General features: G+C 36.8%; 12 protein-coding genes and 1 long non-coding RNA gene across 28 annotated transcripts; 8 read left to right on the top strand and 5 right to left on the bottom strand.

Annotated features, from left to right (window-relative positions):
- The first annotated feature begins 3,763 nt into the window (after window positions 1-3,763).
- Window positions 3,764-10,654, top strand: LOC125225223. Its single transcript, XM_048128829.1, has 4 exons — window positions 3,764-5,900; window positions 8,124-8,321; window positions 8,890-9,058; window positions 10,465-10,654. Exons 1-4 carry the CDS (start codon window positions 3,764-3,766, stop codon window positions 10,652-10,654), a joined length of 2,694 nt encoding a protein of 897 aa, XP_047984786.1.
- Window positions 10,655-43,078: 32,424 nt separating this feature from the next.
- LOC125225106 lies at window positions 43,079-393,753 on the top strand. Of its 3 annotated transcripts, none has more exons than XR_007176956.1 (6): window positions 43,079-43,140; window positions 43,439-43,541; window positions 43,883-44,003; window positions 44,250-44,319; window positions 44,784-44,866; window positions 393,617-393,753. It is a non-coding gene; the product is annotated as an uncharacterized LOC125225106 (long non-coding RNA). The 3 variants fall into 3 exon arrangements; XR_007176955.1 differs by lacking the exon at window positions 393,617-393,753 and adding an exon at window positions 46,528-46,716; XR_007176957.1 differs by lacking the exons at window positions 44,250-44,319; window positions 393,617-393,753 and adding an exon at window positions 46,528-46,716.
- Window positions 55,524-226,861, bottom strand: LOC125225102 (lachesin-like). The gene is made up of 9 exons (XM_048128657.1): window positions 226,455-226,861; window positions 79,732-79,835; window positions 63,498-63,705; window positions 63,014-63,172; window positions 62,559-62,687; window positions 61,965-62,258; window positions 61,548-61,643; window positions 58,736-58,846; window positions 55,524-57,691 (listed from the first exon to the last, which is right to left on the bottom strand). The coding sequence occupies exons 1-9, from the start codon at window positions 226,603-226,605 to the stop codon at window positions 57,621-57,623; spliced, it is 1,323 nt and encodes a 440-aa protein (XP_047984614.1). The 5' UTR covers window positions 226,606-226,861; the 3' UTR covers window positions 55,524-57,620.
- Window positions 234,587-248,567, top strand: LOC125225101 (solute carrier family 12 member 8). Its single transcript, XM_048128656.1, has 12 exons — window positions 234,587-234,892; window positions 235,616-235,796; window positions 235,982-236,127; window positions 236,655-236,883; window positions 238,690-238,891; window positions 239,270-239,504; window positions 240,065-240,258; window positions 240,793-240,892; window positions 241,538-241,705; window positions 242,326-242,504; window positions 243,221-243,421; window positions 246,676-248,567. Exons 1-11 carry the CDS (start codon window positions 234,704-234,706, stop codon window positions 243,378-243,380), a joined length of 1,983 nt encoding a protein of 660 aa, XP_047984613.1. The 5' UTR covers window positions 234,587-234,703; the 3' UTR covers window positions 243,381-243,421; window positions 246,676-248,567.
- Window positions 251,150-253,203, bottom strand: LOC125225103. Of its 2 annotated transcripts, none has more exons than XM_048128659.1 (2): window positions 253,159-253,203; window positions 251,150-252,906 (listed from the first exon to the last, which is right to left on the bottom strand). In XM_048128659.1, the coding sequence occupies exon 2, from the start codon at window positions 252,433-252,435 to the stop codon at window positions 251,155-251,157; it is 1,281 nt and encodes a 426-aa protein (XP_047984616.1). In that variant the 5' UTR covers window positions 252,436-252,906; window positions 253,159-253,203; the 3' UTR covers window positions 251,150-251,154. The 2 variants fall into 2 exon arrangements, with proteins under 2 accessions (XP_047984616.1, XP_047984615.1); XM_048128658.1 differs by having other exon boundaries at window positions 253,043-253,197.
- Window positions 255,213-257,359, top strand: LOC125225104 (survival of motor neuron-related-splicing factor 30). The gene is made up of 4 exons (XM_048128660.1): window positions 255,213-255,448; window positions 255,542-255,798; window positions 256,676-256,822; window positions 256,990-257,359. The coding sequence occupies exons 1-4, from the start codon at window positions 255,407-255,409 to the stop codon at window positions 257,258-257,260; spliced, it is 717 nt and encodes a 238-aa protein (XP_047984617.1). The 5' UTR covers window positions 255,213-255,406; the 3' UTR covers window positions 257,261-257,359.
- On the top strand, window positions 276,952-379,265 carry LOC125225099 (potassium voltage-gated channel subfamily KQT member 4). 9 transcript variants are annotated; one of them, XM_048128649.1, is made up of 16 exons: window positions 276,952-277,172; window positions 284,109-284,285; window positions 286,155-286,289; window positions 289,689-289,771; window positions 305,748-305,923; window positions 333,129-333,257; window positions 333,586-333,696; window positions 333,781-333,968; window positions 334,041-334,192; window positions 347,707-347,805; window positions 357,751-357,821; window positions 360,343-360,470; window positions 363,494-363,590; window positions 363,669-363,970; window positions 368,861-368,967; window positions 378,462-379,265. In XM_048128649.1, exons 2-16 carry the CDS (start codon window positions 284,152-284,154, stop codon window positions 378,725-378,727), a joined length of 2,178 nt encoding a protein of 725 aa, XP_047984606.1. In that variant the 5' UTR covers window positions 276,952-277,172; window positions 284,109-284,151; the 3' UTR covers window positions 378,728-379,265. The 9 variants fall into 9 exon arrangements, with proteins under 9 accessions (XP_047984606.1, XP_047984610.1, XP_047984611.1 ...); XM_048128654.1 differs by lacking the exon at window positions 276,952-277,172 and adding an exon at window positions 369,554-369,637 and having other exon boundaries at window positions 283,837-284,285; window positions 378,462-378,592; XM_048128655.1 differs by lacking the exon at window positions 276,952-277,172 and adding an exon at window positions 283,852-283,970.
- A 28,733-nt stretch (window positions 393,754-422,486) lies between the features above and the next one.
- LOC125225491 (negative elongation factor D) lies at window positions 422,487-431,375 on the top strand. The gene is made up of 12 exons (XM_048129233.1): window positions 422,487-422,655; window positions 422,750-422,975; window positions 423,097-423,206; window positions 423,774-423,881; window positions 424,294-424,443; window positions 424,844-424,974; window positions 425,394-425,581; window positions 425,782-426,019; window positions 429,375-429,585; window positions 430,218-430,358; window positions 430,682-430,811; window positions 431,241-431,375. The coding sequence occupies exons 1-12, from the start codon at window positions 422,596-422,598 to the stop codon at window positions 431,270-431,272; spliced, it is 1,725 nt and encodes a 574-aa protein (XP_047985190.1). The 5' UTR covers window positions 422,487-422,595; the 3' UTR covers window positions 431,273-431,375.
- LOC125225492 (nuclear speckle splicing regulatory protein 1) lies at window positions 431,206-436,962 on the bottom strand. Its single transcript, XM_048129234.1, has 5 exons — window positions 436,551-436,962; window positions 436,194-436,341; window positions 435,674-435,871; window positions 433,400-433,565; window positions 431,206-431,973 (listed from the first exon to the last, which is right to left on the bottom strand). The coding sequence occupies exons 1-5, from the start codon at window positions 436,562-436,564 to the stop codon at window positions 431,366-431,368; spliced, it is 1,134 nt and encodes a 377-aa protein (XP_047985191.1). The 5' UTR covers window positions 436,565-436,962; the 3' UTR covers window positions 431,206-431,365.
- Window positions 436,963-442,100: 5,138 nt separating this feature from the next.
- On the top strand, window positions 442,101-446,704 carry LOC125225420. 4 transcript variants are annotated; one of them, XM_048129134.1, is made up of 7 exons: window positions 442,101-442,197; window positions 442,605-442,719; window positions 443,699-443,853; window positions 444,047-444,181; window positions 444,920-445,036; window positions 445,346-445,459; window positions 446,479-446,704. In XM_048129134.1, the coding sequence occupies exons 2-7, from the start codon at window positions 442,618-442,620 to the stop codon at window positions 446,699-446,701; spliced, it is 846 nt and encodes a 281-aa protein (XP_047985091.1). In that variant the 5' UTR covers window positions 442,101-442,197; window positions 442,605-442,617; the 3' UTR covers window positions 446,702-446,704. The 4 variants fall into 4 exon arrangements, with proteins under 4 accessions (XP_047985091.1, XP_047985094.1, XP_047985093.1 ...); XM_048129137.1 differs by having other exon boundaries at window positions 442,104-442,146; XM_048129136.1 differs by having other exon boundaries at window positions 442,120-442,149.
- Window positions 446,705-451,355: 4,651 nt separating this feature from the next.
- LOC125225809 (FUN14 domain-containing protein 1) lies at window positions 451,356-456,754 on the bottom strand. 2 transcript variants are annotated; one of them, XM_048129664.1, is made up of 4 exons: window positions 456,520-456,754; window positions 456,197-456,392; window positions 455,142-455,238; window positions 451,737-451,946 (listed from the first exon to the last, which is right to left on the bottom strand). In XM_048129664.1, the coding sequence occupies exons 1-3, from the start codon at window positions 456,660-456,662 to the stop codon at window positions 455,158-455,160; spliced, it is 420 nt and encodes a 139-aa protein (XP_047985621.1). In that variant the 5' UTR covers window positions 456,663-456,754; the 3' UTR covers window positions 451,737-451,946; window positions 455,142-455,157. The 2 variants fall into 2 exon arrangements, with proteins under 2 accessions (XP_047985620.1, XP_047985621.1); XM_048129663.1 differs by lacking the exon at window positions 455,142-455,238 and having other exon boundaries at window positions 451,356-451,946; window positions 456,520-456,752.
- Window positions 456,755-460,565: 3,811 nt separating this feature from the next.
- Window positions 460,566-465,424, top strand: LOC125225400 (leucine--tRNA ligase, mitochondrial). The gene is made up of 6 exons (XM_048129103.1): window positions 460,566-461,042; window positions 461,125-461,574; window positions 461,665-463,015; window positions 463,318-463,562; window positions 464,183-464,419; window positions 465,075-465,424. The coding sequence occupies exons 1-6, from the start codon at window positions 460,944-460,946 to the stop codon at window positions 465,315-465,317; spliced, it is 2,625 nt and encodes an 874-aa protein (XP_047985060.1). The 5' UTR covers window positions 460,566-460,943; the 3' UTR covers window positions 465,318-465,424.
- Window positions 465,425-465,921: 497 nt separating this feature from the next.
- On the bottom strand, window positions 465,922-480,071 carry LOC125225402. The gene is made up of 6 exons (XM_048129104.1): window positions 479,932-480,071; window positions 468,720-468,834; window positions 467,525-467,647; window positions 466,995-467,066; window positions 466,641-466,787; window positions 465,922-466,296 (listed from the first exon to the last, which is right to left on the bottom strand). The coding sequence occupies exons 2-6, from the start codon at window positions 468,801-468,803 to the stop codon at window positions 466,228-466,230; spliced, it is 495 nt and encodes a 164-aa protein (XP_047985061.1). The 5' UTR covers window positions 468,804-468,834; window positions 479,932-480,071; the 3' UTR covers window positions 465,922-466,227.
- Window positions 480,072-480,415: the final 344 nt, after the last annotated feature.

Raw genomic sequence — 480,415 nt, 5'->3', positions numbered from 1 at the left:
CGTCAGCGGAGCGACACGCCGGCGTGACGCCCGCAGGCGGCCGGCGTGACGCCGGCAGGCGGCCGGCGTGTCGCCCGCCGGACGCTGGCGGGAAGCGCGCGTTGCGCGCGCAATCCGCTCAAGATCTGAGCGATAGGGATAGCGATAGGGATAGCGATAGCGATAGCGATTGCGATTGCGATTGCTATCGCTATCGCTATCGCAATCGCAGTCGAATTATATGTAGAGTCGAATTATATGTAGAGTCGAATTATATGTAGAGTCGAATTATATGTAGAGTCGAATTATATGTAGAGTCGAATTATATGTAGAGCCGAATTATATGTAGAGCCGTGTTCGGTGCAATGCACCTTCAACACGTTCCGGGCCTCGTGCGGCACGTGTGCCCAGTCAGCAATTTACTCTATGTTAGCCAATTTTCATTTACCTAAAATTAGTGCACTTTTGAGAACCGTCGTGGCCGGGTGCATTCGATAACATAACATAACATTCATATAACATTTTAATATTTTAAATAAACAGAATAATCTCTACTCTTCTCCGGACTTTTCATCAACCAACGCGAAACCCGCTCTTCTACATGGTCCTTCGAACCGGATCTCGCGCGTTTAATACTTTGGTTGATAATCGTGTGAGGTGAACGAACTTAAAATCAACGAGTGAGGGTTGCAGCGTTTGAAGGAGTGGAGTAGCAGAGTTTTAACAGCAACAGTAGTGGTATTGGCAGTAACAGAGCAGCGCTAGGAGATATTCAAGTAAGATCTTTCCTTATTTTACTTATATTCATCAATCAACATGGCCTACGTTCAGCGTCAAGCGGAGATTCAACGTCTAATTGAGGCATCTTACGCTAACTTTAGGAAAGACAGTTCGGACAGGAAAACGAAGCTTGAATATTTTAAAACACGTTTAGACACATTAAACTTATTATGGAGTGAGTTCCAGTTTAACCATGAACAGTTGGGTATGGTGGAGAGTCAATCTAGTTCGTATTTTACTAACAGGATTTATGAGAGTACTAAGGAATCATATACCACTTTCCACGCCAAGCTAACAGCAGGGTATCAAGAATTATCCGAGAAAAACATTGAATCTAAGACCGACCTGAACGCTTCAAGTACAAGCACATTAACAACCGTTAACAGAGAACAAGCAGAGACGGCTGCTAAAGGCGATGCGCCAGGATCCGTCGCCGAGGTAGGAGGAAACATATTTGGGAAACAGCAGAGGGGAACCGAAAGTAAGATGGACGAGATGATGCGCAAACAACAGGCTAACATAAAAGCCTTCGCGCGGACCGTGAATAACATTCAGATTGACCTATTAACAGAGAAATGGGAGCTAGAGGATACTCTCAAAACATTGGAGGCTCGTTGGTCGGCTATCGATAATTTACACTGGGAAATGGAAAGCGAGGGTTCCCTAGGTGATTCGGCGTATGAAAGTGTGTTTAACATGCATGAAAATACTTATAACATGATGAAGAAAAATATTAACAAAAAGGTGTGGTCTGTAAAACATAAGGTAAAATCAACACCAGTTTTGGACATCCCTACCTTCTACGGAAATTACAATTCTTGGGTCTCTTTCAAAGATTTATTCAGTGAAGCAATTCATAACAATTCGGCCTTATCAAACGCTCAAAAAATGCAATTTTTGAAATCAAAAGTTAAGGGAGAAGCAGAGCGTCTAATTCAACATCTTCAGATAAGTTCGGAAAATTACGTAGTTTGTTGGGAGATTCTCAATAATCGATACAATAATACTAAATTGATATTCAATTCCCACATGAACATATTATTTGGGCTACCCAACATGCAACAACCGTCTTTAGCCCAAATAAAGAAACTGCATGACACAGCAATGGAATGCTTGCATGCCGTTAAAAATCTAGGAGTAGATATTGCTACGTGGGACCCATTAGTAGTTTACATTTTAACTCAAAAGCTAGACGCTGAGACACACAAAGACTACATAGAATCATTAAAAAACTCGAGGGAGTTACCAGTACTACAGGAGTTCTTTAATTTCTTAGAAGGAAGATTCACGAGTCTAGAAGCATCTCGCCGAAAACAGGAGTCTCTAAACAACAAAGGAAACACTCAACAGTCGACATTTAACAACATTAAGAAACCTATTCAATCATATAATAATCGACCTTATTACAACAGTAACAGTGGAGTTAACAAAAATAACAGTGGAAATGTAACTATTGCGAAAGCTATGCACGTTTCAGGTATCAAATGTCCATTATGCAAACTACAACATGGAATCTACAGCTGTCGACATTTTTTGCAGATGCCAATGGAAAAAAGATTCCAAACGGTCAATAAACTGGCATTATGCATAAATTGCTTATTTAGTCATAATGGAAATGCTTGCAACTCAAATAAAACATGTCAGAAATGTTCAGGTCAACATAACACATTATTGCACGAGGCATGTGCTAGAAATACAACATCAGCAGTTCAGCCATCGACCTCAACTTATGCAACAAATGCAATTACTTCGAATAAGCAGATGGGTTATTCAACAAACATTTCACAGACTACATTCTGTGAAACTTTATTAGCTACCGCCATATTGAAAGTGCAAGCGGCAGATGGCACCTATCACACATTTCGGGCCCTGGTAGACCCCGGAAGCCAAATTTCACTTATAACAGAACGGGCCGCTCAGATACTTAATTTAAAACGAGATAAGTGTTCTGGAGTTATATATGGATTGGGAGAGAAAGAGAACGACTGTAAGGGCAAACTTAAAATACAATGTATGTCGATTTACAATGACTTTACATTTAACGCAAAAGTTTTTATCATGAACAAAGTTGTGAAATGTCTGCCAAGCGAAACATTTTCGAGACCTTCATGGTCCATGATACAGAATCTTAACTTGGCCGATCCAGACTTCAACGTTAGTCGCCCAGTAGATCTGCTTCTAGGATCAGTGATTAATGCGCAGATTATTCTAGATGGTAAAATAAAGGGTGAGGATGAGTACCAACCTCTGGCGCAGGAGAGTCAACTTGGGTGGCTTTTAAGCGGAAATGACGAAGAAGAACTGGAAACCTACCGTTGTAATATAATTATTAACAACTTAGAAGAGATACAACAGTTTTGGGAAGTGGAAGACATAACAGAAGAGGGAAACTTATCACAGGAAGACTTGGAATGCGTAAAGCACTTTGAAGAACACACGAAGAGAACAGTAGACGGAAGATACGAAGTACGCATTCCTATGAAACCTAACTTTCAAGAAAAATTAGGAGAGTCCAAGGCAAAAGCAATAAGTAGCCCAATTTAAACACATGGAAAACAAGCTCCAAAAACAGAACAAATTAGCTGAAGCATACAAAGCTTTCATGAAAGAGTATAGTGACTTAGGACATATGAAACCTTCCTTAAACAACAACAAAGTGGAATGCTATTTGCCTCATCACATTGTAGAACGCGCAGAATCCTTAACTTCAAAGTATAGAGTGGTGTACAATGGGTCTAGCAAAACATCAACAGGATACTCATTGAACGAATTAATGTACAGGGGCCCAAATTTACAAAAAGACATACAAACATTGCTATTAAAATGGAGACAGTACGAGTTTGTGTTCTGCGCTGACCTAGAAAAAATGTTCCGTCAAATCTTAGTGCATGAAGAGGACCAACACCTTCAGAAAATCATCTGGAGAGACGAGCACGGGATACTACAATCATTTCAGCTTACAACAGTTACATACGGAACAAAAAGTGCAAGCTTTTTAGCCATGATGACACTAAAAAGGCTAGCACGTGACGAACAGGAAAACTACCCAGAAGCGTCCAAAGTTTTAGAAGAATCGTTCTACATGGATGATCTTATACACGGTTCACATTCCATAGAGCAAGCAATAAAACTGATAAACGACATTATCGACTTGTTAAGAACAGCGGGATTTAACTTACGAAAATGGTCCTCAAACAGAGAAGAAGTGTTAGAACATATACAGAACAAGCAAGACAATCAAAACCTAACAATTAACTGTAAACAAGATGACATATCTAAAACACTAGGTTTAAGTTGGAATCCAACTGAAGACGTATTTACTTTTCAATGTAAAATTGAAAAGCAGAAAAACAAACCAACAAAAAGAACCCTTCTATCGGACATCTCCAAACTCTTTGACCCACTTGGCTGGCTTGCCCCGCTCAGCATAAAACTCAAAATTTTATTCCAAAAAGTATGGAAACAAACAGTTCAATGGGATCAGCCCATCCCAGATGACATACACTTAGAATGGTCCAAAATACAGGAAGAAATTCACTTAATTAACGATTGCAAAATACCCAGATGGTTGCTATGTAAACAGAATGACGTAATCCAACTACATGGGTACTGTGACGCATCGCTAGAAGCATATGGGTGTGTAGTATATGCACGAACTGAACATCAAACAAAACCAATTCTGGTCGCAGCAAAAACAAAGGTCGTCCCACAGAAGAAACAATTAACACTGCCGAAACTTGAATTATGTGGAGCGCATCTTCTATCAAAACTAATGGCAAAAATAAAAATATCTCTACAACAGCATACTGTGGAAACGTTTGGTTGGTGCGATTCAAAGATCGTCCTCGGATGGTTACAAGGACAGCCAAGCCGCTGGAAACCATTCGTCGCCAATCGAGTAGAACAAATAAAACAGGTGATGACAGAAGAACAATGGCGTTATGTGAAATCGTCAGAAAACCCCGCGGATGCTGCCAGCAGAGGACAAACAGCATCTCAGTTAAAAGACAACTCTTTATGGTGGTCAGGACCAACATGGTTAGCTGATTTCCAGCCAGAACACGAAAGTTATCAAAAACCAACATATCATACAACAGAAGAGGAGAAAAAATCCTACGTATCAAATGTGGGCCAAAACAATAACAAGCAAGATATTATTCATGATTTATTAAACAAATATAGTTCAATTACAAAAGTAACAAGAATCGTAGCCTACATATTGAGAGCATTCACTTTGAAGCGAAAACGCTTACCCAGCTATCTAACATTACAGGAGTTGCGAAAAGCTAAACGAGCTATAATTAAAAGCGTGCAAAACAAAGAATTAGAAGAAGATATTGAACATTTACGCAGGAATAACAAAGTAGAAACAAGGAGTAAACTTTTCTCATTATATCCATTCCTGGACAACGAACATATACTTAGAGTAGGAGGACGTCTCGAAGAAGCGCATTTACCTTACGAAATGAGACACCCAAAAATCATTCCAAAGGAATCACGTCTTGCTACATTACTAATAGAACATGCCCATATCATAACACTTCACGGAGGCGCCAAGATTACATCAAGCAAGTTGAGAGAAGAGTACTGGGTGATGGGCGGAAACAATAGAGTAAAACAACAAGTTAGAAAATGCGTCAAATGCCAAAAGATCGATGGGCAAAAACAGTATCAACTCATGGGTGATCTACCCGCCGCCCGTGTCAACGAAGCAAAACCATTTTTTCACACTGGAGTGGATTACACAGGGTTTGTTGACATAAAAGCTAGTAACACGCGAGGAAGTCGAACACTGAAAGGTTACATTGCAGTTTTTATCTGCATGGTCACAAAAGCAGTACATTTAGAGCTCGTAACAGAACTAACAAGCTCAGCATTCCTGGCAGCTCTAAGAAGGATGGCCGCCAGGAAAGGAGCCCCAAAGCACCTATACTCAGACCAAGGAACCAATTTTATAGGCGCGAATAACATATTAAAGCAACAGTGGAAGGAAATACAAAACACGTTCGACGATAACTTCTTAGCAGACATTGCCGAGATGGAAATTGAGTGGCATTTCAATGCCCCATCCTGGCCAAGTGCTGGTGGCCTCTGGGAACGAGCAGTGAGGAGTTTGAAACACCATTTAAAACGTGTAGTGGGTGAGCAAAAGCTTACCTTCGAACAGTACTCAACAGTTTTAGCCCAATTAGAAGCTTGCCTGAATTCCCGCCCACTGTGTCCCCTCACCGAAAACATTGATGATTTAAACACACTAACCCCAGCCCACTTCTTACAAGGAAGAGCAGGTGTAACAATAATGGAAACATATGAGGACGCACGCACAAAATGGAGTTTGACACAAAAAATATTCAATGACATTTGGAAAAGGTGGAAATCTGAGTACTTAAGCCTACTTACAGCAAGACAGAAATGGTGCAATCCTCAGAAAAACATAGAAATAGGAGACATAGTGGTCATACACGAAGATAATTTACCAGCAGGAAAATGGGCGCTCGGAAGGGTAATAGACGTACACGCAGGTCAAGATGGTTATGTACGAGTAGTAACACTTAAGACAGAAAAAGGAATACTGAAAAGACCCGTAGTTAAACTTTCTCTCTTGCCTTTGGAAAAGACAAAATCAGAAAATGAACCCTCCAAACAACTGACACAAAACAAAACTAAAAAACCAGCTAAACGGGGATGCATGACAACAATATTGATGATGCTATTTTATTTCATAACATTTTTGACAACTGGAAATTGCGTCAAAATGACACCTGTCAACGAAGGGCAAGGCCTATACTTCGATAGGCTAGGAACAATACAGCTAGTTAGGGACGAATGGAAATTAGTCGCGTACTACGACATGAGCCCTTTCTGGGAAGGAGTATCAGCATACAGAAAATACAACGAGCAATTAGAAACTATTTGTAAACAAGTAAAAAGCCTTTCACACTGTGACGTCATCCTTCTACAATTACGTCATTCACACGACGAACTGCAACATTACAATAAAGTATTATCAAGACATCAACTAAAACAGCAAACAAGAAAGAAACGCGGATTTTTCAACGGTGTCGGAAATCTAGCAAATACTTTATTTGGAGTCTTAGATGATAAATTTGCTCAACAATATCAAAATGACATAAGTAGTATTAAAGCGAACGAAAAACACATCGTCACAATGTGGAAAAATCAAACATCAATCATTGAAGCCGAATATAACATGCTCCAGAGGACAAGAGATACCATACAAAAGCAACACAAATTAATACACCAGCATCTAGTCTCTTTAGAAAAGAGCAACACTGCAATGGAGAAAGAAATTACAGATGCAGAAAGCATATCTCAATTTACATTGATCGCCATGGCAGCAAATAACTTGTTAAACCACCTTAGGACAATCCAAGATATGTTATTAGACACGTTAACTAACATTTATAGCGATAAAATGGATATACATATTATCAGCCCCGAACAACTACAAAAAGAATTAAACATTATATCTGGTCAACTTACGAGCGACCTTACCCTACCAACTGACAACACACAAACAAACCTCCAAAACATTTACAAAGTATTAAAAGTGAAAGCAAGAATGACTGACCAATACATGATATTTGAGATTCGCATCCCATTAACATCACGTGACCGTTATGATATTTACAACATTATTCCGGTCCCGCATAGTTCAGACGGAAATATGATATCTGTTATCCCCATAGAAAAATACGTAGCGATGAACCTTCAGAAAGATGCATACATTCCACTACAAGAAAAAGATCTCGAACTTTGTATCATACGAGACCAGTTTGCGTACATGTGCCCCCTTAAGGTACCTATATATAAAATGAACATGGATCAAGATTTATGCATAAAGGACGAAAATAAGAATTTACAATGTAAAACAAGCATAGCCGCGTGCCAGAACAAGTGGACTAGTCTATCAAAAGCAAATCATTATTTATATTTTTGTTGCGACCGGTGTCAGTTTCGAACAATATGTACGGATCGAGTTACAGCACAAACATTGACACACTCTAACATTATTTACATCGAGGAGAATTGCATTGTAAAAACAGATAACTTTGCAATTCATACGCACATGAACATGCAAAGCAACGCAAATTTAAAGTATAGTATACCTACACCAGAAATCGACCCAATAAACCATATAATAAACATCACTATCGAAAAATTCGAAAACAGCAGCTTAAACTTCAAGGAAAGAAAAGAAGATAAAAATATAGAAGAAAAAATAAAAGCGCTAAAGGAAAGTAAACTCCCAGACGAGAACGACTATTCCATGCATAATATACACCACTACACTGCCATTTATTGCCTTTGGATCATAATAACAATTATGGCAATTGCGTTAGTTTGCCGGAAAAAACGTTGCCAATGGAAACCTCAAAGAACTCCAGAATTCACAACCGACTCAGAGGAACCAACAGCAGCTAGCAACATCTCCGTGAGACGCCAGGTGAACCTGCCGCCGCCGCCGCCGCCGCCCCGAGCGAGCGCGAGCGCAGCCTCCACGCCGTACAACACACGTCACACCAGCACCGGTGACATCCGTAACGATAACAAGTGTAGTGTTAGTGCGCAATATCGAGCAAAAAGTGTGAGTGAAGGAGAAATAAACAGTGCGCAAGTGAAAGTGATTACAAGTCCTAAACACGAGATGAGTGAATCAACACACATAGACCGGGGAAGCTCCCCAATTTTAAGAAAAACATCGTTTAGTGAATAGTATTAAGCTGATTGTTTAATCACCTTGTATCATTCTCTTACTCATCTCATCTCATCGTTTGCCCCCCGCAAGATGTTCGGTGCAATGCACCTTCAACACGTTCCGGGCCTCGTGCGGCACGTGTGCCCAGTCAGCAATTTACTCTATGTTAGCCAATTTTCATTTACCTAAAATTAGTGCACTTTTGAGAACCGTCGTGGCCGGGTGCATTCGATAACATAACATAACATTCATATAACATTTTAATGTTATGTTTACGTCAACGTCATTTTCGATACGAGGACGTCAACCTGGATTTTACAATATGTTAAGATTTGGATCGTGTTATAATAACAAGATTAAAACTTCAACAAAATGAAAAATCATAATACGGACACAAAACCCGTTATTAGGTCCAGTCCAGAACCTATCATATTGTATAGAAATCGAGAAGTTTAAGCTCTGTGAGCCTTACATGCTTCAATACTACGGCGTAGGCGTAGCTGGACGAGCGTTGCTTTTCACAGATAAGCTCTACGCGTTCAGTGCTACATCGACGGGTAGAGGACCATTACCCGATTTGTAACCAAAGTGCTTCTAAAATTTTACGTATTTAGCACTTGTGGGCTCAGGCCTATCAGCAATACATGTCACTAATGCTCAATAAAAATGCTTCATAAAGTAAATCTCATCACATGGTTATTTTATTGTTACCACATTATTATGTGTTTCTTTATTGTCGTTTTATAAACAAATGACGGCGATTAGTCTTAAACATTATATTTATGGGTTGGAAGTCTATAAACAGTAAATGCTTGAATTTAAATATTTATATTTCCCATCAACGATGATTGGCTTCAAGCTTCAAGCGTCAACTCGTTAAACTATTTGTATTCCAAATCTTGTTTGACGTTTCTGTGAACAGAACATTCGGAGGCATGTAAATAAGCGAATCGTGTATTTTTGTTGGGCGCACCGCAAAGGTTCTGGGCTAACATTTACATTCGGCGTCTTTGCCTTGCCGTCGGCGGCTTTAATCACTGAGAACAGGTGTGGGGCGCCGCACCAATCTTTTTAATGGAATTTCTTATCAAATAACTTTTTTTCATCTATTACCACGACAGTTTGTCGGCTGAAAAGCTGGTCCTAGATAATAGTTTTCAAATGAATGGAACCTGCTGAATACAGAGAGGAACAGTTATAAAGGCTCGCTCGTTCGGAGAAAATAAAAAGAGGACCACGGGTATTCTAGGTATATTATATTTTCTTGTATTAATACTCATTAATGGGTATATGGCTATAAAGCTTTCAGAGCGCACCGCCAACAAACTGTTATAGAGTTTGGCGATAATATGTATTTTTTTTTATTTTTAAGGTTTTTTTTTCCAATAAATTAAAAAAAATGTGGGTTGTGTTCATACTACTATTAAGTAGGTTGTAAATTACGGAAAATAGTCAGAATCACAAAACGCGCAATTTTCCTGTAGCTTAGAGGACACTATAATATTCGTTCGTTTCGTAAATTCCCATTTATTTGTTAAAAAAACCTTAATTAACAACGTAATCAGTACGCGTTATTTGCTCCTATTAAAAGTCCAACGTAAAATATACTAGTATAAGTATGTTAGTGTGTTACGTATACAACTGAACGTGTTAGACGTCGCCGAAGACGTTAATATTCAGTTTGTAGTGCCAACTAAAGTATTGACACGGAACTTCGGCCGACTTCCCACGGATAGTGACACGAAGATCCATGTAAATACCTACACGTATTCAATTTTGTCGACAATATTTCATCGCGTCGGTGTTCTAACTCTACGTTTCCTCATACGACTTAAGAACATATTGGTCCAAACAAATTGATTTACCAGAGCTTTTATGTACGTAAAACGGAGCACGGGATCTTGGAGGAATCATTTAAATTTTCCGTGGTTGGCGTTTGTTTCGTATCAATATCCGGATTAGGTCGAATCAAATTTGGTTTGTAGGATCAGGATTTATGCAGCGGTCTCAATTTCCTGCGACGACAGCGGAACATCCGCCATGTGCAGCCCCTCGCCGCGCCCCGCGCCGCCCCGTCGGAGGCCCTACGCTTGGCCCAAGCGGAAAATGGAGCGTGGGCATTTGCATAGCAACACTCGAGGCGAGCGGACCGGCAAATTGTTGTCGCATCGATGACTCGATCAATACGTCATAATATCACGTTTGTACTGGCCTCTGCGTTCGATCTGTACCTGTCTGCTTCCGGTTGGCTAAAGGTCTTAATAGCTCTCTTCGTTATCTACTTATGCTAAACACCTGTTAGATAAAATCATAAGACAACATCTTTATAAAAATACTTCTTACTGGTTATAATTAAGTACCTACATGTATTGTAAACTATACGTCACAAAAATTTAAATCCGATTTTTTTAATACCTTAAGACACATAATAACTACGCTTTTACAATTTTGGTGTTCTAGAGCGTTGATAAAAGGTAAATAAATCATCCGTCTAAATCTGCCGAAGATATGAAATGAAGTGTAAATTTATCTATTTTTTAGAGAAAATTCAGCTTTATTGATTTATTGCAAGTAACACGATATTAATGTTTAATTCTTACTTGTAATATTTCATGATATCGTATCACCTAAGCGAACAAGACAACTACTTAATGGAATATATTGTGGTTGAATAATATTACGAGGCATTTTCTTCAAGTGTGTAGATTTCTAAGATATTTTTTGTTTTACCTATAGTTGCATCCCTTATGCCTTTTGAATAAGAATGAAAATTTGTTAAAAAACCTCATAATTATTATTATAATCTACAACAATAAAAAAAAAAACACTAAATATGGAATGATTACTAATTTAACGGTGATAAATATATTACAATGCATTATATTCAGCGTCACACTCTCATGACACAGTTCACAGAACACTTACTTAATTTAAACTTTCTAACCCGAAATTGAATTCATTCGTTTAATTTGTTATGAGTATGACCGGTGAACCGATATATCGTACCAGTGAACACTTTAATTGTCTGGCTACGAATGCTACGGGAGGCGTATCGGGGAGAGTTCGTAGCGTTTGCTACGAACTAACGTAATGCTATTCATTACTGTTTTTTATTAAGCAGTTTCGATTTTTTTTAATGAAATATTATTTTTAATTAAAATTTTAAAACACTGAAAAGGGATACACGAAAATTTTACTTCCGATGGTTTGTGTAGTTCAAGAATGGTATGTAAAGTATCACGTATCATGCCTAGTTCGTTACGGCGCACGGGAACAAATATTCGTTGAGTGCGTCGAGCGGGCCGGGGTCGATTTCGGTTCGTTTAAGTTCGACATCCATAACACTTCTGTTTGTGGAGCCAGCCCCTCGTACTGTTTACGTAGCACGATGACAGAATTTGCAATGAAAATTTACTGTGTCAACGTGCGTTGCAATCGTGACATAGAAAACAGCCGATACTCCCCAATACAACAATGTTCGCGTGTAATCAAATAACGCGAGAATAACCGAAATTTTGTATTTTTTCCTAAACCGTAAAAAAATGTATCAGTTTGTTTGTCGTCATAAACGTGGCATGGTAAAGTTGGTCCATAAATATTTTAAATCGTAAAATCCGTTATGCTGGCGGAGTGACGCTGGCGCGGTGTTTGAGCTGCGGTCCTAAGTAAATAGCAAGATTTAATGAGGCCAGAGAACGCTATCGAGTCGAGCCGTGGGCGGCGCGGGCGCGGCCGCTGTTGACTCGTCCGGTTCCCAACAATACCGCAAATCCCGAAGGTTTTTATTCCCATTAAATACAACAAACAGTCCTTACGCAAATTGCACAAGCTGGTAACCAAAAGAAAAATCTTAAATGTACTGATTAGGAAATTAAAAGAAATGCAAAAATGTTGGTATTGTAAGTATTTTCAATCGAATTTTGCACGATTGCTATTTACAAATGAAATAAGACTACACAAATAATTAAGCATCGAAGTGGCCTCGGCGAGTATTCAGATTGCGGCAGCGGCTGCTGCTTTCGTATTTACCTCTATACAGATAACTTAGGTAACCTCTGTACATTTCAATACTGCAGGTTTTTTTTAATGATACCTTTGTAGGTATATACTACCTAGCAGTAAGTATCAGTAATTTCGCAATTGCCTATAAAACCCACTGAACGTTTTCATAGCTCACCTCAAAATTTAAAATCCCAGAGGTATTAACAGCTTCGCAAAGTTCTCGCAGCATCCCGCTTTCATTAAAATCTTTCGTTTCCGTATTATATGAAAGTGGACTGGAATACTAATGCATGTCGGATTGCACAAGTTTATATTAATTTACTTGAGGAGTTCGCGATCGCACCCAGATTTATTAGTATTCATTATGGCAATACTCGTTATTGCGTAGCTGGATGATTGTGTTTCGACAACTTTATATTATTTATACTTAATTGTTAAATTATTATATATATGCTGATCAGTACAAGCTATAATAATGGAATTCTATGTAATAAAAAAAAGTTTAACAGCTTTATTATAAACTAAACGCAATAGCACACTATTCAAACTTGCCTCGAGGACAGTACCGCTTGAGAACTGTCTGTCCCACCACAAGTCCAGAACGCAGAAGCAAATACGAATAATTAGAGGGAAATGCACATGGGGTGCTGTTTGAATTTTTAATTAATGGAAAGCATTGAAAAGTTGTTCATTTTAAGGAGGATTCGCAGGAGTAAGCCGCGATGAGAGCTAGGCGGCTTCCAATTAAAGGCTCAGTGCAGTCTGCCGGCGTTATACAGGATTATATAATTAGCTGTATCTGTTTTAAACGCTTTTTTTACAGTATGCCTTGGAATGATTAATATTTAAGTTGTACCTATCTATTATTAGGATTATGTTTTCAATCATATCCAAATAAACCCACATTAAAAATTTAAAAACGTTAAAGGCGAACGAAACGTTTCATAATGTAATTAGTCAGACTAAGAATGTATAACTTAGGAATTCAGTACTAAAACATCGAGAGCGTGATGAGCGGGACGCAATTTAAATTAGATACTGTGAAAGTTGGCGGACGCAGCGCGAAATACGCGAGAGGCCTAGCGCCCGTTTATAATTTCACTCCGACTCACTGACTAATAGTTTTCGGGCCATTTGGGCCTCTGTTTATTTTGTTAGCATATGCCTGCATCTGCTTTTGCAATTGATACAGCTGTCCTGTATTAAGATAATATGTATGTTTGCCTAATAAAAGCATGCAGTAGGTATACTTCATATTATGTTTGTATTATGTAGGTAAATATCTATAAATATTTATAAACACCACTTTAAGATTAAATGCGATTTAAAAGGATATCTTTGAATATTCGTAAATTGATAGTACCTATTACAAAATGTAAAGGTTTGCTTAAAACACTCAAACATAAGTCCGCTTTTATGTATTTTACTTTAAGTAAATGCTTTATCAATTATCACTTATTGTAGCTAGACCCAAAATTTGACTTTTATAAATAACGTAAACATTTTTATATTAAAGGAAAAAATGGAAAAATTTATGCTTCCGGCGGGACTTGAACCCGCATCATTTGCAATCCGTGCAAGGCTCTTAACCAATTGAGCTACGGAAGCCACGCCGGACATCGCAAATCTTTCCATGCCTTTCCTTATGTACACACGTCTTGGGGTGACGTCTAGCGCCATCTACCGACAGACTATTACATCTTGTAACGGCACTGGAGTCTCAAGTTATATTGAGAATTCACCAGTAAAACGTAAACATTGTAATTATCAAGGGATTAATGAACGGCACTGGCAATAGAAAATCGCAAAAATCGGAAGTGCGCGTAAATTTTCTTTTGGCAGTATTTCCCGAGAGTGTAGGTTTCCAATCGGCGGCGCGGGTCAGCCGAGAGTCAATGAAAAGCGGTAAAGTGGTGCCGCGGTGCTGATTAAAGCCTCGAGCAATCGCCCCGGAAAGTATTTATAGGTACACCTGTTCGTTAGCGGCAAGCGCGACTCTAGCCAACTCCTTGATTAGGCGCCGACGGGCGTTGCTTCGTTTCTACTACAAATAAAAGAATTCTCCCCTTTACTAGCAACTAAAGAATTCATTTTCAACTGAGAGCATACAGGCCACAGGCAATTCTGCAGGAACCATCGGATACCTAGGTATAATAGTAACTGATTCCATATACATATTTGTGTGAATTATGTGAAACATTTATTGTAGGTTACGTATGAACAATCTCTGGTATGCGTCACGTAACTCCAAAAGAACGTCTTTCACGAAAAATGAACGGTAATTTGAATCGATCGCAAAGTTCATTATTCAAGTTCCCGAGCAAGAGATGGAGTTGACAACCATCGCCCGGGCCGCTATCAGCGGATTTATGCCGTACTTTACTTTGAAATGTCGCCCAGAATTTGATAAGCAGTTGATTTTGCATGTGAATGGGCCGGGTATTCGGTGCACGCATGTTGCGTTCGCGCCGCCGCATTGCGACGCCGGTCACGGAAACCCTTAATAACATCACGTTTGATGCGCCTCTATTATTATATTTCATCTTCAGTCGGTCCCATGACGGGGACGGGGACTCGGTTGAGCATAGTGTGTTTGAATTTTTCTTAGGTTAATTTTTTACTCGACGACGCGGTCAACAATTGATCGCTACTTATTAATAAATACCTTCTCGAAGTAAGAGCGAGTATTGTTTGACTAATTCAGCGCACTTAAAAAGTATTATTATATTGCAGTGCACAGTACCTATTTAATTAGGTTTAAAGTGGTTTTATGTAATTCAACGGAATAAAAGTCGATTTTCCATCCAAAGTTGACTAGGTTCCCAGTAGGTACGAGCCGCGAGAGTCGTATATCGTACGGTAGGCCGCTCACGTCCGTGGAATGAAGACGCTTACCTGAAACTTTTCTTACCCTTTAGCACATTAACTGCGCGCTGCCCGAGGCTAATATTTTGCACTCGTTAGTTTCAGCATACGTAACAAGCTAAGTTCTTGTTTTGAGCTTAATGATGGTAATGCGGTCTGACTTCGGAGCGCTGTTGTTGGAGAAGTCTTGGGAAAGCAAATAACTTGAAGTCTTCATGTTGTTAGAGTTCCTAATTATGCTATCTGATTAAAATTATGAACGAGAATTTATCTGCTGGTTTAGATACTTTTCTGTGCGCGCTCTTCCATATCAATTCATTATTTCATTTACCATGCAGAGACGCCAAACACCAAATATGTTTTAGTACTTTGAGCCTTGCATATGTCAGCCGACGCGACGTCTCTGGTGTCGAATTTTTGTGAAGGCTATGTGAGGTTATTAGGTGATTTCTATTTATTTAAGTATTTAAAAAGCTATACCTCGATGTCAAGGTATAAGTAGATTTGATTTGTAAGTATAAACCTAAAGAACTATGTAAACATAACTTATTTGGCTAATATTTGTGTTATAAATTTTCAACATATTTCAGCATCTTTGTGGATCGTTGCCGCTCGCCTTATCATGCAAAATTTTTCAAACAATTCCGCTTGAATTAAAAGCACAATAAAAGAATTTCGAATATAATATTTACGTTTACATTGGCGAAATAAAAACAGACAAATAACTTAGCTCAACATTTTCCAGTGGCGGAGCTCAACATTACGTCTATTGTACTCGAGTAAAGGAATCTCGTATTTGCATCCGAGCGTAGACAGAAGCGAAGGGGAAGGAACGCACGGTGAGACGAAAAAGTAATTTTTCATAAGCATCGAGGCTGGTTTTCAATAACACGCCAACTGAGTGCCAGTGCAGGTAAGGATTCTGTAGGCAGACAGAATATTAATGACATAGTGGGATGTATTACGTTAGCTTTATGATACTTTATTTGTCGCAGGTTCACAATGACCTATTTATATAATTTTAGTCTACTAAAGTGAGTAAAATTCACGTGGCCAAGATGCAGAGGCACTTGTAATATAAGTTGGTGCAATGAAGGAAAAGTTCCGAGTGCGGCCCTTGCGGGCCGGCGCGGCTTGCGAGCGCTCGTCTCGGGTTCGTTACGTGCGCTCCGCTGGAGCCGCGAGTGACACCGGCGACTTCCCAAGATCAAACCTCACCTCGCTACACTCCATGTTCTAAATCAAAACACCTTTTTCAACTTTCTCAACGAGCTCAAGTGGACAAAAGTCAAGATTTTTCGTATTCACGTTCACTTCACGAGTATAAATAACTCCTGTATCAGTATTGTGAAAGGTCTGTACTTAATACATTTCGCCTCAATTGAATTAAAGTAATTGTGTATCTCGCTATCCTTGTTTAGATATTGTGCAAAAAAGCCTGTGTGTAATTTTATTTCTTACAGGTATGTAGACATGTATGTATGTGGTTTAAAGTCCACTTTGAAACTAAAGCTTCGCCAATTACAGTAAAAGCTTCGCCTTATCGTTAAATGACCTGTCCGTCGTATCATCAATGTGGCGGAGGGCAGACTACACGATACGATCAACATTGATATTTAGCCTTCCGTCACGTCACGGCAGCTAATTCTCATTTCCAACAAAAACGGCTCAGGAAATTGGATATAAGGATCTGGCGCTCGGATCCGGCTACGTGACGTTTGTCGAACACGTCACTACACTATGTGGTAATTTCCGCCCCGCGCTCGCGGAAAATTACTTTAGCCGCATGAAATTTCCGATGGTATAGAAATAAAGCCGATGAAACAGACATATACTTTTTGCTGAAGATTGAGGTTGAAATTGGTTTCAGATTTTTATTTTATATTTCGCTTAAGCCACATCAGCGTGTGCATGTACTTCAAATGTTTAAAATGAATTTCCTCGTAAACAATCATTTCTTAAGTAGGTATATTACGAGTACCTTCTGGTCCAAGAGCTGGCAGGATTTTGGAGTAGGTCCTTGAGGCAACTTGGAAAGGTGCTCAGATGCTTCTCTGATCATAGCCAACATCAGGTCTGCAAGTCTGGCAGCTGGGGAGCGGGGCTTTATCGAGCTATGAATTTTTAAAGATTTAATTTTTTGAGGCCCAAAAAAGGTGTTTGAGGCAACCTGGAATTATTAAAAAGTGAAAATAGAGTTCCTCAGAAGTCGCATAGTATTTATGCCAGATCATTTGGCCGGGTCCTTCACCGTGCCAGAACGGTACAAAGTGGTAAAAAAATTCCAAAAAGGTTCTTGAGGCAGTCTGTCATTTTTACCAGTGAAAGATGAGGGTCTAAATAGCAATGGAAAAATAATGCCATGACATGAGGTGGGGTCCGTACCCTGCCATTCGATCTTGAAAGTCAATTTTTTAGTTTTTCGTAAATAACTCGTAAACGGTGGCCCACAGCAAAAAAATATGTTAAACAGAAAATATCTATATAAAATTTCCTACAAGAAAGGTTATGTATGTTTTTTCGATAGGATCAATATATAAATGGATAATTTAGTAAGAAAGTTTTTTTTAATCGATTACAAAGACTGCTTACTTCAATTTTTACTTCAATAAAAACCAATCACGTCCAAAACAGATGTGGCAGCACTTAAAAAACTCATCGAGTATAGGAGATACGGATAGACACACTATACCTGAACATCTATGTAAACCAGATGAAATAAACAACTTTTTTTTGACGCTGCCAGGGAGCTCTAGTACAGATAAAGAAATGCAAAAAATATTTGAAGGTCAGAAGCCGACTAATAATGTCTTCGACATTAAGTGCTGTTCAGATAGCGACGTCCGTAAAATAATTGACTCAATAAAAACAAGTGCAAGTGGTTACGATAATATCAACATTGATATGATTCGACTTACGCTGGATGTGACACTGCCGATAATAACCCACTTAATTAATACCTCAATTTCTTCTAAAATTTTTCCCGAGGCTTGGAAATTGGCGAAGGTGAAGCCAATACCTAAGTCCAGCACATCGAGGACATACCCAATAGAGTGGTAATATGGGGCTGTCCGTCTGCGCAACGGATATGTGATTTGTCACTTATAAATGTTAGCGCACGCTCTCACTAAAACAGTACAAAACCAGTATTGGATCCGTGCGTACGTCTCTGCGAATTACGAAATAAATTATAATTTGTTTTACTATTATTATAATGGCGTGCTGTTCTATTCAGTTTCGTAGAAAAAACAGCAAAACATCTGACTTTAAAACATAAGGAATAACTTTTCATCGGTAAGTTACGATTTTAAATTATAAACTACTTTATATTAAATTTTGTCCGGAGGCCAAGTCAAACTGGACAACAAAAGTGAAAGGTGATGACGCAGGCTAGACGTATGTCGTTATCTCTTGCTTCCACGTAACTCAATTCACATCACACCATCTCTTTCCAGTCTGCACTAGTGTTGTACATGCTTAATTTATAGCATCAAGTGGTGTATCGATATTTAAGTAATGAGTAAGGAATATTATTTTGTGTACCTACTATATAATGATCACACTCTATTTAAATAAAGAAACGAGAAAGTTATCTTGCACTAATGTTTGCATTAATGGTTTATGTCGAATATTTGTATATTATCTATTATGTTATGCTTGATTGATTATATTAATGTATTAGGTACCTAATTATTAGGTGTAATTAGATATGTTTTGGGTATATTTAGGTGACACGATTTCGTAAAATCTATATCTGATATATGTATTAGTTTAAATATTACGTTCAAGTAATTTGTAAAATAATAAATTGCTATTTAAATCGAAATAAAAAACACAATTTGAGAAACTTGAAGATACATAATTAGGGATTGGAAAATTTCATAACTTTTACTTAAAATAATTATAATCTGATTTTTACTTCCAAGAAAATATAGTTTTCCCTTTTTGTATACCGTGTTTTATACTAATAATAATATATAGTAGTATGTAATAGATTTCTGCTCCACCGTGTGTGCATGCAATGTTACGGACTTTTGGGGCTTGCACATACAGTGGTGCATAAAGCGCGTAAGGGTTTAAAATATCCTTATCGATAAACCTTACTTACGCACTACCTCATCCCTAGCACCTATTACTTGACCTTGTATCAGCCAATGGGAGCGCAGTGAGAGGGGATATGAGTAGCCGCGAGTTGGCGGAATCGTTCTCGAACAAATTAAATAACATTTCTGCTCTATTAGGGTATGTACTCGATGGTCCAGCAAAACTGAGCAGTACAAAGATCTGCGTGCGATTAGCATTCTCCCGGTACTGTCTAAAATAATTGAAAAAATTGTCAGTCAGCAACTGTCTATGTACTTAGAAAATAATAATGTACTACCTAGCATACAGTCCGGTTTTCGTAGTAAGCACGGAACGGCGACTGCCTTGGCTAACGTGACAGATGACATTATCGCGGCATCAGACAGAGGAAAAGGAACTATCCTCGTTTTGCTGGACTTCTCACGTGCTTTTGATTGCCTTAACCCAATACTGCTGCTATCAAAAATGGCATACTACGGTGTTTCCGCACAGACGTGTCAGTGGTTTGAGTCATTTCTGACAAATCGCAAGCAGTACGTGGAAATACCGAATAATAAGGGTGAGTTGTCGCACTCATCTACACAAGTGATCAGTCGTGGCACTCCTCAGGGGTCTATTTTAAGTCCTCTGCTGTTTATTCTGTACACCTCAGACCTTGTAAAAAATTTAAAGGACTGTGAAGCACATTTATATGCAGATGACACCCAAATATATTATTCATTTGCACCAGGTGAACTTAGTTCAGCAGTGAGTAAAATTAACGAAGACCTAAATATAGTGGCGGATTGGGCAATCAAGAATAACCTGGTTTTAAACCCGTCTAAATCCCAGTTCGTAGTAATGGGCACTAAATATCAGCGCTTAAAAATCAAAACACAAAAACCAAGAGTCTGCATTAATAAGGAGATAGTCACTGAAGCAGAACACGCGAAAAATCTAGGATTAATCATTGATGGAGAATTGCGTTATATAGAACATGTAAATATAAATATTCGGAATGCATTCTACAGACTTAAGGTGCTATACAATATCCGCAAATATCTATCGGTTAAAGCCAGGGAAATTCTAGTAGAGTCACTAGTTCTCTCACTGTTCAACTATGCCGACATTGTTTATGGACCGAGACTACTAGCTATAACAAAGAAGGCCATACAGCGGGTGCAGAACGCATGTGCTCGATTCTGCTATACAGTTCCATGCAGATCACACATCACTCCATTTCTTAACAAATACAATGTTCTGAACATGGAAAATCGAAGACGACTGCATTTGGCTTGCGCCGTTCGGAAAGTGTTAGACCTTGAAAAACCTCGTTATCTGTTTGATAAACTGAAATGGGTAAACGATACGCGCTTAAGGTCGCTCAGAAAATGCACGAAACTATTAACCCCACTTCACAAAACTGCAGCTTTCAGAGGGAGTTTTAAATTTGCCGCCAGTAAGGTCTGGAATGACCTTCCACCCCCATTGCGAGAACCGTCAGCATTTTTAAAATACAAACAATTAGTTCGAACACATTTCTTAAATATCCAAAGTAAATTGTAAACTCCAATTATTATTTAATTATTTATTTATCTATTAATTTACTCATTGGTACCTTTTTCCGTCTTATTTATCTATTTATATATTTATCTTCTCTATGTAATGTCAAGACACAATTAAGTACGCTATTACACACACATTACACCACATACACTACACATACAAACACCACGTACCCCAAAAAGCACAGAAAACCCTACTTTACACATGTTAGCAACGACCGTCCCCACCCCGTCCGGGACCAGTCTGAAAACCAGCGCAGAGCCATTGGCGCTGCACACGCTGAGACTGGGACCCTTTGCCTCATCAAATATACTTGTATAGGTTAACAATAGTTCTTACGTTAAGTTAATAAGTTTAAGTTTGTTTTGTTTGTTATCTTACTTTGTTTGTTATTCTTTCCTTTAAACTGTATAATGTAATGTTTTGTATACTTAGTATTAAGATGTGGCAATAAAGATTATTTTATTTTTTTTATTTATTTACATGCTCCGTTTTTCGTCAATACCTCGTAAACGGTGGCCCACAGCAAAAAATTATGTTAAACAGAAAATATCTACATAAAATTTCCTATAAGAAAGGTTATATAAGTTTTTTCGCTAGGATCAATTTTTTAGTTGGAAAGTATTTTTAAATAGATATTTGGGCCGTTTTTTGTTGATAACTCAAAAACGGTGGCTCACAGCCAAAAATAATGTTAGACAGAATTAATCTACATAATATTTCCTACAAGAAAGGTTCTATAAGATTTTTCGCTAGGATCAATATTTTAGTTGGAAAGTATTTTTAAATAGATTTCATGGGCAGTTTTTTGTTAATAACTTGAAATCGGTGGCTCACAGCCAAAAATAATGTTATACAGAATTAATCTACATAATATTTCCTACAAAAAAGGTTCTATAATATTTTTCGCTAGAATCAATATTTTAGTTGGAAAGTATTTTTGAATAGATTTCATGGGCCGTTTTTTGTTTATAACTCGAAATCGGTGGCTCACAGCCAAAACTAATGTTTCACAGAATTAATCTTCTTAATATTTCCTACAAGAAAGGTTCTATAATATTTTTCGCTAGGATCAATATTTTAGTTGGAAAGTATTTTTAAATAGATTTCATGGGCCGTTTTTTGTAAATACCTCGTAAACGGTGGCCCACAGCTAAATAAAATGTTCACGAGAATAAAATCTACATAAAATTTCCTGTAAGCAAGGTTCTATACGTTTTTTCGCTAGGATCAATATTTTTGTTGGAAAAATTTTTGAAATAGATTACATGGACCGCTTTTTGTTAATAACATCAAAAACGGTGCCCCATTACCGGAAATAATATTAAACAGAAATAATCTATGTAATATTTGCTACAAGAAACGTTATGTAAGATTTTTCGTTAGGATCAATATTTTAGTAGGACAGTATTTTAAATAGATTACACGAGCCGTTTTTTGCAAATAACTCGAAAACGGTGGTCCACAGCTAAATCAATCTTCAAACATAAAATTTGCTACAGTAAAAGTTTTGTACGTTTTTTCGCTAGGATCAATAATATTTAAATAGATTTATTTATTTATTTACACAAAGAAAATTACACAGTATGACAGTGTACAAAACTAAAGCACCGTGAATTTTAAATAAACATTACAACAAGTAACACAAAATTAAATATTAAATAAACAGCAAAATCAAAACATTACATACCATAACATAACTAATAAATAACAGATGAAGGCCTAGCATCCAATCACACACAAAACCTCATGCATTCGTCACGTATAAACGTCCATCTGCTTGCAAGAATATCAACATTAGGTGCCACGTCTAAAAACTCATTCACTATTTGCAGTGCACAAACTAGCGGTGACTTGCGGCAAAACACGGTTCGAGCGGCCGGCACCGCCAGGGGGTGCCTACATTCACGAAAAGCATATTTCGTCACAGGGGGAACAAATAGACGTACCAGCTGGGATACTAAAACCGGGCAATCTGACTCCCCCTTCAAAATACCACATGCAACAGACATCAGCACGACATTACGCCTAACTTCTAACGAGAAGAAACCCAACGTCCCCAAAAGGAATTTTGTTAGGTACAAGAATCGGTAATACCCGTACATTTTTTTATAAAAGAAACGCAAAAATGTTTTTGGACCTTTTCGAGCAGCAGGATGTAGGGCGCTTCATGGGGATTCCAAACGGCTGAGGCTGTCTCAAGCTTACTTCTCACGAGGGCAGTATAAAGAAGCTTTATGTCAACAAACCCAAGCCTGCGGTAACAGTCTGCAGCAAGCATTGTCATGTGCTCATGAAAGTTAAGGTGGGAATCTAAAACAACCCCCAAGTCCTGTATCGATGTGATACGGGCGATGGGTTTCCACCCCAGGAGATACTGCCTACACAGGGGACTACGCGCTTTACAAAAAGTAATAACCGCACAGTTGTCAACATTGAACTGAAGTTTCAGAAGTTTGTTTACAAGACTCAATTCATAAACCCGATCAATATCACTTTGTAAAGATTGTAAGTCAGAATATTCCTGGACCCTGTAAATTAGTTTCAGGTCGTCAGCATAGAGTAGGCATTGCGCATGCTTAGGCACCAAGGCCAGATCATTGACCATAACACCAAAGCATACGTGCTGCACATATTGCCGTCTATCACGTAGATAACTAGCAAAAAGGCAAAGCAGTTCAGGCGAGAAACCAATGCTGCATAATTTGCTTAAGAGTACGTCGTTATCTACGCGATCAAAGGCTTTTTTGAAATCAAAGTACAGCACGTCCACCTGCATCCCTCTATCTAAGTAGCGCGAAACGGAATCAACCAAGGTTAAGAGGCCTTATTCCTAAAGAAGAGCGTTTTTTGCAAAATGTAACATTTTTCATTCAAAACTATAAAGATACTTAAGTGATTATTAAAAAACTGATAATGTTCCTAAAAGAACATATCTTAAGCTAGTTAATCATAAGATAATATTTTAAAATATGTCTTTTTATACTTAAAACAAATCAGTTTCTTCGGAAGACGTTTTTAAATTTCGTAGTGGGATAACTCGTTTAGAATCGTGATTGTGCTGTTAAATATGTTATTTGGGGTAATAAATGATCACAATCCTATTTGTTACATCCAGCACGGGAAGCATAAAAAAAATTCAGATTTTCAAATTTCGTTCCGATTGATTAAGTTTTAGAGGACGAAATAGTCGAGAGTGGCACCTCGATAGTTTTCTATAAACCTAGTTAATAAATAACAAGAGTATATTTAACAAATATTCCCTATTTGAAAGGGGGACATTTCCATTTTAGCATTTTTTCGAGTCGATGATAATGTAAGGTTTGATGGCTACTAGAAATGTCACGAACCAAGGGTAATTCATTAATGCAAATGAAAATTTGCTTCATTTTGTAAGACTAACATGGACACATCTCTTTGTAGTTGACTGTACTTTGCAGACCTTACGCGAGCATTTCTTTTTTTATTGACAACAAAAAAAATTTGATTGTTTTAGGAAATTTTAGGTCAATTGTACTCAGAAACACGAGTACTTTCAATCTCACTGGGAGACAAAAAGTGTCCCAGAATTTCCATACATTTTTGTTACTTTCTTTTGTTACCCCATACAACATGTACGGAAAATGGTAACAAAATAAGAAAAAATTGTATGGGACAATTTTTTTAACTACTAGGATTGAAAACTACTAATATACAATAAATGTTATTAATTAAATGTGTTAACACTAGTAAAATCGAAAATTCGTTACTGAACTATACTGTGATTAACCGTGTTACCCTTGTTAAGTCTGGTTAGCTTTAGTCTTAAATATTTTTTAGTCATTAGAATTGTTTCTTCTGCGTAGGAAAAGTAAATGTAATATGTAAATGGTAATGTTTGGACTGACTCCACGAGACAGGCCTAGCCTAGTGTGGTGGTCAAAGGTAAAATCTTTTGTAACACTTTTTGGCAAATAAACTATTTTTATTTTATTTTTATTTTATTTATTTTAAAAAGCTAGTAATTCTGAGTAGATATAGCATTTTTTTTTCAAAAATATCACACTTCATAAAAGTGGCAAAAAAAAGAAATGCTCACGCTATGGCTTGCGGGGGCGACGGTCGCGCGATGGTCGCGCGACGGAGATGCGACGCATACGAAATCAAACCTTATCGATATGGAAGTAGACGATGCGATGAGACGCGACGATGACGGCCGCGCGACGGTCGCCCCTCGCAAAACGGTTTACATAGACTGTGGCGCCCCTATTAATTTCTACTCTTTTTTGCCAGACTATTAATGCGGTAAATGTCACCGGTTAAAACTTTGCCTCAAAAAGATTTCAAAAAAAGTTTAAGCGCGGAAATTTAAAAAAATATACCTATGTTTGCTCGGATTTATCAAATACCTATACTTTTCAAATTTCAAAATGAGTTCAGACAAAAGTGATGTGGATGTGGATTTAAACTGTAGTAACCTATAACTGCAGTAACCTTTCTTATAGGAAATTTTGTGTAAATTTTTCCTCGTGGACATTTTATTTAGCTGTGGTCCACCGTTTACGAGGTATTTACAAAAACGGCCCATGAAATCTATTTAAAAATACTTTCTAACTAAAATATTGCTCCTAGCGAAAAATCTTATAGAACCATTCTTGTAGGAAATATTATGTAGATTACTTCTGTATCACATTACTTTTGGCTGTGAGCCACCGTTTTTGAGTTATCAACAAAAAGCGGCCCATGTAATCTATTTAAAAATACTTTCCAACTAAAATATTGATTCTAGCGAAAAAACATATAGAACCTTTCTTGTAGGAAATTTTATGTAGATTTTTTCTCCTGAACATTTTATTTAGCTGTGGGCCACCGTTTACGAGGTATTTACAAAAAACGGCCCATGAAATCTATTTAAAAATACTTTCCAACTAAAATATTGATCCTAGCGAAAAATATTATAGAACCTTTCTTGTAGGAAATATTAAGAAGATTAATTCTGTGAAACATTAGTTTTGGCTGTGAGCCACCGATTTCGAGTTATAAACAAAAAACGGCCCATGAAATCTATTCAAAAATACTTTCCAACTAAAATATTGATTCTAGCGAAAAATATTATAGAATCTTTTTTGTAGGAAATATTATGTAGATTAATTCTGTATAACATTATTTTTGGCTGTGAGCCACCGATTTCGAGTTATTAACAAAAACTGCCCATGAAATCTATTTAAAAATACTTTCCAACTAAAATATTGATCCTAGCGAAAAATCTTATAGAACCTTTCTTGTAGGAAATATTATGTAGATTAATTCTGTCTAACATTATTTTTGGCTGTGAGCCACCGTTTTTGAGTTATCAACAAAAAACGGCCCAAATATCTATTTAAAAATACTTTCCAACTAAAAAACTGATCCTAGCGAAAAAACTTATATAACCTTTCTTATAGGAAATTTTATGAAGATATTTTCTGTTTAACATAATTTTTTGCTGTGGGCCACCGTTTACGAGGTATTGACGAAAAACGGAGCATGTAATCGATTAAAAAAAACTTTCTTACTAAATTATCCATTTATATATTGATCCTATCGAAAAGACATACATAACCTTTCTTGTAGGAAATTTTATGTAGATATTTTCTGTTTGACATATTTTTTTGCTGTGGGCCACCGTTTACGAGTTATTTACGAAAAACTAAAAAATTGACTTTCAAGATCGAATGGCAGGGTACGGACCCCACCTCATGTCATGGCATTATTTTTCCATGGCTATTTAGACCCTCATCTTTCACTGGTAAAAATGACAGACTGCCTCAAGAACCTTTTTTGGAATTTTTTTTTTTACCACTTTGTACCGTTCTGGCACGGTGAAGGACCCGGCCAAATGATCTGGCATAAATACTATGCGACTTCTGAGGAACTCTATTTTCACTTTTTAATAATTCCAGGTTGCCTCAAACACCTTTTTTGGGCCTCAAAAAATTAAATCTTTAAAAATTCATAGCTCGATAAAGCCCCGCTCCCCAGCTGCCAGACTTGCAGACCTGATGTTGGCTATGATCAGAGAAGCATCTGAGCACCTTTCCAGGTTGCCTCAAGGACCTACTCCAAAATCCTGCCAGCTCTCCGTCTATTCAGTCAACCTGGCAGTATAATATAATTCTAACGCGTAATTTAAATTCGTTATAGGTATTTAATTTTTGTGTTTTGGCGAATTATAAAATAAATAAATAATTTAATTAAAATAAAGGTTCTTAAACTATTCAGCGTACAGCGTATTGATGAACAATTTTACGGATTTTTCTTATAGTATGCCAGTATGCCTTATACTAAAAAGGATTTTAACTAGTAGAACTCTTGAAGTCTTCAACTACCTAAAGTCTGACCAGAAATATATGACTACCATGTTGCGGAATTTCAATAGAACTGTTTTTTCATACAATAATTACTGATCAATACAGAACAACAGCGCCTTTTTGACAATAGCACACCTCGGACACTGGCGATCAAATATATTGAAAGAGGCGCATTCCTAGCACAGTCAGCTCGTGTAGGTGAACGCGTACTATGCTTGTATGAGTGAAATATGACAGGTCGACTGTTCGTGTTATTGACAGGCGGTAACTGTGAGGTAACCGAGAGGGGGTTGGCGGCACTTCCAGCGGGGAGCGGGAGTGGCCATACTGTACGATAGTACTCTTTATTATACTGTGACAACAGTCACACATTTCTGGTCAGGCTTTAGTAGTGTTGTGTTATTACTATTACTTATTAGAACAATTACGGTCTCTCGGTAAACCCTACTAAATCCCAGGTAATAGTCATAGGTAGCTCAAAGCTTACTTCCAGGATTGACTTTAATTCTTTACCTGCCATTGTGTTTGATGGCGTACGGATTCCATTCTCTCCAAAGGTTAAAAATCTGGGTATCTTGATGGATCAGAGTCTTTCTTGGACAGCTCAGGTGAGTGAGGTTAGCAGGAAAATGTTCGCTGCGGCCGCATCTCTCCGTAGGCTTCGTAATCTCTTGCCTTACGCAACTAGGATTGCGCTTGCTGAATCTCTCTTATTGCCCATATTAATTATGCCGACATTTGCTATATTGACCTTACGGAGGATCAACTCAATAAACTTGAGCGTCTGCAGAATCTTTGTATAAAATTTATTTTCGGCTTGCGCAAATATGACCACGTGTCTCACTTCCGTTCTCAGCTCAAATGGCTCCCTATTTGTCGCCGCCGGGACTCTCATATACTCGCCCTTCTTTTTGGCATTCTCTTTAACCCTGCTACTCCGCCTTATCTCAAAGAGCGTTTCAAGTTTCTCTCTTCTATCAGATGTTCTCAAACTCATATTCTTGCTCCCCCACCATCTACTTCTAAATTCTATAGCAACTCTTTTACCTTCCGGGCTGTACGGTTGTGGAATTCCTTACCAGTAGAATTAAGACTAGCAAAATCTCTTCCAATTTTCAAAAATCAGCTTAAATTATACTATCTATCTCTATCTTAAGTTGCCATTTTTATTTATTGTATTTATGTATGTATGTATGTATGTATGTATGTATGTGTATGTAAGGTATATTTATTTATGTATTCGGTATATATGTATGTGTGTTTGTGTTGATTCTCTCTATATTTTTTGTTCTTGCACTGCCTGTTAACTTTTGTTTCTGTTCTGTTTTTCCAGCTACCCTAAGGTTGTCTGGAAGAGATCGCTTTTTAGTGATAAGACCGCCTGTTGTTACCTAGTTATACTCTCACTAAACATTCTGTATACATATAACATGTAAAATGGTGCAATAAAGAATATTTACTTACTTACTTACTTACTTAGAACCACTATAACAGTCCGTGAAAAGTATGTAACTTACACTACACCGTGTTTTTATTGAATTCCGTTAACTTTAAGGGAAGATTATTTAGTTCAAATACCTACAATCAACTTCTCTAAGAAACTAGGGTCTTAACTCTTACGGTTATCGAATTATTAAAAAAGTAAATTTAATTACCTAACACGTGTGTGGCATCCCTTACCACTTCGGAATGTGATTTGTTTTGACATGTGCCGTCAAACACTTGACAATGATTTTAATGTTATGATTCTGTTATGGTTATGAAGGTCCTCTTATTATACATGTATGGAAACGAAACAAATATTTTCATCCATTTATTATACATGTATGGAAATGAAACAAATATTTTTTCGAATTTAACAAAAAGCAAACTGCGTGTCGAATTTAACGGAAAACACGGTGTATAAGGTGTCTAATAATTGTACCTCCCCGAGAAGTGTCTCACCTCTTTGTCCATGGCACGTCACGGCACGTCACGCGTGCCGCTACGTGTGTTCTGCCGCACGTCGATGTTCATGTCACATCTGTAACGTGACATGAGGCAATAGTATTGCTTTATTTAATTCCCTGCCATTCGATTTTCGTCCCGTACTTATAATATTCTGCCGCAACGGAATTACAACTTATAATATAACCTAACCTAACCACAAAATTAAAAATTTTGAAAAAACCCCCGACCGCGACATAGTGGACCGATTTTCATGAAACATGGCTAAGAACACTCCCGACTAACTCAGCTTTCAGACAAAAAAAACTAAATCAAAATCGGTTCATCCGTTCGGGAGTTACGATGCCACAGACAGACACACACACACAGACAAACAGACAGACAGACGGACAGACAGACAGACAGACAGACAGACACGTCAAACTTATAACACCCCTTCGTTTTTGCGTCGGGGGTTAAAAAATAGCTATTGAAAATACTGTCTGCCAGATTGTCGTGCCAAACAAACCACAGTGCTTTCAAACAGTGTTTAGAAAAATAACAGGCTGCCTAGTCAAGCTGTTAATCATTTCACCTATGTAGCGAAAGAGACAATTCCTCTATCGTACTTACTCGTATATGAAAGAGAGAGACTGATATAGGTAATATCAATGTGTATTCCCAACTAGAAACTGGGTTGGGTCCGGCGACGCAAATTCGTACACGAATAACATTATATGTTTATAATGTTTTTCTACAATTAGCAATCACAACTGCAAACAAATTTAGGGAGTTTCTATTGTTGTATCGATACAGTCATTGTGAAATCGGTTCGCATGTAGCGCCACGAAGCGAATCGTACCGGAATCCTGAATGAGCAAAGCAATACCGCAGGCATTGACTTATATCTTACTTCATAAGGACGTGGCATACGGACATCAAAAAGTGTGAGCCAAGCATGTAGTCTAGGGGAACAGTCGCGCGCGTGATGTGAGCTAATCAACCGAGCCAGCTGTAACGTTCCACTTCCACCAAGGCGCATCAAACGGGAATGTTCAGTCCAAAGCCTTATCCTTACTTTTAAAATCTTTGTTTGCAGGACGAACAGACGCCCCGATGTTTGTGTATTAATATTACTGAAACAGAGCAGGTTTCCCAGATTACCATAATTTGCTTCGATGCATTTGAATAATGAGAACGTGTTCCTCTATTCTATAGCTTTATGAAAGTTACTGAATTGAGAAATGTATTATCGCTACCGGAACCTCGTGACTATCAAACCCGGCTATTATATAAATCGGGAACTATCTCGGACGCCAGTCATTATCGAATAAAGCCGGTGCATTTGTGGGGCAGCACAAGAGTATTTTTAACGAACTATTCAAATGTTTTAATTATGCACGTAGATATCATCCACAACGATTTTGTTTGTTTCATAATAAATGTAATTCATTTACAGCAAACAGTATCTAGATACGTAACTATATTCCATAAAAGTGCTGTAGTAAAACTTACTTCCTTAATATTTAAATTTGTATTAGTCTCTTTTACCTATTTTTAACCACACGATTAAATTTATATTAACTATATTTAGATTTGTGGAACAATTCTTACTTCTCTCATGGTTTCTAAAGTCACAATTAGGTAATTAGCGTGTCATGTATGTACTTATTAATATATGAAGTGTATCAAATTCTAAATCTAATTTAACTATAAGGTTCTATATTACTGTGATTATAATCGCGCAGTTTGTAATTTCAATCTCGTGGTCGAAATTGGCTGTCGCCGTTGTGACATTGTCTCATATTGCGGCAGATTTATATGCGGCCTGAGCTGCGGACGTCGATCTATAGGTATCTAGACTATCTAGTACCGATGCCGCAAAACCAGCTTGTTTATGAACACCTTGGCCAGGCAGAGTATTGGAAGGTTTACTTTGTATAAATATATAAAACCGCGATATGGAGCGATCAGATTTTTAAGATACCTACGTTAAGTATTAGTTAAAGATAGGATATGGACTGGATTTGTCAGTGTCAGAAGTGACTTAATTATTAACATCGAAATCCGATATCAATATAGGTATTATACAATCAACATAATATGACATCTAGAATCTTGAATTATTATCTGATGTAGGTATCTTAAAGGTAGAATCCCGCTCCGAATGCTATTCATGAGTATTCAATTTATACAAATTAACTAACCGGTTATCAAATTCGGTAACTACTGAAATAAGTAACTTTTAAAGATAAACGTAATAATTATAATTTCAATGACAAATACAAGGTGCGTTTTAATACTTGCAATTGAATTATGGTCATTGTTAAATATAAAATTTATTTAAATTTAGTTTTGGGCAGTTTAATTCAAATAGTAAATTAAATTATGTATGTATGTATATGTCGCAGTAAGATAGATAAAACCGTTACATAGTTATAACCCTAGGAATATAATTATACGTCGTAACATAGCTAAACGAAAGCGATTAATTGCTATCTTACTAGGTATATAACTATAATACGTTACTAGTTTAGTCAAATAGTTATATGACTGGATTCAGTCTAGTGAAATGATTGTAGGCAGGAGTGCGGCGGTGCGGCAGAGGTATATGCCGTAACATAGCTAAACAAAAGCGATTCATAACCATCTTACTAGGAATATAATTAAAATACGGTACTAGTTTAGTTATATAATTATATCACTGGATTAAACTTAGTCTAGGGATATAATTATAATACGTCTCTAAGTGGGACTGGAACCGTGAGTCCCGGTTCTTTATAAGTAGTTCTATACCAAAAAAAAAATCAAAAGGAACCCTTATGTCGCGACTCTGTCCATCCGTCTGTGTATTTAGAGAGAATAAGCACATTTAATTGGAAATAATTAACAAATTCTTACCCTAAACAATTCTTCACTGTGGTTTGTTTGTTTAACGCATATAATTATATCCCTAGGGTTATAACTATACCTCCGCCGCACCGCCGCACTCCTGTCTACAATCATTTCACTAAACCGAATCCAGTCATATAACTATTTGACTAAACTAGTAACGTATTATAGTTATATTCCTAGTAAGATAGCAATAAATTGCTTTCGTTTAACTATGTTACGACATATAATTATATCCCTAGGGTTATAACTATATAACGGCTTTATCTATCTTACTGCGACATATACATTATCTGAGAACGAGCAATTAAAAGTAACTTTTTGCCATAAAAGTAATGTATAATAGTAGAAATGATGTTGTACTTAGGTATTTTGTTACCCTTCTTCCCTGCGTGCGTGTTCTTAATGAATGTAGAACACTTAAGTATAAGGTTCTGTATAATTAAATGTTTGTATTTTTAATACCTATTGTAATTTACCACGAATAAACGATTTCTATTCTATTCTATTCTACTTAAAAAATTGTTCGGGAGAAATATACGCACGAAGATAAAAACATGTCGTTATTAGTTCTTATACCATTTTGGAGGTAAAGGTCTGTTCAAGAGCTTACTGATGATAAAACGGCAGGCCGTCCCTATCCAACTTACAAATAATGCGATAGGAGGGACGGCCTGATATTTTATCATTTATCGCGCGACTATGCTTGCCTGCCTGTGTGCGTAGCCAGAAAGGCCAAAAGGGTCTGGCCCCGTAGCCAAATGGCATTTCTACGACGCGAAACGCCACCGAAACGCCGCAGAAATGTAGTCTGGGTCTGTCGCGCCTATACGCAAGAGCGGTAGAGATAGATAATAGCTACGAAAGAGATATTATCGTGAGCGTTTCGTGAGCGTTTTTGCATTCGGCTACGGGGCCTGGTCTCCATGCACTAGGTATTTTAAACTTGAACATTACTTACTTGTATTATTATTACAGAAGTCCGAGGCTACAACTGGGCGAACTTCTAATAAAACGATTTCATAAGCGACAACCGTAAAATGCTTCCTTAACTTCCGAATTTATTCAGCATACAAGTTTCGTGGCGACTTGGTGACAGCGCAGTCCATTTTGTTTATTCCTATTTGTCCGTCCAACAAACAAAGTTGGCCGTAGAAAACAAAAACTAGTCGACTCCTAAAGCACTGTGTTACCGGTTCCCAGCTCCCTGCGTTCAGTTGGCAGCCACCGCGACTTTATAATTCAAACTAAAAACCCGATTTGAATTCCATGTAAACAAGTTTGTGGCTTTCCAAAACATATTCTCATAAAATCGTAACGAGCTAACTTTACCGATAACATAGAAACTACCCTCTGAAAATTATCCGGATTTCGTAAAAAGCTGCCTAATTTAAAACTTGTACACAAATAACGATACTTAGGAGTCGCTTTTATACATAACTATAATAAAACATTCTTCGCCACGCTCGCAGTACATACGACTACCTCCTCGTCGTACACGAATTTCAGATTTAACTTGATGAGTCTACTTAAAGCCTACTAGATGAATTTGTGGGAATCCCTTCTCATAAATGTCAACAAAACAACTCTTCAATGTAACAGCTATAAAACTCTAAGTGGATTAAAACTTAATCCGTTGTGAAAGTTTAATTGTTCCACAAACGAATTGAATTAGTAGATACGATACTTCCCGTCTAGTTTCCAAGAGTATTGGGCGACCAATAATATTGCTATAAGTTACGCAATTCAGATTGGAAATGTTATTGATCAGAAATAAAAGTTTAATTGCAAAAGTTGTTTATAGTGCGCAGACGACGAATCCGCGTGTCTGCGGTACTTTAAGACAGGATTTCTTTGGTATTTCCATAAATTTGCTGCATCTTGTCTGTATTAAATGTAATGCTGATTACCAATTGTATCTTTTAGCTTTGGTGGTTTATCTATTTAAGAAAAGTTTTGATAATATTTGTGCCATTACCGTTTTCATCAAAATTACGATTTGGAATTCCTGAAATTTCATCGTGTTTTTCCGACACTAAGGGCGTTGAAAAGAAAATTTACACGCGTAGTAGCGTTAGCGTGGCGTAGATTACCTGAGATCATTGCGAGGAGGTGGACAATGAAATCTGTGGAGATTTATTGTGTGTCGTACGTTACTGGGGGTTTATCTTGTTTACGGGCCGGCGTCGCCGCGTCTGGGCGCTGCAATAAGGCCCGCCTGACCCATTTAGAATGCACGTCTGGGACGCTCGCCTGCAACCGGACACTTGTGATTGCTACTTTTCTTTATTATGCTAATAAGGATAAGTGAACTGCATTTTTCGTGCTTTTCAAGTTTTAATAAACAAGTAGGTTTATGTAATATTAGATTTCGTAAAATGCTGTAGGTTAATACAAGATAAAGTGGTCTTTGTAGGCAGCGTCCTTTCTTGTCAACTGGTGTAACCGTAGTTTAATGTACCTAAGCATTTAGTTGAATAGGTAGGTACCTAATAGGTACTCGTACTTACGTTTGTACAGTAAATAATTATGTTTTAAATATATACTTATATGGTAAAATATCTATATCTTTTAAAAAGTTAAAAAAAATAGCGGCACTTTCCTCAACTTGATATAAAGCTAGATTGGAAATCATTTTATACTGCTAACGTTTGTAACTAAACCTCCGCTCACCTTACTTATTTACTTACTTACTCGACTAATCATCAGTATAGCTAACCCCCCTTTAAATACACCCCGTAAACTTGGCCTTGTGATCGTCTAGCGTGAATAAGTAGAACCCTTCGATGTGAACCGCGATAACCTAGATCCTTTAATGAGTATCAGCTGTATTTTTGACTAATATTTAAATTTTTATTTATTTATATTTTAAAGAAGAATAAAGGTTATTGTAGCATAATAACATAGTGTTATAGAAGAGTATTTTATCAGATTTAGGCCTAGAAAGTTATATGTGAGAAAATTAATGACGTAATGAAGAAATTTTTAGAATAAAAGTTAGTGAGTGAAACATACATGAAATAAATATTAAAAAATATTTTGTTAATCATCCACTACGCCTTATTAGTGGTCCTGATTTGGGTACGAACTTGCGATGTGGAATAGGACCCCTGACCTGATCAAACCACTTTATCAGGATCCTAAGCAAGTAAGCCTGAAGGGCTATCTATCTACAAACTAACCCCCTTTTTGTTTTGTTTCTTGTCCCTAGCTAAACCCCCGTTCCCCAATACTGCTAATAGACCATAACTTCTCGATCTTTCTAATGTTTTATCGAAACACCGAGCAGTTGCTAACTTTTATAAGAACTAAGTCTACTAACTTTTCTAAGCTTTTGACTTTCCATCAGTGGACGGCGCTCGCATGCCACTGGGCCCTATAACAAACCTATGCTTTTTATTCCAAAGAATAGTTTGTTTCCCTAACCATCTTGATAGAATTTACCTTTAAAACCAGTTAGCAACACTAAGTGTCCCGCAGCCACACCGAAAGATCAGAAATTGCTACCACAATTATTAATTTCACTCAGATAAATTAAGTAATAAGAGATTTTATAAATTACCAGTTCTACCACTTATTTTAAGATAGTAAACACCACATTTAAAGTCCATTTAAACCATATAAATAGTAGTAGTTAAATTATTTCTCCACAATACACGTTGACCAATTATATTCCAAGACCAATCATAAAAGAACTCTACTTTTATAGAAATAGTGTGTGACTCTACCCTATTCCTATCGTTTTCCCTATTCTAGCATATCTGAAACACAGACCGTCACTTACCATAGATCTAATGTTCAGAATATGCACAAGTGTATCCCTACCATAAGCTGTACAGTTCAGCCAGCGAAGCTGAGATAGGCAACCTATAGGCTTGAGTTATGATCCCCCCCTCTGCTTTTGCCCGCGGGCTAGGGTAGCAGAGAGTAGATCGCCCTATCCGTGTATATATCCAGTATTCTAGGACACACCAGTACCAGCCACATGAGAGACCCAGCTGCGATCAACTTTACTTAGATGTGGATCGATCACAACCGAAATCCCCAGCGACCAACGCCAGCATGGACTAGAGCACCGAGTAAATAAATATAAATATATATAGGACCCCAGCCTCAAATACTGCCGACTTCAGTGAGCAAGGATTACTCCTAATGCCTTTCGTCAATCGTGAAAGTCCTCACTTCCATCTAACAGTTGGACTCTTTGAGACCGGTGAGAAAATACGCCTTTTGTAAGTAAATAAAGACGCCCAAGCCTCCACTTGGAACAAAAAGACTCCTAAACGCCTTATGTTTAACAGCCGCAAGGTATAAAGCGCTTAGCCGGACAACAGTCTGTCACAAACAAGGATCTGGCTTATAACTTTCATAAAATAACCCCATAGAAAATTACTAAATTCAATTTTACTGACCAACTAAACAAACGAGTGAAGTTTCCTTTACGTGCTATAATCTAAGCTTAGTTTTGCAAGAATTACTCCCTACAAAACCAAACACAGACTTATCTCCAAGCACCAGCCATACATCGACCCATTCTTTGTATTGCTTGACGGCACTCATGAAACAAAGCACAGAAAACTTCACTACACTTTAATTAAAACGTAAAACTACACTATAAATAGAACACTAAAATAACCTCACAACTGACGGTAAAGCAATTCCACCACAGGTCTAAGTTCAAATGTACGACGATATTGTCCCCGCACAATCAAACAGAGACACAATTTCAAAGTTTACAATCACTTAGAATAATTTCCAAGTAAAAACAAACAGAGAAATAATAGCAGAACAACTTCACTCACCAGTATAACACACGAAAGCCAGAGACACTGTTAGTCTTGTGGATATTGTAAGAATGACGCGCGTCGGCTCGCTCCGACCCTTTTATAGATAAAAATGAGCGACAAAAGAGCTACAAAAGAGCGACAAAAGGGCTACAAAAGGGCTACAAAAGAGCGACAAAAAGGCTACAAAAGAGCGACTGGCTACAAAAGAGCGACAAAAGAGCTACAAAAGAGCGACAAAAGGGCTACAAAAGGGCTACAAAAGAGCGACAAAAGAGCGACAAAAGGGCTACAAAAGAGCGACAAAAGAGCTACAAAAGGGCTACAAAAGGGCTACAAAAGAGCGACAAAAGGGCTACTGGCGACAAATAACAATGGATAGCCGCTAAATTACACTTATAAGAAAAAAGGTCATAACTGTTTTGTTTACTAAGTCGTACGCCTTAGGCATTAATGTCCAAGACAGCTCAGCACGTACGTTTTTGCTTCTCAATAGTAACATCTGCATGACTGCACGTGTTCCAAAGTGATATAGGAATAATTTTATTGATACCTAGTTAGCGACGAAGAGTTATGTATTGCGGTTAGTATAGGTATGCAGATATTTTTTTGTTAAAGGGTTTTAATTAGATTTGTAGATCAAATACGCAGTAAAATATCATTTTTGTTTCTAAATGCTACATTAAACACATCCAGAAAGTATACTACTAATCATTATGAACTTTTATGACCTGTGATTGAAATCAAGACATAATATCGGAACGCTACACAGCTGACAACTGTCAGTGTCAGTATTCCGTCCATGTGAACGTAGTTTGTTGATAAATATGTTATTCCAACCTGTTTTGCATCAAATAACAGTGAATTTTATGAGTGAAGACGTGACTAAACATGTGATAAAGCTTCAAAGATATTATTTGTCAAAATATCCAATGAAATCCCAAAGGAAATATGCACCAAAAAGTTGGTCAAGGATAAGTTGATTCACCGTAAGTTTTATATGTAATAACGAGTCATTTTCCTCGTCTTAGACGCTTGTTCTGTTACAACTCGCCCCCGATTGGATTTCTTTTATAAAATACAAAGTGGTTTGTAAAAAAATCCAATCTCACTTAGCAAAAGAAGCAATAAAATTGAATAAAAGAATAAAAGAAAAATATCTCTAGATCAGTCGGAAATATCCCCCCATTTCTAATCGTGTAGTGTGTATTCCAATACTATGCAACTGCTAGCAACTCAGTTTTGAAATTAGCTCATCAGAATTTCGACAATGAACCATGATAACTCCTTTCTCAGAGTCCACGCATCGCCAGGGATACCAGGTTGTGAATCTGATAGGTCCTATTAACCCGTTCTTGCTAGCTCGTTCCCCGGTCGCGGCGAATATTCATTCCATCCACACTGTTGGACCGGAATAATTATCGTAATAATTTCAACGAGTTCACAATAACTTCCCACGCAATTACGAAGAAACCTTTAGAGCTCTCATTATAAGTCCAGAGCCTTCAATCTCCATTGTCGGAACTCAAACCAATTTCTCTACCTATTCACTCCAGCCACATGTTTTGGCGCATGTCTCATACTTGAATAAAATATACTGACTTAAGATCTGTTTGGATGTGTTTTTTTTTTTATAAAACAAACCTTAAATGACATAAGCATGTACCTCAACTCGGTACCATATCATGATCAAATGAAGAAATGATTTGATGATACTAAACTTCACATATTTGAACACATAACAAGGAAACAAATATTGAAAAGAGGCTCGTTCTCACTAGACGATTTTGGCCCTTTTATTTATGTCGATTGTCAAATACATCCCATTCAAGATGAGGTGTGTGGATTCAGTGTGGGTCTTATTACCTTGTGTAGTTAGTAGTCACAAAAAACTACCCTTGAAATGGGTCGAATCCATTGGATTTTAACCTAACCAATAAGAATTTTATGACTAATGTGTTCCCAAAATTCCCCCCTTGTTTGTTCCCGCAAATTCCGACCAAACTAGTTTTGACCACTTTCCAGCGCTGTCTGTCTATATCAATCCAATCATTCCATAAAAGAATACATTCAAGACAAACTTCGTCCATCCATTCATCCTATCAAACATTCATACATCTATAAGCATTCATCACCTCTAATCTATACACACACATAATGTAACCATTCTTACTTCCTCATTCGCTCTTTCACTCGATCTCAACAGAAAGCCAACGCTTTTAAAAGTAATCAAAATAACGAATAAAAATGGAAATAAAATTACACAATAACTTCAAAAGTTTACGTATCCCATTTTACTCCACTCTACCCTGACTCGAAGGCAAAGAAAATTTCAATTTATTTATGATAGGTTTCATTTTGTTGTTGTTGTTGTTGTTGTAGTCCTAAGGCACCCCAGAGGTGCAAAGGGCCTTCACAAGCTCGCGCCACGCCTTTCTATCTTCAGCGACCCTCGTGGCCTCGCTCCAGCTCAGACCAGCCATACAATGAATGTTCAATACATTCTCTATACAAAAAAAAGATAAAAAAAAAAAAAATTGTTGTCTACATAATAAACCGACTTCTTTATCTAGATAATAAAAAAAATCCGTATTATAGATTTACATCCACCATACACCACTTTATAATCCTAGGAATGAAACTACTAAATGACAGTGAAACTTTACGATGGGCTAGCCAATAAGGCCCTTTATCACACAGATCACTATAGAAATAAAATTAATTTTAGTCAAAATTTTGACTTCTACCACCCCTATAATAATAACACTGCATCTCAATAAAATTTTGAAGAACTCATGACACGTTTAAAATAATGATAATAATGAAGATGATAAGAAAGAAAAATAATAATGTTCCACATAAGTATGTCGCAATAAATAAACATTCTTTACTAAGAAGTCATTGACTTGTAGCCAATGTACTCATAGAATTTACATTACACATTTTAGTAATGTTCATAATAAACGCATAATACAATTTTGCAAAAAAAAGTAATTGCAGTTTTGAAGTGGTTTTGATATTTTCAATTTTTTCTCACAAAATATGATGTATCCTTAATTTTGATTTGGTTTTGATATTTTTTGTAAAATATAATGTAACATCAAATTTGATGTGGTTTTGATAATTTTGATATTTTTATTTTTTACAAACTATCTGCAAAATTTTATTTTGGTTTTAACTACCTTATGATAAAATACAAAATAATTCCATAAGTAGGTTCAAAATACTTTTATTAGATTGAATAATAATATAACAAAATAATGTTTTTTTTTTTTTTTTTGTGGCGAGCTCAAACTTGCATTGTCCTTTTCTATGTCCGAGTCTTCAATATCATAAAACATGCCCCGACAGTCTTTTGTAACCTCAGACAATTTATTCCTTCTTCATGGCATTCGCAGCTGCAGCAAACTTAGCAAATTGTTAACAAACACGACAATGGGTTGAGGAACTTGGTCAAAGGTGTCTCTCTTCCTTTTTTTTCTCCTTCATACTTGGCTAGTTCTATGATGGGTTCTTGAGTAGCTAATGATGATGGTTAAATCCTGCTGGCCTCCTGGTAATATTTCAAAATTTTCCAAACTATTCTCTTCTCAGTCGGTGTCATAACCCAGGACACCATGAAATCTCTTCCGAAGACACGCTGCAGACTTGATCACAATCAGCATAATCACAGAAGATCCAGTCATTTGAACACAGCAAAACTAATCAATATTTTCTTCATCTCCAAAGTCGACTCCTTATTTGTACAATAAATGGCAAGTTTTTGAGGAATACAACCTGCTTCCAGTTTTCCAAAAATATCTCTCACTTGAATTGTAAATAATGAAATACCACATTAGTAACATTAACTACTCCCTAAAACTTGTTGTAAAAACCACCTTCATTCAATTTTAAAATAATTTCCAAAAAAAAAGTAATTTTTATTTTTATTTTTGAAAATAATAAACAAAACAAAGTCGTAAATATAAAACAAAATAAAATGGTATTTCAAAATAAAATTACAAAAAGTAAAGCAAAAGTAAGATTCGAACCCACCATCGCATGAACCTTCCCATACATTAATCCACCCCTAAACTACCTGAGCCACGAATGAGTTAAGGAACCGGTCGAATTTAGCCATCAAATAACTAACGGACGAAGGTATTTTATAAATTCCCAATTATTTTATGTAAAGTTTAAGTTTACTTGAAACATTTTGTTTTACTTAATTCACGAACATGAAATTATATGTAATGAATACTCTTATCACAAATTAAAACTTTTCTAAGATACAAAACACATTTGAAATCTAAAATAATCAATATTGTTGAAATTTGAGGTGTTTTCAGCGCACTATTTCCGTAAAATTGTTTTCAGTACTGATGGTGTTTTTTTTACGCACTAGTGCGAGAAGTGGTTCATTATATGTCAGGTCGAAACTTCGGAGGTCCATCTGTACTGAAAAACGTCGTTCAATACACGTGCGAAAAAGAGGAAGCTCGCAACTCGTGTCGATTCAAAACACTCCCTTCGGTCGTGTTTTAATTTATCGCCACTCGTCCCGAACCTCCTCTTCCTCGCACTTGTATCGAAATGTACTAATGTAATAAGAAGGAATAATATGTAATAAAATGTCATATGCAATCAGATTCTAAAAATCATACACAATCAATCACCGGTTCGACTAAATACTAGGTAATATTTGTTTGTATTTGTACTCACTTGCTTTGCGCATTTTTCTTGCAGAATTTTAAACACTGATCACCACTATTCACCATTGCACTTCACTGATGCTATATAATAACTATTTTAAACACTTCCTTTTGACACACAATCTGCATTTTTCTTTAGAACAATCGTCAAACACAATTTTCGATCGTAACCAATATGTTACGGCGACACTCACTTTTGTCCCTTGCGACGGCGAGATAATGCTACTAACCACTTGTACGGATAAAACAAATGCATATTCACTGAATTTGAACTAACTTACATTATTTTTTTTTTTCACAAATCCGTAATGTATCCAACCTAACCTCAAATTAGCCGGCTTTTGTTTCGCACCGTAATTAACCCTTGTAACGCGAACATTTACCAAAATGTATAAACTCAGTGCAAACAAGCTTAGTTTAACCGGCCGCTACTAGATGGCGCCACCGGTACTGGTTTTCCGAGTGAACTTAGCAAATATTTAAGTGTTCCCGTAGTCTTAAAATTCTAAAACCTAGTGCAACATATGTTAACGGGTGCCTAGAATTTTACAGATGGCGCCACGGGTATCAATATTGTGATATTGAACTTCGGTGTTTAAATATTTAAATCATGGGACAGGTTCCCGTAACTTGTATATTTTACTGAAGTAACTAATAAATGTAAAGATTGTAAATAAGTAGACAAACATGTAAAAAACAAACAACAATGTTAGTACTAAGATCAACTTGTCTGTTACACACAAAGCTCAATAGATGTCGCTGTGCTGTGGCGCATTTCAAAGTTAGTTGTCGCTATTAAGATTTTTCCTGGGATAACGACCTCATGTACTGATCAATGTTTTATTTGAGAAATAGTTAGGAGTCAATTCGTGCACACCTCATGTACCGTATCGGGACTTTGGTGGACCATTTGACTGAATCTATCATCGCTCCCTTAGCGCTCGACTGCTGTCCGCAAGGACGCTGTACGGCCTTTGATACCTAGTTTAAGTACTTAGCATAGTGCTGACTGGAAATAAACGCCTAAGTCTGCTACACGCCGCCTTTCACTACGCTCTCGCGCACGCCCCACCCCTCTACGGATTTTCATCCCTTACACTTTATTTTAATCTGCTTAAACAATACGACAGGCAATTCTGCGCCGACGCCGGTCATGAACCGTCCATATTCGCCATTTTGTCATTTAGCAAACTAAGAAAATGCAAACAAAACATTATTTGCCCTAAACACGCGTTACTTCTAAATAATTTTGTCGACAAAGTGAGCCTGTTTTATCAAATTGAACTCTGAACTGCAATTGCAATGTAATTTTCCGTTAGCGAAAGTGAGGTTACGAAATTGACATGACATTATTGTTGGAAAAAAAAACGTGAATGCAATGGACATGTGTTTTGTTGTGTTTCTCATCAAGATAATAGAAGAATTTAGTGCTCATACTCATGATCTAATGAGCAAACAGCCCATGCAAAGGATGTCTTATCGGGCTATGCCTCAATTGATAAAGTGAACTAATTGCCTACTTCAAAAGCAGTTTTGCATGAAAGGTAAGCTTTTGTTTTATTATTTGATGTGTTTTCAAACTAGTCGTCGTTTTCGAAACCCAGCAGAACATACTTGCGAACTACAACGACTAGACCGAATATATTGGTGAAATGTTGCTTATTTCATTGTTCTGTCGTCAGATAAGTTAATGATAATAAATTTCCCCACGTTACTCGTACTTTCTGACTTTCACATTGCCTAAGAGGATCTTAAATATTCTAAATGTACGTGAAATAGTCCTAACTGTCAAAATATATTTGCTACTTTCAAAGAGGTTTATATGGTTGTTTGATTTTTCAGTCAACATCTAATTGGAATTTACAATGCCCGATATTTCTACACATCTGCCACAAATTTTATGGAAAACAATATTTATAGAAACTGAACATACCTTGGTTAAACGGTAAGCATTAAAAATATGTTCGACTAATTTATTTGATCTAGGCTACCTAACTGTTCTTGGAAATTGTAACGTTGTTTCCGTACCAACATATAAACTTCTCAATAATTTTTCTGAAGCGCTGGCTTATGGGCTATGGAAAATAATATTTGTAGGACCTCAAACGAATGTCATGGCATTTAAAAATAGGCATTGAATCTTGTCCAAACTTTAATTTTGTATTTTTCAAAGATAAAACTTGACGTCTGATACTTAAATAAAATTATGTAGACTAAAAATCCAGACTTAGCATAGATTTTATTTCTGCTACATTGAGTTTAAACAATGTATGTATTAATTTTCAGTATATGAAATGGGTAACCATCCTCGAAGAACATCAACCAGCTGTCGGCAATGTGCAGGTGGACTGAGGAATTTTCCGGTGTGTCCTTTATGGACTGTACTCCGTCTTAGCACTATCCTCAAGTAAGTACAAAAAATCATAGCCACTAAACAGCTACTTTTTAAACTTAATTAACTCTACTTAGTGAGTAAAACGACTCGGCAGGAAATTTTATATAGAAACATGGATATGGTTGTTCTTTTTTTTTTTCTTAACCATGAATGACCTAGATAAATATAAACAATCTTAATGATACATATTTATAAATAAGATTCCTTAAACATACATACACCCTTTTTTAACTAATCTTTCAATATGTACAATTTCAGGTTTTACCCGAGAGGCCACACTTCAGTTGGACCGTCTTCCATATATCTACTGACTTCATATAAACGAAAGGTACTTTTATTTTTTTATAATAGCTCATACTAATTATTAAATTTAAAGGAGAACAGCTCATGGCATTAATATTATATTTAGATAATTTAGGCGAAGTATAGCGATGGCAATAAGCGATGAAGTGAAAATTGAACTTAAATGAACTTATCCTAATTCTATTGGCTAAGCAAACTTATTACTAACTCATTTATGTCCTAGCTCATGTAGATATGAACTGCTAGGCAGGGGTTCTCAAACTTTTTAATATTTTTTTTTTCTTTTGTACATTTTGCTGTATGCATTGTTTTTTCTGACACAATATTTCTCATGGGCGTGTCTTAGTTCCAAAAATTAAGCGACGCGCCCCCGTGAATAGATAAATGAAATAATATTGAACCCAATTTGGCAGAACCTAACTCTAAAACTAAACCCTTTTCTTACACTATCTATATGAATATTTCTAATGTCTGACTATTTCCTTTCAGTGTCGCTGATCTGCACTACCAGCTCGTTCAACGTTACTGACCACAAAGTAATCCGACAATCAGATCGGACCTGGTCATGTTAGGTAAGTTTACATTCCTACTGCGTACCACATACTACATACGATTTCTGAACCTCAGTAAAATATGGTTTTATAGTAGTAATGGTGCTTATTATCTATGCCTACTTAACAGGAATATTACAAGTTTCAATCAATTTTCATAAAATTATTTGAGCAATTGTGACAATGAGCAAGCAGTGATGGAGTTAAGGTATGGCGAGGTACGACCTCCCAGATGCTGGTAATGCTAATATTTCGTAGGATATGTTTGACATGGTTGTAATGAAGTACAGTATGTTGGCATACTCCTGACTTGTGTAATATTGTATAAAAGCTGTGTACACAATCTACCGAACATAATGATTGTATGGTTTTACACTTACTATTTTAGACTAGCCTACAGCTTATCATGTGAGATAACGAACTCATATCATATGAAGCTATTGAAAATCTTGTTTATACATACATACTTATTTGTATTACTACAGTAAAAATATATACGTATAGAAAGTTGAAATTCGTACAGTGGATTTAATTTATTGAAATAATTGGCAGATATAGGCTACGGTGACCTCTCGCCATCAAGAGGGACATATGCTTGTTTACCACGGATGTAATATGAAAATATATGATGACTTATAAGCTAATGAACTAAAATTAGTCCTAATATGATTTATACCTATATCTTAACAGACAGAAACCTGTTCTTCTCACGGCTGCACTACAGTGACAATATTTGGTACAAACCGTACAAACAATATGCCAAATTATTGTATGATGTATGAAATCCTGTGAGCCAATTTGTAGATTATAGAGTTACAACTGAAATGCAAATAAACCATCCATCGAAGGATGTACTTGTCATAGTACCACATGCGTGTAGCTATTCAGCATTCATAGAAAAATGGCGGGACGCCCCATATAATATTGTATTTCAGCGCGACAATAAATAATCGCGCCCCCATAACCATTAGACTAAAGCCTATGTATCCTAGGTTATTTTAGGAAAATCATCTTACATCTAGACTATGATAGCGACCTACTTAATGTTCTAACTAGTAGTTACACTGCCTATGGATGAAGTACTGTATAACAGGCGCCTACTAAGAATATACATATTAGTGTTCATGGACTATATAAGACAGCATCGAAGCTCTCAGATCTCCGGTGTGAAGTGCAAACGTGATGTTAGCTTTCAAAATAACCCTGAAGATGGCAGAACCTGCTAAGAAAATGTACTGGGCATATAGAGAACTATTTGTTTTAACATGAAATTCTATTACTATTGTACATTGTGTACACACTTATGTTTCCAATTCCGGTCACGAGGTGGCAAACTTTTCTAAAGTGCTACAGCTCCGCGCCTCCGGCCTTTTATTTTAGGTACATGGGTATTTTTCTATAAGTACCTAGTATTTTACGTACTAGCCCCGCCTATCCCACAGCTAGAAAAACATACATTAAGGCACAGAATAAATAATAGTACTTCGCATAGGCGCAAAGGAACGTCAAGATGTGCCAATGCCACCAATTGCTACGTAGCAACGCAACCCGAATGGTGCTGAAATCACCGTAAAATCGGGACGATGTTTAGTTCAACCACTACGATTATGAGCTAACTTCCTAGAAATCGATTTTGTCTTAGTTTACTACGCTGCTTTAATTTTATTATTTTATTTTTTCAGAATCCAGAGGTAGGAAATGAACATACAATCGACTCCGCATCGATGCATGACCTCGCCCGGAACGCGTCAAGAATTAACAATGGAAGAAAATACTACAGACGTGTTTATTAACAATAAAGTTATTTTTGTTTTTATGAAATAGCGATTGAATAAAAATATTAGGTATATGAGTTTTATTTAGAGATGAAATAAGTCAGAAATACAGCACACCCACTCGTATTCACAGCAACAAATGTAGCCTGGTAAGGCTAATTCCTATTATTTATTTATAAACCTTGGTATCCAAGATGTGTTCTACAGAGCACATCTTAGATCCCTTGGTCACGGAACCAAATGTAACTAAACCTCCGCTCACCTTACTTATTTACTTACTTACTCGACTAATCATCAGTATAGCTAACCCCCCTTTAAATACACCCCGTAAACTTGGCCTTGTGATCGTCTAGCGTGAATAAGTAGAACCCTTCGATGTGAACCGCGATAACCTAGATCCTTTAATGAGTATCAGCTGTATTTTTGACTAATATTTAAATTTTTATTTATTTATATTTTAAAGAAGAATAAAGGTTATTGTAGCATAATAACATAGTGTTATAGAAGAGTATTTTATCAGATTTAGGCCTAGAAAGTTATATGTGAGAAAATTAATGACGTAATGAAGAAATTTTTAGAATAAAAGTTAGTGAGTGAAACATACATGAAATAAATATTAAAAAATATTTTGTTAATCATCCACTACGCCTTATTAGTGGTCCTGATTTGGGTACGAACTTGCGATGTGGAATAGGACCCCTGACCTGATCAAACCACTTTATCAGGATCCTAAGCAAGTAAGCCTGAAGGGCTATCTATCTACAAACTAACCCCCTTTTTGTTTTGTTTCTTGTCCCTAGCTAAACCCCCCGTTCCCCAATACTGCTAATAGACCATAACTTCTCGATCTTTCTAATGTTTTATCGAAACACCGAGCAGTTGCTAACTTTTATAAGAACTAAGTCTACTAACTTTTCTAAGCTTTTGACTTTCCATCAGTGGACGGCGCTCGCATGCCACTGGGCCCTATAACAAACCTATGCTTTTTATTCCAAAGAATAGTTTGTTTCCCTAACCATCTTGATAGAATTTACCTTTAAAACCAGTTAGCAACACTAAGTGTCCCGCAGCCACACCGAAAGATCAGAAATTGCTACCACAATTATTAATTTCACTCAGATAAATTAAGTAATAAGAGATTTTATAAATTACCAGTTCTACCACTTATTTTAAGATAGTAAACACCACATTTAAAGTCCATTTAAACCATATAAATAGTAGTAGTTAAATTATTTCTCCACAATACACGTTGACCAATTATATTCCAAGACCAATCATAAAAGAACTCTACTTTTATAGAAATAGTGTGTGACTCTACCCTATTCCTATCGTTTTCCCTATTCTAGCATATCTGAAACACAGACCGTCACTTACCATAGATCTAATGTTCAGAATATGCACAAGTGTATCCCTACCATAAGCTGTACAGTTCAGCCAGCGAAGCTGAGATAGGCAACCTATAGGCTTGAGTTATGATCCCCCCCTCTGCTTTTGCCCGCGGGCTAGGGTAGCAGAGAGTAGATCGCCCTATCCGTGTATATATCCAGTATTCTAGGACACACCAGTACCAGCCACATGAGAGACCCAGCTGCGATCAACTTTACTTAGATGTGGATCGATCACAACCGAAATCCCCAGCGACCAACGCCAGCATGGACTAGAGCACCGAGTAAATAAATATAAATATATATAGGACCCCAGCCTCAAATACTGCCGACTTCAGTGAGCAAGGATTACTCCTAATGCCTTTCGTCAATCGTGAAAGTCCTCACTTCCATCTAACAGTTGGACTCTTTGAGACCGGTGAGAAAATACGCCTTTTGTAAGTAAATAAAGACGCCCAAGCCTCCACTTGGAACAAAAAGACTCCTAAACGCCTTATGTTTAACAGCCGCAAGGTATAAAGCGCTTAGCCGGACAACAGTCTGTCACAAACAAGGATCTGGCTTATAACTTTCATAAAATAACCCCATAGAAAATTACTAAATTCAATTTTACTGACCAACTAAACAAACGAGTGAAGTTTCCTTTACGTGCTATAATCTAAGCTTAGTTTTGCAAGAATTACTCCCTACAAAACCAAACACAGACTTATCTCCAAGCACCAGCCATACATCGACCCATTCTTTGTATTGCTTGACGGCACTCATGAAACAAAGCACAGAAAACTTCACTACACTTTAATTAAAACGTAAAACTACACTATAAATAGAACACTAAAATAACCTCACAACTGACGGTAAAGCAATTCCACCACAGGTCTAAGTTCAAATGTACGACGATATTGTCCCCGCACAATCAAACAGAGACACAATTTCAAAGTTTACAATCACTTAGAATAATTTCCAAGTAAAGACAAACAGAGAAATAATAGCAGAACAACTTCACTCACCAGTATAACACACGAAAGCCAGAGACACTGTTAGTCTTGTGGATATTGTAAGAATGACGCGCGTCGGCTCGCTCCGACCCTTTTATAGATAAAAATGAGCGACAAAAGAGCTACAAAAGAGCGACAAAAGGGCTACAAAAGGGCTACAAAAGAGCGACAAAAAGGCTACAAAAGAGCGACTGGCTACAAAAGAGCGACAAAAGAGCTACAAAAGAGCGACAAAAGGGCTACAAAAGGGCTACAAAAGAGCGACAAAAGAGCGACAAAAGGGCTACAAAAGAGCGACAAAAGAGCTACAAAAGGGCTACAAAAGGGCTACAAAAGAGCGACAAAAGGGCTACTGGCGACAAATAACAATGGATAGCCGCTAAATTACACTTATAAGAAAAAAGGTCATAACTGTTTTGTTTACTAAGTCGTACGCCTTAGGCATTAATGTCCAAGACAGCTCAGCACGTACGTTTTTGCTTCTCAATAGTAACATCTGCATGACTGCACGTGTTCCAAAGTGATATAGGAATAATTTTATTGATACCTAGTTAGCGACGAAGAGTTATGTATTGCGGTTAGTATAGGTATGCAGATATTTTTTTGTTAAAGGGTTTTAATTAGATTTGTAGATCAAATACGCAGTAAAATATCATTTTTGTTTCTAAATGCTACATTAAACACATCCAGAAAGTATACTGTAGTTATTTCGTTAACGCCCATTACGGTGATGTTTATTTTGAACGTGAAGCTTATCAGGGCTCCTCAAACGGCACTTAAATTGTTGGTTGCAAGGTAGTTAACCCTTGCGGTGAGGGGCGCAGGTCCCGCCGCCGCAAACACGCCGCAACGTATGCCGCAGTAGGTCGGGTCAGCGGGTTGGTTTGCTTGGGTTTGTAATGCTAATTAAATATTATTTACTGTAGAATTGCAGATTTATGGAAATTTGAATGAAAGTATGATTTAAAAATGGTTATAATAAACATCAGTTTCCTTCGTGCCTACCCGAAGTGACAATCGTTCACGCTCCGTAATCATCGTTGCCGGTAATGCCACATGCCAATCCTTCACGCTGCTTATTCACAATGTCCTTTTAACATAACTTTCACCATCTCATTACAGTTTACTAAAATAAAATAAATAAAATTAAAAAAATAGTTACAGGTACAGATTAAAATGAAAATCTAAACTACTTTTGTGTAATTTTCACTTTTAATAGGTACATTGGTGTCATGATAAGCAAAATTATGCTGAAAGGGTGAAGTTGGACTTGGTTTTAGTCACTTCAACTCCATGAACCCCGTGAGCTTTGACTATCTTTTGCGGGTAAGTTGAAGCGATGGTATCCTACTGTAGGTCTGTGTATCACTGCGCCCGCAATAGATAAAACAGTGATAGAACATGCACCGCACCGCCGGCATGAATAATTCATTAGTTTCACTTGCCACTTTTGTTGATATCGGGATTTTCAGCTTCGCAGCGACAAAAATTTGCGTTCAGGAAATGGTTATTGTTAGACTTTGCTTAACATCTTGTTCATTTTAAATGAGCGACATTCAATTGCTTGCCGGGATAACGCAAGGAGGATGATGTAGCAGAAAATTTGGTACCAATGTAAGGACTTTATGAGAGAGCGATATCTTTCTTAGAGTAAAGGCCGATTAAGTCTGATTTCTAACAAGTACGCACATATAACCTACATCTCCAAAGGTACCTATTTAGATGTCTGAAGATTTTTGTTGAATGTTTTTATTTTGTCTGGCCATTGACTAGGTACATTGACGACTATGTTTTATACTGTACTCTCCTTGCGATTATTTGCTTTATCATAAAAAAATATTACTTAATAAATTAACAAAACCTCTCGTTATCAATGAAATATCCGTCATGCGCCGGAGGCCAATTTGAATATTTTTTAAGTTGCTTACAAAATGGTAAGCAAGGTATTTTTTTGTCTCTGCAATTTTTAATAATTTATACTGTTATTTTTCCAAGACTTCTGTTGTTGGTAAGATTAGAGCGCAGATTTAAGTGGAAGCTGAAATATTTTTCGTTCGTTTGTTAAGTCACAGTGTAAATGTTTGTAGATAACCGGTGTGGGCTGAAAGCCGTTAAACCAAGGCGCGAACGTCTCGGCGCCCCACGAAGCCTGTTATAATTTACGATCATCCGAAAAATCCCTGGATTATTTTTATTCGATAACGATAAAGGTAGGAGGGTTCTTCTTTTATTATCACTCAGAGCGAGATGACTCTTTTGCAGTTTTACACATGAGGGACAGTGGAGCAATTAAAATGTGTGTTTTTATGATTCAAAATAAAAACAGCAATTTCCCTTTATTTAATGTTTCTAGCTTACACATATCACAAATCTATAGGTATACTAGTTTCATACTGTTCATGAGAATTGAGTGCCTTTGATTTTTCGATCATTGATCTGCTATTTGTCTAAGGCCCAGTTGCATCAACCACTTTTGACAAACACATCATCGTCAGACAGCAGACGTCTATGGAACTTCCCATACAATAAAATTTAACGAACGCTTTGACAGACGGTTTGATACAACCGGCTCTAAATATATATTTTTTTCGGATTACAATACAATACAATACAAATCCACTTTATTGCACAACCTCAGAAATGTACATAGGAACACACACATTACAATCAATTTTATTACAGAGGTAAACAACAGGCGGCGGATTGTGAGTCTTTCTTGTCAAAAATCTGAAAAATGTGTTGGCATATCCTGTTAAATTACTATCTATTCAGTACTCAAGTCCTTATATTAGTTTTTTCTTGCGACATAAGAATATTTTTCGAATAAATACAAGACAAAATGAATGTCAGGTGAAAGTCTTCATATATGGATTTACAAATACTCGACGTGTCAGAAAGGTAAGTTCTCACCCGAAACTGACGCTACAACATGCGACGTGTGGTGAATGCAATAAAATAATTCCTACCTACTTTATATAGCTGTAGAATCTACACAACGTATTCGTGCGACTACCTAGAGTATAGTCTGCCGCATCTAACGCGCTAACAAAAGGTGTAGGTATTAATTATATCAATATTAGTTTAGCAAGAACCCCGTTTTTCTCAACTTAATAAACGCAATGATTGTACCTATTTTCTGGTAATGAACAGAAACAGCGCGTTGTACTCCGGGCACGTTCGGTTGATCGAGGCGGCGCGGATTAGACGAGCCCGAAAGTGATCCGTTATAATTTCAAGGGTGGACAGTGACGGCTGGCGCGCACAGATTAGCTCCCTTCGATAAACAATAGCATTAGTATGCGAGGACGCGCTGACCGCCGATCAGCCCAGCCGTGCTTGGATTAATTTGCCTTCTGGAAATTATGGCGTCCTATATGAGCCCGACGGCGCGGCGGCCAAATTACATACTGGACGGTGCTTTGTTTTCGTTTGGAGACAGTTTACTTTGCCTTATGTTGCTGCCACGAAAGTCATGTAGGTACTTACCTAATAGAATTTCAAGAACCGTAACGAACTCAATGTATATGTACATACATATTATAATAAAAAAACCCACTCAAAACACACCCATCTCAAAATTCTTTCAATTCATCTACTTAAGCTAGAATCTTATCCAGCATATTCGATAGCAATTTTAATAGGTAATATTGGTTGTTCACTACTAAGCTGCGCATAGGTACAGTTTTTGTCTTATTTTTAGTCACTCGCACAATATGTTTTGGCAAGTCTACATAATAGAACTAGAAGTGCTCGATGACCAGTTACGATACCTGTGCGTATAATTATCTCAATGTTATGAACGACGTAGCGTAGGTTTCAATTCAGCCCTAGATTTTTCACTTTACTTCACGAACAGGTAAAGCGCAGATACTTATTTGTGCACAGTGATAAATTGCGGTTTTACTTGAATTCTTGTTTACTCGCCATATTTTCCCTGTATCCGAGACGTTATTCTTCCACCATTGATTATATTATAACGGTTTGATAGATGACCAGAAAGCCTTTCGAAAATGATGCATCTCTCTAACGATATCAATATAATACCTATGTATGTGTTTATTATAAATCGTATAATACTTATATATTGTATTATTGTCACCGCATATTAAAACTATTAATATTGGGAATATATAAACGATCATAAATTAATATACACCGTGTTTCACTTAACACTAAAAACCTGAAAACCGTTTGTTCAGAATCGAGAGTAGAATCGATTGAGCTATATCTTAATGGGGGTAATATTTTTGTTTAAATTAGTATTATTAGGTATTTTTTATGTGCCTATTCTATTGTATTCGTAATACAACATTGTGTATATCGCATTGATAGAGGTTGTTTACCTTTTTCAGTATTTGGGGGTATTAATACTGGCTGGTTACTTGGACGATTATTTTTTCCGCTACGAGTTTGACGTTGTTTGTCAGTTTAATCTTAATGTTTATCATAAGTCATAACAAATTGAACTCGTACCTAATTACAACCTTGTCATTTTGAATATTGGGTTTAAATTTGCTTACTGCGATTACCTGTCCAATTTGAAGTTTTCTTAGGTGTCTATTGGTAAACCTTATGTCGTTGCAGTAACTTACACAAATAATTAGTTTTATGGTTTATGATGGTAGCAATTATTTTATTGAGTGTAGAGCTAAAAGTCAAGTAGAGCTGTACAGAAAATTAAAAATTCAATTAAAAAAAAAGTAACCATCAGATTAAAAGATGAATACTCTAGATGAGTTTAAAAAAATAAAAATCAGTTGGGGTGTCTGAGGTTTTGAGTGATACCGGAAACACGGTGTATTTTGTTAGTCTAGGTTCAATATTTGTCATGTGCCTAATGTTATAGTTAAATACATTATGTTACATGTCGTTTTCAACACTGTATACGTAAAAGTCAGTCTAAACTTTTCTAAAACCCTAGCTAACTTTGATCAGCCTATAAAGTAGCTGCGACAATTTATTTATTTATTTAAAATGTAAATGTGTTTTTTTTTAATGTGATTACATCGCTTTAAAGTATGTCTGACTTTCGTAGACTTCGAATAGTTACAACATGAGATAACTAGAGTCAGAATAAGTGCCTAAGTAATACCTTCCTAAAAATTGAGGATTTGATATTTAATTGTTATTAATTTTAACTTGATAACAGATCAAACGTAAAAAAGTTACTTAACTTTTGTGTTTGTCAACTGTGAACATCAAAAACTTCGTACTATAGGGATAGTAACAGTCGGATATTGGAATTTAACTAGCAGTTTGATAAGGGTAACCGCTACAACCAATTACTTGCCCTCTTTAATCAGGTTACCCACCTGTTTATCCAAGCTTTTCAATTTGTTAACTAATTGTTTGATCCTCGAGTATTAAGTTAAGGACTGTCTACGTGCACAGCTCATTGAGTTAATTTTGTTTGTCCTCCGATATCCGGTTCCGGAAGCACGCACCTGCCGCCGTGCGGCTAAGTAATGAAGCTACGCTTACAACACTGCACTCCTCTATAATTTTAAACTTTATATTATATTCTGTACAGTGCAAAGTTCACTGATATCAGCTGATCACGTAATCATGATCGATTATTGAACGGATTTGCCATAGGCCAATTAGGTTACGGTGGCTAATTTATAAACGGAATAATGAGGCTTGGTCTGGTGAGACTGGATTAACTAGATGAAGGTCATCGTTGTATCTTTCGATAGTTTCGATAAATTACTAGGTAGTCTCTTTCTTATGTTAATAAGGATATTTCTGAAGTGTGAGTATTTTATAGCCGCATAAGTATGTTGCCTTAGTAGTTAGTACCCGTACTAAAAGCTTTGCTTGATTTAGAGCTAAGTCGACATCGAAGTAGGTATAATAATATCCCCAAAATATTACTTTAATTGGCCTCGTATTAACACTTATGTTTAAATTTAGGAGTGATGTTTAAAAATTTCAAAATTGACTTTGTGGATAGAGGTACCTTCGTGTATTTATTACGTAGTTAATTATAATATTTTTGAACACGAAAACGTGCATTTCAATTACTTTAGCTTTTAATAAATTTTACTGTCAAAACATTTCTTAAAGTCCATAAGACTTTAATCAATGTCATTTCACCGCTGTCTAAATTGTGTATTCCTATTTTGCTAAAGCTTAAACTTCCCAAAGTTCCCACGTCAAATGATAGGGAAGAAACTTAAAGCTCTAAATCAAAAGCTAATTTGCTCCAAAATTGTTGAGTCTGCGGGCGATGTATTGCGTAATGTGTTCTTTACATCAAAAACACATTTAAAAGAAGTTAGATTGGCTTACAGGAGTTGGCGTGCCGCCATACATAGTTGGAGCCTTTTCGGCGCCCCAAAGCCAGACCTAATCTTCAAAGATTCGCCGCAGATTGTTTGCTAACATTTCGCCCCGTCAAATTATGACGGAAGGAGATTTTTTTACATAAATTACTTTGCTGGTCTGTCCAAAGAAACTTCAATAAAAACAGTTATTTAAATTCACGCGGGCCTCGGAAGGGAAGGTTAAATTAAGCAATACATTTTTAAAACAAGCTTTATTTAATTTATATAACCTACACCTCTGGTACCGTGACATGTAGTACATATTACAATTGTGTCGCTTAACTTCAAAACTGGGTAAATCCATTCTCCTGTAAGGTTGATTATCTTTCAGATCATATAATAGTTTTTTATATATTCAACCTTAAAGCAGATTGGATTTACCCAGGTTTGAAGTTAAGCGACACATTGCTTGCGCTTCTTATAATAAACTCATAGTTACACTATCAATAGATATACTCTCAGATACTAGTCACTTCATTGCTTTGGCTTAGGGGTATATTTACAACAACCTATCTAAGTAGCATTACAGTTTCTTAAATTTAGTTAGCAATTTGGCAACATGTTAACGATAACTTTTACATGCTTTTACGTACAATGCATTACATACAAATTTTAATTGACCGAAGAAACCTGTTCAGTTGTCAAAAAATTATATTTGGGTTAAATTTTGCCTAAAATAATGTCATTTCAGGTAGCATGAACATCAGTTTTCTGTCTCATAAAGTAAATTAACCAGGTTAAGGTTATGCCTCCTACACAGTGATCAATACGGGGAAATATAAATGTGGACGCGAATCGCCTGAATTAAATAAGAAATTATGTATGTACACAAACTTGCAAATCCCGTCAATTTATTATTGTATCACAGCAAACATGAGGTGTATAAATAAGCACAAATAAAATTATGGACAACGTTTTTCTAAAGATAATATTATTTTCAGTCTTAGTCTATGTTATCAAAATAACAATTAAGATTATAGTTTAGTGCACTTTATATTTATTTAATTCGTGTGCAGTGTTTTACTAGAATAAAATTTACTATTCACGGCCCAGCAGATTTATTGCAACGTTTAACACCTATTGGGATACATTTGCTACTGTGCAGGTTCACTGATTACAAACAAACATTGATATCGCCGACCATAGCATGGTCACAAAATCTGCTACACCGAGAAGGAATTTAAAAGGTACGTATTTGTCTCAAATACTACATTCAGTTCACATCTAGTTTATGTAAATTGTATCGAATTAGATATACCAGAATGCATGTTATAAGTCAGAATGAATTCAGTGTCTGAGACATCCACATATAGTTCAAGGAACTGTTTGTCCACTATAGTTTAAACATTTATAATTAACAACAACGGTTTTTACACTATGTAAAACAAATTTGTTTAAATTAAGCACACCATTGTATAGATAATGTATATAATATGATGACCATCTAGAAGTCACGATTCTAAGTAGATACCTGTTTTTAAGACATTAAGTGATATTTGACAATCCATAAGCTCTAGCACAACATGGAGTAATCCATAGTTCCCGATGTTATCATTTGCAAATTGAAAAGAGGTCGTAGTATTGGTACTTTTCTCATAAAATACCGCTCGATTAGTTCTGCCTATTGTATTATTTGTTGCTTCAGTTTCCTGGCAATATTCCCACAGCTATCGTATTACATTTGTGTATGAATTCCATTTGAGGATTACTATTTCGTAACATTTTTACTAGTTTTATTGGGTAATAGAGTCAGACCGAGTTAACTCTACAGAGATTTTGCAATAACAAAGTGTTGAAAATGGCATCATAAACGTCTAATCTCTGTAAAAATATGACGTTTATCTCGGCAATTCCATACTTTGTTTTGAATATTTGTCATATAGGGTTTAAACAGTCTTTTATTAATTTCTGGGCAGAATTATGATGATTTGACGATAATTTATTAGTTGTTTTTAAATTATCTGGAATTTTTATGACATTCGTAAATACAAAAAAAATGTCTTTTATTATAGGTATATTTGGTTTGTGTTCGTTGAATTAAAAAAAACCAAGCAGTCATAATGCATACGGTAAACATATGGAAGTAGTAAAACTGAAATATGAACAACAAAGTCGCACCTTTGAGATACGTAAGGTTTTTCATAGTGTAACTAATAAAATAATCTTGTTTGATAGAAATTAAAGGTGGTATATGTTTCTGTTAAGTCTAAGTAAATGACTAAAATAATCTATATACTCGACTAAAATACGGGAATGTCAGCAAAAAACTGCATTATTTAATGGTGACTAACCAATTAGAAATAAGATACTAGTACTACTAACAAAATGAGAATCCATGCTTGACTCCTCCTCCAATCAGCATAACCTGCGAAACAGACAATAGGCGGTGAAAAATTGTTCTGTGATTGCCAAATTTTATTACCTGTGGATATAGAGGAATATTTATTAATTATTGTTTATTACCTACTGAAAAGGTATCGGTCAAAACTTCATGAATGACTAAGATGTCAACCATTAATTACGCCGCAAAAAAATTCGAGGTTTAAGTAAGACATCCCATTATTTTTTCTATCTCGCCAACATGAATGAACCCCTTAACCTGTTTCTCTGACGTAATATATAGATGACCCCTCTGAGTTCATCAAAATAAATGACTATTTGTATAAAAATAAAGTATGCTTTATTGTTGTACAAATGGTGGATTAAAAAATCATTTTCCAAAATGACTTAAGTTCCTACTAAAAAGGGGGCGCTTAAGACCGTTTACAAACTGACTGTTCAAAAATTTTGTTCAAACCGGTCCAAAAAAGGTCTATATTTACGAAAACATAGAATTTGTGACACCGAAAGCCCAAATCTGAAGTCCATTTTGTTCTATCTCTTATCGTTTCCGAGATATACGTATAGTATTGAAAGTGCGAAATTTAGTCAACTTTGCCATCACAGTCGTTCAGGCGCTCATGAGTTCTTTGTATGGAAATGTCGAAATCCGACTCGCACTTGACCAATGTTCATAGAACGTTGTGGTTTTTTTTATTAGCAAAAATGACTTAAACGCCTTCAGAAGTGCAGGTGCTTAAGACCGTTTGTAAGTTAGCTGTTATGGCTGTCGCCATCCGTTTTATCACAGAATATATAATGTTTTATCATAAATAGTACTTACATCGAGCGAAAGAATTCTGTCTTAACAACACAGCTATTCCACACGAGATGGCGCGCGTTTTGCCACAAAAGCTCAAATAGAGATGGCGGTATGTGCCTATTATTTCCGGATAATTCTAGAATGTAATAGCACTTCTGTTTGAAGTATTGAGTTTTAAAATAGTACTGAGATAACGGCAACATAGTTTTTCGAGGAAAACACGAAACTATATTCTTCGGAAATTAGCGGCTGTTTCAGAAACAGTACCTGTGACTTGCGATGCGCCCCCGACCCAGTTGAGGTGAGACTTCCCACCGCCCTCATCTGGTTTCTGCTTGCCCTTGTCGATCTCGTTCAGGTTGGATTGATACTTTGTACCTATGAATAATATAGATTAAATATAAATAATGGTGGGTATGTCAATGAGAAATTGCAGGGTAAATGCAAGATGATGGTCCTCTTTGCATCTCTCGAAATTAAGTACATAATTAGTACGCTACAGCTTCGAAATGCAACTTTCTGAAAACGATTACCTCCTTTCTCAGCAATTTACAGTAAAATACTGTAGGTATCGTAAAATCGAACCTTAAATCCATAGGAGATCGCGTGGTACCACAAAGATCTATCCTGTATAGGCATGTTACATAAGTGGACCCAAATGATATAAAGATTACAGGCGGACATGATGCTCATTGAGTAAAGGATTCAATATGGCAGGGAGCGGCGGGCGGCCGGCCGGCAGTTATTGAAAAGTTGCGCAATATTGTCGAGTGGTCGGGCCGTAAATTCGTAATGGTTGCAAAAAAGAAAACAGAGGGTGGTGTCGACGCGCCGGCGGTGCCGCGGCCGCAAAAACAACCCGCAAACTTGCGCCGAGACGCCGCATCGGTTAAATGGATTTTTCAAGTTCATGAGTGCAAGGAAAAATAAAATTGGTGTGGTGATTTTAATGCATGCTCCGTCGGTATTTTCACGGATGTTTGGTTTTCAATATGCGGCGATATATGAGTGCAGAAAAATGCACGCATAGCTTTTTTGGTGTCTGTTATAAATTCTGGAAATGAATACCCCCTGTTTAAAATTATTGTGTTATGATGAGCGGCAGTTTACACGAAACTGTTAAAACTTTCAAGTACAGCTATGTTCAACAACGTGCGGTTTATTATCTTAATTTCTTGCTTAGGTAAGCCACTTCCAGCTCGAAAGTACACACTCAAAACTTATGATAAAAGTATCGTGAGGCTTAACGAGACCGGAAGTGAACACTTGCTCGTAATAGGTTGTCGTGCAAGATGTTGCCATAGTCCGGCCGCTCGCCGGGAAATGCCCAAGTTCCCAATAACGGGCGAGTAATAACGCGGACTTATGAATCCGCCCCACAACATACAACGTGCTCTTTTAATCATACTATTACGATACTGAGTTTTGGATATTGTTTTACTAATATTGAGATGCGGCTCACTTCGGGTAATTGGATCGTGATATTCGTGGTAAAATGTATAATGCTTATTAATATTATCGTATATATGTTGGATCAGTATAATATGGTCGTCAAATATTCCAACGAGATATTATATTGATATTAGTGATATTCACTGAATATAGTGGTCTGACGTTCGTGAGCGTGAAATAACTGGATACTATAAGGTACTAGGTACTTAAGTTAACATCGAAATGAAGCATTAAACTAAGTTAACAGTAGTTACCAACTTCTACTGTTCGTTTACATAAACCAACATAGAAAATACGATATACTAACACATAATATAAGAAGTCTTATCGATCATTTTATAAAACTGATTGAATTAAAAAAAAATGCTCACTTCAAAGTGATGTCAGTTTATCTTGGGATAAATATCACATTAAATACTTAGGGAATGGTGGTAATAAAATGAGAAGATATTTATAGTCTATGCCATTGGTTGTTAATTTACAACACTTTATAATTTAACCGCCCATACAAAGTAATATAATATTTCAGGTCACTTCATAAAACGTTTGTTTATAAGCGATTTGTTTATATTTTACGAGAGTCGTAACTCTGAGCCTGTTAACAAACTACCAGTGGCGACAAGCAGATTGCCGTAACGGTTTACGATCTATAAACAATATAACGACCACTAATAATAACAGAAACAGCAGCAAACAACAAATATAGCTGAACGGTCCCGCGAGCATAACTCATAAAGGTACCATTATCTCTTAATAAACGAAACCGACGTAATAAAAATGTTGACTCAATGCATTTACCGTTTTCGGCAACGATATCGGGAATTAAGTTGTTTGACCAAGATATAACTTTTATTTTAACTATTGAGTACAAACTAAGTAATTACGGATTGCTTATGTTTGTCTATCGCTCTTTTGTATTAGTGTGACAGTAGCAGTCTTGAGTCAAGACGGAAAAGCGACAGTCAAGACTCTTGACTGTCGCTTTTCGCACGCTACCTACTAGAGTTGTGCCTGCTTGTTCACTGAAAAGATCGCTCCCAACTAGTACGATCTCCGAAGTGTACTAGTTCGTTCTTTTAGGACATTTAGGACAGTAGTACACCGAGAGAGCGAGAGACAAATTGTGCATATGGCGTACAGTAACGCTCGCTCGTACTAGCCGAGAGCTGATCGGCCGTTTTCGCCCGCTCTCGGTCCGAGTCAGTCGGTTTTAGTTCAGTTGCGGTCGAATCACACGGATCGCTTTGCTGTCATTGTCACTCCTCTGCTCTTCGCTCCTTTCGCTCCCATTCTATTGCGCGTGTGTGAGTGTACTAAATGTACTAGAGAGCAGAATCATTTGGGAGTAGTTCAGTCTAGTACAGTGCAGGGAATCGTGTCTTTTGTACTATTAGTACATGTACTACATAAGCCTACTACCTACGGAGGCCGGAGCGTAGACGACTAGCAACTGTCACGTTGGCTACGCTGTCATGACCGGCATCAATCGTCATAATATTATAGGTTATTTGTATTTTCAGCAAATCGCGTAAAATAGGAACTGACTGACAACATATTCAGTTACGTTTGTAACCATATATTCTATGTTTGTAAACGAAATAAACCAAAAAGTAATCAGTAAAATTACCTTTGTCCAGAACTGGCGTGTCTTTGCGTGGTGGCTTGGACGGCGGCGGAACGGTTGCGGCCCGCGGGTCAGGCGTCGTGGTTGGCGGAGAAGAAGCTGGACAAACATTACAACTTGATCACATCCATTATACGAATAAAATCTCACAAAATTATATCCATCCTGATACCCCTTTGCCTATTCATCGCTCGAATTTGAAAAACACTATGTTCGTAAAAGCATCTGTCTTGTTTGAAATAAATCACTAATCAATATTGCTGTGTCATAGAAAACATCGTCAGCAATCAAAATATCTAGTAACAGCTTATCTTATCTCATAGAAAAGTTTTCATAGTCGATACTTAATCAAACTTTTTCAATATTTAGCTAGTTTATAAGAAAAGTAGGTTACTGACCTACATTGCTAAATTAACTTACTATATAGCCTTATCGTTCCATCCGACTCTCCCCGCGGATTCTTGGCCACGCATTTATACGTCCCATAGTCTTCAGTAGTAATATGCCTGATCAGCAGCCTCATATGTGTTTTATACGCCGGGACGCCGAGGGTATTCTCCATGTGATACTTGGCGCTCTCGTGAATCATGTGGCCGTCGTCGCGAGTCCAGTAGTTCAGGGATGTGGGGTGGGCCTCGGTGAAGCATTCCAGGGTCACGTTGTAGTAGAGGGGCGCTCCGACCAGTTGGTGAGGAATCCATAGCATTGGAGGGACTGGAAGAAACGTTAAAAAAGTGTAATACACGTATACCTGCGTAGTTTAATATATGTATTATTCATATTCTTCTCAACTTTACCTCAGATATACGTCAGCATTAAGTAATATACATTATGTAAGATCATCAGCCAGGGTGATCTATTGATGATGAAAATATTATCTAAATGCAACATAATATCATAGCTGTTATCATATCGTAACTACGACTACATGAATTGTGACGGTTCGCAGAAGTTATATTTAAATATTATGTTTTATAATAAAAGTAACTATAATTAAAGAATTAAGGTACTCACAATCAACGCTGACTTTAACCCTCTTGGACACGGTGGGTGGCACGCCATTACTGGCGATGCACAAGTAGGCGCCCATATCCAACCGAGAGATGCGCGCCATCTCCAGTACTTCGCCTTCCCAGTCGGAGACTGAAAAACAAAATCGGTTAAGAGGAACTTTACAACTAAATGTAATATTTGTTCATTTCCAAATTTATAAATGAAAATGGATTTCCTAAATAACTCATATTTGCATGTTTAAGATGCCCATATGTGCATGTTTGTGTAAGACATTATTTGTTTGTAGTAGCCATCAGTTATCAGTAGGCGTGTTCTATAGGTAAGTTCACGTTAATAGTGGAGTAAGGAAAATTGGTCATATAAAAATAGAGGCTTACCTACCACTAAATGCAAATTGCATTGCAACTAGCAGTTACTGGTACCTATCCTACTCATCACATCAATTAAAATCTAACCTGAATGTCCTTTAGTGATGGAGATTTTCGAGTTGTCGTCCCGCTTCCACTTGATGGTGGGCTTAGGGGAGCCATTAGCACGGCACGTCAGCGTGACGTTCGCGCCCTCGCGGACGATCACGTCGCTTGAACTTAGCGAGTCGTCTATTGTCGGTGGTACTGTAAACAAAGAGGAAAAATAAAGTTTTTCACACAACCGTCCATTGGTTTGATACTTATTTTACTAGAATTAGATTATCATGCTCCACGAAGCACCTTTCAACATCAACTCAAAGGTTGTGGTATGGCTAAATTACATCAAAATTACATTACTTCCTTGACGTGCAAGTATCCGAACTGCGTCTTCGCCGTGATAGTGTTGATTTGGTACATGTAGCGGCTGCGGTCCTCCTCGCGCACGTCAAAAATGTGCAGGAACCACGTGCCATGCTTGTCGTGCGTGACGCTGACGCGCGGGTTGAATAGTGAGCTATGAATTCCTTACCTACGACGTGCAAGTATCCGAACTGCGTCTTCGCCGTGACAGTGTTGATCTGGCACATGTAGCGGCCGCGGTCCTCCTCGCGCACGTCGGAGATGTGCAGGAACCACGTGCGATGCTTGTCGTGCGTGACGCTGACGCGCGGGTTACGCGTGATCACGTGGTTGTGCACGGTCAATATGGCGCTTTGCTCGAAGTGCATCCATGCTACCTGTTCAGAATATTTTTGTATTAATGCATAGGCGTTGAAAAGTATTCGTACATACGGGGATGTTGAATTTAAATCAGGTCCGTGAGAATTGATAACACAAGCTAGGGGTTTATTACAGTGGTAATTTGTAGTGGCCTTCAGTATAGGAGCTATTACGTCAACGAGCTAACCAATACCTATGTTTGTTTGGTTTTTTACAACTATCACTACATAATATTTAATATAAAAGTTTTCTAATAAGGTTTGGAATTGGTACAAAATGTTTGGTTATGGAATCTGAAATATACGCTTGTTATTACAACGAATTCATTCAATTTTCACTTCTTTATCGCAAACATCACACGTCACGTGATATTAAAAATGTGGACATGCCTTCCACGAGTACGCAGGGTGACGGCGGGGGAGATGCGGTGCCTCAATAATTTCCAATCGTTCTTCCAATTTGACGAGTGACACAACGGAAATTAAAGAAAACGTCTCCCATTCAAGGATACTAGTCTTAATAAAAAAAATAAAAGTCAACGTTCAAATAATGAAAGGTAAAAAATACCTACTTATATGCAGTATTTACCTACTTCACGATAACCTTGCCATATACATTCGAATTTTATTTGAATACAACAAGTGTTTGGGCTTCAGTAGCGCGTAAATTATACGGACACCCAAGACAAAATATTAGCAGTGATGGTTAAATGAAACAATAAAGGAAACATCTGAACTTGAACATTTACGAGTGGCGGGCGGCGCGGGCGCGACATCTGTGTAATTGCACGGAGCTGCCATCGCGTCCCCGCTTCACACCAATTTCCGCAGCATTAAGCGCTTAAAATGCATTTTACAGAGATTGTTATGCTTCCAACAACCCTGCTACTTTTAATCTACGCCCCGGAATGATTCAAACTTAATTATTCAGGTGAAATAGATCCCAAAGTACCCATACTCCCAAGTTGCCGCGCTCTGTGATCAAGTTTTGCTATTGGTTATTAAGAAAAGTTTGCGTATCTTGAAGTACAAAGTCCATCTTAATAAGCTATTAAAGTAAAAATTAAGCTGGTTTCAGAAGAAAATGCCTCAAGTTTCAGAAGTTCGACGCGCATCTTTTATCTCTTAATCCAGCTCTAAGTTTGATTCATGGGTAGGTTAGTTCTTTTTATCAAGATTGCGGAGGCAATATAGGGGAAGTTTGGGCGCTGAGACTCGTGCCGGGTCACATCTTACCTATCTTAAGTGATGCGGCTCTCAGCCGCTGTCTAATTTATAATGGACTTGAGGAAACTTTGCCCATTTTATTATGCAATGGGACGGTAACCCCTCTAATGACGACGACCTGACTTGCGGCGGAACCTGAGCCTCCCAAGATATTAAACTGTACTTAAATTATAAAATAAGAATATCTTCGTTATTTTACTCTACATACTGATATTGACATAGGTAAGTTACTAACATTATTTGACGATGACACTTTAGTAACTACACACTACTACGTTGACAACGTGTTGAAAGCTGTAATGAAAAGTTAATTCTTGTTAAAAAATATTGTTTCCTTACCTCAAGTCAATCAATAGAGAAAATGCAACATGTAATGTAAGATGTCGGAGCATATATATCGCGTCGTGGCTACGCTGATGCTTGCATTTCCGAAGCGGACGCGGAGTAGGAGTTTGTAAACATATATTTTTTACTTTCTCAGCATCATATCTACATCTAAAGTTCAAAGAAATGTAAACGTTACTTGGCTCGGTATAGGGTTTCTTTTTTAAGTAGCTACTGATGCTGATACGAGGTTCGCAAGACAAGCTATGGAAATTTGATCTGCTTAATTGTGGCTGGCGTCTAATCTAATCGTCGGTGTGTCCGTCTGAGGAGAGCTGATTCAATTACTTCCCCCTCTTGTCGCCACCTGGATCGACAACTTTCCTGATATCCCTATAATAATATTGACAATTTATAATTAATACCGCACGCAATGGAGAGATTATACACTAATACGGTTACAGAGAATAGTGTATAATCAAGCTTTGACAAACAAATAAATAATATACGGTTAACATATTTTATAATGGTAATACCCTATACCATTATTACAACATATCTCCATTATTTACAATATTTAACATGCACCACTGTTTAAAATGTTTGAACTTATGAAGTTAAACTAGGTATACATCAGGCTGGGTATAACTATAGGTATTCCAGCGCAAAGGAATATTTCACAAAGTTACCGGGATTGTTTCAACAATTAAGATAATATTAAAGAGAAATCAAAATTTTATAAGCGGTTGAGAGATAAGCGTTGAGTGTTGAACTTTACAAGCGGGGCGCGTGGCGGGTCGGCGCGAAATGTTTTGTAATAACCCAACTTCCGAGGAATTTGGATTATAACATTACTTGGTTACGGAAAGTGTAAAATTAAACGTTACTGGTTTTATGTGCAAAACATTTTTATTAATTCATCTCAAGTTACTAAGTTATAATGCATTAAACAACTAATTAATGAAAATATTTTTTTAATAATGCGTGAAAGTCTGCGAGCAGACTTTTTTTTCAGGAAAAATTTAATGATTTACACTTCTGTCAGGACTTGACCCTGCGCCATTTTTAGAAATTTTGGCGTGTTCTAAAAAGATCGGTGCCGGTGGTTCGAGCCTTGCTGTACAGGTATGAATAAATATTTCCATTTATATTTAATGTATTAAATTTGTAATAAGATAGTTAAGTAAAGTACAAATTGGCCAGCATCTCAAATCAAGCCTACTTCAAGATGTTATTAATAAAACCGATTTCAAAACGGCCCCGGCACATAATCCCATGAAAAATGTAAATCTCAAAAGCGAAGTAGATAACGAGGCAGGCCGAGGTAAATCTGATATTAACTGGCCGCAGCAGCGACTAATCTCGTTCGTCTGAGACCCTAAGCGAGTTAATCTCAACGTCACCTCGCAAGGAACTCCGGACGGACGTCTCGAGTGCAACTCCGCGCATGCACTTAATGAGGCCTGCAATTTTCGAATCATTTTAAAATTGCTTGCCCATTAGCGTAGTTGATAGAGAGTTAGTAAGGACTCTACACCATATTCATTACCGTGGGCGAATATTGATTAGCTGTATAGCTATATAGAGATTTGCTTGTTTAAATGTAGAATAAATTTCGTAATATGCCGAAGGTCCTATACACCGTGTTTTTTGTTTTCCGTTCAATTCGACACGTAGCTAGGTGCATTATCAGGAACCGTCCTGTATATCACTTTCAGTTAAATTCGCAAAAAAAAAATTTCATCATTCATACATAATAAATGAATTTATGAGTGTAAGAGACCCTTAAGAATAACATAAACAAAGTACACAACTAGTGTACTTTGTTTATTCGGTAAATATTCGGCAATGCAACCGACTTTAGAACGCATACAAAAAAAATTCATTCGTTATCTTAATTACAAATTTAAAGACTATAGTTGCGATCACTTTGAAAGTCTTATGACACGAAGAGAAAAAAAGAGATGTGACATTCTTGTATAAATTGTTAAATAATATAATAGATTCTCAGCAACTTGTAGGAAAAATATCATTTCGTTGTCCTAGCTCTCGAACTAGATCTACTAAGCTGTTTTGTATTCCTTTTAGTCGTAAAAGATATGTTCAAAATAAATTCCTAATAAGAGCGTGCAATATTTATAACAATAAATATTCATCTCTGGATATCTTTCATTTAAAGTTCCGGCAATTTGTTACTGCAATGAAAGCATCAGCTAAATGATTACATTACATCTCCTTTAAATGTATACAATAAATAGATAGGATCCTTCATTTGGTTAATGTCAAACTAGTGTACCTAAGTTATTCTAGAATTAGCAGTTATAGCGCACAAACTACTTATACTGGTTTGTAATTCATTGTTTAATTTCATTGTTTAGTACTATTTCTTTTCTACTTTTTTTTTTACATCCTTATGTTACATTTATGTAATGTAAACTTAAAGATACCTAATCGCATGTTTGTCTCTCAGAGCAAAATTGTATGTACTAACTTTCAGTGGAAACTGTTTTGGCTAATGTGTTAACATATCGTTGTAAACTATAAGAAATTATGTATGCTGTTTGTTTCCCTAATCAATAAAAAAAAAAAAATTATTCGGCCGAATACGAACATTGAAAAACTTGCCGAATATGCCGAATACCGAATATTTACCGAATATTCGGCCCATCTCTACTATAAAATAAAGATGTGATGCGATAAGTTTACCTATATTTCGCCAGTTTGACCTGAGTACCTACAGGTATTTTTAGAAATGCCTCCGCTGTAGCCGACTTTAGTATTTACCTGGTCAAGTCTGAACCACAAAATTGACTGAGCTTCAAAACTTTTAGTCGAACAAGTACGTCGTCCGGGTTTTCGACGGCGAAGGTAAAATTGATGCACACCGACGTTTCTGTCCTAAACTTTTGACGAGGGCGGCTATTAACTCGTTATCTTCTAACCACCTTTAATTTAGGCCGTTCTTTCTTTTTATCTTAATTGTTGAGGCATTTAGACGGTGAAGTTGAAGTTTGGTGGCGCCCGGGCGGCCGGGTCCCTCAGGATATGCCTGGAAGGCGTCGTTTGATTTATAATGGACTCGCTGCGAACTTTGCCCATTCTCCGCGCACCGCACCGAACCTCTTTAACGACGGACTCATCGCCGCAGGAGATGATTCGTGGACGTGTTACGACAGATTTAATTATGGAACGTTTAACAGCGCCTCGTCTTATTATATTCATACTTTATAGCTACTGCGAGTGGGGTCTTTATCTTGGTATTAATAAAATGAGGCCCGAAAGTTGTGCTTGACAATTCATGAAAAATAACAATTATGAACAAATATGATGGAAGTGATGGTGATGATGATGAAGGATAGGCTTATGCTATAACACTAAGCTTCATAAGTTATAATTTTTATATAGCCCTTGGGGCAACAGGAATATTGTCATGTCTTAATATTATGTTTTTGCATGCTGTGATTACCTATAAATGGGGGATCAATTATGAATGGGCTTTTATTGTCTGTAATTAATAGTATGTATATTGTATCTTCTGTTGGTGATCCTAATAAACAAATAAACAAATAAGAGGAAGATACATGGCCTATCTTTTTGAATGAAATAAAATAGTATGGCTAATTATTATTTGAATTGTTAAAACAATTCAGGATTTTCTACATTAACTACATAGTTTTGGTATTTTTTTTTATATATTGCAATATGAATGGCAGGCTTTGATAATAGTTGTCTTTTAGATACCTATGGTAAAAACTAGAACTATTTATTTAATGAAGGTGCGTATTGTAAATCTGTTTTGAATAAAATAGTACATTTCGTTATAAGTGCGAGAAGTATGTCATTACTTCACGAGTCCCGAGACATTTCTCGGGACGAGTAAAGAATGACATTCTCGCACGTGTGACGAACGACGATTTTTAATACAGTTGCGAAAAAACACTACTACTTACAACGAAATAAAACAATCCGAACTATCAATTTTCCCATGGACATTGACGGATTATTTGACAATTCAAAAGGCGTATTTTTGAAGCTTTTAAACTTGCGTGCATATTTTCGAGTTTGCTATTCATCTAACATAATTTATTTCATTGAGTGCCATAAAAACATAAACATTTAAGATTTGGGACGATTGTTTAATGTACAACTACATTTTAATTTAATCGATCCATTTATGCCCCGACGTATTGCAAATAACGTAAAATAATTATGACAAATCGCGTAACATATTGAGATTTTTTGAACGTGCATTAAGTTAAAACATGGTAGACGCCTCTACTTTGACAGTAAAAGACGCGTTTCGTTCCAATCATGTTCTGTTTACACGACTCATTATGACCGATTTTTCAAAGTATAAACCATTTTATAAATTATGTTTAGTATGACTAAAAGTAAACAATTACATATGAAATATTAACGTTTTAAATATTAATCACTTAATAGTATGTTTATAGTTTTATTCTGTCTTAGTAAACTAGACTAATATGAAAACAGCTCGGTAAGTAGTCGTAAAATGGAACGTATATACTTTTTCCCCTCACTAGCTCGGAAACACGTGTTTTGTCCTTTAATACCAGGGGGTAAAAACGCATTTTATCCACTAGTGGGTAAAGTAATTTGACCTTGAATAAAGTCAAATTAACTGCTTTAAAATTGATAAAAGTAGGTGAATCTAGTAATAAAGATGATTTACCACCTGTGGAACTACTGGAAGCAGTGATAAACGCATTTTTTGCGTTGTAGTTTCCTCGCTATAGTGAGGGGAAAAGTTTTGTGTTACACTCGGGTGCAAATGTATTTTACTTCTCGTGTGTTAAAAAACTCGCAAGTTCAGGATTCTATTCTCGAACCACTCGCTTCGCTCGTGGTTCAACTATAGAATCCTTTCACTTGCTCGTTTTTCAATTCCACACTCGGCGTTAAAATACAACTTTGCCCCCTTGTATAACAAATAACTATTTACGCACTAGTTCGTAAAATACAACTTCTCGCACGCTAAACAGCCAAAAAACGGGCACTTTTTGAGCAACTGTATTAAAATAGTACATTACAATACAAGTGCGTAAAAAAGGAAGTTCGAAACGAGTGGCGATAAATTAAAACACGACCGAAGGGAGTGTTTTAAATCTACACGAGTTACGAATTTCCTTTTCGCACGTGTATCGTACGACGTTTTTCAGTACAGATGAGCCTCCGAAGTTTCGACCTGACATATAATGAACCACTTCTCGCACTAGTGCGTAAAAAAAACACCATCTGTACTGAAAAATATATTATATTACATTTCTCAAATTGGTTACCTAACATTCTAATGAATTTAATTGGGGTAAAGTAAGGATTCCAATGATACATCACTTATTTAAATCGGTTAAGGCATTCAGAAGTTATGATGGAACAAAGAATCTCACATACCTACATACATACAAACATAAACGTTGAAAACAATACACTCCTTTTTTGGGGCAGTCGTGTAAAAATATGGTCAGATAAAGGCAGAGTTAATAGGTAAGTACCTAACTATTTAATGAGTCGTACGGTCAGCCAAGAAAGTGGTTTACCACATTTCGAATCTATTTATAAACTCATAAGGTCGAAAAGTGGTAAACCACTTTTTTGGCTGACTGTACATATCAAAATTATTCAATAATTATAAAATGATAAGTGTAAACAAATAAACTATTTCATACACATTAAACGGACTGCAAATAAATTCATCCTCAAATGTTTTATTCATCCTGATGTCGTAATAAAATAATCTGATTTAGAAAAATACATCAAAGCTACGAGATATAAAAGGTCGCAAAACTACTTAAGAGATTTCGCAGGCTTTCAAGTCCTCAGAGATAGCAGATCCGCAGCATTGAGTTCAACTTGAGGACGTTTATTTGATAAATAATATTTGTATTAGCCAATGTCACTATTTATAGGATTCCGTGAGCAATGTGACAGAACTGAACTTATATTAGTTCGGTATTTTCGTAACTACTTGGCGTTATTTTTTCGTGAAATCATACTGATTTTGAAATTCAAATTACAAACAAACGATAAATAGTTAATGCGTGTGACAAAACGACACAGAACTGTTGTTGGACAGTACGATTCGTTTCTATTGTTGCACATATGTATGTCGTAGTTATATACTATATACCGGTCATTCAATATGCAACTCATGCATTAATTATACATAGGTAGATATTGATTGATACCTATCTTTGATCAAGCGTGTCAACACATGTATACAAACTAGTAAAATGAATTGCATGATAATTATGACATCATTCATATATAATTTTATTTTTAGTATAAGCTCGAATTGACCTGGTGCCGTAGCCGAATGGCATTTCTGCGACGCGAAACGAAAACGAAACGCCGCGAAAGGTAGTCTGGCTCTGTCGCGCCAATATGCTAGATCAATAGAGATAGATATCTACGAGCGTTTCGTTTCGTGAGCATTTCGTGAGCGTTTGTGCCATTAGCGATAAGTAATAGACCCCTACTTATAGGTATATGTGCGTAATTTCACATTTAGTCAAAGCGTTTACATACAAGACAGTCCTTTGATCAGCAGACATACGAGCACTAAAATGTTCCTCCTACACGTTTTAGAAACCCTAAGAAAAAATCTTGTTTAGTGTTAAACGCAGTGCCAATAGGACGCCGAACGACTAATAGCAACAACAACGTCTACCTCGAGCTAATGCAATAGCGCAGATAGAAATGAGCGAACATCTTGCAGGAGACGGCTTAGCTTACTTCCACTAAAAGCCCACTTAGAGATCTCTTCGGGAACGGATTCGAGCCGAGGGCTCTCCAACTTTTCGCGGAATCTTCGGCCAATAAGTTATTTCGGGGTCGACGTGAGTAGTGTCGCTCGGAAATGCTTTGGCAACTTCAACAAGTATTAATGCAGGTAACTGGCACCGATCGTAGTGAATATGTTTTTAATTTGTTTTCAGTTGTTATCATAACTTAGTTCACACGTATAGTATAAGATTTTGCAAAAATTACATTTTTGGCACAAGCTTTTATCGCCGACTGTAAATTTCTTACAACAGTCATCTACTGCTCTCCGAGATGTTTCTGAAAACCCCTTACTCGATGCGGATACGTTTCATAACAGGGTTCCTATAACCACCTTTCTGCTCCATCTTCAGATCAGCTCCGTGATACCATAACATTGCATTGTCACGTGATTTACATATGTGTGCAAAATTTCAGCTCAATCGGAAACCGGGAAGTGGGTCAAATTTAGCTTCTACGTTTTGACGCACACTAACATACTAACAAGGCAAGTTGAATAAAAGCTTAGTAATTAATACGTAACTAGGAATACATATGTTGTAGGTAATATAAAGAACCTAATCCCATTCCCTAAGTAATATTAAGTTAGGTACTTTCATATTACTGTAGTATGTAGTATGGCGCTGAACAGCGCCAGCTTACTTCTAAACTTCAGAGCTTTGTATTTTAAATTTTGATATGACGTGTCCGTAATACTAATGAATAACTAATTGTACTCGTCAAATCATAACTGTAGCCAATTAAGTCTGACTAGTTTTTGCGCATATTGCAAATTTTTCGACACAAACAAAGCTAACAAAAGTGGAGTGCAATTTGGAAAAACACGGCTGGAAACCATTATCCAATTTCGCATTTTCAAAATTCCTAATTAAGTACTGTCTGTATTCCATATGTAATTGTGATCATTCCATTCCGAGCGGGCATTGCAACGAGCGCTCTAGTCTCGGGGCGTTTGGGTCCAGGCAGGCAGGAGGGAAATACGCCCGTGCTCCGCCAGGGCTGCCGGCGTAGCCGAAGTGACAATCGTTGATGCTATGTGGTAATCGAAACGCAGTCTGACCCTGTCGCGCTACTACAGAAGCGCGATAGGGAAAGCTAGCCAAGAAGCGTAAACGATTGTGATGTTGGCTAGGTACCCTGCTCGTGCGGCATGCGGCGCGAGTATAACATTGTTGCGACTCGTTGTGGCATGTTATTGCAAACCCACATACGTGATACTGCCGACTATCTGACATTTCATGCCGATGAACCGACTACGTGTGCATACTTCCCCGGCATACGTATAAAATACCAAATGGATTGTGAATTTATAGAGCAATAATGCGGAATAGCAACAATGATTAACGAGTTTCTAGGATTACTGTCTTCTCAATAGTTATTAGGTAGTAAGTACACACTTTAAAATCAAAATTAAAAACATTATTACCTATTTTATATCATGATCAAAGTGTGTAGGTACGTACGAAGTAAATATAGATGCGATGTTGGCACTTCAAGTATAGGCATAAAGCCAAGCTTTAGCCCATGAAAGTTTACTGAGCAGAAGTCAGAATATTCCCCATAAAATACACTCGAAATACACATTCGATAAAAATATTTCTTTAAATTCTCCGGTGCTCGATATTTTGTTTTTCACCGCAATATTTTCACAAGTCAATAATTCTATATAAAGACGGTCGAAGAGGCAAATCTTTTTAACCGATGCGGGAAACTAATGGCACAGGCGAGGCTTTCGGGGAAATCCGCTTCTTGTTGTCAATACGGGGCAACGGTGATGGCTCCCTCGCTAAGCCTTTATTTCACAAGTAAGAGCACACTATCTTCGCTTTTATTGCGGCCGTGCCGAGCTACAGGCGTAAGTAAATGCAGTATAACCTAACCACAAAATTAAAATTTTGAAAAAACCCCCGACGGCGACATAGTGGACCGATTTTCAAATGGCAAGAACACTCCCGAAACTCAGCTTTCAAACAAAAAAAACTAAATCGAAATCGGTTCACCGGTTTAAATAGGAAATCGATAGAATTCTTACGGATGTTTTTGGTGCTTTTTTTAAACGGGGACTTTTAAGTCTTTGGCAGGAGTTTCCTTGTTTTTAGGGTTCCGTAGTCAACTAGGCACCCTTATAGTTTCGCCTTGTCTGTCCCGTCCGTCCGTCCGCGGATAATCTCAGAGACCGTTAGCACTAGAAAGCTGAAATTTGGTAGCAATATGTATGTCAATCACGCCGACAAAGTGGTAAAATATTAGAAAGTCGAATAAAATGTTTTATTATGGTACCCCCCTACACATGAAGAGGGGAGTTTTATTTTATTTCAACAAGTGAGATATATATTGTTGGATAGGTATTTAAAAATTAATAGGGGTTTTTGAAAATGACTTTTTGATATTGTTAATATTTTTGGACATAATCGCTCCAAAAGTAAAAAAAATGTGCCTCTCTAACTTTTAAACCATAATAAGTTTATGTTTATATGAAGAAATAATCAAAAATGTAGAACTTTTTAGACTTTCTGGGAAAATTATTTTGAACTTGATAGGTTGAACAGTTATTTGAAAAAAATACGTGAAACGACGGAACCCTGCACTGAGCGTGGCCCGACACGCTTTTGGCCGGTTTTTTTCTATGGTGCTGTATCTGAGCTCTGCCTATAAGTCTTTGTTTTACTCTTAGCTCAATGTTGAATACTACTTGTGTTTACAGCACAACTGCAACACTACAATGACGTGTTAGCTTTCCAGGACGTTCCGTAAAATAATAACAAAGACAAAATATGTAAAGTGCCAAAGCTGACATTGATCAACGATACTTTCCAGTTTAGCAACGCTTGGCGTCTGAGCACATCATGTTTTAGCAGTAAAATAGTTTCAAGTTAACTAATGACTTTCTCAATCATAGTTGATGACGGCGAATATACGTGTTTCACGATAAGCTAATACTAATCTGTGTCTCGAGTGGGGTGCAGGGAGCACTGCGGCTCAAATGGACCGGGTCCCCCCTCCGAGGTCTGTGGGAGCACGCGGTCCATGCAGGAGAGGTTGCTACATACACACACTATGAATGTACAATTTATATAGGTCATGAAATGGCAAAACAATAAAAAAATTATACAAGCTCGATATACACATCTAGAAATACGTGTTATCTTTGCTCAGAGGCAGATTGCATTAATGAAATTATGCCTATTTGTTTTAAGTTAAAATGTAGAACTAAAAAAGTAACCAAAATTAATCTTTAAATATACGATGCGGTTTCTATATTGTCGACCTTTTATGTACATTAAGAGGATACGGTAGTGAAAATGCTAAAATGGAAAGGTGCCCCCCTTTCAACTTGGGAATTTTAGTTAAATATACAAGTGTTATTAACTAGATTTATCGAAAAAAAATTGTCCATTAAGAACAACTCAGTCAAAAAATATTTCAAAAAAATCTTTAAAATCGAGGTTCTGCTCTCGACTCTTTCCTCCTTCAAAACTTAGTCAATCGGAACGAAATTTGAGAATCTGAATAAAAATGAAATAATCTATGTCGAACCGTTTAGCTTTTTTGGTTAATTGTTACCAATCTTGAGTATCACACCTTTTTTGCGCCACAATGAAAAAGGCCGTTTTGGAAATTTTTGATTGGCTCTAGAGTCTTTAAAAAGCAGAATATCAAAAAAATCAAAACGGTCCGACACAGATAAAAATAATAACAATTGTGTTGAAAAAATCATTGCTCTATCTTCAAAAACCAGGGAGGAAATAGTCGAGAGCGTTTGTATGGAGAATTGACCCCTACCGTATCGTCTTAAAGTACGACTTGAGCCGATAGTGTATCAATTAGCCGTCATCAGTATGGCCGACAACGTGACCACCGGCGCCGGAGCTATGGGAGCACTCGCGGCTTATCGGCGTCCGGTCGCGACCACTAGCGGACACACGGCCCGTCCGCTTTACCAACATTATCGTTTACAATAATCAAAGACCTATACACCGTGTTTCACTTAACACTAAAAACCTGAAAACAGTTTGTTCAGAATCGAGAGTAGAATCGATTGAGCTATATCTTGATGGGGGTAATATTTTTTGTTTAATTTGTATTATTAGCTATTTTTTACGTGCCCATTCTATTGTATTCGTAATGCGGCATTGTGTATATCGCATTGCTAGAGGTTGCTTACCTTTTTCAGTATTTAGGGGTATTAATACTGGCTGGTTACTTGGACGATACTTTTTCCGCTACGAGTTTGTTGTTTGTCAGTTTAATCTTAATGTTTATCATAAGTCATAACAAATTGAACTCGTACCTAATTACAACCTTGTCATTTTGAATGTTGGGTTGAAATTTGCTTACCGCGATTACCTGTCCAATTTGAAGTTTACTGTGACAAAGCTTTAAAGTGTTTTAGAGTGACATCTTAGCTGTCTATTGGTCAACCTTATGTCGTTGCAGTAACGTACACAAATAAATAGTTTTAAGGTTTATGATAGTAGTTAGCAATTATTTTATTGAGCGTAGAGTTAAAAGTCGAGTAGAGCTGTACAGAAAATTAAAAATTCAATTTAAAAAAAAGTAAACATCAGATTTAAATACGAATACTCTAGATGAGTTTAAAAAAATAAAAATCAGTTGGGGTGTCTGAGGTTTTGAGTGATACCGGAAACACGTTGTATAACTTCGTAAAGACCGATAAAGTCTAAGAAAAAAACGTACCTCAAAACCATACAGAAAAAGGTACGGTGAGCTAGATGGCGATACACCTTTGGGGTACGCTCGGCTAGATGGCGCTAATTTGCAATAATATAATATTCAAATTGAGAAGTTATAACATTGAAGATCTAGCAACGGTAAACTGACAAATCTTCTCGCTATGCGGAATGATACTATGTACCAAGTACTATATGACTAGTAGCAGTCATGTCATAAATATGGCCGCCAACGTATGGCGTGGTATTAATGAAACAGCGACAGTTTGCACACGTTGTGTTGTTATATCTCAAACGGCAACGTTTACAACTTGAAATACTCAATTTATACAAAACCACATCAAACCACACGCAATCCGTTCAGTACTTTTGAGTTTATAGCGAAAACGTATACGTAGGTTACGGTGACCGCTTTCCATCAGGCGGACCATATACCTGTTTGCTACCGACGTGGTGTAAAAAAAAAAACGTATACACAGACAGACGCGCTGTGGGACTTTGTTTTCTTTGGTGGCGGAGCATTGCAGCAGCGGCCAACGGGCACTCTAAAGCTTTTAGATAACCGGAGGTATAAAATCTTTTAGGTTAGAGCTGAACGTTCTAATTGCAAATTACCATGCAAGCTCTTTATCGCCAACTTTATTCAAGGAAAATAACAGGTATTTAGATTGCCAATTTCTCGCCGCTGCAGTCGTATTTCATTTAGCGTTTAAATTAAGCCAACGACGACACTTTATGAACAATAGTTAGGTAATATAGGTACCTACTTATACATTAACTTATCGCATAAGATGATAGTCTAGCTTTATTAATCTGTTTGAGATCTTTGTACATTGCCGCCATTATTTACTTACGTTACAACATGCAAAAGGTACTACCGATACCGGATTAATTACGCTGGTCTATAGACAGCTTGAATAATACACGAGAGCAACGAGTAGGGTCTACGAGTAAATAACCAAACAAGCTAAAGAAATAGTTACGTAAAGGAGAAAAAGAACTACGGCCGTATTTGAACCATGCATATAAAATAAACTCATGGATTCTATACTAATCTGTCGGTGTCAAAATTGACTTTTTGGTTGAAAAAAATCACTATACACATAGACGGATCTTATAATTATGATTTCTTCGAATACGAACGAACTCTACTCTATATATCTATTTATCCAAATATATGGGATGTGTTCACACTGTACAAAGTGTACAATGGGTGTCCCTTTACTGAAAGAAAAAACTAGATTTCATGTTCGTTCAGCAATTTTTTTGGTTAAAATAGCGCCTACGTGCTCTTTGGTTCAAACTACAAGCTTGATTTTGTTAAGTGCAACTAGTACATTCTACAAGTTTTATTTTATTTGAATCAATGTTTTATTTGAATCAACAAGTCGATTTTATAAAAGCAACATGTCACATATTGTTTTAAACATATGTTTGGCTGATTCAATCAAATATCTTTTAACAAGTTTGACCTTGTTGTTCGTACAAATTCGACTTGTATCATCAATATTCTTAATTATTTATTCCGCTTACTAAAATACTTTTGTTTCAAACAGATAAACCCGCAACAAGTACAACTTGTTAAATTCACAAATCAAATTTCTCTCAGTGTTGTGCTAACTAAAATGTGTGACGCAATTATCTGCCAGGTCTAGAAATACAACATGCTTACCTAAAGGATGTGTACACAACGCACTGGACTGTGCTCACAGGTTTAGGAGAGACAACTGAAGCAAGCCGTAGGCGAATCACTACCTATGAATATATTAATTTAATAGGTACTAGTAGTACTATACTTCCTATCTACTGAGCAATGAGCATTGAGCTTACCAGAAGTTGAACTTAAAGTCATTAATTTATTATACCTTGGGCATGTTTAGGTATTTTATTCATGTTGACCACGACTAGGAAGGTAACTAGGTACGCATCTTATTTTTATCGTAAATTAAAGCTTATGAGTGTTATCATCAACACGCTCCACAAGTTATCGCGTATTATTTGGGTAGTAAGTGCTGATGTGATGATGTCTTTCGAATTTTCGAACTTAAATTAAAAATAAAACTGCCGTTTCCGATTTCTACTTATAGAACGAAGCAATAAAAATCTTCCACTTAAAAGAAAATATTTATTTGAAGATTTCGAACAGCATCACTATCTACTATGCGGCTATTGCCATTTTAAAAATAGCAATAATTTTAAAGTTTGTAACAAACGCATCAATGTATGAAATTTGGTTTTAATTGGAAAAGGAAACTGTATTCTGTATAGTCGAGTTACGGTCGAGTTTGCGGTGAGTAAATCTTGTTTTTAAATCATGTTGGTAACGAAAGCGAGGTGCAAACTCCGCGTTAGGGTTGTAAATCATATCTTCCTCCATTTATATGGACACTTTATTACGACGGCGCGTTCTAAATCAAATGATAAAATGCTTCTTATTTTATGTTTCCTACTTTCCTTTCGGTGCTCTACGCATATTGTCGTCTCGCGAGTAGGTGTCGGCCGTTAAGTGATGTGTCCTTAGAGTCGGCATGTCGAGCATTTGTCTTATAGATTAAAATCTCTGTACCCTCGGCGTTAGTATACGTTTGTAAATCTTAATAGTAATCTTATTTATTTTTAGATAGGTAGGTAGAACTATGCTTGCTTGTTTGCTTGTGTGAATACATTTTATTTGAAAATAGAGTAGTTTGGCAAACGTGATACAAGAAAGTAGTTAGCGATATACCAAAAAAATCATTTAATATTGACCTTACGGTTTATTTTATTTTACTTCATTGGAAAGACATTAAGTACAATATTGCAGATTCTAACCTAATAGGCTAATAGCATGTGTATTCTAAGAACTATGTAAGTGATAAAAAATCGACAAGTCCACTGCTGTTAGTCGAAGAAAACCTTTGCTCGGTCGTATGGTATTCCGCCTTTCGTAACTATCGAATGAGGCACAGTGAGGTTAAATACGTAAGAAACTAATAGTAATATGATAACAGGCTGTAGGTACCTTGTAAGATCCGAGATTTTTGACGGAGCACGCCAGCCGCACGCTCCGGCCGGCCGGCACCGTCATGTTCTGGATCACGTCCGTGAACTCGGGCTCCTCCACCACTGCAACAACAAACAATACAGTTACGACTACCCTCCGGCTACCACCCCGACACACTTCACTACGGTGAATTGCCTGAACAGAGTTACGAACGCGGGGTAATAGGCGATTGGCGTGATAGGAAGGCTAGTAAAACAACGCGAGTCGAACTCTACGATACGAGGTTTAGATAATAATATTGATCAGATATGTCAAATAAGGGACGTTTTTGTTTGAAGAAATGTCATTTTTGGCAAAAATGTTTGACCCGGCCATATCGTATATTGGACGAACACTCTAGAGACGATAATATGTCTGTCATGTAGTGTTAGACGATTTAGTTAAACAATATGAAATATGTAATTGTTTTATGTACATTGATGTGTTATATAATAACTAAAACCACAGTTGCCTAATGAAGAAGGATTACGCAGTTATTAATCACCCGATACCTCACGTTAAATTACTAATTACAATTCTGACTATTGATGTAGTCTTACAATAAGCCTGTATTAGACTTGTGTTGTGGGAATTGTGGGTAAACGCTTTAACTAATTCAAAATACTCTGTCTATTTGTGATCTCTGAGGTTTTCAGTACTTGCTTAATATTAGGCACATCCCACACACATCCTATCATCTGGGAAAATAGTTTTAATTTTGAATTTATTGCTCGAGGGCACAGTACATAATGAGATTTGGAATAGGTAGGCAACACTTACGATCGGCACACAACTAAAAGGGATAAAAATTTGGTAGTAAAATGATAAATGGTTTCTATTTTCGCCGTCTATAAAAAGTTGACAGCGTGATGTCCGTAGTTATGAGGACATTTTTGTGTCAAAGGATACGATTTGTAATTCGCAAATTATCAAAGCAGAACGCTTTTAAACAAATTGAGTGGGCGATAAGGAATAATGTCGTCGTTTATCAAGCTCCAAGATAGATGGTTGCTGCTCTGCTCTGCCCATTTTAAATGCGTTTGTCTTTTGCTTGCCAAATTGGCGCTCTTTGTTTCTTTCGCACTTTTAGGAACCAGCCGAACGAGGCAATAAAGGTTCAATAAGAGGGCTTTACGGTGGTTCTTGTCTCGGTTAAAGCCGCTAAAAATTTGGAAACCTAACTGGGGCGTTTATGGCCGTTTTATTGACACAAAAGGGTGTCAAATCCAACAAAAAAGATAAAAGAGGTGGCGCGATAAGGCAAACGGTTTAGAGTGTCGTAAAGGAAGAGTTGTCCAGGGGTTGAATGTAAACATTTGTCATTCAGTGAGTCGAGTCGGGCAGGGCGGGAGCTGCGCCGGCTGCGAGCTCCGCCGGTGCGGTGACAACGCGCCGACCGTCTTGTTTGGAGAATAAACTTACTCAGGCTCTTCCCGCTTGTTTACATATCACCGTCTGCCTCAAACAGACTACAATAAATTTATCGAAGGAAGTGATTTGTTGAATCTATTTGTTTTCGCCTCTTCGTAAAATTCCTACATGTTTAAATTCGATCATTAAGTATTAGTGATTTTATCCGACGTGGCGCATTTCAGTGTTTGCGTAGTGTCTACATTAAGCATACAGTGTGGGGGGCGCGCGGTGAGCGAGAGATACCTGACTGAAGATGAAAGCTGCGTTTTGTGTTTGCTCACCTGATCGTATTAGCTCTAAGCACGACGCTCCATTTTCTACTCCGCTGCTCCTGACTCAACCGATGTAGATCGCGCATTACCATCCCCTACGCACCCTATTCGCAGCGTATGCGTTTTCTCAACTGATATCTGTGTTCATTTAAATTACGAATGTAATTTACTAATTTGTTTGATGAAATTATTCCGGTGTATTTCAAAAAGTAATGCACACGTATTGTACAAAACCTAATGCACAAAATCTGTTTATTCTACACCTCAACGAAACTTATTTTCCGAAAACCTATTCATAATGAATGAGTTTAAACTAGGTGACATAAAAGTAAAAATAAATAATCGCTAACCCCAATACAATAATTGTACTTGATTGGTATTGTTTTGTTTTTCAATATGAAAATGTGGTTAAACATTCTGCCTACATTTTTTTGCATAACAAAAGTTGTGACTCGAGAAATGTCAAAACTAAATAGTTTTTGTTTAGAACCACAGTAGTAGGTAGTTGGTAAAATGTATACCTGTAATATAGGTACAATTTCTCATAACGCGCATTGTTATTTTAACACATTATTACGACACCAATGTATAGGTAGAGGAAAGCAAAAACCGTAGGTAATGTTTACCAATTCCCGCCACGAAAAACATCGCCTTACCGACTATGACAAAGGGATTAACCGTTTCGCCGCTACCGCCGTCTGCGGCTTCTTAATTAACCCCAAAGTACCCGCGCGCCGCACGCTCACCGCATGCTTGCTTGCGAGATTATTGCCAAGACTACCGGCCATATTCGAACAATGCTTGACGTTTATTGTAGAAGAACTAACATTTGTAATCGACAGATTGGTATCATACCGTTGTGAAATCTTATACGCTTTGTTTGAATACGCTGTTCTTATTAACAATCCTCGTTCATTTATGTACCGATATTTGATGTTATTGGAAGATGTTTGTGATGTAGATTCAAAGTTTTTTTTTTATGGGATAGGAGGCAAACGAGCAGACAGGTCGCCTGATGGTAAGCGATCACCGCCACCCATGGACACCCGAAACACCAGAGGTGTTGGAGGTGCGTTGCCGGCCTTTAAGATGGGTGTACGCTCTTTTCTTGAAGATTTGAAGGTCGTATCGGTCCGGAAATACCGCAGGCGACAATTCATTCCACAGTTTAGCTGTGCGGGGCAGGAAGTTTCTGGAGAAACGCACAGTTGAGGACTGCCAGCCATCTAGATGATGACGATGGAAATGTTGTCGCGTAGGGCGATGGCGGAAAGAAGAAGGCGGAAGTTAAATTATTTATACACTAAACATCTTCTCGTACATCTAATCCTCACTAGAAACATAATTATTAAGTTTCTAATGACGATTAGACGTTCGATTCGACGTTAACGTTACTAAGTGGCATGGTTATTGACTTAAATTATTTTTATATTGTTTTTATTATCTTCCGACTTCCTTTGTCATATACATATTTTAATATAAACATTGTGTTGTTATCAGTGTAAAAACGATGAAGTCTACCTGTATTTTCCTATTACGAAAATCTATGCGTCCTAAGTATCCGTACTCTATAAACTTGAAGTCTTATCGGAATTTGTCAGGGTGTCGATTACGTCCAGCAATTCTATTAATTACTGGAATTGGGTCGACTAAATATTCCAAAACTAATAATGAATGGGACCGCGTCCGATGTTCCTAACTCGAGAATAATCTTATATTAAAGCTGGCCCTTATGCAAATCAAAGGCGGTCATTCGGAAGTAATCAGGCGCGGATGGGACCGCAGCGCGGCGCGCGGGCACGCTCGGCCCCGGTCCCGACCGCCGCAAATTGACAGCCGACGCATGCCACCAAATTGATTGTGGCTACACAGACACCTCGTTATAATGCCAATGATGCAGCGTAGACAAATAACGCGCCGTCCCAGGAGACTGGACTTCCATTCTTCCAAAACTCGCCGCAATAAATCATTTTAATTTGGTTTTTGCCCTGGAGATCGTATTATGTCCGCCATGCTTGTCGATTTTATTATTTTTGGATCAATATCTGGGCAACCGAGCTTCGCTTCGTATCCTTGACATGTGTCGCCATCTAGTTCAAAAATGAATAGTACCTACATCGAGCGAAAGAATTCTCAGCCTTAACAACACAACTACTCCACACGAGATGGCGCGCATTTCGCCACAAAAACTAAAATAGTGTATTTTTCTATTCGTTTTAGCCTTGACCTGTGTCGCCATCTAGTGTTTGCAATAAATAGTACTTACATCGACCGAAAGAATTCTGTCTTAACAGTACAACTACTGCACACGAGATGGCGCGCGAAGAAAAACGCATGAAAACTCGAAAATTCGCGTTTTCCGGGACCTAAGGATAAGTTAGACCGATTTTTCACCCCCAAAAACCCCCACATAACAAATTTCTGCGAAATCGTTAGAGCGGTTTCCGAGATCGTCAGTGTAAATAAATATATATATATATATATATATATATAAATAAATAAATAAATAAATATACAAGAATCTTATACTTTTAAACGAGCATTAAAAGTATAAGATATTGTTAAAAATAATGGATGATTTATGTACATTTTAATTAATAATAGAAAAATTACATTAGTTACTATCACAATGATGGAACAGATGAGAAGAACTTGGAATGTTTATTGAGTCTCATCCCATTATAGTGATGTAATCTCACACTCTTTTTTAGCAAAAAAAAACATTTAAATATTCCAACTGTTAATATAAATAAATGAGTACATTGACCTGTGTAATTTGAAATTTTCTCAAGATTATTCTTTGATAATAAGTATTAAAGGAATTCATAGTTATTTCATAGTGCCGTAATCACTCATGTGAACACCTCATATTGCCTACGCCAGTTGTATTGATTCCACGTAAGTGCTAGAAAGTTTTGTATTCGAGCTTTCACGAATGTTTGCTTTATCCTAGCCGGCGGCGCGGCTATTGGAAACTAATCAATTAGTATCACAGTAAGAGGTTTTTCCCAGTGCTCACTGCCGCGGGCCATGCTCTCTTGGTAATCTATGTGTTTTTCAACTGAAATAAAAAAGCCACTGGAAAAATTCCAAACGTTACTGATTTAATATGCACTCTGACATTTTTAACAAATGTAGCAATTTTGTAAATCAATGTTTTTATCAATTTATTTTGTTTACTATCTATGATTATTTTAAGACTGCGTCGTCATTCCACTGGTCATTACATTATTAGTTTCTCTATAGTTGTGTTAAAAAACCCTAAAACGCATCAACCACATCAAACAGAGATTTCAAGAAATATTGTACCTTTCAAATGTTGGTCCTAATTAAATACGTATATTAAGACAACGGATCATTAATTTACCGTGTACACTACCGCTGCGAAATTGACAAAGTGGTTTGTACTAAACATTTAAGTTTATACGACGTCCCTCGCCACAGCTGTTGCTCGTAATATTCCCATATACGATCAAATTCTTTTAAGAGATCCGTAGATAAAGAACATGGCGTCGGGTGTTTGGGCGGTTTCGGACTTTCACTTATTTGTATGCTTCACCCTTCGCTGGGACGGGGACGTGACTATTCGAGATACATAAACCCTGAGTGAATACGGAAAATAGAAATAAAGTAACATATTCCTTTAGTGGACGGATTGTGGGAAAAAATATTTACGAGTAGGTAGGTTATGTTGGTTATCTATAAAATATTGTAAAGAATTTAACGTATTTGATAACATCAAAAAAAACTTTTTTAGTGTTAAATTTTTACGACGTAGAGTTAATTACGACACGCCTCATGTACTGCTGCAAAGGCCTTACCCATGGATCTCCATCCGACGTATTAGCAATCTCCGCTCACTAAGACCGTCATCCCGCTCTCCGCCTAGGTCGAGCCTCGCCCGCGGAAATAGACCGTGGCAATTTTTGCCCACCTCTGTGGGTGCATGCGACAGACATGGCCGGCCCAGTCCCATTTCAACTTGGCAGTCTTAACTCCAACATCAGTAATGCCTGTTTTGGAGCGCAGCGTAGAGTTACGGATTCTGTCAATCCGTTTTACTCCTAGCATACGTACAGATACTCGTCGACATATTTTATTGCCTGCCCATCTACCTCGACCCTATGTTTTGTGCGGAAATAATCAAGGTAAAATGTAGTTTTCAGTACAGATGGTGTATTTTTTACGCACTAGTGCGAGAAGTGGTTCATTATATGACAGGTCAAAACTTCGGAGTGCCATCTGTACTGAAAAACGTCGTACGATACACGTGCGAAAAGGAAATTCGTAACTCGTGTCGATTTAAAACATTCCCTTCGGTCGTGTTTTAATTTATCGCCACTCGTTTCGAACTTCCTTTTTTTTGCACTTGTATCGTAATGTACTATTGTAGACGTACCCTAAATGATACAACATTTATAACATGACAAGACACTTATATACATATCGCTATGAAACTTGCCACATACATATGTATATACAACTATTTCATGTAATACGCAAATAAACAAGTTTAAAGGCATCTAAAATGTACGATAACATAAAGTTATTTAAAACTTATAGTAGGTACGTAATTTATATAAAAATCAAAATCAAAATAAAAATAATTTATTCAACAAATAGGCCACAGGGGCACTTTTACACGTCACATGTACATATTTAGAAAATATTTAAAATTGAATTGAAATTACACTTGATACTATACTAATTCTAAGTTCTAACTAAAGTAGGTATAACTCTACTACAATAAAATTAATTAGAGATGTAGAAGGTCTCTAAATGTCGAATTACCAAGAACTACGCTAAATATAAAAGTACAAATACAAAAAAAACGTCTAAAATTACTTTAGAGGTGCAAATGACTCTAAATATCACAACTAAAGATAAAATGTATACTTAATATAATTCTCCTTAGAGATGTATATGGTCTCCAAGAGTCAAAATCATATATTTAAAATATTCACTAAAAGAAAGGAAACAAACGAGAACCGAACAAAGTGTCCTAATTTAATATAAATCAGAATTAAAGTTACTTAGTTATAATAGCCCCAGTAAGCTTAAACAGACCGGTCTTCATATAAAAGATCATAGTAGTACACTTAAACAAGTTTCAAACATCCGAAACCATATAAAAATGTAATATAAAATTGGGCGGTGATTCCGGTCAGCTCGGAATCGGAAGCGTCGACAGCCCTCTTATCGCTTGTCACCGATGGTTACGAGCGACGCCGGAACACCCCTTCAATCTCCTCGCGGCTCGATAGAAACGCTACTGCCCACTAACGATTCTTTTTGTGGATGTTACGTATTCTTTACGTGATATGTGATTGGAAGGCGTGATATTTAATTTAGAGTGTTTATTGTGGAAAACATGTCATTTTAGATTTATTTGCAAACAATTAGCAATATTTATATAACATATTATGTCTCTGTTTAACCCAATGGTTCACTGGTAGAGAATGCCTTTTGGCATTAAGTCCGTCATTTGTACATGTTTCTTTGTGCAATAAAGTTTAAATAAATAAATATTTAAAAGTAACAGGTACACTTTGACCGAGCTAAAGTGAAAAACGAGTTCGATTTCATTTAAATAAACTAATATCGGGTAGTTTTGTATTGTTTACATCTGCGGTGACATTTTGCTGGGACGTAAGTCTTCCGCGACTACGGCCAGTGCAACCTGGCCGAAACGTTGGAAAAAACCGGCCAAGAGCGTGTCGGGCCACGCTCAGTGTAGGGTTCCGTAGTTTTCCGTGTTTTTCTCAAAAACTACTGAACCTATCGAGTTCAAACAATTTTCCTAGAAAGTATTTGTAAAGTTCTACTTTTGTGATTTTTTTCATATTTTTTAAACCTATGGTTCAAAAGTTAGAGGGAGGGGGGGACGCACTTTTTTTTCCTTTAGGAGCGATTATTTCCGAAAATATAAATATTATCAAAAAACGATCTTAGTAAACCCTTATTCATTTTTAAATACCTATCCAACAATATATCACACGTTGGGGTTGGAATGAAAAAAAAAATATCAGCCCCCACTTTACATGTAGGGGGGGGGGGGGGGGTAGCCTAATAACACATTTTTTTCCACTTTTTATTTTTGCACTTTGTTGGCGTGATTGATATACATATTGGTACCAAATTTCAGCTTTCTAGTGCAAACGGTTACTGAGATTATCCGCGGACGGACGGACGGACGGACGGACGGACGGACGGACGGACGGACGGACGGACGGACGGACGGACGGACGGACAGACGGACAGACAGACATGGCGAAACTATAAGGGTTCCTAGTTGACTACGGAACCCTAAAAAGGTAAAATAATGTTAATTAATCGCGTTCGACTTGTGTGTGACTTTAAATATTTGTACAAAGCGTGAGAACTTAAAGTGTTACAGATTTCGATAAACTTCAATTACCTAAGTAACCATCACGTTCCATAGTTTAAGGCTTAAAGTAAGGGCCCATTTAGACGGTACGAGAACTCGCATACGAGTTTTATTACATTGCGGTATTTGATGGCTGTGCAAAATTGTATGTAACCTCAACAGCCCGCAATGTAACTAAAATCACATGCGAGCTCGCAAGCCGTCTAAATCAGGCCTAACCCTTGCATAGTCAGTCGTATCAAAATTGTTATCAACTTAGCTTGGCCCGATTTTATCTATCCATCGTGATAAAAGTCGTAACAGCTTTTCAACCACAGAAAAGATGATTTAGTTTGTTAATAAGACTGAAAACATTGTAGAACACGTTTATTACTGTATTTAAGCGGGTGAACGTTTACATAATAGAGTATCTTAAGTCTGATCACTAATTGAACAAGTGTTTCGAGGCTCACGGGCGCGTAAGTCGAGAGATCTAATTAAAGCACCTGCCGCGGTGCGCCGCTCGAGCCCCGCTCCGGCCCATTATCACGCCCCCACTTCCTATTAGCATTGTCTCCTTGAGGGCGATACTTATCTTTATTTAAATTCACTTCTTGGTAATTGGGTTGACGAGTCGACAACGTGATTTGCATTGATGAAAATTGGCCAGTGTACCCGGTTTCAGTAGCTAATAACTCGTCGGTTAATTTGTTTTTATTACATTTGTGCGATGGAAACGATTTAATCAGCGATATGGTTTCGCGGAAAGCCTCGTAGTTTGTTAATTAACTACGACATTTTATTCAACATGATATTTCATCTATTTTACAAAGTAAATTAAAAGAAGCCTAAACGAAGCTCGACCTCGTTAAGTAGTTTCAATTCGCGGCGACGTCATGTTAGCACTTGTATCATTTTTTGATAGCTCTGTGGTGGTTCAGTCAAAGAGGACGCGCTTGGTTATTTCTCATTACGGAACACGCGATAAAATCACACAGAGTCGTTGCCTCATTAAAATCTTCTGGTACGCGCATCTGCGAGCCTTTTGTAAAGGCGGCAGCGCGGCGCTCTCGACGCCTTCACGTGTCATTTGGGGCACAATGCCGCGCGGCGGCGGCGGCGGCGGCGGGCTTCCCTCACACGGCGCGCCGCTACGACAACGCTGCGATACTTCTAAAGTCGCCATCAGTGTGCGTAGCCGAATGCACAAACGCTCACGATAATATCTCTTTCATAGCTATCTATCCCTATCGCTTTTGCTTATTGGCGTGACAGAGCCAGACTACATTTCTGTGGCGTTTCGGTAGCGTTTTGCGTCACAAAAATGCCATTCGGCTACAGGGCCAGATAACGGAGCTGTCAAGCTGCTAAAAATATCCGAATACGCACTCTAACACCTTGACAATAGAGGCGTGTTCAGATGTTTGTGAGAGTCTTGATCGTTCCGATATTATACATGGCGCCTTACCTTACCAACGGCGCGACATGACTCGTGCATCGTGGCCTGACAACTCGTGCAACGATATGATATGCAATTTTGAGAAAAGCTGCTTTCATGTCAGTATGCTCTTTTACAAGATCATACATCATACGAAAGATAATTTAATAATGACTAACCCATATTTTAAGTATCCGACGTTGAGATAACAAATGAAAATGTATGTAATAGATAAAGATTTTATTACTCAGGAAACACTTTGAGCAAACCATAATTAACAGGATAGTTTCTTCCAACATTGAGGCCAAGTTCCAGTTTGTCGCAAACTCTTAACTAAGGGAGCAACTGAAAAGTTTTAGGTAGCTACTAATTTAATTGAAAGAACATTTCAGGAAGTACAAGTTGCAGGAAATATTTCTGAAGGATTTGTACGAAATTTATTGTTTTATACCTACGTTCTTCTAATATTTAATTAAGAAACATAATAATGACTTAGTAAGTAAATTATAAAATATAAAAGAATAAAAATACTAATAGACTACCTATATTGCGCCATAGTTAGGTACTTACCTACTCATGAAATAAAACTAAGAAATCGGATTATATCGCGCACAATGAATATAAATTCATACATCCCGAAATTTTGAAGTCTACATACAACGCAACGTTCGTGGTCAACGGGTGACGACGTAGAGTTCGAAACGTCGGGATGTACTATAAATTCATTATACGCAATATCATCCGTTTTCATAGTTTTATTTTAGTGATACACAGTAAAACTAAAACGAAATTAAACCTAACTTAACCTAGGGGAGTCCCTGTATTTAGAGATATCTCCCAAATCGCTGCGGTTGCTAATGTGCCCATAAGACTGGCGGCGTTTCCTCGCTGCATTACCAATGCCTTGAGCAAGAAACGAGCCAGCCTTACGATTTTATTAAGATATATTTAAGTTTTTGAAATAGTTTTAAACATCCGGCCCCCACGGACCCGGAGTTTCCATAGCAAAATGACATGAAAAAGTCAAAGTAAAAAAAGTATTCTCTTGTCAAGTAATAGTAACAACCAACAATGTCTTGATAATAAATGCCTTCTCAAAAACAGGGTTATAAATTTAAAATCTATGTACCTACATTAAAGAGTAGGTAATGCTAATGAAATTATGTTTGATAAAACATGTTTCGTGTTTCTACTTACGGTTACATTTTATGTATATTTGATCGGACTGGTAACAATAAAATACCCAGACAAGTGGTGGTAATGAGCATTCCTTAGGGCTTTAAAGCTTAAAGTGTACATCTTCAGAATTAAATGAACATTTGGGTACAATACGGCGGTTCAATATTTAGCGGTGGGTTCACTTTGCATATTCACAAGGCGGTCGGCGGGTTGCCGCTCACCGTTCACCTACCGACTTGGAATGGAAATGCGGACCATTAGCCGCACTGGCCGTAACCTACCATCGCACACCGAGTCGATGTTACTGTGGACCAGTGGAAATGTGCCTTAGATATCTGTACCTAAGGGACTCTAATACTTAGCCAGTAATCTTCTACGATGGAAGCATATTTTTTGTTGTGATCAGTTTGAATCTATAGACGGCACACAGAACTCCACGTTAAGAGCGACGAGCTGTGACCATACTTTATATTGCGAGTGTGGTGACTAGGGCTTCCAATACCGGGATCCCGGGATCCCGCCTTTTTTTGGGCACTTTTCAATACCGGTATTTAATTTAGTAATACTGGGATCCCGGTATTCTTAGAAACTAACAAATTTTGCCAAATGAACGTAAATTACTCATCAAAAACGTTAAATTTCTGCATCATGATGGTCGCTACACGCGTAAATCTTAGTTCTTGCTCTCGTTTCTCGATTTGACACATTCTCTGTTTGGTGTTTTTACAATATTTGTATGAAAATGATAGTTTAGTAGATAAAGTTACGTGTCAAAAGCATTGATTGAGGAACCTTTGAACCTGTCGCGAACCTTTGTTTGACACATTTGTCGCACTTGTGAATTCGCACGTAAGTGTGATAGAGAAGCAATACGTCAAACGTAGTTGCAACAGGCCACAGACTCTTTGTAAACAAATCGCCCTGATGCTAATTGGCTAATTGTTCAATGATTTGACGGATTTATTTTATTAGTGCTTTAGCGCCTCTAGCGCCACGAAAAACAAAAATATTAGTAAATTGTACCACAGATATTGATTAAAAATATTACAATGTGTTTCCAAAAAAAAACATCTCATATTCTAGTTTCAAAAGTCAATGATGTGTCTTGTTATTTAATAAAGTGATATTATAATCAAATTTACAGTACAATTACACCATTAACACTGACGATAAAATGTAAAAGATTACCTACTGAACAAGGTTCTATTTCGCACTAGCCTAAAGATATCGATTTGGCAGAAAACATGGTTTGCTATGGATGGCCGCGTCTTCTTTCGAAATGTCCGACCTGGCGGTGATATGTAACTTACAGAATCGGTTCACTATTGTCTTGAAGAAACTTTTTTCGCATATATTTACATACATAAATACAATCACGCCTGTATCCCATACAGGGGTAGGCAGAGCACATGAAACTACTAAAGCTTCAGGGCCACTCTTGGCAAATAATGGGTTAAAAGAAAACGAAACTGTGGCACATATATTTGATTTGTCGCATATATTTGATTCGTATAAAAGTTCTTGGCAGAAGTCACGATCGGCAGAAACATCTTAAGCAGAATATGCTTTGGCATAAATAATTTCGCAGATGTTTGTAATACCGAAATGTCTGTTGTCATAATGTTGATGGGCATAATAGTATTCTAGTCGAACAATACTTTCGCAGATAATATTTATGCAAAATATTTAGGCTGCATAATGTTGCAGTTTGCTTTTTGATAGCGAGTTGGATGTGTTGAGGATGCAAGATACCTAACACTTCTCCTCATTTCGCTCGTCGTCGCACCTAACAGTCACCGTTACTGGGGCAGCATTTCCTTTTTGATAGCGTGTAATTATTCTGCTCATGTCATAGTAGGTATGCTATACGATTATTATAGTATAAAACTTTGCTAAATCAAAGTCGTGTAATGTTCTGTAAGACAATATTCTGCCAAATGTGTCTTATGCGTGGGTGGTAGTAATAATGTCAACCAAGTTTTCTGCAAAATGACCATTCGACCGATAGTGCTTCTAAGTCCCACTCATAACAAATATAAAGAGCACGGGGCGTAGCCCTTTGAATTATGTATACTTATAATCAATAGAAGTTGAACCGACTTGGCTACATAAGTTTGCGAACCGTTTTGGGTTGAAATCGAAACATACAAAGTTCGTAATGTATTCGATTTGACCCATCACTAGGTCGGATTGGCAAGATTTAGCTGTAGTATAACGCTCATTAAAAGTAACAAGATTTTGAATAAAATATGTTATTTTAAGCAAATTGCTTGGTTTTTACATTTTCGCGATTTCAATACCGGGATCCCAGGATCCCGGTATTGAAATCGCCAATACCGGAATGAATACCGGTATTGGATAAGGTCCGGTATTTGGAAGCCCTAGTGTGGTAGCACATTTGCTGCAAAAATTGGCTATGTCAGTCACTTGAGAGCGCACGCACACTGTGGCCGAAAACAGTTAGGAGATGATAATATAAGTATTTGGGAAAATCCATACTAATATTATAAATGGGAAAGTGTGTATGTCTGTTTGTTTGTCCGTCTTTCACGGCAAACGGAGCGACGAATTGACATGATTTTTTAAGTCGAGATAGTTGAAAGGATGGATAGTGACATAGGCTACTTTTTGTCTCTTTCTAACGCGAGCAAAGCCGTGGGCAAAAGCTAGTAAATTGTAAACTGTTGACGTTCGGGGCTCGACTTGTAGCGTTTTTGTTAGAAATTGTAATGTCATCATGATTATGATGATAATATAATGCAAGCAAGTCAGACGATAACATCAAGAATGTAATCTGGACATTGTAAAAACTGAGTACCTAATCGAATAGAACATTGATGTTGGTTGGCCTGAGCGCTCGACTTGCGTGTGCTCCATAAGTAAATGTAACAACATACCCGTGCGGTGCCTGTGCTCGCTACCAAAGCCACTGTCTCCAACCAATTATCTGTTCTTTTAAACTATACGCTTTAATTTAAGTCTCATTTTGATCAACTTTAACATACATACATATAATCACGCCTGTATCCCATAAAGGGGTAGGCAGAGCACATGAACTACTAATTTTCAGTGCCACTCTTGGCAAAAAGGGGTTGAAAGAAATCCAAACTGTGACATTGCAGTGACAGGTTGCCAGCCTCTCGCCTACGCCACAATTTAACCCATATTCCACAGTCGACTTCTACGACACCCACGGGAAGAAAAGGGGTGGTGAAATTCTTAACCCGTCACCACACGGGCAGATCAACTTTAAGTAGGTTAGTAATTCCTAGCTACTGAACGAAGCATCTCAAATTAACGAGTGTAAGTAGGTAATTTTACTCGTATATGTCAAAAAAAATATTGGGCTGGTTACAAAAACAGTTCTGAATATAACTTGAATGTCTAGTTATTGAGTCTATTGTTAAGTTTTTTTTTATACACTTTTATTATTAAATTTCTAGATGGAAATAGACAATAAAAATAGAAATATTTATTAACTAAAAACAATTTCGTTCTCTACAATACCTATCTAAATAATAGCATGAATATTAAGACCTTTTCAGTAACTAGAAGTTTTTATCTACGACTTAATATTTATATCAGGACATTGAAAATTTTATAAGTACTGTACACTATAAATATCTCAACTACCTGGGTAAACTATATTGATCTGTTTTATCGTATCTATACCTACAACCGAATCCTTACAGGAGGAAAATTTAATGCTGAATACTAAGTATATGCGGAGCAAGCAATATTTCAATAGCAATATAATGTACCTTGCTGGAATACCTGTTTCTCGTTTCATAACTGTTTGATTTGCGAACAATGCCGATTCGAATAATAAAGTATTTCATTGTATCCCACTTATATTATTAATTAATGGTTAAAGTTAAGCCTGGAGGGGCCATGACATTGCTGCTTGGTTTAGCTTCTACAGCCAAGTTGTGAAAACGTAAACGAATTAAATAGAGAGCAAAAAAGAAGAGAACTCTCGGATGCTTGCAACACGTCGCCGGGCGCAAATGTACGAGAACATCGTGATCGTTTGCTTTAGTTGTTCCTAGGAAAACAAATATAGAAGTGCAACTTACTTGCAAAGCTTACCTAGCAATTTCAAATCAAAATTTAATTGGCTATTTTTTATTGTTTTATATCTTAATAAACATATGTGTAAAAATCCCTATCTTGCGCTTCATCAGATCAGTTCAGTATGTAGTATATTAATTAGCATTTATGTATTTAGACTGCGGCGGAGAGGCCGCGGTGGCATTGCAACTCCGCGCACGATCCCATGACGTGGCGTCTCCGAGGAATCAGCGCCCTGCTCCACTACTGTGTTCTCGCTTGTTTCACTCGACTCGGCAAATATAAAGCTCACTAATGAATACAATTGGATGCTCGCCGCGATATAGCCTTTATGTAATAAAACGGATCTCACTTACAGATTCTGCAGAAAATAACTACAGCACAATATTTAAATGCGAAAAAGCCACTCTCCTCAGTGACGCGGTGAAGCAAATGGAGCAGAATATCAATCTAGAGACACCGTGACTGAGCGCTTTCTTTCGCTGTGAAAGAAAATCTGTTGTGTTAGATACCTTTGATAGTAGAACACACTGTTAGTATGTAGATCTATGCTTAGTGAGTGCAGTTACGTTTTCTGTCGTCGGCAGCGGATCGTTATCTGTTTCCACTAAAGGAAACTGGCTTTTCTGCGAAGAGCCCCCACAGTTTCGCCGGCTCCCCCCGCTCGATTTCTCCTTTTTGCGTTATTTCATTTTTCTTTGCTAACGTGCACCTGCTAGTTAGCCGCCGCGGGCTCTCATTGCTCCCGCAATGTTAACTGGACTTTTCCTTGTATCCTCGAAAAAGATAACTTTTATTAGGTACCTAATCTTGATAAATTTATTGGAAAATATGCTGCTTTACTATACAAGTATACATCTACAGTATATTCCGTTATTTCTACATAGAAAACAATGTTCAGTTAATATTAAATAAAGGCACGTATTTAACCGGGCGACTAATTATCCATAGAAATGGGTATCAAAAATAATAGTTTGGCGACTAAAATGGGGCCTCAAAATATTTCAATATGAGGTAGCATTTTAATGTCATTACGGCTACGGTTTATTCAGACGCGAGTACCAACTATTTATTTAGCAACTGAATTATTATATTGGAAACAATTTAAGAGATACAGTTTAATAGGAAAACGGCTGTCTATAAATATAAAATATACAGTTCTTTTAAAATATTTATATAGCAAATTAACATAAAAAATACATTTAAAATTGATACATCGGCACTCATCACCTGAGCTGTCATTTTAATAAAAAAAACCGGCCAAGTGCGAGTCGGGCTCGCGCACAAAGGGTTCCGTAGCAGCAAATATAATAAACTTATTATGTCAATTTATACACCTGCCAAAATTACAGTTAAATCAACCTATCTCAAAAACTATAAGAGATACTTTGATCAAACCAAAAATCGTTGAAAGAGTTAATTAGCATGCATCACCTCTATTTTTTTTAGAATTTTATACCCCGTAGTTATAAAAATAGAGGGGGGACATACTTTTTACGACTTTGAGAGCTGATATCTCAAAAACCGTTCACTTTAAGAAAAATGTTTTTTAGAAAACTTTATATCATTTTAAAAGACCTTTCCATTGATACCCCACACGGGTATGTACATCGAAAAAAAAATTTTCATCCCTCAGTTACATGTATGGGGGGCCCCACCCCCAATTCTTTTTTTTACTATTTAGTGTCATAATTTTGTAGCGGTTCATACAACACATATTCCCATCAAATTTCATCACTGTAGTACTTATAGTTTCCGAGTAAATCGGCTGTGACAGACGGACAGACGGACAGACGGACAGACGGACAGACGGACATGACGAAACTATAAGGGTTCCGTTTTTGCCATTTTGGCTACGGAACCCTAAAAAGGATTCTTATAAAATATAACGGTCGACAAAATATTATACTTATGGGTAAGAAATTAGGTGTTTGGGGGTGCTGGCAACTTCGTCTACTTATACAATTAATTTAATTTATCATGACGTTTACTCTATCGAATCTAAGGCTGGCCTTACGCAGTCTTGACATCACAAGCATACGATCGGCCCGATGGAAAGTGGTCACCGTAACCTATGGACGCCTGCAACTCAAGGGGTATCACATGCGCGTTACCGACCTATTTGAAGCTTATACACTCCTTTTTGCTGTGTACTTATTATAAAATGATTTGGTATGCGTTCCCTCGCTTGCAACTCGCTCGAAAATAAATGTGAGATATTTAAATACTACCCGTGGTTTACGGGTCGCAAATACGATGTTTGAATAGAATAAACATTGATTCGTGAACACAGGCAAGACAAAATACACATAATAACAACAAGACAGAAAGGAATGAAGTGCCACGAAATGGCCTCACCTCAGCGTGTTGCTGCCTGCTGGTGACTTCCAGCGCTGATCTTCCGATGAGAACATCGTTTTCATAAAGAAACGATTTTATATTTGTTTTAAAAAAACCTACTTCCCAATATTTTTTTTAGTTGCCTCCGCAATTTAAATACTACTTTAAACGATGAGCTATTGGGTTGGTAAGAAAGTAATGAGCGATCGATTGAATTCCACATAAAATTTTTGAGAGAGTTCTAGAATCTTCTATGGTCGAAAGTATATAAAGGGCGAGTCGCACAGTTTCTCGTCAGTCATTCACTAGCTGTCGCCGAGCTAATATAAGGAAGAAAATGGACGAATTAAAAGTGCATGTAAGGCATTGCTTACTATATGAATTTCAGTCTGGCCATTCAGCCGCCGAAGCAGTGCGTAATATATGTCAGCGTGTTGCTCCTGAAGTTGTGTCTGAGGCCACGGCGAAACGATGGTTCCAGCGGTTTCGTAGTGGCGACTTTTCATTATCAGATCAACCTAAGTCTGGTCGACCGGTGAAGATTGATGTAGCCAAATTAAAAACCTTAATTGAAGGAGATCCGAGGCTAACGAGTCGTACTCTTGCTACCGAGTTAGGCTGCTCTCATGTCACCATAACATGTTGCTCCTGAAGTTGTGTCTGAGGCCACGGCGAAACGATGGTTCCAGCGGTTTCGTAGTGGCGACTTTTCATTATCAGATCAACCTAAGTCTGGTCGACCGGTGAAGATTGATGTAGCCAAATTAAAAACCTTAATTGAAGGAGATCCGAGGCTAACGAGTCGTACTCTTGCTACCGAGTTAGGCTGCTCTCATGTCACCATAGAAACACATTTACACGAGTTGGGAAAAAACTACAAATACAGTGTTTGGATACCGCACGAACTTGATAGAGATCAACTAAACCGTCGTGCCGATATTTGCATACAACTTCTGTCTTTTCGCCGCACATTCAACTGGTTGGACCATATTATCATTGGAAATGGAAAATGGGTCTTATATATATCACACACGCAAACGTCAGTGGCTAGCTCCAAACGAAAAAGGAATAGAGGCACCAAAAACAGAGCCTCACCCGAAAAAAGTTATGCTGTCCGTTTGGTGGGATATTCATGGTATTATTCACTGGGAACTCCTACCAAGTGGAATGACTGTTACCGCATCAGTATACTGTAATCAGCTTGAAAATTTAAACCAAAAAATCTGTCAGAATCGTCCACAGCATGCTAAAGTTTTTTTCTTACACGACAATGCTCGCCCACACATTGCAAAAGTGACTCGGCTAAAGCTATTGGAGCTAGGTTGGAAAGTGATACCTCATCCACCGAACTCTCCAGACTTGGCACCTACGGATTACGCATTGTTCAGATCGCTAAGCAATGCCTTGAATGAAAAAAAGTTCGATGATCAAGCCCATCTACGACAGTACATAGCTGAGTTTTTTGAATCTAAACCTAAGAACTTCTTCGCCGATGCTATTCATTCTTTACCAGAACGATGGAGACAAGTAGTAGATAACGAAGGCCGTTATATTTTTGATAAATGATTAAAATAATAAATTAAATAAAAATTACAATATTGGTTATGATTCGCTCATTACTTTCTTACCAACCCAATAAGTATAATTATTTAGGTGCTAACATCTATATGACTACAAATATTAAAAATCTTACGCATTACAATACTAGGTGCCAATTATTATTTTAGTCGCCAAAGTATTGTTTAATGTTCCTCGGCAATATTTTTGTCGCTTGAAATTTGCTGCCGTTTTTTCAATAATAATGATGCTTAATATTTGAGGCTCATATATTTTTTTTGTCGCCACAATATTAAAACACAGCCAAATAATATTATTGTATGCCCGACATAACTTCCCGTTTAATATTTTAGTTGCCCGGTTAATTATATGCCTTAAATAAATTTATATCGCAATGTACTATTTTCTATGAAAATCTGCTGGCACAAGCGATCCATTTTACTAATAACCACACTGTATTTATAGCGAAAGGAAAATAATGTGTGACAGTTAAATTTTCTAGTATAATTGATGGATTATGTTTCTAGTAATTATTACGCAGTAAATAAGTAGATAATCCAACCAAACACGAGTCACGATGTGTTAACCGACACAAGTAGGTATGAGTGAATAGGGAACTTGACTGTAGTTAAAATAATAGTTATTTGTTTTACAAGGGGGCAAAGTTGTTGTTTAACCGCACGTGCCAATATTGATACCCGAGCAAGCGAAAGATTCCAATATTGAACCGCGAACTTTGCCACCGAGTGAAACACAAAATTTTTCACCACACCAACACGAACAAAATACTAACTATAAAACATCAAATCTATCAAAGGTAGGTAAATTCTACCAGCTAGCTTAAGACATCAAGTTAAAATTTGTATGAAATTACTTTGCACTCTTGTGGATAAAATGTAATTTTGCTATTTGTTTTCGAATAGCAAAGTAAGCGTTTACCAGTTGGTGTGGTGAAAAATATTTTATACCATGCACGAAATAAAGCTTCAGATAATGATAAGAAAAACATGGACAGAAGTTATTTTTAAATCCAATTTCTATTTAATAAGTCAGGTAGAAATATATAAAGTAACTGAGTTGACCGTGACGTCACTCAATTCGATTTCATATAAATTCCATATTAGTAAGTCGTTCAAATTCGTTTTGACAGTTCTTAAAAAGAAGCTGATGTGAATAGAGGCAAGCAGCCTATATTATATACATTTTAGAAGGATTTTAATTTAATTGTACAATTGGTACCACTTACTACTAATTAAAGTCAGCAGAAAACTATATAAGTAGGTACCTAGTATGTCTAACTGGGGTGTACTTTACTTAAATTTACCTTGACCTGGCATGGAAGAATTTAAATGTATCAAACTGGCACTTTGTTTTAGAACCATTTTGTAACACTTGCCAAATATGTTCGAAGTAGAAAACTAAACAGTCGGATATGAAGTTTAATGGCCGCCGTCAGGGCAATGGATGTTGTTCTGGAAGCTTCCACATAGCTTCCTGATACATTTGTATTCCTTACAGACAAGTAATCAATATCCGTTTGTCACGGCTGAACTCGCGCTGTCCTCGGCTGAGACAACTTTTACTGTAGCCGCGCTGGTCTGCGCCAGCGCAATAACAACAACACAACCAGGCAGGCAAGCACGGTCGCGTGATAAACGATATAACGTCACTATTCGTAAGTGTGATAGGGACGCATTGATGCGATAAAATTTATCCAACTAGTGTTCTAGAAACGCCCGCAGGAATCAATATAAAAAATAGAATACAAAAAATGCCAGTTATGCTAAAAATGTCGTATCAAAACCATATTTTTTTTGTATTTCATGACTGTATAAAAATCCGCGGACGGACGGACGGACGGACGGACGGACGGACGGACGGACGGACGGACGGACAGACAGACATGGCGAAACTATAAGTGATGGTCATTAAATGGTAAAATTTTGTGAATATTTGTACTATAACTTTTATTTTCGTATTTAAAACGCATAAACTCGGGTGCTGGATTTTGTGTGTCTTGTATCTAGTGATAACTATACAGATGAGAGAGTTGTACAAAAATTGTTTAAGTATCTACCTATTGAAAATCAAAAGACTTGTACATGTACCTACCTAACTAATATATATGGATATAAATGTAATATCAATTAAATATTCCTTGAAACGTTACAAATAATCAGCCCCGATATTATTGTCATACTCGTATTCCACTATTTTCATCAACTATTTACGATGCTTATCCTGACATCATTTACACATCGATACTCTAGCGAACCGGCGAGACAATATGATATTCTGGTATCGCGAAAAAATAAAGCTGGTGTGCCGGCATCACGCGTGTGAAATAAAATAACGGCAGCATGGTGAGGATGGCTTGATACATATTTGAATACATTACCAGCACGCAGATAATGCCGACAACATGCCGGTATTCATAATGCCTAGGTACTCGAACTCTACGTGAATACAGATACGGGGACATGTCTCGGCGACATGACTTCATTATGCGATATGCTATCAACTCAATCTAGACAGGAGATGGGAATCTATATGCTAATCTGATATGAGTATTGTCAATTATGTTCAACAAAAAAATTATAAACATATTTTAATATCTATAGTTGTTTGTATTTTATTTTATTTCATCTAATATTAAACTTAGATATTGCATTTTGTGAGGGGAATTTAAATTACAAGGGGATTTCCAATACATTCACAACTAAATTTATGCAACCATGCCGAGAACCATCTGAGATGGTTATCTGTTCGAAGTCGTTTTGAGCTATAAAAAGTAAAAACAATATATTATACATAATTGACGACGAGAGGAGGCTACAAGAAGCTAGGCGGGCGCTCAATCCATAGTCGCTTTTCGCTACGGGCCCGTAACCCATGGTATCGCCTATGCTCGTTGCGCATAGCACGCACTAGCAATCAATCCATCAATATTAACGAGTCTAGCTGCGATATCGATCAGTTATATTAGTGTCAAAACAGACGTTTCTTAGTTCGAATCGCGCCTATAAATATTGAAGGTAAAATAACAGCTTCAATACTTTGACAGATTATCAGTCACATCACCTACTTGTGTCTGAAGACTTTAGCATAAAGTACTTATACAGAGTACACGATGCGTTATTTGGGTGGGGTTTCTGTTTTTTTTAATGAACATGTAGAGTACCTATAGGTTTCATGAGTAAATTCCTGCCTATTGAGTTATTAACCTCTTTATTCGTAAAATTTAGCAACCGCTTACCAATGTTTAATTTTTCCTGTGTAATGTTTCCTGAGAAAACGAAATGGCAAAATTTGACAAACGTTTAAAAATAAAATCATTCATTGTTTGTTATTAATCCGTGAGTTTAATTGACAACGTTTCAAAATTTTCAATGTCCCTAATAGGGTTGTAAATAGAAAAAAAACCAAATGTTTTTTTTCAGAATTGTGAAAAAAAACATGAAAAAAAACCGAGCACCATGGTTTTTTTTCTAAATATGGTTTTTTTTTTCAGATGAACAAATAATACGACAATAACGGTTTTTCGTGAGTTGTAACCTGTTTCAATAACAATAACATACTTTTTAATTCAATTAACATTCAGTATACAAACGTTTATTGGGGAATCCCCGATGCTGCGTGTAGCGGTGGTGTTGCCAACAGTAAATAGTGATAACTACCAACTACAGATTTCGTAAATGTTACTTTTATAAGACCAGAAATTAAAGTTATTTGATTAAATTCGTTTAATAGTTAACATTAAGTCTAAAAACCCGTATAGGAGTATTAACTACTTTGCAAATTTTGAGATTTCGTACTTTAGAAAAAAAACATACACCAGAAAAAAAACTGTTTTTTTTTCACAGTTTTTTTTCATGTTTTTTTTCAATCCAGAAAAAAAAGCCGTTTTTTTGCAACCCTGGTCCCTAAATCGAAAACCATTTCGAGATATATGCTTGTTGATCACATAAATAATTTTTTGAATTTTTTTTTCCGTATTTTTAGTATAAAAAAATCTTAAAAATAGTTTAAAGGGGAAGTGACGTCAAATAGCTGATTTAGAGCTGCCACTATAACAAAAAAAATCTTCCAGTTGGGATGTCACTTGAGTTTGACAGTGACACTTATCACAGTTCGTAGCAAAGATATTAAAAATTTCATGGCTTAGTCTATGGTTCGTAGTCATTCACTATTGGTTGACAGTGAAACTTGACAGTCAGGCATAGTGACTGTTTAAGCTGACTGTGAAAACTTTTTTTTTAGAAATGATTTTGTCGTTTTCTTAGGTGTATGAAACAACACATGTGACGTCATAAAGCTGTGTCTTGACGTTTGTATCTTACGCTCTTTCTGCTCGAAATAGAAATAGAAATATATTTATTGCAAGAACATAGTTTTGTTAAAGTCAGTGTGATGGTACATTTAAGGAGGTCCTTATGTTCTACCCTATGATAGGCATGCAATATAAAGCTAACATGCAAAAACAGTTCTATTAAAAACCTAAATAATTTAAAAGTATATCACAATGATAAAGTCTATAGTAAGGGAATTTTGAAATACAATACGATTTTAGAATTATTGAATTAATTTAGCAGTCAACAATAGTATTTTATGCAACAGGCGTTTAAAGGAGGTCAAAAAAGACGAGTGGCGTGGGTAAAAATTTGAGGCGAAGCCGAAAATTGTTATTAAGACGCCACGAGTATTTTTTGACTCAGTTAAACACCGTTGCATACAATACTTTTTCTACGACCATGCACTTACTTTTGAATAGTTTTTTAGAATAACTTTCGTGAAATTCGCACTGTTTCCTACAAGTATTTTGACTTGTCCTCTGCAATGTTTCTGCACTCACCCTGTCGCTCGCACTCCCCCGCGCCGCCGCTCGCCCCCGGCCGGCGCCCCGCGGCCCGCTATATCCCTTAAAACAATGCTTTAAGAGCTATATCGTATGCGTGGGTGCGCGGGGCGCCGGCCGGGGGCGGGCATCTCTTATGTAGGGTTTTAACGATCTATGCACGACACGGTAAATGACGAATAACAACACGGGAGTAGAAAAATAATTTAAATTTATTTTTACATTAATGGAAATAACGAAGATTGAAAAAGAAAAAAAAAGGAACAATAATAGAAAAATTACACATGTCAAAATTAAGCAAAAATAATCAATGAGCATTACGGGTTTTCATCAGACATAAATTCTTGGATTGAGTAGTAACAGCGCCCCAGCAACCACTTTCTGAGGGCAATTTTAAACAATCTCGGATCTATTTCTAGTATGCTTTTTGGTAATTTGTTATAAATTTGGATGACCATTGAATATACATTATTTTTGAAAACATTTTTTCTTGCTCTAGGCAAGAATATTTCGTTTCTGTGTCTAGTCGATCGAGGAAAAAAGGTACTATGTGCGTCAAAATATTCAGGGTGCTCTCTCACAAATAAGGATGCCTGTAATATATACATGCATGGCAACGGAAGAATTTTTGTTGCTTGAAATAACGGTCTGCATGGCTCTAGGTAATGGACATTGCAGGCAGCTCGTACGCATTTTTTCTGAGCCAGGAATGCTTTATGCTTGCAGATCAATAGTCCATAGTTCAATATAGATGACACATGTCCATGATAGGCTGTTAAGGCTACAGCTTTGGAAGAAATGCTGCTAAGTCGTCTTAGAGCAAAGACGAATTTGTCTAGCCTGTCACATACATGAGCAATTGAGCAACATGAATTTTCCAGTCACAAAACTTGTCTATATATATCCCCAAAAACTTAGTGTGTTCTACTTCTTCAACAGTGTCATTTTCATATTGAATATCTAAATTGATGTCTGTGCCTCTGTATGTTCTAAATTGCAGTAAACATGTCTTATTAATATTTATTTTTAAATTATTAATATTGAGCCAACGAATTACATTATTTAGCGAGTCATTTATATCCTTATTAAAATTATTGAGATTGTCAGATTTTATTATCAATGTAGTGTCATCTGCAAACATTATGCAATTATGTTGTATTTGGGTGGGCAAATCATTGATATATATAAGGAATAATAATGGGCCAAGTATGCTCCCCTGTGGCACTCCGCATCGATTAAGTTTATATTGCGATCTAACGGACACTAGCTCATTGTTAATGATTTGTTGTATTTCTGTACATTGTTCCCTTTCAGAAAGGTAACTTTGTATCCAATTCAGAGCGTTACCTCTTACTCTAGACCTTTCCAACTTGTTCAGTAGTATCGAATGGGTTACAAAATCGAACGCTTTGCTAAGATCTAAAAAGACCGCAGCTACAGGAGTATCGCTGTTGATTGACTCCGTTACCAGTTTCACCAAATTAAAGCAAGCCAGCGTAGTCGAACTTCCCTTACGGAAGCCATACTGTTCTTTACTTAATATTGAGTATGAGGTGAGAAAGTTCAACAGTCGTTCGTGCATGGCTTTTTCTAGGACTTTAGATATTACCGGAATAATAGTAATAGGTCTATAGTTATCCATTATGTCTTTGTCATTCTTTTTGTGTATGGGCTTGACTATTGAGCATTTGAGAATGACGGGAAATGTACCTTGTACGAAGGATAAATTTACTATGTGTGTGAGGGGAAGGGCGATTTCTTCTGCACAACACTTTAGTATTTTGGTTGCTATATTGTCTACTCCTACTGCATTGCTATTGTTTAAGGACATTATAATTTTGTATATATCTTGTTTCTCGTAAGGTTTAAGAAATATGGTTTTAGCGTTTACAGGATTGTTTAAATATGATTGGTTCTCTGATCCCCTGTTTGCTGTATATAGGTTTGTAATATTAATGAAAAAGTTGTTGAACAATTCTGCTATGTCTAGGGGGTCTGTGTACTTTATTTGATCGTCCTTGATACAGTTAATGGAATGTGGTTCTTTGTACGAGGGGCCATTTATTATTTGCCAAGTTGCTTTCGATTTCGATTTAGCGTGGTTAATCAATCTACTATTGTGAAATTGGTGAGCTTTACGTATAAAAAAAAAAAAAAAAAAAATTTGAACTGTTTATTTCATTCTAATAAATTTAATCAGTACATGCTTAGATCTTAGCCTAATCTATATTATTCTAGATTGTTAGCCAAGACGAGTGGCCTATCTTTACATTTATAATTAAATACATGCAAAAAACTTAAATGTATTTTTAATTATTCTATATATACTTTGTTTTACAATTCTATTTATGACTTAAGGTTTAACAGGGCTTTTTTAGTTATATATTTAATTTTATGTGGCTTAGCCTCTATATTATCAATAACATGGCTAGGAAAACCATTCAGGATATTAGGTATACAGTTCCTGAGCAGTTTTGTGTATTTACAGTATGCACGCTTATTTAGGTGTTTGTTTCCAGGATCTTGCAGGTATTTTAGGTACAGTTTCCTCTTAGTAAAGCATGAACGTCGCAAACCACGGGTTAACCATCTATTCGTGTTATGTGTGTTATGAATTTTTCGTCTAACTAGCGGAAAGCACAAATCATTAAACAGGCCTAATAGTTCATGGAGGTTTTGGAAGGCTGCATCCGTCTCAGTTTCATTCAAAACTTGAGCAAACGATAAAGACGACATACAGCTTTTAAATTTATTTATATTTTCAGAGCTATAATCTCTTCTAGTTGTATAGTAGAATTTGCATTGGACTGTGTTGGCTAGTTTTATTGTTAGTAATTGAGCAGTCTCATGGTCAGAGAGGGCTAGTGGAAGCACGTTTGCTGTGGCCTTTTTTGCATTACTAGCTATGTGATCAATACACGACTTACCTCTAGTTGGGACTCTAATATGCATTTGAATACTAAAATTGTTTAGCAGGGTTACTAACTCTAAGATATTTTTGTTCTTTTTCAAAGTATTGAAATTCCAATCGCCGCTAATTAAAATCTTATGTTTTTTCTTTTTGTAGTCACATATTGCAAAAGTTTTTTCAAGTTGTTGCAAGAAAGGTATTTCATATGTGTTTTTGGGAACCCGATAAATATTTATAATTTTAAGTTTGGTTTTTGGGTTTTTGTTTTAAGTTTGGGATCTCAATTCCACAATTCGAAGTAGTAATAAGAAGGGATTTTCTCATTAATATAGCAGTTTTTAGAAAAATAAAAAAATACGTGTATCTTTTATTATTGAGTTCTTTCGAACCAAACAAGAAAAAGTAGTACTCAAAAATATGAAATGTTGTCAATTTAAGCAATCTTGGAAACTACCAGGTAATTACGGACAAATATTAACTTTACTCAACCTTATTGGAGCTTCAATCTAAAGGTTTCAAGAACCCCGGCAATCAGTTTACAGTTGCATGATGAAAAGGTAGAAAAACACTTCTACGCGCATTCATTGAGCTCGAGGGTGCCCAAGCCACGACCGATACCTTTGAAACTCCTAGCCTGCTATCTGATTTGCTGGTTTCGCATTTTAATTTGCTTTTTTAAAGTTGGAAGAACTTGGATGTAGCTAGGTTCTATTTTTCGTCGTGAATTTATTTCTCCGAGTACTTAATACAGTACGAATAATTAAAAAGGTATAGTGGTTCTGGATCTGAAACCCGGTTAGAACATTTATTTGTGTAACGCACAGATATTTGCTATGTCATGGGTGTATTTGTTGAGTCATGGATGCTTTCTAGGTTTCTAGGGTCGTGAATGTAGTCGCATAGTTAGTACATGCTTAGATTAGTTTGGGGCTAAGTAGATAAGTGAAAAGTGTCCCCCATTGTGTATGTATATATACCTACGACACTTCTATTGCATAAATAGGGCACGATAGCGAATTTACACAAGACCGCGTAGAGGGCGCCTTTTGCACAATACTATCTTCTTCTCTAATATTACTAAGAAGCGTTATGAAGTTTAGATTTTTGCGTTTTGCAGTACCTATTTAGACTGATGTAAAAAAACTGCCTTGATGCATTCATTTCATAATGCAAACTTCTCAGAAAACTCTTTAAAGCAGCTCTCAGTATGTACAAGATAATCTATGGTTTATTATTTTTATTAATACTGGTAGTGGTACACACTGGCAGCAGAGCATTGCAGTAATACCCCAATTATCGCTCAATATGTATATTTTAATACTGATTCCTTTTTAATCCGAATCCCGAATATCGTTGCCGTTAAATAACGTATTCGCGTAATGTAACTGTACAGTTAATAAAATTGAGTTAACCCCTAACATTATTTGCATTATTTAATAATGAAGTCATGCATGGATTGCATGGTAGGTATGTAAGTAAATAATACTGTTGAAACACAATAATATTAAATATGTATCAGAATAAAAGAACAAAATTGTTTAATATTCGAGGCACATTAATATCCAGCGATGTGAGTATTTTATGTTTATAGGGTTCCGTAATAAAACAATACAAAAGGAACCCTGACGGATGGCCGTCAGTCACATCACTAAATATCTCACAAAATATATATCGCTCGAGTCAGTCGAGAGGAGGGTCAAGAGAATCATCAATGACGACGAGCTAACCAATTCTCTACTACATAGCCTGGAGCATCGTCGGAAGGTTGCCAGCTCATCGGTATTTTACAGGATACATTTCGGAGAGTGCGCTGAGGAACTGTACAACCTTGTTCCTCAGTCCCCATTTCACCTTGGGACCACCAGACAATCGGCAATGCGGCATCGCTTCACGGTTAGTATTCCAAAAATACGCACTAAGCGTTTCGCTTCAACATTTATTTTGCGAACCGCCAAGGAGTGGAATGCCCTGCCTGAGTCTGTGTTCCCACATGAGTACAATCCAGGTCTCTTTAAAGCAAGAGTAAAAAGGTATCTCATAGGTAAGCGTGATCCACCGTAGACCGCATCATCACTTACCATCAGGTGTGATCGTGGTCAAACGTCTACCTATTCATACTAAAAAAAAAATGTACCTAAGTACTTTTTGGATTTCTAATGATTTCAACATTACGAAACAGATAAGTAATAATTTAGTGATTACTTAATTTGAATTTTGGTTTAGTATTTATATGAATATAAACTCCAAGGGCCACATGAATCAAGGGTTAACCGACCATTTTATATGGAATTTGACAGTTGACAGGCTTGACAGCCCACTACTCCTGAGTTAAGTAATTGGTGCAAGTGGACCTAAGTGCGTTTTCACATTATCCAATCCGATATAGGATGTCGGAAGGATTTCAAAGGCAAAGATCAAAAATGGCGGCTTAAATGTATGAGATATCGGTCCTATATCCGATATCGGATCGGATAATATTTATGAAAACGCACTAACTGTGGTGATTTGATGGATCAATTACTTTCCATTGAAGCAGTGTCAACAAAGATGTTATGCAGCAACAACGTCGCTAGTTAATGGGGAAGGATGACAAGCCACGGAGTCCATATCCCAACAAAGGACTCTTCACAAAAGCAACTATTTGTCTCGGCGCGCGGTAAGGATGTTAAGCCTTCGCAGTTTTGCTTCGTGGCTTCTTATTCACTGACATGTTTTCCTTCAGTAGTTAAAATTACATATAAAATGGTAAAATTTTGTATCAAAGCGTTTAAGTTGTTTAAGTTTTTTTTTACCTACCTATAGGCACTCGTAAATGGGACTTTTTTTTTTAAATGAAGGTCGAAGACAGGATTATCTTTGAACTTTTCAGGTTCCCTTATATGTAAATTAGTAAGTGCGATAGGGACGGCCTGATATTTTATCGTCTATCGCGCGACCATGCTTCCCGTGCAGGACAACAAGAAAGAGTTAAAAATGTCCAAAAAATTTGTATGAAAATGTTACCAATATTAATAAACCTTTTAATAAACCGTGACGTAAACACACAACGTTTCAAAATTTTCAATGTCCCTAAATCGAAAACCATTTCGAGATATACGCCTGTAGATCACAAAAATATATTTTTTAATATTTTTTTCCTTATTTTTAGTGAAAAATTCTTAAAAATAGTTTAAAGGGGAAGTGACGTTACATAGTTGAGTCAGACTATTTAGAGCTGCCACTAAAACCAAAAAAATCTTCCGGTTGGGATGTCACTTGAGTTTGACTGTGACACTTATCATCGCTAGTAGTATGGAGATTAGAGGTAAGGAGCGAAAGCTTTAAGTTTTAGAAGTGCAGATATAAAACCAGGTGGCGCTGCAATTGCAGGTGCATAAGGGTTTGACACGTCATTTTCGACTGTTCTACTTTGACAGATTTCTCTCCTTATACTTCTACATTCCATAGCTCGTAGTTATTCAATATTTTTTGACAGTGACACTTGACGGTCAGACATCTCGGACTGTTTAAGCTGACTGTTAAAACTTTTTTTTAGGAATGATTTTCTCGTTTTCTTAGGTGTATGAAACAACACATGTGACGTCATAAAGCTGTGTCTTGACGTTTGTAACTTACGCTCTTTCTGTTCGAAGTAGTAATAAAAAGGGATTTTCGCATTAAAATAGCAGTTTTTGGGGAAAAATAAAAAAATACGTGTATCTTTAAATATTGAGTTCTTTCAAACCAAACAATAAAAACCGGCCAAGAGCGTGTCGGGCCACGCTCAGTGTAGGGTTCCGTAGTTTTCCGTATTTTTCTCAAAAACTACTAAACCTATCAAGTTGAAAATAATTTTCCTAGAAAGTCTTTATAAAGTTCTACTTTTGTGATTTTTTTCATAGTTTTTAAACATATGGTTCAAAAGTTAGAGGGGGGGGGGGACGCACTTTTTTTTCCTTTAGGAGCGATTATTTCCGAAAATATTAACATTATCAAAAAACTATCTTAACTACCAAATTTCAGCTTTCTGGTGCTTACGGTTACTGAGATTATCCGCGGACGGACGGACAGACAGACATGGCGAAACTATAAAGGTTCCTAGTTGACTACGGAACCCTAAAAAGTAGTAGTCGTAAATATGAAATGTTGTCAATGGAACATTCATTTTGGAACCTCTTTTTGTCACCCATAGTAGTGTGTTGGAAAATGCTGTCTATTTTGTCATGGAGGTGGTGAGATGGAGAATGCTGTCAAAGTCATTTCTGAGTTGAATAAGCCCCCCAACACAGTCATGTCCTTTAAAACAATAAAGCGCCAACATTTTAAACAAATTACACAAAATTCTATAATACTCTTAGCAGCATTTTTAAGGTTTTCAACAAGATGTATTAAAATAACAAGGGTAGGTTGATCACTTAAGCGGTACTCGGAGCTCTTGTTAAGAACGGATGTGGCGATTAGACAGCGCCGAACTGCCACCTGGCGAGGGTGCTCGGTTGAGAGGCCCTTGAGACGAGCCTTCGCGACATTTCGACAAACATCCCGAACAAACCCAAACAACACTCTTCGATTATATTCGGTACTGAATTGATGTCAAAAATTTTGTATAACTGTGTTTTTTTATGAATATTAACTAACATTTAACTATTTATATAAGTTACATAGGTAACTCAATATACATAGAGACGCTAGTGCTTGCAAAGAGTTTTAAAATTTGCACAATTATTTCGCACGTTTAAGGTACTACTGCTGAGGTAGCCTTCTATTTACACAGTACATACAAAAAGCATTATATTTCACTATTGTGGCGCCCATCGTCAGACAGTCTGCCGGCCGGCAACGACCTATCAAATATTACGGATACGGCGCTGTCACTTTACGGCGGCCTAATTGTCAGTGGGCCTTTAAAGCCACAGTTAAGTAAGCATTTTTTCAAGTATGTGACCCCTTTTTTACCAGGCTTTATTGGCATTACTGTATACTAGCCTTGTATACTAACTAACTGTACAGTACATACTAACCTCCGCATGTTTCTGGAGTTACTATAGCTTAGCCTCCAAAATAAGATCCAGTCTTTGAAATCGGCAGATTCTCAAAAAAACGATTCAAAAATACAGGTGAACACCGATTGAGCTGGGACAATGCACAAAACCATCAAGAATCGCTCCAGCGTGAACGTGTTAATAGTACCTCGCCGGCAAAAGCGAGGCGAATAATTAGAAATGTTCAGGCGCAGCGGCCGCGAGTGATTGATGTAGTGGAAGCACAGCGGAGAGCCCCCGCCTCCAAGACGACTTGGAGACATTAAGAATATTTAAATTGTAAATTACTCTCCTGTACTGAATACCTACTTGGCGAACTTTGCCCCGTCAAACCGCTCTGTACCTACTGTACGTACTTACTAATTGTAGGTGATTATAGTTTTTTTTTTTTTTTTTTTACTGCACACTACTCCAGGTCTACGACAACTACAGCAGGGCTAATGGATGATTGGCGCGAGAGTATAACGATTATCGATCGATCGCATCAATCATGTGCTAACCCTACAGTAAGTTATTCTACAACTTTAAGTAGATAGAAGACTCCGTGCAAAATGCATTCCTTTACTGAACTGACCAGTACAATAGTACAGAATAATACAAAAACATTGTAATAAGCTTCCAAAGCGAATGGGGCAACCAAACTTTGTGATAACAATATGGCTCATAGAAACATGAATATAACAAACTAAAGAACTGGCCGACTGATTGAATCATCCGGCGTTCTTTGTCATAAATCCGACAACGGCCACGGCTAGCTCCCAACAATGCGTCCTGAAATCGTTTCATTTCTCATTTTGTTACTCCCCTTTAATCTCGCAGCCGTAGAAAAGTGGATAAACGCTGCAAAGGGGCATTGCATTGCAGACGAGCGGCTGATTAATGTATTGTTCAATTGCAAGTCTACGCTGTTATTATCACTAATATTAAATTAGTTTAAGTCGTATTCGCTCAATTAACATGGGCTTTTAGCCAAATTAATTGGACAGAATTGCTACTGTGCATAAATCTCGCAAATATGTAATGGAGGAAATAAATAAATTTTTCATTGAGTAAATTCGTGTTTATCTGGATACCTATGGTTCATACCCAACACTGCGAATATTATATTATTTTTGTACGTTGATTTAAATAAAGTAATGGACAAGTTCTCTTAATCATGATATTGCCGATTTTAAGAACCAATTCTCATAAAATTAACGTTTGTAGTGCAAAATTCAGTTTTTTCCTGTTTTAGTGTCAGGCATGTCCAGTGACACAAAGCCTCTTCAAGCTTCGTCCATTCTAACATTCCATTGTTTTATTCCATTCTTTATCTATAGCCAATATTAAATAAAAATATTGTCTGATATTGCTACATAAAACCTGAAAAGATTCAGATTACGCTTTCTTTTTATAACGCGGTACATACAATTTGCATGAAACCCATCACACGAAGCTGTGGTCGGCACAGAAATTACTATAGAGAGCAGAAATATTTCCAATACAAACAAAGAAAAAACATACAGTTTGAGCAAGTTTCTCCACCCGCATACGAAATAAGCGCATGTCACGCGCTCCAAGCGCGGCTTGATACATACGTAATGTGGACATGCCACAGAATTGAGTTCCACTAATACTAACATTTTTCTATGTGCTCTTTAATAAGAGTAGTTTGTATTAGTTTCCGCATTGAAACGAGTTTCCTTACCGGAGCATTTTTCTTCGCGAAATATAACTTAGCTTAAAGTAGTTTTGAGTTATATGTTTTATAAACTGGAACTCAGTAACTTTGCAACAAATCAGCAACATAAATAATTAATTACGCACGTAGCCGGTAGCATCCATGGACAAGGTACTCCTAGTATGGTAGGTTTCCTAGTAATGAGTAGTTGTTATTGTCATGGACGAAGTTGTTATTATGGCTAAATGGATTGAACATATTAAACAAAGTTAGCATCATTTCAGCTAAACTACAACCTAACGAGTCTAGTAATATATATTTATTTTTACCTGACTACGGCATCGCAAAAGGAGGGTTATGATTTTGGCCGGTATGTATGTTTATGATTATTTCATTATAATACGAGTTTCCTTACCGGAGCATTTTTCTTCGCGAAATATAACTTAGCTTAAAGTAGTTTTGAGTTATATGTTTTATAAACTGGAACTCAGTACTTCCCTTCACTGCCTTGCAACAAATTAGCAACATAAATAATTAATTACGCACGTAGTCGGTAGCATCCATGGACAAGGTGTTCTAAATTAAATATCAACAAATTAATACGACTTTGAAAATTATTTTGAACATCAGGTTGGCGATATTAATTACGAGCGCATAATTTGGTCGCTCGAAAATCGTGAATAACATAATGCTATTTATAAAAACGCGCGCCAGATATTGTGACCAGGTGAGCACTAGGTCACCACCGGTCTAAGTTCAAAAATCGGTTCGCAAGTCCACTTAGCTACATGCGCACAGTTTCAGTTTCAAATGAAACAGTTTTCACAGCAACGAGCGGCCAGACAGATGTGCTATCGACGAAAGTTTCCAAGTGAGCCTCTCCACGCACCCCTGTCAGCTCCGCCAAAACAGGGGTTTTTATTTTCCTTGGGCTAATTTGAGGTTACTGTACAAGTGACGGCGCCGGAATTCGGGGTCAGTGTGTTTTGTTTAGGCCCTCTTGACTTAGAGGGCAATCGAAGAAAGAGGTTTTTTCCTAGTAATGAGTAGTTGTTATTGTCATGGACGAAGTTGTTATTATGGCTAAATGGATTGAACATATTAAACAAAGTTAGCATCATTTCAGCTAAACTACAACCTAACGAGTCTAGTAATATATATTTATTTTTACCTGACTACGGCATCGCAAAAGGAGGGTTATGATTTTGGCCGGTATGTATGTTTATGATTATTTCATTATAATTAATTTAAACTTATTTAACTAATTTGCTAATCATTTATCTATTTATAAGGGTGGAAAAATCTAAGTTAATGTAACAAAAGAAATGTCAATTTGCCCAATAAATACCTAATGATAGTAATGATTTATAAAAAATGGGACACTATATTTAAGACTGTGTAATTCCTTCAAGAGAGCGGAAAACCCCAGTCGGCCGAGATTACAACCGTTAACCAACTGATCCCGGGACGGAAGAAAACAGAATGTCTCGTGAGTTGGATAATGTTAAATTTATTGCAGTGCTAAAATGTTTACGGATATCGCGCGGGCGCGCCGGGACTCCGAGCTCTACTCACCCTTGTAAACACGTTTTATTGGCTTTATAATATGTTTTACGCGTGACGTTTTACAAACGATCCCGGAGGAGCGTCGAATTATTTTTACGGCACGTATTCTGTGCGTCGGGAAATTTCAAACACGGATTTTGTAATTACAGTACACTTATCAGAAACAGATAAGCTTTTTTGTGAGAAAGAAAGAAAACGTATGTATACGTTTCGCCTGATAATAAGCAATCACCTCCGCCAATTAAATATATGTTGGCCTTGAAAAATCATGGCAGACAGGACCATCTTGAACTAGTCAACCATAGCCACAACACCAGGACGATATCCGCGGGCAAATATGTAGTACCCAGAGTGTCAAATTATTATGGCGACAGAACGCTTCAAAAACGAATACCTTATCTCTTGAACTCTTTGCCCGGGGATATAGTACTGGAATCCAAAAAAAGTACTTTTAAAAGGCTCTTAAAAAACATCTCTTGGATACTCTATAATAAGCGATCCTGCCTACTTCCAACTAAGTACATAACACATTTAGAAGTTATATATATATTAATTAGTATATTTAACTATATTTAATAAGAAAACTGCATAAAAGAGACTGAAACGACTCCACAGTCAAACTAATTTGTAGTTTTGTGGAGCATTGTATTTAAGTTATGTTTTGTAATTCTTGAGTACCTATAATAAATAAATAATAATAAAAATAATAAAAAATGGACACACGAAATGCCAGACGGGTTTTTAAGTTTTGAGAGGGGAGAGTACGCTTTTTTCTTGAAGGTTTGAAGGCCATATCGGTTCAGAAATATCGCAAGTGACAGTTCATTACACAATTTAGCTGTAGCATTTATGTAGTACACTTCAACTCAACAGGTATCCATTTTCGTAGGTCGCATAATTTCTGAAGATAGTTGTGAAACAAAGCCCAGACACCTTCGGCAGACGAGGGTGTTAATGCGAAATCACAGTGTGAAATATTTGTTGTGTAGAGCGTGGAATGCGGCGCAGCGGAACAATCGCACGCCCTAATACCAGTCAACCGCTTGATGAAGGTCCAGCCCTACAGCGCACCCTCGCGCCTTTCTGCTGCTTCGGTTGGTAGCTATGTTTGTTCTATGCTTATGTGAGATTATGTTACATTTGTCTTGGGATATCATGTCATAGATATTAATTAATTGGAATATTTATTACGATTACCGCAAATTATTTCCTATTAAACCTAGTGCTCCTGGAATAATAATTTTAACATTCATTTATTATATTTCCTTTATTCATTTTAATTATTTTTAATTCTTATTATATTATTATTATTAAGAGCCTGCGATGTCCCACTGCTGGGCAAAGGACTCCCTCCGCTTTTTGTTTTGTGCACAAAATCGGGAACATTAATTTGTTCAACTTTAATAAATAAAAACGGACGGACGGACGGACGGACAGACAGACATGGCGAAACTATAAGGGTTCCTAGTTGACTACGGAACCCTAAAAAATCAGGCATTTATTTAGTACATATGCTACATCCTACTTCAGTCTATACATACGAGGGGAGGTACAAATATTCGCGGAATGAAATACAAGGAGGTAAAAAAATACAAAACCTCTTTGCTCATTTGGTATGAGAACTATTAAAAAAAATACAGAGTCAATTCTAAACCGTCATTTGTTTTAAATATTTCGCCTTTGAAACAAATAATTTCGGAATAAACGTGCTATTATGGAGCAAATTGAATATCGTGCCGTGATAAAAATTCTATCGAAGCAAGGAAAAGATCCGCAACTTATAATTAATGAAATGAAAATCGTCTACTGGGATCAGTGTCCTGCTAAAAGCATGATTTTCAAATGGCATGGCCTCGTCAAACATAGCACAGAGTCAATTGAAGAGGACCCTCGCCCAGAACGGCCAATTGAAGATGCTCAATTTAAAAAGAAACATTGAGCTGCATTAGTTGCTGTATCAGATACAACAATTTTGAGGATCCTATGGATCTCGGCATGAATAAAGTGAGAGCTAGGTGGGTGCCGAAAATGCTCAGCAGATCCACCGGTTCCCAAGAGCCATGTTGCGACTGCTGATCTTAACAGCCTCTCTAGCACAACTTGCCTTGTCGCTCGCGAGTCCATACTTGAAGTCGCGCTTGATATATGGACTCGCGCGCGACAAGGCAAGTTGTGCTGAAGGGTCAGGTGCGGCTTGGAATAGCTGGTCCATCCATCCTACAGCCCGGATCTGACCTCGAGGACCACGGAGAACCACGAGGAAAAAAATTTCGTGACGATGAAGAAGTGAAGGAGGCAATTTCGGCTAATTTTGAGGGCAAAGTAAAACATTTTTTTTCGACGGCTTACATAAAATAATTAGTCGATCTGATAAATGTATTAAACTCGAGGGTAATTAAATTATATAAAAGAATAAAAATACTTATTTATTTATTTTATTTTTTATTTATGTTGTTTTATTTCATTTGCAAATTCTTCATTCCGCGAATATTTGTACCTCCTCTCGTATAGAGGTACATCCCACTGCTGGGCACATGGCACAGGCATCGTGTTCATAAGACAGAGCTTTCCCACGCTGTCCGAACAAGGGCGGGGATTTCACATACACCTTCTTCGCGGATATACAAGGTTGCAGGACTTGCAGGGTTGTTCACTTTGCTTTTGTTCACCAAAGAGTTAGTGGTAAATATTCAATCGTATTGCGTACGCAGGTTCCTAAGAGTTATTGCCCGGCTACCACCGATAATCCAGTTTGTAAAAAGTTCATTAGAAAACAAACTTGAGTCATTTTTAGGGTTCCGTAGTCAACTAGGAACCCTTATAGTTTCGCCATGTCTGTCTGTCCGTCCGTCCGTCCGTCCGTCCGTCCGTCCGTCTGTCCGCGGATAATCTCAGTAACCGTAAGCACTACAAAGCTGAAATTTGGTACCAATATGCATATCAATCACGCCAACAAAGTGCAAAAATAAAAAATGGAAAAAAATGTTTTATTAGGGTACCCCCCCTACATGTAAAGTGGGGGCTGATATTTTTTTTCATTCCTACCCCAACGTGTGATATATTGTTGGATAGGTATTTAAAAATGAATAAGGGTTTACTAACATCGTTTTTTGATAATATTAATATTTTTGGAAATAATCGCTCCTAAAGGAAAAAAAAGTGCATCCCCCCCCTCTAACTTTTGAACCATATGTTTAAAAAATATGAAAAAAATCACAAAAGTAGAACTTTATAAAGACTTTCTAGGAAAATTGTTTTGAACTTGATAGGTTCAGTAGTTTTTGAGAAAAATACGGAAAACTACGGAACCCTACACTGAGCGTGGCCCGACACGCTCTTGGCCGGTTTTTATTTCGTATTACCTATTAGTTTAGATCTAAAGTTCCATTTTAAGCTTAAATTGGCCCTCTTAATATAATATCCAAATAATCTAAAAGTATTTTATCCTGTATTTCAATATAATTTGTTTTAGATTCAATAAAATTATTAGTTTAACATGACGTAGACAGGGCAGGGATGCTAATATGCATGTACAATAATTGTACATATTTATTTAATGGAATATTATCTTGTTCAGCAGAATAATTTCGCAAGACATTTCCGATGTCAAAATGTGTCTGTCAGCACACCAGCGTATATTAAGGTAAGAGCTGTTTATATAAATGCAAAACAGATCGGCGGCTTGTCAGATCGGCTCAGAACCCGCTGATCGAATATGGATTTAGAGTCTTCCCCATTCCGTCGCACCCTTGTGCCCTATCGACGTGGTCCGACAGCCGAAAAGTAATCTCTGTCTAATAATAATAACGAAAATGACGAATATACTACCCTATTTTCATTCTCAGCTTGTAGCAGATTGAAATAAAGGGTGAATTTTGGTACAGAGTGGATTATAAATATAGCACATAACTTAGAGTTATTACCTACGTTACTGACAAACATGTACCTACATACCTTACACATATAAATTACCCTTTTACCATTGGTAGATGTAATGCTTAATCAAAAGTGAAAATTCTGTTTATATTTAATATTTCAGTAATAGAGTTGCGGGCTCTATTTTAATTCAAGTACTTACGTACGTACAGTCGAGTTCATAAATATGTGTACATTTTTTCACCTTATTGCAACGAGTTAGGGTGAAAAATGTACACATATTTATAAACTCGACTGTACCTACTCGTATCTATCTATTTCAATTAGATTACGTGCACGTGAACATTGTAGATGTACAAATGTAGTAAAGAGTCTGCTATATTAAGATTACATCTTTAAAGAAATATAATTACAAACAAAAACTGGGTCCAAGAAGACGCCGCGATGAGTTCTTCAAAAAAGGGTATTAGTCGATTTCTATATCGTTCGTTATTCGTATTCCTGTTCAATAGCAAAACATTTTCTTTCAATGCTTCGTCCCTTCCCTGGCTGCGGCTGGATCCAATCGAAGGTATATTAAAACTTTCCGTCCGCCGTAGCCCTTTGTACCAACTGCGCCCGTCGGCTTCGCAGCGCCCCCGCTCGGATCGGTTTGCGACTTTTTAAAGATGCATGGAGCTAATTTAAATTTACAAATTGGTAATAAGGAAGAAACAGAGATTGTGGCCAATTTTGTTAAATTATGACATAAACTTTTTTAATGACGTCGTTTTTGATATTTTATTGAATTCAAGAATTCAGACTCCATACCTAATTAACACATGTAGGATCTAAATAATAAGAAACTTTCAGCTACACATCCAAACTTCATCCGCAAGGAACAGCGCTTTTGCGAGTAAATGAGTAAGTTACTAAAACTTAATTCTTATATAAAAGTTTAAATTATATATTTGACTAATAGCGATTCTAAAAATACATTCAAAAGATTATTTCCGAAAATATTAATATTATCAAAAAACGATCTTAGTAAACCCTTATTCATTTTTAAATACCTATCCAACAATATATCACACGTTGGGGTTGGAATGAAAAAAAAATCCGCCCCCACTTTACATGTAGGGGGGGGGTACCCTAATAAAACATTTTTTTCCATTTTTTATTTTTGCACTTTGTTGGCGTGATTGATATACATATTGGTACCAAATTTCAGCTTTCTGGTGCTTACGGTTACTGAGATTATCCGCGGACGGACGGACGGACGGACGGACGGACGGACGGACAGACAGACATGGCGAAACTATAAGGGTTCCTAGTTGACTACGGAACCCTAAAAATTAAATTCTATATTAAAACAAAAAGTCTTTTTAATACAAGTTCATGACTGCTACTTTGACGAATTCAATTTAAATTTTAAACAATTACTTTTGTTAAATCAAATATCCTAAGGGGTAGATTTATTAGAGTTCGCAAACGTTTTCTCTCGTCTTTTAATTTTGGCGCAGCGGAGCAAATGTGTTCCTTCTGCCTGCAGCGCATAAATAATTAAAAAGGCGTTCGACGCAGCGCCGGCACGCCCAAATGAGTACCTAGCTACTAATTCTAAAGAAACATTCTTAATGTATTAGACTAATGATTATTATTAGAAAAAGCAAGCTTAAGGTGTATGTATTTTCTAATCTTTATATGTTGCCCCCTTGGAAACAAATATATCCTGTTTAAGTAGGATTTAAACAAAAAATAATATTAAAACCGAAATAAATTACACATATGAAAGAAAAAGTGACCAATTCCTCTGGTGCCTGAGGCTGGAATCGAACCAGCGTACTCTCCAATCGCGGGAGAAAAAAAAATATGTTTGGAAATATAAATATTACTTAGTACCACACGATATCATAAAATGTATTCCTACATATTTATAAACGAAATTATTTAGAATGGAACATTTTTTTAATATTCAATATGGTTTCCACGATCACTGGACAAAGTTTTCGAAACTATCTCAAATCCAGACGTTACTTACATTAACCAATTTGCTGAGAACGAAGTTTGCTTCTTAATTTGTATTCGGCCCTCGAGCCGCCCAAAAGGCGCTTCTTTTGTAGCTTCAGAAACCAATTTGTATATGTAACAGCGAGAGAACTAAAACTTTCCAGTCTTAAGAGCCATCTATATAGCTTTCCTTTGCTGCCTTACGATTACTACTTACCTACTCTTATCAAGTGTCGTAATAAACTTTTGTACCGCGGGGCTGAAGAATTTCTAAATTAAATTGAAAGTGACATTAAGACAGATGTTAAGAGCGGAAACAATAATTAAGAGGCTGTCGGTTTGAAACCGCGATGTCGCTGGCGAGATTTAATTAGTGAGCGAACAATTCAGCAGGCGGGCGCCGTGCCGTCCGGTGGCCGCCGTAATGCACCGTAGACTCCGGTAGATACCGCTCGCTATCCTAATGGATTTAGATGGATCAAGAACTTGCACGCGATTTTCGTTACATTGTGATATTTAGTAAAACGACTGAATGCATTGGACTTTAGGAATGTATCGAATATTGTATGAAGTTCTCGCGCTGTAGTAGTTAAATGCGGCTTTATCGTCAAACTTGAATAGTTTAGAGTGGTTGGTAATGGCCAACATATTTTTTGCTCTGGCTGTTTTTTATGATAAAGATATGCATTTTACTACTGTTAATTATACAATAATACTGATTTGACAGATAGTAAGTGACCGCTAACAACGGAGTTGTTATCAATGAGCGTGAAATTGTTTTCAGATACCTATCCAAATGAAAATTATATAGGACATACAAACGTATTCAACATGCAAAGTTCTGAAATATGACATAGGTAAACAAAATATAAATTTTAACTCGAGAAGTCTGATTAGGGGACTTGGTTTATAATTCCTATATGTATTTGAAATAAATACAATATTATTTACTCAAATAAACATTAGTAAAACGGACCATGTTATTAAACGCGTTAGCTTACTGTAACAAAAAAGAGTCCGATAATACGACACGTCTGGGACTGCCGGCGAATCCGATTTCCCTATCTCCCCATATTTGTATTCGAAGCCCGATCCATCTAATATTTCCTTCCAACTCCGCCGACGCTATCTGCGTTCCTTCCTGACACTGAATCTAATCGGAATAGATATTAAAACCGTCCTTACAACCGAATCGATTCTTCCAGATTTTTTGCTACCATATGCATTACGTATGTTTACTAGATATATACACACAAAACTACGAATCTACTAAACCAAACTGTCTACCCGCAACTCGTATATAGTTTCCTATTGATTTAAGTCCTGAAGTTGGAATAACTGATGTAGACGAGGAAAGTGTGAAACTCAATGCCATTAGGTAGTGGTGTTGATACTTTAGACAAAAAGATGTCTAATGCACTCAATGATACTTATTTGATTAATAGTACAATTAAGGTACGTCGTACTGAAGTACCAAATACATCGACGTATTTATTTAAATATTATATTACAAAGTTTAAGAGAATTTGAATGAACCCGTAGATACTTTGGTCAAATAAACACTCAAAGAACGAGGTCTTGATTAAATGAAGCGGCCAAGTTTGAAAAAGCGAGGCAAGCAGACAATATTCCGCCTCCGCTCACTCCCGGGGGTTTTGTACTTCCGAAGAACTGATAAAAAGGAATACCTCTGGCGGCCTAGCCGAATGACAATCGTTGACGTAGACGTCGATCGAAACGCAGTCTCGCTCTGTCGCGCCAATACGGCAGAGCGATAGAGATAGCTAGCTGCGATAACGATGTTATCGTAAGCGGTTTTGTGCATTTGGATATTGCGTAAGCAGATGTTTCTCCTGTACCCAGACTTATGCAGACATTGCAGACTATCACATGGACGAGTCGAGGTTTTCACTTATCTATGTGTTTATGATTAATTCTTTAGTAAAGTTAAGACTTAAAAGTATAATTTGGAATAGCAGGTATGTGGCATCGCATTTCAAACTTTTTTAGTAAGGACTTGACTGGATAATAAGTATTTGATTTACCAATAACAATTTTACGTAAATTACTTGAAAAAAAAATCATAATTTATTCAACTGGACTATATTCATGTCATGATATTATATGTTGGCATATGTATTCAAAATCATACGAGGTACATGCATTCACTTTAGTTATGACCATAACGTCCACTATAACACTTAACAAAGGATTTTTTCTGATTCACCGAACACGCCTTAAAATAATCTGCTATACATTGTGATTCAAATGTTTATCGATACAGGACGTCCATTTACGTTCCGATTCCTACAATTTGGCAGTGATTCCATTAGTGTTAGTAAGTGTAGACCGGCTGCGTAATGGACCAACGCACACATAAAAGTGTTGACAACACAGAAAGTTGCTAAGTGCCCTCGTCAGCGTGTATCCCGTCTTATCTAATTTATTTAACCGTTAGAAGCCGCATCGAAAACAAGCTTGTTCCCCACACCCTTACTTGTGCTTGTTTGGAGAAATATTTGTTGTCGGAAAACTAGTTTTCGGGAAAGAAACTTTGTAAAATTAATCTTGGCAGCTATTTGTCTTATCAATGTGCATTTATGATAAACATGATTCACTTTTGTTAAATTAGATACTACTACTACAATATACCTGCGAAAATGTATATCAGGTTTAATTGTTTTTAGTATGTAAGGAGCGTTTGTTTTTGTGTTCTATAAGATATGGCCACCCTGTATAGTTTCAGTTCTATGACTTCGTGTAAAAATGTCAACAATATTTGACTCTACAGTCAAACTATATGTATAAATAGTTTTGTGCAAGTATATAGCTCCACACATTCAATAAATAAATAAATGTTGTAACGTTAGCGTTTTAACGCTTCTTGAATAATCAGTCCTGTCACGGAAGGCGTAAAGGAAGTTCCTTTTTAACCTAATAAATTTCAATAGAAATAACGCCTGACCGAATACTGAAGTTTACTTGATGACAAACGTAAGTCCACACGCACGGCGATATAGGCGTTTAAAGATCGTACAACCAGTATGTAACGTCACCGCGGGGCGCGGAGGGGACTAACGGATAGGCCTCGTCCATTTGGATCGGCGCGGCGACGCGAGTTGCCCGCTCCACTTATTTTATTTTTTTAAAAAAGGCACTCTCGGACGATGGCGTTCGAAGGGTTTTACATTCATTTAAACATGAGAACCTAATTTAATTCGTGTGTGAGTGTTTTCCCCCGCTCGGGTGAGTGTTGCAAAAAATATTTTATAGCTTGTAAGTAATTATTTCATCTTTACTGTGTTAATCCTTCCTAAAATAGCAGGTGCTTTATTCCTTTTATATAATTAGTAGCCTTTCATTATGCCTAAGCGCTGTAATTGTGAGCTACAGGTATCTTTGTTCTTTAGCGTAATTAATTTCTACCCACTTTACTAAAAAGTGAAATCATGATTTGCAATTTTCATGCAAATGTTAATTAGTTTAAGTGTATTCATTGCGACACTTAGTTGCTATTGCTTAACAGAATGAGTTTTAAATGTACATTCCATGTCATGTAGATTTAGAGAAAAACAATAAAACTGCATAAGTGCATACCCATATAACAAAGCTGATTTTGTATGCTACCACCACATCTCTGATCACTATTTAATGCTTTGAGCGTGCCTTCCTGCTTTCTGCACTTCCCACTTGGCGCTTTTACTTCATAAGGCAGAATGTCGCAGGCAGTAACGCAAAATCGGACATTTCACTAAACGTCCAATAATAACGAATTCCAGGGGACCTACCACCTACCACCCAACACTGGCTCCGGAGACCACCTACTGCTCTTCCGCACCCTGAACACCGGGAAGTAGTGACGTCACACCTTGCCATGCGCGCCGTCCGCTGCTTCACCGAGCGATAGTCAGGGAAGTGCCACTCGTTCTAAAGCGTCTTCAAGTGAATGCGAGCTCGATCTAAATTGTTCGGACTTACTCCTGAGATCTATTTTTTAATCTTTTCGGCTGCCTACCCTACATTTGTATTTTTTTTTTTAAAAAGTAATTTTTTTGTATTATAATTTTTATTTTTGAAAAGATTGTTTTATTTATATAACTAGTAAAGAACCTAACGTTTCATTGGCGCCCAATCATAGGTATTTAGTTACTGAGCCGTATTCGCTTGAACTTGCTTTGGTATTATCTAGTAATCATTGGTGTTGGCTGTTTTTTTGTATTAGGTTTTAAGTGTGTCCAGGTGTTCATCAAACTGTGCTAGTAAGCGTTTTTTCTATAAAATTACATTATATTTTCCGGTCGACTACCCACACTTTGATGAGCATTGTCGAACTACCTACCTATTTTTGATATCTGATTGATTCTTCTTTCTATAATATTTTTAATTTAACTATAATTGTTTTGTGGAATTGCGACACACACCTACGGGCTAAACATGTATTACCAAATTAAATACCTTTCGCTTCAAAAGTCGGAGTTGGAGTACGAGGTTGCTGTTAGGGGGGGTAATATAGGAGAATCGGTTCAGGAGCTTAGGAAACAGATTGTGAAGCTTAGTTCGCTATTGCCTGCCGAGGATATTTTGGAGTCTCATTTGGATCCTAGTGCGGATTTGGCACAAGTTAGGGAGACCTTGTCAAAAACTAGAGATAACATTATTTCCCTTCAATCTAAATATGACAGGAATGGTTATTCACGGACAGAGAATATGCTGCATCATGTTTATTACCGACTCATTAGGGTGGATAGGTCGGAAGCAATTGAGGCTACCTATTCAGAGTTATCTAAGGCCTTCAAACAACAGTTTTCAGAGCTTAAAGCGTTAAAAAAGGAACCGTCCTCTGTGTCAATGAGCTCCGAGCCGCTATCTGACATAATTTCGGTATCGTGCGAGAAAAGGCTAATTTCTGATGTGGTTAGCAAACTGAAGTACTCTGGTAAAACGTGCGTTCGGGCATTCGTGCAAAAAGCCGAGGAACTAGCTATATCTAGGGGGATGTCCAAGGATAAGTTGTTATCGTTTGGCTACGAGATTTTTACTGACGCAGCTTTGCATTGGTACCGATGTGCCAGAGGTAGGGTGCAGTCTTGGGAGGACTTAGTTAAGCTATTAATTCAAGATTTTAGCCAGGCTAACTACGATTACCTTTGGATGGATGAAATAAGAAAGCGTACACAAGGTGAACAGGAGAACATCACAATTTACGTTTCTATTATGCAGGGTATGTTTTCTAGGCTTGCTAAACAACCATCAGAAGAGGAAAAACTCGAAATACTCCTGCACAATATACGTCCGGTCTATGATAGTACCCTCGCTGCATCTTCCAATGTTTCTAATATTCAGGGCCTGCAGGATCTATGCCGCAGCTACGAAAATATACAGTCACGACTTGCTCATTTTCACGAACCACCGAAAGCTGATTCTGATACGCTGGCCCGGGAGTTTGCATACGACAGGCAGTTACCTAGCTCTTCCAGTAACCGTGCCGGTGCTTCATATAACTATAGTGATTCTGATTACAAGAGTAGTAACTACAGGAATAGATTTTTCAAATCCTACCCTAACAATACCAATCAGTATACTAAAAAGAACACGGAACGACCAAACAGCGCCAACGTTAACGCAATAGAGGCTAATAATAGTTCCGATTCTAAAAACTCCTACTGTCCTAGATGTCGCGTGACCTCCCATTCTTTAAAGACTTGTCGACAGCCTCACTTCCTGATTTGTTTCAAGTGTGGTAAGAAGGGCGTACGTTTCCCTGATTGCACAAATTGCCAGTCTGCCGTTCAAAAAAACTGAGTACGGTGGATTGTAGCGACGAAGAATGTAAGAACGAAAGAATTATCATAGATAAACAAGACGATGCTGAGTGGGCTAGTTGGCTCAGTTTTGTTTCCAATTTCTTTTCGTGCTATTCCGTTTCTTCAATCCACAATATTCAGTCCGACCATTCTCGTCCTCACGTTATGGTCGAAATTCGAAGTAAGCCACTCATCGGTTTGCTTGATACCGGCTGCCCGGTAACTATTTTTGGTAACAATTCGCATACGTATTTTTTGGACAGAGGGTTCAAAATACAGCGGTGGTCATCTTCTGATCTCGTGGCTGCAGGTCGCCATAAATTACCTTGTCTGGGCGTGATGTATATTCCAGTTAAATTCCTAGACCGGAGTCACGTACTAACTATCCACGTTGTTCCCAGTGTGCAGAATTCTCTCATTCTCGGCATGGATTTCTGGAATAAGTTTGGGTTATTTCCTAAGTATCTGTCTAGTGTGTTGATACGTCCTGAGTCCGAAGTCGCTCTAGCTGCTATTGAGGCGGATAGTAATAAGAAACAGCTTTGCAGTTACGAACATTTGTCAAATGATCAAAAAATTACAGCAGATCATATTATTTCGCAATTCTATGACATATCCTATGAGAAATGCGGTCTGGGTAGGACTACCTTAACCACACATGTTATTGATACTGGCGATTCTGCCCCCATCCGTCAACGATATTATAGGATGCCATTAGAAAAACAACGCGTTTTGATTGAACAACTTGATGAAATGATTAAAGACGACGTGGTTGAACCTTGCGAGAGCGCGTGGTCATCGCCGGTTTTGCTTACTCCTAAGAAAGATGGTAAACTAAGATTTTGTTTGGACAGTCGCAAGCTTAATGCCGTAACTAAGAAGGATGCGTACAGTTTGCCTTATATAGCTGAAATATTGGATAATCTGCGAGATGCCAAATATCTTACTAGCTTGGACCTCTCTAAAAGCTTTTGGCAGATACCAATTAGACAGGAGGACAGGTGTAAGACTGCTTTTTATATTCCTTCTCGCGGAACTTACCAATTCAAATCTATGCCTTTCGGGTTGACTAACGCAGCTGCTACACAGCAGAGGCTCGTAGACAAGCTATTCTATGGTCCAGAGTTTGAGTACAAGGTCTTCGTTTTTATTGACAACATCATAATTGTATCTCCTACTTTTGAGCAACACATTTCCCTCTTAGTTCGTGTTAAAGAAAAACTGAAAACCGCTAATCTGACTATAAATTACGAGAAAAGCCAATTCTTTAGGCAACAGTTAAAGTATTTAGGATATGTTGTCGACTCTGATGGTTTACATGTAGATCCCGATAAGGTTGAAGCTTTCGTAAGTTATCCTACCCCTAAAAACCGCAAAGAAGTCAGGAAGTTTATAGGCGCAGCCTCTTGGTATCGGAGGTTTATACCTAATTTCAGTTCCTTAGCTGCTCCTTTAAACAAATTAACTTCTCAAGCAAAAAATGCACCTCCGTTCGCTTGGTCTCCAGAGGCGGATGCGGCATTCAAGGCTTTAAAAGAGTGTCTAGTTTCTACCCCAATATTATCTTGCCCGGACTATTCAAAGCCATTTCAGGTACACTGTGATGCTAGTGATCTAGGTATAGGCGCAGTTTTAACGCAAATTCAAGACAATACCGAGAAAGTAATTGCATATATGAGCAAATCCCTATCTAAACAGGAACGAAACTATAGCGCTACTGAGCGTGAGGCTCTCGCCCTTCTGACAGCGGTCGAACATTGGCGTTGTTACCTCGAAAATGGTCAAAGATTCATCGTTTATACGGATCACTCAGCCCTTAAATGGTTCTTGAACATAAACAATCCTACGGGTCGCTTAGCTAGGTGGGGCGTTAGACTTTCAGCGTTCGACTGTGAGATAAGACATCGCCGAGGCGCTGATAATGTAGTTCCCGACAGTGTGTCTCGAATACCGATTTCGGCTATCGATACAATTGTACCTAATACCACGCACTATGTAACGTCTATCACAGATCCTTGGTATCTGAACATTTTCAATGGGTGTCAAAACGCATCTGCGTCATTTTTAGATTATCAGGTTGTAAATAACAAGTTATATCGTTACAAGAGAACTTTAAACCCTCTTTTAAGAGAGTTTGAATGGAAAGAGGTCATTCCCTTGGAAAACAGACAACAAGTGCTTGAAGAAAACCACTCTTGTCCAACAGCGGGTCATTTTGGGGTACTTAAAACGTATAAACGGCTATCTCTTAAATATTTTTGGCCTGACATGCATAGGGATGTGGTGGAATTCGTAGGTGACTGTGATGTGTGCAAGTCGTATAAATATGCCAATCACAGTACTCTAGGCGTTATGGGACGGCCAAAGGATTGTAGTAGACCTTTTCAGATGATCAGTACAGACCTAGTCGGACCGCTGCCTGCTTCTAGAAAACAAAACACATTCCTATTGGTCGTGACTTGCTGTTTCTCTAAATATTGTCTGTTATTTCCTATTCGGCGAGCTACCGCTGAAATAATCTCTCGCATTCTAGAGGAACAAGTGTTTCTGGTACACGGTATTCCAAAAACAATCTTAATGGATAACGGGAAACAGTATGTAAGTAATACTCTAAAAGCATTATTTACGAAATATAAAATCCCTGACGTTCGATACACCCCTAAATACACACCCCAAGTAAATGTGGTTGAACGTTATAATAAAACTATCGTTACGGCTATCGCTTGTTTCATTGAAAATAACGATCATAGGTCTTGGGATTCCAACATCCCAAAAATTCAATTTGCTATAAATTCATCGGTAAATGAGGTGACCAATCGTACACCATCCTTTCTGGTCTACGGCAGAGAGTTGGTAACTTGTGGATCCCACTATTTGGACGTGGATACTATAAGCGACCTAATATTCGCACCTAGGGATGAATATGCAGAAAACTTTGGCGCTTTACGAAATATCTTTGACCAAACGCAAATAGCGTTGTTAAAGGCACACGCTAAAAACTGTGGTACCTACAACCTACGTCGCAAGCAGGCTGAATTCAATGTTGGTGATACGGTTTGGAAGCGTACCTATTATCAGAGTGATAAAGATAATAGCTTTGCCAAGAAGCTGGCACCTAAGTTCGTAGAGTGTCGGGTATTATCAAAAAAATCACCACTAGTTTACGTGCTTTGCGATAAACGCGGAAATAATTTAGGTGATTGGCACATCAAGGATTTAAAGCTCACTAATTATAAATCCTAAAACCGTAACACGTATTCTTCTAGGAGGTTTAACTCTATCAAACAGCCGCAGTGATTCCATTCAAATGTAATTAGTTCCTTTCTATTTTATTTTACCTTTTCATATAAACAATTGATTAGATGTGTAATAATTGCAACCTCTACCAGGTCAGCAGTTTGTCTCTTGGTTCTTGATGGAAACAGTATCTGCCTACTGATTTGCTACAGCTACTAAGAGTTTATTTTATTCTTTTAATGCGAGTATTTAGACTAATAGGAACCTATATGATAAAGAAGAATGGGGTTTACTGAATTAGGTACATCTATTATTATCTATCTGCGAGTAAAAGTAAACTTATACAATTACTCTGTTCGACAGGGCTTAACGCACACGTTAATGTGCTATGGCATTGTGAAAGATAAAGAATGAAAGATCATATGATAGTGCGATGAATGCGAGGAGTCTGTGTTTGGGGCAGGTAGTTAATGAGTCGGTACGAATATAGAGGATTTTACCTAGATAAAACCCTTCCTAATCAGGGGGGGTATGTAACGTTAGCGTTTTAACGCTTCTTGAATAATCAGTCCTGTCACGGAAGGCGTAAAGGAAGTTCCTTTTTAACCTAATAAATTTCAATAGAAATAACGCCTGACCGAATACTGAAGTTTACTTGATGACAAACGTAAGTCCACACGCACGGCGATATAGGCGTTTAAAGATCGTACAACCAGTATGTAACGTCACCGCGGGGCGCGGAGGGGACTAACGGATAGGCCTCGTCCATTTGGATCGGCGCGGCGACGCGAGTTGCCCGCTCCACTTATTTTATTTTTTTAAAAAAGGCACTCTCGGACGATGGCGTTCGAAGGGTTTTACATTCATTTAAACATGAGAACCTAATTTAATTCGTGTGTGAGTGTTTTCCCCCGCTCGGGTGAGTGTTGCAAAAAATATTTTATAGCTTGTAAGTAATTATTTCATCTTTACTGTGTTAATCCTTCCTAAAATAGCAGGTGCTTTATTCCTTTTATATAATTAGTAGCCTTTCATTATGCCTAAGCGCTGTAATTGTGAGCTACAGGTATCTTTGTTCTTTAGCGTAATTAATTTCTACCCACTTTACTAAAAAGTGAAATCATGATTTGCAATTTTCATGCAAATGTTAATTAGTTTAAGTGTATTCATTGCGACACTTAGTTGCTATTGCTTAACAGAATGAGTTTTAAATGTACATTCCATGTCATGTAGATTTAGAGAAAAACAATAAAACTGCATAAGTGCATACCCATATAACAAAGCTGATTTTGTATGCTACCACCACATCTCTGATCACTATTTAATGCTTTGAGCGTGCCTTCCTGCTTTCTGCACTTCCCACTTGGCGCTTTTACTTCATAAGGCAGAATGTCGCAGGCAGTAACGCAAAATCGGACATTTCACTAAACGTCCAATAATAACGAATTCCAGGGGACCTACCACCTACCACCCAACACTGGCTCCGGAGACCACCTACTGCTCTTCCGCACCCTGAACACCGGGAAGTAGTGACGTCACACCTTGCCATGCGCGCCGTCCGCTGCTTCACCGAGCGATAGTCAGGGAAGTGCCACTCGTTCTAAAGCGTCTTCAAGTGAATGCGAGCTCGATCTAAATTGTTCGGACTTACTCCTGAGATCTATTTTTTAATCTTTTCGGCTGCCTACCCTACATTTGTATTTTTTTTTTAAAAAGTAATTTTTTTGTATTATAATTTTTATTTTTGAAAAGATTGTTTTATTTATATAACTAGTAAAGAACCTAACGTTTCAATGTAGCATTAGATTAAAACATAATCGTGGTAGTCCTACTCGCAGACCTCACAGTGAGCCCGTCATCTTCGATCGTGGATAAACAGAGCCAGACAAGCGTTGGAAGTCCTTCAGAACTAGACTACTTTTGAGGATCATCAACACAAACACGAACACTACATTTGCGTATGTAAGGTGCATTACCTGTGTAAAACGAAACGTATTGAATGAAAGAGACAGCATGCTTGAATACATATTAGAAAGAAAGGGATGAATGAATGACTGAGCGAAAGAGATAGAAATAGGATTAGGTTAGCGTAAGATGAAATAGAAATATATCATTATGGCCGAAAACGTTGTTTCACTTCTTACATGTCGCGCGGACGAAATCGGAAAATAATTTCAATCAAGAGTGTTAAACCGTTAATCATAGTTTATTTTCATATTTTTTCGAATATACGCTTCATATTCAGTTGTAGATTCAAGGAATACGTAATATTTCCATTAAATACGAAACATCGGCGTAATCACAATGGATAGCACGCAAGAGGAAGATTTACAGGATTTCACAGTTAACCAGCTAAAATCAGAACTCAAGTCAAGATATCTGCCCGTAACTGGCAACAAGGATGAATTAGTGGCACGGTTACATCAAGATAACATATCAAAAAAGGAACATGGCATATTGGAGGAGTATAAAAGAGAACGTACAAAAAGGTTGTCCCAAGAAGTCGAGCTCAAAAACCTACAAATACAGCTCGACCAAATTAAAAAGGATGACGGTAATGTTAATTCAGCACCAGGTACGTCCATGTCAGATAATACTTTATTACAAATTTTGCAAACACAATCCATGATTTTGCAACAAATCACAAGTCCAACACAACAAACGTTGCAAGTATATTCAACAACAGACACAAGTCAGGCAATATCCCTTTTCAGCGGTAACAGGTCTGATAGTGCAATTGAGTGGGTAAAACAAGTTGAAAGAATCTCGAAGTTAGCAAATTGGGCAGACAATTTAACATTAGTAAATGCATCGATGAGACTTAGGGGTCCGGCAAGTGATTGGCATAAGGCCATAGGTAAAAATTTAGCTACCTGGCAAGAATGGAAAGCCAAATTGTGTGAGAGATTTTCTTTGAAAATGTCATTTGCTGAGTTTATAACTTTTCAGCCAAGAGAACACTGCGGAACACTGAAACTATCACAGAATATATTTACAGTAAAAATGCTTTATTTGTTAAATCACCATGTACTATTCCAGAAGCAGACAAAGTGTCATTGATCCTAGAGGGCATCTGGGACTCTCGTTGGTCCATACCGCTAGCATCTCATTGTTGTAAGGATGTAGATGGTTTGCTGTGTCATGCTGCTGCACTGGACAATATTAGAAGAATTATGCCAAGGGATAAGTTTAATAAAAACGAAACAGTAAGTAACACCACAGAAATCCAAAAATATAACAAATTTATTCCAAAATTTAATCCACAAGTTGACCGAAAAGAGGATCAATTTTGCTATAGATGCAGAATGAAAGGTCATGTCTCGTATGATTGTAAAATGCCATCCAAAACAGCCATAGATACAGAAACGTCAACTAGTAAAGCCAATAACAATAAGTTTGAACATAAGTACAATAAGCCCCAGCCATCAACAAGCTCTACTCAAAAACCAAATGCTAATTTAAACCAAGTAAGTTGCATACAAGAAGAAGCCCCTAATGTAACACTAATACCAGTGACAATTAATGGATCTCTTAAATTACATGCTTTGCCTGATTCAGGTTCAGTCCTCACAATCGTCGACAAGGATGCATTGCCACAGGACACTGAAGTCTACCCATGGACTAAAGGAGCCTACAAGGTTGCTGGTAATCAACTAACACCTATAGGATGGATATCTGGTCGCATTGAGGTAGGAAACATTGATTATTTCATGCCCCAAATTGCTATATGCCACGACTTACCTGTGCCTATGATAATTGGAAAAGACTGGCAGTTCGCTGTATACGCTCGCATAATACATGATCCTGATGGCAAAGTATGCATAATAACGCCTACTCATACTGAATATTTTCCAGCTTATACAAGAAAAGAAAATTCAATTGCATGTTGTGTGTCAAACAATAAGCCAATACAGCAAGTACTCTTAAGTAATAAACAGAAAGTAATGGATTTAGTATCAGAATATGATGATATTTTCAAAAAGGATGAAAATGACATTGGTAAATTTCCTGATTTTAAATTAGAAATTAATTTAACCAGTGATAAGCCTGTTAGCTGTAAGCCTTACAGATTACCAGAACCAGAACGAGTTTTCTTGAAAGAGACTGTAGAAACATGGCTTCAACAGAAAATATGTAGACTGTCAAATTCACCATATGCAGCACCAATGTTTGTTGTGTCCCAACCGTTTCATGACACCACACCCTACAGGCCAGTAGTTGATTACTCTAAAACCATAAACCCCATTACGGTGTTAGACACACAACCAATCGAGAGAATGGAAGACATCATCTCAACCATATCCCAGTTTATATACAAATTCAAGTTGGACATTTATCATGCTTATCATAACATATGCATAAGAGAAGAGGACATATTTAAAACAGCTGTTGTAACCCAAGACTACCATATAGAATTTCTAAGAGTTATGTTTGGACTTGTTGGCGGACCTTCCATAATGTCAAAGGTCGTTAAGTCAACATATGGAAGTTTATATGAAGAGGGAGTGCGAGTTTATTTTGATGACATTACAGGAGGCTCTAACACAATTGAAGAGTTCATCAAGACATTGAAAAAAGTCTTTCAGGTTACAAGAGAGAAAAACCTAAAGCTTAACAAAGAAAAATGTATTTTCATAGACACTGAAATACCATTATTTGGGAAAATAGTTGGCCACTTACAAGAAAAGACCGACCCTAAAAGAACAGCTGCAGTCGAGCAATATCAAACATTATCATCTATAAAAGAAATACAATCATTTTTAGGATTCACAGGAACTTTTCGTAGATTTATTAAAAACTATGCTGCCATAGCACAACCTTTACATAATTTACTGAAAAAAGACAAGTCACAAACAATTGAGGAGAAACAGAAATGCAAAAATAAAAACATTAAACTTACCGAGGAACAACAAAACGCATTTTTGACATTAAAAAAATTAGTTGTGACAGCTCCAATTTTGACCAATTTTCAACAGAATGCAGAAACAATTGTGGAAACAGACAGCAGTTATCAAGGAATTGGCGCATGCTTACTACAAATACAAAATGGTGAAAGAAAAGTAATAGAATATGCAAGTAGAAGTTTGACAGATGCAGAAACCCGATACCACATTAACGAGCTTGAAGTGACAGCAGTACATTGGGCAATCGTGAGTAAATTTCGTATTTATTTATTGGGCAAAGAGTTCACACTGATAACGGACAGTTATTCAACAGCATATATCATAAATAAGGCAAAACTTAATAGAAAATTTGCGAGGTATGTAATAGACTTGGCTCCATTTAATTTTACACCAGTCCATCGGCCAGGAAAGCAAAATGTAATTGCGGATCACTTATCAAGATACCCATTAAGTGAAGTATGCCTAACAGTTGTTAGTAGTAATGTTGAAAAACTAAAATTGGCACAACATAAAGATCCATTCATTCAACAAATAAAGACAAAATTGGCTAAAGACGTTACCACACAGCATTTGAAACAGATAAATGATTCATTTAAAATGTCTGAGGGCATATTACTCCATATAAACCATGAAGAACTTACAAATAAAGAGAAAATTGTTGTACCACAAGCATTAAGATCTTCAATTTTAAAAATGGCACATGACGATAATGGACATTTGGATTTCAGCACTACTATGAACAAAATCAAGAGCAAATACTGGTGGAAATCTCTCCGACAAGATGTCAAGGCATATACAGCAGCATGCATGACATGTGCAAGGACTAACAGACGCACCAAATTGGCATATGGAAAAATGGGAGAACGACCTGTACCCAATACTCCAATGGAGGTTATCTCATCTGACCATATAGTGGCATTACCACAAACAACATCAGGTAACACCTATATATTTGTCCACATAGATCATGCCACTAGGTACATTTTTGCCAAACCAGCATGCACATTGTCTGCCCAAAGCGTGATGAACACAATTGAAGATGACATTATATATGTGTACGGACCACCATTAACATATATATCTGATAGCGCACCCTGTTTCACTAGCCAATCAACTCAAAAGTTTTTTTTAAAATATGGAATACAACACGTACCAACTACGCCTTACACGGCTCAGAGTAACGGGCTAGTTGAACGCGCCAATGCTGTAATAGTCTCAACTCTGACTAAATTTGCGTTAAACAATACCCATGAATGGGACAAACTCTTACCCCGGGCAGTATTAGCAATAAATGTTTCAAAACAGAAAACAACGGGACACTCACCCTTTTACTTAATGCATGGATACCATCCCAGGATACCTCCTAATGAAATCCATTTTGGAACACTAATAGAAGACAGTGACAGATGCCATCAATTAGACCTTTTGACAGAAGCAAGAAAATTAGCACTAGAGAGGATTGACAACATACATACATATAACAAGAAGAAATATGACTTGAGACGTCTGGACCATAGTTTCCAAGAGGGCAGCTATGTTGTATATGAATGGTATAAACCAACAGACACAAAGCTCACACCAAGGTTTAAAGGACCATTTAAGATATTGAAGAAGATTGGCTCAGTATGTTACGAAATTCAAGACGTTAACAAGCCAAGCGTCAAGAAAATTGTTCACACACAATTTTTAAAACCATTACAAAATTCACATAATCTTGATTTAATTTCAGATTTTTCAGCTAACAATAATGATGAAAACTATCATTTACATGATGAACATCCCGTGGATGACCAACCAGAAGACACTAGCTCGGACGAGTACCACAGTAGCGAGGAACTCACACCAGAATACCACAACCGTCACGAAGAGGACCACCCCAGTGATGTCAGCAACACACGCCCGTATGTAACGTCCAGAGGCCGGCAGACGAGGTTACCACAAAAATATTAGGTAGTCCCAATTTAACTATAAACAATAGTATTGTAACTTTGTACCATATTTTGTAACAATTAACAATTATTAAAATGTAGTTATGGAAGCCATCATTTTAAAGTAATATCTATCCTCAAAAGTTTAAATTATTAACAATACAGTTCATGGCATTAATTAGTAGTGTAGTTTTTATCACAGTAACATAATATTTAACAAAATAGAGAGATATAAATTACAGCAGCCAGGAATATAGTTTCAGGTAAAACCTAACTTATATATTATGTAAAGATAAAAGAAAATGATCATTAATTATTTCTCAAGAAAAGTCATAATCAATAAACATCTACAGAGATAAATTAATTATTGCTGATTTAAAAACCTTTTCTTTAAATAAAAAAAAAAAAAAAAAAAACAGAACTAACATAATAACATTTATGAAGTTTGTCCATTTATTCCACTCATTCAATTTTGAACGGTAATTGTTCTTGTATAAATGAGTTATTGTTTTAAGTATAACGGCAAGTATTTTGCCACCACAAATTAAAGGGTTAATAAACAAAATAAATAGTTACTATAAGGTCTATAAGTAGTTTTAGATTTAATACGAATTGTATGTAGGTACTTAGCAAATGCCTTTTTTATAGTGGTAATTAAACTACATAATAGTAGACATACACTAAATACAGCATACATCAAATAGTTATAAAATAACATAGTTGTCTAATAGTTTCGAAAACACTATAAAATAGCAGTTGCTAAACTAGAATGTAAATAGGTATAGGTAACATAGACAGTTTATTTTTCTTCCTGAAAGAAACTACAATTTCTTACTAACATTTTTATTAAAAAGTAATAACATTTTGTAAGTTTATATTAAAGTACATTTACAACCAAGAATAAATATAAAACATGTTAACATAGTTCAATACCTAGAAGTCATAGAAATAGATAAAGAACATGTAAGGTTTGTGAAATATACATGTGCAAAGAATATTTATTTTGCACATATATATTTCAGAGGGCATGTAAGGTGCATTACCTGTGTAAAACGAAACGTATTGAATGAAAGAGACAGCATGCTTGAATACACATTAGAAAGAAAGGGATGAATGAATGACTGAGCGAAAGAGATAGAAATAGGATTAGGTTAGCGTAAGATGAAATAGAAATATATCATTATGGCCGAAAACGTTGTTTCACTTCTTACATATATTAAAATCGGACAATTTTCACCGAATTAAACATTGCGAGTAGGTCCTTACACAGTAAAACTATATTAAAATCTAAGTAAAATATAGTTTTAACTTTACGAGCTGCAGAATCGCGGAGAGCATAAAATATTTATCAAAGGAGTCCCGAACGGTGTCGTCCCGCGGGAGCGCGGCGCTGGCGCGACTTGCGCTACTTCACACTTGAGCCTGTACTATGAACTTTCGAGGTTTTAAAATACCTTACTCGACAGCGTAAACGTCATGGAGAATGACATTCATTGAATGGAGAAAGTCAACAGCGACCCAAAACTTACTAGAACCAAAAATTAATTTTCCGTGATCTTCACGATTTCGAGTAACGTATTTTATTTTAAATGTCAAAACTTATGGTAGAGGCTGCAGATTCTACCCTTCAGCTACAGCCTTGCTCGCTTCTAATAAATATACATGACGTCACTTAGTTACGTTTACTGCTTCGATAAACATTAAAAAAGAAATGCATAGGCTTTGTGAAATATCAACAAAAAGTACGTTTTTTATTTAGGCAAGTTGAGTTGGCAGTGTTGGCACTAGCACTTAATTAGAATTTAGGGGATTTTAATGTGGAAACCATTTATCTTTATCCTAAAAGTCCTAAAACATACTAAATATCTTTTTTTCATGGTGTTAGGATTGGGCAACCGAACTGGTAGTTGACAGAGATTAAAGCCAACTGTACATCATTATAATTCCGATTAAATACATATTTTATTAATTAAATAGTTCAAATCAAGCCAGTTTGTCTTACAACAGACAAAATGTGCTTGTCGCGAAATAAATCAGCAAAACATGTTCAAAACAACAATATTCTGAGCATACTTTTGGCTGACCACACACCAGCGGCCCAGGGCGTCAGTAAAGTTGTACCTATCAATATTCATGCGTATCACAGGATACGTGAATAGGGCAAATTGGGCGGTGCGAATGATTTTGTTTCAATTTAAAGGTCGAGGGTGGAAAAACGGTTCAGCGGAGCGGGTGAATGGCCGTTGCTTTGTGAGCCGCTGTTTGGCTGAGTGGACCGCGCATTTGCGGCGCCAGGACAGGACTGAACAACTTTCATGTGATAAACAAAACATACATTTAATATAGACTTGTTCACATGATCCTTGATGTTTACCAACGAATTTTTAGAAGGTAGGGTAGATTGTCCTCATGTTTGATATCAAACATAGGTATAAGTATCCTTTTATCCTAATCATAAATAAATAATATTACTATCAGGCTAATTTGAACGTAACATACATCACAATACATGTACGGACCAATACCTAACAGAAATATAAATAAATTTATTCATGGCGTAATTATTATGCAACTGTGAAACAAAAAACTACACGTAGAAAAAAAAAGAACAACAGAAAATTATTTTCAAATCATTACAAAAGTAGGTAGGTACATGTTACCCTCCGTGAATCTTTCTCACTTGATGGTCTCATCGGAAGATCAGCGCTGGAAGTCCCCAGCAACACGCTGAGATGAGGCCATTTCGTGGCACTTCATTTTTTTTTTTTTTTAATTATAAATGGGCTTACTCTTGACCACAGACTAGCCAAAGGCAAAGACGTGGCCTACGATGGAGTGAGCTCGCCCAGAAGATGCCTGTTCACTCTTGATTTGAAGGTTGCCGGGTTATATGAGCTAGGAAATATAGCCGCCGGCAAGGAATTCCACTCCTTGGCAGTGCGCATAAGAAAAGAAGAAGCAAAGCGCTTCGTGCGGATTCGTGGAATATCCACCAAGTAAGGATGGAGACCTGCCGTGCGTCTAAGAGTCCGATGGTAGAATGGGGACGGTGGAATAAGCTCGTGTAGCTCTTGAGCACACTCCCCGAAGTGCAACCTGTAAAACACCGACAGACTAGCGACTTTCCGCCGATGGGCCAAAGACTGTAGCTTGGCCGTTAGCTTCTTGTCGCCAATCATCCTCCTGGCTCTGCGCTCCACTGAGTCCAAAGCAGCGAGTTGGTATTTGGCTGAGCCGTCCCACAGGTGGCTGCAATACTCCATACAGGATCGGACTTGAGCTTTATAGAGTGTTAGAAGCTGTCCAGGTGTGAAGTATCGCTTCACCTTATTTAGGATGCCCAGCTTTCTGGCCGCAGTTTGTGCTTTAGACTCAATGAAGGTGCCAAAGTTGAGGACTGAACTCAACTCCACACCGAGGAGTTCTAGGCTGTCGGTAATAGGTACAGATGCACCCCGGAAAGTAGGAGTCAGATCGAACGGACTCCGTTTTGCCGAAAACAGACACGCCTGCGTTTTGGTGGCATTGAACTTGACCAGATTGTCGTCCCCCCACTGGGAAACGCGATTAAGGGTCAAGTTCGCTCGCTCAACCATGGCCTCTCTCTGTGAATGTATGTCGTCCCTGCTGTCCCCTGCACTAGCTAAATATCTCTCAACAACCGTACTGTCGTCTGCATAGCCGACAATGCTGGGTTGCAGCATGTCGTTATGTGAAGCAGGAAAAGGGTTGCGGAGAGAACAGACCCCGAGGAACACCGGCGTCAATGGCCATGAGGTCCGAAGAGCAGCCATCAATGACCACTCTGATCGACCGTTCACTCAGGAAGTCAGATAGCCAACTGCAAAGGTCAGCAGGGATGCCGTATGCAGGAAGCTTGCTAAGGAGACTTGCGTGCCAAACCTCTCGCACGTGGCTGTCGTACGATTGGGCCCCCAACTTCCTGCGGTCGGCCATTTTTTTCTGTCTTATTGTTATTATGTGTATTTTTGTCTTGCCTGTGTTCACGAATAAATGTTATTCTATTCTATTCTATTCTATATTTGCCACGAAAGAAGCGAGTTGGTATTTGGCTGAGCCGTCCCACAGGTGGCTGCAATACTCCATACAGGATCGGACTTGAGCTTTATAGAGTGTTAGAAGCTGTCCAGGTGTGAAGTATCGCTTCACCTTATTTAGGATGCCCAGCTTTCTGGCCGCAGTTTGTGCTTTAGACTCAATGAAGGTGCCAAAGTTGAGGACTGAACTCAACTCCACACCGAGGAGTTCTAGGCTGTCGGTAATAGGTACAGATGCACCCCGGAAAGTAGGAGTCAGATCGAACGGACTCCGTTTTGCCGAAAACAGACACGCCTGCGTTTTGGTGGCATTGAACTTGACCAGATTGTCGTCCCCCCACTGGGAAACGCGATTAAGGGTCAAGTTCGCTCGCTCAACCATGGCCTCTCTCTGTGAATGTATGTCGTCCCTGCTGTCCCCTGCACTAGCTAAATATCTCTCAACAACCGTACTGTCGTCTGCATAGCCGACAATGCTGGGTTGCAGCATGTCGTTTATGTGAAGCAGGAAAAGGGTTGCGGAGAGAACAGACCCCCGAGGAACACCGGCGTCAATGGCCATGAGGTCCGAAGAGCAGCCATCAATGACCACTCTGATCGACCGTTCACTCAGGAAGTCAGATAGCCAACTGCAAAGGTCAGCAGGGATGCCGTATGCAGGAAGCTTGCTAAGGAGACTTGCGTGCCAAACCTCTCGCACGTGGCTGTCGTACGATTGGGCCCCCAACTTCCTGCGGTCGGCCATTTTTTTCTGTCTTATTGTTATTATGTGTATTTTTGTCTTGCCTGTGTTCACGAATAAATGTTATTCTATTCTATTCTATTCTATATTTGCCACGAAATGGTCCTGACTCGCGCTGGTGTTACTGCTGATCTACATGTATTCAACAATAAAATAAATAACAGTACTTACGTAAATAAGGCAAAAAGCAAATTAAGTTTCACACATACGGTAAGGAGTAATAATCTAATAGCATAAAGAAACAAGACCTATACTTAATAACAATAGTTTCCTACCTACATCTTATATATATTATGTAACAAGGAATTTGTGACAGGGTAATAAATTAGACAAACCTTTTCCTTAATTTGTTAGCATTGTAAGCAAGAGGCATTATTTACACGAGTACGTAGCTATACAAGCCGATACATCAATAGCGCCGCGCCGTCACCAGCGACCAACCCGCAACTTTTTAATTGGTTTACTGTCAACAATCGAACACTGTCTTGTTACTTCCAATTGTAACAGAACAAGCGTCTATGACGAGGAAATGGACTCGTTATTACATATAAAACTTACGGCGAATCAACTTTTCCTTGACCAACTTTTTGGTGCATATTTCCTTCGGGATTTCATTGAATATTTTAACAAATAATATCTTTGATGGTTTATCACATGTTTAGTCACGTCTTCACTCATAAAATTCACTATTATTTGGTGCAAAACAGGTGGGAAAAACATATTTATCAACAAACTACATTCACATGGACGGAATACTGACACTGACAGTTGTCAGCTGCGTAACGTTCCGATATTATGTCTGGATTTCATTTACAAGTCAAAGAAATAATAATGACTAATATTGGTTATTATGCTTCCTGAGTATATCATTCAATGTAACATTTAGTAACAGATAAAATATTTCATTGCGAAATTACTTACAAAATAAATAAGAATGTTCCACAAAATAATATTTACGTAAAAATATTTGCGAATCGCTCCACTATTGGACTACATAGGTATCAATATCAATAGCTCTGTCTCTCTCTAAAACACGTGTACTCGGCACGTGTTGATAAGCAAACATCCGTGTGTTAATCGTGAACTCTAATGCATAGGGCATAAGACTTAGTAAACAAAGCACACGATTGAGTAGCCATCTTGTCGGAAGTCGGATGTCAGAAGTCGGAAGTCCGATGTCAGAAGTCGGAAGTCCGATGTCAGAAGTCGGAAGTCGAATGTCAGAAGTCGGAAGTCCGATGTCAGAAGTCGGAAGTCGGAGATAGAATCTATAAAAGGGTCGGAGCGAGCCGACGCGCGGCATTCTTAAAATATCTATAAGACTAACAGTGTCTCTGGCTTTCGTGTGTTATACTGGTGAGTGAAGTTGTTCTGCTATTATTTCTCTGTTTGTTTTTACTTGGAAATTATTCTAAGTGATTGTAAACTTTGAAATTGTGTCTCTGTTTGGTTGTGCGGGGACAATATCGTCGTACAGTTGAACTTAGACCTATGGTGGAATTGCTTTACTGTCAGTTGTGGGGTTATTTTAGTGTTCTATTTATAGTGTAGTGTTACATTTAAATTGATGTGTATAGTGAAGTTTTCTGTGCTTTGTTTCATGAGTGCCGTTAAGCAATACAAAGACTGGGTCGATGTATGGCTGGTGCTTGGAGATAAGTCTGTGTTTGGTTTTGTAGGGAGTAATTCTTGCAAAACTAAGCTTAGATTATAGCACGTAAAGGAAACTTCACTCGTTTGTTTAGTTGGTCAGTAAAATTGAATTTAGTAATTTTCTATGGGGTTATTTTGTGAAAGTTATAAGCCAGATCATTGTTTGTGACAGACTGTTGTCCGGCTAGGCGCTTCTTCCCTTACGGTGTCAAATAAGAGGCGTTTAGGGGTCTTTTTGTTCCAAGTGGGGGCTTGGACGCTTTTTTATACTTACAAAAGCGTATTTTCTCACCGGTCTCAAAGAGTCCAACTGTTAGATGGAAGTGAGGACTTTCACGATTGACGAAAGGCATTAGGAGTAATCCTTGCTCACTGAAGTCGGCAGTATTTGAGGCTGGGGTCCTATATATATTTATATTTATTTACTCGGTGTTCTAGTCCATGCTGGTGTTGGTCGCTGGGGATTTCGGTTGTGATCGATCCACATCTAAGTAAAGTTGATCGCAGCTGGGTCTCTCATGTGGCTGGTACTGGTGTGTCCTAGAATACTGGATATATACACGGATAGGGCGATCTACTCTCTGCTACCCTAGCCCGCGGGCAAGAGCAGAGGGGGGGATCTGACCGACACAAGCCTATAGGTTGCCTATCTCAGCTTCGCTGGCTGAACTGTACAGCTTATGGTAGGGATACACTTGTGCATATTCTGAACACAAGATCTATGGTAAGTGACGGTCTGTGTTTCAGATATGCTAGAATAGGGAAAATGATAGGAATAGGGTAGAGTCACACACTATTTCTATAAAAGTAGAGTTCTTTTATGATTGGTCTTGGAATATAATTGGTCAACGTGTATTGTGGAGAAATAATTTAACTACTACTATTTATATGGGTTAAATGGACTTTAAATGTGGTGTTTACTGTCTTAAAATATGTGGTAAAACTGGTAATTTATAAAATCTCTTATTACTTAATTTATTTGAGTGAAATTAATTATTATGGTAGCAATTTCTGATCTTTCGGTGTGGCTGCGGGACACTTAGTGTTGCTAGCTAGTTTTTCAAGGTAAATTCTATCAAATTGGCTAGGGAAACAAACTGTCTTTGGAATAAAAGGATTTGTTTGTTATAGGGCCCAGTGGCATGCGAGCGCCGTCCACTGATGGAAAGTCTAAAGCTTAGAAAAGTTTGACTTACTTATTTCTTATAAAAGTTAGCAACTGCTCGGTGTTTCGATAAAACATTAGAAAGATCGAGAAGTTATGGTCTATTAGCAGTATTGGGGAACGGGGGGTTTAGCTAGTGAAAAGAAACAAAATAAAAAAGGGGTTAGTTTGTAGATAGATAGCCCTTCAGGCTTACTTGCTTAGGATGCCCGATAATGTGGTTTGATTGGGCCTAAGGATTCCAGACGGTATCGCAAGTTCTCACCCCAAACCGGAATCGAAAATAGAGCGTAGCCGATGTTTTCTAAAATATTTTTTAATATTTATTTCATGTATGTTTCACTCACTAACTTTTATTCTAAAATTTCTTCATCACGTCATTAATTTTCTCACTCATAACTTTCTAGGCCTAAATCTGATAAATTACTCTTCTATAACACTATATTATTATGCTACAATAACCTTTATTCTTCTTTAAAATATAAATAAATAAAATTTTAAAAATTAGTCAAAATTACAGCTGATACTCATTAAAGGATCTAGGTTATCGCGGTTCACGTCGAAGGGTTCTACTTATTCACGCTAGACGATCACAAGGCCAAATTTACGGGGTATTTTTAAAGGGGGGTTAGTTATACTAATGGTTAGTCAAGTAAGTAAGTAAATAAGTAAGGAGAGCGGAGGTTTAGTTACACAATCTTCGCTCCCCAGCTATTACAATATAAGCCAACTTTATAGTTTAGGTAAGAACTAATAACGGCGCAAACTTTTACTAACTTTGGCGAACTGAATTCATTTGTTTAGCAAACAATTGTAGAGTCACTAATTAAATTTATAGTTTTTACATGAAACGTTTCAAATGTCATGTAAACATTCATTAATCATTAAAATGAAACAGGCGTCATTAAATCTTGCCGTTCATATCATAAGTAAAAGAGCTGATAATAAATAATCTGGTTACAAAACACAATCCCCGAGCGTATACTCGCCAAATGAATATTATGGAACGCTGGTATAATTGTTTAACACTTGAGTACACGGGCGCCGCCATGAATTTATGTATGGTGGCAAGGCAAGCGGCGAGCGGCGACCGGTGGCCGCCGGCCCGCGAATGAATAGCCATCGGAAAGTCATCAGTTATGTAGGCCGTATCGTCGCGCGCCATGTGGCCAGCGCTTCTCTACGCAATTTTTCCGCAGGCAATTTTCCGCAATTCCCAAACAACCATCAGCACCGTTTTGCCCTCGCCCTTTATTTAAAAGCGTACAAAATGTAAACGCTCGAACGTATCGCGCGCTTTTGTGCGCATAAAACATGCGTGTTGATTCCCTGACATGATGAATAATGTAATCTGAATACGTTATTTCCAGAAGGTTAACGAGGGTGTATCACTGTAAACATGAAATAAAAACACTGTCTCTGGTTATTGTTGCGTATCTCCAGTAGCAATAATATGCTCATAAATACTGATTCACGCTATGAGCAAATACATATATTCTAGTGATATTAGTGAGGGCCAAAATGTTTATTTAAACGTCTCATTTATGTACACATCACACTGCTGTTCAATAAGCAACAAGAGGTGACCGCGTACAATTATGTCATGCAATAAAAATGGATAAAAACGGAAGCTCTGCAGTGCACTAAAATTCATGCTAATTGAATGAAATGTATTGATAGCACTTTGGAAATATTTCTCGTTTCAAAATAAAGTGCTTTATATGCACGAAAATATCGAAATATTGACGAGCAAAACGAGTACAATGGTAACTATTTTAGTATTCTGATATTTCACGCGATTAACTAGCACGATAGTTGACTTGTTGTAATCTCAATCATTTATAATTTCGTTATTATGTATCTACAATAAATTTAAAAAGTTAATACATGCCATCTGCAAAATTGACATCGAATTTACCTTTAATTTACTTCTCTCTGTGAAATACTGACGACGACGATAAGAAAATTGAGAAGATATAAATAGTACATAATTAATTACTTCAACCAAGATTTAAAATATTTCAGGGGTTTACGAATTGCTTTACAACTAATTAATAACACAATTATGTCAGAACACAATAGTTTCAACTTTCCAGAAACGCCATGAAAGTCAGAGTCACAAACTAAAGCAATAGCTATTGTCATGTAATTAATGTTAATAAATTAATCTCCAGTTACAGGAGACAAATTAGACGCAGGCTGCTCTAACGAGGGACTATTTGGATTAAATGGAGGGTTGATGTTTATGATTTACGGGGGCTGGTGTAATTGTGGCGCCTGGCAGTCGGCGCTCGCGGCCTGCGATGTGCCCACAGTACACCTAGCGCCATCAGTATCTTGGACCACCACGCCACGCATACAACAAATCATGCCGCTCCATTCAGGTAATATTCGTACCCTTTTCTTTGCTAGTGAAAACTAACTAGTGTGTTCAGTTTAAGTGATTGAAACTAGTAAATATACTGCCACTTGAATACTATTTCTGGGTCTCTAGCCAAACGTACAATCATTGATGCTCCGTGGCGAATGATACGCAATTGCTCTGTCGTGCTAATACGGATGAGTGATATTGTGAAAACTACGAAACTATTCGGAGCGTCAACGATTACACTTTGGCTAGAAGGCCAGTATCTACTGTGTAATTACGACACTCCCCACGTTCACCAGTTCGCCCTGTCGCTGACACGACACAATTAACGCGGAATACCTATCTCGACTCATTGCAGCTTAGTACTTGTACTTTATTAAACAATATAATGGTGGAAGCTAGATGTTCAGTTTTTCCTCATTCAAATTTTGGTGTACCTACCGTGCGATGATTTTTATGATCAGGCCTGTAATACACATGTCTGTAGCTTGCAAAACTGGCATGCCAGCATTGCCAGCCGAGTACAAAATGACTGGCAAGCGAATATTTTGTACGTGGCTGGCATGCCAGTTGTGGAAATTACAGGCAGGCCTAATGAGACAGTCACCAATTTGGCAGCGATTTTGACGCGCAAATGTTATTTGAAACGTAAAATTTCTCCGAAATTATGACGTACACTTAAGTATACTTCACCCTTGCACAGGAGAGGCTATGAAAAACATTGACAACGCTTAATCTGTTTCTCATGGTTATGAACTTTAAAATATGAGGCTAGTATAAGATCCACGGACCTAATTTATGACAAAGATAATAAAAAAAAAAGTTTAACAAAAGGTATGTCACTATAATAATTGATTAAACGTGCGACAATGTTTCAAGCTAAATGAATTACCCACGTGTGCGATACTTGGTACGGCCACGCCGGAAATCTAATAACATAATAGATAATAGAGGGTTGTTTGTCTTACGGTGAAATGTTATAATGAATAGTCAACATGCCGGCGACGTTGCTCGATCATTGTTTTATTACCGCCTCGTGCTTGTTTTCGCATTTAATTTAAGTTTATTTCGTAGGAATTTATGATCTACTCGTACACGTACATTACATTACACATGATACTATACTCGTCTTGGCTACATGTTTGTAGGACTAATCTTACTTATTAGTAAATTCTAAAGACAAACATCATTAACGAACTTAAGTATAATAAAATATTATTATTCATTTTCAAGACTCAGAGCGGATGCTGCTCTTACCCGTGTTGTGGGAAGAACTTAGAGACAGCATCCGCCATGGTGTAAGGTTTTAGTTACTTGAGAGTAAGGGATTGATAAATTGTAAAATCAACTATTCAGGTATGAAAGTGACGGGTTATGTATTTTTTTCTACTCCCGAACTATTATTCGTCATTTACAGGGTCGTGCACAGATCTTTAAAACCCTACATAAAGGTCTATTCCCCAAAGCCAGCGTCCGCCGGCTTTCCGCGCATGCGCGCAGTATCGAAAAAACTGAAAACGCATTGTTTGGCTCTGTAACCATGGCAACGCCTTATAACGACACTGCGGGCGTGCGCGGGAAGGCTTTATGGGCAGCCGTACTGACAGTGCAAACCTTTGAGTCAAAATACAGGAAACATGTGAATTTCCCGAAAGTTATTCAAAAAACTATTAAAAACTAAGTGCATGGTCGTAGAAAAAGTATTGTATGCAACGGTGTTTAAGATCAAAAATACTATCTCCGAAATAACAATTTTGGATTGGAACCTTATTGTTATCAATAGTTGCTTACCCAACTACACTGAGACTTTTTTGACCTCCTGTGGAAACGCCTGTTGCATAAAATACTATAATCACATATGTATTAAATAAACAAGTGGTAAATTAAACATAAAAAAAAACTTACTAAAAATTGAAGTATATTCTTGTCTGCACTTAATTAGTTAAACGTTTTATAAGTAGTCACATATGTTTACGTATGGAAGCAACTGCATCTAGCAGTCCCCCCAAGTTAATATATTTCATGCTATAAATCATTCACAAGAGACACTGAGCAAGTTGCCGAGTTCTATTCGAAGGAAGCAAGTACTTACATAATGTATCGAAGAAACTAGGACGACACAGCTTGTTTGTCCTGGCAGACTAATTAAAAAGTTTGTTTGCCGGAGTTTGGAGTGAAGTGGCGTCGCAGCCCCCATTTAACATCGCGGTATAATTAGAATCTTATTCGTAATGCAGTTACAATTCACTCCGGAGCGATGGACATGGCTATTCATGAATATTAGACAATGATGGAATATACAGCATGTTTTTCAATGCCTAGATCATTCGACTTGAGTATACAGTGTAGAAAGTCTCACAAAAAAATCTTCAGAGAAGAATAAACAGGAAAACATGGCTTAAAATAGTTATTTGTTTTACAAGGGGGCAAAGTTGTTGTTTAACCGTACGTGCCAATATTGAAGCCCGAGCAAGCGAAAGATTCCAATATTGAACCGCGAGCGTAGCGAGTTTTTCACCACACCAACACGAACAAAATACTGACCATAAAACATTAAACTAAATCAAATCTATCAATTTGTTCGATATATATAATTGAAAATCATAATTTCAAGGTAATTTCTACCAGCCAGCTATCAAGTTAAAATTTGTATGAAATTACTTTAAACTCTTGTGGATAAAATGCAATTTTGCTATTTGTTTTCGAATAGCAAAGTAAGCTTTTATCAGTTGGTATGGTGAAAAAATATTTAACATTTTATTTAATAATAATAAATAATAATTGGCGTAGGGACGTGACGACCCCATCGCCCATTGGTTTTACCAGTGCAATCAGTCAACGCAGGGCAGCTTGTGGCGAGCTGTTGGGGAACAGCAAAAGTGCTCCTGGGGAGTTCTGTTATACCCGTAAGGCGGGTGGGTGGGACAAATTATCCAGAGTTCGTTAGGGCAACATGCCCCACGATAAGACGCGAGTTGGTACAGTGGCTTCAAACTGAGCTACCCTTCGACACCCTTGAGTTCTCACACCGATTTTTTTGTGGGGGCCCATCTTGTGGGGACGAGTCACCGTCTGCCGGAAATAAAATTGGATACCGTTTTATTAGGCCGTCCGGTTTTTTATCCATAGCCCAGTATTTAGGTCATCACTTTCACATAGACCAGTTCATTTTAATTCCATTAACTCTAGTCCTTACACCCTGGCGGGTGTTGCCTCTGCGTGTGTCCCATGATACGGGCAATATCCGATCGATTAAAGTGTCTAAAAATTTGGCTTCGCCCCGCGCACGCCTCCCAAAGGTCCGGAACACCATTGTTCCGTGATGGGAAAGACATATAAATAATAATACGAACCGAGCGAAACAAGAAAAAAATCAGTAATCAGTAATCAGTAATTCTTTATTGCTATCATAGGTACATACCGTAGGTATTGATTCAGTCACTGCAAATATAGCGAGAACCGGCACGAAAAAATGAAAATTATGTATTAAATGGCGCACTAGATTTTTCACCCGTATATTACACGATCATTTAAAAAATCTCCAGATAAACTGGAATCTAAAAAAATGCACATACCGGCATTGATTCAGTCGCGAGCGAGTCGGCACGATGAATATGTATGGGCGCGGACACGATCCTCCAGATAATGGAATCTGCACACGGAGCGGATCCGATTAGTCGCCGCCACAATTAGCGAGCGCCGCAAAAAGATTTCAAAAGTTCAATACTAGTCGCGATATTATTCTCTTGAATCTATTATGGTAAACGATCCCCTTGGGTGTTTCATGAATTTCATTATTATTGTTTTTTTGCTCGTTCTGACAAGTTTTCTAATTGAATGAAAATTAGACACCGTCAATTAACGATGCATTGCAGGCCAACATGAATAATATAAATAAAATTCATAAAAAATATTTGACGAATAATGTCAATGCCTTTCCAGAGCACATGACATGACACTGTTGGGGTTGAAAGAAAACGAAACTATGATATTATACAGTGACAGGTTGCCATCTGTTCAAATTAACCATATTTACTCCGACTTCGACGACACCCACAGTTAGGAACGACTTCTTTACCAGTCACCATACAGGAGTTATTTAAAATTAAATTTTGGGGCAATAAATAATTTTGAAAAATAAAAAATACCTAACCGTATTCATACACACCAAACCCATATTTCTCGAATTAATGTCACTAATAGTAATAAAATAACCGGCTGCATTGTGACCGATACAAATGCATAAATATTTAAATAAGTATTTTTTATGTATCATGTTCGTTGTATGTAGTAAAACATATATTATTTCAGTATAGCGTGGTCGCTGGGAAGTAAACAAGGAATGTGAATAAAGAAGCGGGCGGTGCAGGGCTGGTGTCCCGCGATAGTGGAACGCGACCATGAGCACGTGACACACATGCTTCGTTAAAACTTGACGAGGGACTTATTTAAACAACGTTAAACTAAAATAACTGATACTTCAAGCTTCATATTTATACAAATTTAATAGGTACATAATGTTTGGTGTATTTCAGTACAACGTGGTCGCGAAGTAAACAAGGCACGTGTATAAAGAAGCGGGCTGTGCATGGCTGGTGTCCCGCGATAGTGGAACGCGACCATGAGCACGTGCTCGCACACAGGTGACACACATGCTGCATTACGGTTGGACGAGGGACATCTTTACAACCATTAATTAAAATAACTGATACTACAAGCTTCATCTTTATTTCAGTACAACGTGGTCGCGAAGTAAACAAGGCATGAATAAAGAATAGTGGAATACATTATGGCTGGACGAAGGACTTCTTTACAACCTCTAAACATTAGTTTGTCAATCTGTTTGTACTTCTTCGCGCTTTAACCGCTAAACTGATGTAATTAAATTTGGACTTTGGACAGCAGTGATCGCTTATCATCAGGTTACCTGTCTGCTCGTTTGCCTTCTATAGCATAAAAAAACCATTGACTCTGTCAAATCTATTATCGATAATCGTTTCGTAACAAGCAATCGGAATCAGAATCGAGTTCCTATTCGCGCATTCCTCTGCGGTCAGCGGGGTAAGAAACCTCACCCCACACTACGCGCATTCTTGTTACTTGCGGTTAGTGGTTAATTTCACCTTCGCCATAGAATGCGGAAGTGTGTAGGGACTTGTTCTTAAGGTTATCTACTGTAAGTGCAGCACAGAGTACAGAAATAAATCTTTAGTGTTTGTTCTTTAAACGTAAGTTCCATTATGCTTCGTAACTTACATAAAGTGTCTTCGCTTCTACCAAATAAGTAAGTGCGAAAGTGATGCATGATATGACCAGTGATAAAAACACGCCCATGACCACAGATGTGGGTTTGGGTCACACATCACTGATAAATGACCAGATAAAGTGAGTGTGTTAACAACTTGTTTTTTGATTTATTTAAAGGTAATTTTTCCAAATTTTAGGTTTTCAAGAAAACATTCAGGCTTACTGAATCCTCACGACGATTCTTCAATAGATTAGGAGTGTTAAATCCCAACTAATACGAGGGTGACAGCTAACGCTGGCTTACACATTGGACTCCGTATCAGTGACTAATAGCAGTATAATGGCGGCAGACCGGCGCGGGCGCGGGCGCGGCCTGTGCGCGGCTGTCCCGGCGCGGCCGACGCGGGAGCCCTGCGCGCCAGCGGTGGCGGCGGCGCTAAGCCGCCAGCACGCCCTAATAAATTGCGATTTAACTTGTCTCCCGGATAACGCCAACTTTTCCGCATTTGTTCCGCACCCGACACTTTTTTCCGCCTCTTCATTTCCTATCTCTTACTTTTGTATTTTCCGTTCTTTCCTCGCCGAGATAAACAGGCGAGAAACGCTGAAAGGGGCTTTACAAATTCAAATTGAACTTATCACACAACTTTTTACATTTGTTTCTGGTCTGGAGTTCGAGAGAAAAGAGCGAAGAGGCATTTAATAGTACAATCTCGGGTAAGATTGATGATTTTGTATCACACCTCGCTTCGGGCGGCTCGTAACGAGTTGGATGGCTCTCGACGTGGGTCGTGCTGCGTCTTATCTGGAATGGGATGCCGGTTTATCTCAAATTACATATTTTACTTGAGACGTTCTCTGGATTTCTTTATTTTTACAAGTTAATAGGCAATTCATACACATAATATAACTCGTTTGTGGAAGACATATAACTTCTGTAAGACGCAATTTCTTCATAATAATCTAATTTACAATACTCGTGTTTACTGAAATCAATTATTTTTTCTTGAAAGAAGTTTTTACTCTTACAAAGACGTTTACACGTTTTTTTCTCTACTTTATGTTTATTCAAAATTACGAGTTATTTTGATATTTTAATTCTCAGACTCATAATACTTAATACGTATTTAAAATGTATATAAGTTACTGGTCGTCTTTCTTGCAGTGTTACTATAACACCGACGAAACCGCATGTAAATGCTCATCTTGAGCAAACATCTTGCACTTAATGCGGGGAATGTAAACACAATCTTGTTAATCAAGCGGGTAAGGAAGTTTCGCGCGTGCAGTAAATAGCGCTCGCTTAATTCGAGGGCCATGTGTGGGACATAACCGCAGCATATTTATCCCATTATGCACGGCACGGCAGGCAGCCGCGGTGATGCGAGTCACGTCGTCTGAAACGAATCGCATGTGACATTATTTGTGAAGATCGTGCTCTATCTTCGTCGCGACGTGGCCGGGACGTGGAGGGATTACTCACAAAGAAGTACAATTTCAACGGTGCGATAAAGAAGCGCGAAGTTACACCCGACTATATTCTCATCGGGATTAACGCACTGTTAGGCGGCTCAGAGCGACAGGGTTACTCGACTGCGGACTTTTCGATTTTATCTCATAGAATAAATTGCGCTATCCGTATCGATTTGCCTTACCGACCGATTTGCCTAGTAGACCGAATGGTAAGGGTCGATTATAAAGAGCTCACAAATAGTGTACATAGAACGCTTTTGCGTATATTAATGATTAAGTAGATAAATACCTACCGATCACCGGCCATGTATCTACACAAGTACTAATTTCATGATTTAATTAACTATTAATTAAACCGCATAACAATTGACAGCTATTTGTTATCTAATTGAAAAAAATCCGTTCTTCAAATTTTCATTACAAATTCTATGAACCTTAATTTGTTAAAACTCAGTAATAATAACAGTAGGTACCTCACAATAACAACACAAGCATACTGCCATTGTTACGAGTAATATCATGTAATCGCTGCGGTTGTAATTACGTGCAAGTCTTGAATACCTCTCATGCACCAACTCACACTATAAACATGACCATAACGTAGAACTTAAATTATGCAGTCAAGCCACGTACATTAATGCATATGGTAAACTATAACCAATTCCGATGAAACATTCCATCTGATGGACAAATGAACATCACACTTGAATGCAATTTAAATTTTAATAACAAATATTGTCTATCAAATACGTGTTACATTAATGTAGATACTAATAGCCGGGGCTATGATGATCTAATGCATAATAAATCATAGTCATAAGGATGGACATAATATTATAAAATACAATAACACCGCGCATGTGACACTCCTTGAGTTGCATGCGTCCATAGGTTACGGTGACCTCTTTCCATCAGGCGGACCGTATGCTTGTTTGCCACCGTCGTAGTATACAAATTATAAGTTTGAAGTGAAATTGTGACTTATGTGGTTTAAATATCAACATGATCAAATTTTTTATCTAACGATCATTTAAATATCAATCAGCTTAAAAAAAAGATCATCGATGAAAAAAAAAAAACAAAATCAAAATTTTTTTCTACTCTATCGTCTTATCACCCCCTTTTATGCGTGTCGTAGAAGGCGACTGTGGGATATCATAGTCTAGGCGAGAGGCTAAAAATGTCACAGTTTCGTTTTCTATCGACCCCTTGTTTGCATCGATGAAGCTTGAGTAATGTGCTCTGCCTACCCCTTCAACGTGAATGTAAATGTACTTCTATCGTTTCATTTGGTTATCACGTTTGTCACCTAAATGTGGTGGATTGCTAATGACTAAGTTTGACATCATAATCTTTTCCACGTCAATGGAAGAACGACTTGTAACGTCAAATTTCGCATGTCGAATAAGGGTCAAAGTAATTTGTATATCATACGGACCATACCTATAATCAGTGCTCGGACAACTCATCGCAGAAACAGATATGGACATGGGACAAGACTACTAATAGAGTCGAGACTTAAGATTATTATTATCTAAAGCTGATATTATCGTAATTAACATTTACATTAACATTTGACCTTTTTGGTCGCATATCTGTCACGGATTTGTCAAAGTGGCATGCTTGAAATATTTTTATGGTGACAATTTAAATTAATACAATTATTTCATTAATTATGGTTATTTCTAAATATTTTAAATATGGTGTAAATAAATACAATTAATAAGTGGATTAAGGACTACCCCGAGCTCCGTTATCAGGAAAATGTCAAGGAAATATTGTGTACCTATAGCATGTGACATTCGTATTAAGGCCATGCATCGATAAATATTAGGATTTTAGATTCACTGGTGTGCTTAGCCCCGGAAACCTAGAGATCTGATTTTTGGATATGTATATCTTGACTATATGATTGAAATTTTTGTACAGCTCGAAACACGAATGCTTACAATTTTCTCGATAGAAATTTAATCCAAAGTAAGGTCTTAATTTTTCGTTTAACTAACATTGTGAAAAAAATATGCAACTTTAATCAGTCTAACCTACTTTAAAGTGAAGGTTTCCAAATTATCTAGTCTCTCGTAGAAGGAAATATTTTTTATTATCGTATATACAAAGATTTATCATCATTTACGATATCATGAATTCAACAGGAAACGGCCATTTTATGCGGTTTCGTTTCTCTTTCTTTCATACGTCAATCGTATACATGTGTCCTTATTGTCAAAAATGCCAGACGGCCGGCGGGCCTCGAGGAGGCAAGACCTATGTCAAATCGCGCAGCGTTTTTGACAATTTATAATTACGAAAATTTGGACGTAGTTTAGCGAAAAGGATTTATCTCCATAAAATTGCCATTGAAATGAATGACTATTGTTATTGTCAGAAAGTTTAAATTCTATTGGCAATGTTTGTGGGTTAGATCCTTTTCCATAAACTACGTTCATTTTGTATATTTATTATATATACGCATGTGTGCGTATTGCCAAAGCTACGTCAAACTCTATACTATTTGAGTTACAAGATGCTATGAAATTTCGACAGGAACGATAATGTGTCCGTGGCCCTGTGGTACCAGCCATCAGCTAAATATGCTAACTTCTAGGTGATTTTTTTCCATTTTATTTCGAAATTTCTACTTTTTTTTTTTTTTTCTTTCTTATTATACCAAATAAATTATAAAATAAAGAAATTAATATTAATTCATCTTCAAAAGAAGAAAACCTTTTCTAAGGGAGCCTAACCTAATGTATACAATGTTGTTTTGTGTGTTGTACATAATTTACACAATTATAAGTGAAATAAAATAAAACAAAAATAAAAAAATACATTCATTGAAAAATAAGAATAGATATTGCAATAAAAAAAATTACAATGTTTAAGTTGGTTGGCCACGCAACGGGATTTGAACCCACAACTCTGGAGTGAAATCCTTGTACATATTGGATTGGACTGGCCCTGCCGGCCTGCTAAAGCTGATGTCCCTTGTTCGAATCCCGCCAAGGGTATTTATTAGTGTGAGGAGTACTTACAGATATTTATTTGGCTCATTTTCTCATTTCATCATCTCCAAGGCCATTTACATAAACGACTCATGGTTTTATACGTACTGATAAGTTGGATGTGTTTCAGTACAATTTTAAAATGTTAAATCTGCCGTTTCGGCTTGGCTATTAAAACATAAGTAATTATGTCGTTCTCTGCTATAATTCTTTGATATTTTCTACTTAGTACGTACTTCGCTATCAAACAACCTGTATGGTCTGTGCAGTGATCTTTCTGTTATGCGGTTGTCTGTGATTAAAACTCGTTGACGTTGGTATGTCAAAATATTTTCTGTAGCTTATGCTAAAAATACAAAAGATACAAAAACAATGGTATAAGAAAGGGAAAAGACAGACTCCAGGTACATGGTTATTTTTTAAATACATCCAGCAGCGGGGCAGGCAGGGCCCAAGGTGACCGACCTACGCGCCGTATACAGGGTGGCTAGCCGAATGGCACAATCGCTCACGAAACGCTCACGAAACGAAGCGCTAGTAGATATCTATCTCTATCGCGCTTGCGTATTGGCGCGACAGAGCCAGCGGCGTATCGCTTTCGTTTGGCGTCGGAATAATGCCATTCGGCTACGGGGCCAGGAGTACCGCCTTCTGCATCTCACCCCTAGCTAGTGTCGCTCACTTTTGCCTATGAGATCGTTCGCCGAAACGACGATGATCGTCGAATCAACCAAGTATCTCGACCATTTTCGAGAACTGGCGCAGGTAAGTACCTACTTGTAGTACGGTACTTCGCGGTCCACAAGATTGTATGGAAAATACTAACTGCTGGTGAATTATCCTAGTTATGAGGTCATGTCTGTGCAATGTGCCCGAGTGACTCACCGGGATAGTGTCCGACAAATGTTATTATTATTGTTTATATATATAGCTAAACTCAAGCTTAATCCAGAACTGTAAAATAAACCTAAGAATTGGCTTTCTCTTTTTTAGGGTTTCATACCAAACATAGGCACAAAAGGAACCTTTCTGGTGCGGTTCGGCCCGTCTATTTTCTGCGTGTTCGGCAAAATACTCGATGACTCTATGTCTCTTACATAGTTTCTCTTAGTGCGTTTTCACATCATCCGTTCCGATATCGGATGTCGGACCCATCCCATGTCCCGTATATTTACGCCACCATCTTTGATTTTTTTATTTTGAAATCTTTCCTACATCCGATATCGGATCGGATAATGTGAAAACGCACTTACACACTACTTTACTTTTTAAGTAAGTAAATAAGTTAATCTTCTTTATTGCCCCACAAAGATAACAGGTTTACAAATTTAATAACAGAATTACATTGAAAATAAAAGCAGCAACAGGCGGTCTTATCGATGTATGCGATCACTACCAGAATTCCTTATTAGGGTAGCACGAAATAAAGCATAGTTTTGGTATTTCCAATGAACTACAGTATGGATTCTTCAAAAAAGGAGTGTACTTAGTTTCTAATGGGTCGGCAACGCGCATGTGACACCCCTTGAGTTGCAGGTGTCCATAGTTTCCGGTGACCTCTTTTCCTCTTACCTGCCGCCGACGTGGTATAAAAAAAATTGTAAAAGGTAATTTAAATAATATAAGGTACCTAGTTTTAATTATCAATTTTAAAAACTTGTGTTTTTAACCAACTTCCAAATTTCGAGGAGGTTATCATTTATCAATTCGTGTGTAATGTTTGATGTTTGTTACTAAGTAGACAGGTTTCGATTTTTTTTTAGTGTATGTACATATTATTAAAAGCCAGTTCTGATAATTGGATTCTGGAGAAATCGAGAAAACTCCTAAAGTCTGAAAGGCGCATAATATATAGTGATTTTTGTGTTTTATTAGAACATCATGCATTTCCATTCAAAACAGTCACATATGGTGAAGTGGAACAGTTTATGATGATCAGAGCGGAACTCTTCAGCGACGAATTTAACGAGTTAAGTTTTTTAAGCACTTTGAGGTTTCAAGTCAGATTTCGATCATGCTGGAGTTTTGGTGATCTCTTTTGGATACCAATCCATGAAAGATCAAGGGAACTTCTCAAATTTGAACGGCACACTTGTAGTGACTTTTGTATTATCACCAAAGTCTCTCTAATGTTTTGGATTATGAATAAGGACAAGGACTTACATTTGACGAAGTGGAACTGATGATGATCAGAACGGAACTCCTCAAAAACGCATAGCTCGTGTTAAGAGATTGATGAAAGAACTGCTGATGATGATCCGATTAGGAGCCCTTCAGTGACACATAGCTCATGTTAGGGATTTGCTCATTTATGCGTTTGTGTGTATGTAAATAAATAAATAATAAATATTGGGGGATACCTTACACAGATCAACCTGGCCCCAAACTAAGCAAAGCTTGTACTATGGGTGCTAGGCGACGACGATATACTTAATTATATAAATATATACATAGAAAACATCCATGACTCAGGAACAAATATCTGTGTTCATTACACAAATAAATGCCCTTATCAGGATTCGAACCCGGGACCGCGGCGTAGCAGGGTCACTACGCGCTAGGCCAGACCGGTCGTCATCATTTCATGTGTCTCTAAACATTAAAGTTTATTATTTCTTCAGTATCGATCGCAGTCGCATGTGCGTTTCGTGTATGAGGTGCCTGGCTCGCTTTTCTGTAGTGTTATATAAATCCGGATTTGTGGCTAGGTCCGTGTTATCAAGGTCCGGGTACCCAAGTTTAATATGTCCGGATTTACGAATTTCTAAGTACAGTCCAGTTTGCTTTCTACGTACAGTAGAATGGATGCGTTTTTAATTTTATAACAGTGAGGAATGTAAATCATTCTGTAAAGGACGGGTTCGGTACCTCGGCAACTTAGCACTGCCGGGACTACACGAATACACAAGCAGACATTTAGAACGGGTACCTTTTTCTTTTGACAGAGAACAGGTCTTGGTAATCATAACTATCTAGGAGGCAAACGTTAATTAGTTTTCTTACTTTCATTTGATAATCCGGTAATTTTTTTTTGCAAGGTTCAGGTGTTCCGAAATAGAATATTCATTTATTTTCGAACAATACTATAAGGCCCAGAAACTTCAAGGTACTACGTCTTTTAATATACACATAGTTTTAAGTAGAGGAGTTGAGTAGTTTTATGTGCTCTGCCTACCCCTTCATGGGATACAGGCGTGATTGTATGTATGTTGTATGTATGTATGTATAGTTTTAAGTTTATAGTTTTAAGCACAATGTTAAAAGCATGGAGTAGAAGAAGCTCATGTGTTAAAGAATGGTACTTATGTGGTAGCTTTTACATGTGATTAGAAGACTGTAATCAGGTCCGACTAAACAGGTTCGTCCTTGCCACTAAAAAGCGCCGTGATGTCATCGGATAGTGACGGATGAGAGAGTGTTTAGAAAAATGCAATAAAAAGTGTAGAGACTTGAATATCGACCTGTGGTATACTGACGTATGTGATATCTGCTGATTCCCGAACCGTTACCACTTTTTATTTATTTGTTAGGTAGATAAGCGACCAATTATATATACCTACTCCATTTTTTTCTATATAGAGGTATATAGAAATAGGAATCGAAGATGGTATGGAAAATATCCTTGTACTGCATTAACCGTCATCTTCATAACTAAAACATAAATCATGTCTGTAAAAGTAAGTAAGTAAGTACAAGGAATCTCTGGGAAACTGGCCCGGTGAAAAACCAAAAAGCTATTTATTCTATAGTGCGTTTTTAAATAGTTAAGAGACAAATATTTACATGTTAATAAATATTTTTAAGAAATTTCACAAACAACGAATGGGTTTGTTTCTACAGGACGACGTGTAACCATCATCATTTCTTAGCATAAGGAGTATACGATAAGGCATAACATCGCTTCTGGTATTTGATAGGTACTAGTACTACTTAGAAGGATTGATCATTACTAATATGTAGTAGACTGGACTGGTATGGTGAAGTTAGAGAGTTACTTCAGATAATATATAAAGAAGGTCCTCTTCGATAGTACTAGGAAACCCTAGGCTTGGTCCATTCCTTGGCCAAAGAATTTAGCGAGTAATATTGATGTAATAGGCATAGTTGACTAATTACTCGTACTTCCCGTGGGAATTCATTTTGGTGGATTATTTGGTTATTTTTAAGTTAGTCTATATTTACTGTGTACCTAAGTTTTTATTTCAGATACCATCAGTTAAAGGATTTTATACAAATAATGCATAATATTTATTAGTTCATTATATCCAGTACACGACATGCTAAACGAGCATAAGGTACAAAGTAAGCGTAGGTATATACCTAAGTCTGTATTATGATAAACTTTTATTTCATATATTAATTTCCACTAATTTTTAGCCACTACTTATAAAACTGAACAGTGTAGTTCCTCTAGGTTATGATACACATCTCACAATATAAAAAAAAACTAAACAAAATTTGTACCTTGGTTATCAATTTAACTAAATAATTTAGGTTTTTTTTATTTATTTTTTATACTATGTCGGTGGCAAACAAGCATACGGTCCGCCTGATGGAAAGCGGTTACCGTAACCTATGGACGCCTGCAACTCAAAGAGTGTCACATGCGCGTTGCCACCCCATTACAAACTTGTACACTCCCCTAAATCATACTATACTAAAGATTAAAAAATAACTTTGCTAAAAAAACCTTAGTTAACGTTCTATATTTCAAAAACTTTAATTTTGTTTTATATTACATCAGTTTTATTCTAAATATGATGGTTTTGTTAGGTTATTTTTACAGCTTCAGGTTTTTTACTGATCTATCACATAAAACTTGTCAGTAAATAAGTTCGAATTTTGTACTTTTTTAATGAATTGTGCAATAAAGTTTACATAAAATAATATTTACAAATATACATACAATCAGCCTGTATCCCATAAAGAGGTAGGCAGAGCGCATGAAACTACTCATGTTTCTATGCCAGACTTGGCAAATAAGGGGTTGAAAGGAAACGAAACTCTGACAAAATGTAAAATAAAATAATCATCAGTTGATTTACCTTGTACGTTAGTTTGAGCTAGCCAGTGCGTTTATGTTTAATTTACAGTTTTAAATTAGTCTTGACTAAACTGAGCTTGGCTTAAAATAATAAATAAAATTAATACCTTTTTGATGGATTGGACTTTGACTAAGGGGATTCTAATGTCAGCAGAGATAGGTACTCTATACGTACTAGATAGGTACTACCTAGCTGTGAAAATTGATGAAGATAATATGTTAATGACTAAGGATCTGTCTACAGCTTCAACTACGGACAGTTTTTGAGTAAAAGGGTTCCTAATACCTAGATTTTTTACTATGTTTATGGGACAACATACGTATTGTCTGAAACCAGTTCTGGTAACAATTTTATTAGCATTCATAAGTCATAACTACTTATTAATTTGGGCCTCAATCCTCTGTTCTTGAAATGATCGTCCAGTCGTATCGAATTCCTCAATAATTTCACACCCTATTTTTGTTGTTATAAAGCCTCTCTCTCTTTCAGTTCGATTAAAGATATTTTTTTATGTTCAGCTGTTTACCTGATTTGACATCTTTGTTTTAAAAACGTGATTTTACTACCTACTAAATTTCTTTAAACTTTCAGTTAAATGTCAACAATCAGGACAAGGTTTCGCTTTCATCTTGGCTGCAGAAAGAGGAACCGCCGGACTACCCGAGACGTGTTGAAGATCCACCTTCTGAGTGAGAAAAACTGAGAGAGATACAGATTCTCTCAAGACATATGAATATTCTACACGGTGTTTTCTTAGTTACGTTAATTTTAAGGATGCATTCCTATTATTCCTAATCTTATAATATCACTTACTTGGCACCCGAGCTTGCCTACGATTTTAATTGGATTCCAGACCATTGAGGTCAAATGGATTCTTGCAATTAAAAATCATCAAAAAAGAAATTTGCACATAGCATACCTGTATGCATCTCCTTGAATACATATAAAATAAAACAACATAACTACCAAATTGTTTATTTCAATCACTTATTTTCAGAATTACATCCTTATTTGGTTATGCTTGGCATAGTTTGTATTATACATTATACACAGTAGTATATTTTATCTTGTACAGGTACTGTATGTATACCTCCAACGACTGAGACCATACCGCCATTTAATCGTTATTCTTTATTTAAAATGTATATTGATTCACGGTGTCCTCATAAGTGTACACAATCAAGATACTTAGCCCCATTGAGTGAGTGTTTTTTGTTAACCAATGTTTGTAGTTCTTTAAATATATCTATGGTTTATTTGACTAAAGGTAACAATATTTGAGTAAAAAAATGTGTGACCTTCGGTTTTTGGAATGATTGCTGGTACCATATGAGACCGCTAGCCTCGCACAGAGGTAAAAGCACAGAATATATAATAGTACAAGTACAGAAGGCTCACTCCTTTGATGTCCACAAAATGCCGCCATTCTAATTTTTTACCTACATTAACAAACGGACCGCACGCGAGCAGGCGACATTGAATTTTATTGCGCGGCGCGAAAGTCGTCACCACTGAATGGGCCGCGAATTCGCGGCCGCCGACATGTACTTGTAGCGCGGCGATAAAAGCGCGGAGTGAGCCGCCCCTGGTAAAAGTAAGAAAATACTATAAAAATCTGTTATAATTATTAATTAACAAACAGACCTTTTCAACATAATAATATGTAATAGGTAGACATGTTAGACTACATTTAATAAAAACCGGCCAAGAGCGTGTCGAGCCACGCTCAGTGTAGGGTTCCGTAGTTTTTCGTATTTTTCTCAAAAACTACTGAACCTATCAAGTTCAAAATAATTTTCCTAGAAAGTCTTTATAAAGTTGTACTTTTGTGATTTTTTTCATATTTTTTAAACATATGGTTCAAAAGTTAGAGGGGGGGGGGACGCACTTTTTTTCCTTTAGGAGCGATTATTTCCGAAAATATTAATATTATCAAAAAACGATCTTAGTAAACCCTAATTTATTTTTAAATACCTATCCAACAATATATCACACGTTGGGGTTGGAATGAAAAAAATATCAGCCCCCACTTTACATGTAGGGGGACCGTACCCTAATAAAACATTTTTTTCCATTTTTTATTTTTGCACTTTTTTGGCGTGATTGATATACATATTGGTACCAAATTTCAGCTTTCTAGTGCTAACGGTTACTGAGATTATCCGCGGACGGACGGACGGACGGACGGACAGACAGACATGGCGAAACTATAAGGGTTCCTAGTTGACTACGGAACCCTAAAAAGTAGGTTAGGGAGACCGGGGATAGTTGACTAACTTTTGGCTTCAGCTCATGTATCTTTGATGTTTGAATCAATTTAATGAAAATAATTGTTGTTACAGATAGAAGAACTATTCGGGTCTCTAAACCCTTTATTTTTGACGCAAGTATTTATTTGCAATTATAACACGTATCTATTCGATTTTCTAAACTCCAGACTCTTAGTTAACCTACCCCATCTTCGGAGTAAGTTGGCTAGGCGATAATTAATGTAAATAAAGAAATTATAAATTTAAATAAAATTTAAATATAGCCGGGGGCGCCACCCGGGGGCGGGCGAGTGGTCTAGTGGTAAGGACGTTAGCCGCGTAAGCTGAAGACCCGGGTTCGATTCCCGGCTCAGCCACCAGTGGCCCCTGGTGGGCCCTGTCGTTTTTTCTTTCGTGTATGATATCTATTTAAATTTATAATTTATATATAGTAGTGTGAACTAGTGTGACTACTTGAAAAAAAAAACAAATCGAAAAATATTCAATAAAATAATTTGATTTGTTCCCTAATTGTAATGTAAATACAGAAAATTAATAATTTACAATAAAACAAAGTGTACGTAATGTTAGTAGCTTTTATCGAATTACAATACACACAAACTTCAATCAATTCAATCAAATGAATTTAAGTGATACCATACGGGACCGCTAGTCTAAAATGGGTATATCTGTTATAATCATAGTACCAGGTAAGGTACAGAGAGGCAAATCTTGACTGGGGGGAAATTGTAACTGATCCATTTTATATTATGATAAAAAAAAATCTGTTTATTTCTAAGAAACGTTTATTTATTACATACATGATGATGAGTTCTACATAGATCCACTGCACACGCCTACCATATATAAGCAGCGGGCCGGCTTTTGAGTCTCACGGGTTCGAATTCAGAAAACTCTTATTTTCAATCGGTATTTTAGTGACAAAATCCCGTATCGCCCCCAGTGGACACTCTAATTAATAATTCAAGCATTGTAAAACATGAAAAAAATGGACCAGTTACATTTGCCCCCAGTCGAGATTTGCCCCGCTGTACCTTAAATTAAAAATCATAACAATAAGCGCATGATTGCATAATTAATTAATTATACAAGCTATTACTTCTTCTTCCTGCCAAGTTCCATCCCTGCCATATTTATTGTTAATAATAAGCAATTATCATCTTTTTTTTAATATTACAGCAATTTATTGTTGTGATTAGCAATATTCATTTCAAAATTAAATTCCATGAATTTGGACATACGACGTAACACGGGTACACGGACGTTCATTACATGGACCCTAATTCGGATCCGTGTAACAATGAAGGGACCGCAAACTCAACGTTCTTTCTAAGAATGAAAAGAGATTGAATCGCGTATAATTAATTTACTTATAAATATATCCTGATGTTTTCCGACGACGACATTAAAAGCTAGTTTTATTTCATGAGTAATAATAAATAACTATCGTCCTAACCGAAGACAATATAATTATAATCTAATGTAAGTCTATGTTGATTGGTCTTCGCGTAGTATCTGAGGTGCCAGTGAGTTGAGGTGGTGTCCAGCCAGAAGTTGAATTTCTGAAATGTTGCATTTGCAAAAAAAAGTATTTGCAGCATGTTGTGTTAAAATGACGAATTTGCATACCTAAAGATGAATTTTCTTAAATTTCAATTGGCATGAAGTGGAATTTGCAGCATGTTGAATTTGCAAAAAAACTTAATTTTTCCCACTTCGTTACCATTTTTCAAACACTTTGTGCTGCGGTTACAAAGTGAAAAGTATGCGAAATAATAGAAAATTTCGGGACCATTTTTTTATCTCTTGTTTTTTGCCCCAGATCGAAAGGGCTCGTGATTCTGAGTAGGAAAACCATAAATTTTACCTACCTTAGAAAAAATATTTTTGGTGATTATTCTCGCGAAAATGCCAAATGTTAATAATGTACCTACTATTTCAGTTCTTACATGTATGGTGTTTTTCAGAACAAGTTCGCATACCAGGCTATTTCTGTCAGGTCGAAATTTCAAAGGGTCATATGTAGGGTAGGCACTGAAAAACATCGTACGATACACGTGCGAAGAGGAAATCCTAAACAAGCTGTCAAAAAATCGACACGAGTTTCTGCACTTGTATCGTAATGTAGGTACTATATACCATTCAGAAATAAAACATAAGGGACAACTGTTCGAGAAACATGAACATTTTGAATTAAAATTTTATTAAGTCTGATAAAAATATGTAAAGTAAATAAATGAGTTGGCCGTGGCGTTAGTAGCTAGTAGCTACTCAGTTGCTTTTGGCAACTCTAGTTACTAGCTGTCACCTTTAATTTGACAATAGAGTCCATTGATCATTTTAGAACAATTGAGTGAGACTCAATTTCATATTAATTCCGTATCAGCAAAAAGTTCAGAAAATTAATTTTGACAGTTATTAAAATGAAGTGTTTTTTTCTTGCAAAATCTGTAAATTACGCCAATTTTCATTAATTTCAAATCTAGAGGTTTCCTTAGACCGTTTCCGTATAGCATCACCTGTATTCGTATAGTGGCATAGCAAGATCTGGTAGCTGCTGCGCCACGGGTGTGAAAAATAGAACTAAAAAATGGTGAAGAGGCCGGCTGTGCAATTCCCATTAAGTTTGTACAGTTGGATCACGTCTCCGATTTGGATAAAAATTGGTAGGCTGATAGAGTCCATGATGCTGAGCAAGAACCTTCCTTTGTTGTTACCAGATTTCTATGCATTTTCGGTAACAAAAAAGGAAAGTTTCATACAATCAATCTAGGACATTTTGGGAAACCTAGTGAATCTTGCTCAGCATCATGGACTATCAGCCTATCAATTTTTATCCAAATCAGAGACGTGATCCAAAATGTACAAACTAAACGGGAATTGCGGGGCTAGTGACTCGCTGTAGGTACGTAGTGCGTTTTCACATTATCCAATCCGACATCGGATATATGTAGGAAAGAAGTACAAGGAAAAATTTAAAGATGACGGCGTAAATATATGGGATATCGGTCCTACATGTGATATCGGATAGGATAATGTGAAAACGCACTTACCTACATCACGGGGCTAGCAGTGTTGCAGAACGTATGGTATATTCCAAAGGGTAAGTAAAGTAAGTATTGCAAAACAATAAAAAAAATACAACGCGATTTAGATACCTAGGTAGCAAGGAAATGTTATTTGTAAGAGGGGTTAAATAAACTACTTAAACCTATACCCAAGAATAATTCGTTAATATAGATATTATAGCTGTCTCTATAAATCTCCTAAGGCGCATAATATGGAGTGTAGAAAAAACTCCATAAGCTATAATAACGTATAGTAGCTTTGATAGAAACATTAAGAACCATTCGTTTTGTTATTTGACATTGGGCGAATGAATTGAATACAATATTAGTTACAACGCCATCTGTGAAGCGTGAAATTGTCAATGTCATTTTGCCGAAATATTTTTCTTTGGCTGACTGCCGATAGTTGTAGTTTACATTTATGAAGCTAGATGGAGCTTTAGCTGGGCTATTGCTCCGCGGAACGCATTTCGGCGCTTCTATGTGTGCGTGCTTGCGGGGGCTGAGGTAATTGACAAGCGTGGCCTATGAGCTGTCAGTCGCTCCTTTAGTAGCCCCTTAAACAGTTAAAGAAAGATAATATTGATATACATACGTGAGTGTGCATGTACCCGACAGGTACGTGTTGCGCCGGCGGCGGCCGCGCCTGCTGGCCACCGCGCGGGCGCACCAACCAGACCCTTTAGCACCACTTGCCTTGTCGCGCGCGAGTCCATACATCAAGCGCGACTTCAAGTATGGACTCGCGCGCGATAAGGCAAGTCACATGCAAGTTGTGCTAGAGGGGCTGGTCGCCCGGGCGCCGTTAACGCGCGCTGTGCGGACCCTCAACATAATAGCGGAACATATTGACCTATTCTCATGTTCTCTGAATGAATTTACGAAATTAGCATTAGATATAATATCATTTAGACGTAATGAAATACTTTAGATCATTGTTATTAATAGTCACACTATTGTATTAGGTTAGCCTGTAAAAATAGTTGTAAGTGTGGATAATAAATAATAAATAAATATTAGGTCAAAAAATTACAAAACAAAGACAGCTCCGCCAGAAATTTCTCATGAAACTTTTTGCATCGATTTGTTGATGTTCCTAATTTCTGTAATATTCCATGGCATCAACTCAATAATTTACGCTTCAGGGCATTTTTCAAAAAGTATCTGTGGTGCCTTTGGGAAATACCTGATGAATCCTATATTAGGAAAAAAATCTTGGGTGAATATTACGGAAGAAGAAATGTTTCGGCAGTTTCGAGTAAATGGTTTGAAAGTATTTTATAACAACTGGATTTGCAACACCACTGGATTTGCAGGCCTCCATGTGGCTCCTCCAGGCGGACCGAAGGTCTATTTGCTACCACCGTAGTATATTTAAACAAAAAGTTACTACCATAATTATGGTATCCGCAGACCTGAGTACACCCATCTTGCTCACGATTATGCGCAGTGAAGCAAGACGAGTAACCATTTTAATATTTTAGTATCTAATTCAATAGGAAGTAGACTCTCGTAATATAAGCGATATTTTTAACAGTAAAGTTCGTTAACCCCGTTTATTAAGCCACCTTACATTGTATTTTTTCATCGAATCTATAGATATCGGATAGTTTGTACAGCCCCGTAGTGCTTTGTCTGGTAGGAGCTAATGTCGAAGGCGCGAGCGCGCAGCGGACAGCGGGTGCACCGCATACCAAGCAGGCCCAGGCCCCCGGCTAATAATGTGCTGCGTCACATACAACCGTTAATGCTGCAGCCCTATATTGTTTTACTTACCTTTCTGGCAAAGCTCTTTTGATAAGGCTTTTTAATCATTATAATAACAACAATAATGACATGGTTAATGGTTTTGGCAGGTGTCCGGAACTCTTAGCAATAGCCCAGTGTCCATCCAATTTTTAACCATAGAACAGTTTTTAACAGGAACAAGTTGTGCTAAAGGGGCTGAACTCTTTCCATTTTGTATAATAATCTTAATGCCTGCTGAAACCAGTTTAAGGGTGTCCCATGTTACCTGTGAATGGGTTCCAGGAGACGTTCTAAATGACATCAAAGTTCTCCAAACCACCTCTACTTGTTGAACCTATAGACCGGACTCAAATAAGCCGAGAATTTAAGAGATCTTAAAAGTGCAGCGGGTCAAACGCATGCTACCAACGGAATGTGCGAAAAAGAGTGTTTCAAAACTGATAACGACAGTATATTGTTTGTCGCAGTAAACGCAGCGGTAAGCAGTTTTTTCCAGCCAGGCAACACACTGATGAGCAAATAAACGGCAACTAATGAATAACAATGAACGCATTATGTCTCTCAAAATTATTAATATTTCAAAATTATCAGGAAATACTGACGCAAAAATATTTAAAGCAATGAATGTCTGGCATATTTGTGTCTGGGTGATATTATTGCAAAATAGCCATTCATTTATCCGGCAGTTTGCCGCGCCCAGCCATGCGTGATTCTGTTTTTGTGCGTTTGCTCAGTCTGTGCAATTTTCAGTGGTTGTTTGGAGAAAAACTGCCTGGCCTACAATAATCATACAATGGCATATTACTGAGGGTCGATCGTACAGAATATAGATTACTAGCTTTTGCCCGCGGCTTTGCTCGCGTTAGAAAGAGACAAAAAGTAGCCTATGTCACTCTCCGTCCCTTCAACTATTTCCACTTAAAAAATCACGTCAATTCATCGCTCCGTTTTGCCGTGAAAGGCGGACAAACAAACAGACATACACTTTCCAATTTATAATATGTATTAGTAAGTATTATGGATTTGCAGTCAACGATAACGACACGAAACGATGCAAAGATAGTGTAGAAAATATTCACTTCCAGCCATTGATGCCACTGCCGAAATAAGTAGGTACGAGTACCTTCTGGCTGTTTCACATAATTTCAAATGAAGATGGCAAAGAGCTTTAGGAAAATTCAAAACTGAACGATCTGGCCTAGTGGATAGCGATAGTGATTCTGCCTGCTAAGCTACCATACAGGGTTCAAATCTCGGTAAAGGTAATGTGTGATATTAGTTCTGACTAGTATTACTGATATTCGTTTCTGAGTCATGGATATTTTCTATATATTTGTTATCTGTATTAAATAAATTAAAGGCACATAAACAGATCAGCCTAGCCCCAAAGTGAGCATAATCTGTAACTATGGGCACTAAGCGACGATATTCATGTCATAAGTACTTATATTGATCAATACATACATTGAAAGGAACCATATCGTCACTACTTTTAAAAAATCTCGTATCTCACGCTGTTCCTCAAAGTTAAAACGCAGTAAGTCTATATGCCTTCCATACATACTTACTACAATTTTATTTTCATTGACAGACGAAGATACAAGTTTTTTTTAAAGTAGTGACGATATCGCATATAAGCATTTACAAGCTACGCAGTTCAGGGCATGGTCGATCTACATGTCCCCCAATATTTATACAAGGTGCTCGCAAGGAACCCGCATAACTTGAACCACGCGTTTCTGAGGCAAAAAGAAAGAAAAAATGTTATATGAATTTTAAAATTTTCGCCAAAAAAAAAAATTTTTTTTGTTTTTTTTTTTTACTTTTTTGGACGTATTTTCACATAAAAAAATTTTTTTATGCATAAAGTTGGCAATTAAAATGAGTTCCTTCATTTATTTTTCTAAAAACCAAATTATTTGGAAGTTTTTCTTGTCACATTTTGACATCTATCAATGACTACTGTGAGACTATGCTCCACAATTGCGCATCAGCGCCGTTGACGAAAAGTTTATATGACATTTTAGTCTTATAACTTTTTAACAAAAAATAAAACCGCCTTCAAAAAAAGCCTGTTACAAAACACGGAGAAACTAAAAAGCCAAAAATAATAAACCTTCGAATTCAGATTTCTTATCAGATTGCAATAATCTAAACATCCAAATTATAAACAAATCAATTATTTTTGTAGTCGGTACCAGACCTGTTCGTCGCCTTGCTATTTCCTGTTTGCCCCACCCAACCATACGCAGGCTGGCCCCGACTCCAAAAATAATTGATTTGTTTATAATTTGGATGTTTAGATTATTGCAATCTGATAAGAAATCTGAATTCGAAGGTTTATTATTTTTGGCTTTTTAGTTTCTCCGTGTTTTGTAACAGGCTTTTTTTGAAGGCGGTTTTATTTTTTGTTAAAAAGTTAATTTATTAGTTGATTTTTAGTGGTTCCTAGTGATATTATATGTATCAGTCCGAATATATGTACAGTAGTGAAAGAATTATCCTTTAACTCCTAACCATTGAGGAGTTGACCTTCCATCATCAGCTCAGCCACATAAAATGATTACCATCAGGTATAAATACTGGTGTACCTTTGAAAAATACACTAAAAACATTACATGTGCCTATAACATTTGAAGAGTTCCCTCGATTTCTCCAAGATCCCATCATCAGACCCCGACTTGGTGTCAATGGGACCATCTCGGGGTTATACCCGTTCGATCAAAAAAAAAAATTTAAAAATCGGTCCACGCTTCTCGGAGATATCGAGTAACATACATACAAAAAAAAAAAAAAAAAAAAAAAAAAAAAAAAAAAAAAAAAACATTCAGTCGAATTGAGAACCTCCTCCTTTTTTGAAGTCGGTTAAAAATGTGTCCAAGAATATGCCGTTAAAGTTATATGGGTTCCTCGCGAGCACCTTGTATATTACAGTACAAGTCAGCATAACAAAGTCAGGACCAGGCATGGATAGCACGCCTCAAGCGTTCAGGCGATGCGATGGAAAGATTGTTCGATTCAATAGAGCATCTCCCTAAGTCCCAAATTAAATCATGGCACATCCTTGCACCTGCCGCGTGCCGGCCTCGCGGGGCGATGTTCGTACGCTGACTTACGATTCCTTTTCATTATTTTCCCTGTGATTTTGCCAAAGCTTCGTTTATTACGATCTTTATGTAGATAAATTCTCGGAATGCAATGCACAAAAAAATCAATGATATTTAATGGACTGAATGATAAATGGACTTAATGATAAATTATATTTTTGTAATTTTATGATGAATATATGATATTGTATATAAATGTAAATAGACTTAGTTTTAGCTTTATTTTTGCATGCCGATGGTGTTGGCGAGATATGCTGTACCTTTTTATGTAATGACTGCAACATCTGATTGTAACCATGTCTCTAGCGAAATAAAATATTTCATTTCATTTCATTTCCTTTCAAAGGTAACGCGCCAAACGTATTTGTTGGCTATTTTCCCCGATTGATGTTCTTGATAGAAATAAAATCATAAGTAAAATAACTGCAAAATGATTCCAGACATGCCTGCAAACGGAAGCAATAAAACTGTAGTCTGGATGAAGTCTCGAAAACTGGGCGATACATATTTGTTTAGCTTTCAAGGAGCATCAATGACAATTCTGAAGGCGTTGCGTTCATTGAGCTACTACATATTAAACTATGAACGATTAGAAATCCAAAGACTTTGTTTATTTTTAAAACATAAGTATTATCATTTGAGGAGGAGAACCTAAGTTTTCATTATTTGCTCATGTTTCAGCCAACATCCTGTGTAACGTATTTTACGTCATTTTATCTCATCTCATATATTTGAAGCTAGAGATTAAGTTATATATTTAGGATTTACTTCGGCAGTTTGTTGGAAGGGACTGCTATCTTTATCTGGTCCGCCGAATGCGAGAGAGCTTCGGATTTAGTAGGACAAATCTTTTCGATTCAGTCACTTTGCGCCGAAATGGGAATCTTAGCAGATTTCGTGAGCGTGTGTTTAGGTTTCGCCAAGCTGTTCATTGAAAGGGTTTGTAAGTGGCTCTTATCCGTGATGTTCTGTTAAGGGACAATGTTAGTGGTCACTAAAGAAAAATATATGAATAATATGATTACTGAGATATTTATTTATACACAGGATAACAAGACGCTATTTCCAACATGCACTGACTTCAGAATGATATAAGTAATTTCGTTTCTTCGTCTCGCTCTCTCCAATACATGAACACACTAATACGAGCAAAATGCACAATAGCCGAATGACATCATTTAGATACCATTCTGATGTCAGTATACGCTAAAATGGGCCGGTTTGTCATAGGTCGTGTAATTGCTACGCCAGATGACGCGACACATGCTACGCGGCTACGAACACGAGCTACGCCGTAGACATTGAACATACTGCAATACTGTATACCTAATATGAAACTTAGTTGTTTGAGATAAAACTGTTGTTGGAACTTATTTTTAACCGCCTTCCAAATCTCAAAGGAAGGGGTTATCAAGTCGTCTGTATGTTTTTTTTTTTTTTTTAATGTTTGTTCCTCGATATCTTCGTCGTTACTAGACCGATTTTGAAAATTTTTTTTTGATTGAATGTATATGCATACAGATTAGTCCCATTTTTCTCAGAACCCAGTTCTGATGATGGGATCCTGGAGAAATCGAGGGAACTCCTCAAATCTGAAAGGCATACATATGGTGATTTTTGTGTTTTTAAAGGAACAGCATGCATTTACGTACGGAACAGTGACATTTGGTGCAGTGGAACTCCTGATGATGGTCAGAATGGAACTCTTCAAATCTGAACGGCACACTTATAGTGACTTTGGTATTTTTATAAGAACAGCATGCACTTACGTCCAGAACAGTGATATTTGGTGCAGTGGAATTGCTGATGATGGTCAGAACGGAACTCCTCAAATCTGAACGGCACACTTATAGTCACTTTGGTATTTTTATAAGAACAGCATGCACTTACGTCCAGAATAGTGACATTTGCTGCAGTGGAACTGCTGATGAAGAGTGAGCCGCCCCTGGTTAGAGTTCCGTTCTGATAATCATTCTCATCTGTAAGTACTTCAGAATCATCCAGATTTCAAAATTGGTTCAGAAATGACGGAGATATCGAATAACAAACATTAAAAAATATACAGACGAATTGATAACATAATCCAACATTTGAAAGTATTTATCACCAGAACCCCAAAGGAAGGCGGTTTTTTTTTCTTAAAAATTATTTAAACAATATTTATATTTATTTTCAAATTCGAATGTGCGAAGAATATTTTATAATATTTTATTCCAACATACGAGATTGAAAAAACTAACAATGAGTACGGGCGAAGAGTATGGAAATGCACATTACCGCGGATACTGAATAGATTCCCAAATGAATTGATAGACTCATTAGAAAGTCGAACCTGTAGCCAAGCTCGTTATATACTGAAAAAACACTTATTAAAAACGAAAAAACTTAATTATGTATAAATAAAATAAAGAACAATTCATATGTAACTAGACTCCTTAACTCAAATAATCTTTTCAATTTAAGATTAGCAGTTAAGTATATTATAAATGCATGCACGTTTCTTAGAAATAAACAGATTAATTTTTTTTTTTTTATCTAATTTAACGGATAATATTTAATAAAAAAATCTTTCAATCTGTTTAGCAATGTATGAGTTATTCGCCATAAAAATATTCTGCAGTACAAATGTGAAACTCCGGCGGCATACAAGCACAGATAATTAAGCAGCATTGAAACCACTTTGAATATTTTATGAATATTTCATATGGATGAGGACATGGATACTAGAGGGAAATCATACAAATTTGCATCCTTGATGAGCTTAGATTTATAAATACCTATGTGTGTCCTTTTTCATTCTACTTATAATTAAGAACGATTTTAGAAAACCTTTTACAATGATTATCACTTATCATTAGAACCCAAAAAAACTAACAAAACAACAATTAAATTTAGCTGGCACTTACAAAGTTTCATAATAGAAATTTGTGTGTTTGTATTTGTTCTAGGTATAATAATAAATGTATATTTTATTATTAAATCAATACTTAGGCCGTTTTGAATAAACTAATTTCAAAATTACAGTTACTTTTGCCCGTGTTGTGAGGGGCTAAGAATTTCACCAACCCGTTTCTTCTCAAAACCGTCGACTGTGGCATATGGGTTCAAATGTGGTAAGGGCGATGGGCTAGTCAGGTGTCACTGCAATATTACTTATTTTTCTTATTTATGTATGTGTCCTACTTGTGTGCATGATTTTAGTTACTTTTGGTGAGTACGTACTCTCCTCCATTACAGTTGCTGAATGCACGTAGAAATAAAGGACAACGTTATGCGATAAAGTAATAAACCCTCACGCGTCCCGCGTTTCCACGCCGCGTTCACGCGCGTCATTTAGAGAGCAACAAAACCATGATCGCGCTTGTCACATTGCGCGCGTAATTGCCGCGCGGCGCGGGCGCCATTAATCTCGCCGCCACTCCCGATAAAGCGCAAGTCACGGGCGGTGTAATACCTTCACTTTCGATGTGTGGAAAAACCGTTCACCCATTACTACATGGGTTATTTGAGGGTTTGGCTGTTTATTGCATTTTCGCAATTTCGGTTTCTTTCAACACGATAAATGCCCAGAGTGGCACTGAAACTTAAGCAGTTTCATGTGCTTTGGGAATACAGGCAAGTTTATGTATGTATGTATTGCATGATTTTCTTGAAACCCTCATTGTTTCAGCTTCCTCTGTTGATATTTTCACTCGTTAGATAATGTTAAGATACGTCATACAGTATCTGATTTAACTCTAAATGCGATATGGATTTGTTACTATGTCAGTACTCAGTATTAAAAGTGATGTTTAGTTTGAAGAGCCGTCATCTTCATTCAAGCATTTGCAATATTTGACGTATCTTAAAAATATCTTAAAATTAGAATAGCGCCGAAAATCTGACATATAGCAAATAATACAGACATAAATTAGAAGTGACAAGAAAATATTCTTCAATTAACCATGACAGACATCCCACGCAACATAATACCGAGCACCTTGAATCGGCCTTAGTATTGTCTGTATCAGTGAAGCGTGCGAGGTGGCCGGGCCGGCCCTGCCGGTAGTCAGCGGGCCTGACAGAGCGTTCGAGACAAATTCAATTTGCCCGACGCCGGCGACGAGCCAGTTTGCGCTGCTAACTAGCTGCGACGTGAATGCTGGCGCTCTTGTCTTTATGATATATCCACCTAACGATTCCGGTCCTCATTTTCTATAACATTACCGATTCAGGCGTTGCATTTTATAAGAAAACCTTTGGAGATTTAAACGAAGGTTTCAAATATGCCAATAGAAGTAATCGCATGTTTTTAAATTCAACAATTGCTTACAGATCAGCTGCGGAGACATGGTCGTGTACATGGTCGTGTACACGACAAAACACGACCTAAGATATTATGCGGTTGTCTGGCAGTTCTCCCAAGAGTTTTAATACGTTCCTGGATAAAGCTACGCCTAATCATAAGTATCCGGGTCCTATCAGATAGATGATCGATCAGTTTCCACAACACAGTCATACTATTGTTTAATAAAATTTTAAAACAAAATTACACCATATTTTAAGTAACAAGCAAGATTAAGTAACATAACTTAGCTAGCCAATGTAAGCTAAACCTTATAGTTTAAGTTAGGACAAAGCAAGCACGCAGCAGGCGTCTCCGTAATATACGCTAACGGCCGGACAAGACAAATGTGTTCTCTCGCTTGCTATTAGACGCAGCGCAGCGACTACCCGATCTTGATTGAAAACGATAGCTTAATATCGTTTCTTTTTAATACTCCCGTGTCATTAAATTGCGTCGTAGGCGGGCAGAATATAAAAGAAAACTCAATTTAAAAATAATGCCTAAGTAGATATCGAAATGTATATACAGGTGTATGGGTAGCGAGATATAACTGTAATATTACAAATAGGCAGAATTACATTATTTCCAATTTTATGCGTAGCAAGCAATTATTACTTGAATAATTATCAATATAGGTATTTAATTAAAGTTACACAAAAAGTGAAAGAAAAGTTAAGACGATACGGTAGGCGTCAATTCTCCATACAAACGCTCTCGACTATTTCCTCCCTGGTTTTTGAAGATAGAGCAATGATTTTTTCAACACAGATTGTTATTATTTTTATCTGTGTCGGACCGTTTTGATTTTTTTGATATTCTGCTTTTTAAATAAACGGTCCGACATAGATTATTTCATTGTTATTCAGATTCTCAAATTTCGTTCCGATTGATTAAGTTTTGAAGGAGGAAAGAGTCGAGAGCGGAACCTCGATTTTAAAGATCTTTTTGAAATATCTTTTGACTGAGTTGTTCTTAATGGACAATTTTTTTTCGATAAATCTAGTTAATAACACTTGTATATTTAACTAAAATTGCCAAGTTGAAAGGACGGGCCGGTAGATACATACGCAACGGTCGACCTGTTAAATTAGGTATTATCTCTTTTCCATTTTAGCATTTTCGCTACCGTATCCTCTTAACATCTAAATTTGTCTAGAGTTTAAAATCTACCGGCCCCATTCGAAGTTTCATTAAATACGATATGGATCGGATATATCAGATTTAAAAAGTAGTTTCTTCAAACAAATCATTTTTTGTCACTAACATATCCAAATTCATATCCTATCTGGAACTTACATTTGAAGTATCTTAAAGTTCAAATAGGGCTGTATAAAAATGTTAAGTCGGAGTAGTTAAGTGGTATTATTGTCATAATAACAATCTAACTTATATTTTATTTGTCGGGTCCCAGGAAGCGTTGTAGTTGCCGCGTCCCACAACTTCGCCTCTACTTACTGCTGGTACTAAGTTTACATTAACAACAGAACTTTCTTGTTACTACGGCCAGAAATATTTATTTACTAGCCAAATATACATTTCGGATTTTTTGTAAATTTTTTTGTTTGTTTGTTTTGTTTTACTCAGTGTGAAACTAAGATTTTTAATACTTGAAGAAATATTTTTAAAAGTCGGAATTAAACCGGATTTATTATGGTAGAAGAATGTCATTTGAAGTTTGCCAGTCGCTTTTCGGTGAAGAAAAACATCGTGAGGAAACCGGACTAATTCCAATAAGGTCTAGTTACCCTTCAGGTTGGAAGGTCAGATGGCAGTCGCTTTCGTAAAACTAGTGCCTACGCCAAATCTTGGGATTAGTTGTCAAAGCGGACCCCAGGCTCCCATGAGCCGTGGCAAAATTCCGGGATAACGCAAGGAGGATGATTATGTTATGGTAGAAGAAAAAAAAAGTGAAATGTGAATGTCTCAAATTGAAATTCCAAATCTTCCTCCCGCGTTAAAACTTATTCTGGAGTTGGTTTCCTTTGATCCATCCGGAGATTTGGCTGTCATAGCAAACAACGAGTCAGAAACAAGTTTTAAAGGCTTTCAGGGGTTCATATTTAGAAGTAGTTTGGTATAAATATATATTACAGCTACAATATACAATACAAATAAGAAACGGAATGAATCATAAATATTAAATATAAAAACATGTTTTTGTATGAAATGCTCCTTTACTATAATGTGTTATGTTGATGTAATAATTAGGTACATCTGCCGGCGTATCATCAATTTTATCACTTATCCACGTGGATAAGATATCTATCACTCTCACACTGACATACTTGCTAAAGCGTGACGGATGCTTTATCCACGTGGATAAGTGATAAAATTGGCAGCATGATACGCCGGCAGGGCAATTGTCATGGATTAACACTAGCCACAAACTTTAAGTTTGAATTATTGTATCAAAGCAACACTTTAGAAGAATCTGCATCTGCATCACGAACTACGATTATAACAAATTCAACGTGTGCATGTAAAAGCCGTATGAAGCGCAACACTAAGCTGCACATGTTAGGGTCGGACATGAACGTTGCACGCGGCAAGGTAGTTATGACATAAGGCAACGGCGCCACTTTGTCTCCTCACTTCTGTCCCCTCTAAATCTTCCAGCAACACGCCGTCATAATGCAAGCAAGACACAAACATGTCTACGTGCGCCAAGCTTGTTAAGTGGTTTGGAAGAAAAACATCTCGGAAACTTTTTTATTAAGTATCGTAAGCCATTTAAGCAATAGCTTCCCTCACGTATTTAGATCGCACATACGATAAACGCTCGTAGAATAACTTACTCGACACGTAATACGCCATAAGTTATTTTGACAGTCCACCTTTGTTCGAAAAGTACAAGCAGAATCTTAAGTTAATTTTAACTCGCCATCTCCGAGACCTTATAAATTATAAAACAGGAGCGGGTAAAAAAAGAGTGGAACACCGCCCCTCGAGTCGAGAAGTTGGCAAACCGTCCCAAGCCAGTTTTTTGTTGTGACGTAATAATAACCTTTGTAATTCTTGAAGTGAAACTTCACCAAGTTTACAAGTATACCTCAAAGCGACTTTGCCGTAGCTCTTCATAAATTATGAAAGGATCTTGCTTTCTTCGCCTTTGTACTGAAGGAATATTTATAATAATCGTTCTGGTTGGCCTACGAAAGTACGCTGTAAGACTAACACGGGATAAAATAAACATTGAGTTAATTATTTAAGAAAGGAAGTTTGTCGTCATAATCATATTACTTTAAGTTTCATTAGGTGTAGGTATTCTTTCGTTATTACTCAGCAACCCTTGGAAAACCTGGCCTTAGAGTCTTGCTCGTCTTTTATTTACACATAATTTATTTTTAATAATGATTAAAATGGTTTATTTAAGAAAACCCTAAAATAAGTTTCAGGTGATTTCTGTAACTGCAACCCGTGCCGACTTTCCCATATAATGTATGAAAAGTGTGATTTTTGTCTGTTGTTATTTATATTTACTTATATTTTTTTTTCATATCCGCTTGTACTTCTATCTTGTACATAAAATTTCGATGCGAAAATAAATCCAATATAAAATTTTCAAGTTAGGTACTGTTTGACCAAATTTCTCCGTAGTAATTTGTATGAGAATTTCATGTGCAAGTTGGCAGGGGTTCCCGTTACAGGAAAAACCTGATTTTTTTATACATGGTATTTTGGGCATGTCAGTATATATTTAGAGGGTATTCGTTGTTAAATTTGTAAAATAAGGGATACTCTAACTTACGTGTTTGTGACGTTTTATTGGGTGAAATACTGTAGCTATTTAATTATATTTAACTACTTTATGTATATTGCTTTCATAACAAAATCTAAGAACATTGTTCAACTTGCTTTTAAACCCAGTGCCCGGCTAATGAGTTACGGCTTTATCCGGAGTTATTATTACGGTGTCCTATCGTTTGACCAAAACTTGTTTAGCAAATTGACACTTGACAACCAACTACTGGCAAAATTATATTTTGGCAAGTCTTAACTTTACAAAAACATTTTTGACAAATTATTCTCATAACCAAATATTTGACTTACAAAATAACATTTTATAAAGGATATTTTTGACAAATTAATATTTAACAAATAACTTAACTAATAAACCTACGATTAGCCTAAAAATGTTTGCTGTAATGTATTATTTGACAAGTGAATCTGTAATAGTAATTTATAATATGGGTCAAACGAAACACTTAATAGCGAATCAAATCATATTAATGTTTCATAGAAAATCTTTACAATATTTTTTTACTCAGTCCCTGCTTTTTGGAATGCTACTACAAAGTAGATTTGGTTAGAACTGTAAACCTCACAAAACCGAAGTAATACTAGAAAAGTGGGTTAGGTTAGGTTAGAACTTTGACCCTCACAAAACCGAAGTAATACTAGAAAAGAGGGTTAGGTTAGGTTAGAACTGTGACCCTCACAAAACCGAAGTAATACTAGAAAAGTGGGTTAGGTTAGGTTAGAACTGTGACCCTCACAAAACCGGAGTAATACTAGGAATGTGGGTTAGGTTAGGTTAGAACTGTGACCCTCACAAAACCGAAGTAATACTAGGAATGTGGGTTAGGTTAGGTTAGAACTGTGACCCTCACAAAACCGAAATAATACTAGAAAAGTGGGTTAGGTTAGGTTAGAACTGTGACCCTCACAAAACCGAAGTAATACTAATAATACTAGAAAAGTGGGTTAGGTTAGAACTGTGACTCTCACAAAACCGAAGTAATACTAGAAAAAAAGGTTAGGTTAGGTTAAAACTGTGATACACACAAAACCGCACTGATACTAGAAAAGTTGGTTAGGTTAGGTTAGAACTGTGACCATCACAAACCAAACTGATCTAAAAAAGTGGGTCGATCAGTATAGCCTAGGCTAAAAGAAAGGTCTGGAACCCCTTTATAACAATTTATTACATGACATTTGGTAAATGTATCAATTTGTCAAACATACTATTAGGTAACATGAAAAATATACAATTGATAGTTTATTAAGTAACACATTGTACTAATGTATTAGTTACTAAATGATTATTTGTCAAGTAAGTTTTTGTAAAATGATACATATGCGGAATAACATATTTGCCAATTACTATATTGATGAAACGTTTTTTGTATAATGAACATTTGCTAAAATTGTTTTGGTCAAACATTAGTGAACCTATTATTACCCCTTCAGGTGAGATAACACTATTATAAAAAAAATCATAAGAAATCGTATATCGAAAATAACCTGTTTATTTGCGAAGTTCGTTTGTGTATAAATATACCCGTACCTTGTAAGCATGACGTGTGATGAATGCAGCGGGCACGGGCGCCCCCGCGCCCCGCGCGGGCCCGCCGCGACTCCGAGCTCGAGCGCGGTGCGCCCGCCTCGGCCACCCCTTCGCGCCCTACGCTGCCCTACACAACGAATATTTTTTGCGGGGACATCATAATAATAGCTCTGTATTACTTCAGGAGAAATTCCAAGAAGTTTATAACTCGAGATGAGTTTCGTGTTCCTTGTCATAAATAATAAAGCGGTCGTCGACTACAACGTTGTGCAGATTTTTAAGTGAAGTTAAATTTTAAGAAATAATTTTTCATTTTGGGACCACGGGGAACTTTCGAAAGTATAATGTAATGCAGATTTTGCGATTGTACTAGAGTCACTAAAGAGTTAAAAGATTAACAAGTTACGACCAAAGTTTTAATTTAAATATTTTGTCTTACGAGAGTTGAGTATTATGTTTAAAGTCAAATTTACAAAATTAAATCATTACTACTGCAAAAATAATAAGCTTATAATTATAACTCTCTTTTTGATATGCTAATCATTCGTTTACAAAAAAACTCGAATGAAAAATATGCTGCTTCCACATATGTACCTAAGTTGGTATTATGTATCTGTGACCTAACATAACGTAAAAATGTACCACTTGTGCTTATTATGTGTTGCTTTATACGAGGAAGTACATAAAACAAATAAATTAAGCAAATACGAGTACTTACCTACTTATATAGGTTACCAATATAAAAACTACCTATAGATCCTTGTTTCATAAAAACTAAGTACAGAAAGTAACTTAATTATTTAATTAAGCACATCCAAGCCGTGACAAGTAGAAAGATTCGCAAACATCCTAGATAACATAACATAACAGACTAATACCATAAATTTAGCTAAACGTTCAAACTACTAACACGGCAAAGGCAGCGTTCCCCGTGCTGTCTACAGATTCTACTTAAGTTAATGGATAAGTTGCGAAGGCACCGAGTTTACTTTGTGTTTTCAGGTAGACGGACTTAGATCGAGAAGTTTTCTTCGTTAATTTACACAAGTCGGAGCTTCACAAAACTGTCAGGATAGTTTAAGGAACATTGTTCCCGATTGACGTAGAAATTACAATTACTTAGTTGACTTACATAATCCGGAGTCGGAAACAAAAGTTTTCGTGAATTATTGTTACACTGAATAAAGTAAGTTTTATTTAAATTTAAACGTGGAACTAGTGTTGTTTTATAGTAATTTTCTTGGCTTTATTTCCGTTACATTCAGCATGGCATAACAAATTACGACAGAATTAGGTGCAAGTTGTTTCCAAAAAAGAAACTTGCCGAAAGTTCCCCGCCCAAAGAATTATGAAGATTAGCATAACAAAGTCAGCTGAAACTGTGTTCCGGGAATGCGTCGCCTTTCGGAACTTGAAAATCTTTTACACGCTTTATTTATAAGTATATATTACTAAGACAACATTAAGTCGAAACTCAATGTTGACATTACCACCGTAAAAATGTTAAATAAAAAAACCGGCCAAGAGCGTGTCGGGCCACGCTCAGTGTAGGGTTCCGTAGTTTTCCGTATTTTTCTCAAAAACTACTGAACCTATCATGTTCAAAATAATTTTCCTAGAAAGTCTTTATAAAGTTCTACTTTTGTGATTTTACTCATATTTTTCAAACATATGGTTCAAAAGTTAGAGGGGGGGACACACTTTTTTTTCCTTTAGGAGCGATTATTTCCGAAAAAATTAATATTATCAAAAAACGATTTTAGTAAACCCTTATTGATTTTTAAATACCTATCCAACAATATATCACACGTTGGGGTTGAAATGAAAAAAAAATCAGTCCCCACTTTACATGTAGGGGGGTGGGTACCCTAACAAAACATTTTTTTCTACTTTTTATTTTACCACATTGTCGGCGTAATTGATATACATATTGGTACCAAATTTCAGCTTTCTAGTGCTAACGGTTACTGAGATTATTCGCGGACGGACGGACGGACGGACGGACAGACAGACAGACATGGCGAAACTATAAGGGTTCCTAGTTGACTACGGAACCCTAAAAAGCGTATTATTTTCTAATAATCAGACATAATATGTACATGGTTCATAGCCGTCGAGTGTCACGAGTCACTTTTATAGAATTCTCATCGTCTTCATATAAAAAATGAATACTCATTTGATAATTTAAAACAGCATTGGAGTGACCCCCTTGCATACAAATTTGTATGGCAGGGGATCTACTTTTCTCTGCAGCTGACTGTACCTACCTCGTCTGGGAAATAAGACTACCCATCTCTAATTAATTGCAAAGTTATAGTCAGAAAAACTCTAGTTTGAGGCGACATACTGTCGTACGTGCGACTCTTGTATTCGGGCTAGTCTATAAATTTATCTTAAAATAAATTATCAAGTGTTTGTTAATATTTCAATATAAAAAAAATATAGTATTATTTTCTTGTGATGGATCTTCGTAGTCTATCACTTTGCTCGCTGGCGCGTGTCCCTGTTTGTGCATCGCATATCGCGCTGGGAAGGGCACTAAACCTGGGAGCGCACAGGGGTCCTGTTCAAATACATAGTTTACGATTCGAAAGCTTAGGTACACTAGTCTAAAAAAACTATATGTTAACTCACCGTTTATATGGAAGTCAAGGTCATCTCAAATTGGTTCGTGCAAGGATTAGACTCGCGGCCGCGCTCAAGTTACTATTGGGAATGAGTGTCTAGCAGCGGGAGCACGATCACTCTACCGCTACCAATTACTCTAATGGAATTTATTTGATTTCAAACGCATGGCACTCGGACTAGAGTCACCGCTGTGCACTTGCCCTGAAGTGCACTTATTGGGACCCATATTGCATTTGGCTTCAGCGTTCGATTTAAGAAGTCCCCTTTCGTAAATTAGAAATCTGCAGAAAACAGTAAAACGGGATAAAATAAACAAGAACAGGGCTATGCCTACTTTGTAGCCAATTTATACACTGGTTACGCCATAACTATAGTAGGTAAGTAGTACTGTTAGTAACTAACATAAATGGGTAGATATACAATAACTACAGTAGTGAGTAGCAAACCGCTGGACACTGCGGACATGGTTAAGTTTCCGCAAAACTCAAAAGACAAAAAAAAACTCTAATTAACTCAGTAACTAATACCACCTCAGCCGATTCCCACAGCAGATGGCCAGCATTAGAGAAGTTCTCGTATTAAAACTTAAAAAGTATCCCTTACAAGCCCCGTACATGTTCTTTGTCTCAAGTTTTGTACTCACCTCTAAGGAAGTTCCCCTAGCAGCAACTAATATTATTCAATTAGGTATTCAGAGCGCGCTCGCCCACCCCGTGCGTCTGGCTATGTATTTTCATTACTTACAGAGTCATATGCTTAAACAAACCAATATGACTGCGACGCTGAGCTCCGTCGATCTATATGTATTTAGAGAGCGAACTTGTACTGGTTCATGTGGGTATTTGGTTCGCCCGCGCTCGGCAAGCGATTGCAACAAGACCTCTGCCGCGTCCCGCGTCCGCTACCACTCAGCTATGCAACGCAGCATCTTCGGCCCACTTCGTTGCATCGATATTTGCTGACCGCACGCTCAAATTTGACCGCTGATTGCAGATCTCGATAAACCGAGACCAAATTCAGCCAATATTTGCTGTTCTATCTAATAAAGTGCAACTAAGGCTGATTTCAGTAGCTTGTTACAAACCACATGAAATATCTACGTGTCTGTAGCAAGTTGTAATTTCTGTTTACGGCTTAAATACCGGGCGGTCAAATATTAAAATTTTCTTTAATTCCATACAAAGAATGAATAGACAACCATTTTTAAGGTTCCGTAAAGGTGGAAACCCATTACACCATATCATGCTATGACCGTCCTATGAACGTGTCAGGCACGGAATGTAACGCGACACGGATGGCTATGCCCACTACAACGTGTCCACATCATTTCATATCCGGGCATAACGAGTTAAGTGACCGTAGTGTCCGCGTATCATCCCCGTAGCATAGACGAGTATAGTGACCGTAGTGTCCGCGTATCATCCCCGTAGCATAGGCGAGTATAGTGACTGTAGTGTCCGCGTATCATCACCGTAGCATAAGCGTTCATACCCAGCGTTACAGATCTATGTAGTTTCATGTGTGTTTTCGTGCGATCGAGACTATCTGGAAGAGCAATTGAATACTTTTGACAAATCAATTACCGATCAATCAATTACAATGCCCATTAGAAAACTTACCGTGAGGGAGTTAGTAATGATAGCCTTTATATTAGACTAAGAAGATCAAGAAAACAACAGAGGACAACAACGAAGATACTGGGTCCACACCTCTTTGAAAAAAAGAAAAGTCGAAGGAGAATATTGGACATTATTTAAACACCGAGTGGATGACGAAGAAAAATTTTATATGTACTTTTGCATGTCGCAATATCAATTTAATGAATTGTTAAACAAAATTGAACATATTATCACAAGAAGAAACACCACATTTAGAGAAATTCTTACATCAAGAGAAAAGCTAGCAGTGTGTTTGCGGTAAGTAAAATACTAGTTAATAATAATGGTGTTACAGGTGTAGTGAAATATCTCATTTTGCTTCCTTGTGACAATCTACTATACTATAATTTGGCTTCTTTTTTAAAGGTTCTACTTGGGATGAAACACAAAATTACATTGAAATGCTGAAAAAGAATCAACTTCTTTTATTTTGGTAACTTAGCTACTGATTTTAGCGATTTACAGCTTATTAGCCAAAAATAATATATCACATTTTACTTTATAAACAAAAAAAAAATCTAAACAAAGCGAATAAAAAAAAAAATAATATAACTTCTATCCGTTCCTTCATATCCTATTCCGTTCTATCACCGTTGCGTGCCATTCACGGAGCGTTTCGACACCGGCAAAATATCCTCGCCGACAATATTTGACGGTCCGTGCATGGCACGCTACGGGTATGATCGGTGACGGAACGGGCTAGTATGCATAGCCTCATACTTTGTAATACAAAGAATATTTTTTTGTCTGACACGTTCATAGCACGGTCATAGCATGATATGGTGTAATGGGTTTCCACCTTTAAGTAATAGTGAAAAGGACAAGTTTCGTCCATCTGTCTGTCTATCGTTAACAGCCAATTTAACATAATAAATTAATAATTTCACGAAAAGAACTTTGGTGGATTATGTGACTCACGACATCGTTATTTTTGACTTCTGGACTATTTCTTTACATGTAACCAAAGACATACCTATATGTATAACTCCGTAATAGACTGATAAAGTCTAAAAAACGTACATCGACCGAACCGTCCAGAAAAATGTAGGGTCGTCTAGATGGCGCTACATCTTTGGTTGACTCACGGCGCTAACATAAATAATTATAAAATTTATAAATTTTAACACATATCAAGGTAATATGGGCAAAACTGTGGTTCAAAACTCTTAATTCTGTGTCGATAGATAGAAGTCTATTCAATCTGACTAGAAAACCAAAATAATATGCCTGATTCAAACGTGAAACTCGACTCTAGAAAAATGGAAGGAAGAAAAAGCACAAACCGCAGGCACGGATTTATACGAGCGGGACATTTTAAAAATATACTCTCATATCGAATGAGGTTTCATATCTCTAACACTAATTTATATTCCGGCGATATATATTTTTCCTATCATGCTCTAAGAGCTCTTTTTAGAACACTCTTGGGTACTTCGACTTTTATCGCAGGAAATCTCTCTCCTTTCTGCATAATTCATCGCTATGAAGTTGAAACCGAAGTCGTAAAAGGAATCGCTCTATGATTTCATGTCTTTGGCGGGAAACTTTCTACTTGTCTTTCTTTTGAATCAATCATTGATCGCCGCAGGCTTGTCGTGTTCACTTTAAATTGTACTTCAGATTTGAAAGAGTGATAAAAAAGTTATAACTCTTGTTACCGCCTATTTTATGGCCGAGCCATCGAAAGACAGTTAGATTTATTACATTTTCGCTACAAATCGTATTACAACAAAAAAAAAACCCTCCTCTATGTAATAACTATAGTAATTAGGTAGATCGTGTCACAAGTAAGCAAACTGACATATTTACGACGAAAGTGTTTATTGAATCCTGCACCGATACTAAGCATGGTCGCGCGATAAACGATAAAACATCAAGAATACAAATGTGTGACCATGCTTGCCTGCCTGGACCCCAAGCATGGCAAGAATACAAATGTTAACTACCAAGGTGGGAACAAAATGTTCCCGCGTGTGTCATGTTGTTTTATAATAACATCGCATATGAGGAGATCATATTTATTACAAATATTTTTCAATTTATAAATAAATACTACTGTTTACTGCCCAGAAAACTTCAAAGTGTTTTCATAAAGGAAACATGTGACGTGATAATTTTTAAGAAAAAATACCGCCGCCTTTGGGTTTCTGGTGTAAGCTACTTGCTAATGTTGGATTATGTAGAAATGTGTAGGTATTTTTTAAAACTGCTTTTAATGATTTAATTATTTGATGGCAACATAAATGAATATATACCGTTAAGGTTTGAGGAGTTTCCTCAATTCCTCATGAATCCGATTATAAGAAATTAAAGCTTGACAATATTTGACTTGAAAACTCAATATGTTTAACAAACATAACTAAATAAATGTCACTGTTCTGAACTTAAATGCATGCTATTCTTATAACAATACCAAAGTCACTATAAGTGTGCCGTTCAGATTTAAGGAGTTCCGTTCTGATCTTCATCAGCAGTTCCACTGCACCAAATGTCACTGTTCTGGACGTAAGTGCATGCTGTTCTTATAAAAATACCAAAGACACTATAAGTGCGCCGTTCAGATTTGAGGAGTTCGGTTCTGACCATCATCAGCAGTTCCACTGCACCAAATGTCACTGTTCTGGACGTAAGTGCATGCTGTTCTTATAAAAATACCAAAGTCACTATAGGTGTGCCGTTCAGATTTGAGTTCGGTTCTGACCATGTCACTGTTCCGTACGTAAATGCATGCTGTTCCTTAAAATACACAAAAATCACCAAATGTATACCTTTCAGATTTGAGAAGTTCCCTCGATTTCTCCAGGATCCCATAATCAGAACTGGGTTCTGAGAAAAATGGGACCAATCCGTATGCATAATTATACAATACATTCAATCAAAAAAAAAATTCAAAATCGGTTTAGTAACGACGGAGATATCGTGGAACAAACATTAAAAAAAAATAAAAAAACATACCTACAGACGAATTGAGAACTACCTTTCTTGAGAGATTTGAGGCGGTGGTTAAAAAATAAATAACAGATAAATTGTATTTAATTTAATATGTGTTCAAAAATTCCCTGCGCCAATGACCTTCGATTAGAATTCATTGATATTATATTATGATAGTTTCTAAAGCCTATCATATTAACAGCATCATCTTTAACCAAATTAATATCTCATAATTCCTTCACAGCTCATTGTTTCTGTGATATTTGGCACAAAGTTGAACAATTTTAGGGTCGAAAACTGGTTTTTGGTCATAACTTTTTTTTAATTTCATTAAAATTAAATCTTTCTCGAATTTTTAGAAAAGTCAAAGGTAAATCCAAACATGTCGATTTCATGTATGTAACACCCTTCACCAAAATCAAATTTCGATAAAAGTGTTTTTTTAGACCATGTTTAAAAAATTCATTAAAAAAAAGTTTTTTTTTTTTTTTTCAAATATGGCTCTTACGAATAGAGGTAAAAGATTGAAGAACCGATGGCCGTTGGTCTCATAATTTCAACTCAAAAAAAAATCGATGAAAACCGTGTGGAGCCCTTTAAAATAAAATCCTGGATTTTACACAAGGAATTTAATTTGCACTTTTCTAAGTTTCCGAGTTACTAATGTTCTAAACTTTCATTTGCTCGAACTGCGATCAAAGCGTAAACGAACGTCTAACTAAGAACCACACCCACATAACTAGGGAACGTTTCTAGCATTCACAGTGGATACAATAGATATATCACAGGGTTCCGTTACATTTTTTAAATGTTTTGTCATTGACAATAAGATTTTAAACTCTGCAATCGATGCCACCAGGCTTGGAATAAATTTTAAAGTGGAAAATTACTGCTTTGGATCGATGCTCCAGCGCTCTGCCATCTGATCCACCGAGACCTCAACCAAAGTCAGCGAAATTTTCCACCATCTAAATAAGTCAACGGGACCTATAGCGATATCTACCGTTAGTGCGTTTTCACATTATCCGATCCGATATCGGATGTAGGACCGATATCCCATACATTGAAGCCGCCATCTTTGATTTTTGCCTTTGAAATCCTTCTGACATTTGATATCGGATCGGATAAAGTGTAAACGCACTTAGAGCAACGCAAACTTCTTAAACAGTTTTGAATACCGTTGTAATAAAAATACAAAAATTAAATTTTTTAAATAGATAATACTTATGTACCTACATACGAGTATGTATCATTCGCCGCGTTGAACCATTGAAACTGTATATCCTTCCGCATTATAGTTGTAAGCTAACACATAATATAAGTATAGGTACCTAGGTACATCAAACATTACCATGTGAATAAATCTCGGAGTAAGCAGGTAAAAAATACTTCATCATGTCTTACTTCCACAAAGAAGTACTGTACTCTTTTCTAAGGTAAATTAAAGCTAAATACACATGTAAGCGCTGAACCCTACAGCACACGCGTCTGTTTTTTCCTCGCCCATTGTGGCTGTCTACGCGAGCGTCGGAAGCTGTCTTTGCAAGAAATGTTTTAAAGCGAATTCCCAAAATTGCCCTCCGCCGCGATTCAAAGAAACAATCTTACTCCAAAGTTATTTAAAAAGCATGTTGGATTCGCTTTATTTGTTTTTGGCTGCGTGGAATTTCATAACCCCATGTTGTGGGTTGTGGAAAGGTGTTTTTTTTTCGTTTGATATGTTATAATAATTTTCTTGGTACTTAAGTAGGAAAATAAAACACTCAGCATATGACGACCGGTCTGGCCTAGCGGGTAGTGACCCTGCCTGCTAAGCCGCGGTCCCGGGTTCGAATCCCGGTAAGGGCATTTATTTGTGTGATGAGCACAGATATTTGTTCTTGAGTCATGGATGTTTTCTATGTATATTTATTTGTATATTATATATATCGTTGTCTGAGTACCCACAATACAAGCCTTCTTGAGCTTACCGTGGGGCTCACTCAATCTTTGTAAAAAATGTCCTATAGGTTATTTATTATATAAAGAAGCATACACATATGAAGTGCATATAAAGTAAGTAGCCAGCACAAGTCGCTAATATAAATATTTTGAAAATAACAAATTTCACAAAAACGTACTATTGAATTTATAATCTCCTCCTTCCTCCTTATGAGATTTGAAGTTAAAAAGGAAATTTGATGTCATGTAAGTCGTTTTTTACAGAATAAGATGACTGATCATAATTAATGAAAGTTGAATAATTATCATTTATTAGCAGCTTGACACAAAAGAGGAAATCCCGTCATCCTCTCTCAGGGCGTTTTTGTCAAAATATAATTTGATTAACCTCGGCCCAAATTATGGTAACGAACACAAGCATCCCTCTATTGAAGCAAGCTGCTGCCAATATTAAATTCTTAAATCATGGGAATATAAATTATTTTTATCGCAAAATTAAAACTTTGTGATGATTTAAAAAACCAGCCTTAATTTAAAAATAAATTTGCTAATGTCAAAGATACTATACATGTTACTATGTATAAATATTACTATATAAGATAAATAAAGTCTACGAAAAAACGTAGGTAAGTAGTACTTACTTACCTATGTTTTTCACTGTATTGATTTTTTCATTGCGATTGATGTCTGCATTTATAATTTGCGAAGTAAGTACAATAAGTACATATATACCTTGCAGTGGCGGCTGGTGAAAATTTCTGCTAGGCAACACTGAGCAAAAAGAAACCTACCTAAACATTAGGTACTTCACTAGTAATCTATTTTAGGCAAGCCGGTGGGAATCGGCTTGTATGGACCAGCCGCTGCTGATACCTTGGAAACAACAATAAAAATGTATGTTCATTTAGACGGCGCCACACTCTTGGTTCATCCTCGGTTAGACGGCAACACTGATAATATTTAACAATTTTGAGTAATATCAGCCCAAGAATTTGGGTTAAATTTTCTAACTGATGTGCCAAAAGCTAATTCCATGTCGAGATGTGGCAGTAAATGTACTGTGACTACAAGTTTTAGTTTGACAATAATACTCTATATCCATTCTCTATGCTAATATATTATGGACCTAATATAACTCAAATTTTCAATAAGTCACAAACATTTTAACTGATAACGTATCATTCATAACGATAATCGAGTCATTTATATTCCACAAAACCGATTTTTACCCTGTTTAATGGAAAGCTGGCATTACACAATAAATAAAGGCAATCTCCCCATAAAATGGACCATGTGCCTTCATAATCCTGTAATAAATCACAACTTAGAGAATAATCATCATAAACCTTAGGTCCGCGGTGTGGTGGCGACGAGCGCGACGATGGCTCTCATACATCACGCTACGATTACATGTATCAAATAAACATTAGCCGCGCCCGTGCCCCGTGCCCCTGCCCCGCCACGCCAGCGGCCGGTCGGGTATCCAATCCACGTGCCCCAACCCTGCGTGCGAATCCAACGATAAAGCTATTTTTTACAATCAATTGATTTATTATCATAAACACAAAACAAGAAAGGCATATATTTAAGATAAGGGATCGCATTAGACTCATGTTCCTAATCTCAACGCGCTTTTAGAGTTCCGTATACAATTTGGTGTATGCAGAATATATTTATGGTATTACGTACTTTTGTATCAGTACCTACCTACATAATTTATATCCTACACGTTAGCATGATTACACGTCGCAATAGAGTAGGTAATAATTAAAGTATTTAACTATTTAGTTCTTACATTCATTGTCTAATTTTAGTACTTTACAAGTACTTGAATAACTTGATTCATTTTCTATAAATCGACTTGAAATATTTGACTGTCTAAGTAAACGAATACAACTAAAGTAACCCGTCTAATAATTTTCAAAAGAACAAAAATCGGGCAGATTTTCTCGCAGCAAAGAGAAGTAATTTAAGGCGGTAGTATGATATGAATTTTAAATTGGCGTAACTCGTAGGGGTGTGTAGTAGCTGCAAGGAGCGCCCGCGGCCGAGCTCCAGACAAACGACATCAGCGCTCGCGATTAAAAATTCGGCAGGGGTCTGCGTTCCCACAACTTGACTAATACTGGCCAGCGACTATCTGAGTAGGACCAGTATACGTATGAACTTCGACAGCACATTATTGATAAGAATCTGGAGATGGCAGTTACACTGTTTCTCCCGACTCGTGGTTATTGTAGCCCGGTAAGCGGCGACAGTAGGTACTAGCTCAGAGGGAGACTGAACCACGTATGCACAATGTTATCAAAGCGCTAGCACGAGAAGTTCTGTCTTTAATATTCGCCACAAAAGAGTGGTGGATGAATAAATAAATAAATAAAATAAATAAATATTGGGGACACCTTACACAGATCAACTTAGCCCCAAACTAAGCAAACTTGCTTAGAGACTTTAGACATATTGTATCACATGCATATCTATTTAATACTTACATACAATCGATATGGCTAAGGGTGTCAGTGGAATATTTACGAGTAATTACATGCTTCTACCATAACTTTTAGTAGGAGGTAGGGCATAGCGAATGATATTCCGCTTTGTGTGGTAGGGCATAGCACAGCGGATATCGTCTCGCTCGAATCTAAAGCAGAGCCCAACTGGGGTAGTACCTCCGCCTTACAGAAGACCGCAGCCAAATAGCACTAGACCCTACTCATAGTGTTGTGTTCCTGTCGGTGAGTAAGGCTGCCAGAGCTCAACGAGGGTGCGGTGTGCTGATGACGGGAGGACTTACGGAACTAACTTGTTCCATTTATTGTCCTTTGAGTCGTCGGCAACCCGAACCCTCCTTGGAACTTGTACACTCCTTTTTGCTGTGTACTTAACACAGCAAAAGGGAATTTATAAGTTTCTAATGGGGTGGCAACGCGCATGTGACACTGTTTGAGTTGCAGGCGTCCATAGGTTACGGTGACCGCTTTACATCAGGCGGGCCGTATACTTGTTTGCCACCGACGTAGTATTAAAAAAAAAAAAAACTGTACTCAAAATCCCGTACCGAGAGATTGTAATCAATGCACTACTACTACACATCTTACTTTGACCATCATTTTCTATAATTCTCTTTGCTAAGTATAATTCTTTTCACCGGATATACAAAAGGATATCTATCTACACTGTTTAAATTATATAAAGTTTTAAAAATATGAATATTAAAAGTAAATAACAGTGACAAAAAGAAATACCTTAAAACAAAACTGATTAAGGATCGTTAGGAACGTGGCGGGGAGGGATGCACCCCTAAAAATGCTTGCAAATTAAAAGGCACGGTGGTCACAGGGGACTCCTATTTGAGTCGGTGAGATTTGCGGAGGGTCCGCCATTCGCCACGCACAAGCTCCGATCAATCATTAATTACATTCAGTCACATTTACGCGCCACATGTTACTCGGATACCAAGATGACTAAGCCCTCTATTACCTACAATAATGACGTGGCGGTTTCGGTAGTAATAGCTGATTTACACGGTACAATATCTCGCGATTTTGATTACAATGCGGCATTTGATCGGCTGACTGACATAGATGCAACCTCAATAGTCCGCAATGTAACTTAAATTGCATGAAAGCTCGCGCGTTCTGAATGAGCCTTTACCAAATTGAATTAATCTCTCATAATCCCTCAACGACGTCGCCTAAATTAAAGTTTGATACTTTTAATAAATATGTTAATAAGTTTGTTACAATCAACTATATCATGCTAAAAATTACGCTTCATGTATGAACGTAGAAAATCCGAATTACTGAGATGAAAATAAGCCAAGCATCTCTTCCAATTAACCTTTGAGTAACTTTCAGTATGACTTGCGGCAACGATAAGAGCAACGTTAATAAATACTCCGTTTTAAATTTAATTAAGTTTGTAATATTTATAAAGAGTATCCGTATCCGTATCCGTAGCGCTATCGCTAACGCTATCGCTATCGCTATCGCTGTCGCTATCGCTATCGCTATCCCTATCCCTATCGCTATCCCTATCGCTATCCCTATTGCTATCCCTATCGCTTTCCCTATCGCTATCCCTATCGCTATCCCTATCCCTATCCCTATCCCTATCCCTTATCAAGATGTTTAATGATATAACACTTTAAGATCTCGCGCTTTGTACACATATTTAAAGTCACATACAGGTCGAACGCGATTAATTAACATTATTTTTACCTTTTTTCCCAACGTTTCGGCCAGCCGGCGTATCATGCTGCCAATTTTATCACTTATCCACGTGGATAAGACATCTGTCACTCTCACACTGACATACTTGCTAAAGCGTGACGGATGCTTTATCCACGTGGATAAGTGATAAAATTGGCAGCATGATACGCCGGCAGGTTGCACTGGCCGTGGTCGCGGAAGACTGACGTCCCAGCAAAATGTCACCGGAGATGTAAACAACACAAAACTACCCGATATTAATTTATATAAATGTTCGGGGTAGACAAATAAATATAATCTACCCGCTTTTAGTTAATGTTTATTTCCCGCCATGTTTATTTTAAAGGTAAAAATTATGTTAATTAATCGCGTTCGACCTGTATGTGACTTTAAATATATGTTTAATCATTTCTTATCAAGTGCTAAAATATAAAGTTTCATGGTTTTATCATTTAAAATTAAGAAATCCCATACAAACTTTCAACCTCTTTTTCAACCCCTTCATCCCTTTTTTTCGAAATAAAAAGTAGCCTATGTTCTGTCTCAGGGTCTAAAGATTGTCTGTTCCAAATTTCATCAAAATCGGTTGCGTGGTTTAAGCGGGAAAGCGTAACAGACAGACAGACAGACAGACAGACAGACAGACAGACAGACAGACAGACAGACAGACAGAGTTACTTTCGCATTTATAATATTAGTATGGATTATCAATTCACAAAATGTGGGGTATTGAACAAATAAGTGTCTAATTACTTATAGTAATTTGATTTAATTAATATTTTAGTGCCACCCTGAATTTGCAATTACTCCAAACGGTAGTAAGTTCCCCAAATATAAATGAACATCCGTGAGTTATGATAGCAAGGAGTTGCATATGTAGGAACCGGATTGTTGACAGAGCGGGCGTGGAGATAAGTATCTGCTGAGTGGTCCCCTTGTGTTTTCCGATCGACGCACGTTCAGGGTTGCTATTAATTTCTGAATCCTGTCACAAAGCTAATACACGCGCTCGAACGTAATATGGTCACATTTGCAAGTAAAATTCGCTACTATCCTCTGTTTCAAAGGGAAAGAGGGACCGACTTTGATAATCTTACTGTGGTGTCATGTGTCAACAAAAAATGTGTTCCTTTTATATGTACCGAGTATAGTCAGGGTTAATTTTTCCGTGCTGAGTTTGTAACTAATAACATGACTGGGTTTAACAAATTATACTTACTGATAACGTTGTAGTTAGTATTTGATTAGTATGTTGGGTTTTCAGAGTTAAAATAATCTCGTTTCTCAGATAACTCTAAAGACTGTATTCAGTAAATATGTACTAATGATGAGTATTATTGTGTACAGCGCCATCTCTCGGTGGATGATATACATCCACGGGTGAGTAAATTGAAAGTTGAAATCTAATAAAAGGTTTTTTGTTAATTAAAAAAAAGTTTCCAAAAGACAGATATCATTTTATTTTTCCTGTAATATGTAAGATAAAACCAATGTTTTGTAAAATTTTCATAATTTTTCGTCGGTAAACTTCAGAGATAAGGGGGGGGGCGTATTTTTTTTTATTGTCCTTCAAAATTCTATTTTCCCCAACGAAAAAAAATATAAAAAATTGTTTTGATATGTACAATTTTAGCTCTTTCTAACGATACCCCAATTGACCTAGTAACTTGACATTTACAGTTTGTCCCCCTTTCATTTTGGCCATTTTCTATAATTAATATTATTAAATTTAAAAAATATATACCTTCAGTTTGTAGAGGTTAACAATGTTCATAACTATTCTAAATTTCAAATCGATAGCATAAGTAGTTCTCGAGATATTTAGTAATATGACAGACGAACCGACAGACAGACGGACAGCGGCACCATAAGGGTTCCTTTCGTACCTTTTTGGTACGGAACCTTAAAAAGGTAAAAATATTCCCTAGTAATTTATTTTATACAAATATAGTCATGTACTTACACGGGTATGTATAGTAGAGACAGCTTTACCTCCACTGATGTAGGTAAAGCTGTCAGTGGACGTAAGGGTCGATCAACACCTATCGACGTGGGATCGGCAATGCTGTAACAACTGGCATCGGTCGTTGATAAGTACGTACCTTCGCCGATGTCCGCGTCGGAGACAGGGGGAGATACAAAGCATATATAATTATCTTTTCCCCTCACTAGCTCGGAAACACGTGTTTTGTCCTTTAATACCAGCGGGTAAAAACGCATTTTATCCACTAGTGGGTAAAGTAATTTGACCTTGAATATAGTCAAATTAACTGCTTTAAAATTGATAAAAGTAGGTGAATCTAGTAATAAAGATGATTTACCACCGGTGGAACTACTGGAAGCAGTGATAAACGCATTTTTTGCGTTGTAGTTTCCTCGCTATAGTGAGGGGAAAAGTTTTGTGTTACACTCGGGTGCAAATGCTTCTCGTGTGTTAAAAAACTGTAAGTTCAGGATTCTTTGAACCACTCGCCCTCGTGTATATAGAATCCTTTCAAATTTTTCAATTATTTAAAATACAACTTTGCCCCCTTGTATAACAAATAACTATTATTTTTGTGATGGTGATTTTTTTGAATATTGGAGTCGAAATAACTACATATTCTATTAAAGTTTCTTAGAAATTAAATACCTAAACTCGATACTTGTCTTTACCACAAAAGCAAATGTTAAGGTGATTTTATAAGTGATATGGACTGAATCTGTTGATATGGTTGTACCAGTACTGGTAAATGTTTGTCTTGTTTTTTGTGCAAAATGCGAATAAAGCAAAGTAAACTTTGTCTTCACCTTGCCAATAACAACTGCGCGTCCCTAAAAATGTAAAGTGAGGGGAGACGTTAATAAAAATTCCACGCTGAAACAACAAATTAAACGAAGCCGAGCCACTCGAAAAGCCATAAGTACTCATCTCAATTGCCGCCGATAAGAAATCCTTGGCAATGTATTCCGAGCACGTTTCAGCTCACGGTTTTTTCTCGCTATGCTACTGTGGCGTTTAAAACGAATTGACTCTTAAATTCTTCAGAATGAAATGTTGTCGGAGTTTTATTAAATCGAGTGTAACCATTCCTGGCATTACGCAAATGGCGGGTCCTCCCCTACATCTGTCGCGGGGATGCACCCCTTAATAAGTGTTAACGCTCGCCGGCTGCGAGGAACACTCTGCTGGCTCCACTGCCGGCTCAAGCTAAATCTCTACAAATTCTTGATACAAATTAATGCCACAGGACGACTCCCTGAACGTCTCTTGTAATTTCATTTCACATTACAATGTGCCGCCCCTGCGGAACCCGAGACTGAGAATAAACAGCTATTCAAGTGCGTGTGTACAATTTACTCTAGCGCTCTAAATACCGCGCGTATTGCTTCATTTTATGCGAAAGCTTGACGAAAGCAATAGAAGGGATGTTTTAAGAGAGAGAAGGTAACGTAACGTAAGGTAACGGACCCAATCATGGACAGTTTAAGAAGTTCGTCTGTTTTTGATATTTCACTGATGTAATTGTAAATGTAATGTAATGTAAAAATTCTACCGTGAAGTTAAATCTTGAATGTCCTATCCTTTTTTTACATTTTAAGTGTATTGCAGAATAGATACTGCTAATGGTTTCCTCATAGATAACAAATTAAAACGAGGTGTTTTTTCTCCAGCCATGTACGGCAGTTCTCCAGTAATGGATCCCCCATTATGGACAGTGAAATAAATTTAAAATTTTACTTTTAAAGCCAACTGTTTCAAAGGGAAAGAGGGGAGGTACCTAGGATAATGATCTATCTAGGTCAGTCCGAGTGTCCATTTTTAAGTTTTTAATTTTATCTATAATGTCCATTAGACTTACATTGACCGAGATATAAACCGTGATTACCTTTTTAGGGTTCCGTAGTCAACTAGGAACCCTTATAGTTTCGCCATGTCTGTCTGTCCGTCCGTCCGTCCGTCCGTCCGTCCGTCCGTCCGTCCGTCCGTCCGTCCGCGGATAATCTCAGTAACCGTAAGCACTAGAAAGCTGAAATTTGGTACCAATATGTATATCAATCACGCCAACAAAGTGCAAAAATAAAAAATGGAAAAAAATGTTTTATTAGGGTACCCCCCCTACATGTAAAGTAGGGGCTGATATTTTTTTCATTCCAACCCCAACGTGTGATATATTGTTAGATAGGTATTTAAAAATGAATAAGGGTTTACTAAGATCGTTTTTGGATAATATTAATATTTTCGGAAATAATCGCTCCTAAAGGAAAAAAAAGTGCGTCCCCTCCCCCCCCCCCTCTAACTTTTGAACCATATGTTTTAAAAATATGGAAAAAATCACAAAAGTAGACCTTTATAAAGACTTTCTAGGAAAATTGTTTTGAACTTGATAGGTTCAGTAGTTTTTGAGAAAAATACGAAAAACTACGGAACCCTACACTGAGCGTGGCCCGACACGCTCTTGGCCGGTTTTTGATTTTTGTCGAGCTCCCGATATTTCGACGCAGTTGCATGCATCATGATCATGGAAAGCTGAAGAAGGCGGGTGGATGTCAAAGTTGTGTAGACAGCAATATCCCGGTCAATATATAAGTCTAATGAAAATAACCGTGAATCATTCAAAACTCTCATTATAATGTTCATGTCTTTAAACCGACCAAGATTCGTACCTAAAACATTTTTGTCAATTAGGACACCACAGACTAAACTATACGTGCTGACTTTTCAGTGTTAGATAGTCTTTGACACTTAGTCATATTTCATTACACTTCACTTTAGTTAACTGTAATAATTTCAAAAATAGAACTTCGTACAAGTTCTATACTAATTTGCGATACCTGGCACATTTTTTTTTATCTACTGCGGTATCTACCAATCAGAGACAATAATTACAAACAATTGGTCAGTGTTGCCAGGGCTCTGGACTCACAAGTCACGTTTCGTTTCCCTAAAAGTCACCATTTGACTGCCCAAGTCACCTTTTTATAGTATCAAATACTATATACTATAATACGTGCAGCTTCTGACGTTTCCCATACAATTGAGCGGCAACAATTTTACTAGCGCCATCTAGCGGTTCGAGTTGATCAAAGTAGTTGTTCAGACTTTTATTTGAGTAAATTAAAATAGAAAATGCTATTACTTGATCTACTTTAACATTTTTAGACGGAATAAAACAAAAAAATAAGAATTTGTAATTTTTTTAATTTTATGCTGTATGAAACTAAACTATTTTGATCAACTCATGCCGCTAGGAGCGCTAGTGTGCCTGTTGCCAAATTTGGCACCGAGCTGCACGTATTAACTCGTAGAGTTTACATAGTATTTGACAGTATCGATAGGTAACTTAATTTTATGAGATGAAATTGAAAAACACAATATGTACATATATATGTCACAATTTAACTCTACTGACCTTGTATCTTAAAATCTTACACGTTTATCATGTTATTTGAGTTTGATTGGATAATTTCAGAAAATATTTTATTTTATTTTTATCCTTGAAAAACAAAACTTTTTTTTACGAAAGTGAGAGCGAGAAGAAAGTAAGTCTCTCTCACTCTCACTTATGTGAAACAATTCCAAAATTGTAATTTTCTTAGAAAGTCTTTATAAAGTTCTATTTTTGTGATTTTTTTTCATATTTTTTAAAAATATGGTTAAAAAGTTAGCGGGGGGGACTCACTTTTTTTTCCTTTAGGATCGATTATTTCCGAAAATATTAATATTATCAAAAAATTCATTTTTAAATACCTATCCAACAATATATCACACGTTGGGGTTGGAATGAAAAAAAAAATAGTCCCCACTTTACATGTAGGGGGGGTACCCTAACAAAACATTTTTTCCACTTTTTATTTTACCACTTTGTCGGCGTGATTGATATACATATCGATACCAAATTTCAGTTTTCTAGTGCCAACGGTCACTGAGATTATCCGCGGACGGACGGACAGACAGATATGGTGAAACTATAAAGGGTTCCTAGTTGACTACGGAACCCTAAAAAGGCGCGAAATTCAAAGTTTCTATGGCATGAAAACCAAATATATATTATACATTTTTTTACCGCTATTTTTAGTGACCGAAAATTTGGTATTGGTAAAAGTGTACATTTTGATTTTGTAGTGGTGGTAAGGCGTTCTACCACTAATACCACTGGCAGCGCGTAGTTTTTTCTGCCTGAGGCTTTTATAACCAATCCTCGTCATGTTTGTCTACACCCGTTTAAAGATCACGGCGCCACTCTGGTCTCACTCAGCCTTAGATTCCCAAATTTGAGGTTGAATATTAAAGTAGATCAGGTCCCTCTTGCAGCAATCCTTAAATCTAAGTTTAGGGCGTCCAACCGGCCTCTTGGCATTTGCAACTTGACAGCATGACTTGACGCAGGAGTCTGGCTGGTATGATCCATTCTATGTATATGACCAAGTCAAGTGAGCCTTCTTTGCTTTAACATTGCCAAATCCAGAGCCAAAATATGCATATCATAAAAGCTAAGAAAAATTCTTCATTATAATTATATGGAAAGCTATAAACTTAGGTAGGTAAGTAGTAATATAAAATGAGGCTGACTGTGAATCGCTCCAGGAGAACATTACTTCTGTGTTCCGTTGGAGCTTGATTAACAAACTTAGCTTCAATACGGCCAAGTGTCAAGTTTGCACCTTCAGTCGAGCCAATGATCCCATACATGCCCAATACTTACTCGGATCTGAGCCTATTACTAGAGTTGACTCGGTGAAAGACTTTGGCGTCATCTTTGACACGAAATTGACCTTTCATGATCACATTAGAGCCCTTGCTACCAGTTGCTTTCGAAGGCTAGGGTTTGTCATTCGTAATGTCAAAGACTTTAATGATCTAGGTGCCATCAGAGTCCTCTACTATGCTCTGGTAAGAAGCAAACTGGAGGCATCAGCAATAGTATGGAACCCTCATGAATCTACCTACGTTTTACTCTTGGAAAAGGTCCAGAAAACTTTCCTAAGAATGCTATATACGAAATTGTATGGATACTATCCGTTCCTGTATCCTACAAAGTTCATTCTTGGGATTCTTGGATTCAATTCCTTGGAGGTGAGACGCAACACTTGCTTGCTAAGTTTTGCATGTCGGGTCCTGTGTGGTGAATCTGACTGCCCGGAATTGGTACAGAGGCTAGTAACATTCTTTGTACCGGACCTAAAAAAAATAACCTTCAGACCGCGAGTGCGGCCTTTGCTGGCGGTGCCAACGGCACGCACGGTGGCGTATAGAAACTCGCCGATTCCTCGTACCTTAGCACTGCTGAATGCGCTCAACACCTGAGTGTGACCTACTTGCGTGGCGATGGACGGATGTGTGTAAGGTATGCCTGAGATTTTGTGAGGTGATGGATAAGAGGGAGTCTATAGTGTTTTTAAAGTGTTTTAATTTTATTTTTAGTTTTACGTACTTATAGTATGTAATTTTATCGTTTAACAGTGTATTAGTCCTAACCTAGTCCTAAGAAATGAAAGAAATGAAATATAGAAAGGAAGTACACTAATCAATATATTTTTTGGAGACATTCTTCCATATCTCAATGTAGACAAAATCACCCAAAATTAGCAAACCTAGTTGTATGAATGCTAGATGATGGTATAGGTAAATATAAATTTCTTAGAACACATTAAATTATCCTCATAGAAAATAATTTTATTTGTATTTTTAGTAGACACACTACTATTTTAACATCCGTCATCATCATCCGTCATCATACTATTTTTTATCCGTCGCGATAACGGAGGACGCTGGTTCGAATCCAACTTTGGACACTTGGAGGCCTTGGTCATTTTTTCTTTGTATGACATTTATTTCAGTTTAAATATAAATTTACTTCAATAAATAGATATTCATATACTCGGAAACTAATATTAAATAATGTACAACCTAATGGGAATCTGAATAAATTTATTTATTAACATGAATTTACAGTTAAAAAAGAATAGTATCCCACAAAAAATTATGTGACGTGGTTTTGGTGTAAAGTACTGACTAAATCTTCCTAGTTTTAATTACCTACATCCTACCTATCTGTGGACAACCAAAACTGTTAATAACTTGACAGTCACAATTGACTTAAGCTTTGTATTTTTTTGCCTTGTACTTTTTTTCAATTGTGCAATAAATTTTAAATAAATGCCCACGGTAAGCTCAAGAAGGCTTGTGTTGTGGGTATTAGGCGTCTATACTTTAGTGAACCAGCAGCGTTATTGAGTTATTCATTTAATTAAATAAAAAAAGTAGATCCTTATATAGTTTTTTTTTTACCCAGTGGTTGACTGGTAGAGAATGTCTGAAGGCATTAAGTCCACCAGCTTATGTGCAATAAATAAATATAATATACAGTAATGTGTTTAGAATATTTACTTTACTTAAAATGCTCTAAAGAACTGATGTCGTTCCTCTGCGGTACAAAGAGCATCAATCACAGCACAAAGTTCATACAATTAACCATCGCACTAACATAAAATAATGATTACAATTCATAATTCATAATTCATAATTCATAATTCTTTATTTGCGATAGATATAGTGTTTACAGATCTTAGTCAAACATATAGTTTCATATATCTAGACTTAAATAAGTCATGCAAATTTTACATTTTTTAGCTTACTTGCTAATACTAACTACTTAACTAAAGCTACTTACTTACATTATTAAAATATTCGGTGGTGCTATAAAAACATTTCTGGACTAGCCAACTAAATAGTTGTCCCCTAAATTTTTTGACTGGCAGATTTCTTAACGGCTCTGGTAAATGATTAAATATCTTAATACACATCGCATAACAATTTTTACCCTTCATTGCAGTGTGCATTTTTGGAAGGACAAGTTGATCTGGATAACGTGTGTTAATTTTTGTAACCTCTCTTTTCTTTTGAAATAATTCATTATGCTGTTTAACAAAAATACACACTTCATAAATGTACATTGAATGTACTGTTAGTAATTTTAAGCTAACAAAGTATTCTTTGCAGGATGTTGGTATGTTGATGTTGGCTATTGCTCTTACACATTGCTTTTGCGCTAGGAAAGCACGATGAATATGCACAGAATTTCCCCATATCAATATCCCGTATCGCAAGTTCGACGCTACCAAACCGTGATATGCTTTTAAGGCGGTTTTTGTATCCGCTATTCTCGTTAGTCGCCATAGGACATATGCAAACCGATTAATTTTAGAGCAAATCTTGTCAACGTGCTGTTTCCAACTACAATGATCATCCAACACGAAACCAAGAAAAGTAGTACTCTCACATTCTTTTAAATTATGACCATTATATGAGACATTAAGATTAATCTTTTTCCCCCTTTGGTTGATAAGTTGCATATATTTAGTTTTGTCTAGGTTTACTTGCAAATTATTTGCTTTAAGCCATAGTATTATATCACTGATGGTATTATTAATTGAGTCATTGTAGTTCGAGTTATTATTGTCAGGTATGACCACCGATATATCATCAGCAAATAGTGTGCAATTATAATTGCTAATTAATGGCAAATCATTGACGTAAAGTAAGAAAAGAAGAGGCCCCAAAATTGTCCCTTGTGGAACTCCTACTCTATTGTGTTTCGTTTCTGATTGGAATTTCTCTTCTATATTTTCGCAGTTGACACTTGTAATTTCAACCATTTGACGTCGATTACTGAGATAGCTTCTAAGCCATTTCTGAACTACACCTCTTAAACCATACACTTCACATTTTTTTAGAAGGAGGTCGTGAGAAACATGGTCAAAAGCTTGGCTCATGTCGAAAAAATTGATACTGTTTTGTTTCCTTCATCTACATTATTAATTATATTGTTCACGACGTTAAAAGCAGCTAGTGTGGTGGATTTTCCTTTTTGGAAACCGTGCTGTTGGGTACTTAATACTTCGTATTTATTTACAAAACTCATTAATCTTTTGTGCATGGCTTTTTCTAAGACTTTGGCGAGGATTGGGATGAGTGTAATGGGTCTGTAATTTTCTACTTTTACTTTGTCCCCTTTCTTGTAGATAGGCTTGACGATAGATAATTTTAGTTTATCAGGGAAAGTGCCTTGCTCAAATGTCAAGTTTATCAGATAAGATAACACAGGGGCTATTAAATCACCTGTCAATTTCAGTACATCAGTTGGAATATCATCATACCCAACAGATCGGGTATTATTCAGATTTTTTATTAAGTCCGACACTTCCTTTGAGCTTGTGGGCGATAAAAACATATTTGCATAGTTACTATTAAGATGGTAGTTATATTGCAGAAAAAGAGAGTCAAATTCGTTATTATTAGTGTTAGTGTTGTTGATAAAGAAATTGTTAAACGCGTTTGCTATATTCTTGGGTCCCTCGATCAAAGTATCATTAAAAATTATTTTATTCATATTATTCGTTCTATTATTTACTTTCCCCATATCCCTATTAATGATGTTCCAACTGGTTTTAGCCACATTTTTAGAACTACAGACAGATGTTTTATTATCTATTCGTCTGGATTCATTTATGCATTTTTTAAGAAGTTTATTATATCTATTATAGTTTATTTTATCTTGGGGCGTCTTATTTTTGTAATATAAGTATCTTAATCTCCGTTTTGTTTTAAATGCATTCCTTATGCCTTTTGTTATCCATTTCGTATTATTAACAGAATGCCTGACTTTAGCTACGGAAATCGGGAAGCATAAATTGAAAAGCAAGGTATAAATCTCATAAAACTTATTAAATGCACTATTGGCATTTTCTTCCATGTAAACCTCTGTCCATGACAAGCTTTCCACGCAATGGCAAAACTTTTCTAAATTATCACGATTGAAATCTCTTCTCTTTATATATTTATAGGAAGGGGAATATACTTTTCGCGTACTGGTATTCTAAGTAGCTGACCAGTATCATGATCTGATAAGCCTAATGGAAGAACCTCCGCTGTAGCATGTGGTATATTGGATATTATCTGATCAATACAAGTATTTAATCTTGTGGGTTTTGTAATATGAATATGAAAATTATGATTTTGAACAATTCTCTGGAATTCATGAAGAGATGGTGTTGGTCGTAACAAGTCAATATTGAAGTCCCCTGCAATAATGACGTTAACAGATTTTTTTTTGATTATGTGTAACAGACTATCTAGCTTTGCCAGAAATGTTTCAGTGTTATAATTGGGGATTCTATAAACACAGATAATTATACAATTAAGATCCAATATTTTAACTCCACAGACTTCAAAATTATATTCAGTTTAAGATCATTTAAAAAAGTAATAGGTTTTATTTCTAAATACTCTCTAGCCAATATACAAGTTCCACCTCTTTTTTTGTTTCTCGAAAAAGAGTCTGCAAGTTTAAAGCCATTAATGTTTACATTTCCTTCTTCTCCTAGCTTTACAAAAGTGTCCGAAAGACAAATTAAATCAATATATTTCCCATGATTTTCTAAATCGTTAAGTGTTATTTCTAATAAATCTCTTTTGCTCAGTAAACCTGCGATATTTTGGTGTAACATTAAAAAGTTATGGAATTTCTCTGCAGCACTAGTTACTACATCGTTGTTCACGAAAAAAATCCTCTTCAGTTTGAGTACTCGTTGTGGCAAAGTGCTCATGTGTTACATTTAATGGTGAGCTACAATGTAATGTATTTTGATCATCGTTACATGTATTGTTATTAAAATCATCAATTTCAGATATGTAACGTTTCAGATCCCTGAATATTGTTCGCAGAGCACTATTATTTATAAAACCCGATGCTCTATCAAACATTTTACTCGAATATGACAAATATTTGTTACTATCTAGAATGTAGGCAAAATTATATTTGCACGCTTCACTATACAACATTCTGTTAAAAGATTCAACACGGTTATTAAACAGTGTCCCAAATTTGTGCAGTTTGAAATTTGGTAAACAAATAATTATATTAGTGTGCTTAATTTGTTCTAGTTTTAACCTCAAATAATTAATAATTTTGTAGTAATTCACCGTGTCCTTAAAGTCTGCAGCACCAATTAAAATCACACAATAGTCCAGCATCGTAAAATCTTCAATTTTGGATTCCACTTCATGCAGCAGATGGCATATTCCAGCGTCTGTTTTTATGTAGTGGCAGATATCATCTGACTCGAAAGTTTGTTCCATTGTTTGCAAAATTTTGTTTTTGGCATTACTGCTAATAAAGCATATTTTTCGCTTTCCTTTAATATTATGATTTTCAGTTTCTGTAGTATCCTCATTGTCTTTAATTTCAGTAATACTTGTGTTAGTGCTACTAGTACTTGTATTTTTTTCATGTGAGCCAGAGAATGCATCAGCTGTTTCCGGAAAGTCAAACGGTACAGTTGTTATTTGTAATGATATGTCCTCGTATTGGGTGCATGCCGGCGAGAGGATAGGCGTGTCATCATCACTGTCCAGCACTTCTGATCTTTTAATTTGTAGTAGTTCTTTCTTTAGAGGAGTGAGTCTTCGCAACGGTACTTTATCTGTAAGTATTTTTTATAGATATCAGTTTTTTTCTGCTGCTCTTCTAATGCTCTTTGCAGTTTAACTATTTGTGTATTAAGATTGTCGACTTCCTCATTTGCGCTAGCTAGCTGAGTAGTCAAAGAGCTAACTTGTGACTTTAATTCATAGATCTCTAAGGATTCTGATCCAGTTATATTTGGAAGGCTGTGTGAGCTAATGTCAAGATCTGTATCTCCTTGAGACTCTAATGCTGACTCTGGATCTGATAGAACTTCAGTTTCTTGGGATTTTGGCAATGGTTTTCGCATTGTAATTTTCTGATGATCAGGGGTTTCATGGATAGGTATGTGTGTTCCAGGGGGTTCACTTGTGGTCACCATGGAGTTGTCAGGCGTTGAATTCAGATTTAATGCGTGAATTTTTTTTCCTTCATCCATCTTAACTGGCGCATTTTTAACTGCCTTTACTGTTCTGGTTTCTCTTTGTTGTGTGCATTTCGGAGTGGTTTTAGTACAGTTTTTGCACTTCCATGATTTTCGATTTGAATTTGGTATTAGATCGTATCTCCTGTCATTTGCCGTGCAATTAATGTGAAATGCTGATTTACAGCTTTCGCAGCATAAATAATGTTTATCTTTAATATCAATTTTGCATTTTTTACAAAGGATTATTTTTGAGTTCACTTTCGACATTCTGTCTTTGGGAATCGTAAATCGGAACGTTTTTCTGATGGTTTGACGTTTGTTATTTTTAGTCTTGCAACACTCTTCGTCTTGTCACGATGTCAAGTTCAATTGGTTGCCAGGAAATTCGATATTGATACAACGGTGAACGACGCTATTAAAATTAATTTTAACTTGAATGATGATATTGTTCGTCCACTGATGATGACTCATAGAAAAAACTATTGTATACTGTAGTGATAAAATTAAGCTTTTCACTCTCGTACCGTACTATTAGGCCACTCAGCTGGTACTCGACTGAAAAGCTCTGTATTACATCACGATTGTAAAAAAATACTATAATGCTTCACTAACTGTATTACATTGTGAGTTCCGAATTATCCTATCTTTAAACCCATAGGGAACGTTCACTATATTTGTATGTTTTGTTATCTGTGAATTCGACTAATCCCTTTTTGGATTAAACAGCTTGACTGACTTGGGTCAATGAGGTATCTTTGAACAGTATAGTTTGATGAGAATACAAGCTTCAACCGTGGTACTGACCCTTTATCAAAATAATTGTTTTATTTATTACATACCTACACAAGTAATCCCGATAATTTAATTATTTATAAGATACGTAACTATTAATGTGTTTATTCCATAATAATTAAATTGTCATTATTTTGGTAAGAAATCTTCTATTAATTTAAATACCTACTCATATCCATAATACTAATGTATCTTTCGATTGGGTCAAATGACAAATGTGTATGATTGTATTAAAACATTGAACAAATTGTAGCACATTACTATTTTTCAGGCCATTAACTCTGGATAATAACACGAGTAGAATGGGCAAGCAAAATAAACGCGGCGGGCTAAAATAGTTCGGAACTGGTATGATCGTTGCAAATGTAAATGAACAATTAAAGCGTTTGCAGGGGCCAGGGACAATGATGATAATTATTTTAGTTTGCTGTCGGCGCGGCTGTCAGCTTCGCCCGCCGCCCAGCCCGGCGCCCGCTGGAATGCTCCTCGGACCCCTGCTTTCATTGCCATTAAATTGCGACACTTCTGCTATTCGTAAATTATTATCAGCCGGCGTTTTCATTACTCGGTCTCCAACAAAGGAACTCTCTAGATCTACGTACTGATTTAACTCGGAACCGAATGCGCCTTCGACTTTGCCTAGGCCCATTGTTCAACTCGAATCGTGACTCATATTAGGCCCGAGGTGAAATTTTGATTAATTCGTTATACTGTTCCCGGTTATCGGTAATTCCAGTCGAGAAACTACAGTGAAAGGGCGTTGGTGGCTTTAAAATAATTGCACTGGGATAGTTTCGAATGCGATATGCACTATTAATCTAGATCGATAGGCCCCTCCGTGTAAATACCCTGATAATATGTTAGTAATTATCCGCGTTCGTATTAATTCCACCAAACGCACGTTCATGGGTTTATTTCCCATTACTTTTATAGAATCTATTCGCTTTTACAATCACTGCATTAATTGCGTTCAAATGATAATTTCAGTTTTATTCCCAAGTGCTTCAGTTGGACAAGAAAAGGTTACTAAACTTTATTTTTGTCAAATTAATTACTAGACAAAATTGTTTTGTCAACTATTTTTTTGTCAAAAAATGTTTCTATAAATTACACCATGCAACTTTCCACGTTTGACAATAAATATTACAAGGAATAAATGTAATGTAATAATTTTATTAGTATTGTAACAGAAAAGTCACTCAAGTGTGACCAAGTCAGGTGCGACGACGAGCGAAGCGAGGAGGAGCGTGTTAGGTTGACAATGAGCAAACCGGAAATGACTTTTTAAATAGAACATAATGGTCTTGAAAACATCAGGTTTCTTTTTAATAAAATGTATCCGGAATCCGGACATGTAAGTGAAAATGTCATCCTTGAAATTTGCAGCAGGAGGAAAAAAAGTACGACATACACATTATTTCACACAAATCTTGGACACAAAGTATAAAATCAACCAACAAATTTCCAGTGCGCCATTTAATTACAATATATTTGGGAAATGGAAATTTTGCCTAACAATACCTTTGACTAAATAATATTGGCATATAATTAACCGGGCAACTAAAATATTAAACGGGAAGTTCAGTCGGGCATACAATAATATAATTTGGCTGTGTTTTAATATTGTGGCGACAAAAAAAATATATGAGCCTCAAATATTAAGCATCATAATTATTGAAAAAACGGCAGCAAATTTCAAGCGACAAAAATATTTCCGAGGAGCATTAAATAATACTTTGGCGACTAAAATAATAATTGGCACCTAGTATTGTAAAGCGTAAGATTTTTAATATTTGTAGTCATATAGATGTTAGCACCTAAATAATTATACTTAGCTCATCGTTTAAAGTAGTATTTAAATTGCGGAGGCAACTAAAAAAATTAATGGGAAGTATGTTTTTTTAAAAACACATATAAAATCGTTTTTAGGGTTCCGTACCTCAAAGAGGAAAAACGGAACCCTTATAGGATCACTCGTGTGTCTGTCTGTCCCTCTGTTACAGCCGATTTCTCCGAAACTACTGGACCGATTTACTTGAAATTTGGTACACATATGTAAACCTGTGGCCCAAAGACGGACATGTAATTTAATTAAATGAAATTTAATCATAGGGGTCACTTTTGGGGGGTAAACTTGAAAATTAAAAATCAAAGTTATTAAAACTATATTGTGTTATATATCAAATGAAAGAGCATTTTATGAGCATTTGAAATATATTTTTTTTTAATTTTTAATTTTTGTACTTTAGAAGTAATTTAAGAAAATAGACAAAAAATGACCATTCCCCCCCCTTATCTCCGAAACTACTTAGCGTAAAATTTTCAAAAAAATACACGAGATAGCCCTCTACCTGTAGATTACAGGAAAACCTATTAGAAATCTACAGTCAAGCGTAAGTCGGACTTACGAGAAAAAAACTCAAATTAATATTTTCACTCACTGACGCTGCAAGCAGTTACTAAACGTCTTAAAATTTTGTAAGCGTGATGGACAGGTAGAAAGAAATTCATTTCTGTCTTTTTCTTTTTAGAAATTGTTCAATTTTTAGGGTTCCGTACCTCAAAGAGGAAAAACGGAACCCTTATAGGATCACTCGCGTGTCTGTCTGTCCCTCTGTCACAGCCGATTTCTCCGAAACTACTAAACCGATTTACTTGAAATTTGGCACACGTATGTAAACCTGTGGCCCAAAGACGGACATGTAATTTAATTAAATGAAATTTAATCACAGGGGTCACTTTTGGGGGTAAAATTGAAAATTAAAAATCAAAGTTATTAAAACTATATTGTGTTACATATCAAATGAAAGAACATTTTATCAGCATCTGAAATATATTTTTTTTATATTTTTTTTTTGGTAATTTAGAAGTAATTTAAGAAAATAAGCAAAAAATGACCATTCCCCCCCCCCCCTTATCTCCGAAACTACTTAGCGTAAAATTTTCAAAAAAATATACGAGATAGCCCTCTCCCTGTAGATTACAGGAAAACCTATTAGAAATCTACAGTCAAGCGTAAGTCGGACTTAAGAGAAAAAAACTCAGATTACGAATTTCACTCACTGCCGCTGCAAGTAGTTACTAAACGTCTTAAAATTGTGTAAGCGAGTTGGACAGGTATAAAGAAATTCATTTCTGTCTTTTTCCTTTTAGAACTTGTTCAAATTTTTTTTCATTTGTACAAAATGACTTAAGTTCCTACTAAAAAGGAGGCGCTTAAGACTGTTTATAAATTGACTGAGCAAAATTTTATTCAAGTTGGTCCAAAAAAAGGTGTCTGTTGACGAAAACATAGAATTTGTGCCACCGAAAGCCCAAATCTGAAGTCCATTTTGCTCTATCTCTTATCGTTTTCGAGATATATACGTAAAGTCTTGAAAGTGCGAAACGTTAACTTTGCCATCATAGTCGTTCAGGCGCTCATGAGTTCCTTGTATGGAAAAGTCGAAAACCGACTCGCACTTGACCAATGTTCATAGAACGTTGTGGTTTTTTTTTATTAGCAAAAATGACTTAAGCGCCTTCAGAAGTGCAGGTGCTTAAGACCGTTTGTAAGTTAAAGTTAGCTGTGATGGCTCAACGAAGAAAGAAGATTTCAATATCCTACTTATACATATTTCATTAATTTAACTATACAGTTTTTATTACTCAAGCCAAGCGTTACGTTAGCTATTGCTATTGAAAGGAAAACTTGTGTATAAAGCTTGAAACAAATTATGGAACGCGTCTGACGGACGCGGCTGACGACCGCGACTGATAAGCCGATGGCTTGCGTGGGCGACGGTCGCGCGATGGTCGCGCGACGGCGATGCGACGCATACGAAATCAAACCTTATCGATATGGAAGTAGACGATGCGATGAGACGTGAAGGCGACGTTCGCGCGACGATTATATGTTATCGCATCGATCTACTGAGGGGGGCGGTGCCTACAGTAGTTGTAGTTGTATGCATACCTAGCTCACGCACACAGACGCGTCCACTGGCGCCGCGCCGGTGTCTGCGTGCGCTCTCTGCAATGTCTCTGCAAATTCTATGCACAGCGCAGAATATGCAGAAACCACATGGTGGTCTGTGGCAGAAACTCAATAGACATTTTTAGGGTTTTTAAAATAAGTACCTAGGTACGTGAAGTAACATGGTAAATTAATAAAAATTATCATTAGATACTTATTTGCGGAGGTGTAAACAATTTCCTTCGTTTTGCCATATATCAATAATTACCTATCTATATTAAATTAATTAATCCGTATACATTACATTTTTACAATTAAGTGTATGAATTATACTTTTTATCGTACGGTCAGGTACATAAATATCTATACACCTGTATTCATTCAATTTTGAACCTTCTTCTTCAGTAATAAGTTTCGATATGTAAAGAAATTGAAGGACGATACACAGGCGGGCGGAGACACCGCGCGCCGCTGCGGGCGGGTGGGAGGGAGGAGGGGTGTCGATGGACGATGTCACGTCACGCGGGATTCGCCGCGCGAACTCATCATTCGCGCGGTCGGCTCCCTTCGCTGCCTGCACACGTTCGCTGCTCTCGTACGATTTGATATTATACAGGGTGCCCGGTAATTAATGGACAACCTTTTAACCACCAAGAGGGCACCTTATACTGGTCCAGAAAATCTATGGGATATGGGTTAAATTGTGGTGTAGGCGAGAGGCTGGCAACCTGTCACTGCAATGCCATAGTTTCGTTTTCTTTTAACCCCTTATTTGCCAAGAGTGGCACCTTATATTGGTCCAGAAAATCGACTTTAAGGTTTAGTAAAAGTCGCCTGGTTTTCGAGATTTTCACAATTTTTAATATTTTAATACCTACTACCTAAAATTTTAAAAAGTGTGAAAATCTCGAAAACCAGGCGACTTTTACTAAACCTTAATGTCGATTTTCTGTAAGGTGCCCTCTTGGTGGTTAAAAGGTTGTCCATTAATTACCGGGCAGGTGCACCCGATATATTTGTCAAGCAATTTCTGACGTAAGAAAGCGCGACTCATTCGCGCAGTCGGCTCACTCACGTCTCTCGTTGTCGTACAATCTGACATTATTCAGCTACCTTTTATCGCTTGGCTTTAGTTCGCATATACAAGAGTACCTATAGGTACTACAAGGTCCAAGGCAAAATACAACAATAGATAATGTATTTACTAAATAATATTTTTAAATTTAAAAGTGGAAAATGTCTGCCTTTGGTGAGACTTGAACTCACGGCCTCTGAATCGATACTCCAGCGCAGACGTTTCTGCTAATCAGAAGTTAAAATTTAAATAATATTTATTTAGTAATTTCCCGCTAGAAACTTGCGTTATACTATTCTGTATACTTTTTCAGCTACCATAACCAAATTTGGATTAGATTAAAAAAAACCTCCTTTCAGATTGTTTTACTCACCCTTTCTGATGTTTACCATACTTACTTACCCCGTTATTCATAAACGTACACTAAAGTTATCAAGCCGATAAATTTCGTTTGTCCCTTTCCGACGTATTGGTGTGATAGAAAGGGACAAACGAACTTTATCGGCTGGATACTTTAGTGTATGAATAAGGGTGTTAAAATTTATAGCTACGAAATTTTACATAAAACACCTACTTTAAAATAAAATAAAAAATGTTGAATTTGGTTAACATTATAAAAGACCTCACGCAAGCTGTGCTAATTAGTTCGCGAATTCGTCTAGAGGTGGCGCTAAACACAATTATGCTCATTAGAGAACCTATACTTCTAGCCTAGCCCAGTCTTTAGAATTATGTGAGTAACGTAAAAGTTTTGTAGGTACGGAACCCTCGGTGGGCGAGTCCGACTCGCATTTGGCCGGTTTTTTTTTTCATTTGCAGCCCAAATCTGAAGTCCATTTTGCTCTATCTCTTATCGTTTCCGAGATATATACGTAAAGTCTTGAAAGTGCGAAAAGTTAACTTTGCCATCACAGTCGTTCAGGCGCTCATGAGTTCTTTGTATGGAAAAGTCGAAAACCGACTCGCACTTGACCAATGTTCATAGAATGTGTTGTGGTTTTTTACGCGGGTCCGCGACTGACGACGTTCGAATGTTTTGTTCGGAAATGTTTGAGGGTGGTTTCTTTGAAACGTCGCCGGTGGCGGGTGGTTCGACGGGCGAAGGTCACACGCCGCACGCGACGGTCTGTATTCGTTTTGTACAATAGCAACGGACGGCGGGTGGCGTCTTGATATGGAAAATGACTGACTTCACTAAAGATAATGATGAACTCATTGAGGTAATACTAGAGAGGACACTGCGAGCAAAACGTTTGCGCTACAAACATAAGTCCATTGGACTTATGTTTCTGCCTGCACACAAATAAAATGTAAAAATGCCTTCCTGCGCAACAAGATGCTCTTTAAGCCATACGAGAAAATCGAATAAAACTGACGTGTCACATTTCATCCGTTAGTATACACGCTATGTTAATCGATCTTTATTTAAGTAATTATTTCAATGAAGGGACGCGCTCCTCAAACGCGAAGCTATCGCTGCCATTTTGTTGAACGAAATCATAGATTAATCGCATCATAATCGCACAGACTTGACATGTAGGTAATGAAGTATAGTAATTGTGATTATATTCTGTTTGTAATATATAAAAGAGAAATGTTAAATTTATTTCACGTTATACTTATGAATACTACACAGTTCTAACACGAGTTGTAATCGATATTTTCATACAATAATAACCTATGATTTTCTTCAAGGGCAATTAAAGTAGGTATATGAAAAAAATCAATAATGTATTTTTGTTTCACTTAGTAGAACTTAAACATAGCACAATGTATGATAGTGCTAAAATTAAACTACTTACCCCTTATTCATAAACGTTCACTAAAGTTATCAAGCCGATGAAGTTCGTTTGTCCCTTTCTATCACACCAATACGCCGAAAAGGGACAAACGAACTTTATCGGCTTGATAACTTTAGTGTGCGTTTATGAATAAGGGGTTAGTATTTTACAAAAATTATAAAAAAGGTCTACACTAAGAGTGTCGCGTCTAGGTGGTCATTGGTCAAGTCTTACTCTATGACACGGTACCTCCCCACGCATGCGCCGCGCGCTGCCGGCCGGAGCACAGACTTTGTTTGGGGTGTAATTTCTAGTATGTTAGTACATAGTAATTCAATGGATGAATTGTACTTCTGTGAACTGTTTTCGATATACTTAATCGAATATATGATGTAAATTTTTCTTTACTACAATGAAAGTGTTTGAGTACCAAGTTAAAAATTTCACTTTCTTTTTGCCGGTTTCATACAAAAATATCGTTTGACTGTCTCTTTTTTTGGGTAATATCAATATTTATATGGAAACGGATTAAGTCGCGTATAATCTTCTTCCTCTAAGAATTACAATGTAAGTATTTTTGCATTCATTTTGATCAGAGCTCAACACAACAGTTCAAAAATCAGTCTACCAGAGCTTCTGAGTTCCGTCGCCGACGACGGGTGACCAAGGGTCAGAAAACCCACGCACCCGCGACCGACAGCGTGTGGTACAGCGGCACATGCGGCTCACATCCAAACATTCCAAACGCCGCCGGGCGCGTGTGACGGGCCAGAGAAACCAGGGCCTTAGGGCTAGGTGATTATCGCCGCGCCGCAGAGGACGCGCTGAGGGGGGGGCGGTGCCTACAGCAGTTGAAGTTGTATGCATACCTAGCTCACGCACACAGACGCGTCCGCTGGCGCCGCCAGGGGCGGCTCACTCCGCTATCCTATCGCCGCGCTACAAGTATATCCTGGCGGCCGCGAGCTGTGGCCGCGAGTTCGCGGCTTACTCAGGGGTGGCGCGTTTGGATCCATTGGTAACCCTATCACCGGACGCCGCGCACGTGCGGCTCGTTTCTTTGTAAGAATGTTGTAGGTATTTAAAAAGGCGGCATTTCGGAAACATCAAAGCAGTGGGCCTTCTTTACTTGTGCTATTATATATTCTGTGGCGCCGCGCCGGTGTCCACGTGCGCTCTCTGCAGTGTGCGCTGCCGCTGCCACGAAACGTTTACCTACTCCGTGTAATACTGATAAAAGAAAGTATTGACATGAATTCACACGTTTCGGAAATGACTGTAGGTATTTTAAATATTTTAGCACAATATGTTTTTTGCCTCTTATTGCCTATTATACAATATAGGTATACATACCTACTATGGCAACTCTATCACAGCGCAGAATATGCAGAAGCCACATGGTGGTCTGCGACAGAAACTCAATAGACATTTTCAGAGTTTTTAAAATAAGTATCTAAGTAGGTACGTGAAGTAACATGGTAAATTAAAAAAATATCATTAGATACTTATTGCGAAGGTGTAAACAATTTCCTTCGTTTTGCCACATATCATTAATTACCTATCTATATTAATAGTATTTTATGCAACTGGTGGTTAAAAGAGGTCAAAAAAGGTGAGTGGCGTGGGTAACAATTTGAGGCGAAGCCGAAAATTGTTAATAAAGACGCCACGACAATTTTTTGACTCAGTTAAACACCGTTGCATACAATACTTTTTCTACGACCAAGCACTTATTTTGAAAGAAAATTATAAATCAACAAATACCTACTTTCAGTCATCTTAGTTATCTAGTGGACCGCCTACCATTTTGAATATGCAGTTTGAGTGCAAACATGAAAATAAAACTGTCTATGGTATGGTTCTTTGAAGCCTGGCCACTAAGACGAATCGAGCCGAGTTGAGTCGAGTTCTCATACATTTGAATGCGATTCGACGCGTCGCCAATGAACGCAGCAGAAAACGAAGGAGTCTCGACTCTGCGAATTGGTTTGTTAAGTTGGTAGCAATGTATTTACTGAACTGTAACAGCTATATCGTGCTACTGCTACTAAATGTTTTCAGGGTATAGACTAGATAGACTTGTCCTGACATCTTTTATATAGGGTTTTAAAGTTCTATGCACGACCTTGTAACTCACGAATAACAGTACGGGAGTAGAAAAATTCATTAATCCGTATACAACTATACATTACATTTTTACAGTACGGTAATACTCACCCCGTTATTCATAAACGTACACTAAGTTATCAAGCCGATAAAGTTCGGTTGTCCCTTTCCTACGTATTGGTGTGATAGAAAGGGATAAACGAACTTTATCGGCTGGATAACTTTAGTGTACGTTTATGAATAAAGGTGTTAAAGTTTATAGCTACGAAATTTTACATAAAACACCTACTTTAAAATAAAATAAAAAATGTTGAATTTGGTTAACATTATAAAAGACCTCACGCAAGCTGTGCTAATTAGTTCGCGAATTCGTCGAGAGGTGGCGCTAAACACAATTATGCTCATTAGAGAACCTATACTTCTAGCCTAGCCCAGTCTTTAGACTTATGTGAGTAACGTTAAAGTACCTAATAGTTTTGTAGGTACGGAACCCTCGGTGGGCGAGTCCGACTCGCACTTGGCCGGTTTTTTATGAAAACGGGTTGATGTCTCTACGTACCGATGGTCTCATCGGAAGATCAGCGCTGAAAGTCACCAGCAACACGCTGAGGTGAGGCCATTTCGTGGCACTTTATTCCTTTCTGTCTTGTTGTTATTATGTGTATTTTGTCTTGCCTGTGTTCACGAATATATGTTTATTCTATTCTATTCAAACATCGTATTTTCGACCCATAAACCACGAGTAGTATTTAAATATCTCTATAAGGGAACGCGTACCATATCATTTTATAATAAGTACACACCAAAAAGGAGTGTATGTATAACTTTCTAATGGGATGCGCATATGATACCCCCTTGAGTTGCAGGCGTCCATAGGTTACGGTGACCACTTTCCATCAGGCCGATCGTATGCCTGTTTACCACCAACATGGTAGTTAAAAAAAAATACCGTGATAATCGTATAGTATAATATTAGAGGTACAAGAGCAGAATTATTTTCTGCTAGCAGAAAAGTGGGTTAGGGTTAGATTATTTTTTTAGTAGAATATAAGTCCTACCAAATTTGCTATGGCATAATTCTTAGGTACTTTGTATGAACAAAACAACGATAGCAAAAAGGAAGTGAAATACAGTCCCAGAGGCACCGTTAGGTAAGACGACGAGCAAAGCGAGGAGCAGTGTTAGGTATCTTGCATCCCCAACACACAAGACTCATTATCAAAACAGAAATAGGAAGAAGATGGACAATTTTTTACTGCCTAAATATAATGCTCATTAACATTATGCCAGCATAAGATTCGATATTATAAAATCTGCGGAACGATTTATGAAAAGGCATATTCTGAGGAAGGTTTTCCTGCCAAAAAAATGAATCTTTCAGAGTGATGTTAAGACTGAGTAAGACCGGCCTTAGATTCGATAGATTAAACGTATTAATTGCGTTGATACAAATTTGCTCAATTAGGCAGCAGAAATGCCTCATTAGGGTATTTTGATTATTTTTCAGTACGCATGTTGCTATTTTATCGCACTAGTGCGAGACGTGGTTTATTATGTGCCTATGTCGAAACTTTAAAGAGCCATATGTACGAAAAACGTCTTAAGATACTCGTATAAATTTAAAATTTATCGCTACTCGTTCCGAACTTCCTCTTTTCCGCACTTGTGTTGTAATGTACTGTCATCCTAAGCCTGCGTGTTAAATTTTTTGTACCTACTTATTCCAAAATTTATTTTGAACTTTTATTGAGTAACAAAAAGTTTTGTTTTTAAATTTGGAAATTTAAAAACAAAACAAATGCTTTCAAGACTCAGGAGGCTATTACACAACTAGTCCATAATACAATGACTATAATTATATGAGGCGAAGGCTATCTAAGTATAGTATCAGATGGTGTTTGTCGCTCCTTTGTTTTTGGGGTTCCGTACCTACCAAAAAAAAGTTTTGATGCCCGTCCGTGTGTTCGTCTGTCAGTCAATAACTCAAGACCCTTTATCTCGGAATCGCTTGGAGATATCGAGTTCAAATTAAAACCAGGTTTATATGACCCTTGAAACAATTATCTTTTAAGTTAAGACAAACGATAAGGCCGTTTATGGCACAAAAACCGAACATCACAAGGGAATCTAGAAAATCTGGCAAATAATTACATCTTATACTACACATTTTTATAACTTTTATTTGCGAATTTACATAAAGTTGGTTCTTGAAAAGTTGCATAAGATCATGATTTGATAAAATTTCCTGTCGGACGTACCGCTTTTGACGCTACAAGCCAAAAAGTGAAAAAAAAAGGATGCAAAACGATTTCCAGCTGGCTGGGAATTAATTTTTCAAAAAATCTAATCTGATCTACGATGCCAGCTGGCAAAAGTCACTGTGCGGGTTTGACAGAGTAAATGTAGGGAGAATGTTGTATTTCGCGTTTTTTATGTATTCTTTTATGTGACTATGTGTAACAGTACCATAGCGGATAGAAATTGTGAAAACGCTCCGAGAGACCTTGGTACTCAGAGAGTTAACAATGTTAACATTGAATTAAGCGTGTACCTACAAATTCAAAAATGCCGATATCGTCACTGCTATATCTAATTAAACGCGTATTTTGGCATCCCACACTCAAACTCCCGCAAACAATGCCTTTATAGCAGGCCAAATAATTTTATTTTCCGATGCTAACCTCGTCACCAATTACCCGTTAATTAAATGTCATTGATTCAAAGCTCATTTGTGAAGAGACCCGAATGCCTACATATCAGTGGCCGCACGAGAGTTGTAGGGGAATGAAAATGGATCGCGTTGGATAGCAGAGGAATGCTTTCGGCTCGAATAATTCAGTTAAACGAGTAATTTATGACTGGCCAAATTACTGACATTGCCACGACTGGCTATCAGCGCGTTAACAGCGATGCACTTGTGCATTATTAGACGAAATTCGTACCAACCCTTTCACGTTTGTTTCCATTTATACTATTCAAAAACTATTTCATTAGTATAAATTACGAATATGCACATGAATGTAAATTGTACTCGTATAAACCCCGAAACTGAGCTATTACCCCCACTTATTAGAACAGCATCTTGGGTTGTCTTCGCAAAGATTTGAATTAAATATAATATAAATTTCTTTAATATTTATGTAGTTAGAAACAGAAGCCGTGAAAACGACATGTCAACACAATAAACAACTTAGATAACTAAACTTATTTTTTATCATGCAGAAATAAAAATGGTTTAAATCATAATATAAGTTTATTTATGGATTAGCACATTTGAAACATCTACCTATGTATAAGAACTTAGGCACTGGAGTCTCAATTTTTAACCCCCGACGCAAAAACGACGGGGTGTTATAAGTTTGACGTGTCTGTCTGTCTGTCTGTCTGTCTGTCTGTCGTCTGTCTGTCTGTCTGTTTGTCTGTCTGTCTGTCTGTGTGTGTGTCTGTCTGTGGCATCGTAGCTCCCAAACGGGTGAACCGATTTGGATTTAGTTTTTTTTTGTCTGAAAGCTGAGTTAGTCGGGAGTGTTTCATGAAACTCGGGAGAGCCATGTTTCATGAAAATCGGTCTACTATGTCGCGGCACATCTCGGACACTGGCGATCAAATATATGAAAGAGGCGGGTTCCTAGCACACTGTCTAAGCTCGTGTAGGTGAACGCGTACTATGCTTGTATGAGTGAAATATGACAGGTCGACTGTTCGCGTTTTTGACAGACGGTAACTGTGAGGTAACCGAGAGGGGGTGGGCGGCGCTTTCAGCGGGGAGCGGGAGTGGCCATACTGTACGATAGTACTCTTTATTATACTGTGGTCGCGGTCGGGGGTTTTTTCAAAATTTTAATTTTGTGGTTAGGTTATACATTGAGAATTCACCAGTAAGAATGTGCAAACCCATACTATTCCTGTAAGGTGGACGTGACTGTAGGTACTGTCCGATAAAGCGAGATGGCATTCATAATGCCCATGCCTATCTTTATATTATTATATTAACTTTAGAAAAAAAACAATCATCGATATACTTGACTGGAGAATAGGTACGTCGGTCGCCTATTCAACTTGATTTGACTATAAGTGTAAAGGCATAATTTTTGATGTTGTAATTAATGTCAAAACACTGATCCACGTAAGTGATGTAAAAGTTAGTTTAATTCGCACACCGACATCTTTAATAACTTCCCTACGTCCATTAAAGTCAATGTACAGTCAACAACACAGCTGTGAATATAAAGTGCCAAAATATGTATACACACGTTAACGTAACAGGCAATAAAGTTCTGTACATACATCTTTTTGGCATTTTCTCTGTATTCACAGCTGTGTTGTTGACTGTACCTACCAACTAACTATACAATACTAGCTTTTGCCCGCGACTTCGCTCGCGCTAGAAAGAGAAAAAATAGCCCTATGTCATTCTCCATCCCTTCACCTATCTCCACTTAAAAAATCACGTCAATTCGTTGCTCCGTTTTGCCGTGAAAGACGGGCAAACAAACAGACAACTTTCCCATTTATAATATTAAGTAGGGAAGTAGGGATGTGACCACGTGCAACATGGCCGAAACGTCAGAAAAGGGTAAGATAATGATATAAATAATTTCAATGATGATAAATATGTTCACCACCCCAAACGGTAAAGGCTTTCTTCATACTTCAAATAGTAAAGTTGCATTTTATCCACAAAGGTGCAAAGTAATAATATACAAATTTTAACATGATGCCTAAAGCTGTTTAGTAAATTGACGAGTGTTTGACGTTTTACCGTTAATATTTTCCTCGTGTTGGTGTGGAGTCCTTTGCTCGCTACCAATTAATATTGGCACGTGCGGTTAAACAACAACTTTGCCCTCTTGTAAAACAAATAACAATAATCGCGGCCAACTAATAACTTATAAGTGATTTAAAACGTACCGAGTTAACGTTACGTTACTTAACCAAAACTGTTTATGGTATTATCCATGGATACTAGAATAGAGGCCCACTTGAATTTTGGCAACTGTATAACCCATAACCTTAGAAAAATTAATACTGTAATAACATTCAATTACAGATTTTACTTACTACCACAGAAAAGAAAGTCCTCAAAAACTATGTGATAATGTTGGACATTCTCTGAACTCATTTTGGAGCATTAATTATATTATTACATATACTTATGCGCAATAACAATAATAGTATATTGTGCCACAAGGGAGGTAAGGGGTATTTTGTCAACGAGTGTTAAAACTCGCGACAGCCGCAGGCTGGAGAGAGTTATAGACACGAGTTTACAAAATCCTTACCTCCTGAGTTACACACAATGTTTTTCATCACATTTGAGAGGAAAACACAGAGAAAAAAAATCATAAGCCAAAACCTTCATTGAATGGCGGTGTTGCACTGCTCGTTGCTATGGCAACGCGGTCAAGCGCAAATCGAGATGGCCGCCATAATTTCCTGCCAGATTGCAAATTATAACGATTTATCTACGTGAAATTTACGAAATAAATGTAAAACAGACTGAAATAATTGTAAAACATCAATAAAATGCAAGTATTTTTTTATAGATAATAGTCAAATTTTAGTTGTGCAAAAAAATCCTTGGCTGATGAAAACATCCTTTGCCTGAAGTATCGTACGGATTGTATGAATTTTTAAAACTAAATCCATTACTCCCTTGGGAATAGAATAGTACATTATTCTTCAGTACACGTAGACGCAATGCGACCTTTAAACAGCAAATGTAATGAAAAATTATGTGCGTAAATAATAATGAAATGTTAGGTTAGGTTATAATGTTAGGTATAAATACCGGATCTTCTAACTATACACAATGTAATTTGTATATTAAAGTCACAATCACAAGTGTCACAACATCCGGGACAAATAAGATATCAGTGTTTAAATATGGACCCTGCGCTTATTAATTTATGACAACAACCGCATATTTATTACAGCAGATCATAACAAAATAATATATATATGGTACTAGCTACTAATTTGAGAATATAAATTCAATATATTGGGCTTGATCTATTGATTGATTCAACAGTAAACAAGTTTACTTAGGGCATCTTAGGGCCACTTGCACTAACGAAAATGGAGGGTTAACCCGAGGGTTAACCCACCATTTTATATGGAATTTGACAGATTACAGTTACAGCCCACTAACCCTAAGTGGTTGTTGCAAGTGGGCCTTATATATATGTTAAATTTACTTTATTTTTAATATCAGTAATGGTATCAGATATGATTAAATTATTGATTATATTTTTTATAACAAAAAATAACATTAATAAAGAATGTATATACTTATACCATGTTTATAACAATGCTTGGTCAGATTGTTTTAAAGCAATAAATACCGACCCATTATTAAAAATAAGTTTTTTTTGCAAAATTGACATTTTTGTCACAAGCTTTTATCGCCGACTGTACCTTTCTTTCAACAGTCATCTACTGCTCTTCGAGACGATTTTAAAAACCCCGTACTCGATGAGGATACGACGTTTCATAATAGAGTGCCTATGAGCACCTTTCTGCTCCATCATCACATCAGCTCCATGATACCATAATATTGCATTGTCACGTGATTTAGATATATCTGCAAAATTTCAGCTCAATCCGAAACCGGGAAGTGGGTCAAATTTAGCTTCTATTAGTACGTTTTGACCCAAACTAACATACTAACAAGGCAAGTTAAAAAAATAAATAAAAGCTTGTTAAAAAAATCGGCTAAGTGTGACGGACCACGCAAAAGAGTGGGTTCCGTGGCTATAGATATATTTACTAGCGCAACAGTTTAGAAAAAAATGTTTTTTTTAGGAAATATTTATGTTCTGTTTTTTTTTTCATATTTTTTATTCCCGTGGTTCTAAAGTAAGTAAAAACCTTATTTCATTTTTGAATACCTATCGATTGATGTGTCACTTTTTTTTTTTATTTTTTTTTCAATTTGAACACCTACATAAAATAAATTTAAAAAAAAAAATTCAAAGTAAGTCGCGGCTCACGAAATACCAATTTTCCAAATCGTATCAGAAATACCCAATAGTTTTCAAATAAGCTGGCATACGGACGGACATGACATGACGAAAACCATTTTGGCTACGAAACCCTAAAAAAAGAAAAGGATTTTTTTTTTTAGGAGTAACTAGTATGAATCATTTAGAGTTAGTTCATTCAATTTTTGGTTACCAATATAAGTACAACAATAATAAATTATAACCTAACCACAAAATTAAAATTTTGAAATAACCCCCGACCGCGACGACATAGTGGACCGATTTTCATGAAATATGGCTAAGAACACTCCCGACTAATTCAGCTTTCAAACAAAAAAAAACTAAATCTAAATTGGTTCATCCGTTCGGGAGCTACGATGCCACAGACAGACACACACACACAAACGGGCAAACAAACATACAGACAGACGGACAGACAGGCACGTCTTATATATCGAACTTATAACACTACGTCGAGGGTTAAAAATAGAGATTTGAAAACTAAAGGAGCTACGTTTTTCCTATTATTTTCTGCTAAAGTATTTTTCCCCTCACTGGCTCGGAAACACGTGTTTTGTCCTTTAATACCAGCGGGTAAAAACGCATTTTATCCACTAGTGGGTAAAGTAATTTGATCTTGAATAAAGTCAAATTAACTGCTTTAAAATTGATAAAAGTAGGTGAATCTAGTAATAAAGATGATTTACCACCTGTGGAACTATTGGAAGCAGTGATAAACGCATTTTTTGGGTTTTAGTTTCCTCGCTATAGTGAGGGGAAAAGTTTTGTGTTACACTCGGGTGCAAATGTATTTTACTTCTCGTGTGTTAAAAAACTCGCAAGTTCAGGATTCTATTCTCGAACCACTCGCTTCGCTCGTGGTTCAACTATAAAATCCTTTCACTTGCTCGTTTTTCAATTCCACACTCTGCGTTAAAATACAACTTTGCCCCCTTGTATAACAAATAACTATTACACCCGTCTGGTACAAGTTTTTGTTGTAAAATAAATACATATAAAAAAGCTACATACATAAATTATCTATTAATGACTTATTATCTCTGTTCAAAATGTGCACGTAAAACTCTTTATAAGATTATCCACAATAAAATTTGAAATCATCATCTCAGTGAAATGCCAATTTCATATTGGTACAAAACTGAGAATTGCAAAGTTACCTGACCGCGCCACCCTACAGAATCACTCAATCAAATTAAGTGAAGTGGATTTTAGAACTTCTACCGACCCCAGGCTGCATGGATTTACTAGCAATCTCTTGATGATTAATGAAAAATGGAAACTAAGCGGTGCCCTTTGTACCTACTCACACGCCGAGAGTTCCTAGTACGTATGAAATACATATTTTACCCTTATTGTTATTGCTTAGTTTTCTTAAGCGCGAGAAACCTCGAATGGTTTTCAGTACATTTAATAAATTTATTATTAATTGATTTGTTAAAAAGTTTATCAGTAGATACATCTTCTATTCAAGTTTTAGAAATGTTTGACCCCACTTGATTACGGCTAATATTTGAAGCAAAAGCTGAACCAGACGGTCGGACTGTTAGGTCTTAATACTGGTGTGGGGAAAAAAAGGACTACATAAAACAAATGGTTCGTTTTGTTTTTCAGGTTAATATATGTTTATAAATTTCCATTGCATTAAGATTGTCTAGGACTTTATCGTAAGATAGATAGCAGACGAATGACTAAACAGTTATGAAAACAATTCTATGCAGGTACATACTCATGAGCTTATTCTTTTTTTGAAAAACATCGATTAAATAAATACCTAGATAGTTAGATACAAGTATTACAAGTCTAATAATAAGCATAATTATCAATTGATCATCTAGCCCACACGCCACTCCTCACATACAACAATATGTTCTATAAACATAAATCATAATAATTTTACCAATGAGTAAGACTGAGCGACCTCAGATTACGTACATAAGAGGTGTTGTTCTATTCCGTCTCCGCCCACCGAGATTAATAAAACAATTGGAAGATAACTCAGTAATAGATAAATAAGAATTTACTCAATTGTGTTCATTTACTTCTCAGGTTAGATACCGTTTGCTTAGGTAATTACTTAGTTGAAGTCTGACTATTATAGACTCAAGACCGTATAAGGAATAATTTAGAAATTACTAATATAGGCCAAGGTGCAATTTATATTGTGCTATGATATACAACACATACTAAACTTGATAAATTTTATGTTGAGCTTTAAGTACTTAAACACACGATGTTATAAATTCTAGAAATATTATTTCATTTAGCATGTAACTTTAACAAAAAGCATCAGAAATAAGCCTACCTATTTTTTTTGTTAATACCTTGCGTATATTAATACCTGTCAAGTTCAAAATCTCGTAGACAGAAGATTTGGCATTTGTTCATTGATCTTCCTGTGCACCCCTCTCTTTATTTAACAACACGGCCTGAATTACAATTAGACCATCTCCCATCTTCAGCTGTTTAAATAAGAAAATTACAGCTCGATAGGAGACAGACGGGTTCTTATTCAGTTCCGTTAATGTTAGTACCACCTTACTATTTTTTAACAATTTTCTAATTATTATTAACTGCTTCCCCCTTAAATATGTGCCTACTTTTAATATTCTCCATTTACGAAATGTTTAAAACATCTAATAATGTTCATAGTTCTGCAGCGGTGAGCTTTAATACTTATTTATAATTAGGTAAATAATTCTATTTGTTTTTCTACCTTTTTTCATCCTGTCAGTTTATTTTAAGTTTCCTCAGAAGTTTGAAAACACTCTACTGAATTTGTGTGGTAATGGTAAAATTACCTGAATTAGTCAGAGTGTTGTCTCCAAGTCCCGTGGAGGTGTCGACATCCGCATGGGCGCTCGCGGCGGCGGCGAGCAGCGCGCATGCCCAGGCGCACCAGCTCACCATCGGCCGCGGTACCGCGCGGGTCTGCTTGCGATGCCAACCCATTTCACATCACCAAAGAGAATGATAGTTCACTAATACTAATTTCAAAAGTTTAAGTCCGCGTAAAAAGTTTTGAAACTTTTTAAAACAACAACAACTTTTATAACTATTATATTTAAAGAGTATTCTCGATAAGTTTATGTCTATAATTAGTGTTTAAGAAGTTTTGTATAGTTTTAGTGCAGTGAGCGCTCGATGTGAGCGGAGTGTGCGGAGCGTCTGGTCCGCGCTGCGATGCGATGGGGTCGCGACAGCACTGTCGGCGACACATCGCGGCCGCGACCGGCTCCTCCGGAGTCCGAGCATCGCTCCAGACAGCGAGGAGGGCCGGTGCGCGCGCACCTCCAGCTCCGACCAATCGCGCCTCGGGGGAGGGACCGCGCGTAAGACGCACGGAAGTATATGCGAAGGCCTATGTACAGACAGACGATAGCGGACAGGTGGTTTCGCGGCCGTAATTAGGCTCCTGATAACTTATTGCGACGTAAATATATCTACCGCGGCGATTAAGATAGCGCCCAAAACGCGCCCACGGATTTACGAGTACGGGTAAAGTATCAAACAGATTGTTTAACCTTTTACTGTAGCTTCTTTAAAATACCCTTATTTGACTACGGAACCCTAAAAAATACTACTTATACAAGTTGTCCGCTCGAAAACTTAACAATAGTTTGTAGTTTCGATCCCGGACCGCTCTAAAATTGTATAAATAAGTATTATAAATAAATTCTGATCTTATTACATTCAAAACTGTCTTCATCTACAGGTATATTAATATAGATTTGCCGGTATTACCTGTTGAAATTAATAGAAAGTTCCTTTTCCATCTAGTGGCTTTGGAAATTCGAAAGTAAATGTATTTTTAGGCTCCTAAAAACTTCCACACCTCCTGGGATGTAACAAACTCGAATTAAATGCATCCAGAATCAGAGTTTATGAAGGTACGTAATAAGACAAAGTTAGGAGATGCTGGGAATTAATTCTTCAAATCCTGGCCGAATTTGTCTGGCCTGATATGTCTTATTTCAAATGTTCTGGTACATAATGAATTAATTAATGTGAGTAGTGAGGTAGCACCAATTGCGCCTAGTGATAGGATGAATTACAAGCATTTTGTTTAAAAAAAATGCCAAACTATAATATTCTTCGTAAAGTATCAAGGATTAGGTCATGGAAACTGTTACATTATTGATTTCATCTCTTGTGCTCTAAAAAGACAAATGAAGATAAGGTAAAATACCCTATAATGGACGGTACAAAATACAAAATACAAAATCATTTATTCAGCAAATAGGCCACGGGGGCACTTTTACATGTCAACATTACAGAGTATTCATTAAAGTTAAACAAATGAAATTAATAGAAATATTAACTAAAAATATTAATCATAAGCAAAGTAGCTATACACTGATATAGAATTAGAGATGTATAAAGTCTCTAAATGTCATATTATTACTAACTATAATCAATACATAAAGAAAGTGCAAACAGATACAAAGATAAAAGAAATCTATAATACTTCAATAGTTGTAAAAGACTGAATATTACAAGTAAAAATATTATACTTAATCAAATAATCCATGGAGATGTATAGCGTCTCCAAGAGTCAAATTTTATAAAATTAAAATATTTAAAAGTAAAAACCTTTGTCAAATAATACAAAAAAAAAAAAAAAATACAGAAAATGCACAGCTAAATTACACATTTCAAGAGATGTACAAGTCTCTAGTTGTCAATCATTAAAGAACAAATCAAGTTTACAAATAAGGGCCAATCAAGGTTACAAATTAAGTTTAAAAATATAATCAAAATCTCAGAGATGTATAAGGTCTCTAAGTGTCCAAAAAACTAACATTAACTTAATCAAACGACATTGTGGTGATGCAATTATGGACAAAAAACACAAATCCGTGGGTGTCGTAGAAGGCGACTATGGGATATGGGTTAAATTGTGGCGTAGGCGAGAGGCTGGCAATCTGTCACTGCAATGTCACAGTTTCGCTTTCCCTTTTTTTCGTTTTCCCTTATTTGCCAAGAGTGGCACTGAAGCTTTAGTAGTTTCATGTGTTCTGCCTACCCCTTTATGGGATACAGGCGTGATTGTATGTATGTATGTAAACACAAATCCTTAAAAATAAGTATCTAAAATTAGTTTTTAAAAACTGACGGCAATGTACCATAAACTAGAGTCATAGAGCAGCTTAATTTTGAAGTTTCATTTAATTCGGTTAATTCTGAAGGATTTGGCTGCAAGATAAAAGTCATCACTTTACTCAAAAAAATATCAGGACGAATTCTTAGTATTGTTGCTAAGAGAGTTGAGTTCATGTATAAAATAATAAAATAACCTAACCACAAAAATAAAATTTAAATAAAATAAAATTAAGAACTAGTTCTTAGCCATGTTTCATGAAAATCGGTCCACTATGTCGCGGTCGGGGGTTTTTTCAAAATTTTATTTTTGTGGTTAGGTTATAATTTATTATTGTTGTATATTGGCTTTCAAACAAAAAAAAACTAAATCGATATCGGTTCACCCGTTCGGGAGCTACGATGCCACAGACAGACGCACACACAGACAGACAGACAGACAGACACGTCAAACTTATAACACCCCGTCGTTTTTGCGTCGGGGGTTAAAAATAATACTCGGTGTAAACTTGAATCAGTTTTACTTACTGCATTAAGCATGAGATAAGGTATAAAACATACTTGTTTGTTGCTCCAAACATATAAAGAAATAGTGTTATTTTGCGAGTGTCCATAACTGGAACCGGAAAACAGGGTACCTCCTATGATGGACAAGGAACAATTTACGAAACCAAAATTTACAAGAAACAATCCTATGTTAAAATAACCCAAACTAATTTTATTTGTACTGTACTGTACAAGACAGACACGTCAAACTTATAACACCCCGTCGTTTTTGCGTCGGGGGTTAAAAATAATACTCGGTGTAAACTTGAATCAGTTTTACTTACTGCATTAAGCATGAGATAAGGTATAAAACATACTTGTTTGTTGCTCCAAACATATAAAGAAATAGTGTTATTTTGCGAGTGTCCATAACTGGAACCGGAAAACAGGGTACCTCCTATGATGGACAAGGAACAATTTACGAAACCAAAATTTACAAGAAACAATCCTATGTTAAAATAACCCAAACTAATTTTATTTGGAGTATATAAAATTGACTCATTGAGTATCAGTTGGCTTTAAAAGCAAAATTTTAAACTTATTTCACTGTCCATAATGGGGGATCCATTACTGGAGAACTGCCGTCCATGATTGGGGAAAAATAACCTCGTTATAATTTGTTAACTATGAAGAAACCAATAGGAGTATCTATTCTGCAATACGCTTGAAACGTAAAAGAGGGATAAGACATTCAAGTTTTAACACTCTTAGCAGTAGAATTTTTACACGTATCAGTGAAATATCAAAAATAGGCAAAATTTTATCTTAACCTGTCCATGATTGGGTTCGTTACCTTATGTACCTACCTATTTCTAATGACAGCTTTTGACAAGATCTATTTAGGTACAATTACTTACTTTTTAGGGTTCCGTAGTCAACTAGGAACCCTTATAGTTTCGCCATGTCTGTCTGTCCGTCCGTCCGTCCGTCCGTCCGTCCGTCCGTCCGTCCGTCCGTCCGTCCGTCCGTCCGTCCGTCCGCGGATAATCTCAGTAACCGTTAGCACTAGAAAGCTGAAATTTGGTACCAATATGTATATCAGTCACGCCAACAAAGTGCAAAAATAAAAAATGGAAAAAATTTTTTTATTAGGGTACCCCCCCCTACATGTAAAGTGGGGGCTGAATTTTTTTTTCATTCCAACCCTAACGTGTGATATATTGTTGGATAGGTATTTAAAAATGAATAAGGGTTTGCTAAGATCGTTTTTTGATAATATTTATATTTTCGGAAATAATCGCTCCTAAAGGAAAAAAAGTGTTTCCCCCCTCTAACTTTTGAACCATATGTTTAAAAAATATGAAAAAAATCACAAAAGTAGAACTTTATAAAGACTTTCTAGGAAAATTGTTTTGAACTTGATAGGTTCAGTAGTTTTTGAGAAAAATATGGAAAACTACGGAACCCTACACTGAGCGTGGCCCGACACGCTCTTGGCCGGTTTTTACTTTTAAGGCAGGTACGTACGCCACAATTTAACCCATATTCCACAGTAGATTTCTACGACAACCACGGAAAGAAAGGGGATGGTGAAATTCTAAGCCCCTCACCACAATTGTCAACTGACTAAACGATTATGATTTCAGTTAGGTATATTTGAGTGATATTTGATTTGTAATCGGCAATTAGTCGGCGAATATGGCCGAATAGTCAGCACTTGATATGTGACAGTTTTTTTTATGAGAACGAAGTAGCCGATAACATATAAGCGATCACTGACGCCTATGAACATCCTGGTCCAGGTACTATCAGCTGTAAAAGTGCACGGCGAATTTATCAATGAATTCATTCATAATTCCTCCATGCACTTTTGCATCTGATAGTACATGTATACACTGTATTAGACAGGTATACGACAAAAGTAAATTACCAACTAATACTTATTATATAGAGAATATTTTTTATCTCAATTGGTTTTATTGATCTTGCCAGAATTAGAACCCAGGACTTTTGAATAATTGAATATACATATTTGGTACAAACTCAAGTACCTAAAACATGTATTTTAAACATCGATTTTTTTAAAACTGCTTTTAATGCTTTCATCATTTGATGGCAACACAAATGAATATACGTATACCGTTAAGGTTTGAGGAGTTTCCTCAATTCCTCATGAATCCGATTACTTATAAGAAATCGAAGCCTAACAAAATTTGACTTGAAAACTTAATATGCTAAACAAACAACAAATCTCATAACAAATAAATGTCACTGTTCTGATCTTAAATGCATGCTGTCCTTATAAAAATACCAAAGTCGCTATAAGTGTGCCGTTCAGATTTGAGGAGTTCGGTTTGACCATCATCAGCAGTTCCACTGCACCAAATGTCACTGTTCTGGACGAAAATGCGTGCTATTCCTATAAAAATACCAAAGCCACTATAAAGCGTGCCGTTCGAATTTGAGGAGTTCCGTTCTGACCATCATCAGCAGTTCCACTGCACCAAATGTCACTGTTCCGTACGTAAATGCATGCTGTTCTTATAAAAACACAAAAATCACCATATGTATGCCTTTCAGATTTGAGGAGTTCCCTCGATTTCTGCAGGATCCCATCATCAGAACTGGGTTCTGAGAAAAATGGGACCAATCTGTACCTATGCATATACATTCAATCAAAAAAAAAGTTCAAAATCGGTCCAATAACGACGGAGATATCGTGGAACAAACATTAAAAAAACATACAGACGAATTGAGAACCACCTTGAGAGAATTGAAGCGGTGGTTAAAAAGTAAAAACGTACCTCAGCACCACAGATTTTGCTCTGAGCTCAGCACCATACAGAAAAAGGTACAGTTAGATGGCATTACATGGGGTACGCTCAGCTAGGTGGCGCTAATATTAATATTTGACATTTTAACACATATCAAGCTAAGAATATGGGCCAAATTCACAAAACTGAGGTTCAAAAGTTTGAAGCCTGTGTCAAGAGATGGCAGTCTATGCAGTGTGATTACACATTTTACTTCGACAGTAACTCTCTATAATACTCGATCCTCTTTGGTGTAAATCAAAGACATATGTAACTCCGTATAGACGGATAAAGTCTAAGAAAAAAACGGACTTCAAAGCCATACCTACAGCAAAAGGTACGGTGGCCTAGATGGCGTTACACCTTTAGGGAACGCTCGGCTAGATGGCGCTAATTAATATTTGACATTTTAACACATATCAAGCTAACAAATGGGTCAAATTGTTAAAACTGAGGTTCTAAAGTTTTAAGCTTGTGTCGAGAGATGGCAGTCTTTGCACTGTGATTACAAATTTTTCTTTGACAGTAACTCTCTATAATACTCGATTCCCTTTGGTTTAAATCGACCGTTTTCCGATTTAGGATGTTTAGCACTGCGTGTTGTTAGTGAATATTAGGTATACGTAATTACACCAATTACCTAAAGTATGGAATTCTTCAAAAAAGGAGTTAACCCGTAGGTACTGTCTGCGTTTTTAAAAGGTCATCAGCATTTTAAATATTTGGGCCATTGCGTCTCTGATGATATGTGTGACAATATGGACATTGACAGGGAACGCAGAGCGCTGGCTGTGCGTTGCAATATGCTGGCCCGTAGATTTGCACGATGCACTAAGACAGTTAAGGCTACGCTTTTTAAAGCATATTGCCAGTCCTTCTACACGTGCAGTCTATGGGTTAGCTATACGCAACGGGCATACAGCGCTCTGAGGGTGCAATATAACAACGCGTACAGGGTGGTTTTCGGGCTGCCGCGGTACTGTAGCGCCTCGGGTATGTTCGCGGAGGGACGGATCGATGGCTTCCACGCGATCATGAGGAAGCGGTGTAGCTCGATGTTGAGGAGGTGGCGCGTCAGCTCGAATACCATCCTGTGCACGCTGGCTGACCGGTGGGACTCACCGTTGCTGAGGCATTGGGTGCAGCTACATGCCCCAATGTGTGTAAATTTATATTAATTTTAATTTTATATTTCTTTACTAACCCTAGATCTAAGTGTTAATGTATTACTAACAAAATATGGACTTTTGTTCGAAATAAATGCTTTTTGATTTGATTTGATTTGATCAGTAACGCAAAGGTGTTATGTAAGTAATAACCCGGTTCCTATATGTTTTTTCCAAACAAAGAATATAGAGAGGGCTCAACGCAAAAAAAGTGTATTATTTTTTATGTTTTCGAGTATTCATATCTATCGTTCAACAATGACCATCCCATGGCCTTTTATTTGAAAGTAGACTTAAAAGACTCTTACCTACTTATACATAGGCTACTGATCAAAGAACATATCATATAACCTGTGCATATAACTACTGATCGACCACTAATACAGACGTGTAGGTAATTTTTAAGCTGAATTTAGACCAGCAACTTATTGCTGCAAATTTTGAGACGCAACTATAGGTAAGAGTGAGTGGCAAATATCTGCACCTCTTTCTAGCATATAATTACTTCTGTCTCAAAACTTGCAGCAATAACTTGCACGTCTAAACTCAGCTTTAGGTAAGTAAGTACCTACGTAAAAACGGTGGTAAGTAAGTAGATATATCATTATACTCACCCTGTTTTATATTCCTTCTGCTTATTGTGATAATTTATCTTATGTCCACAACTTTACTGTTACACCATAAGATTCTTTATGGATAGGTATTTTATTTTTTTATTAAGCTATTAAAGGTATATAACAAATTGAATGAAACTATTAACACTAAAGGCACGACAATCACTTTTAGTTTTTTTGCCCTAATAATTGTTGTATCACTTTTTTATCAGCGAATTAAAATTCAATTCAACTGTTACATCTGATGATCTCTCTCCGTGACAGAAATTGTCATTCAAAGACTAAAGGCCCGTACAGACGAGATAATCAAATTAACCTTCCTTGGTTTGGTTTGTTTGTTTTTAGCACGTAGTGATCCTATGCTCTTTGCTTTGGACTAAAAAATGTGTACTATACAGTAAACGAAAAAAACATAATTATATGCTTATATGAGTTCGTTTCGTTGGTACTATAGAATCCATATAGAATCTACTGGACTATAGGCTCTAAAAAGAATTTTAAAAAGTGACCCCTTAGGGCTCTTTCACATTAATGCAATACAATTGGGGACGACACTACAATTTTTTTTATTTCTACTCTTTTTACCAGGTATAATTATTTAAAATTCCATGAAAAATTGTGACAAATTATTTAAATGTAGGTTTTTCAAAAATAAATAACTCTTATAAAAATGTGTAATGCGTGTAATTGAGCGTGTATTTTTTGTTCCTGGCATTTTTAGCTGTCATAACTGACAGTAGTTTGACAGGTGTAGTACAGCTAAGGTGTATTCGGAGTTCACGTCACGTATCGTATTTTTAAGATGTTTATGCAAAGTAGCACAAGATAAACAAATATTATTTAGTATTTTGAATGAACAGTATATTTCAAAATGGAACCAAATAGTCGCGGCAGGAGGAACGAGCTAGATGTAGACAGTTTTCGTAGTGATGACGCAGGCTTTGATAGGGCTCGTAATAGAAGACAATCCGGCGGTTTCGTGGATCTAGGCAATGAATCACAATATGGAACAGGTGGACACCAAGCATCTGGAGCTAACGAAATCTTTGCAGATATTCAGGTAATGCTTCATGTAGTTGCAACATTAATTTTGATGAAAGTAGAGGGACATGTGAGAAACAGATGTTGAGGCACTTTCTTTGTGGAATTTAAAATAGGGGATTAAGATTAGATATTGAATATAAGCTAGGCAATTAAAGTGGAAGTATATTTTAAAAATAATAATAATAAATAAATATTTGGGGACACCTTACACAAATCAACTTAGCCCCAAACTAAGCAAAGCTTGTAGGTACTATGGGCGCTAAGCGACGATATACATACTTAAATAGATAAATACATACTTATATACATAGAAAACATCCATGACTCAGGAACAAATATCTGTGCTCATCACACAAAAATAAATGCCCTTACCGGGATTCGAACCCAGGACTGCGGCTTAGCAGGCAGGGTCACTACCGACTGAGCCAGACCGGTCCTCATAAATCTTATGAAAACTACACTACTATCAAGGGAATAAAAAAAACTGTAAACATGAAAATAATCCTTAACACACCCAAAACTACTACTGTCTATTTTTATGTTGATACTAAAGTATTGGTATATATAAATTGCTTTATGCTTATAATAATATGATGTTATATTATTTATCCATGAATTTACTATGATGCCATATGCCATAAAATTATAATACCTTTATCACATAAAGTAATAATATTGATATAATTAATACTGATGTAGTTTTAAACTATATGAACCAATTATTTTTTAACAATTCCAGGGAGATGTTCCATGGTGGAAATCCAACTTCTTTATATCCCAACCAGTCCTCTTTGGCACCTGGGATGGAGTGTTCACATCTTGCCTTATCAATATTTTTGGAGTCATTGTATTTCTGCGGTCCGGCTGGATAGTGGCTCAAGCTGGCTTAGTTAATGCTATTCTAATTGTGTTTTTCACAGGTAAATATAACACACCTTGAGTGATACTAACTACTTATATACTAATCCTTTTAGAGAGCTAAATATGTAAGCTGCACCAACTTTCACTTACAATCCAAATATGAAATGCTAAGGATATATTGGAGAGAGCCTTTATATAAAAAATGGTTTTGTTGTATAGTAATCAATTGTATTATGGTTTTCAGTGTTTGTAGCTCTGATCTCAGTGTTGTCAGCAGTGGGTATTTGTGAAAGATGTCGTATAGAAAGTGGCGGAGTGTATTTCTTACTTGCCCACACATTGGGCTCCAGGATGGGAGGCTCTCTGGGAATTGTCTACTGTTTTGGCCAGGTACATTTATACAATTTTTACCAAACTACCACACTACTACCATATACATACAACTATGTTTCTAAATGTGCATTTAAAAATACGAAAATAATTGACTGGTAGAGAATGCCTTTTGGCATCAAGTCCGCCATTTAGACTTGTTTCTTTAGTTGTGCAATAAAGTTTAAATAAAGAAATAAACACAGGCATGTGGCAACAATAATCTTAAAACCAATTTAAATGCCTCAGGCTCATATGTGTTCAAATATTAAACACAACACCTTTGATGAGGTGTTTACATCTTGCCTTTCAAGAAGCACACATGAGGAATGTATTTTTCTTCTTCTACTTGGCGTTATCTCAGCCATTGAGGAATTTCAATATGTAGCCAAGCCAAATCATTTTTTTTTAATTATAAATGGGCTTACTCTTGACCACAGACTAGCCAAAGGCAAAGACGTGGCCTTTTATGGAGTGAGCTCGCCCAGAATTTTATGACTATGAACTTTTTTGGGTTTTACATTAGCTAACATAACATGTTCTTTCAGGCTGTAGGTTGTGCACTAAACGTGTTTGGTTTTGGAGAGTCCATGGCCAAGTTATTCGGAACTGAAGAAACGTGGGCGGCGCGTGGATTCGCCATTGCCGCGGTGCTGTTGTTGGGCACGATAAACATCGCGGGCGTCAAATGGGTTATAAAGCTGCAGTTTGTGTTACTGCTCATCATTCTGATGGCTGCTTTGGACTTCTTTGTTGGTTCATTTACAGCTCACACTGGTTAGTATAGTTTTTAATTAATACTGTTCATTTTTGTATCCAGCTAATCTTAAGATCTAAAGAGATAATTATATTCTTTCTTATTATATTCTCTGTAGTTTATGACAGATGTATTTCGAGATGATTTGCCTTCGTATTGTTACGGAAACGTACGAACGTGTCATGCTATTTCAGTCAGTCTCAGTACAAGATGTACTGACATTGACTGAACTAGCGTGACAAATACGAACGTATCCGGAAAAATACGAAGGAAACCCTTTTCGCATTACATCTGTAATATTTTGTATATCACACATTGAAATGGGTCTATAATATATTAATTCGCATAACTGAATACTCCTAATATGAATTGGCATACCGTTTATTACGCATAACGTTTAATACGCATATCATTATTTCGCATAACAGATTTCGTATAATGCTAATGCGCATAATGTAATGTTATAACGATGAATTGGTATAAGTATAATAAGCATAACTTTGTTTCGTAGAATGTTTAAATGGCATACAAGAAAATTGTATTTTCACCACACTAACGGGCAACGGCGAACTTTTCTGTTCGAAAACAGATAGCAAAATTGCATTTTATCCACAAGAGTGCAAAGTAATTTCATACATATTTTAACTTGATGTCTTAAGCTGGCTGATAGAATTTTACCTATAAATGATGATTTTGAATCATAAATATTGAAGAAATCGATGGGTTTGATTTAGTTTGATGTTTTATAGTCATAATTTTGTTCGTGTTGGGGTGGTGAAAAATTTGGTTTTCAAACTCGGTGGCAATGTTTAACGTGCCGCACGAAGGTTAATGTGCCTTGAAACCCTCGCAACGCTCAAGATTCTACTTTTTGAACCACTCGCTACGCTCGCGGTTCAATCTTGGAATCTTCCGCTTGCTCGGGTATCAGTATCGGCACGTGCGATCAGTGAAAATCTGAACGATGAAATAATATTATTTAAATACTATCCATTTTCAATTTCTTTAGTAAGGACAGCGGGGCAAATCTAGACTAAAAGGCAATTGTAACTAATCCATTTTTTCCATTATTACACTATTTCCATTATTCCATTATTACATGTACCCACTGAACACGCTTACTACATAACTGGTAGACACTCTATTTTCTGAAAAACACTTATGAAAAACGAAAAAACTTAATAAGTAATGTATAAATAAAATAAAGACTCCTTAACTCAAATAATCTTTTTAATTTAAGATTAGCAGATAAGTTCATAAATGCATGTATGTTTCTTAAAAATAAACAGTTTCTTTTATAATGCAAACATTGTAAAACATGGAAGAAATTGACCAGTTACATTTGCCCCCCACTCGAGATTTGTCCCGCTGTACCGTACTTACCCCTATTTTTTCCATGCTTAATAAGTGAGACAGTATAAAATTAAAAACTCAAAATCGAGCGCTCGAAATTGGAAAATCAGCCCCTGATTGATCCAATCGCTTGCTCCAAACAGTTAGTAAGTATGGCAATTCATTTTAGGATAATTAAAGTTATACGAAATAATAGTATGCAAATTTCAATTATGCAGATTCATTGTTATGCGAAATAAGAATTATGCATTTTTAATATTACGCTTATTCAATGTTATGAACAATTATGTTATGCCAAATCTGTTATGCGAATTAATGATAGGCGAAATAGAGGGCACCCCTTTGAAATATGTAACATTTTATGAACTAATACGTAACATTTAGCCCCTTGTAGCCTTTTCACATGAACTACCAAATTGAGGACCAATCTTGGTCAATTAAGAGTTGTAATTTAAACTCAAGATTATTTGCAGATGTTCCTGGATTTAACGGATGGCTAAATAGCACGATATCCTACAATATGTGGCCGGAGTACAAGGATTACACCTGGTTCAAATGCTTTGGTGTATTCTTCCCCACTATCACAGGCATTCTGGCTGGCATCAATATGAGTGGGGACTTGAAAAATCCTTCAATGAATATCCCTAGTGGTTCTTTGGCAGCTATTGGCACAGGGTGAGTTAACAAGTATAATATATGCCAGATTTTACATAAAAATTTGGGAATTATCAAAATGTAATGGCTGAAATTATTTACCATTTATAATATGAACCTTTTCACTTTGAAATAAGTTGGAATTTTTTCCCTGTACTTTATTGAACAATGGAGACTGGATAACAGTATAAATTTAGGATAAGTTATAAGTACAGAGTTTTAAACATTAACTTCATAAAATTTAATTTATTTTGAACAGGACTAAATTGCATAGGAATAACCTGTGAGCGCGTTCTTATGGCAATTTGGCAATTAACAGTGTAGTTCTTTTTACTTAAGAGCTTCATACATCCGTTGATTTTTAGAAAATATTATTTAATGTTGCTATAATTTTTTCAGAACTTTCCTATACTTGATGTTCGTCATAACCCTAGCCGCAACCGTAAGCAGAGAAGTGTTGCTGACAAACTTCTCCATCGCCACAGACATTTCAGCCATAACAGTTCTTCTCCTAGCAGGCTTGTATGTCAGCTCCATGAGCTCGTGCTTAGGAGCTATGTACGGAACCCCTAGAGTCTTACAGAGCATTGCTAATGAGAAAGTTATACCTGGACTTGAGACCCTAGGACATGGAGTAAGTTTTTTTTTTTTCTTTTGTTGTTTTTATCGATTTGTCATATTTCGCAGGCACTATAGATTTGCTAGAGTGGAAAGGTTTACATGTTTTATGTTTCTATTGTTTTCTTTTTTTTTTCATTATTCTGTCTTTGAGATTTAACAACAGAATTCTGAAGAACTAATAGTGACACTGACACTCACGCACATGTGACACTGTTTGAGTTGCAGGCGTCCATAGGTTACGGTGACCGCTTTACATCAGGCGGGCCGTATACTTGTTTGCCACCGACGTAGTATAAAAAAAAAAAAGTGAATATTGTGCACTAACACAATAGTGTGGTATTTATGATATGGACTTCTAGCTACAGTATTACTCATAAAATTAAAATTGTACTTTAATTTCATGAGTTTTCACTAACCTGATTGAATACATAGTACGTTCGTCTGAGCTCATTGCCTCAGGACATACCTCGCTCTGTGTGGACCCGGCTAATTACAAAACATACCGACTCCAGCAAATCTAGCACATCATTATCCATTATCACATCTATAATTTCTGCACTTTTTATTTTACAGAGAGGTCCAAATAAAGTCCCCATATACTCCATGGTCGTAGTAGCCATAGTAACCATCACGTTCATCATCATCGGCGACATCAACAAGCTCGCGCCCATCGTGACCATGCCCTTCCTTATCACCTACGCTAGCATTGATTACTCTTACTTTGCCCTCGCTCAGACGTTTGATTTGCAACATAAGCGTGAGATGAGGTATGTTTCTTTTGTTTTTTTTTAGTATGTGAGTGGTATTCAACTTTTTTATTAACACCTTGCTACATGAAAAGTGTTACGACGAGATCTCATTATCAAAATGTGTCACATGTATATACTTATTTAGGGCCACTTGCACCAACGAAAATGGAGGGTTAACCCACCATTTTATATGGAATTTTACAGATGACAGCCCACTAACCCTGAGTTAAGTGGTGGGTGCAAGTGGGTCTTAGAAAAATAAATCTAAATAATGTAACATTCAAACACACGAAACTAAATATTATTGGTAGTTAATCGGTATTAATTTGACTGTGCAGAAACCTTTTAAAGTGCAGTTGAATGCCATTCGACTTCTAATTTACTGATTTTCCGTCTTTTGTAGTAGTCATATCATTGTTTTTGTCATAATCACTGTAGGATAGAGATGAATAGGTACCAAATTGATATAATTTGAGCTGTTGTAACTTGAGATAATGTTTTTGTCTTATAAGTAGGTAGATTTAATATCTTCAAAGGATACGTGACTTTCAGATTCCAGGGACATTCACAGAGAGATACGCAAGTGTATGGCGCTACTGGCAGTGACTTAGACCTATTGTTCCCTGAAAGAATAAGGCACAAGAATGTTGGTGTAAGTATTTCATACAATACCTATTACTTACCACAATAGATATAAATGCTGATGCTTGTAAATCATTACTTCGTAAAAGGGAGTATCAAGTTTTTTTTTCCTGTGACGCCGCCGTATGCAAACTAAGCATATCTAACCTAACGGCTCAGCCACGACATTGGTCTAAGCGCGGCAGCGGTGAGTGGCGGCCGTACATTGGAGCGAGACACAGCGATGGGATTTTTCATTCGCACGTATGGCCACCGCTCACCGCTGCCGCGCTTAGACCAATGTCGTGGCTGAGCCGTAACGCATGCAGTTGGCTTTACGTCATTAGTTGTGTCGACCAACCGCGGGCGTGATGAGACCTCATCACTCTCAGACTAAAAGAGAATGTTCCATATATGTCCTAAGGCTACACTATCTTCCATTTCCCGAAAGGTCCCTCGTCAAATTCCACCCAGTAGGTATAAACGAATGAAATATCTATGCTAAAGTAGGTATACAAATATTCAGCTGCCACCAAAGAATATAGAATAGAATATATGTTTATTCTTGAACACAGCTGACAAATACATTTAAAAAAATACAGAAAGGAAAGAAGTGCCACGATATGGCCTCATCTCAGCGTGTTGTGATATGATTGTTTACTGTTTAATGTTCCAGGATTTCACGCCGTCCCCAACCGACCCGGCGATGATGAACGGGCGAGCGAGCGGCGACGCCGACACCGCCGACGCCGACGGCGACGCGCGCCGCCCCAACGTCAGCGTGCACTCCAAGAACAAGAACTGGTACTCGCACCTCTGCAACCGGTGGCTGTCGCTAGTCGGGGTACGTTCTAGTTATAATAGTAACCTTTTGCACTTCATACGATAGCTAAGATCACGCCTAAATCTACTAGGCCATGATGAACGTCAGCCCAACATCAGCGTGCACTCCAAGAACAAGAACTGGTACTCGCACCTCTGCAACCGGTGGCTGTCGCTAGTCGGGGTACGTTCTAGTTATAATAGTGACCTTTTGCACTTCATACGACAGCTAAGATCACGCCTAAATCTACTAGGTAAAATAAGGACAATTCTCATTGTGCATATATCTTATTGCCGCTTTCCGTGCCATGTTTTTATATCAGCCCCTATCAGAGCTCCGTGACCTGTTAAAAAGTTATTCTTCTACTCAAAGACTCCATTTAAACTGTGAAAAAACCCCATTCCAATGCATAATAAGCAGTGATCAGAACTAAAACTTTAACAAAACCTTAGAGCTGACATAAATTTAAAATAAAACTAAGATTATTATTTTCAGATCAGTGTTAAATTTGATTCTATACCTGAATCCAAGATTTGTAATACATTACTACAAGGAAGTTAGTTTTACTCCCGGGGGTGATGAATGGCCGTATAATTTCCCACTGTGCTTAGATATTTTAGTAACACTTATCTAATTTTCAGGTGGCCATAAAGCTGCTGCTAATGTTCCTGGTGCACTGGGCGTACGCGCTGGGCTGCCTGAGCATCCTGTGGCTGCTGTGGCTGTACATCGGCGCCGCCAACCCCGCCGTCAAGCCCGGCCGCGCCAACGAGTTCCGCTTCTTCCACTGGCTGAAGATCGCGTTCCTGCAGGCAATAGGGTTCGTATCCAGTAGACGTACTGATTATTTAGTGCCCAGTTTAACCAAGCGACAAGTTACAAATTACAATAAATGATGCTACTCAGCTAAATTTGTGATTCTCTCCAAGTTACAATATTTAAGAGCTTTTGTTAAACACGTTTAACTCAAATAAAGTGTTTACCGTTTTTAAAATGTCATATTATTGTCAAAATGCGATTTTCACTTGTAATTTGTAGCTTTCGTGAATTAGATCGTAGTTACTGCAAACAAATTAGTTTGTATAATCGGACGCACGTATCAGCCAATTTATAAATAATAATGGGCGCGCTGACTCAAATTTTAGGTAAAATTATTAGCATTACATATTCATAGCAATGTTATCACAAAGAGAAGGTATCCCCAAAGAGGATCGAGTATTATAGAGAGCTACTGTCAAAGTAAAAAATGTAATCACAGTGCATAGACTGCTCTCTCTCGACACAAGCTTAAAACTTTTGAACCTCAGTTTTGACAATTTGGCCCATATTGTTAGCTTGATATGTGTTAAAATGTCAAATATTAATATTAGCGCCATCTAGCAGGGCGTTCCTCAAAGGTATAACGCCGTCTAGGCCACCGCACCTATTTCTGTATGGTTCTGAGCTACGTTTTTTTCTTAGACTGTAGCTGTCTATACGGAGTTACATATGTCTTTGGTATCCCTTACAAAAAGTTATAATTATTTATGTTTACAGAAAACGGCCACTAGAGTACGAGCAGCTGGTAGTGACGCCCGTGCACTCCGACATCCGCGTGGAGCAGGAGCGGCTCAACGACGACAACGAGGACTTCGCGTCGCGCCGCCGCTACCACCAGTCCACCAACGTGCAGAGCCACCTCGTCAGCGTCACGTAGCCATCGCTACCCGCTTCTAACACTTACCAACCTCTTGCAAACTAGACATGCGCGAAACAGTGCTTCAAAATGTAATGCCATATCACATCACTTTTCCGAGAAAGTAACATCTCACTGAGATGTCACATCATACATCACTCGAAACGAAACGTTACCCGACCTTGGACAGCGCTCGGTCGCGCGCGAGATGGCACCATCACAGATATCAATAAGGCTACGCATCTCATATCAGCGCGTAGTTCCATTACATGTTGCTTTTTGTCACCGCTACGTGAATTAAGTATATTTTTATAACTCTTATTACTCTTATTAGTCATAAAATTTGCAAATGGTTACTTATACTTACTGGATCATACGATACCACTACCACTCTGATACAAACATGTACGTAATGTACATCTAGATAAATTATTAGCCGCGAAAGTCAACTAAACATTTCACAACAATAATAATAATATGTTTTTCCCCTCACTAGCTCGGAAACACGTGTTTTGTCCTTTAATACCAGCGGGTAAAAACGCATTTTATCCACTAGTGGGTAAAGTAATTTGACCTTGAATAAAGTCAAAATAACTGCTTTAAAATTGATAAAAGTAGGTGAATCTAGTAATAAAGATGATTTACCACCTGTGGAACTGCTGGAAGCAGTGATAAACGCATTTTTTGCGTTGTAGTTTCCTCGCTATAGTGAGGGGAAAAGTTTTGTGTTACACTCGGGTGCAAATGTATTATACTTCTCGTGTGTTAAAAAACTCGCAAGTTCAGGATTCTATTCTCGAACCACTCGCTTCGCTCGTGGTTCAACTATACAATCCTTTCACTTGCTCGTTTTTCAATTCCACACTCGGCGTTAAAATACAACTTTGCCCCCTTGTATAACAAATAACTATTGTTTTCGGCGCGCCCAATTTCAAAGACAAAATTACTCTGTTTACCCGTATCCACAAAATGATTATAAGAAATGATAATAATAAAATAAGCTCTATGGGGACGCATTACAGTTTTAAATCATATTCGCAAGCGAAATTTGCAACTACGTAAACGCGACCGCGTTCGGCTGAGTGGCGCGTTCCGAACTCTTCCGGAAATAGCCGAAAGCATCGTATGATATTTTGATGGTTAGAACGAGAGCGACTGAGCGCTTAGTGCGGCGCGTGTGAGCGCAAGAGCGAGATAAGAAATAAGAAAGTAATAACTGTAATAAGTGATGCTTTCAAACATCTCAGTTGTTACACCATTACAGTTATCACATGGGGCAGTAAACATTATGCTGTAGCCGGCTAGTCAGCGGAGAAATAAAACAAAGGTTCTATAAGTAAATAACAATATAATGAAAAATTATTATTATGTGTTTCTCCGTTTTTAAAGTCTCGGGTCTTTCGAGCCCGATCATTTATAAGGCGTGCGTGGGGATATAGATCCAACACGTAGAGGCCGTTTGGAGATATTTGATGTCATGAAGAACGCCTGCTGGAACCCATTCACAGGTACAAGAATAGATACCCGTGAATCGGTTTCAACAGGCATTGGAAACTATTGTAAATAATATGGATAGAATACTGGTCTATGGTTTAAGTTTGGGTGGAAAAAAGATTGGGCTATTGCAGAAAGAAATCGGACACCTGCCATAACATTGTTGGCACAAGTTATCTAGGCAGGCGGTGACTTGCCACTCGGTAGATGGGCACCTGATTCGCCATCGTAGAGACGGCCAGGCGCAACACCGGCATGAGTGGCTCAGGGGTGTCGAGAGGTGGTGCTGCGCTTTCTCCGAAGTTACTCGCGGCGTTATGCCCTTTAACACTTCCACCCCTGGAGCGACAGCTCAGACGTTCCTCTCTGGACGGCCAATGAAGGCAAGCCAGAGCTGAGAGTCCTGCGGGTCCCCTTGGGGTTCCACTTAGGCCGGCGAAGACACGCCGGAGACGGAGACCCTGACCGACTCTCGCGAACACTCGGGTCCGTGGGGTCGTCACTCCCCAACAGCTCGCCACAAGTTAAGAGCCCGTATTGTCCCACTGTTGGGCAAAGGCCTCCCTCAAATTCCTCCACGCATCCCTATCCCCTGAAGTCTCCCACCAGTCCTCGTCAAAGGCGTCAAGCTCGTCGCGCCATCTCTGGCGAGGTCTACCGCGACGCCTTACAATTTGTGGTACCCAACGTGTAGCTATCTTGGCCCACAGGGCATCCGGCATCCGGCAGACGTGCCCCGCCCAGTCCCATTTAAGCTTGGCAGCAGTTGCAGCTACGTCCGTTATTCCCGTTCTGGAGCGCAGTATTGTATTCCTAATGCGATCGGTTAATTTCACGCTCAAAATACTACGCTCCATGGCCCGCTGACAAACCTTGAGTTTGGATTTTTGAGCTTTTGTCAAAGACCAAGTCTGTGCTCCGTAGGAAAGGATGGGGAGGATACACATGTCCATGAGTTTTCTTTTTAACGATATTGGAAGGTTTCCCTTCATGTGCTCCTTCATGGACCAAAAGCTCCTCCAGGCATTTTCGGTCCGTCTCGCGACTTCTTAATGAAAAATATATACAATAAATTAAGAGATGTCTGTCAGTACACGAGTAGGTAGTAAAAGATCGTCACTGGCCTCAACGTTCCTTCTGCTGATCTTCGTCTAGCCGTATACGTGGTCTGTCCGCAGGTGCCACTGCGCGAGTTGTACAGAAACCAGGCTGAAGATGTTCCAGCGCTGAGTAGTATAAGCAGCGACGTTCAGCAAAGTTCTTAAATTTTAAAGTAGAAGAATGGGCTGCAACAATCGTGCGTGCTTAGGTCTGCAGTCGGAACCAAGCCCAGGCCTTATTCGCTTTCGCGAAACAGTGACGTACAATAAGACTTGGATTAGGTTTCAACATTAAACGAATAAACTTAACTATTTACACATATTATATAATTATAAGTACCTGCATAAGAGGCAGCCCAACACAAACACACTGTTTTTACAATAGAAGTATTTCACAAGTTTTAAATGCAATGAAATAATTAGCACATGAAATGTATATGAGCCTTCCCCGGCAGAGAAAATTTTGTGCAAAAAAACAAAAGACGCGTGATATGGCCGTACTTTTTCTTCTTAGCGGCCAGTGCGCGCGGCGACTGCAACATGCAGGTTTGCCATGTTACAATGCGCACTGTTTTAGTAGTTCGCGACATTTGCGTTCGGGTTATACGTAATGCTAGAGGTGATGGTGGATTTCTCGGAGTGATACGTAATGCCATATTACGTGTTCAAGTGATATCACATTTGTGATATTACTCGCATTACTTACACATGTCTATTGCAAACCTCCATTAGGCTGGTTTTAGTGTCACGCGGAGCGATCCGCACTGGACTAATATGTGTTAGGTAACTGAAGCGTTTTAGAGAGGCGCGGACGACAACATCAACTTCATACAAATTGGTAGCGAGGATCGCTTCGCGCGGACGGTCCTCGTGACACTAAAACCAGCCTTCAGGGTCAGTTGGAGCAACCACAGTTAACCGACATCACGCCGTAGTCTATGGAAATCCCATACAATAAAATTATGAACGCTAAATTCGGTAACAAACGGTTTGGTGCAACCGACCCCTTACTTTTTGATAACTGACGCACGCGTCAACAGCCCAATATCAACCTTTATTTGTGCATTCTGACTAAATTCGCGAGGATACGCTGCACACGATATACTCAGTTCGTTTTCACATTATCCGATCCGATATCAGATGTCGGAAGGATTTCAAAGGGAAAAATCAAAGATGGCGTCCTACATGGATATCGGTCCTACATCCGATATCGGATCGGATAATGTGAAAACGCACTTAGAGGCACAAACGAACTTACTCAGAGTTTGAGGGTTGATACCCTTATTTATTAAATCTCTCTAACAAACTTAAAATGCATAATGATGGTTGTCACATATTTTTTATTCACGCTGTTTAATTTTAACCTTTAGTGTGGCAAAAAATTGGCTATAATATGAATAAAATGCTTTTGAGGAAGGACTCGGTCCTAAAACACGCATTTAGCCAGACTGAAGTAACGGCGCCAGGGTCAAATGTTTAGGTCTTTCTTGTAGACATGAATATAAACTTAACATATACAATTTTGATACATTTTACTACCGCTTTTGACGGAAATTTTGAATAATACCTAATTAAATAAGTAAGGTGGCAGCAAAAAGATTGTCAACAGCATCCCTTGCTGCTCTTGGGGTTTATAACATCCTGGGGCTTTATGTATAGCCCATTGTGCAAAGCGCCATTCCAAATAATACTTATTTTGTATTAATTTTACGTAACTAAGTAACTAAGATACTTATTTATTAACGTTTTTATAATGTACATAGAATTACTTTTTAAGAACAGCTTGACCTTAAAGTATACAGTTAGTACGTTTGCAAAATAATTGCCGACTTTTTATCAATACAAAAGGTTGTGTTTTTAATATTAAAATTAATTAATTTAATCATATCAGTGTAATATTGATAACGATATCTACATGCATAAATATTGTATACCTATGGGGCGTTTTCACAAAAATAATGTGATCATACCTCTTATTTGGACAGATAGATCCCTATTCCCTGGCTTATACCTGTAATAATGTCGGGACAGCTGAACAACAACCAGAAAAGACAGACCAACTTGCCCATTGCACAGCACAAACTGTTTTATTTTCCTGAAAGCGCCCCATACCTACATGTATTCTTCATATTGTTAATTACAACCAGGGGCCCATTTCTCAAAACTGAAAGTTTCAAGTTACAAGCGGAAGTCTCTCTTTCCAACTTGTCATATTAGACATTAACAACTGCTTGTAAATTGTAACTTGTAGCTAAATATATCGATACTATGCCATATGGCCGCCCAAACAATACAGTGAGAAGATAAAAAGGAAGATGGTTTACCACGAACATCGGAATCTTCTTAAAACTGTCTTTATTTTCCTCTTCTGTCGATCGCGAATACTCAGGAGCGATAACAGACTCAGACGTCGATATTTCGATAAACTGTATTTTGTGCTAGGCCTTTCAGGATACCTTAGCAACTGTGTTGATTCTATAATGAGATTAATTGTTAATTATACTTACTCATGTTTTATTGTATTGTATTAATTTTATGATGAAATATGCCCGGATAATATCATATGTAATTGAACTACTGACATTCAACTTTAATGAATTACAAGCTTAAAGCTAAAGTCTAATGGGTTTGCTTTCTAATTTTAATAGGGAATATTATGGCAACGTTTTGCGGCCAGAGTGCGGCACTATCACCAAAGAGGATCGAGTATTATAGAGAGTTACTGTCGAAGTAAAATGTGTAATCACAGTGCATAGACTGCCATCTCTTGGCACAGGCTTAAAACTTTTGAACCTCAGTTTTGACAATTTGGCCCATATTCTTAGCTTGATAATGATATGTGTTAAAATGTCAAATATTAATATTAGCGCCATCTAGCTGAGCGTACCCCAAAGGTGTAATGCCATCTAGGCCACCGTACCTTTTTCTGTACGTTTTTTTCTTAGACTTTATCTGTCTATACGGAGTTATATATGTCTGCCTATTACACACATAAAACCATATAATGATTACTTTTTTTTCTGACTTTTTAGTCTTTATTTACATAATTATATAAGAAACTAAGACTAAACTTAAAAGCTAGCTAATGTCTAAAATAGGTCCTTGAGGCATTGTACCAAGGATACTGGCGACATTTCCTCGCTGTATCGCAATGATTACTTACTTTGTTGGCGCGACGACCCAACGTGAGTCTTGGCCTCCAACACAAGAACACTCCTCTACGCGGTCCAGAGCGACCTCTCGCCAGCCCTCTATATAATTATGTAGTAACTAACCAGTCATAATTAATGAACATTATGACATTGCCGCATCGAAGTGGATTGTTGACTACACAGGAATTACCGCGAACCACGAGTCTCTTCCCTGTTACACTTACGTGCGGTTATGTAAGAGCGACAAAGGGGCAAAACTCCTACCTAAGATGGTTTGCGGTAGGCCCTCCATAATTGCTCCATAATGTGCTAGCAGCGCCCTCTGCGCAGAGTTTTGCGTAATGTTCTCATACTTAACTACATTTTTTTCAACTTCCTCTTATATATTTTAAAGGCAGAAGGAAAGTTTCTCCATTATTAATGTTATTATTTTAGACTTTATTGCAAAGTAACAGGGTTCACACTTGTGTAATTTTTAACTTCTTTATGTCAGATCCATACTAATATTATAAATGGAAGTGTGTGTGTCTGTTTGTTTGTTTGTCCGTCTTTCACGGCAAAACGAAGCTACGAATTGACGTGATTTTTAAGTGGAGATAGTTGAAGGGATGGAAAGTGACATAGGCTACTTTTTGTCTCTTTCTAACGCGAGCGAAGCCGCGGGCAAAAGCTAGTTTTAATATAAATAGCACAATCTGACTTGACTAAGAGTAAGTTTAGACGTGTGAAGCTAGCCCAGTAGTCCGTTGCTTCTGGAAAGTTATGTATGAAAATGTTGGCATAATTAATGGAAGATTTTTTTTGATTGGGATATGTACATTACAGGCCGAAGTTATTTTTCATCAACCCTCCCCATCCCTCCCCCCTCTGCGACACCCCTCTTCCCCCCCTTAAATAGCCGAAAATGCGGTTTTTCGCGATTTCTGACAAAACCGTTGTAGATACAGAAAAAGCGTGTAGGAAAAAAGTAATCCTTGATAAATTTACTACAAATCGTTCATTGACACTTTGGTTCTAGCACTTATAGGTTTCGCGTGATCCATCACGAAAGTTGGTCCTTTACTGCAATTTTCTTTAGTGAATGTTAAGTTTTCTCCCAAATTGCTTACGAAATCTGTTTGATATTACTAAAATATTATAAACTGAAAATGAATTTCAGGGGGAAAAATCACTACCATGGGTGGGACTTGAACTCACGGCTACTGGATTGATACTCCAGGGCTCTACCAACAGCTACCAAAAGCTCATCCCCAGTCATAGATACACTATATAGATCAATGGTACTCCTAGCGACTACTACCGTGAAAATATTACGTCTTAAATAGTTACTGGAATTCCAAGACATATTGGAAGTTCCACCCATGGTAGTGATTTTTCCCCCTTAATTTTATTTTAGTCATGAGTTACAATATTTTAGTTATATCAAACAAATTTCGACTATTTCGTATGCATTTTGGGCGAAAACTTAACATTCACTAAAGAAGATTGCAGCAAAGGACCAACTTTCGTGACGGATCACGCGTAAACTATAAGTGCTAGAACCAAAGTGTTAATGAATGATTTGTAGTAAATTTATTAAGGATTACTTCGTTCCTACGCGCTTTTTCTGTATCTTCAACAGTTTTGTCAGAAATCGAGAAAAACCGCATTTTCGGCACTTTAAGGGAGGGTAGAGGGGTGACGCAGAGGAGGGAGGAGTGGGGAGGGTTGATGAAAAATAACTTCGGTCTATAACGTACATATTTCAATTTAAAAAAACCTTCCATTAATTATGCCGTAATTTTAGCTAATTTCCCCCTGCTACAGGTCCCACCGTAAATAATAACAGAAAACCCTGGAGAAAAATACGGCAAATAATGACTCGATGATGCAAAGGCATTCTTCTTTCCCCCCTAAAGTGAAATGGGGACTTTATTACAATGAATAATTATAGGACCCTATGAAGAGGTAATCAGCAGCCGCTCTTATAGCCAAGAAGCAATCTCTTTCAGACAACGATATCAGGCTATGGGTAATGATGGATTTGTGTGAAATATAAACAACAAACCATTATACTACTTTTATTGGATTCAAATCGAAAACATCTATGAAAGGATCATATCCATATGCTTTCAGATCGGGCGTAACACACAGTTCTATATTTAAATGATCTCTCGAGTACATAGACTTAATCTTATTTAGCATCTGCAATTTTTTCACTCTTAAAGTGTCTGACATAGGCATACAAATAGATAAATTATACAAACGACAGCATCTTTCAAACATATCCTTTGGCTCAGATAAATCACCACTGGATGTCATATTATACAGATGTATATTCTCTATGTATTTGCACTGACTTAACGAAACAAACAATGATTTGAAATCAATAGTTGTTGCAACTAACCATAAATGTTTAATATATTTACACAGCCAAATGTATCTTCCTAATGCTTGTGTAGCATTTGGTGATGATGTGCAACTGATGGCAATAAGATTATGGCAATTTGTAAATAATATCTTGAAAAAATCAGAGCTATAAACCACATGCCCAGTCAAGTTCAAATGAGTTATCTTTTTCAAATAATTACTACTACTTGATAGTGTTACTGGACATCTAATCGTATTTTCAAATAAAATAGTTAATTTAAGATTTTTCTTATCTTTGCTAACATTGTCATAGTTAAGAATAATGTCTTGTGGAGCCACTCTTCTTCTCTTAAAATCAGCCTCAATCTTTCTCACTGATCTTGCAAACTCATTTTCATCTGGTCTTGTGTAAATCCAGTCATTATTGGCTGGCATTTGAGCATCACCAGAAGCTGATTTTAAATAATATGGAAAGAATGGTTTTAACCGTTTGAATAACTGATTATAAAATGTGCTATCAAACACAGTTATAGCCGTATTCCAAATCATGAATGCAACATTGCCTCCAAGTTCCTGGTTAGTCCATGTTGTGAATATGTCTGCTTGCACCCCAAATTCTTTTAGAAAGAAGTCCTTAAACCTAGGAGAGACTAGAACTTGCAAAACATCCATAGTGCACCGAGTAACCATGATAAGTTCATATTTGCTTAAGTCTAACATTGAAAGAACAGCAGATTCATTTAGGCGTCCATAATACTGGTTTTCTTTATGCCAGTTGAGTAGAAACACTTTTAGTAGCCTAAAATGTATCATTTCTTCCATATCTATATGATTATCATAAACAGGTCCTAAAAATGCACAATCTGTTATGGTGTACTGTAACTCATTCAAATTAGCTTTTGCTAGCAACCTCAAGGCTAGTTTTGAACAAAACAGATTCATTAATATGCCTACAAAATGAACTCTCTCATTTTCTGACATTTTTCTATAATGGTTTGAGGAACATGTATCTGAATTGATTTGTCAAATGTGAAGTTGATAGAAACATCTCTTATAGTTGGACAAGCCTGGTATACATCAAGCAAGTCTGTAATATTTATCTTAGTATAAGAAACATCTAGAACATGCAATTTCTTCAATTTTTTAATAGCAGGTAACAGTGTTGTCTTATTTAAATCACTGATAGTTGATAAGTTGAGTTCTCGTAAGTTCATGGCAATGTCCCTAAAAAACTCTAACTTGAGTGTTTTAGCTGTGGCCATAACATTCATACATAATTTGCAGCTGGTTACTACCCCATACATGCTTATTAAATTTTTGAAATATGTGCATGTATAATAAACATTCTTTTGGGACTCAATGTCTAACAGCTTTGCTATCAGAATATTTATTTCATCCGGTAAATCAAGAATATTCTTCATATTCATGGTTAATGTATGTATATGATTAAATCTGAAATATAGAAAAACAAAATTAGTTTATTATATTGTGCTTCTTAACCTGAAGACCTATAAACCTTTATCTCTAAATGGAGTTCTAAAGCATTAAAATTTAAAAACTTAAAATTACTTTACACGAAAGTACTCACCAAAAGTCAAAATTAATTATTAATGGGTGTCTGGTATCTTACGACGTAAGTAGTTCTTGGAAAAAAGTTTTACGGTTTCATATTAGGTACAATAAAAGCTTCGCATTATCACTTACAGAGTTGTATGATATTGCTAATATTTTATTAATCGAGTGTTTCTAGTTCTACATGATTTATCATATACTATTGACATTTGACATAAACTTGGCAGTGACAATGACATGTGCGTTTTTTTTTTAATTATGGCCTGGAAGACATTGGGTTTGGTCTTCTGCCAATGCACTACCCAATAATGCACAACCTGTCATAACCGACAATTAGCTTTGACCAAGAATTTTATATATATCTCTGGATAGTGCGTGCCGACCAATGAGTTGAAGCCAGGTTCATTCACCTTTACTCCTATGTTCTATCTCATTCCAACACTGTGATGTATTGCCAGATAAGTTAATAAAAAAAACGTATAAAACATTCTTCAATCAAATTGACTTACTTTTCTTTGTATTATACAAAAAAAAACTCAATCAAAAACCTTATTTCTCCGGTATTTACCTCCTGCGTACTATGGGAACACTAATAATAAAAAAAAATGCCCGATATGTCAGAATTGTCAAAATTCATTCACCGATTCAGAGATTTATTTTGCAAAATAAACGTTTTTCGACGATTTACTTAAGTTCTGAGCTATGTATTGCATAGTGAACCATTGTGGAAGTAAATGGAAACCGAAATCCGACGTAAAATTTCACAAGTAAGTACTTATTTTACCAAAATGTTCATAAACCTCACTGGCAATAAATTTTCTTCTATTTTGCTTGTAATCTTGGTTAGTTCTTATCATTATATTGGTTTCATTGTCTCAAATTATATCAAAATTCCCACGAATAGGTTTAGAACGATAAATATGACCTTTAAAGAAAAATAATGCTATGTGCTATTTTACGACTAGGGTGACCAATCTTTTTTCTTGCATGGTATTTACTCTTATTGAATGGAGCTAAATCTATCAACTTGGTACGGTTTCTATGTTCATAGTTCATATCACAGTATAATAATACCAACTTTATATAATTTATGTCTTTACAATTAACATGAATAATATTAAACTTTTCAGTGTTCCAAAAGATGAAGGAAGGAGGCAGCATTGGCTGTTGGCTGTCGATTGTACCGATAAAAGGAAATGTTTCAGAGCGTTCGACAATTTGCAGATTTGCACTTTAAGCCTGAAGATTATGACACAGAAAGAAATTTTAAAAATCAGTCCAGTAACGACGGATATATCGTGGCCTAAACATTAAATTGAGATACATATATACATGCGAAGAGAATTGAAATACGTACGAATTGAGAACCACCTTCCTTGAGATTTGGGGCGGCGCTTAAAAATAAAGATACTGTTTTAAAACGTCCTAGTATTTCATTATTTCCCCATTGACAAATACTTCCCTTATATTTTTGTGGCTATTCCCACTAGTTACCACCAAGTTTTTACCTGTCCTAACTACTGGGATTTCCCCCACATTGTTAATTACCACACCGGGGTTGATAGCTACTGGGATTAGTTTTCCCAGTAGTTACTACCAAAATATTATTGTGATGACCAAAACACTAAAATATATATTCCATTGCATGCTTTAATAAACACAGGTGTCAGTTAGTAAAAGACAAATACTTATGTAACTCCGTATAGACAGATAAAGTCTAAGAAAAAACTTACCTCAAAACCATACAGAAAAAGGTACGGTGAGCTAGATGGCGATACACCTTTGGGGTAGGTACGCTCAGATAGATGGCGCTAATATTAATATTTGACATTTTAACACATATCAATATCATATCAAGCTGAGAATATTGTCAAAACGGAGGTTCAAAGGTTTTAAGCCTGTGTCGAGAGATGTAATACGTCAAATTCCGCGGGATATCCCTAATGTATGCTTAATCATGGACACCCTAAAGAAAGAGATGCAAGACCGGCGTGACGTAATTCAAGGTCAAATTTTCTGGCTTCAAAGTAATGTTCGGCGTGCAACATCCATTGTATATAAGATTCTTGGCTTTGACAAGTTTCCAGCTGAGGTGAGGTGTTTTCCGATGTTGCACCAATTACATTAGTTATAAAGAAAAATTAAAATGTTTTAAAAATGAGCATCTTAAAAATAAACAAAGAATAATTTGAATCGATACAATTCCTCTGCTGCTGCTAAAGAAGCAATACCGCATCGCTAGAATGAAAATGGCTGCCTTTGTCATTGTCAAAAAACCATACTGATGTACTGAATTTAGTGAATTTATAAAATTGTATTAGTTTTGCCTGTTCATGGTGTTAATTATTTCGTTAATAGTAATATTTACCTATCCATCAGGATGGCTGAAGATTTAAGAAACTATAATTTACAGTTACAACAGGTATGTCAATAGAGCAAATGCATTACAATATTCACTGTTAGCTATAAAATTTTAACAAATCAATAAAAATTAATTTGAAATAACAAATTTCAGGTTGAAGCGGCACTGTTAACTGATCCTCAAAATGAGGAGCTCCTGAAATTGAAAGGCGATTTAGAAGAAGTAATTGAGTTGACACAAGATCTAATAAAAACACAGGAAGGTGAATCTAAAGCCACAAATATTCACGGTTCTAGTAATGATGATGATGTTACAGCGTCGCTGTTGGCAGCCGAGGAGGAGGAGCAGCATGCTCCCACTCAGTGGCATGTTGGAGACAAATGCCTAGCAAAGTACAAAACTGACGGAGTGTAAGTGCAAGAACATGTTTGAGTTTACATAATGTTAAGTTTCATTATAAAGAACCACAATTTTGTTGAGGCTTTATTAAACTTATAAATAGATTTTGCTTGTTTTGGCAGCTGGATTTATAGGGCATATGGATTTTCTCATGTTAACATGTTCATGGACAGCATCCATGTTATTCATAGACAGTGTCCATGATCATGTTAACTGCCGCACGCTATGAGCTATGAGTGTAGCTCACAATGGCACTGAATGTGTTACTGACCAGGGGTCCCCATTCTTTGTCAGTTTGTGGTGTATACTTTGTAGAATTCCTTTAACAGTCCTAACCTATCTAATGCTACTCAAAATAGATAGGTATCATGTTGGAAAATTGCCTAAAGATACTCTTCCGTACTCTTTGGTGGAGGGTGCCGCAACACATTTTAGGATGTCTGTTTTAATCTTATGTTGTACATAGGTATATTTCACAGCCTTTTTAACCCCCGACGCAAAAACGACGGGGTGTTATAAGTTTGACGTGTCTGTCTGTGTGTATGTCTGTCTGTCTGTCTTGTCTGTTTGTCTGTCTGTGTGTGTGTCTCTGTGGCATCGTAGCTCTAGAACGGTTGAACCGATTTTGATTTAGTTTTTTTTGTCTGAAAGCTGAGCTAGTCGGGAGTGTTCTTAGCCATGTTTCATGAAAATCGGTCCACTATGTTGCTTTCGGGGTTTTTCAAAATTTTAATTTTGTGGTTAGGTTATCATTTATTTTAAATCAAGAGTGAACAGGCATCTTCTAGGTGAGCTCACTCCATTATAGACCACATCTGCCTTTGGCTAGTCTGTGGCCAAGAGTAAGCCCATTTATAATAATAGAAAAAAAAATTACTTATGTTACAGGTTTTATGAAGCAATTGTTGAAGAAATAACAGCAGACAGCTTAAAAGTTAAATTTGATGGATTTACTTCCTTAGAAACTGTGTCTGTCTATGATGTAAAGACAGTGGGCTCAGGACTGAAAAGAAGATTAAGTACAGATGAAAGCAAGTTAGTATTATTCTTGGACTATTTTACTTATACTAACTATTAACTATTGTTACTTTTCCAAAAATAAAACTATGACCATCGGGTAATTATGTATTATGTTATGTGCATTCAGCGCATCATCAAAACTATTAGTTAATAAATTGCATTATTATTTTCTCATTTTACAGGCATGGAAAAGGTTATAACAGAGAATATTTAAAAAAGAAAAAGCAGAAAAAACAACAAAGGTTTAAACAAATCGAAGAAGAAAGAGAAAGTGAAAAAAATAAGTGGCTATCATTTCATACTAAGGCATCCAAAAAGCCAGGAGTTCGGACTAAAAGCATTTTTGCATCTCCTGACAATTTGACTGGTAGAGTTGGTATTGGCACTTGTGGTATCTCTGGTCAGCCTATGACTAACTACACACCTGGCGAAAAATGGAAGAAAGGGGGATAGTATAGGTACAATCGTTCATTTTCCCATTTAGTTTTATTTTATCATTAAGTTAGCAATTGTGTCCTGATTATGGATTTATAATAAAAATTTTCAATACAATATATTAGTTTTTACTTCATTCATCCTAGAAACCTTCATTGTTGAATACTTATTTATTTATTTATTTAACCTTTATTGCTCAACATAAAGTGCAATTGGCGAACTTAATGCCTTAAGGCATTCTCTACCAGTCAACCATTGGACCAAACAGAAACTTACAATTGGTGCAGAAAATAAAACAGAAATTTAAATAGATATAAGTCACTATCTAAATACTATATGCATCATCAATATACATACACAAATAAGTACAATCATATACATACATAAACTAACTAAAAATATATACATATATAGTACTCATTTAACCATTACTTGTAGATTTTAGAGACTTCTACACTACCTAGACATTCCTTTGAATCTTTTAGCTTTCCCCTAGGAAACCTATGATATTCTATTCATTTGACAAGGAATCTTGTGAATTGGTCATTTTTTTAAATAATTTTAGATCCTTCATCAGTGGTTATTTAAATATGGCACATGCTGGAATACCAAATGGAATTCTATTCGGAAGATTGGAAACCTTAGGTTACTTCACCAACAAGAACTTTAGAACTTAAATATACAATGACAATGGAAACCTTTTGGCCAGGTACTCTTTTTTGTTATGTTATAATGAATGATTGCAGAGAACAAGATTACAAAGTTCTTTGCACTTAAAAAACACCGCCCTCTAATGACCTTTTTGCAAATCACGTACCTTGTAGAAACGAGTAGATATACTAGCTGCACAAGTGTAGTAATTCACAGCAGGTTCACCTAGATGGCGCTTAGCCAGATTGACAAGGTGGAAAAACGGGGATGGCGAAGTAGTGCTATGATTGCTACAAACCTATCAAAGATATAGACGCTCAACCAAATTTTCCTTCGTCGCTTCATTTTCAATGATTTTTTAAGTCGTAGATAATTCCAGCAACGTCAAGGTTTAGGAAGGCATGCGCTTTATGAAGACAATTGGCCGGTGAGCCCTACATTTATCAAATGTGCCGCCTTTTTCTAATGCCAAGATTTGGTGGACCGTCTATACCTATGTTTTAAAACAGTATTGCGTCACTACTTTTAAAAAAACTTGTATTTTCGTCTGTCAATGAAAAGAAAATTGTAAGGACTGTATCGTTAAGTATAAGGACAAAACAAACCTCATCTAAATGTTGACATGTGCATAATTTTGTATTATTATGTTCCGAGAGTATGATCTTAAGGTATTGATAAGTACTATTTGATATAAGAAGGTCTGATATTTTTTTTATTTTAGGGACTTTATGGTACTTTCATTAAGGTCTAGCAAATAAATTTCGGACAACCCCTATCTGGCTTAATTTGAGAATATTTCAATGACTCTTTGTACGATTTCAACAAACAAAGTTAATATGCTGTCAATGAAAAGAAAATTGTAAGGACTGTATCGTTAAGTATAAGGACAAAACAAACCTCGTCTAAATGTTGACATGTGCATAATTTTGTATTATTATGTTCCGAGAGTATGATCTTAAGGTATTGATAAGTACTATTTGATATAAGAAGGTCTGATATTTTTTTTATTTTAGGGACTTTATGGTACTTTCATTAAGGTCTAGCAAATAAATTTCGGACAACCCTATCTGGCTTAATTTGAGAATATTTCAATGACTCTTTGTACGATTTCAACAAACAAAGGTTAATATGCTGCCAAAATATATTCTTTAAGAGTCCTCTTCATGGTTTTTCCAATTGGGTACTTGTAGAATAAATGCGGCGAATTTATATAATTTAAAAAAACGCAATTTTGAGCAACGTTCCAGATTGCCGTAAATTTTTGATGCTAGCAGGATGAGAGAAACAGATAAAAAATTAGCCATAGGCCAAAGTCTAATTGACATTCATGGTGTTTGAACAGTGCTTAAACCAGATCGATATAAACAATGTATGATAGTCAAATTCGACATCAAAGTCGGAGTTAGAGTAAGCACCATGCCACATTCTCTAAATGGCCGCCATACACAGATCCTGAACTATATTTTTTTTAAATAACAGTGGCTAGACTATGTCCAGATATTCTGCTTTGTGGATCATGTGTTGTTGAGGTTCGCACCATACAATTTTTTTTCGCAATCGTATCGTCTTTTACGCACTTTGTGAATTTTCTAGTAGCATTTGTCCGGAATCGTAATTGGTACTCGGGAGGATTAAGTCAATACTGTCTAAACCATATGCTTTACGTCGAGTTTCTAGGACAAAATGTGTACCTTATTATGTGCCTTATTAAGCCCATGGCTTGTTATAAGAAAAAAATACACGGTGTTTCCGGTATCACTCAAAAGCTCAGACACCCCAACTGATTTTTATTTTTTTAAACGTATCTAGAATGTTCATTTTTTAATCTGATGATTATTATTTTTTTAAATTGAGTTTTAAATTTTCTGTGCAGCTCTACTCGGCTTTTAACTCTACACTCAATAAAATAATTGCTAGCTACCATCATATACCTTCAAACTGTTTAATTGTGTACGTTACTGCAACGACATAAGGTTTACCAATAGACAGCTATGTCAATGTAAAGCACTTTAACCTGTGTCACAGTAAACTTCAAATTAGACAGGTGACTCAGTAAGCAAATTTAAACCTAAAATTCAAAATGACAAGGTTGTAATTCGGTACGAGTTCAATTTGTTATGACTTATGATAAACTTTAAAATTAAACTGACGCACAACGTCTATCTCGTAGCGGAAAAAATAATCGTCCAAGTAACCAGCCAGTATTAATACCCTTAAATACTGAAAAAGGTATACAACCTCTAACAATATGATATGCACAATGTTGTATTACAAATTTGTAGAATGGGCACGTAAACAATAACTAATAATACAAATTAAAACAAAAAATATTACCCCCATCAAGATATAGCTCAATCGATTCTACTCTCGATTCTGAACAAACAGTTTTCAGGTTTTTAGTGTTAAGTGAAACACCGTGTATAATAGCAAATAAATACGCCTACTCAAAGTTGTCTTCATACTTAACGATACAGTCTTTAGTAAGTATGTATGGAATGCATATAGACTTACTGCGTTTTAACTTTGCGGAACAGCATGAGATACGAGATTTTTTTAAAGTAGTGACGATTGGTAAGTCCTATAGGTATTATACCTACCGTTACGTGAGGGATGGGTTTCTTTGTACCTTCTTTGTAAAAATAGTCCCGAAATAGGTACCTAAAATAAAGTTTTCGACGTGTTGAATTACTTTATAGTCGAAATCCCGGCGTCGGTAACAGCTGATGGTAGGTACAGTAGAAAAAACTTAAAAACACAAGGCTGCAATGGAACGCAATACGCAACACCGCGGGGTTATGGAGTCTCCCAAGGAACCACCGGAACTTAACACCCTTGTATTCGGCTAAAAGTCGTTATTATTGCTGAAGGTCACAAGGCTGCGAGGTTGAGTCGGTACACTTTCCATAATAGTACATTACGATACAAGTGCGTAAAAAAGAGATTTTTTTGTACACATGGTGCATTTTTTACGCACTAGTGCGAGAAGTGGTTCATTTCTTGTCAGGTCGAAACTTCGGAGGGGCATCTCTGTACCTAATGAAAACCGCCGTACGATACACGCGAAAAGAAAATTCGTAACTCATGTCGATTTAAAACACTCCCTTCGGTCGTGTTTTAATTTATCGCCACTCGTTTCGATCTTCCTTTTTTCCGCACTTGTATCGTAATGTAAGTAAGTAAGTACAGATGGTCTTTTTTACGCACTAGTGCGAGAAGTGCTTCATTATAAGTCAGGTCGAAACTGCGGAGTGCCATCTGTACGGAAAAACGTCGTACGATACAAGTGCGAAAAAAGGATGTTCGAAACGTGTGGCGATAAATTAAAACACGACCGAAGGGAGTATCTAGGAATATCATAATCGGGCGGATATGGATATTACGATCGGACAGGCCAGGCCTTTGTTTTATTCGGTGTTCCTGCAAGCGACATAAAACAAAAAGTAAATCCACCCTTCGTTCACAAAGTTACCAACGCTTTTTAATTACAGAACAGTGCAACCGAACGGATACCTATTTTTATGTTACCTCTGTGTACCCAAGTACCTAATTACCTATGTCGGATTATCCGAAATTGGCACATAAAGCAAATAATTTATTTTGGAAAAGGGATTTTACGTTTTTGCTTCTGTGGGGCTGCTTTAACCTAGTTACCTACTCATAATTTAAATATCGTCACTACTTTTAAAAAAACTTGTATCTTCGTCTGTCAATGAAAAGAAAATTGTAGTAAGTATGTATGGAATGCATAGTGACGATATAATAATTACCTACCTACATAAATAAACTAAATATTACCTCTATGTAGGTACGAAATATTCATAAAACTAAATATTGCGTACCTATTGTTTCTCTTTTAAATGTTTCCTAATAAATACGAGTAGGTATTAGGTAATCTGAGATCTTAAAGTTTTGTTCAAAGTATATATGTGACGGAGGCCCGCCGGCTGGCGGCGGCGCCCGTCAGGGATGGATGGCCAAAGGATGAGCGGCATAGGCGCGTGGGGTGGTTCTTCGTGTACTGCTTATCTCACAGCCACACTCGCATGCTACCATTTCATGAAATAAACTCTGGACCACATTGACCATTCCTAACCTAACCTCTATTTATTACTCAGTGCCAAAAATCAATAAGGATTGCTCTAATAAAGACGGATTGCTCAGAAATAAGAAACAACATGAAAACGGTTAAGACTTTATTTTCAAATAAGCTACACCGGTTCTAACCCTACGCCACTTTCCCGGGAAGAATTCAGTCCCCTCTTAATTTTCAGAAGGGTATCCCATTTGGGACCGGCAAGAAACCCGGAGGGTCACGTCTTTTCAAGTCATATTACAATATCTTGGTTATTACAAAAGTAGACTTCTTATTTAATCACAATAACACTTGAGATAGAACACTTACTTAGTTAAACGGTTAAAGAGCGATAAGATTCAATAAGCTATCGAAATAATCCTTCAGGTATAAGCCTTCAGGAACAAGGCGAATTTGGCACGAGCGTGGTCAACGTCTGTAAGCTACAACTGTCTGATCAAGAATCTACAACCTTTCTCTAGCGCGGTTGAATCCAGAATCTGACAACCTTTTTATGGCATGATTCAAACAAGAATCCCCACCATCCCCGCTCAGAGCGGTCAGGTCACATTTCCGTTTACCGTCAAAGTGACGTTAATTTCCAAGTAATCAATTGACGTTTTAAATCTCAACAATATTGCCACCTCGTGCCGAAAACACCCAAGTTAAAACCACTTGACGTTCCAAAAGCCTTTTACCAATAATCAAAATAAAATCAATAACAACTGTCATGTTTCGCGACATCATCTGCGATTGATACTAAAATGGTTTGTTTACATTCGACTACCCGCGTTAACACAAAAATAACAATATTCGTTGCGAATTGGTGTCGGAGCTGCCTCACGATACGACACAGCCGTCCTGACGATACACACGTCCTCGTGTGTGGGTACGCATCTAGAACAAAACACACAGCACAGTATCACATCGCTCGGTCACTCCTGACCCAAAATCTGAGTATAATTGCTCGGTCATTCCTGACTCCAAAAATTTTACTCTCTAAAGTCATCAAATAAAATCAATTGTCACAATAACAAGTGTCTACACACAATTGATTTTTCAGAATCTCAAAATGATCCCAATTTAATCGTCTCAAATTTACAATCGTCAAGTCCATAATGCTCACAATAACTTTAAGCTACAGCTAGAAACTGAATCACAATAACCACCTCTATCAGGTGGTGATCACCTCCATCCGGTGACCATACAAACAACTGCCTCCATCCGGCAGTGCGACACACAAGGCCAAACGCACACCGCACAGCAACGGGAATAAATGCCCGGAATTTTACGCCTACGACTACGCATGACTACTTGAACATTTACTTGAAATACTTGAGCATTGTGAATTTAACGGTGTGATCGTTAAAATCCTTACATTCTTACAGTCTTTGGAATTCCATAGGAATAAGAATCATGTGAGCGATTCTTATGTCTCAAATTTTGCGCAATATAAATTGCAAAAATAAAAATCCTATCATTACTTCTTTATCATGAAATTAATTAAAAAAAACATGATCAAAAATCATCTTTACCAGTTTTATCTTTTGCTTTATCAATTTAGTTAAGAAAAACAGTTTCACAACTAAGTACCTACCAAATGAATAAGCAATAGTCAAATGAAACTCAACGTGTTGATCTCACCGATCAAAATGTCAGTAAATCAGAATTAAAATAATGAGTTACAGTGCTCTAACAGTTGCATCCATCCTGCAACTTGACACACGTCATACAGCTGATACACACAGCAACATATGAACCACCTCTATCCGGTGTTCATCACATCAATATGGACTACCTCCATCCGGTATCCATAACATCGACCGATTACACCACCAAATCAAACGCACGCCACCCACAGTCGTGGCCGTACAGAAACGGAAAAATAGATCCGAATTTTACTCCTACGTTTACGAAAGATTGTAATGGTGTATGCAGTCTGAGCCAAAGCAACCCATAGCATTATGGCACAAAACAAAAATTACGTTAACCATGAAAACGACGAGTTTCATCCTCCAATTGCAAAGTAATGTTTACCAAAAAAAAATCAATTTACTTTAGCATCACAAAACTTTCGTTCTGTTTGAACTCTCAATCTAAACAGAACAAAAATCTCAATATCATCCCAACGAAATGGGAACTGCTCACCAGCTCAAAGTATCAGTGTCCAAGGGTGTATGCATTCGTCGCTTCGACGCAGACGTCGAAGCCAATGAACACCTCGCGAAGACCAGTTCAGGAACGAAGGCGCCAGACTGCAGTTGCCACTGCTGCAGCAGATGCAGTGAAGCACGACGTGGTTTATCACAGCTGGCCATTACTGAAAGCATCATTTACTCGGTATCAGTTTCATCGTTTACTGAAGTAAAAAGGGAAAGAAGTTCACAAATAAGCACACAACGGCGGCATGTCTTAAATATGGGACTCAATTACTTTCTCATACTAAAATAAAAACTTCAAAAACTGTTTATCTTTTATCCATGCACAAACAAGTGGGAACACGTGTTTGTATTTGTTTTTAAACTTTCACTAAATGAAAAAGCTTTGCTTAGATTGCTTAGCCATGAAACTCTGAACAAAATACAAAAATAAACCATAGGAACGAAACCTGTCCTTTTCATTCATTCTCTCTGCGCTGGAGATTTTCAGTGTTGTGCAGCCTCTGTGACATCAGCGTGAAGGCACACACGACCCTCAGATACCACACGTTGTGTAGACTCCAAGGCTCCAAACTCCATTGTGGCTGCACACTGTAACGTAAATTTTCATATGCGTAGCATGTGTTTTCACACAATGAACAATCCGAGATAGATCACGACATTTAAGGGGGCATTACTTGCAACAACTCGCCAAATTTTATAAACTACGAAATATTACAGAACAAGGATCTGTGAAACTAACAAAATCAGAATAAGGATCTTTATTTGTTCTATGAAAAAAGTCACTGAATAATTTTAGCCAAAACAATAACTACGAAATTAAAAATTTAATAATCACTACGTTTTCATTCTCATCAAAGTTTCCATAAATAGCAATCAACTATTTACACCAAATAACACAATGAAATGCACTCACCTGCATTCAAGGTTAGACATGTGACCTTACTACCACGTGTCTAGGTTAGGAAATACCAACCAGGAATTTGCCAATGTTAACTTAGCTCACATCACATGTCAGCTATGTAAGCAATTGAAGAACTCGCATCGAATCCCACTTTCTGATGACGGAGGCCCGCCGGCTGGCGGCGGCGCCCGTCAGGGATGGATGGCCAAAGGATGAGCGGCATAGGCGCGTGGGGTGGTTCTTCGTGTACTGCTTATCTCACAGCCACACTCGCATGCTACCATTTCATGAAATAAACTCTGGACCACATTGACCATTCCTAACCTAACCTCTATTTATTACTCAGTGCCAAAAATCAATAAGGATTGCTCTAATAAAGACGGATTGCTCAGAAATAAGAAACAACATGAAAACGGTTAAGACTTTATTTTCAAATAAGCTACACCGGTTCTAACCCTACGCCACTTTCCCGGGAAGAATTCAGTCCCCTCTTAATTTTCAGAAGGGTATCCCATTTGGGACCGGCAAGAAACCCGGAGGGTCACGTCTTTTCAAGTCATATTACAATATCTTGGTTATTACAAAAGTAGACTTCTTATTTAATCACAATAACACTTGAGATAGAACACTTAGTTAAACGGTTAAAGAGCGATAAGATTCAATAAGCTATCGAAATAATCCTTCAGGTATAAGCCTTCAGGAACGAGGCGAATTTGGCACGAGCGTGGTCAACATCTGTTCGCTACAACTGTCTGATCAAGAATCTACAACCTTTCTCTAGCGCGGTTGAATCAAGAATCTGACAACCTTTTTATGGCATGATTCAAACAAGAATCCCCACCATCCCCGCTCAGAGCGGTCAGGTCACATTTCCGTTTACCGTCAAAGTGACGTTAATTTCCAAGTAATCAATTGACGTTTTAAATCTCAACAATATTGCCACCTCGTGCCGAAAACACCCAAGTTAAAACCACTTGACGTTCCAAAAGCCTTTTACCAATAATCAAAATAAAATCAATAACAACTGTCATGTTTCGCGACATCATCTGCGATTGATACTAAAATGGTTTGTTTACATTCGACTACCCGCGTTAACACAAAAATAACAATATTCGTTGCGAATTGGTGTCGGAGCTGCCTCACGATACGACATATGTATACCTATCTATCAATAATGTTTTATTTTAACAAATACACATTAATATTGAGACAAAAATCAACAATTAAACGATGTCCACAACTTATTATTGTATTTTAACCAAAGAAGACCTTTTCTATAAGGTACAGCGGGGTAATTTCGACCACGCCGGGGGCCATTCAACTGATTCATTTTTTCCATTTAGGTAGGTACAATGTTTGCATTATTAATTAGAGTGTCCACGGCACGGGTTATGTATGGCACGCGTGTTCAGTGGATTGATACTCAATAGTGTAATAATGGAAAAAATGGATCAGTTACAATTTACTACGAGAAAGCGTTCGACCGTGTACCTATTAGAAGGCTTATTGCTAAATTGGAGCACTTTGGGATTCGTGGGCAACTCCTTGAATGGATATCGGACTTTTTATCTCACAGGATATTTAAAGTAAGAGTAGGAGAAACTTTATCGAGTGCTCACAATGTCTATAGTGGTGTCCCGCAGGGATCAGTGCTCGGACCAATCCTGTTCGGCATATTTATAACAGACCTAAAGAGTGTAGTGCAATCAGAACTATCAATATTTGCTGACGATACCAAAGTTATGGGTAATCCACTTATAACTAATAACATTATTCAAAGTGACTTAGACCGCATAGTCCAGTGGACTAAAGACTGACTCATATCGCTAAATCCTGACAAATGCAGTTCTTCACATTGGGAAAACCAAGTTATAACATTGATTCTGTTCCCCTGCAAGCTGTAACCAGTCAAAGAGACCTGTGGCCCGTTTCTCGAAAGGTACAAGACTTGTATTACAAGTGCGCGAAGTGTCAAATCGTATGGGTTGTCATGGAAACACACTTGTAATACAAGGCTTGTACCTTTCGAGAAACGGGCCCCTGGGTGCGCAGCCGAATAGCACTAACGCTCACGAAACGCTCACGAAACGAAACGCTAGTAGATATCTATCTCTATCGCTCGTGCGTATTGGCGCGACAGAGCCGGACTAACTGGCGCGGCGTTTCGTTTTCGTTTGGCGTCGGAGAAATGTCATTCGGCTACGCACGCTGGGCATCACTGTTTCGCATGACTTGAAATGGGGCACGCATATCACCAATATAACGAAGAAAGCAAATTCTATGCTGTAAGGTCAGTGTGGGGAAGACCGTCTACCCGAAAAGACCGTCTATTGACAATAACTTTTGTGTTAAAATGAAAATGAAAATGAAAATGAAAATGAAAATGAAAATGAAATATTTATTTTTCAAGTAGGCATATTACAATGCGCATATGAACGTCAAATAAAGCTACGCCGGCTCTAACCCTACGCCTCAGCCTAATATATCTACGCCTCTCACACCTCCGAAGGTATACCAGTTTTTCATCCTTAAGCCATTGGTCTTGACCACTTGACCCTAGGACGAACACTAGTAAACAATAAACTTGATTCGTGTTTCGAACTCGAGCATCGAGTTCAACATGGTTCCGCAAAAAATTAAAATAAAATAGAAGCAGTCGGAATATTTGTATATCATGTGTGTAACGTAGTCATTTAATAACCGTTCTTTCTGATTAGTACTATTAATCTACTCAAAACGCGTTCAATTTCTTGTTTTATGTTCTGAAATATGTAACTTAGAAATTGTGCCTAGTCAGAAAGTCCGGCATAAAAGAGAAAGGCAAGACCGGCATACGATAAACAAGGAGTTGCCAACCTTTTTTAGGCTTTATTGGAAATAAGTCGAGTGTACTTAAACAATATCAATATATAAGTACGTTTTTGGCTTATGATAGTTGTACCGTTTTTGATTTTAACTTCGAAATACAGTTTTGGTAATGATTCGTATGGTGTTACTAATATCATTCAAAAGTATTCAATAAAAATGACATAGTTGTGAAGAATTATAAGTGCTGAACAGAACTAAGCCACAACTAAGCCTACTTACACTGCATTACTCATCATCATATTTAAGTTGGTAGTGTTTGTATATTATGCAACCACCGGCGAAAAATATTTCAAAAGAGAGTTATGTACCTATTTTAGAAATAAAAGTAAGCATTTTGAATCCAATTATTTATTTAAACAGAAAACATAATATTTGCGCACCCTTGACAAAACATATTTGATAAAGGTTGTTCGTCAGATGGCAGAAACTGAACCCTGGAGACACAGAGGGTCATATCGAAACTATGACTAGTGGCACAAACTGTGCACTTCTCAAGCAAAATCATTTCGTCTTCCTCGTCGATATATACGCTGGTGTTAGGAAGTGCATCAAAAAAAGGTTCTATCAATACATTCTTCGGAAGATGTATAGACATGACTTGTATATAACAAATATTTATGTATTAAGTATACAAATATTTATGTAAATATTTATGTATTAATGACATCTGAATCTCTACTATGGGTTTTTGAAGTCGTAATCGAGCAAAATGGGGCAAAGGGTGTTTATTGAATCCTGAACGAAGTAAACGAATCTCTAATCTCGCTACGCTCGGGATTCAAAATTAGAATCCTGAGCGTAGTGAGGGATTCAAGTATTAACGCTCAAGGTGGAAATAATTTTGCTACCATGTGACATAATACAATTTTTCACGTCACCTATGAGGAAATTACCAAAATGTTAATAATGAATATACCTACTGCAAATCAGTAGTACGAACTTAATCTACAACAATTTTTAAATGATCATGAAATATAATATCAAAACTCTTTTCATTTAATTAATATGTTATACTGGCAACATAAAATCCTTGAACAGAAAAGAACCACTCAGCTCCTCCAAGACTCGAGTTTGTAATATTCATACTCCCCGAGTTACACACAATGTTTTTCATCACACTTGCAACATAAAAATATGTAAAAAGATAAAAAAATTGAATACGGTACTAGAAAATTCATAACTCCCTTGGGAGAACGATTTTTCTATAACTCACGCTCCGCCTGCGTGTAAAATCACGTTTAGTGTGCGAGTGTGATGTAAAAAATTTCGCCTTCATTCATACTGTAGTGACTATACCAAAACCAAGCATTGCTAAGAAATGTTACCAAACTAATTCACGTATCTTAATATCCTATTACGTTTTCTTAATTAACATAGTTTCAAAAACAGATAAGTAGTTGGATTTATATGAGCCTGTAATATCGTGACTAAATTGTATTCGCAGGTGTTCGTTGGAAAAACAGTATTATGCAATATCTGGACCTGAAAAGAAAAGGTTATGAACCCCATCTACGGGACATATGCCGGTCTTGCCTTATAAATAGAAAAATGCTTATATGTTCAAAATTTCAACGTTATTTTAATAGTTATCTAGCACATTCTGCCCCGTTATTACGTAAAATAACAATGATCATGATTTTGGAACCTAGTCTCATATGAAATTACGCGACAACAAGCACTAGACGGTCTTTCCGTGCTCATCGCGGGAGGACGGTCAACCCGCCGAGCCTTAAAAAAAGTGATTTTTATCACTTAAAAGTACCTTACTTCACCAAAATACTGTAAAAGCTTTGTAAAATATAATATTTGCTATCCCATAGGACCATGCGCATTACGCCAGACTGCATTAATTATAGAGTTTTATCCACTCAAACTTTATTTCAAATAAACTATGCCGGTCTTGCCCGCACTGACCTTATATGATTCGAAAGGCATTCCATGTAATCACTAAGGTTCTTTTTGTGGGGATTTACAAGACATACCTGCGTCCTTTGCTTGAATACGCTTTTCAGATATGGTCCCCCTACTTCAAAAAGGATATACACTATTGGAAAAAGTCCGGAGAAGAGCTACTAAAATGGTCGCTTCACTAAAAGACAAGCCATACGACGAACGGCTTCAGGAGGTCTTACATCATTGGGGGATAAAAGAAAGCGTGGTGATCTCATGAGACATACAAAATCTTGTCTGGACACTACAATGTGACTAATATGAAAGACCTATATATACTAAGCCAGAACTCAAAACTGAGAGGGCATTCTAAAAAGCTTATCAAACCTCCATCTGCTAGCAACCCTAAGAAACACTTCCTGCCGAATCGCGTAGTTAATGTGTGGAACTCTCTACCAGAAACTGTTATTAGCGCGCCGTCAGTGAACTGTTTCAAAAATACACTGGACAATTATATCAGAACTTTGAAAAGTGCAAAATAAACACAAGTGCAGTGATATACACGTATCAGCTCGAAGAGCTCCTAGTGTATTAAATAAATAATAATAATTGCCCCCCAGTCGGGATTTGCTCCGCTGTACCTTAGATTAAAATTCAAAAAATATAAAGGCTAGCATAGTTAGGTAGGTTATAGGCCGAAACACTGATAATATAAAATATCATTGTGATGCCAAAATTCAAGAACGAATTAACCTCAACTTTTAGCATTTTGTACGGTTACATATTTTATAAGGGCTCGATCAAACGCAAGTTCGGGTTCGAACTAATTCCTAAACTGACCCTTCAACAAATATTTTCTCATTGGGTCAGTTTGCTCTGTTTAGTAGGCAAGAATGTCCCTTTAAGCCAGATTTTACGTTCAAAGCTTTGATTGCAGAGGAAACGCTAAGCAGCGGGGCTCTCACAGCTAGGGAACAAAGTTTTATTTTGTTTTTATTCAGACTCGCGAGCCTCTCCAACTTTTCATCAGGGTTTTTCATTAACTAAGTGAAATTATGCGGCTACGCTGCAGTTAGTGGCATCTGTCTGCCGAAATTAAAGTGAAGTTGATAGAGGAACAGGTAATACTGGTATCATGTAGGTACCTACCTACCTACCCATCGAGTCAATGTTAGGTACCTAATTAAATTTTGTGATAGAAAATTTTAATCCTAGCTTAATTTGTATTTTCGTTATAAATTCTTCAAATTATACCTACTGATAACTCTACCCTTACTCTTACCACCTGCTATTACCTTTTGTCACACAAACATGTCATGGCAAGAATCTTCATAAATCTTTATTAATCTGAGCTAAGAAAACGAAGGAAAAAGATACCTTATTCTCTAGGGTAGGGGCTGTACAGTCACCGGCAAAAATAAGTGATAATTTCTGTACCTTGTCGCTTTTAATCGTTTGACAACTTTGTATGACATTTCAAACAAGATCTTAATGTGACAAGGTGTACAAATCATCACTTATTTATGCCGGTGACTGTACCCTGTAGCTCCCTAAGTATTAATTGCTGAGTAAAATAGTTATTTGTTTTACAAGCGGGCAAAGTCGTTGTTTACACGTGCTAATATTGGTATTGATACCCGAGCAAGCGGAAGTAGCAGTAGAGCTGCTGCTGCTGCATTAACCCTTCGTCTGTGTTTGATAAGGATCCTAACATAAGGCGTTGGACTTTAAAAATGTATATCAAAGTTAATTTTTTTATGACAATTTTTTGACAGACTTGCAAGCTTTGCAGGGTCCCAGACAGCCGATATTTGAATGTCGACTATTCTATTCCGTGAATTTCGTTCAATGATATCTCCACTACTAACGATTTAAATTCTACTAACAGAATCGAAAACTAGTGGTCATCCTACACTAATTACCACTAAATTTAAAATTACTAGCCGTCCTCGGTCAAAAATAGCATTTCGTCGTTTTCCACAGACTTCGTGGTCGGCGAATTCGTGGTTTCGAAATTCAAAAATCGGTCCCCAGGATGCCTTGGCCTTGGCAGGACGCGACGCAGTCCGCGACTACAGTCACGATCCTGCATACTGATACGGACTGAATGAAAGGCATAGTTTAAGTCGAGAAGGCTTAAAATGAAGCCTTTCTCCCGAGTTAAACACTTTCGAAATACCGAAAATTTCTAAATCAAAAATCTGACATACAAGTTCTGGTGGCAAGTTTGAATTGATCCGAGCCCCGGGGTATGCGCGTGTGCAAGAGCGTGGAAATTGTAATTAAAAAACAAACGTTATTTTTCATGATGACTTTTTGAGAATTAATTGGTTACCAACCCAATTATTAACAGTGGATAAGATAAATGCTGCGAGTTATTAATTTTTGAGTTTTTCTTTGTTTGGTGGTCAGTTTATGTAACATTGTAAATAGGTACCTACCAATGAGCGTACATAGTGAAAGTAAACAACCCCAACGCCTTGGGCAGTGTTTTCGATTAAAGCTCGAAAAGCTGGTTAAAGCCAGTGAGTTTTTTCGACTTGATTAGCAAATTATGGTCAATCTGTCATATTTCTACCAATTTTAGGCCGGCAACAGACAGTCTTAAAATTCATAATCTTAAAAAAAGACTTGTATGCAATCTGTCAGATCAATCTGAAAATTCATAATCCTAAAAAACAAGACTGTGTGTGGACAGTCGTGAAATTGTATGGAACTCCGTGCACTCGATCTGATTTTTGTAAGATTATGATTTTTTCAGATTATGAATTTTAAGACTGTTTGTTGCCAGCCTTATTCACAATACCTATCTTAACAAATTATAATACACACCTAAATCTTCCTTAAAAATCAACGGGTGAAAACCGCATGAAAGTCCGTCTAGTAATTTTTAAAATGAGTAGCTTATTTGTATAAAAAAGTGTTTTAATAATCTTTCGTACGGGATACCCCCATTTGCCAGAATTTCATTTGCCATAATTTTATTTGCCATCCTATTCAACAATCATAATATTGTTTCTCATAACATCTTATGCCATAATCATTGTTTACTATATTAATCTAGTGCCAGAAACTTTGTTTCCCATAAAGTCAGTTTCCATAATGTCATTTGTCAGAATCATCGAAATCCGTAATTACCACATTCCATACCATCATTTGTCATACAAATTAGCGTCCAGAAAAGTCAATTTCCATAATGTGCTTTGGCAGAATCGAAAACTACTATAATAGGTACTAGAAGGACTAGAGAATGAAACTGCTATCAGAAAGTAGGTTAGGTTAGGTTAGAACTGTGACCCCCTGGAAAATGAAACTGCTATCAGAAAGTAGGTTAGGTTAGGTTAGAACTGTGAACCTCTGGAAAAGGAAAGTGCTTGAAAAGTAGGTTAGGTTAGGTTAGAACTGTGACCCCCCGGAAAATGAAAATACTATCAGACAGTAGGTTAGGTTAGGTTAGAACTGCGACCCCCTGGAAAATGAAACTGCTATCAGAAAGTAGGTTAGGTTAGGTTAGAACTGTGACCCCCTGGAGAATGAAACTGCTGGAAAAGTAGGTTAGGTTAGGTTAGAACTGTGACCCATTGTGGAAAATGAAATTGCTATCAGAAAGTAGGTTAGGTTAGGTAATAATATGGGTAACAATTAATATGGCAAAAATTGCTTATGGCGTTTGAATATTCTATGAAACCATATTATTGCACTTAATAATATGGCTAACAAATAGTATGGCATTGTATGATTATGGAAGGTAATATTCGGATAAACAACGAGTATGTCATATGATTTTTATGGTAAACAAATCATTCGGGCAAATGAAATTCAGGCAAGTTAGATTCGGGCAAATGAATATTATGTTAAATGACTGTCGGGCAAACAATAGACAACCCTTTCGTACCTAGTTTGAAAATTCGTCGACTAACCAAAAAAATCAGGATCGTTTCAGCACCGAATCCCTTCGTCTGTAACGGTCTATTATCTCTAAAATTACCATAAAACCCCCAAAAATTCGTCGCCAAATTCCGAAAAGGTCAGCGACTACCTCTCAATTCATGATTTATGAACAGGATCGAATGGTCCCTCAAAATGGAAGGCTTATAAAAATAAAGATGGAAACATAGAAAGGAGTTTTGTGTAGCTACCATGAGTTTTTAATATATTACTCGATAGCGTAGTTAAATGTCACGGAATAAACAGCGTGTAAAGCTAATACGGGCGATCTCTTAACGGTGGTTGGTATAATAAGAAATGTAATTAGATAACTTTTACTAAAATTGAAATAAAATATTTGTTCATACAAAATAATTCAGTCCGCAATGTAATGCAAACACAATCGGCGTTAAACACACTCTTTGACAGTTGTCATTGAATGTCATCGCAACCACGTTTAAAGTACATTGCTGCTGAGAATTATTTCAAAAATTTATTACAGGGTGAAAATGAAGAATAACTCAAAAACACCTTTTAATTAATGATCATCATCATTGTCCTTGCGTTATCCCGGAATTTGCAACGGCTTATGGGAGCCTGGGGTCCGCTTGTAACAGAACAAGCGTCTATGACGAGGAAATGGACTCGTTATTACATACACGTTCGAGCGTAATTAAATTCCGATTCAAGCGTGTTTCGTTCAATAAAGCTACATTATATAACAGGAAATATGGTCGGGAGAACGTATATAGGGGGCTCTAGCCAAAAGGCGTAATAAACTTTATAAGAATCCTCGTGAGTCCACGGAGCTGACTCGCGGTGATTTACGCCTAGGCGTAGAGGGCCGCAGATATCTCCATTTATTGCAAAAAAGAAAATACTTTTTGCCCGCGACACTGTTGTTGTCAACCACCTAATATATTAAGTAGGTTATTTTTATAATAAGTATTCTTACAAAAAGGGCAATAGGGCGCGACCCCATTAAGTAGGCACTTAGATTTTCCGTTGTGTTGAGCCAACATAGTAGCCTAAGTATATGAGTTGGCGTAAATTTAATGTTGTTGATAAGAAATATTAAATGAAATACCTGTGTAGGTAGGTAGACAATTTTGGAAGTGTTTTAACAAAGATTTTAATTTTAAGAATAACTAATAAAATAATTTTCACCACACCAACTGGTAAAGGCTTTCTATTCGAAAACAGATAGCAAATTGCATTTTATCCACAAGGGGGCAAAGTAATTTCATACAAATTTTCGATGTCTTAATCTGGCTGCTAGATTTACCTATAAATGATGATTTTGAAAATGATGAAATGAATAAATTGATGGATTTCATTTTTTTGATGTTTTATAGTCAGTATTTTGTTCGTGTTGGTGTGGTGAAAAATGTTGTGTTTTACAAGGGGGCAAAATAGTTGTTTAACCACACGTGCCAATATTGATACCCGAGCAAGCAAAAGATTCCAATATTGAACCGCGAGCGTAGCGAGTGGTTCAAAAAGTGGAATCTTAAGCGTTGCGAGGGTATCAAGGCACGAAGGTTAAACAAACTTTGCCACCGAGTGAAATAACTATTATGGCTTTTAATACTTACGTCATACCCTTTTGCACTATCCCGGCGTTTGCTACGGCTCATGGGAGCCTGGGGTCCGCTTTGACAACTAATCCCAAGATTTGGCATAGGAACTAAGTTTTACGAAAGCGACTGCCATCTGACCTTCTCACCCGAAACGTAACTAGGCCTTATTAGAATTAGTCCCAGCAACACTTAGGGCCACTTGCACCAACGAAAATGGAGGGTTAACCCACCATTTTATATGGAATTTGACAGATGACAGCCCACTAACCCTGAGTTAAGGGGTTGGTGCAAGTGGGCCTTACGTACCAGCTATTAAATCGGTGATATCTTTGTATAATTTATACGGCCTACATGAACAAGCCGCATAGGCACTGACCTATTTAGGGTTACAAAAAAACGGTTTTTTTTCTGGCTTGAAAAAAACATGAAAAAAAAACCGTGAAAAAAAAACAGTTTTTTTTCTGGAGTATGTTTTTTTTCTAAAGTACAAAATCTCAAAATTTGCAAAGTAGTTAATACTTTTATGCGGTTTATTAGACTTAATGTTAACTATTAAACGAATTTAATCAAATAACTTTGATTTCTGGTCTTATAAAAGTAACATTTACGAAATCTGTAGTTGGTAGTTATCACTATTTACTGTTGGCAACACCACCGCCTCTCCACGTTGCACGCCGCGTCGGGGATTCCCAATAAACGTTTGTATACTGAATGTTAGTCGAAAAAATGTACGTTTTTGTTATTGAAACACGTTACAAGTCACAAAAAACCGTTATTGTCGAATTATTTGTTCATCTGAAAAAAAACCATATTTAGAAAAAATAAATGGTGCTCGGTTTTTTTTCATAATTCTGAAAAAAAAACATTTAGTTTTTTTTTCTATTTGCAACCCTCGACCTATTCCATCAATGTTTCTAAGAGTCTCTGTGACGTAACGTTCCTTCAAACAAAATCGTCACTTTTACAATGATATCCGGTCGATATCGAACACTAATCTAATATTTGTCGCATATGAGATGAGAGTTCGAATCGGGCCGATAGGTACTCTTTATTCATCGCCGATATCCTACGACATACACACAATCGAAGCAGACAACCATTTACAATTAATCAACCATTGGCTTTGGCGGCGTCCGACGGCGTATCCGATCGTAACACGCTTCCGTACACCTTTTGCTTTTGGCGCGTAAGTACAAACCACGCGTAACAAGTAGCCCGGCACTTATTACTCTTATTAGTAATAGTTTACGAGTATTATACTATGAAATAAAAAAGCGCAGCGAACTTTACCTCAAATCACAGTGACCTAATCGTCTGATAATATATTTTTTGACATTCAGACTTAATAGGTTTGAACTTTTGGCTTTATACCAATCCACTTTCGTTGGAATTGTGCTTTCTATTAGTAAGCGAAAGTTGCACTTTCACACTAATAAAAATTTAATCAAACGAACGCGCATTAAATATGCAAATAATAACCGAGTTTTTTTTTTCATTTAGGGTCGAATTCGAGTGCAGGTACGATGACCTGAATCGCTGGAGGAGGCCAACAATTAGAATTAGAGGTGCGCGGGCGGGCGGGCGGCCGGGCTTCGGCGGGCGAGGGCGGCGGCGGCGGCGCGGCGCGGCGGCGGCGGCGGCGTCGGCCGTCAGTCGGCGGCCGCTCTCCGCGCGCCCCACGCTGCGCCCGCGAGCCTGCAGCGCGGCTATTATGCCGGCGCACCGGGCCCGCATCCCACGTGCCGCGTGCCCGCCGCGCCCCGCACCACACCATACATCACCACCTATATCACGCGCGATTACGCGTCTCACGTCTACCGGAATGTAAATATTTATGGATGTCAGTTTCCAGTTGTTTAGATTGGCTGTGAATTTTAAGGTACGTAAGTAATGTTTGGTGTTTCGATTTTTGCACGACACCGTTGTAGACTGTTTATCACGCGTCAATGAGACTAATGAACGTATTTCATTAAACAAACAAATAGCATGCACATACGAAACCGCATAGTGCTTTGTGCCTTCGAAATGATTGTTAATAACAATGATTTGAGTTTGTGGCGCACGAACCCTTTATGATACTCGTATTTGGATCGATAGTTTACCATTACCTAGATATGTAGAGTTCCGTAACAGATTTTTTGCATTAAGTAATTTAGATCGCGATTAAAACCACGATAGCGAGCAGGGCCAGTGCGCCGCCGCGCCGCGACATGCAATTCATGTGTTCATAATAACAGTTCCAGACCAGATGTTTTGGATACTGAAATGCAAGTGGATAGGTAGCCAAATAGATTGTTTCTGTTAACAAATTCTATTTGAACAAGGAATGCAGAAACTGTATCTGTAAACAATAAACACGCTTGGTGTGAGGCTAATAACAATACTGTAGTAATAATTAGGCACGTACTCAATTAATAATGAATAAATAATAAATTATAGCTTTTAGCCCTGTGCACATACGTTTACGCTTACATTGCGGCTTGTGAGTATAAGCTTTCTTAACGTAAGCCCACGAGACGCTATATTAACACACATATTTGATTGGCTCATTACGTATGTAAGTTATCCTCGCAATAGCCCTGCAACCCCGTAGCCTCCGCGTCTATAGGACGTATAGCCATGATTCACGAGCTCGTATCGAGGGCCAGTCTTTGTTTTTACCCGGAGACAGCGGGCCGTAGCGGAGAATTTTATCCGGCGCGGGAATTCTCAATATCGACTCGAGCTTAATGAAGCGACTAAATAAATTACCGGCTTCGACAAAATTATACCAACCAATCTCATTTATTTCAAATAACGATATTATGGCATATACTATTAATATAAAATTTATTGATTGGCATAAAATGTTTAGGTGAAAATGAAATCGGCAAGGCGTGTTCGTGTACATGAAGATGCTATACGACATAGGTAATATATTTCTACACTTCTATTACATTCGCAATATTCGTAGATCTTTCGTAGACAATATTTTTAGGTTTTGAGTTTTCTTCGTTTCAAACAAAAGATACTTAATTAACAATTTTTATTATTTGCTACTCGTAGATAGATATTAAATATTAATAGAAAATTTATTTTTCTTAGTTATTTTAGGTATTTGCGCTTTAATTTTATGCCACTAAAAATTTATATTTTTTGTGTGCTGTCTTCCTACATTAGTTTAGAAAACCCGTACAACGATAAACCATTCTATTATTTTGAGGTTGTGAAATCATATAAATAGATTATTACATCAAAATACCTACTATAATAAACTTTGAAGATGTAAAAACATGTATGTTACCAATATATACAAAATGTGCTTTGTTGCAGAATAAGGTTAATTAACGTGCCAAAGAAAATTAACTGGAATGATGTATTCATAAGCTACACAACAAGTAGCTCCGTAACTTGAGTTGCCTTAATACCTTCATTTTACGACGCACTCTCGGAGCCCAACTAACCAACACCTATGTTAATCAAATATTAACTGCTTGCCTGCTGAGTGTAAATTAACGTCATATGAATTGGTTTCTTAGTTGAATTTTATATTAAAGATTAGGTCATGTTATATGTATGCAATTAACTCGTCCGTCATACGTATCAGACCCAAACATGGTACAGGAGAAGACGAAGTTATGCTTCAGTACAGTACCTACATTATTATCGCTGTAGGTATGTTATTGCATCTGGAAACATATTAAAATGTATCGCAGGTATAATTTAACAGATTTCTAAACTACGTAGTAGGTACCGTTTAGTAAGCAGTACCCTTATGCAAGTTTCTAATGTCACAGGTAAGTAGGTGCATTTACGCTTATCGGTGGCTGGGATATTGATATTCCAATTAAGTATTTATGATAAGCCGATATCTAATAGAGTAAGTACATATCTATATTAAAACCCACGCCGTGGGCAAAAAGACAAAGATACAATATAAATGTACTTAAAGCGATAGATATAGTAGCTTAATTGGATTCCTTTGAGTGCTTGTTTTGAATTATCGTGCAATAGAATGGTTATCGAATAGATATACTATATCTAATTTAATTAAAGCTATGAGCTTACCGAAGAAATAAGAATACATGTATTTTAGTAGTTCGATAAGTAGGGTAGGGGGTATTTTTACTCATGTCTTAAGGTATTTATTCTAACAGTTAAATTCAATAGTTAGTAGGACTAGTGATAGAATATTGAAACCACTGGCTTCATTTGGTAACAATGGTAACGCATTAGACTGGTAATCCAAAGATGTGGGTTCGAGTCCTATGTTGGCCAGAGCCGATCACTGTTGATTTTTTTTTATTGCGATTGCTGTCTGCATTTATAATTTGTTTAACTAGTATACTTACTAACTGATACCAATTACCTAGGGATAATAGTAAAATTTATTAGGTACATAATTATATCAAAACAGCTGCAATTGGATATACCTATATTTAGGTATGTAGTAGTAGTAGTAGTAAAACACTTTATTGTACCAGAATATAATACAACACACAGGAAAAAGAGCTTATTATAAGTACAAAGGCGAATTTATCCCTTTAAGGGATGTGTCATATATATGTATGTATAACATATCTAACACTTACATACTTAGTACAAAGTATGAAAATACGAACTCACGAAGGTTTGTAATCAATAATTATTGTCATTTCTAACGAGATTGTAGTAGTCCTGTTCGATGCCTTCCAATTCTGTTTTAAAGTTTTGGCATGTTTTCATTTTGTTTCGACACTACCTTGAGAGTTCCGAACCCAAAATATAAAAAACAACTTCCTTACAATTTCGTAATATCCTCTCTTCGTAAAGTTCGACCGTCTAAGATCCTCATGACTAGCAACTTAAACTCAACCGCCTTTTTTAATCACGATTTCCGTTTTTCAATATTTTCGAATCTGTCTGCACCCTTAGCATAAGATTGAAGCGAGAGTATGTCGCCGTGAGATAGATTATCCGTCCTTATGTCATTAGTACAATTAGAAGAAGACGTCTGCTCTACCTCGCGTGACTCTCACTTGACCCTTTATTTAACATCTAGAAAATACATACCAGAAGTAGGTAATCTATTCTGAAGAACTTCATATGATAGTTGATGGCTAGTTTTAGTACCTACCTTGTCACTTAATTCGGTTAAAAACTGCTAATATAATTATACAATCTTGCAGATGTTTAGCTCCAAAATAAAGACCTAGTTTAAGCTTTGCAGTGAATTTGGAACTTTAAATATTTTCATTGTAGTTCATAATTCATATTTCTTTTGTTATTTTTATAGGAACTCAGAGCAAGGCGAGTTATTCAATAATACTTAGTACATTTCGTTACTAGTGCGGGAAGTGTGTCATTACATCACGAGACATCTTGCTACGACTCTCAAAGCGAGTGCGAAAAATAAAAATGTAACAATCAACGAAAACCACTGAAAACAATCAGCAAGTTTGCGTGGCGTGAGCGGGACGCGATGAGAGCGTACCGCCAGCGCCGCGCCCCGCTCACTATACTCTCTCACAACGCTCATGTGTGGCGGAAGCTTAAGTAAAACATAGTAAAAAGTAAAAATGCCTCTAGTTTGACAGGCGCCGTTTCTTCCCATTCAGTTATAATTAGTATGACTGAAAAGTAAACAATTGAATATCAATATTTTAATGTTCTTGTTAATAGTAGGTTTCCAGTTTAACTCCGTCTTAGAAAACTAGACTAACATTAAAACACACTAGTTCGTGAAATCCAACTTCTCGCAAGCTAAACAGCTAAAACACTGTATTAAAAAAAATAATATTTGTATTGTATAATCAGTTAACGTTTTCCAGACTTTTTGGTTCGAATCACTTTACATATTGGATCCTTCCGTTTGCTGCATAATCCTCGTCAACGTCGAGAAGGATTTCTTCCGTGTCGACAGTTCGCCGCCGCGATCCCCGATGTAAACCCCGATCTTAAAAAGACGAGACGTACCCATCCCGAGGAAAGTTCAAAGGTCATTGAGATCACAACCATGATGGTCAAAATGATACAGAACTTTTATAGAGACAAACTATCCACAGTGATTGTTATGTAGGTACAATTTCGCTAAATCTGAGCTTTTGTTCCAAATTAACTCTTAATTCATCAATTAGATCAAATTGATTTTTCGCTTTCTAATAACTTGAATAGTACGTACAACGTACATAACGTATATTATATGTACTCACTACTTTTTAGTTAATTATATTCCATTTATGGATGATTAATCCCTACTCTACTTAAATAACTAATAAGTTAATGAATAAACCATTTTTTTTTTAACTACTTAGATATTTATAATTATACTATATATTTATGGGGGTATAAAACGGGATTTAATCACTAAATTTATTTACACTACACGGTGTAACATAAGGAAACCCAGTAATTTTAACAGCGTATTCCTAATCAGTTGATCACATATCAAAACTAAAACTTCATATATCTTTTCTGAATTTCAGAGATTGGCATAATAAAAACAAAGCAACTATTTATTATATACCTATAAGTATAAAAATTGTGCATTTTTTGCGATTTAACCCATATATTCACAAGTAGGTAATGAATATACAGGGTGAAAAAAAGGACCGTTCGAACTTTGCACAGTGACTTTTGAGGTCATAATGAACAACTTCTATTATGGGACCAATGCTGAAATCGCAAAAAAGAATTTAGTCGTATCATACATTTCGACTATCATGATGCCGTTCATGTCTATAGAACAGCCAAATTTTTGGTTCGCGATTTCAGCATTGGTCCCATAATAAACGTTGTTCATTATATATGACCTTAAATTCACTGTGCAAAGTTCGAACGGTCCTTTTTATTTCACCGTGTATAGTAAAACGAAATAGAAAGCTTCTCAAAAATTGATTCGGAAACAATTGAATGCACTGCTCGAACTTTTGGACCTTCTCCAGTAGTATGAAAACCCATTAACACTTTCGAAACCGGGCTCTACGCGGCGCTACGACATTTTCGCTACATACGGGTTTCCCCATGTAATCGGCTACGCTTCTACGAGCGGTGTGCCCGACAGTCGGGTTCTTGGTAGCGAAAGTGTTAAAGCAAAGCTAAATAAAATTAACATGATTAGTTTCGCTGTTTTAGAGCTATGGGTTATGGGATATGTCTTCCTTTCTTAGAAAAAGTATCATGGAGCTCTGCGAATCTGCTTTTCCTTATTGTGTACAGAAAGCTGCACAGAGCGGACTTCCTGCATAGGACACGCTTAAGTGCTTTCATGCGGTTTTTTACCTACTTATAGTCAATAGTCAATAGGTATAGTCATACATTTTTTTTTTCTTTAAAATTTTAAAATGCTATCAGCCCACTTTTTATTTTTAAATGCGAATTATAGTTTAGATAGTTATCATAACATTTTAACTAAATTATCAGGACTGATATGTGTAAGCTGCAAGCTAAAGGCACCAACCACATTACTGTAGCATTACTTACCACCTTACCACACTAAACTTACTTAATGCACAAAACACGCTCCCTATAGTAACTACAGGGTAGTTTTTAGGGTTCCGTAGTCAACTAGGAACCCTTATAGTTTCGCCGCCGTGTCTGTCTGTCTGTCTGTCCGTCCGTCCGTCCGTCCGCGGATAATCGCAGTGACCGTTAGCACAAGAAAGCTGAAATTTGGTGCCAATATGTATATCAATCAAACCGACAAAGTGGTGAAATAAAAAGTGAGAAAAAATGTTTTATTAGGGTACCCCCCCTACACGTAAAGTGGGGAGTGATTTTTTTTGTCATTCCAACCCCAACGTGTGATATATTGTTAGATAGGTATTTAAAAATAAAGGGTTTACTAAAACCGTTTTTTGATAATATTAATATTTTCGGAAATAATCGCTCCTAAAGGAAAAAAAAAGTGTGTCCCCCCCCTCTAACTTTTGAACCATATGTTTAAAAAATATGAAAAAAATCACAAAAGTAGAACTTTATAAAGACTTTCTAGGAAAATTGTTTTGAACTTGATAGGTTCAGTAGTTTTTGACAAAAATACGGAAAACTACGGAACCCTACACTGAGCGTGGCCCGACACGCTCTTGGCCGGTTTTTGTTATATGACCGCTATATTTTTTCCCTATGCCTACTTGTCAGCAAAAATGAAAATCGAAAATGCTGAAGCGGCCCGATTTTTGTGAGGAAAAATCTCATAGCAACCAAACTATTATTGCGTGGCATGTAAAAGGAATCAGATATATTGAATAGGAAATTTTCACTTTGTGTCACATCGCAGCCCATGATTTCATAGCGTGACGTAAAGTTAAATCGCTCACGAAGCGGGCCAGGTGATGCCTTTTCAACACGAGGGGAGCGTGGCGTAGCAGCCAAAACACTCGCTCCATTTATTCTTACCTTTTTGTATGTACATCTGGTAATTTTTATCAGTATTACGTAGTAGTATCTAGATATTTATTGGTTCTACAAAATTTACTGATATGATTTAAATGTATATTTTATTTATCAGACATAAAACACTACATCCTTATCGTGTGATAAACGCTTTAATTATGAGCTCTATTCGCATAGTCTCATTGAAACAAGGCAAGCGTATAAATAGTCGCTCCGATGGTTTATACTACGTGTTATTGACAGCGTCTCGGCACAAGAGCAGGGTACCGCGCTCCGCACGAGGCCTATTCGAGAGCTTTTTAGAAAATCAACAACTCTTTAAGACGTACGAGTACAATACGAATAACATAAAGCTTGAAAAACAAAGTGCGGATTAGGCGAAAGAATAAATGGAATAAGGATGAGGGCAGATAAGCAGTGAGGGTATAATAGAAGTGGCAGTGATGTGCGGTGTTGTTCGCAGTGAGAGTAAGCCTGGCGGCGGCGACCGGCTGGCGACGCCGCGGATGTCGCTGCTGGGCAAGCCGCTCAGCTACCGCGCCACGCGTCGCGACGCGCGTTACCGCCGCCTACAATCCAAGTTCTACAATTTCCTTGAACGGCCGAGGGGTGTTAAGGCCGTCCTGTATCATATGATTGTGTAAGTCGTCCACTTTGAACATTAACCCGATTTCTTATGCTTGTAAACAAGACTCTACGTTTTATTTTATCTCGTCCTTTTCATGAATGCTATCCTAGTTTCTCGATGTCTCTATTTGCACATATAACTTTGTCCTTGTATTTACATCGATTCCCGGTGCCGAGAGATTTGTGTTACGAAGATTAAGATGGAAAATAGAGGAACAAAACAAACGAACATTTATATTTATTTTGTTATTATTAGGAATTATTAACATGCTCGACCAACGACGTTATATTATATCTACAAAAGCGTGTTTAAAGTTAAACTAGCGAGATATTTAAAGTAATTCGTAAACACTTCCGTTTACAACCGACAGCGTATCGAAATACCTACCGCACTTTATTTTTATGGCATATGAAATGAGACGTTTAAGTGATACGCTCGAACCGTGCTTGTGTTTCTAGTCGCAAATCATTTACAAATATGAGATTTACGAGCTAGTAAAAGTACGAAATTATAACTACAACGATTACTATACTGGTTCTATTTGCCTCGCTCAATTGCCTAGTACTAGTTCAACCGAATACTAACTTAATATTCTTGGATAAGTTCCAAGTTGTGTATACTAATATTACATTTACATATTAGTTTAAGTGCACATTAAGAATAACTTTAGTATGATATTATTAAAACTACGAGTATTTCGGTGTTCATAAACTTTCAATGTGAAAAGTCTGCCTATAACTAGAATAGTGAACTCAGATTATTTTGAATGCTACTAATGTGTTTAGTTAGACGGTGATTATTGACAGCTGTTCCATTATTTTAAGGTAACGTCCTAATGTCCCCAGGATGCATAGCCAACATGCCAATCGATTGACCATTACGCTCCGTAGCAAACGACCCAATGTCTCGGGAAGGAATATGGAAGAGCGGTGTCTAATTTGAAATATTTGAATGATTAATCTACGCCAAGGAACTTAAATAATTGGCATGTTGGATAGGCAGCTCCAATAACTGAAACCACGGTAATTAGTGATTACATTTTGGAATATTATGAATTCACATTCAGACTGCCAATTAATGGGGCGGTTTCGGCGCGGCGTCGAACACTAGTGGTCAGCGGATAACTGTTGGACGCTATTCAAACACTTACGAACTTAATGTAAATATTTTATACATTTCACTTTTCTCGTAGGTATATTAAATGAAGCCTAGCATCATCTAACTTGGATGAAAGGCTTCTCATTCTATTTTGAAGCATTGATTTAGTCCTTATGGTATGCAACAATGTGGTACCTTTACTTAAGAATGTCACAATTTACTATTTTACAACTGTGCCCTGTTTAACCACGGAGACAATTGTAGTTCGACAGTGACATTTAAGTCGTTCATTGCCTGTCCAACAAGTAAATATTGACGCTGAATACCAATGTTACTTATCGATCCAGAAATAGTCACAGAGTTGTCAGTTTCTAGCGTCATTGCCGTTGTTGTGTCTCCCTAGTCCCAGATGCAATTATAACACAACAAAAATTCAAAATAGATTTTGGAATATCCACAAACATTTGTACCTGAGGAGATTAAGATAGGTTCTTTATTTATATACACTGAATATGTGAACAATGGCGTTCAGTTACATTAGTGCGTTTTCACATTATCCGATCCGATATCGGATGTAGGACCGATACCACATACATTTAAGCCGCCATCTTTAATTTTTCCGTCCCAAATCCAATATTGGATCGGATAATGTGAAAACGCACTAACGCGTACAAAAATATCTGAACACGACTTTAATACTTATCACAAAACTAAAAGCATGTTCAAATATTTTTGTTCCTGTAACTGAACACAGGGGAGTATTAATTGTTGGTATTTTGTTAGGTTCCTGATGGTGTTCATGTGCCTGTCGCTATCCGTTTTCTCCACCATCGAGGAGTACGAGGCTCGCGCCGGAATAGTGCTCTTCTACATGGAAACTGTCGTCGTCATTTGGTTCGCTATCGAGTTTGTGTTAAGGTAAGCCGTTCCATAATGCCATGCTGATTTTGTTACACTTTAGGTAAGCATGCCCGTAATAAGGAGAAGTAATACTATGTAGGTCAAGATTTATTATGAATTATTGATAGAACGGTAGTGTATTATTAATGGTGTTCTATTTTGATTTAATGTAAGCAGATAGTGTTATTAGTGTTATGCTAGTGTCATATATAAAAATGTAAGAGCGGGAAGCATCTACCTATCGGCACTAAGTACTTTGAATTGAAATAAAGAGATTAGGTATTTAAGGTATCTTAAGTACCTACTTATTAAAACTTTCACGATTTTTACTTATTGTTTTTACCCGCCGCCCCAAATCTCAAGGAAGGTGGTTCTCAATTCGTCTGTATGTTTTTTTTTAATGTTTGTTCCACGATATCTCCGTCATTACTGGGTACGTATAGCCGAATGGCACAAACGCTCACGAAACGAAACGCTCGTAGATATATCTATCTCTATCGCTCGTGCATATTGGCGCGACAGAGCCAGACTAACTTTCGCGGCGTTTCGTTTTCGTTTCGCGTCGCAGAAATGCCATTCGGCTACGACACCAGGGTGGCTAGCCGAATGGCACAATCGCTCACGAAACGCTCACGAAACGAAGCGCTAGTAGATAGGGCCTGGCCCCGTAGCCGAATGGCATTTCTCCGACGCCAAACGAAAGCGATACGCCGCTGGCTCTGTCGCGCCAATACGCAAGCGCGATAGAGATAGATATCTACTAGCGCTTCGTTTCGTGAGCGTTTCGTGAGCGATTGTGCCATTCGGCTAGCCACCCTGGCCGAATGGCATTTCTCCGACGCCAAACGAAAGCGATACGCCGCTGGCTCTGTCGCGCCAATACGCAAGCGCGATAGAGATAGATATTTACTAGCGTTTCGTTTCGTGAGCGTTTCGTGAGCGTTTGTGCCATTCGGCTACGCACCCTGGACCGATTTTGAAATTTTATTTTTTGATTGAATGTATATACATACAGATTGGTCCCATTTTTATCAGAACCCAGTTATGATGATGGGATCCTGGAGAATTCGAGGGAACAAATCTGAAAGGCATACATAAATGGTGATTTTTGTGTTTTTATAAGAACAGCATGCATTTACGTACGGAACAGTGACATTTGGTGCAGTGGAACCGCTGATGATGGTCTGAACGGAACTCAGCTCAAATCTGAACGGCACACTTATAGTGACTTTGGTATTTTTATAAGAACAGCATGCATTTACGTTCAGAACATTTATTTGTTAGGAGATTTGTTCTCTTTGTTATGTTTGTTAAGCATATTATTGAGTTTTCAAGTCAAATTTTGTAAAGCTCTATTTCTTATAATCGGATATCGGATTCATGAGGAATAGAGGAAACTCCCCAAACCTTAACGGTATAGGTACGTATATTCATTTGTGTTTCCATCAAATAATCAATGATTTACATTAAAATCAGTTTTAAAAATACCTACATATTTCTACATAATCCAACATTCGCAAGTACCTTTCACCAGAACTCCAAAAGCGGCGGTTTTTTTTTTTAATTATCAGTAGAACATTGAAGGTATAATTTTGGTCATTTCAAGCAGTAAAGTCCAGTAGCAGTGAATAAAGTACTTTCGTATGTTATCGTATCTATCTTATAAAAGCAAAAGCTTGAGTAAAATAAAGCAACTTAGTACAGTGAATAAAAAGTTGAGGGTAAAACTAGAACTACTAAACGAATATCTACATTTTTGGTAATCCCTTGTATCGTGTAGTTAGGTCAGGGAGTGGTGTAGCAGGCCCTTTTCATTAAACAAATTACCGGCTTCCGACACTTACTTTAAATTACATTATTAATTATTTCTATTACTTATATAACTATTTACTTTTATTTACAAAAACGTTTTGCTAACCATAGTTTACTCGTAGTAACTATCTTATCCAAACTTATGTTTTGGGTAATGATTGCAACTTGTGTGCTTTTTAGCTAGGCTAGGTATGGATTATTTGATGGCATGCTCCTTTTTGAATGAGAAAATTGGTTGTTTTGCCGTGTGAGGCTTATTTGTACCATTAATACGCGAATGTAGCATTTGCCATTTGGAAACGATCCATTATCAATGTGCATCGAATATTTTTTTATTGTACGTACGAAATAAAACATCAGAAAATGTAGTTATTTTTAAACCCAATTTTTATTTAATAAGTTGGTAAAAAATAAATAAAGCAAATGAGTTGACCGTGACGTCACTGAATTCGATTTCATATTATTAAATCGTTAAAATTCGTTTTGACAGTCTCCTAAAAATAAGCTGATTTGACTAGAAGAATAGCCTATAACTTTAGTCCCGTATGTCCCGTAGTCTTTACCGTCTACTTTATTTTACAAATAGGTCAATCTAAAAGTCAAACGTCCATAATAGCAATTGAAAATAATTCTTTTAAAAGTATATTAAGCCAAAGAAAAGACTAAAATGATTCCCTTTTTACAATCTTAGTTCTGAGTGAAAAATAAATGGTTCATCTTAATGCGAAGCGGGCGCGGGCTTTGGGATGAACACCGAGCGATCCATCCACTACGAGTGACGAATTACTCGACGCGCTCGCCACTCAGCTTATCTCTCTCTGTGTTCGTTGCCTGCCATAGATTACATACCGTCAACTGCGCATTCTAATTATTATTAAACGTTTATAAGTATTGTTTATAGTTATATATAAGGTATAGGAGGACAATCCCGACTGCAGGGATTTCAATTAATCCAAGTATTTTTATTCTCCGTAGTGAAGATTGTTAAAAAACATAAACTAATAATGTTGCAGTTCATACTAATCAATCGCATTCCAATGCATCATATACCGTCTTAAACTCCAGTAATATTTATGATATAAGTATATATATATATATATATATGGCATTGATATATGCATTGTTAATTATTTTATGTACATATGGCATCGTTTACTGTAAGTTATTTACTTCCTATAAAATGACGTAATTACCTATTCGTGTTAAAAGTTGTGACTAATATGAGCATCTATACGATGTAAATGTTGGCATGGAGTAGCTCCGCTCGTTGTACTGAAGGCTGAAGGCCTACCGCGAACCACGTTTAACGCGTTGCCTCCCTCTAACACTGACGTACAAGTATTTACTACAGACAGGCATCACGTCGAGCGTGGTTCGCAGTAGGCCCTCTGAAGTGCCGAATTCGACTTGTAACGAGCTCACATTGAGCAATCACGTCAGTTGCCAGCTTTAGCCATGAGTCGTGTTACAAGCCAAATCTGACGGATTTGTGATCTGTGTATTGTTACCAAAATTGTTACTCGCAGTAGAGGTATTAGCGAATAATGCCCACCCACTTTCATTTTGTTCAGAGTTGGTAAAATTTAACGTTCCATTTTTGTTTAGGTTATGGTCGTCAGGATGTCGGTCCCGGTACCAGGGTTCAATGGGACGCCTCAAGTTCTTGAGGCGGCCTTTCTGCATAATAGGTGAGTGTGAATCTCATTAATCTAATTTCTATACTATAGTGTGTAGTGTAAAAGTAGCTAAGATATTATATATGTATTTTTAGCTAGGTAACTATTTGCTTTTCTTCGGTCATAGGAAAAGCTTTAAAGGATTGTTAAAAAATTTATTTGGACGTTCATATTTACGAAACAGTTCAATTACTATAATAGTGCTAATGAAGGCACCACGTGTCGGAAGCACTGGTGTCCTAGCAGTAAGAGCGTGCAACTTTCGATCCGGAGGTTGCGGGTTCGAACCCCGGCTCGTACCAATGAGTTTTTCGAAACGTATGTGCAAAATGTAATTTGATATTTTGTAAGTCGCTTTTCGGTGAAGGAAAACATCGTGAAGAAACCGGACTAATTCCAATACTTAAAGCCTAGTTACCCTTCGGGTTGCAAGGTCAGAAGGCAGTCGCTTTCTCAAAACTAGTGCCTACGTCAAATCTTGGGATTAGTTGTTAAAGCTTACCCCAGGCTCCTATGAAGATTATATATTTTTAGTCTTCCGAAATGCTCCAAAAAAAAAAGCATTCTCACTAGATAAAACGTGAAGAACTAATTTTAACTGACATTTTTCAATCAAATAAAAAACTGGTTAGACTTTACGAGACCTAAAATTATAAATTATAAATATAATAAGCTGAAATTCTATAACATCACTATCTTAATAATATTTTTGAAATACGACTTTATCACTTTCAATTTCAAAGGTTAATCGGAATTATACATTTACATTACATTTGTTTATCGGTTGCATAATAACTTGATATTATGATTTGATGACACCTGATCAGATCCAAATCATTATATTTTAATTGCAATTTATTTAAAAAGCCCAATATTGGCAGTATTCTCCAATAATGAAATGGTATTGTCTAACGTAGCAGATGTCATTACTTTGCTTGCGGCATCAAAGGAAACAGCATTTTTAGAGAAACATTTTTCCTCAATTTAATTTTCTGTACTGAAAAGGCATTCGCAGAAGTCGAATTCATAGAGATGTTTAGGATCTATACTCAACTTTCCACAAACAGGAAAATAACAAACTCGTGGAGAAATTGGGCCGGCATGCAAACAAATATCATAAAGCAGAGTTCATAAAAATATTGTAGTACCTAAATAGGTATATAGACATCCTCAACATTTCCAAGTAAAAGTCACGTCCCGTCTATAAACCGTGGCAAAGTGACCCTATTTCAGGTGCGAGCAATCTGCCGCGACCTTCACATTTTCGGGCGGTCTCCCCTGGCGCTAGTTCGTGCGGCCGCGGCGCTCTCGGGGGACCCGGCCGCGCGGGCCAGCCTTGGTGCCGGCAAACATTACCGCACGACACTCTCCAACTCCACACGACGACCAACGTGCAAACAACTTCATTCCAATTATTTAAACACCCCCTACGATTATTTAAATTTCTACACAGAAAATTACATTGTTTATTCTGGACTAGCTAGAGGAAACCACGTTACCAATGGATGAGGGGCTTTACCTTATTAAGTTACGTAAGGTTCGCGCACTTCGGACCTCTATAAATTCGTAACTGCAATGCAAAGTTCGTGGCCCAATGGATTCCTGTACCTACTACCGATGCCGAGGTCCTGGGTTGTAATCTTCGCAGGGGCGTCATTGAATATTTTATTCGCTCCTATAAGGAACGGAATATCGGATAATAATGGCTGAGCGGGATTTTAATATAGTACATTATGTACAGCACACTCACTTGTCACGTAGGTAAGAGCAATGCCAGCTCATAAGTATTAGCGATGTTAGTAATGATAATTACGCAGTGAACGTAGTACTGATTGTACCGATACCGATTGAATGTGCTGATTTCGGAAAAATAATTTTGCAGTTAATTTAAATAACAATGATTTGCTGATTTACGCAAACGACTGCTAATGAATCATATTATTATCGGTTTTAATAAATGCCAGCATGGCGGTAACACACTGTATAATTAATGGATATGTCCTAGTAGGTATATAATGCATTGGGTCAAATTGTTCATAATACATATATTAGCAAAAATGCATGGTAACTTTATGAACCCCTCAGCCCTACGGGGTATACCTATTACCTACGAGTATATTACCTAATTAGAGCAGTACCCTAATAGTTTAAAAGACTTATTCAATACATTTTTGTAATCTTGATGTATGTATAACCGATAATTCCTTCCCTTCTTGATATTGGTCAAAAAATGTATACCTAAACTAGACTATCATTTACAACTTTTTACTTAAAAAGCTGTTTGAACTTGGCAAGTATGTACCTACATTAAACATTAACATCAGAATGAAAAAATTGGTAACAATAGTACATTACATCAGAGGCCGGGAAAATGAGGATTTCCGGCCAAGTGGGTATATACGATAGGGATACGAGGCCGGGAATCCGTTTTCACGCCGAGGCATGTATAATGCTTTTCTCAAACATACAATGAAATAAAAAAAAATGCTCTAAAGGACAATATTTTATAAAAAAAAAAGTTACTTTGCAGGCCTAGGCCTGAAAAATAATATGAAATCCCTTTACAGTCCTCTCGAGTTGTTGCGCCCAAAAAGCGATACTTCCCAGCCCATTTTAAGGAACGTAAAGACAATATTTCATTGCATGTTTGAGAAAAAAATATTCAAGTCGTATTCTCTCATGTAGATAATTTAATAGTAAAACAAAGTCAGAGAATGTTCACGGCGGTGGCGCTTTTGTTTTTATACTTGATTGGTAAAACGCAAAGTTCAAAGGGCTTGAAATATGTGAAGCGTTATTAATAGTAATAGCGCACGTAATTGTGTTTGCGTGTATACTTGACCTAATAAACGATATCAAATATCACGTTTTCCACTAGATGTATAGATACCTATATCAAAAGCGTCTGTTTGAACGGGTAGATTGTAGTGAGAATGACACTTGGTGTTAATAACCTCTCCTACACCGCGACGAGCGTAATTTGCAAATCAATATTTGAGTTAATGTCGAGATATAATTTAACGAGCACAATAGGTATTATTTAGGTCTACAGGTATGCATGATGACGATCCGTCATAAATGCCGGTGGTAACAATCGGACAGGGGTGTCGAATCAATAACGGAAATCGTTTAATGAGATTTTCTTGATAAGGCTGTGGACACACCATCGGTTGTTACGACGTGCATTTGTGGGCACTTTATTCTCTTATTGGTTCTATACCCATAACTCATCGAATCGAAATAGTTCGTTGTTGGCGTGATGAACAAGGCCATCCATCTTATTCTCTATTATTATCAGTTCTTACTTACTTTTGTCTGACCCGAGAATGAAACAGTTGGCTGCCTACAGCCTACAGCCCACTTGGGAAATAAAACCTGGCCAAACATAATGATTAAGTTGGTCCACGTTATCCTTGTTGGGACAGGTATTTAATTTGAAGCGTGTAACATCCTTCATATATATATTTACTGTACTAGACCCAGAGCCCAGGCCCGCCAGACCTTCCTCAAATTCTCAAGGATGAAACTTTGGGACAATGTAGAGTTCATATCGGCGGTTAATGTGTGCATATTTTCGAGTTCGGCCCATCGGCCAATTTTTTGCTATCAAGTGATGAAGGTGAAAAAAAAAAGTGCTTACTTTCCTTAAATTCTCAAGGCTGATTTTTATATATGTGTTAGAGCACGTTGTTAGAAATTGGTTATCATCAATGCCAGACCGTTTCCGCCGGCCATAACTTTTACCAGACGCGACAAAGTTGGCAAAAAACGACTCTAACTTACCTCATTTTCTCAAGCCTGATTTTGATATATGATACGCAGGGACCTATAACTAGACCGTTTGTAAGCAGCCAGACCAATCAGATGGACCCAACCATCCGCCAGACCGACTTAAAGTTTCGATATGAGCATTAGTAGAATTGAAATATTCCGGGTCTATAAAAGCTAAAAACTTGAATTTTCTACATTAAGCTACGTGTATACGTAATAAGCGACTTTCAAAAATTTTACTTCTAAGGAAATAAAAAAATGAAAGTTTATATGTGGTGCAAGATTAATTTTAAGCTATGAATTTTATTTAAACTGCGTAAGTACCTACATGTGTATTTTATTATAAATATAACTTTTACCAGACGCGACAAAGTTGGCAAAAAACGACTCTAACTTACCTCATTTTCTCAAGCCTGATTTTGATATATGATACGCAGGGACCTGTAACTAGACCATTTGTAAGCAGCCAGACCAATCGGATGGACCCAACCATCCGCCAGACTGACTTAAAGTTTCGATATGAGCATTAGTAGAATTGAAATATTCCGGGTCTATAAAAGCTAAAAACTTGAATTTTCTACATTAAGCTACGTGTATATTGTATACTTGACGTAATAAGCGACTTTCAAAAATTTTACTTCTAAAGAAATAAAAAAATGAAAGTTTATATGTGGTGCAAGATTAATTTTAAGCTATGAATTTTATTTACACTGCGTAAGTACATGTGTATTTTATTATAAATATAACTTTTACCAGACGCGACAAAGTTGGCAAAAAACGACTCTAACTTACCTCATTTTCTCAAGCCTGATTTTGATATACTACTGCTTACAAACGGTCTGGTTACAGGTCCCTGCGTATCATATACCAAAATCAGGCTTGAGAAAATGAGCTAAGTTAGAGTCGGTTTTTGCCAACTTTGTCGCGTCTGGTAAAAGTTATATTTATTATAAAATACACATGTACTTACGCAGTGTAAATAAAATTCATAGCTTAAAATTAATTTTGCACCACATATAAACTATCATTTTTTTATTTCCTGGAAGTAAAATTTTTGAAAGTCGCTTATTACGTCAAGTATACAATATACACGTAGCTTAATGTAGAAAATTCAAGTTTTTAGCTTTTATAGACCCGGAATATTTCAATTCTACTAATGCTCATATCGAAACTTTAAGTCGGTCTGGCGGATGGTTGGGTCCATCCGATTGGTCTGGCTGCTTACAAACGGCCTAGTTACAGGTCACTGCGTATCATATATCAAAATCAGGCTTGAGAAAATGAGGTAAGTTAGAGTCGTTTTTTGCCAACTTTGTCGCGTCTGGTAAAAGTTATATTTATAATAAAATACACATGTACTTACGCAGTGTAAATAAAATTCATAGCTTAAAATTAATCTTGCACCACATATAAACTTTCATTTTTTTTATTTCCTTAGAAGTAAAATTTTTGAAAGTCGCTTATTACGTCAAGTATACAATATACACGTAGCTTAATGTAGAAAATTCAAGTTTTTAGCTTTTATAGACCCGGAATATTTCAATTCTACTAATGCTCATATCGAAACTTTAAGTCGGTCTGGCGGATGGTTGGGTCCATCCGATTGGTCTGGCTGCTTACAAACGGTCTAGTTATAGGTCCCTGCGTATCATATATCAAAATCAGGCTTGAGAAAATGAGGTAAGTTAGAGTCGTTTTTTGCCAACTTTGTCGCGTCTGGTAAAAGTTATGGCCGGCGAAAACGGTCTGGCATTGATGATAATCAATTTCTAACAACGTGCTCTAACACATATATAAAAATCAGCCTTGAGAATTTAAGGAAAGTAAGCACTTTTTTTTTTCACCTTCATCACTTGATAGCAAAAAATTGGCCGATGGGCCGAACTAGAAAATATGCACACATTAAACGCCGATGTGAACTCTACATTGTCCCAAAGTTTCATCCTTGAGAATTTGAGGAAGGTCTGGCGGGCCTGGGCTCTTGATCGGACGCTATCTACATAATTATATAACTACAGCTATGCCATACTAACAGCAACTACACTGTACAGATGCAATATCCTCGCAGACAAAAAATTATACTGTAGGTACTGAAATTAGTGATTCACATCCTGTACCTACTCTGACTGACAAACAGTTTAGGACTTCTGGCTACACAATACTCAACAATTCTAAAAGTAAGGGTTGAGTAGTTGAGTACCCGTACCTAGTTAACTAAAAAGAAATGCTATCAAAAACTTAAATGTGAAATTAGACCCAAGTTCAATATGATGATAATGGTGATACCAAAATAAGGTGTGCGTGTGGATTGAGTGAGCACCTTCCGAAAATAAAAAAAAATATGCTGATCATTTAGTAAAAGTTCTATAACAATTGTAAAACGAATCTCTGAATTTGTAAAAAGATAAATCAAAAGATACGTACAGTCATTAACATGTGCTCACTCAGTTCTCACAAACTACCGACGAAAACAGTGAATGTATTCATTTAACATATAATATTTATATACTAACATTTAGTAAAAAATAAGCCAACGTACCTCTATAAATTTTAGATCACCTAGTGACGTATTTAATTTTTTACAAATAGTTTCTTATGCTCACTCAATCCTCACACTTTTGAAAAGCCGAATTTTGATGAAAAACATAAGATTTAATTTAGACCGCTATTATATGTGTATAGTTTAGTAAAAGTGAAATGGGAATTTGTAAAATACAAAACGAACCACTAACGTGTCAGGTTTTTTTATAATACATTTTTGTAAGTGCTCACTCAGTCCACACGTTTTGAGAAAGTTAACAATGTAAATATCTTAAGATTTGTAGCACCCCAGACACTCGAAAGTATTTTTTTTTATATTAAAGGAAAAAATGGAAAAATTTACGCTTCCGGCGGGACTTGAACCCGCACCATTTTTGCAATCCGTGCAATGCTCTTACCAATTGAGCTACGGAAGCCACGCCGGACTTCGCAAATCTTTCCATGCCTTCACTACTCGAAAGTACTTCAACATTTAGTAAAAATTTTTACTAAATATCCACCATCTAATATTTTATATTCGTTGTCTGGTTTTAAAGATATTCAGACATAACTTTTCTCATACAAATGTATCATGTAGGGTGACCACACTATGTCGGCTCCTGATTTTCCCCGCCTTCCCATTGTCATATTGAGATTGGGGAGTTTCGTTCAATTTTGATAATAGTTTATATTAAACTAATACCATATTTCTCCATCTGCAAACTGTTTTTAGGTTATGTTCTTGGCCTAGTGATGATGTGTATTGTGTCATTTTTATCGGGTGTCCCTCTACATTCCTAACAACGTTTGTTCTATTATCACTTGGCCTAACCGTTTTGGCCTAATGGGCATGTAACCTAATAATCAATAAGCATAACATCGTACTTGGCATAGTGTAATGGATGGCGTAATCTTTATTTGTCGTATTTATTATTACTATATTATTTAAAAGGCCTTATTTTATTTGCGATAAAATTTATAATCATAAAAACTTTTGATCTATACTATTATTCTATAACTCTTTTCGCCTCATATGTATTAGCCTAATATATAATGCGCGTAATCATGATTGGCCACATATTAATTGTGGTCAGGCTCTATAATGTAAAACGAATCTCTGAATTTGTAAAAAGATAAATCAAAAGATACGTACAGTCATTAACATGTGCTCACTCAGTTCTCACAAACTACCGACGAAAACAGTGAATGTATTCATTTAACATATAATATTTATATACTAACATTTAGTAAAAAATAAGCCAACGTACCTCTATAAATTTTAGATCACCTAGTGACGTATTTAATTTTTTACAAATAGTTTCTTATGCTCACTCAATCCTCACACTTTTGAAAAGCCGAATTTTGATGAAAAACATAAGATTTAGACCGCTATTATATGTGTATAGTTTAGTAAAAGTGAAATGGGAATTTGTAAAATACAAAACGAACCACTAACGTGTCAGGTTTTTTTATAATACATTTTTGTAAGTGCTCACTCAGTCCACACGTTTTGAGAAAGTTAACAATGTAAATATCTTAAGATTTGTAGCACCCCAGACACTCGAAAGTATTTTTTTTTATATTAAAGGAAAAAATGGAAAAATTTACGCTTCCGGCGGGACTTGAACCCGCACCATTTTTGCAATCCGTGCAATGCTCTTACCAATTGAGCTACGGAAGCCACGCCGGACTTCGCAAATCTTTCCATGCCTTCACTACTCGAAAGTACTTCAACATTTAGTAAAAATTTTTACTAAATATCCACCATCTAATATTTTATATTCGTTGTCTGGTTTTAAAGATATTCAGACATAACTTTTCTCATACAAATGTATCATGTAGGGTGACCACACTATGTCGGCTCCTGATTTCTGGTTTCTTACTAGTGAAGTATTATATTCGTTGTTTCTTACCAATTATCATTCATGTCCTTTTTAATGCATAAATGTCGGTATGTTTACTATCCTGACGTCGATAAAAATGGATGTATATCTATATTCCTAAAGTTTTTTCTTCTATTTTTGTTTCGCCTAAAACTCTTTGGTATAATGATAAGTTCGCCTAACGATGATATGCCCTAATTGTGGTTGCCCTATTAAGTTTTGGATGAAATTTTTATGTCCTAAAATGTTGTGCTCTAATGTTAATTGGCATACTCATTAGTTATACTAATACAGTTTTTCATAATAATTCATTGTCATAATCCTTTTTCTCCCTAATGCATTGTATGGCCTACTAACTATTACTCCTATAGCGATTTCAGCTAATATTATGTGTCCTAATATTTTTGTTGCTACTATAATTTAACCCACTTTTCTTGCAACAAGTTGTTTCTTTAATGGTCACAATTCTAACCTAATCTAACCCACTGTTCTGACAACAAGTCGTTTCTTTAATGGTCACAGTTCTAACTTAACCCAATTTTGTGCCAACCAGTCGATTTTGTGGTTGTCGCAGTTCTAACCTAACCTAATCCACTTTTGTTAGTTTTGTTGCAACAATTTGTTTCTTTAATGGTCACAGTTCTAACCTAACCTAACCCAATTTTCTACCAACAAGTCGTTTTTGTGGCTATCGCAGTTCTAACCTAACCTAACCCACTTTTGTTGCAACAAGTTGTTTCTTTAATGGTCACAGTTCCAACAAGTAGTATACTGGTTAGGCAACAATTCAGCACACAAATTTAGATTAGTTAGTTATGCCACACATTATAGAGCCTGACCACAATTAATATGTGGCCAATCATGATTACGCGCATTATATATTAGGCTAATACATATGAGGCGAAAAGAGTTATAGAATAATAGTATAGATCAAAAGTTTTTATGATTATAAATTTTATCGCAAATAAAATAAGGCCTTTTAAATAATATAGTAATAATAAATACGACAAATAAAGATTACGCCATCCATTACACTATGCCAAGTACGATGTTATGCTTATTGATTATTAGGTTACATGCCCATTAGGCCAAAACGGTTAGGCCAAGTGATAATAGAACAAACGTTGTTAGGAATGTAGAGGGACACCCGATAAAAATGACACAATACACATCATCACTAGGCCAAGAACATAACCTAAAAACAGTTTGCAGATGGAGAAATATGGTATTAGTTTAATATAAACTATTATCAAAATTGAACGAAACTCCCCAATCTCAATATGACAATGGGAAGGCGGGGAAAATCAGGAGCCGACATAGTGTGGTCACCCTACATGATACATTTGTATGAGAAAAGTTATGTCTGAATATCTTTAAAACCAGACAACTAATATAAAATATTAGATGGTGGATATTTAGTAAAAATTTTTACTAAATGTTGAAGTACTTTCGAGTGTCGGGGGTGCTACAAATCTTAAGATATTTACATTTTACATGCGTAGGGCGCCTCGTAAGACTCTGTGTGGTACCGCGGAGCCGATTACTTCTGGTCTGCGAGTTGCTACACCGAGTAAAGCGCTCTACGTGTCGCGCTTGCATTACTCCGCAGGGGCTGATGAGGTGGTGGAGTACGTTCGCCGGAAGACTGGCTATACGCTGAGGGTGCAACAGCTGCAGTCGCGCCACTACGTGCACTTCACTTCATTTGTTGTGCGCGTGCCGCGCACGCTGCAGGACACCATCGCGTGCGCAGACTTCTGGCCGAAGGGTGTGGTATTTCGGCGGTTCCGGGGCAACCTGCCGAATCCTACACCGAGTCAGACGACGCAACGGAGCCACGCTGTTACGTCGTCGCCCAAACCTAATGTTTAATTTGTATTCTTTTTTGTAATATTTATCGTTTATGTCTTGTTTTGTATTTTGTAGTTTCACAGTGCCTTAGTGTAAACTGTAATGCTGTGTTACTTTTTTGATTAAATAAATAAATAAATAAATAAATTTTTAACTTTCTCAAAACGTGTGGACTGAGTGAGCACTTACAAAAATTTATTATAAAAAAACCTGACACGTTAGTGATTCGTTTTGTATTTTACAAATTCCCATTTCACTTTTACTAAACTATACACATATAATAGCGGTCTAAATCTTATGTTTTTCATCAAAATTCGGCTTTTCAAAAGTGTGAGGATTGAGTGAGCATAAGAAACTATTTGTAAAAAATTAAATACGTCACTAGGTGATCTAAAATTTATAGAGGTACGTTGGCATATTTTTTACTAAATGTTAGTATATAAATATTATATGTTAAATGAATACATTCACTGTTTTCGTTGGTAGTTTGTGAGAACTGAGTGAGCACATGTTAATGACTGTATCTTTTGATTTATCTTTTTACAAATTCAGAGATTCGTTTTACAATTGTTTTAGAACTTTTATTAAATGATCAGCATATTTTTTTTAATTTTCGGAAGGTGCTCACTCAATTCACACGCACACCAAAATAGGATCAATCCAAAATAACGTTATCTTATCATGTAGTTAAAATGTACTGTTTAATTTACTCTTCGGATGAAGGCAGCCATTAGAATAGAACATGTGAGAATTATCTATATACCCAAAAGCAAAGCAACTTTTACTAACTAACAATACTAACTTTTGAATAAGTAAACGTAGCTTTTACTGTTGTTTGGGATACATAGGCAATCAATGTTAAAATAATTATCGGATAGTGTCCGTGGCCGCCGCGGTGATTCACAGCGACCCAGACTTTTTTTTTCTGAGCGCTGATTCGCATTCAGAATACTAAGCTCTCAATAAAGTGGTAATAATGATTTATTTCAATTAGCATGTTTAAAAGCCAACTTTGTACCTTATAATTTCCCACTGCCGCCCTGTTTCGACCCTCGTCAAAGGGTTGTTATAAGTTGAGTCTGAGTCGAACTTACAGTATTAGATAATTTAGGTATGTCAACATTACTTATTGCTGTCAACGCATATACTACGTAATTTTTTCTTCCAAGTATAAGTTTGGATTGACTTGATTTTTGTCAATGTATATAATATATAAAATGTCGATTTTTGTCGATAGGCCACTGTTAGGCCATATCCAGAATAGTAAGCTGTGTATCTTACAACTAATATATAAAAACAGATGAAAGTCTGAAACTTAAGCAAAATTTTCACCAAACTGGTAGGTATGGTATTGTGAGTAGGTATGTTGGTTTTAAGAAACTTTCGAATTTTCAAATTGCAACTTCACGTTCATGTTGTTGCCTCTAAGAAACATTTTCGCTACATATCGGGAAACCCATGTCATCGGCTGCTACGTAGCACTACGGCTATATCTCAGCGGTGCCCTTAAAAATTGAATTATGTACTTAAAAGTAAATTAAGGTTGTATAAGAAGTATGAGAACTAACTTAAAAAGCTAAATTGACTTTTTGAATTAAATTCGGATATTATGTAACAACTGAAAAATAATACTAACAAAATCTCCTAATAAAGCCCCAAAATCGAAGTCATATTTCAGACAAATTAGTTTTATAAAACTTGCATCAATCTCATAAATAGCTTCACTCGTATTTCCTCTACTACCGTTCCCTCACGCAACCAGAACTGTTATCACTCGTTGATATATTGCTACTGATCAATCTTTTTCGATTCGAAACGTATCTCGTCAGCCAATCGATTTGAAAAATCGCGGAGACTTGTTATAAGAACCGCAGGTAACGTCCGAAATATACTCTGAAAAGAAAACAGACAGCCCTGACAATCAATTTTACGGACCAAACATTGCGTCGCGTAGAACAGGTAAAACTCGCAAGTTCATAAAACTGCCATTACCTATATCTACAGAGTAGTTCATTGCCTATCTACACGTATCTTGTGCTGTCTCAAACCGGGAAGATTCTGTTGCTTTATTGATTACATGCGTTAAATTCACGTCACAATATTTAGTCTTCAGTATGCAGAGTCTCACAGTAATCCGCTTACGAGTTCCACCTTGAATACCTTTAGAATATACAACATTGACGCAAAACATACGATAGTCACTAATAGATAGATACCGGAGTACACAGAGCATCTTGGCATTCGTTTGAAGTTAGACGGCACAAACAAAAGGCATGAACGGAAACGGGGGAATGGGTTTTGACCTTTTGTTTCACAAATAGCAATACGCCACTAAACACTTTGTTTAATCAAAAACAGCGCCGGTGGCACATTGACCTATTTTAATTAAGTACGTAAATTTACATCGTGTCAAAATATCATAATTTAATGCACATAGGTATGTACATTAAATGTAAATAGTTCTTAGACCATTCATTGCCACTTTGAAGTGAGCTCTAAACAAACCCTTGAATGCTTTACAAATCACACAAGTAGTGTAACTATTACGTGTATAACAATAACAACTGTGTTAATAAAAATACACTTTAAAGAAGTGGATACAGACGTCGAGTCCTGCTTTTGTGAAAAAGGGTCTTGACAGTTGGATGGACGGTGACAAATTTATCCTTAAAGGGCTCTGTTTTTTCGTACCAACAACGAGCGTGGCCCTAAACAAGAAAATGCTAATTTTAATAACAATAACGGAATAATAATATCTACGCAGCTCCCCTCTCCTTTGAATTCAGGACCATTAAATCTGGTGAAAACGCCCTTCCATGATAAAATATTGGTGTAATATTATTTTATCTTGGTTAATTAATACTTTTACGATTATGATTGAAAGATACTGCATGATGTGTAATTAATCCAGTGATCGTTTTGGTACTTTCGAGTAAAATGGAGTAAAATCTAAGCAAGCACTGAAATGCTATTTGCGTGATATAAACAACTTAATATTGTAGTTTAGGTACTCATGTACAGTCGAGTTCATAAATATATGTACATTTTTTCACCTTATTGTACACATATTTATGAACTCGGCTGTACTCAGATCGATCGCAATCTGCTTTCCCCCTATAGATTCAGTTTCACTAATTTCCCAACTACGTTACGATTTTCCTATGCATTTTCTTGATATTTAACTTATGATTGCTCCCATTACCCTTTCTAAAATGTTGTCCAAAACATACAAAAAACTGTACACCATTGGTTTTGACCAAAAAATGACAGGTCAACCAGGTTAGCGCATGATTATGCAATGACTGTCATGCAATTTCGGTATCCGTTTTTATAGGTACTTTCAGATAGAAGCAGCGATTGAGAATGGTTGCTTGTTATTTAGCTCCAGAAAAAAATAAAAAAGATATTGAGTCAAAGTGTGGTTTAAATGTATGGATGCCCTTCACCAATAGGCCGTCTCTCTTACATGGTGGAGGCGCGGGGTGTCAGACATGTTTTGTAAGCAACATAATAAATACATGTAAGGCTGATTGCTGAAATGTGCAAAAAAACAGATGTAAATGTGCTTCATTTACTACATCTATTTTTCAGTGTAGCAATGTTGGTGGTTGGTGGTATGTACACTGGGGCCTAGACGTAGAGGCTAGTGTTCATGTAGTAATTTACCACAACGGCTACTACATATATATAAGCTTGCAACTGACATATTCGCTGAAGTCTGCCTAACGTTGAGTAAGATACGATACGATAACATATCAAATACTTAAATATGTCAGTGTCACGTCAGTGCCAAGTTCGTGGAGAGGGTAGGGTCTCTACCCTACCCTTACATTCCATGTTGTGGGTGTAAGTTTCTTGTTCATAGTCGCGTAAGCAAATATTAATATTTATTAAATGTTTACAATAGTATTTATCATAGTATGGCTCAAATGAGCAGTTCCCGAATACTTTGTACATAGCCACGTCAGCAAATTTTAATTGATCCTATTTTGTTACCAACATTTAGTAATATAAGTCGACTTTCGTAAGATATATACAGGATAATTGTTATAATTAAGAAAATATAGATACTAGAGAACCTTAATGACGAAATAAAACTTACTAAAATATCAATTCATTAAAAAAATCTTGGTAACCAAATAGGAATAATAAAAACAAATTTAAATTTTTCTACAAACTTTTCGAGAACTGCTTAAATTTACTTCTACGACTTATAGGTACTTTTTATTAGGTAAAACGAAGACATGGGTTCCGTAGTCAACTAGGAACCCGTATAGTTTCGCCAATTCTGTCCGTCCGTCCGCGGATAATATCAGTGACCGTTAGCAATAGGTATATCAATCACGACGACAAAGTGGTAAAATAAAAAGTGGAAGAAAATGTTTTATTAGGGTACCCCCCCCCCCACACGTAAATTGGGGAGAGATTTTTATTTCGAAAATGAAAATGAAAATGAAATATTTATTTTTCAAGTAGGCATATTACAATGCGCATATGAACGTCAAATAAAGCTACGCCGGCTCTAACCCTACGCCTTAGCCTCGAGAAGATTTCAGTCCCCCCTCAGTTGGGAGGGGGGTATCCACTATGGGACCGGCAAGAAACTCGGCGGGCAACTTCTTTTCAAAACATTACATCTTATAACTAACATGCATTAAATAACAAGATACAATTTAACATGCAAAAGTATTCATCAAAGAATATGAACAGACTAGGTACTCTATGGAAATTAATTTCAATAAATTATATTATTGCTTAATAATACGTCGTTCTTCTTCAGAGAAAACATATCAAATTGTCACAGAAGAAAAAGATAATATGAATCTCAATATCATTAAATATGTAATTTACCTACACAACATAAAATATAAAATATTTGATGTGCTTTCTTATCTGAACTGTGTCCTCTATACATAATACAATTATTTAAATTGCTATTCGTTTTTTGTAGTTTCTGGTTCGGGCCATGCATGTTTGTCTGTCAAATAGTCCTCGACTCTGTAATAAGCCTTTAACATCAATGATTTTTTTAAGTAGTTCTTAAGAGCTGGGAGGGGTAATCTCAAAGCAGTGTCAGGTAACTTATTATAAAAATGAATGCATTGCCCAACAAATGACTTCTGTACTTTACGGACACGAAACTTCTTTATGGCATTTCCGTTTTCATAGCGTGTAATATTGATATATTTTTGGATATATTTAAAAATGAATAGGGGTTTACTACAATCATTTTCTGATATTGTTAATATTTTCGGTCCCCCCCCTCAAACTTTTAAACCATAAGTTTAAAAAATATGAAAAAAATCACAAAAGTAGAACTTTATAAAGACTTTCTAGGAAAATTATTTTGAACTTGATAGGTTGAACAGTTTTTGAAAGAATACGGGAAACTACGGATCCTTACACAGCGTGGACCGACACGCTCTTAAGTCGGTTTTTTACTTCCTCTCTACTCTATAGTCTCTCTCAGATGCTCATTTCAATATACACCATGTTTTTTTTGTTTTCCGTTAAATTCGACATGTCGTTGGGTTATTATATTTCATCGTTTTCATACATAATAAATGAATTAATTAGTGTGAGAGACCCTTAAGAATAATATTCAAGTTAGTGTCAAGTGATTGACGGCACATGTCAAAACAAATAACATTGGGAAGTGGTAAGGGCTGTCACACACGTGCTCAGTAATTAGTTTTATATTTTTAATAACTCGATAACCGTAAGAGTTAAGACGCTAGTTTCTTAGAGAAATTAATAAACAGGGTGTATACAGTCAACCAATTGGAACCCTAGGCCACTGTAGAACTATGTCATAGTGACGTTAAAATCAGATTGTAAGAAATCTCTTACTGCTTTTCATTTTGACATGGTTGTAGAGTGGCCTAGGGTTCCAATTGGTTGAATGTACGATGTGATGTGACCCATTGCCTGTTTTCGGCTAAACACCAGTTGGTTGATGACAGATGTGACGACGATCCTGGCGTCGCTGGTGGTGCTGGGCATGGGCTCGTCGGGGCAGGTGTTCGCGGCGTCGGCGCTGCGGGGGCTGCGCTTCTTCCAGATCCTGCGCATGGTGCGCATGGACCGGCGCGGCGGCACCTGGAAGCTGCTCGGCTCCGTCGTCTACGCCCATCGACAGGTTTATTCATTTACTTCAACTTTATTGCACAGTAAAAAATATATACAGTTACAAAAGGCGGACTTAATGCTACATGACATTCTCTACCAGTCCACCTTTAGGCCAAATAGAGAAGACCAAAAAAGGTGCGAGATATAGGTACAAAGAACACTAAGGACTTAATTTTATTGAACTAGGTTTCTTTCATCTTCTATTCCTACGGATGGAATCGGATGTAATCGTAAAATGGCCACCGACTTGTTTTATTCCCGTATTATCACACTAAAATCCCAAGGCCCCTTTGAAACTTCACGCACTTTCATAAACGCAAGTTTCCTGCCTGATGGTGATGACTCATTCATCAACGCAGGGCCGAAACTAAAAATGCTAGAAAGTTGAAATTGCCATTTTTAAATGTAACTTAGAATGCAATATTTAAACATTTAGTATAGGTACACCTAAGTCTACTTTTTCCTTGGTTTATAATATCTGGCTTTTGAATGTAAGTTTAAAGGACTAAGGTGCCCTAATGATATGCCGATTTACGGTACGCCGACAACCATTCTCCCAAATAACTTAACGACGTAAATGTAAAACGTTATTTGACTAACCGTTGCTTACTTATACAAAATATTACTCTGCCTAATGAAATTTATAATTGCCGAAAATAAAAGTTCTGAGAATTTACATAGAAATGAACTGAACTGTACATATGCGAACCAAGAGTCTGCTCAACGTTAACCGCACAAAAGTGACATCGACAATTCGATCACTTTACGAAACGATATTCGGCAAATCGTTGTCTGCGAATCAATGATCGGCTAAAATTTGTCGCACAATCATTACTTATTTTTAAAATTTCACAGTGCGACGCGACGAAAAGAAAGGGCTTTAATACTCAGTAGTTGGACACATATTATAACTAAATAAAAAAGGAAATTACCTACATAAAATTGAAGTTAAAAAATTTCGTTATTGATATCGAATACATGTACCTATTTACCTAATTTGTATATAAATAAATCAGCCATATTCTTGTGCAAATAAGATTAGAAAACCTTGGTATTTATATAAGTATTGATAAAAAATAAAACCGAATTTAAAGACATGTTCTATTTAGTTTATTTTATTCTATTTTAAAATAGTTTTACTTTTGTCCTTGGTTCATAACCTTTAAATTGTCATATTTATAAACAAACTGTATAAATTATCACTTTTTAGTAAATAACCTATTAGACAGCATCGTTTCTCAAAAAGAAAATTAACGGTATTAACAGGAAAATAAGTCAATTTGTTCCTAATTAGGAAAATAATTAAACGCAACACAAATACAAAATTACAAAATGGCTGTCGCGTTTCATTTTGAGTTTGATTTCATTAACGTGTTTGCAGCGACGGAGTAAATTTCGGGGATATTAAATTTCTATTACAACGAAACCGTTAGTAATTAAGTACTAACGGTTGTCGCATCAGTAGCCCATCTAGACGACACAGACACACACCTAATAATATGGCGGATTTAATAATATAGTCTCTGAATAAATTACTTAATAATTACATATATCCGTGATTTTTAAATTCAATTTTTGTATGGGACTACCTACATACTAACATTAAGTACCCTTACTTTTTTTTATTTGCCGTTTTTTTTCTAGTGACGGAAACGGCTTGACAGACTATATTTATTTTAATGCTAATGTATATTTTTGTCTTTACAAATCAACATAGGCTAAAAGCATCACAATAATAACAAAATCCTTCTAAATTAAAAGTTCTCTTAATTATTACTCAGTTTCCAACTTCCACTATTACAACCTTCGTGAGGTTTGGGGACATTTGGGATCTTTCACCCAAATCGCTCCCCTGCGGTTGGGTGCTCATAACGCTATAAACCATACTAACAGGCCATTCTAACTTACACTAATGTCATTAGGATCTCTGAAGGATGTCATTCGGATATCATACATTTTTTTCGCTCGTGCTTGCCCGTAGCATAACCTTGCGGCGGCGGGCGACAGGCACAGTGCCTGAATGACATCTTTCGAATATCATTTTATTTTCGGGTGTACGTATGAATCGGCCTGTATGAGTAAACTAGCTCGGTATGTTGTGGTGGTCACGCACATCTTGCACAGACCTTTATCATGAATTGGAAAAATTAGAATTTAGCTGGCGCACATTTCAACGCTATGAACAATATCATAAACATAATATAATTAAGTGTAACTTTTTCTTATTTCCCATAGCATCTATTATTCTCATACGTACATTACCTTAGTGTTATGCAACTTGTCGGTATTATAGACGTAAATATTTTTATATACTTTCATTAATAACTGTTAGAAGTAGTTTTTAGGTTTCATTAGTGAAATAGGAAATCTTATCTAGTCTAATATACGCCTGTTTGACCGTCACCTACTTATTTTAGTATAAGTTGGAACGTCATCCTAATTGCGTACCACTTTCTTTGATTATCACATAATAATTATGTCTAGAATAATCAGTGACGTGGAAATCAAAGTAATTTTATATGAAGAACCGAATCGGGCGGGATTAGGCTATCAATTTCCCCGATATCGCAGAGCTTTGGGAGGCGCAGCGTATCAGTGTCAACAATTCATTACCTTATCACCCGATAAAACGGAATTAGACGAACCAGAATCAAGGGATAGCAGTATTATCTGCTAATATTTGAGATTTGCAAACAAACTTTCACGCTTTTTTTCACCTAGTAAAGTTTCACAGTTTTTAATTTTTTTATACAAATCTATCGCCTATTAATAGGTAATTAGGGACATTTTGTACTTAAATTGTGGCGTAGGCGGGAGGCTGGCAACCTGTCACTGCAACAATGTCACAATTTGGATTTCTTTCAACCCCTTTTTGCCAAGAGTGGCACTGAAACTTAGTAGTTCATGTGCTCTGCCTACTCCTTCATGGGATACAGGCGTGATTATATGTATATGTATGTATGTACTTAAGTACAGTTAGGCAAATCAAACAAGTACCCACCCGAAGTTAATTATCTAGGCATTAGTTGAATTTTTTGTCACCTGCAGAATTCTCACTTCGTAGTCCAGACCAGAGGCTTATTTTTGGTCAACAAACCAGCCTCGGCTACCACTTTCAATAACTACTATTTATTATTTTACCTGACAATCCGGTACTCTTTTTAAGTAAAGAAGTAGGAATAAGGCACTAGTTAGAAAAAACTCAAATTAGTGTAATTTTTCGTATGGTTTAGGCACTTTCGGTTGAGCTCCAAATAATAAGTGGTTTACAAATACTCTTTATTGCACACCTCAATGCAGGAAACAACATAGTAAGTATAAACAACAACTTAAGAGGTAAAACAAGAGGCGGTCTTATCGCTAAAGAGCGATCTCTTCCAGACAACCTAGGTAGCGGAGAATAATAAATTTAACCTTGTAAGTAGGTGGTAGGTGGTTTATTTAACCCTTAATTTGGCAAAGTCCGGTGGGACGGACAGGTGATAAAAAAAATTATTTCGCTTTTTAGGTAGAATTTTATTTAATTTAACATATGGAAAGAGACTCTTTTATGATACATGCTTTGTATAAAAATACTATTTGACCACTGTCAACACTCGTTTGACAGTTACTCGTCAAGATGGCACCGCATCAGAAGTCAACTGTTTTTAGCAAAATATTTATGCGTTTTTCTTTTGGTTTTTGTAAGAACAGGGTATTTCTGTTGTATAAATAATAAAATATATTACATAATAGTTGCAAGTGGTTATGTTTTCAATTTATTTCTCAATTTCTAATACTCATAATCATCATCTAAACAAGTTGTCCGCCGCACCGGACAGTGCCAAATATATACTAAATACGATTTGTCCGCCGTGGCGGACTATGCCAATGTTGCGGTGACACGTGTTGTAACAAATTATTATATTGTTTTGTTTATTATTTTGATTTTCTTGTTTTGGTGGCCTGCTTTTATGCTTAGATTTTTTATTTAATCCAACAGCGTGTGGTGCTGGACCAAGCAGTTAAAATTTTGGCACTTTTAGGTATACGTAGTGCGCGGATATTGTGAATGTTACATGTCGCGCGAGGGGCAATAAACATTAAAGAAAACCGGGTAGATCAAAATTTATAATTTGTTTGTCTGCCCCGAACATTGATATAATTAACTTCGGGTAGTTTTGTGTTGTTTACATCTTCGACGACATTTTGCTGGGACATCACTGTCACATCAGTCTGTCGTGATCACGGCCTGTGCAACCTGGCCAAAAAGTCGGAAAAAAGTTAAAATAATGATATTTGACTATATGTGTCAGTTTGATTTTCATACAAAATTATTATATTTGTTAAGTTTTAAAATAAATATATGTTAAGAAATACTTGTTTATTTTAAATGACCGTATGTTTGGCAGTGTCCGCCTCAGCGGACATATTAATTTATCCCAATATTTGGCAGAGTCCGCTGTGGCGGACATATTTTTTTCCAAAACTAATAAATCTAGATTTTTTTAAATATTTTTCGGACGCTTTAAAAACACCTGTTATTCAATATATTAAGAAAAATCGGAAAATTTATGTCACCAGAGTCTCTGCCAAATTAAGGGTTAATGCTCTTTCATATTTTTTGTTAATTTTGCCTAGATGCCTATTGCTCTTTCGCCAAAGAGCAATGGGGGCTTCAGGTGACAATATGCTACGGAGACTGCTTATCAACAGGCGGTTAGCGTGCTTATTTGCTTACCAACGTAGCATAAAACATGTAAGTATCGTAGTAAGGAAGAACAACTTGAATAATATTTTATATGAATTATTAGATGGGTACCTAACTTCCATTTTCGCTTGGTTAATAACCTTCTATTATTAGATTGTACCGAACTAGCGCAAGTTGAGTTGTTATACTATACATAGTGTAATATACTAGCGGCGCTTTATGAGAAGATGCTTTGTAGCGTCGTATCTATTCTAACAAGAGATGTGAAGAAATTACGGTTGTGAGCTTGAAAGTGATGCGGGAGGGACGCACGCAACACGCAACCCGCGCCTCTCAAAACAATCGTTTGCACATCAAAGAACCGTTACGACTAAATTTGCATACGACTCAATTAACGTCAAGGGTCATTTGCAAAAGTTTATACGGTACAAATACCTAAGCGTGAATGTTTACACCCGACATTTTAGACTCCATGCTTTAGTAACCATGCTAACCTTCAACATTGATTGGTAAACCTGATTACTTAAAGGGCTTCATTAACGGCTATACGGATTAACGCCGATGAGTTTGCTCGTTATTTCTGTTCCTGATAACGAAACGCAGATGTGTTTAATTTATAATAAAGTCAGGATTGGAGATTAATTAATACACACATAAAATAACCCAACCACAAAATTTAAATTTTGGAAAAAAAAACCCCGACCGCGACGTATGTACCTAGACCGATTTTCATGAAACATGGCTAAGAACACTCCCGACTAATTCAGCTTCTAAAAAAAAACTAAATCTAAATCGGTTCATCCGTTCGGGAGCTACGATGCCACAGACAGACACACACACAAACAGACAGACAGACAGACAGACACGTCAAACTTAAATATAATACCCCGTCGTTTTTGCGTCGGGGGCTAAAAAAAACAACACGATGCGGTTACGGAACCCTGTAGGTTACCATTTTGAATCTGTTGCCTCATGGACTCGCCCACCGAAGGTTCCGTACATAAGGTCTTGATAAGATATTCAATTCTATTAAGGTTTTAAAGTTCTAATCCTAAATACACAATTTTATATGGCATTCACTAGAGGTATAAATTACATGGTTTTTAATTACAAATTATTCATACCAATAGGGTACTTTCATCCTAGTCAAATTAGCTTCTTTTTAGGGTTCCGTACCAAAAAGGTACAAAAGGAACCCTTATGGTGCCGCTCTGTCCATCTGTCTGTTCGTCTGTCACATTACTTAATATGTTGAGAACTACTTATTATGCTATCGATATGAAATTTGGAACAGTTATGTTATGAACATTGTTAAACTCTACAAATTGAAAGTATTTTTTTAAATTAATATTAAGTATAGAAAATGGCCAAAATGAAAGGGGGGCAAACTGTAAATGTCAAGTGAGGTCAAGTGGGATATCGTTAGAAAGAGCTCAAACTGTACATATCAAATCTTTTTTTATATTGTTTTTGTTGTAAAAAAAATGTTTTTTTAAGGAATATGTAAAAAAATACCGCCAACCCCACTTATCTCCGAAGTTTACCAACTAAAATTCATGAATTAATTTTATCAAACATGGTTATTATAGTAAATATTACAGGAAAAATAAAATCGTGCATGTATCTTGAAAACTTTTTTTATTTTATTTATAAAAAACCTTTCAGATTTACATTTTCAATTTAACCACCCTTGCGGGTGTATTGTACCTACCTGTAATTTCTACAGAATAATAATGAAAATAGCGGCTTTCAAATAAACTAAAAATGGTTAAAACCGGGGCACAGAAAAAAAATATCCCATAAAAAACATCTTCCACACTTTAAGCATATTAGTTTACTTAAGTTGCCGATATATGTCGCTGTACGATGAACGCTTAGAGATGGGTATGGGTGAGTAAATACTGAGTATTTACCCGTAATTTACTCAAAGCACCGAGTAAATACTCGTATTTACTCATTTTGGTGAGTAGAAACTGTTACCTAAAAATAATTTAAAAAATGAGATTTAAGTACTTAGTCGTGTTTATTTTAACTGTGTGGACATGTTTAAATGAGATTTATATTATTAGAAGCTTATGGGAGTCTTAGTTTGTCGAAAAAGAGGTAGGTAATCATTGTAAGAAAAAAATAGTGATAATGTTTAGTTAGCAGTTTTGTTTTAAAAAAGCAGGTATTTACAGTAAAAGTATGAGACTTAAATAAAATTGATGTTCTAGATAACGGCATGACGTTCGGAAGTGATTGTTAATGTGGCACTTACGACCTTTTATTAAGGGTTTTCTAAAGAAAACTCAAAAATGGCTCAGCTGATGACGTTCAAAGTACTAGTTTTGTGTTTTGTATTATATGGGCAATAATTTGACCGTTTCTGGATATTTTTCCAACAACGAATTCGAAAGTTATAAGGGTATAAACATTATTTCGGGCTTAATTATCGTTTTATTCCAAAACTGTTCATATTATTAAAAAACTTTTTTAGAAACATTCAATTAATTTTTAAAGACCTATCAGATGATGTATAACACACTGGTAATCTCTGAATTTTATTTTTGTGAAAAATAGTTACATGTATGGAGAGCACGTCTTTAAAATAAAATTCATATAAATTTGATTACTTAACTTAGTAGCCGATAACAAAATACACCAATATTTCTAATTTGTATTTCCATTTCAGCACGCTAAATAGTTTATACCCACCAATTTGAGTAAAAACGAGTAAATACGGGTATTTTGAGTAAATACTGAGTATTTACTCGATATTTACTCTTGAGTATTTACTCACTACCCATCTCTGAACGCTCATTTCCTACATCGCTTTTTTAAGATTTTTAAGGTTGGGTTAGGAGAGTACGATATGTCATAAACGATTGAAGTCTTGATTTTCTTTGGATGTTGTGCAAATAAAATTGTATATTTAATATTAATTGTTATGTGGGAAATTGAGTCTTGATCTAGTCAAGTCTGTGGAGTTAGTCAAGTATGATTCAACTATTGCAAAATTGTACGAAACCCTCGGTGGGCGGATCCGACTCGCACTTGGCCGGTTTTTTTAAGAACTCTCAAAACGATTTTGAACGACTAGCTAATATGGAATTAATATGAAATCGAATTGAGTGACGTCAAGATCAACTGATTTACTTTATATATTTCTATCTGATTTATAAAATTTAATTGGAGTTAAAAATACTTCTGTCCCTGATTTTCTTATAATTATCTGATGCTTTATTTCGTGCATGGTATAATAGTATTTTATGCAACTGGTGGTTAAAAGAGGTCAAAAAAGGTGAGTGGCGTGGGTAACAATTTGAGGCGAAGCCGAAAATTGTTAATAAAGACGCCAAGAGCATTTTTTGACTCAGTTAAACACCGTTGCATACAATACTTTTTCTACGACCAAGCACTTATTTTGAAAAAAATTATAAATTCAACAAATACCTACTTACAGTCATCTTAGTTATCTAGTGGACCGCCTACCATTTTGAATATGCAGTTTGAGTGCAAACATGAAAATAAAACTGTCTATGGTATGGTTCTTTGAAGCCTGGCCACTAAGACGAATCGAGCCGAGTTGAATCGAGTTCTCATACATTTCAATGCGATTCGACGCGTCGCCAATGAACGCAGCAGAAAACGAAGGAGTCTCGACTCTGCGAATTGGTTTGTTAAGTTGGTAGCAATGTATTTACTGAACTTTAACAGCTATATCGTGCTACTGCTACTAAATGTTTTCAGGGTATAGACTAGATAGACTTGTCCTGACATCTTTTATGTAGGGTTTTAAAGTTCTATGCACGACCATGTAACTCACGAATAACAGTACGGGAGTAGAAAAAATATTTTATTTTAAGTAGGGTCAAGTTGCCTATCGTGAACCCGGCGACGACTGCTGTAAAAGGAAACACTTTTCTTACAGTAGGGAACTTGACTGTAGTTAAAATAATAGTACATTACGATACTAGTGCGTAAAAAAGGAAGTTCGAAACGAGTGGCGATAAATTAAAACACGACCGAAGGGAGTGTTTTAAATCGATACGAGTTACGAATTATTGAAAAAAAAAATATTTTTCAGTACAGATGGTGTTTTTTTTACGCACTAGTGCGAGAAGTGGCTCATTATATGCCAGGTCGAAACTTCGGAGGCTCATCTGTACTGAAAAACGTCGTACGATACACGTGTAAAAAGGAAATTCGTAACTTGTGTCGATTTAAAACACTCCCTGCGGTCGTGTTTTAATTTATCGCCACTCGTTTCGAACTTCCTTTTTTACGCACTTGTATCGTAATGTACTATTATACCGTGCACGAAATAAAGCATCAGATAATTATAAGAAAAACATGGACAGAAGTTATTTTTAAATACAATTTCTATTTAATAAGTCAGGTAGAAATATATGTATAAAGTAACTGAGTTGACCATGACGTCACTGAATTCTTTTTCATATAAATTCCATATTAGCAAGTCGTTCAAATTCGTTTTGATAGTTCTTAAAAAGAAGCTGATTTGACTAGGAGGCAAGTAGCCTGTTGTTTAACAAATACCTAATGCTATCTAAAAATATTTTATTTTCAATTTTATCTAATTGGAATCGTGATCGTTTAAGCTATTGTAAAATTCTGAAGTTAATCTTACCTACACGCTACACCTCAGCTATTTATTTGCGTATTCACGGTACCTATTTATTTATACTACTTATAACTACTAATAGGCAGGTACTTGAGTATGAAAACAATGTAAGGTAGGTACAGCGGGGCAAATCTCGACATGTATCCACTGAACACGCCTACCATACATAACCGGTGCAAACATTATAAAACATGGAAAAAATGGATCAGGTATAATTGTACCCCAGTCGAGATTTGCCCCGCTGTACCTTACATAAATTTACTACTGAATAATTCCATTTAGGTACCTTCTTTCATTGTTATGTACCTACTCAGAAACTTATTACAGTTTATTATTTATTTTAGTCGTCTAAAAACCAAATACGTGTTTCAAATTGATTAAAAGCAAATGTTTGGCGCAAAGTGATTTATACCGTCTCGAACTAATTACAATTTTGTTTAAGAATAGCTAGCTAGAGTTTTTGTTCTACTTTTTGTTATACATCTTGTCTGTTTGATTGATTAATAGGTCCATGCCAAATTGCAGTTTTCTAGCACCACGGATTATAGCCTCGGACCTCGGGACGACAGACGATGACAAAATTGTAAGAGTTTAGTTGACTACAGATATAGAACCCTAAGTTATCATCCTCCTTGCGTCATCCTGGCATTTGCCACGGCCCATTGGAGCCTGGGGTCCGCTTTGACAACCGAATATAGAACCCTAAGTATTGTAAAATTTATAAAAAAGTGTGCCGTTCAGATTTGAGGAGTTCCGTCCTGATCATCATCAGAAGTTCCACTTCACCAAATTTCACTGTTCTGAACGTAAATGCAAGCTGTTCTTATAAAAATACCAAAGTCATTATAAGTGTGCCGTTCAGATTTAAGGAGTTCCATTCTGATCTTCATCAGCAGTTCCACTGCACCAAATGTCACTGTTCTGGACGTAAGTGCATGCTGTTCTTATAAAAATACCTAAGTCACTAGAAGTGTGCCGTTCAGATATGAGGAGTTCCGTTCTGTTTTTCATCAGCAGTTCCACTGCACCAAATGTCACTATTCTGGACGTAAGTGCATGCTGTTCTTATAAAAATACCAAAGTCACTAAAAGTGTGCCGTTCAGATTTGAGGAGTTCCATTCTGACCATCATCAGCAGTTCCACTGCACTAAATGTCACTGTTCTGGACGTAAGTGCATGCTGTTCTTATAAAAATACCAAAGTCACTAGGAGTGTACCGTTCAGATTTGAGGAGTTCCGTTCTGACCATCATCAGCAGTTCCATTGCACCAAATGTCACTATTTCGTATGTAAATGCATGCTGTTCTTATAAAAACACAAAAATCACCATATGTATGCCTTTCAGATTTGAGGAGTTCCCTCGATTTCTCCAGGATCCCATCATCAGAACTGGGTTTTGATAAAAATGGGACCAACTGTATACATATACAATACATTCAATCAAAAAAAATTTTCAAGATCGGTCCAGTAACGACGGAGATATATATCGTGGAACAAACATAAAAAAAAATAAAAAAAAATACAGACGAATTGAGAACCACCTTACTTGAGAATTGGAGGCGGCGGTTAAAATTAAAAAATGTGTCTAAGTTAAATCTACTCTATTTGATTTGGATTAACGTGATTCGAGCGAAACAAACTACTTATACGTAACGAGTAACAACGTAGAATTAACGAACCCTTTGCATAAAGTCTAACTAAATGCACTATTTCTTTAGCTCTCCGCTTGATAGTGCATAGAATGCCAAGTAGGTACATTAGCTAATAACCGTTTAGTTAGAAGTAGCTTAGTATGAGTCTGATGCGACGAGCGCAGCGCTCCACGCAGCCTGAAAACGTAGTACACAAGCACAGGCTGAATACATTTCTACAATTCAGTTAGTTGAGAGTTGGGACAAGTGTTTCTCGCTATTCCGTCAGCCGAAGAATATTAACTACTCAGTAGCTAAATGAGCCTAGAGGATAAAACGACACTTACGACGACTTTATGGAGTGCAGATTTACTGAATTCCTCGCAAGAAACAAGAAAGGAAAGAATTATGCGACACAGAACGAACGGTCCCCGGCGGCTCGTTTTTATGGCAAATTTACCGAGAGAGCATCTAATCCAATACAAGTGTGTCGGCTTCAAAATCTGGTTATTGTATTGTATATAATATTTTTAACGTGAGATATTATGTCAAATAATAAATATAATATGTACATTTCCAAATATAACCACTTTATAAAAAACATTATTTTAATTTTAGGTATTACAGCGTAAAAATTACAGCGTAATTTACAAAACTAAGTTTACATGAATAACACGCTTTTCGGTCCAACCTTAGCAAGTCCCATTAGCGAGCCTGATCGTTTTCTTGCATAACCATGCTGAGTAAGCGTTGCGGGACTGGGCGCAATTTCCTCCGCGACGGGCAGAGGCCGAACATAAGGCGGACTCGATGTCTACACAATTGGTTCATGTTAAAGTTGCATGATCACATTGCAGAGAATAAAGCGGCTAGTCTGCCGTATTTCTAGCTCTTTTGTGTGGACACTCCAAAACAGAACTAACGGTCAGCCTAGTTATAAACTTGTTTGTGGCGCACATATCGGAGACTACATTGTTCAACATGTTTCACTATGATGTTATCTTATCACTAAGATTTTTTTTAAATTGAATTTTATTGTTTCCAAGCACCAGGTAAGAGAACAAGGTGTATTTTTCATTTCATTCTATGAAAGCATGTAAAGGTCAAGAAATAACTCGGCTCGGATAAGGAAATCTCATACTTGTTCTTGGAATACTACCGTAATCTAAATCCATTTATCAATACGTCACATAACATGCAATTCATTCTAGCCAACCGTCGAGCATAAATATTTAAACTTGACTTTTAAAAAAGCTTCTCGCTATTTTAGAAACCATTAAGTAATCTCCTTATCGGGTAAATCTGCTTATACATATTTATAATCTAGCAGTTCGACTACTAAGGTATAATTCTTTTTTCTATACGTAGTTACAAATTAAGAAAACTTTTGAAACTATCAGTACTACTTAAAATTATATACTTTATACTTTATACACATATACATAAACGGATATCCATACTAATATTATAAATGGGGAAGTGTGTGTGTCTGTTTGTTTGTCCGTCTTTCACGGCAAAACGGAGCGACGAATCGACGTGATGTTTTAGGTCGAGATAGTTGAAAGGATGGAGAGTGACATAGGCTACTTTTTGTCTCTTTCTAACGCGAGCGAAGCCGCGGGCAAAAGCTAGTAAGTACATAAGTACACCCCGTTTACTGAAGAAGAGAGTAAATTCGCAAATATAGAAGGGGCGTAAAAGGAGTTTGGGTCCCTCCGTCGTTTTCTTCGCCTTCGAATAAGAAACCATATAACGTTAACAAGCAAAGGGGTTTGTATTGTATCGAAAACAAGTTATACGTCACAGCCAGCAGTACCTAAGTTTCATCATATATTCTCACCATATACTTAGTCTAGTAGTCGTTTTAACAAAGTTTGTCAATAATCTATAGAAGAAAGATTTCGACCATAAGTAGGTTAGACATTCAACGTATTGAACAGTGAACTCAATAAGAACTTAAGACCCACGTAAGCTGAAGTCCCGGTTTCGATTCCCGGCTCGCTGCTGGTGGACTTTGTCGCGTTTTCTTTAGTATATGATGTCTATTTTAATTTATAATTCAACGTATTTTTAAGCAGAACACAATAACTGCTAAATGGGCTATTCCGTTTTAATAGTAGCGATAATCACAGCGCCACCACTCAATCCTGCATGCGGTCGGTTTCCTGCGGTTTCTAATTTGCATGAACTGATTTATGTCATACGATAATGACGTGGATGCAGTGGTTTAGAGGTAATAACTTTTGGTACATTAATCCTCGGTGACTTTACGTTAAATAGGTTTGATGGTTGATGAATAATGTGAGAATGCCTTACGTTACGCTATGTATTTATTATGGGTCCATATTGGCTCATATAAAATTATTTGTTATAAAATTATTGTTTTTACCGATTTGTGCTCCGAATGATCATTTCTCATAATTTTACTTACCATAATTTTGTTTCATTATTATCAATAGTACTACTATCACTGTTCATAATAATCATTTAGCCGAAAAATTTTAATCATAAATTCTATACAAATATTTAATAACATTCATAATTTTGTGTTTAAGAAAATCATTCATCATAAAAATATTTAAAAAGTTTTGGGGAAGTTCTATGAAAAACTTGTGCCATTTATAGAAGCGCGCTTGGAGCTTTTACAGTGACATATACAATTTACATTAAAAAGTCGTTTCTGGTTTGCTCACGGTCAACCTAACACGCTCCTCCTCGCTACGCTCGTCGTCGCACCTAACTGGACTGTCACATGTGATTTCTGTTCTGTTGACAATAATATAACGATAAATTATATTACTCGCAATCGTTATGATCAATAAGTATATAAACATAAACATTAGTATAAAACGTATTTATGATGAATGACATTATGAACATAAGTCATTCGAAGTTACGATAGTTATTAACATAAAATTGTTATAAATAATGATCATTATAATGTAAAATTGTATGAGAAACATTTTCGGACTACCAATAATCTATATACCAATTTTATATGAACTTTGGCGCACCCATTTATTATATTTGTTTTTCAGCATTAACTTTAGGTATTATTTATATTTAATCTTTATTGCTCAGTAAAAAATGTAAAGAAGGCGAACTTAATGCCAGAAGGCATTTTCTTCCAGCTAACCTTTGGGCCAAACAGAGCTCAAAGTTCATGCAATTTGGAGCACATGTGGTACTTTACACTCGAGAACACCACACATAATAATCAACAGTTATTATAGTTATTAATACATGCGAGTACATACGTAGTTCGATTGATACATGTTTTAATTACTGACCGTATCTGTTGTACTTTTGCGCAAATAAGCTCAGCAAGTAGGTATACCTATCATAGCATTATAACGAATCAACAAACAAAACCAATAAACATATGTATTGTTGAGTGAAGCTAAGTAAAAAAACCGGCCAAGAGCGTGTCGGGCCACGCTCAGTGTAGGGTTCCGTAGTTTTCCGTATTTTTCTCAAAAACTACTGAACATATCAAGTTCAAAACAATTTTCCTAGAAAGTCTTTATGAAGTTTTACTTTTGTGATTTTTTTCATAATTTTTAAACATATGGTTCAAAAGTTAGAGGGGGGACGCACTTTTTTTTCCTTTAGGAGCGATTATTTCCGAAAATATTAATATTATCAAAAAACGATCTTAGGAAACCCTTATTCATATTTAAATACCTATCCAACAATATATCACACGTTGGGGTTGGAATGAAAAAAAAAATCAGCCCTTTACATGTAGGGGGGGTACCCTAATAAAACATTTTTTTCCATTTTTTATTTTTGCACTTTGTTGGCGTGATTGATATACATATTGGTATAGTCTGTCCGACGGTTTAAGAGCTAAAAGCCATAAAACTTGTTACAATGGCATACAATGGTTAACAATAGATGAATAATTAGCTTATCTTTATGGCTTTTGGCTCTTACACCGCCGGACGAACTATACCAAATTTCAGCTTTCTAGTGCTAACGGTTACTGAGATTATCCGCGGACGGACGGACGGACGGACAGACAGACATGGCGAAACTATAAGGGTTCCTAGTTGACTACGGAACCCTAAAAAACCCATTCCATAATTCCGCGACGAACTCAATAATTAAATAGCTTGTCTCATGTATCTCCCTTCCGTCACAAAATTAATTGCAAATGAATAAATTTGTCCATAACTTTTACTGTTGTAATTTCCTGATCCTGTTGTAAGTCGCTTGTGGCAAATTCAGAACCGGAAAATCGTAGAACCTCTGATTTTCTGTGGTTTATCCATACTAATATTATAAATGGAAAAGTGTGTGTGTCTGTTTGTTTGTCCGTCTTTCACGGCAAAACGGAGCGACGAATTGACGTGATTTTTTAAGTGGAGATAATTGAAGGGATGGAAAGTGACATAGGCTACATTTTGTATCTATCTAACGCGAGCGAAGCCGCGGGCAAAAGCTAGTATTAACATAATGGAATATGTAAGTCAACTTACTGACTTTTAAATAAGTAAGTACCCATAGGAAGCTTTGACGTAACACGAATAACAGTGTGTGATTGCGAATTGCGGTCGGCAGTCGGCACACAAATTGTTGGAGTGACAAAAGATAACAACTGTGCGTCGCAGCGAGCCCCGGGGAAACGACTAATAGGTAATCGCTATAGCAAACGAATAAAGGGAACGTTTATGACGTAAAGAGGAAACGTACAAGTTTTCTCAAATAAGTTGAAGGCAAAAAATCATCGACCGATCATTCTGACATCGAGTGGGTTTTCATGAGACTTTTAACAGCCATTCCATTGTTGCTGTTACTTTTCACTTCTTTTATGATTTACGACGAAGAAGCAATTTATTATGTTGTTTACAATAGAGAACCGGAAAATATATTTTTTATGTATAAACTTGCTGCAGTATAGGCTCAATAAAGAACGAAGTTTAAAAAAGTAAGTAAGTAAGTAAACACTTTATTGTACAAGAAAATAATACAGCATATAATATTTAAAATAAAAAGTTTCAGCACAAAGGCGAACTTGTCCCCTTAAGGGATCTCTTCCAGTTAACCTTTGAACATAAAAGTATATTTTTTCGGTTTTTTTTCCCGTAATAGCCTCTGCTGTCATAAAAACATAAGCAACTAATTTTCCAGTATGCTATGTTGCAAACAATGAAAAGGTGAAGCATTTCTTTGATCCCCCATCCCATCATAACATTTCTTTATTAGCGCGTAAACCTAATAAGGGCGATAAATGAAACCAGGCATATAATTCAATATTGTTATCATTAATTAAGAGGTGTTTTTGAGTTACTTTTAATTTTCACCCCATAATGAATTTTTGAAAAATTTCTCAGCAGCAATGTACTGTAAACGTGGTTGCGATGACAATCAATGACAACTGTCAACGAGCGGTTAACGCGAGTGTGTTTGCATTACGTTGCGGGCCGAATTATTTTGTATGGATAAAAAAAATATTTCAATTTTAAGTAAAAGTTATATAATTTCATTTTTTATGTCCTATACTCACCACCGTTAAGAGGTTCGCCCGTATTAGGTTTACACCCTGTATATATTTATCTTAATTTTTGACTAGATGTTTTAAGTAAACATGCGTGTTTTAACCGATTCCTTGCGTGTTCTATTTTCGGACTTTTATCAATTTTAAAATGTAATGCCACACGTAAAAAACACGAAGAAATAAACAGTTTTTTTATACTTATTATGTAGACGTAGATATACTTAAATATAAACTATGTGATCGTAAATATTTATTTTAAACCAAGTTTAGTCATGTTATTTAATTAACTAAAAACCGGCCAAGAGCGTGTCGGGCCACGCTCAGTGTAGAGTTCCGTAGTTTTCCGTATTTTTCTCAAAAACTACTGAACCTATAAAGTTCAAAACAATTTTCCTAGAAAGTCTTTATAAAGTTCTACTTTTGTGATTTTTTTCATATTTTTAAACATATGGTTCAAAAGTTAGAGGGGGGGGGACGCACTTTTTTTTCCTTTAGGAGCGATTATTTCCGAAAATATTAATATTATCAAAAAACGATCTTAGTAAACCCTTATTCATTTTTAAATACCTATCTAACAATATATCACACGTTGGGGTTGGAATGAAAAAAAATATCAGCCCCCACTTTACATGTAGGGGGGGTACCCTAATAAAACATTTTTTTCCATTTTTTATTTTTGCACTTTGTTGGCGTGATTGATATACATATTGGTACCAAATTTCAGCTTTCTAGTGCTAACGGTTACTGAGATTATCCGCGGACGGACGGACGGACGGACGGACGGACGGACAGACAGACAGACATGGCGAAACTATAAGGGTTCCTAGTTGACTACGGAACCCTAAAAAAAGTAGCATTTTTTAGATCATAATACCTACGGTTGCCAAAAATTTCATAAGCACTATTGGGGCTTTTGTCTAGCGACATTAGCTAAAGTACGGTAGGGTTATGTTCATTTCTTATTTTACTATTTTTAGGGTTCCGTACCAAAAAGGTACAAAAGGAACCCTTATGGTACGACTCTGTCCGCCTGTCTGTCTGTCACATCACATTCCTAAATATCTCGAGAACTACTTGTGCAATCGATTTGAAATTTGGCATAGTTATGATATGAACAATTTTAACTTCTACAAATTGAAAGTATTGTTTTTATACACTAGGGAGTTCTCTGTCGACACACAACACTAACTATATTTGATTTATCGACGTCGATATTATTTTCGTTTACATTTATGATAGGATTACGTGTGAATGAGATTCTAAAATCTTCGCTCCGATTAAAATTGCGATGTTTCTTTTATTTTAATAGCCTCTCGCGATTAAGTCTCTAATTTAAAGTTATACGACGTTGAATTTTATGCACGAGGAAACTCAGCGCTTACTTACTGTAGGTATTTATTATTAGGTAATACACAAAAAGTCATGAATAATATACTTATCCGCGGTCCCGAACACATCTACCTATTCACACTTTTACGCTCAGTCAGTAAAAGTCAAAAACACCAATCTATGTCGCCTGGCATTAAACTAGAACTACTTCCATTGTACGTGATGAGGGTTCCGTAAAAAGGTACAAAAAGGAACCCTTTTAGCGCCGTTCTGTCCGCCTGTCTGTCTGTCTGTCACATTTCTAAATATCTCAAGAATTACTTATGCTATCAACTTCAAATTTGGAATAGTTATGGACAGGGAGCGTACTTTTCGTGCCGATGACATCAATTTGACGTCACGCTCCATATAGGGTGATCACAAATTGTTTTATTGTTAATTATTAATCATTAGTCATCAATCATTTTAAGTTATGAATTTCTTTGCATGGTAATGAATGCAAGAAGGATGGTGTGCTTTACGTTAGAGAGAAATTCTCTTTTCTACGTATTTATTGTAATGTGTTGTTAACAATACTATTTAATTAAATTTATTTATAAAAACAAATCAAATAATTTTATTCACGTTTCACATTTCAAGTAGGTATTATTTATGCCACATGGACTACTGTATTTGAAGTAATTTGTATACGATTAAAATGATTGACGACTAATGATTAATAATCTACAATAAAACTATTTGGGATCACCCTATACGGAGCGTGACGTCAGATTAATGTCATCGGCATGAAAAGTACGCTCCCTGGTTATGGACATTGTCAACCTCTACAAATTGAAAGTATTATTTTTTTAACGACAGCAACGGAACATAACAGCGCTATACAGAGTATTTTTGACAAAAAAAAATCCAATAGTACTGACTTAATACATTTCAAAAATTCTAGAATGATAAGAAATTATTTTTATTTTATTCCTCAATTTTCCCATACCTTGCAAGAATGCGACTGATACCACTCAGTAGCACTTACATTTACCTACATTCCTAGCCCTATTTCGTTTGTGTACGCTGTGGGTCATATGCCCGAACAAAATGCCCAATGACCTTTATTAATATTAATTATAGAAAATGGATAAAATAATGTTTACCTTATAAAGAATTATCCCTGAAAAACCAACATACAATACTGGTCGCGCAAATTAGTTAGCAAATCCACCGAGAGATGGCGCTATACCTATACTTCTAGTCAAGTCTTTAAAGTTATATTTAGAAACATGAGATTATTTTAACTATTGAAAGTTTGTACGGATACGGAACCCTCAGTGGGCGAGTCCGACTCGCACTTGGTCGGTTTTTTGTTTTCATATTGTGATGACCACGCTATCTCCGATATTGCTCTGATAACACAGTGGGAATTTGGGAAATGGGACAAAGGAACTCTTCGTCGTAAAATCGCAATCACATCGAGTTTGGCTCATTAGAAAGGTCTAGAGGTGGAGTCGCCAAATGTGCAAAGGATAAAAAGTACGGTCAACAACATAAAACATCAAATAATTTAAAAAGTAAATAAAGTTTTACTGTGTGCAATAATAGTATATTGTGTTATGTGTTTTGTTACTGGACAATCAGGTCTCATTGCGTCTACGCGTACTGAAGAATAATGTACTATTTTATTCCCAAGGGAGTAATGGATTTAGTTTTAAAAATTAATACAGTCCGTACAATACTTCAGGCCAAGGATGTTTCAATCAGCCAAGGATTTTTTTAGCACAGCTAAAATTTGACTATTAACCTATAAAAAAATATTATACGATATGAAAATAGTACATTACGATACAAGTGCGTAAAAAAGGCAGTCCGAAACGAGTGGCGATAAATTAAAACACGACCGAAGGGAGTGTTTTAAATCGACACGAGTTACGAATTTCCTTTTCGCACGTGTATTGTACGACGTTTTTCAATACAGATGAGCCTCCGAAGTTTCGACTTGTCATATAATGAACCACTTCTCGCACTAGTGCGTATAAAAAACACCAACTGTACTGAAAATGCATTTTATTTATGTTTTACAATTATTTCAGTGTGTTTTACATTTATTTTGTAAATTTCACGTAGATAAATCGTTATAATTTGCAATCTGGCAGGAAATTGTGACGGCCATCTCGATTTGCGTTTGACCGCGTTGCCATAGCAACGGGCAGTACAACACCGCCATTCATTGAAGGTTTATCTTATGATTTTTTTTCTCTGTGTTTTCCTCTCAAATGTGATGAAAAATATTGTGTGTAAATCAGGAGGTAAGGATTTTGTAAACTCGTGTCTATAACTCTCTCCAGCCTGCGGCTGTCGCGAGTTATTAACACTCGTTGACAAAATGCCCCTTACCTCCCTTGTTGCACAATATACTATTCTGTTGATTTATGTTTGAACTTCAATATACCTATGATTTTGTTTTTGTTTTTCGTGGTCTTAAAATTTTTTCACTGTATAATTCACCTAATTTGAGTATAAAAATAAATAATATTGACAGCTTATCAAGTTTGTGTGATTAACGACTCTTTAGTCAGCGCCCGGCAATCTGCCGTAGCTGTTTTTGAAGTCTTTTTATCATTATTACTTTACTGAAAGTAACTTCTCAACAATGTCATGTCCTACGAGCAGATTTTTATTTTGAGATATTGGTTGAATCATCTTTAAATAAGGGTCCCCCCACATCTAGCGTCTCGCGAGCGTCGCGTCGGGCCAACTGTATGGAAAAAGACGTCGCGTCGACGCGACGTCGACGCGGCGTCGGACTTTGCCCATACACTGATTTAAACTTTCACGATTATTACACATCATTATTTTTAAAATCGGGACTTAATCGCGTATAACTACATATTAAACTGACCTCCAACGTTTCAAGGACGGCGTTGTCCCCGTGGTCTCGGAGAAGACTGGCTTGAAATGACATCAACACCTTCTGACAGCCGCGCGAGTTTTTCGAACTACCCGCACTTGGTTTTGATTATCAACTTGAACTGTTTGCGCACTAGGGATGTTACTCTGTCGACATACAACACTGACGATATTTGATTTAACGACTGTCGATATTATTTTCGGCTTACACTTATTAATGACAGCCCATACAGTTGGCCCGACGCGACGCTCGCGAGACGCTAGATGTGGGGGGACCCTAAGACGGTCATAAATCATCATCGTAAAATACCAGTAAAAAAAAATCATTTCGACTTCCCAAACCGACTCTTAGTCATCGTGGGGAATGTGATAGGTTTCTGGGGTTTTTATCCAATTTGTTTCTATGCTCAAATTTCATGGCGTCATCCGACTCATGAGGCTCTCTGGCTAGCCAAACCATAATTTTGATCGATTATTAGTGGGGCGTCATTTTTGATCAGGAAAAGGAGCATGGAAAATTGATCGATTAGTCGAGTGTCGAGTGACGTTCATTTTTGGGAACTCATTCCTAGTCGCTTCCCTTTTAAGCACCTGCACTCATATTTGTGTTCTCTACATATTTATTTTATGGACGTATGTATTAACGTACACATATTAGTATATTATATAATGGTAATTTTATGAAGGCTATAAAAGTTGAGTACCGCGGTTATGCCGAGTGGCCTAAGTAAGGTACGAGACTTTTAACCTTCATAATGTTACAATTGTATACTATACTTTTTCTACGACGGCCAAATACATACCTATTCGAGAACAATAAAATGGGTTAATTTCCATGTACGCTTTCTTGGACTTTTCAGGTAACAAACTGTCAGTAACAGCGCCATATAGCCTTGATTTATAGTTGAGTACATTATTCACCAGAATCACTCATAATAATTAATAACTTAAGATTTTGCACAATAACGTCGACCGATAATAAACTACAAAACACTAGAACAGTTTCGACATAGTTTACAAATTTCTAACAAAACACGCGCCGCACAAACCATCGACAAGATATAGTATTTTATGCAACAGGCGTTTAAAGGAGGTCAAAAAAGACGAGTGGCGTGGGTAACAATTTGAGGCGAAGCCGAAAATTGTTATTGAGATGCAACGAGTATTTTTTGACTCAGTTAAACACCGTTGCGTACAATACTTTTTCTACGACCATGCACTTAGTTTTTAATAGTTTTCTTGAATAACTTTCGTGAAATTAAATTCAACTGTCAACTCGGCTGCCCAAAGCCTTTCCGCGCACTCGCGCAGTGTCGTTATAAAAAAAAAAAAAAAAAAAAAAACATTTATTGCAGACCACTGATCCATAGAATATATTAGTAACAATTTTAACTTACAAACTATGTTAGTAGATTCATAATAATTATCATACACACTCACAAGAAAACACACACACATTACACACACACACACACACACACACACACACACACACTCTTACTTAGCCTTGCCGATGGCAACTTCCACCCAGTATTTAATTATGGGGCAGTCGTAGTTCCCAGACAGTACTCTGAGGAGGCTATTGCTATTATAAGGCGTTGCCATGGTTACAGAGCCAAACAATGCGTTTTCAGTTTTTTCGATACTGCGCGCATGCGCGGAAAGCCGGCGGACGCTGGGTTTCGGGAATAGACCTTTATGTAGGGTTTTAAAGCACGTCCCTGTAAATGACGAATAACAGTTCGGGAGTAGAAAAAATAGAAAATAAGCCGGTTCTCAATTACGAAAAATGTGGTTGCGCTCAAAAATATTTAAATGTCGAATGAAAAATTATATGATAGAATTATTCTTTTTACCTTTGTTTTGCCATATCTAACATACAAGGCGAATTTCAGTATATTTTTTTATCTTGATTTGTATTATGAACCAAAATATTAATTATTTTTAAAAAGCTACTTAGTTTATAACTGCAATTGAAAACAAACCTGTTAAATAGAAGATTACTGCTCAGCACGGGAAGCATGGTCGCGCGATAGACGATAAAATATCAGGCCGTCTCTATCGCACTTACATATAGTGCGATAGGGACGGCCTGCTATTTTATCGTCTATCGCGCGACCATGCTTGGCGTGCAGCAGTTATCATATGAACCTATAGACAAATAGACTTTCTTATCGTTACTCAAATTAAGTTAATTTGGATACCGCTGACAATAATCTAATTGACAGATTTAAGTACTGGAGTAAAAAAAAGAACTAAAAGTCAATGCATAATGGTTACGATACATTATAGTTGAATTGTTTTGTTAAGAACATCATTATTTTATTATTTCTAATGATTTTGCGATACTTAAGGATAAAAAGCCCTTCTGTTTTACTCACCATTTGAAATGTAAAAACGACTTAATGCAACAATGCTTCAAAATAGTATGTGTTTTAATTGCTGGCCGTACGTAACGCTGGCATTGCAAAAGCCCCTTAGAAACATATAAATTATTCCAGCTCAAATTGTGTGCCAAGCGACAACGTAGGATAGGATTAGGGGTTCGTACGGGTTTTGTTGCATTCGTATTCTGGCGTCCCATTTTATCAACAAGGAAACACAAAAAATATCATCAAATGAATTATAATATTTCCGAAAATAGAAATTACGAAATTTTAAAATACTCAATACATATAGGTACTTATTATCCTTAAAGAGGTAATTATGTAATGAATAGACGGATAAAAAATCTACTTTATTCTTGTCCTCTTGTATCCGATACTTCTCATATTAAATATTAACAGATAATAACCACATAACCACTTGAAACGCAATTCAACACAAATATAACACAAAATAGAGACAAAAGTTAGTCTGGACTCGACCGCCTCAAACATTTCATTACGAGCCGGAAGGGCTGTTGTGTGACGGACGGTGCATAATGTTTATGTATCAGGGTACGTAGCCATTGTAGCCAAATGCACAAACGCTTACTATAATATCGTTATCGCAGCTAACTATCTCTATTGCTCTCCCGTACTGGCGCCACAGAGCCAGGCCCCGTAGCCTAATGTCATTTCTGCGACGCCAAATGCCGCAAAAATGCAATCTATCTCTATCGCTCTTGCATATTGGCGCGACAGAGCCAGGCTGCATTTCTGCGGCGTTTGGCGTCGCGGAAATGCCATTCCGGTGCCGTAGCCGAATGGCATTTCTCTGACGCGAAACGAAAACGAAACGCCACGAAAGGTAGTCCGGCTCCGTCGCGCTAATACGCAAGAGCGATAGAGATAGATATCTACGAGCGTTTCGTTTCGTGAGCGTTTGTGCCATTCGGCTACGGACCCTGGTTGCGTTTCGATCGGCGACAACGATTGTCATTTTGGCTAGGCCGACAGGCCACAATGACACGACGACGCCATTGTCTAATTCTCGCAATTACTCGAAATATATCTCAACAATATTTGCTATGTATATCTGAAAAGGCTTTAATGCAATTCGGGTTTTTATTCTTCGGTCTCTTTGTTAAACTAGTTGGTATTCGGTTCAACAAACAACCAACAGACACACCTTTCTCGTATGTTAACGTATTAAGAACTAACAGACACCTAGTCACGATCACAAAAATAATTGAAACGTGTTTCACCAGAAATACAGAAAATAGAGACAAAAGTTAGTCTCGAGTCGGCCGCCCCAAACATTTCGTTTCGAGTAGAGCCGGAAGGGCTATTGTGTGACGGGCAGGCATAAATGTATCAGGCCGCGATGACACGACGACGCTATTGTCTTATTCCCGCAATTACTCGACAGATATTTCAACAATATTTGCAGTACTAATAATTAGATAGAGAAATTCGACGATAGAATATAATCGACATTTAATCCAGCAATAGGAAACGTTCATTGTCGCTCCCGTCAAACAGGGCGTATTACATACTTTCATTCAATATTAGCCAAGATCATTTTCAATTCCATTAACTCTCAAAATAGTCCTTACATCCTGGATGTTCTCATCCTGTGGATGCTGCCTCTGCGTGAGTCTTATGACACGGGCAAGAGAATTATCCGCTCAGTGTATACTTCTATAGCCCTTACATTACATTAAAGTATCAAAAGGGCCTCTACGTGTTGGCTTCGGCTTCGCGCATGCCTCCCAAGTTCCCTAGGGTTTCCGTGATCGGAAAGACTTACTAATAAATATGGCCTGGATTTTATTTATTTTAATAAATTATAAATTTAAATAGATATCATACACAAAAGAAAAAACGACAAGGCCCACTGGTGGCCGAGCCGGGAATCGAACCCGGGTCTTCAGCTTACGCGGATTCGTATAGGAGGTGCAAGCACTAATTGCTCGCCCTTAGAGGTGGTCAAAGGCGCCTAGCCTTATCAGAGATAACATACACTAGAGAAATTTCGTCGGGTACCACGGCGGGCGGGTGGTCTAGTGGTGAAGACGTTAGCCGCGTAAGCTGAAGACCCGGGTTCGATTCCCGGCTCGGCCATCAGTGGGCCTTGTCGTTTTTTCTTTCGTGTATGATATCTATTTAAATTTATAATTTATATATAGTAGTGCGACTACTAGAAAAAAGAACAAATCGAAAAATATTCAATAAAATAATTTGATTTGTTCGGGATAGTTGTATTTTAATAAAAGTTAATTTTTTGGATAATCGAAATATCTTAACAATAATAGTTCTGTGTGTTTGTTGTGTTTTATTCATGGAAATTATCGAAACTAATTCAAATACTCACGGCCTAGCCACGACAATGGTCTAAGGCGTTTTGCGGCAGCGGCAAGCGGTAAGTCACAAAAACAAAAACGCAGCGCGCGCGAGGCATGCCACGACCTTGCCGCTGTTCGAAATCGCGCGCGGGTTTTTACGGGCCTACCCGCGGGAGCGGCGCGCGGGGCGGCGCGCGACTCGAACAACTGTAGCGCGCCGCGCGGGCACCGCCACGACATTACGGCCTAGCCACGACAATGGTCTAAGGCGGCGAGCGGGGCGGCTGGGCTGCGCGGGAAACGCGCGCGGGCGCTAGCCATGCCACGTACTTTTAAAATCGGCGGCAGGGCCTAGGAGCGGCCAGAACGTTTTCATATTTAAAAACATGTTTTTTACTGTCGAATATGACTCTAAAGTGCATAGAATGCTTTAATTAGTCAATTACGTCTTGTACAAGAGAATATGTGTGATGACTAAGTACATGGAATTTATTTTATGGCTAGTTAAATGATACTTAATATAAATAAACACTTAGAAAAAAATTAAGAGTAAATACGAATAAATACTATACAAAAATATGTTTGAAAACATTATTACATACTACATACTCGAAAGTACAATTAAATTTTCATTAAATAAAGGTTTCGGGTTCAAGACGCTCATAATAAAAACAAAATGTTTTGTTTCGCGCGGAATCGCTAGCCCCATCTAGCCGCCTAGGCCGGTCGCGCCGCTGTAATGTCGTGGCGGTGCGGGCGCGGCGCGCTACAGTTGTTTGAGTCGCGCGCCGCCCCGCGCGCCGCTCCCGCGGGTAGGCCCGTAAAACCCGCGCGCGATTTCGAACACCGGCGCGAGTCGTGGCATGCCTCGCGCGCGCTGCGTTTTTGTTTTTGTGACTTACCGCTTGCCGCTGCCGCAAAACGCCTTAGACCATTGTCGTGGCTAGGCCGTTACAGCGGCGCGACCGGCCTAGGCGGCTAGGTGGGGCTAGCGATTCCGCGCGAAACAAAACATTTTGTTTTTATTATGAGCGTCTTGAACCCGAAACCTTTATTTAATGAAAATTGAATTGTACTTTCGCGTGTGTAGTATGTAATAATGTTTTCAAACATATTTTGTATAGTATTTATTCGTATTTACTCTTAATTTTTTTCTAAGTGTTTATTTATATTAAGTATCATTTAACTAAGCCATAAAATAAATTCCATGTACTTAGTCATCACACATATTCTCTTGTACAAGACGTAATTGACTAATTAAAGCATTCTATGCACTTTAGAGTCATATTCGACAGTAAAAAACATGTTTTTAAATATGAAAACGTTCTGGCCGCTCCTAGGCCCTGCCGCCGCTTCTAAAAGTACGTGGCATGGCTAGCGCCCGCGCGCGTTTCCCGCGCAGCCCAGCCGCCCCGCTCGCCGCCTTAGACCATTGTCGTGGCTAGGCCGTTAGTATGTATTGTGAACAGAGAAAATTAAGCTATTTTAACGGCAGAGAAGGTTTATTCTCACCGTAGAATGATATCTCATCGTATCGGGGGGATCTCACCTACTTTTCTTGATACAATCACAATAAGTATAAACCAAAGCCAACTTTAAATAAATAAATAAATAAATAAATACATATTGGGGACACCTTACACAGATCAACTTAGCCCCAAACTAAGCAAAACTTGTATTATGAGTGCTAAGCGACGATATACATACTTAAATAGATAAATACATAAGTACTTATATACATTGAAAACATCCATGACTCAGGAACAAATATCAAAGACAACAAAGTAACAAAGTGCCAAACAAAAACTTAATTTAACTTACTGATTTTTCTTTTCAGGAACTCATCACCACTTTGTACATAGGATTCCTGGGCCTTATATTTGCATCATTTTTGGTTTACTTAGCAGAGAAAGATGTTGAACATACAAAATTTAAAAACTTCGCTGAAGCATTATGGTGGGGAGTTGTAAGTAATATAACTATAAATATTTTGTTTCCTTACACTTATTTAGATTTCTAGGTAAGATGTTTGATTGAAATACACAATATAGAAATATTATATATACTGGACCAATAAAAGGTGACAAAGGCCGACAACATTTAAAGTTTCCAAAGTCGGTTAATTAAAAAGTTTTGGTGAATCCGCTTTGTCTGGCTTAATTTGTTATGACAAGATACGTACTTGTGATTATCGATCGTCCTTGTCAAACCCCTTGTAACAACAGCTACAATATAAAAGCCTGTTCTATGCGACGAAGGTTCATAAGTGTTTACGTAGTATGTTTTGTTACTAGATCACACTGTGCACTGTGGGGTACGGCGACATGGTGCCCCAGACCTGGCAAGGAAAGTTCATTGCTTCATTCTGCGCGCTACTCGGAATATCTTTCTTCGCGCTCCCTGCTGTGAGATTCATTTACTCAAATCATCTTATGTTTGTTTGCCCCATTTCTAAATTGAATACTAACGAACTGTAACATTTTCATCAGGGTATCTTAGGTTCGGGATTCGCTTTAAAAGTGCAACAGCAACAGAGGCAAAAGCATATGATCAGGAGGCGGCAACCGGCAGCGACGCTTATCCAAGCGCTTTGGCGCTGCTATGCAGCCGACGAGCACTCGATGAGCGTGGCTACCTGGAAGATACATCAAATTCCTCTTCCCAGTCCTCAAACAAGGTAAAGACTGCTGCACATTATTGGAGCGATGTTTGTAACTGGTAGAGATGATGATTCGGTTTGTGTTGACAGCAGGGTGATGAGCGCGTCGTTTAAGAACAACGCGTCATTCGTGTCGCGGCTGCCTACGATCCGCCGACACAAGAGCACGTCGCTGCACTCCCCCGCGCCGCACTCGAAGCCGGCGCACCGGTATGACGTCAACGCCAGTGCAGAAAATCTCGGTGAGCTCACACTGCTCTTATGTTTACTTCTTTTATATATTTTTAACATCGCACACTCCTATCAGAAAGCTGCATTACTTCAAAATACCAATACCTACTAAACAAAAACATTTAACTCCGTTAATGATAACTTTACGTCGAAACTTCATTTTTCAAAAAAAAACAGGTTTTTATAGATTATTTTCTTTAGATGTACACATATGTATTAAATCAAAATCATAAATGAATCCATAATTCACCCCCTAAATATGTCGCAAAATAATCGTACCTTCAAGGTACATTCGTATTCGTAGGTATAATCAACCTCATGCATTTAAAATAGTATTCTACCTACTTATCCATTTACTGTATGACTTTTTTTATAAATTACTTCCTTGGATAAATCAACATTTGCGTGGCGCTAGGCAAATCTATTGAAATGGTTTATTTTAGGTTCATATTAAAATATTGTTCGTATCAAAAAAAGCGGACCCAGGCTCCCATGAGCCGTGGCAAATGCCGGGATAACGCAAGGAGGATGATGATGATTAAAATATTGTACATGTATAAAAGTTGAAATTGGATATTTGGTATGGATATTTGACAAACATGGATATTGGCTATTATCTACATATAACCCTACAAAAACAGCAGTTAAAGTTTTAACTTGGCTGTGTAATTTGAGAATCGTGTTTGAATTGATCTTTTCAAAGCAATCAGAAAACTGCACCTCAACTTAATATCCCCACGGACACCGACCAACAATTTTGCCAGCACTTTACCGAAATCACCTACCACCGGACACTTGACCCTGATGATTGCATTATAGTAGTGATGGTATGGAGGATGACCTGATGTTGCCCTGTTCCGTAGATACTCGCACAGCGGGCCCCGACCGTGCGTGTTGTCTACTACATTGTTGGAAAAGCTGCTTCAAAGGTTTCTTCTCCATCTTTTAGACGGCACATGGCATGACAGTTACAATCGATTAACTTACTGCTGCGTTTCTTATAAATCTTACTAGTAAACATTTTTCAAAAGAGAATGTGAATACACAACAAGCGATTTTTTTATGATGTAGTACCAATGAGCCCGGACAGAGATTCGACTTCCGGTTTTGATACTGGCTATCTGTTTTAGCTCCAGACACGATTGTTGGCATCCTGACCTCCCTTCTACTTCTTACTATTTCATTCACTTTATTTTAATTAAAAGGCACCCGCGTAGCAAATCGCTTCGAAGTTCTTTAAGATACATTGCAATCCGAAGCTTTATATTCTCCATTTTGAGTAACGATGAATGCTTCTAAGAGTATGGTTGCTTCCGCGTAAATTCAGTGCTGACGTATGGAGTGAAATGTTGTTTTACTCGATTGAGACTTGAGAGTATCTTAGAATTGACACGATAAACTTTGTATTATTCATGATAACAAGGCAAATAGCGTACCTACCTGACGTTATTGGAATGGCTTAAATTCAGGCTTTCATTTTCGAATTTGGTTCCAAAATCTTAAACGAAACGAAAATATTCCACCGCTTTGCATTATTTATTGTGCATGCCAGGTAGCAAATAGGATATCAGTACAATACTTATTTGTAATATTTACCACAAAATGAGATAACTAATTGTACATCCCGTAAGTATATCGTCCCTGCGTATATACTCGGGCATGATATCTTCGGCGTCCGCCTGTCTGAGCTTTGACTTCAATTGAGAAAACACAACTTTAGGATACTCACCAACACTTGTGTTCCTCGAGCTCACCCACCCCACCCGTGTGTGTTCACGTTCAGTTCAGATATGATTTTAGCACCCGAATCACGCTTCTCATGATATATTTGTACTCCAATTAACAGTTAGAATTACTTAATAAATACCTGGGTATACGTAGTAGGTTGTACCTACACTGTATTATATACATTATATATATATATATATATATATATATAGACCCTAGCGATATGAGTCAACAAGTTTCTTTGAAGAGTGTTATAAACTTATAAGTCTTAAAATCATTAGTTTTTAGGATGATGTACCTACCTAATGGATAAACGGAAAAATATCATATACTGCATCCATCAATGTACTCGAGAATATGGAACATGACGAATGAAATAAGTAACAAATAGTAAAGGTAAAGCTGTTCAGAAAAGTTTTAGTAAATACCTACAAAAAAGTAAGTAAGTAAGTAAGTAAACACTTTATTGTACAAGAAAATAATACAGCATATAATATTTAAAATAAAAAGTTTCAGCACAAAGGCGAACTTGTCCCCTTAAGGGATCTCTTCCAGTTAACCTTTGAACATAAAAGTATATATTTTCGGTTTTTTTTCCCGTAATAGCCTCTGCTGTCATAAAAACATAAGCAACTAATTTTCCAGTATGCTATGTTGCAAACAATGAAAAGGTGAAGCATTTTTTTGATCCCCCATCCCATCATAACATTTCTTTATTAGCGCGTAAACCTAATAAGGGCGATAAATGAAACCAGGCATATAATTCAATATTGTTATCATTAATTAAGAGGTGTTTTTGAGTTACTTTTAATTTTCACCCCATAATGAATTTTTGAAAAATTTCTCAGCAGCAATGTACTGTAAACGTGGTTGCGATGACAATCAATGACAACTGTCAACGAGCGGTTAACGCGAGTGTGTTTGCATTACGTTGCGGGCCGAATTATTTTGTATGGATAAAAAAAATATTTCAATTTTAAGTAAAAGTTATATAATTTCATTTTTTATGTCCTATACTCACCACCGTTAAGAGGTTCGCCCGTATTAGGTTTACACCCTGTATATATTTATCTTAATTTTTGACTAGATGTTTTAAGTAAACATGCGTGTTTTAACCGATTCCTTGCGTGTTCCATTTTCGGACTTTTATCAATTTTAAAATGTAATGCCACACGTAAAAAACACGAAGAAATAAACAGTTTTTTTATACTTATTATGTAGACGTAGATATACTTAAATATAAACTATGTGATCGTAAATATTTATTTTAAACCAAGTTTAGTCATGTTATTTAATTAACTAAAAAGCAAACAACCGGAAATTACTTTCCAATTTCATCTTCTACCCTGAGAGGATGACAAAAACATTGAGTCGTTAGTGAATAAAAATAAAATAAAATAAAAGCATTGCCCGTCAGCGAAAAATTGTTCGTTTCAAAGTAGGTGATTAGATAACAGATATGTATTCCCGATCCCACGACAAGTGCTCGAGATTGCCATTCCGAGATCTGCTAGCCAACGCCCGATCTATTAAATGAGGTCCTTCAACCCTCAAGCATTTGTAAGTCGGGCGCCTTATCGTGCACAGTAAGCGGAGATTTCCAATTGAAAAAGAAATCCGAAGTCGAGAAGAGTGTTATTGTTATCCCATGTCGCGAACTGTGCTCGGAATTTTAAGTACACAAAAAATGTAGAGAAGTATCAATTTCTTTATAAAAATTACAAGTGCCTACTAAAAGCACAGGGTGGCTAGCCGAATGGCACAATCGCTCACGAAACGCTCACGAAACGAAGCGCTAGTAGATATCTATCTCTATCGCGCTTGCGTATTGGCCAGCGGCGTATCGCTTTCGTTTGGCGTCGGAGAAATGCCATTCGGCTACGGGGCCTGTAGGCAATATCGAGGACGATTTGTATAAGATTTACAATCTTCATACTAAGAATCGTACCTCAATTTTATAGCGCCACCTATTAAATAGGTACATACCTACTATTATAACTACACTGATGCCTACAAATTTATTTTTTTGAAAATGGATATTGACGTGATATCATGATATTAAAATAAAGTAGCATGCCATTTGTTCTTATGAAAAATAAAAACGCATAAATATTTGGGGAAAATATGATTTTGGCCTCTTCCAGGCTGCGAAACAGCACCATCTAGTTTAAAGCCTAAAAGGCCCGTACAGTTCAGGGGTACACTTTTTTGTATGGGCTTTGTCTGTCCCGGTATTATATCGTCCTTGGTCATGTTTAAAGATATTAAGTGATATCTTGAAGTCAATTATATTTCAAAATAATTAAAGCCTTATAAGATCACTCGTGTCTCTGTTTGTGGAAATCATTTTGTTCCGAAATTAGGAGTCCAATTGATTTGAAATTTGGTACCTTGATTCTAATTACGAGTACCTAATTACATAAATAAAGATCAAAGAAAGACGTGTAACGTAAATACAATTTTGTGGTACTTATTAGCAAATAAAAGTTTTACAAACTGCAGAATTTTAATTAGGTAATATATGAAATCATACAATTAGTTAGAACCTACGTATTATTATCAGAGTATTTCCAGAAAAATGATTGTTTTTGGCTTTCACTATTCTACATACGGTTGCCGTAGAGTCTTCTAGCTAGCAACCATTGGATCGCAACACCTGCATTGCGACTGTTGGTCGAATGATACATTTTATTATAAAATTAAATCACTATAATATCGAAGTGTAAGTAAATAATAAGAAAATAAATTAACAACGTGTTCAGTTGTAAAATTAAGACCAATTTATGCTACACAAATAGAAATAATAATGTTATCAAATAGCTCAAACATATCTAGTTTTTAAGTACATAAGTATAGGATCGGAAAATTAAGTATGGCGCAAGCCGTAAATTAAATGAAAAATTCATAACTCAACAGATTGCAACATGAAAATAATGTCATTTCATTTCGGCGCTCTTTTACGACATGCTTGGGACTTTCAACATAATACAGAGTAATTTTGAACACAATACTAATAAACATAATTTTTATATGTTAGTTGAATCGGTACAAGATATTTTAGTAGTGAAGTCGTATGGATTTATCATTACGCGTAGGTATATGAGTAATTTCCAATACCATAAATGTGTTAGAGCATAGGTACCTACATATGAAATTATTGAAAACTAATATTTTATATTTGTTTTTTTTTTCCACAAAAATACAAAGGAAAAAAGAAAACGAATAAGAATAACTGAGAGTAAATATAGAACAAAGAGAACAACAGCCCTTCATGTAACTGTAATAATAAGTAGTATACCTCAACGTCTTTGGCAACTACTATACCTCTACTATGACAAAACGATTATACGAAATTTTCAGATAATGTTTTTTTTTAATTATAGGTACATACGAATGTTAAATAATTAGTATGTACTATTTTTCTCATATACAAACACAAATCAGTATTAGTATGTACTTTTTAGGGTTCCGTACCAAAAAGGTACAAACAGGAACCCTTATGGTGCGACTCTGTCCGTCTGTCTGTCCGTCTGTCACATTCCTAAATATCTCGAGAACTACTAATGCTATCAACTTGAAATTTGGAATAGTTATGAACATTGTAAACCTCTACAAATAGAAAGTAAATTTTTTTTTTATTTATGAATTTTAATTGTAGAAAATAGCCAAAATGAATGGGGGGCAAACTGTAAATTTCAAGTTACTAGGTCAAGTGGGATATCGTTAGAAAGAGCGCAAATTGAACGTAAATAAATTATTTTTTATAATTTTTTGTTGTGGAAAAAAAAAGAATTTTGAAGGAAAATGTAAAAAAAAATACCGTTCCTCCCCCCCCTTATCTCCGAAGTTTACCAACTAAAAATTATGAAAATTTTAGGAAACATTGGTTTTATGCTAAATATTACAGGAAAAATATAATCGTGTTTGTATCTTGGAAACTTTTTTTTTAATTCACAAAAAACTTTTCATATTTTTACTTTCAAGTTACCCACCGTTGCAAATGTATATCGTCCTTCAAATTAATACGAGATGTTACGTAAACCGTCTTCTTTCCAATAAAGTAAAAACTGTTTAAATCGGTTAACATTATAAAGAATTATCCCTGAAAAACCAACATAGTATACAGGTCGCGCAAATTAGTTAGTGAATTCACCAAGAGATGGCGCTATACACAATAATGCTCATTAGTACCTATACTTTTGTCTTCTAGTCAAGTCATTACAGTTATATGAAAACATGAGATTATTTTAACTACGTAGTTTGGAAGAAAGTTTGTACGGGACCCTCGGTGGGCGAGTCCGACTCGCACTTGGCCGGTTTTTTTTCTATTTGTCTGCCGCATGCACCCGGAAAGGTGGGCCAAAATGACTACAGACTGGGAACCGCGAAATACCATAGATGGGGCAGGCCGGGGTTCAGGCAGACCAAAAAGGAGATGGCAGGACGACCTGGACGCATTCTACCCAAAATGGTGGGAAAACGCCGACAACAGGGTCGAGTGGAGAAAACGAGGGGAGGCCTTTGCCCAGCGGTGGGACACAAAAGAGGCAAATAATTTTTTTTTTTTTACACAATTTTAAAATACACTACCAATCAATGATGTACTTACATATTTACCCACTTAACGCCGTCTGATAATTAAAAATAAGTAAAAGTGATGGAACTCCTTGAAAGTGCCTTGATCGCATCAATTTCCAATCTGAAGAATCGAGCAACACGTAAAGAAATTAAAGTCATTCCGACCCTTTGTGAAGGCTACACTCTTTAGGAACGTTCGCACCTAAGCAAGAAAGAGATAACACATCGATCGATAGTTTGCTCAGACATTAAATGGCAACCGCTGCATTGACCTCATTATTAAGTTGTTTCTTCGATGCAGACTTATGAATTGGCTAAATTAAATGTCAGAATTTTTATCTTGATTTTTAGAATATCGTTCTTGGTTTTGTTTGACAGTCAATATTTTTTCCATTATATTTTATTGATAGCAACCGATTGATATTTGTATGGAACTGTGTCGTCGACGTGCAGCCAACATGATATTCTCATACAATACAAATAGCAGCAGAGTTGTAGTCCGTCTGTATGGGCCCTAATCTAAATAACTTATAAGTGGTGGTAAGTTTGCCTAAGTTCACTTGCAGCATATGTACGTTTTTACATACGAGTTAATTCTTGCAAGAAAAATTTAGCTCCGTGGCCTGCTTCTGAAACTGAAAATTAGTATATGCATGCTGGTAAATGTGTACAGTACACGCTTTCAGCTGATCTAATGAGGAAGACATGAATTGACCACAGAATTTGTAATAAGACAACGCCACACAAAATTTAAATTAAAGTTAACTATAAGTCCATAAAAATGTAATAAAAGCTTTTAACAACATACTAAACTGATTGTGTTTGTGTGTAGTATGTAGGTATACTTAAATTGACGTGTCCGGTTAAGAGCGCTATGACAAAAAAAGGCGATATATTGTAAAATGCACAATATTTATCGACAAAATTGTACACTTTACTCATACTAAAAGACAGTGAAAGTACTTGTTTCAGTTAGAACATCTTATTAACTGTCGGTTAAATAAAAAACATATGAAAAAAAAAGCTTTTTCAATTAGTAATGATTGTTTTTCTGATGCTCGTTTAGGAAAAACCGCGTGAAGCACAGAATTCGGAGCTCTTATTATGTACAATTTGATAAGATCACTCTCATAAATGAGGTAAATTTAAGTTCCAAATATCTTGTACTTAAGGCCCATTAAACAATATTTATCATTTAATCCTTTGAAATTGAGAAATTGAAAGTAAAACGAACTCAATTTTGTCTTGAAAATACATCGAAACAAGTAATCATTTCTCCGAAAATCTACATGTTATCGAAGTTATTTTAGTATATAAATAATCTGCACAATGTGCTTAAACTGCTGTTATCCATTTGTCGTTATAATATTTTATCATGATTTTTTGTCAATTTTTTGAAAACTAGCCTTCCTGTCGCTATTTTACCGGCGACGGACGCCTGCGATTTCAGTGCCGCGCCGGAGCTCGAGGAGGTAAGACGTATGTCGCTTTGGTCTCCGAGTTTTCATCGCAAACGTCGAGAATATTTATTGTTGTGTGGGTCGGACGCCTTGTTTCTACACGGGCTATCCTCGCATTGTGTGTGTGTAAACAGCGACCAACGAATTTGATCCTAGATCCGTAAATATTTGCTTTGCTTTTGTAATACTTTGTTATGTTTAAATGTTAAAGTATTACAACGTTGTGATGATAAAAATGTGAAAATTACAATACGGTCAAGATGATAAGACACATCAAGATGGTACTCGGGATCTGATGATGGAGCCAGAAGGTGGTCACCAGTACCAGTGAACCATGTAAGTAAACGACTTCGTGTTTAGGCTCGTTGGGTTCGTCTCAACAAGACCTTTGACAAGAGGTGGTACTCAGGGTCTGATGATGGAGCCAGATGGTGGTCACCAGTACCAATGAACCATATAACTAAACCCAGAGATGGGGAAATCGTAATCGATTCCGGATTACACGATTACTTGATTTTACTTTGTAATCTGACACTACTGGGTGTCAGATTACTTGTAATGTAATCAAGTGAAACGGTAAATTACCATTACATGTAAAGGAATCACTAATCATCTATACAATCATTACTATTACCAATAATTCGGAATCATAGTCGATTCAAAATAACTGAAATTATTGACTTGATTACTTTCAGATTACGAATATGTAGTACCTCAGATTGCTGACTGTCACTTTGACACAAAAGTCGTCATGGGTGTCGTAAAATAGGTTTTAGGAGGTGCTGATTCCAAAATTAATGACTAATGTTCAATCTGACATTGCTGACTGTCACTCTGACACAAAAGTCGTCATGGGTGTCGTAAAATAGGTTTTAGGGGTGCTGATTCCAAAATGAATGACCAATTTGGAATCTGACATTGCTGACTGTCACTTTGACACAAAAGTCGTCATGGGTGTCGTAAAATAGGTTTTAGGGGGTGCTGATTCCAAAATTAATGACCAATGTGGAATCTGACATTGCTGACTGTCACTTTGACACAAAAGTCGTCATGGGTGTCGTAAAATAGGTTTTAGGAGGTGCTGATTCCAAAATTAATGACTAATGTTCAATCTGACATTGCTGACTGTCACTCTGACACAAAAGTCGTCATGGGTGTCGGAAAATAGGTTTTAGGGGGTGCTGATTCCAAAATTAATGACCAATTTGGAATCTGACATTGCTGACTGTCACTTTGACACAAAAGTCGTCATGGGTGTCGTAAAATAGGTTTTAGGGGTGCTGATTCCAAAATTAATGACCAATGTGGAATCTGACATTGCTGACTGTCACTTTGACACAAAAGTCGTCATGGGTGTCGTAAAATAGGTTTTAGGGGGTGCTGATTCCAAAATTAATGACCAATGTTCAATCTGATATTGCTGACTGTCACTCTGACACAAAAGTCGTCATGGGTGTCGTAAAATAGGTTTTAGGGGTGCTGATTCCAAAATTAATGACCAATGTTCAATCTGACATTGCTGACTGTCACTCTGACACAAAAGTCGTCATGGGTGTCGTAAAATAGGTTTTAGGGGGTGCTGATTCCAAAATTAATGACCAATGTTCAATCTGACATTGCTGACTGTCACTTTGACACAAAAGTCGTCATGGGTGTCGTAAAATAGGTTTTAGGGGGTGCTGATTCCAAAATTAGTGACCAATTTGGAATCTGACATTGCTGACTGTCACTTTGACACAAAAGTCGTCATGGGCGTCGTCAAATAGGTATCCGGAGGTGTTTGAAAACTAATGACCAATTTGGAATCTGACACTGTTGACTGTCACTTTGACACAAAAGTGATCATGGGTGTCTTCAAATAGGTTTTCATGGGTACTGATCTCAATATTAATGATCAATTTGGAATCTGACATTGCTGACTGTCACTTTGACATAAAAGTCGTTATGGGTGTCGTCAAATAGGTTTCCTTTCCAGGGGTACTGTGCAATGTCAGGTTCCAAATCGGTCATTACTTTTTAAATCATTTCATTAATTTTGGAATCAGTGCCCCCTAAAAACTATTTGACAACACCCATGATTCCTTTTGTGTCAAAATTACAATTAGCACTGTGAGATTCCAAAATAGTCGTTAATTTTGGAATCAGCACCCCCGGAAACCTTTTTGAAGACACCCATGACGACTTTTGTGTCAAAGTGACAGTCAGCAATGTCAAGATTCCAAATCGGTCATTAATTTTCAAATCAGCACCTCCGGAAACCTATTTGACGACACCCATGACGACTTTTGTGTCAAAGTGACAGTCAGCAATGTCAGATTCCACATTGGTCATTAATTTTGGAATCAGCACCCCCTAAAACCTATTTTACGACACCCATGACGACTTTTGTGTCAAAGTGACAGTCAGCAATGTCAGATTCCAAATTGGTCATTCATTTTGGAATCAGCACCCCCTAAAACCTATTTTACGACACCCATGATGACTTTTGTGTCAAAGTGGCAGTCAGCAATGTTAGATTCCACATTGGTCATTAATTTTGGAATCAGCACCCCTAAAACCAATTTTACGACACCCATGACGACTTTTGTGTCAAAGTGACAGTCAGCAATGTCAGATTCCACGTTGTTCATTAATTTTGGAATCAGCACCCCCGCAAACCTATTTGACGACACCCATGACGACTTTTGTGTCAAAGTGACAGTCAGCAATGTCAGATTCCACATTGGTCATTAATTTTGGAATCAGCACCACCTAAAACCTATTTTACGACACCCATGACGACTTTTGTGTCAAAGTGACAGTCAGCAATGTCAGATTCCACATTGTTCATTAATTTTGGAATCAGCACCCCCGCAAACCTATTTGACGACACCCATGACGACTTTTGTGTCAAAGTGACAGTCAGCAATGTCAGATTCCACATTGGCCATTAATTTTGGAATCAGCACCCCTAAAACCTATTTTACGACACCCATGACGACTTTTGTGTCAAAGTGCCAGTCAGCAATGTCAGATTCCAAATCGGTCATTAATTTTTAAATCAGCACACCCGAAAACCTATACTCGTGGTATATGCACTTGAAATGTGAAAGTGAAAATGCTAGAATGACATGTAAACCACGAAGTTGTATAGTCATATTGTTCATTGGTATTGGTGACCACCATCTGGCTCCATCATCAGACCCTGAGCACCACCTTGAAGTAATTAGAATTGTATTTGTCTTATTTTATCATCATATTAATATAATTATACTTTACTCTAATACTTATCATATAACAAAAGCAAATATTTGGGATGGGATCTACTTTTATAATTATTACTTTAATTTTTTAAATAAATTTTAACATAATTGATATTATTTCGCGCTATATTCTCGTATTTTCGTACAAAATAATGTTTATTAGAAACCAAAAGTTTATATCGAGATAGTAGATTGTGGTTGTTATCAAAATTCCATAGAAAGGATCAAGATTGTTTTGTCCATTATTGTAGTGCGAGCGAGTGATAAGACGTGCTAGAAAGGGTCGGCATATTGGGCTCGCGCGGCGGGTAAAATACCTAATTTCGCCCGACGCCGAAATGTTATAACGCTCTTAACATTGATATGCATTTAGCAACCGAATCAATCCGTAAATGGCCTAGATAAAATCTTTCTACTAATTGCTGCCATTTCACGTATAATGGCTATAATTATGATATATTACCTCCTAACACGCTACGTGTTTCCTCATGTTACACCATCTATAACCCGAACAATTAACAACGTATAGACGCCCGTAACGTTTTTGTCCAATCCTGAAAACGGAGACAGTAAGGCTGCGCGACTCGTTCCCGTGGGATTTACTTAACCCTGTAATCAAAATAAGATGAAAGAAAAATCCTTCTTAGCATAAGCTTTAAGGGCAGGGAATGGCAAATTACTTTTGATAGGATTACTATTACCGTATTTGCATCATTCTAATCTGTCTTCAAGAACTTTTTTGTTTAGAATATTATGTATAAGGCCAAGCGGGTTAACTGCGACTTAATAAAATATAAAGTACAACTTTGACTGGCTAAACTTGCTATCTACGGTAATTTTACTGGCAATTGATTGCCTTCGTACTAGTTATCTAGGTTTTATTTTATCTGACTCTCATCCAAAAATATATATTTCGTATACTTTAAAATGCGATTTTTATATGAGATGGCAGAAATAGTTATAATTACCCCGCCGAGGGCGAATTCAAACTATTGATAATAAGTTTCGTTAGTGCGTTTTCACACTATCCGATCCGATATCGGATGTCGGACCGATATCCCATACATTACAGATGCCATCTTGGATTTTTTCAATTGAAATCCTTCCGACATCCGATATCGGATCGGATAATATGAAAACGGCCTTACGGTGATCCTACACTGGTAAATCGGATATCATGTGGTTTATCAAAGCGTAAGGAAACTAAATAAAAAACTCTTTTTTATATAGGTCTGTCCGTTTGTGTAAAAAAAACACTTACAAGATGTTAGCGGGGTAATTAAAACTGGTCTCCATACTAAGTATAGGAGGTATAGGAGTATAGTAGGATAGGAATCGTGCCTATTAGAAATCTGTCGATACTGTGTCTATAGGTGCAAGCCGTGTACCCGCGCACCCCTTATTCTTTCTTCAAAATCAGAACAATAGGGGGCTAAATGCTTAAAATAATTGATAATACACAATGACGTTCAATAAAATAAAAGTATAGCCCTCTCCAGAGCCGGTATCACTAAATGAGGCACTAAATTGATACAAACCTCGAATCGAGTACATCACTAGTATTGTTTATTTTCATATAAAATATAGCGGTGCAATTAAGACTACCAAATAGTCGAAATTAGCCTCCATCGCAATTTGAGCGGGGCAATTTAAACTATCGCTTAAATACTGTTAAAACATACAAACATAACGTAGTTTATAATTAATTAATTATGCAACTATAAACTGTAGAAAAAAAATGTTAAATCACATTAAGTAAATCCATATTTTTTATGGAATGTTTGAAAGGCTGTCTCTCACGCGCATACTACCAATTTCGTCGGAAACTACACAGTTGTGTAGATCAGAGATCATTAGGTCTATCAACAACATCTACGGTGAAATGATGAAATAGCTTATACGCTATCTGGACATACCTATATGGCACTACAGTAAATTATGGAAGATATTTCAATTAGTTACAATTCCCCGCAGTTACTATTGCCCCGACTGACCTTACCTAATGCTTATATCACAACACAACGGTATCTTTATAAACTAATTCGTAAATTCTTTGAAAACACGGAGAAACTGTACTGTTTATATCCTATAAATATTCTAATAACATGAATAACTGGCCGCATGCATAAAATAGATAAGTCATGACATTAGAACTGACAGCTGAATGAAACACGTCCACTACCGTTCCAAACAAAGATATGAACATCAATGACTTGGATAATTGGATATAGCTATACATATTTCATCATGTGTAATTATTTGGCTGACAGGCAGACACTGCAGACAGGCGGACTGTAAATGTTTATTTATTGCAAAAGCCTGGATGTTTGGATTTGAACATAATTACTCATTAAAACGTAAATAAAATGCAAATCACAGACATTCTTATCAAAATTGTATTGTAATGAATAAATGAGCCAGATTAGGGTGTAGCCCCTCGGCTAGGTTGAGGGTAGAGGCTCGTGCGACGGAGGGTTTGTTGTAGTAGTGCTGAAGTGAGCGTGTGTGGGTTGGCAGGCGCGACGAACGGGCGCGCGGCGCGCGCGCGGCCCGGCCACCCGGCGCACAGCGAGGACTCAGTGGCCGAGACGCAGCTCTCCAAGAAAAACTCCGACGGTAAGAAGACCACGGCCCGTCTTGCAAACGCCTGTAAAACAATAGAACTCTTTCTATATTAGAAATGCTGTTCGTCTGCAATATGCTCTGATTGTCGCTTTCCAGTAGCAAAAGTATCTTCCTAGTGTAGCTTTTACCTACTGGTATTTGTGTGTGCGTGTGTGTGTGACATGTCGTTTGACTAGAAAAGCATTTAATGTAGGCACTTATCGGTCACATAGTTACTAACTACAATTCTTCACGTGAACTGTTTCTGTAAACTTAATAATATTGTGTTAAGGTGGGCAGATTTTGTCTTTTTAATATGATCACACTGGCTTGGTTTAGATAACTCAACTGATGTTCCCTTCAACCAAGCCATCTAATAGTTATAACTTGAAATGCACCTGTATGACTAGATGTTTCTTCCAATAGATACATAGTGTGTAGCGTTGTATTGTGATTGACTAATTCGATGAGCATGACGCGTCTCACAGACGGGCAGCGTAATGAAATGACAGACGTTTGACGTACGATTACTGTCGTGTGGTAACCATCTAGGGTTACCAAACACTTGGCCGAAGAATGAAGGAAGTGTGCAAATAAAACACAGGTATTATAAAAGTGAAGGTACTATTTGATAGAACTCAAGATACTATGACGTTCTGTCGTACATAATTATATTTACTTAACTGAATTGACAGAGGGACAATATTATGATAGAGGTAACCCTATTCGGATTCGTTGCCCGGGGCTACTAGTTATCGATTTTCATACGCGTAATATTCGTAAATTGATGTTGGCATATGATGATAATGATGAGTATCGACCTACCGTTAATGAGGCCCTGCTAGACAAAGCCCATTTGCAAATCGGACACGTTTACAAGGCTGCGTTTAAATAAACTTGTCTTTGTTATAAATAAAGTATTGACTCTCATAGCATTTACGTAAACTGATTATACATTATTTTATAGAGCTATAAAATCGTTTTAATTATACGGTGTTTATTATTGTTAATATACATAATATTACCCATGGTAAGAACCCTGGGTTACACCCGATAAATTCCATGCACATACGTAATTCTAGTATTTCGGTACAAAGGTTGGGAAACCAGGTGCAACCAAAGTGGGTTTCCCTATCCGAATGATAGCTGAAACCACTACATTATATTATGCATATTAGGGTTGTTACTTGACTTTAAAATAAATTATTTCACACCATGCATGAAATAAAGTACAAATAAATTATAATCAAAGTTAAGCAGCAGTTATTTTGGACTTACTTACTGTTTAATGAATTAATGGGAATGTAGTTAACTGTGGAAAAAAATGATTTGACTAACAGGCAGACATCCTGGTTTCCTATTAAGTTATAATAGTCTAGAGCCAATTTGGCCACAAGTCGTCTCCTTCACGATTTTCGTCGACATCTCTTCTAAATACCTAAAACAGGTATGGATATGTTCCTCGTTCTCTCCAGATTACGAATTGACCTGTTTTAGTTTAAGGAGGGGGGACGGGTCGAGAAAAAGGGGGGAAAGATGGCGACCGACCATCATAGATATTTATTCACATCTCGAGTCCTATGGCACCAATCTGTTCGTGCGAGGTGTCATTTGAAAGCTTATTAAACCTACTTTAATTGTTTTCAAATAACTATGCTCATAAAATTAACCATTTAGGAAATATTTGAAAATATGTGTTTTTTTATCGCGCATGAATTGCACAAGTACTAGTAAAAAATGCGTCTAACTCAATAAACAATAACTTTACCGCAATTGATGTTATTATAAAATTTTTGCGTCTATTCATGCTCTTTCTAAAAATATAAGTTTCATTGGTATATGATAATATATAACCATGTAATTAAGAATTTTGTTTGGCAGGGGTTATCCTCCAGGTCGCATAAACGGGCGCTGACCGTAGTAAAGTATTCAATATTTTTGAGGTCTTATTTTACGGATCCATATGTGAGAGGTATCGTTTGAAAGATAATTAAACCTACTATAATTGTTTACACATAACTATTGTATTAAAGGTAGCTGTTTACATAATATTTGAAAATATGTGTTTTTTATCGAGCATGAATCGCACAAGTACTGGTAAAAAATGCTTCTAAGTCAATAAACAATAACGTTACCGCAATTGATGTTATTATAAAATTTACGCGACTATTCATGAGCTTCCTAAAAAATAAGTTTTATTGGTAAGTGATAATATAACCATTAAATTACGAATTTTGTTTCGTAGTGGTCACTCCGCCGGTCGCATAAAAATGAGCGCTGACCGTAGTAAAGTATTCAATATTTTTAAGTTCTTATTTTACGGATCCATATGTAAGAGGTATCATTTGAAAGCAAATTAAACCTACTATAATTATTTTTGAATAACTATAGTTATAAAGGTAGCTGTTTACAAAATATTTGAAAACATGAGTTTTTTTTTCGAGCACGAGTTGCACATATACAGATAAAAAATGCTTCTAACTTCATAAACCATAACTTTACCGCAATTAATGTTATTATAAAATTTACGCGAAATTTCACGCGCTTTCTAAAAATATAAGTTTTATTGGTGTATGGTAATATATGACCAAGTAATTACGAATTTGGTTTAGTAGGGGTCACTGCGCCCTGTCACGATATTGGGTGCTGACTGACCGTCGCCAAATTTTCTACGTTACTCAGATCCTATTTTACTGATAAATTTGTGAGAGGTATCATTTGAAAGCATATTATGTGTACTATCTTTATTTCTAATATTTCAAGTCGAAACTGTAGAAGTTTATAAAATATTTGATTAGTAATATGTGTATTTTATTGTGCATGAATAGCATTGGCATTGATAAGACACGCTTCTAGCTCAATAAATTATAGTTTTCCGCAATTGAAATAATAACAAAATAAACGGAAAATGTATGACTTACACAAAAAATAAGTTTGGTTTGTATTGCATAAACAATTAATTTGAATTTGTTCAGCTCACCTACTGCGCACCATCATATAAATGGATGTCCACGGTCGTTGCCTTTTTTCATGATTTTTCAGATTTTATTTCACTAGTCGTATATTCATAATAAATATAATCTATCACGTATCGAATTTACTTATATACTTAAGTGATCAGTAAAATAAAATCTGTAAAATGATGAAAAAATTAAGGCAACGGCGGTGGACATCCGTTTATATGACGATTGACCGTGCTCAGTGGGTATGGTGGACAAATTAACATTAATTGTTTAAGCAAAACTAACAAAACTCATTTTTTGTAAAGGCCATACATTTTGCGGTTCATTTCGTTATTATATCAATTGCGGAAAAATATAATTTATTGAGATAGAAGCATGTTTCACTCGTATCAGTGCGAATGCTATTCATATACAGTAAAAATACACATATTGTCAAATATTTTGTAAACTTCTACAATTACGACTAAAATTATTAAAAAGTAACGATAGTACGCATAATATGCTTTCAAATGATACCTCTCACAAATTGATCGCTAAAATAGGATCTGAGAAATACATAAAATTAGGCGACAGTTAGCACCTATTTACGTCACGGGGGTGCAGTGACACCTGCTAAACCAAATTCGTAATTACTTGGTTGTATAATATCATACATCAATAAAACTTATATTTTTAGAAAGCATATGAAATGTCCTGTAAATCTTATCATAACATTATTTGCGGTAAAGTTATTGTTTATTGGTCATGCACCAAGATACAATCTTAAAAATTATGAAAATGGCAACGAAAATGGTCATCCATGTATATGACGGTGCGCAGTGAGTATGATGGATAAATTAACATTAATTGTTCATGCAATACTGACAAAACTTATTATTTGAAAAGGTCATACATTTCGCCGTTTATTTTGTTATTATATCAATTGCGGAAAAAATATAATTCATTGAGCTAGAGGCATGTTTTACTCACATCGGTTCCAATGCATATTTTCAAATATTTTGTTAGCTACTACAGTTACAAATAAAATGATTGAGAACTAATGATAGTACGCATAATATGTTTTCTTGCTTTCAAAAGATTCCTGTAAAATGAAATAGGATCCGAAAAATATAGAAAATTTGGCGACGGTCAGCATCCATACGTGGCCGGGCGCTGTGGCCCCTACTTAACCATATTTGTAATTACTTGGTTATATAATATTATACACCAATAAAACTTATGTTATTAGAAAGCGCACGAAATTCCGCGTAAATCTTATACTAACATCAATTCCGGAAAAGTTGTTGTTTATTGATTAAGAAGCATTTTTTACCAGTAGGTACTTGTGCGACTCATGGTCTATAAAACACATACTTTCAAATATTTTCTAAACAGCTACCTTTATGATTATAGTTATTTATAAAAAAATATAGTAGGTTTAATTAGCTTTGAAACGATACCACTCGCATATGGATCCGTAAAATAGGACCTCAAAAATATCGAATACTTTACTACGGTCAGCGTCCATTTCTGCGACCGGGCAGAGTGACTTCTGCTAAACCAAATTTGTAATTACATGGTTATATATTATCATATACCAATGAAACTTATATTTTTAGAAAGAGCATGAATAGACGCGAAAATTTTATAATAACATCAATTGCGGTAAAGTTATTGTTTATTGAGTTAGACGCATTTTTTCTAGTACTTGTGCAATTCATGCGCGATAAAAAAACACATATTTTCAACTATTTCGTAAACTGTTACTTTTATGAGTATAGTTATTTATAAACAATTAAAGTAGGTTTAATAAGCTTTCAAACGACACCTTGCACGAACAGATTGGTGCCATAGGACTCGAGATGTGAATAAATATCTATGATGGTCGGCCGCCATCTTTCTCCCCCTTTTTCTCAACCCGTCCCCCTCCTTAAACTAAAACAGGTCAATTCGTAATCTGGAGATAACGAGGAACACATCCATACCTGTTTTAGGTATTTAGAGGAGATGTCGACGACTTTTTGTAAAAGAGGTCGTTTGGTCCCTGACTATAAGTTATATGTATTTGTATTCGAAAATATTGTCGTAAGGAATATGTTAGGATTAAATTTTTAAATAATATAAATAATAACTAACACTTAATGTTTTAATTGCAATTTCACACTAACCATCTATTTTCTAAACACTGGCTTTGTTTTTATGACAGCAAAATATAAAATGGTTAATTACTAGACATGTATAATATGTATGTATATAGATGTGTGAAACATTTAACCCTTCTTTGCATGGTTATTTATTTATTTTTGAAAAAAATCACGAGAACGTTAGTCGACCTCCACATTACGGTAAAAAGAAATAAAAAATTATATACTTAAGGTAACATTTACGAAATATCTCTATTTTTTGATATGATGGAAATTTCCATAGTAAGTAGATAGGTACCTACTAAATACATTAAACAGTTTTATTTTTTGATTTTTTTGTGAATACAGTTGGAAATCCGTAAATCCGGGTATTTCTAAGCTTCTTTGGTCATGCTCAAACGAAAAAGCTTCGGTCATTTGTTCTTCATTTATCTCACTATTAAATGATTCGCCATAACTTTACGAGTGACGTTGTTGCATAATGATTGAAATTTCTATCACATACTTTCGAGTTAAGTACTTTATGTTCCAATTACGAAAATGTACATACTTACATACATACATACAATCACGCCTGTATCCCATAAAGGGGTAGGCAGAGCACATGAACTACTCCAGTTTCAGTGCCACACTTGGCAAAAAGGGGTTGAAAGAAAACGAAATTGTGACATTGCAGTGACAGAGGTTGCCAGCCTCTCGCCTATAACACAATTTAGACTTATATTGACCGGGATATAGACCGTGATTACCTTTTTGATTTTTGTCGAGCTCCCGATATTTCGACGCAGTTGCATGCATCATGATCACGGAAAACTGACGAAGGCGGGTGGATGTTAAAGTTGTATAGACAGCGCGCGATCTACCCTCCTTCGCGCGCGTCGGCTGCGTTCACTTTCAGCGTTACCACTGGTCGCGTTCACACTCGATGGTCTGTCCAAACACACTATACTCACAGTGTCACTACGTTTGTTCAATTCTGACTTCACCGGTTTTTTACACAAACAAATCACTGGATTCCATACATTAGATAGTTTGAAGCCATCCTCACGATTGAAATTTTTATATTTGTGAATCTCAATGGCTTCTCTTACCAATCTCGGTATGTAGTCGGTGTAAAATTTCAATCGTGAGGATGGCTTCAAACTATCTAATGTATGGAATCCAGTGATTTGTTTGTGTAAAAAACCGGTGAAGTCAGAATTGAACAAACGTAGTGACACTGTGAGTATAGTGTGTTTGGACAGACCATCGAGTGTGAACGCGACCAGTGGTAACGCTGAAAGTGAACGCAGCCGACGCGCGCGAAGGAGGGTAGATCGCGCGCTGTCTATACAACTTTAACATCCACCCGCCTTCGTCAGTTTTCCGTGATCATGATGCATGCAACTGCGTCGAAATATCGGGAGCTCGACAAAAATCAAAAAGGTAATCACGGTCTATATCCCGGTCAATATAAGTCTAATGAAAATAACCGTGAATCATTCAAAACTCTTATTATAACACAATTTAACCCATATCCCACAGTCGACTTCTACGACACCCACGGGAAGAAAGGGGGTGGTGAAATTCTTAACCCGTCACCACACGGGCAAAAAAAAATTCGAAAATGTATGCACAAAAAAATACATAATATTAAATGACATACCTGATACGACATGAATTTCCGCAAATATCAATATTTTCGTGGTACTACCGTTCAAAATCCAGAATACAAGATAAACAATTTTCATAAATGACGCGAAACGACGAGTACTATTGTTGTTATACTGTTGTTGAAACATAATATTCTTAAAATAAATGCCAATCACCCGCAAAACTACTCTATATTTAACAGGACAATGTTATGATGGAAATTTCCATCACCATGCAAAGAAGGGTTAACTTACATAATATTGGTAAGTAACAGTATTGGTGATTGCTACCTTGTATTCAACATTCATTTGTAACAAAACGTATTGAATTGAAGTAATCACCAAATTATTTGAACTATATGTACACGTTACTTTAATACCATGATTACTACTTGTTAAGCTGTATTTACTCTACCTACTGAAATACCCGTGGATATATTTTATTGGCAGATAATGAAAGTTGGATAACTTTGTGTTTCAGAAAATTTAACAGTTTAATTTTAGATAGATAAAGTTTCATGTTAATATTTCAAAAAAGGTACCTCTTGAAAAATGTACCTAAAAGTTACCCAACTTTCATGGAATCGCCCTATTATTACAGATAATTTACCCTTAAACACACTAATGACTACCGAACCTCTTTGTATTATTCGTACACCGAAGAATGTTAATGAGATATGATGAAGTTGGAGGGTTGAATGGAGGTTAAGTAAAACTGGTCATTATAGATGATGTGTGTTATATTGTCGATAATCAATACAGAAGAGAGAGACAAGTAAAACTAAACATACCTTATATAGTAAATTATTGCTTACATGCTATTAATTACAAAAATATCAAACGAAAATCCCAAAACCACAAAACACATATTTAAATAAAAAATTTCGCCTAATACATATTACAGTCGAGTTCATAAATATGTGTACATTTCTTCACCTTAATTAGTTGCAATAAAGTGAAAAAATGTACACATATTTATGAACTCGACTGTACAATCAATCTGTAGCACTGAGCGTAGCAGGTGCTACGGGAAGGTTGCGCGTAGCACCAACGTGCTACGAGAGTAGTGGTCTTAGACTAAACGCTAAATGACAAAGCTAATGTGGCGAGTTTCGAATAAGGAGAGAGGCTTATCCATACTAATATTATAAGGGCCACTTGAACCAACAAAAATGGAGGGTTAACCCGAGGGTTAACCCTCCATTTTATATGGAATTTGACAGTTGACAGCCCACTAACCCTGAGTTAAGTGGTTGGTGCAAGTGGGCCTAAATGGGAAAGTGTGCGTGTCTGTTTATTTTCCCGTCTTCCACGGCTAAACGGAGCAACGAATTGACGTGATTTTTTAGGTGGAGATATTTGAAGGGATGGAGAATGACTTAGGCTACTTTTTGTCTCTTCCTAACGCGAGCGAAGCCGCGGCCAAAAGCTAGTACTTTATATTTGTTTTGATAGCCATTAACAGTTAAATATATGTAGATTAGAAATTATTTTCATAATTATGATCGATGGAGATTGCATTCAAGAATGCCTGATAAGAAAAGTGTTTCTTCTTTACTGAGTTAGATTTTAAAGTTTTTAAAGTTTATGGTCAGCTATTCTCGGTCTTACTCGTATCTTAGATTTTTTGCAGTTGTCATGTAACTAATATTCATAGTATTCATAGTATTAAGTTTATAAAAAGTATATTTACATATATGAAACTATAGGTCTATTCTATAAGAAATTCTAGCTTTTAGCATATTTACATACATGTTTTATAAGACTGTTTGTTTCTCAATAAATTAAAAAAAAAATGCAATGAATAAATAAGACTCTATTTCTATAGAAACTTATATCTGAAAAACCGGCCAAGAGCGTGTCGGGCCACGCTCAGTGTAGGGTTCCGTAGTTTTCCGTATTGTTCTCAAAAACTATCAAGTTGAAAACAATTTTCCTAGAAATTCTTTATAAAGTTCTACTTTTCTGATTTTTCTCATATTTTTTAAACATATGGTTCAAAAGTTAGAGGGGAGGGACACACTTATTTTTCCTTTAGGAGCGATTATTTCCGAAAATATTAATATTATCAAAAAACAATTTTAGTAAACCCTTATTCATTTTTAAATACCTATCCAACAATATATCACACTTTGGGGTTGGAATGAAAAAAAAAACAGTCCCCACTTTACATGCAGGGGGGGTACCCTAACAAAACATTATTTTTCACTTTATATTTTACCACTTTGTCGGCGTGATTGATATATATATTGGTACCAAATTTCAGCTTTCTAGTGCTAACGGTCACTGAGATTATCCGCGGACGAACAGACGGACGGACAGACAGACATGGCGAAACTATAAGGGTTCCTAGTTAACTACAGAACCCTAAAAATGAAAATGTACTGTGTAAAAAACGGAATAATTTATATTATTGCTTTATCCATTTTATCTTATCTACTATATCTTACACTTCACGTAACAAGTAAAAATTTAAAATCTGTAAATTATACTGACATACAATATACACCGTGTTTTTATTGAATTCCGTTAATTTCGGCATACAGTTTGGTCCCTTTTAAGAAACAAAATATTGTAGCATAGTTAGTTTTTGATTCTTTTTTTTTGTAAATAATACCACACACCTGCGATAAATGTTACTTCAATTGCTGTTGAGAAACGGGCTTTGTGTGTTCGATATTATCATATATATATATCATAGTTTTGACACTCACTTAGTAAAATTAATTATAAAACCAGTTTCTCAACAGCAATTGATGTAATCGCAGGTGTATGGATTTTTTTAGAAAAAAAAATTAATTTAAGAAAACTTACTATGCTATTCTGTTTCCTATAGGTAATGGACCTAACTATATGCCGAAGTTAACGGAATTCAATAAAAAGAAAGAAATGTCATAACTTTCGAGAAATTGGCCCTTGAAGTCTTGTAAGTCTTCTTCAATGATAATGCGCACCGGGGTAATTCTACGTACCTCTAACGCAAGTGGAGTGGTTCATTGCATGTTTACTTATTTATGATGTAAACTGAATTTTTATTTTTTCTCTAGGTAACCATACTTTTGATCCTTAGACATATTGATATTGATACTTAACTATGCATCATTAATAAAGAAACATGCAAATAAATTGTAAACTAATATTAAGTATGTTACATGGAATCATCCATCTGTCCAAGCAGTATCTGGTAACAACGTTCTCTTCCTGCTAACCCATGATTGAAGACTAACTGTTTTGATACAGACGAAGACGAGGAACCACGCTGCGTGAACCTCACGCCGCGCCACAAGTCGGCCATTCGATTCATAAGAAAGGTATGTTTCTTTTATTTATTTTTCATCTGCATTTGTAGAACAACCAGGAACTTGCATCTACTGACCGTAGATAAATAACATACGGACTTTAGTAGAACTAAATATACTATTGCGTATTTTAAACATACACTAACATTGCTTAGGTACTCATTTTACACGAGTTGTGTACACATCTAGTCTAGTCACATCTAATAGTTATTAAGTACAGTTAATTTTTTTTTGTAAAGCAGATGATCTTACTAATTTTAAACATTTATGATAAATACTCAAAAATCATTCACTAATTATACTTAAAACAATAAGACAACATCATGATAAAAATAATACAAAGAACTGAATAATTAAAACAATAATACCTACGAACGAATCTGAATTCGATTCGAGAATATGACATAACATACAATTAGCACACAGTGGCACAGATTTGTCGGAGGCGAACCTTTTTCGAGGGTGAATTAAATTACCATGTTAGATGATAAATTATCCCGGGCGACCCCTCGCGGGCACGAAATGTTAACGAAGACGTCACCCGCTGCTTACCTCGAAATTTGTCTTCTATTATCGCTCCTCAAATTAACAAATGCGTCGATTCGGCTCAATAAAGAGATAAGCTGAGCAAACAATTGGATAGAATTCACTCACATATACGTCTGTAGGAAAATATAATGAGGAAACCCTCGGGAACGGAGCGTCTCCGCGCTCGGTGGCCCACACACACACACATACATTTATTATGAGGCTGTTCGTTCACACGGTCGTGGAAGCGCAAACAATAAAACTTCCATCCTCCTCCTTCACGGGACTTGTTGGTTTTCCGCTTTGGCTGTAAAAGTCGTGAGGAAATAGCTGTACATTTTTCTCATATCTACACTATTTATACTATCATATTATATTGCTGTTTGAGTTCTTTCTTTTGTTTTTCTTGTCGTGAGATAATGAAAGTCTTATTTGAAGAATATTGACGAATATAATCCCATATAAGTACTTACATACTTTATTCAATATGTAATTCTGAATTTAATATAATTCAACTATTGTAATTATAATTGTAGACATATTTAAAAAAAACACATTAATAGAATAAACTAACGCCAAGAGACCGAACCATCGAAGGCATTCACAAACCTATTGCCTATGTCATCCAAGTACATGGTAATTACTTTCATACAGAGTAAACTGAACGCTCATTAGTTTTTTTTACCACTAGGAAAAAACCTTATAAGAGGATATATTTTCTATAAGTACTTTCTTACTCTACAATTTTGTTTGGTATTCCACACTTACGTTATATATATGTTGTAAAATTCTAACAGATGAAGTATTTTGTGGCACGGCGTAAGTTTAAAGAAGCCCTAAAGCCGTACGACGTAAAGGACGTAATCGAACAGTATTCCGCGGGCCACGTGGACCTGCTGGGCCGAGTGAAAAACGTCCAGACTAGGTAGCCCGCTCACGCGTACGCTCGTACGCCTTGCACTTCACTATTTACTATCTACTACCTACCTACATTCTGTATCTTTTTCTCGTCTAGACTGTATCTAATTTGTCTTGCAATGTGATTTTTGTAGTGGAATTTGGCCTAACCTAATAATCCTATTGTAGCTAGTATGTGTGCAAATGCTCTTGCATAGTATGTGCATAATAATGTCTTATACATATAATCATCACCTGGACGTATATATCCCATGACCGCATGGCGCAACTTCACTGTATAACGCCGATTTCGTTGGGTTAGTGATAGCGATTATTCAGTCCTGGTTTAATCAACATTTTTTTTTTATTATTGAAATCTAACTGTAGATAAATAGGTACTTTTACAAACTTTACCTACTTAGAGGCAAATATTGCACAAACTTGCAAAACACGTACCTACTTAAAGCATTCTGTCAAACATGCTTTACATATCTTCTATATTGTATTGTATTGTACGCAAGTTCTTGTACACCATCTTCATTGTGCCGTTAATTACTTGGAACACGAAGAGGCAAATTGAATAAAAGATTACTTACTTATGTGCACATTTCTACGTGTTACATTTGTACCTACCGTTTTTAATATATCTAACTTCGAACCGATTAACTACATAATATCTTAGTTTGACTTATCCTAATTTGGGATGGTATATATGTAATACCTAAAAAAATATTTCAATAAATAAAACAACATATGAATTCTTGTGCAACTTTAATATTTAGAAAAGGTACCATTTATTTGACAATACACGACATGACTTTATCTACTTACATTTCAATTCAACATTTATTTCTTCCACAACTATAAGTTTGTAGGTTTTAACTACTTTAGTGACATCTGGCATTATCGAAGCAAATGAATATTCAAATCTATCTGAAACTAGTAAATGCAATATTTGCATATTCATTTTAAGTGCAGACGACATTCTCACCTATTTCTATATAAGCTCTGTCTGTACCTGCTATACTTTAACAGATGCTAAATACAATGATATATGTAGTATGTTACCTTCCAATTTTAGAGAACCAAATGTTTTGTTTCCGTGTAGCTCAAGTATTTTGTCGCTCGCAAGAGATTTAGAGAAGCGTTGAAACCGTACGACGTGAAAGATGTGATAGAACAGTACTCTTCAGGGCACGCCGACCTTCTAAACCGCACAAAGAACCTGCAGTACAGGTGAGGCGAGAGGGCCGGGCAGCCGCGGGGCCGCGGGCGTTCGCTGCGAGTAGCTGCAGCTGCTGCACTCATCGCTGCCATCCATCACTCACGCGCCCGCTGCCCCGCCGCCCCGCCGCCCGGCGATCCACCGGAATATGCTTCAATCATTTGCAGTCATTGCCAATTGCCACCGTTACATCATCCGATGGTACACCCTAACATCTAGAAAGACCACAAGCAAATAATATTAACTATATCATCATTTCTGTATTCGCGAGCATTCATTAACTGTAGCATGGTGGCACTAACTGGTAACTGGCAAAGTGACATATATTCTATTTTTAAATAAAAATACAGTGTCAGTAGTTAGAGTAGGTAGTTATGTATTTCGGTGTGTAGGTTGATATTTAAATGTCATTTTTTATATACAAAACATACTAATAAAATGTTTTATTTTAACTGTAGGTAGACGTACAGGTAAACAAAAGCAATTCCCAATATATAAAAAGAGTGAACATAATTGGACTATCTTAACTTTAAGATTTAGTCGCAAGTGTCGCAACTATAAAAGGAAAATAAATGGTATAATAAACAGTTTTATTAGTAGCTGCAAATTTAGTGTCTTCGACAAGCGCGCGCAGAATCTCGTAATTAACTTAGTTATTTAATTTATCTTCTGATGAAAAAATCTTAGCAAGGATAAACAATCGATTTGGCATTAACCCTTAAATGCATGAATTTTTCTTTTAACTAGATATTAATATATGTGATAGACAATGGTTTTCTGACTCTGGCAAAAATAATAAAAAAAAATTTAAGATCGATTTTTATACTAAATCAGTGTTAGAAGTTAAATAGGCCAAATCTTATTTATATAAATATATCGTAATTGGTAAGTTTTATTTTACAAAAAAATACTACTATTAAAAGTACACTATTTGTGAAACCTTTATGATAAAATGTTTAAACATAAACTAATTACTAACTCCGAAAAAATCAGCCTAAATCACATACTAAAAATCGCCATCGTCCTGTTTTTTCACACTTTTCCGCCATTTCACCTTAATCCTTAAATAATAAATAGTAAATCATTATATTATTTAATTTATTTACTTGTATATTAAATAATAATAAATAATGAATAATTGCTTAATTACAATAAATGTGATTTTGGATAGCTACATATCGAGCCACGGGCCATCAAATATATGATGCATATATACATCACCATGCATTGAAGGGTTAATAGATATCTCGATGCCCGTACTATAAATTTTATTATCTTTAGGATTATGATATTCTAAGAACATTTGGTGAATCTAAACTAAAATTTCACATCCATTTTATAACTTTAAAAATAGAAGCGATAAGTGCTTTCCCAAAGTTTCGCACAAAAGCTATAAAGCTCTAACATTTCACCGGTAGTCTGCACAGCTAACAAGAGACGGAAAGCCTGTGTACTGATAATGTATTTAGTACTTTTATATGTTAGTGGATATCTTCATCTGTAACCGTAACATACAATATTATTGCCAGATTTAAATTATATATTAAATTGAATGGCATAGTGTATATGTTATCCAAATCCTGCAAACAAATATTTAAGTATTAGGCTTAAGATGATTAGTGGTAGTATATGTATATTTGTATACAGTGGCTTAGAGAAGCAAAACGGCGGGCCGAAGGCAGGTATACTTAAAGAAACCAAATAATCATCTACCTCTTTAAAAATCCCATTTTCCTAACCGTTAGCAATTTCGGAAAGCTAAGCTAGGAGGTTTCATGCGCATCATTCGCATTGCTTGGTGTTTATAATCCATCTTCCTTGTTCAAATATTGACTGCAGACAGCACTGCTTTGCACAGCAACATTGCATTAACTTCCTATAGAGGCTGCATTCGTAGGCATTGGCTAGTTTTTACCTTTGCACCAACACTAATTGCATGGCAAAAATGTGATTTTAACTTTCTTTGGCATTATTATGCGAAGTCTTTCGGTATTATATTTGGCTTCGACATCAACAACATACCTACTTGATTTTTAATCGAATACTGGCGCTTAATTTATCTAAATTTTAAAATGGTTTTAAAATGGCATTATGTATTTAGTTGGTGTCTGAGAAGCATGTACCTACTACATATTGTATTTATTATTGTAACACATAAGTGTGGTCACTCAGAGGCTAAAAAAATATTTTTCAAGTTAATAGCCAAATAACAGAGCTTCCCCGCTTAATCTTAATTAGGTATTTGGAGTATTCAATATGCTACTCTAAATACAAAAATGAGGGCATTAACTTAATATTTCTATGGTATATGTAGCTATAGCGAATACAAATATTTATATATTCTGTACTGCGAAGTTCAGTTTCATTTTAGAATTTTTGTTTAAAAATGTATTTGATAAACAATCAAATGAGATTTTTAAATGTCATCTACGGGTATTGAATTGCCTAATAAATCAAATTTCAAAATATATAACTTTACTTTAAGCTTTTTCTTGGGTGATTCTACCTTTTCATGTGAAAACTCAGTTTTTCGCTCTTCCAAGTTTGCCATCTAATTGTAATCACTGCTCTTCTTCTTTCTTTCTATTTTTTATGAAAATATAGAAACACCCAACAACAAATTATGCGTGTCGTCTGTAAATACTACAACCTTAGAAGTTACTAAGTACTATTTTAACAACAAGGTAACTGCGTAATCGACTAAAGTGACTTTGATTAGTTTCATACTTTGTATCTTAATTGTATCGTCAATTTCGTGTTAGTCAATCGGGCAATAATTACGCAGATATATTGTTAGATTGATTGGGTGATCAATGTGATCATCAACATATTTAGAAAAGAAATACATTATATGTATATACATTTGTACTATAACTGGATTCTTTATATCTTTGATAATCACTCAACCAAACAAACTTGTGATTCGTAGTTCTAGTTAGCTATTTCTTACTTTATTTCATGAATATAAAACTAATTTAATTTAAAAATAATGAACGCGCAACATAGTTTCACACTAACTTTTAACAAACTTCAGATTAGACCAAATACTTGGCAAGCAAGGATCTAAAGCGAAAGACGTCTACGCATCCAAAATCAGCCTAGCTTCCAGAGTAGTTAAAATTGAAAGACAAGTAAGTATTTGTAATTTATTGTTATTATGTTAATGGAGTGGATGTAATTGTTATTTAAAAATAAATCATTTATTTCAGGTAGATGATATAGAAAGTAAGTTGGATCATTTGTTAGAATTGTACGAAGAGGACAGAAGGTCCTCAAGAAGAATAGGTAGTTCAGGGACCGGCGGTGGGGAAGGGGGTGCGAGCGAGAGCACGCTGGTGCTGCGCGCACGCCCCGCGCTGTCGGACAAGCAGTGCTCGGAGCCCAACTCGCCCGTGTCGCGCACCTTCGAGCCGGCGCCCGCGGTGGCCGCGCCCGTGCCGCACAAGCGACCCATGAATAGGGGCTATTCTGATCTAGGAACTAGATTTATGAGGAAAAAAGTTATAGTCAGGTAAGGATATAATTATCGTTGTTATAATCGTTGGCTGATTGTTAATACCTTGCCCGCTACGGCTTGGTGTCTACGGCGTAGCTCGTAGCACCCTGTGTTCCCACAATGTAGTAAAATTAGCACGTAAATAGGAATATAATAGGATTCCGTAAGGTACATTTATTAATTTAAATAAATAGTAACCTGACTCATTAGATCATTATGATTTAAAATATTGTAAGATATATCTGGGGCACGGCAGTGCCCCCGCCAAATCGAGCAAAAAGAGGCACGGCCGTACCATCCTTTTCTCGAAGCATTTCAGACCATTTTCAACCCCCTGTTACTCCGTTCTGGATAAAACTAGAAGCCTCAATTTTCAGCACCCAAGTAGTCATTGTATAAACACGGTATATTCCAAATTTTATTAAATTTAAACCAATAGTTTAGGAATAATTACTAGCCAAAGTTTCTTAGTTTTGTCACTCACTGACTGATTGACATACGATCATCAATGATAATAAGACACTTCGAGTACACTTGGAAGCTTCAAATTTAGAATACAATAAGTGTTTAGTGTATAGATCACACAAAAATTAAGAAATGTTGCAATTTCATTCCAGGTTTTTAGATACATCAACTGCATAAATAACTTTGTAATCTCATATCAATATATGGAATTACCAAGTTATATTTGCAGTTGATTTGCAGTGAATACCTAAATCAGTGTACCTGTCTATGTAAAATAATAAGTTTATACAGGTGCCCTATGTGGTGATGGGTTAAAAATCTCACAACCCCATTTCCTCACATGGAAGTCGTAGAAGTCAACTATGGGATATGGATTCCATTGTGGTGTGTGCGAATAGGCTGACAACCCTTTAATAATTTGCCAATGGTGGCACTGAAAAATGTAGTTTCGTGTGCTCTGCCTACCCTGTTTGGGAATACATATCTGTGTAAACTAAATTTTCAAACAATCAGTATTCCTATATCACCAACCGCATAACTAACTTTGTAATCCCATATCAATATATAGGATTGCAAGGTTACATGTGCAGTAATTACAGTGAATATATCAGTGTGTTGTAAAATAGAGGTACAATTAAATAATACGTACCTAAATATTATGTTCAAATGTGAAAAAAACTTGTATGTTTCGTTAAGTCGTTAATAGTAGGTACAGTCGAGATCATAAATATGTGTACCTACATTTTTTCAACTAATTTGCAATGGGTTAAGGTGAAAGAATGTGTAGCTGATTAAACGTAGAGCAAGTAGAGCGACCGCTCTAGGCGCCAAATGGTAAGGGGGCCGCCAAAATCGTACAGCTACATGTAAAAAAAAAATCAAATAAAAAGTATTACTTCCACTTCCTTCCAAAATAGCGAGAGGTGTCAGGAATTAATTCAGATATTGAAGTGGTTGTGGAACGATGTAACAAAATGTCGCAGTCTCGCAGTGTACAACATTCATAAGGCGCTTGCTGCTGCTAAGGTGCCATGAAAGGAGGATTTTAGTCATTGACAAACCTTTGAAAGACAATACCTATTCTATTAAAATTGTATCAATTATGTGGTGTTGCCTTACATCAAATAAAGTGACGTAGTTACAAAGTTACGTCGTAATCCAAATAGTTAAAATACAGTCCGAAGTGGAGTTCTCCATAAAGCTAAAACCGCCAAAGGCGCAAAACGTCTCAGAGAGTCAAAGGAGCGTAAGCGTGATGATGAGCACACTAGGGAACCGAAGGGACCTACTGAAAAAAACACGGAAATGGGCATGCCGACAGAGTTACTGGACCTATAAGTATATTTGGCCTATGAAAGACAAGGGCTTTTATATAATCTCCCCCTTCCTCTCCACTAGCGGGTTGAGTCTTGATAAATTGAGTCAATAATAGGAAAAAAATTCGCGCTCGCTTCGCTCGCGTTCACTGGTTCCGCCAAATGTCTTTTATTTGTTGGACATAAAGAAATAAGTGCAAATGGTGAACAGAATGCATTTTTTACTTACATACTCGTACTTAGTAAAAATTTCTCGTTTGCTACGCTCACGTTCTTGTTTAAAGTCGGGTTTCTGACGCTGTTATGTCGTAGGTACATGAACACGATATCCCCTATCAGCCCCAGAGCCATATACCTCTATTAGGGCGTGTATGAGGAGGTTCAAATGTACAATGTACATATATAGGTATTATGCTTATAAATAGGAAAGAAGGAAAAAAGTTGAACTATCTACAGAGAGTCTACAAAAAGAAATGAGATCCCATCAAAAACAAAACTTGTAAAAACACCAAGGGCCTATTGCATAACAATTTACAACTTGTATTACAAGTGGAACTCTTTGAATTGGAGGGGGACACCGCTTGTAATATGAGTTGTAAATTGTTATGCTCAAGTCTTCTCAGTTCTTCTGGCGTAAAAAGAGTTGAGATCCCTGTGATACCAAGTCGGTTAATTTATTCAGTCCCTACTTAAAGGACCTTCTGCCACAAGTTATTACGTAGTTTACCTATAGCTAACCTAATAACATATTACTCATAGCTATCATATCAATATGAAAAATATTTCATGTTTGAAAGAAAATGGACTGACTTGGCAATTTATTTTTATGACAAACGTTTCAATTGAGGGACCACCTTTAATCAATCGAAACTTTTGAATGGCATCTTTTACAAACTAAAGCTTGAATTTACAATGTTCGAGTACTTTTACTAACTCTCAGTCACACCTATATTTTAAATAATACTATTGTTTTCTCTTAACGCGAACTTATCGCGATCGATTGAGGGACCACATTCTACATGATATTTTTTCGTGTTGAGTTAGCAGAAAGGGGTCACAATTAATGAAATTAGTTTTACAAATCTTTTACTAAGAGTACCTACTCATTTACAGAAGTTGTAAATTTGAAGTGGATTATGAAATATGGATACCTGACATGCACGACTGAGGGTCCACCTTTAAACGAATATAACTTTTGAGTGCCTACTTTTACAAATTATTGGTTGAATTTACAATCGTTTGAGAACTTTTACTAAAGACTGACACATTCAAAAGCTCGAAATTCTAACGTGGACCCTCAATGGGAACGCACATCAATAAAAGGGTTCAGTATTACGCTTTAATCGAAAGCCTGACCAGAAATATATACACCGTGTTTCCGGTAACACTCAAAACCTCAGACACCCCAACTGATTTTTATTTTTTTTAACTCATCTAGAGTATTCATCTTTTAATCTGATGGTTACTTTTTTTTTAATTGAATTTTTAATTTTCTGTACAGCTCTACTTGACTTTTAGCTCTACACTCAATAAAATAATTGCTAACTTCCACCATAAACCATAAAACTATTTATTTGTGTACGTTACTGCAACGACATAAGGTTTACCAATAGACAGCTAAAATGTCATTGTAAAACACTCTAAAGCTTTGTCACAGTAAACTTCAAATTGGACAGGTAATCGCAGTAAGCAAATTTAAACCCAATATTCAAAATGACAAGGTTGTAATTAGGTACGAGTTCAATTTGTTATGACTTATGATAAACATTAAGATTAAACTGACAAACAACGTCAAACTCGTAGCGGAAAAAATAATCGTCCAAGTAACCAGCCAGTATTAATACCCCTAAATACTGAAAAAGGTAAACAACCTCTAGCAATTCGATATACACAATGTTGTCTTACGAGTACAATAGAATAGTCACTTAAAAAATAACTAATAATACAAATTTAAATAAAAATATTACCCCCATCAAGATATAGCTCAATCGATTCTACTCTCGATTCTGAACAAACTGTTTTCAGGTTTTTAGTGTTAAGTGAAACACGGTGTATTATGAGTATTATGACTATTGTCAAGAAAGCACTATTTTTATGATGTACAGCCACCGGCATAAATGAGTGATGATTTCTGTACCTTGTCGCTTTTAATCGTTTGATAATTTCGTATGATATTTCAAACAAAACGTTAATGTAACAAGGTATAGAAATCATCACATATTTATGCCGGTGACTGTATTATGCGATGAAAAAAATATTATTATAACTATTTCGGTTCGATAAACTTTATCGCCTCGGTGCGTCCCTATCCCATTTACAAATAGTGCGAAAAGGATGGCCTGACTTTTTATCGTTTATCACGTGACCATGCTTGCCTACCTGGCCCCGTAGCCGAATGGCATTTCTCCGATGCCAAACGAAAGCGATACGCCGCTGGCTCTGTCGCGCCAATACGCAAGCGCGATAGAGATAGATATCTACTAGCGCTTCGTTTCGTGAGCGTTTCGTGAGCGATTGTGCCATTCGGCTAGCCTGGTCAGGCTTTACGCACCCTGAAGATATATTCTGAATGTAGTAATAATAAATAATAAATAAATTAATTAATTAATTAATTAATTAATATTACATTATTTTTAAACAGATTGACTGAGTCCCACGATAAGCTCAAGAAGGCTTGTTTTGTGGCGTGGGTCTTCAGACAACGATATATACATATAATATACAAATATGTCCTTATATAAGATAAAAAAAAACATCAATGACTCAGGTACAAATAACTGCGCTCATCACAGAAATAAATGCCCTTACCGGGATTCGAACCCAGGACCGCGGCTTAGAGGCAGGGTCACTACGCGCTAGGCCAGACCGGTCATCAAATTACATAATTAATTAACAATTTATTAAAAATTTAATTACAAAATATAATTGATAATCGTATGATCTGTTTGTGTCAAAAGTAACTTTGAATAAAGGGAATAAAACCTACTTTTGTAACTACATAAGTAATTTGTCATCATATTTATTAGTTACATTATGTATATTGAGGTATTGGGCAGTAAAAGTATTCATAATTTTCTTTGTAATTCTTTATTCGCTAGATATAATCAATGATTTTCATTTCAAGGACATCGTCCAATCGAAATGGAGGATCTCCGCGAGATGACGAGGTAGTTATCGTAGTGCCGACGGACCGCGAGGACACGCCACCCCGGCTCGTCACCGACAGCTCGGGTAAGTCTGACCTTATACATTCTAATTAGCCTGTATGTTTCGGCCAACGGTGCTTTACACTTCTGTATAAAAGTGTCCACTAGCTGGCAAGAAGCGGCGAGCGGGTTAAAAATCTATATCAGCACCGCTAACTAAGTAACATTTCGCGAGTTAAACCCGCAATGGCACCCGCGCCAGCTAGCGGGCGCCCTAAAGTACTATAACAAAAACTTATTTAAACATGCACAGTCACCTATTTGACACGAGTATTGCTTATTTATCGAACTTCATACGAGTATGCCACCAAAGACTCGCTTTATCAGATACAGCCGACGTGTCGTCATTTACGTTATCCACTGTCAGTCGTGGACACGACATGTCTCTGCACTGTCGACGCTTGTATTTTTATGTATTAACAAACAGTTAATAGGCATTCCGTAATAATTTTTATCATGCTCATAACAAATAGTTGATAGTATTTTTGTAGATAGGTGCCTATATGTCGCAAGTCATTTTATTGTAGACTTGCTGTAGTGTTCAATTGCCTTGTTAACCAATTAAACATCGTTGCCATAGGTATAAATATGCGAATGTTACAAAATTGCAGCATCTTATGAAGACTATTCGTCATCGACCTCTCTCTGACCGACAACTTGGGAGAGCCCCATTGTATTCGGCCACCGCCGGCTGCGTGAGTCCTGAGCCTTTCCCTTTCGATGTGGAATGTGTATGATAGTGTCCCTCCCGTGCCCTGTACCTTGTACCCTCACAAGCTCCCCGCTCTTGAATGTACCTAATAAAGGTGTTGTACCCTGGTTTTCGTTATTTATATACTTTTCCTTATATTATATTTACAAAAATGTTTTTTGTCTTTCATAGATCCCTATGTAACATTGTTCCATTGTCTCTTTTTTCTTCATCCTACAGTTTTATATCACCAGATGATTTGTAGAAACTAAAGATAATTCTTAATCGACTTCCTCCGAACCCTAAGGAGATATCGAGATTTCAAATAATGACAAAGGATGTTTAATTTTATTGCCAAGTTCGAAGATAATTTTAGGAAGTCGGTTAAAAATATATTATTATGTCAATTAATAATGAATGCAATTTTGTACTGGAGTAAAAGGTAAGATCAGGCAACTTTACCACATATTCATACACAATATACTTATTTTATTTATAATATAATAGTAGTTTATGCGACTTTGCATAATGAAGGGCATTATAATAGCATGACACGATTGTTGTAATGCCTAATTATGTATAGTTGCATAGACTACTTTATTTACCTAAATATCATTACAAGGGCTATGATGGGTTCAGGAACCACAGGGCGGCGTTTTGAATATCTGACAAACGAACAAAGTCCCTATTCTTGTGTCACTCGAGATCAAAATGTCGTGCGATTTATAGTAAAAAACATACTGAATTGGGGTTCCGTATCGATATCAGTTTTAATGTCTATAATACTAGAATAACACACTCACTTGAATGTCAAATTCAAGTCAGTGTATTATTCTGCTATTCCAAAAAATTTATAATCTACTGTTTTCAGTAGGTAAAGTTAATATTACAGTTCCAATTATTTCTGCTGGTGGGTAATGCTGGTCATTGCCTATGTTTTTGAACGCATTATAGAGGGTTTATGATATTTGAGTAGATAAATATATTTAAAGATATAACTTACATACTATCAAACTATACTTTTTTATTCATTTAATGTTTACGTTCAGTGTGGAGCCAGAGGTTAAAATATCGTAACATTTGTTGTAACTATTGTTTAATCTTCCTGTCACCCGCAACTACCTTTCATAATCAGCATGTTCTGTGTAGATTTTATTAGAACTTAGAAAACTTGGAAAGCATACAAATGTATGTATAATATACAGACTCGGCCAAGGTATACTTGGAACTTATGGTATTTTGTGTAGAGCCGACATAGTTCCACCCTTTAACAAATTCAGGAATGAGAATAATATTGAGAAAGTATTTCTTCAATGCCTGTTAAGGTAACTGTACACTATTCCGGGATAGTAAAATGTGGTACATTATTCCGGGATACTTTGGTTTTTGTCGCAAAATAAGGAAACTATCAGTAGAATCTTAATTTAAGGCAGTATTTTATTAAATATAGATCAAATAGAACCGAAAAAGTCGATTTTCGAATATCTGTCGTATCTTTTGAAGCCGTGAGGTACCTCCAAACGCGTCAGTCGTAACCACGCAGTGGTTTCTATGGGCGTGTTTGACGGTGAGCTTAACGCGGCAGCGGAACTTCTTAAGGGTTTACTGTGATGCGGGTAAGTTTATTTATATCAAATTTGTATCATAATTGTCTTATAGTTATTAAAATACATTTATATCATCTTTTCAAATTAATTTAAAGCATATTTTAATAAAAATACCCGCTCCCGGAATAATGTACACCATTTTGACGCGGTGTACATAATTGCGGGAGTATCACGGAATAACGGAAACACAGTCCGCAATGTTTTTATGTTTTATTACTATTTGCGGTGAAGTATATTTATATATTTCATGTAAATATATTGAGTAAAGATTACAGATTATAGTGACATAATTACGGTACATATATTTTTTCGATTTTAGTCTCATAATTGAGTACGAAATGTATACTCGTTGAGTAATACGTGCGAAATATTGGAGTGTGACATCGACATTAAATTTGTTTTATTTCACAAAATTAAAGCACAAAGGTTACTTATTTCGATGTTTTGAGTATAATTGTTATATAATCTTCCAATGTACTAAGAAAAAAATCTTGTTTGTCTTTTAATATAGCCTTCGTTTTGACTGCCGTAATTAAGTACACGGCTTTATATGAGTGTATCTTATTCCGGTATGCCTATATAAAGTGTATTAAAATATAAAAACACAAAATAAGGTATAGAGACCCGACTATTACGTTTTTAAACTTCCTTAGTTAGCTAAATATCTTTATACCGCATATTGGTTTGTCCGTCAGTCAGTCTGTCCGTCTACGATTTAGCTCAATTATTATTAGTACTATAAAGCTAAAATTTAGATGAGGATAATATATAATAGGATAGACATATATAAATATAAAATAGTACAAATTCGTCGGACAGTCAATCTGTGTAAGAACGGCCTATAATATTTATTTATTGAGTACTAGTTATTTATATATACATACTTGAATAACTTATCACCACCATATATGTATACGGTGTAGCTCAGTGATCACCAGTACCAAAAAACTGAAATTTTCACGAGTACCGTGCAAGTTTTATAACCGGCAATAGCTTCTGGATTGAAATTAAATTTTGAAAAAAAAATCCCGACATTGTAAAGCGTTTTTCACCAAAGATGCCTAAGAACACTCTCGACTAATTCAGCTTTCAAACGAAAAAAACTAATCTAAATCGGTTCATCCATTCGAAAGCGATGCCTTAGACAGACAGTAAAACTTATAACACCCTGTCATTATATCATACAATACATAGTTATACCGTAAAATATCATATTTCCCATCCCACTCCAACCCATGAAAACATTGCCAATTATAAAAAATACACTCTGTATAAGCAACTATCAAAACGATATGTGCATTTATATATATTTATGTAAACAATATTTTTAATTCGTTTTTTTACATTATGCTTCAACAACGTGGACTTTAAAGGTATCCCGTAATTACGTACAACGACTCCCGGAATTAAAGCCATACCAAAATTGTATCCCGGAATAATGGGCAAACTAAGGGTTAAGTAAAACAACGGTAATTTTTATAAATTAGAAGTTACGATACAAAATTGTGTCTTAAATCCATCGTAGAAGATTTACCCTTAAAATAAAATAATTAACACGACTAGAAACTTCGCATTTTTTTTACAATCCTCACTCAAAGTAGGAAACGTCTTAAGTTCCCGTAATATGGGACAGTTACCTTAAATATACGCCAACGGCACCCATCATCGTGAGACATTTAATACATTTTCAGACAGCAGCTCGCTAGGTATATTCTCTGTTCGTATTAGGTGATTTTCGGTACACCATCAGAGCCTTACTGGAACCAAAATTATGAAACAGTTACTTAATAATGTAAAAATTACATCATGCATTTCCCATGACGTTTACGCAGTAACCTATTCTAAAACGACAAAAATTTAATATGCGATAATATGTGATCTAGAGGACGAGACGATAGCTCTTCGATAGAAATGCAGTCCGTGTTTTTATTATTTTGAAACTTTAGAGTTCAAATTTTTATATGCAATATTACATTATTTTTTATATATATTTTAATATCCATCCTGTCAAAATACTTTTAATAAAGTTAATAGCCAAAGAGGAATATAAGGCTTTCGTTTGTCTAAAAAAGCGAATTTGAGCGGGCTTCCACTATCGTCTACCATTTGTTACAATAATCATTAAGAAAACAAGACTACGAGTAGTTGTGTGACTTTTTTTCCAGACACAAGTATTAATGACATAGTTACATACATTGAGTATAAACTCTTTCCCCCTTATTCAAAAATATTTACTAAAGTTATCAAGCCGATAATAGTTATTTTCATCACACCCGCACTTTAAATGTGCTATTGCACGCAGGCGGAGCGTGAGTTATAGAAAAATCGTTCTCCCAAGGGAATAATGAAATTTCTTGTACCTACGGTACTTAACTTTTTTACATCTATTTACATATTTTTTACATTGCGAGTGTGATGAAAAACATTGTGTGTAACTCGGGGAGTATGAATATTACTAACTCGGGTCTTTAAATCGCTCCGGCAAGCCGTCGCGATTTAACTTACTCTCGTTAGTAATATCACGTAATATTCAACTTCCTCCCCTTGTTGCACAATGTACTATTGTTTTACAAGGGGACAAAGTTATTGTTTTGCCAATATATGAATAATATACGAGCAAGCGAAAGATTCCAATATTGAACCGCGAGCATAGCGAGATTAGCGAGTGGTTCAAAAAGTGGAATCTTGAGCGTTGCGAGGGTTTCAAAGCACGTAGGTTACACTAACTTTGCCGCCGAGTGTTATTTGTAGGTAAGTTCTACCAACAAGCTCAAGGCATCAAGTTAAAATTTGTATGAAAGTACTTTGCACTCTTTTGGATAAAATGCAACTTTGCTATTCGTTTTCAAATAGCAAAATTGATCTTTACTAGTTGGTGTGCTGAAAAAATATTTTGTGCCTTTCCGACGTATTGGTGTGATAGAAAGAGACAAACGATTCTTATCGGCTTGTTAAATTTAGTAAACGTTTATGAATAAGCTCGGGTTTGAGTACTTTGAGTTCTATTATTTAAGAAGTATTTTTTACAAAATCTTGTTTAATAAGTATTTTTTACAAAATTTTCAGTTTGTCTCATTAAATTTACTATACTACTAACAGGATGAAACAACGGCCAAACCATGAAAGGAAAGTTAAATCTTCATTTTTCGTAATAGGTTAGGTAGTTACTCATTTTAACATATATGTAGGTTAGGAGATCTCGTAATTAGTTACAGTTTACTTTTTTTGACCAGCTAAACTAAAATCTTAAGTAATTATTATGGTCACTTCTGTGCGAACTCAAACGAGTGCATGTTGATTTTGATAAATAATAAATCGTATCATCTTTATTATAAGTATTCGATTATTTTAAAGTAGTGCATATCTATTTTATAGGTTTCTTCCAAGTGTGTCATTTGTATGTACCTACACTATTGAATAGAAAGCTATTGGATATTCGAAACATTTTAATCTACCTAATTACTTAAAGCATGATTGTCATAAAATACATATATAAAATAAATATGAACGGTAGTCACTAATCACCTACACACAACATTAAATATATAGTATCTAATACCTACACACAACATTAAATACATAGTATCTAATACCTACACACAACATGAAATAATAGTATTAAGCAGAGATGTACAAAATGGTTTTAAAAAAGCATTTAAATACAAAATGCAAAATACTTTTCAGATTTACTATTTCAAATGCAAAATACCAAATAGTTTTGAGTTTTGTATTTCAAATGCTAAATGCAAAATAGGTATTTTCAAAATACTTTTTGAAAATAAAATACCTTTTGACCAAATCTCAGATATTTTTATTTATTTTCTGTATTAATAATTAGAGAAATAGAGTCACAATGCCGAACAAAAACGTCTAATAACATGGCATCTAATGAAAGTAATGAATGACATTTTGGTCATATTTATCAGTATATAGCAATCAATAATAGTTATTTGTTATACAAGGGGGCAAAGTTGTATTTGAACGCCGAGTGTGGAATTGAAAAACGAGCAAGTGAAAGGATTCTATAGTTGAACCACGAGCGAAGCGAGTGGTTCGAGAATAGAATCCTGAACTAGCGAGTTTTTTAACACACGAGAAGTAAAATACATTTGCACCCGAATGACACAAAACTTTTCCCCTCACTATAGCGAGGAAACTACAACGCAAAAAATGCGTTTGTCACTGCTTCCAGTAGTTCCACAGGTGGTAAATCATCTTTATTACTAGATTAGCCTACTTTTATCAATTTTAAAGCAGTTAATTTGACTTTATTCAAGGTCGAATTACTTTACCCACTAGTGGATAAAATGCGTTTTTACCCGCTGGTATTAAAGGACAAAACACGTGTTTCCGAGCTAGTGAGGGGAAAATTATGTTATGTTATTTTATTTATTAATAACATAACAGAATTTATCGATCGGCTACTATTTTTAGGTACTATTATATTATACCTATTATACCTACTCACTTAAATAATGTAAAAAGACTAGACTAACGAAAAGAGAGCTATGGCTCCATTTTGTTGATTGTGCATCTAGTTCTTATATTTCACACCTGTATCACCTAAATGCTCTTTATTTATTTTCATTCTATAGCTTAGGATTTTTACAATAGGAATAATAACTCAACACTTAAAAGTAGGTAGGTAATTAAATCAAAATCAGTCATTAGCACTCAGCACCAGCAGTCCAGCAAACAATAAATCCGTTAAATCGTCGGCGTCAGTGGCGTCGCTTTCCATAGATAATATTCGTTTTCGTTTGACATTGACAGTGTCAAATTGACACTAGTCAGTCAGGCGCGCATGGCTAGCAGGCGCCTCTATCGGTCAAATTCGGCAATACAAGCGTCATTTGTTCACATTTTGTTTGACTGGCTGTTGGCTAAACTTAATTTAATCATAAAGTATTTTGCATTTTGAAATGCATATTAAAAATGCAAAATACATCTCAAAAAGTATTTCAAATAAAATACAAAATGTTTTTTACTAAAAGGTATTTAAATGCAAAATACAAAATAGGTATTTTGCATTTTGTATTTGCATTTTAAATAGAAGTATTTCAAATAAATCGCATCTCTGGTATTAAGCATCAAGATGCTTAATACTATTATTTCATCTTCATTCAAGATATTCAAAGCATAGAACCTCCGTTAGAAGGCACATTTGATGCAGTCACCAACACGCATGTATGCACTAAAAAGGGAAAGGTTGACAATTAGACAATTTTATTTTGACATAAACGATTTCTACTTCTATTTAACTTATGGATACTTTAGGATGGCAACATTGATGATACTTACTTCATTTAATAGTACATTACTACAGAGGCCGGAACAAAGGGGGTTGCCGGCCAAAGACATATAGACGGCCGAGCGAAGCGAGGCCGGATAGGTCTGAGGCGGGCAACCCCATTTCCCGCCGAGGTATGTATAGTGCTTTTCTCAAACATGGTATGAAATAAATAAAGTCTACTGAAAATAGTAACTTTGGATGGCTGTATCTCCTAAACAGTGCGTCGTAGCGCAAAAATAATCGAATTTTCGTTCCCCTTTGATACCCCGTATACGTTTTTAAAAAAACAAAAAGTTAAAAAAAATTAAAAAAACGAAAAAATTTTTTTTTGTATGAAAACGCACCCAAAATCAAATATTGTCTAGGGCCCGTACCAGTTGCAGTCGGCACGTCTATAAAGCCCCTTAGTTTTTTTTTGGAAATTAATTGGCTAAATACTTGGATGTTATGTCACAATTATCTGTGTTTGGAAATTAAAAATTCGGCTATTACTATCGAGGACTTTGTAAGCCACTACGGCCTTGGCCTGCAAGGTTTGTATGAAATTCCATTATCTATCAATCGTCCTAGCCGCACCTGCAACGTCATACTTCGCTGCCAATTATAAGGCACATAACATCAATATTTCATACCATGTTTAAGAAAAGTATATTCTTAGACCAATAATAAGATTTAAAAAAAGTATCATCTTAAAACGTCGAAATGTATCGTGTACTTAGTCATAATTATTCATAATCAATCTTACAAATAGTGCATTTGCGTGTAAACTTGCAATAAATCCGAATTAATACGCTTTTCCTTACGGTGACCTATACCGGGAACCACAAACTCGAAAAAAGTACTTTTTCACCACACCAACTGGTAAAGGCTTTCTTTGCTATTCGAAAACAGATAGCAAAATTGCATTTTATCCACAAGGGGGCAAAGTAATTTCATACAAATGTCTTAATGGCTGCTAGATTTTACCGATAAGTAAATGATGATTTTGAATCATAAATATTGAATAAATTGATGGATTTGATTTAGTTTGATGTTTTATAGTCAGTATTTTGTTCGTGTTGGTGTGGCGAAAAATTGTGTTTCACTCGGTGGCAAAGTTTGTTTAACCTTCGTGCCTTGATACCCTCGCAACGCTCAAGATTCCACTTTTTGAACCACTCGCTACGCTCGCGGTTCAATATTGGAATCTTTCGCTTGCTCAGGTATCAATATTGGCACGTGCGGTTAAACAACTACTTTGCCCCCTTGTAAAACAAATAACTATTTCGCTGTCCCGTGGCCGATGAGTGCCAGAATAAAATTGTATTTATTTCGCATAACTCAATTGTAATGTAATCATTTGTACTATGCTGCAAGAGAACATATACAATTGTACCTACTAATTTTGAACGAGTGGCCGAAAGGGTCTATAACAGAAATCACAAGCGCGTCGCGACTGAGTGTTTCAAATACATACGTGTTAATGGTGTTCTAATAGTTCGTGATACGAAAATTAGATTGACCATCGCCCTTGCAGGAGTCGTAGAACCACAGATCCGTCTACAAGTGACGGGAACATAATGTGGATCGGATAATAGATAGAGTTATTTATTTTCCAACATATTGATTTCGACATGGGTTTTTCAATGTTTTCATTTCGTTCACAATGTCAATAACCTATCTAGCTTAAACAAACAAAACGAACGAAGCTTTGGCGTTGTATACATAGTTATTTCTATGAATTCTTGTATTATTATGATTTTCGATCCTAATCCAATGTTACTTCATAATATTCAGAGTTAGTATTAAATATATCAGGCTATTCAGTTCCTAGTTTGCGAGCTTCCGATATTGGTACAAACTTATTTGGCAAGTCGCCCATGTACGAGTTCTATTTATAAATCAATTGTTTCATGAATGTATGTAATAAGAGTACCTTGTAATTTCAGAAGTATGCGCGAGCTGCTCAGTAGATGTAGAGACGGAAGCGGAGGCGGGCGCCTCCGGCAGCTCGGGCTCGGCGTCGTGGTGCGAGGGCGAGGCGGAGGGCGAGGGCGGCGAGGAGCGCGGCTACGGCTCCGGCGACTCGCTAGCGGAGGACGCCGCACTGCTCGGCGACGCGCACGCCGCGAGCGCGCCGCACGCGCCGAGAATCGTGCGCACGCAGCGCCGCGACGTCGCTGTCGATCTTCACCTCTTGCGGCCCGACGTTTGAACTGCCTCCAAACGATGCAACGGTCCTCTCTCTTGTTACACATATACACTCTCCCAACTAACAAACCCCATCAAATTCAAATCGTTCAAAGAATGTTTATCACTAAAACTATCCAAATGTACACAACACCTTGTTGGCAAATAGGTGCTTATTTAAGTCAAATCAGCAACCGTATACTTGTTTGCATAATCTAGTGTGATTGAATAGTAAATTATTGAAACAATCAAAGAGTGAGTATGAAACAATAAATTATACAACGACTACGAGTAGTTATTGCGTTGTGGAATGCTATAAATTCAGAGGCGCAAACTGGAAGGGCAAAAGGTTGCAAACCGGGGACCGTGGACGCCTTACTTTCCTGAATGCTACAAAGATCCACTGACGTTCACACGACATACATTTCCTGTTTTATTTGAACTGTGTTTTTACACACCAGCCCCTCTAGCACAACTTGCCTTGACGTGCGCGAGTCCATACTTGAAGTCGCGCTTGATGTATGGAATCGCGCGCAACAAGGCAAGTTGTGCTAAAGGGTCAGGTGCCGTAGCCGAATGGCATTTCTCCGACGCGAAACGAAAACGAATCGCCGCGAAAAGTAGTCTGGGTCTGTCGCGCCAATACGCACGAGCGATAGAGATAGATATATGTTGAACCACTTATTTTGTATTTCATACAATGATAAAAAAGTATGTAATTTAAACATGCAAGTATGTCCTACCCAAGGTATCCAAGCACTAATCTTATAAAAGTAAAAAAATAATCAACGACAACAACTTTAATGTTGGGTTTGGAGTAAATAAAACTTTTTTAATGTTTTTTTATACACCACCTTTGACATGTTTTTGCACGATCTTAACTGATCTGGTACTTTATTTAGAATCGTGGGCACTAAGTATTTTCGAGTACGTTTTCCATAATAGTTACAGACTTTAGGTACTAACAATCTGCGATGACTTGATTCCTTGGTAACGCTTCTTGTTTGAATTTTATGATTTATTGGTCTTTTGTAATCATTAAGTTGATATTGTTCCATAGCTATGAGCATTGACCGCTTTTCATGCACTGGCAGTATGTTGCAAATCGGAAATAGTTTATTATAGTTATTTTTACATGTCTGCTTTGTTTTTTTATCGACTAAATATTTAAAGACCGAGCCGGTGGGCACGCCGGTGCTACGAGCGTTTCGTTTCGTAAGTGTTTATGCCATTCGGCTACGTACCCAGATATGACATCCATTTTGTCATATCATATGACTGGATCAGACTCTCGTATGGCAACCAATGCCTAATACGCCTCGTCGATTGAAGCATCAACTTAATATCAATTACACTCGTTTTTTTCATTAAATTGTAAATAAGATCGAGCACAAGTAGATAAAAATACGCTTAATTTATTTGTATCCTATTGCTTTTAATTATTATTATAATATTAGGTTAAAAGAATAAGACATTTTACAAAATTTTATCTATAAATTGAGTGAAAGCTTAGCTTTTAATTTTATTGAATAGGTATAGTAGCCATAAGTTGTAAATAAATTAACAATAAGGCAAAATACAGATAGTAAAATTACTAAGGATCAAACCTAATTATTCAATACCTACCTATCAAATGAAAACATAAAATGATAAATTCAATCATTTTGTGACATTATTTAAATAAATGTACTTAATAATAAAGCTACAGTCATGCTTTACCTATTTTGGGAGTGGCAGGCAATGTTCGAGAATACCTACATGTTCATAATATTTCCATTATACATATGTACCTACGTACGTATCACAAACGTAAAGTAATGATTTTAAATAACGCTGTTATAAAACATCGCAATATCGCACGCGGTCCGAGCAGTCGAGTACCTAACAAAATTTCGCTTATAGCCACAAAGTGTTTATTACTATAGAGCATAACACTTGATGCTCATTATAATTGTAATATTTTGTTAATTATATGAAACACTTACAATAGGTACCTTACTTAATTATGACAATACTCAGTTCAGAAATAATCTAAAGTATAATTATTTATTGCATTATAAATGCAAACATTATCGTCATGAATATGAATGGTGAACATCGAATATATGTATATTATTTTGTAATTATATCTTAGACTAAGTTACGACGATTCATTATTTTAAAAACTAGTTTGACCGTTGGACAAAAATATAAAAACTGTATATTATATTTAAACCCAAATTTTTAATTTAGTAGGTATTTTTTTCTTACATTCACTATTAGATGCCTACTTAGTCTCAATTTTGGACCCTAGATAATGGTTATTGCAACCTAGGAATTAATGTACACGCAATAGACTGATGTAACATGTATCAATAACTTGTAATAGAAACTACCTACCTATATAAAAATTTGTAATACTGACTTATTTACTAGCCTACTTAGGTACATAGAATGCTAATTTTCGAATGAACTTCTATCCATAGAGATAGAGACAAAGGCGGTCAACAAGAAACCAATAGGTACTTTTCTAATCTCTATATGACCAACGAGCATATTTACGATACTATACATACAATGCGGAATCCTGTACCTACCTATAATAATTATACAGCACCAACCTTAATAATCCTATCCTTGAACCAATTTTTTAAATTTTGGATGAGTCTTGATAAAGCCAGGGTAAAATTTGCCTGTCATTCAAAAACAATTAAATTAAGAATACATTTAAAAGTGGAAAATGTCTGCCTTGGGTGAGATTAAATTAAGATTTTAACGTTTATAATGTATACCTACTTAAATAGAACACCCTAGAAAGAAACCTTACCAATGTACCTATCTTTCTCGACACACTGCAGCCAAAATTGTAGAAAGTAGGGTACCTAATTATTATTAAACGGACCTAGCCAGTTCTGCATTAAAATTTACAATGGGACCTATTGTTGCCTCCAATTAGACTTTACCATTACCTATCTTTTTATTGTGTAAAATATAATTCTAAATTGCCATGTTATAGTATAAATACTACTGTTCGCGACAAGTCAGGCGCTTGTGAACAATAAAGTAAATTACGTACCTAGTCTTTTTTTACTATAACTATTTTCATACAGTCGAATGACCAGGTGTGTAGCTGAAATTTTTATACAATTCGACAATGTATGATATTTGATATCGTTAATTTTTTTTTCTACTCAGTGCTCATATTCCTAATATTTAGTCAGTGCTTATAGTACTGCAAAATTAGTACGTACCTACGGGAACCATGGTGGAAATAATTATTTGTATATTAATAGGGCAACTTTAGTCCAGTATTATACAATTTTAATAGCATTGCAATAATGTCTTAATAATAAAAGGGAACATTCACTCTGTGAAATGGATTTGAGCCCGGTCCAGTATTGCTAGACTGTACTAGTATAGGTATGCTTAAAATAAGTTTATAGACTGATTTGCGTTCATTATCTTATTTGTGAAATAAGTGTGATAATTATTGACTAGATTCCATTATAAAGCACCAATTTAGTTGGTAAGCATTCATTATATTTAAGGGGTTCCACTGAGAACGAAGTAAATAAGTCTAGTAACTCCTTGAAGCTTTTGACTTGTCATCAGTGGACGGCGCTCGCATGCCACTGGGCCCTATAACAAACCTCTGCTTTTTATTCCAAAGTATAGTTTGTTTCCCTAACCAACTTGATAGAATTTACCTTGAAAAACTAGTTAGCAACACTCACTGGCTCGATGCTACATGAAGAATCAGAAATTGCTACCACAATTATTAGTTTCACTCAAATAAATTAAGTAATAAGAGATTTTATAAATTACCAGTTTTACCACATATTTTAAGATAGTAAACACCACATTTAAAGTCCATTTAAACCATATAAATAGTAGTAGTTAAATTATTTCTCCACAATACACGTTGACCAATTATATTCCAAGACCAATCATAAAAGAACTCTACTTTTATAGAAATAGTGTGTGACTTTACCCTATTCCTATCGTTTTCCCTACTCTAACATATCTGAAACACAGACCGTCACTTACCATAGATCTTGTGTTCAAAATATGCACAAGTGTATCCCTACCATAAGCTGTACAGTTCAGCCAGCGAAGCTGAGATAGGCAACCTATAGGCTTGTGTTCTTATCCCCCCCTCTGCTTTTGCCCGCGGGCTAGGGTAGCAGAGAGTAGATCGCCCTATCCGTGTATATATCCAGTATTCTAGGACACACCAGTACCAGCCACATGGGAGACCCAGCTGCGATCAACTTTACTTAGATGTGGATCGATCACAACCGAAATCCCCAGCAACCAACGCCAGCATGGACCAGAGCACCGAGTAAATAAATATAAATATATATAGGACCCCAGCCTCAAATACTGCCGACTTCTGTGAGCAAGGATTACTCCTAATGCCTTTCGTCAATCGTGAAAGTCCTCACTTCCATCTAACAGTTGGACTCTTTGAGACCGGTGAGAAAATACGCTTTTGTAAGTATAGAAAAGCGTCCAAGCCCTCCACTTGGAACAAAAAGACCCCTAAACGCCTCTTATTTGACACCGTAAGGGAAGAAGCGCCTAGCCGGACAACAGTCTGTCACAAACAATGATCTGGCTTATAACTTTCACAAAATAACCCCATAGAAAATTACTAAATTCTATTTTACTGACCAACTAAACAAACGAATGAAGTTTCCTTTACATGCTATAATCTACGCTTAGTTTTGCAAGAATTACTCCCTACAAAACCAAACACAGACTTATCTCCAAGCACCAGCCATACATCGACCCAGTCTTTGTATTGCTTGACGGCACTCATGAAACAAAGCACAGAAAACTTCACTATACACAATAATTTAAATATAACACTACACTATAAATAGAACACTAAATTAACCCCACAACTGACAGTAAAGCAATTCCACCACAGGTCTAAGTTCAACTGTACGACGATATTGTCCCCGCACAATCAAACAGAGACACAATTTCAAAGTTTACAATCACTTAGAATAATTTCCAAGTAAAAACAAACAGAGAAATAATAGCAGAACAACTTCACTCACCAGTAACACACGAAAGCCAGAGACACTGTTAGTCTTGTAGATATTTTAAGAATGACCCGCGTCGGCTCGCTCCGACCCTTTTATAGATTCAAAGAGTGACAGGCGACAAAAAGGGCGACTGGCGACAAAAGGGGCGACTGGCGACAAAAGGGGCGACAGGCGACAACTATGGCGACAAAAGGGGCGACAGGCGACAAATATGGCGACAAAAGGGGCGACTGGCGACAAATATGGCGACAAAAAGGGCGACTGGCGACAAATATGGCGACAAAAGGGGCGACTGGCGACAAAAGGGGCGACTGGCGACAAATATGGCGACAAAAGGGGCGACTGGCGACAAAAGGGGCGACTGGCGACAAATAACAATGGATAGCCGCTAAATTACACTCATAAGTAAAAGGTCATAACTGTTTTGTTTACTAAGTCGTACGCCTTAGGCATTAATGTCCAAGACAGCTCAGCACGTACGTTTTTGCTTCTCAATAGTAACATCTGCATGACTGCACGTGTTCCAAAGTGATATAGGAATAATTTTATTGATACCTAGTTAAGCGACGAAGAGTTATGTATTGCGGTTAGTATAGGTATGCAGATATTTTTTTTTTGTTAAAGGGTTTTAGTTAGATTTGTAGATCAAATACGCAGTAAAATATCATTTTTGTTTCTAAATGCTACATTAAACACATCCAGAAAGTATACTACTAATCATTATGAACTTTTATGACCTGTGATTGAAATCAAGACATAATATTGGAACGCTACTCAGTTGACAACTGTCAGTGTCAGTATTTCATCCATGTGAACGTAGTTTGTTGATAAATATGTTTTTCCAACCTGTTTTGCATCGAATAACAGTGAATTTTATGAGTGAAAACGTGACTATACATGTGATAAAGCTTCAAATATATTATTTGTCAAAATATCCAATGAAATCCCAAAGAAAATATGCACCAAGAAAGTTGGTCAAGGAAAAGTTGATTCGCCGTAAGTTTTATATGTAATAACGAGTCCATTTCCTCGTCATAGACGCTTGTTCTGTTACAACTCGCCCCCGATTGGATTTCTTTTATAAAATACAAAGTGGTTTGTAAAAAAAATCCAATCTCACTTAGCAAAAGAAGCAATAAAATTGAATAAAAGAATAAAAGAAAAATATCTCTAGATCAGTCGGAAATATCCCCCCATTTCTAATCGTGTGGTGTGTATTCCAATACTATGCAACTGCTAGCGACTCAGTTTTGAAATTAGCTCATCAGAATTTCGACAATGAACCATGATAACCCCTTTCTCAGAGTCCACGCATCGCCAGGGATACCAGGTTGTGAATCTGATAGGTCCTATTAACCCGTTCTTGCTAGCTCGTTCCCCGGTCGCGGCGAATATTCATTCCATCCACACTGTTGGACCGGAATAATTATCGTAATAATTTCAACGAGTTCACAATAACTTCCCACGCAATTACGAAGAAACCTTTAGAGCTCTCATTATAAGTCCAGAGCCTTCAATCTCCATTGTCGGAACTCAAACCAATTTCTCTACCTATTCACTCCAGCCACATGTTTTGGCGCATGTCTCATACTTGAATAAAATGTACTGACTTAAGATCTGTTTGGATGTGTTTTTTTTTTTTTATAAAACAAACCTTAAATGACATAAGCATGTACCTCAACTCGGTACCATATCATGATCAAATGAAGAAATGATTTGATGATACTAAACTTCACATATTTGAACACATAACAAGGAAACAAATATTGAAAAGAGCCTCGTTCTCACTAGACGATTTTGGCCCTTTTATTTATGTCGATTGTCAAATACATCCCATTCAAGATGAGGTGTGTGGATTCAGTGTGGGTCTTATTACCTTGTGTAGTTAGTAGTCACAAAAAACTACCCTTGAAATGGGTCGAATCCATTGGATTTTAACCTAACCAATAAGAATTTTATGACTAATGTGTTCCCAAAATTCCCCCCTTGTTTGTTCCCGCAAATTCCGACCAAACTAGTTTTGACCACTTTCCAGCGCTGTCTGTCCGTATCAATCCACTCATTCCATAAAAAAAAATCATTCAAGACACACATCATTCAGTCATTCATCCCATTCAAAACATTCTTACATCTATAAACATTCATCATCTCTAAATTATTCACACACACACACACAATGTAACCATTCTTACTTCCTCATTCGCTCTTTCACTCGATCTCAACAGAAAGCCAACGCTTTTAAAAGTAATCAAAATAACGAATAAAAATGGAAATAAAATTACACAATAACTTCAAAAGTTTACGTATCCCATTTTACTCCACTCTACCCTGACTCGAAGGCAAAGAAAATTTCAATTTATTTATGATAGGTTTCATTTTATACGTCTATATTTCATTTCTACAAAGTATTTATTAACCGCAAACAAATTTGACAATGTGTGAAAATTGTTTGATGCACATACTAAAAATAAAATGTTCGTACGAAACAAAATATTATATTTTATGTTCACATTTTAACTAGAGTCAATTACAGTAAGTTCACTACCCTACTTTCAATTTTCCTGTCTTTGTTTTTTTTTCCTGCAGTTCATAATGCAAAATTGATAGCATAAAATGCAAAAATTTAATAAAAGTAAGTACAGTCAGCTAAAAAATTAGTGGCCCTCTCTACTCCGATCTTTGTAAGATAAAATACTGACCAAGTTATGCTTAGGAACGAGGATCTGCTGTGTCTGTGATCTGAGTGATTACCGATATCGTACAGTATACCACCCTATATAATGTAATAAATGATAACGCATAAATAATAAATATGACTGCTAACTGTAATAACTAAAATGAAAAATAGCTTTTCCACCGATCTCGATTTTCCTAACGTCTACCCCAGGCAGACTAGCTACTATGATGTCCAGTTATTGTTATATTAAAATAATCTAACCATACAATGTATATCCAATACATTCTTCTTACAAAATAAAGATTTAAAAAAAAATTGTTGTCCATATAATGAACCGACTTCTTTATCTAGATAAAAAAAATCCGTATTATAAATTTACATCCACCATACACCATTTTATAATCCTAGGAACGAAACTACTAAATGACAAAGAAATTATACGATGTGCTAGCCAATAAAGCCCTTTATCACACAGATCACTATAGAAATAAAATTAATTTCAGACAAAATTTTGACTTCTACCACCCCTATAATAATAACACTGCATCTCAATAAAATTTACAAGAATTCATAACGTATTTCAAATAATGATGATGATGATGATAAGAAAGAAAATATAATAATGTTCCACATAAGTATGCCGCAATTAAAGAAAACTCTTTACTAAAAGGTCATTGACTTGTAACCAATGTACTCATAAAATTTACATTACACATCATGTAATGTTCATAATAAACGCTTAATACAATTTTGCAAAAAAAAGTAATTGCAGTTTTGAAGTGGTTTTCATATTTTTAATTTTTTCCCGCAAAATATGATGTATCCTTAATTTTGATATGGTTTTGATATTTTTTGTAAAATATAATGTAACATCAAATTTGATGTAGTTTTGATAAAATATATTCCCTTTTTTTTTCAAACTATCTGCAAAATTTTATTTTGGTTTTAATTGCCTTATGATAAAATACAAAATGATGTCATAAGTAGGTTCAAAATACTTTTATTTGATTGGATAATAATATAACAAAATAATGAATTTTTCTTGAAACGAGCTTAAAACTTGTATTGTCCTATTCTATGTCTTCAATATTGTATAACATGCCCCGAAAGTTTTGTAACCTCAGACAAATTATTCCTTCTTCATGGCATTCGCAGCTGCAACAAACTTAGAAAATTGTTAACAAACACGACAATGGGCTGAGGAACTTGATCATGGTGTCTCTCTTCCTTTTTTCTCCTTCATACTTGGCTAGTTCTATGATGAGTTCTTGAGTAGCTAATGATGATGATTAAATCCTGCTGGCCCTCCTCAGAGGCATTTCCACTGACCCTGGTCCGACACAAGTAGGTAATATTTCAAAATTTTCCAAACTATTCTCTTCTCAGTCGGTGTCATAACCCAGGACACCATGAAACCTCTTCCGAAGACACGTTGCACACTTGATCACAATCAGCATGACCGCAAAAGATCCAGTTACTTATTTTTGAACACAGCAAGTAACTTGAAACCAATGAATATTTCTTCATCTCTAAAGTTGGCTAGTCCTTATTTGTCCAATCATTGGTCAAAAAATAAAATATTGCATAAATCGAATATCATAAACACTTGTTATTTCACTAGCGTTACTAAGCATGCACTTAAACACACACTGAAGTTTTCACCGCATGTTTCCACCGTCCTCGCTGATCCACTATGTTCAATGACAGAACACTGCTGTGGTAAGAATCTATCTTAGGTTAAAACTAAAGTTAAGTTAAAGACTTCCAATAAACAGAGGGAAAGATAAAATAAAAATCACAAGCGTTAAAATATTTTCCAAAAAAAAATATGCCAACTAAGGTTGCAGGACCATCTAGATACTTTAACCTAACCATATGAGACGTACGTCTCATTTACGTTCACCTACAATTATTATTATTATTTTTTTTTTTTCCTCAAGTATGATGTCTGATCGCTAAGTGACTTTAATTTTTCTAACTCAAAAATTACTGCAGACTATAAAACTCCGTCTTGTTTGCTTGATAAAACAAAAATACTCGTAGGGTAAATTAACTGGGGTTTTGAACACTTACATATATGTATTTTTCTTGATCCTCATTTTCTGTTCCATTCTTCTGCGTAGTGTGGCATAATATGGCACCAATAACAACATAATCATATTGAAAATCTTCAGTAACACGTTGGTCCTATGAGCAGGTGTGAGACCAGGCTCAAAAACTCTTGCCTCTCCGTTCATTTACATCAAACAAGTCGGATACGTCAACTCTAACGTCGCACGAAATATTTCAATGTTCACTTCATGTTTGTCGCGTCCAATTTATTGTTAACTCTATTTCCATGTACTCAAGTCATGCACTGTTGCACTAACACCTTTTTTAACTGACTAATTATAGCCTAAAACTAATTGAAATTAATATGTTTTCACTAACAGAGCTCTTTGTTTCAAAACGTAGTTAAACCCTCACATTTCTCTACGTGTGATAATAAGACGTCACTAAAAATCACACATGCTCCTACACTATCAATTACACTAATTATTTGAAGCTACATAACACTATAATTTCAGTGAAATCGGTTTTCTAAAAATTTTTAATAATCTCGCGCTTCGAGTTTCGTAAAGAACTGTCATCCTCAACAGTTTTTTTTTTTTTACAATTGTCCTCATGGGCGTATTTTCATTGTAAACACACTAATGTGTTTTTAGTAGTCACAAACATTAAATCAACAAAACAATTATTTGATATCATAAATTTAGCCTATCATAATGTTCAAATATTTGACTAGTTATTAGAAATATATAATTGATTTTTTTTTTTCATAATTTAATGAAATCGAACGAAAACTATCGTGTAAATTTGTCAATGCGTAGGAAATCGCGTGTGCGCATCGGTTTACAAAAGTGTGACCACATTAAAAATATATTGTGAGATTCTTTAAGGATCTAACAGACGGTCGGACCGCACTTGTAAGGGGACATGTGTTAGGCCCTATTTACAAAATACCGTTCAAAATCTACACAACTTGAATAGTTTGATGTGATTTAAGCAATAGAAAATTAAATTAACAAAATCTTTTGTATTTAAATACATCTATTGTATTAATTTTACTATAATGAAGTAGAGAAAAATGAAGTAAAGTTTTGTAAATGACAACACCGGACAATAAATTACTGAATTACTGAATATCTTTTGTCGAAAATTGTATGACCGATCAAGCGTACCAACTTAAAAACAATGATAGTTTGTGTAATGTCACCGATAGAACACCTTTTGGCGAAGATATATGTTATCTGTGGTTAAATTATTTTCTCTAATCTATGTCATGCTTACCGCTAATCCGCTTGTTCGCGAAAAAATGGCAGATCCGTTTTTGTTTTCTTTAGCTCATTATTAATTACGTGATCTACAACTAGAATTATTTAAATATTCGCTTTATTTTAATCTGCTTAAACAATACGACAGGCAATTCTGCGCCGACGCCGGTCATGAACCGTCCATATTCGCCATTTTGTCATTTAGCAAACTAAGAAAATGCAAACTAAACATTATTTGCCCTAAACACGCGTTACTTCTAAATAATTTTGTCGACAAAGTGAGCCTGTTTTTATCAAATTGAACTCTGAACTGCAATTGCAATGTAATTTTCCGTTAGCGAAAGTGAGGTTACGAAATTGACATGACATTATTGTTGGAAAAAAAAACGTGAATGCAATGGACATGTGTTTTGTTGTGTTTCTCATCAAGATAATAGAAGAATTTAGTGCTCATACTCATGATCTAATGAGCAAACAGCCCATGCATAGGATGTCTTATCGGGCTATGCCTCAATTGATAAAGTGAACTAATTGCCTACTTCAAAAGCAGTTTTGCATGAAAGGTAAGCTTTTGTTTTATTATTTGATGTGTTTTCAAACTAGTCGTCGTTTTCGAAACCCAGCAGAACATACTCGCGAACTACAACGACTAGACCGAATATATATGGTGAAATGTTGCTTATTTCATTGTTCTGTCGTCAGATAAGTTAATGATTAGTAAATTTCCCACGTTACTTTCTGACTTTCACATTCCCTAAGAGGATCTAAATGTACGTGAAATAGGCCTAACTGTCAAAATAGATTTGTTACTTTCAATGAGGTTTATATGGTTGTTTGATTTTTCAGTCAACATCTAATTGGAACTCACAATGCCCGACACCTCCACACATCTGCCACAAATTTATGGAAATCAATATTTTTAGAAACTGAACATACCTTGGTTAAACGGTAAGCATTAAAAATATGTTCGACTAATTTATTTGATCTAGGCTACCTAACTGTTCTTGGAAATTGTAACGTTGTTTCCGTACCAACATATAAACTTCTCAATTATTTTTCTGAAGCGCTGGCTTATGGGCTATGGAAAATAATATTTGTAGGACCTCAAACGAATGTCATGGCATTTAAAAATAGGCATTGAATCTTGTCCAAACTTTAATTTTGTATTTCTCAAAGATAAAACTTGACGTCTGATACTTAAATAAAATTATGTAGACTAAAAATCCAGACTTAGCATAGATTTTATTTCTGCTACATTGAGTTTAAACAATGTATGTATTAATTTTCAGTATATGAAATGGGTAACCATCCTCGAAGAACATCAACCAGCTGTCGGCAATGTGCAGGTGGACTGAGGAATTTTCCAGTGTATCCTTTATGGACTGTACTCCGTTTTAGCACTATCCTCAAGTAAGTACAAAAAATCATAGCCACTAAACAGCTACTTTTTAAACTTAATTAACTCTACTTAGTGAGTAAAACGACTCGGCAGGAAATTTTACATAGAAACATGGATATGGTTGTTCTTCTTTTTTTTTTTCTTAACCATGAATGGCCTAGATAAATATAAACAATCTTAATGATACATATTTACAAATAAGATTCCTTAAACATACATACACCCTTTTTTAACTAATCTTTCAATATGTACAATTTCAGGTTTTACCCGAGAGGCCATGCTTCAGGTTGGACCGTCTTCCATATATCTACTGACTTCATATAAATGAAAGGTACTTATGTTTTATTATAATAACACGTTCTAATTATTAAATTTAAAAATGAACAGCTCATGGCATCAATATTTTATCTAGAAAATTGAAATGAAGCGTAGAGCAAAACGGCGAGGCATGAGCGACCGGATAAAAATCAAACTTAACTGACTCATCATCATTTTATTGGCTAAGAAAACTTATTACTAACTCATTTATGTCCTAACTCGTGTAGATATGCACTGCAAGGCAGGGGTTCTCAAACTTTTTTATTTTTAATTTCCTTTTTGTAAATTTTGCTGTATGCATTGTTTTTTCTGACACAATATTTCTCACGGGCGTGTCTTAGTTCCAAAATTAAGCGACGCGCCCCCGTGAGTAGATAAGTAAAATAATATTGTTCCTATTTGGCAGAATCCCACTCTAAAACTAAACCCTTTTCTTACTCTATCTAATATTATATTTCTAATGTCTGACTATTTCCTTTCAGTGTACTGAGGACTCACTAATCTGCACTACCAGTAACAAAGTAATCCGACAATCAGACTGGACCCGGTCATGTTAGGTAAGTTTACATACTTAATGCGTACCACATACCACATACTTTTTCTGAACCTCAGTAAAATATGGTTTTATAATGATAATAGTGCTTATTATCTATGCCTACTTAACAGGAATATTACAAATTTCAATCAATTTTCATGAAATTCATTAAGCAATTGTGACAATGATCAAGCAGTGGTGGAGTTAAGGTATGGCAAGGTACGACCTCCCAGATGCTGGTAATTTCGTAGGAAATCTGGTGACGATTGTGTAGCTATTTAACTTAACTAATAAAATATGTATGTTGGCATATGCCTGATCCGTGAAATATTGCGACAGTGTAAGGTTCCGTATAAAAGCTGTGTACACAATCTAAGTGAGATAATATGTCATGTGTACCAGTTGAAAATATTGTTCATACATACATACTTGTTTGTACTATAGCAAAAATATATACTTATAGAAAGTTGAAATTCGCACTGTGCATTTAATTTATTGAAATAATTGGCAGATATAGGCTACAGTGACCTCTCACCATCAAGAGGGACGTATGCTTGTTTACTACGGATATAATATGAAAATATATGATGACTTATAAGCTAATGAACTAAATTAGTCCTAACATGATTAATACGTATAACCTAACAGACAGACATTTGTTCTCATAGTGAAAATATTCAGTATAAAGACTTTGTCAATTTATTGTATGATGTATGAAATCCTGTGAGACAATACATATATTATAGAGTTACAACTGAAACGCAAACAAACCATCCATCGAAGGAGGTACTGTCATAGTATAACATGCGTGTAGCTATTCAGTATTCATAGAAAAATGGCGGGACGCCCCATATAATATTGTACTTCAGCGCGACAATGAATAATCACGCCCCCATAACCATTAGACTAGAGCCTATCTTCTTGTATTACTAGGTCTTAAATCTAGGGCTTAGGTATCCTAGGTTATCTGAGATAATATAGTCTTACACCTAGATTATGATAACGACCTACTTACTGTTCTAACTAGTAGTTATCCTGCCTATAAATGAAATTCTGTATAACAGACGCCTTCCAGGAACATACATAACATCAGAGAGTGTTCATGGACTATATAAGACAGCATCGAAGCTATCCGATCTCCAATGTAAAGCGCAAACGTGATGTAAAGCTTTCAAAATAGCCCTGAAGATGGCAGAACCTGCTATGAAAATGTACTAGGCCGATAGAGCACAATTTGTTTTAACATGAAATTCTATTGCTATTATACATAGTGTACACACTTATGTTTCCAATTCCGATTACTAGGTGGGAAACTCTTCTAAACTACTACAGCTCCGCGCCTTCTTTTATTTTAGGTACATGAATATTTTTTCTATAAGTACCTAGTATTTTACGTACTAGCCCTGCCTATCCCACAGCTAGAAAAACATACATTAAGGCACAGAATAAATAATAGTACTGCGCATAGGCGCAAAGGAACGTCAAGATGTGCCAATGCCAACAATTGCTACGTAGCAATGCAACCAAATGGCCTAATCGGGACGATGTTTAACCACTACGATTATGAGCTAATTTCCTAGAAATTAATTTTGTCTAACTTTACTACACTACTTTAATTTTATTATTTTTATTTTTCAGAATCCAGAGGTAGGAGATGAACATACAATTGATTCTGCATCGATGCATGACTTCGCTCGGAACGCGGCAAGAATTAACAATGGAAGAAAATACTACAGACGTGTTTATTAACAATAAAGTTATTTTTGTTTTTATGAAATAGCGTTTGAATAAAAATATTAGGTATATGAGTTTTATTTAGAGATGAAATAAGTCAGAAATACAGCACACCCACTCGTTTTCACAACAACAAATGTAGCCTGGTAAGGCTAATTCCTATTATTTATTTATAAACCTTGGTATCCAAGATGTGTTCTACAGAGCACATCTTAGATCCTGGGCACGGAACCAAATGTAACTAAACCTCCGCTCACCTTACTTATTTACTTACTTACTTGACTAACCAACAGTATAGCTAACCCCCCTTTAAATATATCCCGTAAATTTGGCCTTGTGATCGTCTAGCGTGAATAAGTAGAACCCTTCGATGTGATCCGCAATAACACAGATCCTTTAATGAGTATCAGCTGTATTTTTGACTAATTTTTAAAATTTTATTTATTTATATTTTAAAGAAGAATAAAGGTTATTGTAGCATAATAATATAGTGTTATAGAAGAGTATTTTATCAGATTTAGGCCTAGAAAGTTATATGTGAGAAAATTAATGACGTAATGAAGAAATTTTAAAATAAAAGTTAGTGAGTGAAACATACATGAAATAAATATTAAAAATTATTTTGGAAAACAACCGCTACGCTCTATTAGTGATCCTGGCTTGGGTACGAACTTGCGTTGCGGAATAGGATCCTTAATCTCAATCAAACTGCTTTATTGAGAGTCCTATGCCAAGCCAGAAGGGCTATCTATCTACTAACTAACCCCCCCTTTTATTTTGTTTCTTTTCCCCTAGCTAAACCCCCCTTTTCCCCAATACTGCTAATAGACCATAACTTCTCGATCCTTCTAATGTATCATCAAGGCTCCGAGTAGTTGCTACCACTGAGAACGAAGTAAATAAGTCTAGTAACTCCTTGAAGCTTTTGACTTGTCATCAGTGGACGGCGCTCGCATGCCACTGGGCCCTATAACAAACCTCTGCTTTTTATTCCAAAGTATAGTTTGTTTCCCTAACCAACTTGATAGAATTTACCTTGAAAAACTAGTTAGCAACACTCACTGGCTCGATGCTACATGAAGAATCAGAAATTGCTACCACAATTATTAGTTTCACTCAAATAAATTAAGTAATAAGAGATTTTATAAATTACCAGTTTTACCACATATTTTAAGATAGTAAACACCACATTTAAAGTCCATTTAAACCATATAAATAGTAGTAGTTAAATTATTTCTCCACAATACACGTTGACCAATTATATTCCAAGACCAATCATAAAAGAACTCTACTTTTATAGAAATAGTGTGTGACTTTACCCTATTCCTATCGTTTTCCCTACTCTAACATATCTGAAACACAGACCGTCACTTACCATAGATCTTGTGTTCAAAATATGCACAAGTGTATCCCTACCATAAGCTGTACAGTTCAGCCAGCGAAGCTGAGATAGGCAACCTATAGGCTTGTGTTCTTATCCCCCCCTCTGCTTTTGCCCGCGGGCTAGGGTAGCAGAGAGTAGATCGCCCTATCCGTGTATATATCCAGTATTCTAGGACACACCAGTACCAGCCACATGGGAGACCCAGCTGCGATCAACTTTACTTAGATGTGGATCGATCACAACCGAAATCCCCAGCAACCAACGCCAGCATGGACCAGAGCACCGAGTAAATAAATATAAATATATATAGGACCCCAGCCTCAAATACTGCCGACTTCTGTGAGCAAGGATTACTCCTAATGCCTTTCGTCAATCGTGAAAGTCCTCACTTCCATCTAACAGTTGGACTCTTTGAGACCGGTGAGAAAATACGCTTTTGTAAGTATAGAAAAGCGTCCAAGCCCTCCACTTGGAACAAAAAGACCCCTAAACGCCTCTTATTTGACACCGTAAGGGAAGAAGCGCCTAGCCGGACAACAGTCTGTCACAAACAATGATCTGGCTTATAACTTTCACAAAATAACCCCATAGAAAATTACTAAATTCTATTTTACTGACCAACTAAACAAACGAATGAAGTTTCCTTTACATGCTATAATCTACGCTTAGTTTTGCAAGAATTACTCCCTACAAAACCAAACACAGACTTATCTCCAAGCACCAGCCATACATCGACCCAGTCTTTGTATTGCTTGACGGCACTCATGAAACAAAGCACAGAAAACTTCACTATACACAATAATTTAAATATAACACTACACTATAAATAGAACACTAAATTAACCCCACAACTGACAGTAAAGCAATTCCACCACAGGTCTAAGTTCAACTGTACGACGATATTGTCCCCGCACAATCAAACAGAGACACAATTTCAAAGTTTACAATCACTTAGAATAATTTCCAAGTAAAAACAAACAGAGAAATAATAGCAGAACAACTTCACTCACCAGTAACACACGAAAGCCAGAGACACTGTTAGTCTTGTAGATATTTTAAGAATGACCCGCGTCGGCTCGCTCCGACCCTTTTATAGATTCAAAGAGTGACAGGCGACAAAAAGGGCGACTGGCGACAAAAGGGGCGACTGGCGACAAAAGGGGCGACAGGCGACAACTATGGCGACAAAAGGGGCGACAGGCGACAAATATGGCGACAAAAGGGGCGACTGGCGACAAATATGGCGACAAAAAGGGCGACTGGCGACAAATATGGCGACAAAAGGGGCGACTGGCGACAAAAGGGGCGACTGGCGACAAATATGGCGACAAAAGGGGCGACTGGCGACAAAAGGGGCGACTGGCGACAAATAACAATGGATAGCCGCTAAATTACACTCATAAGTAAAAGGTCATAACTGTTTTGTTTACTAAGTCGTACGCCTTAGGCATTAATGTCCAAGACAGCTCAGCACGTACGTTTTTGCTTCTCAATAGTAACATCTGCATGACTGCACGTGTTCCAAAGTGATATAGGAATAATTTTATTGATACCTAGTTAAGCGACGAAGAGTTATGTATTGCGGTTAGTATAGGTATGCAGATATTTTTTTTTTGTTAAAGGGTTTTAGTTAGATTTGTAGATCAAATACGCAGTAAAATATCATTTTTGTTTCTAAATGCTACATTAAACACATCCAGAAAGTATACTACTAATCATTATGAACTTTTATGACCTGTGATTGAAATCAAGACATAATATTGGAACGCTACTCAGTTGACAACTGTCAGTGTCAGTATTTCATCCATGTGAACGTAGTTTGTTGATAAATATGTTTTTCCAACCTGTTTTGCATCGAATAACAGTGAATTTTATGAGTGAAAACGTGACTATACATGTGATAAAGCTTCAAATATATTATTTGTCAAAATATCCAATGAAATCCCAAAGAAAATATGCACCAAGAAAGTTGGTCAAGGAAAAGTTGATTCGCCGTAAGTTTTATATGTAATAACGAGTCCATTTCCTCGTCATAGACGCTTGTTCTGTTACAGGGTTCCTAAGTCTCTTAAATTGATGACTGACTACGATTAACAACGTTACTACCGGAGTCCAGTTATTTAAAGAAATAATAGTTTTTTAACCCTTTACCAGGCGAAGGTATGTATTCCTCCCACACCTTATATCGGTTACCGTAGTCAGGTTTTAACTCCAAACCTCCTACAAAATATTTTGTGAATCCCTGAAAATAGTATTTTATGATCTACATTCACAACGCGCTTCTAAATCGCGTAATATATCTTTGGCAGTCGTTTAAATTCACTTGAACGCTAATTTCAGTAAACTACGGAGAAATTCGAACACTTTCCTTAATTTCTATGAAACAGAAGTACATAGGTCGAACAATTTTTTGACATTTTGTAGATTTTGAGTGTTGAAAGGTAATGTAATCGTAAACATTGCTAAATATTTACGCATTATTGTGTATGACCAGAATTAGGATGTGGGTTGACATTATCCCATGGCCTTATTAGAGTTTAACTGTGTGGGAGCTATTCTTCCCATGGCCCAGTAAATTGTCTTGTCATGTCATAAAAACTCACGTTAGTAATAAAACTGTTTTTGTGTTCAACATAGAGTGAATTCATGTACCTAGCTATAAAATCTCTTTTTAAAGACTTTCCCTGAAAAATTTTTTCTTGAAGATAGTATCATAAAATTTAATAATTGTGTTGCTTTTAACCAAAAAATAATGAGGTAAGTATTTATCCCATTTCCTGTCTAGGTGTGAGACTGTGTTACATATATATATATATATATTTACAAAAAATAAATAACAAAAACCAAAGAGACTCAAAATCTAATCGGGCCATGGGAATAATAGTTCCCACACAGGCAAATTCCAGCCAGGCAATGGGATAGAGTCATCCCACATCCTAATTCTGGTCATATCACAAGGACGCAGGAGTATTTAGCAAAATATATGATTATATTACCTGACAATCATTAAGATCATGAAAATACCAAAAAATGGTTCGATATATCTCCTTGTGTTATTCTTAAATTCAGTATAGTGTTCGGATTTGTAAACAAACCACTAACATCACTGGTCAAGTGAATTTAAACGACTGCCAAAGATATATTATGCGATTTAGAAGCGTGTTGTGAATGTAGATCATAAAACACTATTTTCAGGGATTCGCAAAATATTTTGTAGGAGGTTTGGTTTGGAGTTAAAATCTGACTACAGTAACCGATATAAGGTGTGGGAGGAATACATACCTTCGCCTGGTAAAGAATATAATAAGACAAAATCTAGTATGACTTAGTTACTTGGCCAGGCGATGGGATAACCGTAACCCACATTTTTATTTCTTGTTTAAAGGAACATCTCCGACTTTCGTAAATGCATTTTTTACAAGGCGTTCAATACGGTTGTAACAGTATACCGGGTGGGGCCCGTAACAAAAGCAAAAAATTAAACTGTAGGCTGTACTCCTTACACTGACCAACATTTCTTCAGCGACTTTTAAAAATAACTTGTATTTTGTTATTTATCACCTTTGAAAGTTTTTCCTAAGAGGTAATGTACTGCGAATTCTGTTAAGTCTAAAGTGTGACTGACAACGTCAATGACAACAATAGTGGCGTCCATTGAAGCTAATATTTATTTTGTATGAAAAATTATAAAATTAATGACTTCATAATTTATAAAGTCGCGGAAGAAATGTTGGTCAGTTTAAGGAGTACAGCCTACAGTTTAATTTTTTGCTTTTGTTACAGGCCCCACCCTGTATACAGTACGTATGAAGACACGCTAGTTCTTTGGGGCCTGGTAAAGGCTTAAACGAAATGCTTGTTAACTTTACCATATTTATATGAAGAATAATTTGGTAGGAACATTTGTACATAATTTCCTAATATTATTTATAAATAATCTTTTTCAATTTTGTCGTGAACAGTAGATGGAACAAAATATATATAATAATAGGTACATATTAAAATATAGATACCTACACTCCTACTACTTGCGAGTCCTTGCAATAATTAATTCGAACCTTTTTATCTATAAGTACCTATAATTTCATCTATTACTGCGGTACAGCAGCCATACTAAAAGACGTGGATAAAATACGACACGATCATAATAAGCGATAACTATAAGCATAAGTTGTTCCAAAAATATACTTAATACGTGTAGAGTCGAATTAATGTACCTACTACCTATTTGGTGGCAACTGCATTGAGATATGTTGGGATAAGATTACTAAATGATATTTTTTAAAGTGAACTATGCCTACATCTGCTTAGGCTATTCTTCAGCTTTACCGTATTTTCTATGACACCTTGAGGGTAGTTTTTGAAATATATTTAAAGAAAGAATAAGGGCCAGTTGCATCAACTACATTTGACAGACACATCATCGTCAGACAGCAGACGTCTATGGAACTTCCCATACAATAAAATTAAGATATAGACGGTCAACAAAATGTTGGCTCTAAAAAAGGTAGCGAATTTGAAAAATGTAGGGCTCGGCGGTCAATTATCTTCTTAAAACGCGTGCCCTCCTAATCCTTTACGTCGGCGGAATCATCGAGGAGCCATAACACTGTTTAATTCCCATAGAACATTTGAATTTCGAGCCTTTTCTGAGAATCCCCACTATCCCTAGTACTACGATAGGAGCTTATCTTCTTAAAACGCGTGCCCTCCTAAACCTTTACGTCGGCGGAATCATCGAAGAGCTATAACACTGTTTAATTCCCATAGAACATTTGAATTTCGAGCCTTTTCCGAGAATCCCCACTATCCCTAGTACTACGATAGGAGCGTCACTTTGTCACTTAAATTCACGTATCGCCGAAACGAATGCAGATCCCATTCTCAAACTTTTTTGATGATTTTAGTGAATAACAAGCTATTTTTTAAAGTAAAAATAAAAAAATGTAAAATGGTCAAACTTTATATAAAAAAAATGAAATGATTAAACTTATAAAAAACCCATTAAAATTCTACAAAAATCAATATTCAAGTTAATTTTCAGAAATTGAAAATGAATGACACCTTTGTCAGCGATTTAAAAAACCTCTCCTCCGATTTCGACCATTTTTAGGGTTCCGTACCAAAAGGGTACAAAAGGAACCCTTATGGTGCAACTCTGTCCGTCTGTCTGTCTGTCTGTCACATTAATAAATATCTCGAGAACTACTTATGCTATCGCTTTGAAATTTGGAATACCGTAAAACGAGGCTACTTTGCTCCCCTATGGGTAACTTTTGCACCACCTTTAAATGAGCATTTCTTTTTTTTTGCCATTTTTTTATTTTGATTTTTTTAGGGAATTTTAGGTCAATTGTACTCAGAATCACGAGTACTTTCAATCTCACTGGGAGACAAAAAGTGTCCCAGAATTTCCATACATTTTTGTTACTTTCCTCTTTTGTTACCCTATGTTTTTATCTATATGTGTATATCGTCGCCTATACCCATAGTACAAGCTTAGTTTGGGGCTAGGTTGAATTTAGAACGTCATCATATTTGGTTCCTACTTCCTATACATACTCTTTGAACTTTGAACGTTTAATTATTCGATCTTTCGATCTTTATAGCTAGGTACAGCAAATTAAAACAGTTACGGCGTTATTGTCTTAGTTTGAACAAATCTTACCCCAATATACCTTATCGGAAGCCTGAGAGCATACCGTGAATTACGTTCTTCGTGTTGTTGTACATGTGACATATTACATAGGCAACACGTCGAACGTGGTTTGCGGTAGGCCCTATGTAGTTGTTACCCACACGTGTGTTGTTTCCCACAGCTGCCTACCTAAGTTTTAACGTTTAATAAGACTATTATAATTATACAGGTTCATACTATAATTGTACAAACAAACACAATCAGTTTTAATATGTACAAACTATTAGTACCGAAAATAAAAATGATCTTTAAACCTTACTCAGCCTGTTTGACCAACTAACTGTACGTATGTATTAGAAATAGAAACTGCCTCGAAAAGAACAAGTTTTTTTCTTATCTCTATTTTTTTTCTCCATGATCTGTTTCTTTGTTGTTCCCCGGATACTTTCTGCCTCGATCGAACCGAGTAGGTCCCTATAGTAATTACGATACAAGTGCGGTAAATTAAAGCACGGCCGTAGGAAATTGTCGTCCCTCCTATTATACCATCTAAGTATGCAGTACTGAAAAATGGGTTCACTTTTACCAAAGGGCCACATAAATACATATATAAATTCCACATTTATTATCATAAGAATGGAATGATGAGTCGATCAAGTTTATTTCACTCTTTATTCAGTGTAAACAGACAAAGTCGGTCAACCAAATCCTGACACTAAATAATGGCACAAATTTCAAATTTTCTATGGGAATTAAACCTTAGCCCGTAGCCCCTACATTTTCAGTCAATTTGTAAGAATTGTAAGTTATGGCTCGTCGATTGTTGAAGACAGTTGTTTGTCTAGAAGACAGTTGGTACGCGTTTTATTAAGACAATTGGCCGGCAAGCCCTACATATTTCAAATATGCGCCTTTTTTTTAGTGCCGAGATTTGGTTGACCGACATGATTCGGCTTTGACTGGTGCCTTTTCATATCTTTTACCTCTTTATGGTCGCAAATCCACTCCAAGAGGAAGTCTCATAATATTATTGTATTAATAACTCGTGTGGATTTAAAACAATCCCTTGGGTCGTGATTTAATTCATCGCCACTCGTTTCGAGTTTTCTCTTTGTATGTACCTTTGTGTTTTCACTTGTATGTATAGTATGAATTTTCTGAGATGAACTTTTCGCTTTAGCCGTAATCTGTTAAACAAAGGCCTTTGTGTCTATTGTTTACGGCGGCTAGCTCCCGTTTAAACGGCACGTGCTATAGCCTCAGTGTAGTTAAACAGCAACTATCATTGATAGTAATAAGTTCAAATCCATAATAATTTTTAAGAAAAAAAAAACCGCCTTCCTTTGGGGTTCTGGTGATAAATACTTTCAAATGTTGGATTATGTTATCAATTCGTCTGTATATTTTTTAATGTTTGTTATTCGATATCTCCGTCATTTCTGAACCAATTTTGAAATCTGGATGATTCTGAAGTACTTACAGATGAGAATGATTATCAGAACGGAACTCTAACCAGGGGCGGCTCACTCTTCATCAGCAGTTCCACTGCACCAAATGTCACTGTTCTGGACGTAAGTGCATGCTGTTCTTATAAAAATACCAAAGTCACTATAAGTGTGCCGTTCAGATTTGAGGAGTTCCGTTCTGACCATCATCAGCAATTCCACTGCACCAAATGTCACATAGTTACTTTAGCACATAGCTAGCCGCCGCGAATAATAGAAACAAAGGCCTTTGTTTAACAGATTACGGCAAAAGCGAAACGTTCATCTCAGAAAATTCATACTATACTTACTACATATTAAGGTGGCTCGCTTTCCATACAAAAAACATCTACCATTTATTTAGTCACCGCACACTACAACTAAATAAAAATATGCGCATACATCTACTATACATTATCCATCGTCGCAGCATTGAACGAAATACATTGTTTCATACAGAAATCATGGACAAATCCATGTGAATTTTTTATTAATTTTACGAAAATGTGTGTGCCAAATTTTGTGTACAGACACAGAGCCGTCATATTTCGCGCATTTTTAGTTGACATTGTCATCAGTGACACTTGGCTCTTGACAAGTAATTATTTAAAGATATTGGTTTACTTAACTCAAGCAGACTCAGAATGACGCATTTTGTCAATAAAGATACATATCGTGTATTTCGACACTGCTAGTGTAAATCGAAATGGCGTCTCGGTCAAATGCATTGACTATGAAACAGGAGATCTCGAGTTCGATTCCGGGCTCTTTTTTAATAATTTGAACTTTTTTTGGATTTATTAAGTTTTATTTTTATTTTTTAATAGAATAAATATTCTATTAAAAAAGACTCTTACTATATTTCTTTCCTATTTATTATTTTCATACAAAAATACATTACAATCTTTATTATGCCTTTGTTGATAAAATAAAATATTACACGTCAGGTCAGGTACATAGGTCATAGTGTGGCATAGTATTAGTATTAGTAATGTGCTGACTTCCTTACATTTACTGAGCTAGTTGACCTATGTTATTGTTGTGTGAATGTTTTTCTTCAACAACTAAATAGTTATATATATGAATATGTATGTAGGTATGTGGGTAGCTTTTGCACATTGTAATTTTTCCTCAGTCACCCGCTGAGCTCAGAGACCACGAACGCTGTAGTGTTCGAAACGTCGGGATAAATTGTAAATTCATTATACACGATTTAATCCGTTTTCATAGTTTTTATTTCATGAGTAACTATCGCGGTAACTGAAGACAATATTAACTAAATGGTTACAAATAATAATTATCATCAATATAATCTGGTCCAGGCAGGCAATTATGGTCGCGCGATAAATGATAAAACATCTGGCCGTCCCTATAATCGCACTTACTAATAGTGCGACAGGGACGGCCTGATATTTTATCGTCTATCGCGCGACCATGCTTCCCGTGCTGTACTAGCTTTAGCCCGCGGCTTCGCTTGCGTTAGAAAGAGACAAAAGTAGCATATGTCACTCTCCATCCCTTCAACTATCTCCACTTAAAAAACATGTCAATCCGTCGCTCCGTTTGGCCGTGAAAGACGGACAAACAAACAAACACAAATTATCTTTGGTGAAACAACGAATTCTTCCACTTCAGATTATAGAGTAACCAGCTTTTCCCATTTATAATAAACTAGGTTTTGACCGCGGCTTCGCTCGCGTAAGAAAGAGACAAAAAGTAGCCTATGTCACTCTCCATCCCTTCAACTAAATCCCCTTAAATAATCACGTCAATTTGTCGCTCCGGTTTTGCCGTGAAAGACGGACAAACAAACAGACACACACCCTTTCCCATTTGTAATATTAGTATGGATTTGACATTATTATTTATATTTAAATAATTATATATGTATAGCCTAATTTCGTCGGTAACAGCGTGTTATGTAATGGCGTCGTTGGGGAACAATCGTCTGTCACGCCGTGAAGGTGCGTTCGATTCCCAGGATTATATAAACTTTTTGTATTTTTTTGGATATAAATTTCGTTTTTAGGGTTCCGTACCAAAAAGGTACAACAGGAACCCTTATGGTGCGACTCTGTCCGTCTGTCACATTCCTAAATATCTCGAGAACTACTAATGCTATCAACTTGAAATTTGGAACAGTTGTGAACATTGTAAACCTCTACAAATAGAAAGTATAATTTTTTTAAATATATTAATTTTAATTGTAGAAAATGGCCAAAATGAAAGGGGGGCAAACTGTAAATTTCAAGTTACTAGGTCAAGTGGGGTATCGTTGGAAAGAGCTCAAATTGAACGTAAATAAACTATTTTTTATAATTTTTTTGTTGTGGAAAAAAAAAGAATTTTGAAGGAAAATGTAAAAAAAAAATACCGTTCCCCCCCCTTATCTCCGAAGTTTACCAACGAAAAATTATGAAAATTTTACTAAACATTGGTTTTATGCTGTATATTACAGGAAAAATATAATCGTGTTTGTATTTTGAATACTTTTTTTTTAATTCACAAAAAACTTTTCAGATTTTTACTTCCAATTTACCCACCCTTGCGGATGTATATCGTACTTAAAATTAATACGAGATGTTACGTAAACCATCTTCTGTCCAATAAAGTAAAAACTGTTTAAATCGGTTAATATTATAAAGAATTATCCCTGAAAAACCAGGTCGCGCAAATTAGTTAGCAAATTGACCGGGAGATGGCGCTATACCACAGATGTCATATATACCATAGATCAAGCAAACGTATCTACTTAGCGTGTCAAATGAACTCAGTGAAATCCACTGAGTTGTCCGTCTTTAATCGCAGCTTGCAGCTTTCGGGCGTCAATTTTTGTAAATTGAAGTCAATCAAAACATAAAAGATGCCTCGTTACGTGATATTCAATTGCAACAACACAAAAATTATGAACAATCAAGAGCCTGAGACATATTTAAAATTACAGGCAAGAAACAACTTCAGTACAAAATTTGACACGCTCGGCCCCTATACAAATAGATGAACTTGTTTCTTCTATATAAATAAAGTTCTGTGCGCTATACACTATAATACTCATTAGTGCCTATACTTTTGTCTTCTAGTCAAGTCATTAGAGTTATATGAAAATATGAGATTATTTTTACTAGGTAGTTTGAAAGAAAGTTTGTACGGAACCCTCGGTGGGCGAGTCCGACTCGCACTTGGCCGGTTTTTTTATTGACTGAGCAAGAATGTAGAGCCGAAGGTATCAATTTTATCTTAGAGAACATATTGATTTTTTTATTGTCATTTTGATTTTCTATTTATTAAGTTGAGATATAAAACACAACTTTTAATACCCTCGCTAAATATAATATTTTATCGAAATCACTCCTTAGATAAAAAAGTCCACTTGAGTTTTTAAAGCATTACGTTACTCAGTTAACTATTGCATTTTCATTTACTAATTTAAGATTTCAAAAGCGATTTGAATACCCTTGCTCCATCAAAAATAAACAATTAGAAAAAAAAATCATTCGGATCGTAGTTTAGAAACTAAAATTTATCTATACTTTTTGGATTTTTTTTTAAATATCAGATTAGGATAATTATGTTAGAAATTCTGAGTTCGACGAACAAAAAATAGTGTCACATAGTGTTGTGTTCCTGCCGGTGAGTAAAGCTGCCAGAGCTCAACGAGGGTGCGGGGTGCGAGGCAACCCAAACCCTCCTTTGAACTTGTACACTCCTTTTTGCTGTGCATACGCAGCAAAGGGGAGTGTACAAGTTCAAAGGAGGGTTTGGTTTGCTGCGTATGCACAGCAAAAAGGAGTGTACAAGTTCAAAGGAGGGTTTGGGTTGCCGACGACTCAAAGGACAATAGACGGAACAAATTAGTTCCGTAAGTCCTCCCGTCGTCAGCACCCCGCACCCTCGTTGAGCTCTGGCAGCCTTACTCACCGGCAGGAACACAACACTATGTGACACTATTTTTTGTTCGTCGAACTCAGAATTTCTAACATAATTATCCTAATCTGATATTTAAAAAAAAATCCAAAAAGTATAGATAAATTTTAGTTTCTAAACTACGATCCGAATGATTTTTTTTTCTAATTGTTTATTTTTGATGAAGCAAGGGTATTCAAATCGCTTTTGAAATCTTAAATTAGTAAATGAAAATGCAATAGTTAACTGAGTAACGTAATGCTTTAAAAACTCAAGTGGACTTTTTTATCTAAGGAGTGATTTCGATAAAATATTATATTTAGCGAGGGTATTAAAAGTTGTGTTTTATATCTCAACTTAATAAATAGAAAATCAAAATGACAATAAAAAAATCAATATGTTCTCTAAGACAAAATTGATACCTTCGGCTCTCCATTCTTGCTCAGTCAATAAAAAAAACCGGCCAAGTGCGAGTCGGACTCGCCCACCGAGGGTTCCGTACAAACTTTCTTTCAAACTACCTAGTAAAAATAATCTCATATTTTCATATAACTCTAATGACTTGACTAGAAGACAAAAGTATAGGCACTAATGAGTATTATAGTGTATAGCGCACAGAACTTTATTTATATAGAAGAAACAAGTTCATCTATTTGTATAGGGGCCGAGCGTGTCAAATTTTGTACTGAAGTTGTTTCTTGCCTGTAATTTTAAATATGTCTCAGGCTCTTGATTGTTCATAATTTTTGTGTTGTTGCAATTGAATATCACGTAACGAGGCATCTTTTATGTTTTGATTGACTTCAATTTACAAAAATTGACGCCCGAAAGCTGCAAGCTGCGATTAAAGACGGACAACTCAGTGGATTTCACTGAGTTCATTTGACACGCTAAGTAGATACGTTTGCTTGATCTATGGTATATATGACATCTGTGGTATAGCGCCATCTCCCGGTTAATTTGCTAACTAATTTGCGCGACCTGGTTTTTCAGGGATAATTCTTTATAATATTAACCGATTTAAACAGTTTTTACTTTATTGGACAGAAGATGGTTTACGTAACATCTCGTATTAATTTTAAGTACGATATACATCCGCAAGGGTGGGTAAATTGAAAGTAAAAATCTGAAAAGTTTTTTGTGAATTAAAAAAAAAGTATTCAAAATACAAACACGATTATATTTTTCCTGTAATATACAGCATAAAACCAATGTTTAGTAAAATTTTCATAATTTTTCGTTGGTAAACTTCGGAGATAAGGGGGGGGGAACGGTATTTTTTTTTTACATTTTCCTTCAAAATTCTTTTTTTTTCCACAACAAAAAAATTATAAAAAATAGTTTATTTACGTTCAATTTGAGCTCTTTCCAACGATACCCCACTTGACCTAGTAACTTGAAATTTACAGTTTGCCCCCTTTCATTTTGGCCATTTTCTACAATTAAAATTAATATATTTAAAAAAATTATACTTTCTATTTGTAGAGGTTTACAATGTTCACAACTGTTCCAAATTTCAAGTTGATAGCATTAGTAGTTCTCGAGATATTTAGGAATGTGACAGACGGACAGAGTCGCACCATAAGGGTTCCTGTTGTACCTTTTTGGTACGGAACCCTAAAAACGAAATTTATATCCAAAAAAATACAAAAAGTTTATATAATCCTGGGAATCGAACGCACCTTCACGGCGTGACAGACGATTGTTCCCCAACGACGCCATTACATAACACGCTGTTACCGACGAAATTAGGCTATACATATATAATTATTTAAATATAAATAATAATGTCAAATCCATACTAATATTACAAATGGGAAAGGGTGTGTGTCTGTTTGTTTGTCCGTCTTTCACGGCAAAACCGGAGCGACAAATTGACGTGATTATTTAAGGGGATTTAGTTGAAGGGATGGAGAGTGACATAGGCTACTTTTTGTCTCTTTCTTACGCGAGCGAAGCCGCGGTCAAAACCTAGTTTATTATAAATGGGAAAAGCTGGTTACTCTATAATCTGAAGTGGAAGAATTCGTTGTTTCACCAAAGATAATTTGTGTTTGTTTGTTTGTCCGTCTTTCACGGCCAAACGGAGCGACGGATTGACATGTTTTTTAAGTGGAGATAGTTGAAGGGATGGAGAGTGACATATGCTACTTTTGTCTCTTTCTAACGCAAGCGAAGCCGCGGGCTAAAGCTAGTACAGCACGGAAGCATGGTCGCGCGATAGACGATAAAATATCAGGCCGTCCCTGTCGCACTATTAGTAAGTGCGATTATAGGGACGGCCAGATGTTTTATCATTTATCGCGCGACCATAATTGCCTGCCTGGACCAGATTATATTGATGATAATTATTATTTGTAACCATTTAGTTAATATTGTCTTCAGTTACCGCGATAGTTACTCATGAAATAAAAACTATGAAAACGGATTAAATCGTGTATAATGAATTTACAATTTATCCCGACGTTTCGAACACTACAGCGTTCGTGGTCTCTGAGCTCAGCGGGTGACTGAGGAAAAATTACAATGTGCAAAAGCTACCCACATACCTACATACATATTCATATATATAACTATTTAGTTGTTGAAGAAAAACATTCACACAACAATAACATAGGTCAACTAGCTCAGTAAATGTAAGGAAGTCAGCACATTACTAATACTAATACTATGCCACACTATGACCTATGTACCTGACCTGACGTGTAATATTTTATTTTATCAACAAAGGCATAATAAAGATTGTAATGTATTTTTGTATGAAAATAATAAATAGGAAAGAAATATAGTAAGAGTCTTTTTTAATAGAATATTTATTCTATTAAAAAATAAAAATAAAACTTAATAAATCCAAAAAAAGTTCAAATTATTAAAAAAGAGCCCGGAATCGAACTCGAGATCTCCTGTTTCATAGTCAATGCATTTGACCGAGACGCCATTTCGATTTACACTAGCAGTGTCGAAATACACGATATGTATCTTTATTGACAAAATGCGTCATTATTTCTGAGTCTGCTTGAGTTAAGTAAACCAATATCTTTAAATAATTACTTGTCAAGAGCCAAGTGTCACTGATGACAATGTCAACTAAAAATGCGCGAAATATGACGGCTCTGTGTCTGTACACAAAATTTGGCACACACATTTTCGTAAAATTAATAAAAAATTCACATGGATTTGTCCATGATTTCTGTATGAAACAATGTATTTCGTTCAATACTGCGACGATGGATAATGTATAGTAGATGTATGCGCATATTTTTATTTAGTTGTAGTGTGCGGTGACTAAATAAATGGTAGATGTTTTTTGTATGGAAAGCGAGCCACCTTAATATGTAGTAAGTATAGTATGAATTTTCTGAGATGAACGTTTCGCTTTTGCCGTAATCTGTTAAACAAAGGCCTTTGTTTCTATTATTCGCGGCGGCTAGCTATGTGCTAAAGTAACTATGTGACATTTGGTGCAGTGGAATTGCTGATGATGGTCAGAACGGAACTCCTCAAATCTGAACGGCACACTTATAGTGACTTTGGTATTTTTATAAGAACAGCATGCACTTACGTCCAGAACAGTGACATTTGGTGCAGTGGAACTGCTGATGAAGAGTGAGCCGCCCCTGGTTAGAGTTCCGTTCTGATAATCATTCTCACTTACTTACTTCAGAATCATCCAGATTTCAAAATTGGTTCAGAAATGACGGAGATATCGAATAACAAACATTAAAAAATATACAGACGAATTGATAACATAATCCAACATTTGAAAGTATTTATCACCAGAACCCCAAAGGAAGGCGGTTTTTTTTTTCTTAAAAATTATTATGGATTTGAACTTATTACTATCATGATAGTTGCTGTTTAACTACACTGAGATTATAGCACGTGCCGTTTAAACGGGAGCTAGCCGCCGTAAACAATAGACACAAAGGCCTTTGTTTAACAGATTACGGCTAAAGCGAAAAGTTCATCTCAGAAAATTCATACTATACATACAAGTGAAAACACAAAGGTACATACAAAGAGAAAACTCGAAACGAGTGGCGATGAATTAAATCACGACCCAAGGGATTGTTTTAAATCCACACGAGTTATTAATACAATAATATTATGAGACTTCCTCTTGGAGTGGATTTGCGACCATAAAGAGGTAAAAGATATGAAAAGGCACCAGTCTAATGGGGCAGCAACGCGCAAGCGACACTCTTCGAGTTGCAGGCGTCCATAGGTTACGGTGACCGCTTTCCATGGTAATACTATTATTTTAGGTACCTACTCCTTAAATAACTTCTACCTCAGTCAGTCAACATCAAGCACGTAGATATGGAAAGTCCATTTAAACCCTTTGTGGTGTACAAATCCTCCTCCTATATGACCACAGACCTAACACATGACCACAGACATCAAGGTCATCCACATACTATCCTGTCCTGTTGTCGGTCGTTTGTTAGCTACTATACGATATTATGTTTTTGGATACTATGTCTTTAAGGTACAATACCTGTCGCTGAAGCTCCAATGAAGAATTTCATCGTTGTGCTCCGGATTCATCGACGAAGTATAAACAATGCTTTCCCCTGGGACTCGGCGCAATAACTGAAACGCCGACTGTTAAATGCAGATGATTTTCCTTATTTTATTCTCCATTGTACATGGCTCTGTTTTGCCTTTTCCTCAGACATGTTTATAAAAAGTTCAACCCCGGAATAAACAACAAGTCGCAAGAAGCAGTAAACACAATCAGGGCCGGATTAAGGGTAGAGCGAGTGGAGCGGCCGCTCTAGGCGCCACATGGTAAAGGGGCGCCAAAATCGAGAATGTAGTGCGTGGGGGCGCACATATCACAAAATGGCTAGAGGAGTCGAAAATGAATCCACCTATTGAAAATCTAGATTTGTAATTCAGATTAAGTGGAAAGTTGCACCACATTGCCATTCATAAGGGCGCTGTTGCTAGGGCGCCGTAAAAGGAGGATTCTAGCCCTTGATGAACCACATTGTTGTGCGGGGAACGGCAAAGTTACGTCGCTATCCAAATGCAAAAATATGAGTCTACCCGATAGTCTAAAGCGGAGTTCCTCATAAAGCCAAAGGCGCAAAACGTCTCAGAGAGGCGCAATTTTGTGAGTCACAGCAGATGGTGAGCGAACTTCAAAGCACTCAGATCACTTAGTGGCAAAATACCGAAATGGGCATCCCGACGGTGACGATTGAGTCCGCAGTTAATCTCTTAATTAACTCTTAGTATTATAAAAATAATAGTGATGGCGAAATAAATAAGGCTTAAAAGTATGTTCCCGAACATATTAGGCGCCCTGTGAAGTCAAAATGCCCCAAAATATGTCAAAGACCGCAGCTCTGCAGACGATGAAAGCTTGAAAGGTCGCGGATTCCCCGCTGGCGGGTTGTCTTAATAAATCAGGTCAATAGGAAAAAAATTCGCGCTCGCTTCGCTCGCGCTTATTATAATTCATAATTTTCTTCTTTTTTATTAGTTAGGACAAATTCCGAATCTGCTTTCCTGACTGGGCCACTATAGTGCTCCATTTTGTTTGTTATTTTATGAACATGATATCCACGTTCAGCCACACGTAACTATACTAGGGAGCGACTACGAAAGTTCAACCTGTTCAACCATTTGTCCCTTTCGTACTCTGTATGATGAAATCCATAAATTCTGTATTGCGTTAATCTTCAAATTACGGCATCATCATCCTCCTTACGTTATCCCGGCATTTGCCACGGCTCATGGAAGCCTGGGGTCCGCATTGACAACTAATCCCAAGATTTGTCGTAGGCACTAGTTTTATACGAAAGCGACTGCCATCTGACCTTCCAACCCGAAGGGTAACTAGGCCTTATTGGAATTAGTCCGGTTTCCTCACGATGTTTTCCTTCACCGAAAAGTGACTGGCAAATATCAAATAAGTTCAGAAAAACTCATTGGTACGAGCCGGGTTCGAACCCGCGACCTCCGGATCGAAAGTCGCACGCTCTTACCGCTAGGCCACCAGCGCTTACGGCATGGCATTACTATGAAAAAAAATTTCGCGCTCGCTACGCTCGCGATAAATAAATAAATAAATATTATAGGACATTGTTACACAGATTGACTAAGTCCCACGGTAAGCTCAAGAAGGCTTGTGTTGCAGGTACTCAGACAACGATATATATAATATATAAATACTTATATACAATAGAAAACATCCATGACTCAGGAACAAATATCTGTGCTCATCACACAAATAAATGCCCTTACCGCGATTCGAACCCTACAAATAAATAAATAAATAAATAAATAAATAAATAGATAAATTTTCCTACATAGTGAAACTTCATCCCAAGGGCGCCGAAACTCAAACTCGCTCTACCCTGATCGAGTGCACGGGCCGGCGCTGAACACAATAATTATATTATTTCTTAGTTCAAGAATTTTGAAAAAATCATTTCCTCTCAGAAACGCTTTTCTATGATCTCTCTTTTTTTTTCTCAGCCTTCTTCTGTTCAGTCTGACCTACATTTAGAATTCGAATTTCCCACCATAGAGAAAAGTTGCCAGGAACTTCAACACGATGGATCAAAACCTTAAATCGTTCTCCACACTCGCGCGCGTATCGCGGCGCGACGCTGCGACCGCGAATGTGGAATTTTCTGCGTATCTAATCCACACTCGCGTTCGCGGCGTAGCGAGTGTGGAGGGCACTTGAAAAATTGCGTCACTACGTGGGCGCACCAAGGACTTTACTTTTCCGAAACGTAGTGATTATTTATTTTCTTTGCTTTTCCGAATTTCTGCGTCCGACTTCTGTAGCTAGCTGTGGTGCATGAAGAATACGGTAGCTAGCGACCGCACCGTACCTTTTGGAGTTTCTTCACGTAGGTGAGAGCAAGAAAATAATCTGGGGGCACGCGCCAAGTCGAGCGCGAAGCAAACACTGCCGTACCATCCTTTACAGGAACCATTTCGCCGCATTTTCAGGCCCCTATTTGAGAAGCTCTAGATAAGACCAGAACGCAGAAATTTTCGTCATCTAGTAAGCTATAATCACATACTTAAAATCCAAAATTTCAAGTCTGTAGGTTATTTAGTTCCGAAGTTAAGCGAAAGCAAAGTTTCGCATTTATGACACTCATAGCCTCCCCACAGACGAGTCTTAATTTTCATAATCTTAAAAAAAAATTGGTTGTCTGTAAAGTCGGTTTACGGACGGTAGTTTAACGTGATAACGCCAAACATTACAGTAGTATAGACAGGGGCGGTCAGAGTATACCAAAAGGGGCCCGATTCTGGGACTTTTTTCACGTTTTTTTATTTATTTATTTATTAAAAATACACAAAAGTTAACAGTATTTCACCAAAGCACTTATGTGGTAATATAATTATGTACATGTTAAATTGACATAAATAAAAGCAAACACACTTAAAAGTTAAACTATGGTTATTACATTAATCACCTAAGGAGTGTAGAGTCTATGAACCTTAAGAGTTTTCTGTAAAACACACCAACACTATCAGCAAATATGTCAATATCGTCTGTCTCCAACATGATGCGGTTAAGAGCAGCTCGGGCTCGAGCGGTGCGCCGGCCGCCGCGAACAGGCGCCGCCGCCGCCGCGCCGGCACCGCGCCCGGCATGCCAACCACCACATTCGCTCTTGGCACTTGCAGCCCCATTCTCTCAAGCACGGATGCGTCATCTACTCTATGGTGAAACAGTTGGCGGTAATGCATAATATGCAGCAGTTTCCGTCTGGTTTCTAGAGTTTGAAGACCAACCATTCCTGTTACGAATAGAGATGGATACATATATGGGTAATATCCGTACAGTCGTTTGTAAATGTGCCTACAGAACTTCCTCTGCACTCTTTCTAGTGATTTGCCAATAACTTTTGGGAATACTGGTGTGAGTAGATAGATAAAAAACCTTTAACACAATTATCAGAAGTGAATACTTACAATCTTTCCTCAAAGCTCTTCGCTCCATCCATTTACCGCAATGATGGCAATGTTTGCCAAAGCAGACCAGATTTGGCTATGAAAAAACATACGTATATATATTATAATCCTTAAAAAATATATGTTTTACTATAATAGAAAGTAATATTGCAAATACTTACAATTTTTGGCATTGTATGACCATTTCAATTTTCAAATAAAACCTTAGACCTATATATAGGGACCCGACATGTTGTTCTATGCCATAGATTTGTATATATTAAGCTAGATTGAGTTGTTAAGCCAAAAACTTTTACTAGTCTGACAAGAACGCCTTTCTGCACCGGTGATAAAGTTTAATTTAGTATGGCAAAAAAGTGTGAGCTCAGTCCCTATTGTACCATGTTTAGCGGCCCAAATGTCATTGTCAGTGAGTTCCAAAGACAGGGGACAGCGGAATCACATTTTTTGCCATAAATCAAAAAATCAAAATCAAAATAATTTATTCAGCAAATAGGCCACAGGGGCACTTTTACACGTCACATGTACATAGGTATTTAAAAAAATATTTAAAATTGAGTTGAAATTACAATTGATACTATTATATACTAATTCTAAGTTCTAACTAAAGTTAACTCTATACAATTAATTAGAGATGTAGAAGGTCTCTAAATGTCGAATTACAACCAAGAACTACACTAAATTTTAATATAAAAAGTACAAATACAAAAAAAAAAGTCTAAAATTACTTTAGAGGTGCAAATGACTCTAAATGTCACAACTAAAAATAAAATGTATATCTACTTAATCTAATTCTCCTTAGAGATGTATATGGTCTCCATGAGTCAAAATCATATATTTAAAATATTCACTAAAAGAAAGGAAACAAACGACAACCGAACAAAGTGTCCTAATTTAATAAAAATTAGAATTAAAGTTACTAAGTTATAACAGCCCCAGTAAGCTTAAACAGACCGGTCTTCACAGACGGCACCCGTTCACGAGTATGACGCGTATCTCAGCCATCGCCTCCTCAACCTTTATTCGGGAAGGTGGCGACCCGATCAACGACGCCACCGAAGCAAAGACTTTTAAGTGTGCATGACATGTTCAAGCTGCCAGGCTAAATTAAATATTCAAATAATATAACATAGCTGTAAGACACTATATTCTGTGCTCGTATGTTACAAAGGAAGGAAATATAGATTTATACAATAAAATTAAAGTAAGATAAACATTAAACATTAAACACATAATCTTGGAGATGTATAAGGTCTCCAAGTGTCCACAACTAAACTTAAATAAAAACAATATAATCAGACGAGAATATGTTCTCATACGTCAATTGAACACTAGTATGCTTAATTACACAATGCAGAGAAAATGAAAAAATATATACGACTTCATTCATCTATTGACAAGCAACCACCTTAAAGGCATCCCTATCATCTATAAAATCCTTCACAGTGTAGTACGCCTTACATAACAACAAACGCTTAATGCGTGCCTTAAATTTGTCAAATGGCAAATCCACTATATCGGTTGGTACTTTGTTATAAAAACGTGTACAGTTCCCGACGAAAGACGTACCAACCTTACGGAGACGGTGGGCGGTCACAGCAAGTTTATGTTTGTTCCTTGTGTTATAGTTATGGATGTCACTGTTAAGCTTGAATTCGTGGATATTTTTCCGAACATACATAATATTTTCGTATATGTATTGAGAGGCAACGGTAAGAATGTTCACCTCTTTGAATTTTTCTCTTAAAGATGCTCGACCGCCCAATCCGTAGATTGAACGGACTGCTCGTTTTTGCAGCACAAAAATAGCCTGAATGTCTGCAGCTTTTCCCCATAACAGGATCCCATATGACATAACACTGTGGAAGTAGCTAAAGTATACCAGCCTGGCCGTCTCTACGTTTGTTAGTTGTCTGATTCGCCTTACTGCGTAAGCTGCAGAACTAAGTTTGCCAGCTAAAGTGGCTATATGTGCATGCCATTGCAGTTTTGAATCCAAAGTAACTCCAAGGAAAACCGTTCGATCTTCAAATTCCAGCGTTTCACCTTTCATTTGGATCTTACTGTTATTTACCTGCTTAACGTTCGGAAGCGCAAATCTGATGCACTTGGTTTTCTTGGCGTTTAGAAGTAAGTTATTCGCCGTAAACCAGTCTGTTATGCTAGACAGTGCATCGTTGATGTTATCGAAGCTGCTTTCCTTTCTGTCAACTTTGAATATAAGAGAAGTGTCGTCAGCAAATAACACTATATCATGTTTATCTTGCACTAGTTTCGGTAGATCATTAATGTATACTAAGAACAGGAAGGGACCGAGAATTGAACCTTGAGGCACTCCAAGTGCTACCGGTGAACCTGCTGATTGAGTCCCATTGATAACAACTCGCTGAGTTCTGTCGGAAAGGTACGATGAAACAAGGTCAAGGGCAGCAGCTTTAACCCCATAGTGGCTCAATTTTCTCTTTAAATTCTCGTGATCAACGCAATCAAAGGCCTTTGATAGATCACAGAAAATTCCAACAGCATCTTGAGCTCTTTCCCAGGCGTCAAAGATGTGTTTTAGAAGTACCACACCGGCATCAGTAGTTGAACGACCTCTGGTAAAACCAAATTGATTATTGTCAAGCAATTTATTTCTGTTAAAGTGAGACAACAGTTGATTAAGAATAAGCTTCTCAAAGACCTTACTTAGCGCTGGTAATATTGAAATAGGTCTAAAGTTGGTCGGGTCTGATTTCGTTCCTGATTTAAACAGCGGGATAATTTTGCTGTGTTTCATAATATCAGGAAAAATGCCAGTTTCAATACATCTGTTGAAAATCTCAGCTAAATAGGGTGCGATTGATTCTACTATTGAGTGTAATACTTTAACTGACAAACCCCATAGATCTTCAGTTTTCTTTAAATTTAAAGATCTGAACGTTTTAGTAACTATGGTCGGAGTAACATAAGAAAATGTGAATATTTCTGAACATTCTTCTACATTAGCTTGCAGCATTTCTTCAGCGACAATTGGCGATGAGTTAAGAGACTTTGTTGTCTCTGCCGGTATATTCGAGAAAATCGCTCGAAGTGATCTGCCACTTCACGGTCGGAACTTACTAAAGTATCAGCAACTCGTAGGTTGTAGTGCCGTTCTTTTATTTTACGCTTTCCTGTTTCACTGCTGATCACTTGCCATGTAGTTTTAACTTTATCGCTGGAATTTAAGATCTTTTTGGATAAATAATCAGCTTTAGCGGCGACACACATCCTTTTAAAAGATTTCGAGAAATTCTTTACGTACTCTATAAATTCCGGCCTTTTATCAGTTGTTCGCAGATCATACAAATCATAGAGCCGGCGTCTCTTATCGTGAATATCCGGCGTAGCCCAGTCGCTAAATTTAACCTTGACCTTGCCCTGCATCTTCTTGGGGATGAAGCAGGCATCAAATTCCTTTTTTATACAGTTAAACAACTCAGAACTCAGACAGTCAGGGTTCTCTCGGTTACATGAAAGAAAAGGTAAGTTGTTCCTAATATTACGATTGAATGACTGTAAGCGCCTTTCGGAAATCAGTCTGCACACAGTGTCTTGTGGAATATCCTCTATCTTCCCGCCAAAAGAGGCTTTTAGTCCACAGTGGTCAGAACTCAAGGTGTTTATTACAGATTTACTAATCGCAATATCGTTACTGAAGATGTTGTCTATACATGTTGCACTGGTTGCCGTGATTCTAGTTGGTTCACAAAATAAATTTACTAAATTAAAAGATTTAAAGGTATTTAGTAACCTTCCACACAAAGGCGAATTTTCTAGCAAATTAATATTAAAATCGCCACATACAACTATAGTTTTCTGACTTCTAAAAACACGACTAAGGACTTCATCTATAACCGATTCAAATACATTATAGTCCGCCGATGGGGGCCTGTACACGCATACAACGATAAATCGTTCCAACTCGACACAAGAAAGTTCTATAACGCGTTCTACAGACAAGTCAACAATGTCTCTACGTTCTTTACTTTTTATACTATGTTTAACCATTATCAATGACCCGCCGCGAATGCAGGATCTTCTGAAGAAATAACTAACTATACTATGATTATTGTAATTAAACATAAATTCATGCCCTTTAAGCCAGTGCTCGGTTATACAGAGAATGTCAATATTCGAGGACTGTAAAAACAAATCTATTTCGAGTTCCTTGGTGGCAAAGCCTTGAATATTCTGGTGAACTAAATTTAATAACTCGGTTTCACTAAGCATACTAGCATCAATACGAGCAGAGCCGGCCGGTGCAGACGTTGTCGTAGCGGTTAGTTTAAATACAAATCACCAGGCGACTCCGTCTCGGAACCCACGCTACCGTACCATACTAAATTGAACCTTATTACTGAGACAAAAAGGTGACCGTTTTCGCTATTCTGAACTATCGAAAACGGTCCACATGAGAGGGCATTGTTTGGGCTGGTGTCCCTCTCGCACGTGTGGCCAGTGTTAATGAGCCATAATAGTAGTATTTTTATATATATATATTACCTGACTTTATAACTTCTTATATTATTTTAGTGTTATATTCAAACTAGGGTTTCGATATATTTCAAAGAATTGGAAAATAATTACAATGTAATTACAATGTAATTATTTTGATGCCAATAAATCAAAGATTTGTATAATTAAAAACGACGTTCACTAAATAATGTTGACATTGTCAGTAAGTGCGAGAGGGACACCAGCCCAAACAATGACCTCTCATGTGAACACACTTTTTGACCTAACTACACAATCTAGTTTAATAATTCTAAATCTATGATGAGTTCAGGCGGGATATGTTCTGTAAAAAGTCGTATAAATTAAAATAATTAATTTTGTAAAGCTGAGTTTAGACATGCAAGTTATTGCTGCAAGTTTTGAGACAGAAGTATATGCTAGAAAGAGATGCAGATATTTGCCACTCACTCTTACCTATAGTTGCGTCTCAAAACTTGCAGCAATAATTTGCTGGTCTAAACTCAGCTTAACGAGAACAACACACGGGCGCGCCATCTGTCCCAGCTGTGGTGCTTTACTCAGGCCACACGCTATAACCATACCGAGCGCATCGATCAGCCGCTTAGTTCCAACGCGCGCCAATAGATGGCGCTAAAGCTATATTGCGAAACGGGACAATGACGTCATATTTTTCGTGCATGCTGCCCGTAGTAACGAGTTATTAAAGTAAAATTCATAATCCTACGGACTAAATTGACAAATGACTGACAGGTAAAATGATACCAGGAACAGCAAAATTAAAATAGGGAAGGGTATATGTCGATAACAATATATCGACAAGTTGTAAAGTACATACAACAGACAAGTTTAAATCAAGAATAAGTATATGAGTTTCAAATAAGAGGTACACATTTTGGTTTGTTCTATGTATCTTCGAGGTAGTGGATGGATACCATGCATTTTTACCCACTAGTTTTAAAACATAAAAAGGTTTCCGAGCCTGTAAGTAAAAAATAAAATACCATGTCCGACGATAATAAATTATCTGTCACGCTATAGCAAGTATATCATAAATATCTATATAATTTTCGAATAATATTATTGTTGCTTCGAAATAAAAAAAATATCTCTAATTAGCGGTCTACAGACCTTTTGATCTGTCGAAATCACAGAAAAAGTTGGTATATTGATTAGCCGATCAAATTGCCAATTTCATTGTCCCGTCTGGGTGCACCTTAAATCTACGATGTAATAATAATTTTAATATCGATAAGAACGACACTGGCCAAACTGTGGCAACATTCCTTCACACTTACTTGTCAATTTGGTCCGTAGGTTTATGGATTTTACTTTAGACGTTATCACGTCAAAACTTGTATGCAAATTGACAGTTCAAACTGACACTGACAGATCTGTCAGTGTCAGTTTGCATACAATTTTTTTTAAGAGGGCTTTCGTGTTAAAAATAGTGAAATCGCAACCGAGCGCTCGATCTAACCGTGTGTGGTATCAAATTAAAGGGCTTTGCGAGTAGTTTATAAACATATATCACATTATAGGACTTTTTCTACTTGGTCTAACAAAATATGAGAAAATGTCCAAAAGTGGTAATAATTGTACCGGTGAAGGCTCGTTTTCAAAAAATTGGCAAAAATCAATAATAGCAATTTATAATCACTAAAACATAACAGCAATTTAAGTAAACGTTGCAGATTAATTTAGTACAAAACTTACTTCGATGTGATGTAGATTTTCAAAGAAATTGTCAATTAATTTTAGGTAATTTCTGAAAAAAATTGAATTCGCCTTAGGCTAGTTTACTCTTTTTCAAAAACTTAAAATAAAAATCTAGTCTGAAATGATTGTGGTACAGGATATACGAATTATAAATTTACCCGTTTTAATATTCAAAATTGTCCAAATTTTACAAATAAGATCGACTGATTCAGCTCTATACGTGCGTTTTTCTAAACGTGCATTAGAGAAAAATTCATAATTAATTTAGTGAGTTAGTTTTCAAAAATCCAGTCTTATAAAAATCAAGATAATAAGATGCTCTAACTTAAGATTATGAAAATTAAGGCTCGTCTGTGGGGAAGCATACACTTACTCATGATCATCAAAATAGAACTAGTACTTCCCATTAACTCAGAGGGCTGAAATTTGATACAGAGTTAGGGTTTAATGGCCACATAAAGCAAAAACTATAAGAACTAGGATATTAGAAGATCTGGAGTACCTGGTGACCCTGATCAGAAAACACAAGAGCCCAACCAAACTATTAGAGATCGACGCTTTTACAAAAAAATATTCAACTTGGTGGGCCGCTTCATTTCATGCCCACGTTTCTACAAAAAGAAGTGAAATCCCACCAAAAACATTCTGTAAAAAACTAGCCAAGTCTCGATGGAGCTGCTTGTTTATCTCTAAAAAGTAATGAAATCTAGACAAAGTCGTGCCAAGTCTAAAGTTCCTTACTGCGATTTCTTTATTATTATACTTAGTTAATGTTATGTGACTTGGCCATTGAAGGGAAAACCAGGTTCTCCATGACACCATTGCACCAATCTGTCGCCAGAAACGCTACCCTTCAACGGCCAAGTCACACAACATTAACTATAATCTTATACTTTTAAACGAGCAATTCTTGTATATTTATTTATTTATATATACCGACGATCTCGGAAACCGCTCTAACGATTTCGCTGAATTTTTTTATGTGGGGGTTTTCGGGGGTAAAAAATCGATCTAGCGTAGCCTTAGATCCCGGAAAACGCGAATTTTCGAGATTTCATGAGTTTTTCTTTCGCGTTAGTAAACGTAAAATATGGTCGTTAATTTCGCCGCGCGCGCATCGATTCCGCTTAGCTCAGTCGTACGAGGTCGGTCTAATGTACGCAGATAGATCGTAGGTGTCAGGGTTTCGAATCCCGGCCAGAAAGTTTTTATTTTTTGTCTTTTTTTTTGTTTTTGTATTTATTGAGTTTTTTTTTTTATCTAAAGACGTGATATATTAAAATAGAACCGAGCGAAGCTCGGTCGCCCAGATATTAATAAAGAAATCGCAGCAAAATGGCACGACTTTGTCTAGATTACATTACTTTTTAGAGATAAACAAGCAGCTCCATCGAGACTTGGCTAGTTTTTTACAGAATGTTTTTGGTGGGATAACTCTTTCTCGCTGCTACTATGGATTTGGTATATGTACCCGTATATGGATTACCTTGGTGCGGTGCGGTAACATTCTGGTACAGTCATGTATTAGCATTATTAGAGGGTGCTCCCACGGGCGACTTTTCGAAGCGACTTTTTTGTCGCGACCATGGACTAGTATGAAAGTGCGCTCACGACACGAAGCGACGCAACTTTTCATACAAATACGTAAGTCGCCGAGCAACTTGTCGCCCGTGGGCGCGCACCCTTAAATCGGACCAAGGTACGCTTCTCTGTCTGTCTGTTGAGTAAAAACATGGTAAAAACACAGAATTATAGTTAAACCCAGGGCCTTTCAAGGGAACAGCGTAATCCCATTTCTAGCCATACTAAATTGAACCTTATCCCTAAGACAGAAAGGCGATCGTATCAGACTTACGAAATCGGTCCACATGAGAGGGCATTGTTTGGGAATACTACTACCACGACTACTACTATGGTAACCTCATTAACACTGGCCACATGCGAGAGGGACATCAGCCCAAACAATGGCCTCTCATGTAGACCGTTTTCGCTAGTCTAATACGATCGCCTTTCTGCCTTATTGATAAGGTTCAATTTGGTGTGGCAAAAAATGTATTGCGCTGTCCCCTTTAAAAGTCCTTGAGTAAAAATAATTGTAACGTGTGCGGAGCCCCTTTTATTCATAATTTGTCTATGGTTGGTGGACAGAAAAAGTATGTCAACGTCAATGTCAAGCATCATGTCATTGTCAACATTTCTAAAATTGTCAAAAGCGCTTTCCTAATTTATTGCTTTGCTTTGTTTATTTAAATGATTTATTTTACTTTTTACCTAAATTCTTCCATTTGCCTTATAAATTAACATTATGCCAAGTCAATTTGAAGAAGAGCGTGTGTGGGAGGGATCAAATCATAATCATTTTGAGGTAATTCTTCATCCTCTTGTAATGCTTGTTGTTATCAACTTATCACTATTTATACGTCCTTTTAATTAATTGTTATATATTGCGGTATTTACAGGAAGACGGTGGGGAAGATGTTATTGAAAATCCAGAAGAAGTTTTACAAGAATGCCTTGAGAAATTTAAAACTCCTGATTATATTATGGAACCTGGAATTTTTGGACAATTAAAACGATACTTTCAAGCTGGCGGCAACCCAGAGCAAGTGATTGAACAGCTATCAATCAACTATAATGCCGTTGCCCAAATGGCAAACCTGTTAGCAGAATGGCTTATACTTGGAGGTATATGTTTAGGAGGAGTATACTTGGAGGAACCATCCACTTGGTTTAAATTTAAGCACTCAATTATAGTTCCATTTTTTATTTATGATAAAATCTATACAGTTTAAATGTATTTGTGCAGGTGTTAAAGTTACTGAAGTGCAAGCAATGGTAGAAAATCACTTAAAAGATATGATTCTTAAAACATTTGATCCAAAGAAAGCAGATACTATATTCACAGAGGAGGGTGAGGTAAGTACTATTGTGCAAATACCACCAACAAATTTTATTTCTTGTTTTTGCTGTTTTCTTTTTTAAATTAACCAATTATTTACATACCTTTAATGTAAAATAAACTGTATTTTATTTTGTTTTACTCAGAACTGAAAGTAGTTTTTTTGAAGCACTATTTTGAATGTTGGTACCCATAGTACAAGCTTTGCTTAGTTTTGTGGCTAGGTTAATCTGTATAAGGTGTCCCCCAACATTAGAATCATCTTAACAAGAATAACACTCTTCTTTACTTAAAAATAATAAATACCCGATATCTTTACTATTATAGAGATCATCATCCTCCTTGCGATATCCCAGCATTTGCCACGGTTCATGGGAGCCTGAACTCCGCTTTGACAACTAATCCCAAGATTTGGCATAGGCACTTGTTTACTAGAGATAACCTATTCAAATTAATCTAATTAGAGATGATAATAACTAAGCATCAGAGTTTGTATTGCATGGTAGACATTGCAAGACTAGATAGTTGACATTTGAATATGTATTACATTTTTGTGTTCATAACTTTAATTTCTTAATTTTCAGACTCCAGCTTGGCTGACTGAGATGATAGAACACCCCACATGGAGATCATTGATATATAGATTAGCAGAAGAATACCCAGATTGCCTTATGCTTAACTTCACAATTAAGGTAAATATCTATAAATATAATTGAAAACCATATGGTATTCCGGACCTTTGGAAGGTGTGTGTATGTTTTTTTTTCATTAGTCAATTATAATGTAACTTTTTATTAGTCAATTTTAACTCATGTCGAATCAAAATACTCCCTGTGGTCGTGTTTTAATTTATCACCACTTGTTCAGAACTTCCTCTTTTTCGCACTTGTATCATAAAGTACTATATATTATTTCTTTTTAGATTTAGGTTTTAAATTTTCATTCGGTTAAATTTATTTAGTTCAGATATTTAATAATGATTATTGCTTTCATTTATTTCATTCTTTCCGTTTTATTTTTAAGTCCTCATATTTTTCTGTTAAGTCTAAATACTCTAAATGAATGATTGAATAATAACACTTTTTAAATATTTATTTGTTACAGTTAATTTCTGATGCTGGTTTTCAAGGTGAAATCACCAGCATATCTACTGCAGCCCAACAGATTGAAGTATTCTCTCGGGTGCTCAAATCTGCCATAGTTGGCTTCCTTCAAAGTTCTGACGATTGGCAAAACAGTGTAAATGAATGTGCAGTAAGTAAATGTTAATTAATTAATTGTGTTGATATATTTATTACTGAGAACACGCACACTACCCGTCATTTTATGTCTGGTCACAATTTTAAGTCCCCTTAAGTTGGTTAATACCCAGAAGAGGTACCTATGTGGCGAAAAGCCTCTAACATTATCTAATTAGGAAACTAACATTTAATCACGCAATGTGACGCGGATGTGGGCATCTACATACACTCGAATTGGTTTGCCATTATTTTTAAAATTATTTGGGAAAATTAAACCTCATATTTCCAAATATAACTTCGCCCTGCTGTGGAAAAAGCCAGATAATAGAATAGGCCTTGATACTGTAAAATTTACAGTATCATCCATATTTAATATGAATTCTTCAATATTGACGTGATTTTTTTTTCTTCAGAAAATGGTGTGTCACGGTGCCCACACGTACGTGTACAGCCAGGTCATCGTGCACATACTGTCCCAAGAACCTCGCGGCGGTGCTATCATGAAACGGCTGAGTCAAGAAATTACAAGATGTGCACAACAAAGGTAAATTATGGAAACATTTATTTGTAGGTATGTACTTACTAGCGTATTTTAGACACTGTATTATAATTAGATTTTAAAACTTTCAGTCCATGACCCTTACAAATAGGTCACAGCAAGTCTTATTACAAAGCCATAAAGGTAACAATTCAAAGCGGGACAATGAAGTGTGCTAGGTAAAATCGTATTTACTAAATTTTATTACACTCATTAACAACAAACAGTGAATTATGAACTTTCCCATTCACTTACTGACACTAACAAGCCTTCGGCTTTGATCACCAACTCAGCAAAAATCTTAGAAAAAATCATCAGAAAAGGTCTTTCAATAAAAATAAATGTTAATTGGATTTGGCAGAGATGAATAACGCCACAAGACTTTACGACATGATATTAACATGCGATGTGTATGACTCGCGCAGCGGGCACGACGTGACGCCCATCACGCTGGCGCTGACGACGGGCGACAGCTGGCGCGGCGCGCGCACGGCGCTGGCCGCCATGCTGTCGCGCGGCGCGCTCAACCCCGCCGACATCTCCGTGCTGTTCCGCGGCTACACGCAGCCCGACCCGCCGCCCGTGCACCTGCTCAGGATCCCGCAGTTCTTGGGTAGCGTGCTCTTAGCTTAGCGTGACTCACAGTGCGTCGTTCTGGTGACCACATCCTTTTAGAACATTTTCGCATTTTGCTATGTTCGATAAAAATAAATTTAACAGTCACATGAGTCACATCTGATCTGCTTACAGGACTAGGAGATCTTCCGCGTGCAATATGGAGATGGTCTTAATAAGATCTATTTTCCTTTTTAGAACTCCTGGTGGACGCCTTATTCAAACTAGGGAGCAAGTTAAATCCAGAGCACAAGTCAAAATACATGTACTTGCTGGCGTACGCGGCGAGCGTGTGCGAGGGTCTCGGCGGGCGGCCCGTGAAGGACGAGCTCAAGGCCACGGTGCAGGCCATCGAGAAGGTGCACGCCGTGTGCGGCAGCTCCGCCAGCTCCAGCGAGCTCATAGCCGAGCTGCCCACCCTGTACCACTGTATAAGGTGAGTGGTGTGGAGCCACGCGCGGCCGTGAAGACGAACTCAAGGCCACGGTGCAGGTCATCGAGAAGGTGCACGCCGTGTGCGGCAGCTCCGCCAGCTCCAGCGAGCTCATAGCCGAGCTGCCCACCCTGTACCACTGTATAAGGTGAGTGGTGTGGAGCCACGCGCGGCCGTGAAGACGAACTCAAGGCCACGGTGCAGGTCATCGAGAAGGTGCACGCCGTGTGCGGCAGCTCCGCCAGCTCCAGCGAGCTCATAGCCGAGCTGCCCACCCTGTACCACTGTATAAGGTGAGTGGTGTGGAGCCACGCGCGGCCGTGAAGACGAACTCAAGGCCACGGTGCAGGTCATCGAGAAGGTGCACGCCGTGTGCGGCAGCTCCGCCAGCTCCAGCGAGCTCATAGCCGAGCTGCCCACCCTGTACCACTGTATAAGGTGAGTGGTGTGGAGCCACGCGCGGCCGTGAAGACGAACTCAAGGCCACGGTGCAGGTCATCGAGAAGGTGCACGCCGTGTGCGGCAGCTCCGCCAGCTCCAGCGAGCTCATAGCCGAGCTGCCCACCCTGTACCACTGTATAAGGTGAGTGGTGTGGAGCCACGCGCGGCCGTGAAGACGAACTCAAGGCCACGGTGCAGGTCATCGAGAAGGTGCACGCCGTGTGCGGCAGCTCCGCCAGCTCCAGCGAGCTCATAGCCGAGCTGCCCACCCTGTACCACTGTATAAGGTGAGTGGTGTGGAGCCACGCGCGGCCGTGAAGACGAACTCAAGGCCACGGTGCAGGTCATCGAGAAGGTGCACGCCGTGTGCGGCAGCTCCGCCAGCTCCAGCGAGCTCATAGCCGAGCTGCCCACCCTGTACCACTGTATAAGATGAGTGGTGTGGAGCCACGCGCGGCCGTGAAGACGAACTCAAGGCCACGGTGCAGGTCATCGAGAAGGTGCACGCCGTGTGCGGCAGCTCCGCCAGCTCCAGCGAGCTCATAGCAGAGCTGCCCACCCTGTACCACTGTATAAGGTGAGTGGTGTGGAGCCACGCGCGGCCGTGAAGACGAACTCAAGGCCACGGTGCAGGTCATCGAGAAGGTGCACGCCGTGTGCGGCAGCTCCGCCAGCTCCAGCGAGCTCATAGCCGAGCTGCCCACCCTGTACCACTGTATAAGGTGAGTGGTGTGGAGCCACGCGCGGCCGTGAAGACGAACTCAAGGCCACGGTGCAGGTCATCGAGAAGGTGCACGCCGTGTGCGGCAGCTCCGCCAGCTCCAGCGAGCTCATAGCCGAGCTGCCCACCCTGTACCACTGTATAAGGTGAGTGGTGTGGAGCCACGCGCGGCCGTGAAGACGAACTCAAGGCCACGGTGCAGGTCATCGAGAAGGTGCACGCCGTGTGCGGCAGCTCCGCCAGCTCCAGCGAGCTCATAGCCGAGCTGCCCACCCTGTACCACTATAAGGTGAGTGGTGTGGAGCCACGCGCGGCCGTGAAGACGAACTCAAGGCCACGGTGCAGGTCATCGAGAAGGTGCACGCCGTGTGCGGCAGCTCCGCCAGCTCCAGCGAGCTCATAGCCGAGCTGCCCACCCTGTACCACTGTATAAGGTGAGTGGTGTGGAGCCACGCGCGGCCGTGAAGACGAACTCAAGGCCACGGTGCAGGTCATCGAGAAGGTGCACGCCGTGTGCGGCAGCTCCGCCAGCTCCAGCGAGCTCATAGCCGAGCTGCCCACCCTGTACCACTGTATAAGGTGAGTGGTGTGGAGCCACGCGCGGCCGTGAAGACGAACTCAAGGCCACGGTGCAGGTCATCGAGAAGGTGCACGCCGTGTGCGGCAGCTCCGCCAGCTCCAGCGAGCTCATAGCCGAGCTGCCCACCCTGTACCACTGTATAAGATGAGTGGTGTGGAGCCACGCGCGGCCGTGAAGACGAACTCAAGGCCACGGTGCAGGTCATCGAGAAGGTGCACGCCGTGTGCGGCAGCTCCGCCAGCTCCAGCGAGCTCATAGCAGAGCTGCCCACCCTGTACCACTGTATAAGGTGAGTGGTGTGGAGCCACGCGCGGCCGTGAAGACGAACTCAAGGCCACGGTGCAGGTCATCGAGAAGGTGCACGCCGTGTGCGGCAGCTCCGCCAGCTCCAGCGAGCTCATAGCCGAGCTGCCCACCCTGTACCACTGTATAAGGTGAGTGGTGTGGAGCCACGCGCGGCCGTGAAGACGAACTCAAGGCCACGGTGCAGGTCATCGAGAAGGTGCACGCCGTGTGCGGCAGCTCCGCCAGCTCCAGCGAGCTCATAGCCGAGCTGCCCACCCTGTACCACTGTATAAGGTGAGTGGTGTGGAGCCACGCGCGGCCGTGAAGACGAACTCAAGGCCACGGTGCAGGTCATCGAGAAGGTGCACGCCGTGTGCGGCAGCTCCGCCAGCTCCAGCGAGCTCATAGCCGAGCTGCCCACCCTGTACCACTGTATAAGGTGAGTGGTGTGGAGCCACGCGCGGCCGTGAAGACGAACTCAAGGCCACGGTGCAGGTCATCGAGAAGGTGCACGCCGTGTGCGGCAGCTCCGCCAGCTCCAGCGAGCTCATAGCAGAGCTGCCCACCCTGTACCACTGTATAAGGTGAGTGGTGTGGAGCCACGCGCGGCCGTGAAGACGAACTCAAGGCCACGGTGCAGGTCATCGAGAAGGTGCACGCCGTGTGCGGCAGCTCCGCCAGCTCCAGCGAGCTCATAGCCGAGCTGCCCACCCTGTACCACTGTATAAGGTGAGTGGTGTGGAGCCACGCGCGGCCGTGAAGACGAACTCAAGGCCACGGTGCAGGTCATCGAGAAGGTGCACGCCGTGTGCGGCAGCTCCGCCAGCTCCAGCGAGCTCATAGCCGAGCTGCCCACCCTGTACCACTGTATAAGGTGAGTGGTGTGGAGACACGCGCGGCCGTGAAGACGAACTCAAGGCCACGGTGCAGGTCATCGAGAAGGTGCACGCCGTGTGCGGCAACTCCGCGAGCTCTAGCGAGCTACCCATCCTGTGTTAGAAGGTAAAACATTTAAGCATTGCCGTTGCCAACCAATTTATCAAATAAAACCGGCCTTAAATCATAATTTATGAGACCCGACTGTGACGCCACTGTTTACTGAATGTACCTTCTTTCCTGCTGATTAAATTGGCTTAGCCGCTCTAAATCTATTTCAGCGAAAAACAGTGTGAGTTAAATCGGCATATTACGTTAAAGAAGTAATTCCTAACGAACACTTAGAGAAAAATCCTAATTACATGTTTCTTTTGGGAGCACCTTCGCACCACGAGTAGCTTATTAAAATGTGTATACACTCGCAACAATACAATACTTTCATCGTTCCATTCAAGATTTCCAGTAGTAGGCATGGGAGTACTGGTGTGGGTGGAATGCGTGGTGACGGAGCCGTCGTACTTCAAGCTGTGCACGGAGCACTGCCCCGTGCACCTGGCGCTGCTGGACGAGGTGGCGTCCTGCCACCAGCTGCTGCACCACCGGCTGCTCAGGCTGCTCGTCCAGCTGTTCGAGTCTCCGCAAGATGAATTAGAAATTTTAGTACAGGTGAGTCTTACTCTAAAACATACATAGTTTAATTAGAATTATCCTAAAATTGAAAAAACCATAAAATTTACAAAAAATCCAGCATGCTAACCTTGGTTGCACCTAATAAAAAAAAATCTGTGCGAATAGAAAAGTCTAATAAGAAAAAGAAGGGTGCAAATATATTACATAATTATTTGCATTATTATAAACAAGTTTGTCACCAGAAAAAGACGTGAGATTCAAATTTCCTACGGGACGATTAACTTTCGCGCCTAAATTTTTTAAGCCTGCCACGTTTTTCTAGTGATTGAAAGGGCTTGACAGACTTACATACGTTGCAAAGTTAAGAGTAAAGTACAGCGGGGCAAATCCCGACTGGGAGGTAAATGTAAACTCCATCCATTTCCATTTTTACTAAGTTTTACAATGTTTGTATTATTAAATAGAGTGTCCACCGGTTATATATGGTAGGCGTATTCAGAACACATTTACGTATTCAGAATTCAGATACATGTAGAACTCAACACCATAGTGTAATAATGGAGAAAATGGATCAGTTACAAGTCGAGATTAACCCCGCTGTACGTACCTTACACTTAAAGATGTATGTCAGACTGGTCAAACATCAATGAATTTATGTATTGTTGTAGCTGGAGTTAAAAAAGATGCTCCTGGACCGTATGGTGAACCTGCTGAGCCGCGGCTGCGTGGTGCCCGTGCTGCGCTACATTAAGCAGTGCTGGCAACGAGGCGACACCGACATCTCCCTCATACGATACTTCATCACAGAGGTTGCTCTCATTGCTCTAACCTCTATTTTTTGGCATTTTATTTTTATCAAGCAGTAAAATCGAAATCAATAATTTGTCGTTCCAAGCGTGTCGTTTAAGTTTCAAGTTCAAACGCACGAAAGTGCTTTTGCAGACAAAATTGCGGATAATATTGTAACAGTTAACGAATCTGGGACATTCATATCCCGTTTTTTTATTAATGTAACCCGCCTTAAGTTAAGAGTTTCCTAACATCTCCACGGTAGAGACATTAACTATGCTATAAAATGTGTTAGACCCAGATATAGATTGTCCCGATTATTAAAATTATTTGTTGTGCACAGGTTTTAGATGCAATAGCACCGCCATACACCCCTGAGTTCGTCCAACTCGTTTTGCCGATGGTAGAAAATGAAGAAATCACGGGCACCATGCGCGCGGAAGGGGAAAACGACCCAGTCTCAGAGTTTATAGGTAAGTTCCTTTAGTAACATGTGGACATACAAGGACAACACATACGACTAAAAAAGCAAGGTATACTATGATTGCAAACCGAATAAATAAAAATGAAATGAATTTTCCATAGCATAAGTGGTATTTCCTGTAGCAAAATCAACAAGTCTTGAAGAGACATAAGAAAGGTGACAGGTTTTACCTCTGAACAACAAGAATAACTAAAATCGTTGTTACTAGTAGTGCCCACAATACCAAGGCCAGTTAAGTTAGATATTACCTTGGATAACGTTTTTACTAACTTGGTTGCACCCAAAAGCTTGGATATTGAGCGGTTTGAGTGATGTTTGTGTTGTGTTTATGACATATATTATTATTATTCAAATAAAATTTTGATTTTTAAAAGAAACACAAATTACTGACTTATATATTTTATTTGTTTATTTTCAGTCCACTGCAAAGCTCATTATGTGGTAGTGTAATACAAGTGAAGACAGTACATGATCCCAGAGATGAATTTTCTACTAAGAACTCTAGTAGTTTTAAGTAATGTAAGGATAATAAAGATCTTTTAATTACCCCTTAGCAGCTTTTCTTTCATAGTACCTTTTCAAAGCTTGCTCAAACACTTCACCCACAGTTCTTTTCTTCCAAATGTCTATCTTGGGTTTAGGTGCTGGAGCTACCTCCGTTTTTGCCTCCACTTCTGTTTCTTTGACTTCTACTTGTTTTGGTGGCGTCCTCTCTTCAGGAGCATCACTTTTGCCATTAACATTCTTTACATTCTCATTCTTCTCCATATTTTTCTTTATCTTTTTCCCTTTTGTCTTGTTTGTTTCATCAGCATCTTCACTTGAAGAATCAATTGAAAAATCAGAGTCTGCATCTATATTGTCTTCAACTGGTTTTGGTTTCTTAGCAGACCTTATGTCATCAAGATTCACTCGGTTAATTTCATCATCAGAATCCACAATTTCTCCTTCAGACAAATTTCCGTCATTTTCCGCAGATAACTTTCTTTTCCTATAAGACCTTTTCTTTGCTACATCTTCATTATCACCAGTTTTAGGTTTACGTTTATTTTTAAATGTTTCATCTGCATGGCTGTCCTTTGTTTCCGCTGGTTTATCTAATACTTTGTCTGAACCCAACTTCTGCTCGTATAAGTGGCGATAAAATCCTCCTGTAAAAAAAGATAGTAATACGTCAGTTAATACGCCCAATTTCTTAATACTCAACCCGACCCTAACAGTGACTATTTAAGACCAACAGATAACTTCAATGCGGTACTCGGTAGAAATGAGGAGTCAGAGATCAGAGTCAGCCGTGACAATAGAATTACATATTTATTTAATTATTTTTAAGTACTCGCAACATTTTCGTTAGGTAAAATTACAACATTGTCGTAATGTTTTAAATTTTTGATGCAGTCATGAAATTTGTAACAATAGGTATTTTTTATATAAGTCTGTAAAATAGATTATCTACCACTAATTATCGATAACAGTCAAGGCTCGGAAAGACGCTTGTTTAGAAAGTTTTTCACTCTGTTCTGTACAACATACAACCTGACAAAAAAGAGTAGGAAAAAGGTCATGTTGTCACTTTCAAATCTATATGTGGGAGGAAACGGGATGCCACTATGACGTTGCCACTTTTTAATTGCTTCTCTTTTAGGGCAGGCTGTAAACTCCTATGTACTTATGTCAACGATTCAACATTTAAATATGCCCTCAACAAAGACCTTTACAGGGGACAGCTCAATCACATTTTTTGCCATACGAAATTAAACCTTATTACTGAAACAGAAAGTCGATCGTATCAGACTAGCGAAAACGGTCCACATGAGAGGGCATTGTTTGGGCTGGTGTCCCTCTCGCACGTGTTGCCAGTGTTAATGAGGTTCCCATATTAGTAGTATTTTTATCTGTATATTACCTGACTTTATAACTTCTTATTTTATTTTAATGTTATATTCAAACTAGGGTTTCGATACTTTCGATATATTTCAAAAAATTTGAAAATAATTATAATGTTATTATTTTGATGCCTGTAAATCAAAGATTTGTATAATTAAAAAATACTTTCAATTGGGTGTTAGTAGATTTAGTAGTAACTTTGAAAATTGACTGGTATCCCCAATTTATGACAGTGATGACGTCATTGAATAATGTTGACATTGTCAGCAAGTGCGAGAGGGACACCAGCCCAAACAATTACCTCTCATGTGGACACACTTTTTGACCTAACTAAACAATCTAGTTTAATAATTCTAAATCTATGGCCCTCAAGACTGTATAGGACAGCAATTCCTAAAAAGTTTGTACATTTGTATTTGTACAGCCTACCAATCTTTATCAAAATTTGTAGGCTGATAGAGTCCATGATGCTGAGCAAGATCCACTATGTTTCCTAAAATGTCCTAGGTAGTTTGTATGAAACTTTCCGCTTTGTTACCGAAAATGTATAGAAAACTGGTAACAAAAAAAGGAAGGTTTATTAACAAACTACCAAGGACATTTATAGGAATTACTCAGGAATGGTCATGTCAGGCATTATTCGAGCTTTGACATTAGGTTTTATTCTATATAAAACTTTTAAATCCTTACCTAAATCCCTCTGTTTAGTAACATCTCCAATTTTTTCTAAATATTCTTCACGTTGTTCTTTCTCCTCCTCTAAACGCAAATCTTCTAATTTCTTTTTATATGCTGACGTCACAAACACCTCCTTGTCCTTAAATTCATCGCCTTCTTTTTCTCTTTCTTTTTGAACCTGCATAACACAAATCTTTATTAACATTTGTTTACATTGGCTCAAAGTTAAGGCTACTAATTTATATACATTGCAGAGCTGTTAAACATTTAATACTGTGAAGGACCATAAAGCGATTAAGTCTTATAGCATAGGTTTCATGTGTGTGTGTGGATTGAGTGAGCACCTTCCGAAAATAAAAAAAAATATGCTGATCATTTAGTAAAAGTTCTAAAACAATTGTAAAACGAATCTCTGAATTTGTAAAAAGATAAATCAAAAGATACAGCCATTAACATGTGCTCACTCAGTTCTCACAAACTACCAACGAAAACAGTGAATATATTCATTTAACATATAATATTTATATACTAACATTTAGTAAAAAATAGGCCAACCTACCTCTATAAATATTAGATCACCTAGTGACGTATTTAATTTTTTACAAATAGTTTCTTATGCTCACTCAATCCACACACTTTTGAAAAGCCGAATTTTGATGAAAAACATAAGATTTAGACCGCTATTATATGTGTATAGTTTAGTAAAAGTGAAATGGGAATTTGTAAAATACAAAACGAACCACTAACGTGTCAGGTTTTTTATAATAAATTTTTGTAAGTGCTCACTCAGTCCACACGTTTTGAGAAAGTTAAAAATGTAAATATCTTACGATTTGTAGCACCTAAGACACTCGAAAGTACTTCAACATTTAGTAAAAATTTTTACTAAATATCCACCATCTAATATATTATATTCGTTGTCTGGTTTTAAAGATATTCAGACATAACTTTTCTCATACAAATGTATCAAGTAGGGTGACTACACTATGTCGGCTCCTGATTTTCCCCACCTTCCCATTGTCATATTGAGATTGGGGAGTTTCGTTCGTTCAATTTTGATAATATTAAACTAATACCATATTAATTATCCATCTGCAAACTGTTTTAGGTTATGTTCTTGGCCTAGTGATGATGTGTATTGTGTAATTTTTATCGACGTCAGGATAATAACCATATCGACATGCATGCATTAAAAAGGACATGAATGATAATTGATAAGAAACAAAGAATATAATACTTCACTAGTAAGAAACCAGAACCTGGTAATCTAATCGCGCTAACAGATGAGCGTACCGGATTTGTAAGTGGGAGCGAGAAATAGTTATTCTTTTCTCGCTCCCACTTACAAATCCGGTGAACTATTATCAAAATTGAACGAAACTCCCCAATCTCAATATGACAATGGGAAGGTGGGGAAAATCAGGAGCCGACATAGTGTGGTCACCCTACTTGATACATTTGTATGAGAAAAGTTATGTCTGAATATCTTTAAAACCAGACAACGAATATAAAATATTAGATGGTGGATATTTAGTAAAAATTTTTACTAAATGTTGAAGTACTTTCGAGTGTCTTAGGTGCTACAAATCGTAAGATATTTACATTTTTAACTTTCTCAAAACGTGTGGACTGAGTGAGCACTTACAAAAATTTATTATAAAAAAACCTGACACGTTAGTGGTTTGTTTTGTATTTTACAAATTCCCATTTCACTTTTACTAAACTATACACATATAATAGCGGTCTAAATCTTATGTTTTTCATCAAAATTCGGCTTTTCAAAAGTGTGTGGATTGAGTGAGCATAAGAAACTATTTGTAAAAAATTAAATACGTCACTAGGTGATCTAATATTTATAGAGGTAGGTTGGCCTATTTTTTACTAAATGTTAGTATATAAATATTATATGTTAAATGAATATATTCACTGTTTTCGTTGGTAGTTTGTGAGAACTGAGTGAGCACATGTTAATGGCTGTATCTTTTGATTTATCTTTTTACAAATTCAGAGATTCGTTTTACAATTGTTTTAGAACTTTTACTAAATGATCAGCATATTTTTTTTTATTTTCGGAAGGTGCTCACTCAATCCACACACACACAGGTTTCATTAGTGTTTTCAATTAGTGAGAACAGTGAGCTTGAGTAAGTGAAATGAAAATTTAGGTGGTTATATTAAGTCTTATAGCATAGGTTTCATTAGTGTTTTCAATTAGTGAGAACAGTGAGCTTGAGTAAGTGAAATGAAAATTAGTCCTAAACCCGCTTATAATATTTTTAAACATACCTGTCTTTCAATCCTTCTTTCATTTTCCAATTTCCTTTTATTAGCTGTTTTTAACAAATTTTCAATATACTTTGGTTGTTTAAGCTCCTTCACTTTCTGTTTCTTCTCTTCCTTCTTGATGGTCATTGAATCATATATTTCATCATACTGATATATTGTAGGATCCTCTTCTATTGCCTTACTTTGGGTAATTTTTGCCTGAAAATAGTTGAGAACAAATATATTAAATTATAAAATAGAGCATTTTAGGAAGTGTATATTAAAATATAAAATGCTGTATGTTTAGGATAAACTGTTAAAAAGGCCATGCCAGGATAAGCTAAGTGAATCTGTCCCCAGCGAGTTTTGGCTTATCCTGGCATGGCTTTTTAAGTTCAGAATAAACTTTTCAGTTATGTATCTATAGACATATAGATTTAATAAATCCCACTTTTACAACCCCTAGGTGTCTTAAATCCTTTTGTAAATGCTATATGGTGTTTTAGATGGAAGTTTTCTGTCCTTTGACATTGAAACATACCTGGCGGTTAATGTTGTCACTGGGTCTCAGTAACACTGGTTTGTTGTTAGAGTCATCATCAGATTCAGAATCATTGCCAAACACATTCCTTGTTGCTTTAAATACAGGTTTATTAGGCTTAGCTTTCTCTGGTAAAATAAGTCCATATCTGTGAATACATATACATTACAAATTCATATAGTTAATTTTATGGTAAAAACAGAACAGTACACAAATTAAGCTGACTTTATTGCAGACAAGAATGGTACTCCTTAGAAGCTATGTATGTAGGCACTACTGAGTTACTGATGCTAAGTAATTGCTAGAAGTATAGCTCCAAAGAATATATTATCTATTAGCATTTAAAAATAAACATACTTTTTGTTAGACATGGCGATACAGACACAATGAAGGAAGTTACAGTAATTTCATCTGATTATGCGTAATGTTTGTGGTACTAAAATGAGTTTAGTATCACTTTTCTGCGTGTCGTGTCGCCCTCACTCACTGCTTAGTTTATTCTAAATAGTCTTGTTGCCGACTGGCATGAACTTGCTGCTGACAGTGGCGACACCGACTTGTGGAATGTCAAGACGTGGTCAAGATATTAAGAATATGAAAAGAATTATACTAAGTATTCTATTATTTGATGAAGACACAAGCCATACATTCCACTCCAGATTGAATTAATTGAATGTCAAAACTGTCAAAGTCAAAGCTGACGTGACCGACCACTGATATATAAAAATTTAAAGTAAAGCTGGCACAAAGCTGGTAACAGCCCGTCGTCACTTCATAGCAAATACTATGTAAACTCTACGAGTTAATACGTGCAGCTCGGTGCCAAAGTGGCAACAGGCACACTAGCGCTCCTAGCGGCATGAGTTGATCAAAATAGTTTAGTTTCATACAGCATAAAATTAAAAAAAATTACAAATTCTTATTTTTTTGTTTTATTCCGTCTAAAAATGTTAAAGTAGATCAAATAATAGCATTTTCTATTTTAATTTACTCAAATAAAAGTCTGAACAACTACTTTGATCAACTCGAACCGCTAGATGGCGCTAGTAAAATTGTTGCCGCTCAATTGTATGGGAAACGTCAGAAGCTGCACGTAAGTATATAGTATTTGTTCATAGACACTGGAGTGCTGAGCGGTCGACTCCCGGCCGATTTCAAAAGTCCCCGAGTGCTGAGCGGTCGACTCCCGGCCGATTTGAAATGTCCGCAAGTGCCATGGCGCCGGTAGTCGACCGAATGGTCATTGCGTATTTGGCGGGAAAATTAAACGTTTGCGCGCGCACCTAAGCTACAAAAACTTTAACAATAGATGGCGGAAAACACAATAATTAATTGTCGCATCAAAAATAATTACCTGTAATATAAATATTATTAGAAAATCCTTATTTTAAAAGCGCCAGGCAACAGGGCCTTTGCTAAAAAATTGGTTGTCTGTAAAGTCGGTTTACGGACGGTAGTTTAACGTGATAACGTCAAACATTACAGTAGTATAGACAGGGGCGGTCAGAGTATAGCAAAAGGGGCCCGATTCTGGGACTTTTTTTTTTTTATTTATTTATTTATTAATGGTTTCACGTTTTTTCCATAGGTTTGATTTATTTATTAAAAATACACAAAAGTTAACAGTATTTCACCAAAGCACTTATGTGGTAATATAATTATGTACATGTTAAATTGACATAAATAAAAGCAAACACACTTAAAAGTTAAACTATGGTTATTACATTAATCACCTAAGGAGTGTAGAGTCTATGAACCTTAAGAGTTTTCTGTAAAACACACCAACACTATCAGCAAATATGTCAATATCGTCTGTCTCCAACATGATGCGGTTAAGAGCAGCTCGGGCTCCAGCGGTGCGCCGGCCGCCGCGAACAGGCGCCGCCGCCGCCGCGCCGGCACCGCGCCCGGCATGCCAACCACCACATTCGCTCTTGGCACTTGCAGCCCCATTCTCTCAAGCACGGATGCGTCATCTACTCTATGGTGAAACAGTTGGCGGTAATGCATAATATGCAGCAGTTTCCGTCTGGTTTCTAGAGTTTGAAGACCAACCATTCCTGTTACGAATAGAGATGGATACATATATGCGTAATATCCGTACAGTCGTTTGTAAATGTGCCTACAGAACTTCCTCTGCACTCTTTCTAGTGATTTGCCAATAACTTTTGGGAATACTGGTGTGAGTAGATAGATAAAACCTTTAACACAATTATCAGAAGTGAATACTTACAATCTTTCCTCAAAGCTCTTCGCTCCATCCATTTACCGCAATGATGGCAATGTTTGCCAAAGCAGACCAGATTTGGCTATGAAAAAACATACGTATATCTACTTATATAAAAACGAAAAACCAGAAAGGGATAAAAAACTAGAGAAGAAACGAGATGGCGCCTTACAAATTTTAAGAACTTTTGGACCACGTTTCTCGGATACAACGCAAGTATCGTAATAGAAAACTATTTGAATCTATTGTCTAAATATAGGAATAGAAAATGTATATGAAAACTGCCGCTTACGCTGCGTATTTATTTTACAATTAGCTAACGAAAATTTCATAAAATTCACAATTTCAAAACTTCGGCTATGTTCGGGATTCAATCGGCACTTCGGCTCCCCACAGACAGTCTTAAAAATTCATAATCTTAAAAAAAACTTGTATGCAATCTGACAGTTCAAACTGACACTGACAAGACACTGACAGATCTGAACTGTCAGATTGCATACAAGTTTTTTTTAAGATTATGAATTTTTAAGACTGTCTGTGGGGAGCCTTACTCAGGCCACACGCTATAACCATACCGAGCGCATCGATCAGCCGCTTAGTTCCAACGCGCGCCAATAGATGGCGCTAAAGCTATATTGCGAAACGGGACAATGACGTCATCTTTTTATGCATGCTGCCCGTAGTAACGAGTTATTAGACGTTATCACGTCAAAATTTGATGTTAAACAAATTGTGTTTTTATGTGTGTATTTCTATACAAAATTGTATACGGATTTAAATATAATGTGCCTGGGTAAGTACTAGAATCGTCCCACGATAAGTTTGCAACGATTTTCACACCCTCGCCAGTGCAGATGTTATTTTAAACGTCAAACTTTGATGAAATTATGACGTTTACTTAACCCTTGCAGAGTCGGGGCTATTAAAATCTATGCAGACTTATCGTGGGACGATTCTAAACAGTTTACAATAGTTTAATCGTAAATTTGATTGTTTTTACTTATTGATTTGGCATTTTATTTCAAATAATCGAGTGATGAATAGGTTTGGCCCGAGGAATTGGGCGTTTATTTAGATATATCTAGTACTAATAACCTAAAAAAACACTTTAATCGTTAGGTTAACTATTTGATAACAAAAGTTTATAATCTTTATACTGAAAACTCGATAATTTTTCATCACCGAGACACAATATTCAAGGTCACGACCGTGGCCATTTTATTCAATTTTCGATGTGGATAAAATGTGCGTAATAATTTAGACGAATTTTGTCCCATTTGTATGTCGTTTTCTATTAAAATATGTCACTACTAAGACATTGTTATTTAATGTAGCTTTGAAATCCCCAAAATTTTAATTAAACCACTTTAAGAACTTGGTATTATGAAAGAATGTACGAAGGTCATCTATCTACTTTAGCTTTCGCATGCCTTATTTTGAACTCATCTATTTTTGAAAATCGGAACTTTTGTTACTTAAGCCTGTGATAATACATATATCTTAAGACGCTCTACAAAACGAGTATATAATTTCAAACATATAATTGATAAATAATAACGAAACAAGATTTCAAAGTTACCTCAGTTTTTTTACGAGACGGAATTCATACCCAATTTTAATACGCTTGTAATATGTAAAATCTCAATGCAAAAGTGTAATTTTATTACCTTTTCTGATGTATATCCATGTATATGTTTGTAAAAAAAAGTGTTTTTCTTAAGAGTAGTGCTTTTTCTGTATTTTTTAGTCTGTTTTATACAAGAATCCGGATTATTTTTTCCTTGGTTTAGGTTAAAATGAGGATTTGCTAATTACTTACATATCGACAGCAAATGTTTGTCAGTGTAATTAAAAGCCTATTTTATGCACATTATAGCGTCAAACTTTTTATATACAACTTTCATACAAAAATAAGAAACAATCATTAAATTTGTATCTCCCGCCAATATCTCGCTGATCACCATTCAGACCAGCTTCAGACCCTCTGGCACTTGAGCATTTTCGCGCAAAATGGCGCCGCCACCTGACAGCTATTTGACGTATCCGTGCTGCCACCCGAAGGGTATGATAATAATTATGATCAAGCGATGATTGCCAACATTACGACACAAAAAAATGCTATCAAATCAAAATGACATCTATTATTAACTGTACTAAAGTCCATTATATTTTGGTAACACAAATACATAGATAATAGAGTTTCATATTTCCTTAGGCTTCCCACAGACAGTCTTAAAAATTCATAATCTTAAAAAAAACTTGTATGCAATCTGACAGTTCAAATCTGTCAGTGTCTTGTCAGTGTCAGTTTGAACTGTCAGATTGCATACAAATTTTTTTTAAGATTATGAATTTTTAAGACTGTCTGTGGGAAGCCTTAGTCTAGGGCCTGACCTACGTGTTTTTTTTTGACGTGATAACGTCTAATAATTCGTTACTACGGGCTGCATGCACGAAAAAGATGACGTCATTGTCCCGTTCCGCAAGGCCCGCAAGCGAGAGCAAGTGGTTTGTGTATGGACGGTTGGGGTATAAGCAAAAGGGGCCCGATTTTAGGACAGAAAATTTTTGTTAAAAATTTTCATTTATTATTTTTGAGTGTTTGTAATTTAAAAACATGAAAGATTGCATTAAAATAAGCATCTTTTATAGAATGAAGTTGTTTGAAAAACCTACTTATTTAGGAGTTAGAGCAGTACGAAGTTGCGAATTTTCCCATAGTATTTACTAAGGCGCCAGAGAGTCCAGAGACAGAAAATTTACGATGATTTTTTTTACTAATATAAACTATGTTAATATTGATAAATCATATAGAACACGTTTAAATAAGGATGTTTTGTTATATAAACTTTTTTTTCCATTAATATTTACTGAGATATTAGGGTTCTAAGATTAGTAAATGGCACTAGCACTTTAATAAAATTAACTCGTGTCTCGCAAGCGGTCTAGGATACAAAATGACGACTTTTATATAGGTATAGGTTAGGTTCGTTAGGTATCTGCAAACGGCCGAAGGCCAAACTGTCCAGAATAGGAGCCCCGCGTAAGCGTAAGCGGGGCTCCGTCGATATCGGTTTCTGTCTCTGGCGCCTTAGTAATGCTACGGGAAAATTTTGCAACTTTGAACCACTCTAACTCCTAAATTAGTAGGTTTCTAAAAAAACTTTAATTTATAAAAGATGCTTATTTTAATGCATTCTTTCAAATAAGAACAAAAAAACGTGAAAAAAGTCCCAGAATCGGGCCCCTTTTGCTATACTCTGACCGCCCCCGTCTATACTACTGTAATGTTTGACGTTATCACGTTAAACTACCGTCCGTAAACCGACTTTACAGACAACCAATTTTTTGACGTGATAACGTCTAAAGCTAGGAACACACTACGCGGACGTCCGTCGTAAATCGACCGCGGACGGGAATCTGGACAATGGAAATACACATAACCGTGCAAACTATCGGTCGACGGACGCGGACGTGGCCTTGAGCGCTCGGACGTCCGATCGAAATCTGGCTCTCTGGATGTTTTGTTCCGTGCACACTGATAGGTCGCGGTCGCGGTCGGTTTACGACGGACGTCCGCGTAGTGTGTTCCGAGCTTAATAGCAAGCTTTCTTGTTAATGTAAATGTATCTCTGCCTTTAATTCAAATTGACATGTTGATGTTGTTGACTTTGATTTGATGTGCATGGTTGGTGTCATTGGTGTGCGGTCTACAGTCGCTCTTTGGTGGTTATAAGTATTTTTGGACATTAAATTTGATTACATTTAATTTAAAATGTAAATAAACAACATGTAATCATTATAGTATACTAGCATTTGCCAAAGACAAAAAGTAGCCTATGCCTCCCCACAGACGAGTCTTAATTTTCATAATCTTAAAAAAAACTTGTATGCAATCTGACAGTTCAAACTGACACTGACAAGACACTGACAGATTTGAACTGTCAGATTGCATACAAGTTTTTTTTAAGATTATGAATTTTTAAGACTGTCTGTGGGGAGCCTATGACACTCTCCATTCCTTCAACTATCTCCACTTAAAAAATCACGACAATTCGTCGCTCCGTTTTGCAGTGAAAGACGGACAAACAAACAGACACACACACTTGCCCATTTATAATATATTATAGTATATTACATACTTGATTGGTAAAAGTAAATCATATTATTGGGTTAAATTCTAGAAAGAAGATAAACATGGAAATTCGGGACAGGAACCTAAAGTGGAGACCTCCAATACGTGCTCGAGAATATTTCTTAATTCTGTATTGTAACAAAAGGAAAATATGTTGTAAACAGGTAATTTACTTATTTTTCATACGTGACGTTCCATGGGTAAGGGTATCTTATAATTGCTAACGATGGCCAATTTTATTAGGTAATTAACTTTCAATAACATAACCTCTTCATGAAGTTTTGGAAATATCTTTTGAAAATATGATTATATTGGAAGAAATTTTACTATGCCAAATCAAATCATACAAACATCAAAATTGTCAACTTATGAACTTAGTTTGATAAGAAAGAACCAGTATTGTAACTATTTGCACAAACTACTAAGAAGATACTACGTACTACATATTTGGCTTGGCACTAACTTCAAAATTATCAGTTGGTGGTGGACATAAAAGAAGAGTATAAATTATTTATTCCTTTTTGAAGTTGGTGTCACTGTTCTATATCCACCTATAACCACTATATTTCTATTCTCGCAATTAAATAGATTAAAATTGTACTTCTTGTTGACCTAGAACTATTAATCTTATAGGCATACATATCAATTTTCTAGTATATCAATAAACCAACATTTTTATTTTTATACAAGTGTCCAATTTGATGAATTTGAACTGCTGATGTTGAATATGATCAACAATGATCAAATGTCCTGTTATGACAGGACTTTTAACATAATTATTTGCTGTGTAGAAATATCATCATTATATAGAGAAAGACAATTTTTTGGATTAGTTATGTAACTGGTTCCCCACGATACAGGCGTAGCCTAGTGTGGAAACCCCTGGTAATTTTTGTTGTGTACTATTTTGATAATAAACATATTCTTATTCTTAGTTATGGTAAATGATATGTCACTCGTAAGAATTGTAAGAAATACTAAAAAAAGTAAAGATTGAAGTTATAATAATAAAATCAGTTTTTTTTTATGAATTACAGTAAATTAGATAGCACCTTTTACAGCACACATTTTACTAAGATTTTATGGATAGTATGGATATCAATATTTTGTTTTGTGGCTCTTCATTTTCTTCTATATTTGCAGGATTCACAGGAAGGTATACAAGCCTGGAATTCATTAAGCCCTGCAGAACAAAAGGTATTTGTTGACAAGTTTGAGAAGTGGCAGATTGAAAATGAAAATAAATTTACCAGTATCTTAGGACGTGCTGAACCATTTTTAAAGAAAAAGAAAACAAGGTTAGAATACATTTTATAAACATTATTTGATATGGAAAGACATTTAATGATTAACATTTTGCCTTTAGGCTTTACAGTTTGATTTTTGTTATCATATACATCAAAAGTTAAAAATTAGTTGTTTATAATTTATAAGTGATAAAAATATATTATACACAGAATTTACAATGTAAGTGTACATAATTTTTTTCAGAAATAAAGGAAATATTGAATCAACTTTGAATACAACTAAACATGATTGTGATGTCAGTCTATCAGAATCTATATTGAATGTCTCCACTAATTCACTTAGTAATGCTCAGTCCATTGCAGATTCAGTATTTAAACAGTGAGTATTGTAATTCTAATTTGTTATTAAAGTGTGTATATTATATTCTTTTAACATATACATATAGGTGTAATGTTTAACTGAGGTAGTTGATACAAAGTTATTATACAGTCACAGGTAATAATTTTATTGATGTAATACAACTAAACATGATTGTGATGTCAGCCTATCAGAATCTATATTGAATGTCTCCACTAATTCACATAGTAATACCCAGTCCATTGCAGATTCAGTATTTAAACAGTGAGCATTGTAATTCTAATTTGTTATTAAAGTGTGTATATTATATTCTTTTAACATATACATATAGGTGTAATGTTTAACTGAGGTAGTTGATACAAAGTTATTATACAGTCACAGGTAATAATTTTATTGATGTAATACAACTAAACATGATTGTGATGTCAGCCTATCAGAATCTATATTGAATGTCTCCACTAATTCACATAGTAATACCCAGTCCATTGCAGATTCAGTATTTAAACAGTGAGCATTGTAATTCTAATTTGTTATTAAAGTGTGTATATTATATTCTTTTAACATATACATATAGGTGTAATGTTTAACTGAGGTAGTTGATACTAAGTTGTTATATAGTCACAGGTAATAATTTTATTGATGTAATGTAATGCATGGGTCTATTGCGGAAGTGGTGCGTTATTATTATTTTTATATTTTGTAATAAAGATATTGGTGTCCCTATTGAACTAATATTGTTTTAATATTTTACCCATACAGGGAAGATATTAATGTTGATTTTTATATGGATTGTGATGACCAGTCAGAATCAATGATCAACCTTAGATATGATGATACACCCAATGGTGACAGTGGTAACACAGAAGAACCAAGACAGTAAGTAGTACTTAACTATTTACAAATTTCTTTTTCTGGACAACATAACCCAGGGTAAGGTGTCCAACTAAAACTAAAATTCAGACCTTCATAAATCAGTCTGCAATTTAAAATTTCCACACTAACCGAGTTTTATTTGCTCGCATAGTATATTAATATCTTAAATCCCTGTTGAAGGAGCATAATGGAAACGCGCATTCCCATGTATGGTTATTGGTTAATGGCGGCAAACTGGAAGTTTTCCCTTTTATTATTTCCCACAACACCCAAGCTCAAATACGTCTCATACATGTGTTTATTATGTTTCAGATATTACACTGCCTCAGTTATTGATGAAGACATAGATGAGCCCACAGCTCCGGGAGCAACAAATGAGACGAAAGAAAATGCATCATTTACTGAACCAATGTTGCCGACTGTGATGTAAGCAGGGGCGGCTCACTCCGCGATCCTTTCGCCGTGCTACAAGTACATGCCGGCGGCCGCGAGTTCGCGGCCCATTCAGTGGCGACGACCTTCGCGCGGCGCAATAGAATTCAATGTCGTCTGCACGCGTGCGGTCCGTTTGTTAATGTAGATAAGAATTTAGAATGGCGGCGTTTTGTGAACATCAAAGGAGTGAGCCTTCTGTACTTGTACTATTATATATTCTGTGATGTAAGTGAATTTATTTTCGACATTTTTCTGAACTGTAGTCTATGAATAATTGTGAAATAGGTAAATATTAAAATCGCAAATTAAGCGCAATCGGCTCTACATAGGCTCTGGCTGAACAAAAATGTCTGTGTAAATAGTATGAAGGTGCTTACGCGCCGTCGTCGCTGATGCGTACGCATGTTCATAGGTACGAGTAGGTAGGTACTAATAAGCGATTTTTGGTCGGCGAAAGCCGATTCCGCGTCGATAGGTTTAGGGAGACCCTAAAGCTGTATACATTCGTCGAGAGGGTTTCGGCGCCGCTTCGAACTTATTTAAACATTTTTTTGGGCTCAATACAAAAAACACATTAAAAATATAATGGATGACTTAGCCCCGCTATGCTGCAGTTCTGAGTTGGAGTATGATAGGAGAAGTGAAGTATCAGGCCAATTTTCAGATTAACGAATCTTTGATAACATGAGAGTGATTAAATGCAGTGAGCTGAGACATTAGTTCTAAGAATATGGAATTTTAGTAGCTACTTTAGGGCCTTTCTTAGCAGGCAGGATTTCCTAAACTCGTAAGCAAATATTGAGGGGGCCCTGAAACAAATCACGACATCCTGACCGATCAGGTTATCTCAGTGTTACCAATAACATTTTATGTCTCAGTCTTAAAGAGAGAAAGTGGGCTGGAGGTGGGTAGGCAGTTCTAGATAGGTAGATGGGTCGGGGCCCAATTAACTTTGTAAACACCCTGAGATTTAATAAATATCATACATAAAATTAAACTGTTTTTGGCAGGAAGCCCAAGGAGCTGTTTGAAATAGTTAAAAATAGTGGAAGACGACCTGAGCTCGCCACCCTCGCATGGAAGGACCTGCCGAAGAACGAGAAATTAATGTACAGTCGAGCCGTTCGTAAAATTAAAAGAGATTACCTTAAACAATATGAACAGTATTTAGAGAGCTTGCCATCTCCAGAATTATTTAAACTATACATTAAATTTAAAAAGGAAATTATCTAAAAATTGAAGGCTTTTTTATTTAGTTCCTCTTGACCAGTGGACGACGTCGAGTAGACTAGGTAATTGTAGTTCGTTCAGTGGGCGATGATGCCGGAGTACCTACATGCCTGCGGCCTATTCAGTGATTGTTCGTAGTAATAATGCTTAGACGGCATGAATAAATAAATATCATAGGATAGGGCATTCTTATGGCCGCTGTACACACATGGCCAACAGTTCCACCAACCCCCTTGGCCATGTGTGTAGAGGGCTACTTGGCCGTAAGTTGGCAGTTGGCGCTTGCGCTTGCCGGCCAACCGATTCGTGTCGGTTTTTTGTCCACACATCAAAGGATCTTGGCGCCAATGGCCAACTGCGTTTACACGTTGGCGCTTCATTCAGTTGGTCGTCAGCCGTCAGAGAGGACAGTAGTGATATATTTACGAAAATAATAAGTTTATCTATGCCAATAATAGTGTAGATTTTAGGAAATAAAATAACCTTGCAAATGTTTAATGTATTTCCTAAAAAAGATAAATGTTCTTATCAGAATATTCAAAAAATTGTTAATATTGCAAATAATTCAATTTTACTACGGGGTTATTATTTTTTAATATTTTTTTTCTGACAACGTCTATGACCAAGAATTTCCTAGATTTTTTCATTCCACGTCCATCTTTCATGAAGAGCCAATGCCAAGTAATTGGTTCGCCAATGTGTAAACAGCGGCTCGTATCTTGGCCAAGGGGTTTCACAAAGGGCTGGTGGAACCGTTGGCCATGTGTGTAAAGGGGCCATTACACAGATCGACTAAGCCCCGTGGTAAAGCTCAATAAGGCTGGTGATATAGGTATTTTGACAATAATATATTAGGGTCATTTATTCTCAAAGTTGTCCATCCCATTTTCTTTGTAACATGGGTATTTTTACGCGATTCATACTCAGAATCGCGAGCTCTTTCAATTCTAATAGGAGAAAAGTGTCCCTTTTTAACCGTCGCCTCATATCTCTCAAGAAGGACGGTTATCAAGTCGTCTGTATGTTTTTATTTTTTAAATTTTTGACGTGATAACGTCTAATAACTTGTTACTACGGGCTGCATGCACGAAAAAGATGACATCATTGTCCCGTTCCTCAAGGCCACTAAGCAAATGCAAGTGGTTTGTGTATGGACGGTTGGGGTATAAGCAAAACGGGCCCGATTTTAGGACTTGGAAAATTTTTGTTAAAAATTTTCATTTATTATTTTTGAGTGTTTGTAATTTAAAAACATGAAAGATTGCATTAAAATAAGCATCTTTTATAGAATGAAGTTGCTTGAAAAACCTACTTATTTAGGAGTTAGAGCAGTACGAAGTTGCGAATTTTTTACTGAGATATTAGGGTTCTAAGATTAGTAAATGGCACTAGCACTTTAATAAAATTAACGCGTGTCTCGCAAACGGTCTAGGATACAAAATGACAGGTTCGTTACCGTTAGGTATCTTCAAACGGCCGAAGGCCAAACTGCACAGAATAGGCGCGGGGCTCCGTCGATATCGCTTTCTGTCTCTGGCGCCTTAGTAATGCTACGGGAAAATTTTGCAACTTTGCACCACTCAACTCCTAAATTAGTAGGTTTTAAAAAAAACTTTAATTCATAAAAGATGCTTATTTTATTGCATTCTTTCAAATAAGAACAAAAAAACCAGGGAGACTAGAGATATTATCTCTATTCTTCATGAAAAAAACGTGAAAAAGTCCCAGAATCGGGCCCCTTTTGCTATACTCTGACCGCCCCTGTCTATACTACTGTAATGTTTGACGTTATCACGTTAAACTACCGTCCGTAACCGACTTTACAGACAACCAATTTTTTTTAAATGTTTGTTCCTCGATATCTCCGTCGTTACTGGACCGATTTTGAAAATTTTTTTTTGATTGAATGTATATGCATACAGATTGGTCCCATTTTTCTCAGAACCCAGTTCTGATGATGGGATCCTGGAGAAATCGAGGGAACTCCTCGAATCTGAAAGGCATACATATGGTGATTTTTGTGTTTTTAAAGGAACAGCATACATTTAGGTACGGAAAAGTGACATTTGGTGCAGTGGAACTGCTGATGATGGCCAGAACGGAACTCTTCAAATCTGAACGGCACGCTTATAGTGACTTTGGTTTTTTTATAAGAACAGCATGCACTTTCACCCAGAACAGTGACATTTGGTGCAGTGGAATTGCTGATGATGGTCAGAACCGAACTCCTCAAATCTGAACGGTACGCTTATAGTGACTTTGGTATTTTAATGAGAACAGCATGCACTTTCGTCCAGAACAGTGACATTTGGTGCAGTGGAACTGCTGATGATGGCCAGAACCTAAACTCCTCAAATCTGAACGGCACGCTTATAGTGACTTTGCCATTTTTATAAGAACAGCATGCGCTTACGTCTAGAACAGTGACATTTGGTACAGTGGAACTGCTGATGATGGTCAGAACCGAACTCCTCAAATCTGAACGGCACGCTTATAGTGACTTTGGTATTTTTATAAGAACAGCATGCACTTACGTCCAGAACAGTGACATTTGGTGCAGTGGAACTGCTGATGATAGTCAGAACCGAACTCCTCAAATCTGAACGGCACACTCATAGTGACTTTGGTATTTTTGGAAGAAAAGCATGCATTTAGTTCAGAACAGTGACATTTATTTAGTTATGTTTGTTAAGCATATTGAGTTTTCAAGTCAAAGTTTGTCAAGCTTCGATTTCTTATAATATAATCGGATTCATGAGGAATTGAGGAAACTCCTCAAACCTTAACGTTATACGTATATTTATTTGTGTTGCCATCTAATAATTAAAGCATTAAAAGCAGTTTTAAGAAATACTTACACATTTCTACATAATCCAACATTCGCAAGTAGCTTTCACCAGAACCCGAAAGGCGACGGTTTTTTTTCTTAAAAATTATTTCATACGTTTTGTATGGCGGTACAGAATACAAAACGTATGAAAAAATGGACACTTTTCTCCTATTAGGATTGAAAGAGCTCGCGAATCTGAATGGAAACCACATAAAAATTTATAAATCCAAAAAAAGTGGGGTGGACAACTTTGAAATGGCCCATTAATACATAATTACCTGAAACTTTAATTAATATAATGCTTATACCGGTCCCGCAATTTGAACTCGCAAAGTCCACTCTTCAGTTGAAACGATTGCAGTGCCATCTGCAGGTTTATCCTAAGTATAACCCCGGATTTCCGGTTCCTAGACTTGCTACACGCACCGAGGTGCCAGCATCAGATAGGCATTATAGCCTCAACACACCTAATATTCTTAGTTTGTAAGGAAGACATTGCATGTATGCAATTAATATTCACATGCTTTGACATGTAGTGAACATGGAAATTTTCACATGCCCTGTGGCAGAGCATATTAAGGATCTCCAATGTAAATACTTTATAACATCTACTGTAATGCACCATATGTTCTTGTGAATAAACTTTCATTCATTCATCGTTTTTTGCTGTCGACGGTTTCCTGCTGCTTCAAGCGTCACTGGCGGGTCCGGTAAGTGGCACTGACGTTTGATACCTAGGTACTTTGCTTTCAGGCAGGCAAACTTTCAAATAGTGCGATAGGGACGGCTATCGGTGCTGGAAACATAAGGTCTTATTACATTTACAAGTCCTTACTCAGATCCTGTAATACTAATAGTTTATTTCTAATTTCACCCCAGGAAGAAAACTTACCACTTTCAAAAAACGAACCCACTGAGCAACGTAAAATAGTATTTTATGCAACTGGCGTTTAAAAGAGGTCAAAAAAGGCGAGTGGCGCGGGTAATAATTTGAGGCGAACCCGAAAATTGTTAATAAAGACGCCACGAGTATTTTTGACTGAGTTGAACAATAACAATTGTATACAATACTTTTTTAGTACTGATGGTGTTTTTTTTTTACGCACTAGTGCGAGAAGCGGTTCATTATATGCCAGGTCGAAACTTCGGATGACCATCTGTACTGAAAAACGTCGTACGATACTCGTGCGAAAAGGAAATTCGTAACTCGTGTCGATTTAAAATACTCCCTTTGGTCGTGTTTTAATTTATCGCCACTCGTTTCGAACTTCCTTTATTACGCACTTGTCTCGTAATGTATCATTTCAGTACAGATGGTGCTTTTTTATCGCACTAGTGCCACTTGGTTCATTTTTTGTCAGGTCGAAACTTCGGAGGGCCATCTGGGGCCCGTTTCTCGAAAGGTACAAGCCTTGTATTACAAGTGTGTCTCCATGACAACCCATACGATTTGACAGTTAGCGCACTTGTAATACAAGGCTTGTACCTTTCGAGAAACGGGCCCCAGTACTGAAAAACGTTGTACAATACAATACAAGTGCTGAAAATAGGAAGACCGAAACGAGTGGCGATGACACGAGTAATGTACTAGTGTTGTTTTTTCCGCACTAGTTCGCAAAGCAGGACATGTCATGTCAGGTAGAAACTTAGGGCCATATGTACACAAGGAATTCGTAGCTCAGTGTTTTAATCTATCGCCACTCGTTTAAAACTTCTTCTTTTCCGCTCTTATATCGTAAAGTACTATTTTTAATAATAATATGTAAGTGATTGCTGAGTTCTTCATTGTATAATGTGTGAGGGTAAAACAAATTAAAAATAGTTTAATTACACTTTTTTACAGAGTTTAATAATATACTTACATATTACAACCACGACAATGACGACTTAAGTAAACGATAACATATTATATCTACAATAATTTATTGACTCTAGTACTAGGTACAATATTTAAACACAATTTTTAGAAGTATCATTACATACTATTTTTACGAAGAAATCGAGGAAAACATTCATAAATATTACTGATCTCAGGGAAAATGGGCTATGAGGCCTATGAGTTGCTTACTCTACTCATATTCGTAGAGACATTCGCAGAGCTCAGTGTTCATAGGGCTTATTTCGAACACCGCAAGGTATCGTAAAAGTGGTGTAAGCGCCTGCCCCAGACAATACCTACTTAAATTACTAAATATGCAAGTGGAGTGGATATTATACATTTGTTAATGATTTCAATTATTTGCCACAAAGTAAGCCTACTGCCATGCCAGCGACAAAGGATGCTAAAAACACGTGGCTTTCAGTTGCGCGATAACTTCCATCATCTGTAAAATTGCTGTACCAGCGTTTTGCTTTAAGTTCCTTCTTTTTCAACAGTCCTTCTGCTTTATCCAATTTACGATCAACAAAGCGCTCGGCCTGAAACAAAATATGTTTTAAATAAATTAATAAAGAGTACTTACATATTGATCTATAGGTATGTTAAACCACTATTTTACATTGTCTGGCAAACTATCTAGGACACATAGGCAATATATATATAATATATATACATATTAAAAATTCAAATTGTTACCCACATGCCTTTTTTGAAAATACTATTATATATATATAATAAATATAATAATATATATATTTATACAACCGGCGTTTAAAAGAGGTCAAAAAAGGCGGCGAGTACGTGGGTAACAATTTGAATTTTTAATAAAGACGACACAAGTATTTTTTGACTCAATTAAACACCGGTGCATACATTCCGTTTTCTACGACCATACACTTACTACTTAGATTTAATAGTTTTGCAGAATAATTTTTGCACGTCGTTTGCACTACCAGCGACCCCGCCAGCTCCCCAAAGCCAGTCCCCGTCGGCTCGCCGGCACCCACGCAGCAACGTTATAACAATGCGTTGCCATGGTTACAGAGCCAAACAATGTTTTTTAGGATATTACGTTACTGCGTGGGTGCGCGGGAAACCGGCCAGGGCTGGCTTTAGGGAATAGACTTTTATGTAGGGTTTTAGAGATCTATGCACGACCCTATAAATGGAATTTTATTTATTTTATTTATTTATTTAAACTTTATTGCACAACTAAAGAAACATGTACAAATGGCGGACTTAATGCCAAAAGGCATTCTCTACCAGTCAACCATTGGGTTAAACAGAGACATATATGTTGGCGCAGGAGAAATAATAGCTCCCCCCGCAGGTTGCTCACCTTGTCGTGGTGGAGGGGCTTAGTAACCGTGGCTTGGTCACCCACGGTGAAGCGAAGAGGCAACCAGGGCCGGCTTTTTGCTGGGCGAGCTGGCCCGAGGAGGATGCTCCAAGTGGGCTTCATAAGCCCGCTTGTGACGCATTGGCGGAGGACCGTCGAGGAAGAGGAGTGTCGGTATTGCGGTGAGCCGTTCTCCGTCCTCGGCGGCCGAGGTGGGATCGCAGGGGGAGAGGCGTGATGGTATAGCGGTGCGCCACTCTCCCTACCCCCTGCGACCTTGGCGGGGCCGCTCCGCTGTAGCGGCATTGGTGGGGCCACAAGGGAAGAGGAGTGCCGGTATTACGGTGCGCCGTTCTCCCTATCCTTTGCGGCCGACTTGGTTAGCGGTGGAACCAAAGACCATGTCCACCGCCGGGCGCCGGAACTCTTCTGGCGCCCATGGAACCTGCGGGTGATGGATCGGGAGTCCCATCACCCGCCTCAACGAGGTTCCGAGCTGGAAGGCCCTCCCGTGTTCCGAGGGCCTTTAGCGCAGTAAGCTGCCTAAGCACCTTTCGAGAAGGGCCCGCAAGGGCAACGCTGACGGGGTATCGGAGGCCTACAACCGAGTGCCCGAAACCCCGTCCAAACAGCGAGCGGCGGAACGCCCCAGGGGGTTTAGTCCGTGCGAGTCGGACATACCCACTGGCTTCTCCCGGGCCAGTGGGATCCATAATGGATTCCCCCTGGGTCATCAAAAAAAAAAAAAAAAAAAAAGGGAGAAATAATAGCTAACAGAGACAAATGTAATCGTGACATCAAACATAAATTTACTAAACTCAGGTTGAATACTAATACATATATAAATTTATATAAAGATAGACTAATATATATAATTACATATATATGATGGTGAACATTATTTGAATTCTTCTGCCAGAAGATGCTTGCGGAGCAGTCGTTTGAAAACGAGTTTGCTTGGGGCTTGTCGAATAGAGGGGGAGAGAATTCCAAAGGCGGATTGCCTCGACGGCGAAGGAGTTAGAGACGAAACCAGAACGGTGAGAAGGAATGGAGAGTTTGAGAGAGCGGGAGGAACGTAGTTCACAGCCTGGACGGGGGGTAATGAAAGTGAATTTACATTTCAGATAACTGGGAGAGTAGGGCTCGAACAAAATGGAGAATAACATGCTCAGGATTCTAAAAGACCTACGACGACGAATGGAAAGCCAATTTAACTGGCGACGATATGAAGAAATGTGGTCGTATTTGCGTAGGCCGAAGATGAATCGAATGCCATTGTTAATAAGACGGTCAAGTTTGTTGAGATGCTCCTGTGAGATATTGGTCATGCACGCGTCTGCATAGTCAATGACTGGTAAAATTAGCGCTTGCACGAGTAATTTCTTAGTACCGACTGGAAGAAAATTCTTAAATTTATAAAGATAACGGAGTGTTCCACACACCTTACGACTGACTTCAGATACCTGGTCATGCCAAGTAAGGCTTGAGTCTAAAACAAGGCCGAGATCTTTCACTTGCTTAGATATTGGAATGACGGTGCCATCAAACAGGATCGGTGCAACGGCAACAGCACCGAGCTTTACCAGCTGATGTTGGCTTCCTAAAACAATAGCCTGACATTTCGCTGGATTGACGCTGATACCGAAGCTACTGGACCATTCAGCTATGTGATCCAGGTTGTCATTAATCAGCGAAATGGCAGAGTCTATGTCTTCTACATGAGCTTGAGTGTACAGCTGCAGGTCATCTGCATACAAGTGGTAAGAGCTACGGATTTTGGAGGTGATTTGATCAATGAAGACGGAGAATAAAAGAGGAGAAAGAATCCCACCTTGTGGTACTCCAGTGTTCAGATCACACCAGGCAGATAAGGAACAACTGGATTTGACTGCCTGAGCACGGTCAGCAAGGTAGGACACAAACCACTCGGTCGATTTTGGCGAGACTTTCAGATGGAATAACCGTACGGGAGTAGAAAAATCTCATTATACATATAGTTTTGTGTATTGCCCACACCCATACAGTCAGATACAGATAGAGACCCCCACCCCACCACAATGAAAATAAATTAGTTTTGCAAATATATATGGCTCTATGCAATAGGGGTTCCTTGACTTTACAATTTATTAAAATGCTGTTCATGATTTTCTAGTATTATGTTTAAAAACTGTAACTAAATAGTACAACTACAACAAAGAACAATGCACACTACAAGTGGTACTTCATAATTTTGTATTCTGTTGTAGCACTAATACTGGTGGCTTCCAAAAGTTCTTACAACTAAAGTCAGTCAGAATAATCTACCACATCTATTTTTTTATCTTTCTGCAACTATCATTATACACTTGACTGGTTCTATTTCAATTATGTAGGTATAATTTATTTAACTCACACACAATACTTGTAATTCAGGATGATGCAATACCAAAAAAAAATCCTCCTGTGAACCCTGCTGAGTAATAGGAATTATCTTTGACAAATAATAATACCTGCAACAAAATAAATTTCAATTTATAAAACTTAGTGAACCAACCCAAAAACATATAGAATCCTTTTTATATGAGCAATATTTTTTCTTGAATATAATGAATGTTTTATAACAATTAATAACCCACTTTTACAACATGAAAACCAGTCAAGCATAATAGATGATAGGAAACAACATAATAAAAGTGAACATAATGTAGAATATATCTGCCTACTGGATTGTAGCCACTATATTTGAATACCCATGCAAGCTAAAAATGTATACAAAATGCAAAACATGCACATAACAAGCCAAAGATTGGGAATTCTATGGAAGATGAAGCTAGGTTTTCCAATATTTTATTTTCCATAACTTAACCCTACAAATTAAAAGAATTAAGAAATGAATTGTAGAATGATTTTATATTCATTGCCAAAATAAAATATTAAACCCTCAAGATCATTTTATCTAAGCTATGAGATGAAGGGAGCTATGAATGGGGAAAGGCAACTTAACATTACTCCTAAACATACTACCTAAGTTAGTCTTGTGTTGTCTGATAAGTTAACCCTAAGCTTGGCAATGTATCTAATAATGCACATATATTTGTAAATTCTTTTTTACCAGTTTTTTTTTCGGTTTCAGTATCAAAGCAGCAGCAGGTTATCCTATCCCTACACTACACCAAATATGTCACCTAAATAATAAATTCACTCAATAGAAATCAAGTTTCAGATCATGAGCTTATTTTCTTGTTCATCATACACATGAGTGTTTTATAAATGAACAGCTAAGATTTCATATTTATGTTACAAATATTTGCATTACTATAATAAGGTTGATGATTCATCCTAGTTGATGTCATTGTTTATCTCCATCTCTATCACTCTTAGATCAATTAATCTATAGGGACAAAGACAGGTGAACCTGAATCTACATGCTATCCTGTATCACACAGCACGGACAAACAATATACTTACTTTTTCAAACCAATCAGGAGACTTCCCTGTTGTTTCTTTCTCAATTTTGTCACTAATTTTATCAACTTTCTTGTTAATTTTGTCCCAGTTGATATCAATATATCCCTTCTGGCTGGCAATATGTAGTAAAATTACACTTCCACCTAATCCAACAGCAGCCACTTTTCCAATTTTCATAGTGATGAAGCCTGTGACCCTATATTAAAGAAAAACGACAAGTTGTTACATATTTTACAACTAACCAATTTCCGCATATTTATTTAGAACTATGCATTTAAAATAGGTAAATGCAAGATGCAATTGAACAACTTATTTATACTTACCATCCTGACGCAGTTCCTAAAATTAGCTGTTTAGTTGCAGATGTCTTTCCAATATCAGCAACAGCTTTTTCAATGAAATTTTTCGCCTCGTCCACGATCTTTTTGGCGTCTTCAGCTGCATCTTCGGGTTTAGGTTTAGCCATTGCTTAAGCTTTTATTTACGCTGTTTAAATTTTAAGTGAAAATCACTAGACCATGAGATGTGAAACTATTGAAACCATAATGCAACTAGAGTTTATTTCCTAGTCAAATGTCAAATGATTTTGTCTTTGCAAATGTTAAGGACTCTACAGACTTGGCAAAAAATCGCATGGCGTTTAAGGATGTGACAGGCTGGCAGACCGTAACCTTGTTCCGATCTAGCTTGTCTGGTTGTAAGAAAAGTATTATAAGTTCATTTTATAGAACGCATACAACGTAGGCCGGCAACAGACAGTCTTAAAAATTCATAATCTTAAAAAATTGTATGCAAATTGACAGTTCAAACTGACACTGACAGATCTGTCAGTGTCAGTTTGCATACAATTTTTTTTTAAGATTATGAAAATTAAGACTCGTCTGTTGCCGGCCTAAGTAAGGAACATACTACGCGGACGTCCGTCGTAAATCGACCGCGACCGCGACCGATCAGAGTGCACGGTCACAAAACATCCAGCGAGCCAGATTTCGATCGGACGTCCATGCGCTCAAGGCCACGTCCACGTCCGTCGACCGATAGTTTGCACGGTTATGTGTAAAGCTAGGAACATACTACGCGGACGTCCGTCGTAAATCGACCGCGACCGCGACCGATCAGTGTGCACGGAACAAAACATCCAGCGAGCCAGATTTCGATCGGACGTCCATGCGCTCAAGGCCACGTCCACGTCCGTCGACCGATAGTTTGCACGGTTATGTGTATTTCAAGGTTCCCCTTGTTTTGGCATAATTTTAATATCAAGAATTCTTTTTGGCATAATCTATATTGGCATAATTCACCTTTTGCATAATCTGTTATGGCATAGTATAGTTACGCATAATATGTCTAGGCATATTTTTGTTTGTCCGAATATATTTCGTGCATAAAGGTTATTCGCCGAATGGTTTTTATGCATAAATTATTTCTGCATAACATGGTTTAGTCGAAATTTACCATGCAGAATTTTTATCATAGATAATACTACTATATTAATGTTGCAGTTCTAATCTAACCTAACCGAAATTCTTGAAAAAATATATTTGTTAAGGTCGCAGTTCGAACCTAACCAAACCGACTCTCTACACAGCATTTAGTATGGGTGGATATTCTGATTTTAGGAAATATGCCAAATACATATATGCAACATAATTTTATTCATAAAAACAATCGGCGTAAACAAAATTATGCGAACTTATTTTCGGACAAAATAATATTCATATTGGGTGCCATCTATCTGGCATACTTTGCTTTGTCCGAAACGTATTACGCATACCAGGTTTCGCATATTTTTTTTACGACGAATGTTGATCTTGCCGAATTTTCTTTCAGCATAATTAGTATTTAGCCGAATAGTTCCTTACCCGAAAATAGTATTAGCATAATATTGACATGGCCGAATTTTAACATGCATACTGTTGTGTAGCATATTCCTACTTTAGCAGACTTTTAAAAGGCCGAAATCATGTCCGAATGTATGTCCGAAACAACAATTTACGTTTTTTTTATTATTTTTTAGTTATCAATGGAAAGGCATAAATCTAATGAAATAATAAGCATAGTAACAGAAATCTCATGTGACAGAGTCCGGTTAGGTGCGACGACGAGCGAGGCGAGGAGGAGCGTGTTAGGTTGACCGTGAGCAAACTGAAAACGACTTTTTAATGAAATAAAAAATAAGATAACGTAGTTAATCATTTTGCATTTTACACCATCAGCAATGTAGATAAAAATTTAACTAAATATTGTGAGGGGGAGTGGGGAGGCAACTCCCCATTCTACACCATGTTTTTATTGATTTCCGTGAAATTCGACACATCGTTGGGCTCATCAATAGAAGTCCCCTTTCCTTTAAATTTTACGGAAAACAAAAAAACACGTTGTATTATTGTATAGGTGGTACAATAAAAAAAGACGGGAATTTTATAATCATGCTTTATTTATTTATTACATTATTTTGTTGCAGTTTCATGTGAAATGCTACACTAATTTTAAATTAGCCGCAATTGCCTTTAAAAATCCAACTTTAGTGTAATCAGACTTGGTGCCCGATTGATATTCCGAAATAAAATACGCCGATTTTCGGTACGCCGACAACGATTCGCCGACGTCTGTTTTGGCCGAATAACGATTGGAAGATTCTCATTTCGCATAATATTCGTTCGTAAACGGAGTCGGTAGGCAGAAATTTCATACGCCGATTTACTTTTCGACGAATAATCATTTAGTAATTGTAAAAATTGGCCGACACAAAATTGGTCGAAACACAATAGGCCGAGTGATCATTTGTTTTTTTTGGTGAGTTGACTGGGAGCCTGGAATTTGCGTACAAAGTGTTCTGCGGATTCAAAAATCTAGTTGTTAGATCGTTTATAAGATTAATTTTAATTCACATTTATTTCATTTACTTATTTATATTACTCATCATGTTCTGATTCTAAGGATTAATTTTAGTAAATTATGTATTATTGTTTTCAACTCATCAATTTTTTTCATGAACATAATGTTGCCAGTATATGTAAGTTATTACCGCAACGAAAAGAATTTCACTTTATACATTGTTTAAGAAGCCCCCCCCCCTTTCTTCCCGTAGGTGTCGTAGAAGTCGACTGAGGGGTATGGGTTAAATTGTGGCGTTGCCACTGCAATGTCACAATCTGGACTTCTTTCAACTACTTTTTGCCAAGGGTGGCACTGAATCTTAGTAGTTAATGTGCTCTAGCTACCCCTTTATGGGCTACAGGCGTGATTATATGTATGTATGTACGTAAGAAAAAAAGTGTCTATTAAGTGCGTAATTTTTTTACAACAGCGATAATTTATTCGTCCGAAAATATTTTAACAATGTATAAAATGTGAAACGTTATTCGACTAAACGTGGCCTAAACGAACATATTACTTTGCTAAATGAAAAATGTCCAATAATAGTTCGGATAATTTGCACAGAAGCGAACTGAACTGTATGCGAACTAAGATTCTACGTAACGTTATTCGACCAAAGGTGACAGCGATAATTTGATTATTCGGCTAAATGGCATTAATCGGCTAAAAAATTGTCGGAGAATCATTAGGTAGCCAATCAGACTTATTTTGTATAATTTGATTTATACGGTGGGCTCTGTCTAGAACGCGTTTCTTTTTTGATGGTTGTGGGGCGCCTATACTGAGCTTCTGAATTTCAATCATTGAATTTTTTTTTCAATCATTAAATTCTGCGATTTTATGTTATGCGATAGTAACTTTATGCTTAAACAGTTTATGCATAAATAATTTTCTGCCTTAACACCATTCGGTCTTTCAAAATTATGCGTACTAACTATTCGGCTTACTTAAGATATGCGTGATTAAATTCTGGGAAATAAAATTATGCAAGAACGGTTTCTGCATATCTGCAATTATGATAATACTGGGTATGCAATTTAGAATTATTCAAAAAAAAAATATGCGTAAACAGGGGGAACCATTCATATTATTTTAGATTATGACAAATAAGTTTTCTGCCAAATTAACATTCGGCGAAAATCAATTATGCGAAGTCTGTTATGCAAAAATCGTTTCGGACAATTAAATTTATGCCAAATAGAGGGAACCCGTATTTCAATTGTCCAGATTCCCGTCCGCTTAGCTTCAAGCTAGGAACACACTACGCGGACGTCCGTCGTAAATCGACCGCGGACTGGAATCTGGACAATGGAAATACACATAACCGTGCAAACTATCGGTCGACGGACGCGGACGTGGCCTTGAGCGCACGGACGTCCGATCGAAATCTGGCTCTCTGGATGTTTTGTTCCGTGCACACTGATAGGTCGCGGTCGCGGTCGTTTTACGACGGACGTCCGCGTAGTATGTTCCTAGCTTTATTCTTGTACATTGAAGCCAATTTCTTTATTAAGACGTCTAAGCTGGCCCTTATGTTTCGACGTTTAAAACGTCAGTTTTGACATTTGACCTTACGATTTTGACAGTAGTATAGTCGGGTAATCAGATCAATTTTATTTAAATTCGCTCGAAACTTTATTTAATGAGCTTTAAATTTCCAATCTTTAGGTCATTTAATACCAAAATGTATGTTTTGTTCATTGACCTTCAGTGCTAAAAATAACCTACGCTGAATTGTCTTACCATCATAACATTCATAACCTATGTACTTACCATCAATTTTATTGATAAGTTTAAAAACAATAAATATAAATTACAGTTGTTTTCATATGTCTAGCAGTAATAAGTTTTAAATTAATTTTATAAAATGTTTCTTAACACATTGAAATACAAACCATTATATGTACTTAGAAAACACCAGGTTTATTTCGTGTTGAGATCACTCCATGGAAGTTTAGGACTTTGGGTAAGAAATAAACATATATCTAATATATTTTGTTTCACCCCATGAAATGTATATAGATTACAATTGTATTGAATAATTACAGCCACAAGATTTAAACTCTGAAATTAAATTAAAAATTGAAAAACACTGGTCTGAAGAAGTACAAAAAGAGCAGTCTGTAAGCAGTGGAAAATTACATTATGTGTTAGCTCAATTCCCATACCCATCAGGCAACCTACACATGGGCCATGTTCGAGTTTACTCCATCTCGGATACTATTGCAAGGTATCACAAACTTAATGGAGATAAAGTAATACATCCTATTGGTTGGGACGCCTTTGGACTACCTGCAGAAAATGCCGCCATAGAAAGAAATGTTCAACCTCAGCATTGGACTGCAACAAATATTGAGTCTATGAAAAAACAGCTCCTTGATTTAGGATTTAATTTTGACTGGAATAGAGAATTGTCTACATGTGATCCAGAATATTACAGATGGACACAACATATATTTTTGAAACTATTTGAAAATGGTTTAGCATACCAAAGCAAGGTGAGTTCTTCATGAAATAATCTTTTATTGTAAATGAAAAAAAAAACGAATCTCAATAGTCTCAATCACTAATTTCACATTAACTTTCAGGCCAGTGTCAACTGGGATCCCGTGGATCAAACAGTTTTAGCCGATGAGCAGGTGGATGAGCAAGGCTGCTCTTGGCGTTCTGGAGCCAAAGTGGAAAAGAAGATTCTCACACAGTGGTTTATCAAAACCACAAAATTTGCACAGAAGCTTTATGATGGGCTTAGTAGTGAACAACTAGAAAACTGGAAAGATATAATCAATTTACAGAAACATTGGATTGGTGAATGCAATGGCACGGTGGTTACATTTAATATGTTGGTAAATGACGAGTTAAAAACCCTGGATGTTTGGACATCTGATCCTTACAAATTAATTCATGGAGAATTTTTATTAATTAGTAGGGACAATCTTATAGCTCAAGAATTAAATAATCAGGATGGTAAACTTTTGAAAGCTATAAATCCCATTACAGAAGCTGAAATACCAGTTTATATAAGTGAAGATGCTAACTATGCAGAAGGCAGAGATGTCTACTTAGCCTGTCCTTCTGTAGACGAAACTGACAAAGTTCTAGCTCACAAGATTAAATTTTGTGTAAAACCCACCTGTTCTACAATAAATATTGCCAGAGAGAACAAGAGAGCTATTGACTTAGCCAAATCCAAAGATGTAGGGGGTCATTTAGTAAGCTCTAAACTTAAAGACTGGCTCATATCCAGGCAAAGATACTGGGGTACTCCTATACCTATCATACACTGCCCTGATTGTGGCCCTGTCCCTGTGCCATATGATCAACTTCCATTGAAACTACCAAAACTTGACTATGCAGAAACTAATAGCAAATCATTGGCAGATCTACATGACTGGGTCAACTGCAAATGTCCACAATGTAATGCAAGCAGTAAGAGAGAAACTGATACTATGGACACCTTTGTGGATTCTTCATGGTACTATTATCGTTTCCTGGATCCTAAAAATAACATAGCACCATTTAATAAAGAAAACCTTCAGGGCTGTTCACCTGTTCAAATTTACATTGGTGGCAAAGAGCATGCAGTGCTGCATTTATACTATGCTCGCTTCATGAGCTACTTTTTGCATTCTCTAGGCTGGACTGTGTATGAGGAGCCATTCAAGAAACTATTAGTCCAGGGTATGGTAATGGGACAATCATATAAACTGAAATCATCAGGAAAATATATACCTGCAGAAAATGTGGAAAAGATAGAAAAGAAATATGTAGAAAAACTTACACAACAACCTGTGGCTGTGCAGTGGGAGAAGATGAGCAAATCTAAATACAATGGAGAGAATCCTGAGAGATTGCTGACTACATATGGCTGTGATACAACGCGCCTATTAATATTAGCAGATGTCCCTCCAGCAACTAGCAGGCACTGGTCTGAAGCAAGTATGTATTCTTCTTTATCAATGTATCTAAATAGTTATTATTTTTGCATTGGCTGATATTAACTTAAGGTTGCTAAGCATCAAGAATTTAGTATATTGACCGGCCGGTTCATATCTATATCGCACGTGCCTAATTATTGCTGCTATGAATGTATATTGCTATCCCGTCCGCACACACGCGTGTCAGATGTGTGATATACAAAATTCTTCGTAATTAGTGTCTTTTCTTTTAATTTGGTGTAAAATAAAATCTGTTTATAAATTACTTTGACTAATTGAACAATCTTATTAACGTATTTTCAGCCTTTCCTGGAGTTCTTAATTGGCAGCACAGATTATGGATAACAGTTCGAGATTTCATCAAACATAGGAATGATGTTACATTATATCAGCAGAATAATATTACCAGTGAAGAGTTTGAGAATATTGACTTTAAATTGTGGGATTCTAGAAACTATTTTACAGCTAACACTTCATACCATTTCAAGTACACCCACATGCTCAGTGTTGGCATATCGAGACTGCAAGCACTAACTAATGCTTTAAGGGTAATTTTAGAATTTACTGTATTTTTTGGTTATATAATTTTTGATACTCGAAATCATTGTTTATGAATAACAAATATCATAACATAAGGCATAGACATAGAATAATATAATAACACAGCCGCCAACCCCTCTGACGGCTCTGACCAGGGTCCCACCCATCACGGATTCCTTGACACAAGATGCCGTGGCAAACGAAAACTCTAGTAAGCAGTTTATATGTATTATGACTGGATTTACTGGAACTTATTTTTAACTCCTGCTTGTAATATACTTATAACCACATCACGATTAGTGATGTGCCGTTCCCGGGATAAATTCCTAAGGAATATTCTCTATGAACAGAAATTTTGCTTTCATAGGCAATCATATTCCCTGTTTATATTCCCGGGACCGGCGCATCAACTACTCATGATATTTTAGAAAAATACATACCTAACTAGTTTCAATTCAAGCAGCAAGTCGACTACGAAAAACCCGCGATTGGGTTCTTGGTGTCGTAGTCGACTTGCTTGTTTAACCCTTGGGTCAAAGGAATTGGCGGTCTAATGTTATGTTATTTCTACAACAAAGGTATTCCTAAGCAATTCCTACTAAATTTCGTAATTTACTTTTATTTGCAGAACAAAGTTCCTGCAGAAGTTATTGCTAAAAGTAAAGAGTATGAATTAGCATTAGCGGCTCTAATAATAATGCTGTCACCAGTGGCTCCACATTTCTGCTCTGAGCTCTGGGCAGGGTTTCTCTCGGCACCAAACCGGATAGCTCTGTCCTCCCCTTTAATTAACTGGCAGGAGAATGTTCTGGGACAAAGATGGCCTAAGGTTGACGACCACTATAAGCTATCGCTTTTATGCAAGGTAAAACATTCTTTCTAATTGGGTTTTAGTTGGACACACTTTTACTTAGCTTCACTATATTATATTTGTTTATTTGTAAATATGTACATTTTAATCGAGATATTCACCCATACTAATATTATAAATGGAAAAGTGTGTGTCTGTTTGTTTGTCCGTTTTTCACGGTAAAACGGAGCGACGTATTGACGTGATTTTTTAAGTGGAGATAGTATAGTTGAAGGGATGAAGATTATTTGATATTGATTATTTAATTCTTATTTAAATATTGTAAATTAATATGAACCACTTTCTAATAATGATATCTGATTATGCCATATAATGTTTGTTTTTAAATATGGGATAGATACGAAAAATATGTACAGTCAGCTGCAGAGAAATGGGCCCCCCTTCCACACAAATTTGTATGCAAGGGGGTCTCCATTTCTCTGCAGCTGACTGTACTGTCAGAATATTTTGCATGTTAGGTTAGTGCATTGATATACTTATACAGGTCTCTATTTTCTGTCTCTTACATAGAACGATGTACGGGCGCCTACCCGCTTTAGGTTACCTAACCGCTCATCCTACCCACTAACATCAAAGTAATAACATTTTATGTTTGTAACGAGAAAAATAAGTTGTACATTTATTCATTCAGTGAACATATTTGTTCTAGATCGATGGCGTTGATAGATGTGAACTAAAAATAGCAGCACCAGTTCTGGATCGGCTCGGCGAAGAAGAAGCTATGCAGATGATGCTCGATCAAGCCGACGTCGCCTTTCGCATCAGTAGAGGAATTATTAAGACCAAATACGAGTTGTTCCCCGGAAGTCGCGCTATTTTAAATCTGTTCACAAATCGGAGTACTAATAAGAAAAAAGAAACAGATACAGAAAATAAAATTGCCACAGGCTAAAGTAAAATATATCAACTTTCATTTTCACCGGCATTAGTCAAAGGTAAGTCCCATTTTTAGGGTTCCGTAGTCAACTAGGAACCCTTATAGTTTCGCCATGTCTGTCTGTCCGTCCGTCCGTCCGCGGATAATCTCAGTAACCGTTAGCACTATAAAGCTGAAATTTGGTACCAATATGTATACCAATCACGCTAACAAAGGGCAAAAATAAAAAATGGAAAAAAATGTTTTATTAGGGTACCACCCCTACATGTAAAGTGGGGGCTGATATTTTTTTTCATTCCAACCCCAACGTGTGATATATTGTTGGATAGGTATTTAAAAATGAATAAGGGTTTACTAAGATCGTTTTTTGATAATATTTATATTTTCGGAAATAATCGCTCCTAAAGGAAAAAAAAGTGCGTCCCCCCCCTCTAACTTTTGAACCATATGTTTAAAAAATATGAAAAAAATCACAAAAGTAGAACTTTATAAAGACTTTCTAGGAAAATTGTTTTGAACTTGATAGGTTCAGTAGTTTTTGAGAAAAATACGGAAAACTACGGAACCCTACACTGAGCGTGGCCCGACACGCTCTTGGCCGGTTTTTTGTTTCACAATTTTCAATATTTTTGTTCTTTGTAATGAATCCTAATAAGGGCGTTTAGTCGTCAGTTCGAACGAAAATGATCGCCATCAGACACAATATAATACACACATACATACCTTGGTTGCAGTTTCTAGTAATATAAGAATCCTGCCTCTAGGCCATGGAGCTCAGAGCAACAATTAATACAATTTTATTAGCGCTTAAAATATATTTACAACACCGTGAAAAAACATTAACTTATGGATGACGATAAAAATACTAAACCTAATTCCGAATAAATTAAAACCTATGACTTGATTGCACTTCAGACTGTAGGTATCATCTCTTTCGAGGTTTCTTCCCGCCAAATAGTTCTTCCTTGTACCTCCGTAGGTTTGCCATCGAATCCTGTTGAATAAAAGTATGTACTTAATACTTATTAAGTTGAGATAAGAGGTGGATAAGAGTGAGAAGAGTAGTTAGTGAAATGTAGGGGATCCGCATACTAAGATACTATCCGGTTCCAAGGACCATTTCATCCTTAACTTGTTAACTGGTTCACGAGGAAATGTCTATACTTAAGTATTTTATATTAATATTATTTATCTATTATATGATGTATACATTACGTTACTATTTAGTTAAGGTATAACTCATACCCTAACACATTCCTTAAGAGTATTTAGAAAACGACCTATTTATATTTTAAGGAATAATGTTTACGATAATAATAAGACTAAAAATGTAAGCACCTTCTTAGCTTCTCTCCACTCCAGCTGGCGGAGCCGTTGCAAGCCTTTCAAGTTGCGTTCAAGTATTTTGAGGAACTCTGCTCTAGAGATTTTGGGCGTCGGCGTCGTTCCGTTGTCGGCGGGGTCCGGCGCTGCCGTCACTCCTGGCTATGGGCATTCATTTAAAGTGAGCATTCATGTTTGTGAAAGCTTAGAAAATATAAAAGCGAAAAAGGTACAAAGTTCATTCGTAATCGCTTATCAATTAAAATCATATATTAATCCGGATTCAATAAAATATAAATTATTTTCAACAGTAGACAGAAGACTAAAGTAATACACACTGTCTGCCATCTGAAGAAAAAATCAACTAACCTGATCGTCAGTAAACTGCCCATTCACCAAATCCGATATTTGACTGTATGCGCTTTTTGTGTCGTTGACTTGCTGAAACCAAAAATGCATTTTGTGATTTTTGTGTTAGTTCGAGTGGAGATTGAAATGTACAGTAAGCTGCGAAACGGCATGGAGAAATTGTGAATGAATTCATTGATAAATTCGCCATGCACTTTTGTAGCTCACTGTACCTAAAATTTGTCACGCATTAAAATTACCTACGCTTTGTCCTAACTGTTATTAATCTCTATCTGATCTGGTTACTTTCATATGATAATGAATAATATGATGCACCTATGCCTTATACGGACTGGACTCTAAGTACTCTAACTAAAAAATATTAAAGAGTAAAAACCAAATTTTCCCAAATCTGGACTTTCATGGGATCCTTGTACTCAGAATGGACAGAATTATTTATTAAAAAACCCCCCCGTTAAAAAAAATATGTTAAAAATATCCGTCCCATAGTACCAATCCACTTAGAAAATGGAAGACCAAAATATAAATACCTCCAAAATCAGATGGAAAATCGTTCCGAAGAAGCCCCATTTGGGTGTCGGTGCGACGCGTTTTCGCGCTTGTACAGTTTGTCGAATCGTGCGCTCCTTTGCTATGGATTCATCGGCTGATGGCTGAAAATAATAATGTACGAAATTATAATTCGCATTTTTACTCCTTCAAGAAGGTGACGGATGAAAAGAGATTGTATGTAGCAGAGATGAGAATGTTAAGATGGATGTGTGGCGTGACAAGAATGGATAAGATAAAGAATGAGTATATCAGAGGAAGCCTAAAAGTAACACCGATAGTAGAAAAAGTAAGAGGGAATCGACTAGCATGGTATGGACATGTAATGCGGAGGGATGAAAGGCAATCTGACGAGAAAGATATCGTCACTACTTTAAAAAAAACTTGTATCTTCGTCTGTCAATGAAAAGAAAATTGTAGTAAGTATGTATGGAATGCATATAGACTTACTGCGTTTTAACTTTGAGGAGCAGCGTGAGATACGAGATTTTTTCAAAGTAGTGACGATATTACGAATGAATGTGGAAGGTGGGGGAAGTAACGGGAGAGGAAAACCAAAGAAGAGGTGGATGGACTGTGTGAGACATGATATGGAACTAAAAAAACAAGTTAATGATGAAATGACGAGTGATAGAGATGTACGGAAGAGAAAGACATGCTGCGCCGACCCCAAGTGACTGGGATAAGGGCAAGAGAATGATGACTCCTTCAAGAAGGGACGGTGTTCGTGTTGGTGAACTGGTGAATTCCAGAAAAAATAAGTAGCCGGGATTTGAATTTACACCAGCATTGCAAAATAGGGTAACCACAACAAGGGTTTCAGTCGTGTTTGAATAATTAATGTGACGTTCCTTTAAAAAATCCTCAAGCGGGAAGTATTCCCTATGAAAGGAAATTTTCATTTATAAGCCATCATATTCCCTAACTATGAAAATTTCTCGAGAACGGCAGAACACTAGTCGTGAGCGAATTTAGAGTGTCCTGAAACTACTTACTAAGAGATCTGAACGCTACCATTGCTACCAATAATATTTTTTGCCCCTCTTTACATTCGGTCAAGCGCCGTACGACCATAACTACCATATGAATGGTCTTGATATGCCGCTCGTCGCGACGATGATAGTTTAGTTTCTTTTATTAAGAGTTTGTAGATTATTATGGTATTTATTTACGAACTGGCTGTGCAGTGAAGCAAGGCACAGCAACAGCGATGATGGTGATTGCTGCCAGCACGGTGATCGCTCGTTTACCTATCGTCATGTTTGATCTGCTACTGGAACCAACCCTTTTTCTGAAACATATCGAACAAAAGGCATCATTATGTATTGTGACATGAAACGATTTTCAGATAGGTATACCAGTCATTTAATTTTAAATAATCGAAAATTTATAACAAAGTAATTTTGCGCAAAATTTGAGGTAGGTCATACGATTAAGGGTAAACTTAAAGTGTATAACTTCCACGTCGGTACGTTTAAATAGTTCTCATCACACCCGCACTTTAAATGTGCTATTACACGCAGGCGGAGCGTGAGTTATAGAAAAATCGTTCTCCCAAGGGAATAATGAAATTTCTTGTACCGTACTTAACTTTTTTTTATTTTATTTTTACTTATTATTTACATATTTTTAACATTGCGAGTGTGATGAAAAACATTGTGTGTAACTCGGGGAGTATGAATATTACAAACTCGAGTCTTTAAATCGCTCCGGCAAGCCGTCGCGATTTAACTTACTCTCGTTAGTAATATTCAACTTCCTCTCCTTGTTGCACAATGTACTATTTTCTACTCCCGTAGTGTTATTCGTCAATTACAGTGTCGTGTGTCGTGCATAGATCTTTAAAACCCTACATAAAAGATGCCAGCCGGGGGCCGGCGCCCCGCGCACCCACGCATACGATATAGCTCTTAAAGCATTGTTAGGATAGGCATAGGAAGCCTTTAATTTAAGGGATATAGCGTGGGTGCGCGGGGCGCCGGGGGCTGGCGGCGGTGCGGGGGAGTGCGAGCGACAGGGTGAGTGCAGGAACAGAGGGGAGGCCGATAAGTCAAAATACAGGAAACAGTGCGAATTTCATGAAAGTTATTCTAGAAAATCTTTTTTGACCTCACTAAACGCCAGTTGCATAAATACTAATATTTTTACAAGTATTAAGTTACTTTTGTTTCATACGTTACCTAGTAAAAAGTTAAGTATTATCATTTAAACTTTCTTAACTTTTTTATGTAATAGGTAACTCGTGATCAGCACGACACGTAATTTTAAAATGAGAAAAAACTCCTTATAGGAGCTTCAGGTGAAATTCATCGGCCGCCGGCTGGACTGTCTGGACTTTTAACCGCTTAAATAGGTATTCAATAAAGCGGCGCGTTTCGCTGTCATTCTCTTCTCGAAACCTTCCTAATGAGCCTGTAACTAAAGCCTATTAAAATGATAATCCTGGTATAATTATCAGAGTATAGTAATAAAATTAATCCAATTAAATTGGCTATGTAGATTTTATGATCGATAATCTTAATTATTAATTAGGTGCACGATATGTATGTATGTACCAACAGCATACCCGCGAAACCTACTGATTAAAATGTTGGTACCTAATTATGCAAAACAACAGTTATACTGTGCATTAATTAACCTCACTTACCCATCTCTAGCTACAGCGAGGTCAGCGAGGGTGTAGATTAATATGCGTCACAGTTTGTGAGTTTGTGAATGTGACCCCCGACGGGTACCTTATGGAGGTTGGGGCTTAGTCCGTTTTCACATTATCCGATCCGATATCGGATGTCGGAAGGATTTCAATAGAATAAATCCAAGATGGCGCCTGTAATGTATGGGATATTGGGCCGACATCCGATATCGGATCGGATAATGTGAAAAACGCACATACGCTATTAGTAATGACGCTCCAATACTACTGGCTACCCATACAACCATTTCAGTCGCAAAATCTTCAAATCAGTAACTAACTGTCAAATGTGACATAACGCGTGGTAACGTCGTGCAAACAATGCGACCGTATTGATACAATAACAAAATGTAGTCGTCGTGTGCACTCGTTACGGTAACAAAATGTGTACGAATTTGTGGCTGTCAATGTCACTGTCAGAATGACTTTTAACGACACTTTATTAGTCGACGTTTGCACACATAACGGTAACAACATGTGGACGAATTTGTGGCTGTCATTGTCACTGTCAGAACGGTTTCTGACAGTGACATTGACAGAATTTGTACACACATGTGTAGGTCTGATTACCGAACTGCTCCTAAACCACTGTATTCGCAAATGACAATCTGAAATACGAAGGTTTCTCAAACTGTCTTGTGAAGTTGTGGACTGGTTGCTTTGAATCATTTAAATATGAGCGAATTAAATAATAATAAACGACGACGACCATTTAAGCACTCTTCGACATTTTATAGAAATGTGGGAAAGTTAAGAAAAGTGCAGAATGATAATACAAATAGATAAGCACTTTATAGTTACTTAATGTATTAAATATATAATTTTTAATTCTTATTGATAAAAATGAAGTGTAGTGTTGCTTTACACAATAAAAGTAGGAATCAAATAAAATAGAGTATTTACTGTGATATTAATAGAATTTCTGTTGCGCAATGATAGTTTTTTTCAGTACAGATGCTGCTTTTTTTAACGCAGTAGTGCGAGCAAATCAAGCAATGATTCATTTCTTGTCTGGTCGAAACTCTTAGCTTAGATTTAGGTACTGAAAATCGTCGTACGATACACGTGCGAAAAGGACATTCACAACTCGTGTCGATTTAAAACACTCCCTTCGTTCGTGTATTAATTTATCGCTACTCGTATCGATTTTCCTCTTTTCCGCATTCGTATCTACAAGTATTTTGTTTGGGTTACAAAAAAAACATTATTTACTCTACTACGTTTTATTTATGTCTCTTTAACATTACAAATTTGTAGACACTTATCTATACAAAAATCTTGACAAAAGAAGTACAGATCGCTGAAATTAATGTTGATAGTAATATTAATGACGACTACTTCAACAAGTGTCAATTGTGAAATGCCGCAAAATACTAGTTGCTCTATAGAAGACCATAATAATATGATCCCCGATCCTTTACAACCCAGCAGCTCGGTACGTACGTTACAATTTTTTTTTAATCTTCTTTAGTGAGGGCAACTGAGTACGACGGCATATTTAATTGTTTATAAAGTTTGAGGATACCTGGAAAAAATTAGCACAAGAAGCCATTTTGAAAATATAATAAATATTCACTGCTTTCGGTCACGCGTGTACGCTGCGACCATTTTGCGACTGTTTGTCGACCGTTTGGTGACCGTTTGGCGACTGTTTTTTACATGGAATATTACCGTCTTAATCCATATTTTAACAACTTTATTGGTTTTCTAGGCATTATTTTTATTATTTCAGTATAGTATATGCACCGGAGCACTAAAACTTCACCAATCAATATACATAACACGCAAACACCGAGTAGTCAATAATATTATTACTGGTTAAACTGAGGTAAATTGATGGCGCGTTGATAAATTTAGACTTATTTATGAAATCACTCGAGCAATTTAATTGGCCATGGTAATTAGCCCACATTATATTACAAATGCAAACAATATTTATCTTTAACAAATTCTTACGCCATTACATTTTAATGTCAAATGATTTTATTTCTTTTTTACTTTGACGTCTCTGACAGTCGCCATTTGAAAAGAATGAAATGAACGAATGATTTTGGGAAAGTAGTCGCCAAACGGTAACAATGTGTGCACGCGTAGTGCACACTTCTGTGACCATTTGTGCCTGTTACCAATCGTCCCCATTTGGGTCGCCGCGACTAAAGCTAGGAACACACTACGCGGACGTCCGTCGTAAATCGACCGCGGACGGGAATCTGGACAATGGAAATACACATAACCGTGCAAACTATCGGTCGACGGACGCGGACGTGGCCTTGAGCGCACGGACGTCCGATCGAAATCTGGCTCTCTGGATGTTTTGTTCCGTGCACACTGATAGGTCGCGGTCGCGGTCGTTTTACGACGGACGTCCGCGTAGTATGTTCCTAGCTTAAACGTCGACCGTACTGCGACTAAGCATTGAGACCCGAAGACCTGTGTGTACACAAAATAGGAGGATTTGCGTAGGAACGGCGACCGATTATGGTTATATGGGTAGGCGACGTAAGATCCAACCGCCATAATGAGGCCACCGGGTTCGCCATAAGATAACTTTTCCCGAGGAACGTCACATTTCACTATCTAAAAGGTTTCACGTTGACGTATTTCCTCACTCGGTCCATGTTGCGTGCAAAATTTCAAGGTTTTATTTTAACTTAACTGCCCGTATATTGCCGTATACTCGTATTCTCGTAGCGTTTCGGCGGCAGATTATTCCTACAACGGCATTTAAGATTCATTATACATATATGTATAAATTAAATTGAAATTGGCCATACTCTTTTGTTGCATGTGGGTCCACAAGCCCTATTTAAGTGCACGCAACTATTTATAAGTATCTAATTTTGCAAATCAGTTTACGCCGCCTTTCCTAGTTTAATAGTGTAAGTATATACTTCCACTATTAAACTAGGAAAGGCGGCGTAAACTATAGGTATATATACCTACTACGTTAATACATCTACAAATCTCTTTTAGTACACTGCAGCTCAGTGGTCTGATGTAAAAGCTCGAATTTAGCTTTAAAAGTATTAGAGTTTTGTGCCAAAATGCAAAAGCCTGATTCGACTGCTTTGTTTGGTCTCATGGTCTGTCATACCATTAATTTAAGTATTTAGTATATAATGGCATTATTTTAAAATACTTAAGGGGGATTATAATGATGTGATTGTAATGTAATTCTGGGACTAGTTATAGTAGTTAGGCAATTGCCTAAGCGTGTTGTCTGATCAGGAAATACTTTAGCTCCACAAACATCATGATATCAGCAACATTACGGGCTTCATTGCGTCACCGACACCGGTAGACAGTAAGCAGATGCATAACTTACCTTATCTCATAGACGCTTTTCCCCATTGTTTAATACTTCTTGGTTGATCAGACTCATATAACGTTGACAATGTTAGGTAGGCATAGACACGTAATGGGAACCGCACATTGTCTTTTATTGATGCATTAAGTAAACGAGGGCGCGTTAATCGCGTTATTATTAACTTTTTTTTAGCCTGCATTAGTGTCCCACTGCTGAGCAAAGGCCTCCCATCTCTCCCTTCCTCGTTATTAACTTATTAGTAATTATATTAACAGGTTAACACCTCGCAGGACACTACTCCAGACACAATAGAAAGATCAATGAGATTACGCCTATAGGCGTCGCCTGACCACCAGTGTAAGTAAGAACATTTATTTCTTATACATATTAGCCACTGTGATTAACCATCAGGAGCTCATTAATGAAAATAAAAGGAATTGTTAGTGTCACTCAACGTGAAAATCGTAAATTACCCAGTTATGCAATATTTGAAACGAGTGACGAGAAATATTAGAAAATCCCTGGTCACGTTTTTAAAATAAATGTGATCAAGCAGAAGTAGGTACATTCTAAATGTTGAGATATGTACGAGTATACACAAGATATGTGAAAAAACTTTACTATTTCTAGTTGTTGCATGTTTACATTGGATATAATAACAGTTAATAGTTATTTGTTATACAAGGGGGCAAAGTTGTATTTTAACGCCGAGTGTGGAATTGAAAAACGAGCAAGTGAAAGGATTCTATAGTTGAACCACGAGCGAAGCGAGTGGTTCGAGAATAGAATCCTGAACTTGCGAGTTTTTTAACACACGAGAAGTAAAATACATTTGCACCCGAGTGTAACACAAAACTTTTCCCCTCACTATAGCGAGGAAACTACACCGCAACAAATGCGTTTATCACTGCTTCCAGTAGTTCCACAGGTGGTAAATTATCTTTATTACTGGGTTCACCTACTTTTATCAATTTTAAAACAGTTAATTTGATTTTATTCAAGGTCAAATTACTTTACCCACTAGTGGATAAAATGCGTTTTTACCCGCTGGTATTAAAGGACAAAACACGTGTTTCCGAGCTAGTGAGGGGAAAAATACTTTTCCCCTCACTAGCTCGGAAACACGTGTTTTGTCCTTTAATACCAGCGGGTAAAAACGCATTTTATCCACTAGTGGGTAAAGTAATTTAACCTTGAATAAAGTCAAAATAACTGCTTTAAAATTGATAAAAGTAGGTGAATCTAGTAATAAAGATGATTTACCACCTGTGGAACTACTGGAAGCAGTGATAAACGCATTTTTTGCGTTGTAGTTTCCTCGCTATAGTGAGGGGAAAAGTTTTGTGTTACACTCGGGTGCAAATGTATTTTACTGCTCGTGTGTTAAAAAAACTCGCAAGTTCAGGATTATATTCTCGAAGCACTCGCGTCGCTCGTGGTTCAACTATAGAATCCTTTCACTTGCTCGTTTTTCAATTCCACACTCGGCGTTAAAATACAACTTTGCCCCCTTCTATAACAAATAACTATAATTACATACAATTAATATGACAAAAATATGTAGGTACCTAAAGTCACCTGCAATCCTGCAATAATATCTTATACTTTTAAACGAGCAATTCTTGTATATTTATTTATTTATTTATATACACCGACGATCTCGGAAACCGCTCTAACGATTTCGCTGAAATTTGTTATGTGGGGGTTTTCAGGGGTGAAAAATCGATCTAGCGTAGCCTTAGATCCTGGAAAACGCGAATTTTCGAGTTTTCATGAGTTTTTCTTTCGCGTTACTAAACATAAAATATGGTCGTTAATTTCGCCGCGCGCGCATCGATTCCGCTTAGCTCAGTCGTACGAGGTCGGTCTAATGTACGCAGATAGATCGTAGGTGTCAGGGTTTCGAATCCCAGCCAGAAATTAAGTTTTTGTTTTTTGTCTTTTTTTTTGTTTTTGTATTTATAAGAGTTTTTTTTATCTAAAGACGGAGCGAAGCTCGGTCGCCCTGATATTGATATGTAACGAAAGAACACAAAAATATCTGCCTTCTTATTCTTCTTCTGCCTAGCTTTATTCCATACTGCATACGAACCCATTTATAGCGGATATGATATTCAACTCTACTGACAGTTATTAAAGTTCAAATTTCAAGTTTGAAAAAAAATCTAGAGTTCCGTACCAAAAAGGTGCAGAAAGAACCCTTATTTTAAATTTTATAAATAATAAAGCTTTCGGGAATTAAAATGGGATAAACCATGACCGAGACTATGACGCAAATCATGTATGCGAAATGGTGAAATATTTATAATGATTGCAAAAATGACCCGATGACGACACGGATGCGGCCCGCCCTGCGCCGGTTGCAATGCACGCGGTCCGGTCAAGTGTCTGTCGGCGCACCAGTGACCGCAATCCATTAAACTTTGAGATGTGACGTCACATTACAATTACATTGAGCTTAAGCACACCGACTTGTAACGATAACGAACATTCTTCGCTACGGCAATGAGCTATAATTAAGCACAGTACATGGAGTCTTTCCACTAGTATGAAAGAAAAATTCCCACTATTTTTGTTACAGCTTGCATATGGTTTTTTTTTGTAAATATTGAGGTCCTGATTTTTCAGGGCTCATTCAACTCAGAATAGACAGCATTCTTCATCCTAGCTTCCGTTGAAAAAAGATGACCCAAATTATCCTTCACGTATCACGTTTCACAGCTTGGCAAAAAAAAGAGTCCAGTTTTTCTCACGTATATTGGTTAAAAGAGACGTAGACGACACGTAGTGTCGCCACTGTTTCATTTCACTCTTTTGACAGACTGCAGTGGGAATTTTTTTTTTCGCTAGTAGATACAAAACAAACGTATACTACACTTACTTTGTAAGGTTGGATCAAGGTGACAAGGTCATAAAAATCATAAAGTTTAAAGATATTTTTTCCTATGTCGAATTACAAACATACAATTAATTAAAAACCGGACAAGAGCGTGTCGGGCCACGCTCAGTGTAGGGTTCCGTAGTTTCCCGTATTTTTTTTTAAAACCGTGTTACCTATCAATATCAAAATAATTTTCCTAGGTCTTTATAAAGTTAGGTAAGAGTGAAATGAGCTTTTCGTTTAAATTTTATATAGGCTTTTCGTACAGCGTTCCTGCGTAAATAGTGCTACAGACGCTACAGTGTAGGTATCTACAGCCTTTCCTTGAACGTAGACTCACTAAACCATATTTTGTCAGGCATTTGCCTGCTATTGCTCAAAATACCATGGAATGCTATAGATAGACTCCATTACTAGGTAAAATCCATGTTCTTAAGTTTCATAACCCTGATGCAGCCTACACAAGTGCACCTGTTCACAGACACCACATAAATCCTAACGACATGCATAGGTATGCGTCACATTCACACATAATTCACCAAAAAGCCCTTGGCACGTTTCACAATGACATTAAGGTGGCTCGCTTTCCATACAAAAAACATCTACCATTTATTTAGTCACTGCACACTACAACTAAATAAAAATATGCGCATACATCTACTATACATTATCCGTCGTCGCGGTAGTGAATGAAATACATTGTTTCATACAGAAATCATGGACAAATCCATGTGAATTTTTTATTAATTTTACGTAAATGTGCGTGCCAAATTTTGTGTACAGACACAGAGCCGTCATATTTCGCGCATTTTTAGTTGACATTGTCATCAGTGACATTTGGCTCTTGACAAGTAATTATTTAAAGATATTGGTTTAGTTAACTCAAGCAGACTCAGAAATAATGACGCATTTTGTCAACAAAGATACATATCGTGTATTTCGACACTGCTAATGTAAATCGAAATGGCGTCTCGGTCAAACGACCGACTATGATGCAGAAGATCGTGGGTTCGAGTCCGAAGTTTTTTTTAATCATTTGAACTTTTATGGATTTATTAAGTATTTTTTATTTTTTTAATGGAATATTTGACTATTACTATATTGCTTTCCTATTTTTTATTTTCATACAAAAATACAATACAATCCTTTATTATGCCTTTGTTGATAAAATAAAATATTACACGTCTGGTATAATACATTATACATAGGTCATAGTGTGGGCATAGTATTAGTAAAGTATTGCATTTACTGAGCTGGTTGACCTATGTTATTGTTGTGTGAATGTTTTTCTTCAACAACTAAATGGTTATATACAAGAATATGGGTAGCTTTTGCACATTGTAATTTTTCCTCAGTCACCCGTTGACCACGAACGCTGTAAAGTGTTTGAAACATCGGGATGAATTTTAAACTCATTATACGCGATTTAATCCGTTTTCATAGTTTTTATTTCATGAGTAACTATCGCGGTAACTGAAGACAATATTAACTAAATGGTTACAAATAATAATTATCATCAATATAATCTGGTCCAGGCAGGCAATTATGGTCGCGCGATAAATGATAAAACATCTGGCCGTCCCTATAATCGCACTTACTAATAGTGCGACAGGGACGGCCTGATATTTTATCGTCTATCGCGCGACCATGCTACCCGTGCTGTACTAGCTTTTGCCCGCGGCTTCGCTTGCGTTAGAAAGAGACAAAAGTAGCATATGTCACTCTCCATCCCTTCAACTATCTCCATTCTCCACTTAAAAAACATGTCAATCCGTCGCTCCGTTTGGCCGTGAAAGACGGACAAACAAACAAACACACATTATCTTTGGTGAAACAACGAATTCTTCCACTTCAGATTATAGAGTAACCAGCTTTTCCCATTTATAATAAACTAGCTTTTGACCGCGGCTTCGCTCGCGTAAGAAAGAGACAAAAAGTAGCCTATGTCACTCTCCATCCCTTCAACTAAATCCCCTTAAATAATCACGTCAATTCGTCGCTCCGGTTTTGCCGTGAAAGACGGACAAACAAACAGACACACACCCTTTCCCATTTGTAATATTAGTATGGATTTGACATTATTATTTATATTTAAATAATTATATATGTATAGCCCAATTTCGTCGGTAACAGCGTGTTATGTAATGGCGTCGTTGGTGAATAGTCGTCTGTCACGCCGTGAAGGTGCGTTCGATTCCCAGGATTCTATAAACTTTTTGTATTTTTTTGGATATAAATTTCGTATTTTTTATTGACCGAGCAATAATGGAGAGCCGAAGGTATCAATTTTATCTTAGAGAACATATTGATTTTTTTATTGTCATTTTGATTTTCTATTTATTAAGTTGAGATATAAAACACAACTTTTAATACCCTCGCTAAATATAATATTTTATCGAAATTACTCCTTAGATAAAAAAAGTCCACTTGAGTTTTTAAAGCATTACGTTACTCAGTTAACTATAGCATTTTCATTTACTAATTTAAGATTTCAAAAGCGATTTGAATACCCTTGCTCCATCGAAAATAAACAATTAGAAAAAAAAAATCATTCGAATCGTAGTTTAGAAACTAAAATTTATCTAAGTATACTTTTTTGGAATTTTTAAAAATATCAGATTAGGATAATTATGTTAGAAATTCTGAGTTCGACGAACCCAAAAATTATTACCATGTAAGAGAATAGGTTTTTAATCTTTTTTGTGGAAAACGCTCAGTAACTACTGTACGAGTACATATACATTTATGTATAATAATAAAACAAAAAATAGTGTCTCATAGTGTTGTGTTCCTGCCGGTGAGTAAGGCTGCCAGAGCTCAACGAGGGTGTGGGGTGCTGACGACGGGAGGACTTACGGAACTAATTTGTTCCGTCTATTGTCCTTTGAGTCGTCGGCAACCCAAACCCTCCTTTGAACTTGTACACTCCTTTTTGCTGTGCACACGCAGCAAAGGGGAGTGTAGTGTACAAGTTTCTAATGGGGCGGCAACGCGCATGCGACACTCTTTTTTGAGTTGCAGGCGTCCATAGGTTACGGTGACCGCTTTCCATCAGGTGGACCGTATGCTTGTTTGCCACCGACGTAGTATTAAAAAAAAAAACAGAAAAAGTCCTGGATTCGAACCCAGTACTTCCATGCAAATCATGCGATGGCACGTATTTACCGCAAGGCTATTTAAACAAGCTGTCGCCGCGTGAAATTATCGACTAGAAGGAATACAAAAACACTGTTTGTATGTGTGAGTGGTTCTTAAAAATAGTGTAAAATAGTAAATTTATCTACATTAAGGGCATTAACGTTACAATGAGAAGTTGAATGTTTGTTGTAATACGTCAATTTTAATATTAAATGTTCGCGAAGCATAATTGAAAGTATATACATGCCTGTACGACTCCACAAAAAAAATAAGACCGGTAATTTGCAGATTAACGCCATCTAACGCAGCCTGAGCTTCGGGTAACCTAAGCGAGCCACCTTAACACGCGTTCACTAATTTGCACGTTTACCTATCGAAGAGGTGGTCCGTGGATTTAGCAGAAAGTTCGAAGGCACCGGCGGCGCGCGCTGCGTTGCTTGCACTGTCGTTGTTTACTATTATTGCCAGCCAGCTTTACCAGGGATAGTATTACAATTAGTTATCGCACCTCGGCGATTCGAATACGCAGACAAACCAGTGTAAAAGCACTCTTCTTTCACTAATAGTTGCTACGGAACTTGAGGTCACAAAGTGATGGTATCTTTTGGCGCGCGACTCGCTTGCGCTCGCTCGGCGTGCGTCGCAGTACCCGCCAAGCTACCACTTTCGGGCCAAGGCCACCGCTGGATTGCGAAGTCTTCGTTATGTCAGTTTGCGTTCTACTTATGCAATGCTTAATACCAATTCAATGCAGTTCGATGGGCCATTTATTAATTTATTCTTAATTCATAATTAATCATAAAACATGTCGCAAATCGGGTATTAACGTGACTACATCCGTAGTCATTTAAACA

This window comes from Leguminivora glycinivorella, chromosome 4, assembly GCF_023078275.1.
Source record: "Leguminivora glycinivorella isolate SPB_JAAS2020 chromosome 4, LegGlyc_1.1, whole genome shotgun sequence".
Taxonomy (NCBI): domain Eukaryota; kingdom Metazoa; phylum Arthropoda; class Insecta; order Lepidoptera; family Tortricidae; genus Leguminivora; species Leguminivora glycinivorella.
This window is presented reverse-complemented; position numbering and strand designations above follow the sequence as displayed.

Bases quoted from the DNA above. Each gene is read 5' to 3' on its own strand.
- LOC125225809 (XM_048129663.1), bottom strand. From the start codon at position 456,662: ATGGCTAAACCTAAACCCGAAGATGCAGCTGAAGACGCCAAAAAGATC. The intron at 456,393-456,519 runs GTAAGTATAAAT...TCTTTAATATAG, and splicing joins TTAGGAACTGCGTCAGGATG to GGTCACAGGCTTCATCACTA. The intron at 451,947-456,196 runs GTAAGTATATTG...ATTTTGTTTCAG, and splicing joins CTCCTGATTGGTTTGAAAAA to GCCGAGCGCTTTGTTGATCG.
- LOC125225223 (XM_048128829.1), top strand. From the start codon at position 3,764: ATGACACTAAAAAGGCTAGCACGTGACGAACAGGAAAACTACCCAGAA. The intron at 8,322-8,889 runs GTAACGATAACA...ACCCGTTATTAG, and splicing joins CACCAGCACCGGTGACATCC to GTCCAGTCCAGAACCTATCA. The intron at 9,059-10,464 runs GTAACCAAAGTG...TTTGGTTTGTAG, and splicing joins AGAGGACCATTACCCGATTT to GATCAGGATTTATGCAGCGG.
- LOC125225400 (XM_048129103.1), top strand. From the start codon at position 460,944: ATGTTTCTTAACACATTGAAATACAAACCATTATATGTACTTAGAAAA. The intron at 461,043-461,124 runs GTAAGAAATAAA...GAATAATTACAG, and splicing joins ATGGAAGTTTAGGACTTTGG to CCACAAGATTTAAACTCTGA. The intron at 463,563-464,182 runs GTAATTTTAGAA...TTTTATTTGCAG, and splicing joins CACTAACTAATGCTTTAAGG to AACAAAGTTCCTGCAGAAGT.
- LOC125225402 (XM_048129104.1), bottom strand. From the start codon at position 468,803: ATGACGATAGGTAAACGAGCGATCACCGTGCTGGCAGCAATCACCATC. The intron at 467,648-468,719 runs GTTCGTAAATAA...TATTATTTTCAG, and splicing joins CTTGCTTCACTGCACAGCCA to CCATCAGCCGATGAATCCAT. The intron at 467,067-467,524 runs GTATTTATATTT...TTTTGGTTTCAG, and splicing joins TTTTCCATCTGATTTTGGAG to CAAGTCAACGACACAAAAAG.
- LOC125225420 (XM_048129134.1), top strand. From the start codon at position 442,618: ATGGAAATTCGGGACAGGAACCTAAAGTGGAGACCTCCAATACGTGCT. The intron at 443,854-444,046 runs GTTAGAATACAT...AATTTTTTTCAG, and splicing joins TTAAAGAAAAAGAAAACAAG to AAATAAAGGAAATATTGAAT. The intron at 445,460-446,478 runs GTAAGCAGGGGC...TGTTTTTGGCAG, and splicing joins CCAATGTTGCCGACTGTGAT to GAAGCCCAAGGAGCTGTTTG.
- LOC125225099 (XM_048128646.1), top strand. From the start codon at position 284,089: ATGTGCGGTGTTGTTCGCAGTGAGAGTAAGCCTGGCGGCGGCGACCGG. The intron at 347,806-357,750 runs GTAAGAAGACCA...GTTTTGATACAG, and splicing joins CTCCAAGAAAAACTCCGACG to ACGAAGACGAGGAACCACGC. The intron at 368,968-378,461 runs GTAAGTCTGACC...TTGTAATTTCAG, and splicing joins GCTCGTCACCGACAGCTCGG to AAGTATGCGCGAGCTGCTCA.
- LOC125225492 (XM_048129234.1), bottom strand. The intron at 435,872-436,193 runs GTATGTTTCAAT...AACTATTTTCAG, and splicing joins GTGACAACATTAACCGCCAG to GCAAAAATTACCCAAAGTAA. The intron at 431,974-433,399 runs GTAAGGATTTAA...CTTTTTTTACAG, and splicing joins TACTAAACAGAGGGATTTAG to GAGGATTTTATCGCCACTTA.
- LOC125225103 (XM_048128659.1), bottom strand. From the start codon at position 252,435: ATGTCAGAAAATGAGAGAGTTCATTTTGTAGGCATATTAATGAATCTG.
- LOC125225104 (XM_048128660.1), top strand. From the start codon at position 255,407: ATGGCTGAAGATTTAAGAAACTATAATTTACAGTTACAACAG. The intron at 255,449-255,541 runs GTATGTCAATAG...AACAAATTTCAG, and splicing joins ATAATTTACAGTTACAACAG to GTTGAAGCGGCACTGTTAAC. The intron at 255,799-256,675 runs GTAAGTGCAAGA...CTTATGTTACAG, and splicing joins AAGTACAAAACTGACGGAGT to GTTTTATGAAGCAATTGTTG.
- LOC125225491 (XM_048129233.1), top strand. From the start codon at position 422,596: ATGCCAAGTCAATTTGAAGAAGAGCGTGTGTGGGAGGGATCAAATCAT. The intron at 422,656-422,749 runs GTAATTCTTCAT...CGGTATTTACAG, and splicing joins CAAATCATAATCATTTTGAG to GAAGACGGTGGGGAAGATGT. The intron at 430,812-431,240 runs GTAAGTTCCTTT...GTTTATTTTCAG, and splicing joins CCCAGTCTCAGAGTTTATAG to TCCACTGCAAAGCTCATTAT.
- LOC125225102 (XM_048128657.1), bottom strand. From the start codon at position 226,605: ATGGGTTGGCATCGCAAGCAGACCCGCGCGGTACCGCGGCCGATGGTG. The intron at 79,836-226,454 runs GTAATTTTACCA...TTGTTGTTGCAG, and splicing joins CAACACTCTGACTAATTCAG to TGGTGGAGGAGCCCGAGTTC. The intron at 62,259-62,558 runs GTGAGTACCTTA...CGTTTCTTCCAG, and splicing joins GGTTAAAGTCAGCGTTGATT to TCCCTCCAATGCTATGGATT.
- LOC125225101 (XM_048128656.1), top strand. From the start codon at position 234,704: ATGGAACCAAATAGTCGCGGCAGGAGGAACGAGCTAGATGTAGACAGT. The intron at 236,128-236,654 runs GTACATTTATAC...ATGTTCTTTCAG, and splicing joins TTGTCTACTGTTTTGGCCAG to GCTGTAGGTTGTGCACTAAA. The intron at 239,505-240,064 runs GTAAGTTTTTTT...TTTATTTTACAG, and splicing joins TTGAGACCCTAGGACATGGA to AGAGGTCCAAATAAAGTCCC.